At 37.0% G+C, this 576,716-nt stretch overlaps 1 protein-coding gene and 2 non-coding genes across 5 annotated transcripts; 1 reads left to right on the top strand and 2 right to left on the bottom strand.

Annotated features, from left to right (window-relative positions):
* Positions 1-103,200: 103,200 nt before the first annotated feature.
* On the top strand, positions 103,201-458,912 carry PRKD1 (protein kinase D1). Of its 3 annotated transcripts, none has more exons than XM_030931729.1 (18): positions 103,201-103,241; positions 306,978-307,116; positions 371,222-371,353; positions 373,571-373,731; positions 398,180-398,390; positions 398,518-398,595; positions 400,634-400,838; positions 402,579-402,702; positions 404,191-404,268; positions 406,136-406,415; positions 408,018-408,070; positions 410,566-410,638; positions 412,895-413,001; positions 435,690-435,851; positions 436,388-436,486; positions 437,785-438,052; positions 457,012-457,097; positions 457,927-458,912. In XM_030931729.1, exons 2-18 carry the CDS (start codon positions 307,002-307,004, stop codon positions 458,143-458,145), a joined length of 2,451 nt encoding a protein of 816 aa, XP_030787589.1. In that variant the 5' UTR covers positions 103,201-103,241; positions 306,978-307,001; the 3' UTR covers positions 458,146-458,912. The 3 variants fall into 3 exon arrangements, with proteins under 3 accessions (XP_030787589.1, XP_030787587.1, XP_030787588.1); XM_030931727.1 differs by lacking the exon at positions 103,201-103,241 and adding an exon at positions 103,696-104,315; XM_030931728.1 differs by lacking the exon at positions 103,201-103,241 and adding an exon at positions 103,902-104,315 and having other exon boundaries at positions 398,183-398,390.
* LOC115897828 lies at positions 219,460-219,562 on the bottom strand. The gene has a single exon (XR_004057612.1). It is a non-coding gene; the product is annotated as a U6 spliceosomal RNA (small nuclear RNA).
* A 98,107-nt stretch (positions 458,913-557,019) lies between the features above and the next one.
* On the bottom strand, positions 557,020-557,153 carry LOC115898020. Its single transcript, XR_004057783.1, has one exon. It is a non-coding gene; the product is annotated as a U11 spliceosomal RNA (small nuclear RNA).
* Between the last annotated feature and the right edge of the window lie 19,563 nt (positions 557,154-576,716).

The following is a 576,716-nucleotide window of genomic DNA, read 5'->3' on the forward strand; positions in this document are numbered from 1 at the left end:
TACGCTGAAAGGAAATGACAACAAACAGTAGAATCTGCAGGAAAAAATAAAGAACACTGGAAATGGTGGTAAATATAAAAGGCTATATAAATATTTTCCTTTTTTCTTCTCTTATTTTCTTTTCAAGATATAAGATTGCACATAAAGCAAAAACAAATGATGTCAAACACACTCAGGTTCAAAGAGCGCAATAGAGCCCTCCTTGACAAAAAGCAGTAGTAGAAGCCTAGTGTACTATGTGCCTATTGCCTGAAAGCTTACATAACAACTTACCTTAATAGATCTGATGAACTAAGAGAAAACAATACTGAGAAAATCAGAAAACTTATATATTACCAATGTTCTATCATTGTTTTTATGTCTACTACATTTTGCTACTGATGCCGCTTTTCACACCTTTGGGATCTGAAACAATGTAATGGGTACATGGCTGATCCAGTTTGAGGCAGTCTCCTAGTATTCAAGGTGAATGTCTTTTGTTTTTCTGTGAGTTTTTTTTTTTTTGTTTTTTGTTTTTGTTTTTTTGCCATAATCATCTATGTTAGTTTTTACTTTAAAAATGAATACCTATTTCAACATCTTGCAGCCCATTCTTACACCAGGATTCAGCAACACTTGTTCATCAGTTCTTTCCCAGTTCAAATGCCTTGAATGGCCTCTCCCTGACAATTTTTAGTCTATCAGTCATAATCTTTATGATCTGAATTAAACTATATTTTCACTCTTCCAAAATACTTACAAAGTAGTCTGTTTACAGTGGAGTGCAGTAATCAAGAAAACTATAGTTAAATATAGCGATGAAAAAAAGCAGACAGGAAAGGCAAGAAAAGACAAGAACAAAAGGAAAGTTGAAACAGGCAAAAATAAACAACAGCGGGGAAAACTGGCTAGCCATATGCAGAAAATTAAAACTGGACCCCTTCCTTATACCTTATACAAAAACTAACTCAAAATGGATTAAAGACTTAAATGTAAAACCCAAAACTATAAAAACTTAGAAGAAAATCTAGGCAATACCATTCAGGATGTAGGCATGGGCAAAGATTTCATGATGAAAATGACAAAAGCAATTGCAACAAAAGCAAAAATTGCAAATGTGATCTAAGTAAACCAAATATCTCCTGCACAGCAAAAGAAGCTATCATCAGAGTGAACACACGACCTACAGAATGGGAGACAATTTTTGCAATCTATCCATCTGACAAAGGTCTAATATTTAGAGTCTACAAGGAACTTAAACAAATTTACAAAAAAAGAAAACACAACCCCATTAAAAAGTGGGCAAAGGATATGAACAGACACTTCTCAAAAGAAAACATTCAGGCAGCCAACAAGCATATGAAAAAAGCTCAACATCACTGATCATTAGAGAAATGCAAATCAAAACCACAATGAGGGCTGGGCGCAGTGGCTCATGCCTGCAATACCAACATTTTGGGATGCCAAGGTGGGCGAATCACTTGAGGTCAAGAGTTTGATCAACCTGGTGAACATGGCAAAACTCCCTCTCTACTAAAAACACAAAAATTAGCTAGGCATGGTGGTGGGCACCTGTAATCCTAGTTACTCGGGAGGCTGAGGCTGGAGAATCACTTGAACACAGAAGGTGGAGGCTGCAGTGAGCTGAGATCATGCCACTGCACTCCAGTGTGAATAACAGCAATCTTTTGCTGATACCTTCTAAAGTGATTTAATCTTTAGCCGGATTAAGATACATTTCTTTAGTTTTGTTTTGTTTTGTTTTTCCTTCAACTTTTCTTTTAAGTTTCAGGGTACATGTGCAGCATGTGCAGGTTTGTTTCATAGGTAAACGTGTGCCATGGTGGTTTGCTGCATAGCTCAAGCCTCACCTAGGTATTAAGCCCAGCATCCATTAGCTATTCTTCCTGATGCTCTCCCTCCCCCAACCCTACCCCCTGGCCAGGCCCCAGTGTGTGTTGTTCCCCACCACGTGCCCATGTGTTCTCATCGTTCAGCTCCCATTTATAAGTAAGAATATGTGGTGTTTGGTTTTCTCTTCCTGTGTTCATTTGCTGAGGATAAAGGCTTCCAACTCCATCCATGTCTCTGCAAAGGACATGATCTTGTGAGATCTTTTGAGATGGACTGGAACTCCATCTCAAGAAAAACAACAACAACAACAACAAAAAAAACACAAAACCACAATGAGATACCGTCTCACACCAGTCAGAATGGTGATTATTAAAACACTGAGAAACACCAGATGCTGGTGAGGTTGCAGATAAAAAAGCAACATTTTTACACTGTTGGTGGGAATGTAAATTAGTTCAACCATTGTGGAAAACAGTATGGAGACTCCTCAAAGATCTAGAGGCAGAGATACCATTTGACCTAGCAATCCCATTACTGGGTATATACCTAAAGGAATATAAATCATTCTATTATAAAGATACATGCATGCATATGTTCACTGCAGCACTATTCACAATAAGCAAAGACATGGAATCAACCCAAATGCCCATCAATGATAAACTGGATAAAGGAAATGTGGTACATATATACCATGGAATACTATACAGCCATAAAAAGGAACAACATCAGATCCTTTGCAGAGACATGGATGGAGTTGGAAGCCTTTATCCTCAGCAAATGAACACAGGAAGAGAAAACCAAACACCACATATTCTTACTTATAAGTGGGAGCTGAATGATGAGAACACATGGGCACATGGTGGGGAACAACACACACTGGGGCCTGGCCGGGGGTAGGGTGGGGGGAGGGAGAGCATCAGGAAGAATAGCTAATGGATGCTGGGCTTAATACCTAGGTGAGGCTTGATCTATGCAGCAAACCACCATGGCACACGTTTACCTATGAAACAAACCTGCACATGCTGCACATGTACCCTGGAACTTAAAATAAAAGTTGAAGGGAAAAAAAAACCAAAAGAAATGTATCTTAATCCAGCTAAAGATTAAATCACTTTAGAAGGTATCAGCAAAAGATTGGTGTTTAAATATTGTATTAGGCCATTCTTGCATTCTTATGAAGAAATACCTGAGATGGGGTAATTGATAAACAATATAGGCTTAATTGGCTCACGGTTCTGCAGGCTCTACAGGAAGCATGGTACCAACATCTGCTAAGCTTCTGGGGAGGCCTCAGGAAACTAAGAATCATAGCAGGAGCTAGGAGGGGAAGCAGGTGCATCATATGGCAAAAGCAGGAGCAAGACAGAGGAATTATAAAGAATTCATTGGAGAAGAGGTGCTATCCTTTTAATTAGAACCCTTAAGAGGAAGCCTTCTTTCTGGATTATTCTCACTTTTTTGGCTTTATTTATTTATTTATTTATTTATTTATTTATTTATTTATTTAGAGAAAGGGTCTCACTCTGTTGTCCAAGCTGGAGTGCAGTGGCACAATCATGGCTCACTGCAGCCTCCACCCTCCAGACTCAAGCGATCCTCCCACCTCAGCCTCCTGAGTAGCTGGGTCTGGAGGTGCATGGCACAATGCCCAGCTAATTTTTGTGTTTGTTGTTGTTCAGACGGGGTTTTGCCATGTTGCTAGGCTGGTCTCAAACTCCTGGGCTCAAGTGATCCACATGCCTCGGCCTTCCAAAGTGCTGATATTATAGGTGTGAGCCACCACGCCTGGCCCCTTTTGCCTTTAAACAGTTATTTGCTGCTTAAATCTGTAGGACCAGTTTTTCATTGTGGAATCACCTCATCTCAAATTCCTGGATGGGCCTTGCTTTCTTTTCACTCTCTAAAACTGACAATTAATTCAGTCCCACTCCTAGGAGATAACTGGATAACAGTAGCACTTGCTGCTTATTATCTTTTAAACCTGACTTTATTTTAGGGGTACTTCTACTAAAAATTCTGGGTCTATATTCCTAGTTCTCAGTCTGAAAGCACAGAGAAAACATTTGATTTGCTTTTATAAAAATAACCTGCCAACCCATCTTGAGGAATGGGCTTGTCTGATCTATTGGTCTGACTGATTGATCACCAGCCATTTTCACACAGTAGGGGTTTGAAGGGATGGGAAATCAAAGGGGAAAATGTTGATGGGAGAAAGAAAGTGGAAAAAATTGGGAACACGAGTTACTGCCAAAGCCCTCAAAATCTTATGTATGGTGAAAAAGGCATTGAAGATGATGGTGATGGTAGTAGTAGCTAGGGTGCAGCAGGATGCAATAAGGTGGGGGCTGTAAAAGTCTTCTGAAAGAAGGATAAGCTAAAGAAACGCTCCTCATATTTTATAGTTTTCCCATGGGATGGCCTTATCAATAAAGTTTGATGATAATAATGGTGGTAGGCAGGAGAGTAAACAGTAATTGTAAGCTCAGGTGGGAGTTACGACACCTTTTGCCCCTCATGAAAAGGTTCTTGTGCTTTTTTCCCTCTGTGAAGTCAGTAAAATTGACCTATTCAGGGCTTTTCTAACTTTAACAAGTGTGATTTAGTCACACTGTTCTGAATTCTTATTCCTTTCCATGCATCAGACACCTCGTTGGGGAGAAGAAAAGAATGGAACAGTTAAATGGGAAAGGGTTTATCCTTAACTACTTCTTCTATTCTTCTCTCATCACCAAAAAACTGCCTATTCCCCTGCCAAACACCAGGAACAAAATGAAGCAGATATATGCCTCTGGGCCTTTCTGGATACTAAGGGATGGATTGAACAAAGATGATTTTGTGTCTGTTATTTGCCTTTGTTTCTGGGTTTGTATGTTTGTTTATATGAACATTTTGTTTTTCTCTCTGCAGTGAAAGTATCCTAAAAGCAGATGTTAGACGTATCTACATGCTAAGCAAATACATTACTAATAGATGATTAATAGGTATTTTTGTCATTGAAAATATGTCCTTTCCTGTGTATCACACTTTACTTTCCTATCCCCAAGGATCTGCAGTGACCCATCGAAGGGGAGGGAGGTGGGAGAGGACTCGGGAAACGCCCTGATGAGGAGCAATGCTATATCATCAACATAATTTAGAATTGCATGGTGATAAGAAAAAGAAAGTTGACTTCTGGACTTTATTATTACTTTTAAATTCTCCATAACAGTGAGCCTCTTTGCAACTTATACCTGGAGCAGATCACACTCCTGTACCACTCTCATCTTGGTATTTTACTTGCATTTAGGAGGATAGACAAGACATGCATATTGAACTCCAAAAAAATAGATACTTGGTATGTACCTTTATACAAATAAAGACACATGCAAATATAAAACGTAGGTATAATAGTATAGAATCTAGAGCTATATATCTATAAATTAATTTTTATTGTAAATTTCTAGTCCTGGTTGTGAGAAAATATATATGGATGGACAAAAATAAGAATTGTTAACTGTGGACTAAACCACGAATGTACATAGCATTACAAACATAAGGCATATCTATATATGAAGGAGAAAGATAAGTAGAAAAATATCAGTCAGATAAACAAGTCCCAGTTCATCATACATAAGCAGTATGAATTTAACCTCTGTGTTTTATTTCCCTCAGTGGTAAACAGAATAATAATAGTGCCTACTCGTAGAGTTACTGTGAGGATTCAGTGCAATGATGTACATAAAGTACTTAGTCTAACATAAGTCCATGTCCGATAATTATTATCCATTATTACTACATGAAATATCATTTTATTACATTGAATTGGTTATGTTTGTAAATGTTCCATTTACCTTTTGCCAAATTTTCTCACACTTGCATGTTCTAAGGTGGAGTGGGAAATAAAGGTATGAGTGTCCCTTAGTCCCATCAAACTTTATATATGTGCATGTCAACCCCAGGGCACACATACATTAATAGTACAGTACACCACTAAGATAAGATGACATGTTCTGTGGGCCACACACTATTCTAAGTGTTTCACAAATACCAACTATTAATAGTTCAGTCTTGCTAACGAACTTATGAGGCTGGGGAAACAGATTAGAAAACTAAGACATAGGCAGGAGCATTTGACTTAAAAGCACCAAAAAAAGTGACAGAGGCCAGAAGTTAATACAGGCAGTTTGGCCACCATACTGGAGGCTTTAACCAGCACTCTGCACTGTCTCTTACAGTCCCGCTCAGAGACACACCACACAGGGACCTGGCTGCTTGCCTGAAATGTGGATGCTTAGACCAAGATACTAGTTAGGTCAAGTTAAATCGTTTTGAAGACAAGCTGGGTTTCATAAAGTGAGCACCTCTGTTCTGCTGCCACCTGTGTTACAGGTTCTTGCTTCTAGTTGTGAGGACTGCTGAATCCTTATCTACCACTAGAAGAAAAAATATCCCAATTCACATTTCATCATTCCCAGATGTAAGAAGTACTATTTCATTTGAAATATGAGACATTATTTCATTGACTAGATTCTCCTCCTCTTTGTCTTAAAACAGCCTGTCATTTTCCTAGTCATCATCAGGCCTTTTTCTAAGCCTCCCTTTGTCAAGAATTCCTCCACATCACATCCCTCGGTTCTGCTCCCCTAGAGGGAAAAACAAAATAAGAACAAAACCCTCTTTAGTATTATAAAATAAACTTCAAAAGAAAATCCATCCCCAGGGAGTAGAGTAATACAGTAATATCTTACTTTGGGGATCTATTTTCCTTCTCTAGGATAAAGCTCTCCTATCATTTTAGTTCAGATTACATTGCTCCTCTTTATATTACCACCTGCATAGCTCTGTGCACTTTCAGTGCCAAGAAGCATGAGAAGATTTTATAACAAGAGTAATTGTAATAGGATTTAATCATGTTGTTGGCAGCAAAAGGGCCAGCAACCTTAATGATAATGTTAGAATAGAGAGCCGTGGAAATGGTATAAGTAGGTAAAATAGTGTAAATTGAAGTTGCCCTATGACTGTAATATACACTGTAATAGCCATTCAAAGCCAGGCACCATAAAAATGAGTCCAGCATCTATAAGGCATTCAACATTAAGCAAGCCTCTGAAAAATAAATCCAAAACCTCAAAGGATGCCATCATGTTAAAATCCAGTCTGTTAGCAAATTGACTTATAATGCATTAGGAACATTTCAAGAATCAACAGTGAAACAAAAGGAAGGATTACAATTTACAAATAACTAGATCTAAGTTTTGAACAAATGAAACTTCATGATATTACTTCACCTTTCTAGATGGTGTGGGTAGAATGGGACCCTGAGTTTAGATGGCAAAAGAGATAAAGATTCATAATCATTTGGTAAATGCTTTAAGCAACTAAAAGTCTGGGATGAGCCTAATATCAGGTTGGATCAGGAAGCTATCACTTGTAGATTTTCTATAGGTTCTTCAAGGGTGAACCTGTGCATTAAGTAACACTGACACTGTTTATTCCAGTCCTTTCTAAAGAATATGGCAAATGTTAATTTGTCAACTTCCACAATACCTTTTTGGGATAACATGAAAAACAGTATTAATAACAGTTTTGGCTCATAGAATTTTTTTTAATCTGAAAATCCCTAAAGACATCAGAAATATTAATAACATGAACAAAGTCTTAATAATAATACTAGCTGGATCTCAAATAGAAAAGATTACTAACATCATTTTGTAGATGCTGAGATTTAGTCACATATAGGCTAGGAAAATTGCCTCAGACTACAGAAGCAGTCACCGGCCAAGCCAGCAATAGAAATCAATGCTTTTTGATTCTCGTGTCCCCATTCCAGACACTGTACTACTTCTCATAGAAGCAAGAGGCATTACTTGGAAGAAACAAGATCTTTACTTTTGAATGTAACATTTTGCCTTCACAAACCTATTGAAAACTATCTAGAACTCCCTCCTTACCTACATCAGTTATCTTCAGCACCTTTCCACCTTAGAATCAGATCCAATACAAAAATTGCATTTCATTTCAGATTAGGGTCTTTCTACTAATCTAGACTGATAACATATATTTTCAGAAATTTCACTCCATCTAAAACAGTCATATAGATATTCCAATCTGCTTTGGAGATATCATTTTGTTCTGCTAAATGATGTATAAAATTTCATTCTGGGCTTAAGAATTAGAAATTGCTTAGAGGTTCACTTCAGATGTCTATTTTAGGTATCAATACAAATTTAATAATGGCTTTTACTGTTCCCAAAGTTAAGTGTTTACACTTTTAACTTTAATAAGATTAGGAATGGTTTGATTGCCTTTTACCACACCTAGACTTGGAGCCTTTATTGAATTTGAAACTTGCAAAAACAGTGGACAAAAAAAAAATTATAATTCATTAGATGATGTCATTAAATAAGAATTTTTTTTCCTACAAACTGTTGGTAAATATTTACCTTAGGCTTGATTTGTGTTAAATTTAACATGTACTGAGTGTCTGATCTCTTTAGAGCAAATAAAAGTCTACTCACAGTCAACTAACTAGTTTCCTCTTCAGTTATAGATCTTGACGACTCTTAGTATTTCCCCCTTAGAACTGCTTTCATGAAATGATAGGAGCTTTTTCAGCTTTACTTTTGAAGGAAGGTGATGCTTTGTTTCCCTTTCATATTTGTCTAACTGCACTTTTGCCAGCAAGTCAGCATGTGTATTATATGTGAACTTTTCTACAGAGTCTCCTAAACAAGGTGAAAAAAAAATCATTAGTAGTCCAGATTTCAATCTTCTGCACAGCTCAGGTAACAATAAATGAGTAATTTGCCACCCTTCACTTTGGCAAGCTGATGCCTAATGATTACCGAGGGACAGGATAATGGTACCATAGTGATTACACTATGTTTTTCTAACCACTTTCAAGGCCTTTGCTTTCAGACCTGCCCTAATGAAAAGAAAGCTCTGAAATTGGGCCAGGTCTTTATTAAAAATGTTCTGACAGGCTCTGCTTAGATAAAATGTATTCACTTCTCAGATTTGAATCTTCTTCAGATTTGGAAGGCATGGGCTGGAGAGTAGATCTGATTGCCTGAACACTTTCATAATGAGGAAATGAGGTCTTGGCTAATTCCACAAGCCACTGGAAAGATTTATTTAAACAAGATATGATGATAACCTATCTCTAGATAGTGAACTGGCTCAGGGAGAACTATGCAAGACAAGGAGCAGAAAATCAAAAAATCTGGTCTTTGCTGTTGTTACTGAGTTACTGTGTGATCTTATGAAAATCAATTAATATTCCTGAGTTTCTCGGTCACTGTAGGCAGAGTCAGCACAGCTGTCAGTCATTTGATAGATAGATGATGAGTGATAATGATAGATAAGAATACAAATAGAGTTACTGTGACAGAAACCACTGTGCATGCAGTGGTAGCTGTAACTATTGCCTTTTAAAATGTTATATGCAAGAAAACATGCTGGCAACATTTAACCAACTTCCAGTACATTCTGCACAGTGCTGCCAGAGCTTTCTTTCCAAAACATACTATGCAACAACACAACTATAATGCTTCCCCAATACCCAATGTTTATCTGAGGATGGTTTACTTGATAATCATATGGGCAACTTTAAAAATTCTGATTATTCTGCTTCCCTCCTAATTCAGGGTGTGTGTGTGTGTGTGTGTGTGTGTGTGTGTGTGTGTGTGTGTGTGTGTGCATGTGCATGTATATGTGTGTAGGTAGGGAAGAGTAGGAGATGGGGTACAGATAACAAATCTATATTTGTAAATAATCTTCTTTAGGTCATCTGTGTTAAATTAGGTTTGGGAACTATTGACTCTGGCATAGATCCCAAACTCTTTGGATTACTAAAGATCGTTTACTGAAGGAAGGTTTAAAAAAACTACTATAAGAGACCAGGCTGTGGTAGAAAAATGAAACGATGTAAAAATGCAGAGGACAAAGCCTGTAAGAGGAGGCCTGGAAGTTACAACCCACATAGAGGATATAAAATGAGTTATGGGCACATTTGTGAAGTAAAAAGTGCATATATGGGAAAAGTGATGAGTTTAATGTGTTCTGAGTTTGGGGTGCACGCAAAATATGAAAGTGGCAACAATTAGTAGAGAGATGGAATTAGAGATCTGGAGCTCAGGGAAAGGTTCTTGGTAAGAGACATTGTTTTGAGAGTTGGCAATAATAGGTATGGATTTTAAAAAATAATAAGGAACGTAGTTGAGGATTGAACTTTGAGGAACTCCAACATTAAGGGTGGGCAGAGCGTGAGAAATGGAGGAGGAGGTGACTGAAAATAATTGCCAGAGAATTAGAAAAGAGGTGTTATAGAAGTTGGAGGAGGGGTTGACAATGCTGCATCTTCCAGAGGCTCAAGGAGGATAAGACTGAAAAAAAAAAAAACCTCAGTAGGTTTGATAAAAGCCCATTTATTGGTGTGTGTTGGCAGGTATGTTGCTGCATCACACTGGGATGTGAATGGGGACGAAGGGTATTTACATTCTAATGTATTATCTAAAGCAACTTGGTTATGAGGGAAGAAAAGAGACATAGTGGTAGTTAAAGGAACAAAGGTAGACTTTTTAAGATAGAAGAGAGTTGTACATACTTCTTTTTTGTTTTTTGGGTTTTTTTGAGACAGGATCTTGCTCTGTCACCCAGGCTGGAGTGCAATGGCAAGCTCTCGGCTCATTATAACCTCTGCCTCCTGGGCTCCAGTGATTCTCCTGCCTCAGTCTTCTGAGTAGCTGCGCCACTGTGCCCGGCTAATTTTTGTATTTTTTTGTAGAGATGGGGTTTCCCCATGTTGTCCTGTCTGTTCTCGAATTCCTGAGCTCAGGTGATTCAGAAACTTGGGCATATTTCTATGATAAGGAAAAAGAGCAACCGAGAGGGGGAGATGAGGATAAAGAAGAGAAGAGAAAATTAATTGAATGAGGTCGTCAAGGAGATGAGATAGGAATGGATTCACAGCACAAGTGTACATTTGGTCATGGAAAGTGAGAGAGATGTCCCTTCTTCTAAGGATCAAGGTAGAATGGCAATGTAGACAAAATTCTCATTTTAGATGTTCTGGTAAGAATGGGGAAAGCTTGAGTAGGGCCTTGTGAACAGCAGTGACATGTGGAGTCGTTGCTCTGGAAATTAGAGAACTGGTTGTGAGATTCTACGTCATATTAATAATCCCCTTGCAGTTAAAGACTATACAAATAGAAGAACCCAAATATCATCGGCTGTGCAGTTTTCTCTAGCAGTTCTCAGCATGGGAATAAGTACAATAGATTCAGAGTTGGGTTTTTTCAAGGGGTAAAGGAATAAGATAAGATGAGAAAGATGGTAAGAATGAAATTGGAGATTATGATTCTGAGCATTAGACTGGAAGTGTGAGCCTTACGAAGGAAGAACAGAAGTGAAAACCCTTAAAGTTCAGGAGGTAAAGGAATTGAAGTGTGAGACAAATAGTTGGTGTGGAATGAGGCCCAAACTGAAGGTCACTATGATGTGCGACCTTGACATGGCAAAATCAGGAGGGCCTCAAATGACCTCACCACAGGTTCTCCTGCCCACTCTGCTCTCATAGAAAAGATTCCCCACCCAAAACCCCCTCCTCATGGGAAATAGGAACAGTTCTTATTTATAATTGAGTAGTGGGCTTTAGTTCCCTGCCAGTCCACAGTTATTCAAACAGCCAATCGCATCCTCCTGTGGTAACCAAAGGACACTTCATGTTCTTGATACTACAAAGTCTACCTCCTAATGCCCTCAGTGGTTCACTCTGTTGCTAAATGTAACGTCATGTGGCCTGGCAGGGTGCTGGGTGTCCTTCTCCCCTGAGCTATGAGTACGGAAACTGCTGTCCATCTCACGTTTAGTTTGAGATGTCATGTGTTTATCTAGCCTCATTTCCTAGAGTGAGAATCCTCCCCCAACCTCACCAACAAGGGGAATAGGCGATCATTAAAACAGCTGCGTATGTAGTTCACCTGGACACTTAAGTTACCATAGTATCATGACTTGGGCAAGAGGAAAATTGCAAGTCAAAGGCTAAAGTTTTAATAAACATTGAGAAGTAGTTTTGAGGCTGGTAGAGGCTTAAAGATCAGTGCAGGCAGAGGGTGAAGAGCCAGGTGACATGAGCCAGGTGACATGAGCATGTGCCTAAGGCCTAAAATTGTCAGAAACTGCTGACCTTTATGCTTTCCAAGTTGAGACATGTGGGAGAGTTGTAGGGATATAGGGAAAAAAAGACCCATGTCTTGAGTGACAAAACTCTGGCAGATGTTATAGTGGGCACTAGCCATGATAATTCATTTAAATATTCCCAAATAAAATAAGACAGGTATTATTACCTAGTTTTATCAGATGTGGGAGCCAAGGCCCAAAGAAATAAAGAAATTGAGAAAGAGGCACTAGATTAGAATCCACATCGCCTAAGTTGCAATACTTTACCACTGTGATTCCTTCAATTCTCATCATTAAATATTCTATTTTGAGATCTGTTGTGTTCAAAATTCTATTTTTGACACTGAAGTTACAGGACATCAGTGGATACAAAGATTCTTGCCCCCAAAGAGCCTACAACATAATGGGAAACATTGCCTTAGTCATGCCTCCAAAAGAAGCAATAATTTATGCCAAAAGAATTTTTTAAAAATTGGTGATGTGGGGCCTGTCTTTACTGCATACTAGCTTATAAGTTATTTTCAAACCTAGTGTAATCCTTTTGCCAAACATGAGAAGAGGGATCACTTTTACCAGTGAATATAGAAGCATCTATATTTAGTCACCCTTTTGTTTTTGGATCTTCCACCAGCCCATACAACCTAAAGCTGTGTCTTTTCTGTAATAAGCAGTCTAGCTACAGGGATTGTATGTGGTGCTTTAAGAGTCTTATGATTTTTTATTATCCCTTTGTGACAGCTTTTTCAGAGTTATGCAAATGGTATGCCAAGTGTAGTAGACTGAAATTTCTTCCATTTTATCTCTGTCCAAATAGAAGTTGCCTCATCTGCATATAACAGTTCCCTTTGCAACTCAGTTGTAGTAGAAAATTGGAAGTCATTTGTATTTGCATTTCCTGGGGATACAGACAAGAGCAGATGCCAATAATGGATGTCATAATTTGCTGCCTTCTCTTTGCTGCCTATAAATCTTTGAATATTTTTCCTACAATAGCAAGTAAAGAGATTCAGTGAGCATAATGGGGAGAGGGAGATGTAAATCTCAGCAGTGGTGGTGGATTCCAGCTATGAATATTACAGAAACAAGACACTCCCTTTAAATGAAACACTAATGCTTGTTAAGATGCTCCTAGGCCTGATGCGCTTTTGATTTCACTTAATAACCCTGACTCCTGGCTGCACAACACTAGATCCTGGTTGGTAGATTCTAAAGAAAATCTTCGCTCCTCTTGTAATTTCAAATGCTGGCCTTATTGTGGTGTCAATTCTTGATTACCTACACACTATACCAGAGATACACAGTCATTTACAATTTACAATTTAAATAATTTATATTTGGTTTTGAAATGAATTCACTGAGATACAAAAAGTCTCACCCCCCTACACACACACACGCATATAAATATGCACACTCACCCAAACTCACTCTCACATACTTAGCCTTGAGTCCTTCCTTCTCTGAACATTTTTTAGTAGGTTGTGACTCACTGAGTGATGCTGATTATCTGAATATCAATATGAAAAGAAAACATTTTTACTCAAATTATGAGTCTTCAATACAGATATATCAAAATGGAACACTATGCCATGTGTCATTTTGTATTTTTCTCATACCTTATACCCTACAAATAATAAGTTGAGTTGATCTAAAATTATCCAAATTTCTCTTTCTCTAAGTCACTTTGACACTTTTTTTTAACCTATATTATTTTAAACTTAAACCTTTACATGCCACATTCTTTCAGAAATTTGGAACCCATAGCAAAACTACCTTGCTTACACAGGCTTTTTCATTATTATTATGCTTAAAGTTCTGGGATACATGTGCAGAACATGCAGGTCTGTTACATAGGTATACACGTACCACGGTGATTTGCTGTACCCATCAACCCATTATCTACATGCTATCCCTTCCCTATCCCCCGATCCCCTGACAGGCCCCAGTGCGTGATGTTCCCCTCCCTGTGTCCATGTATTCTCACTGTTCAGCTTCCACTTATGAATGAGAATATGCTGTGTTTGGTTTTCCGTTCCTGTTAGTTTGCTGAGAATGATGGTTTCCAGCTTTATCCATGCCCTTGCAAAGGACATGAACTCATCCTTTTCTATGGCTGCATAGTATTCCATGGTGTATATGTGCCACATTTTCTTCATCCAGTCTATCATTGATGGGCATTTGGATTGGTTCCAAGTCTTTGCTAATGTGAACAGTGCTGCAATAAACATAAGTGTGCATGTGTCTTACAGTTTTTTTCATGGTTGGTTTTTAACCTGACAAAAATATAGTCTTTCTATAAGATATCTATTATTACTCCAGTGAGATATTTAAATAATTGGTATAAATGTTGTAAACTAACCCCAGTATACCTCATTAAGTAGCTGTATTCACTGATATTACTGTCAGGAGGAATTGGCAGGCTATTAACTCAAATAATCCAGAAAGAAAAACTGAAAAGAAACTAAATAAAAATTAACACCTAGTAGATGAGTATTAGATTCTGAATCCAAATCCTCTCCAGATTTGAACTCAGTGAACTTGTTGACTGACTACCTTGGCTACTGTATTCTCAGCCTAATTATTCTTTTCTCTTCCTTACAAGACAATTGTCATCTTCATGACAAACTCTTTTCTAATTCTTCAGAAAAGAGTTTCTCATTCCTCCTATAGTAGAGCTGTTGGTGCCCTGCCCAGCTCTCTTTTAGAAGTCCAGAGCATCCAGCCCTCAGTTGTTATCAGTATTGGCTGTTAACAGCTCACATACAGTTGCCCTCTTTTCCTGAGAAATGTACCTGATCAACAGGAACTCAAGAGCCCTTTCACCCAAAATGTTTGAAATGTTTTCTCTTCCGGGAGTTAGATGATCTAGAGATGCAAAACATCATCCTCTTGTCCCAAGGTGGATGACTCAGTGTGCCACACACACTGAGCTCAAAGTGGGATCAGGCTGAGGCTAGACTTCTGCTACACGTTTGCAGGAGATGCTTCATCCCCTGCCCTATTCTGCTTTCCTTACTAATGTAAGAGCTATCCTGAGACAACTTCCTCATTAAATTATTTGCACATAAATCCCTGTCTCTGACTCTGCTTTTAGGAAACCCAATCTAAGACAGTTGTTGCCAGGGATGATTCTAGAAAGTCATCTTTACAAATGGGACTCTGGAGTTAAATCATTCACTATCCAGATAGCAACAGAGACTTGATTGCTGGTGGTTAGTAGTGTATTGATCATTCCTGACGTGCTGTAGTAATACAAATGCTCAGAGTTTCATCTCTAGTGATCTTGGATGAGATACAGATGGACTTAGGTTGTGTCGTGTTCCTGTTGCTTATGAGCTTCAGGGTAAATAATAACTATATAATTTGTGGTATTTGGTAGCTGTTGTTAAGTGCTGTTAATGCCTTAAGGAGAGAAAATGACAAGCTTAGACTCAATCACCAATTTAAGGTAAATCATGCTTCTTTGGTCACATTTAAAGAGACCCACATTTCTTCTTGCCAAAATGCAGACAGAGCTGACAACCAGGTCCAGACTCATCTAGGATATGAATTCGGCCTTTGAAAAATTTCTCCCATTCTCAATTAAGTCCTGTGCCCGATTGTTTATCAAATCTGGGCTAGTCTGTGCTTTTATTCTTTTAATCTCAATTAGAAAAAACATTCCAAGACATACAACTATGTGCAATTCAATGCATGCAATTCTCAATCAAATGTAATTTCCAAGTAACATTTAGGTATTTCTCTTTTTGTTTTCAGCTCTACACCTGAAGGTGGTGAAATTCAACCAAAGAACTTGTGTTGGTCTCAGGAGCTATTGCTCACTTTGTTACTAGGGAAATATACTGTGTACTCCTCCAGCATATAGGAAACCCTCTAAAGTAGATGAATTAAGGTTTTCGTTTTGTTTAGTTTGGTTTACAATATCTTTTGATGGTTAAATCCCACTAAGCCTTTTTCCATGGAGAAATCCCATTGGATTTTCTTTTGCTTTGTTTAGGAAAAATGGCTCCTACTTCTTCCAAAATAGTTAAAGAATACATACCAAAATGAGTAAGTCCTAAACAAAGATTTGCAAATGTTCTTCATGTCTTTCTGGGAAAATCTCAGACTTTGGTTTGCCAAGTTCACAGTGGATATTTCCCATCTACTCCTTCAGATTCACTCCCCATGTTCCCTCCCTTCTCTGTGACCTAGGGCTGTGATCTGTATGGGCCACGCTCTAGCTTCTAGGTGAATTCATGCAATGGGAATGCAATCACAGGAGACTTGACAGTGGTAGTAGTGTGAGAACAGGGTATTTATTTCCCCAGCTACTTCCCTGCTGGTTTCCATTCACAGTGACTGCTCTCCGCTGCTAAAAGCTGCAGGTTCTATCAGGTGACCCTCTCCTCTAACTGTCTGGAGATTCTAGTAACTACTCTGGTCCTTTTGTCTTCAGGCTGAGGGTGGTATTGGCTCCACATTGTCCTTAGCTCTGGAAGTGTGCACCATCTTTTACTGGTTACCTAAACTCTGCTCATACACTGGTAACCAGCTTTTTTTTATTTTTAATTTTTGTGGGTACATAATAGGCATATATATTTATGGGGTAATTGAGTTATTTCTATATAAGCATGCAATGTGTTACTCACATCAGGGTAAATGGGTATCCTTCACCTCAAGCATTTATCCTTTGTGTTACAAACAATCCAATAATACTCTTTAAGATATTTTAATGTATAATTAAATTGTTATTGACTATTATCATTTTATCATGCTATCAAATATTAGTTCTTAATCATTCTATTTTTTTGTACCCATTAATCACCTTTACTTCCCCACAAACCCCTCACCACCCTTCCTAGCCTGTTAACCATTCTTAAACTCTCTATCTCAATGAGTTCAATTGTTTTAATTTTTAGCTCCCCCAGAGAAGTGAAAACATGCAAAGTTTGCCTTTCTGTGTCTGGCTTATTTCACTTAACGTAATGTCCTCTGGTTCTATCCATGTTGTTGCATATGACAGGATTTCGTTCTTTTCTATGACTGAATAGTACTCTATTATGTATATTAACCATATTTTCTTTATCCATTCATCTGTTGATGGACACTTCCAAATCTTTGCTATTTTAAATAGTGTTGCAATAAACGTGAAACTGCAGATATCTTTGATAACCAGCTTCTTTATTAAACTCACCTACAGTGTCCTTATTTGAGTGTGCCATGTCTTTCCTCTTGTGACACTGATACATGGGTTTAAGATCAAAGGGTACAATTTATTAGTAACCTCTGTCTTAAAAAAATGTACATAACTTTACATGGCAGGTGTCAGAAGTTTCAGCCCTCAAACTGGAATTTTTCTCAAAGTTACTGTCAACTTAATGAAACATTACTAATGCAGGTATCTTTTTTTATTATTAGTGATGTTAAATATTTTTTCATATATTTATTATATATATATGTATTTTTAGTAATCTGTTTATAACCTCTTTCCATAGGAATGTTTATCTTTCAGTAATAAAAGTTATTTTTTGTTTTATAAGATTATTAACCCATTGTATTATTACACATGTTACAAAATTATCCCTAGTTTTCTGTTTATCTTTCAATCTTTTCTTTTTAAACTGTATGTTATTTATATTCCTTAATGGTTTCTGTGTTTTATATCTGAGTTAAAAATGTCTTACTTATTCAAAGACCACAAAAATTCTCTTCATGTTTTATTTTCACAAATTTATGTTTTTTTTTTTTTCACATTCTGTAGTGATGCACCTGGAATTTTATTTTCTGGAAGGAGATAGGAATGGAGCTTTATTTTTCTATTTGGCTAATGTATGAACTCCTTGAAAACCTCTGGTTATGAGTTAAATGGAGAATCTTTAATAATATTTAGGCACTATGAACAGTACTTTTTGTTTTGGGTTTTGTTTTGAGAGGAAGAAGTTACTGAAAATTGCCACTAGCTTGAATACTACAAGATTAGAGGACATCAGATTTCTTTAATTGTCTATTGTACAGTAGATCATATTAGCCAATTTTCTTTTAAAAATTATTTCTTCTGATTTATTTGGAGCTATCTGGTCGCAGAGCTTCCCAGTTATTTTGTGGAGGCAGGAGGCAAGTACACTTTTAAAGTTACCCACACATTTTATTCCTGATCTAAGGATTATTTGTCAGAGTTTTCATTGAAACTAGGTAAGAAGGAAAAGAGACTAAGAAATATGCTTTTTAAATACTTTGGAAAGGCCAGCTTATCAACCATTTACTATATCATCCAGGGCTCCGGGTTTAGCTTCACATTCATGGGGAGGCAACAGCTATTCTCCACAAGTCTCACAGAGGGACTGTGAAAGTGAAGTAGAAAAAAATTGGAGATATTCTCAGAGTACCTACAAAACAGGTGTTAACAGAGAAATGACAAAAAAAAAAAGATATTTGAAACAATTAAAACAAACAAGGAATTGGTATCTTAGAAGGGTGTTTTCCAACTTCTTTCAAGTTATGGTACACTTATAAAATTATAATATCTGTATGGCACACTGGGATAAATGAACAACATTGCCCATAGATAGTTAGCCTAGGAGGCCCCTCCTGCTCCCGCTCCCCAAGGGCTGGGGGAATCAATATTTCCACACACCTGTAGAACCTACCACAGTGCCCAGTGTGCTGACACTCAGCGATTAGAAATCCCTGCTCAGTAGGATCCTTAAAAGATATATGCATTATCAAATTTATTAGATATTGCCAAATTTCTCACTAAAGGTTTTATACCTTATACTTTCATATTTATCACTCTTAGAAACAGTATATGTCAATTGCCATTGGTTCATATTCATGCCAACACTTGGCACTATCAGATTTTAACTTTTGCCATTTGGCTGAGGTAAAATATGTTATTGTGGTTTTAATTTGCATTTTCTTCTGCCAGTCTACAGTTTATCTTTTCTATTTGCATACCGTGTAGTCTTTTAATGAATACAATTTTGAACTTAATGTAGTAATATTCATCAACACTTTCCTTTTGAAATGTATTTTGTTTTGTTTAAGAACTCCTCTTCTACCTCAAGTTCAGAAAGTATTGTCCAACATTTTCTTTCTACGAGGTTAAAAGTTTTGCTTTAACATTTAGTTCTTTGATCCACAACAACTGAATTTTTGTGGGGATGTTATAGTATGAAGTAAAGGTATGCATGCTTTTCTTTTTCTTTTTCTCTTAAATTCCTACATACTGTAGAATATTAAGTTATGGTCTGGCCAGGAAAACAGAAACCATGCCAAGTATTTCACACAAAAGTCATTTACTTCAGGAAATTTAGTACAAAACTCTTGAAATAGCAGGAGGAGAAATAATGAGAGAGTTTTCTGCAGGAACAAAAATGAAGAGATGATGCAAAAAGATAAGGAAGGTGCTAATGTTTCTGGGATCAAACCCACAAATCCAAAACTGCTGTTGCACTCCTGGGCATACTATCACTGCTATAACACAAATTTAAAGTTAACACCCCCAACATTGCTCATATAAAATAATAGATAAAAGGATAAGGAATTTTTTTTATTAATACATAGAGTTTATTAAAACAAGCAAGGAGTAACATATGTTTAGATGCACAGTGCTTTTTTCTGCAATTGGCCATTAGACCATAGATGAAATTTACAACTTCCGTCTTCTACTACCAGTTCTATGTTCTCTTTGTCCTAACCTTAGTGTTTCAGTTGATTGGAGTTTTTTTTAATCTGCTTGGGTGACCCGAACTTTCATTCCTAGAAACCTGAGTTTTTAGTGGTCTGGGCACTAGTATTTCTTTCTTTCTTTTGTTCTATTCTCTACTTAACGTGTTTTTATATGGCTCATTCTCTTTTTCCTCTTCTATTCCCATTTTTATTGATTGAGGTTTTCTTATTCCCAATCCCCTCTACTTGCATGGATATTGCATATTCTTTTTCTATTCTTTAAGGAGCTATTTAAATTTTTTTAACATGCCTGCTTGACATAATAATGTCTAAATAAAATACTTTACCAGACTCTCCTCAAATAAAATGCCTTAGAACTATTAATACCAATCATTATCACTCCAATTTGCATGTTATTTTCATTGAGTATTTAAGTCTCTACATGTTTTCCCCTTCCCAAATTAATTATCATTACCATTGTTGATTCATGCAGTCAATGCTTTATCTACTATTTATCACTTTATTTGCTCACTTTTCTTTGATCTCAGTTTTTCTTTACTGAATCAATGTCCTTCTTGATGAAGAGTATTAATTAAAAATTCCTTCAGTGTGGCTCTATTGACAGTAAATGCAACTCATTTATATTTGTGAGAATGTCTTTTTAAAATTCCATTCCTAAATGATATTAAATCAGCATAAAATATTCATTTTATGAGAATTTAATCTTTTTTTTTTTTTTTTTTTTTTTTTTTTTTTTTTTTTTTTGAGACGGAGTCTCGCTCTGTCGCCTGGCCTGGAGTGCAGTGGCCTGATCTCAGCTCACTGCAAGCTCCGCCTCCCGGGTTTACGCCATTCTCCTGCCTCAGCCTCCCGAGTAGCTGGGACTATAGGCGCCAGCCACCTCGCCCGGCTAGCTTTTTGTATTTTTTAGTAGAGACGGGGTTTCACCGTGTTAGCCAGGATGGTCTCGAACTCCTGACCTCGTGATTCGCCCGTCTCGGCCTCCCAAAGTGCTGGGATTACAGGCTTGAGCCACCGCGCCCGGCCCAGGCATGTTTTTAATTGTTGATGGTAGTCTGTCTCTTGTCTTGCTTTAAAAAGTATTTATTTGACTTTGATGCTCTAGAGGCAACTTGGGAATTATGGGACTTCTTGAATCTGAGGACTGGAGTATTTTATCACTTCTGGAAAATAGTCAGCCATTTTAATAAATAGACTCTCCCTCATTCTCATTTTCCTCTGAAATTTCTTTATAATTTATGTAGGACTTTCTCATTTTACCTATGTCTCTTAATCTTTCATATTTTTTCATTTCTTGACCTCTGTATATTTCTGTGAACTTTCTTCAATTTTCAAATTTAACTTTCTGTTCACTAATCCTTTCTTCATCCATGTCATTTTTAAATTTCAGTGACCAGATTTTTTATTTCTACAAGTATGTTTTATTCCTTTTTTTTTTATTTGCCTGGTCCAACGTTTTTCACTAGCAATCATGTTTTATTATGTTCAATATAAATTAGAGGGAATAACATAGCTAATTAGGACCAGATATAAACAAAATGAACATCCTTAAAGCAAACACACAAGTGCCTTTTAAATTCTTTTAAACAACAATGGGGCCAGGCGCAGTGGCTCATGCCTGTAATCCCAGCCCTTTGGGAGGCCAACGCGAGCTGATCACTTGAGGTCAGGAGTTCAAGGCCAGCGTGGGCAACGTGGTGAAACCCCATCTCTGCTAAAAATACAACAATTAGGTTTGCACCTATAATCCCATCTACTCGGGGGGCTGAGGTGGGAGAATCGCTTGAACCCAGGGGGCAGAGGTTGCTGTGAGCCCAGATCATGCCACTGCACTCCAGCCCGGACAACAGAGCCAGACTCTGTCTCAAAAAAACAACTGCCAACAACAATGGAATTACCCTCTAGGATGCTTTTATACTTTAGCTTTTTTAAAATAGTAAATTTTGAAGATCTTTACATATCAGCATATGTAGGTCTAGTTTTTCTAAATTGCTGCAAAGTATTCTGTGTATTTTGATAGTATTAATTTCTTAGACTTTTGATTTTTTCCTCTATTTATTGTAATCAAGTTTGAACATTTTGTGGTGTGTTTTGATTTTTAGTTATCTGAAGCTCCTAGGGTCTAATTTGCTCTTTTTGTGATTGCAAAGTTTTGATGTAGCCTTTTCTTTCCTGTCTAGATCCCAGGTCAACTCAACAAGGTTCTCATTTCACTTTGCTAGTAGACAGATTTCTCCCTATCTACCCTTTCCCGTAGGGCAGAGCCCTTTATGTGTCCTGGCTTTATGAATGTGTCTGTGAAGTGAGAGTTTGCCATTCCAACTCCCCAACTCAAGCAGTTCCAAAGCCTTGTCTTTTGGGCCATCATGTTCATTCAACTCCCTTGAATAGCAAGACTGACTAATACTCCTCCCAACTCCCAACTCAAGCTGACAAAGTGTCAGCATCCATTTACTAATCTGTCTTTCCATTTTCTCCTTGCTTTTAGCCCCAGGGGATTTTACATACTTCTTTGTGAGTTTAGCTATGCATTTTAAATAATGCTCATTATATTTTTATCCCATACTTACAGGTGTTTGCAGTAGGATTTTCAGGGTCTTAGTCTGTCATGTTGCTAGACATAGACTTTCTACTGTGTCATCACTTAGCCTTAGAAATATCTGGCTGCCACTTGTCTCACTAACTTCTCTCTAATCCCAGACACCTTTGCCTTTATGTGTTCTCTCCAGTATGCTTAAGTAAAGGAAGGCCTAATTTAAGTCTGAGACTCTGACATGGAGAGTGATCTCCTTGTCTGAATTTCAAAGAATGCCAAGAACACCTCTGGCAAATGTTTTCATACTTCCTCAGCTACTTTCCCTTCTCTCACATGACAATCACTCAAGGGCATTCCTATTTTAATCTCAAGTCTGATGTATATTTTATAATTACATTCAAGAGAATCATCAGTTTACTAATCTTTCTATTTTCTACAAGGTAGTAGATATAGCAAGTGACTAGAGTAAAACAACCTGGATTATAGTTTAAGCTCTGCCACTAAATTGCATGACCTTGAGTTAAATTATTCTACCTCTTAGTGCCACTATTAATCTTTATCTATATGAAACCCTAACACTGTAAATGTGTATGATCATGTCATTCTAGAACTTACTTCTAAGAATTTATTCTAGCTACCAGAAAGTACAGGATGATTAAAAGCTAAAAGGTTTTGCACTTTGGGAGGCTGAGACGGGTGGATCACGAGGTCAGGAGATCGAGATCATCCTGGCTAACACAGTGAAACCCCGTCTCTACTAAAAAATATAAAAAACTAGCTGGGCGAGGTGGTGGGTGCCTGTAGTCCCAGCTACTCGGGAGGCTGAGGCAGGAGAATGGCGTAAACCTGGGAGGCGGAGCTTGCAGTGAGCTGAGATCCGGTCACTGCACTCCAGCCTGGGCAACAGAGCGAGACTCTGTCTCAAAAAAAAAAAAAAAAAAAAGGCTAAAAGGTTTTATGTTTTTAAGTTTATCTAATCATAATTTTTCAAGTCATTCATAAAAGTTGAATTAAATAACTCTTAGTATTTGTTTTTCTTTTTTGTTTGTTTGTTTTCCTCAACTCGGGGAAAAAAAGAGCTATTAGATAGATTTAAATTATTTAGGACAAGAAAATGTACTGACATTATTTGAATAGGAAAAGTCTAGGAAACTGGAATTGTAGGTGTCTAGATTATATGAACATCTGGAGTTGATTATTCTAACCCAGAGCATAGTTGAGGAATTAAATATAGTCACAAAGTATGTATTTCAAGAACTAACTATGGTATCTCATTCTTTGCAGTATTTCAACATTTCAGCTAGTCTCCGCTTACCCTGTCTTCTCCTACATATACACTTACCCTTATTCTCACAATCCAGATGAGCCCGGAAATATTAAACAGAAGTTACTAGAGAAGATCTCAGAAATCTGGCTGCCCTAGATGCTAAGAGCTACTTGCAATAGTTATGATTTGTGCACGTATTTTTCCAGGGTTAGAGCACTTTCTTTAGTAAGAATGCTGGGAAGGACATTTGTTAGTCTTTCTGCTCCTGGCCTTCTAGTAAAACCGTAACATTTCAAAAGTGAATCACTCTTTACATTTCGCCCATCAACATTTAAATGGGTCCATTTTGTACTTTAACCAGTGATTAATGAGATAATTTTATCTTTAATTTTCTTTAGCAGCAATAAAGGACCTCACAGCCTGTGATACAATTTCCTCAACAGCACTGATAGCATTTTCTAGACTCTGGAGGCCTTGAGTTGCTAGTAGGGAAATGTACCTCCCATAGACTTCCAGTAGATGGCAGGTACAGCACTTCAAACCTCTCATAACATGAAAATACCCAACAGCTCAACACATACAAATACTGTTCCGGTGTTTTAAATCTCAAATACAGTGAAAAAGAGTGAGTAAAACTTTTGTTTACAGATCTAGTATCATATTATCGTATAAGTATCTTCTTATTTTTGTCTTCTACTAAAAATACAAATGCAACAAATGAAAATATATCAGGGAATGCCTGCAATTCCAGATTGCAAATTAAGCATTTAAATGTTGAATAATATAATCACCATGTTATAGATGTTAATTAAAGTGCTTAGTGAACAAAGATACATTTAGCAATTTTTAAATATAAATTTTGGAAGATGAGAAGCTATTGTTTTATAGCAATTATTGTTTAATAGGCTTCCGTTTACATTTTATTTATTCTTTTTTTACAGATTCATAGACGGTGGGAGTACAAATGTAGATAGATACATACATACAAGGATAAATTCTTAATCTGTTTCTTTGTTTTCTTTGAATAATTAATCCCATAGTGTTTCCTACAATTTACTATAGAAATACATTTCTACAGTGGATTTGGAAAGAAGTGCCTCTGTGTGATCTATGGTAAGAAACAAAGAGGAATGTATAGACAGGCCTCTTATAAATAGGAAATAAGCTCTTAGACCATACATCAACTGAATAGCAAGACAGATGTTTATTCTGAGATGAATGACTGTAAAAGCTGCAAAATATTCCATTACACGTTCTTGTACATGCTTTCATTAAAAATATGTTCAAGTGAAACATATCTAAAATATCTAGAGCTTTCAGAAATATTTTATGAACTCAGTAAAATCCTTTCAAAGGATTTAAAAATAGTTTTAATTTCAACATATGTTTTGACTGTCTTGTAAATTTGTCATATCTGTGTTATGCAGAAGTTGCTCACTGTGACTGGTATGACTGAGACTCAGCCAAAGTTATATCTACGTTACTTAAGATTATCTACTTGGTTTATTGCAATACTACATATTTTAATTATTTTATTTATCCTCCCACTTAAATCAAGAGCAGAGTTTTCTTATTAAATTGTTTTATTCATTACTGAATCCACAGGGTTCACAATAATGCCTGGCACTTAGTGAGTGCTCAGGAAATAAGTGTTAAGTAAGTGAATGAATGAGTTTATTTGTAAGGTGGAGTCTCAGGAGAAAAGAAAACAACAAACAGTAGTCACTCAATAGATGTTTCCAGTTCCTTTTTTCTCTCTCTCCTGTCAACTGTATCACACTAGAAACCCTGGGGTCATCCTTGACTCTTTTATTTTCCTTCATCACACCAGATTAGATCATCATTTTCAAATCTTGGTCCCTCACAGTGTGATCCACAGACTAGCAGCATAGGTATTAGTTAGGAGATGGTTAGAAATTCAGATTTTCAGGCCTCAGTGTGGAACTACTGAATAAAAGTTTGCATTTTGAGAAGATGACTCATGCATACAGTAAATTTTGAGAAGCACTGATTCAAGTTACTATGTTTTTCCTTCCGCATGTCCTGTTTTTCACCTCACTCGAATAACTGTAAGAAATAAACTCTCTTCCAAATTAGTCCACTTGCCTCTAAACTATACAGCAAACCACAACTAGATTCAACTTTTTAAACAGAGATTTGGTCACTTTACACTACTACTCAAGTGTCTACAACTCCTCTTTTACCTGATTACAGAAAGTGCAAATAATCCCTCATTTTGGAATTCAAGCCTCTCCGTCATCTGACTCCACCCTCCCAACCCAATCTCATCTTTTATCTCAAATTTAGTGTTTAGTTATAGTCTTACAAATACTACTGTCATTCTTGGCTACTTTATCTCTTAATCTAGAACACACTTCACTTTTTTTTTAACCAAATGCTACTCATCATTCAAGGTTTAACATAAAAGATTATTCCTCCAATTTCTTCCTTCACTGCTAGAGTCCACATAGATTTTTCCATTTTCTACTGCACATAATTATGTCACAAAATACTCATTATGGAATATGCTGCATTGTTCTGCAGAGTTTTGTCATAAATATAAGCCTTTTTTTCCCAGTAAGATTTTAAGTTAATCCAAAGCAAAATTTTATCTTTTTATTTCTTCAGTATCTCTCATAAGTGATTCAGAAATTTAAGTAAATTCTTAGGTTGCATGTTAAACTAATCTCCTGTGGACTCTCTGGGTTGCTAGTAACAAAAAACAAAGCCAGCTAGCTTAAGCATAAAGCAATGTTTCAAGAAGCAAAGATCAGAAGTGCAGTAGGGCCTTGAGAGGTACAGGAACTAGAGCACGGGATGCTGTCCAGAATTATTTCGCACTCAGACCCCTTTTCTTTTCACCTGGTTTTCTATTACGTTGCTGCAAATGTAAGTGCAGTTCTTGCCCTTAAAAGTAATGCAATAACTGCACTTACATTTGCACCAACATAATAATTTCCACACATCCGCTTTACTCTCATTTCTCTCTGTGTAATAGCTGTCTCTACCTCTCTGGTCCATTTAAAGGAAGATCATGCCCACCAGAGCCTTTGAGCCTACATATTTTAAGAATAGTCGGCCAGGCATGGTGGCTCACGCCTGTAATCCCAGCACTTCGGGAGGTCGAAGTGTGGGGATCATTTGAGCCCAGGAGTTCAAGACCATCCTGGGGAACATGGTGAAACCTCATCTCTACCAAAAATGCAAAAATTAGCTGGGCATGGTGGTCCATGCCTGTGGTCCCAGCTACTCAGGAAGCGGAGGTGAGAGGACTACTTGAGCCCCATCTGTCGAGGCTGCAGTGAGCTGAGTGCACCACTGCACTCCAGCTTGGGCAACAAAGTGAGACCCTGTCTCAAAAAAAAAAAAAAAAAAAAAAAAAAAAAAAAAGAAAGAAAGAAAAAAAAATTAGTCTCTCAAAGAAATTGAGTCAGGTTCTCCTCACCCTGGTTCCAAACTCCTGATTAGACCCACCCAGTCAACCATTGACACAGAAGGAAATGATCTCTGCCACGGCTTCATTGTTTCTGTGAGAAACAGTTAATAGTGGGGAAAGGGGAGTCATATGTTAGGAAGTTATTTCCAAGTATGCACATTATAGACAGCTAAAATAGAATCTTAGCCCACGTCTATTTAGGTAAGCAGGGAAGACATCTTCCCCCATCCCACCACCGCCCCATGAGCAAGTGCAGAAAGTATAATTAATCCAACAGTTCAGCTTCCTCTTTTCTTAAGCCTTCAATTGTTGCTTTGTTTAGCTGCCTGATAAGTAAGATAGATGTTTCACTCTCTGGTTGATCATGGCCATAACAAAAGAGAGTTCTGGGAGTCATCTTGTCACTCAGCTTTCATCCAGGAAAGGCTGCATTTTTCAGAAAGCTTTCTAGGAATACAACTCTTCAGCTACAGGTAAGAATCTATCACACAATTCCAGTAACCCTGAATCATATGCTTCTGCTACTTAGAAAAACAAAGTTGGCAGAAATAGTTCTGTTGACAAATATGCTGTAGGAGGATTTTTATATTGATTAGGAGTTTGAAATAGGTGAACTCTATTCCTTCTGACTCTGTTAACATACACACTATCACACGGGGAGACTGAGATCTCAGTCTCTGAGAAACTGAAGGAAACAGTTTCCGGAAATTGAAAGAAACAAGAGGTTAACCCTAAAATGCAGAGTTCCCCATTAATCCAAAAATATAATTATTATTTGAAACTGTGGTCAAAATAATTGATAAAGTATATTTAAAACCAAATGTAAATAAATGTGAAACAACAGGTGCAATGTTGTTTGTATCAATATTTGGACACCAAACATCACTTAGGATGTGCAACTCACAATTTTGATAATATTTTGGAATTATAAGCCAAATTGTTTAGTTGGTTTTAGGTTACTGAATATTTGAATAAGGTAGATTACTAAATAAAGATCAGTGATATAGGAAAATTATAGCTGTGCCACTGTAACAGGGAGTATACATGAGGCAATTCATTTGTAGCTAATGATTGGTAGTTTTCACTAGTGATACATGAGTAAAGCTACCTATAAGGTTGAAGAGCAGTAGGCACTATTTGGATACTCAAAGAATGAATATCAGGGAACACTGAGCTACTTATAAAAATATGCTCTTGAGGAAGAATCATATGTACGGTTGTTGTATGTGTAAATTGCGTGGAATGACCAGCTACCTGGAGGTTGGTTGATTGATTATTCAATTCCTTATTTCGCTTTGCTCACACAGTCTCAACTTTGTTTCAGTAATCAGTGCTCATAGACGAAGCTAAAAAGACCTTAACATTGGCACTTGCTTAATGCTTCAGTGACGCTCTAACAAGACTGTTACACTGGGTCTTTCTCTGGATCATTAAACAAATCATACAACCTCTAATTCCACTTATCAGTGCAGGCAAATGAAAAGTCTTGCAGACAAATGTAGAAGGGGGAAAAATGTCACTCATTGTCCTGCAAAGTGCCTTTTAGGCTTCAGTATAGTTGTGCCTTGTTCTCAGGCCATGTTCTTCACCTCTGTAAACTGTTTTTACATTTTCCCATTGTCCATAGAGAAAATCATGGGTTTTGCAATTTCCTATTCCATCTAATAGCATATCCCCAAATTGTTATCCACTACTGCTTTCTCAACAGGTCCCTTAACATTTTTCTTCCTTCTTCCATCTTTCTGTGGAGCAAGCCATAATTACTGCATGCTGTATTATATTTCTTATATTCCTACTTTATCAGTGATTTCTATGGTTCATGATATCTGTCTTTATTTGTTCTTGTACTGGCCAGCCCCCTATCCCCTGTGATCAGGAAAAGATGTGATGTTTATAATCACTTATTCAAATACTTTATTTATTGAGCTCTTACTATGTGCCTACACAAGTGCTTCGGATACAAATTGCATAGTCCCTATCCTCAAGAAGTCCACAGTTTAATAGAGGAGACAGATGCAATCAGATAACTAAAATACAGTGAAATTGTGTGCTAGGCATTACAGGGCTCTCAAGGAAAGGAAATAACCCACATTATCCTAGAGTAGAGATGGAGGTGAGGGTCAGGAAAGATACACTGAGGGAACTAATGCCTGAGTTGAGTGTTTTCTCCCCAAATATTTTATTGCAAAAAATTCACACATATAGTAAAGTTGTAAAAGTTTAGCAATGTTGAATGTTCTACCATTAACATTTCACTATACTTGCTTTTTCATATCTATCCCTCCTCTATGTATATATCAAATCACGTTATTTTTCATGAGCCTCAAAGTAAATTTCATCACACTTTTCTTAAATGTTTCAGCATGCATATCATTAACCAGAGTTCAATATTTGTGTCTAACAGCTTTTTAAACATAAAATGTGTATACAATATAATACACAAACTGTAACATTTGCTGAGCCTTGACAAATATATGCACAACTGTGTAACCAAATTCCTATCAAGATACAGAAGGTTACCATCACTCTAGCAAGATCCCTCACACCACTTTCGTCAGTCCTTACCCTGAGACAGCCATTGTTTTTTCTTCACCAAATATTAGCTTTGTCCTGTTTTAGAAGTTTACACAAATAAAAATCATAGAATATGTTCTTATTTGTGAGGGATAAGTTGTGTCTTAAAAGCTGACAAAGGACAAGGGAGGGAGCCCTTTTTGTGAGGGAGAAGGAAAGTTTCATCGAATTGTACCACTCACCCACAGCCAATGTAAGGCCACCTTGGTTAATTGCACAGACTAGACTCTGCTTTTCTGTGAAATCCTGACTTTGAATTCTGACTGCCTAGATACAAAGAATTAGTAGTCAGAATCTTTTGACTTCCTGTGATTTTTTTTTTTCTTTTTCTGACCCACAGGAAACTTTTGCCTCTAGAGTCTTGGTACAACTCTTGGTGCAACAATTTGAAATCAAATTGCTTTTGTGTGGCTCTCTTTAAGTGTGAATTGATATAAGTATTGACAGTGTATCTCAGGCTTCCTTGGAGTCCCAAGCTCATCTCAGTTCAACCACCTACCAGTAACACTGTTCATGCATCACAGTCCTTCTTATGCTTTTATGCTTTTCCATACAAAAGTACAACCAAATGCTTCTTGCCCTTAAGCAGTGTATGTAACATCCCAAAAGACAGGAATGTTACCACATGAGAAAACTCCTTAATTCGCTAAAAGAACTTAGCAGTTATAGCTATCCAAAACAACCAGATATTTTATTCTTTGGGAAACCAGGTGGCAATGAGTCAAAACACTATTTCCAAGAACTGTGTAAGAATTAAAATAAATATCCCCCCAAAAGTAGAACAAATGGCTACTTTACTACAATGCAAACACATAGCAATGTTATCAGTAACAGTACAACAGATTTTAATTCAATTGCACAGATTTTAAGGTAAATTTGGAGCACAAAAATCACATAGATATAGTTGTTTAGGCATTTAAGTAATCTTTGTATTTATCCCTATTATCACTTGCAAAGGTACTACCTGTCCTAGCCCAGTCAAAATTTTACTGACCATCACAATATTCAACAGTCTTCAAAAGCATAGGCATGATATCCAGGTAATTTGGGGGGAATTCTCCTTTTCATTCAGCAAACTATTCTAGGCCTCCAACCAGGTGGCAAGATTTCCTCCACTTGCTGACTACTCACCTTTAATAGATGGCCCCCAAATTTACTCTATATTATGAAAAGGAAAAAAGCCCACATCCGCAGGAATCACTGCCAGTATGACAACCACCAAGAAATTAAGATGCATTTCTGCTGTCACAAGCTATATGACCTTAGATATTCCAATACATTTCTTTGGGCCTATGGTTGGTTTCTCACTTTGAAAATGAAGAACAAAGTGGTTCTACTATAAATAAAACTGTCAATAATAAAAAAAAAGATTATTTTCTTAAAAAGGTACATAAAAATAGAAGTTATTTTTAATGTAATTTTAACATCCTTGCTTCATATAGGCCCTCTAGACAAGAAATTCACATCATTTTGTCTTACTTGTTGTGTTTGTATATTTAATGTGTACTAACCACAAGAGCATTTTCCAGAGCCCTTGTGATTGTAAGGGTTAGAGTGTTTTTAAGTAAGTGTTTGTGTACTTATTAATTCAATTCTATGTTACTCATTTCCCTACTATGTGCTTCATATATTTTCTAGAGAATTTAGTTTTTCTATAGTAGGCAACTAGGAAATGAGAAATAAATGAGTGACTGAATAGAAAATATTCTATCTTAACTTTCAAGCAACTAGCACATAAGATGGAAGTTCTTCAGCCCCCCTCCCCATTCTCACTCCCTAACCACTGGTACCTTACAATCCTATTCTCCCTGGCCAGATGCTGCCTACCCATGCAGCACTTTTGTGGGAATTTTCTCATTTATTACAGGCCTAAGTATAAGGGGGCAGGTCATGGGGGATTGTATCCCACAGCCATCATTTAGAACTATGGCTCTAAGTAATTTGTCTTGTTTATATATCACTACATTTCTGGAAATAAAATTAAATATTGCCAATTTATTTCAGTCTCCCTAAACCATTAACAATTAATAATTTGGCAATAATAAGTTATGCAAATAGTGGAAGTCATTAACTGGGACCTGTTCAGATGACATTCATAAAGTTGCTAATAAAGATGTATTTAAATGGGTATATATTAGGTATAAATTTTCTGAAGATTGTGTATGGGCAAAGCCCCACACAATGAATTCCATACCCTCATGTACCCACATAAAGTCATTGGATAGTTCTCTCAGCAATTACGTCATATATCCACTCTAGATTCCCCTCTTTCTTTTTTTTTTCTTTTTTCTTTTTAACAACAAATTGAATTGTTACTCCTATTGGATTTTGTTACAACGAAAGGATTATTATTGTTAAATAAATATTAGTTATTGAATAAGATTACATGTGCTTCATTTCTTAGTGAAAGTGCTTGTATATTTAAACTTGGAACTCAGCAAATCTTCTGGTGGAGTAATGTTAGATAATACTAACTGTAAAATGAAGCATTATAATTATCCAGAATAAGTCATCAGGTAATTTTTTGTAATGTAAAGCTATGCCCCCCTAATAGTGAGAAAAAAGCTCCTCTTTTAGAAACACAAGTTACAATAGATCAATGAGACCTGTATTGAATTTGCAATACAGTCAAAACAGGACAATCAAAACCAACTCTATAGAAACAAGATTGTTTCATTTATTTGCTATAATAAATTCCAGAAAATTGCCATAAATATACAAATCACCCATCTCTGGATTAAACACAGTTATAGTGAAAATATGCAAGATGAAAAATGAAACAGATATGAATTAAAATCCATTAGATATGATGCTTCTGTGTAGTGTACAACCTAAACAAGCATATGCTGCAGCCCAGTCCCTGACACATGACTCTTTTGTATCTTCAGAATTTTCATATCCAATCCCCTCTAATTGAAATATCACAGCAGCTTTTATAATTCTGACCAACTTCTGTTCACTTATTTTCAGACAAGTCAAATTCAGCCTATCTAGTGGGATAGGTTTCTACTAGTGGAATAGAACTGTCTCCTCCTCCTTGATTGATACGTTCTCTGTGTTCCCACAACACTGCAAAACATTTATCAGGTTGTTTTATGATATAATCAGTAGTGTGCTAGTAAACAAGCTCCCTAGGGGGATGGGAAGCCCAGATTTGTAGCATTTGTCAATTTCCATGGTATAAACACATCCACCATAACCAATTTGAAGCTATCAATGGCTTAACAACTGGCTGGCAAAAGAAGTCCCAAATGCTTAACAGTTGGTTCTCATGAGCCTTTATGTCAGTTCCAGTACACCAATGGATATCATTTTACATATCAGTCTCCTCTACTAGACTGTTAATTTCTCAAAGGTGGGAATCCCGTATCATGTATCTCTGTATCTCTAAAAGCTAACACAGTGCTTGGTATAAGATAAGTGTTTTAGAAATATTTTGAGATATTAGCTTCTAACTGTTTTCTATCCAGAGTTCTCATTTTCTGTTCCACAGTTCAAGCAATTTACTTTGAGTTCATTGATTTAGAGAATATGTCACAGGATAAAAAGAAAGCAAACTGATTATCTGGCCTTTATAAACCAACAGCCTGAACCCCAGAGAAGGGAAAGGATTTAAGGTATAGATAGAATGCTAAGACATTATATCTGATTAAATTTTATAAGCATTTCTTGTCTTCTCCAGTTATTGAGTACAGTTATTAATTTTATTGTCCAAATATTCTGTATCCTCAACATGTTTTTCCACTTAGTCTATCTATCAATTATTGGTAGAAGTGTCTTGAAGTCTTCCTCATAAACAATGAATGCCAAGTTCTCTTGAAGGCTTTATCAATTTTAAAAAACAGCTTTTAACCATCATTCTCAGCAAACTATTGCAAGGACAAAAAATCCAAACACTGCATGTTCTCACTCATAGGTGGGAATTGAACAATGAGAACACTTGGACACAGGAAGGGGAACATCACATACCGGGGCCTGTCATGGGGTTGGGGGAGAGGGGAGGGATCGCATTAGGAGATATACCTAATGTAAATAACGAGTTAATTGGTGCAGCACACCAACATGGCACATGTATACATATGTAACAAACCTGCAGGTTGTGCATGTGTACCCTAGAACTTAAAGTATAATAATAATAAAAAAGAATATTCAGGATCAACAACAAAAAAATAAATAAAAATAAAAAACAGCTTTTCAATTATATAATGCACATACAGAAATTACACATAGTATTTACATAAAATCATAGTATTCTGTCTGATGAATTATCACAAATCAAATACAGCCAGGTTAGGAACCCCAGAGGTTCCTTTATGCTGTGACCAATCACAAACTCCTTCTTTCCCAAAGATAACCACTATGCAGATTTCTAACATCAGTTAGTTCTGCTCAACTTTAAGATTCATATAAATTGAATCACACATTATATATTATTTTACACATTTGGTTTCTTTCAATCAACATTATGTTTGTGAGATTTATTATTGCTGTTGCATTTTACTATAATGTATTCATTCTATCATTAATGAGCACTTAGATTGTTTCCAGTTTAGGGCTGTTAAGAAACATTTTGTATTTTGGAATATATTTCTAAACATTACCCTTGAATATACATATACAGAGAGACAGATAGATAGATAATTCTGCCCAACTGTAGGCTAATGTAAGTGTTTAAGCACATTTAAGGTGGACTGGGCTAAGCTCTCATGTTCACTAGGTTAGGTATATTAAATGCATTTCGAACTTACGGTATTTTCAACTTACCATAGGTTTATCAAGATGTAACCCTATCACAAGTCAAGGAGAATCTGTACCAAAGGTAATTTTCATAGTTCATACCTTTGAGAAGCTTAAAGTTTAATGGAAAAGGCAAATGCAATTAGATAACTAAAATACAATAGTCAAAATATGTGCAAGGCATTACAAGAGCTTAAGGGAGGAGAAAATAGAAAATCTTGTACTAGAGTAGAAATGGCAGTGAAGGTCAGGAAAGATACTTCAAAGGGCCTAGTGCTTGAGTTGAGTCTTTTTCATCCCAACATTTTATTATGACAAATCTTAAACATACAGTTGTGTTGAAATAATTTTAGACATCCCACCTCAAGAACCTAGAACATTATATCTATCTAACATTATATCTAGAACATTCCAATGCTTTGAAAAACAAAAGCATTGGAAAAAAGAAAAAGAAAAGCATTGGAAACCCAAAGTAATCAAAAAAGATGGCAATAACAAAGATAAGAACAGAAATAAATGAAATTTAAAGAGAAAGGTAAGTCAAACAAAGAACTGAAACAAAGAACTGATTATTTGAAAATATCAGTGAAAATTACAAACCTCTAAAAAGACTGAAGAAATAAAAAAAGATACAAATTATCAATATCAGGAATGAAACAGGGGATCTCACTACAGATCCCCCAGACACTGGGAGGATAATAAGGAATTACTGTGACCAACTCTACACACATCAATTTGACACCTTGGTGAAATGGATTACTTGTTTGAAAACCATAAACAGATTATTTGATAGATAATATGAAATCGATAATTTGCATAGCTCTATTGTTAACAGAAAAATCAAACTCTGTGTAATATTTTAAGAGGTTTATTCTGAGCCAATATGAGTAACCATGGCCTGGGAAAAACACAAACCCAAGAAGCCTTGAGTAAGTGGCCCTAAGACGGTTGGATTACATTTGGTTTTCTATATTTTAGACATGCAGGAGTTACAGACAAAGACATAGATTAGTACATGGGAAGTATACATTAGTTTGGCCCAAACAGGTGGGATATTTTGAAGCAGGGGTTTACAAATCGTAGGTGGATTCAGAGATTCTTTAATTTGCAGTTAGTTAAAGAGTAAGGCTCTGTCTGAAACTTGGAGATAGCTAAAAAGAGTATGTAAGTTAAGATGCTATGCCATCTCAGAGTCAGCCACAGTAAAATGACTTGTTTAGCAAAACTGATGGTCTGGCCTGCAGGCCTGACTTAATCCTTGCCTAACATGGCCTTAGGTCCTCTTTGTAATTTGGTATCTTATTGTCACAAATAATCTGTTTTGTTTGTCTTATGATCTCTATTTTAACATTAATTCTGCTCAGCTGTGTCTATATTCCAAAAGGGTGGGGGTAAAATGAGGCATGTCTAACCCCCCTTCCCATCATAACTGGGAACTCAGGTTTTAAGGTTTCTCTGAGGTCCCCATGGCTAAAAGGGAGTCCGTTCAGTCACTGGTGGCTTAAGATTTTATTTATAGTTTACACTATTAATGAAATGGAATTTATAATTTTGAAACTACCAAAAAAGAAATCTTCATGCCCATATGATTTCACTGGAGAATTCTGCCAAACTCTTGAATTAGAGAGGAATTAACACCAATTCCACACAAGATTCTTCCAGAAAATATGAAAAAATGGGACAATTCCATTTATTTTATGAAACTAGTTGTGATGATTGACTTTATATGTCAACTTGACTGGGTTAAGGGATGCTCAGATTGCTGGCAAAACTTTATTTCTGAGTGTGTCTGTGAGTGTAGGTACAGATTAGCATTTAAACCCATACACTAAGTAAAAAGATCTGTCCTCACCAATCCTCACCAATTTGGGTGAGTATGATACAATCCATTGAGGGCTAGAATAGAACAAAAAGTTGAAGGGAGGGCAGTTTTGTTGTTGTTTTTTTCCTATCTTTGAGCTGGGACATTCATCTCCTTCGGCTATTGGACATTGCAGCTCCTGGTTCTTGGTCTTCAGACGCCAGGACTAACACCAGCATTTCCTCCTCACATATATGGTTCTCAGTCCTTTAGCCTCAGACTGGAAGTTGCAGCATCGGCTTTCATGGTTTTCAGGCCTTTGGACTCAAACTGAATTACAGCACTGGCTTTCCTTGTTCTCCAGCTTGGAGATGGCATATTGTGGGATTTCTTGGCCTTCATAATTATGTGAGCCAATTCCCATCATAAATATCCTCATATATATTTCCAACTTATTTTATGAAACTATATGTAGGTATATGTATATATTTGTATGTACACACATATGTGTATGTGTACATTTATATATAAATTATATATAAATATATATAAATTATATATAAAAATGTACATATACGTGTGTGTATACAAATATATACATATACATACTATATATTTATATGTGTGTGTGTGTATATATATAAAAGAGAAAGAGAGACATCTCCTAAATATAAATCTCCTAAAATACATATATATAGAGAGAACCTATTGGTTGTGTTTTAAATTTTAAATTTTAATTTTGTGTGTATATGTATGGGGTACATGAGATGTTTTGATATAGGCAAGCAATATGTAGTAATCGCATCATGTAAAATGGGGTATTCATCCCTTCAAGCATTTATTCTTTGTGTTACAAGCAATCCTATTATACTCTTTTAGTTATTTTTAAATGTACAATTAAATTATTATTTACTATAGTCACCCTGTTGTGCTATCAAATACCAGATCTTAATCTTTCCATTAACTATCCCCACCTGTCACTTGACCCCCACTACCCTTACCAGCACCTACTAACAATTCCTCTACTCTCTATCTCCATGAATTCAATTGTTTTGATTTTTTTTTTTTAAAGAATGAGATACTATTGGTTCTGATTCTCTGGAGAACCCAGACTCATACACTAGTATTACCATGATGTCAAAACAAGAGAAATACAGTAGACCAAGGCCCCTCATAAATATAGCCACAAAAATTTTTACCATAATATTAGCAAATAGAATCCAGCAGTGTATAAAAAACTATGCACAATATATACATACTAGGTGGGCATAAAAGTATACATATACTAAGATTTATCTCATTGTGGTTTTAATGTGTATTTTTCTAAAGACTAAGGTTCAAGAAGACTCTCATATAGTTATGTGTCTTTTTTGTGAAATATCTGTTCAGATCTTTTCCCTTTTATTGTACTGTCACTTGCTTATTGATCAGGAGTTTCTTGTATATGCTGGACACAAATTCTTTACCACTTACAAGTGTTGCAAGTATTTCTCCCTTTGCGACCTGTCATATCCCTCTTAATTGTATCTTTTGTAGACCAGAAGTGCTTGATTTTATTGTTGTATACTTTATTCATCATTTTTTATGGTTAGTGTTTTTTGTGCTCTATTTAAGAATTGTTCCCTATTATGAAACTATGCTCCTTTAGTGTCCTCTAGAAATTTTATTACTTTACTTTTCATATTCAATTTGTAATCCCTTGATCTTTTGCAAGGTTTAAAGTAGAAATTATTTCACTATTTTTCCCAAATAAATATCTAATTGATGCGGTACAATTTATCGAATAGACCACCATATTCCTACTGCTTTGCACGGCTTTTATTTTTGTCATTATTTATGTGGCTCTGTTTCAGGATTCTCTACTCTGTTCCAGTAGTCTATTAGTCTGTCCTTAGGCTAACATCACAAAGTCCTCTGATTATTTTTTCTTTTTCTTAAAAATGGTCTTATTATCCCTATTTCTTTGCATTACCATATGAATTTTAGGATTACCTTGCCAACTTCTACAAAGAACAAAATAAGATGTCACTTGGATTGGAGTTGCATGTAATCTACAGATCAATTTTCAATACAATCAATGAACATGGTCCATCTCAATTTTTCTAACAGTACTTTACAATTTTATGGGTCTGCAAGTTTTTTATGTTATTAAGTTTATTCCTCAGTATTTGATTTTTTTATGTTGTTACAAATGCATTATTAGTCACTGAAATTTTCAGTGTCATTTTCATCATAAGTATATTTTTGGTGGATACAGCTACTTTAGATGAAGAAAATACAGCATGTGGCAGTTAATTAACTTGTACAAGATTACACTTCTAATATGGTAGACTGAGGATTTAAATCCACGCAATTTGGGGCTTACATTCTTAACCACCACTTTATAAGATCTCATCATGTATTAATGATTTCAGAAATACCAGTTGACTGTGATGAGACTGGTCATAGAGTTCTATAAAATGCCCTGTAACTCTGGACACAGAAAAGGAAGAAAGGTCAGTGTAGCCTTATCAATTTGCTGATATTACTAAATTGTTAGATTCCCAAGAAAATAAAAAGGCAAAGTTTAAAGATGATTTTTAAAGCCTTATTTTCAACGCTGAATTGAAAAAAAGAAAAAAAAAAAGAAGTATTGAGTACAAGTTGGGTGATTCCAGGGACATTGGCTCAGGCTCTTGCACTATCTTGGGCTCTCAGCACACCTGTAAGTCCTGACTGGCACTTTTCTAGCTTTGTGGGAAGCCTGATGGACCAGACTCCCAAACCTGGCCCAAGGAAAAGCAATAGTTGTGCTCCCTCAAAAGGGCAAACACTAAAGTTGCTTCCCATGTGGTGACCTGTGGGCACCAACGGAGACACTAAGACTAAGGGGAGGATTCCTCGTGAGAACTCTGCTCAGCATGACACGACGGCATCATATTTCTGAGATTTAGAAAAGTGTAATCACTCTTCTTTTTGCCCTGATTATGGAGCAGATGGACTTTTTTAAGGGTAAACATTCTCCTTTCAAAGACCGCAGGGCTAATCTTTTCATGTATGAGGATATAGTAGTCAGGGAGGTATCAGTTGCTGCAACTTTTGATCTGCTGATACAGGTGGCTGTGGGAGTCTCAAGAAATGAGACCAGGAGCAGAGAGTGGAGTCCCACTGGCCCCCAAGAGCCAGGCTCAGTCACATCTGTTTTCTGGCACCAGGTGTCTGAACTCTATGAAGAAGACAAAGTTACAAGTGGAGTCAGGTTGGATAACTGCCTATTGCTCCTCACCTCCAATTCCTTGCCTCAACTACCCACCAATTATGTGAGGCCTACTGAGGGTTTATCCCAAACAAGGAACATTCCACTTGAACCTATAGCTGAGCTTCCTATGAAGCAGGACTGTGACCCTCCTGAGGGAACACATAGTGACCCACAGACAAAGGAGGTGAAATGTCTCTCCTATAATGAGGCTCCTCTATTCCACACGTGGGGAAAGATCACCACACAGCCAGCCAGTGCTATTAGAGTAAGAGTTACAGTCCTCAAAAATCTGTTTGGGGACAGAAACATATGTCTCACACTCTTGAGATGGGGTGGAGGATAATATCTAGATGAAAAGTAAAATTTATTAGCAGAAAAAATTTTTTAAGAATGTGTCAAGATAATATTTTTTCTGCTATTATGGTATATTTCCTGTCCCAGTTTTTCCTTCTTTCCATTCCCCCTATTAAGACAAATAAAAGATAGTCTTTATAGTCTCAGAGAAGGGATGTAAGATTTAAAAAAATAAATTAAATATCTAAAACAGAAACCTGAGGGAGAAAAATGCCTGGAAACTTGACAAAGTGTCCTTGAATCAGAGGGATGGGAGGAGAAAATGGTGTTGCTTTGAATAACTTTCTGAGAATACAGCTGAAGACAAATAGGATCTTGAGCAGTGTCCCAAAGGGAATCCCAGGTTCTAAGAGTAGCAGAGAAGATGAAACGTTTGCCTAGACCTTAAAGGCCTTGCTGACTAAATCAATTAACATCCTAGCAGTATCCTATATGTCCCTCTCCCCATTACCATATCACCTTGTTGCCACAGCATCTCTCAAAGACATAACACAACCCTGGAGAGGATTAATGAGACTGATGCTAGGATTTCCAAACACAGTGTGACAGAACATGGGGAGAAAGAGAAGTTTCATTTCTTGGACTTCTTGGAAAAGAAGTTTATGGTGTGAAGTGTATAACTGGTATATTTTATTCTGTCATCCCTAATATGGCTAAATGCACTATTTCCCAAAAGGTTTTTAGGGTGAAAATGGGGATTCCTCAGTTAAACAGTTCTGTAAAATGCTGTGCAGACTGTTGAGTTATTATTTCCATTGTTCATGAAGCAAGGAGTTGTTAGCTGATCAGTGCTAGAATTAGCCTGGGGGCCACAGCAGAGAAACAAAGATACCAAAAGTCCATACTCTGACTTCAGGAAAAGCTGGTTTGGGGGGTCAACCACCATTCTGAAAGGCATCTTGAGAGGTGGCATTCAACAGAATCAGGTGAAATGGTCCAGACTTCCCCTTCTCCAAGTCACCTGTTCCCATGGAAGACTGAAACTCAAGAGTTGGCCTCAGTGGGTAGATGACATTGGGGTTTTAGCCTTGCAAGGGGCTGTGACAACATAACACAGAGAAGCATATGCTTCAGAGGAAAACAATGTGATATTGCCAGCTACCAGTCAGCAAAAACTTATACCTGAGTTTCTGATGGGCCATCAAAGCTAGGAGCTGCTGGGAGTGAATCCCTTAATAAAGCCACCACTTCTTTTACAACAAGATGATGAGAATAACCTGAACAGAAATTATAGTCACTCGCCAAGACAGTCTGTTAGACAGACATTGGTATTTTCCTTTTCTCTTCTGCCCCGTCGGCAGAGGAAAAAACATTATGATGAGGAAGAAAAGTAGAATGTACGCAAAGACAGACTATGTCTTGTTTCTCTCTGTCTCTCTTTTTATATTAATGATCAAGGACATTTTGGAGTTACCATGTTAAAGCTAAATATGTTTCATTACAGCACTGCTTCTTGGAGCATTTAAAAATACGAAATGAGAAAGAGACCGTTTTTCACAACGTATCCCAAACTCATTTAAGTCACACAGTACTTTTTTTAAAGAACATGGTATAAAGGGCTAGTGTACTGCTGAATACCTTTTGAGAAATGTTAGACTACTTGTCTATACTCAGTCAGCAACAGGGTAGGGGTTCACAGAACACAAAGGAAATATCCAAATTCATTCCAACCCAGTGGTTAAATAACATCCATATTTCTTTAAAAAAATATAATTAGGCAAGTGTTCTTCTCTTTAAAGATGAAATGGTAGTAAATATCAAAAGGTTGAAAATCCTTTCATCTATGTAGAGGCTACAAATGTTTGAGGCTTCAGCAGGTTATCAAGTGTTTAAATGACCCTGTTTTCCAGAACAAAACATTCTGGAGACATTATTTCTCTCTGAGCCTTTGGCTGCTGTGGAACAAGATAAACAAGTTTTATTGAAGGAGAAAAAAGGTAACTTGCATTTCAGGAAGTAAACATGTTATTCAAAAAAGTAAGTAAATTTATCTTCAAAAATGTCTAATTGTATTCTGAACTCCCACGTTACCAATGCATTCACATTTCTATTTGCTTCTGGTCGGCTTCTCCACCCTTTCCTTGAAACACATTCATTTTTAAAGATTAAAATTTTTGTACTTACTTATCCCCCAACACACATGCACACTACACACACCCCTGTTTATATCTTTCTCTAAAAATACAAGGTCATCTCTTACCATTAAATAGTTCTCTAATACATATCAATTGTGTTTGGTTTTGTTCTAGCTTTGGCAAACATAAAATTAAAAGTGACTATTAATGATTGAATTCCATAAAGGGGAGACCTAATCAATGTAAAGCTCTCTTTATTTTGTCTTTGTTTAACTTATATAAACCAGAGTTAAGATACTCGATGTACAACCTTGTTTGAAAAACCTAAAATCAAACTACAATAGTGAATTTGTTCTCATTTTGAATTTCGGCCATTAAATGAAAATTAAATTACATACGTAAATCACACTTTTCAATTACTTGCATTTGTTTCTTTGTCCCCACAAAATGCACACAACTCATCTCAAAAAAAAAAAAGTTATTGTTGGAAGGACAAGTACGTTGGTACCTAAAGTCAAATTAGTTTTTATCGGTGAGTGACATATAACTCTGAAAATTATCAGTATAATTTTAGTAGGTGGGATTAAGAATCTCAACAGTTGCCAAGAATAATAAATCATACCACATTTTGAATGTGTTCATGTCTCATTTTCAGCCAAAAACATTAGAGGTGAGTGAAGGTGCAATGCAATGTATGAGATAATTAAACATTATCTTGGGACAACCTTCAACTCCTCTTTCTAGAACCTCTGTCCCTCCACATAGTCTCAGCATCTAAGCCATCTTTCTAAACTGAGTGGTATTCAACACACAGGAAACGGCAATATTTCAGACATAGGGACTGCTTTCCCACTATTTCTTCATCATACCACCAATATACACAAGGCAGGATCCAGTGATGTCAATAAAGATGGAAATGTACTTCACAGCTTGTTTATCACTTGTTGTTTCTTATGCTTTTAAAAATTTGCTCCATAATTTTTATAATTTGCTATAGTAACAATTCAACTTAGTTTGATAGTCAAAAAATAAAACACCATCGGAAAGAAAAGCACTAAAAAAATTATTATCCAAACTGGCTTCTTATCCCAGCAATGATGGATTTTTATGACATTTTTAAAGTAGTAATGGAAAAAGCAAAACAGCAGGTAGCCAGCTGGCATATTGAACAAGTTCAATAATATTAGGTTGAACATATGAAATATGTTCATATGAATATGTATGAAATAACAAAGCATGTAAATCCTTTTTTTTTTGTGACGGAGTGTCACTCTGTCGCCACGTTGGAGTGCAGTGGCCATGATCTCGGCTCACTGCAACCTCCGCCTTCCGGGTTCAAGCGATTCCCCTGCCTTAGCCTCCAAAGTAGCTGGGACTACAGTTGTGCACCACCACGCCCAGCTAATTTTTGTATTTTTAGTGGAGACGGGGTTTCACCATGTTGGCCAGGATGGTCTCGATCTCTTGACCTCATGATCCGCCTGCCTTGGCCTCCCAAAGTGCTGGGATTACAGGCGTGAGCCACCGCGCCCAGCCACAAAGCACATAAATCTTATCTACACGGACTTGCTGATGCCCCTTCAGACCCCAAAGGTAAAGATGCCCGTGTAAACCGAGGAGTTCCTCTAATGGCTGCGCTATTTGATGCTGATATGGTAGCTACTACTTACAGAAGTGTCTTCTATGTACAAGGAATTTTATATTATTTATCTTATTTAATCAAAACAAATAAAATATTGGTATATCCATTTTGCAAATAAAGACATGAAAGCTCAACGAAGTTAGGTAACTTGCCAAATTCACACACTGAGGAGGTCGTAATGCTCTTCTTTGAACTTAGTTTTGTCTAACACTCAAAAGTGGGCACATGACATCCACTCCCACTTATCGTGTAAGTTAAATTTTGCTGAAAAACAGTCTGTTTTACTATGTTTTCAAGGTGTCAACTTGAAATTAAAAATAACTACTTCCTCGTTCACTGCTATTAATGTTATGAGGAAAAACAAACAGAAAAACTGCAGTTGAAATACATGAGTCCAAGATGAGACTACTAATTGCAAAACTTTGCTAACTAAAAAGTAATACAAAGTAGAGAACAGTTTAAATTTCTTCTTCACTGTCTGGTTTCTTCTAACCCTGGTTAGATTGTCACTTAAAGTTCTTCAAATGGCAGGTAATGGAAACCAGCCTAAATAACCTTCATTTTTTAAAAAGTACTTTTTGTACAGGCTCTGACAAATCTAACAGAGCTTAATGGTTTTTTAAAAATGAAAACCTTCTAGGTGTCAAGTGCAGCCTGGTGAGTGTACCTTTAAGGCTTGCCCTTTTCTTTAGATCCAGTACTTTACAAGAGCAGCCAGGAGTGCTTCTGTGCATCCTGCAGACTGGCCCAAGTGTGATTTGTCAAAGAAGGTACATATTACACTCCCTAGAAGAGTATCTAAGAAAGGAAATACGGGGAGCTTCAGTATACATTTCAGTCAAATAGGCATACACTTTATTAACTCATCAATTTACCAAAGTAATCTCACTAAAATATTACAGCACATAGTTTAAGGAAGCATATGTTCAAAATCTCCACTATCACGCAATACTTTATAATTTTCTTAGAGTTAATGTAGAACATTCATGTTTCCACTTAAATGACAATGAAATGATTTAATTTGAATCTTTGCCATCCTGGTGTTGCCTATGTTATTTAATATCATCATTCTCCATATTTTATCAATTCTACAGTGCATTTTTCCCCCCTCATTTTCACATCTCTGGAATCAGGATGTGACTTAAATTAATGACATCTTGCAATTGTTGTTGGCTTAGAACACAGTTGTAATATAGTTTTCATTGCTACTACAAGCATGAATGTCTTACTTATTCCAGTTGATACAGCTGAACAATGGTAATTCCTTGATATTTTAGTCAAGAAAAATTTTAAGAATTGCTTGAAGTCATATAAATCCTAGACATTGTCTAAAAGCTTTCTTTTGACACTTTCTTGTAAGTCAACAAAGTGCCAACATCAAAGCTTACAACTTCAAAGAAAATCTCAGAAACAATAGTGGAGAACTCTTGTTGGCACTGAGGACAATAGTATATGGAAAAATATGGATTTTGACAATTCTGTGTAAAAGATTTGTAAGAATTAGGTTCTGAATGTAAAAGTGTTTTAGAAATATTTTAACTGATTTATTTTGCTTACATTTTCGTTTCCACGAGAGTGAAATATGACTTCTAAAATCTCTGTCTAAATAAATCTAAAATAGCTCTTTCAGGTGGTTCAACATAAAAATTCTAAGCAATAAAGTATTATGTCAGAGTTTAATCTTAGTGATACGCAAAATAATGGTGCATTTTACAATCAGGGGTGTCTTCAATCAGTACTAACCTAAGCTAAAATGATCGGAGGCTTCCGCAACATCTTCACTCTCTGTGCCCAATTAAATACAGGACTCTATCGGTGTTGCTTCTGGAATACAGTTTTACTCTGACAATTCTTCTCCATTCCCACTGCTTTTCCTCTAATGATAGTCCTCATAATTTCTTCCCAGATTATTACAATAGTCTTTTGTAGATCTCTTGGCCTCTGTTCTCTTCCCAGAGCAATACATTCTTCTCAATAACTGAGTGATTTCCATGACGTGCAGTTATATTCAGGTCACTACTCCGTTGCAAACCCTCAATAGCTCACCATTTCTTAAGGCATAGCTGGTAAAGGAATTGTAAACATGTCTTCTCCCCACATGCCCATGGTTTTTTCTCCTTTCATTTATATGCTTAACGAAGGCAGGGTCTACTTTGTCATTCCAAGTCCTTTTCATAATACTGGCTCATAACATATTCTCACTAAATTTTTGATGAGTGAATAAATGAGCCCGATATGCTTCACAATCCATCTAAACACTAAACTCCAGACAGCAACTACCTGTCTACCTGTCTCTAATAGTTGTCATTCAAGGCTGACTATTCCAAACCCACAGGATGAAGTCCTAAACTCTTTAAAACAGTAATCGAGAGTATTCAGTCTTCCCTCTATGTTCTTTCATAATCTCATCTCTTGTTCCTCTCTGTCATGCATGCTTTTGCTCCAACTGCATCAGACCACTTGACATTTCCTGAATAATCCTGCCAAAAGTTATCACTTCTGTGCTCCCCTTATACTGCTAACTTAGCATTGCTACACTGAGTTAATTGTAGATGTGTCTGTTTGCCCTCTAGGAAAAGACATTATGCCATAATCATTTTTTATGTCCCAAATACATAGCATCATTTCCATCAGAAAATGTGCTGAAGTTAAATGTTTATGGATGTCTGTATCTGCTTCCCAGGGCTGCCATAACAAATTACCACAAACTTGGCAGCTTAACACTACAGAAATGTATTCTCTCACAGTTCTGGAGGCCAGAGGTCTGAAATCAAGGTGTCAGCAGGACTGCACTCCCTGTGAAAGGTTAGGAAAGAATCCCTTCTCATCTTTTCCAGCTTCTACAGGCTGCAGGTTTTTCTTGGTCTCTGTCTTCACATAGCTTTTCCTCTTCTCTGTGTGCCTCTCGTCTGTGTGTCTCTGATAAGGACACTTGCCATTGGATTTAGGGCCCATCTGGATAATCCAGGATAATCTTATTTCAAGAACCTTAGCTTAACCACATGTATAAACAGCCCTTTACCAAATAAGGTCTCGTTCACAGATCCTGGGAAGTGAACACATCTTTTTTGGGGAGCCACCAGTCAATGCACGAAATCACTTTCTAGCACACATATTTTCCTCACAAATAATTCTAAGACTGTAAAAGCAATAAAATGTAAAAGTAGATCTCAAAGGGACCACACACACACACACACACTTCACACAGTTTGAATAATGTGAATACATACTCACTGTTGCTTAAATCTCAGGCTAATGTTGCCATTTTACATTAATGCATTTTTTACTAATGTTAGAATGGCAGCCTTTCCGTGGCATGTCATTAAAATGCAAATAAGTGATTCTATTACAAAATATAAACTATGATCTCATCTCTCCACATTCAAAGTGAATAGGTATCACATTCATTCACTTTCCAAAGACAAGTCAAATATATATACATATGTATGTATATATATGCCTTAGTGAGGAAAAGGCTAGTAATATATATATTCTTCATCTTTCAGTGAAGCTTCTAGGCATCTATACAGCCTAGAGCTTGTTGTGATGCCCCTTCTAAAATAAGACACACATTGTAATGCCCACCACAAAGAAAGAGGCACAATTTTGTGGATCTCTGGATATTGGAAGTCACATATATTGAGTTTGAACATATTGCTGTAACTTATTTGTTGGTAATCCATAAGGCAGTTTTGAGTGATGTCAAGAGCATTTCCTAACAGGTGCAGCTGCAGTGTAAACTGCCTTGCCACCCAGGCATTAGGAGCCAGAAGACCCATCTGTATTCAGAGAGTCTGTGGCAGGAAGAGAGGATCTGTGGAATACCTGGCAACCCCTGATAGGAAAGCCCTTAGGGTTTTTTAGTAAGATCATATCCTCTTGGTTTAACCATTTTCCATTTGCAAATCAGCTCCTAGCTTGCTTCAGTAGAGATTTAAGACTTCACCAATGGACTTCCAGTGACTATGCAATTTGAAGCACCCACATTATGATCTACAATTATTAAATTGTATAGTACAGTGATGCTCCAATATTAAATGAAAAATGGAATGTAAGATTGAGCTTTAGCATATCTGAGGCTCTACTAAATTGAATGAATGTGTGGCTCAGTATCCCATGGATTCTGCTCCTAATGCTTTGCCCACTTTTTGCTTAACTTGCAATCAGGGCTCAGTATAGCAGGCTGACACGTTCCAGAAAGTAGATAACCAGTGATTACAGCTCTACTCAGAGGTGACCCTGAAAGACAGAATTAAGGAAAGCCCTCCAAAGGAACAGAACACCTAGTTGTCTAGTTGGTAGGGAAAGAGAGATGGCTGCAGGTACAGATGTATGTTGATTCATAAGAGCAGCCAACAGGTTATTAGTTGGTCAGGGACATGGAAAGAACAACATTGAAAAAATAATAACAAGGAGGAAATAGGGAGGGACATGTGGATGAACTTCTTGGAATAGATACATTCCATGCAATTGTCACCAGAGGGCATTCACTGTGGAGAAAGATTTTAATAAATCAATAAGTAAAAACACCTGACCCATGGATATTAGTCAATTTTTAATTCCAGCTACTCTTAATGCTTGTTGAATGGGCCTATGAACAAAGGTCCCACAGGGTGAGCACAGGGCCTTGCATGAACTCAACAATATGGATTTTCCTTCACTAAGGCTAAACACGGACTGCCCCATTCCTAGCCCCACACACAGTCTCTTAATTCACCCCTGAACTTCACATCCTCCCTGAGAGATAGGCCTACCATGGCAGATAAAAAAACTTGAAGCAACAGAAAGACTAGTGCTCAGAAGACAGCTTCTAACCACTCTACATGTGTGTGCAGCATCTTCTCCCTCTCCCCATCATTTCCTTTAAGTGATATAGTGTATAGATTATGGCTATCTGGGACTGGTTTTCTACTTGTTTCATAATTTACATAGAAGATGATAATTCATGTCTTTTTAGAAGTGAGGCATTTTAAAGGAAACTAAAAATCTCTGCTAAGCTGTCATTTTTAAAAAATTATTTGACTTGCTGCTATATATACTTGAAAAATAAAGTTGCAGAATACAAATCTCTACTGATTTGGACATTGAAGGTGCTTCAAATGACCCTCTTAGCTTTCCAAAGTCCATGCTCTGACCCTATCTTCATGAGAATTTGAATGTCTTTATCAAGCAAATTTAGAAAAGCTTAGATTTGGACACACCATCTTAGAAATAATCTAGCTGATTGGTTTTTTACAAATAGGAAATTGGTTATTTACAAATAGGAAATTTGAATCTTAATCAGATACTCTAATTGATGAAGGTCATACAGACTTCAAAATTGGGGCTGAGACCCACTCTTCTGATTCCAGACTACCCAGGATAATTTAGATGGGAATGTTTGCCTGGCATCCCTAAATCATACTCTCCTATTTTCATAAACAGACTAACCAATATAATTAGCCAATTAACCAAAAAAAAAAAAAAAAAAAAAAAAAAAAGAAAGAAAGAAAGAAAGAAAAGAAAAGGAAGTCACGTGTTTTTATTTGGAGATGAGAGCATCCAGTTTCACATCACTACTGAACACATAAGAGTATCCTTTTTCGGCCGGGCGTGGTGGCTCAAGCCTGTAATTCCACCACTTTGGGAGGCCGAGACGGGTGGATCACGAGGTCAGGAGATCGAGACCATCCTGGCTAACACGGTGAAACCCCGTCTCTACTAAAAAAAAAATACAAAAAGCTAGCCGGACGAGGTGACGGGCACCTGTAGTCCCAGCTACTCGGGAGGCTGAGGCAGGAGAATGGCGCGAACCCGGGAGGCAGAGCTTGCAGTGAGCTGAGATCCGGCCACTGCACTCCAGCCTGGGCGATAGAGCAAGACTTTGTCTCAAAAAAAAAAAAAAAAAAAAAAGTATCTTTTTTCTTTCCCTTAGTATATACTAATAGCATGTGTTCACGTGAGAGTCTGATGTGACATCTGTCAGCAGCTCTACCCCTCCAGAATTCAAGTTTTCTCAAATCAACAGAGCTATCCATGAAGTCTAGTGGTAGGTGGGTACAGTTTATACATTTCATTACCAGGAAGTTAGAATTTGACAAGAGGTAAGGGAGACATGCAGTCACTGTCATTTTTGTCTGAGTTCAAGATATATAATGATGCTAGCATTGGATGATATCTTAATCTTCCTCTTTTTTTTTTTGTAAAAATTCAGTCTTATAAACTACAAAAGAAGAAGAAAGTGTATTTATGTATATTTACTTATATAAACATATATCTGTATATATACACACATATATGTACGTATATAATATTTTTTCATCCAGCAGAAAAATCGCAGGCTAATTTCCTCTCCTTGAACCATAATTTATTGGCCCCATAACTTATTTGGTTTTAATTTCCTTATTTAGGTTTCCAAAAAGTAGTTGTCATTTAGAGGCTGAATTTTTATTTTGTAAGAAGGTCCTATGAGCTCTTTAAATTTAGGTTGCTTGAGCTGTAAAAGTGCTTATAAAAATAAACCTACTTTGTTTAATCTGCCCTAGTTGTTGAAAAACTGCATATGATTCGTGCTTTTGTTTTACATTGTCTTTGCCTTTATTTTTCTGATAAAGCCCATAAATTTTGCTAAATTTTTGTAACAAACATACTATCATTTTAACTCATTCCCATTGTAATCTGTGCCTCTCCATTTAGTTCACAAGGTATCTTTTGGGATATTTAGGGACTAAAAACTAAAGATTAAACAGGGAATATAATTTTGGTTCTTGAATTTATTGACAAAATATTATACCTATAGCAATATTATTCTTTATTTCATTGTGTCCTATCCAAATATTTTTTAAAATTTTTAAGTTGTTAATTGTATTCACTTGAACAATAAGGACTTTTGTATACTTTTAAATGAATCCCTTTATCTGCCAATTCTTGATTAAAGTATATATATTAAATCAATTAATGAAATCACATTTTGTTTCTATCTTTTTTATATTAGCATCAGCAATACAAAATAGTTTCCAGATGGACTGCCTTGGTTACTGCTTGATGCCAGCTAGCCTCTTAAATACAAATGGAAAAGCCACCTGATTTGATCAGAAAATTTACTTCTAACAACTTTATGTCCATTTAAATTGAAAACTCATTACTAGTTATGGTTTTAAAAGTAATTGAGAATGATTTCCTTTTCCTCTAAGATCATATGGCTTCAATTCCATCTTCTATTTCAAATGCACTAAACTATTAACATGTATTTAAAACAACTGTTAAAAGAGTAATTTCTTCTTTTGGCAGGGAGTGTCTAACACTTCTGCCCTTCAGGGTTGTACTGGGTGTTTATTAGTATTTGTCAGCTATGTGGCCTGATTCCTATCTGTGAAACTTACAGTCTAGTTGTAGGGATCTACCTACATGGATGAAAGCAATCATAAAATAGATAAGAGATACACAGTTATGGACAAACAAGAATATAGTCCAGTGTTAAAACATATGGTTCTGATTGTGACTTATCTTCATCTGTATCTATATTTATCTATATACATATAAATATATAAATGTATATATACACATTATTTTATTTTACTTTAAGTTCTGGGGTACATGTGCAGAATGTGCAGGTTTGTTGCATAGGTGTACATGTGCCATGGTGGATTGCTGCACCTATCAACCTGTCATCTAGGTTTTAAGCCCTGCATGCATTAGGTATTTGTCCTAATGCTCTCCCTCCACTAGCCCCCCACCCTTAGACAGGGCCCAGTGTGTAATGTTCCCCTCCCTCTGTTCATGTGTTCTCATTGTTCAACTCCCACTTATGAGTGAGGATATGCAGTGTTTGGTTTTCCATTCCTGTGTTAGTTTGCTGAGAATGATGGTTTCTAGCTTCATACATGTCCCTGCAAAGGACATAAACTCATTCTTTTTTATGGCTGCATAGTATTCCATGGTGTATATGTGCCACATTTTCTTTATACAGTCTATTGTTGACAGGCATTTGGGTTGGTTTCAAGTCTTTGCTATTGCAAATAGTGCTGCAATAAATATATGGGTGCATGTATCTTTATAACAGAATAATTTGTAATCCTTTGCGTATATACCCAGTAATGGGATTTCTGTTTCTAGATCCTTGAGGAATCGTCATGCTGTCTTCCACAATGGTTGAACTAATTTATGCTCCTATCAACAGTGTAAAAGCATTCCCTTTTCTCCAAATCCTTGCCAGCATCTGCTGTTTCCTGACTTTTTAATGATCACCATTCTAACTGGCATGAGATGGTATCTCATTGTGGTTTTGATTTGCATTTCTCTAACGATCAGTGATGATGGACTTTTTTTCATGTTTGTTGGCTGCATAAATGTAATTTTGGAAGAAGTGTCTGTTCGTATCCTTCACCCACTTTTTGATGGGGTTGTCTTTTTCTTGTAAATTTCAGTTCCTTGTAGATTCTGGATATTAGACGTTGTCAGATGGATAGACTGCAAAAATTTTCTCCCTTTCTGTAGGTTGCCTGTTTACAGTGATGATAGTTTCTTTTGCTGTGTAGAAGCTATTTTGTTTAATTAGATCACATTTGTCAATTTTGGTTTTTGTTGCAATTGCTTTTGCTATTTTAGTCATGAAGTCTTTGCCCATGCCTATATCCTGAATGGTATTGCCTAGGTTTTCTTCTAGGGTTTTTTGTTTTAGGTTTTACGTTTAAGTCTTCAATCTGTCTTGCGTTAATTTTTGTATAAGGTGTAAGGAAGGGGTCTAGTTTCTGTTTTCTCCATATAGGTAGCCAGTTTTCCCAGCACCAATTGTTAAATAGGGAATCCTTTCCCCATTGCTTGTTTTTGTCAGGTTTGTTGAAGATCATATAGTTGTAGATGTGTGGTGTTATTTCTGAGGCCTCTATTCTTTTCCATTGGTCTATATGTCTGTTTTGGTACCAGTACCATGCTGTTTGGTTACTGTAGCCTTGTAGTACAGTTTGAAGTCAGGTAGTGTAATGCCTCCAGCTTTGTTCTTTTTGCTTAGGATTGTCTTGGCTCTAGGGGCTTTTTTTGGTTCCATATGAAATCTAAGTAGTTTTTTCTAATTCTGTGAAGAAAGTCAATGGTAGCTTGATGGGAATAGCATTGAATCTATAAATTACTTTGGGCAGTATGGCCATTTTCACAATATTGATTCTACCTATCCATGAGCATGGTATGTTTTTTTATTTGTTTGTGTCCTCTCTTATTTCCTTGAGTAGTGTTTTGTAGTTCTCCTTGAAGAGGTCCTTCATGTCTCTTGTAAGTTGTATTCCTAGGTATTTTATTCTCTTTGTAGCAATTGTGAATGGGATTTCACTCATAATTTGGCTCTCTGCTTGTCTGTTATTGGTATATAGGAATGCTTCTGATTTTTTCACATTGATTTTGTATCCTGAGACTTTGCTGAAGTTGCTTATCAGCCTAAGGGGTTTGGGGGCTGAGACAATGGGGTTTTCTAAATATACAATCATGTCATCTGCAAACAGAGACAATTTGACTTCTTCTCTTCCTATTTGATATCCTATATTTCTTTCTCTTGCCTGATTCTCCGACCAGAACTTCCAATACTGTTGGGAACAAACCCCCCAAAATCTGGCCATAAACTGGCCCCAAAACTGGCCATAAACAAAATTTCTGCAGCACTGTGACATGTTCGTAATGGCCATAATGCCCATGCTGGAAGGTTGTGGGTTTACGGGAATGAGGGCAAGGGACACCTGGCCCGCCCAGGGCAAAAAACTGTTTAAAGGCATTCTTAAGTCACAAACAATAGCATGAGTGATCTGTGCCTTAAGGATATGCTCCTACTGCAGTTAACTAGCCCAACCTATTCCTTTAATTCAGCCCATCCCTTTGTTTCCCATAAGGGATACTTTTAGTTAATTTAATATCTATAGAAACAATGCTAATGACTGGCTTGCTGTTAATAAATATGTGGGTAAATCTCTGTTCAGGGCTTTCAGCTCTAAAGGCTGTGAGACCCCTGCTTTCCCACTTCACACTTCGATATTTCTGTGTGTGTGTCTTTAATTCCTCTAGCACCGCTGCGTTAGGGTCTTCCTGACTGAGCTGGTCTCGGCACAACACTATGTTGAATACAATAGGTGAAAGAGGGCATCTTTGCCTTGTGCCGGGTTTCAAAGGCAATGCTTCCAGCTTTTGCCCATTTAGTATGATATTGGCTATGGCTTTGTCATAAGTAGCTCTTATTATATTGAGATATGTTCCATCAATACCTAGTTTATTGAGAGTTTTTGGCATGAAGGGGCATTGAATTATATCAAAGGCCTTTTCTGCATCTATTGAGATAATCCTGTGGTTTTTGTCATTGATTCTGTTTATGTGATGGATTACCTTTATTGATTTGTGTATGTTGAACCAGCCTTGCATCCCAAGGATGAAGCCAAATTGATCATGGTAGATAAGCTTTTTGATGTGCTGCTGGATTCGGTTTGCCACTATGTTATTGAGGATTTTCATATCGATGTTCATCAGGAACATTAGCCTGAAATTTTCTTTTTTTGTGTATGTGTCTCTGCCAGATTTGGTATCAGGATGATGCCAATCTCATAAAATGACTTAGGGAGGAGTCCCTCTTTTTCTATTGTTTGGAATAGTTTCAGAAGAATGGTACCAGCTCCTCTTTGTACCTCTGGTAGTATTCACCTGTGAATCCGTCTGGTCCTGGACTTTTTTTGGTTGGTAGGTTATTAATTACTAACTCAATTTCAGAACTTCTTATTGGTTTATTCAGGGATTTGACTTCTTCCTGATTTACTCTTGGGAGGGTGTGTGTGTCCAGGAATTTATCCATTTCTTCTAGATTTTCCAGTTTATTTGTGTAGAGGTATTTATAGTACTCTCTGATGGTAGTTTGTATCTCTGTGATATCCCTTTTGTCATTTTTTGTGTCTATTTATTTTTTCTGTATTTTCTTCTTTATTAGCCTAGCAAGCAATCTATCTGTTTTGTTAATCTTTTCAAAAAATCAGCTCCTGGATTCATTAACTTTTTGAAGGGTTTTTCATGTCTCTCTCTCCTTCCGTTCTGCTCTTATCTTAGTTATTTCTTGCCTTCTGCTAGCTTTTGAATTTTTTTGCTCTTGCTTCTCTAGTTCTTTTCATTGTGATGTTCAGGTGTTGATTTCAGATCTTTCTAGCTTTCTGATGTGGGCATTTAGTGCTATAAATTTCCCTGTTAACATTACTTTACCTGTGTCCCAGAGATTCTGGTACGTTGTGTCTTTTTTCTCATCGGTTTCAAATAACTTCTTTATTTGTGCCTTAATTTGATTATTCACCAAGCAGTCATTCAGGCGCAGATTGTTCAATTTCCATGTAGTTGTGAACTTTTGAGTGAGTTTCTTAATCCTGAGTTCTAATTTGATTGCACTGTGGTCTGAGCTGTTTGTTATTATTTCCATTCTTTTGCATTTGCTGAGGAGTGTTTTACTTCCAATTATGTGGTTGATTTTAGAATAAATGCTATGTGGCACTGAGAAGAATGTATATTCTGTTGATTTGTGGGGGAGAGTTCTGTAGATGGCTATTAGGTCCACTTGATCCAGAGCTGAATTCAAGTCCTGAATATCCTTGTTAATTTTCTGTCTCATTGGATCTGTCTGATATTGACAGGTGGGTGTTAAAGTCTCCCACTACTATTGTGTGGGAGTTTAAGACTCTTTGTAGGTCTCTACAAACCTGCTTTATGAATCTGGGTGCTCCTGTATTGGGTGCATATATACTTAGGAGAGTTAGCTCTTCTTGTTGTATTGATCCATTTACCATTATGTAATGCCCTTCTTTGTCTGTTTTGATCTTTGTTGGTTTCAAGTCTGTTTTACCAGATACAAGGATTGCAACCCCTGCCTTTTTTTAAATTTCCATTTGCTTGGTAAATATTTCTCCATCCCTTTATTTTGAGTCTATGTGTGTCTTTGCATGTGAGATGGGTCCCCTGAATACCAATGGGTCTTGACTCTTTATCTAATTTGCCAGTCTGTGTCTTTTAATTGCGGCATTTAGGCCATTTACATTTAAGGTTAACATTGTTATATGTGAATTGGATCCTGTCATCATGATACTAGTTGGTTATTTTGCACATTATTTGAAGCAGTTTCATCATAGTGTCATTGGTCTTTATATTTTGGTGTGTTTTTGCAGTGGCCAGTACTGGTTTTTCCTTTCCATATTTAGTGCTTCCTTCAGGAGATCTTGTAAGGCAGGCCTGGTGGTGACAAAATCTCTCAGCATTTGCTTGTCTGGAAAGGATTTTATTTCTCCTTCGCTTATGAAGCTTAGTTTGGCTGGATATGAAATTCTGATTTGAAAATTCTTTAAGCATGTTGAATATTGGCCCCCACTCTCTTCCGGCTTGTAGGGTTTCTGCTGAGAGATCTGCTGTGAGTCTGATAGGCTTGCCTTTGTAGGTGACCTGACCTTTCTCTCTGGCTACCCTTAACATTGTTTTCCCATTTCAACCTTGGAGAATCTGACGATTATGTGTCTTGGGGTTGCTCTTCTTGAGGAGTATCTTAGTGGTGTTCTCTGTATTTCCTGAATTTAAATCTTGGCCTGTCTTGCTAGGTTAGGGAAGTTCTTCTGGATAATATCCTGAAGTGTATTTTCCAACTTGGTTCCATTCTCCCCATCACTTTCAGGTACACCAATCAATCACAGGTTTGATCTTTTCACATAGTCCCATATTTCTTGGAGGGACTATGTTTGTTCCTTTTCATTCTTTTTTCTCTAATCTTGTCTTCATGCCTTATTTCAATAAGTTGATCTGCCATCTCTGATATCCTTTCTTCCACTTGATTAATTTGGCTACTGATACTTGTGTGTGCTTCACAAAGTTCTTGGGCTCTGTTATTCAGCTCCACTGGGTAATTTATGTTCTCTAAACTGGTTATTCTAGTTAGCGGTTCCTGTAACATTTTATCAAGGTTCTTAGTGTCCTTGCATTGTGTTAGAACATGCTTCTTTAGCTCAAAGGAGTTTGTCATTACCCACCTTCTGAAGCCTTCTTCTGTCAACTTGTCAATCTCATTCTCCGTCCAGTTTTGTGCCTTTGCTGGTGAGGAGTTGGGATCATTTGGAGGAGAAGAGGCACTCTGTTTTTTGGAATTTTCTGCCTTTTTGCGCTGGGTTTTCCTCATCTTCGTGGATTTACCTACCTTTTGATCTTTGAGGCTGATGACCTTTCAATGCGCTTTTTGTGTAGGGGTCATTTTTGTTGATGTTGATATTGTTGCTTTCTGTTTATTAGTTTTCCTTCTAACAGTCAGGCCTCTCTTCTACAGGTTTGTTGCAGTTTACTGGAGGTCCACTCCAGACCCTGTTTGCCTGGGTATCACCAGCGGAGGCTGCAGAACAACAAAGATTGCTGCCTGCTTCCTCCTCTGGAAGCTTCATCCCAGAAGGACACCAGGCTGATGCCAGCTGGAGCTATCCTGTATGAGGTGTCTGTCGGCCCCTGCTGGGAGGTGTCTCTCAGTCAGGAGGCTTGGGGGGTCAGGGACCCACTTGAAGAGGCAGTCTGTCCTTAAGCAGAGCGTGAGCACTATGCTTGGAGAATACTCCTTGTCAGGATCAGCTGCTCTCTTCAGAGCTGGCAGGCAGGAATGTTTAAGTCTGTTGAAGCTGTCCCCACAGCCACCCCTTCCCCCAGGTGCTCTGTCCCAGGGAGATGGGAGTTTTGTCTATAAGCCCCTGACTGGAGCTGCTGCCTTTCTTTCAGAGATGCCCTGCCCAGTGAGGAGGAATCTAGACAGGCAGTCTGGCCACAGCCACTTTGCCACACTGTGTTGAGTTCTGCCCAGTCCAAACTTCCAGGCCCCCTTACCACTATCAGGGGAAAACCACCCACTCAAGCCTCAGTAATGGTGGACACCCCTCCTCCTACCAAGCTCTGTCATCCCAGGTTGACTTCAGACTGCTGTGCTGGCAGTGAGAATTTCAAGCCAGTGGTTCTTATCTTGCTGGGCACCGTGGGAGTGGGACCTGCTTGCTGAGTGAGATCACTTGGCTCCCTGGCTTCAGCCCCCTTTCCAGGCGAGTGAACAGTTCTGTCCCACTGGGGTTCCAGGAGCCACCGGGGTTAAAAAAAAACAAAAACAAAAAACAACAAAAAAAGGCAGCTCAGTGTCTGCCCAAATAGCCACCCAGTTTTGTGCTTGAAACCCAGGACCCGGGTGGTGTAGGCACACTAGGGAATCTCCTGATCTGCAAATTGCAAAAACCCTGGGAAAAGCATAGTACTCAGGCCAGATAGCACATCCCTCACAGCTTCCCTTGGCTGGAGGAGGGAGGTCCTTGGCTCCTTACACTTCCCGGTGAGGTGACACCCCACTTTGCTTCTGCTTGCCCTCGGCGGGCTGCACCCACTGCCTAACCAGTCCCATTGAGATGAACTGGGTACCTCAGATGGAAATGCAGAAATCACCTGCCTTCTGCATTTGCTGGGAGCTGCAGACTGGAGCCATTTTGCCAATCGAGTAATTTCTTTCAACTTAGTTTTCTAATCAATTGTTAAAACATGCATAATTATTTAAATATTGGCATATGTAAATTTGGAAGTACGGCAGTATGGAATAAACTATTTAAGCCAACATTTGAGGGGTAATGCACGTAAGACCAGGTGTGATTCTCATTTAATTAATATCAGGCTCATCAGTCTATGCAGTTCCATTTTCAATACTGACATGCATAAACAACAGATGCAAAGCCTATACACATTCAATAAATTTTTTATTACATTATTATCCTCATTATGGAAGAGTTGTGTCTGTCTACATAAACACATGCACATGCACAACAGTTAAGGAAAGTGATTCTAAGTCACCTAAATACCTAAAATACACAGACCAAAGATGTTTTTGTACCGAACAGGGTTTGAGATTAAATGAAAATATCGGCTGGGTGCGGTGGCTCACACCTGTCCCAGTGATACGGGACGGGGGCAGTGCTAGGTAGAGAAAGGCGGGTCCCTGGCTAGGGCTCTACTCCCACGGAGCTAGGTGAGGACAGGCACTCCTGCTTTGGTGCCCAAAATGTTGAATTTTCCAAGACCACGCTGGGCTGCCACACCCTCATCCTGGGCCTTAAAAACCAAAGACCCTAGCGGACAGACACACAAGTGGCTGGATGTGGAGAGGGGCACATTGGCGGAAGAAGACAGAAGTGGCTGGTCACAACAGTAGGCTGCAGAAGAGCATGCACCGGCAGGCCGGCAGGCCAGCAGGCCAGTGACTGGCAGAAGGACACGGAATTTGGCACCAGTGGTCTAAGATGAGTCAGGCCGCTGAGCTGCCCAACTCCAGGGGAAAACCATCGCCTTACTGGCTCCCCTATCAGGTGAGAGCTACTTCCACTCAGTAAAACTTTGCACTCATTCTCCGAGCCCACATGTGATCCAATCCTTCTAGCTCACCAAGTCAAGATCCCAGAATGCAGAAAGCCCTCTGTCCTTGCAACAAGGTAGAGGGTCTAATTGAGCTGGGTAATACAAGCCGCCTATAGACGGCAAAACTAAAAAATCACACACCCACTGGGGCTTCAGGAGCTGTAAACATTCACCCCTAGACACTGCTGTGGGTTGAAGCCCCACAGCCTGCTCGTCTGTATGGTCCCCTAGATGTCTGAGCAGCGAAGCACTGAAGAAGCGAGTCACACACCCATCGCATGCCCTGCGAGGGGGACAAGGGGGCCTTTCCCTTTTCACCAGCACTTTGGGAGGCTGAGGTGGGTGGATCACCCTGAGGTCAGGAGTTGGAGACCAGTCTGGCCAATATGGTAGAACCTTGTCTCTACTAAAAACACAAAAAAATTAGCTGGGTGTGGTGACAGGTGCCCGTAATCCCAGCTACTTGGGGCGGGTGGCGGGGCAAGGGGGTCGGTTCTGAAGCAGGAGAATGGCTTTAACCTGGGAAGCGGAGGTTGCAGTGAGCCAAGATCGTGCCACTGCACTCCAGCTTGGGCAATGGAGTGAGACCCCATCTCAAAAAAAAAAAAAAAAAAGATGATAATAATAATAATAATAATAAATATTAAAGAAAGTGTTCTACTGATTGCCTATGGCATAATTGTTCATTTGTGCTCCTTTTTTTTGTTTTGTTTTACAAAGAAACATTACAGCTATGAATTTTAAAAGCTTTTTTTAGTCTCTGTCAGTATAGTGGTAATTCTCTTTAATTATCTTTAAAATTCAGAGGCCAAACTATGTGGCATAGGACATGTCAGGATCATCCCTAGAGTCAAGACTCCGATGTTCATGGCTAAAATCAGATGTAAGACTAAAATTATCAAACTACACAACAATTAGCAGGCAAACATTAACATGGCATTATTTATTCTCATCATAATATTTTAGGCATTTTTAAAATCCCTTCAGGAAAGACTGACTAAAAAGAGTGGAACTTACTTTGAATTTAGAAATTCTGAAGGGCGGGTTTGACTATTGACCCTAGAGATTTACAAAAAGACAGACTTTTGTGGTAAATATACATCCTCAATGTCTCAAAGCATGTATTAGGTAATTGTATGCTCCCCTTGCTAACAATGAATGTTTGTTTCCCCACAAAATTCATATGTTGAAACCTTAACCCCCAAGGTGATATATTAGGAGGTGGGGCCTTTGGTTGGTGATTAGGTCTCTAGGGCAGGGTCCCTCATGAATGGGATTGGTGCCCTTATAAGAGAGACCCTGGAGAGCTTTCTCACCCCTTTCAAGAAGATGGTCATCTATGAACCAGGAAGCAGGACCCCGCCAGGCACCAAAAATGCCAGCATTGTGATCTTGAACTTCCCAGCCTCCAAATATTTCTCACAGTTTTATAGGCTGGGAATCTGTTGCAATGGACCAAACATACTAAGACAGATTCTAACCTCTTTGGTGCTCTCTGCAACACTGCCTCACACATTAGTCCCCATTCTTGGGCATTTTCAAGCTATTCTGTTCCACAAGGTTCTTTCCCACTTCCTTCAGCCACGCACACATCTTTCCCATTCAGAAAATAACTTCCCTCAACCAGTCCCCACCTCTAGTTACTACTGCTCCTCTCTCATTCCCTTTACCACCAGCTATCTGGTAGTTTATATCGTCTGAATTCATTTCCTCAAGTATTTATTGCCCACTAGTCCTTTTACAATCTGGATTCTGCTACTAGCACTTTTCTGAAAACTGCTTTCACTAAGGTCATTAGTAAGATGCTCCAGGAGATTATGATTGCTCACAGTGTCAAAGGCTGTCGGATAGGATGGCAGTTGAATCTGGACCTCCACATGTGGCACTGAGTAAAAAGACAACCTAGGCTTCCCAAAGTAGCATGTTTAGGGGTCATGAAATAGTCTGTATTACCAAAAGTAAGGAGACATTTACTAACATCCTCAGACACATAGCCTCTGATTCAACGAGAGGTTAAACATTAAGGTTTCACTTATACAGAAGAAAGAAAAAAACAACATTCAAGAATATTACCCAGTCAAATTAAGGATAAGGACATTCTGACATAATCAAGGAAACTGAAAATAGAAAAATTATATTTTTAAGGAAAAAGGATCCCAAAATAATTGAGAAATGAAGCAAAATTAATAGCTCAAGAATAGAGGGCTTGTAGGAACTTAAATAAAATGACAAATGATGAAACAAAGCAAAAATAAAGTCAGTCTAAACGATTCAAAGTTTCAATACAAAACTAACATGAAAAATGAATTGCACAAAAGGAGCTATGTCATATAAAAATCATATTTAAATAAAATTGTCTAGGTCAAAAAATAGATTATATTAACAAAGAGTAATACAGGGAGTAAAAAAAGAAGTTTGCGAAATTCAAGCTGACCAAAGATATAAGCAAATAGTTTATGACTAAAAATGTGTAAGAATTTAAATAAAAAGAAAAATTTGTATCTGGAGTTTTAAAAATTGATTGCATGCAATTATATGATCTATCCTATAACAGCCTGACATACAAAATGTACATATTTTGACCTCTGGTCTAAGATGGTTTCAAGTTATAGATATAATATATAACTCTTTTTTATTGGAACTAACATTCCAATTGTTTTTTTAAAGGCAGAAAAAAATATATCAAACAATACAAATATTTTAAAAGTAGTTTTTGTAGATTAAGCAGAATTTGAGGTAAAAAATATTAAAAAGTATACAACACAAGGAAAATAAGTTATGAATCATGAAGTACAGAAAGTATGAAAATATATAAAGCAAAATATTTCAGGAATACAAGTATTCATTGATAAAAATGCAGTAGAATAGATCAGGCCGGGCGCGGTGGCTCAAGCCTGTAATCTCAGCACTTTGGGAGGCTGAGGCGGGTGGATCACGAGGTCAGGAGATCAAGACTATCCTGGCTAACATGGTGAAACGCCGTCTCTACTAAAAATACAAAAAACTAGCCGGGCGTGGTGGCGGGCACCTGTAGTCCCAGCTGCTCGGAGGCTGAGGCGGGAGAATGGCGTAAACCCAGGAGGCGGGGCTTGCAGTGAGCCGAGATCTCGCCACTGCACTCCAGCCTGGGCGACACAGCGAGACTCCGTCTCAAAAGAAAAAAAAAAAAAAGACATCACACTATTCTATCAATCTTTGACAAATTAAGTTAAAGTATAAATAAGGGTACAGAAGATATAAATAATATGACTAGAAAGTTTGATTTCGGAAATTACAAATATATCATTTTATGCCATATAATAAAGACAATCCACTTTTTCTTGTTTTTTTCTTTTTTTGAGACAGAGTCTCGCTCTGTCCAGGCTGGAGTGCAGTGGTGCAATCTCGGCTCACTGCAACCTCCAGCCTCCAACTCCTGGGTTCAAGCGATTCTCATGACTCAACCTCCCAAGTAGCTAGGACTACAGGCGTGCACCCCAACACTCTGCTACTATTTTGTATTTTTAGTAGAGGCAGGGTTTCACCATGTTGGCCAGGCTGGTCTCGAACTCCTAACCTCAGGTGATCCACCTGCCTCAGCCTCCCAAACTGCTGAGATTACAGGTGTGAGTCTGGCCAAGATTTTTATTTGAACTGCATTTAGCATATAAATTAATTTGGAGGCAATTGATACATTCACCATATTTAGTCTCACACACACACACACACAGAGTAGGAAATATATGGCCATTCATTTAAATACTTTTCTTTTTTTTATTATTATACTTTAAGTTCTAGGGTGCATGTGCATAACGTGCAGGTTTGTTACATATGTATACTTGTGCCATGTTGGTGTGCTGCACCCATCAACTCGTCAGCACCCATCAACTCGTCATTTACATCAGGTAAAACTCCCAATGCAATCCCTCCCCCCTCCCCCCTCCCCATAATAGGCCCTGGTGTGTGATGTTCCCCTTTCCGAGACCAAGTGTTCTCATTGTTCAGTTCCCACCTATAAGTGAGAACATGTGGTGTTTGGTTTTCTGTTCTTGCGATAGTTTGCTGAGAATGATGGTTTCCAGCTGCATCCATGTCCCTACAAAGGACACAAACTCATCCTTTTTTATGGCTGCATAGTATTCCATGTTGTATATGTGCTACATTTTCTTTTTTTTTGAGACGGAGTCTCGCTCTATTGCCCAGGCTGGAGTGCAGTGGCCGGATCTCAGCTCACTGCAAGCTCCGCCTCCCGAGTTTACGCCATTCTCCTGCCTCAGCCTCCTGAGTAGCTGGGACTACAGGGGCCCGCCACCTCACCCAGCTAGTTTTTTGTATTTTTTAGTAGAGATGGGGTTTCACTGGGTTAGCCAGGATGGTCTCAATCTCCTGACCTTGTGATCTGCCCGTCTCGGCCTCCCAAAGTGCTGGGATTACAGGCTTGAGCCACCGCGCCTGGCCTATGTGCTACATTTTCTTAATCCAGTCTGTCACTGATGGACATTTGGGTTGATTCCAAGTGTATGCTATTGTGAATAGTGCTGCAATGAACATACATGTGCATGTGTCTTTATAGCAGCATGATTTATAATCCTTTGGATATATACCCAGTAATGGGATGGCTGGGTCATATGGTACTTCTAGTTCTAGATCCTTGAGGAATCGCCATACTGTTTTCCATAATGGTTGAACTAGTTTACAATCCCACCAACAGTGTAAAAGTGTTCCTGTTTCTCCACACCCTCTCCAGCACCTGTTGTTTCCTGACTTTTTAATGATTGCCATTCTAACTGGTGTGAGATGGTATCTCATTGTGGTTTTGATTTGCATTTCTCTGATGGCCAGTGATGACGAGAATTTTTTCATGTGTCTGTTGGCTGTATGCATGTCTCCTTTTGAGAAACGTCTGTTCATATCCTTTGCCCACTTTTTGATGGGGTTGTTTGTTTTTTTCTTGTAAATTTGTTTGAGTTCTTTGTAGGTTCTAGATATTAGCCCTTTGTCGGATGAGTAGATTGCAAAAATTTTCTCCCATTCTGTAGGTTGCCTGTTCACTCTGATGGTAGTTTCTTTTGCTGTGCAGAAGCTCTTTAGTTTAATTAGATCCAATTTGTCAATTTTGGCTTCTGTTGCCGTTGCTTTTGGTGTTTTAGACATGAAGTCTTTGCCCATGCCTATGTCCTGAATGGTATTATCTAGGTTTTCTTCTAGGGTTTTTATGGTATTAGGTCTAACATTTAATTTGCTTTTGTTTTCATAGAAATTCTATGCCTTTTTAATTAGTAGCTAATATTTCCTTAGGACACTGATGATAATCCTATTATAATCCAAGTATATATATTTTTCCAATATTTATACCACAGTTTCTCTTCCTCCAGCTCCTCCTCTACCCTTCTTTCTCTTCATTTTCCTTCCTTCCTTCTTGTTTTGGTTTGTTTCAAAGCATTAGTTTGAATTCCGGGAAAAATAGAGATGGTGCTGCCAGGCCACGTCATTCCTAAATTTAACTTTGATAGGGGTGCTTTATTAAATATAAAATGAGAATTTTGTTAGAAATAGAAATTCTTAATCATGTTAATTTATCTTTAAGTTTAGAAAAAAAATTTCAACCTTCTTCTGGATTGTTAAACTTTTTTGATTAATACAAAAGAAACAGATTTTCCTCTTAATTATCAACTTTCTCCTTCATTGATCATTTTGAAGTATATTTTCATTTTTTTATTGAGCATTTTACTTAGGATTTTTGAACTGATATCTATAAGTGAATTCATTACTTTTTTTGTCCTGGTTACTTTAGATGGTTGTGTTTTCTTTCTACCTTTTTAAGCATTATGTGTAGTGAATTTATTTTAATACTTTCAGCTAATAATAAAAATACCATAGAACTGCTTCAAGTTTGACTTTGTAACTGAGTTTTCATACATAGTATATTCATTTTAATTATTTTCAAAGTTAGTGTTTTCCAATATGTTAAAGCAATGTCTTTTTAACAAATATGAAAATATTATGCCTATAAATTTTAATTGAATTCCAAAATAAATTAAATATGCCCTCCCTCTTCTGTGAATTACAATTGTAGTTTGTAATTTAAATACTAAAGTATAGGCTGAGGTGGGTGAGCCACCTAAGGTTAGGAGTTTGAGACCAGCCTGCCAACATGGTGAAACCCCATCTCTACTAAAAACAATACAAAAATTAGCTGGACATGGTTGCACCTCCTAGCTACTTGGGAGACTGAGGCAGGAGAATCTCTTGAATCTGGGAGGTGGAGGGTTCAGTGAGCAGAGATTGAGCCACTGCACTCTAGCTTGGGTAACAGAGCAAGACTCTTCTCAAAAAAAAAAAAAATAAAAAAATAAATAAATAAAAACAAAACAAAACAAACCGTATATTAACAGAATTTAAAACAATTTTAAAGTATTTTTATGTTGCTTCTGTAATAACACATGAACAAATATTACAAGAAAAAATATAAATGAAAAAAGAGTAAGGAGAATGAACTTGCTTTACTGATGCTAAAGCATATTTGTAAAGTTATAATAATTAAAACATTATAGTATAAGAACAGTTAAGTCTGCTACAAAACTAAAGACCTCGCAACAGATGTTTGTATTTTTAATCACATATGATTTGTCAGAGGAGAAATTGATACTGACCATGAGGTGAAAAGTTATGCCTGAAACATTAGGAAGATTCCAAGAAGAACCTCTGAAAAAACAAACATACAAAAATTATCATGTTTGTTGGCAAGTGAAGGAATGAAAGCACTTAATGAGACAGTAGAGAGTGAATGAACTACAAGGAGAAGAATTCAAAAACTAAATACAGATGACCCTTGAACAATGCGAGGGTTACAGCACCAACCCCCAACTTCTCACGCAATTAAAAATCTGTGTATAGGCCGGGCACGGTGGCTCATGCCTGTAATCCCAGCACTTTGGCAGGCGGAGGAGGGCAGATCACGAGGTCAGGAGATTGAGGAGATTGATTCATCCTGGCTAACACGGTGAAACCTCGTCTCCAGTAAAAATACAAAAAAAATTAGCCAGGCGTGATGGCGGGTGCCTGTAGTCCCAGCTAGTTGGGAGGCTGAGGCAGGAGAATGAGTGAACCCGGGAGGCGGAGCTTGCAGTGAGCCGAGATGGGGCCACTGCACTCCAGCCTGGGCAACACTGCGAGACTCCCTCTTTAAAAAAAAAAAAAAAAAAAAAAATCTGTGTATAACTTTTGACTCTCCAAAAATGTAACTACTAATAGCTTACTCTTGACCAGCAACTATACTAATTACATTAATGGTCAACACATACTTTGCATATGTATTATATACTGTATTTCTACAATAAAGTGAGCTAAAGAAAAGAAAATGTGGCCAGGCGTGGTGGCCTTCCAGCACTTTGGGAGGCTGAGGTGGAAGAGTTGCTTGGGGCCAGGAGTTTGAGAGAAATTAAAATGTTATTAAGAAAATCATAAGGAAGAGAAAATGTATTTACTATTCAGTAAGTGGAAGAAGTGGAAGTGGACCATTATAAAGGTCTTCGTCCTCATAGTCCTTATATTGAATAGGCTGAGGAGGAGGAAGACAATGGGGTTGGTCTTGTTGTCTCAGGGGTGGCAGAGGTGGAATAAAATCCGTTTTTAAGTGTTCCCACAGAGTTCAACCTGTGTTGTTCAAGGGTCAACTGTACATAAAACAGAAGTACACAACATAATCCTATACTTTTTCTAGTAGATAATGAAAAAAGAAAATTTGCCAAATAAGAGTTACTGATAAAACATTTAGAGTGGTAAAACTTCTTTTAAATGTTTATTTTAAAAATATTTGTAGTTCAAAAGCAAGTAGAAATCATGAAAGATTATCTTTTAAATAATTTGATAATGTATTAACAATTGTATCTCCTTTTATTATTTAACTTTGTTCTAAGTAGCACACTCTAAAATAGCTGCAGGATTCTGTCTTCTCAAGAAAATTTTTATAGCCTTTGGTAAGATTTTTAAAGTAGAAACAGAGCTGACCTTGGAGTGTAGTAATTTATTACTAAGGGCTCTCTGTAAAATAAACTTTAAAAGTCACAAATGAAGACTTATCTTCCACAAGCTTGTCAGGAGATAAGATTTCTACCTAAGGACTTCATAGGAGAAGCATTGACCTTGTTCTGGTAGCTTTTATATTATGTTTCATTTATAGAAGGAATAAATGAAATATGATATTTGTCACATCAGAGTTTATTTTGCAACCACAAACACTGCAGGTGAAGCATAACTTTTTAAAGTTTTTTATAAGATTAAAAGATGATCATAAGGTTTGCACCTCTTCCCTTTCATTCCAGAGGTTATTCTGGTCTGAAAAATTATACTAATGGGAACTCTAAACCCACTGAATCCCTTGTTCTCAATGTCCTTCTTTAGACATTGACAGAGATAAGAATTCCTCCAATTAGTCCTTTGACTTATTTCCTAAGTCACCGTTCAAAGACTTCCCTGCCGCCAGGATAGAGGAGTGAACAAGGACCCAGACAGATGAGAAGGAAATTGATTTTTATAATAGTGTGTTACGTAGCTTTGTGTACAAGTTTACTTCTTTATCTGAAAGGGGAAGATGAGGTTGTCTCTGCCCAATACCCTAATAGGCTGGGTCTTGATTTTGTTCATTTAACATTTATGCACATAACACTCCTGTGATATTATCTAATTATTTCAATGTGTTAAGAAGTAGGGTCCATGACATGTATTTGCTTTGTATTTCTCACAGTTCTATCATAAGACTAAGAACTATAGTATAGTACTGTGATGGTTAATTTTATATGCCAAGTTTTGACAAGGTCACAGGATATTAATAAATCTCACATACATATATGTGAGATAATATATAAATACTATTCATTCTATTTATTTATGTATCTATTGGAGATGTGTGTGTGTGTGTGTTTGTGTGTGTGTGTGTGTGTGTGTGTGTGTGTATGCTGTTCCTCTAGAGAAAACTGACAAATATTGTACTTAATACTTTTATGGAGTATCAAATACTTTTGTGGAGTATCAAAAATTTGAAATAGAATGAGAATCATTCTACTTGCCATCTTGAAACATTTTTAAAAGTTGAAATTGGTAAGCAAATATAAGATTTATTGCTATTTTCACTTTCACATTAATAGAAGTTCATATTCTATACTGTAGCTTTCTCTCCTTTCTTTGGTTTATCTCATTTAGTCCAAAAGTATTAGAGTCCAACCTCTATTATAGTAAACTATTTGGAATGGTCTAAATTATTTTGTTGCCTCAAATTTTTTGTTGTTTTTCAGTAACACTTCAAAGTCAGTTGAAGTCTAGAAATAATTGTTACATATATGATTTTAATACTCAATAGAAATAATTTTAGATTTTGTTTCAGCATAATAATCAGTCATTAAAGTTAACATTCAGTTTATTTCCAAAATTAGGTAAATAGATTTTTTCCCAAGTGAAAGTATATTTTCTTATAGATGTTATATATCTTCAGCCACAGTCAATTTAATACAGATCAACAATCCTTTGTCCACATTTATAAGATTCAAGAAACTCTTAAAACTGAAAACTTTCATGACTCACAAAGTGCCAGCATCAAACCCAAACTGCACTCACTTGGTAGCAAAACACAACATGAACTGATGTGAAGCTATTTATATCATTATCCACTATTTTTATACATTTTGCCACAAAACAAAAAAAGGAATATGTTTCATTACAGTGTGGCCTTAAACCCAGATGAAGATTTTAAATATATAGTAAGTGTATGTTGGTTTCTAAATTTTTAAAAAAATTTAATTCTCTAACACATCTGGAATTGTTGGCCTGCATTTGTATTTTTATTCATAATGAGATGTTTTATCAGGCCAGGAAAGATCACAGTGTTTATTTATAGATTAGCCTTTCCTGGGAACTCTTCACCCATTGCTGTTTGGTTGTTGATTTTTTTTTTCTTTTTTCTTTTTTTTTGGCTTTAAGTCTCTTGATTATGAGACTCATGATTCATTCTACCATTGCCATCATCCTCTGTTCAGTGCCTATTGTGTCTTTCAGACTAAAAGTCAGTCTGTCTATGCCTCTTGACTGTCACTAGCACCCCTCTTTGCTTGACTTTCTGGGGGAAAGACTCCCTGCAAATCACTAAGTAACCCCTTGATTTGTTCCTCTCTTAACTTTCTCTTCCTTCAACTCTAAATTTCTCACCTTATTCACCTTTTTCTATTATAACTTCCAATCAGCTCCTGCGGCTTTTAAAACATTTTTTCTCCTTTGGAAATGGGAATATTAAAGAACCCAGTTTAAGAGAAACTTATTCCAATATACTTTAACCCCAGAGACTGGTATACCAAATAGTATTCGGTGTATATACATTAATGAAGAAATAAATGAAGATGGTATAGTGTTCTGGTTATCTATTGCTGCACAAGCTACTCCAAGACTTGGTGGCTAAAAACAACAACAACATTATTATTATTTTATCTCATGATGCTATGGATCACAACTTTGGACAGGCACAGGCAGGATGATGGCTTCTCTCCCCTTCACAATGTCTAGAGTCATCTTGGATGACTCTAATGGCTGAGGCTGAGGCTCAGCTAGAGACTAGCTTACAATCTCTATCTCTCCTTCTCTTCCCCTCTCTCTCAACCCATGGCTATTGTGACTATTGTGGGCTTCCTCATAGCCACAGGCAATCAGACTTCTTACAAAGTAGCTCATGGCTCCAAATGTAGGGGACTGGACATAAAGAGTTCTCTTAAAGGTGAGACTCAGATCTGGCACAGCATCACTTCCACCATAATTTACTGGTTTAAGCAATGAAACAATTATCAAAGAATCTGTGGCCACCTTTAATCTACCAGAGTGGGTCAGTCAGCTTTCTCTATTCTCTAAAGCATTTCCCTTTCCTTCTATTTTATTTATTCTATGATCTTATAACCTGAGTCTATGATCACTCTAAGTTAACTTCCAAAAGTTTTCCTAAATTGTTATTTTTAATGTGTTTGCCTTTTCTGCAATGTTTTTGCTGCTTCTATTCTTTTTACTTAATAGTACAGAGGGCTAAAGGTGGTGATGATTACCCTACTGATGCTTGCAAACTGTAGTCTATTATTTATTTAGAAATCAGCAAAGACCAAGAACGAAAGGGAGTAGTCTCATCTTATTTGTCCTCCAGAAAAGGCTACAGTAAGAAAATTGTGGACATCTCTGAAATCTCATTTTTGTTCTCTGAAATAAGATTAGCAATTAGAGAAGTTAATTTAGAGAATGCTATATAAAAGTCAAAAGAGATGTTTTAAAAGATTTATTTGCTCCAATACTACATGCTCTTGAAAACTAGCTTCAAACATATTTATTTTATAAGATATGATAAAAATTCTTAATTGCAAACAAGAGAATCCACTCTGGCTAATACACAGAAAAAGAAGTAAAGAGGGAGAAGCAAAGAAATCATATAAGATTCCAGAAACAAAGAACAGAAACACATCAGAAAATTGGCCTGATGAGAAATCTATCAGCAATGTCTCTAGAATGATAGCACTGCCTGCATTAGGATAAAAAATTACTATACGGACTGGTTCCAAAATGGCTGAATAGGAACAGCTCCAGTCTACAGCTCCCAGCATGAGCAATGCAAAAGACGCGTGATTTCTCCATTTCCAACTAAGGTACCAGGTTCATCTCACTGGGGCTTGTTGGACAGTGGGTGCAGCCCATGGAGTGTGAACCAAAGCAGGGCAGAGCATCACTTCACCTGGGAAGCAGAAGGGGTAGGGGAAGTCTCTTTCCTAGCCAAGGGAAGCTGTGACAGATGGTACCTGGAAAATCGGGACACTCCCACCCTAATACTGTGCTCTTCCAATGGTCTTAGTGAACAGCAGATCAGGAGATTATATCCCATGCCTGGCTTGGAGGGTTCCACACCCATGGAGCCTCGCTCGCTGCTAGCACAGCAGTCTGAGATCGAACTGCAAGGCGGCAGCGAGGCTGTGGGGAGAGGTGTTCACCATTGCTGAGGCTTGAGTAGGTAAACAAAGTGACTAGGAAGCTCAAACTGGGTTGAGCCCACCACAGCTCAAGGAGGCCTGCCTGCCTCTGTAGACTCCACTTTGGGGCAGGGCATAGCTGAACAAAAGGCAGCAGAAACTTCTGCAGACTTAAACATCCCTGTCTGACAACTTATGAAGAGAGTAGTGGTTCTCCCAGCATGGAGTTTGAGATCTGAGAATGGACAGACTGCCTTCTCAAGTGAGTAGCCTAACTGGGAGATACCTCCCAGTAGGGGCCGACTGACACCTCATACAGGGGAGTGCCCCTCTGAGACGAAGCTTCCAGAGGAAGGATCAGGCAGCAACATTTGCTGTTCTGCAATATTTACTATTCTGAATCCTCCACTGGTGATACCCAGGCAAACAGGTCCAGAGTGGACCTCCAGCAAACTCCAACAGACCTGCAGCTGAGGGTCCTGACTATTAGAAGGAAAACTAACAAACAGAAAAGACATCCACACCAAAATCCCATCTGTATGTCACCATCATCAAAGACCAAAGGTAGATAAAACCACAAAGATGGGGGGGAAACAGAACAGAAAAGCTGAAAATTCTAAAGATCAGAGCGCTGTTCTCCTCCAAAGAAATACAGCTCCTCACCAGCAACAGAACAAAGCTGGATGCAGAATGACTTTGACAAGTTGACAGAAGTAGGCTTTAGACGATCAGTAATAACAAACTTCTCCGAGGTAAAGGAGGAAACCTTGAAAAAAGATTAGATGAATGGCTAACTAGAATAAACAGTGTAGAGAAGACCTTAAATGACCCGATGGAGCTGAAAACTATGGCACAAGAACTATGTGATGCATGCACGAGCTTCAGGAGAGAATTTGATCAAGTGGAAGACAGTGTATCAGTGATTGAAGATCAAATTAATAAAATGAAGCAAGAAGAGAAGTTTAGAGAAAAAACAGTAAAAAGAAATGAACAAAGCCTCCAAGAAATATGGGACTATGTGAAAAGACCAAATCTACATCTGATTGGTGTACCTGAAAGTGATGGGGAGAATGGAACCAAGTTGGAAAACACTCTTCAGGATATTATCCAGGAGAACTTCCCCAACCTAGGAAGGCAGGCCAACATTCAAATTCAAGAAATACAGAGAATGCCACAAAGATACTCCTCGAGAAGAGCAACTCCAAGACACACAATCGTCAGATTCACCAAAGTTGAAATGAAGGAAAAAATGTTAAGGGCAGCCAGAGAGAAAGGTCAGGTTACCCACAAAGGGAAGCCCATCAGACTAACAGTGGCTCTCTCAGCAGAAACCCTACAAGCCAGAAGAGAGTGGGGGCCAATATTCAACATTCTTAAAGAAAAGAATTTTCAACCCAGAATTTCATATTCAGCCAAACTAAACTTTAGAAGCAAAGGAGAAATAAAATCCTTTCCAGACAAGCAAATTCTGAGAGATTTTGTCACCACCAGGCCTGCCTTACAAGAGCTCCTGAAGGAAGCACTAAACTTCGAAAGGAAGAACTGGTACCAGTCACTGCAAAATCATGCCAAATTGTAAAGACCATTGATGCTAGGAAGAAACTACATCAACTAAGGAGAAAATAACCAGCTAACATCATAATGACAGGATCAAATTTACACATAACAATATTAACCTTAAATGTAAATGGGCTAAATACCCCAATTAAAAGACAGAGTAGCAAACTGGATAAAGAGTCAAGACCCATCAGTGTGCTGTATCCAGGAGACTCATCTCATGTGCAGAGACACACATAGGCTCAAAATAAAGGGATGGAAGGATATTTACCAAGCAAATGGAAAACAAAGAAAAGCAAGGGTTGTAATCCTAGTCTCTGATAAAACACACTTGAAACCAACAAAGATCAAACGAGACAAGGCCATTACATAGTGGTAAAGGGATCAATTCTTCAGGAAGAGCTAACTATCCTAAATATATATGCACCCAATACAGGAGCATCTAGATTCATAAAACAAGTCCTTAGAGACCTACAAAGAAACTTTGACTCCCACACAGTAATAATGGGAGACTTTAACACCCCACTGGCAACATTAGACAGATAAATGAGACAGAAAGTTAACAAGGATATCCAGGACTTGAACTCAGCTCTGCACCAAGTGGACCTAATAGACATCTACAGAACTCTCCACCCCAAATCAACAGAATATACATTCTTCTCAGCACCACATCACACTTATTCCAAAATTGACCACATAGTTGGAAGTAAAGCACTCCTCAGCAAACGTAAAAGAGCACAAATTATAACAAACTGTCTCTCAGACCACAGTGCAATCAAATTAGAACTCAGGATTAAAAAACTCACTCAAAACCACTCAACTACATGGAAACTGAGCAACCTGCCCCTGAATGACTACTGGGTACATAATGAAATGAAGGCAGAAATAAAGATGTTCTCTGAAACTGATGAGAACAAAGACATAACATACCAAAATCTCTGGGACCCATTTAAAGCAGTGTGTAGAGGGAAATTTATAGCAGTAAATGCTCACAAGAGAAAGCAGGAAAGATGTATAATCGACACCCTAACATCACAATTAAAAGAACTAGGGAAGCAAGAGCAAACACATTCAAAAGCTAGCAGAAGGCAAGAAATAACTAAGATCAGAGCAGAACTGAAGGAGATAGAGACACACACACACACACAAAACCCTTCAAAAAATCAATGAATCCAGGAGCTGGTTTTTTTGAAACTATCTACAAACTTCATAGACCACTAGCAAGACTAATAAAGAGAAAAGAAAGAAGAATCAAATAGATGCAATAAAAAATGATAAAGGGGATATCACCACCAATCCCAAAGAAATACAAACTACCATCAGAGGAAACAATAAACACCTCTATGCAAATAAACTAGAAAATCTAGAAGAAATGGATACATTCCTGGACAAATAAACCCTCCCAAGACTAAATGAGGAAGAAGTTGAATCCCTGAATAGACCAATAACAGGCTCTGAAATTGAGGCAATAATTAATAGCATACCAACCATAAAAAGTCCAGGACCAGATGGATTCACCGCCGAATTCTACCAGAGGTACAAAGAGGAGCTGGTACCATTCCTTATGAAACTATTCCAATCAATAGAAAAAGGGGGACTCCTCCTTAACTCAATTTATGAGATCAGCATCATCCTGATACCAAATTGGGCAGAGACACAACAAAAAAAAGAGAATTTTAGACCAATATCCCTGATGGACATCGATGCAAAAATCCTCAATAAAATACTGACAAACCGAATCCAGTGGCACATCAAAAAGCTTATCCACCACGATCAAGTTGGCTTCATCCCTGGGATGCAAGGCTGGTTCAACATACCCAACTCAATAAACATAATCCATCATATAAAAAGAATCAAAGAAAAAAACCAGATGATTATCTCAGTAGATGCAGAAAAGGCCTTCGAATAAATTCAACAGCGCTTCATACTAAAAACTCTCAATAAACTAGGTATTGATGGGACATATCTTAAAATAATAAGAGCTATTTATGACAAACCCATAGCCAATATCATACTGAATGGGCAAAAACTGGAAGCATTCCCTTTGAAAACCGGCACAAGACAGGGATGTCCTCTCTCACCACTCCTATTCAACATAGTGTTGGAAGTTCTGTCCAGGGCAATCAGGGAGGAGAAAGAAATAAAGGGTATTCAATTAGGAAAAAAGAAAGTCAAATTGTCCCTGTTTGCAGCTGACATGATTGTGTATTTATGAAACCCCATCATCTCAACCCAAAATCTCCTTAAGCTGATAAGCAACTTCAGCAAAGTCTCAGGATACAAAATCAATGTGCAAAACTCACAAGCTTTCCTATACACCAATAACAGATAAACAGAGAGCCAAATCGTAAGTGAACTCCCATTCACAATTGCTACAAAGAGAATAAAATACCTAGGAATCCAACTTACAAGGGATGTGAAGGACCGCTTCAAGGAGAACTACAAACCACTGCTCAACAAAATAAAAGAGGACACAAACAAATGGAAGAACATTCCATGCTGATGGATAGGAAGAATCCATATCGTGAAAATGGCCATACTGCCCAAGGTAATTTATAGATTCAATGCCATCCCCATCAAGCTATCAATGACTTTCTTCACAGAATTGGAAAAACTACTTTGAAGTTTATATGGAACCAAAAAAGATCCCACATTGCCAAGACAATCCTAAGCCAAAAGAACAAAGCTGGAGGCATCATACTACATAACTTCAAACTATACTACAAGGCTACAGTGACCAAAACAGCATGGAACTGGTACCAAAACAAAGATGTAGATCAGTGGAACAGAACAGAGCCCTCAGAAATAAAACCACGTATCTACAACCATCTGATCTTTGACAAACCTGACAAAAACAAGAAATGGGGAAAGGATTTCCTATTTAGTAAATGGTGCTGGGAAAACAGGCTAGTCATATGTAGAAAGCTGAAACTGGATCCCTTCCTTACACCTTATACAAAAATTAAATCAAGATGGATTAAAGACTTAAATGTTAGACCTAAAACCATAAAAACCCTAGAAGAAAACCTAGGCAATATCATTCAGGACATAGGCATGGGCAAGGACTTCATAACTAAAACACCAAAAGCAATGACAACCAAAGCCAAAATTGACAAATGGGATCTAAGTAAATGAAAGAGCTTCTACACAGCAAAAGAAACTACCATCAGAGTGAACAGGCAACCTACAGAATGGGAGGAAATTTTTACAATCTACTCATGTGACAAAGGGCTAATATCCAGAATCTACAAAGAACTTAAACAAATTTACAAGAAAAAAACAACCCCATCAAAAAGTGGGCAAAGGATATGAACAAACACTTCTCAAAAGAAGACATTTATGCAGCCAACAGACACATGAAAAAATGCTCATCATCACTGGCTATCAGAGAAATGCAAATCAAAACCACAATGAGATACCATCTCACATAAGTTAGACTGGCGATCATTAAAAAGTCAGGAAACAACAGATGCTGGAGAGGATGTGGAGAAATAGGAACACTTTTACTCTGTTGTTGGGACTGTAAACTAGTTCAACCATTGTGGAAGACAATGTGGCAATTCCTCAAGGATCTAGAACTAGAAATACCATTTGACTTAGCCATCCCATTACTGGGTATATACCCAAAGGATTATAAATCATGCTGCTATAAAGACACATGCACACATATGTTTATTGCAGCACTATTCACAATACCGAAGACTCGGAGCCAACACATGTCCATCAAATATAGACTGGATTAAGAAAATGTGGCACATATACACCATGGAATACTATGCAGACATAAAAATGGATGAGTCCATGTCCTCTGTAAGGACATGGATGAAGCTGGAAACCATCATTCTCAGCAAACTAAAACAGGAATGGAAAAACCAAACACTGCATGTTCTCACTCATAGGTGGGAATTGAACAATGGGAACACTTAGACACAGGCTGGGGAACATCACCCACTGGGGCCTGTCATGGGCTGGGGGTAGTGGGGAGGGATAGCATTAGGAGATATACCTAATGTAAATGACGAGTTAATGGGTGCAGCACACCTACATGGCACATGTATACATATGTAACAAACCTGCACATTGTGCACATGGACCCTAGAACTTAAAGTATAATAATAAAAACATAATAAAAAAATTACTATATGGAAACTTTTTGCACATAGGTCACTTCTGAGTCATTGTCTTGCATGAATGTTTCTGATTGATGAAACCATAGCCACATTTCCACAACCTAGCTACTAGACTCTCTAGGACATATGGGAGTTTTTAAAATGAAATCAACCTTGAGTAGAATTTAGAGTGTGGTAAAATATCAAAATGCAAAGTGGCTGTTCAAAATGTATTTGGTAGGCAAACGTAAATGAGTGATGTCTCTCTCAGCCCATCTTTTAGTGGACAAAATCAATATATATTCTTCTACTATATTAAATTTACAAAAGCATAGCAACAATGCTATGTTCCAACCTTGTATTCTATAAATATCAGTTATAATTATAACACACTTACTATTTTCCAAATTCTCTTCAGTTACTTTATGAAGCTTCAAGCCTGACATCTGGGTAATGTCCATTTCTCCTCTGATTTATTCATAATTTTTTCTGGATATTTTCTAACCTATGGAAAAATATAATAATTATTAGAAAAGGTAGGGCATGGGAAATGTTAATATATAAACATTTCCATGATCACCAAGAAAGAAAATGTAGGTGTCTACAGGTGCTATGGTTGAAATGTTCCCTCAAAAACTCATGTTGAGATTTATTTGCCATTGTGATAGTATTAAGAGCTAGGACCTTTAAGAAGTACGTATGTCATAAGGGCTCTGTCTTCATCAATAAATTAATACCATTATCCCAGGAGTGGGTTGGTTATGGGTTCTTCCTCAAGAATTCCCAGCCTACTCTTCATTCAAGAAATTCTGTGTTGTGACTTGACTCGGAGTCATGGCATGGAAGCACAATCCTGGAAATCTGTTTTCTAGGCTTATTTGTTGCTGCTGTTTTTGTTTGTTTATTTCTTTTTGTGTTACTTATACAGATCAAGTGGGACCTTAATGGTTACACGTTTTCAGACCCAGGGACCCCCTAATCAATCAGCAAGGCAAAGTGTGTGTCAAAGCACTCTGATTATCACAACGTGGTTAAGTGCTGCTAATGAGGCTCATATTAATGGCAGCATCTCCCACCTTTGTTTTCATTCTGTAGGAAATAGATACTGCACACTTTTCAAAGATGCTTGTGTCTGTTTTTATGGTTTTTAGAAATCACATATTTTCCTTTTTCTGGGCCCATATTTAAAACGTTGCTTCCATATGCATTATATTTCATTTGTTCTGCTTTAGCATCTTAAAATGCTTTCTCACATATATTCCTGCAGGTATTTGCCAATATAACTTGGCAAAACACTGCTTTTCTTTTCCTTTGGTGGGTAAGCCTTTTCTTCCTGGGTTTAATTTTGCCCTAGCTTTTTGGAGCACTCTGGACTCTGACACTAGCTTTGGGTCCAAGGCATTGAAAGGTGTCAGGAATGAGTTGTGAAGAAAGTTATACCACCTCCTGAGGTAACTGCCTCAGGCAATGTGCTTACATGGTTTTCAGGAAAGCAGGAACAACCCATTAAAGACTGGAGAAAAAGCTATTTCTTCTACTAAGGGATGTTTAGTAAATTTGAGTGTTCAAAGTACTCTGAGTTTTCAGGGTTTTCCCATCTGTCTCAATTACAATTCCATGGAAGTGTCTTAACTTTCAGTAAGAGTCATGGTATCATTAGAATTCAACTGATGTAATTGAGAAACCACAGCATTAGACTGTGCATTTAATTTTCAGTTTCATCAGCCATACAGAGAGGAGAGCTAATTTTAGGGTAATCATTTTATCGCCCTGGCTTTTTTACTATGTTGAGCTGAGAATTTAAAACTTTAAGGTGTTGTTTCCTTTCTTTCAAAGCTTAAGCACATTTAGAAGTAGCCAAGTCACCCTATAGCTCTTATGTTCTTCATGCCTATTGTACGTTTCTCAGCATAAACTCTCCTACTTTCTTACCTTCTATAATAACATTATTCCAGGTAACCAAGAACACGGATGATAAATATAAGCAAGTGTTTCATTTTACTATGCCATGGGTGCCAGTGCTCTTTTCTCTAGAACTAATTGTATTCTCAGAGCTTTCAAATCCAACCTGCCAGATAATGAATCCCAGATACTTATTTCCTTGAGGGTTCCTTGCACTTTTAGTACAAATTATTATATTAAACAACCTTAGTTGCAAGGAAACACATTCATTCCACCCAGATTAAGCAGAATAGATATTTATTAAAGATACTAGGTAGCATGTATGCTCATTGATTGTGCTAGGGTAATAAACAGGCTAAGTTCACCAGAACAATACCCCTAGTCTATTGCCAATTTCTGAATTGCTTCAAAAACAGTCCCAAGGGAGAAGCTACCTATGACACTGCCAACTCCACAGCCACCAGAAAAAAAAATGTGTGCTCTGCCAGAGCTTTTCCCTACTTGATCACTTCCAAATTGAAGACATATGCAGGTGGAAATGATTATTGGAAACTGGTCCCCACCTGTAATTCTGGGCACAAGAAAAGCTGGGAAATGCAGTTTTAAAATTGTATCTTAAGAAAACAGAATTTATCTTGTGGTAAATACAAAAATGCAGGTGGGTTTTCAAAAGATGTGCAGCCAAAAATGACAAATGTATACTACATGTGGCTATTGTGTTTAAAATATTTCATAAAACTTGTGAAAATTTTTAAATAATTATACCTGCCTTTGTCTCATATATTTGTAACATAGAAATGGTTCTTAAATAAGTGGTATCATACTTTTAGCAAGGTAACCATAACTATAATTTTAGTAAGAAACATCTAGATTCAAGATGTAATATTGTAAACTACAACTACAGAGTCTGCAGACATAATTGACATTTGATTATATCACTCTTGTCTTTCAGACTTTATATTTGAAGAAAACTTCTAGGTGGCAATTGAATCAACAAATTTATCATTATTAATTTTAATCTGTATGAGTTACCAATTTAAGATATACAGTTCTTCATTAAAATATAAATAGAGGATGTATGTATTTTTTGAGCATGGTTTATTTGATCATATTTATAACGAATTCAACATGACAGGAAAATCTACACATTCCACAGAGACTATACCTGTATGTGTGTGCACACACATATGCATATATATATATATTATATATATTGTTCATAAATGGAGAAAGCTGAACATAGCAGTCCTTTTATTCATTAGAACATAATAGGGCCGGGTGCAGTGGCTCACGCCTATAATCGCAGCACTTTGGGAGGCCGAGGTGGGAGAATCACTTGAGGTCAGGAGTTCGAAACCAGCTTGGCCAATATGGCAAAACCCTGTCTCTACTAAAAATATAAAAACTAGCTGGGTGTGATGGTGCACATCTGTAATCCCAGCTACTCGGTAGGCTGAGGCAGGAAAATTGCTTGAATCTGGGAGGCAGAGGTTGCAGTGAGCCGAGATTGCACCACTGCACTCCAACTTGGGCAATAGAGTGAGACTCCATCTCAAAAAAAAAAAAAGTTTTTTGACATTATTATTGTGTCAAATAATTAATGTCAAAAAGTAATTAATGTCAAAAAAACTTTGTAAGAAACCTTAAGGGCCAGGCACAGTGGCTCATACCTGTAATCCCAGCACTTTGGGAGGCTGAGGTTGGTGGATCACTAGGTCAGGAGATCGAGACCATCCTGGCTAACACGGTGAAACCCCCGTCTCCACTAAAAATAGAAAAAATTAGCTGGACGTGGTGGCGGAAGCCTGTAGTCCCAGCTACTAGGGAAGCTGAGGCAGGAGAACGGTATGAACCCAGGAGGCAGAGCTTGCAGTGAGCCGAGATCGCGCAACTGCATTCCAGCCTGGACAATAGAGCAAGACTCTGTCTCAAAAAAATAAAAATAAATAAATAAATAAATAAACCTTGAGATTTAATTTAAAAAAGAATTTCCTTAGGGTTCAGTACTGGAAGAATACTCTTCTTTCTTCTTCAGAACTATATAGCTAATCAAATGTGTTAAAAGTGTAAATTCATCATACTCAGATTCTTATATCTCCCTGCCTACTTTGTCTTCTTGTACTTGTTAACTCAGTAAATGGTACCACTACCACTATCACTTATAAAACCAAAAACCTACTAAAGCGGATGCTGTCAGCACGCCCACTCCCTATATTCTCTTGGGTTTCACCATTTCCGTGTATACCATCTGTATTAGTCTATTTTCATACCGCTATAAAGAACTACCTGAGACTGGGTTATTTACAAAGAAAAGAAGTTTAATTGACTCACAATTCTCCATGGCTTGGAAGGTCTCAGGAAACTAACAATCATGGCAGAAGGTGAAGCGGAAGCCAAGGCACGTCTTACATGGTAGCAGGAGGGTGGCGGGAGTGGGGAGGGTACTGCCAAACACTTCTAAACCATCAGATCTTGTGAAAACTCGCTGTCAAGAGAACAGCATGGGGGAAACAGCCCTCATGAACCAATCACCTCTCACCAGGTCCCTCCCTCAACACCTGGGGATTACAATTTGAGATGAGATTTTGGTGGGGACACAGAGCCAAACAATGTCATCATCCAACTTCTACTTGTCAATATCTGCATCTCTTCCCTATGGGCTTTCTCTCAACATTAGAGGCCACTCTGCCTGAACACAAAGCATGCTGAATTTGCCTAAGTAATGCCAGAATTAACATCCATTTGGGAACAGCCTTCAATTAATGAATGATGGGAGTTAATGTAAAAACACCACAGTTCCTTCATCCCTATGGTGGAATAAATCTAGGAAGCATGTTTTTTCCAGATTAAATTCTAGTTACCCACAATGATAACTTGTTTGATAATTGTGCAAACTGCAAAATATGGTCATAGTTCTCTCCATGTTAGTATGCACGTTCCTTTGCAAGGTGAGATTGCTGTCCCTTCTGACAAAAAGTAGAGTACTCCATCTCTATTTATTTAGATTTTTTATTGTTTTGTATAATTTATTAGTTACTGCTCTAGGTAATACAATATGCATATACAAGTTATCATAATGTATTGTAATTGACATTTTACCAGTTTAAGTGATGTGTAGAAGGCTTAGTTTCATTTAGGACCTTTTACCCTCCCTCCCTGCTTTTAAAATATAGTTGCCTCAAGTATTTCCTTTATAGATATCAAGTACTACATCAGATAGTATTATGATTTTTGCCTCTACCATAAGATATGATTTAAGAAACCTACGAGAAGTAATCTAGTCTATTATATTGACCCTTATTTTTACACATTCTTTCCTTCTGGAAGTTCTTTCTTTTCTGAGGTTTTGAGTCTTCTGTTATAATTTCCTTTCTCTTTAGAGAACTCCTTTTGCCCATGCTTCAAGGGCAGATTCCTTGGAAATAAATTCTATTAGTTTTATTTTTTCTAAGAATGTCCCTATTCACTCGTCATTACTGAATAATATTTTCACCAGATAAGAATTCTCAATTGACCACTATTTTCTTTCATTATTTTAAAATGTGCTGCTTCTTTCTGGCCTCTGTGGTTTCTGATGAAAAATCTATTGTTGTTTGACTTGTTTTCCCCCTATCATTGATTCCCTCTGGTTACTTTCTTTTCCTTTACATTTCAGAAGTTTAATTATAACATACCTTGGTATGAAATTTTTGAGGTTTATTCCATTTGGGTTTCATTTCTGTGAGATAAGCTTCTTGAATCTGTAGGTTTATGTGTTTTACAAAGTTTGGGATATTTTCAGCCATTTTTTCTTTGAATACTTCTTTGGTCTCATTTTTTCTCTTCCCCTTCTGGAACTCTGGTGAAACAAACAGTAGCTCTTTATATTGTCCCATTAGCCTGAAACTTTATTCAGTTTTGAAAGTATATTTTGCTTTGTTTTTCAGATGGTATAAATTCTATTGATCTGTCTTCAATTTACTGATTCTATGTTTGGTTGTTTCCACTCTACTATTGGGGCATAAAGTTAGTTGTTTTTTTCTGTTATTTTATTTTTCAGTTCTATAATCTCCATTTGGTTGGGTTTTTTTTTAACAGAACTTTTATTTATTTTCTAATTTTCTATCTTTTCATTTATCCCAAGAAAAATTTTAATGGCTTGTTGAGACATTTTTATAATGGTTGCTTTAAAATTCTTGTCAATTCTGACGTCTGATTCTCCATTTTGGAATCCATTGGCTGTTTTTCCTCATTCATGTTGTGATTTTCCTGGCTCCTGGTATGAGAAGTGATTTTTCTATTGTTTCTTGGATATTTTGGACATTGTATTACGAGACTCTGGACCCTTTTACTATCCTTTCTTTTAGAGGGCAATTCCCTGGTGAGCTGTAGCCTGAGGGTGGTGGGTGTTTATGCTCAGCTTCTTGCTGGGTTCCACTGACACCAACCATACAGAATTGGAGCACTGACTCACACTGTCTCTCCTGTCAAGCTAGAATTCTATATCTAGTGAAAATACTCTTTGGGAATTAAGGTAAAATTAAAACAGTCTCAGGTGAAAGAAGACTAAGAGAATTCTAATGCAGCTAGCAAAACTTCTCTAGAAGAATTGCAAAAGAAAGTTCTGGTGGCACTATCAGAAATAGAAGTGAAGGACACAGCCAGTCTTACTAAGAGGTTGGTTATATTGAAAGAGTAAGTAAACTGAGCAAATAAGTAAAAATATTTACAGTGATGGGAACCAAGTTTCTCATGTTGAAAAATATATTAACAAACTCAGAAATTTGTTGCATGTATTAACAGCTTGTTGCTTTTTATTAATGAATAGTATTACATGATAACAGATTTACCAGAATTTGTTTAGCTGTCCACTTATTGAAGGAAATTTGAGCTGTTTTTAATTTGGGTCTATTACAAATAAAGTTGCTATGGACATTCATGTATGTTTTCATTTCTGGGGGATAAGTGTCCAGGCAGAAGGTTGCTGGGTTGAATTGTAAATATATGTTTAGTTTTTTAAAGATACTACCAAAATATTTTCCAGAGTGATTGTGGCATTTTACATTTCCACCAACAGCATATGAAAGATTCAATTTCTCTGCGTCCTTGCTAGCATTTAATATTGTCACTACTTTTTTGTTATAGCCATTCTGATTGTTGTGTAGTGATATCTCATTGTGTTCTTTATTTGCATGTTCTAATGGTTAGTGATGTTGAAACATCTTTCACGTGTTTCTTTGCCACCAATTTATTCTGTTTTATGAGATAGCTTTTCGTGTCTGGTTGCCTATTTCTTTATTGGACTGGTTCTTTATTATTAAAGTTAAGAGGTTTCTTTTTTTTTTTTTTTCCTGAAAGAAAATTGTGTTCTATATTTGTGTCCTTTATCAGAGATGTGGTTTGTCAATGTTTTTTCCCAGGCTGTAATTTGTCTTTCTATCCTTGTTTAACAAGGTATTTTCCTTAATAACACTTTCAATTTTGATGAGGTTGTATTTATTGTTATGAATCATGCTTTTGGTGTCATGTCTAAGAACGTTATTATAGATTTAATGTCCTTAGTAGTTACAGGGCTATTCAGTTATATAGTTTATATTGGGTAAGTTGTAGTATTCGTGCTTTTCAAAAGATTGCTCTTTTTCATCTGAGTTGTCAAATTTATATGTGTAGAGCTATTTATGGTATCCTCTTATTATCATTTTGGCATCTTCAGAGTCTGTAGTGATATTCCCTGCTTCATTCCTGATATCAAAAATTTGTGTCTTTTCTCTTTTTCTTTGTCACCCTTGCTAGAGATTTGTCAATTTTATTGAACTTTTAAAAGAGCCCATTTTTATTTCATTGATTTTCTCTACTTTTCATTTTCAACTTTACTTTCTACTGTTTATTGTTTCTTTCCTTCTGCTTGCTTTGGGTTTATTTTCTTCTTGTTTTTTGAGGTGGAATCTTAGATTATTGATTTGATATTTCTCTCTTCTCTAATATATGCCTTTAGTGCAATAAATTTCCCTCTCAGCATTCCTTTAGCTGCATCCCACAAATTTTTATATGTTGTATTTTTATTTTCATTTGGTTCAATGTATTTATTTCCCTAAGACTACCTCTTGGGCTCATTGTTTATTTAAAAGTGTGCTGTTTTAGGCCAGGCATGGTGGCTCACGCCTGTAATCCCAGCATTTTGGGAAGCTGAGGCAGTTGGATCACCTGAGGTCCGAAGTTCAAGACCAGTCTGGCCAACATGGTGAAACCCATCTCTACTAAAAACACAAAAAATTAGCTGGACGTGGGGTTGTGCACCTGTAATCCTAGCTACTTGGGAGGCTGAAGTAGGAGAATCGCTAGAACCTGGGAGGTGGAGGTTGCAGTGAGCCAAGATCGTGCCATTGCACTCCAGCCTGGACAACGAGAGCGAAACTCCGTCACAAAAAACAAAAACAACAACAACAACAAAAAAGTAGTGTATTGTTTAGCTTCCAAGTGTTTTTAGGTTGTCCTGTTACTGTTTTATAATTGACTTACAGTTTGATTTCATTGTATCAGAGAATACACTGTATGACTTTAATTCTTTTATGTTTGTTGACATTTATTCTATGGCCCAGTATATGATATATCTTGGTAAATGCTGTATGAATATTTGAAAAGAATGTTTATTCTGCTGTTGTTGGATGAAGTTTGTGTTCTATGAGTGTGAATTTGATGTTGTTGGCTGATTTTTTTAATATACTTGCTGATTTTCTGTCTATTCTACTAATTATTAAGAGAGGGATATTGATATCTACAACTGTAAGTGTGAGTTTGTCTATTTCTTCTTTCGTGTCTTTCAGGTTCTTTTTTTTCTTTTTGTTCATTTATTTTGCAGTTCTGCTGTTTGTGACATATACATTTACGATTACTATGTCTTCTTGGTGGACTGACCCTTTCATTAGTTATTTAATGTTCTCCTTTGTCCCTGATAACTTTTCTCAATCTGAAGTCGAATTCACCTAATATTAACATAAACATTCATCTTTTCTTTTCATTAATGTTTGCATGGTATCTCTTTTTCTATTGTTTTACTTTCAATTTTCCTATATGTTTATATGTGAAACGCATTTCTTAGCATTAACCTATATTAGGTAATAATTTTAATCCACTCTGATAATCTCTGTCTTTTAATTAATATAGTTAGACCATGTATATTTAATGTAATTATTAACATATTAGGGCTTATGTCTACTATTTTATATTTTATTTTCTGTTAATCCCGTTTTCCTTTTCTATATTTTTCTGCTTTCCTACGTGCTATTTGAGCATTTTAAAAAGTAATTCTAATTTACCTGTAAAATACTTTATTGTATATTTGTATAGTTATTTAATGGTTGCTTTAGATTTCATATTATACATACATAACTTATTATAGTATTCTGGTAACAAATTTTTATCCATTTGAATGAAGCGTAGAAACCCTACCTCTCCTTAAGTCCCCTTGGCTCCCCTACTGATAACAAAACTGCATATTCCGGGCGACGTGGCGGCGCCTGTAGTCCCAGCTACTCGGGAGGCTGAGACAGGAGAATGGCGTGAACCCGGGAGGCGGAGCTTGCAGTGAGCTGAGATCCGGCCACAGCACTCCAGCCTGGGTGACAGAGCGAGACTCCATCTCAAAAAAAAAAAAAAAAACTGCATAAACTATTTTCTCTACATACATTGAGAACCACATCATAACAAGAATGTTACAATTGTCTTTCAACCATCAGATATTATTTTAAAAATTCAAGAGCAGAAAGTTTATTGTATTTCCTGTGTATTTACTTTTTCTATTGTTATTTCTTCCTTATCTATGTTCCAGGTTCCCTTCTTTTATTATTTTCTTTCTGTTTTAATAATTTCCTTTAGCTCTTTTTTTAGGGTAGGTCATCTAGAGAACAAATTCTGTTTAGTTTTCTTCCAACTGAGAATGTCTTGATTTTTCCTTTATTCTTAAAGGATATTTTGACTGGATATAGAATTTTGGGTTGAGAGATTTTTTTCCTTCTACATTGAACGATATTGTGCAGCTTCTTTCTAGCCTTCATGGATTCTCATGAGAAACCCACTTTCATTGGAATTATTTTTCTTCTACAGGTGAGGTGTTATTTCTTTCTCACTCTTTTTAAGATATTTTCAGAAGTTTGATTCTGATGTAACTTATTTAGTTTTCAGAAGTTTGATTCTGATGTAACTTGGTATGGAATGCCTTTGGTTTATCCTGTTATGGTTTGTTCAACTGCTTGAATTTGTAGGTTTATGTATTTTGTCAAATTATAGAAATGTTTAGCTATTAATTATTTGAATATGCCCTCTTTCTTCTCTGTGGAACTCTAATATCATGAATGGCAAACCTTTTTATCATCTCAATGAGACCTTAAGCTCTGTCCATTTTTTTGTCTGTTTGTTTCAGTCTAGTTTTTCTCTTGCTCAGACTGGTGACTTCCATTGTTCTATTGTCAAGTCCATAGATTCTTTTGTCTTTTTTAGTCTGTTGAGTCAATTTGGTGAGATTTTTACTGGATATTCAGTTATTACTTTTTTCAGTTGTGAAATTTTCTTTTTTTTTTTTTTTTCGCTAAAATGACTTTTTTTGCTAAAGCTTTCTATTTATTTTTGAGTCTATTTTTTCATTTGTTTCAAGCATATTTCTAATTGTTTATTGAAGTCTTTTTATAATGTCCAAGTTAAAATAATTGTCAGATAATATCAACATCTTTGACATCTAGGTAGTGGTATCTGTTACCTATCTTTTGTCATCAAATTAGGATTTCCTCGTTCTTGATGTGACAGTACTTTTGACTGTGTTCTAGACATTTTTGATATTGTTTTAGGATCATTAGGGTTTATTTGCATCTTCTGTTTTAGCAAGATTCCCTTGACACTGTGCCAGAAGAGTATGGCAGGTACCATCTTATTACTGCCAGGTTGTAGGGGAAGTCCAATTCCCCACTCAGTTTCCATTGCCATTTTAATAGGGAGGTGCAATTCATTGCTGGATAGGTATGAAATTTCAGGCTCCTCACTAGGCCTCTGCTGATATCACTTCAGTAGTAGGGGATGGAATGTCTTATTATGGCTGGGATGGGTTGGAAGTCTGGGTTTACCAAGTGCTCTCTACTGATAGGAGATTGTTGATACCTGGCAGAACTCAAAGTCCAGACTGGCTAATAGTCTTTCAATGATACTGCTCCAGCGGCAGGGTGATGGGTATTGTATGTGTGTGCCTGGGGCAGGGAGGGTTTTCTCTTACTGAGGGGTGATGAGGGTTGAAGTATAGTTTTCCCTCTGGGGCTTTGGGTCAGTTTTTTCCATATTGTTATGTTGAAGTTATTCTCTCAAAGTTTTTGCCTGTTTGGCTGCCCCTTCCCATCCTAGAGAAAGCAGGATTTTCTTAGCACTCCTTTGTTTGCATCTGTTGGTGTTTTCAGGTTGCAGGGTTCTCCAGCACCCATCTAAGATATATGAGACAATAAGAAAACACAGGGAATACACTTCTATGTTATTCTATGGGTGTCAAGATCTCTAGTCAGTCTTTCTTCTTTTCTTCACTTTTCAGAGTCCCCTGTATTTCTATTATGTCCAGAGTTTGTAGCTATACTTAGCAGGAGGAATAAAGAGAAATACATCTATTCCATGTTATCCAGAATTGGATGCCCTGTAAATGCGCTTTTACATTTCAACTTTTGTATATATTTTATACCAATCATATATTAATTATGTATATATTAAGTTACAAATAAATATACAAACACATATATAGAAGGTATATGCTTAAATTTTTTTACTAATGGGGTGCAGAGATAAATGCAGAGCAGAGTTGTAAGCATTGCTGAGCCATTTCTGGGCCTAACTCTTCTACTAACTCATACAATTTGGGGCAATTCATTTCTTTCACCTCTAAAATGAAGCACTGGGTAAGATAGTCTCTAAGACCACCACTTTTTCCTCTAAAAGTCTCCAAATAATTCTCAGTAGAATGCCTTCTAAAAGATATGAAATACCACATAAAAATTTTTTCTATTTATGTTTTATTTAAAGCATCTTTAAATTCTAATGTACTAATTTCCTCAAGAGTAAAGTTCTATTCCATTTTTATTACAATCATCTAATCGAGATTGATCTCATACATGTAATTGTTAAAGAAAAACAGTAAAATTGGTTTGATTTAAAAGGGTGTATTATCCTATTTTCTGAGTTAAGTTCAGGGTTGCACTACCTTATTAATTTAGTAATTCTGGACATTTTTCAGTAATATATTCTCCTCACACACTTTTCTCATGGAACTGAAATGGTAAAAATATCTGAAAGAGGCTATTTTATCCCAGGCTTAGTGGTCCAGGATCATAGACTGGTGTGTTTTGTGCTCTGTGTGCATATATATTCCTTCTTCTCAAATACATTATATGCTACTGCCTTTGCTGGGGTTGTCTATTAGTTTGTTCTCATACTGCTGTAAAGAAATACCTGAGACCGGGTAGCTTATAAGGAAAGAGGTTTAATTGGCTCACAGTTCTTCAGGTTGTACAGGAAGCAAGGCAGCACCTGCTTGGCTCCTGCGGAGGCCTTGGGAAACTTACAGTCTAGGTGGAAGGTGAAGGGGGAGGTGGCACCTCTTATGGCCTGAGCAGGAGGGAGAGAGAGAAAGGCGGGAGGTGCCACACACTTTTAAACAAGATCTCGCAAGAATTCTATCATGAGACAGCACAAAGGGGATGGTGCTAAACCATTCATGACGGATCCAATCACCTCCCACCAGGCTTCACCTCCAACAATGGGAATGACAATAGAACATGAGATTTGGGTGGGAACACAGATTCAGACCATATCACTCCACCCCTGGCCCCTCTCAAATCTCATGTCCTTCTCACATTGAAAAATACAATATTGCCTTCCCAACAATCCCCAGATTCTTAATTCAACATTAAATCAAAAGTCCAAGGTCTCATCTGAGACAAGGCTAATCCCTTCCTCTTCTCTGAGACTGTAAAATCAAAAACAAGTCAGTTACTCCCAAGATACAATGGGAGTACAAGCATTGGGTAAATACTCCCATTCCAAAAGGGAGAAATCAGCCAAAAGAAAGGGGCTACAGGCCCCACAGAAGCCTGAAACCCATCAGAAGGTCATTAAATCTTAAAGCTCCAAAATAATCTCCTTTGACTCCATGTCTCACATCCAGAGTCCACTGGTTCAAGGAGTGGGTTCCTAAGGCCTTGGGCAGCCCTGCTCCTGTGGCTTTTCGGGGGTCAGCCCCGACAGCTGCTTTTATGGGCTGGTGTTGAGTGCTTGTGGCTTTTCCAGGGACATGGTGCAAGGTGTCAGTGGATCTACCATTCTGGGTTTTGCAGGATGGTGGGCCTCTTCTCACAGCTCCACTAGGCAGTGCCCCAGTGAGAACTCTGTGTGGGGCCCTCAACCCCACATTTCCCCTTGATACTGCCCAACTAGAAGTTCTCCATGAGGGAACCACCCATGCAGCAGGCTTCTGTCTGGACATGCATGCTTTTCCATACATCCCCTGAAATCTAGGTGAAGGCTCCCTAACCTCAACTCTTGCATTCTGCATATTTGCAGGTTAACACCACATGGAAGCCACTAGGCTTATGGCTTGTGTACCCTCTGAAGCAGTAGCCCAAGCTCTACCTGGGCTCCTTTGACCTACGGCTGGAGCTGGAGTGGCTAGGACACAGTGAGCAGTGTCCCAAGTCTGTTTAGGATGGCAGGGCCCTGGACCTGACCCACAAAACCTATTTCCCTCTTAGGTCTCTGGGCCTGTGATGGGGGGAAGGCCTTGAAGTTCTCTAAAATGCCTCAGAGGCCTTTTTTCCATTGTCTTCGTTATCAGCATTTGACTCCTTTCTACTTATGCAAATTTCCCCAGCCTGGACATCACCAGGCTGCAAATTTTCCAAGCTTTTACGTTCTGCTTCCCTTTTAAATATGTTTGAGTTTTAGGTAATTTATTTGCTTATGCATATAAGTTGTTAGAAGTAGCCAAGATACATCTTGAATGCGTTGTTGCTTAGAAATTTCTTCCACTAGATACACTAAATCATCACTCTCAAGTTCATAGTTCCACAGATCCCTGGGGCAGGGGCAGAATACAACCAAGCTCTTTGCTAAGGCCTAACAAAAGTGACCTTTACTCCAGTTCCCAATAAGTTCTTCATTTCCATCTGAGACCTCCTCAGGCTGGACTTTCCTGTCCATATCACTATCAGCATTTTGGTCAGAACAATTTAATAAGTCTCTAGAAAGTTCCAAACTTTCCCTCATTTTCTTGACTTCTTCTGAGCTCTCCTCCACACTCTTCCAATCTCTGCCCATTACCCAGTTCCAAAGCCGCTTCCACATTTTCAAGTATCTTTATAGCAATGTCCCACTCCTCAGTACCAATTTTCTGTATTAGTCCATTCACACACTGCTATAAAGAAATACCTAAGACTGCTAAGACTGGGTCATTTATAAAGAAGAGAAGTTTAATGAGCTTATGGTTCTGCGGGATGTACGGCAGGCATGATGCTGGCATCTCCTCGGGTTCTGGGGATACCTCAGGAAACAGATAATTATGGTAGAAGGCAAAGAAAAAGCCAGTACTTCCCACGGCTGGAGCAGGAGGAACAGTGGGGAGAGGTGCCCCACACTTTTAAACTATCAGATCTTTTGAGAACTCTATCACAAACAACACCAAGGGGATGGCGCTAAAGCATTCATGAAAGATCCACCTCCATGATCCAGGCACTTCCTACCAGGCCCCACCTCCAACACTGGGTACTACAATTGAACATGTGATTTGGGTGGGAACACAGATCCAAACCATATCAGGCTGGCATAACAAAATGCCAAAGACCTGTTGGCTGCTATCATTTGAATGTGTCCCCCAAATTTCATGTGTTAGAAACTTAATGCTCAAATTTATGTGTTGATTGGAGGTAGGGCCTTTGGGAGGTAATTAGGATTAGATAAGATCATCAAAGTGGGGTTCCTCATGATGGTATTGGTAGTTTTATAAAATGAGGAAGCAGGAACTGAGCTGAAACATGCTCTTGCCCTCTCTTCACATCATGCCCTCTGTGATGTTATGATGCAGCAAGGAAGCCTTTACTAGTTTCCCACACCAAAATCTTGGACTTCCTAGCCTCCAGAAGTGTAGAAAATAAGTATTTTCTTTATAAATTGTCTAGTCTCATGTATTCAGTTATAACAACAGAAAATAGACAAAAACAGTGGCTTATGCAGCAAAATTTTATTTTCTCACAATTCTGGAGGCTGGAAGTCCAAGATTAAGGTGCTGGTAGGATCGGTTTCTGTGAGTCTTTCTCTTTGAATTGCAGATGGCCATCTTCTCGTCGTCTTTGCACGTGGTCCTCCTTCTGTGCACATCTTTCTGTGTGCCCTCAATTCCTCTTATGAGGACACCAGTCAGACTGGATTAGAGCCCACACCTAATGGCTTCATTTTAACTTCATTACCCCTTCAAAGGCCCTATCTCCAAATGTAATCACATTCTGAGGTACTGGGGTTAGGGTTTCAACATATCAATTTTGGTAGGGATACAATTCAGTCCATAACATCCATATTCACAATTGTGACATTAAAAAAAAAAATTCTGTATTTTTGTTTGATTTTTGTTTTTTTTGTAGAGGCAGGGTCTCACTCTGTTGCCCATGCTGGAGAGCAGTGGCATGATCACAGCTAACTGTAATCTTGAACTTCTATGGCAGCTAAGATTATTTGAGAGTTTGAGGTGGGAGGATTACTTGAGCATACGAGTTCAAGACTACAGGTACATGCCACCACACCAATTAACTTTTTATTTTCTTGTAGAGACAGGATATTGTTGTGTTGCCCAGGTTGGTCTGGAACTCCTAGCCTCGAACAGTCTTTTCACCTTGACTTCCTAAAGTGCTGGAATTACAGGTATGAGCCACCTTGCCCAGCTGAATTCTGTATTTTTGAGACTAGGCTAAGAAGGCTATTTTATAATGCCTATAGGTTTAGTTTGACTAATACAGTACACGGGTATGAGTGTGTATGTTAGACATATTCATTCGAAAGAAGCTAGCCTTCTCTCAATTGTTTCAAAGCTGTGGGCTGCTAAAGTGTTCCACGGATATGCAATTTAACTACTTAAGTACATGGTTTGTTAGATATCAGACAGGCATCATTTGAAGATGAACCAAGCAAATGCTATAGGCCAAATAATTTTGTGTTGCTTAATTATTTTTTAAACTATGTTAATTTAGGCAACTAAATTATTTTATCAATTGTATCACTACTCAAGTCTATGACTTTGCAAGTTTAAAAAATAGATTTGATTGTTAAAATGAAAAGTTTTCATTTAACACAATTTAACTAGGCTTCACAAATCAGTTTTAAACATCCTTTTATTCCATCTGCTTTTGAATCATGTGCTGATGGTTTTTAAAGTGCTATACTTTAGCATTAAAAAGATTTGATTGGCACTTACATTTCTAGCCAATTAACAAAGGACTAGAAAAAAGTATGGTTGGGAGGACTAGAAAAAAATACGGTTGGAAGAAAAATTAAATGCAGTAAAGCTAATACCACTTTACAATTTCACTTGACAGTGATATTTCATCAAGTTAATTAATTTCTGTCATAATAAAATACAGTAAAAATATATACATACATATTCTATCACTTACTTTCTAGATATAGCATACATCACTGTTTTGATTTCTGACACCAGAACTGAACTGATATTCTCTTGGGGTGTCAAATTTGATTTGAATATTCAAAAGACATTTTTTTTTTTGATATTCATCTGCCTCTGGGGTTCAAGCAATTATTCTGTCTCAAACTCCCAAGTAATTGGGAGTACAGGAGTGCACCACCACGCCTGGCTAATTTTTGTATTTTTAGTAGAGACAGGGTTTCACCATATTGGTCAGGTGGTCTCGAACTCCTGAACTCAGGTGATCCACCCACCTTGGCCTCCCAAAGTGCTGGGATTACAGGTATGAGCCACTGAGCCCGGCGACAATATTCAATTTTTAAAAATCTACACAATGTCTTGATAATTTAAAAAATAATTTTCTAGGTTTTATGTCATCTTAATGTGTTTCATAATTATGAATTCTTTGCAATTTCTTGCATCTTTAAATGACTGTATTTTAAGTCTTGAGACATAATCCTTGTTAGCACAGCCAATCCTTTCCACAATTTATTAGTCTTAATTTATATTTTTTTCCTGCAACTGAATTTCTAAATCTTTGTTTCAGTTTACGATTATATTTTCTGACCAAGTAGCAGTGACCTTATTTGCAATTTCCAAGTATGCTAGCAAAAACCAAGAAAAAAGTAAATATTCAACCATAGGGAGTCACAGACCATATTCTAAAACACTCTGCAGCCTTCCCAAATGATGTTTTGGAAGAATATTTAATGACTTTGGAAAAATGCTTTGGTATATTAAGTTTAAAAATCAGATTACAAAACAATATTTATAATACGAGTCCACACATAACCTGTATATAGAAAAAATAAAGGAGGTTAGTATTAACACTGAATTGGGAGATTACAGATAATTTTTACTTTTTAATTTAGACTTGAGTTTTCCACATTTTCTAAATTAACATGTATTAGCTTTACAATCAGAAAGAGAACAATACATGTTATTACCCAAATAAAAACATGAGCCGAGGCGACTGATTTTTTGGAAGCTAGGCCATTAAGTAATGCTGTCCATTTTGTGGAGGCATTTTAAGTTCTGGTCATTGACTTATTGGGTAAACAATTATTCAACTATTATCAAATATGAGTACCTATTCTATGCCAGATATAATACTTTGTTCTGGGGACACTTGAAGAGGGTTATGCAGAGATAATTACAAAATGGTTCTACCAGGAATAGGATACAAGTAAAATCAATATTATAGGATAGGTGCTAGAGTAATAGCCCTAAGAAAGTCCTATACCCAGATTAGGACAGGGGAGCTAACTATTTCAAGCAAGGCATACTGAGTCACACGAATCACAAGAATGGAACCTATCTGAACCTCATTAACTTAGTCTCACAAGGATATGTCTGTCTGATTTACAGCTGATTTGTGTGACCTGAGCTTTTGTATAGGGTGGATATCAAATAAACCTTCCATCTTAAAACAAAAGTTTGCAAGTTTTGAATCTTTAAACTGTAGTTGAACAGTTTTATTTTAAAAGTACATTAACAAACATTAGCTATATTCCGGTGCTAAAGGATATAAAGGTCAGTGAAACAAGAGTCTTGTCCTTAGGAAGCCCAGAGTGTAAATCAAATGTTTGTCTATATCTTATACAGTATGAATATCTGTGATAACTGCATCTAGAATTTTTGCTAAAAATCAAACATTGATAATTAAAAACCACATTGTTTTCCTCTCTTGCTTTGGCTGCGAGGAGGCATAGAACTAAATGTTATATCAGTAATTGTGCTCATTATTACAGATATTTGTGGTAGTTGTTTTGATACAAATTTTCTGTGCATAAAAATGGCTTTCTTGTTTCTGAGAAGAACACAGATGATAAATCATAAATGAAAACCACATAAAGGCCGGGCGCGGTGGCTCAAGCCTGTAATCCCAGCACTTTGGGAGGCCGAGACGGGCGGATCACGAGGTCAGGAGATCGAGACCATCCTGGCTAACACGGTGAAACCCCGTCTCTACTAAAAAAATACAAAAAACTAGCCGGGCGTGGTGGCGGACGCCTGTAGTCCCAGCTACTAGGGAGGCTGAGGCAGGAGAATGGCGTAAACCCGGGAGGCGGAGCTTGCAGTGAGCTGAGATCCGGCCACTGCACTCCAGCCTGGGTGACAGAGTGAGACTCCGTCTCAAAAAAAAAAAAAAAAAAAAAAAAAAGAAAACCACATAAAATCTTTTGTTATTTAATTACATAGTATTTAGATTTCTATTTTAAAGCAAAGAAAATATGTTTGGTACAAGAAAAAAAGTTAAATGCATCTTCCTCACTGACAGTTTAAATTGTTTTGTTTCTTGACAGCAGGTAGAATTTACTTAAATAAGTGACTTTTATTTTTTATTTTTTAATTTTTCAGAAGGAGTTTCAGTCTTGTCGCCCAGGCTAGAGTACAGTGGTGGGATCTCAGCCCACTGCAATCTCTGCTTCCCTGGTTTAAGTGATTCTTCTGCCTCAGCCTCCCAAGTAGCTGGGATTATAGGCACTCGCTACCACGCCTGGCTAAATATTGTATTTTTAGCAGAGACAGATTTTCACCACTTTGGCCAGGCTAGTCCTGAACTGGCCTCCCAAAGTGCTGGGATTACAGGTGTGAGCCATTGTACCCGGCCAAATAAGTGATTTTTTAAAAGTCCAATTTGGAAGGTCAAATCTAGATGAACATGTATTGAAAGAAAAAATAAAGAGAGAAGACCAAGATGTTCTGAGCATTGACAGAACTGCTGTTGCACAGACAGACCAACAAGCATTCAAATCCAATTATCGACACTTGTCAACTTTGGCCTTCAATCGGAGCAGCAAAGTGCAAAGGTTAGGGACCCTAGAATGTTCTTCTTCATCTAAAAGAGTAAGAAAAGTACATAGTCCTTTTCTTGAATACACTGTGAAACAAATCTAAAATGTTATGCTTTTTTCAGTTTATGAGGACTTCAGTTTTCCTGGATACTCTAGATGACTGAATGATTAAATAAAACAAAACATATTTATAAAAATACATACTATATTAATATAGAAAGACTTTATATAGTTAAAATAGATATAAAATATTTAACTCATGAAGTAAATACTCTATTTATAGATGTATGGAGCAGAGCTTTTTAGTTCAAATACATATGAGATCAAATAAGTAAATAATTATATTTTAAAAAAGTAATGTAAGACAAAGGTCAGTGTGCTTACAACATAAATAATTTTTGGGATTGTATGTTTTAGGATAATAATTAGTAAAGAGAATGCAGATGACGATTAAATAAAATATAATTTCAATTCTATGTAAATGATCTTATTTTAATTATGTAGACTTTTATCCCAGTGGAATATGCATATTATAGTAATAAGTGAATTTTAGAAATAATGCCATTTAAAATTTTCCTAAGCCAAGAAAAGCGAATTATTTTTTCTTAAGCTATTAAAAACTATTTTTCCCTGGTTATGTCACCAAGAAATAAATCTTCCAGATTCTTTCCCTTAAAAATTTGTATTTTCCAAATCAAGCAACAGAAACCACACACAAGAAATTTCAGCTCAAAAATATTTTTTCCAGGAAGAAACCCAAAAAGCAACTTTGAATTAATTGTACCTCCTTTATTCTGTTTTATTAATTTTTCAAAATTTAGTCATTATTTTTAGTAAAACATACTGAATAAAAAATGTAAAGTCTCATAAAATGACATGTATTAAAGAGAATAAAGTAGCTTACAGAATAATATCAACAAATGGGATATACTGATATTCATACTAGAAGATATCTTGCTATGACACTCACCCAGTGAGAATGGAGGAAAGTTTGTATTTCTGGAACCAATGGGCCTTGAAAATATGATTAGAAAAACTGCATCTTTATAAAAAATAAATGTACTGCTGTTAATGGTTTCTGAATTTGAATGTTGGATTGACTTAGTAAAAGCCAATGTGCACAATTAGAGCTGGCAACTCTAAGCAATAGCCTTCTGAGTATACCGAAGTTGAAGGAAAAAGTGTTAAAGTGGTGATTTCATTCTGTTTTCTACAGGGAACCTGAGCAAATTTTATGATACCTTGGAACCAGCAGACTTTAGTTCTTATGAGAATAGCAGAGTTTTTACTGTCTAGGATGGAATGATATTTAGGAAATCAAGTCTTACCAAAAAACATAATATAACATAAAAATGCAAATGTTAGGTAGGTATTTTGGATATGCATAAAAAGCATATGGTTAAAATCATCAACGTTTTGGACAAAAGAATTTAAAGTTTACTCATGCCTTTAAAAGTTAGAGAAATATAGTTTGAAGGAACCATTAACAGCAGCACTTCTTTTTTAAATTTTTTAAGTAAAGATGTAATTCTTTCAATCCTCTTCTCAAGGCCCATTGGTTCCAGGGATACTAACTTTTCCTTCATTCTCCCTTCTTGTAAAGACTTAAACACTGGTAGCTGGATTTATTCTTTCAGCCTGTTGATGAACATAAGCAGATAAAAATGTCCTCCAATAGTGAAGACAACCAAAATAGTTCAATTTTGGTTGAAATTCAGAAAAAACAAATGTCTGTAATGTTCTCCTCCAATTGGAAGTTAGAATAGCAAGTAATATAACAACATTTATTTTAGTTAACTCATACCTGCTTTTAGGAACTACTTTTAATTCGTAATTGTTCATGAACCATTTGTTTAAATAAACTGATTTAGAATTTTGCTGATCATTGATGCTAAACTCACTGGTCTACATTTTGAAATCTTTCTGAAAATCAAGATATTTGCTTCTCTCCAAGAATACTTTAAGATATTTGCAATACACCCATCAGTACAGTCTTGTGATTATTTTAATGCTCACCTCCTATTTAGACAATGTGTGACCATCTTTTCACTTATTTTGAGCTTCAATTTCCTTTTAACCACCTTTTTACATCCTTTTATCTTGCTAGAGAAACCACGCAAAATGGAGTTAGGCTTGCTTTCTCTGTTGTTTTAACATTATAATAAGTAATGTGGTTGGCAGAAGTGATATTTGGACTAATATAGTTGATAATAGCTAGCATTTTGGGGGTGATTAATGTGTGGCAGGCACTGTGTTATATGCTTTTATATACACTAAATCATTTAATGTTCACAACTCTTGAGTAGTGTAATTTTTTACTTTACAAATGAGGTGACTGTGGCTCCAGCCACAGTTAGTGGAGATGGTTAGGTGAGAAACCAGCCATCTCTCCTCTGAGCCACAACACTAATAAGTGGCAGATTTAACATCAAAATTAGATCAGCCTTTTCCCCAGAGCTCATTCACATCCCACCACACTAAAGAATTTCAGGTTTGTTAGCAATAGGAACTTTTATTTTCAAACATTTGTGGGACCCTGGTATATTAACAAATGAAAGGAGAGCTGCTTGGTTGAAAGTGAGGCAGGATGTCTAACTGTACCCATTAGGGCCTAGAGAGAACCCTAAGTCTTAATAAGAAGCAGGTCATAAGCCCTTGTTCTATAACATAACATAAAATTTCCCAAGAGCACTGTTAATATATAACATAGACCTATTAAAGCTAATTGATTGTTTTTAGCTTATAATAATTTCTATTTACTCTTGTTCATATTCCCATCTCTATTTTTGTTCATTTTCTTGGCCTGTTTGTACTCATCCAAAACTTGAGGTGCAGTCACACTGGTTTCTGCATTTATTCCTCACCTGGATCATTTGTGATTTTATAGTTGAAAGCTTTTCTTCAAGGGCCTCCTGTCCTTTTGGGGTCTCTGACTCTAGGATCATACACAGAAATTTGGCTTCTTTCTCTTTCTTTTCTTTCTTTATCTATTTTTATTTATTTTTTGGGGGGTGGGGATGGAGTCTTGCTCTGTTACCCAGGCTGGAGTGCAGTGGCATGGTCTTGGCTCACTGCAACCTCCACCTCCCGGGTTCAAGTGATTCTCCTGCCTCAGTCTCCCAAGTAGCTGGGATTACAGGTGCCTGACACAATGCCCTGCTAATTTTTTGTATTTTTGTTAGAGTCAGGGTTTCACCATGTTGGCCAGACTGGTCTCGAACTCCTGACCTCGTGATCCATCTGCCTTGGCCTCTCAAAGTGCTAGGATTATAGGCATGAGCCACTGCGTCCGGCTGAAATTTGGTTTCTTAAAGAACGAATTAGTTTTTCTTCTTGGTGAAAAATTAAGTTAACAAGTTTACCTTCTTTCCTTTTATTGTCCATGAAACCATCAGCGAGATAAGGCAGCATTTTGTCACAAAATCAGGTTTTAGCAGAAGAGTTTTGGCAGGTGTCTGTGGTTGATGTCTCCATTTGGAGACATCTTATTTTTCTTTTGTGCCATTATCCTTATTTAACCTGGTCTGATGAACAATTATAGATGAACATTCTAAAGCGAGTAAACAACAATAAATTTTTAAATCATATAGTCATCCATCTATCCATCTTTATCTTCATGCACATAACATGCAGTGCTCATTAATATATAAAGGAAGCATATACTGGAACCATACTTTCTCCTTCAAATCTCTGATTTCCACATTGGTATATAATTTCTGTAATCCTCAATTTCTTAAGCTGGCAAATGTTTGGACTAGGGGATATGATCCTTTCAGTCACAGATTTAAACTTTTTTGTTTTTTAAACTCACTTTTCTTTCTCTGCTGTCCATTTAATTTGGACAAAGCATATAGTGAGTGAGGCTGAGTGCCACTCAAATCAGGTTATTCTCAGCCCTCTTTCTGATTATTGTGAATTATTGTATATTTCCAAAGTGACTTGAACATACAACTACCTTTTGAAGACAACCTAACAAGATCAACATTCATCTTTGAAAATTGTTGGAAGTACCTCCACATACCTCTGCATACCCTTGCAGGTCCACATCATTTTATGTGAAGTCGTCATTAAGGCGTGAAACTTTCTCCTTTTTTTCCTTTTCTTTCCTTTTTTTTTTTTTTTTTTTAATTTGAGACGGAGTCTTAACACCGTTGCCTGGGCTGGAGTGCAATGGCACGATCTCGACTCACTGCAACCTCTGCCTCCCGGGTTCAAGCGATTCTGCTGCCTCAGCCTCTCAAGTAGCTGGGATTAGAGGTGCCCGCCATCACACCCGGCTAATTTTTTGTATTTTTAGTAGAGACGGGGTTTCACTATGTTGGCTAGGCTGGTCTCGAACTCCTGACCTCATTCATGATCTGCCTGCCTCAGCCTCCCAAAGTGCTGGGATTACAGGTGTGAGCCACTGCACCCGGTCTAGGGCGTGAAACTTTCTTACCCTTGCAGGTCCGCATCACTTTTATGTGGAGTCTTGATTAGGGCGTGAAACTTTCTTTCCAAAGTTGTGCTCCCAGTCACTGCTAGTAGTCCATTATTCCTGTCTTTTTAGCCAGGATTAAAAAATGAAAGCCCATTTCATGAATATAATTCATATAAGCTACTATTCACTTTCTATATCCTCTTTTCTTTTCCAAAATTAAAACATCCAGATGAGATTAAAACCAGATTTTCCCAAATCCTTCAAGTTTTCTATGTACAATTTCAAAGTTGCCAGAGATATACACCAGGTTTGTTATAGATATTATCTGTTTATTCATTCCCTTGTCATTCAGCAAAAGTGAGTAGCAAGTGGAAAACTGTTAGATTTCAGGTGCCTACAATAGAAATTGCAATAACCAACTCCATGGGAATTTTCTGCTTGTGATGGGTAGGTCTGGTGGATATACGATTTTTTTCTTCTTGCTTTTCTTTATTCACTCTTTTGCATTCAGTAATACTTCACCTTCTTAAAGTAAAGTTAATTCTCTAGGTCATCTTTAGAATTCCTTCTTCTGTTTCCTTCTCAATTATTTCCAACACCCTACATGAATCTTTCATACTATTGATAAATCAGTCTAAAAAGGAGTTATTCATACAGTTTTTTAAAGTTCCTCTAAGTCTCATAACTGATAAGTGCTTTAAGCTCTTTCTCTCTAGAGCTCTCATCTAATCTCACATTGAAATGCCTTCTGCACACTGAGAAGATTTCTCAATGTATTTCTGGCCCTCTTCTCTTTTCTGGATGCTGGACCCATCCAGCTCTAGTTGTTATTTCTAAGTTGAATATTTAGCAGCATATCAAACTCAACATGGTCAAAGTAGAAATCTTATTTCTCCCTGAACTTGCTCACTCTCTATCTTCTGTCTCAATTATTGGCACCACCATCAGTCAAATTGCTCAGAAACTTGGGAGTCTTTTCTGGCACCCTTGTTCTCTCACTCCTTGTAAATGTCTCTGATTCATTCAGCAAGAACTTCTGCCAACATAGAGCCTGCAGTTTTCCATCCTTAGCATCTCTTCTACAACCATAGGAGTCTAACCCATGTTTCTAGACTGAAAAACAGCAAGTCTCCTACCTAGTGTCTCCACTTTTACTCTTTTCTGTTATAATCCACACAAAATCCAGACAGCAATCTTTTAAAACATACTAATTAATCTTATTATTCCCTGCTTTAAAACCTTCCAAAGGGTTGGCAGTGCACTGAGAATTAAAATAAAAACACTTTGGTTTTCAAGACTCCTGGTAACCTGGCTTCTATTAGCTCTCCCACCTCATCTCATTGCCCCTCTTTTCCTATGCCTTGAAAATGTTAAATATATTTCTGTGTTAGAGTCTTTGCACTCTGTTACCTATGCCTACAATGTTATTCCCCCAGTTCTTCTGAAGTTTACCCTTTCTATCATCCAGATTTTGGCTCAAATGTAAACTTCTCAGTGAAGTCTTCTCTCATTCCCAGTCCAAAGCAGTGCCCATTTCTTCACCCCTCCTCCCACAAATCACTGTCTTCACCATTTGGTTTAAGACATTTATTGCAATTATGAAGATTAGAAATCATATCATTTGTGGTTTTACTCCATCCCCTCTCCCATTTTCACTGTGATCTTTTTAGGGCAAGGACCACCTGTCTTCACAGCTGTACAACTGGTGCCAGTACAGTGCCTGGAACAGAGAAGTCCTTAACATGTAGCTGTGACACCTATAAAACATGAATGTCTTCAGCTCTCTAGAATCTCAAGTGAAACTAGCTTTTTGTAAGTCTCTTGTAAACTGACCAGCAAGCTTTTTTTTTTTGATAATAGAAAACTGTGGAATATTGACTTTATTCTGATTTGAAAGAAAATTAAGTATAGTTTTGGACATTTAAAAGAAAAAACCTACAGAATGCAGAAAGGCATTTCATCAAGAAAAATTCCACTGTTCTCCTAGATTAGCTGAATCTAGAACATTAGGAAAATTACCTACCTGCATCATGGATGAAGAGGACCACCTCATAAGTAACTACGCAGGGAAAATGTAAACACAGGTAGACCTTATCAAACCATCAAATTCAGAGAATAAATTCAAGTCTCTTCAATGTAGTTGTGCAGCTTTGCAGTGTTGAGGCTCCATTACTGACCCTGGGAACATGGTTCTAAAGGAAGCTACCTTGTAATATCTTAGGCCACAAGCAGAAGACAATAAATAAATACATAAATAAATATATCAGAACAAAATAAACTATACAAAATACAAAATGTTTGCTTAGGTATGTTTGTGTGTACTTAAGCAGGGGAAGGGGAAAGTCTAGGGAAGTGGAGAAGAGAGAGGCAGGGCTGACTCCATAATCTGCGTGGCCCATTGCAAAATACAAATGTAAGGCTCCTTGATTAAAAATTATGAAGAAGAACAAAACAGCAACAGCAGACTATTGTTCCAGAGCATTAAACCAAACACGGGTCTTATGAGCTGTGGCCTCTACAACTGCACAGTCGCACACCCATGAAGCCCACCCAGGTGGGAGGAGAGAATTAGAATTCATCTCCAATGAATGTAAAACAATCCCTATCCTGCCAAAACAACAAAAATAAACGATCCAAATTAGGGCAGGTTGTGCACAATCCTGATGGCTGTGCTTGTGATGATGGTGGCGGGGCTGAGGTGGACTTGGGGGCACTGCTCCTATATAACAGACTTTAGATAGAGGAGAAGGAAAACAGTTTCTGAAGCTCCAAAGGAGAAACTGCAGGCGCAAAGAATAAGGTAAAGGAAAGGAAACCGCGTCAGACCCTCCTCCTGCCCTTAGGCAGTCAATGCCTTTTCTTTCCAAAGCGACCCTCTCCTTAGATCACTGTGTATATCCGGTGCCTTAGGAGCTGGGGTGGAGTAGGTAGGGTTGGCTGTAATGGCGTGTCAGAGCGACAAAAAGGGTAGGGACAAGTTTAAATCCCTTTCTGTGGATTGGCTTCCTACCCTCTTTGGCAACAAACCCCAGGGCTCCCAGAGGGGCCTGGATGTAAGTGGGTTCCGGATGACCCATCCTCCCTTGACCCTCCGAAGGTAAGACCCAAGGGGAACCGCTGTGATCAGCATTCTTGAATTCCTCAAAAGTCACCTCACTTGTAGAAGTGCGTAGTCCTCCAGCATTTGGAAGAGGTGGCAGGGACCGTGGGGCCCGGGAAGTTCGCTACCCCAGGAAGCGGGTCTGAGGAGGTGCGCCCCATCCACTCCGTCCGCAGTCGGGGCAGCGGGACCCGCGAGGACTGGAGTCCCTGCAGGGAGGGAAGGGCCGCTCCTGCCGAGGCGGCTCCGAGCCCCGCCACTCGGTCCTATCCCGGCTCGCGGAGACTCAGGCCTCGGGAACTGCGGGCGGAGGGGGCGGCGACCGGGCACCCTGCGGCCACTGCTCCTGCGACTCCCGCGCCCGCCGGGTGGTGGCTCCGCAGTGCCCGCCCCCAGCTCCCCTTCCCCGCCCCTCACGCCCCCGCCCGGCGCTCTGGCCGCGCCGACCCGCCGCCCCGTCCTTCCGAGCGCGCCAGGCGGCAGCTTCTTGGCGGCGGCGGCGGCGCCTCCCCCGTGCCGGCGGCGCCTCCCCCGTGCCGGCGGCCCCGCGCCGGCGGCCGCGCTCCGGGCCGCAGAGTCCTCCCGCCTCGGCCATTTTCCCTCCTCCCCATCTCCTCCCCTCAGTCCCCTCCCCTCCTGATCCTCATCCCCTCGCCCTCCCCCCGCGCGGGGACTTTTCCGGAAAGTTTTTATTTTCCGTCTCGGCTCTCGGAGAAAGAAGCTCCTGGCTCAGCCGCTGCAAAACTTTTCGGCTGCCGCGCCGCCGGCCCCAGCCCTCGGCTGCCCGGCCCCGCGCCCCGCTGAGCGATGAGCGCCCCTCCGGTCCTGCGGCCGCCCAGCCCGCTGCTGCCCGTGGCGGCGGCCGCTGCGGCAGCTGCCGCCGCACTGGTCCCAGGGTCCGGGCCCGGGCCCGCGCCTTTTTTGGCTCCCGTCGCGGCCCCGGTCGGGGGCATCTCGTTCCATCTGCAGATCGGCCTGAGCCGTGAGCCGGTGCTGCTGTTGCAGGACTCGTCTGGGGACTACAGCCTGGCGCACGTCCGCGAGATGGCTTGCTCCATCGTCGACCAGAAGGTAAGTCGCCGCGCCGCTGCCAGCCCGGCGCCTCCCCGCGGCGCAGGGGGCGCTGCCCAGCTGGCCCTCTCTGCGCCAACTTTCCGGCTCCCAGGGCTCGGCCGGCAGCCAGCCTCGTCGGCGCTCTAGAAGCGACTGGCCCCTCCGCGACTGGACGCCCGCAACCCGAGGCACTGCGCTGGCTGTTGCTCATCCTCCTCTCGCCCCATCTTCCTCTATTCACCGATTTGTCTCCAGTCCGCCTACTCCTCACCCACTTCCATCCTTCTCATGACATTTCCAGGTATCTTGCCCTTTCCTCGCCGCGCCCCTCCTTGTCCTTGGGACTTCCCAGTTTTCTTCCCCTCTGTCCCCTACGGACCCTGGACCAGCGCATTCCTGGTGCCGGAATCCTACTTCCTGCACCACAGTATCCCTGGAATGACCTGGAGACAAGGAATTTCTCACCTGTCAGCTAAACTGACCAGGACTGCAGCTACCCAAGGCCCTGTCATCTTTTAGTTCCACCTCTGTGTGAACATGGAAACACATCTTCCAACGACAAAACCTGAAAGTTGCAACCTTCCTATTTTTCATTCCCGGGATGCTGATAGTAGGATGTTGAAGTGGTGGGGGTGATGTCCAGGAACATCCCAAGGCTGGCTGTGCCCTTAAGTTTGAGGCTCTGGGGCTCTGGACAGCAGCCACTCAAGGCAGGTTGGAAGAAGGGCCGTTATCCGGGGCCAGGCCACCCCCGGAGGAGACTCAGTCTAGCCACCACTGTTTACAGTTGCAATTTGGATTTTCAGGTTGCCTCTGGAGCTATCCAGAGGGATGTTGCATGGAAGGGGGTGATACAGATGTGAGGGAGAGGGGGCCATGGCGCCAGTCTTCTTAGTGTAAACAGCCAGCGTTTCAGGGGGTGGAGACAGAGGTCTCTAAAGGTGCTGAATTTTTCAGCCCTAGAGGACTGGCTAGCACTCCTTTTGCTTTCTAATTATCACTTGAATACTCATGAATTGCTTTCTTTAAACTATGTGTAACAGAGTTTGCTAAACCTTGAGGGTTTTGAGTTGCCGCACTGAGCACAGGGATGTTGAAAGCCCCAGGTGGAAAAAAATAACTGATCTAGAAAGTTGTGAAAGTTCTAGACTAAGGTAACAATGAGTGCCAGGAATTTATTTATGGAACTTTACTTTTATATTACGGGTAATGTCAACTGTTTGCAACTTCCAAGAAAATGACACATTTTGTCTAATGCTGATGCAAGTCATATCATGCTGCTTTTCCACATCAGTATTGTGGAATGTCTACTGTGGGTAAGCAGGAGCACTCTCCTAGGCACTGTGAAAGCCTTGTATACAACCCTCTCCATTTGGATGCAGACCAGTTAATTAAACAGCAGTGCTTCATAACCACATATACAATGTAAAATAAAATTTCCCAAAAAGCAAAGGTAATTCTGTACAATTTTAACTTTTCTAAATTCTAAAGCAAGTGATGTAGTGTCAGAGAATATTCAAATTGGGTCAAAGTAATATTGATAGACTTTGTTTTGACTAGCTTGAATTCTCCCTCCCCCCCACCCCCCACTTCCTCATGGAGTTCAGGATGGAGAGACTGATCCATGGCTCAAGAGGTTTGGTAATGGGATTTTAAAATGGAGGGTGAATTCCAGGTGTCTCGGAAGCTACCAAAAGGCGTGTTACATGGAGAGTGAGATGAGAGCAGAGGGAGAGGGACAGCAAGCGCTTATGGAATGCAGCAGGCCTGAAGGTGGTGGCTGGGGTATTTAAGGGAAGTACAGTTATGAAAAGGCCTTGAATTAAACTCAAATTGCTAGAAGCTTCAGTAATCTTTTCATAGTGACATCATACCAAGGACATCTGAAACATAGATTTGCTGTGTGGAGGTTTTAGAATGCCAAAAATGTTATGGCAGAAAGAGCACCGGAGTTCAGTCATGAGCTAGTTGGAACATGAGCCAAGACTCTTGGGGGAAAGACCGGGAGAAATACTGGAAAGGGAAAACCATCAGCCCTGATTGGTGACTGATTTATAAGGGGAATCCTTTCCTTTTGTATTTGTTCTGGTAGTTTCTTCTGTCTCTCAAAGAAGTTTGAAAAGTTTGACTGTTTGGGATAGTTAAGGTAAAGAGCTAACTGTGATTTTTTTTTTTTTTTTTAGGTTATAAAAAAGTTGGGGTTAGATTTATATATGTGAACTTGAGGGTTATTTATATACAGAATACTGTAAATAAATATATACTGGATAGTGTCTCTGGACAGAGGACTTTTTCAATTTCTCTATCATCTGTCATCTCTTTCAGAATATATTACTATCCCAGCAGAAACAAAATTAAGAGAGCTGAAGGTCCATCACAGGATACAGGGATCTCTGTGTGTTGTGACAGTAGGAATGGCAGAGTGTCAGTGTGGAGTTAAGGAAGTGGGAGGGAGTTCTTTTGACTTTTATTTCAGTTTTTTTTTGAAGTCCTTTATGAGGATGTCAGCTATGAGGAAGGATGACAGGAGTTTGGGGAGTGGATGTTTCAGGAGAGAGCAGAGGATTTGAAATCATTTACAATTTACTATGTGGGCTGGAGTCATATGGAACTTACAGCAGAAGGTTCTCCTGATCTTTCTGAGTCTTCCACATCTGTTGTCTTAAATGTGTTAAGAAGTTTTTCATTCACTTTGTTCAGGAGCTCCCTAAATACTAACATAGATCATATGAGCATTGGAAATACTAGCTGACAGTTTCAGTAACATCATAGGACATTTCCTTTGAGATGAGCAACTAAAGTGTACAAGGCTGCGTAAGTTTCCCTGAGAAACTCATCTCTAAATTATTATTGTTATTATTTAGAATTTAGAGTATAGTTGTTCTCTATGTAGCAGACAAAATTGTACTTGAAACATTGTGATGGCATTTCAACAAAAAATACTTACTTAAAGATAATATACCCTAAGTATATACTGACTTATATAAGTAAAGAATTATTTCTTTCATCTTCTAGTTTAGGTGAAAAATCTAGTCTTGCTTTTTGTATGTAACAATATATGGATATGTAATATGTTATTCTTTCTTTTTGGAAAGTACTGATCCAGGGTTTCATTTACATTATGTTTATTTATTTAGTTTGCAAGTGTCTGACATTGAAACCTGGTTGTATAAAAAGATATGTATTCTGTTAGTTTACATGATTATTGTTTTCAGGCGGGTAAGAAATAATAACAATAATTGACTTCACTTTGAAACACTGTTACTTTCTACTGTCAAAGAAACCTTGAATATATAGACTGAGGAGGAATTGTTTTAAAGCAAGGAAAAAAATTCCACAGGAAGAGCTAGTTTGGTTTCATAGTACATCATCTACCTACCACACACACAAACACACACACATACTTTTTTTTTTCAAATGACCAGTGTTACTTTAGGGATGCTTGATGCAATTAATATGACTGTTCATTTTGGCTGTTACCTTATTAGAAAGACTACTGATATTTTACTCTTAAATGTACTTTAATAGAGTAATAGCATTTGTAAGACTCCTGGCATATAGTTTCACTTTTCAGAATCATCTTTTGGCCAAAGAAATTTAACAGTGAGATTTTAAGTAGATAGCTCACTAAAGAAGTAAGGTTAGTGTCTTGGTTTGAAAGTAGCATTACTTTGCTTGTAATTATTTCACTTTAATTATATTATACACTGTTTTCTTAATAGTTGTGGTATTATTTTTCTCTTTATTACTAATTTTAGATACTCCACACATTCCACATAGATTGAGAAAGCCGGAAGTAATTAGGTGCTTGACCAATCCAACTTCCCTGGACCAACAAACTCCTTTTAAGCTAATGATGGTCTTTGGGGCTTAGGTGTATATATTTTTATTCTAATTGTATAATTGACTATATTATATGTCTACTGATTTCTGATTTAATGATGAACTATAGACTTTGTCATTTTACTGTGATTCTTTTGTTTTTTTTTTAAGACAGGATCTCACTCTCTTGCCCAGGCTGGAGTGCAGTAGCACAATTACAAATCAGTGCAGTCTCGCCTTCTGGGCTTAAGTGATCGTCTCACCTCAGCCCCTTGAGTAGCTGGGTCTACAGGTGTGGGTGACCACGCCTGGCTAATTTTTAAATTTTTAGTAGAAATGGTATTTTGCCATATTGCCCAGGCTGGTCTGGAACTCCTGGGCTCGAGAGGTCCTCCTACCTTGGCCTCCCAAAGTGCTGGGATTTAAGGAATCCCATTGGGTGTGAGCCACTGGGCCTGGCCTATTAAGTGATTCTTAAGTAGTATAATTATAGGACTCTAATTTTATTTTTATTATTTTATTTTTTGAGATAAGGCACAGACTACAAGTACAGTGCACAATCATAGCTCACTGCAGCCTCAAATGCCTGGCTAATGTGATCCTCCTGCCACAGCGTCTCAAGCATATGGGACTACAAGTGTGTACCACCACATCTGGCTAATCTTTAACATTTTTTTATAGAGACAATATCTCACTCTGTTGCCCAGGCTGTTCTTGATTTCCTGGCCTCAAGCGATCCTCCCACTTCAGCCTCCCAAAGTGCTGGGATTACAGGCATGAGTCTCTGTGCCCTGCCTGTATTTTTAAAATTTAAATTTCTTTTCAGGTTTAAGAATGTCACAGGATTATATTTTGGAACTGTATATTATATATGTATTTATGTATTGCAAATGTGGAATATATATGTAGTAGATTATCTATGTCTAACTATATTTTAAAGAGCTTCGTTATCCTTGTATAACCTCCAGATGCTGAAGTATCTTTTTATATTTGGTATTATAGACTGCAAAAAATGAGTCCTCAACACATATCTCACAATCCCAAATAGAAACTCTGCTTTATATTTTTCTATCAATTCACATACTTAGAAACATTTTTTAAATAGGTATATACTATTTGACAGTTTTCACAAGAATATCCTGTAAGACTGTGAAGTTAAAACCATTAAGCCTTGTAGTCGTTGGGCTGGGAAGAATTGGATGATTGGCTCATTTGATAAACGCATGAATTCATTTGGGCCTTTGGATTCAGAATTGAGATCAATCTGAAAGAGTAAAAGTACACTGTGTATGGTGGTGGTGGGGGTTACTGGAATATTATTAGTAAGGTTTAAAAACTTGCCCCACAAGACCATACTTCATGACTGTGCTGTTCATTTTGACCAGGCTCCTATCATAGCTTTTAAGGGAGATTTATAACTTTATTTTCTAATGATTATTACCTTTTTTTGTGAGATGATTGTATATAAGTTTTCACTAATTTATTTATGAATAATTGTTAATGACCTTACTAGAGAATACAGAACATTTGTAAGTCGATGAAGGTATATTTGTGACATATCTAAGATTACTTTGAGGTTTAAAGACAATATGTGTAACATATTATACATACTGCTTGGTAAATATGTACATGATAAATGCTGTTATTGACTAAAGCTTAAAGCTCTATAGACTAGCATACTGTCTTATTAACAAAAGAAATTTTTATTTATTATCTTATTCTTATCTCAATGTATAATTAAAATTATAATATTAAACAAGGAATATGGCTGTAAGGCCCAGGTGACATCTTTTTCCTGCCCTCTGTATCAGGGCAAATCTTAAGTAGTTATGTTTTGAAACAGTTTCTCAAATCTCAACCTGTCAGCATTCCTTAAGGACTAATCCAATTATTACTAAATGAAAGACACATTTGCTGATAAAAGCAAAGCATATTTTCATTGCTTTTTATTATTTTTGACAGAAAGATGATTTAGCTCCTTTTCAATTACAAGTGCAATGTCAATGGTGTTTCACTTGATTTTTAAAAAAGGAAATAAAATAGATGATGGTGCGACATTTGGGAACACAGTTCAAAATTCTGGTTCTCAAGACCAAAACTGAAAGCTTATTTGCAGATCATTGCTTAATACATGAGAAGGAAGGTGCTTGGAAATGACTTGGGGGAACTGCAATTCTGTGTCATGCTAACATCTAGAGGTTGTTTGCTAAATTGTTCCATCTGATGATAGCTAATATAACATAATTGGTTATGCATATGCAGAAATGTCATATTGAGATGAGAAGGCAAATTTACTGGGAAACAGTTGAGTTATCAGTTTGGCTAAGCCAATCACAAGTCTTTTTTAGATATTCCCGCCAACTACCACTTATCTCTCATGGAACTCCATGCCCCATTATAAAACCTTTAGAAAACCACAATCAGTAATTATTTATAAATATTTTAAAAAAGAGTGTAATGGATAATTACATGAAACTTTGTGTGTGTGTGTGTGTGTGTGTGTGTGTGTGTGTGTGTGTGTGTGTGTGTGTATTAGACTGGAATCATTGAATAAGCTCTGAAACTATGCCAAAAAACCAGTATAATGATCAAGATTGCAAGGCTGGACTCAGAGTGTTAGAAGTTGGTAGAATGCAGTCTTATAGATGTTGATGGTACCATGAAGTTTCTTTCCTTGCTTTGTTTTTATATTTGTTTGCTTTGATTTATATATCACAGTAATTAATCTTTGACCTCTGATCTTGCACTATCACCTTGTTTAATGTGAAAGATCTAAACCCAAATGTGGAAATAGAAGTAAAAATATAGGGTTTTTTTTAAATAATAAAAGATGCTACTCATCTTTTAGTTTCCCCAGGATTACTTTAGAGTGATTTTGGAAATGTGATTTCAATTTCTTAAATCTTTCCTTATTGTTGGAATATGTTGGAACAAAACAAGACAATCCCTCGCCCTCGCCCTAGCCCTCTCCATCTCCCTCCCTCCCTCCCTCCCTCCCTCCCTCCCTCCCTCCCTCCCTCCCTCCCTCCCTCCCTCCCTCCCTCCCTCCCTCCCTCCCTCCCTCCTTCCTTCCTTCCTTCCTTCCTTCCTTCCTTCCTTCCTTCCTTCCTTCCTTCCTTCCTTCCTTCCTTCCTCAGGGTCTCACTCTAGTCACTCAGGCTGGAGTGCAGTGGCACAGTCTGAGCTCACTGCAACCTCAACTTCCCAAGCTCAGGTGATTCTCCCACCTCAGCCTCCCAAGTAGCTGAGACTACAGGTATGTGCCACCACGCCTGGGTGATTTTCTATATTTTTAGTAGAGACAGAGTTTTCTCATGTTGCCAGGATGATCTTGAACTCCTGCATTCGGCCTCCCAAAGTGCTAGGATTACAGGCGTGAGTCACTGAGCCCGGCCTCATTTCCCTTTTTCTATTGATAGAGTTTAGATACAAAGAAAATGGTGATTTTGCGTACAGCTATTCAAAATTTTTTTTAATCTATAAGAATATGAGATATTTCCCACAGGAATTCTTTTAATACTGTCAACCAAATATTTTTGTACCATTAAAAACCAATTGTGATAGCACCACTTGAAGTTATTTGGCAGCAGAGAAATTCACATCGTTCTGTTTCTTACCTTTTCTGGTCTCACCTAGAAAAACAGATCATTAAATATACAGAGTCTTCAATTATATGGCCATTATGGCTGTTATGGAATATCATATAATTTGAATAGTTAAGAATTGGTATAAAAACAATGCATTTTCAGACAAATTTCGCTTGTCCAAGTCTACAGTTTTCTGTGTAGAAGTTTCTTCCAAAGTTATAAAAGGTTTTATTTGGCTGAAGTCAGACAATTGATATAGTAGCTTAGCAATGTTGGCAAACATGAAACTTAGATTTTAAAATATGCAATCACACAAGAATTTTGTTCAACTTATTTTGGTGAAAAGGAAAAAAATATACACCCTTCACTAGTTCATTGGCATCTATTCTAACTAAACCACTGATTGATGAGGAACTAGTGAATTTGTTGCTTGTTTTTAGGCACAATTTCAGGAATTTCTGAATTCTTCTCTCCTTATTTGTCAGCAGCCACGTTTCCCCACATATATTATAAAATGGTTGAAAAGTATTAATTGAGTAATGAAAATATGAATGTAAAGTATGAATGTGCATGATACCTGGTGTTGTTGACAATTAGTTTGATTTTTTTCCTACGCTCAATGTTCTTACAGTTAGGTGATTCTCTCAACCTGAGCAATTGCTCAGTATAGGGTGAAAATATTAAAGAGATTGCTTATTTGCAGTTGTGTAAATATCCACCGCAATGATGAACATTTGTATTTTTCAGTTTGTTTGATTCCATATCAATTCTGGATAGGAGTGGCATGTTATATAGCCTTTTGCGAAAGTGTTGACATTATTTCACATAATGTCTTGTACAGTCAGAGAGATTGGGGAGGAGAGGACTGAAGGGGCAGTTAAAAACTAGAAATAAAGAATCGAGTGGTAAATTGAAAAGGCCAGAAAAGTGGAACATTAGATTAAAGGGTTACCACTTGTATTATGGCAAGTATTTTAGCTACTGTGGGCAGCTGAACATTGAGATCTAATGGTTAGCACCATCTGAAAAGATATTCAGAAGCTTCCTAATCAAATTGTACGTATGGTACATATTCTTGGTGTCATTGGGATCGTAATGAGTAAGTGGTGTTTTTATACTTTTGTAAATTAGTATTTGATATTTTCATAGTTCTGACTGTCTGAATTACCTGTCTCACATTGAGTTCCCTTTTTAACACTGCAGGTGATCCTACAAGATTCTTTCTCCCTCCCCAGCATTATTAAGGTATAATTTACTAATAAAAATTATATATACTATGATATATGATGTAATGTTTTGATATATGTATGCATTGTGCAGTGATTAAATCAAGCTAATTAACATGTCCATCATCTCACAGACTTTCCTTTTCTTGTGTGTGTGGTGAGAATATTTAAAATCTACAGTCAGGCAATATATTATTTCCTGCTTTGAAAAAATCAATTTTGGGGTACTAGGCTTAGTACCTGGGTGACAAAATAATCTGTACAGCCTCCCATGACACAAGTTTACCTATATAACAAAACTGTACATGTACCCCTGAAACTAAAAGTTAAAAAAATCTATTTTTTACTAAAAAAAAAATCTACAGGTATGTAGCATTGCTATAATCATACTCTTCAGTTCATAGCACATATTTTTCATCAGTCCAAGTAAGGATCCTATTGTGTTATGTTTTATTATTTATTTTCAACCAGGCATTGGAAGAACTGTGGTATATGTAAGAAGTATTATATATTGACAGCTGAAGCTTGTTTCAGTATACAGAATTTTCACAAGATAATAGATGGTTAAGATAAAATTAAAAGAGTATTCAGCATTTTAAATAAAGAGCTGTATCTCTTTTCTTTTTCATAAACAATGAAATAAAAATAATCTGAATGTAATCAAATTCTAACTTGATATGTCACAAACAGAAACATATTTCTATGTCAAATAAAATAATTTGTTCAAATATGAAATCCATGTATCATTAAATGAGCTTGCTGTTTTTTTTTTGTAAATGGTTTAAACTGACTTTTGACTAGGAATTTTTTTGCTTGAAATTTATTCATCGACATTTTGTTGATGTTAATTTCAAATTTTCTTAAAAATAAAAGCACTTTTCATTAATTGTTAATAAAGATTAATCTGTTAGGTTAAAGTGTTAATAAAAACTTTTAAACTGTCCGTTTCGTACATATGAAAAATACAGAGCCTTTTCCTAGATTGTCTTAAGTCCATCGTATTAATGACATAATAATTATGGGATGATTATGGAACTGTTTCTTTGTTTTGGGTGAATGACTAGCTAGAGAGAGACCAGAGATTCAGTTCTAGTTGAGGTGCTAGAATTAAGTTCCAGAGACTTGATTGAATTAGATCATTTATCAATAGTCAAATGTTTATTCAAGACCCTCTTTCTTAAGCTTTTTATCAATTAAGCATGAACATTTCTCCCCTCCCTTCTAACTCCTCACATTGTTGAGAAATGGTGGTAGGCTAGTGTTCTGGTAGGGCCTCTTGGATTGGAACAGGGAGTTCTTATCATTGCAAAAAGTGGCTATGTTCTTTTCATAGTGCTAGGAGATCATGGTTAGAATTTAGGGAGGAACACACTTAAGGGAGCATTTGGCAGAGGGAGTAGGAGGAGTTTGGAGACATTTAAGTGTGACTTCTTTGCCACAGGAAAAAGAGATTATTAAGATGAGACATGAGACTATTTCTTAGCCTACCGAAAGGTGAGGTCTACTGTCCATTTTGAGACATCTGTATAGTTCTGTGGTGCAAAGCTGGTATTATCTTTGCATTTAGCATCCTTGAAAGGCTTGGTCTGTGTCTCTAATATGGAAAGCTGCAAGTAAGAACATGGGTGACCAACAAGAGTTGCAGTTATTTAGAGACTGGTTAGTGCAGTTAGACCATCAGAACAGTAACACTAGAGGTTACGCCCACTTGACCAAACAGCTGTAGCTTTTTCACCATTGTCAAAAGCAGGAGAGAGTTGGGGAATGGTGTCAGTTAATCTTTGGTAATGATTTTGAATCAGTGATGGTGAATAGATCTGGAACAGTGACAATAGGCAGTCAGTCTGTGGGCTTCTGAGATTCATGGCACCTGAGGGCAGAAAAGAACAGACAGCAAAGCTCTGACCTTCCTGTGGCTAGAGCCAGAAGAAATGGCCGCACTAAATCACTCAGCGATAACAGTGGAAAGAGATCTTTTTACAAGCGGAGTAGTCCTCTTTAGAAATGTTATGAGTGTCACATTTGGGAGCTCCAAGGGACAACTTCATGATGACCTGTCTGTAAGAATTTTGAAAAGCTTATCCCAGGAGACTTGGGTCATGGTAGACAAGGTTCCAGGGCCTCTTCTGGAAAATTCCGTGAGCAGCAAAGGACCTTGAACTGGCAGTTTCTCTCACGGTACAATGGCCAGCAGAGGGGAGCCTCCAGGAACAAAACCTTCCTGACATTTACTTTGTGTGCCAATCTGTATCTTGGCTTTTCATTTGTCATTTCTGATTTTCACAGCAGCACTTCATGGTAGTAATTTTATCTGTTTTAAGGATGAGGAAACTAAAGGTTGGAGAGATTAAATTATTTACCTCAATCACATAGCTACTATGTAAAAAGCAGATCCTCCCAATACTTTATTCAGTTGCTTGAAAGGCCATAGATTTGTACAAAGAGTTTGGAACTATCAGACAGTGGAAGAAATTTAAATCTTCTTATTATGTCGGCGGAAATTTACTTGAAAATGCTTAAACTTTGATAGTGTGGTATTACTGATTTATTGAAATTATTCCTTAGTCTAGAAGGCTTCCCTTGTCTGGAATTCATATCCCAATTAGTAGCCAGCTAGAATCCTAGTCACTTCGGAGGTCACTACTACAAGGATTCTCTTATTGGTGGCAAGATTCCCCCCACTTCCCACTCCTTCAGCATTTATAATTAATACAGCAAACATTAGAACTGGACTGTCATTGGGGAAATTAGTGAAATTTGAGAGATATTTTTATATCTCTTTTAGAGATACTAAATCTGCCTGTTTGGGAGATACTTCTCACCCTTGAGGAATCATATGATCTATAATACATCTAATTGTTAATTTTTTTTGAAATATATTTCTGTTTGTGTAGCAGAATTTGGTTTGGAATTTGCTTTTCTGGTAACAAAATTGTGGAGATAGCCAGTCCTTACACACCTGGAAATTTTCAGATGCCACTGTCTTTATCCAAAGAAGTTAATTACCTTGTGTAATTGAATTGGCCTTCTTTCCAATAAGATGTGGCCACCAAGTGTTTTGGAAGAAGATATTATGGTAAGACCATATATTGATTATTGTGGTTAAAAATTAGTAGATGTAAAGAATTTTAGCTACCAGTGTAAGTCAATGAATCATTCTTGAATAGTATACTGATTCTGAGCAGGTTCTGAGAAAACAACTAAGGGTCCTTAAGAAAAGTGCCTTTTAGGGTTTGCTTTTCATATTTATTTATTTAGAGATAGAGTCTCGCTCTGTCGCCCAGACTTAAGTAGTGCAGTGATGTGATCTCAGCTCACTGTAACCTCCACCTACCAGGTTCGAGCAATTCTCCTGCCTCAGCCTCCTGAGTAGCTGGGATTACAGGCACGTACCACCACACCTGGCTAATTTTTGTATTTTTTGTAGAGATAGGGTTTCACTATGTTGACCAGGCTGGTCTTGAACTCCTAACCTCAGGTGATCCATCCGCCTTGGCCTCCCAAAGTGCTGGGATTACAGGCGTGAGCCACCGTGCCCGACCTACTTTCCTTTTACAAGTAGTATTTGTGTTGTATATTTGCTAAGGGTCATTCTTCACAAATATGTATGTTTATTCTTTTAATAAAGTTTGTTTGCTTGCTTATTTTTTGTCAATTATGAATGAAGCCACCTGAAGGTAAACTTACTCCCACTTGTACATGATCAATCACAAGCTAAGTAGAAGTTTTCTTTCCGCTTCAGTGGTTGAATTTAATTGTGAATTGCCTTGCATCCCTTCACATTGTCTGTGTGCAGGGCTAATGCCAGCACTTACTTCCCTTGTAGACTAATTGTACCTTCCTCAGACTTTACAAAAATGTAGATACAAGTGTGTATATGTATAGAGAGAGATGACTTGACCTAAAGCACATTCATAATTCAGTTCAATTCTAAGGGTTCCTGCCCTGAATGAGTACTGAGCAGCATACAGTAGTTTTCCCTAATGGTCTAGAAAGGTGCTTTTCTTTGATGTGTTTGGAACTTTAGAACTTTAGTACAGTGGACAACTTACATAGAAGCTTTTTGCACATGACTTACTGGTAGTGTCTTGGTAATGAAAAGGCAGCAGACATCTCCAGCTGTACTAGAGGTCTGAATTTACTAGATGTCTGTTAGTCAAGTACTGTGCTTTGTAAACCTTATCTTCAGATAACTCATGTCTAACTAGTTGGACACAGGGCATCAGTTGTTGCTTGAGTGGTAAGGCCAATCACTCATGCCTAACTTTCCTTTACCAGATTATAAGTGCTCAGAAATAACTGATTAGCTTCAGAGCAGCCTTTGTGACAGATGTTAATTTCATCTACTAATGTGGAATGTCAAGTAGGATGTAGATCTTACAATATTTACATAAATCCAGTAGCTTCCATACATTTTTGAAGAATGAAAAACTACATCTTAATGATCTTTGCTTTTTTTTTTCAATTCTTTAAGAAGGATAGGGAGCAAAGGTAAACACAGAGTGAGGATGGACTAATGGAGAGGAGTCGCTCTAATACACTAAATTAAATAGGCTGATCATATGCTCTGTTGTCCAGGACAGTCCCAGTTCCATGCCTGTTGTCCTAGAATTCTTTTAAATTGTATATTCGCTCATAAAAACAAACGAGAAAGAAAGACAGAAAGAAAAACCTGACTTAGGCAGACGTTTTATTACCTTTTGGCCAAAAAACCTGTACATTTAAGGAGAAAGGTAAAATTTACATTTCATAGAAAGAGTCATCAAATCATGTATATTAACCATGTCATTTTGGGTAACTCTTCTAAATGATTCAAGCTAAAAACAAAAGCGAACACCCAACTTAGGTTATAATGTTATCCACTTTGAACAAATGTTTCTGTATAACTTAAAAATGAAAAGACAACTAACATTTAGAATTCATTTCATAAGCTAATTGCTTAGATCTCACTTTGAATGTAATATATAAAGCAGTTTCAGTGCTCTTTTTCAACCAGTCAGCAATCCAAGATATTATAATAGTACATTTATATCAAACAGCAAATAACTTTGAGTATTGTGGTAGTACATACTAAATTGATTCTGGAAGTATATACTACCTTTATTAATTCAACTAGTTAAACAGAAAAGCCTGCTTTGAAACTTTAGCGTAAAATGCTCTTGGCAGTCATGACAAAGGCAAAATACATGGACTTAGATGCAGAAGGGTGACACTGTTTATCATAGTTTCAAGTTGTACTTTATTGTGTTCTTTTCACTGGAGAAAATATGGTTGGCAAAAAAAGGAGGAACACTAAACACAGATGTCTTTGGTTATTTAGAAAATTTTTTGTTTAAAAAATAAGTAGGCAAATAAGAGAAATAGAATTTTGGAAGTTGTATTGTCCCAAAATAAGAATGTATGGATTGTAGTGCATATTTGCTTAAGATGTTCAGAGTCATGGTCTGGGTGAAGCAGATATATGAGTTATACCTATTACTCTATACTTGGTTTCTGTTGATGAATATACTGTTGAAGTAATGTTAAGAATTGTAGGTTTGGAAGTCATAATGTTGAATATTCTGTCTCTGAAAAATAATGCAAGTCAGGGGACTAAAGCCACTTGAATAGGAACTTGATTTAATCATTCCTGTTTAGAATTTTCTCCACATGGAAAATCATGACTTTTATACTTTAATTAAATAGTTGGGGTTTTTTTTTTTAATTACAAAATTATAATTTGTGGTAGGCTAAATAATGACGCTCCAAGATGTCTACATCCTAATCCCTGGAACCTTTGAATGTTACCTTATAGGTCAAATGGAACTTTGTAGATGTTGTTAAGGATTTTGAAACGGAGATTATACTGTGTTATCCAGGTGGGTCCAGTCCAGTCACATGAGACCTTAAAAGTGGACGATTTTCCTAGTTAGGTCAGACAGATGAATATGAAGAGCAGAAGTGATTCAAAGAATGAGAGAGATTCAGTACCTTTTTGCTGACTTTGCAGATGAAAGAAATGGGCCATGAGCCAGGGAATGCTGAGGTCCCTGTAAGAGGAAAGCAGGAGGAGTTAGAGTCATGTAGTAGGAGATGTGACAATAGAAACAAGATGTTGGAGTTATTTCAGGAGTAGCTCATGAGCCAAGGAATGTAGGAAAAGCTAGAAGCTGAAAAAGGCTAGAAAAGATTTCTTCCTTCCAGAAGGAACCACATTTTGACTTTTGCTTAGAAAAACTGATTTGGACTTCTGATCTCCAAAACAGTAAGATAATAAATTTTTGTTTAGTAAAGTCACCAAATTTGTGGTAATTTGTTACAGCAACAGTAAGAAACTAGTATGCCACACTCATTGCAGAAAAGGTGAGAAATTCAGATAAGCCCCAAAATGGATCAGACTACTCAGAGTTAAACATAGTTAATATTTTGGTGGATATCTTATTTTTTTTCTGTAAGCAAATATGCTCATCCAAATTCAAATATGCTTTTATTTGCTCTTTTTATTTGATACTTCTATGTCAGTTTTGATATATAAAGTGTTCAGTGCCCTTGGGGATAGTTTTGTGTGTAGAAAAGACTTCAGATATGTACATTGGTTTTAGAATTTAGTATTCAAGTTATTAAACTTGTAGGTTCAGATGTTACTTCTTAATCTTTCTAGTAGAACTTAAAAATATAAATTTTAATAAGTCTAGCAGATTTGAACAACCACACTTAAGAATCTTTGAAGAATTACGGTATCCTTTATGAACTTAATTATTAAATGCTTTCAAACATTTGAAATTGCACTTCTAAATTTAAGATATTTGATTTCCTTTAAATACTTCAATCATCTGCTTGATAAACTTTATACGTTCTTAAGTAGTCCTTACACAGCTAATAAATTAAACATAAGTATTGTAAAGTTTAAGTTTTTTAATATTCCGATACCATACACACAAGCCAAAGTTAATTACTTAATCATACGTCTATAGTATGCACAAAAGTATTAATATTATGGTTTTGATTCTCTTAAACTTCTCTGCGTTTAATTTCAAACCTTCCTGTGTTTGAAAGATATTTTTTCACCTGTGAAATAATTGTGTGATTTCACACAATTTGTGGAGTTCCCTTCTCACCTTCTCATATAATTTTGCAGTTGTCTTCTTGGCTCGATTAAAGTTGCGTAAACACTAAAGCTTTTAGCTGGGACAAAGATTGGATTTTTGTGACAAGTATAGATCAATTCCACAGAACCCTATTTCTATCAGTGATTCTATCACTGCAAGAAAGGGAGTAATCATGTATCATATATTACCTCTTTGTCCTAACAAGTCTCAGATTCCTTCTTTGATTGATCACTTGATTGGATTTTTAATTCCTTTAGCTCTTAAGATAGGCAAATCTCTTTTTTATCTACATGAAAGACTATTGAACTTGATGAAATACTGCACTTTCATAATCTTTCTTTCTCATAAGGCTACGCTAATTCTTATAGATATTAAGTGTGTGACTGAATGTTGGCAGTCTCTCAGGCTTTGTGAACCATCTAGTCACAACTCATAAGACCATTGTTCTTACTCAGTATCTTCCCCTGGAAGTAAAAGAACACTCATGGCACCACTTTCTAGTGTCTAACTAGAATTGGTATATAGATTTATCGCAGTATATTTAACTTGTACCCTACTCTTTGAAATTTAGGATTCTATTTTTTTGTTTGTTTTTCTTTAAAATGTCCTTATGCGTAAGCTGTAGCACATTTAAAAAATTTGCCTATGTAGGCCGTGTGCGGTGGCTCACACCTGTAATCCCAGCAGTTTGGGAGGCTGAGGCAGGCGAATCATGAGGTCAGAAGTTTGAGACCAGCCTGGCCAACATAGTGAAACCCCATCTCTACTAAAAATAGAAAAAATTATCCGGGCGTGGTGGTGGGTGCCTGTCATCCCAGCTACTCCGGAGGCTGAGGCAGAAGAAACTCTTGAACCTGGGAGGCGGAGGTCGCAGTGAGCCGAGATCATGCCATTGCACTCCAGGCTGGGCGACAGTATGACTCTCCGACTCAAAAAAAAAAAAAAAAAAAAAAAAAAAAAATTAGTGATGTAATATGCATATTGAACTTCTTTTGATATTATCTGTTAGTATTACTAAAATTAATTCCTGATATTAAATTGTAGCTTTTATTTCAGAATTACAATGATTCTTTGCTTTTTTCCATTTGAAAAGAGCAAGTGCATAGGTTTGTTTTTTTTTTTTTTTGCTTTGTCTTTACACAGAAAGATCAAGATCATGTAAGTACAAGAGGCAGAATAAACTGTTAGACTCAATAGCCAACACTTAAATGGATTATTGAGTAGACTACATATGAAATATATCTAACATTTTCACAGTGAACAAATAAACTTTAAAACCACAGCCTTACACTTTCAACTTTCCTGCTCTTTAATAAGAACTGGCTTGATTTTTAAAAATATGTGTATCACATTTCACTTTGATCTTTTAAAAACAGTTTGGAAAATATACATCTTTATAAATGTTTAAGAAAATTCCATAAAACAATTCCTTAAAAGTAAAAAACTCCATTTTATTCTTACACAGTTTGTTCTACTCTGCAGTATTCTTTAGAAATCTGAAGTACAAATCATATTTTTAGACACAAATATGAATGTTATCTTTGACATGTCCATGTTTCACTAAAAGTCCAGAAGAAATAGTTGTTTGCTTATTAAATATTATAGAGCTGTCTTTGGTAATCTGAAGTACGTTTTGATTGAGAAAACTTTGGTTTATACAAAAAGTTTCAGGATTATCTTTATTCAGTAAGTTTAGTAAGATTGGGTCAATCACACGAGAGTGTGAACACTACACGACCAGGGATCTTTGCCTATTTTTTTCACTGTTATATCTCAGGTATCCAGAACAGTGCTTGGCGCTGAGCGATTGAATGATTTGTCTCATTATTTTCTTGTTATGCTCTTAGAAGCAGAATTGTGTGGTCTGTGCATATAAAAATTAAGTGTTTTGTTATACCTGGGCTATTTGCTTTCTAGTAATTGCTCTTTTCTACCTTTGATCCATCATTATTATTCAAATAATTTTTAAAAGGATTTTGTGAGATAAGATGTAGCTAGGATTTTGTGATATTAGACGTTACTGGAGGAAACAAACAAAAGCCCCGGAGATTTGGGTCTCTTCTGAGGATATGATATTCCTCTCCACTAACTAGGCCAAAGATTTAAAGACAGTGAAAGCCTTCCTTTCTGAAAACATTTTATGGTAGGGCCTGAATAAATATTTGTTGAATTAAATTGAGTCCGGAACAGAAAGAGTCTTTTGTGGTTGTTAGTGGATACCTAGTTGAAATATTATGAAAAACATTTCAAGATTTTACTTGTCAAATCTCAGCCTAATTTACCTGTAGATTTTAAGAACATAATTATGCAAATAATAAAAAGCCTGACAAATAAAATATAGTGGTAAGAGAGACAGTGATGCAGAGGAAGCAATAAAGTCTTTGGAGAAAAACATCAGAAAATAACAGACTCACCCAATCACCCCATGTAAAGCTGGAAGTCTCTTTGTCATTGTTTGTTTTTTCTGCTTCCCACTCACCTGTGAAGTGAATTTGAGAAACTCGGATGGGCTGACAGGGAACATTCAGCAGAGTGGCCTCCAGCCGAGAACTTTTTAGTCACTTGTTTGGCTGTTTTGATGTGAGTCAGTAAGATTACAGTTTAAAAACATTTACCTTTTCCTTATTTCCTGTTAATTCATAACCTTAGTTACTTTAACTTTTTACATTTTGCATCTCAGTTACTCTGCTCTGAATTTCTTAAGTCAAGAGTTTAGCACCCACCCCCCCTGGTTTTTTTTTTTTAAATTCATACAAGGTCTCACTCTGTCCAGGGGGTGCAGTTGGCTCACTGCAGCCTTGACCACCTGGGCTCAAGCGATCTTCCACCTCAGCGTCCCAGTAGCTGGAACCACTGGAGCATACCACCATGCTCAGTTAATTTTTAAATTCTCTGTAGAGCTGGAGTCTCCCTGTGTTGCCCAGGCTGGTCTTGAACTTCTGGGCTCAAGTGATCCTCCTGCCTTGGCTTCCCAAAGTGCTGGGGTTGCAGGCATGGCCTACTACACCCAGCCTAGATTTCAGCTTTTTAAGTGACTTAAACTTAGGCTTATTTTAAAAAATCATTTTTATTTATACTTTCAATACTTACTACATACTAGATGGTGGGTATGAAATTACATATTTATATCCATTTCTATGTGTGTGTGTTTATTGTCTTATTTTCTGGGATTTTTAAAAGCCTTTTTCTAACTTTAAAAATTTTCTCATTGATTTTAGCTCTTTACAATCCAGATTTACACCTCATATGTTTTAAATTTTCTGCCTTGTTGTTTTTATCTTTTTTTCTTTATAATTTATTTTCTCATGCAGTGTTTCAGCCTTCTCAGATATTCTTAAATGTCTCAGGGATACTCATGAGTTGACTTTCTCCAGAGTTATAAGTCCCACTGGGTGTATATTATATTTGATTTTCTGGAACCCTGTTGCTCGTTAACATAACATTCAATTCTGGAATGATCAATCTGTGGTTTCCTAAATACATAACCACTGTATTTTAAGCAAACAGTTGCGTGCTGTAAGCCTGAAGTGAGTGTAACTTCTGCAGTTACTCTTGAGGAGGGCTTCTCCCAGCCCTCGGTGCACGTCAGTCATTTGTGGGAGTGGAACAGTAGTGATTTTCAGCCATGTTTCTAGTACTGTTTTTAAGCTGTCTTGCTTTTAAGATACTTATTACAAGGCTGGTCAGTTTCTTTTCCTGGCAAGGTTTAAGAAATGAATGGAGAAGCTGGTCAGAAGATGGTTATGCCAACTTGGATTTTCACAATCAAAAGTTTTTGTTTTTTCTGCTGGCAAATGGTTGTTTAAAGTTATCAAGTATATATTTTATCTGGGCATTTTAAGAGTAGGCCTCTTGATATACAAAAAGCATTCCTCCTATTAATTTTTGGATTATAGACCACAGGACACCCCCATTCATTGAAGTCCAGGGACATGGAAGACTAGAGTCCCTGCAGGGAAACTTGGTCAAATTTTAGGAATTGGTCCAGGTTCCAGCCCTCTTGATGATGTAGTGTGACTCCACCTTTCTCCTTCAAGAGTTTTATGTCTGACTTCTCTTTCATTTTTGGGGTGAGAGGGATGGAAACAATCCCCCCTGGTTTAGCACCAAGGCCTGGGAGAAGCCCTCTCAGGGGTGACTGTAGAAGTTACACTCATTTCAGCTTGTGGCATGCAACCGTTTGCCCAAAGTACATTGGTATGTATTTGACAGACCACAGTCCAGTAATTCCCGTTGTGCTGTACCTGAAAATCAGTTTAGGAAGTGTCATTCGTTTGGCAGATTCAGAGTACAATGTCATCCAAAAAAGTGACCATGTGTTCCTCACAAATTATTGACTTACTGGCTTTTTGTCCAAGTTGATTTCCAACTGAAAATTCAAATCTGAGTATTTTAGACTGCTGATTTTACAATAGGAGTGTTAGGATTTAGATATCATTCTTGTACTGCCTCTTTAAACAGGCAATAATATTAAGTTGCTTTCAGGTTTTATTAATCTCACCTTGGCCTTTGAATCTATGGATAAGAATTGTGAGCTAAGCTGTATGAACTCAGCATATATCCCTGATTATTTAAGCTCCATCAGAACCTGCCCACTAAGGGGGATACTGGCATAAAGATAAACAGGAATCCACTTCTCATAGGTCAGTTAAATTAATAATAACAATTGCTGCTATATGGCAGTAATAATAGCAATTATTACTAAAAGAACCCGAGAAGTAAACATCTATTACCCTTATTTTGCAGGTGAGGAAATTGGGGCACAGAAAGAATTGCCCTGGATTATGTAGGTCGTGGCAGAGCTGGGATTTTAAATTTAGGCATCGAGCTCAAAGTTTATGTGTTTAAATAACTACCAGACTATATTTATAGAACTTAAACTTTTTCAGGTGGTTTAATCAATCTGAATAAACAATGGTTCCTCTTCCTTTTTAAGTTTTTTCTTAATCATTTGACAATGCTTTTGATTGAGGTTCAATTACTGTTGTGGTGAACACAAAGACACTATTCTTTTATAGGTAGATCTGTTTTATTATTTGGAATTCCAGGGATTTCAGCCTCGAGGCTGACCCTGTTAATTATTACCATAAAAATAAGTACCTATAAACTTTTCTAAATCTAAATTTCTTATGTTGCCAAATGTTTCCAAGTTTATAGTTGGTTTAAAAGAGACAGTTATGTGTATATGTGTGTGTTAGTATATGAAAAAAATACATCCGTAAATATATGTGTATGTAAAAATACATGTAGTTATATATAAAATATATATGTATGTCATAAGTTTCTTGGTATCTTTATTTTTAAGATAAATTTAAGTTTATCTTAAAGAGCACATTAAAGCTAGACTGTACAAGATTAGGCTTTGTTTTCACTTTAAATGATGGACTTCATATACCATCTTTACTACCCAGCCTTAATAAACATCTAAATATATTCAGTCTTTTTTCATTAATAATTTTTCTGTTCCTCAGTTGTCACCCCTTTATCCCTTTCTCCTCAGATTATTTTAAAGGTAAGTGTTAAGATTTATTTTTAATCCAGGGTTTTGAGTCTTCAGAATGACTTTTGGAGAACATCAGGATGTTGGAATAATACTCTCCCTGTCAGGGGATATCATGTGTTTAGATGCTTGGTTCTGGAAGACTACCTTTTACAGTTCTCTTATATGTTATGGCATGTGGTTCTCTATTTAACTGGCCACAGAGAGAAACTATACTCCAGTCATTATACTGATGGTTGTTCCTCAGTATTAGCTGTGAGAGAGAGCCTATATGAATAAATTGGTTGAAGGACATACATTCTGTCCATTCTCCCAGATTTTTAAAAATATAGTCCTGAACCAAGTTATATTAAAGGGTTGTGGGCCCAAGGTATTGCATTAATGAAATGCAGAATGATTTGTGGTGATGCCATTAGCCCATTTCTAGGCTGGTTGGACAGTATGCTCCTGTGAAACTGAGGTCTTAGGGAAGACCCAATACAGTATTTGTTATACAGTCTTCTTTTGAGGAACCTGGGGGAAAATTCTCTGTTAAATTTTCATCCCAAGAATAGTTGTTCATCTCTTGAGCCATTCCTATGTGTTTAATCTTATTGATAGTGTGAAGTGTGTTATTAACATTTTTCCATCTTTTGTTGACTGCCCTAAAGCTGAGAGCCAAATTTGGGGCCCTAAGAGCAGGAATATAGGGCATTATAGCATGGATTTTAAATTCTGTTCCCACTTTTCATTTGTCTTCACCCTTATATTTCTTTTTTCCTTTTTAGTTAAAACAAAATATAAACAAATTCATGAAAATTCTAACAGTTGTTATATCTAGCTTGAGGTGAGATAGATGATTTTATTTTTTCCTTTTCTAAATTTCTTATGATATACATGATAATAAAAGTAATTAGGAAAACAGTAACACTTTTAAAAATTGAATGTAAGTAACAAACTACTAATATAAAATGATTGGAAAGCCAGGTTCATGCGACAATTAGAAATCTATGGATACAGATTTCGTTTTGAATTGCTTAGACTTGTTTAAAATGATTAAATGAATGTTTATTGAGCAGGGCTCCATACTGAGTGCGTTCAGAATAAACATCTCAATCTTGGAGCAGCCATGTAGGAAAGAAATGTTTATTCCCTCCTCTGTGGGCGAATAAAAAAACTGAAAAATAATGAATGATGCATGCTCAAAAATACCTTCTAAAGGAAATTATAACATCAGCTACACAATTAACAACTGTTAATTTGATGCTTTCATTTTACTATGTGGACTTCACTTTTAGAAGGCATTATATGCTTTTCATAAGTCATATTATTGATAAATATATTTTTACATATTTTTTCTAGTAATAAAAATATTGTACAGTATTTTGAATCAGAGATTTTGACCATGAAAATTGATAAATCATAATTCCTTTTTTTTTTGGAGATGGAGTTTTGCTCTTGTTGCTCAGGCTGGAGTGCAATGGCGCAATCTTAGCTCACTGCAACCTTCGCCTCTCAGGTTCAAACAGTTCTGCCTCAGCCTCCCAAATAGCTGGGATTCCAGGTGCATGTCACCATGCCTGGCTAGAAAATTAATAAATCATAATTCCTATGCATTTTGCTCGAAGACATGCATTGAGCCCTGTGAGAGTGATATGATAGTGTGGCAAGAGAATATTGGTTTACAAATAGGAGACTCAAGTTATTGTCCTATATAGATGTACATTGAGTTTGTATGTGTCAGACTCTGTTCTAAGCTTTGGAGGTATAAAGTCAAAGAGCTTTGGAATCCTTGGCAGCCTCCTAACTTCTGGATATGGAGTTTCTGCATTTTAATAATCTTGTTAAACAGGGATGGCAATATCTATTTTTCCTAACATCAGAGTTTATTGTAAGGATCAAAATAAATATGGCTTGAGTGAGTATTTTTGAAAAAGGGCCCAGCAAAGTTATAAAAAGAAGGTAATATTATTGATTAACAAAGTTTGACATTTTCTACTATTGCTGTTGCTGTTGTACTGTTGATTACTATTGATATAGATGCAAATGTAAGTTGATTAAAGTATAAATTTAGATTTGAAGACTCAAAGAATTAATGAACTATGCTGTATCTTTTTTATTTTTATTTTTTATAATTTCAGCTTTTATTGTAGATTAAAGGGTACATGTGCAGGTTTGTTAAATGGGTATATTGAGTGATGCTGAGGTTTAGGGTACGAATGATCCCATCACCCAGGTAGTAAGCATAGTACTCAGTAGGTGATTTTTCAGTCTCCTTTCCCCTCCCTTCTTCTTTGTCTGGTAGTCCCAGTGTCTGTTGTTCCCATCTTTACGTCTATGTGTATTTAATGCTTAGCTCCCATTTATAGGTGAGAACACATGGTATTTGGTTTTCTGTTCTTGCATTAATTTGCTTAGGGTAATTACCTCTAACTCCATCCACATTGCTGCAAAAGGCATGATTTCATTCTTTTTTATGGCTGCGTAGTATTCCATGGTGTAAATAGGTAGATTTCATGTCTTTGCTATTGTGACTAGCACTGCAGTGAGCATATAAGTGCATGTGTGTCTTTTTGATAGAATGAATTATTTTCTTTTGGGCATATACCCAGTAGGAGGATTGCTGGGTCAAATGGTAGTTTTTTAAGTTCTTTGAGAAATCTCCAAATTGCTTTCTGCAGTGGCTGAATTAGTTTGCGTTTTCCACCAACAGTGTATAAGCGTTCTTTTTTCTCCACAGCCTCACCAGGTTTTGTTATTTTTTGACTTTTTAAAGTTGTTATTTCCGCCAACTGACTGGTGTGAGATGGTATCTCATTGTGGTTTTGATTTGTGTTTCTCTGATGATTAGTGATGTGGAGCGTTTTTTCTTACGTTTGTTGTTGCTTGTATGTCTTGTTTAGATAATTGTCTTTCATGTTTTTTGCCCACTTTTAAATTGGATTGTTTATTTTTTCTTGTTGATTTAAGTACTTTTTCGATTCTGGATATTTGACCTTTGTCAGATGCATAGTTTGTAAATATTTTCTCCCATTCTGTAGGCTGTCTGTTTACTCTGTTGGTAATTTATTTTACTCTGCAGAAGCTTTTTAGTTTAATTAGGTTCTATTTGTCAATTTTCATTTTTGTTGCAGTTGCTTTTGGGGACTTAGTGATATGCTTTACCTTTTAAACTGCTCTGTTGTCAAGATTTTTCTTTTTTCATTATTAAAGCCAAGAGTTTTAAATGAACACTTGGTCTCACTATGGACTCTATAAGAGAATGGTTAGGAAGAGGAGCCTGGTTTGAAGTCTGATTTTGCCACTTGCTTTCTGACTAACCTTGGGTAATTTACTTCAGATCTCAGTTTCCTTTTCTGTAAAGTAAGGATAATAAACATCTGTGCAGTAGACATTTAGGATTGTTATGGGAGTCACTAACATCTATGGAACACTTACATATTAGTCCATTTTGACACTGCTATAATTTCCCAAGACTGGGTCATTTATAAAGAAAAGAGGTTTAATTGACTCACAATTTTGCATGAGTAGGGAGGCCTCAGGAAACTTACAGTTATACTGGAAGGTGAAGGAGAAGCAAGCACTTTCTTCCCAAGGTGGCAGGAGAGAGAGCTTAAACTCAGGAGAAACTGCCATTTATAAAACCATCAGATCTTGTGAGAACTCACTATCAAAAGAACGGCATGGAGGAAACCGCCCCCATGATCCAATTACCTCCCACCAGGTCCCTCTCCCAACACGTGGGGATTACAATTCGGATTACAGTTCGAGATGGGATTTGAGTGGGGACACAGCCAAACCATATCATAGTGCTTTGCATGTCCTAAGCAGTCAGTGCATGCTAGTTATGATGACACATCCATTAATAACATTGCTGAGGTTATAATTTAAAGTCTGTATGGGCAAAATCCTAAATGGCAAATTTTTACTTTAAATTTAAGTTTTTGAGACAGAATCTCGCTCTGTCACCCAGTATGGAGTACAGTGGCACAATTTCAGCTCACTGCAACCTCCTCCCCGGTTCAAGCGATTCTCATCCTTTAGCCTCGTGAGTAGCTGGGATTATAGGTGTGGGTCCCCATGCCCGGCCAATTTTTGTATTTTTAGTAGAGATAGGGTTTCACCATGTTGACCAGGCTAGTCTTGAACTCCTGGCCTTAAATGATCTGTGCACCTCGGCTTCTGAAAGTGCTGGGATGAGCCACCATGGAGCCTCTGTGCCTGGCCAAATTCTTACTTTATATGAACGACCTCCCAATGTATAAGGTGTATTGTACAAAATAGATTATGTGTTTTTTTGACAAGGTTTGAAAACCAATAAATTAATTTATAGAATGAATCATGAATGATTTCATGAAATTTCTTATGAAAAAATGGTTTAACCTTATTTCTAAATGTATCTAAATGTGATGTAATTAAAATACTATATTTATTTGATGTAAACTGTATTCTATTGATGTGTGCTTGTATTGATTCTTAGTAAATTGTGGATTGAACTCAAAATAGCAAATGCTAATCTTGATATAAATATTTTCATATTTGCATCATAAATATGAGAATTTGCATTTGGAATATTTTATAAATAATCAATTAAACTTCAGAACACTTCAGTGATCGAGATACTATAAATCAACCTTCTGGATGAGTATTAAAATTTGCCTACAGAGAAATTCTCTGCCTTCTGTATTCTAAAATAGCATCCAGATAGGAATCTTTAATATTAAATGGGTTTTTAAAGTTTCTCTCACTTTCTTTTTGCTTATAAAGAAATATTTTAAAATGTCTGTACTTAAAAATCAAAGAAAGGCTCAGGTAGTTTGTATCTGTGGACACAACTGATGTAATAATTTGTACAGGATTGAAGTCAATTTAGTCAAATTATCAACCAGCTCAATTAAAAACAACACCAACAAGAACAGCAATAACAGTGGCTTCTATTTTGGTCTGAATTATCAATCTAGTGGTGTTTGAAGACGTAATGAAAATGACCTGATGATTTGCTTTGTTTTAAGTGGAGAAGTCTAATAGCTAAGTAAAATGACACAATGTGATATGTAATATTAATGAAAAGCACAAATACTTGAATAATGTTGGAATTCGTTTATTCAGTAAACACTTTGTAATGTACCTTTATTTCCCCAAGCACTTATGGACCTGTTGATGTACACAGAGAAAAAAAATACTATGCCTTTCCCTGAAGAACTTATTTACCATTCTACTGAGACTGCTTTCTTAGACATATTGGCTAAATGTACTGAAAATTTTTAAATTATTTAAAAAAAGTAGACTGTAGACTCTCTTGCTAACTGAAGCTTAGATTCTTATTATATTTAATGACCATCAGAAACGTACATAGAATCTCTTATTTTCTTGTCTTAATGTGCAAAAATACATGCAAATGTAGAACTGCAAAATCTGGAATTGAAAAGCTGAATATACCACGGACTTCAAAAGCAAAAAGAGTATAAAAAAATCTTCTAAACTCAAAACTTATAAATTCAAACTTATAAATTCAAAAATTTCTAAATCTGTGAAATTAAATAATTTGTAGTTTTTAGGATGCGTTGTTTTTAAGTTTTAACTTATTTTAAATTTAAAGGGATAATGTATAACTTTTTTTTATATTTTAAGAAATATAGATAGCTGTATATTAGTATAACAAGGTTGTTATCAAGAAAGTACCACAATAAGTAAGAAAATGTTAACTCCTATTTCTTGGACATTAGTATTGAGTTTTATCTTGTATCAAAAACTATTGAGTACCACTGAAGAAAATAACTTTCTTTTGAAAAATTTTCAAAATACTGTGAGATTGTATGGAAGCAACCAGTTTCTGCGAAGTGAGTAAGTCAGTCTTTCATAGATGCACCTCTACATCATAGCTTTAAAAAATATCTAGGCACCTACCAAGTACCCAGCACTTTACCTGTTTTCCTTTTATCTTTACAAAAATTCTATGAGGTTGGAATTTTTCTCCTTCTACAGATTAGGAAACTATGACACAAAAAATTTTATAACAGGGCTGCATAGTTAGTAAATGATGAAGGTCTGTTTGCTCCAAAACACTTGCTTTTCCACTGGATCACGGTTCTACAAAACAGATCATTGCAGTGCAATGCCTAGGATTGTCTGTGTTTGGCATGTGTTATCATGTGTGCAGGAATATCCGATTATTTGTGCGGTAATACCCATTGTATAGTTGTTTATAAAAGGAAACAAATTGCAAACAACTCAAATATCTTACAATGAGGAAGAGGTAAATGAAATTTGTTATATCTATATAATTAAGATTGTGCAGATTAAAATGTGGATGTGAAAATATATTTTTATTTACGTGAAATAGACTTATAAAATAAGCTTATAAAATGAGCCAATTAAAAATTTGTATAGATACATAGAAATCTAGAAAGATACTCTTACTATCTAAAATTGTAAGTGGTTTTATCTGGCTAGTAGGAGCATAGATATGTTCATTTTTTATAAAATATGAAAAAGTTATAAATTTTTTATTATTAGAGAAGTATAAGAAAGAAGTTTTTTACTTTAGAAAGGAAAAATATTTAGAGAACATACACTTACATTATTGGATAATATTCTCATTGTCTCTCATGCTTTGTGCCCCATATCCCTTCTACCCACCTACCCCCTGTTCTTCTGCTAAACATTATAGTTTATTTTCTTCCAAGGCTCTGACAAGATTCGTTTGCATGTCAGTTATGGTGACAGAAGGCAAGGAGGTTCCTATTCTCTCCCTGCTTTTTTTTTTTTAACTGTTTAATTCTCATAATAAATTGTAACATCTTGAAGCGCAGCCTTTTAAAACCATTTTGTGTAAGTAGCCTGATACGTATATTTACTTGGTTGCCACATATCTTGTTTGTTTTGAATTGTGTTTGCCCAGCTTCACGATCTGAGATTTTTTTTTGCCAATGCAGGCAGAAATCAGTCCCTCTGTCTTTATTTTTCTGATGATTTACTGATTATCAGGGAGAGCAAAACCACTGAAGTCCATTTCCTCTCCTATCACCTAAGTAAATGTTACTCTTTCAAAGGAAAAATAAACCTTCATTTAAGCTAATAGTCTTGATGGGTGTGTGTGTGTCTGTGTGTGCACACACACATGCATGTAGAAACCTTAAAAACCTTATAATTGGGAAACATTAATGGAAAATAGATTTTCTGAAGTTAAGAGTAAATTTAAGCTCTGTCGTCGTATATTAATTACATAGGAAAACCACCTAAATTTTCATTAGTTCTCTTTTCTCATCTACATAATGTTGATAATTGTTTGAATATTACCTTACAGGGTTTGGGGCATGATTCACCTGGATAATACTTAGTCTTTAATTTATTTATTCACTCATTTGTTCTACAAATATAGAGCTCCTGTTGTAAAGTAGATGTTATTATAGGCACATAGGTGTATCTGTAAACAAAACAGACCAAATCCCTGTTCTCTTAAAGCTACATTCTAGTGGATAGAGATAAACAATGAAAAGTAAGTGTAGTGAGTAAGAAAGTTAAATATAATTAGTGCTGTCTATAAAAGTAAAAAATATGATTAAGGAAAACTGGGACTTCCATGCATGGGGCAGGGTAGAGTTGGGGAGCAGGTTGCAGTGTTACCTAAGGTGGTCAGGGCTGGCTTCCTTGAGAACGTGACATTTGAGTAAAGACTCAAATGAGGTGAAGGAGCAGCCATGTGGACATGTCGGTGGAGAGTGTGCCTTAGGCAGAAAGAACAGTCAGTGCAAAAGTCCTAAAGTGATTGCAGGACAGCAGCGGGGCTGCCAGGCTGATATGGAGTGAGTGGGGAGATGAGGTAAGAGAGGTGAAAGTTGGATTGCTCCCGAGGGCCTTGCGGGACACTTCAGGACTCCAGCTTTCCCTCCAAATGAGACTCCAACTGGTGTAGGATTTTGAGAGGAGTCATGTGACCTAATTCAGGTTTGTAAAGGATCGCTCTTGGCTGCTGTGTAGAAACAAGTGTGGGGGTGAGAGTGGGAACAGGGAGGGTGGTTAGGGGCTTTTTATAGGAATTTAAATGAGAGATGATGGGGCTTATACGAAAGTGAGCAGTCAAAGTGGGGAGAAAAATCCATTAAATACAGTATAAATAAAGGTTTTGTTTGTTTGTTTGTTTTGTTTGTTTTTGAGATGGAGTCTTACTCTGTCACCCAGGCTAGAGTGCAGTGGCACGATCTCGGCTTACTGCAACCTCTGCCTCCTGGGTTCAAGCAATTCTCCTGCCTCAGCCTCCTGAGTAGCTGGGATTACAGGCGCCTGCCACCAAGCCGAGATAATTTTTGATATTTTAGTAGAGATGGGGTTTCACCATGCTGGCCAGGCTGGTCTTGAACCCCTGACCTCAAGATCCGCCTGCCTCAGCCTTCCAGAGTGTTGGGATTACAGGTGTGAGCCACAGCGCCCAGCCAGTTGTTCTTACACATGGTGTTGAGCTAGAGAGTATCCAGTTCTCAAAGTTACCAGTTTTTCTTTGGGGCTTAGAATTTAAATATAGACTGTTACTTAAATGTATGTGTTTTGACATCATATGTCTAGAAATTAAATAGGACATCTTAGTTTAAACTACTTTTAGTAAAGATCTTGTGAAGAAATCAAGTTTCAAGCTCAATAAAGCTTGTTTCTGTGCTTCTTCTGATCACATAGCACACGGTTCAGGGGTGATTCAGTATTGCTCTGCCTTGTTTCAGAAACTGAGAAACCATTCTCAATACTACTCTCTCTCCAACCTCTCTCCACCATGTAATCCAAGTTTTGTCCATTGTGTTTTCAAAATATATCTAAAAATCTGTTTATTTCTCTCCATTTCCACTATTAACCCCATGGTCCTAGACGTTGTCAATTTTGCTGTACTACAAGTATCCTCATCCGTTCTTTACTTAGCAGACAGAGAGTTTTGTACAAATGTAGGTCTTATTAAATCATGCTGCAGTATAAAACATTTCAATGATATCTGCTAGAATATTCTTCATTTATATCCCCATCCATTATCTGCCTTTCTTTGCTCTGTACTCCAGGAGGATACAGAATACATCCCTGGAACTCCTTTGGCTTCTGGCTTCCCATTGAGGATGATATACTTCCCCTTGCACCTAGAACAAAGTCACAATTCAGGACATGGACAATCATTGCAAGGAAGGCTCTACATGATTTTGCTGATCTACCCATCTCACTTCTTTCGCCATTCCTGGCTTTGACAGTTACCTTTCAGTTCCTTATACTTCCTGGCCTCCTCCCATCTCCTTGGTGTATGCTCTCATTATTCCTGACTGAACCACTTTTCCTCCGCCTCCCATCCACTTCACTTGGCTCACTCTTGCTCATCTTGAATGTCTCAACTTTAACATCACTTCCTCAGAGAAACCGTCCCTAGTTATATACTCCCATTTCTCACTGAATTTTTCTTTTGTAGCAGGTGGTGTGACTATGTATAAATATTCATGCAACATATTTGCGTAGTGATTCTCTTCTCTGATAGATTCCAGGCTCTATGAGGTCAAAGATATGCAGGTTTTTCTTTTAAATCTAAGTCTCAGAAGCAGTGGTTGGTACATACAGAGCACTCACTAGCTGCCTGGCGAATGCATTTAGAAATTAAATATAGCCTCACAGAAAGTTTTCAGTAATTGCCAAGGGGATTGTAATGTGCTAGTGTAGAGTTGTATCTAGGAGCACACCTAGAACTGAAAATTAGAACGAGCCCTGGAGCCCAGGAGTCTATGTGTTCTGACCTGAAACCGAGAAACCGACATTCATAAGGCTAGCGATGTTACGGAAGATACTAAGAACTACATGCTAAAGAAAATGATGTCAACAAGGTGTTTCTCATCTTTTAATATTAAAGTTGAAAGTGTTTATTGTTACATATACTTGTTATAACTTTTGTGACTGGTATGATTTACTTATTTTTTCTGACTTTAAGAGCAAGATTCCATACATTTAACAAGTGGAAATAAAGTAGGAAGAACTTTGGCACCAAATATGTGAGTGAAGACCAAAAGAATGCCACATGCCACTAAAAAGATTTGAAAACCAAAAAAACCTCTCTCCATTATAAATAACTTTTTATTTTAGAAAAAAACTATTATAATTATTTTAGAAAGAATAACTGTGGTTATTAACATCTTTATTAAAGTATAAATTTTCCACAAGAAAATTTGGTTTTGTTGGTAATAAACTATTCTTATATATGTTAAATATTTTGAAATCTGATCTTTAAAATTTTGTTGAAATGAAATTTTGCCTTTCTACCATCTCTACTAGAAAATGAAAATATACTATTCTGTCAGAGTATTATTAATAAAATGAAAATTTATTAATCTGTCCATTTTGTCTTACTGATTCATTTAGAAAAGTTTGAATTGTATCCTGGGAAAGGTCCATTACAAGCCGTTTCAGAAGAAAGTCAATAGATATGTTATTGAAATGCATATGGTATTCTAAGGGTTTCAAATTCATAGAGCTGAATGGAATTTATTTTTAACTTTATGAAGAAATAGTCTTTGATGGATTTTTTAATGGTATTTCTATTCCAACATAAGCTTGATGGCTGTAACATTTTAGAAATAGATGTGTTTGGTGGAAATGTTGAGATTCTTATTTGTAACCAGTGAGTGAAGCCACCAAGAATTTTAGTGATCTCCCTTTTGATGAGTGACTATTCATATTTATTCTTACTCATTCTAATAATAATCAGTTTTAAAGTACCAACAGGACAGTGTATAACATCTCAGTCTGATGGGTCCACTTCTAAAGGTACTATGTCTAAAGGTACTGCATTTCGGCACACTGAAGCCAGTGGGTACCTGAAAAGATGACTCAACCTTGAGCCTCTACCTTCTCCACAAGTTAATATGTGATAGGAGGCCAGACCTTGTAGCATTATGTCATTCTTGGCACTGAAAGGAAGGTAATTTGTGTAAGACCTTTATTGTGAGATCTGTCAACATGGAAACTGCAAAATAAACTTCTGAAAGAGATGATGTGTAATACTTTTTTTTTTTTTTTTTTGTATGGGTGGCCATGAAATGATTTCACATTTAGTGGAAAAAGGCACAGAATATTGTTCTTGATACAAAGAGAAACTTCCTCAACCATTTGACTAAGATATTTGGAAAACTTGAGTTCTTTAAAGAAAAAGGAAAACCCAGTTAACAGTTACCTCATATCTACTGCATGCTTATCAAGCAAGGTGTTACACTAAGTACATTGGTGTGTTTGTAAATGAAAGAAGGAATGGTTGTATGTACATACATGGATGCTAAAATGAAGGAAATTAATATGTTGAAGAACTGTTTGTAGGAAAAACATTTGGAGAGTGTGGAATCTCAAAGAAGTATGTGATACAAAATCCTTCATATATTTGGAGGGCATAAGATTTGATGAAACTAAGTAAATCTTAATTTATGCCAAAGCGGAGTCACTACAATTAATACCAAGGCAATGAATTGTGTGACATATTCATCAGCATTAGTGGGTCTTTAAACCTTGGATGAAACTCTTTTAGAAATTTTAAGAGGTGAGCAGGGAAAATTTTTAGAAGTTTTAATAAAATATTTAGATTATATTATTTTGGTGTATTTCATATGCATATGTATTTGGAATAGTTAGCTACATGTAAATTCTATTTCTGAATTGAATTCCACGAATTTGTTTCAAGTACCTACTTTTAGAGCAGTGTATATTTTCTGAGTGATAAAAGAGGAGTAATACATGCATTGTTTAGAAATTCACCATAAATATGGCAAACAAAACAATCTAGAAAGGGATTAAAAAAACCCAAAAAACCCAAAGTTTACCATCCAGTAGTAAAGGTGGATTGTGAGAGACCCTGCCTTAGAGAGTCATAGGAGAGCATGGTCCTATTCAGTTAGAGCCATCAGGAAAGCCTTCATAGAAGACGAGGTGCTGAAATAGACTCAAAGGAAAAGGTTTATTTGTAATATGAAGATGAAGAAGGCAGAGGCGTAGAAGGTGGCCTGAATAGTGACATAGTGCATGCGTGCGTGCATGAGGCGGGAGGTGGATGGGGGGAAGGAAAACTGGTATCTAACCAAATATTTCACCTGTGTTTTTTGGTTTTTGCTGCTGAATTGGACAGAGGCTGTCACCATTCATGATGGTTCTGAAAAAAACAAAAGCCACTCCATTCCTGATTATTACTCTAACTAGACTGTTGTTGCTCTCCCTTGAGTTTTGGAGTAGTTGTACCTCTGTCACATCAGTGAAAATTATACTACTTTAAAGGAGTTTTTCTTCTCACTTGTTTTACATTTGCTGCCTATTACATAGCTGTCCTTTGTGCATCTGGCTAGCATCTGTGAGCCATGTGTGTACCCTATGATGGGAAACGTGTATTGGTACATTTCTTCCTTGATAAATCCCCAGTGTCTAGGACAGTGCCGGGTACATAGCAGGCATTTGTTAAATACATGATGAATATTTTTGTAAGGATTCTCTCTTGATTTTTATTATCAGGTATATTTTGTGTAAAATGCAAATAAAACTGATCACAAGAAACTGTGACCTTGGTGATAAATACAATTTTCAAAATCATATGGAACATTAACTTTCATTCGCTATTAACATTAACATTAACTTTCATTCAACATTAACAGCATATCAACTTACAATAAAAATTATATCTCTTTATTAAGAGTATGCAGTGTCAAAAGGCAATCAGATTTCTTAGTATAATTTGTTTCTGTGTTTGTACTTCATCCAGTCATAAACTAGGTAGGCACTTTCTTCCCTTAGAAGGGTTACTGAATTGGAAGATTATCTTTCTTTCGAATATGCTTGGAATGTATTATCTTTAATTATTTTACTGAAGAGAAAAAGAGAGAAAGACCAGAGAGCTTGTTTCAGTCCTGTGAACTTTTTAAGGTTATTGCCTAACTCACCTTCATTCTTTATATTGAGTCAGGAGTTCTGTCTATGTATCTATCTATCTACCTGTTTATCTACTTATTTGTTTTTGGATAACATTTATTTGTGTCAGGTACTGTGCCATGTTTGTTATTCCTCCCAGAGTATTTGTTTTATAGATGAAGAATAGAGGATTCCCTTGCTCAAGAATATACAATGAGTAAGTGATACGTAGGAATTGGGTCTAAAAGTTCTTTATTTGATGAGACACTCACTTTCAAAGATGCCATCCAGAGATTTATTGCTTTAATTATAACAGGTTGGGAGAATTAATAAAAGTCCTCAACAGTGAGAAAACAAATAAAATGCTTGAAATAACTGAACATGCCAGAAACTAGCAGTTCTTTGCTTTTTCTCAGGAGAACAGAATTATTCTGGAGAGAACTGCATTTGATAAAATACTGGTAAAAGTATTAAAACACTATTAAAATGTATCAATAATATAATCTAGGGATTTAAGAAATGCATATGTGTAATTAAATGACACAACTTATTTGAGAACTTCATTAGAAAATTAGACACTGTTCCTTTCTACTCACTTTTGTATCCTCAGAGCCTAAATAAGTGTCTGCCATAGAATAGGTGCTCTATAAATTCTTGTTGGATGAATGAAAGGATATTTGAGTGATTTTTTAATTATTATCATACTTTAAGTTCTAGGGTACATGTACACAACTTGCAGGTTTGTTACATAGGTATACATGTGCCATGTTGGTTTGCTGCACCCTTCAACTCATCATTTACATTAGGTATTTCTCCTAACGCTATCCCTCTCCCAGTCCCCCACCCCCCAACCCTGATGTGTGATGGTCCCCTCCCTGTGTTCATGTGTTCTCCTTGTTCAACTCCCACTTATGAGTGAGAATCTGCAGTGTCTGGTTTTCTGTCCTTGTGATATTTTGCTGAGAAAGATGGTTTCCAGCTTTGTCCATGTCCCTGCAAAGGACATTGACTCATCCTTTTTTGTGGCTGCTTAGTATTCCATGGTGTATATGTGCCACATTTTCTTCATCCAGTCTATTATTGATGGACAGTCACTCACAGCTTCCCTTGCCTAGGAAAGGGAAATCCCCCGACCCCTTGCTTTGCAGGTGAGGTGACACCCCGCCCTGCTTTGGCTTGCCCTCCATGGGCTGCACCCATTGTCCAACCAGTCCCAATGAGATGAACCAGGTACCTCAGTTGGAAATGCAGAGATCACCCGTCTTCTGTGTCAGTCTCACTGGGAGCTGTAGACTGGAGCTCTTCCTATTTGGCCATCTTCAGGTGTTGTTTTCAGTGGGCCTCTTGGAGAGGTGACAATTGAGTGGAGTCTGAATGAAGTCAAGGCTCTGTATGCTTGTGAGCTCAAATTTATGTCTTGAACTTTAGATGCTTATATCCAAATACCTATCAGATAGCTCATTTGAATGTCTCAAATAGTATTAAGGACTCAAGGACTAGAGGACTAATGCTATTAGTGTTAGTCAACTGAACAGAACCCAAACGTTAAACACAGGTTTTTGCACATATTAGGAACACCATAGTTTAGGGGATAGGAAAAATAGGTGCTTGAAAGGTTCAGGTGACTGTAACTGCTTATGCAGTAAAGAGCTAGCTTTGCCAACCCTACTCAGTATTGCTGTTATTTTCACCCTATACAAAGTCTCAGGCTTTTCTGTGATTGCTTTTTACATCAATGTAGAAATAAGGGTGAGTATATATGAATTAATGCTCAGGACTTTGAAACTAGGTCAGCTCTAAGTAACTTAGTGATGTAGTAATAATAAATTCTGCGTTACTGAGGAGCTGAATTTCTGATTTGTATGGTGTGTCTGTTTTTTGCATGACTCCTCTACTTTCTGTATTTCATCACCATGTACAGTTTTATTTCCAGTATTCTCCTATGTCAGCCCCGTTGGTCAACTTTGATGTCATAGACTTTCCTCAAATACCACTTCGGATTTGCTGTTAACATTGAATTATATCATGTAGGTCTGATTATTTTTCTTCTCTTAAACATATTTCTTTATTAAAATATAACCTGTGTTCCACGTTTCAAGCATACAGTGTTTCCCTTCATGATGCCTTTCCAGTCATTCCGTGTACAAGTTGGTATGTCTTTCTATAGGCCTTCTTGCATTTCTGTGATTTTCCACTTATATGACATTTATTTATTTATTTAGGTTTTATTTTATTTTATTTTTATTTTTATTTTTAAATAGGTTCCCGCTCTGTCACCCAGGCTGGAGTGCAGTAGCAAAATCATAGGATCACTGCTGGGCTTAAGTGATCCTCCCACCTTAGCCTTCAAGTTGCTGGGACTATAGACACATGCCAACACACCTGGCTAACTATTTTTTTAAATAGAGATGGGCTCTCCCTGTGTTTCCCAGGCTGGTCTCAAACTTTTGGACTCAAGTCATCCTCTTACCTCAGCCTCCCAAAGTGCTGGAATTAAAGTTGTGAGCCGCTGCACCCAGCCTTATATGGCATTTATACATTGCTTCAACTCTTACAGAATGAGACTTATGTCTATTATGACATATTCCTTTGTACAGTAATGTATCTCTTAACAACAGGGTTACATTCTGAGAAATGTATTGTTAGGCCATTTTTTGTTGTGTGAATATCATAGAGTGTACTTACACAAACCTAGATGGTCTAGCCAACCACATACCTAGGCTATATGGTCTAGCCTGTTGCTCCTAGGCTATATACGTGTGCAGCACATTACTGTACTGAATGCTGTAGGCAGTTGTAACACAATGGTAAATATTTGTGTATCTAAACATATAAAAAGTACAGTTAAAATAGGGTATTAAAATCTTCTAAGACCACCATTGTATATGTGGTTTGTGGTTGACACAAACATCATTATGTGGTGCATGACTATATACTCATAATTTGAAATCTTATTCTTCTTGATTTTAAATTATTTTAGGGAAGGACCTAAAGTTTATATATCATTGTATCTATCATACAGCCTAGTGCTGTTCCTTCTATAGATTAGTGCTCAGTTTTTCCATAGTATTCTTGCTTGTCACATTACAGGTAATTGTTTAATGCTTATTTGAAAGTAATATTGGTCTAATTGCATCAGTATTATGGACATATTGAATACCCACACACATCATACAGATAAACTCTTCATGCAATATAGAGGGCATGCTTTTTGTTGACTCCGTCTTGTGTACCTGTCACACCTTTAGACTTGACCATCTTTGTGCCAGAGGAAAAGAGAGCAGTAGTGGCAGGGATGTGCCATAAAGTTAATTCATTATCACCTGTAGGGCAGTCAAGGTTGCTCTCTGGGTTTCTTCCTGAAATTTGAGCTGATAGTAAACATTATAACCACCACTAGAAGATTTTATATTAACATTTGCAAGAACAAACAGTTGACATCAGGCATAAGTCTTATTTTGCATTATACTTTTGGTGCATCATTGCTGGAAAAATTATGCTAATCCACACCATCTGCAGCTACCAGATGTGCTATTGAGATGTGCACAAGTTCTTTTCCAGAAGACTACTTGATGTCAAATGTCAATAATGTGTTGAAATGACAGCACCTACTATCAAAGGATGAAGAACAATTACAATTCATGTTTTCTCTTTAGGCTTACATACCAAGCTGGATGATAATACTGTGATAAATTAAATATAAATGACAAAGTAGAATTAACAAAATAATTCTTCAGTCTACCTTTTGGTCGGTTGCAAAATAACTATAGAATCTATTGAAGACTATCTTATTGAGTATATTTTTATAATGAGTGTGGTGACATCCTGCCATCTACCTTGCATTTCTTGGCTTGTATTTTATTAAGAGAATTGGCTGAAAGGGTATCAGCTGATGGTGATAGAGTAAGTTTTTTCATTGCATGGCTGAGTACGCTTCTAGAAGCTCTCTCTCCCAAATATGATTGTTGAAAGTAAACTTGTTCATTTGAATACACTAAGTTCTTCATTCACATTATGTCATAAAAGGCATTGCCACCAATTTAGTAGAACTATAGTTTTGTTTCCTTTGGCTGGGGGAGAGAGGACGAGAGAATGAGAAGTGGCTCCTTTCATCTGAGATTTTTTCATGTTCTACCTGGATCTGGATGTATCTACATTTGGAGAGAATAGAAATCCTTTATGTTCCAGTTTCACTGCTTTCCCATTTTGGCAGCCACTGCTAAAAATTAAAAATGCCTGGGCACAGAAGCAGTTTGAGCTGTTGAACATACCACGTAAACTCTGAAATTGTGTTGGTTTCTACAGTATTAATGAGTAATAGTGTTTGACAGCAGCTAGTACTTACTGTAAGCTTTTCCTTGTGCAAGAATGTGTCTGAGTGGAGGGCAAGTCTCTTTCTCTCCTTCCCTCATTTTATTCCTCTTCTGAAGTTCCTCCTGGACACATATCACTGCTGCCTGAAGGGGCTTTGTATGGACACCAGAGAGTATTTTTTTATAGCTCAGGTATTCTGTAAACATATTGCAACCATTATTACAGAAAAAACTGTTTATTTTTTATTTTTTATTTTATTTGAGACAGAGTCTTGCTATCACCCAGACTGGAGCATGGTGGTACAATCTTAGCTCACTGCAACCTTCACCTCCCAGGTTCAAGCAATTCTCCTGCCTCAGCTTCCTGAGCAGCTGGGATTACAGGTGCATGCCACCACACCTGGTTAATTTTTTTTTTCTTTTTTTTCTTTGTTTAGGAGAGATGGGGTTTCACCATATTGGCCAGGCTGGTCTCAAACTCCTGACCTGAAGTGATCTGCCCACCTCAGCCTTCCGAAGTGCTGGGATTACAAGTGTGTGCAACCACACCCAGCTGAAAAAAGTGTATTTTGATTTAAATTCTTCTCCTTAGAGAATGAGGAATTCCCCTTAACCCTGGTAAATGCTGTTCTTATTCAGATTTTGCCAGGAGATGAAGCATTTTTTGTTTTAGTTTTTTTTTTTTTTTTTTTTTTTAAATAAACTGTCTTTGATAAATATTTAAAATTGCCATTTGGTCCTGTAAGTGGTATATGACATATACTTTTAAATACAGAGTAAATGGGAGTTTATAAAGGAACATGAATGAAGAGCCAGGTTAGTTAAAAACATAGGTTTCATCTGGATAAGCAGGACACCGTAAATGTCAAAAGAATTGCACTGCTTTGCTTTTTTGAATATCACTCCCCATTGGTAACTCATCTCATAGAAATAAATAAAGCTATACATTTTATTTTCTCAGGACCAAGGAATAGAGCTTACAAAGGATACTATTTTTAGCAATATTTGCTTGCCTCTGTACCTTTATCTAGGTAATTCCCTTTGCCTAGAGAATTATCAGTTCCCCCATGCAGTCCCTGGGCTCAACCCCTGGTGAATTTTTACTCATTCTTAAGATTTAATTTACTTCTTTCTGGGATGCCTTTCTTGACTTCTCAGGGAAGAATTTGCTGCTTGCTCCACTCTGCATCGTCAGCCTCCTCCGCCACGCTTTGTGAACTACTTATATATATAATAATGTCCTAGCATGTGTCTTTGTCACGTAATCGAAGTCCATGATATGTTGATATTGACTTTGTCATCTCCTTTCTTTTTAGATATATTTGTCTTTGGGACAAGTAGGCATCTGTTAGATGTTTGTTGAATGACTGAATAGTTTTATATCATTTTTATATGTAAAGTTCTTACACATGGAAAATCATCTTTGCTATTTTTATCTTCAGGATTCATGAGGGTATAAAATTATGGAACATGAATTGCAGAAAAGTAATTTGTGTCCCTTTTAATGTTGAGAAATGTAATAACATATTGTATTAGTGAGTGATTATTGTTATTGCCAATATTAGACATGAAATATTAATACATTAGTAATTAGTATACATTTGTATGTTTTTGTAAAGTGCAATTAACTTTCCTTTTCGTGTTTTAGCCCAGTTTTCAATTTGAGATATTATTATATATATTTTACATTAAAAATTTAACTGATTGAAAACCTTACTGGTAAAAGTTATATTACAAATTGCATTCATTAGTTTTAAAAAAATGCTTTTAACCCCAATAAGAGGAAATGATTCTCAATATTTTTGTGTGTAGCCTTGCAAACCTTTGAAAATGTATTTATGTTCAAACTTTTAAGTAAAAAGGAGATCACACTGCACATATTGTTCTTTAACTGAGCATCACTTTTGAGTTGACCAAATTACACAAAACATTTTAGGGTAGGAGTTGCCATTTGATGATCATCTCTGCAGATGATGCTCTCATTGAAATTAGAAGGTCAACCATATGGGGAGGTTAAAAATAAAATCTGCTGGCCTTCAAAATCCTCTTATCAGCCACCTAACGGGGTCAGATGCTGACAATGATGCATCTGAGAGCAGCAAGTAAAGACAGATTGCAGAAGTTTTCATAATTGTGAATTGTGTTCTTGATTTATTCATTTTTACGTGTCTTTGTTTCCATCTTGGGGATCTCTGGACTATGAATTTAGGTGGCAAATCTCAGGTGCATCTCCTAAAGACTAATGGTCATTTACACGTTCATACATGAGATAAAGTATTTGGTGATATGTCCATCAAGTATAACTCAGAATCAGTAAACAAGTCTTTTCCCAAAGTAAGTTCCTTCTAAATGTAGCTAAAAAGAGCTACTTTGTCATTAAAGTGAATGAATATTCAGTTTTAGAACAGACTTGATGTTTGAATTGTGTTAAACATATGTGTGTTAGTGAAAGTGTTAGTCACAAAGATAAAATTTCTTCTAAAAATAATATATATAGAAAAATGCAATAAATACACACGGTAAAATACTTCTCTTTTCTGTAAACTTTTAGTTCTTTATAAGGGCTGTGATATCATTTAAACATTTTCTGTTATTAAAAGAAACTGGAGACACTGTTCATCGTAGCTGATATAGTTTGGATATTTGTCCCCACCCAAACCTTATATTGAAATGTAATCCTCAGTGCAGAGATGGGGCCTGGTGGGAGGTGTTTGGGCCATGGGGTTGGAGTCTCATGGTTTGATGCTGTTCTTGCAATAGTGAATATTCATGGGATCTGTTTTTTTAAGTGTGTGGCTCCCTTCCCCACTCTCTCTTGCTCCTGCTTTCACCATGTGGCATGCCTGCTCTTGCCTCACCTTCCACCATGAGTAAAAGCTCCCTGAGGCCTCCCCAGAAGCAAGGCAGATGTCAGCACCATGTTTGTACAGCCTACAGGACTTCTTTTCTTTATAAATTACCCAACGTCAGGTATTTCTTTATATCAGTGCTAGAACAAACTAATACAGTAGCCAAAAGGTAGAAGCAACCCAAGTTCCATTGATGGATGAATGGCTAAACAAAATGTGTTATATACACGTGCACGCGCACACACAGACACACACACACAGTGAAATATTATTCAACCTTAAAAAAGAAGGAATACATATACATGATAGACTATTGATGAATCTTGAGGAAATTATGCTAAGTGTAAAGAAACCAGTCACAAAAAAACAAATACTCTCTGCTTTAACTTGTATGAGGTGTCTAGTATAGTCAAATTTAGAGAAAGAGAAAGAATGGCAGTTGGCAGGGGCTGGGGAGAGGGAAAGTGGGAAGTTGTTTAATGGATATAGAACTTCAGTTTTTCAAGATAGAAACGTTTTGCAGAGCACTGTGAATACACTTAACAGTACTGAACTATACACTTTAAAATGGTTAAGATGGTAAATTTTATGTCATATATATCTCACCACAACTAATAAAAGATAAATAAACTGGAGAAAAACACAATTTTTAGAGTAGTTTGGACTGGGGCTTATTTATTTTTAGCCATAATTGTTTCTAAAGAATAATACCTAGGACTGGTCTATGGGCCTTTAACAGAATCTCGTATAATACATGATAATGGATTAGCTGGAAATATATTAGAAAACTTTGGTTAAGTTTCAGTGCAAGTCACTATTTGTCCTATATTGCCCTATTTTATTTATTTTTGGTGGAAAACATGGACATGATAAATTATTATTTGTAGATTAATTGAAAGCTAGCTAATATACTGAAATCACTATATTCAAATATGTATTTAGCTGAGATCCTTTGCTTTTATGATTATCAATTCGTAATCAAAAAAGTTATTATTCATGTATTTATTGACTGCTTACTGTTGTGTCAGGAACTGAGCTGAGTTCTGATATGTATTGATGTACAAGTTAAATCTTGTCCTTAAGGAGTCTGAAATCAATTGCATTTGGAGATGGGAGAATAACACAGAAATAGAAAATTATGCTAAAAAACTATAAAACCGTGGAAGGGGTAAATAAAATGTGCTTCATGAGAAGAGAGAGAAAGTTTTGGGAATTCGGGATTTCTGGTATGAGGAACACTTTATGGAAGAAGTAATAACTTCTTTGGGTGGAGAGGGAAAGGTAAAGGATGATATTGTGACTTGGGTGAGTAATTGAGCAGTTCAGTGAGATAAGGACAAAAAAAGGAGAAGTTTTGGGAAACACATCCATATTAATTAAAGTTTTGGGAGAGAGGAAGAATAAGCCAAGTGAAAATTCATGGGATGGGATCAAGAGAGGTCCCCAAACTGGAACCTGATGAAAGAATTAAAGAATTACTAGTGAATGGCCCACAACCAAACTTAACCAAAACAAACCACCAACAAAACAAACCAGAAACAAAACAAAACAAAAAAGCAAAACTGAGGAGGAGTGGGTCAGAGATGGAGGAGGAAAACTGTGAGTGTCATTTCAGGAAACTAAGGAAACGTGGTGTGTTAGTCTATTTTCACGCTGCTGATAAAGACATACCCGAGACTGGGAAGAAAACGAGGTTTAATTGTATTTACAGTTCCACATGGCTGGGAGGCCTCAGAATCATGGTGGGAGGTGAAAGGCACTTCTTACATGGCGGCAGCAGGAGAATATGAGGAAGGAGCAAAAGTGGAAGCCCCTGATAAACCCATCAGATCTTGTGAGACTTATTCACTATCACAGGAATAGCATGGGAAAGACCGGCCCCCAGGATTCAATTACCTCCCCCGGGTCCCTCCCACAACATATGGGAATTTTGGGAGATACAATTCAAGTTGAGATTTTGGTGGGGAAACAGCCAAATCATATCATTCCACCCCTGGCCCCTCCAAATCTCATGTCCTCAATGTTTCAAAACCAGTTATGCCTTCACAACAGTCTCCTAAAGTCTTAACTCATTTCAGCATTAAACCAGAAGCCTACAGTCCAGAGTCTCATCTGAGACAAGGCAAGTCACTTCCAGCTATGAGCCTGTAAAATCAAAAGCAAGCTAGTTACTTCCTAGATACAATGGGAGTACAGGTATTGGGTAAATACAGTCATTCCAGATGGAGAAATTGGCCATGCAAGGGCCCATGCAAGTCCAAAATCCAGCAGGGCAGTCAAATTTTAAAACTCCAAAATGATCTCCTTTGACTCATCTCACATCCAGGTCACAATGTGGAAGAAGTGGGTTCCCATGGTCTTGTGCAGCTCTGCCCCTGTGGCTTTGCAGGGTACAGCCTCTCTCCTGGCTGCTTTCACGGGCTAACATTGAGTGTCTGAGGCTTTTCCAGGTTCATGGTGCAAGCTGTCGGTGTATCTACCATTCTGGGGTCTGGAAGACTGTGTCTCTGTTCTCACAGTTCCACTTGGTGGTGCCCCAGTAGGGACTCTGTGTGGGGTCTTCGACCCCACATTTCCCTTCTGCACTGCCCTAGCAGAGGTTCTCCATGAGGGCCCTGCCCCCGCAGCAAACTTTTGCCTGGGAATCCAGGCATTTCTCTACATCTTCTGAAATCTAGGTGGAGTTTCCCAAAGCTCAGTTCTTGACTTCGGTGCACCTGCAGGCTCAACACCATCTGGAAGCTGCCAAGGCTTGAGGTTTCCACCCTCTGAAGCCACAGCCTGAGCTTTATGTTGGCCACTTTCAGCACGGCTGGAGTGGCTGGGACACAAGGCACCAAGTCCTTAGGCTGCACTCAGCAAGGGGACCCTGGGTCTGACCTGCAAAACTACTGTTTCCTCCTGGGCCCCTGGGCCAGTGATGGGAGGGGCTGCCATGAAGGTCTCTGACATGGCCTGGAGACATTTTCCCCATGGTCTTGGGGATTAACATTAGACTCCTTGCTACTTATGCAGATTTCTGCAGCTGTCTTGAATTTCTCCTCAAAAAATGGGTTTTTCTTTTCTACCGCATCATCAGGCTGTAAATTTTCTGAACTTTTATGCTCTGTTTCTCTTTTAAAATGGAATGTGTTTAACAGCACCCAAGTCACATTTTGAATGCTTTCCTGTTTAGAAATTTCCTCTGCTAGATATCCTAAATCATCTCTCTCAAATTCGAAGTTTCACAAATCTCTAGGGCAGGGGCAAAATGCTGCCATTGTCTTTGCTTAAACATAGCAAGAGTCACCTTTGCTCCAGTTCCCAACAAGTTCCTCATCTCCATCTGAGAACACCTCAGTCTAGACCTTATTGTTTATATCACTATCAGCATTTTTGTCAAAGTCTCTAGGACGTTCCAAACTTGCCCACATTTTCCTGTCTTCTTCTGAGCCCTCCAAACTGTTCCAATCTCTGTCTCTCACCCAGTTCTAAAGTTGCATCCACATATTCAGGTATCTTTTCAGCAACGCCCCACTCCTGGTACAAATTTACTGTATTATTCTATTTTTGTGCTGCTGATAAAGACATACAGGAGACTGAGAAGAAAAAGAGGTTTAATTGGGCTTACAGTTCCACATGGCTGGGGAAGCCCCAGAATCATGGCTGGAGGCAAAATGTACTTCTTACGTAGTGGCAGCAAGGTAAAATGAGGAAGAAGCAAAAGTGGAAGCCCCTGATAAACCCACCAGATTTCATGAGACTTACTCACTATCAAGAGAATAGCGTGGGAAAGACCAGCCCCCAGGATTCAATTACCACCCCCCCAGGTCCCTCCCATAACATGTGGAAATTCTGGGAGATACAATTCAAGTTGAAATTTGGGTGGGGACACAGTCAAACTATGTCACAGGGTGTTTTAGGAATGAGGCAGAAGTCAGTGGGCATAACAAAGAAGGATTTGGCACAAGGTGCTAGGTGATGTCCTTGGTGGAGAGCAGGTGAAGAGAGCTAGGAGACCAGGCAGGCTGAAAGTGGGAACTGAGCTAGAGCAGATGTAGAGGTTGTGAGCAAAGACAACCATTTCAATAACTTTTACTATAAGAAAGAGAGAGTATAGTAGCAAGAATTATACTGTGGAGGAATCTGGGTTTAAGGAGGTTTAAAATTTTTATGTATTTTATTAAAACTTTCCATTGTAATGAGAGATACATAGTATAATTTACCATTTTAATCATTTTAAGTATATAATTTAGTAAAATTAAGTATATTCTCATCATCACAATTACCTAATTCCAGAACTTTTTCATCACCCCAATCAGAAATTCTGTACCTGTTAAGTAGTAATTCCCCATTCCTGTCCTCCCTTCAGCCCCTGGCACCTCTAATCTTCTTTCTGTCTCCATGAATCTGGCTATCTTAAATATTTCATATAAGTGGAATCATACAATGTCCGTTATTTTGTATCTCATTTATTTCACCTAGTGTAATGTTTTCAAGGCTTATCCATATTGTAGCATGTATCAGAACTTCATTCCTTTTTATGGTTGAATAATACTCCCTTCTCTGTATATACTACAGTTGGTTTATACATTCATCTATGAACATTTTGGTTGTTTCTCCCTTTTGGCTGTGGTGAATAGTGCTGCTGTGAACATTGTTGTACAAGTATTTGTTTGAATCCCTGTTTTCAGTTCTTTTCAGTATATACCTAAGAGTGGAATTGCTGGTCCATATGGTAATTCCATGTTTAGTTTTTTTTTTTTTTTTTTTTTTTTGTCATTAGAACTCCGGATTTTTAAAAAATAACTTTTACTTTAGATTCAGGGGTACATGTGCAGGTTGGTTATGCAGGCAAACTTGTGTCACAGGGGTTTGTGGTAGAGATTATTTCATCACCCAGGTACTAAGCCAAGTACTCAATAGTTATTTTTTCTGATCCTCTCCCTCTGTCCACCTTCCACCCTTAAGTAGGCTCCAATGTCTGTTGTTCCCCTGTTTGTGTCCATATGTTCTCATCATTTAGCTCCCACTTATAAGTGAGAACATGCAGTATTTGGTTTTTGTTCCTATGTTAGTTTGCCAAGGATAATGGCCTCCAGCTCCATCCATGTTCCCACAGAAGACACTATCTCGTTCTTCTTATGGCTGCAAGAATACTCTGTGGTGTATAATGTACCATGTGTTCCTCATCCAGTCAGCCATTTATGAGCATTTAGGTTGATTCCATGTCGTTGCTATTGTGTGTAGTGCTGCAGTGAACATTCACATGCATATGTCTTTTTGATAGAATGATTTAGATTCCTTTGGGAATATACCCTGTAATGAGATTGCTGGGTTGAATGGTAGTTCTGTTTTTAGCTCTTTGAGGAAGTGTCATTCAATAAATGGTTCTGGGATAACTGGTTAGCCATATGCAGAAGAGTGAAACTGGACCTCTTTCTCACACTATATACAAAAATCAACTCATGATGGATTAAAGACTTAAATGTAAAACTCAAAACTATAAAAACCCTGAAAGACAACCTAGGCAATGCCATTCTGGACATGGAAACTGGCAAAAATTTCATGACAAATATGCCAGAAGCAATCACAACAAAAGCAAAAATTGATAAATGGGATCTAATTAAACTTAAGAGCTTCTGCACAGCAAAATAAACTATTAGCAGAGTAAACAAACAACCTACAGAATGAGAAAACATTTGCGTAGTACGCATCTGACAAAGGTGTAATATCTAGCATCTGTAAGGAACTTAAGTTTACAAGAAAAACCAAGCAATCTCACTTAAAAGTGAGCAAAGGAATGTTTACCTCTTTGAGAAACTGCCAAACCTTTTCCCATAGCAGCTGCAACATTTTACATCCCTACCAACAGTGTACCAGGGTTGCAGTTACTCTACATTTTTGTCAACACTTGTTATTCTCTGTTGCAATGTACCTACTTCTGTTTTTGTTTTGTTTTGTTTTGTTTTGTTTTGTTTTTTGAGACTGTGTCTTGCTCTCTGACCCAGGCTGGAGTGCGGTGGCATGATCTTGGCTCACTGCAACCTCTGCCTCCCGGGTTCAAGTGATTCTCCTGCCTCAGTCTCCCAAGTAGCTGGGATTACAGGCATGCACCACCACACCTGTCTAATTTTTGTGTTTTTGGTAGACACGGGGTTTCACCATGTTGGCCAGGCCGGTCTTGAACTCCTGACCTCAAATGATCCTCCTGTGTCGGTCTCCCAAAGTACTGGGATTACAGACATGAGCCACCATGCCTGGCCTTCCTTGTGGTTTTAATTTCCATTTACCTGATGACTAATGACATTGGACATCTTTTCATGTGTTGTCTATTTGTGTATTTTCTATGGAGAAATATCTATTCAAGTCCTTTGCCTGGTTTTTGATTCGGTTTTTGTTTTGTTTTGTTTTTTTCTGTAGAGTTGGAGTTTTTATAAGATAGATACTAGAGCTTGACCTTATATATGAAATTGGCTTTTGTTTTTTTTTGCAAGCCCCTTTTAGATATTGTCTCACTGTCATGATAATGGCCTTTGATGAACAGAAATTTAAATTTTGATGAAGTTATGTTTGTCTATTTTTTCCTTTGGTTGTACCTGCGATTTTTAAATTAAAAGTAAATTCACAGTAAAATTTACTTTTTTTTTGGAGTGTAAAGGTATGTGTATTTTAACACTTGCACAGATTTGTGTATCTAGCACCAAAATCAGGATACACCCAAATCAGGATACAGAAAATTTTCGTCATCCTCCAGAATTCCCTTATACTGCTCCATTTGTAGGCAAGCTCTTACCCCTGGTTGGCAGTCACCTGCTCTTTATCCTCATGGTTTTGCTGTTCCGAAAATGACGTATAAATGGAACCACGTATAGTGAGATAATTCTCCATGGGTCTCGCATTGCTGCATGTTTTGCAAGCAGAGGCACTGACTGTTTTTGTTCTAGACTATCACTTTGAGAATGTTTCAATAGTGAATAGCCTTGGAAGAAATAGTATGTTTCTCCCTCTGAAGCAAACGGCAGGCATACTCACTGCCCATTATAAAAGATTTGAGTTTTCTGCGATAGGGTTCCTCTCCTGTAACAAGTCAAGGTGTGTAACTCTCGGTTCTCTTCACCTTACCCTTTTGGAATTGGGGCTCAGGGAACCAGCACTCATGTAAAAGTGCTGATAGTCTGACCAATTCTGTTGCTGCAAAAGAGAGGTAGGAGGGAATGGATTTGGTAGTTTGAGGAGCTTGGAGAAGACTTGAAATAGTTGTGGAAAATGAGAGTAAGTGTTACTGGGGAAATGTGGAATTATATATTAAGTAAAACAAGCTGATTGTAGCAATAACTAGTTAGTATTTTTACAGATAAGGAAACGAAAAAAACAGAACAAAGCAACAAGCCTTTTTAATACATCTCCTTGTGCTACCATAAACCTTATAATGTTGTTTAAATGGACATCAGCAGTGCATAAATAAAATAAACCTAAATTGTTGTTTGCCTTTTTGAATAGATAAATTGCTTATCTTTAACATGTCATTTATTGGAAATAATATTTAACACAATCATTAATTCTTACAATTCTTTTGTCAAGGCTGTCAAAATTGTCATTTAGAATGCATAGCACAAACAATATTATGTGAACAATAACAGAAATGAGAAAAGGAAAATAACTATGCATAGTTTTGCCTCTAATAAATTACCTATTTTCATGTGTTTTTATGCATTCCTAGTCTTTGTCCACATGCAAATATTATGATATTGAATCACTTGTTGGTTGCATCATAGGCACAATTTAATTTGCTTCTTTTTTATTAACATCATTTTATAAGCATTTTTTTACATATTATTCCTGGACCTTAACAGTAAGAGTTTCTATCATCTGGGCTTTTGTGTACTTCCCCCCCCACCCCCCCTTACCATTTTATCTACCTCTGAGAAAGGCATTATTATCTCCATTTTATTGATACAAAAACCAAGGCTTAGGAAAGTTAAAATATTTGCCTAAGATAGATGCGTTGCATCTCTTAGGGTAAAATCTTTACAAGTATAAAGAATTAATATATTTACCTTATTCATAATTGGTTTTCATTTGTTTTTTATTGATACATATTTTACATATTTATGGAGTAAAAGTGAATTTTTATATATGCCTATAATGTGTAATGATCACATCTTCTAGCTACTTTGAAATGTACAATATATTGTTACTAACTATGGTCACCCTGGTCTGCTATGGAACATTAGAACTTCGTCTTAATGTAAATTTGCACCCAACCACCAACCCTCTCTTTATCTCCTCATCCTGCCCTCATACCCTTCCCACATCTGATATATCTGTCGTTCTATTTTCTATCTCCCTGTGATCAATTTTTTTTTTTTAAACTCTTATGAGTGAGAACATATGAAATTTGTCCTTCTGTGCCTGGGTTATTTCACTTAACATAATGACCTCCAGTTTATGTCCATGTTGTTGCAAATGACAAGATTTCATTCTTTCTGTATGGCTGAATAGTATTCCGTTGTGTATGTGTACCACATTGTCTTTATCTTTTTGTCCGTTGATGGACACTTAGGTTGATTCTGTATCTTTGCTGTTGTGAATAGTGCTGCAATAAACTTGCAAGTGTAGGCATTTGATAGGGAAAGTTTCTTTGATATACTGATTTCTTTTGCTTTGGATAGATACCCAACAGTGGGATTGCCGGATCATATGATAGTTCTTTTAGTTTTAGGAGAAATCTCCATTCTGTTTTCTGTAGCGGTCATACTAATTGACATTCCCACCCACAGTATATAAGAGTTCCCTTTTCTTTTCATCCTCACCAGTATCTATTATTTTTATCTTTTTAGTACCCATTCTAACTGGGATAAGATGCTATCTCATTGTGGCTTTGATTTGCATTTCCCTGATACTTAGTGATATTGAACACTTTTTCATATATATGTTGACACTTCTATGCCTTCTGGCAAAGATTGTTATTTTCTCTCCCCATAAACATCAGCTAAAACTCAAAGCTGAGATTATGAAAAATTCTGATTGTTCAGGATACGTGCATCTTTTACTGTGTATATTACCAAGCAATAGAAATATATGTTAATATAGTAGCCAGTCACATTTGTGAAGAATGTTAGAACTGTAACAAATAAATCTTCATATTATGTAAAATAACAACATAGATTTGATCTGTGAATGAAGGGTTTTTCATTTTATATGGTGTTTATAGTCTTTTAAACACACACACTATTGGCATAAACAAATTTGGCCACATATTCCAGTGCAGGTGTGTGTTTGTGTGTGTATAATTATATATGTGCTACTTTATTAAAATAATTTATATATTATATACAACTATGTATTTTATAAAAATAAGATTAATATTAATATGAACATAATCTCTAATACTTTATCTATTTTTGCAGTATTTTTTCTTGCCCATTTCTGGGATGGGTGTCCCCCAACTTGTGTAAACTACTGATTAAAAAATAGCTAAAATGCATCTTATAGATTTAGGCACTTTAAATATTTGTTTAGTATATAAAAAAACTTTTCCACTGAAAACTGTTTATTGAAATGAGTTCACAAATGCACGTTGAATATCTGTTATGTACAAAGCGTTTTGTATAGATAGTGATCTTTCTTTCGCTCTATGCAAGATTTGACGGTTTTTTTTTTCTGTATCAGTAACCTCTTGTGAAATCTGATTTTGACCTAATATCTAGCTAAAGCTCCAAAAGTTTGTCCTTGAGAGAGTGCCTGAAATTGTAAAAGTAATATAGCTGGGTGCAGTGGCCCACGCCTGTAATTCTAGCACTTTGGGAGGCTGAGGCAGGCGGATCATCTGAGGTCAGGAGCTCAGGACCAGCCTGGCCAATACGGTGAAACCCCATCTCTACTAAAGATACAAAAAATTAGCCGGGTATGGTGGTGGGTGGCTGTCATCCCAGCTACTCTGGAGACTGAGGCAGGAGAATTGCTTGAACCTGGGAGACAGAGGTTGCAGTGAGCTGAGATCTTGCCATTGCACTCCAGCCTGGGTGACAGAGTGAGACTCCATCTTCAAAAATAAAAAGTAAAATAAAAAAATAAAAGTGGTATAAGCAGCATCAAAATTACTTGTAAAGCAGTGTTTGCTAAGGCTTTGTACTCCTTACCTATGCATTGTATAATATTTAATTTGCCTTTGGAAAAGTGAATATGGTGATAGTTTATCACAGAAGTTGTTTGTGCTGATGTTTTGGCATTTTCAAGAACAACACAAATATGTAAAATGTTACCAAATGCCAAAGGGAAACTGACAAATGACTCTTTGATCTCAGATAAATAACAGCTTCTAAATACACATGTATATGTCAGTAGCCTGAATTTTCTTTAGTATGTTTCTGTTTTGACTTCTTTTGTACATTGATTTGTTCCGTAGCAACTACCAGGTAGAAATATTCTATAGGGCAAGAAAGAAAAGTGATTTATTTGGTGTGGAGATTTTTTTTTTCTTTTTTTCTTTTTAGAGACAAAGTCTCACTCTGTTGTCCAGGCTGGAGTGCAGTGGTGCAATCTTGGCTCACTGCAGCCTCTGCCTCCTGGATTCAAGCACTTCTCCTGCCTCAGCCTCCCAAGTAGCTGGGACTACAGGTGCATGCCACTACGCCTGGCTAATTTTTGTATTTTTAGTAGAGATGGGGTTTCACCATGTTGGCTAGGATGGTCTTGATCTCCTGACCTTGTGATCCACCCACGTTGGTCTCCCAAAGTGCTGGGATTACAGGCGTGAGCCATCCGACCTGGTGTGGAGATTTTAAGTGACTTTTGAGTCAGAGCAGTGAGCTGTTTTCCTTTTGATTCTAGTAATTATTTAAGAATGTTTAAAATGTATTTTTGTCATTATATTTTAAGTACACTAATAATGTTTTTTCTGAATTGTATGCTTTTGTTTTTTAATTGCATGAATAACATGAATTTCCTCACCTGAAACAACCTCAAATTCAGTTTGTCAAAGTCAGAACACATAAACTTTTTCCTCAATGGGTTCTGTCAATCTAACAACTTAGCAGAGGTGATTATATAGCTCAATTCCAGAGATATAAATAGATGATGAGAATAAGATCCTGGAAACTGTTTTTCAGTGAACCCAGCTGCTGCTGTATTAGGTCTGCAATAAACTGAAAATGACAATTTTTTCCATATATGCAGGTGAATCAAGAACATAAACATTCTAAGAGTGTTTTACATCTTTCACATACCCCTTTCATCACTTTAACTGGATTGGTAGGTGGTAGCTTGGGTCAATTGTTTACCATCTCATGCAGAGCTGACTTCATTTCCAAACACGTTATTGTCTCTTTTGGCAAGTGGGTCAATACACGTGACCCAAGAGGACCCAGAGCAAGAAACAAGCACTCAATGGACAAATCATATGAAGCAGGGTAAGAGCACTTATCATCATACTCATACCATGGGCCTACAACTGCTCTTTCAAATAGATGGTGATGATAAGGCAGCTATTAGTTGAGAATTGACTTGAAGCTCCTTTGCTCAGATCTTTGCACATATTATCTCATTTAATCTCAGGATAATCCTATATTAGTTACACTTATAATCCTGTTTTTATAAATGAGCAAGCTGAAACAGAGAGAGGGCAAGTCACTTGTTCAAGGTCACATATTAAATGGCAGATTCAACATAAGAACTCAGACTTTCTGAATACAGAACTTGTGTCTACTACACTCTCCTGCCTCTCATTTTGGCAATAAATTTTTTGGCAGATGGTGATCACAGAAGTTGCTTAAAGTCACAACTTCTAAGTACTCTTTTTTCTAAAGTCAAATTGTGTAGTTCTTATCATAAAAAATTATATTATCACTTTTGTAGTTTAGAAGAGGAAGGCGTGAAAATTTGAAATGTTATCTATTCTCATTTAATTTCCTACTTTCCATGGAGAGTATTCCATACCCAGATCTAAATGTCATTTCCAATTGTTGCTCACACTTACAAAAGGGAAAGTCTATGCTCAGTTCCGAGCAGAGGCTCCCTGTGTAGGAGTATGACAGTCCTCAGTAAAGTTTTGCCACTTAAGTTTGGCAAAACATCCTGGGCAGATGAGCGATTCATGTGACAAGAGCACTGCCAATCGAAAAGGTGCTTTAGTATGAATATTCGCACCTCTAAGTGTTTGTGAAATAGCAATGGTAGGAGGACTAGAATATTGACAAAGCATTTTCAAAAGATTATACTACTTCTAATAGCTTAACATATTGATAGAAAAGTCGATTTAGTGTAAAAGTCTGTGATGGTTCAATTCCAAGTTGTATGTAATAGAGTTAAAGTCTGTAATTATATTTTAGAGGAATATTAAACAATGTAAACATGATCTGAGTCCTAAATGTCATTATTACACTGAGTTTTATATATAATTCATCTATAACCATATAATAGACACATAATGTTTCTGTGTGACAAGCAGTACTCTTAGATGTAGCAAGAAAAAATGGAAATTTCAAACATATGTGATTTCAAAATAACTCTTAACATTTCTTCAGGGGTTATTACAAAGCAAATGAAAGGAATTTTTACAAGGTGTAGTTCAGTTGCAGTTTCCCTCCTCTGTATTCACATTATTGCCACAGCTTACGAATGACAAACATTTTGTGGACTATGGCAGCAATCTGTTGGGTGTTTCAATCTATTTTGAGCTGAAATTGATTAGCACTTTATGAAAAGTGTACAGAAAATTACCATGCTTATCAAGGCAAATCAAGCCATAATTCTGCCTTTTTTTTTCTACACCTGCAGCTATGAATATTTTTTGGTGGATACATTGAGATGTGCTCAAGAATATACATATTGGACTGCATATCATGCAATTTATTCTGATCTTACTGACAGTTTGCAAACAAAAACTCAAAACAAGATGCAACTGTGTGCAGCTCCTGAACTGTAGGTTCTGATTTTGGCATCCATGAATGCATGAGGAAAGGGGGTGCAGCTGAAGAGGTGTGCTTTTGCTCATCTTGCAGTGAAATATAATCTGGGCATTTGTTTGATGGATTTCATGAAATATGGAGGAAATCTGAACCAAGGGTTTCACCTGATTGCTTTTATTTTGCCCCACCTCGGTAATAATGAGAAGTGAAAATCAGCTGGAGTTGATGATTGTAGAGCCATAAGTTAACCATATTCAAGGAGAATCATTAAGAATGAGGAAAGGAGAAAGTGGGCAATGATGGTGATCTTCATTTTTTGAGAAGAAGATGGCCCCCTATCCCCAGTCACCCCCTGCCGTGGCAATCTTTCAAAGAAAAACAAATACTGTAGGCCAGAAGAAAAAGAGGAAGAACATGGACTACATTGTGCTCCTTGTTTGAGTGGGTGTTTAATACAGAAAAATGGTGTAGAAATAGGTTAGTTTTTATGCTGTCACTCTGGGCAGACTTGAGAATAAATATAATGAGATTAGAAAAGACTGGGGGTGGTGGCTCACGCCTGTAATCCTAAGACTTTGGGAGGCCGAGGAGGATGGATCACTTGAGGTCAGGAGTTTGAAACCAGCCTGGTCAATATGGTGAAATCCCATCTCTACTAAAAATATAAAAAAATTAGCTGGGCATGGTGGCGTGCACCTGTAATTCCAGCTACTTGGGGATGTGGGGGGAGGGAGGCTGAGGCAGGAGAATCACTTGAACCTGGGAGGTGGAGGTTTCAGTGAGCAAAGATTGTGTCACTGCTCTTTAGCCTTGTCTACAGAGCAAGACTCCATCTCAATCAATCAATAACATTTAAAAAGAAAATTATTGAAAATTTACGTGTGCTTTGGAGTAAGCTATTTACCTAAAGCCCAGTTTAATTCCAGCAATTGTTGTAAGTTACTAAAACTAGCATATTATGTACAAATCTGTTACCTTATGCCTGATTCTATCTAGAAAAATATCATGAACCATCAGTTTTATATTTGCAGTGAGTCTATATTGAATAAAATTCTGTGCTTTACATGAAAACACATTTCTGATAAAAATCATCTTAAAAATACTTATGAAACTTACAAATACTTATGATACTTATGAAAAATAGAAGAAGCAAATGTAAATCACTCATTTTTCTAACACTCAGAGTTAACACTTTTTTTTTCTTATTAACATTTTGAACTACATAGCTTCAGTCTTTTTTATTATAGATTTGATATGGTAAGCTGTTTTGGGATTCTCTTTTTTTATATAATACACTATGAACCTATTTCTATGTCATTAAATATTCTCCTGTATTATTATATTTAGAGAATGTTTAGTTTTTGTGCTATGGAGTTTCCAACATTATATCCAATCTCTATGTGGTTGGAAGTTGAGCTCTTTCAGGTATTTTCCAGTTAACAATTACAGTAATAATTATCATCATCATCCAACATTACGAACATACTTTATTGAGGTGAAATTCACATAATATTCACGTTTTGAAACTGTCAACTCTCTCTAGTTCCAAGATTAATCACTCTAGAGTAAAAATGCCTACCCATTAAGGGACATGTCTCTTTCTGGCCCCAGCCTATCTCTCCATTATTATTTCTGGTCTCCTTAAAATTAAACTCTTAAGGTCTTATCAAGACCTACACTGGCCCGGCTATTCCAGCCCTATCACCATTGTCAATAGCATTCACTTCTCCATTTCTCTCCATCCATTATTCAAGCCCAAGTCAATTTCCACCTCCTTTGTTAAAACTTCTCCTACCAACTAAGCCTGAATGATCTCTCTTCTGAAAACTCTTAGCACATATGACTATGCTGTTCATTTGGCTATTTTTCATCTTATCTTGTAACGACAGTACAGTAGCATGTGTTGCTCAGAAATTATATTGCAAACAGCTTCTGTTTTTTCTTGCATGGCATCTTATCTATTTTATTTCCCCTGATAATTATCTTAGTAAATGGCATAACAGAAATGCACCATAAAATTTTTGTCAAAAACAAATTAAAATTCCATTTTTTCCCTTGTAGACCAAAGCATAGTGCTTGGCACACAGTGTAGTCCCCAACAAATATTTGCTGTTTGATTTTTAAATGTATTTGTACTTTAATTTTCTTGTGGTCTCAAATTCTTTATAACTAACAGCTTTACAAAAAGTACTATGTATTCTTTTCTGTATGACCTTATTTATGAGATTCCTGTTCATTTTTGGTTACTGAGATTTACTCAACAAGGTGATGTTCAACACAGGCAAATGTTTCTTTCGTTCTTCTTCTTTTTTTTTTTCTTTTTGAGATGGAGTTTCAGTCTTGTTGCCCAGACTGGAGTACAATGGCGCAATCTCTGGTCACTGCAACCTCCCCCTCCCAGGTTCAAGCAATTCTCCTGCCTCAGCCTCTCGAGTAGTTGGGATTACAGGCATGCGCCACCATGCCCAACTAATTTTTGTATTTTTAGTACAGATGGAATTTCACCATGTTGGCCAGGCTGGTCTCAAACTCCTAATCTCAGGTGATCCACCTGCCTCGGCCTCCCAAAGTGCTGGGATTACAGGCATGAGCCACTGCGCCCGGCCTCTCCTTCTTTTTTAAAATAAAAGACTTTGATCCAGTTTGTTTTCAACCTTCATCTTTGTATGCTTGATGTTTGTTTGCACACACCAAATTCCAAATGTAGGATTCTAGAGTTTAGGATTATGTTTTGCTTTGATTTTCATAATGGTATTAGTGGCTAATAACTTCAGAGAACATTCCTCAGTGACTTTTGAGTTCTTTTTTTGCTATTATTTCTGATAGCTCTGAGCACATTTTACTAGAGATATAAATTATATGATTTCTCCCTAAGTGTATTTGCCTTGCACTTGTGTCCATATCGATTGGCCTCAGTAAGTAGAGTGCATGTTTCCATAGGAACTAGAATAATAACTTGATATTACTGTGCTTAGAATTTCATTGTTCCATGAAAACATTTGCAAAGCAAAAGAATGTGAATTTATATGCTAAGTAATCTATCAATTTTTGCTTTTTAAAAATGTGTCTTTTTGAAAAGCTGCCCTTCTCTAAGAAAACCTATTTCTCTTCTTCATTATTTTTGAGGAAAAATTGTTAGTAGGAATTACTGGATTTTTCACCTCTCATTCCTCTATTATATAAGTTTATGAAAACTAAATGAAAAAATGCAGTGAAGGTAAGATTCAGTGCCAAATCTCTCCAAGTGTATGTACCTCCGTATATTTCATACAGACTTCTTTACAGCATAAGGCTACTATTTATTTTTATTGTTCTTGAAATCAGTGAATAGGTTGGGTTTAATTTTATTGACACTCCTTTTTAAAACAATTCAGACTGATTTCAGAAGAGACATCTTTTGCATCAGAGAGGACTAAACTATGCAAAGTGGCATCTTTTGAAGAATGCTTATTACCAGAGTGGTAGCAAGGAATTTTGCTCAAGCAGTTCCTATAGTGATTGCAAACTGGCTCACTTCCCAGCTCTTAACAATTTCAGCGTGGGTTTTTCTTGATTGACCATCAGTCATCAGCATCTCTGAACATATACATTACACACACACATACACACTCACAACATACACATAAACACACTTGGCCAGACATAAGATAAACAAACAAAAGACTGTTATTGAACTCGAGGAACAGCTTACACAGAACAATTTAATCTTTTTGCATAAATAAGATCCCTATTCCGTTATACTGTTTTGGAATATGGAAAGCCTATAAATGCTGACTTTTAATTTTCAGAAAGCAGAATCAACTGTAGAATGCTTTCTAGTGGTTCAAATATTCAGGGTCTATGACTAATCCCACCCTGTTTCCTTCATAGATTCTTTATACTTTAAACACAGTCAGATTAAGTATTCTAAAACTAATCTGTGGCTGCCTCTCCCAGGTTTCTGAGTTGTTGGCTCATTTATTCATTAACTCCATCATCCACTTTTGGGACATTTCCAATATGCCAGGCTCAGCACTAAGCAGAGTATCAGAAACCTCCCTCCAGATACCGCCTGGCTCATTCTGCCTCTGTACCACTCCTTCATGGCACAGCCATGGCCATCTTTTAGCAACAGAGATTTGATCACATGACCATCCTGCTTAGAACTTTTCAATGAAGTCCCATTACCAAAATTCAGAGTCTATCATAGCTCACAGAGTCCTGTGTGATGTGGACCTTACCACCCTCTCGAACCTTATTTCATCTTTCGCCCATTGAGTTCCAGCAACACTGGCCACCTTTCTGTGGACAGATGAGGCCAGGATCTTTCTCAGTTGAGCCTTTGCACCGTGAGCTTTTGCTGTTCTTCTTGCTAGAATGTTCTATTCCCTGTTCTTTTCAAAGTTTCTTCCCTTTCTTCCTGTCTTATCTTATTACATTTGAATGTCACTCCTTAAAGATTCTTTCCCCAACCACTATGTAAATGGGCCTTCCCTGCAAATCTCTTTTGTTACACTGATTTCCTTATAGTACATAACAGTTCTAAACATGTATTTATTTGCTTTATTATTTTCTCTCACCCCCACTACAGAATGATGTCCGGAAGGAATTTCTAGACAGTGCCAAAATTATGAGATTGAAGCTTCTATCCAATTGAGGAGCAGGTATAGTGGGAATGAGCGGTTGAGAGAGCCAGAAAGATAAAAGATTGCAGCCAGATGACATTAGAAGATTGTAAGTGTCCAGCAGTTCTGAGAACAGTTTTGGGGGTGAGACTGTGGTTATAAGAGGCCAATGTCAAGTGGAGGGTAAGTGAGGATTGTTAAATTTGAGTGTCCACCATGTGTGAGGCTTCATTAGGCACTTGGTATATAAGTCTCAATTCATGCCTTCAAGTGCTCCAGACTTGTCTATAAAACAAAATTCAGTGCTCACAACCTGCCACAATATTTTTCTCATTCTAACTTGATTCTCCAATGATGCCATTTAGTAACCTCCTACCTTTGCCACATTCTTCTATGTAAATCCTATTTAGATCTGCTCTATGCCTTTCCTTTTTCTCTGTCTAAATCCCATCTATCCTGTAAGCCTCAAATCCTGGAAGTCATTTCTAATCACCTCTTTCTGCACTGCCCCCATCCCCTGTTATGTCATCTGTCTTTCCCCTAAACATGCAGAGAGCTGTGTGTGCCTCCTTTTGTCTGTGCTTTCACTGTATTTTATTCTTTGTCTCACAGATCTTATTTTCCCAACTAGACTTAAACACCTTGAGTGCATAATAGTTTCTCATATGTCTTTGTAATATGTCTCAATAAAATACGTTAGGAAACACATGGGGAAAATATTTGATCATGGAAGATTAAGTTAGAATTTTTCTCATGTATAGCTGCTAAATAAAAACCAACCACATAGTATAAAATGGTATATGATGCTAATATGTAGCCAATTAAGAAATTAACCATTTGGGACATGCCAACGATGGCCGAATAGGAGCAGCTCCAGCCTCCAGCTCCCAGCGTGAGCGACACAGAAGACAGGTGATTTCTGCATTTTCAACTGAGGTACCGGGTTCATCTCACTGGGGCGTGTCGGACAGTTGATGCTGGTCCACGGGTGCAGCCCGACCAGCGAGAGCTGAAGCAGGGCGAGGCATTGCCTCACCTGGGAAGCGCAAGAGGGAAGGGAATTCCTTTTCCTAGCCAAAGGAAAGTGAGACACACAACACCTGGAAAACTGGGTAACTCCCACCCTAATACTGTGCTTTACCAAGGGTCTTAGCAAATGGCACACCAGGAGATTATATCTTACACCTGGCCCAGAGGGTCCCACGCCCATGGAACTTCCCTCATTGCTAGCACAGCAGTCTGAGATCTAACTGCAAGGCAGCAGCGAGGCTGGGGGAGGGGCACCTGTCATTGGTGAGGCTTAAGTATGTAAACAAAGCTGCTGGGAAGCTCGAATAGGGTGGAGCCCACCACAGCTCAAGGAGGCTGGCCTGCCTCTGTAGACTCCACCTCTGGGGACAGGGCATAGCTAAACAAAAAGCAACAGAAACCTCGGCAGAGGTAAATGTCCCTCTCTGACAGCTTTGAAGAGAACAGTGGATCTCCCAGCACGGAGGTTGAGATCTGAGAATGGACAGACTGCCTGCTCAAGTGGGTCCTTGTCCCCTGAGTAGCCTGACTGGGAGACATCCCCCACTAGGTGCAGACTGACACCTCATACCTCACACAGTGGGGTACACCTCTGAGACGAAGCTTCCAGAACAAGAATCAGACAGCAACACTCGCTGTTCAGCAATATTCTATCTTCTGCAGCCTCCGCTGCTGATACCCAGGCAAACAGGGTCTGGAGTGGACCTCAAGCAAACTCCAACAGACCTGCAACTGAGGGTCCTGACTGTTAGAAGGAAAACTAACAAACAAAAAGGACACCCACACCAAAACCCCATCAGTACGTCACCATCATCAAAGACCAAAGGCAGATAAAACCACAAAGAGAGGGAAAAAGCAGTGCAGAAAAGCTGGAAATTCAAAAAATCAGAGCGCATCTCCCCCTCCAAAAGAATGCAGCTCATCGCCAGCAACGGAACAAAGCTGAACGGAGAATGACTTTGATGAGTTGAAAGACGAAGGCTTCAGTTGATCAAACTTCTCAGAGCAAAAGGAGGAACTACGTAAGCAGCGCAAAGAAACTAAAAAACCTTGAAAAAAGATTTGACGAATGGCTACCTAGAATAACCAATGTAGCGAAGTCCTTAAAAGAACTGATAGAGATGAAAACCATAACACAAGAACTATGTGACAAATGCACAAGCTTCAGTAAGCAACTCAATCAACTGGAATAAAGAGTATCAGAGATTGAAAATCAAATGAATGAAATGAAGCGAGAAGTGTAGAGAAAAAAGAGTAAAAAGAAATGAACAAAGCCTCCAAGAAATATGGGATTATGTGAAAAGACCAAACCTACGTCTGATTGGTGTGCCTGAAAGTGACAGGGAAAATGGAATCAAGTTGGAAAACACTCTGCAGGATATCATCCATGAGAACTTCCCCTGGACCTAGTAAGGCAGGCCAACATTCAAATTCAGGAAATACAGAGAACACCACAAAGATACTCCTTGAGAAGAGCAACTCCGAGACACATAATTGTCAGATTCACCAAAGTTGAAATGAAGGAAAAAATATTAAGGGCAGCCAGAGAGAAAGGTCGGGTTACCCACAAAGGGAAGCCCATCAGACTAACAGCAGATCTCTCAGCAGAAACTCTCCAAGCCAGAAGAGAGTAGGGGTGAATATTCAACATTCTTAAAGAAAAGAATTTTCAACCCAGAATTTCATATCCAGCCAAACTAAGTTTCATAAGTGAAGGAGAAATAAAATCCTTTACAGACAAGCAAATGCTTAGAGATTTTGTCACTGGCCGGGCGCGGTGGCTGAAGCCTGTAATCCCAGCACTTTGGGAGGCCGAGACGGGCGGATCACGAGGTCAGGAGATCAAGACCATCCTGGCTAACACGGTGAAACCTCGTCTCTACTAAAAATACAAAAAAACTAGCTGGGCGAGGTGGCAGGCGCCTGTAGTCCCAGCTACTCGGGAGGCTGAGGCAGGAGAATGGCATAAATCCGGGAGGCGGAGCTTGCATTGAGCTGAGATCTGGCCACTGCACTCCAGCCCGGGCGATAGAGTGAGACTCCGCCTCAAAAAAAAAAAAAAAAAAAAAAGATTTTGTCACCACCAGGCCTGCCCTACAAGAGATCCTGAAGGAAGCACTAAACATGGAAAGGAACAACAGGTACCAGCCATTGCAAAAACATGCCAAAATGTAAAGTCCGTCGAGGCTAGGAAGAAACTGCATCAACTAGCGAGCAAAATAACCAGCTAATATCATAATGACAGGATCAAGTTCACACATAACAGTATTAACCTTAAATGTAAATGGAATAAATGGTCCAATTAAAAGACACAGACTGGCAAATTGGATAAAGAGTCAAGACCCATCAGTTTGCTGTATTCAGGAGCCTCATCTCACATGCAGAGACACACATAGGCTCAAAATAAAGGGATGGAGGAAGGTCTACCAAGCAAATGGAAAACAAAAAAAAAGCAGGGGTTGCAATCCTAGTCTCTGATAAAACAGACTTTAAGCCATCAAAGATCAAGAGACAAAGAAGGCCATTACATAATGGTAGAGGGATCAATTCTTCGGGAAGAGCTAACTATCCTAAACATATATGCACCCAATACAGGAGCACTCAGATTCATAAAACATGTCCTTAGAGACTTACAAAGAGACTTAGACTCCCATACCATAATAATGGGAGACTTTAACACCCCACTGTCAACATTAGACAGATCAACGAGACAGAAAGTTAACAAGGATATCCAGGAATTGAACTCAACTCTGCACCAGGTGGACCTAATAGACATCTACAGAACTCTCCACCCCAAAGTAACAGAATATACATTCTTCTCAGCACCACATCACACTTATTCCAAAATTGACCACATAGTTGGAAGTAAAGCACTCCTCAGCAAATATAAAAGAACAGAAATTATAACAAACTGTCTCTTAGACCACTGCAATCAAACTAGAATTCAGGACTAAGAAACTCAATCAAAACCACTCAACCACATGGAAACTGAACAACCTGCTCCTGAATGACTACTGGGTACATAACGAAATGAAGGCAGAAATAAAGATGTTCTTTGAAACCAATGAGAACCAAAGATACAATATACGAGAATCTCTGGTACACATTTAAAGCAGTGTATAGAGGGAAATTTATAGCACTAAATGCCCACAAGAGAAAGCAGGAAAGATCTAACAGCATATTTAAAAGAACTAGAGGGCCAGGCGCGGTGGCTCAAGCCTGTAATCCCAGCACTTTGGGAGGCCGAGACAGGTGGATCACGAGGTCAGGAGATCGAGACCCTCCTGGCTAACACGGTGAAACCCCGTCTCTACTAAAAAATACAAAAACTAGCCGGGCGAGGTGGCGGGCACCTGTAGTCACAGCTACTCGGGAGGCTGAGGCAGGAGAATGGCTTAAACCCGGGAGGCGGAGCTTGCAGTGAGCTGAGAACCGGCCACTGCACTCCAGCCTGGGCGACAGAGCGAGACTCCGTCTCAAAAAAAATAAAAATAAAAATAAAAAAAATAAAACAACTAGAGAAGCAAGAGCAAACACATTCAAAGGCTAGGAGAAGGCAAGAGATAACTAAGATCAGAGCAGAACTGAAGGAGATAGAGACACAAAAAACCCTCCAAAAAAATCATTGAATCCAGGAGCTGGTTTTTTGAAAAGATCAAGAAGAAAAGAGAGAAGAATCAAATACACGCAATAAAAAATGATAAAGAGGATATCACCACCGACCCCACAGAAATACAAACTACCATCAGAGAATACTATAAACACCTCTACGCAAATAAACTAGAAAACCTAGAAGAAATGAATAATTTCCTGGACACTTACACTCTCCCAAGACTAAACCAGGAAGAAGTTGAATCCCTGAATAGACCAATAGCAGGCTCTGAAATTGACGCAACAATTAATAGCCTACCAGCAAAAAAAGTCCAGTACCAGATGGATTCACAGCCGAATTCTACCAGAGGTACAAGGAGGAGTTGGTACCATTACTTCTGAAATGATTCCTATCAATAGAAAAAGAGAGAATCTTCCCTAACTCATTTTACAAGGCCAACGTCAACCTGATACCAAAGCCTGACAGAGATACAAGGAGAGAATTTTAGACCAATATCCCTGATGATCATCGATGCGAAAATCCTCAATAAAATACTGGCAAACCGAATCCAGCAGCACATCAAAAAGCTTATCCACCATGATCAAGTGGGCTTCATCCCTGTGATGCAAGGCTGGTTCAACATATGCAAATCAATAAACATGATCCAGCATATAAACAGAACCAAAGACAAAAACCACATGATTATCTCAATAGATGCAGAAAAGGCCTTTGACAAAATTCAACAGCCCTTCTTGCTAAAAACTCAATAAATTCAGTTTTGATGAAACGTATCTCAAAATAATAACAGCTATTTATGACAAACCCACAGCTAATATCATACTGAATGGGCAAAAACTGGAAGCATTCCCTTTGAAAACGGGCACAAGACAGGGATGCCCTCTCTCACCACTCCTATTCAACATAGTGTTGGAAGTTCTGGCTAGGGCAATCAGGCAAGAGAAAGAAATAAAGGGTATTCAGTTAGGAAAAGAAGAAGTCAAATTGTCCCTGTTGCAGATGACATGATTGTATATTTAGAAAACCCCATCATCTCAGCCCAAAGTCTCCTTAAGCTGATAAGCAACTTCAGCAAAGTCTCAGGATACAAAATTAATGTGCAAAAATCACAAACATTCTTATACACCAGTAACAGACAAACAGAGAGCCAAATCATGAATGAACTCTCATTCACAATAGCTTCAAAGAGAATCAAATACCTAGGAATCCAACTTACAAGGGATGTAAAGGACCTCTTCAAGGAGAACTACAAACCACTGCTCAGTGAAATAAAAGAGGACACGAACAAATGGAAGAACATACCATGCTCATGGATAGGAAGAATCAATATTTTGAAAATGGCCATACTGCCCAAGGTAATTTATAGATTCAATGCCATCCCCATCAAGCTACCAATGAGTTTCTTCACAGAATTGGAAAAAACTGCTTTAAAGTTCATATGGAACCAAAAAAGACCCTGCATTGCCAAGACAATCCTAAGCCAAAAGAACAAAGCTGGAGGCATCACACTACCTGACTTCAGACTATACTACAAGGCTACAGTAACCAAAACAGCATGGTACTGGTACCAAAACAGAGATATAGACCAAGGGAACAGAACAGAGCCCTCAGAAATAATACCACACATCTCCAGCCATCTGATCTTTGACAAACCAGACAAAAACAAGAAATGGGGAAAGGATTCCCTATTTAATAAATGGTGCTGGTAAAATTGACTAGCCATATGTAGAAAGCTGAAACTGGATCCTTTCCTTACTCCTTATACAAAAATTAATTCAAGGTGGATTAGAGATTTAAATGTTAGACCTAAAACCATAAAAATCCTAGAAGAAAACCTAGGTAATACCATTCAGGACATAGGCATGGGCAAGACTTCATGTCTAGAACACCAAAAGCAACAGCAACAAAAGTCAAAATTAACAAATGGGATCTAAGTAAACTAAAGAGCTTCTGCACAGCAAAAGAAACTACCATCAGAGTTAACAGGCAACCTAAAGAATGGGAGAAAATTTTTGCAATCTTCTCATCTGGCAAAGGGCTAATATCCAGAACCTACAAAAACTCAATCACATTTACAAGAAAAAAAAAAACAACCCCATCAAAAAGTGAGCAAAGGATATGAACAGACACTTCTCAAAAGGAGACATTCATTCAGCCAACAGAAAATGCTCATCATCACTGGCCATCAGAGAAATGCAAATCAAAACCACAATGAGATACCATCTCACACCAGTTAGAACGGCAATCATTAAAAAATCAGGAAACAACAGGTGTTGGAGAGGATGTGGAGAAATAGGAACACTTTTACACTGTTGGTGGGATTGTAACTAGTTCAACCATTATGGAAAACAGTATGGCAATTCCTCAAGGATCTAGAACTAGATGTACCATATGACCCAGCCATTCCACTACTGGGTATATACCCAAAGGATTATAAATTATTCTACTACAAAGACACATGCACACGTATGTTTATTGCGGCACTATTCACAATAGCAAAGACTTGGAATCAACCCAAATGTCCATCTGTGACAGACTGGATTAAGAAAATGTGGCACATATACACCATGGAATACTATGCAGCCATAAAAAAGGATGAGTTTGCGTCCTTTGTAGGGACATGGATGCAGCTGGAAACCATCATTCTTAGCAAACTATCACAAGAACAGAAAACCAAACACCGCATGTTCTCACTCATAGGTGGGAACTGAACAATGAGATCACTTGGACTCGGGAAGGGGAACATCACACACTGGGGCCTATTATGGGGAGGGGGGAGGGGGGAGGGATTGCATTGGGGAGTTATACATGATATAAATGATGAATTGATGGGTGCTGACGAGTTGATGGGTGCAGCACACCAACATGGCACAAGTATACATATGTAACAAACCTGCACGTTATGCACATGTTTGAACTAGAACTTGAAGTATAATAAAAATAAAAAAATAAAAAAAAATTATAAATACAATTTAAAAACACTTGAAAAGATAAGGTCGTGTTATATATGGTATAAAATCTAGTGATGGTGTGTCAGGATATAGTTTGTACAAGTCAGGGCATCTGGTATTTGAGATGACCAAGCTAAAACCATCTCAGTTTGTGGGAGGTGTCACCAATCAAACTGAAAGCCCTTTTTTCTCCTTTCCATTCTTTTTCCCTCAAAGCTATCATTTGCTAAAAGTTATACTCAGTTTAAGAGGTGCTAGTCATAGTTTGTTAGGCTAAATTTTGCCATTGGTACTTTATTCTGGCAGACAAATGAGTTTAATTTGGCTTGTTTAGTATAATTTGAAATAATTTTTAATACAAATATTAAAAAGTAAGTAATGGAAGGGGAAATCCGTTTCATCTAGGTTCGAAAATTGGACTGGTATATTCTTTTAGTAAGTGTGGAATTTTTAACCTAATTACGGAATTAACACATAATTGGGGAAGATAAAGATCTGGGAAAGTTGTTTTACTGGAAGGTCAATTGCTCCTGGAGTCAAATAGCCTAAATTTGAGTCCAACTTCTTATCCAGTGCCCTTAGGAATGTCATTTAAATTATTTAAGTATCCGTTTCCTTATCTATGAAGGGAGAGGAAGAACACATACTTAAAAGGACAGGAGGTAATATTTTAAAGGCAATTCCTAAATTGTACATGTTTAAATACACATCAGGTATGTTTATTAAGTGAAAAGGCATTTGCAATACATCCAAATCTTAAAATTATATTAGTAATTTAAATTTAATTTCTAAAGTTATAGCTGTAAAACAAGTATCTTCCTGTATCAGCTCTGGGCACCAGCTTCCCAGGTGATATTTGAGCTGAATGATCTCAAGTTTGAACTAACGTGATATCTCAATGTAGTGCTTCTTGGGTTAGTTGCAGCAAGTCTGAGTAGCTGGTTCTCAGGCAAGACCTCTTTCTTATCTTGCAGCTTTTACCGTCAGGAGATAGATCACCTATCTTGCCTTATGTTAAGAAGAGTATCTTCATGTCCCTTTCTGAGCTACACACTATGTGATTTAGTTTGGATTTCGTTCTTTCAGAAAAGTGTAGCCATTTGCTTGCTACAATAGAACTCTTCTTCCTCCACAGCCTTCACTGCAACACAATGGATCATGTCTAAAAAAACAAGGTGCTTGTTTTATAATCGTTTTGATTTTTTCAGGAATAATACAGCAGAAAGAAGTGTACTTGTTTTGCAGATTGTAAATGTGACACATTTATTCACATGTATTCTGAGTAGTAAAGTGTTAATTTTTCAAAACTACTACTTAAACCTTGCAGCCTTTTGCCCTTAAGTCTCTAGGAATGAAGAGTTAATTTGACTCGTACTGAATTATATAAGAAAGTGTTCTAAAAATGCACAAGTACCCTTTAATATATTTGATTCAATTCAAAATCTGTTTACTCATTCAGATATATGTGAATAATTTTAATTATGCATTGTTTTTAAAGAAATATCTTAGACTGAGTATGTTATAATTAATTATTTTAAAAAACTGTATTTTTCCTGTGCATTGTGTCCAACTGAAGAATTACAAGTCTTTTTGCAGGCTTTGCATGTTTGCTACCAAGCCATATAACTTTATAATAATTAGTAATTAGTTAATAAATTTCCTTTTCTGTGTTCGAATTCTTATAATGAGATTAGGGTTATAAAATGAAGTTTATTTTATTTTACTTTTTTATCTACATGAGGAAGCTTGATGACTGAATACAAGGAAATTATTACTGTCAGACCTTTAAATTGATTTACAAGCAGCTAGGCTTTGACTATTGATGGCCTAATTGATTTTGAGAATTATCAAACATTTAATGTATGAATCTTTGCAAGTGGGGAAATGCTTTATTATTTTATAACGGTTAGTATGACCTGCTTTTTGCCATTGGTTTAATAGTAAAGACCTTTTTGTAATTAAAAAGATAGTAATCAATTAGGGGGAAAAGGTATTGTGTCATTATTCAAATAGAGGAGACACTTACAAGTGCAATAGGTTATAGTGCCCCCTCCCAGCATTTTCTCTAAATAGCAGGGTTTTTTTTTTTTTTCTTATGGAAAAAGAAATGAGAATGTCTTTCAGTTCTATGTGATTTGGCTTCAAGATCTTCTCAAAGATAAAAGATAATGAGTTTAAGATACTTTAAAAAAAAAAGCAGGGAAAGCCATTTTATTTATGTGGAATTTTCTATTTTTGATGCAAGTGGAAGCTCTTCGAAGGTTTGCCATTAAGAAAAAAACAAATTCCAGGGGAAAAGTAGGGATAGTAACTAGTATCATGACAAATGATCTCTAGTGTTTCAAAGTGATCCGTGAGGCATTATTTAAAAGGAAATGATCACAAGCTCAGAACGTAGTCATGTTCTTGTGGTGTGAAACAAAAAATGGGGAGCTGGGTGAGGGAGGGAACTGCAGCATTACTCTTAAAGGCTTAGTGTTAAACCTCAAAGGTCTTATAGAGACATTTCCTGTTCAGTTCAGCTATTCACTTATTCAACAAATATTTACTGAGCATGTACAATTTGCCATGCACTACTATAGGTGAGGACAACAGTCATAGGAAAATCAGTTTGCATCCTCACAGAGTTTATGTTCTAGTAGGGAAGATGGTCGATGAATTATGAGGTCAGATGGTGATAGGTGCTTAGAAGAAAACCAAACTGAGATCAGGGGTGAGTCTTACCAGGAAGCCCTCCCCTTCCTTTAATCATTTGTTTATGTATCTGTTCATTTATTTGTTTAATGAAATAATTATTGACCTTAAACAGTTTAGTTTCTGCTTTCAGTGAGTCATGTAAGTGAGTTGTATGAACTCAGAACTAGTTTTCTCAGACAAAAAAAAGTTAAACAAAAAATTAAAGTTAAGTTTCCTAGCTGACGCACAGAATCTCCTTGAACCCATGTTAAAAATTTCACTGTGCTACTATGATAGGAGACTCCACTCTAGTTCTTAGGAGGACGGAACCAAGGAAAATGATAGAAAAGGTAGAGAGGAGTCTTTTGCTGTATAGTTGGCAGTCATCTTTTGGGGAGATTTTTAAATAAGCTAGTTTTGGTTTCACATTCTTCTATCAGATTTTCACCACCTTAGACTCCCCCATTTCCCCTCGGTGCCTTTTTCAGTCCTCCTTTCTCCTCCCCCAGCCTCCTTTACTCATAGAAAGTGTTTGTGGCATTCTAGCATTTTCTTAGAGGGGAACAGTTTGATTGAATAACTTCTTCTAAGTGTATGAATGATGCATAATATGAGCATAACCCTAACCTGAACGAAGGCATTTGCGTTTTCTGAAGAGGACACTTGAATCACTCATTGCTGGGGTTTTGAGCTGCCTGAAAAAGCTATGTGAAAATCCTCAGAGATTGTAGAGGACCTACTGTGGGCAGGAGGCCATTGGGTCTGTCAGGAAGGCCAACAAATCCTTTCAGTCTCCTGCCCAGGTAAGGTGTGCAGCCTTGCTTTTTACCTTTTTCTCTTCCTCCCATGAAAAAAAAACTGTTTTTTTTTTTTGTTTTTTTTTTGTTTTTTTTTATTGTTGTTGTTGTTTTTCTCTGATTGCTCTCATGCATTTTTTATTTTCTGCCTTTTATAAGCTGGGTGTTTGCAAATGAGGGTAGTGTGGATAGGGTTCATGCTCCTGAGGCCCATATTCTGGCCTGTCAGCATGTGGAGCCAGTAACAATGACAATAACAATGACAATATTAATTACTATGTTTTCTGACTGCCTAAATATGCTAGATATTTCACATATATTCATGACGCCATTTGGTCTTTACTACAATCCTGAAGGGTTCATAAGAAGACCATTTATAGATAAAGAAGGCAGGGGTGCTGAGAGGTTAAGATATTTGCCCCTGGTTACAGAGCTAGTAAAATGGGGTTGGGTTTGGTCACACTTGGATTTTTTTGATCCTGAAGTCTCTTTTCTTTTCCCTACTATTATCCCAGAAATAAGTGACTGGTGATTCCAGGGGAACTGTTCCCTTGTTAGGCTCGAGCTGTTTTAACTCAGGACCACCAAGTGACTCTTGATGTTCTGCATGCCAAGGCAAATGGATTAGGCTACAGAGAAGAAAGACTTGCAGCAGGAGTTCCAGTAGAGTGATTTTACTCACGTTAGGTTACCAGCCTCAGAGATGTGCTCAGGAGTCTGTTCCTACTTTAGATACCCAAACTTCAGCAGGTCTTCGGGACCCGCGGTACTTGAACTCTTTCTTGGATGTGATAGTATCTGGACTCCTTCTCTCTTATTTAAATAAACTTATGAACGGTCAGTTAGTGCATGGAGCTCACGATACATTGGTTCCTCTTGTAGTATTAACAGAGCTTATTGCTGCACATTTTACTGACAGATAAAACTGGCACAAAAATTTATCTATTTGTATTTCCTTCTCCATGGAGACACTTTCACTGATTGTTTACTTTTATCCCCTATAAAAAGACCTAGTGAGAAATCTGTGTTTTTAGTGTCTTTTTTCTTCTGCTTGGGGACCATGGCAAACCTTTGGTTTGGTTGTACAACCAGTTATTCAAGTATTTGAACAATTGGCTGCATTAGTTTTTTTTTTTTTTTTCTTTTTCAAAGGGGTTGGGGAATTGGCAGTGCTGGCCGAGTTGCTGTATTTGGAATATAGAATGATCTGCTTGTCTCAAGTGAAGAACTCCTTGTAGACTTGGAAAAAGAGTTTGCCTTTGACTGTATAGGCTGGTACCTACTTTTTGATTTTCTAGCATTTTTCCAATTGGCCCATTCAACTTCCTTTATACCCTTTGTGATGTGAGGTATCGGATGTAATATTCTTTGTATGGTGCCATCCTTCATCCAGGTGCACGTGTTCCAATGAAGCCATACTGGAGGAAGAGAATGACTCTATTATGATGGATTTGTGTGCACATATTAGTCTATTTTCATCCTGCTAATAAAGACATACCCAAGACTGGGCAATTTACAAAAGAAAGAGGTTTAATGAACTTACAGTTCCACATGGTTGTGGAGGCCTCACAATCATGGTGGAAAGCAAGAAGGAATAAGTCACATCTTACATGGATGGCAGCAGGCAAAGAGAGAGAGCTCTTGCAGGGAAACTCCCATTTTTAAAACCATCAGATCTCATGAGACCCACTCACCATCACGAGAATAGCATGGGAAAGACTCGCCCTCATGATTCAACAATCTCCCACTGGGTCCCTTCCACAATGTGTGGGAATTATGGGAGCTACAAGATGAGAGTTGGATGGGGACTCCGAGCCCTACCATATCATTCCATCCCTGGCTCCTCCCAAATCTCATGTCTTCACATTTCAAAACCAATCATGCCTTCCCAACAGTCCCCCAAAGTATTTACTCATTTTAGCATTAACTCCAAAGTTCACAGTCCAAAGTCTGATCTGAGACAAGGCAAGTTCCTTTCACCTATGATCCTGTAAAATCAAAAGCAAGTTAGTTACTTCCTAGATACAATGGGGACACAGGCATTCGGGCATTGGGTAAATACAGCTGTTGCACATGGGAGAAATTGGCCAAAACAAAGGGGCTAAAGACCCCATGCAAGTCTGAAATCCAGCTGGGCAGTCAAATCTTAAAGCTTCAGAATGATCTTCTTTGGCCCCAAGTCTCACGTCCAGGTCATGCTGATGTAAGATGTGGGTTCCCATGGTCTTGGGCAGCTCCGTCCCTGTGGCTTTGCAGGGTACAGCTTCCTTCCTGGCTGTTTTCATGGGCTGACATTGAGTGTCTGTGGTTTTTCCAGGTGCACAGTGCAAGCTGTCAGTGGATTTACCATTCTGGGATCTGGAGGATGGTGGCCTTCTTCTCACAGCTCCACTTGGTGGTGCCCCAGTAGGGACTCTGTGTGAGGGCTCCAACCCCACATTTCCATTCTACACTACCCTAGCAGAGTTTATCCATGAGGGCCCTGCCCCTGCAGCAAACTTCTGCCTGGGCATCCAGGCGTTTTTATACATCCTCTGAAATCTAGGCAGAGGTTCCCAAACCCCAATTCTTTACTTCTGCGCACTCACAGGGTCAACTTCATGTAGAAGCTGCCAAGACTTGGGGCTTCAACCCTCTGAAGCCACAGCCTGAACTCCCTGTTGGCCCCTTTCAGCCATGACTGGAGTGGCTGGGAGGCAGGGCACTAAGTCCCTACGCTGCACAAAGCATGGAGACCCTGGCTCCAGCCCAGGAAACCACTTTTTTTCTCCTAGGCCTCTGGGCCTGTAATGGGAGGGGCTGCAGTGAAGACCTCTGACATGGTCTGGAGACATTTTCCCCATTGTCTTGGGGATTAACATTCGGCTACTCATTACTTATGCAAATTTATGCAACCAGTTTGAATTTCTCCTTAGAAAATGGGACTTTGTTTCCTATTGCATTGTCAAGTGGCAAATTTTCTGAACTGTTTTGCTCTGCTTCCCTTTTAAAACTGAGTGCCTTTAACAGCACTCAGGTCTCCTCTTGAATGCTTTGCTGCTTAGAAATTTAATCTGCCAGATACACTATATCATCTCCCTCAAGTTCAAAGTTCCACAAATCTCTCGGGCAGGGGCAGAATGCCACCAGCCTCTTTACTAAAACATAACAAGAGTCACTTTTGCTCCAGTTTCTTACAAGTACCTCATCTCCATCTGAGACCACCTCAGCCTGGATTTCATTGTCCATATCAGTATCAGGCTTTTGGTCAAAGCCATTCAACAAGTCTCTAGGAAGTTCCAAACTTTCCCACATTTTCCTGTCTCTGAGCCCTCCAAACTGTTTCAAGCCCTGTCTGTTACCCAGTTCCAATGTCACTTCCACATTTTTGGGTTATCTTTTCAGCAGCACCCCACTACAATTTACTGTATTAGTCCGTTAAGCAGCACACCACTCCAATTTACTGTATTAGTACCAATTTACTGTATTACTACCAATTTACTGTGTTAATCTGTTCTCATGCTACTGATAAAAACATATCCGAAACTGGGCAATTTACAAAAGAAAGAGGTTTATTGGACTTACAGTTCTACATGGCTGGGGAGGTCTCACAATCATTGTGGAAAGCAAAGAAGAGCAAGTTACATCTTACATGGGTGGCAGCAGGCAGACAGAGAGAGCTTGTAGGGGGAAACTCCCATTTTTAAAACCATCAGATCTCGTGAGACCCATTCACCATCATGAGAACAGCAAGGGAAAGACCTGTGCCCATGATTCAGTCATCTCCCACTGGGTCCCTCCCACAACACGTGGGAATTATGGGAGTTACAAGATGAGATTTGGGTGGGGACACAGAGCCAAACTGTATCCATGCAGTTCATGATATATCCTCTATTATCAAAGATGAATCCTTCCACAAGTATAACTTTGCATCGGAAACTTCACCACTGGTAAATTACATGGAATATAGTGCAAAGAGCTTCAGTATAGGAATGCAGATGGTTCATGCATGATTTCATCTCTGCCACTGTCTAGAAGTATAAGCTTTGATAAGTTTGTTTATTTTGCAGGCCTTGGTTTCCTAGTTGAATTTTAAAGCTAAAGTAACCATCTCTGCCACTGTCTAGAAATACAAGCTTTGATAAGTTTATTTTGTGGGCTTTAGTTTCCTAGTTTACAACTAAAGGTACAATTAAGATAGCCTTTAAAGCTGTCATTACATTCTGTAATCCAAGGCTGAAATAAAATAGGGTGCACAAAAGTGCATTGTTGTAGTAAAGTAATAGGACTTTCTATATCTCCCTTTATGTTTGTCAGTTTTTGCTTCATATATTTTGATTATCTGTTGTTAGGTGTATAAACATTTATGATTGTTGTATTTTCATGCTGAATTGAACCTTTTATTAATAAATAATGTTCATTGTCTCATAATCTTTTTTGATTTAAAATCTATTTTGTCTAATATTAATATAGCTACTTCTGCTCTTTTTTGGTTACAATTTATATGAACTATCTTTTTTCATCCTTTCACATTCAATTTACTTGTGTTTTTCGATCTAAAGTGAGTCTCATGTAGACAGAATATAGTTGGATCACATGTTTTGATCCATTCTACCAATCTTGGTATTTTTGATTGGAGAGTTAGATCTACTTACATTCATAGTAATTACTGGTAAGGAGGGACTTACTTTGTCATTTTGCTGTTTGTTTTTTATATGCTTTCTAGCCTTCTCTCATTTTCTGCATTAGTCTCCCTTTGTGTTTCATTGATCCTTTTTTGAAGTGAAACATTTAAATTTCTTTTTTGTTTCTTTCATTTCATTTTCTTTACAAAATCTAATTTGATTTTATATCAGATTAACTTCAGTAACATACAAAAACTTTTTACAGCTTTGTTCCTGGTCCTTTCAGTTGTTGATGTCACACAATTACATCTTTATCAAATTTGGGAAGTTTTCATCCATTATTTCTTGAAATACTCTCTATGTCTCTCTCTCTCTCTCTCTCTCTCTCTCTCTCTCTCTCTCTCTCTCTCTGTCTCTGTTCCACAGGTCCCTTTGGCTCTGTTCACTTTTCTTCAGTCTTTTTTCTTTCCTTTCCTCGGAATAGATATTTCCAGTGTTCTGTCTTCAAGTTTGCTGATTCATCTGCCTGCTCGAGTTTACCTTCTAATTTCTCTAGTGTGTTTTATAATTTTATTTATTATACTTTTAAGCATCATAATTTCCGTTTTCTTTTAGGTTCTCTGCCTCTTTACTGATATTTGCATTTTATCCACACATTATTTTTTCAATTTTTATTTTAGATTCAAGGGGTATATATGCAAGTTTGTTACATGGGTATATTGCATGATACTGAGGTTTGGGGCATGATTTAACCTGTCACTAGGGCAGTGAACATAGTATGCACTAGGTAGTTTTTAAACCCTTGTTTCTCTCTGTCATTCCCTGCCTTGTAGTCTCCAGTGTCTGTTGTTCCTATCTTTATGTTCATGTGTACCCAGTGTTTAGCTCCCACTTGTAAGTGAGAACATGAAGTATGTGATTTTTTGTTTGTGTATTAATTTGTGAAGGATAATGGCTTCCAACTCCATCTATGTTGCTGCAAAGGACATGGTTTTATTCTTTTTTATGGCTATGTAGTATTCCATGATGTATATGTACCATATTTTCTTTATCCAGTACACTGTTGAAGGGTGCCTACATTGATTCCAAGTCTTTGCTATTAGGAATCGTGCTGTGATGAACATATGAGTGTATGTGTCTTTTTGGTAGAATGATTTATTTTGGAGGGGTGCAGATCCAGTAATGAGATTGCTCAGTTGAGTGATAGTTCTATTTTTAGTTCTTTGAGCAGTCTCTAAACTGCTTTCCACCATGGCTGAACTAGTTTGCTTTCCTACCAGCAGTGTGTAAAATTCCCTTTTCTCTGCAGACTTGTTAGCATCTGTTATTTTTGGACTTCGTAATAATAGTCATTCTGACTGGTGTGAAATTGTTGATATATCGTTGTGTCTTCTCATGAGAATTGTCTATGCCTTTTGCCCACTTTTTAATTTTTGTGTGTGTGTTTTTTGCTTGTTGATTTAAGTTTCTTACAGATTCTGGATATTAGACCTTTGTAGGATGCACAGTTTGTGAATATTTTCTCCCATTCTGTAGGTTATCTGTTTACCATGTTGATTATTTTACTGTGCAGAGGCTCTTTAATTTAACTGAGTCCCACTTCAATTTCTGTTTTCATTGCAATTGCTTTTGATGTCTTAGCCATAAATTCTTTGCCAAGCCCAATGTCAAGAAGGATATTTTCTAGGTTTTCCTATAGGGTTTTTATAGCTTGAGGTTTTATATTTAAGTGTTTAATCAATCTTTAGTTCGGGGTCCAATTTGATTCTTCTGTGTATGGTTAGCCAGTTATCCCAGTACCATTTATTGAATAGGGAGTCCTTTCCCCATTGCTTATTTTTGTTGACTTTGTCAAAGATCAGATGGTTGTGTGTGGCTTTATTTCTGGGTCCTGTATTCTGTCATATCGTTTTTTTTTTTTTTTGGTCTGTCGATGTACCAGTACCATGCTTTTTTTGGTTACTGTAGCCTTGTAGTATCATTTGGTTTGAAGTCAGGTAATGTAATACTCGTGGCTTTGTTCTTTTTGCTTAGGATTGCTTTGACTATTTGGGCTCTTTTTCAGTTCCATATACATTTTATAAGAAGTTTTTTTAATTCTGTGAAAAATGATATTGCTGTTTTGAATAGTAACAGCAATAGGAATAGTGTTGAATCTATAGATTGCTTTGGGAATTATGGCCATTTTTATGATATTGCTTCTTCCAATCCAGAGCTTGAGTGTTTTTCCATTTATTTGTGTTATCTGTGATTTCTTTCAGCAGTGTTTTGTAATTATCCTCGTAGAGATCTTTCAACTCCTTGGTTAGATGTATTCCTAGGTACCGTGTGTGTGTATGTGTGTATATGTGTGTGTGTATGTGTGTGTATGTGTGTGTGTGTGTTTGTTGTGAATGGGGTTGCTTTCTTGGTTTGGCTCTCTGCTTGAATGTTATTATTGTATAGAAATGCTACTGATTTTTGTATATTGATTTTGTATCCTGAAACTTGATTCAAGTCACTTATCAGTTCCAGGAGCCTTTTGATGGGGTCTTTAGGGTTTTCTAAGTATAGAATTGTATCATCAGCAAAGTGATAATTTGACTTATTCTTTTTCTTTGTCTATTTTGATGCCTTTTATTTCTTTCTCTTGACTTATTGGTCTGGCTAGGACTTCCAGTACTATGTTGAACCGGAGTGGTAAGAATGTGCATCTTTGTCATGTTCCAGTTCTTAACGTGAATGGTTTCAGCTTTTGTTCATTCAGTATGACATTGGCTGTGGATTCATCATCAATGTTTCTCACTATTTTGAGGTATGTTTTTAGATGCCTAATTTTTTGAGGGTTTTTATCATGAAGGGATGTTGCACTCTCTCAAAAGCTTTTTCTTAATCTGTTGAGATGATTTTATGGTTTTTATTTTTGATTCTGTTTATGTGGTGAATCACATTTATTGAATGGCATATGTTGTACCAACCTTGCATCCAAGGAATAAAGTCGACTTCATCCTGGTAAATTAAGTTTTTGATGTACTGTTGGATTTAGTTTGTTAGTGTATTGTTGAGGAGTTTTATATCTGTATTCATCAGGGATATCGAACTGTAGTTTTTTTTTTTTTTTCTCATATTATCAGAATGATGCTTGATTTATAGAATGAGTGAGAGTAGAGTTCTTTGCCTCTATTTTGGGGAATAGTTTTGGTAGGATTGGTATCAGCTCTTCTTTGTATGTCTGATAGAATTTGGCTGTTAATCCATCTGTTTAGGGCGTTTTCTGATTGGTAGGTTTTTTTTTTTTTTTTATTACTGATTCAATTTTTTAACTCATGTTCTGTTCAGGGTTTCGATTTCTTCCTGATTCAGTCTTAGGAAGTTGTCTGTTTTCAGGAATTTATCTGGATTTTCTGGTTTGTGTGCATGGAGGTGTATTAGTCCATTCTTGTACTGCTATAAAGAAATACTTTAGACTGGGTAACTTATAAAGAAAAGAGGTTTAATTGGCTCATGGTTCCACAGGCTGTACAGGGAGTAGGGCTGGGGAGGTCTCAGGAAACTTACAATTATAGTGGAAGGTGAATGAGAAGCAGGCACGCATGTCTTCACATGGCCAGAGCAGGAGGAAAAGAAAGAGAAGGGATGTGCCACACACTTTTAAACAACCAGATCTCATGAGGACTCTATCATGAGAACAGCACCAAAGGGGAAAATCTGCTGCCGTGATCCAGTCACTTCCTACCAGGCCCCACCTTCAACACTGGGAATTACAATTTGACATGAGAGAGATTTTGTTGTGGACACAAATGCAAACCGTATCAAGAGGTGTTCATAATAGTCTCAGAGGGTCTTTTGTATTTCTCTGGGATCAGTCGTAATGTTACATCTTTATCATTTCTGATTATGCTTATTTTGATCTTCTGTTGTTGTGGTTGTTGTTAATCTAGCCAGCATCCTGTTGATCTTGTTATCCTTTCAAAGAACCAACTTTTGGTTTCACTGATCCTTCACCAGGTATTATTTTATTGACTTTATCTACATCTTCCTTTAGTTCTTTGAGCATCTTTAAGACAGTCATTTTGAAGTTTTTGTCAGGTAGATCTGTCACCAGGTATTTTTTACAGTCTCTGTTAATTAATTAATTTTCGTTTGGATGGGTTGTAGTTTTCTGTTTCTTTATATGGATTGTGATTTTTTGTTGAGAACCAGACGTTTGAATCTGATAATGTGGTAGCTCTGCTCTGGAAATCAGATTCTCTCTCTTTTTCAGGGTTAGCTATTTTTTTTTTCCTTGTTCTTTTTAAAATTGTTGTAGGCTGTCTCTTTGCCAAGAATCAACCTGAGGTGTCAACTTAAGGTCTTTTCAAGTCCTTTCTGAGCATGTACCTTTCCTTGAGCATGCACAGTCACTTTCTAATTTTCCCCATATATGCAGTTACTTTTGAATGTTTTAGTCTTTAATGCCTGGCTTTCAAAAAGGACTGGGTGTGGAAAATGAGTAGTTGTTACGGTGTGAAGAGCTGACCTTGACCAAAATTAACCTCATTGACCATCCAAGCATTCTTATGGAAGTCGTAAGCCTTCAATAGACATCAGAGTTCCAAGATAATTATGTAAGACCTATTCTGCCAGCGTAATTGTTGTCTAGATGGGGAGACACATTCCTGTGCTTCTTGCCCCACCATCTTCCACCAATCTTAGAGAGAGTGAAAGGTTGGTGGGGGGAGAGAGAGAGAGAGCATGCATGCATGCGTGTGTGTGTATGCTTTACATAGAAAGTGGTGTTCAAGATCTATGGATTGGCTGCAGTATCTTAGAGATACTTCCTGCCCCTTCAAGAACATAGTATAGGAATCTGAATTTAGTGAGGCCTTTGTGAAAGGCAATGGAAGCATGAATCTTAAACTGGCTTAGCTGATATTTCAGAGGATTCTGGTTGCTTTGATACCTGTTTGAGCATAACTGAATCCTTTTGTTAGTCTGTTGCATGAAATATATGATCAGAGTCTCTACAAAAAATAGAAAGCTGTAAACAAGTTTACAGATTTGTTTTTTTAATTTTTGTTTTTGCACTTTTGTAGTTGATGATTAATACTCAGTGGATCACAGTATATTCGAAGATTTCCTTTCCTACCTGCTTTTGATGTCCAGGGAAGTAAATTTAGACTCTTCACTTACTTCTCACTATTGGAGGTTGCTACCAAAAAAGAACCTCATGTTGTGTATGGTGAAATTAGCTTAGATAAGTTTGCATAAGAGGCAGAAAATGTCACCTCTGCCACTTACCCAGCTGAGTGATGAGTTGTTTAGCATTTATGGGTCTTGTTTTTTCCATTTATACATTACCACAACTCATTGTAATTACTGCGATAATATATGCAATGTCCTTGGCACAGCTCTTGGAACAATGGTTAGAATGAAGAGGGGTGGGTTGATTATAGTTAGGATTTGCCTGGCACATTTGTGCCTGTGAAGATTCTGGAAGAAGCTCATGCATGATATTAGATACAACCCCCCTGCAGTACAGGAGTTACAGAAATTGCTGGGGCACCTGATCCAAACTGGGCCAATCAGTTTATATCTCCTAGGGCTTTGGCTATTGAACCTACAGTTGGTCTCTATTTGTAGGCCGAACTGTGTAGCATGTTTAAACTTGGGAGCTGTGGGGTTCTCCATCATGAGGTCACATTAACATAGTTGTCATGCTTGACTTCTCTCTTTCACATTTATTCCATATCCAGTTCATCAACAAGTGCTTTCAGCTCTATCTTTACAATGTATCCCAACTCTGGCTTCTTCTTTTCATTTTTATCACTTCCTTGTCCTTGCCACTATCACTCACCTGGCAGTCAACCAGCTAGCTGGTCTCTGCTTCTGTCCTTGTCTGTGTATGGTTCTTTCTTCTCAGCAATCAGAATGATCCTTTTAAAGTGTGCCCATCATGTCCCTGCTCTACTATAAACCTTCCTCACGGCTTCCATCTCATTTTCAGTAAAACTAAACACCCTTAACCTGGCCCACAAGAGCCTGCATGGCCGAGGACCTGGCTGCTTGTGTGCCATCTGTGACTTCCCTCCTTGCTCTTTCCAGTCCTGCTCCTTGCTGTTCAGGTGTGTATGGTGCAGGGCTTTTGCACTCATTCAGCTCTCTGCCTGGAGTGGCCTTCTCCTGGATATTCATAGGGTATCCCCTCTCCCTCAGTCAGAGCTACAGCTAAATGTCACCCCCTCAGAAAGACCTCCCTTGACCAAATTCAAAATACTCCCTCCTTCCCTTCATGTTTCACTTTTTCCTTACCAGTTTTTTTTTTTGGAACACTTATTACCACCTGAAATTGTATATATATTTATTTGTTAATTGTTTCCCACAGTAAAATGTAAGCTCCATAATTCAGGGATTTTTCTTGTTTGTACCTGTATCCTCAGGGCCTAGAAGAATGCCTAACATCAATAAATGTTGGTTTTAGTTTGATATTGAATGAATAAGTATGAGCAGGAACTATCACTACTTAGATGTTGAAAAATACAGTACTGGTTAGGTATAACATATTTGTATAGCGTATTTTCTTAATTTTAAGATTTTTTTGTTTTATTATTTAAAATCAAGTTGTACTTTACAATTGATGCCTATATTTAATATGGTAAGATAAACTACTGAGCTGTTATTAAATAGATTCATCAACATCCCATTGTAGATTGTAAATTTTAAACAAGATATTGGGCCTCCAGTTGACAGGGGAATCAATACATTTCTGTTCCATAACAAATATTTAATCACAATAGATGTCTAGTCTGTTGTTCAGAAGTCTTTGTTTTTCCTCAACCGGATAGAGGGTTTTGCTGATTATTCTATAGTATTCTATAAACATTAACATATTCTTAAACATTATTTCTGTTATACTGTAAACTGTGATTACACTACAAATGCTACGTGGGTAGTGATTTTTTTTCAGTTGTATTAGTTTTATCAATTTAGCAAAATATGCTAACATGTAAAATGTGAGATTTTCTAAGTCAGACTATTAAAATTATATGCCATCTTCCATTTGCTCATGTTTTTGGAATTGTACATTTATTTCTATCCTATTGTCTTATGCTTAGAGTTTATGTAAGTATTTTCCAAATGTTGAACTTCAATATAAAAAATGTAATTTTGCAACTATTTTTAGAAGTATGTTTTATAACCTAATAAGTCTATCTGTGAATAGCCACATTGGTAATGTGCTTATAGGTGGGAAATACATTCAACATGTACAGATTTTGTGTCTAAGATAGTATAGCTCCTTAATATTCATTAACAAATAGACATTTAGTTAACCTCTGAATAATTTAGTTTTTTTATTTAACTTTAAGCATTTTTTTTTACAGACCAGTTATGTTTTAGTATCACTCAACAACTTAACATACCTTAAACAAGAAAACATTTATATCTTTAGAATTGTAAATATTATCCAGCATTGTAGAAAAATCGGAGAACATAGAAAACAGTCTTGGCAGTGACTACTAGATTTAGTCTCTTTAAATTTAGTCTCTTAGACTAAATTTAGCTTTCCTAATTTAGTCTCCTTTTCTTTATTAATTAGAAAAAAAACAGCAATAATAACAGTTAGATTGGCATGCTGCACCCATGTAAAGACTATATTTCCTTGCTGTGCTACAGGAGATTATGTTGTAGCCAGAAATGTTGTGTGGTCATTATGGAAAATCATCTTAACAGCAAAGGGGTGCCTTTCTTCCTTCTCTTTTCCTCCATCTTTCTCACCAGAATGGATATCTGATGGATAAAGCTCCACAGCCATATTGGACCATGGTGGCAGAATGAGGAACTAGAGGGAGCCTGGGCCATTGACAATTTGGTATAAGCTTCTGCCAGCCTTCAGACTTCGAATTTTCAATGTGGAAGAAAAATAGCTTCCGTATTGATTAAACTACTGTTATTTGCAGGTGATCGATCATCTGTTATCCTGCTAAACAGGGATAAAAATTGCTTTCTTTCTTACCTATGTCTCTGTATGATATACATACATGTCCATACATTACTCACAAACCCACATAGAGTGAGGCTAAATAGTTTATAGTGTACTTTACTGAATTCATATATTTTTGGCTTATAGTATGTGCTCATTGTTTTCCCATATTATTAAAATTAATTTTAAAATTTTTATATCTACTTAACATGTGTATGTACCATAATTTGTTGAATTGGTTTACTATTTTTGGACAATTATTTTGTCTTACTATGTAGAAGTCTTCTTAAAATCTATCCTAGGAATATTTTTCTTCCATTTTAACTTACTGAGTATTTCTTATGCCAAAAGTTCTATTTATACACAACACATGCAACTTACTTCTCCAAGAGCTCTTCTGTCTTAGAAAGTTGTCTTAGCTTTGCTGCACCTTTAGTGTCCTGTAGTTCCTTGCATTTTGCCTCTGATGTATCACTGGCATTTCTGCTATAGTTATTTATTTTCTTCCAAGTTTCCCTCACTTGCCCTTAAAGGAAATCTGGAGCTAGGTTTGGTTACTGCCAAATACTTGTTTCACACAGTTATCCCAGGCCCTCCACACAATAGCTCTGTGGCTTTTCTAAGCTTGAGCTTCTTTATCCTAAAATAGATTTATTTTTCTCACTATTAGTATCTTGATGATAAATGAGATTATATTTGTATATTTCTTTCTACAATACTGGATCCAAGGTTGACATGCTTAATTGCCTTCAAGTCTGCTCAAATGTCATCTTTTCATTGAAGCCTGTCCTGCAGCTGTGTTTAAGTTGCAAACAACTTTTACCTATTACTCTTAATCTCCCATACTCTTTTCTCTATGAGATTTACCATTTTCTAACATACTTTATAACTCATTTGTTTACTATTAGTTCTATTCATTATCTGTTACTCCGCACCAGAGTAGAAGCTCCACTGTAGGTAGGAATGTTTGTCTGCTTTTGCTTACTGAAGTCAAGTTCATAGAATAGTACCTGGCACATAGTATAGATGCTCAATACATGTTGAATAAATGTGTTCATTTAAGATGTTTTGAATGCATAAAAATGTTTGACTAGCCATTCAGAATTTTCTCTCCATTTGTGGTTTTAGAGACTCTGTAAAAGAATCTGTAACTTTACCAGGCTGCAGAAGATGTTTTTCAGGCTCTATATCCTGTTTCTTTGTGAATATCTGCAGCATCTTGGGTCTGATACCTATAGTTTCTACCTTGCACTTATCTTCCATGTTTATTTTCTGGAGCTGTCATTAAAAAAAGTCCCACAGAGTGTGTGACTTAAACAATAGAAGTTTATTTTCTCATGCTCCTGCAGCCTAGAAGTACAAGATCAAGATGTCAGCAGGGTTCGTTTCTTCTGAGGACCTCTCTCTTTGGTTTGTGGATAGCCATCTTCTCTCTGCATCTTCACATGGTCTCTCCTTTTTGTGCTTCTGTGGCACAACCTCTTCTTATTATAAAGACACCATTCATATTGGATTAGGGCTTACCTATTTACCTTAATTGCCTCTTTAAGGGCCCTGCCTCCAAATACAGTCACATTCTGAGGTACTAGGAGTTAGGACTTCAACATACACATTTTGGGGATAAACAATTCCATGAATAATACCTTCTATTTCTCTGATTGGCTCTTTCTATAAGCTGCTTGGTTGGGATGATTTGTTTGAGTTTTTGTTTACCACTTCACTTTTGGATACTGTCTTTTTGATGACCTTTCGCTCCAAAGTTTGAGTTGCCAGCCATTCTTTCTTCCCTGCTATACCTGCTCCCCACATTTATCTCTCTGCCTGGTCCGTACTCCCAGGAGTCTTTCAGAAAAAGAGGTTCAAAGGAAAGACTATTTCCATGCTTGGTATGCTCATAATCCTATAGACATATCAGTTTGGAGGCTAACATGGGTCAACCGATGGATAATTAGCATACAGAAAAAGGATTTGTTTATTAAATGTTTAAGGAACATTTCACCAGAACAGTATGACAGTTTGGATGGTGTATATACCCAAATAACATAGCCTTTAAATATCTAAACAAAGCAAACAGACTAACAAGGAGAAACTGACAAATTCTCAGTGGGAATAGATGAGTTTTTAGCATATAGTCATGCAGTGCATAATGATGTTTCAGTCAACAATGGACTGCCTCTACGTGATGTTCCTATAAGATTATAATGGAGCTAATGAGGATAATTCCCATCATCTAATGACATCATAACTATCTTAATGATATAGCACAACACATTACTCATGTGTTTATGGTGATGTTGGTGTCAACAAACCTGCTGCATTGACTGCCAGTTGTGTAAAATATAGCACATACTATTGTTTGCAGTACATAATACTTGAAAATGATAATAAACTAGTATGTTACTGATTTATATATTTGCTATACTATTTATCATTATTTTAGAGTGTACTTCCACTGATGTAAAAACAAGTTAACTGCAAAACAACTTGTGGCAGGCCTTTTAGGAGGTATTCCAGAAGAAAGCATTGTTATCATAGAAGATGACATCTCCATGTTATTGTCCCCAAATACATTCCAGTGGGACAAGATGTGGGACTGGAAGACAGTGATATTGATGATCTTGACCCTATGTAGGCCTAGGCTAATTGTGTGTTTAGGCTAATATGTGTGTGTGTGCCTTAGTTTTTAACAAAAAAGTTTAGAAGTGAAAAAATAATTTAAAATAGAAAAAAGTTTATAGGATAAGTATATAAAGAAAGAAATTTTTTTTGTACAGCTTCACAATGTGTTTGTGTTTCAAGTAAGTGTTATTACAAGAGTCAAAAAGTTTTAAAAGTTAAAATTAAAAAATTTAAAAAGTAAAAACAGTTACAGTAAGGAAAGATTAATTTATTATTAAAGAAAGAAAACATTTAAAAGGTTAGTATAGCCTTTGTATTAGTCTCTTTTCATGCTGCTGATAAAGACATACCTGAGACTGGGAAGCAAAAGCGGTTTAATGGACTTACAGTTTCACATAACTGGGGAGTCCTCATAATCATGGTGGAAGGAAAGAAGGAGCAAGTCACATCTTACATGGATGGTAGTGGGCAAAAAGAGCGAGAACTTATCCTGGGAAACTTCCATTTTAAAAACCATTAGATCTCATGAGACTTTTTCACTATTAGGAGAACAGCATGGGAAAGACCCACCCTCATGATTCAGTTACCTCCCACTGGGTCCCTCCTACAACATGTGGGAATTGTTGGAGTTAGAACTCAAGATAAGATTTGGGTGAGGACACAGCCAAACCATATCATTCTGCCCCTGGCCCATCCAAAATCTCATGTCCTTTTTACATTTCAAAACCAATCATGCCTTCCTAACAGTCCCCCAGATTCTTATTTCAGCATTAACTCAAAAGTCCACCATCCAGAGTCTCATCTGAGACAAGCATTTTGTTGTGAGACAAGGCAAGTCTCTTCTGCCTATGAGCCTGTAAAATCAAAAGCAAGTTAGTTACTTCCTTGATACAATGTGGGTACAGGCATTGGGTAAACTCAGCCATACCAAATGAGAGAAATTGGCCAAAAGATAGGGGCCATGAGGCCCCATGCAAGTCCAAAAATCCAGTAGGGCAGTCAGATCTTAAAGCTCCAAAATGATCTCCTTTGACCCAATGTCTCACATCCAGGTCATGCTGATGTAAGAGGTGGGTTCCAGTGGTCTTGGGCAGCTCCACCCCGATGCGGTTTGGCTGTGTCCCCACCCAAATCTCATCTTGAATTCCCACGTGCTGTGGGAGGCACCTGGTGGGTGATTGAATCATGGGATCAGGTCTTTCCCATGCTATTCTCATCATAGTGAGTGAGATCAGATCTCATGAGATCTGATGGTTTTATAAAGGGGAGTTCCCTGCACAAGCTCTTTTTCTTTGCCTGCTGTCATCCATGTAAGACATGACTTGCTCTTCCTTGCCTTCTGCCATGATTGTGAGGCTTCCCCAGCCACGTGGAACTGTAAGTCCATTAAACATCTTTCTTTTGTAAATTCCTCATTCTGAGGTATGTCTTTGTCAGCAGCGTAAAAACAGACTAATACAGTAAATTGATAGCAGGAGTGGGGTGCTGATGAAAAGATACCCATAAATGTGGAAGCAACTTTTGAACTGAGTAACAGGCAGAGGTTGAAACAGTTTGGAGGGCTCAGAAGAAGACAGGCAAATGTGGGAAAGTTTGGAATTCCCTGGAGACTTGTTAAATGGCTTTGACAAAAATATTGATAATGATATGGACAATGAAATCCAGGCTGAGGTAGTCTCAGATGGAGATGGGGAAGTTGTTGGGAACTGGAGCAAAGGTGACTCTTCTTGTGTTTTAGGAAAGAGACTGATGGCATTTTGCCCTGCCCTGGAGATTTGTGGAACTTTGAACTTGAGAGAGATGATTTAAGGTGTCTGGCGGAAGAAATTTTTAAGCAGCAAAGCATTCAAGAGGTGACTTGGGTGCTGTTAAAGGCATTCAATTTTAAAAGGGAAGCAGAGTATAGAAATTTGAAAATTTGCTGCCTGACAATGTGATAGAAAAGAAAATCCCATTTTCTGAGGTGAAATTCAAGCTGGCCGCAGAAATTTACATAAGTAATGAACTTAATGTTAATCCCCAAGACAATGGGAAAATGTCTCTAGAGCAAGTCAGAGGTCTTTATGGCAGCCCGCCCATCACAGGCCTGGAGGCCCAGGAGGAAAAAATGGTTTTGTGGGCTGGGCCCAGGGACCCCATGCTGTGTGTAGCCTAGGCACTTGGTGCCCTGCATCCCAGCTGTTCCAGCTGTGTCTGAAAGTGGCCAACATAGTGCTCAGATCGTGGCTTCACAGGGTGCAAGCCTTAAGCCTTGGCAGCTTCCACGTGGTGTGGAGCCTGGGAGTGCACAGAAGTCAACAATTGGCATTTGGAAACCTCCACCTAGATTTCACAGGATGTATAGAAATGCTGGGATGTCCAGGCAGAAGTTTGCTGCAGGGGCAGGGCCCTCATGGAGAACCTCTACTAGCATAGTATGGAGGGGAAATGTGGAGTGGAGACAGAGTCCCTACTGGGGTACCGCCTGGTGGAGTTGTAAGAAGAAGGCCACCATCCTCCAGACCCCCAAATGGTAAATCCATTGACAGCTTGCACTGTGCACCTTGAGCATCCCCACAAAGTATTGCCATGACTTTTGCCTTTGGCGGATCTGCTTTTGCTTTGACAGATCCACTTCCACTTCTTGGTAGTCATTGCTTTGATTGTGCTTTGTTTTCAGGATAGTACTGGTGGAACCATGATTTATCTCCTATTACAATTCTTTGAAGAAATGCTTCATTCAGGATCATGATCACAGTTGTTTAAAATTTCCATCGAAAGCTCTCCCATTGTCTGTAGCTGATCTAGGTGCAACAGTGTTGGCATCCATCAAGTGGAAAATTTGGTTAACTTTAATTTTTCAGTAAGAATTGTGCAAGTTGAACCACCTGAAATGTCTGTGGTGTTATTTCTGCTGTTAATCATCAGTCTTCTTCAATTAGGACATAAAAAAGAGGAATTTTTTTCTTTGCTTATTGTTATGAATGGTCTGCCACTGTGGGCTTCATCTTCAACATTGTCTCATCCCTTTGAAAAGGAGTTATTCATTTGTAAACTACTGATTCCTTTGGGCATTGTTTCCCTAAGTTTTTCGTAAAGCATCAGTGATTGCATCATTCTTCCACCCAGTCTTTACCATAAGTTTGATGTTTGTTTTTGCTTCAGTTTTACAGAATTCATGTTGTTCTGATAGGGACTCTTCTCAAACTGATTACTTAGTCCTCTTAGTGCCTCAAACTAGATCCTGTTCAAACATGTTATAACAAGTTAGTATGAGTTTAGTTTGGTGCCAAACTTTTGAAATTTATGCCTAATTTCTTAATAATATACATTTTCCATGAATTATATCTTACATTTATATACATATCCTCTTATATATAGATCCCTGTATCCAATAATTAGATAATAAACCACGTTTTCAATTTTACAGTGAATATTTACAAAGTGGACTGAGTAATGTGACATAAAGACAACTCAGTAAGCACCAAGTATTGTTATCATACAGAGAACTTTTTTTTGATCACTGTGCAATTAAAAGCCAATAACCAAAAGCTAACTAAGGAAACATCTTATGTGTCTGAAAACTGTTTTTACAAAACCCTATATTTTAACCAATTTCTTGGAAGGATTATACAGGGGACCTCAATTCTATCTGTAATTTTTAGTTCCTTCATAAACAAGAGATGTGAAGCACTTACGGCATGATATTAAGAATGGACAAATTTAAGTTGGTGGTCTGTTGATGTTTGCTTGATTGTACTCTGCAGTTTTCTGTTTTGTATTTTTTTAATTAAAAAAGATAAGTGATTTCTAACCCTATGCCCATGTATTTAAACTTTAAGTAGGAGGGCAGAATTCAGGCATTTTTCCAAATTTAGGGGTCCAGAAATTTCATCCCCCCCAAAACTTATCTAAAGGTATTATAAAAATCAGGAAAACTTCAGAATCCATTTCACTTCACAAAGCATGCTGAGGTCTTCTCCTATGAAAATTAGTATGTGAATGCAAGCAGGGGGAGTTTTGTGCTGTGCAGTTTTGTGCTCTGCTGAGAAATCCAAATAGCTCCCCAAAGCCCACAGCAATGAAGGAACAGTATTTTCTAATGTAGTACCACAGTGACTAATCAAGAATGTTTACAAAATTGGTACTGATGGAGTAAATCTACCATACCCCAAATTAATTAAAAAGCTTTTTACAGCAATGCTTGAAATTCAGTCAAATCTTCCTAAAATATAGGTATACAGTATTTTATATATATGTTTGTGCATGTCACAATAAGTACAGTTAGCAAACCTTAATGTCTCTTACTGATGATTGAGGAATTGAGGATCAATGTTTTAGTTATGATTACTCACATGAATTACTATTGCTGTATATATTGCTATGATTAATGATAGTACTTTATATCTGATTTTACTTATATAAGCTTTAGGTATAAAATCGTACCTTGTATTGAATTTATACTTGACAAAGCCATAGATTATAAATACTCATTTAATATAAATCTTTTATGCTACTCTATTTCATCCTAATTTGTGTTTCTTGAAAGTAAGTTTTTAGTTACTCAAGAGTGTTTACTTTTCTTTTATAGTGTTAAATGGTAAGCTTCTTTAAATTCACATAAGAAAGCTGAATAAACAATCATAGTGCTAATGGCTAGTATTTATTAGAAAATAGTTGATTGAAAGTACAATGGTTTATGTATTATGAACCAAGTTAAATTTTTAAGGCACACTAATCATGTATGTCATGCTGTAGCAAAGCAGGAAGACCTAAAATTAGTAGAGTTTGTTGATTTTTGTTTTTCTATTAGTTTTGGAAATAGTTTGATTTTGAAATCTTTAATAAAAAAACACTTCATGAGAAAGAAGGGTACTTAGTTGCCTTTCACTTCTTTTACAGTTAGTATACTTATCAGAATTATTTATGGCATGGAGGCACATGATCCCTTTTACAGTTTTTAGGGCCATTTAAGGTCTTAATCCAGCTATGGATATAAAGATGTCTTACTGGGTAAGGAAGTATATGAAATTATTTTAACTATACTCACCAGAAACTAAGCCAGAATGTAAGGTAACCATCCTGTGACTGTGATTTTATTATGAGTTTTGTGAGTACTTCATGGAATCATGTGGCCTGCCATTTCTTTCTTTAACTTTTTTCCAGCTATACTTAATCCTAACCTTGTCTAGCTCACTCACCTGTGGCCTTCTCATTCTTAGCATTTTCATTGGCCCTAAGGCATTCAGGTTTCGTTGCTAACCCAATAGGACCTTCATGATGCTCATGTGCTCCCCTTTCCTGAAATTTGGATCTTCTCATTTGACTGGTCTTCCTCTCAGAACCCTCTCTGGGAGAGAGTGCTCTTCTCACTGCCTTTGAGCATGAGGAGCAGGCGTTGGCGAACCTTTGCTCCTGAGACTGTGGTTATGCAATTTCTCAGCAGTTGTAGTTCCCACTGCCTACTCACACTAACTACTCACTTCATTAGCGTGGTCTGGCGGGCTCTGTAAACATCGTTCTAGCACCCAAGCTTGCCAATGCCTGGCTTACAGCTCTCTTTACCTGTCACCTGCCATCATTCTTGAGGAGCACCCCACCTACAACATGACTAAATAGTTCCTGAAACTCCTCCAAACCACTGACCACTCTTTCAGCCCCTAACCTTGGAGCTTTCCAGGCTCCATCCTACTTCCAGTTATCATATTAATTTTTCTAGTTCACTGATGTATGACTTCAGACTTAATGGTTCAAAAATCTTCAATAACTCTTCACAGTTCGTCAGATAGAATCCCAGAACCTCAGTCTGACCTCAGCCCCTCAAATCAGCTCCAGCTTGCTTTCCAGGCATGTTTGTTTTGCAGTTGGCTAGCTGTATTTGATATTCCCAAGCAGACCTCTTTTTGTTTGAAATGTCTTCTCTCTAGTCTGTTTCGATTTAGTCATGCTCTCATGCCACCTCCTCTGTGATGCTTGTCTTGATTGTCTCATCTGGGGATACCTCTCTTTCTTCTGATCTCCCATGATACTTAGTTCATACCTTTTAAATAATATTTCTTATACATTTTTTACTTTTAATACATTGTATTGGGTTTTATGATGACTCGGACTATGAAAAGGGGTCCTGGACTAGAGGAAGAATATATTATTGGTTAAACCTAGATTTAAAAGTATTTTGTTCAGGCTGGGTGTGGTGGCTCATGCCTGTAATCCCAGCACTTTGGGAGGCTGAGGCGGGCAGATCATGAGGTCAGGAGTTCGAGACCAGCTTGACTAACATGGTGAAACACCGTCTCTGTAAAAAATACAAAAATTAGCCAGGCATGGTGGTGTGTGCCTGTAATCCCAGTTACTCAGGAGGCTGAGGCAGGAGAATTGCTTGAACCCAGGAGACAGAGGTTGTGGTGAGCCAAGATCACGCCACTGCACTCCAGTCTGGGAGACAGAGCAAGACTCTGTCTCAAGTAATAATAATAATAATAATAATAATAATAATAAATAAAAAGAGTAATTTGTTCAAAAGGAAAGCCCAGTGGTGACAAACTTTCAACGAGGCTGGTCAGTGGAAACTGGGGAAAGGAATCTTTCAATGAGAAGCAGCAAATTTTTAGTCATAGTTGGTTTAAAATAATAACTGATTTCTCTAGGTCTACAGTATTATGGTTGTGAAGGTAAAGTGTACTATGTATTTAGAAGTTTTTACCCCATGAGAAAGCAAAAGTTGAACCTGTCACCTGGCTTTTAATTGTTCAAGCCAATAAAAGAAGGAAAGAGATGTGAAATGCAAATTATTATTAGTGTCTATCAGCACAACCAAGATGGTAAGTAAAATCAATGAAGAGTTTTGATCTTGTTTTCTTTAACTGCCCCACTCTTTCCATAAAATGAATTTATGTTTTTGTTTTTCAGTATATGAACAGCATTCACAGTATGAGTACATGACACATTTTTAATTAAATTTACTTGTTGGTTAGGATTCCTGAATTTGTTTATATTTCTTTGTATGTTAATTTTAATTCATCAGATTGTAAACTCACAAATACAGAAGGACAAGTTCGTCCCTTAGAGAAAAAAAAAAACAGGTCTCACTCAGCACTGTGCAACTCAGGTCTCTTTAGCTGTGTAATAAGAGGTAATCATGGCCTGTAAAAACATTGACTATAGAGTTCTCTGACTAAATGAGAATATTAGCTCCACCACCTTTATCCGTGTGACTTTTGGCTAATTACTTAACACAGATGAGTTTCTTCCTTCCTAAAATGGGAATAATAGTATTTTTACTTTATGGGATGTGTAAGCACGAAATGAGATAATTGTTTTAAAATACCATAGTGCCTAACAGGTAAAAATTGCCTCATAAATGCTAGTAGTTTATTATTGTGATTGGCATTTTAGTACATCTCTTGCAAGATTAGTAACACTAATATTTAGTAAAATAGAAAAAAATTGGGAGAAAAATTAGTTATGTTCATTACAGTAAATTATCTATAAAGTATACATCCAACCATTAAATTCTTAAGAGTATGCTTTTTTAAATTCACTTTGTTTCTAAAATTTAGGTCTAGCTAAACCCAGAATTTAGTTATATGTGAGGACTTGGGTTAATGAAAAAAAATATTTGATTGAAATGTGTGGTGTTTGCACTATATAAAAGAAACTAAAGAGAATCACATTAGAGGGGAAAAGTCAGTTAAAAAATCAGGCCTCTGTTTCAAACAAATGAGAAAAAAAGTTCCACAACTGTCAAAATACAAACAAAGTAGATCAATGGTACAGCTATATTTCTGCCCAAATCACAACTTGGATGAATTCATTCTTCTGCTAAAACAATGAATGGCTAACAGCTTCTGTCTAGAGCAGAGACAGTTTGATGAAACTCAATGGTGGTTTTGCTGAGAAACCCTACTTAAAAAATTCATGTAATTTAAAACAAATTAAAGTTTTATGAACACATAGTATTTAATGTTAAAATTCATATAATTACTTTTTAAAGGAAGAATAGGTCTCTTGTAGGAAATCTGTGGAGGGGATCTCCATCAGGGGAAGATTGAGAAGGACATGCTCTTTAGGAAGTGAGCTGTCTTCCTTTTCTCTATATTTTGCCTTGAGAGGTTTGAATAGCTACTCTCTTGAGAGCTTTTCTTTTTTTCATCCTTTTTTTTTTTTTTCCAGGCTCACTGCTGAATAGTCTGTAATGGGTCTGATGGATAGAAAATAGAGGAGTAAAAGGGATTGCTTTTTCATATATTAAATTGAAATTGGTTGAATTCAACAAATAGCAATTTCAATGTATAGGAAGATAAGTCAACCAAAGTAAAGTTATTTTGAGATCACTCAGAAAATGGATATGGAGTCAATTGTAAAGTAGAACACTATATTATAAATATTCTTATACTGAAATGTTTCCTACGTGATGGGAAAGGAAAGGCTGTTCAATTCTGCCTGTTCCAGAAGAAACAATAAATATCTGTCTGACATCATTAGGATCCATTTCCTCTGAGGCCCACTGCCTTTGGTTTGTTAGTAATGGTTTTTATTTCAGCAGATATAATATATTAAAAGAGGGAAGTTGCCTATCCCATTTTGGGTGGCTGAATGTTAAAATGAAATTTTAGTTTCATAGCTGCTGTAGGTGCTCTTTTGGCTTTTAAGAATAGATTGTATGTGTGTACCTTAACAGGTTTATTATGAAAGAATAGAATTTTGACAATCATTTTGACTAATTATATTATCTTATATAAAAAGAAAATAAAATTGATTTACCTGTGGTTACACAATTAATGGTAGGTTGTTAGATGTGTAGAGCTACTTAACATACTATTTATTCATTCACATGATTTCCCAAAGAATAACCTGGGACAGGATAAACATTCTTTAGGAGCCACCTTTCAAAAGTTAGATGGTTTTTTGCCCTAACCTTTTGAGATATATTTTTAAAGAAATATTTTATAGTTAATAAATTGTAGGAAAAATCAATCCTATTCTTATAATTACTTTTCTTACATACCATTCTTCAGGTGTGTATATAGCTTGTATTTCCAACTTCGCAGGAAGCTTAAAAATAGGAAGTGTTACTATGTAAAAAAAACTGACTTGAGAGAAAGAAGGATGCATATGCAAAGTGTGATACCTAGGTACAAAAGGAATAAAATAAAATTCCACAAATGGGGCCATTAATAAAATTTATACTAGTAAGTCACTGGAAGCCTTGGTAAGATGGATAATGTTATTTTAATAAAAATTGTAAATATTTCAATATTTTTACTTTAAATAAAAGAATAGAAAATGAAAGGATAATTCTACTTAAAGCAAATGAATAATATTCAAAGATCGAAATAGTCATTCTGGAGCATTTTGCTCAATGCAAAAAAGGAACTAGTCTAATTCATGTTCTCTTCTCAGTTTTCTCTGAGGAGGTTACAAATAAGGGTGTCCATTTGTAAGCATTTTGGATGAAAAACATGTATGGTTATATAAATTTGATTTTATTGAGCTAAATAAGAAAAGATAGATAAATTTTATACCACAAGTTAAGTCTCTGTATAATAAAGGATACTATTAAAAAAGCTAAAGGCCAATTTTTGTCTGAAGGAAAACAACATATATAACAGATAAACAGAAAAGTCTTATAAATCAATAAGAGAAATGCAAACCTGCCAATGGAGAAATGCATGAATGATAAATTACTTTAAAGGAAAGAGAATCTAAACAATTAAATTAACATGCTAGTGGTACTCAGGGAAATGCATAAAATAAGGATGAGAGCAACATTTCGTATATCCACCAACAGAAATTTAAGAGTTTTGATAGTGTCATGAATTAGAGAAGTTTTGGTGGTGGTGGTGGTGGGGTGGGAAATATCTCCATATTGGGTGAAAGTGTGAGTTGGTACAATCACTTTGGAATAGTATTTGGCCACATCCAGCAAAGTTGGAAATGCACAGATACACTGAATCAGAAACTTCTGCAAATAAGCCCAAGGAGACTGTACAAATATATCCACTGTAGCATTGTTTGTTCATGAGGAAAACAAAAACAACTTAAATAAAGAATAATATGGTATGATAGTAGGATAGATATAACTAGAAATTAAAAATAATGGATGACCTGGATGTACATGCGTGTATTAACATGAACATGTCCCTCAACCATAATTTTGGACTAATAAAGCAACATACTTATGGTATATAACATGTACATAAATAAAAATAATTCTCTATATGTTGATTATGGACATCCATAAGTGATTATTAAATAATCAGTAAATGATGAAATCTTGGCCTAGAAGAATACGCAGCAAACTTAGGAAGGGATGAATGTAAACGAGGAGAACAAAAGAGAGTAAGAAGTTGAAAACCCATAAACAGAATGAGAAAAATAAAAAACATGGTGAAACCCCATCTCTACCCAAAGTACAAAAATTAGCTGGGTGTGGTGACACATGCCTGTAATCCCAGCTACTTGGGAGGCTGAGACAGGAGGATCCCTTGAACCTGGGAGATGGAGGTTACAGTGAACCGAGATCGGGCCATTGCACTCCAGCCTGGGTGACAGAGCAAGACTCTGTCTCAAAAAACAAACAAACAAGCAACAAAAAAAACCCCAAACATTCTAATGACTACTGGACTGTGAGTGAGAACTGGCTTTAGATCTCATTCAGCTACTAACTTAACTGTGACCTTAAACTGTTCAGGCTTCAGTTTTCTCATTTACAAAAGACAGTTTCATTATCTCATCTTAAATGTTTCTTCCAAACTTGAAAATTCTATAAGCTTTTGTAACTGTGTAGCTTAGGCCTATTTTGTAAATAAGCTTTGCCTCAGTTTTCTGATCTGTAAAGTGGGGACACTGGTATTACCTAACAGGGTTGTCTTGAGGCCTTTATGAAATAACCCACGTAGAGCACTTAACTCTGCACCTGGCAAGTATTATATCACTCAATAAATTTTAGCTACTGATGTGATGACTTTAAAGTATAAAGTCATGAACCAGATCAATTATGGGATACATTAATCAGAAATAGTACTTTCTTCTTTATAGACTTCTTTTAGATAACAAGTTTCTGCTGGGTGCAGTGGGTCATGCCTATAACCCCAACACTTTGGGAGGCAAAGGCAGGCAGGTCTCTCTGGCCCAGCAGTTTGAGACCAGTCTGGGCAATATGGCAAAACCCCGTTTCTACAAAAAAATTAGCTGGACGTGGTAGCACTTGCATGTAGTCCCCAGCTACTGGGGAGACTATAGTGGGAGGATCACTTGAGCCCAGGAGGTCAAGGCTGCAGGGAGCTGTGATCGTGCCACTGCACTCCAGCCTGGGCAACAGAGGAAGACCCTGTCTCAAAAACCAACAGATGAGCCAAAAAAAAAAAAAAACCAAAAAACAAAAAACAAGTTTCTATGGGATATTATGTTAAGCTTAGTATATTTATGACTCCCAGTTGTGCTAAATATGATTTTTTAATGTATTGATTAGAAAAGAGACTTTGTCTACTTGAACCATGCCCTTTCTTAAGTCTGCTGATTGTTATGGTTAAATACACACACAGAGAGAGATAAATATATGCATTTGAGGAAATACAGAGTACATCCTGGGTAGACCTGACTTAATTCTTAGATTAATTCAGTAAAATATGGATTCCTTAAATAAATGAGAAGATTTGACAATGTGCATAATTTAATTGTACAAAGACACTCCACTCTGAATGTCTTCTTGGCAAACGAAGGCCCATTAAGCCGTATTTCAATACACACTCTGGGATGGAGGGTGGGGAAGGAGGGAGGGACAATTTGTAGTACACTGTATCTACTTTATGGCTACTGATTTTAAACAAATTTCAGATTACCCTTATTGTCTAATCATATGTTTGGGAGGATGGGCTATTTATGAGATGTTAGCTTTCCAGATGCTCGAACAATGTGCTTTAAATGCTATATTCACAAATCAGCCCCCAAAATGCAGCAGATTAGCTGTTTCTAATCTTTGAATTCAGAACAAATGTTAGAAAAAGGAACACTTGCAGAGCTGTGTAGTCTCTATTACCTCATTAAAATGTATTTATAAATGAAGTAGACAGAGGAGCAAATGTCTGCACAAAACATTGCTACTTCATTAATATTTTTTTATTACAAAAGCACTTTCTATGAAATCTGTCAGCGTAGAGGAAATAAGTGAATCAGTTGGCTTTCATTTTTGTGTTTTGTTTATTTTCCCTGATATGCAAATGAAATTTTAAAAGAAATATTTTAGCAGTAAATATGAACTTAGTGAAATGAAGAAAAAGTAGGACATTGTGACTAGGGACAACATCTGGTTCAAAGTGTGTATAATGTTTGGATTTAAGTGGGGAAGTTGAACAAGATTCTGTTTTTTTCTAATGTGAGGTTTCTGTGTTAGTGGAGAAATACTATGTTATGATGGTCTTCCTGCCTAAGGGTAATTATTTAAAAGAAGGTCTCTTATTATATCAAGAGTAGCTAGAAACAAACGAACATACAAAGAAACCTTTTCTTCCCCTCTGCATTAGAAATTTCATTTAAAATACTTATGGTTTGGCCGGGCGCGGTGGCTCAAGCCTGTAATCCCAGCACTTTGGGAGGCCGAGACGGGTGGATCACGAGGTCAGGAGATCGAGACCATCCTGGCTAACACGGTGAAACCCCATCTCTACTAAAAAATACAAAAAACTAGCCGGGTGAGGTGGGGGCGCCTGTAGTTCCAGCTACCCAGGAGGCTGAGGCAGGAGAATGGCGTGAACCCGGGAGGCGGAGCTTGCAGTGAGCTGAGATCCGGCCACAGCACTCCAGCCTGGGTGACAGAGCAAGACTCTGTCTCAAAAAAAAAAAAAAAAAAAAAAACTTATGGTTTAAGAAGCACATCATCAAAAAGATTAAAAAGAGTCAAAACTAAAAGCACATTGTGACACTCTTCCCTAAATAAGAGACAGTTAATTTTATATCCTACTTGAGGAAAATCTGGTACTGAAATACCTAAAAGATCTAATAATGGATTTTATTTCTTTTAATTATGGACCTTATTCCAGTATCTATTGCTATGTAACAAATCACCCTAAAACTTAGTGACATGAAACAACTTATTTTTAAATTTTGCTTATGGATTTTTGGAGATCAGGGATTAAGACAAGCCACAGGGTGCTTTTTAATCTCGATTCCACGATGCCTGGGGTCTCAGCTAGAAAGACATGTATGGGTTGGGGCTGGAATCATCCGAAGGCTTCTTCACTCCCATGTTTGGCTGTGGCCAGGGATTATTGTAGATTTGGGTTTGCTTGGGCCATGGACTGGACTGCCTACATATGTTCATAATGTGTGGCCTGGGCTTCTCACAACATGGCATCTGGTTTCTGAGAGAGGCCCCTAAGAGAAAGCTTCCCAAGAGGGAACACTCAAACAAAAAATCCAAGAGAAAGTTCTATTGTCACTTAAGGACTAGCTAGGAAATTTTACATACCGCTATTTCTACTGCATTCTATTGGTTGAAGCAATTATAAGCCTGTCCTGATTTCAGGGAAAGTGATATAAACCTCACCTCTCCCTGAGGGAGTGTCAAACATTTGTGGCCGTTTAAAAATCTTCCACAGGTGGTTTCAAGGTGTTTATATCTAATTCGGCGTATGTTTTGTTGGTCCAATCTCTGATTATCTTTAAGATTTATATGATGAAGCTTACAAGTGCATGTGTGTATGCATTTTATTTTATTTTATTTTATTTTTGAGGCGGAGTCTCGCTCTGTCGCCCGGACTGGAGTGCAGTGGCCAGATCTCAGCTCACTGCAAGCTCCGCCTCCCAGGTTCCCGCCATTCTCCTGCCTCAGCCTCCCGAGTAGCTGGGACTACAGGCGCCCGCCACCTCGCCCGGCTAGTTTTTGTATTTTTAGTAGAGACGGGGTTTCACCGTGTTAGCCAGGATGGTCTCGATCTCCTGACGTCGTGATCCGCCCATCTCAGCCTCCCAAAGTGCTGGGATTACAGGCTTGAGCCACCGCGCCCGGCCGTGTGTATGCATTTTAAACATTTTATCCGTTGAATTTCTTTATGAATGTGTACATTCAGAGGTAGAGAATCTTTTTTTCCTCTAAAGATCCAAGGACTAACAAGGCCTTGTGTTAGTCAAGGAGAATAGAATATTGATGTGGGTTGGATGTTCTGTCCCCTCCAAGTCTCCTGTTGAAATGTGACCTCTATGTTAGAGGTGGGCCTAGTGGGTGGTGTTTGGGTCATGGTGGGGAATCCCTCATGAATTACTTGGTGCTGTCCTTACGGTAATGAGTGAGATCTCACTCTAGGAGATCTGGCTGTTTAAAAGAGCCTGGCACCTTCTCTTTCTCTCTCTTGCTCCCTCTCTCACCATGTGACATGCCTACTCCTCCTTCGCCTTCCGCCATGATTGTAAACTTCTTGAGGCCCTTACCAGAAACAGATACTGGCACCACAGTTCCTATACAGCCTACAGTACCATGAGCCAAAATTAACCTATTTTCTTTATAAATTACCCAAGCTCAGGTATTCCTTTATAGCGGTGCAAATGGACAAACACAAATATGTAAATGTGATTCACATTTATTATTAGATAAGAAAATTATAGGGATGAAATTGGGTGAGAGGAAGACATAAAGAGGAGAATAAATGGAGGAATACATGAGTGTCAAAGTAGAATGAAAACAAAAGGAGGCCAAGGAAAAGCAGGTGGAAAAAAAATGAGGGAGGGAGATACAGTGGGAGGAAGAGGAAGATCAAAATAGGAGAAGGTGTCAGAGAAAGAAGAGCTCTCTGGGTAATTAGATGAATGTCAAACAAACGATAGCACTGCCATGTGGACTGTGAAATATTTAATTCTACTCTTTTTGCCTCCAAATAATCCTGTTGCTTTACTTGTCAATATTTTAATAATTCCACTCTGGAATGAGAAACCAGAGAATTTATAATAGTGTAAACACTTTTGTTATGGTCAGGCTGTATTCTAAGGTAGTGTTTCTCAAATTTTAATGTGCAAATGAATCACCATGGAGCCTTTTTAAAATAAGAATTTTGATTCAGTAAGCCTGGGGAAGAGCCTTCGATTCTGTCTGTATAACATATTTTCCAGTCATACCACTGCTGTTATTCCTTGACTCATACTTTGAGTAGCATGGTACTCAGGGCAAGATGAACGGGAAGAGAAAGCTGACCGTAAGGAAGCATGGGCCTGTGAAAGAACACCAGTGGAGGGTCATGGTCTCTGGACTCAGAGTCCAGAGTATGCATCCAATTCTTTGTCTTTGTGCCATCTAACCATAACTCCCACATGCTGTTGCCATTGCAAAAGAGTAGATAGTAATATTTACCTCACTGAATTGTCAGGATTTCATGGGAATTCTATTTATGGGATACTGGGTCTTAAGAATATTTGATGACTGTTATGAATCCCCTGTCTTTTTTTTTAAAAAAATTATTTGCTGGATTTGGGGGGAACAGGTGATACTTGGTTACATGAGTAAGTTATTTAGTGGTGAACTGTGAGATTTTGGTGCACCGATCACCTGAGCAGTATATGCTGAACCCTATTTGTAATCTTTCATCCCTCATTCCCTTCCCACCCTTTCCCCTGAGTCCTGAAAGTCCATTGTATCATTCTTCTGCCTTTGCATCCTCATAGCTTAGCTCCCACTTATAAGTGAGAACATAACAATGTTCAGTTTTCCATTCCTGAGTTACTTCGCTTAGAATAATAGTCTCCAATCCCATCCAGTTGCTGCGAATGCCACTAATTCATTTCTTTTTATGGCTGAGTAGTATTCCATCATATATACATACATGTATGTATGTATATATGTAAGTGTATAGAGGTATATATATGTATATTCCATCATATATATGTGTATATATATACACATACACACACACACACCACAGTTTCTTTATCCACTCGTTGATTGATGGGCATTTAGGTTGGTTCCACATTTTTGCAGCTGTGAATTGTGCTGCTATAAACATGCATGTGCCAGTATCCTTTTTGTATAATGACTTCTCTTCCTCTGTGAGTCCATTGTCTCTGAAGACCTAGCATAGTGTTCTCAAGAAGCCTTGGTTTTAGAGAACAAAAGCCAAGTATAGATGTTCATTTTTGTTTTAGTGGGGAAAAATAAAACCCTCAAAACAATGGAAAGCAAGGGCTTGCCTGCCTGTGTTGTGGAGGAGGAGGAAGTGAACAATATAATTTTTTTTCTCATAGTTTAGCTTAACACAACTGGATAGGAAAAAAATATCTTTCAGACAGCACTATGTTGACAAAATATTGGCGAGCCTATTTGGAAAGTTACAGTTGATAAACAGTCCGGGTCTTAAAATTCAATTCTATATAAGAGGACTAAAATGCAGTTGGAACCATGTCACTATCCTCTTTACATTATTTATTTATTTATTTTTTATTTTTACTTTTATTATTATTATTTTTTGAGACGGAGTCTCGCTCTGTCGCCCCGGCTGGAGTGCAGTGGCCGGATCTCAGCTCACTGCAAGCTCCGCCTCCCGGGTTCACGCCATTCTCCTGCCTCAGCCTCCCGAGTAGCTGGGACTACAGGTGCCTGCCACCTCGCCCGGCTAGTTTTTTGTATTTTTTAGTAGAGACGGGGTTTCACCGTGTTAGCCAGGATGGTCTCGATCTCCTGACCTCGTGATCCACCCTTCTTGGCCTCCCAAAGTGCTGGGATTACAGGCTTGAGCCACCGCGCCCGGCCTTCTTTACATTATTTAAAATAACGATCCCTTTGTGGATTAAGTTCATACTTTGGTATAAACTTGTAAATCATCTTTGATGAACTGGCAAGTATCTACTTTACATCTTCAACCCCACTGAAATGTGTACTACTTTTACTAGAGTGAATTTCTCCGGCTTCATGGTAGTGACTTCTTCCAAACACACACACACAAATGCATACATGTACACATACACACACATTTAAATAGATGACCCTTTACCTGACCAATGACTACGTCTTATAGTCTGTCAAGTGTCAGCTCAAAATTACTTTGCAGACCTTATATCTGCCACATAATACCCCTTTCTGAGCATACCTCTATCATATTGTAAATAAACAGTCTTTTATACATGATTTTGCCCTTTTGACTGTATCAGTATTCATATTTCGTACATACCACATTTCCTGGCACATGTAACCTGGGAAAATCTGTCTTCTGAAACTCAGGAAAGACCACATATCTTTGAATTCCACATTAAGGAAAACTGGAGGTTCACTAGATTTTGAACCAAAAGCCTTAGATTTCTTTGGAAAATTTTTAGACTCAATAAAAATTTGAAGCATGGATATTCCAGTCCTTCCATGGAATACAGCATTAATCTGAAAGGATCTTCTATTGAGGTGATAATTATCTGGCTTTTCAGTCTACTGACAAGTAGATATCTATTGAGTTAGTGTCCAGTTGAGTGAAAGAATATGGTGTCACCATTACTGACAAATGCTGGAATGTCTGCAATCATAAGGCTCTCTAATTTAAAAAAATGTGTAAGCAAGACACATCCTCAAGGATATACCTACAGATTTCATATGGCCGATTTCATAACTATCTCCAAATCACTGACCTAGACTGTTAAGCAGTAAAGAATGTATTTAACAGGGTATCTGATAGAATAGTTTCATCAGTATACTGAGTGAATTTCCTGCATATGAATATATTCTGTTGATGTCAGCCAAATTGTTTGTTTTTCAAGTACCATTTTTGAAAGATCATTTGATACACAGTTTATAATTGGAGAGCCTAACATTTTTTGCCTGAATATTGGTGCTGGGCCCTGAACAGAAAATGATGTTGATTCTAAATTGACTTCCAGTTGAGAGATCTCATTTATCAGGTAAGGAAAGAGGGCACTATGCTGTTCCTGCTCCTGTGACTTAAAAAGCGGTGGTTGGGGTTTTCAAGGAGGATGGGAAAGTTAAAAGTTAAGTTTACTTTTTAAATCATGTGGTGGTTCAAAATGATAAAGTATAGTTCTTACCTCTAATTTTCATAAATGGAAAATTGTGAATACTTGTTTTAGAAACTTGGACAAGCATTATTTAGCTTAGTTGGCTACCACTAAGTTTGATCCTTGTAGACTTTGGCAGAAGGTAGCAAGTGTGACAGAGGCTGTTTCTCTGAAACGATAAAGGAACATTGGAGCATTTGGGTCCTATTATTTCCTTTTAAGAAACTTACAAATACAGAATTGCTGCACCCTCGCCATGGCTGATAACTCACTTAAAATTCACACAAACTGATTTAAAAATGCAAGGGCCTCAAGCACTGCATTCCAACTGTGCGTATTCTAATTATACTGAATGCATGCAGTCTGTGTCCGAAGAATGTGTCAGCTTATGGAGAACAGGGGGTGTTTCTAAGGCTTAGCCCCAGAGTTCTCAAATTGAACATTTGGAGAGCCAAAATACACAATGGAAAATACACACAATCTTGCTGTTTTCGATTAAGAGTGAGCTCCTATTTCTTCGACTTCAGCAGGTGGCTATTCATCATTCAAATGAAAAATGTTTAGTAATGTGAATGTGATATTTTGGAATTTTACAATTGAGAATCAAAGATCAAAAACTTTATCTTTCCTCTTCTATCAGCAGCTTATAATGGTCTCATCCTAACGTTTCTGTCCTCTGACCTGTTACTTAAGAGCTTTTCAAAAGTGGACTTGACCTTCTTCCCTTTTATGTCAGTGGTCGGTTATATAATGAGGACAGTGCTCCATTAAAGAGTGTTTTGTATTTGTATTTGTAGTACAAAAGAAGTGGTAATACAGTATTCATTCAATGATTCTATCATTTAGAGCTATCAATTCAATGGGGTCAGGACCCAGGATATTTTAAAATTATGAGTTTGTTTATATTTATTAATTAAATACATACTTTAACATCTGCATTTGAATGGGTTTTTTTTTTTGCATTATTCTCGGAACACATAAGCTCTACGAATAACGAATATTAAAAATAACAGCTTGTGAATTCACTTGTGATGGTAATTTAACATATACCAAAAGGGAATATTTTGTGATATTCTTTGTGTACAGACTGGCAAGTAATCACTGAAATATAAACCAAACCACACATTCACATAATGTGAAAATTATGGAATTCTCTAATGATTTTGTTATTTACAGTATCAAATGGGAAGCCAAGGAGAAAGTGAGTGCCTATGGGTACTCAGTGCTGGGTTTAGTTGATTCACACATAGTATATGCAATTATTTCCAGGTGGAGTCCAAGCAAAATCAAACAACTTGTCTAAGGTCACCTAGCCTGTAAATGTTGGAGTTGGGGCCTGTTTAATTCAAAATGTGACTTTTAGACCTGGCTGCATTGTTTCCAATTTTGAATCCATCTTTTGTTAATTTACTTTTGGCTTCACTTTAAAATTTCTTTGGAGAATTTTTTTTTAAAACATTTAGATTCTTCACAGAAATATCTAGCTCTTCCTTAGTTAGATGTCCCTTTAAGAATGTCGTGGGACTGAACTAGAACTGTGGGAGTATTTTCTTTGTAAAAAGGATCAGTAAAGAATGTCCCTTTTGCATCATAGCTGCTTGTGGGATATTCCCTAAACAGAATAGTTTCCAGATATGCATGAACAAAACCCAGGATTCTGTACTTAGATCTGCATTTTAAAAAATGTTGATGAAAATCTAGATACTATATACCTAAAGTAAAGGGCAGAACATTAGCTGCCTGCAAACACAGTGATTGCTTTCTTCCTTAGGAAGCTAAGGATTTCTCAGCATGAGATTTTATTTATAAACAGTACTGTCTCTCTTACAGGAGGTTCAAAATAAGGTCATCTTTTTGACTGTCCAGATTGAAGCACTAAAATAATTATTGTTCTGTTAACATGCTAGACAAACGGCAAAGCCATTTTGGATCTGAGCCTTTATTTGCCGAATTAGAAAGGCATAAAGTGAATATTGACCCAAGACAAATATTCACTAAATGAAAAAGGAAAATTGTGCAATGCCTATAAGATGAAATTCGGATCATTTCTGAAGAAACCACTTCAAGAATTCTATAGAAATCATTCTGCATCATTTGTTTTGAAGCTACTAAACTTGATCTGTGAGTGATTATTTTCTATAGCTCATGTGTAATGAATACTTGCAGTCAGATGACTGGGCATTATTTATTCAAATGATTGTACAAGAAAAACAGATTGCTTTCCATAGTGACCTGGGAGGCCAAAAACATTGAAGATCTGGGCAGTGCATTAATCATAAAATTTAAAAAGAAAAATTAAATATGAAACAAATTGGTTCATGGAGTTAGTTGTAAAACCTGGTTGCTATGCTGAGCTACTGATTACAGGTATCACGGTCTCTATGAGAGGGTAGATGATTGCACTAGACTGGTGGTCTCTGTGGGTGATAAAGGCAAAGTGTTTAAAAGGTTGCTCTGACTGTGAAGTCTGTCTGCTTGAGGAGGTTGTGTGTGTGGGTGTGTGTGCAGGCACACATGGTCTCAGCTGTGCATCTGCAGGCATTCATGTGGAGGATGCTATTGTTTAACCCAGAATTGCCTAGAATTGCCATGTTGCAATCAGAACATTTGTATTATTTTAACAATGGTTTATTATGATATTTTGCCCATCAGTAATTTTTAAAAGAGGGGTGAATGTGTTCAAGAATTAGTTTGTGAACCTTTTTTCCTTTGTGTTGCTTTATAAGCCCTGAATGTCTATAAAAGTTCCAGTGTGTCCCTGATTTTGCTTCCTTTTAAAATAAAGTCCTTTGTTTAATTTTGCAATTCAGTGTGTAAGGAGAGAGTGAATAGAATGAGAACTTAACTTGAACTCTGTCTCTATTCAAACTTAAAAGTCAGTGTGTCATTCAGATAGAACAGAAAACAGGCTAATATGATAGCAGCCAGGATCTAGCAAAGCATCCGGCACTTCACTAATAGACCTTAGTGAATTGAGTGTTAGTGGAACGGTGGTCACTGAGTACCTAACCCACATACCAAGAGCTGTGTACTCTGAGTTACCACAGAATTCTGGCTGCTGCTCATTCTCCTTCCTTCCTTTGGATTGATATCTTTCTAACAATCATAAGATGTCTATCTCAACTGTCTCCTCAATCTATGCAATCAACCTTAGAGAATACAAGAACACAGTCGTGTATTTAATCATCCTCAGTGTTACCCTAAAATCTATTTTGTACATGTAAAAATTCATTATATTTACCCTAACTTGATTCTGAAGTTCAGTGTATCTCCTGTAATTATAAAGTCTCTATTGAACATCTCTAAGCATACTACACTTGAATTTCAAACTCAACATGTTCAAAACTGACTTCATCTTTTCCCATTTCCCTCCATCACTGTTAATGACTCCCAGAGTTTAAGCTAGAAAGCTGCATCATCTTAACGCCCTTCCCCCATTACATCTCATCCTACACAATCAGTGGGTTGCTGAGCACAACCCATTCCACTTCATATGTGCCTCTTTCCTTGTTGATGTTGTCTCAATTCAAGCTCTGATCACATTCGAAGACTATGTGAACTGCTGTTCCTTTTCTCCTTCCCCTTTCTTTACCTTTTTAATGTTGAAAAATATTCTGCCATTCCCTCCACAGGATGATCTTGTGGCTCCTTAGCGTGCTATACAAGGCCATTCAGCATCTGGCCCTAATTAGTTTATCTTCCCCATTATCCATATTCCCTGGAGATGCTGTGTTCCCAGCCATACTGATCTGCTTATTATTCAATGAAAACACCTTTACTTGGTGGACTTCCTGCCATTCTCTTGTGTTATTAGTTGATTTTGCCTGGAATTCCCTTCTCACTTCTTTTCCTGTCAACTATGGGAGCACGTACTCCTCCTTAAGGTTCCTTTCTCTGACGCGGAGTAAATATTTATTGAATAACTAAAAAAGTTTGGTCTCATCTATTCACTGAAGCCTTCTCAGAACACTTGGCACACACCTTTGTTACAACGGCATTTCATAGATTCTATTTTAATTACAGAATGTATGTGCTTTTTTCTGCTTAGTCTCTGAGTTCCTTTAAAGCTAGTGCCAAAGTTTATTAATCTTTTCCTAGCACATAGCCTGGTGCCTGCACATAGTAGGCATTAAATAAATATTCACTGAGTCAGACCACTCGGGTAGTAGCCAGAAAGTATTGCCTCTATATTGGTGGTATGAATGAACCTTATTTCCAGGGGTAATGTGGGGTGTCCTTATGATTCCGTAACCATTGTGTTTAGGGTGGATATGCCTCACCTTCTCATTGTGGAGGCTGAGTTTATAGTGGATGAATCTTTCTGGAGAGACCTTCATATTAGAAATAACTGGCACTCTCTGTGGACCAACATCTTTTGCAACTTGAATGTCTGCGACCATCTACAAAGTAATATCAATACCTTGAAGGCAAACATCAGGGACTCTGCTTTTGTGTTCTTCGTGGAGTTGAATTCATACTGTTCGTTCAGGTCAATAGTGTTTCATTGTTGTTGTTTTTATTTCTAATCTGGAAATAATTTCAAATTTACAGAAAATTTGCCAACAATAAAAATAACACAAAGAACATTCCTCTAGCTTTTACCCAGATTCAGCTAAACATTTTACCCCATTTGCTTTATGTTATGTTATGTTATGTTATGTTATGTTATGTTATGTTATGTTATGTTATTTTTTGAGATGGAGTCTTGCTCTGTCACCCAGACTGGACTGCAGTGGTGCGATCTCAGCTCACTGCAAGCTCCGCCTCCTGGGTTCACACCATTCTCCTGCCTCAGCCTCCTAAGTAGCTGGGACTACAGGCGCCCGCCACCACGTCTGGCTAATTTTTTGTATTTTTAGTAGAGACGGGTTTCACCGCGTTAGTCAGGATGGTCTTGAGCTCCTGACCTCGTGATCCACCTACCTCGGCCTCCCAAAGTGCTGGGATTACAGGCGTGAGCCACCGCGCCTGGCCCCCATTTGCTTTATTATTCGTGTGCTCTCTCTCTTTCTGTCTCAGACTTTTTTTTATTCCTGAACTGTCTGAGGATATTACACACCATGGCCCTTTGTACCTATCCACGTCAATATGTGTTTCCTAAGGATCAGGTATTCTTTTATAAAACCACAGTGCAATGATCAATATCAATAAATTTGTCATTAATAAAATACTTTAACCTACCATTTATATTTCAGTTTTATCAATTGAGCCAATAACTTCTTTTAGAGTATATTTTTCCTTCCAGTACAGGATACAGCCTTGGGTCAGGCAGTGCATTTTGTTGTTGTCTCCTTACTTTACTTTAATGCAGACATTTACATAGCCTTTCTTTGTATTTTCTGACATTGACTTTTGAAGAATACAGTGTACCCCCACCCCCTTTTTAATAGGAAATTTCTTATTTTGGGATTTAATAGGTCAGTAGATTTTGCTAATTTTTCTTAAACTAACTGGTAGCTAGATTTGAAGTACTAATGGGTTATTAGTATATCTAATATGAATAAGTAGTACATTAAAGTTATTGCTTAATTTTCTTAGAGTAAATTGATACTAATTATGAAACTTCACCTAGAAATAAAACATCATTTTTTAAAAAGTTTACATCTAAGAGGAACAGATTGAATATACCAATATTTTGTAAATAACTAGGCTCTTTCTGATACTGCAAGGAGAAATAAAATAATTATTACTGAGTTTCCATTGACATTAAAACCAAACAAAATAGTTGTACTGGAGCATAGGTTAACTTTTCTTTTCTTTTTTTTTTTAATGAAATATTCTTTTCAGTTTTGAAATGTTAAATGGCAAGAAGATCAAATTCTCTTTCAGACCCTTATTTGGATCAATTAATTGATATTAAGTCTTTGAATAAAGGCTTTTGTTGTTATTTTGAGGAAAGTGCACTATTTTGACTACAGGTACTTAAAAATTAATTCCTTACAGAATGAAAACCTGAAGGTATTAAAACACAATACATGAATATTTAATAGATAGCAAATATTTAGACTGGTTAAACAAGAAAGAACATTAGCATCAAATTAAATAAACTGCTGTGGATATTTATCCCCAATATTGGAGAGAATTGTGTGGTATGGTGTTTCTGTTTGTTGTTGTTTGTCATCTGTTCTGCCATCTCAGCTAAACTCATGAATTGAGAAGCAGCCTGGGCTTATTTCCACAACATTCAGACCTTACTGTGCATTTACACTTGCTTACAATATGCTTCTCTTTTCTTTCCAAGCGTGGTCATCTTTCATTTTCACACCGTAGGGTGCTCTGTACAGCCACTGAACACAGTGCAGTCAAATTGTCATAGGCAGCAAGGTAGAAGAAATACTGTCAAATGCCATTTTTTTTACAACTTTAATTTGTTTTTCTCTCTTCATTGTTTATGATAACCTCCTAGAAACTTGAAAATAGCATTTCCTTCCCTGCTGTTTTTGTCATTTGTGTTTGGAAGACAAATCTTTTTTCAATGAAAAAATAGTTGCCTTTAACTGAGAAGAAAAAAATGGCAAAGCTATACAATTTTATTTTCCTTTGTAATCACAATGTTTTCTTTTCTTTCTTTATTGGATTTTTGGGTGGAATTTATAAGAAGAATTAGGGAAGCAGTGGCTGGCAGAGGCAGGATAAGGCACTTGTGAGCATGACTCTGGAGTCTCGCTGCTGGGGTTCAAATCCTGGCCTAGAAGTTAACAAACCCAGTGATCTCCTGTAGGTTACCTCGTCTCTCTGTCCTCTGTATTGTCATTTGTAAAATGGAGGTTACATAATGATACCTAACCATAAAGTTAGAGGTCACCATAAAGTTAGAGGTCACGAGGATTATTGAACCAATACTTACAGATACTTAAAACAGTGTCTATAATATAGCAAATGGTATGTATTTGTTAAATAAAAATAAGTCTCCTTCCTCTTAATCTTATTATATTCTTCCTTTTTCCCTTGTGGTGTGAGTTAGTGAAAGCTAATGTTCACAGCTTTTCAGAGGGTCGTCTTCAGAGCGATAGGGGACCTTTCAGTGAAGAAATCTGGATTTCTTTGAAATCTTTGCAAAAGTCAAAATGTGTCAGTTTGCCACACATCCTTGTGCTTGGCTTAGTTGGGAGAAGGCATTATTAAAAGGTTACATACGTTTATGTGCCAGTGGGCCTCTGATCACTCACAGCCTGCCCTCATTTTGATTTGGCAGAAGCCCACTGTAGTTCTTGTGAAGAACATTTATGTTCGTTCAAAATTTCATAGATACCAGGTATGTAAACTTGAAAGAAACATACTTTCAAAGATGACCCAAGGAAGCATGTCCTCAACCTTCCAAAAATGCTCAAGCCAACATAAAAAGTAAAGTATATAAATATATATTTGAAAAAATTATTTGTAATCCTTCAGGACTTAATATGTCATCTTTATCTAAATGTAATTAAAATGAATCATTTTGGGGGCCTAGTAGGTCCCCAAATACTACAAATATAGGTAGTTTACATATATTTTCTGCTGAAGGAAGCAACAGAGAAAAAATATGGTCTCTTAGAATTCCAGGAATTTGAGGGCATTTCAATATGTGGGAACCATTTTTTAGTAATCATAGGGTCACATAAAATAGATTATTTACAACATCGAGGACACAATATCCTGGATGACAGCTTTTACAATCCATTGAAACATAAAACTGTCAGTGAAGCTAAAGACACCCTAAAACCAAAGAGGTACAAAGAGTAAATGTAAACTTCTGGTGATTTGTCATGATATGGCTGAGGCTATATTTTAAGAGAAAAAAGTCACCTAGCACTTAAGGATAATAGAAAATTAAAAGAAGTTCACATGTTGGACTTCATATCATGAGAACTTAAAAAGCAAATAACTCTCCATTTTATTTAAATGTTGCATTTATGGTAACAGTTTTTCTCTTAACTATAATAACAATAGATTTAAATAACAATAAAACATTTTTAAAAACAGTGAAATCATCTCCCTGCCACCATGTGTCTGTTGTCATTCCTGAATGTGTGGCACATAGTTATTTGCTTTATTGTTCATTGTTGGTAGCTCAGGAAGCCTGGTTTTCTTTCTGGACTGATTTCCCAGAACTGCTGATAAAAACTTCTAAGAAGAGTTTTAATGAGCTATTGACATGACTAAGCTGTTATTTATTTATTTATTTATTTTTTGAGACGGAGTCTCTCTCTGTCTCGCTCTGTTGCCCAGACTGGATTGCAGTGGCGAGATCTCGGCTCACTGCAACCTCCGACTCCCTGGTTCATGTGATTCTCCTGCCTCAGCCTCCCGAGTAGCTGGGATTACAGGCACCTGCCACCATGCCCAGCTAATTTTTGAATTTTTAGCAGAGTCAGGGTTTCACCATGTTGGCCAGGATGGTCTCCATCTCCTGACTTCGTGATCCGCCCGCCTCGGTCTCCTGAAGTGTTGGGATTACAGGTGTGAGCCACCGCGCCCGGCCTGACATGACTAAGCTGTTTATCAAAATGCTCCCTTTGCTTATACCTATATTGAAGGTAGCAAGAATGTCTTAAGCTAATGAATAAATGAGTATTATTAATATTTAAAGAAGAGGTACCACATTTAAACTGATAGACATAAATGCCATTATGATTTCTGTAGTTTACTGGAAAATAAACATGGGGCTGGAATTGTGCTATTTGAGAAGCACAGCTGGAAGTGTTTCATGGACTATGCATCTACTTAGACTTTTAAAGTGTATACATTCTTAATAGTCACTTAGGAAGAACCTTGAGACAAGGAGACATGTTCCACTATCCGGAAAGGGTGGATGTTACAAGATGTGTTAAGCTGAATCCTCCGTGAATGTTCCATTGCATAGTTCTGTAACTTGTTCCAGGATCTCATAACAGTTAGACTACTATCAATAAATTTCTCCCACGTTTTGTTTTGTTTTTTCATGAGTTTGTGCCAAAGGCATGTATTTTAAACCTGGATTTTCCCTCTCACTGTCATGTTTTCCACATTGCTGTCAACAATTTCCCTCTGGGGACATTTTGATCCTCTGGAATGGAAAGGTGAGAATATGCTGGAAAGATATAAATCATGAGACTCTCTACAGGATTCATGTTAACTATGATTTACTAGAGGAATAGAAAGAAATAACGAATTATCTTATGTTTAATTTATCTTAAATAATTTAGATGTTTCTAATGGTAGTCTTGCCATAACAAGATTAATTCTTTACTGTTGTAGTGTGCAGTCAACTGTGGAATTTTTTTTTTCCTTGATGATTAAAAGGTCATTTGATGCACTTTTTAAAGAAGGCTTTTCATTGTAAAGTCAGTGAGAAACCTCTCAAATAGATCTGAATTAACCACAGTTGATTTTAATGACACAATTTAGAAAATGAGAATAAACACAAAACACTTTGGGTTTGTTCATCTATGTTAATACGTGCATTCTGTCATCTTCCTTTAGACTGGCACTTATTTAAATATTAAACCATCCTTTACACTGTTTATGTGGTGATACAGTTCAAGTTGGCTCTTTCCTATATTTTGCTTAGTCATTAAAATTTTTGCATATAGTTAATTAAATTGCATAAAATATAATTAGCTTAGCTTCGAGTGCTAAGGAATCAATGAGAGAAGAGAACAGATTCAAGGTTTTTGTAGTGAGTAGATACAAAGCTACATTTGTGTCGGTGCCAGCAATGGAGGCAGCAGGGAATCATCGAGACAGGGCAAGCAGCCAGCCTGGGATCTGAGCCTAAGTTGAGCGGAGAGGGTTTTGCATATACCTTTGAAAAAGTGCATCAAAGTCAGGTATGCAGACTGCAGTTGGAGCACATGCAGGCATAAGAGGTTAGCTATTCAGAACTTTGAGTTCCCCCGACCGCGCAGGGAAAAAGCCCAGTTCCTTAGTACACTGGTGTAGTCAGGATCCCTGCCTTGGGAGGTTCTTAAGTGCTTTTTGTTAGACTCCAGGCTGAAACTTGGAAAGAGGAAGATGCAGTAATTTGCCACACCTGGCAAACCCTGACACAGTGTTGTTGCCATACCCACATTTGACTGGGGTTGGCAATGATTAATTATGTAGTGGGACAGACAATATAGTCAAGTGAGGTCCTGAGCAAAATAACTGTTTTATTTGTGGTTCCTTCTCTACTACTTTCATATTTTAACTTTAAAATGAAGCTGCAAGGGAGTTTAGCTGATTCATTAATTCAGTCTTTCATTCAACAAATATATTTTGAATACCTTAGTATGTAATTACCCACAGTAAATGAATATTCATTCATCTTTGAAATTCAAATTCCATTTTGCTAATGAACAGCCCAGTATTTACCCAGAGGTACAGAGTTAGCCCTGGCAAAACTAACTTGATCCCTAGCTTATTTTTTGTTTATACAGTTCAGGTCTCTGCAAAGTCTTGGCTAGAACCAAAAGGTGGATTGATCTTGGCTGTGAACATCGTCTGACAGAGCAAGAAATGGTAGCTATAGTAATTGGAAGTGTAATTTACATTGAGAGTCAGTGTTCCCTTAACAGGTCAGAGTGCAAGCATGCTGACATTGTTGATATTAATTGCTAATATCTGTTGAGTGTTTTGAATGTGCTAGGCCCTGTGGTATTAAGCAAGTTTTTTCCATTACTTCATCTAACAGTTTAAGTAGAAATAGGTGCTCTTTGGATAGTGTCTGTCTTTGCAGCCCTACAGATTTGGCCTCACCCTCTCCCTAGAACTGTAATGAGAATAATCTCATTTGGTCATCTATTCACAATATACAGTCCTAAAGAGCAGCATAGAATTCTTGTCTGGCTCAGGTCCTCTGGGAAGTCAGCCTGAAGAATTCAGATTTTCCCTATTATATTTGTGATGTTTCACCATCTGATGGGCAAGATGTTTTGTCTTTTGTATATAAAATTTAAGTAACTGTAGCAGCATCAAATATGTACTTCCAGTTGAAAATGTATGTGGATCAGTTTTCTATATTCAAGAATTTAACATTTTAAAGTTGATTTTGGGCTTTTCCACATACAATTGTCTCCTCTTTTTATAAATAAAGATATGCTTTCACATAGACACTTAAGTTTCCAGAGTATTTTTGTGGTTTCTAGAATGCATATTTTCATTTTATCTTAAATAGATGAGAGAAATATTTTGTTTGTTTGTTTGAGACAGCGTTTTGCTCCTATTGCCCAGGATGGGGTGCAATGGCATGATCTCAGCTCACTGCAACCTCCCCCTCCAGGGTTCCAGCAATTCTCCTGCCTCAGCCTCCTGAGTAGCTGGGATTACAGGCATGTGGCATCATGCCTGGCTAAGTTTTTGTATTTTTAGTGGAGACTAGGATTTCACCATGTAGGACAGGCTAGTCAGGAACTCCTGACCTCAGGTGATCCACCCGCCTCAGCCTCCCAAAGTGCTAGGATTAGAGATGTGAACCACCATGCCTGGCTAGATGAGATAAGTTTTAACAAAAAATATAACTGATATGGTTTGGCTCTGTGTCCCCACCCAGATCTCATCTCGAATTGTAATTCCCATGTGTGGAGGGAGGGAAGTGATTGGATCATGGGGCCAGTTTCCCCCATGCTGTTCTCCTGATAGTGAGTGAGTTCTCACAAGATCTGATGGTTTTATACATAGAACTTTTTCCTGCACTCTCCCTTCTCCTCCTGCCTCCTTGTGAAGAAGGTGCCTGCTTCTCCTTTGCCTTCTGCTGTGATTGTAAGTTTCCTGAGGCCTCCCTAGACATGCAGAAGCTCTTTCCTTTGTAAATTACCCAAGTCTGGGTATTTCTTTATAGCAGTGTGAAAATGAACTAATACAATAACTGAACACTTTCCTTCTGACAGGAGGAATAACATGGTGAACATAGTGTTTGCAGATTTTGTATTCAAGCAAGTTATTTTAAGGATTGCCCTTTACATATGAAAGTCAAATTATATTCAATTTAGTGTTCTGGTTATATCTAGGTATAGGTAGTTTTGCTGTTGATTTCCTGTATGTTGTATGTGTCCTTTTAATAGGCCTTGGGTCTTTTTTTTTAGCAGTGATAATTATAATATGGAATTGTAAGACATAATACAAAGATATCCTTTGTAACTCTGCATGTTTTTTCTCAATGACATTTTGCAAAACTCTAGTTTAGTATCATAGCTAAGATATTGATATGGGCACACAATCCAGATTTCCCAAGTTTTATGTGTTCTTTGGGTGTGTGTGTGTGTGTGTGTGTGTATTTAGTTATATAAAATAAAAATATGAAACACATAACAAATTTGTATGCCATCCTTGTGTAGGTACGATGCTAATCTCTCTATTGTCCAATTTTAGTACATGTGCTAAAGAAGTGGGCACAGGCCTTGGGTTCTTATGCATCAGGACTGGCTTCATTACTCAGTGATGAGAACAATTGTTTGGGGTGTAATGCTCTGAATTTCCTGTCTTGAAATCCTTGATTTTATATTTGTATTTATGTTTTATAAGTGAAGTCTGGTGGAATAATGGAGCATGCCCAAGACTTGAAGCCTTAGTTCAGGTGACCATTTGTGCTGTTGTCCAGTTCTGGCTTCCCCACCACTTAGGATCACAAGCCCAATCTGGCCTCCTTCCCTGATCCTGCGCAACAACTGCTGCTGTCCTCAGCCCCTGGCAGAGAGGGTCAGGGTCTGAAGCAAGAGCCCCACAGGTCTTAGAACAGGGCATTGATGTGACCACACCTTCTAGTAGTGCCACCGTGGTGCCTCAGTGGGGCAAACCTCTCACTTCTGAACTAAATACCTAATGCATCCTCGTGTAGGGACTGTAGTGCTCCTGGGGGTCATTCTTCTGCTTGTGGGCTGGTGTAGTAGAGTTGTGTGTGGGAAGGGAGATGCCCAGCTCACCTCTCCTAGGTGGTGCACAGAGCATTGCTCTGGCAGCTGGAAGGAGAGAGAACTCAGCTGCTAGCCACTGGGCAGTTTGTGTGAGCGGTGGGTGTGCATGTGGGGTAGAACCCTGGAAGGTCTGCATTTATTGTGCAGATATCCCTGTGCCTGAAGGATGTCAACATCAAGTAGCAAATAACACCATGGCAGGTTGAGGGGAAGCTGCGGAAGAAAGGAAAACACTTGATATTTTAGTACCTTTAATGGCACTTTTCCTCTGCTTTATGAAGAAGGGGCCCTGCAAATGATGTAGCCCATTCTGATAAGCATGGTGTTATCTTCAGCAATCATTTACTATACACAGTGCCCACTTGTTTTCACTGCATCATCCTGTATTTGCTTCAAATCTCAGTGACATAATAAGAAGATATTCAGTGAGACTGTGTGGGGACTAGAGCAGCACAAAACCCATAATGATATAAATATGTGGTGGAAAATTACAATAAAACCCTTGCATCTTCCACTTTAATTTTGCCTCAAGGAAATGGCAAAATGCCCAGCTGGCAATAACCAGTTCCAAATGAGCTGCCAAAACTGCTAGGTGCTGAAATACGTAGTTTGTTGCACTTCCCCATTTTGGTGCCTGACTATAGGTTTTGAGGTTGGCATTTTAAAGCCAGAGCAGGTGCCTGCCACCTGGAAGCATTTTCTTGAGTGCCAAGTTAATGTCACCACAATAAGACCAATGAAGTGTATTTTTATATAACATTGAAACTGCTTTACATGTGTATACATATCTATTGAAATAAATCCTAAATAGGCCTAAAATGTTTTCATCTGGAATTCAAAGGGATATGATTTGTGTCTTGGAACAATGAAGGATTCTTATAAAAAGGAGCATGCTGATAGAAAACATTTAGATAAAATATTTGAAAAGTTTGTAAATGTAGATTGAACTATTAGCATAAGAAAATTAGATTGCATTACCTTAGAACCTGACATTAGAGGTGCTGAGGTGACGGCAAAGAATACATACAGGCACACATCTTTATATTGCTGTTCACTTGATTGTCCTTTGCAGATTGTGGTTTTTTTTTTTTCAATTCAGGGTTTGTGGCAACGTTGCATCAAGCAATGTCTATTGGTGCCATTTTTCCAACAGCACATGTTCACTTCAAGTCTCTGTGTCATGTTTTGGTAATTATCACAATATTTCAAATTTTATCATATTTTTACGGTGATCTGTGATGAGTGATTTTTGTAATTACTGCTGTAATTGTTTTGATATGCCAAAAATTGTGCCCATGTAAGATAGCAAACTTAAGTGTGTGTGTTCTGACTGGTTCATCCACTGGCCTTTCCCTCATCTCACTCCCTCTCTTTAGACCTCTCTATTCCCTGATAAACAACAATATTGAAATTAAGCCAATTAATAACTCTACACTGGCTTCTAAGTGTCAAGTGAAAGGAAGAATCACAGCAGCGTGTGGTGTCGCACAACTGTAATCCCAGCACTTTTGGGAGGTGGAGGCGAGTGGATCACGAGGTGAGGAGATCAAAACCATCCTATCTAACACGGTGAAACCCCGTCTCTGCTAAAAATACAAAAAATTAGCCTGACACGGTGGTGGACGCCTTATAGTCCCAGCTCCTCAGGAGGCTGAGGCAGGAGAATGGCGTGAACCCGGGAGGCAGAGCTTGCAGTGAGCCGAGATCGCACCACTGCACTTTCGGAGACTCTGTCTAAAAAAAAAAAAAAAAAAGACTGGAAGAATCACATGCCTTTCATTGTAAATCAAAAGCTATAAATGATTAAGCTTAGTAAGGTGTGGCCTCTTGTGCCAAACACTTAGCCAAACTGTGAGTGCCAAGGAAAAGTTATTGAAGGAAATTAAAAGTGCTACTCCAGTGAACACACAAATGATAAGAAAACAAAACAGCCTTATTGCTGATAGGGAGAAAGTTTTAGTGGTCTGGATAGAAGATCAAAGCAGCCCCAACATTCCCTTAAGCCAAAACCTAATCCAGAGCAAGGTCTTAATACTCTTCAATTCTGTGAATGCTGAGAGAGGTGAGGAAGCTACAGAAGAAAAGCTGAAAGCTAACAGTTTGTTTCATAAGGTTTTAAAGAAAGAAGCCATAAAAGGGCAAGTTGTAGCAGCAAGTGCTGATGTAGAAGCAGCAGCAAGTTATCCAGAAGATCTAGTTAAGATCATTGATGAAGGTGGCTTCACTAAATAACAATTTTTCAATGAAGACAAAACATCCTTCTTTTTTTTTTTTTTTTTTTTTTTTTTGAGACGGAGTCTCGCTCTGTCACCCGGGCTGGAGTGCAGTGGCCGGATCTCAGCTCACTGCAAGCTCCGCCTCCCGGGTTCACGCCATTCTCCTGCCTCAGCCTCCCGAGTAGCTGGGACTACAGGCGCCGCCACCTCGCCCGGCTAGTTTTTTTTTGTAGTTTTTAGTAGAGACGGGGTTTCACCGTGTTAGCCAGGATGGTCTCGATCTCCTGACCTCGTGATCCGCCCGCCTCGGCCTCCCAAAGTGCTGGGATTACAGGCGTGAGCCACCGCGCCCGGCCGACAAAACATCCTTCTATTGGAAGAAACATCTAGGACTTTCACAGCTAGAGAGGAGAAGTCAATGCCTGGCTTCAAAGCCTCAAAGCAGAGGCTGATTCCCTTGTTAGGGGCTAAAGCAGCTGGTGACTTTAAGTTGAGGCCAGTGCTCCTTGGTCATTCTGAAAATCCTAGGGCCTTTAAGATTTATGATAAATCTATTGTCTGTGCTCCATAAATGGAATAAAACCTGTGTAACAGCACATCTGTTTGCAGCGTGATTTCTGAATATTTTAAGCCACTGTTAAGACTTACCATTCAGAAAAAAAAGATTCCTTTCAAAATGTTGTTTTTCATTGATAATGCACCTGGTCACCCAAGAACTCTGGTGGAAATGGACCAGAGTTAAATGTTTTCATAGCTGCTAATAGAACTCCATTCTGCAGCCCATGGATCAGGGAGTAATTTCAACTTTCAAATGTTATTATTTAAGAAATATATTTCATAAGGCTACAGCTGCCATTGATATAGTGATTTCTCTGATAGATCTGGGCAAAGTAAATTGAAAACATTTTGGATAGGAATCACCATTCTAAATGCCATTAAGAATCTTCATGATTCATCAGAGGTGGTTAAAACCGTAACATTAAGAGGAGTTTGGAAGAAGTTGATTCCAACAGTTATGGATGACTTTGATGGGTTCAGGACTTCAGTAGAGGAAGTAACTGCAGATGTGGTTAAACTATCAAGAGAACTAGAATTAGAAGTAGAACCTGAAGGTGGTTCACGCCTGTAATTCCAGCACTTTGGGAGGCCAAGATGGGCAGATTGCCCGAGGTCAGGAGTTCGAGATCATCCTGGCCAACATGGTGAAACTCCATCTCTACAAAAAATACAAAAACTAGCTGAGTGTGGTGGCAGGTGCCTGTAATCCCAGCTACTTGGGAAGCTGAGGCAGGAGAATTGCTTGAACCCAGGAGGCAGAGGTGGTAGTGAGCTGAGACAACACTATTGTACTCCAGCATGGGTGACAAGAGCAAAACTCCCGTCTCAAAAAAAAAAGTAGAGCCTGAAAGTAGGACTGAATTGCTGCAATCTAATGATTAAACTTGAATGGATGACTAGCAGCTTCTTACGGATGAAAAATAGTCATTTCTTTTGATAGAGTCTACTGCTGGTGAAGATTCCGTTAACGTTATTTAAATGACAACAAAGGATTTAGGGTTTTACATAAACTTAATTAATAAAGCAGTGGCAGGATTTGAGAGGATTGACTCCAATTTTGAAAGACATTCTACAGTGGGTAAAATGCCATCAAACAGCATCACATGCTACAGAGAAATCTTTCATGAAGAGTCAGTTGATGCAGCAAACATCATTGTTGTCTTACGTTAAGAAATTGACTGGGGCCAGGCACGGTGGCTCACTTCTGTAACTCTAGCACTTTGGGAGGCCAAGGTAGGCAAATCACTTGAGGCCAGGAGTTTGAGACCAGCCTGACCAACATGGTGAAATCCCGTCTATACTAGAAGTACGAAAATTAGCTAGTCTTGGCGGCACACGCCTGTAATCCTAGCGACTTGGGAGGCTAAGGCACGAGAAGTGCTCGAACCTAGGAGGTGGAGGTTGCAGTGAGCCAAGATCATGCCTTAGCATTCCAGCCTGGGAGATAGAGCAAGATTCTGTCTCAAAAAAATAAAAATAAAAAAGAAAGAAAAGAAAAGAAATTGGCTTGGTGTGGTGGCTTATGTCTGTAATCTCAGCACTTTGGGAGGCTGAGGTGGGTGGATCACTTGAGCTCAAGAAGTGTGAGACCAGCATGGACAACATGGTGAAACCCCATCTCTACAAAAAAAATACAAAAATTAGCCAGGCATGGTGGCACCTACCAGTAGTCCCAGCTACTTGGGAGGCTGAGGTGGGAGGATCACTTGAGCCTGGGAGGCAGAGGTTGCAGTGAGCCAAGAAATTGCCACTGCACTCCAGCCTGAGCCATGGAGTGCAACCCTGTCTCAATTGAAAAAAAAAAAAGAGGAGATTGACACAACCACCTCAGCCTTCAGCAATCACCAGTATCGAGACTAGATTCTCCACTGGCAAAGAGATTAGGACTCCCTGAAGCCTTAGATCAAGAATCCCCAAACGTCAAACCATAGACACCATAGGAGTTGAGTGGTGGGCCAGTGAGCATTACCGTCTGAGCTCTGCTTTCTGGCCTTCTGTCAGATTGGTGGCATTAGATTCTCATAACAGCCTGATGATCTGAGGTGGAACAGTTTCACCCTGAAATCATCCCCTGTCAAGAGATCACTGGAGACGATTGTCACCATTTTTTAGCAATAAAGTATTTTTTTCATTAAGGCATGTGCACTTTTTTTTAGACATAATGCTATTGCAGACTTAATTGACTACAGTATAGGGTAAGCATAGCTTTTATATGCATTGGGAAACCTGAAAATTTGTGTGACTTGCCATATTGTGACAATATGGTTTTATTGTTTTTATTGGTTTTATTGTTGTGATCTGAACCGAATCTGTAACATATTCAATGTATTCCTGGCACGTTTTTGTAACATTTCAATCTTTGAGACCAAAGGACCTCTCTTGTTTCAGTTGCAAAAGTATGTCTGTTTTGGTGCCTGTAAATACATTTGCAAATCTGATGCCTTCAGGATGCTTACAGGTAGTGCTTTGTCTCCAGTTAAGCTTTTTCTTTCATAATGTTTCAGGAATCTGCATACTTCAGGAGTTTTCAAGGTTAGTTTTTTTGTTTTAATACTTGCTTGAACAGTCTGAACCATTTTCCAATGCTCATCTAACCAAACAGCTACTTTGTTTATTTATCGTTCTGCCTGACCTGTAATGTAATCTGCATAATGCACTGGATGTTTTCTGATTCAGACTACATATTTCAGATTGGATCTACTTGGTGTATTTTTTTCCTCCAGCAACCTGAATGCCAGGCAGAGAGTTCGTTGAAATCTAGGATTAATAAGATTGTATTTTAATCAGTTTCACAGCATAACCTCCTTCTCCCAAGCTTATTGCCCAATCTCAGAATGAGATCAAAATAATCTGAATTGTCCTCACTCACTTTCACAAAGTTGCTAGTTAGAAGCAAAATATCCAGTCCATCCTGTAGGAAGAAGAAAGAGACCCAGCAATGGGCCCAGATAATCTGTAAATTGCATATGTAACATAAGAATAATCATGGCTCTTGTGACTGAGAGCTTTTCAGTATATTTGGTGGAAATAAACTGTGTCCTCCAGTGGTTGATGAGATCCACGTCTTGCCTTGCTTTCCTCTCCTGGACATTTATTTGCCAAGCAGATTGATCTGTTTAGCGCATCTATGTCTGGGTGGGTGATGTCTCCGCTACTACAGTACACTCTTCTGCATTTATTATTTCACTAACAATTACTTCCACTTTCTTGTTTTTCCCTTCTCTGGCTTGTTCTCATGCTCTATCTTGCCATAACTTAAGTTTTCTTTTCACCTCCTCATTGCATATTTCCCTTCATTGGCAACTTACAAGTACTTACATCACCTTGTGGTGAATCACACTTTCTGTTAATAATGAAAAGTGCTTATGTTCTAGAGAGCAGAGCCCATGCTCTGGAGGCAGCCTGCCAAGAGTTGAATCCTGGCTCTTGGCTCTACCACCCATCAGCTCACTAGCACTGTGAACTTGGACAAGTTTTTAAACCTCTTCTTGCCTACCTTTCCACATCTGAAAAATGCAGTGCTCTAGTTCCCACCTCGTAGAGATGCTGTGAAGACTAAAGGAGTTATTCTACATTATGGATTTAGAACAATTCCTGGCACATAGTAAGTGCTCAACAACTATTAGCCATTGTTATGACTTAATTTCATTTAGCTCAGTTGTATGACCATTCATTCAGCTTTCTATTAGCATTCTATTTTTCTGGCAACACCTATTGATATCCCAGATAATTGATTTTCTTTTTTTGTAATGCATTTGGAAAATGCTGCTCTTTGAAGTAAGTTAAGTGTTGCCATTTTTCTCTGTTATTTTGCAAGGAGGACAACTTAGGTTGAAATATCTAGAAGTAAAATCTCTCTGTTATGGTCAAATCCCTCTTAGTATCCCTCAGCCAATGTGTTTGCTACTGCAGGTGTCGCCTGCTTACTATTAATAGCAGCATGGTCAATATCTAGGAGGTTGTAGAAATGCAGATCAGAGGCCACACTGCAGAACAACTGGATGATAATCTATAGTCTAACAAGATATCCATGTTATTCTTAAGCCTATTAAAATTTGAGTAGCACTATACCAACATTTCTAGGTCTAGAGCACCATAGTTCTGCTGTAGGGAAATAGGAAGAAACCAACCTGAATTCTATTTTAATAACACATAATATTGACTATTTCTACAATTTAGCACTTTAAGCCCTATGAGATTTCCTGGAAAACCTATGTTGGCATTCTCTTGGGTGTAATTGTTATTGATTAATGTCATGATTAAAAGTACAGCTTAGGTCTACTGGGAGTTTTAGCTCACTGAAAGGAAAAAAAAAACAAAAAACAAAACAAAACACCTCATTGATCTGAAGCCCTCAGTCAGTCATTCTTAGCTTTTCAGAAAATACTTCAGATAAATAGCAATAATTTTAGCACTTCTCTCAAGGGATAATCTTTTTAACAATGACTTGCATTGATTAAGTTCATTGCTTTTTAACTGTTCACTTTGTTACTGTGGTAACTCTATTTTAAACATTAGGATGCATTTTTTTTTTTTTTTTTTTTTTTTTTTGGATTGTGTATGGATAAAGTAGCACAAGCAGGCATATTTGGGCTTCTTGTACTACTGGTGAATTACTTTTTGATAGTCTAATGCTCCTGTTGTTTTCTAAATATTCCTTTGTTGAGACCAGGTTCTGGAAAGAAGAGGCATTGGACATGTTCATGGGTTAGACACCTGACATAAGAAAAGTCAGGCAACTGTTATGATTCTTGGTATCTGTGTCAGCTCTCCAGAAAGGACTAAAAGTGCTAGATTTACTAGCTGGGGAACATTGTTTTTTGAACAGTTTACTCTTGTGAATCTTGTATAGCAATGTTGTTAGATTGTTCTCTTGCCTTTTGCATACTTTTTTGTTTTTTTTTAGTTTCGCTCTTATTGCCCAGGCTGGAGTGCCATGGCATGATCTCGGCTCACTTCAACCTTCGCCTTCCAAGTTCAAGCAATTCTCCTGCCTCAGCCTTCCCCAAATTCCTTTGAGCCAGGGGAAGGAATTTCACAAGGTAATGTCATCAGTTAAGGCAGGAACAGGCCATTTTCACTTTTGTGATTCTTCAGTTGCTTCAGGCCATCTGGATGTATACCTGCAGGTCACATGGGATATGATGGCTCAGCTTGGGCTCAGAGGCCTGACATTCCTGTCTTCTTATATTAATAAGAAAAATAAAATGAAATAGTAGTAAAGTGTTGCGGCGGCAAAAATTTTGGGGGGTGGTATGGAGAGATAGTGGGCGATGTTTCTCAGGGCTACTTCAAGTGGAATTAGAGGTGGTGTGGGAGCCTACAGTGGGAGAGATTAAGCTGAAGGAAGATTTTGTGGTAAGGGGTGATATTGTGGGGTTGTTAGAAGAAACATTTGTCATATAGAAAAACTCGATACGGTTTTCTATAAATTGAAAAACTAAACAGAAAAAGAGAAGGAGAAAAACAGGTATTAAAGGACTAAGAATTGGGAGGACCCAGGGCATCCAATTAGAGAGTGCCTAAGGAGGTTCAGCATAGCCCTGCCAGCAAAGATTATTTATTTACTTTAAGAGTTAAGAGCGGCAGTTTGGGGAGAGCACCAGGAGATATCAGCTGTGATGACTTGGAAAAACAGTGTAAACCGTCAGTGTAAACAAGAGCAGGGCATTTATGAGTAGTTGAGAACGGTGAATAGGAGTATGACTAGATAGAAGATAGTAGGGATGACAAGTTTTTTGGGGTGCAGTCCAAGTTGGTCTGGTGTCTGGAATGAGACTGGGGCCTAATAAAAAGGAGCATCCATACAGGAGCTCAAATGGTGTGTACCCTGTAGCATTCTGAGGACAGGTCTGAATTCTGAGATGGCAAAGTTTTAAAAGTATTATCCAGTCCTTTTTAAGTTGGTGGCTGAGTTTGGTGAGGTGTGTTTTAAAAAGACCATTAGTTCACTGAATACCAAAAGCCTGAGAAACTGCTTGAGTGATTTGACTAATAAAGGCTGATCCGTTATCAGACTATATAGAGGTGGGAAGGCCAAACTGAGGAATTATGCTTACAAAAGGGAAGAAATGACCACCATGGCCTTTTCAGATCCTGTGGGAAAGGCCTCTTCTCACCCAGTGAAAGTGTGTACCCAGACCAAGAGGTGTTTTAGTTTCCTGACTTGAGGCCTGTGAGTAAAGTCAATTTGCCAGTCCTGGGCAGGGGCAAATCCCCAAGCTTGATGTGTAGGGAAGGGTGGGGGGCCTGAACAATCCCTGAGGAGTAGTAGAATAACAGATGGAACACTGAGAAGTGATTTCCTTAAGGATAGATTTCCACGATGGAAAGGAAATGAGAGGTTCTAAGAGGCAGGCTAGCGGTTTGTAACCTACATGGAAGAGGTTATGAAATGATGACAATAGAATGGGCCTGTGAGGCTGGAAGGAGATATTTTCCTTGGTCTAAGAACCATTTGCCTTGTGTAGGAAGAGATTGATAGGGGGAAGTTTTAGTGGGGGAGTAGGTGGGAGTGGGTAGATGAGAAGGAGAAAAACTGCCGTGAGGGATAGAAGTTGGAACACTAGCTGCTTTTTTAGCTACCTTATCAGCATAAGCATTGTCCTGAGTGGTGGGATCTGATGCCTTTTGATGGCTGCTTTTTTAACTACTTTATCAGCATAAGTGTTGTCCTGAGCAATGATATCTGATGCCTTTTGATGGCCTTTGCAGTGAATGACTCCAGCTTCCTTTGGAAGTAAAGTGGCTTTGAGAAGTGTTTTTATTAAAGAGACATTAATGATGAAGGACCCTTGCATAGTGAGGAAACCTCTTTCAGCCTATATTACAGCATGCTGGTGCAGGATATGGAAGGTGTATTTACAGTCAGTATAAATATTGATGTGTAGTCCTTTTGCAATAGTGAGGGCCCGAGTTAGGGCAATGAGTTTGGCTTGCTGAGAGGTAGTGGAGGGGGGCAGAGCAGTAGCCTCAATGATAGATGTGGAAGATACTATAGCATACCCTTCCTTTTTTGGTGAGTGGCGATTAGGCCTGGTAGAACTGCCATCAATAAACAAAGGGTATTAAGGGTGAGGAGCAGGAAAGAAGGAAATATGGGGAAATGGAGTGAATGTCAGGTGGATGACAGAGATACAGTCATGGGGGTCAGGTGTGGTATCAGGAATAATGTGGGAGGCTGGATTGAAGTCTGGGCCAGGAACAATGGTAATTGTGGGAGACTCAACAAAGAGTGAGTATAGCTGAAGGAGCCGGGGAGCAGAAAATATATGCATCAGGTGGGAGGAAGAAAATAGATTTTGGAAGTTATGAGAACTGTAGAGAGTGAGTTGAGTGTAGTTTGTGATTTTGAGGGCTTCTCAAAATATTAAGGCAACAGCAGCCACCACACGCAGACATGAGGGCTAGGCTAAAACAGTAAGGTCAAGTTGTTTGGCTAAAAAGGCTACAGGGCGCGGTCCCAGCTCTTGTGTGAGAATTCTGACTGCACTAACCATGCCTAGGAAGGAAAGGAGTTGTTGTTTTGCGGGAGGCATTGGGGTTTGGGAGATTAGTCGAATACAATCAGCAGGGACAGCTCATGTGTTTTTATGAGAATTATGCCAAGATAGGTAAACAGATGAGGAAGAAATTTGGGCTTGACTGAGGTAATGGAGGCTGTCTGTGAAGGCTTTCGGCCATACAGCCCAGGTAATTTGCTGAGCCTGATGGGTGTCAGGGTCAGTCCAAGTGAAAGCAAAGAGAGGCTGGGATGAAGGGTGCAAAAGAATAGTAAAGAAAGCATGTTTGAGATCCAGAACAGAATACTGGATTGTGGAGGGAGGTACTGAGGGTAGCAGAGTACATGGGTTTGGCACCACGGGGTGGACAGGCAAGACAATTTGGTTGATAAGGTGCAGATCCTGAACCAACTTGTAAGACTTGCCTGGTTTTTGGACAGGTAAAATGGGGGAATTGTAAGGAGAGTTTATAGGTTTAGAAGCCCATGCTGTAGCAGGCGAGTGGTAACAGTCTTTAATCCTTTTAAAGCGTGCTGTGGGATGGGATATTGGCATTGAGTGGGGTAAGGTGATTAGGTTTTAATAGGATGGTAAGGGGTGCATGATCGGTCACCAAGGAGGGAGTAGAGGTGTCCTATACTTGTGGTTTAAGGTGGGGGGGAGATACAAGAGGAGGATGTGAAGGAGGCTTTGAACTGGGGGAAAAGGTGGCAATGAGGTGTGGCTGTAGCCCAGCAATAGTCAGGGAAGCAGATAAGTTATTTAAAATGTCTTGACTTAATAAGGGAGCTGGGCAGGTGGGGATAATTAAAAAGGAGTGCATAAAAGAATGTTGTCCAAGTTGGCACCAGAGTTGGGGAGTTTTAAGAGGTTTAGAAGCCTGGTCATGAATACCCATAACAGCTATGGAGACAAGCAAAACAGGCCCTTGAAAAGAAGGTAATGTGGAGTGGGTAGCCTCTGTATTGATTAAGAAGGGGACCGACCTACCCTCCACTGTAAGAGTTACCCAAAGCGTCTGTGGTGGTCCTGTAGGCTTCTGAGGCGACTGGGCAGCGTCAGTCTTCAGCTGCTAAGCCGAGAAGATCTTATAGGATGGAAGAATCAAAAGTGCTGTTTTCTGGCTGTTTGGAACCACTGTCAAGTTTGTACTGGGGCCAAGCGGCATTGCAGAAGAAAATAAGGCATTTAGGTTTTAGGTCAGCTGTGGTTTGAAGAGGTTTTAACTTCTTGAGAACACAGGCTAAGGGAGAAGAAGGAGGAATGGAGGGTGGAAGTTTGCCCATAGTGAAGGAGGCAAGTCCAGAGAAAAGAAAGGGTAGAGACATGGAGAGAAGGGGTGGGGGGGGTGCTTGCCCCCCAGAAAAGTGGGAAAGGGGTGGGAGGTGCTTGCCCCCCAGGAAAGTGGAAAAGGGGTAGAGACATGGAGAGAAGGAGTGGGGGGTACTTGCCCCCCAGGAAAGTTGAGAAGAGATGTGAGGTGCTTGCCGCCCAGGAAAGTGGAAAAGGGGTATAGAGACATGGAGAGAAGTGGGGGGTGCTTGCTGCTAAGGGTGAAGGACCAAGGCAGGCATCCCCGCGTGGTCAGACACCTCTAAAACGTGGGTGAATAATCAAGCAGACGTCCCCGCGTGATTAAACACCAAGGGAAGACTGTCTTCCTGAGTCCGTGACCGGCGCCGGGGTTTTGGGTCCACAGATAAAACGTGTCTCCTTTGTCTCTACCAGAAAAGGAAAGGAACTGAAATTAGGAGAAGGAAGAGATTGAAAGGTGGTGCCAAGATTGAAAGGAGAAAGAGGCTTGAGGGATAGTGAGAGGTTGGAGAAGAGAGTAAAGAGAGGCCTGATTTAAAATTGGTGAGATGTTCCTTGGGCTGGTTTGTCTGAGGACCAGAGATCGTAGGTGGATCTTTCTCAAGGAGCAAAGAGCAGGAGGACAGGGGATTGATCTCCCAAGGAAGGTCCCCCGATCCAAGTCACGGCACCAAATTTCACTCATGTCTGTGTGAAGAGACCACCAAACAGGCTTTGTGTGAGCAATGAAGCTTTTTAATCACCTAGGTGCAGGCGGGCTGAGTCCGAAAAGAGAGTCAAAGAAGGGAGATAGGGGTGGGGCTGTTTTATAAGATTAGGGTGGGTAAAGGAAAATTACAGTCAAAGGGGGTTGTTCTCTGGCAGGCAGGGGTAGGGGTCACAAGGTGCTCAGTGGGGGAGCTTTTGAGCCAGGATGAGCCCGGAGAAGGAATTTCACAAGGTAATGTCATCAGTTAAGGCAGGAACAGGCCATTTTCACTTTTGTGATTCTTCAGTTGCTTCAGGCCATCTGGATGTATACCTGCAGGTCACAGGGGATATGATGGCTCAGCTTGGGCTCAGAGGCCTGACACCCAGTAGCTGGTATTACAGGTGCCAACCACCATGCCCGGCTAATTTTTGTATTTTTTTTTTTTTTTTTTTTTTTTTTTTTTAGAGACAGAGTCTCGCTCTGTCGCCCAGGCTGGAGTGCGGTGGCCGGATCTCGGCTCACTGCAAGCTCCGCCTTTCGAGTTTACGCCATTCTCCTGCCTCAGCCTCCCAAGTAGCTGGGACTACAGGCGCCTGCCACCTCGCCCGGCTAGTTTTTTTGTATTTTTTAGTAGACACGGAGTTTCACCAGTTAGTCAGGATGGTCTTGATCTCCTGACCTTGTGATCCACCCGTCTCGGCCTCCCAAAGTGCTGGGATTACAGGCTTGAGCCACCACGCCCAGCTAATTTTTGTATTTTTAGTAGAGATGGGGTTTCACCATGTTGGCCAGGCAGGTTTCAAACTCCTGACCTCAGGTGATCTGCACCCCTCAGCCTCCCAAAGTGCTGGGATTATAGGCATGAGTCACCGCGCCTGGCCACATACATTTGTTTTTATGGGTGGTTGAAACATTTGGAAAATCTTCAGCTCACTGTTTACTGTGGTTACAGGATAGCAAGAAAGATAAAGAGATTGGGTTTAGGCATTTTGAATTTGGCTTTAAGTGAACCCAGTTGCACATGTTAAATAATGATATTAAGTCAGTCTAACCATTAATGTAAAATGATGTTCAAAAGTTATAGAACAGCCTATAAATAATTGAAAAACAAAAGATCATTATTTTACTCCTAATTACTAGCCTTGGAGTACGGGTTAACCTTTCCACATCCCTCACCTTTCACATGCAATGAGATGCTCAGTAAATCCCAACAATTATCCTTTTCTTAGAGTCTCAAGTTCTTATCCTCTGTTTTTATTACAACAGCTGTGTTTCAAGCTTGGATTATTATTACCTCCTACTTGAACTGTTGCAATTCATGGGTCATTCACTCCTTCAGAGTTACCAACTATGTTTTTAACAAGTTGATTATGCTAATATAGAGTTACAGTTTTGATGTTAACTAGCTAAAAAAATTAAAACTTGGTGACTACTCATTGTCAGTAAACAAAAAAATCATTTCCCAATGTGGTCAATTAAAATCCCCCCAAATGGTCATAGTTTACCTTAAAATATTTTTGCTAGACCTTTCTAAGTATGAACCTTGTGTGCCATCAAAATGGGGCTGTTTATTCTAGTCCATATGTACATTGTATTTCACAATATTTGGACCTTAGCTATGTTTTTCCCTCCATCTGGAATGGTCTACTCATAATTTCTGCCCACTGAAATACTTCTTATCCTTCATCCTTTTCCTTAAGCCTGTGGGTCCTTTCAGCCCTCAACACTCAGGTATGACCCAAATACTACCATTTGGGAGGGGTATATAGAGGCTAGTCATGCGTGGCCTTTGACCTGGCCTGTCTCATGACTGGCTCATTGAAATGCAGTTTCTGGTTGTCAGATTTTAAGTTCTAGAAACTTCATTTTTAAAATAAAACCAGAGTGGCTATAGTTTCCAGAAGACAAATTCAGGCTCATAAGCCCCCCAAAATTATTTTTATGGACTGGAGTGCCTGTATACTAACTTAGAGTAAGTGACATGCTTTTCTTGGATATTGCCCTTCTGCAGCAAGTTGTCTGCAAAGCAGATTCAGAAACTCGAAAGTTGCTCAATTGACTCAGAATTGAAACATAAGGAATTGGTTGGTCTTGAAGGATATTCCATCCAGGTTATGGGAAAATCTTATTGAGTCACCTGATAAGATTCTTTTCCTTGGATAATTTGATGTAAACACTGGAGGATTCCTCAGGTTCCAATCTTTTATCTGTCGCTCCAACTGACTGAATTACAGTTCTCCTTTACATCTTCCATTCTGATAGTATCATTCTAAAGATGTCATTTTGTTACCTTGTTTTAAATTTAGCAACTTCCTGTCCATATCAATGAACTTGTAAAGTAATCCAGGTCTAGAAAACCACATTTAGATCTATCTAGTCCATCTACTATGGTGCCAAAATCTTTGGATGGCTGTTGTCATACATCATGTGTTTGTTTTTGAGCCTTTGTAGTCTCAGAATGTGCTTTTTATCTGAACTTACACAAGAATTATTAAATTGCCTTGTGCATTAGATGTATTCCCTTCTTCCTTTCTTAATCTATTTGTATTATGGTTATTGGCAAACTGGCCTTATTTACTAGTCAGATCTAAATTTCTTAAAAGCTGGGACTATTACTTATTCTTGTTTGGTTTTTCTGTAGTCTCAAGTAGAGTCACTTTTTTTTTCCCAGAAATGTAGCTTTATGTTCATTTCTTCATTTATTTATTCATTCTCTCCTTCCCTCTTTCCCACCCTCTCTCCCTTCCTTTCTTCCTTCCTTCACCCCTTTCTTCCTTTCACAGACATTTCTGAAACATGTACTATTTGCCAGGAATGTGTTAATGTCTGAGATTACAGGTATAAAAGACGTAGACCCTAATAGTATAGTTACTGCCACTCATTGCCTTAAGCTCTTCACGTGATTAATGTAAGACCACCAAAAGGTAAGTGTTAATACTCTCCACTTGTTTTTTGTTTTGTTTTGTTTTCTAATAAGCATACTGAGGTTCAGAGAGAAAAAATTGACTTTCTTAAAACCACAGTTAGTGAAATAGCTGGGATTTAAGATCAAGGCGGTTGCCTCAAGTGGTTCCTTTTCCCTACTGCTTATTCATGTTCATTGGAGGCAATTTTATGGTTTAAGGTACTGTGATGGCTAGCTACAAGTGTCAACTTAGCCAGGCTGTGGAGGCCAGTTGTTGATTAAACACTTATCTATGTGTTGCTGTGAAGGTTTTTTGTAGGTATGGTTAACATTCACATTCAGTAAGCTTTAAGTAGAGTCATTAGCCTTGATAATGTGGGGAGGCCTCATCAATCAGTTGAAGACCTCAAGAGCACAAACTGAAAAGAAGTTTTGCCTCAAGACTGCAGCACCAATTCCTGCCTGAGTTTCTAGCTGGCTTGCCTGCCCTTTGATTTTGGATTTTCCAGTCTCTACAATGGCATGAGACATTTACACACACACACACACACACACACACACACACACACACACACGCATACACACATGGGTCCCCTTTCTCTGGAGAACCTTGACTAATGGGCTGATACAGGTTCTGACAGTTAAATAGACAAAATATTACACTAGCGTTTTTACTGCATTACTTGACACTCTCAAATTAAAAGTGTTTTAAAGTTTAAGATGTATATGCCATATAGTAATTTTATTTTAAATAGGGAGGATTGGTGCCAGGGGTCTTATCATGAAGAGACCAAGTGTGGAGATAGAAGGAAAGGGATGAGGGACTGTTTTTCAAGGTGACTGAAAAAATAGAGGGATGTCACAGCCTAAAGGTGGTCACATTATAGCTGTCCAGGGAAAGATTTATAAAATTGTTGAAGACACTCGTTTCAAAAAATATCAAATAACAAAAAACACACATTTTTTTTCCCCTGTAATTTGACATTAGCATGTCTATGTATAGTCTGTGTTGTTCACAATTTTACTTTTAGGTTTCATAAGGTAAAGCAAGTCAAATATTTTCCTGTATGTAGAGTTGAAAAGCAAAAAGTAGTGATTTTAGGAATTTGGATTTCAGTCGAAAATTTCATTATTAGGCCCAAAGTTATTGAGGTGAATCCATAAGAGTTTTTTTGTCTGTTGCAAATCAGAGTTAACCCACCAATAAAACCCCGGGGTCTAGAACACAGGTTTTAATGAAATAGAAATGGACACATGGAGGAACAGAGTGTTAAACAAATGCAAGCATGCCTCTATGCAACCAGTAGCAGCCCTCCTTGGAATGGGATATCACAGCCAAGTTGATTGGAGACATACAGTTGATGCTTATTGTTTGTGGAAGTTCTGTTCTGTCACATCATCTTAGTTAGCAAATGCTGAACCATTTCTCCTGGGAGAAATACAGGGTAGGTTAGTTCCGGTGAGTCTCTTGTCACATTTTTCTGAACGATCTATACATAATCTCATTTATATGTGTTTCTGTTTTAGAGACACCTTATTTAATCTACTCATGGTCAATAGCGGTCAAACTCATGCCTGAACTGAGTTTATCTAACACATGTATTTTCTCTGTGAGACACATAACAGCCTTCTTGCACTTAGGAACACTAGACGGCACTTCAACACTATGCTTGGGGCTCCTTTCGAGCAGCATGATCACCAAGAAGAAGCGCAAAATGCAAACAATGTGGCATTAAATAGACCATGAAAAGAACACTGTTGAGAGCATGAGAACTGAAACAAGAAGGCAGTGTAAGCTGGGAATGCGCACATTGGGCAGCTCATTTTTTTGCCACTCTGTGCATGTCTGCAAATGACCCCGAAAGCACCGCAGTATTTATTTTGCTGTCACAAATACATTTTAGCAAGTAGGTGAATTTGCAAATAAGGAATTGGCAAATAATGAGGATCGGATCTACATAAGTAGTTTGGGTCTTCCTGGAAGATAAAACTATTTGTAGTTAAATAGCTCCCCCAAAGACACTCTGTAAGAGAGTGCAGTGCTTCCAAAGAACAGTGTTTGGCTTCTAAAGATTTTATGTTCACTTGCAAGATTATTTAATAAACATTTTTAATCGTTGCTATTGCAGCCTTTTAGAAGAAAATCTGTGCTGTAAATAACAAAACTTTAACAATGGCACTATGCTTTCCTCAGGAATCCCTGAGCAATTTCAGGTGTCTGTTTTGAACCACTGGAATGATTAATAAAATCAGCGCAAATAAACGAAAAATCAAAATTCAAGCAAAGTAATTTGTTATCTTTTCCAAAATATTAGTAGGGAAGCAATTTGTTTTCTTTCACCAAGATTTACAGAGTCAGTTCATTAAAATATCACTTGTTTAACCATGTTAAAACAATTACTTGTTTAACTGAGGTTTTCACCTTTTAATGACTTTTGTCATATTGAAATTTGCCAAGAAATTAGCAAGTCTACAACTTTGATTCTTGTATACTATTTTAGTACTTTTAGGTTGATGCCAATCCTTTAATTCTTTATTTGTCCAACACTTAGTATGTGCAAATTTCTTTGCTTAAGAATTCTGAATTAGCAAAGCAGGGATTTTCTTGACTTAAGCAGCTGCCAAATCGTGGAGGTACTCCCACCCAAGAAAGAGGAGTAAAAGTGAGATGAGCTGTTTTACGCTCCTGCAGCAAAATTAGAACTCAAGGACAGAGGGGCTACGACAGCTCAACTACTGATGAGATTATATTAAAAGAAAAGAAAAAGAATCAGTGATGTGGAAGATTATTGAATTTTTTTTGTGAATCAAGATTTCCTCCAATAGCTCATTGTACACTGAATAAAAAAGGTTGGGTTATATTTTTATTCTGAAAAGATATTGCAAGCCATTTTTCTCAGCCATTTCATAAATTAGAATGGGAAAAAAATAGATTTATATTATAGCAAGTACAATTTAGTTTAGACTAGTGATGGGGGGATACTACCAGAGGACTACAATTATGAATATTTATAACCTGAAATAGATGTAAGAAGTAAATTAGAGAAATTAACATGGGCAATAATCATATTCATACAGTGACACTGACTTGGAGAGAATTATATTAGGTAGTCAGAGGACTTTAGCCTATTGCTGCTTGAAATTATGTATACATGGATCCTTAATGTTCTGGGCTTGAATTTGAAAGGCTCACTCATCAAGATTTTTAGACACATTATATTTGCTTTTGCAAATTAGAAGTTCCAACCACAGATGCAAGTATACATTGCCATGTGTGGAATTAATGCTTCAGACAGCTTATGAATATGTATGTGTATTTTGGTGGCGCTTCTGCCACATGAGTCTGAAAAGCAGTGGGAAGTGGGTGGAACTGCGTGGAACTGCATATTGCTGTCAGAAAAGTGCAATTCTCAAAGAAAAAAATATAGGGGCAAATTTTCATTTCAGACATGTCTGCAGAAACATAAAATTTTCCCAAAGAGGAAAGCTGATATTTGTCCATTTTAATTGTTAAAATTTCTGTTGACATCTTCACAACTTGGAAATATTCTGAGGCCAATCCTTTATATTTAAATATACTTACATCTTCAAGATGGTTTCTGGAATGCCTGAAGTTTCGAGATGTAGTGAGATTTATATGGCATTGAGTTCTGTAGTTAGAGTTGCAGCTGATTGAATTCCTGGTATATATGGGTTGGGTCTAGCTTGAGTTTTAGTGGGTGGTTTTGTGTCTGTATTTCACCAGGATGTTGGTATTAACCTCTGATTACCTCAAAATCATGTTCATCTTGAAAAAGAAATACAATATAAATGGTAGTACATTTGCAATCTGTTCCACTTTATGGGCACCACTTGTAAGTCATGGTACCTGGGCGGGTTGGGGTGGAGGGATCGGAAAGCTAAGGTCAGTAGGAGCTCCTGTGGTGGTGTGTGTGTCTGCAGCAGTGCACATGCTTCCAGGTTCCCTGGGCCCGAGAGGACGAAGGGTCTGCACTAACTGATTGTGACCCCCTTGGGTAGTTTGAATTAATTACCCGTTATGATCAGCCCCCTTTTATAAAAGTTTTAGGGTGTTCCGGAAAACCTTGTCACTCAGTGATGGTTTGGTGTAAGGGTCTGGTTAGAGCAGAATCATGATATTTACATGTTTCACATGCTCTAACAGTACAATTCTGATACTTCAAACAGATGTTTAAACAATTCCTAACAGTACATTTTAGACATCAAATTTTACCAGTGACAGATAATAACATAATTCCTATTGCTCTGTTTTATTGATTTAAACTTACTGCATTTGATCAATTATTACCAAAGAGATTTTAATCCATCACTTACACACAATTTGTTTACAAGGCATACTGATGTCCTCCTAAAAGACCTTTTGATATGACTTTGCATATTCACTGTTCTTGAAGTAGTCCCTCAGGCTAGTTCCCTTTACCCAAGTTATCATTTAGAAAAGGGAAAAGAACACTTGGCTGTTGCTTTTGATATGTAGTTAGAGTGCCTGTAAATTACCTTTTATCATAGGTCTGGTCTAATGGAAGGTCCAAAGTTTCTAGGCAACAATACTTTCTTCCATTTAGCCTTAGTCATCATTTCTTAATGGCCTCCCTCATTAGAGCTCTAAATTGGATTAAGGTTTTATGTTATCTAGGAACTTTATAAAGAATTAATTGTTATAAATTTTCATTTGTCTTAAAAAACAACAACAAAAACTCTCACATCTGTTAACCTCCCTTGCCCTTCTAGCTTCTGTGCCATTCTTCATTTCCCTTTGCAGTGCAACTCAACATGTCTACACTTGTTGTCTCTAATTCTCCTTTAATTAACTCCTAAACATACTTAAATCAGACTCTTGCCCTCACCATTCCCCTAAAACTCTGGTCAGGTTAAACAGTGACCTTTAAGTTACTGTATCAGTGGGTTAGTGTTTGGCCTTCATCTTACTTGACCTATCCAGAGCATTAGAGACATGTATCTTCCTAGAGGCCTGTGACTCACTTGTTCCTCCACATTTTTCATACCTTTTAATTTTGGAATCTCTGAAAGGTGAGCACTTAGTCTGCTTATCTATTTGCAGTTATTGTTGGGGATCTCATTCAGTCTCATGACATTATATATCATTTATAGACCGATGACTACCAACTTAATGTCATTAACCCAGACATTTCTTCAAAACAATCAATTTTCCTATTTCAGGAACTGTAGGAATTTTTAGCTCTACATCAAAAATTTTAATAGACAAGTTTTAGATTTTCCACCAGAAACAAAAAGGAGTCAATAAAGTGATAATTTTAAAAATTTGATATTGTTATGATTAAACATTCATACTAATTTCCAAATTCCAGAGTTAGGGAGTTTAACCTAAGATAGACAAAATAAGATAGAGAAACTAGAATCACTCAATTTAGGAAACTGCATCATGCATATTTACATAATTTTTATGCATACTTGTTGATTGCTATTTCATATTTAAGGTTATTTACCTAACAAACTAATTCATGCCAACACAATGTATCATGTAATCCAATGGGAGATGTCATTTAGTGAGATAAATCATTTGCTTGTTTAGAAGAGTGTTACAAATATGAGTATCACTGTTATTTATATATCAATAGATGAAAGAAGAGTATAGCATTTATAACTAAAGAAGAGACACATATACTGATATGACCCGCTGATACATTTAAAGTGATCTTAGTAAATTATATTTATTTTGCTTACCTTCCTTTGTAAACTTTGTCCTTTTTGCCTATCTACCAATAGGCAGTCAACTGCAATGCTTAAACACATTGAAAGTTGATTTATAACTAAAATGCATAGTCCACGGACTATTTCTTATATTTCTGGGCGTAAAAATGTCCAAAGATTTTTAATGATGAGCATTCCAGAACATTTTGCATTCTGAGTCTTACATGATTGTTTTAATATCTGGAATTGGGGAATATTGCACATTGTTGTATTTATCATTATTCCTTAGTTGGTCAGTTTTGCTACAATTTTACGGTAGAAAAGAACTCTGATTTGAAAGCAATTTCAGACTGATTCATTTCAACCTTAGAGTCACCAAAATGTTTACTCATCCTCTAAGTTACAATAATACTACTTATGTTGAAGAAAAAACAATGTTTAATTAAAGCTTTCATAAATGTTTAGTAGTGTTTATTATGTGAAAATTAGGTGAGCATATAATGGGAACATGAATTATTTAAAACACGTTCTTGCAAAATTGAGGTAAGAATACAAAGGAAGATAAACTTTCCCTATAGCTCTTTAGATTCAATGACAGGGTGACATTTAGTATATAAAAGATACTGAATGTAATTAAATAAGTGTATATAAATAAATATATACTTCAAATATATAAAAAGAGACAAAAGCAACGGGGTTTAGGATGTGACATTTTCTGGATTTCTCTATGTTTAGAATCTTAATAAATTTAATAGTTTGATGAACTATTGATCCATTTAGTGACTAGAAAATTGATACTGATGTCATTTAGACAATTAATGAAAATGTTTAAGAGTAATATTCAAAGGACAGATATTCAGAGAATGAAAACAAATGCTGGTATAAATGAAAACACGAATAGTAAATGTGAAAGGAAAAATGTTCAACTTAGTAATATTATAGAAATGTAAATTAAAACCAGGGTGTGTACTGCTGTCCATCTACTAAATTATTAAATCACTAAAAAGCATAAATCTGATTTTTAGTGAGTCTGTAGGGATGTTTATGAACTCACACATTGTTGCTAGTATTATAAATTAGAAGAATTTATCAATATTGGGAGGGTTACAACTGTGATTAGACCTTTGATTCTATCTTTTGGCTTCTGTTTTGAGACTTCCTCAAGAAAACAACTCAAAATAAAATACAGCAGCAAAGACTTAGTCACCAGACAGACTGATACATATATATAGGGAGCGCGGGGGAGGGTTATAAGAGGGGAGGGAAGGGAAGGATAAGAAGGGGCAGAGGGGAGAGAGAGAGAATGAGCCTGTGTGTGTGAGCTCTTTGCCTTTCAAATATGTATTCTATCAAGAAGTCAGATAGAAGCTCAGTATGCTTTGTAAATTGTTTATATCCATTAGGAATGTATAGTATAGCCTGATGAAAATCTATGTTTTAAATAAATAAGTAAATCACTGTACAACATTTTATTTACACAATTATTGTAAATTTCTAAGAGTGTGTATGTAGAAGAGGAATGAAAGGAGTTGCCAACCCCCCCCCCAAAAAAAAACCCCGGATAATTTATAGATGTTATTTAGGGACAAGAGTACTTTATATTTCTATTTGTCTTTGTTTACTTCACAAATTTACATGTATATTTATAATAATTATTGCATATTTTATGCTTTAAAAAGAATATAATAATTTTATATAATAAAGTATACTCTGCTAAATAATGTGCATTATAAATCATGGCCCTTGTTTTGTATGAATAAAATAAAAACTCAAAAATAGTCTAAAATACCTTTTAAAAATTCTGAGCTTCCTTTTATAGAATCAGCATTGTAACCTAAAATTATAGGTGAGATTTGAACTTAAAATACCTAATAATACATCTGCATTCTATGGCAATGAAACAGACTTAATCACCGTACGCAGCAGAGACTTGCACACGGCTAATACGCTTGATTTAAAATGGCCACAGTAAAGATCTGCTTGTGTTAGGGGAAACATTGGATCTTAGTAAATTCAGAACACAGCTCATGAATTGCTATGTTCAGAAAAAATATTACCCTAGCTTGCCTCCATTTTCTCTCCTTAATTTTACCATTAGTGCAAAGATACACCTGTCCATGGAATAAAAATAATAGTATATGTTTAAGAAAAAAATTCTAATTAACAAATTGTATATTTCCTTTTCTGTGGGTAAACAGCAGCTGTGAAGCCTTTAAAATCCACTGTTTATTCAATAGAGTTATGTAGAAGAGTTTTGGAGACTAGCTTCATTTTATAAAATCTTTAAGAAAAAAAAACAAAAAAATTGTGTTCATCTCTTCCTATTTGGATAAGAAATACCCATTGTTCATGCACATGATTATTTTGAACATTGCTCCCATATCGATGTAAGAAACCAAATTGTGCAAGCCAAATAGTGTTTATACCTCTTCCCACAGAACACACATGGAAAACATAGCTGTGATATTCTTTACAGAATGTGAGATTTAGGGCACACAGTATCTTAGAACAAATCAATTCTTGTTAGTGGCTTTTGTTTTCTTTAAGAAGAATGTATCTCACATTTATCTGAAGGAAGAACAGGGAACAGATGAAGTGTTTCTTTGGTTATTATATTTGGATGATTTTTAAAAAATTTTCTCTTCTTATTTTTTCCTGTGGATATATTTTTTTGTCAACAGCTTAAAGATTACTACTATATATGAGGTATAGAATTGGATGTCTTTTTAAGTGCGATTTCATTCTCTATTCTGTAGAAACACCTACCATTTAAATAAAATTATAGTGCTCCTACAAGCAAAAAATAGGCTTTTGTTACCCTTGTATATTTATGCATATTTTGCTTTTATTTTAACCACAAGAACTTTCTCCAATTTTGGCAGCACTAATAATCTGCAGATTGTCATTTTTTTCATGATAGAGTGTGAAGTTTTTTCCAAAAAGAATCTGATTTGTAGCTATCTCTATTTTGCCATGACATTTCCGTGTATGCTTTTGAATGCATTTTGTGATCATATCACTTTGATCCAGCAAACATTAGGGGAATGTTTGGCTTTTTAAAGCAATGGCCTCAAATTGGCAGCACTTTAACACTGGTTATTTTACTAAAAACTTGCTAAGTCAATTTGAATTATTTTTTCTGTCTGGTTTCCATCATATTATTGCTTTCTTCACAAGTATTGCTATGTCCAGGTATTTGTGAGTTGCAAGTTTCCATATAGACAATGAACCTAGTCTTTTTGCCTGAGTTTTTCAACAATGTCATGTCTTGGCTCTTAGAAATTTTCCTGACTGCTGCTGTCACTGAGATACAAAATTATTTCCTTCCCACTTCTGTTGACTTATTTATAATGGTCACCAAATTTCACAAGCACAAATTGTGCCAAGGTTTGATCTTTGAAACTTTAAATAGTGAATACAATTATTCTCTATAAATATTTGTAACAACACTTGACACAAATTGATATGTGAAGTGTTCACAGTGTTAACTAATGTTGAATAATAACACCAAAGCAGTATCTCATCCTCCCTACATCTACAGAATTATAGTATTAAAATTTGGACCTTCTGACCTTACATAAGATATTTCATTTTAATACAATTTCATGTTCTAGTCTGTACTTGGGATTAAAATTAACTTGTGTGCTAATTTTACAGTGACATAAATCTATAGAAAGGAAGTTCAATTTTATATTAACTAACATAATAATTTTGACTTTATAAGTTTCATATTTTCATATTAGAACATGATTTTGTGTACTTTGAAGGAACTTTTAGTAATTTATTGCATTGGAGGGAAAATGTTGGCAGAGCTTCAGTTTTGTTGATCTGTAACATGGGATTATATGTCATTTTTGTAGAGTGAGAAATCAGTAAGTTCACCTTTAAAATAGCTAATATTAAAATGATTTACTGTACCCAGTGTTGGTGAGTATCTGAAGGAACTGCAAGTTTCATACACTGCTCATGAGAACATATAATACCACAGTCACTTTGGAAAACAGCTTGGCAGTTTTTTAAAAATGTTAAATACCTGTCATATATTCCAGCGATTCTAATCCTGAGTATGTCTATACCATGAATTGTATACAAATGTCTAAAATAGTTTTATTTGGAATAACCTTAAACTGAAAATAACTGACATGTCCATCAACAGATGGATGCACAAATTGTGGCATAGCCATACAATAGGATATTATTTGGCAATAACAAGGAATGAAATACTGATATGTGCTACAACCTGGGTGAATCTGAAAATAATTATGCTGAGTGAAAGACATTACACATAAAAGAGTACATATTCATTTTTAGAAAATTCTAGAAAGTACAGTTTAATCTATGGTGAGGAAAAGCAGATCAGTGGTTGTCTGGAATTGGTGGGTAGGAAGGAGCTAAGGGAAAGAGTACAGAGGAATATGAGAGGTGATGAATTTGTTTCCTTGGGATGAAGGGTATGTTCATTATCTGGTAATTTCAATGTTACATTGATATAACAAAGTTTATCAAATTGTCTACTTTAAATATGTGTACTTTATGTCAACTTTACCTTGGTTAAGTAGTTTAAATAATTAAACAAGGTAACACATATGAAAGCAACTGTCATGTTGCTTTGGAATTATAATGCACGTTATTACATGGAAATTATAAAATGATGAGGTAGAGGGAAAATCAGAGGCAGTTTCACTTTCCCTACAAGGAAAAAATGGTCAAACAATAGTTTTCTCTTTAGATGGGAAAATTGTGGTGTATACTTAAAGATTGGTTTATACACTGGTTCATATTTATTTTGTGTATGTATTCATTAAAGTTACCCCTACCCTGTTTTGGTCACCTGGTTTTCCACACATGTGAGTGAATACAATAGGAGACCATGGACTCTATAAGTGACTGGTGAGGCTAGGGCTCATTGAGGTCACCTAGACTGAAGAGGAGCTATGTCAGAGCTTCCATTTTACATGGTCTCATAACATCCTGTACACCTCTGTAACACTTATGACTATCATAATCATGTAATGAATTACATAATTAGTAGATTAAGATCTACTCTTTAAAATGCAAGACTATTTTTTTTTCTTCACAGGGCTTTGTGTATAGTTAAAACTTAATACTGTTTGTTCTGTGAGTGAATGAATAAAATATCATCATAATCTAATTATGGTATAGGCAATAAAGGCCTTGTGAAACAGTGATTCCAAGTTCTTTAGAAGGATGTATAGTTTAGAGATCATTCTAAGCTTAAAAATTGAAGAAAACTATACAGAAATATGAGCAATGAGATTAAAAACTAGCATAGACATTGGAAAATCATGATGTTGTAGATAGGGTAAGCCAAATTAAAAAATCCTCTGGGGCTGGCTAATTCCAGGGATTGTTAAACTCAATCAATTGATTAGCGCTTGTATCAATAAGAGGGATCAACTCTTTCTTTATTCAAAAAGCAAAACTAAATAAGTAGCAGTATTTATGGCACATGATCAGTATGTTGTTGAATAAATTATGAATCTTTTTTTTTTAGCTGGAATGATGAAATCTAAGTAATAATTAGACTGTAGGCTGGGCATGGTGGCTCACACCTGTAATCCGGTAAACACTCTGGGAGGCTGAGGCAGGCAGATCACAAGGTCAAGAGATCGAGACCATCCTGGCCAACATGGTGAAACCCCATCTCTACTAAAAATACAAAAATTAGCTGGGCGTGGTGGCATGTGCCTGTAGTCCAAGCTACTAAGGAGGCTGAGGCAGGAGAATCGCTTGAACCTGGGAGGCAGAGGTTGTAGTGAGCCGAGATCGTGCCATGCACTCCAGCCTGGCGACAGAGTGAGACACCGTCTCAAAAAAAAAAAAAGAAAAGAAAAAAACAAAAAAAACTTCCTTGTTAATGCTTCTACCTAGTTTGCATCTTTATTATGAAATAAACAGTGAAAATGTGTTATCCAAGGGCCTGGGGATTGATTTACCCAGCTTGCTATCACTTGTGTCTGCATACACTATCAGGGAGCCTGAAGACAGGTCCACCCCACCTGCCATGGCTGGCACTCAACGTGTCATTTGGGTGCCTGGGAATTGACACACCTTACTCACTGGCACTACTGGCTATACTTCCTGTCCAGGGGCCTGACAATATGCTCACCCTTCTTGCTGCCACCGATACATATGCATGCTGTCTAGGGCTGTAAAGATAGCCCCATGTGCACTGGTGCTCATGTGCCTCCTGGGCACCCAGAGACTGGCCTGCCCAGCCTGCCGCCATTGGCATTCACTCAAATGTACCACCTATGTGCCTGGAGACCAGCCTGCCAAGCCCACTACCAGCAAAGTCTCACGACAGCCCAAGCCACTGAGGAACTCACAGACACCACTAATGCTGATAGAGTCACAGAAATTATAAATACACTATACTAGCACAGCCACCCAGAATCAAAGCCTAAGCACTCAACCCAACCAGCACTATGGCTAGGAAAAAGTCTTTCCCCAAAAAAGCCATCCATAAAATTGGAAGGAGTGAATGTTAAACTAGATATACAGATATCAAGATAAGGGCACAGAAAAGTGAAAAAGCAAGGAAACATGACACCTCCCAAGGTTCACAATAATTCTTCCATAGCAGACACCCCAAAAAGGAAATCTATGAAATGCCTAAAAGGTAATTCCAAGTAATGATAGCAAAGAAACTCAATAAGGCTAGGCATGGTGGCTCATGTCTGTAATCTGAGCACTTTGGGAGACTGAGACAGGAGCATCACTTGAGCCCAGGAGTTAAAAACCAGCCTGGGCAACATATGAGACCCTGTCTCTACAAAAAATTTAAAAATTAGGCGTAGTAGTGCACACCTGTAGTCCCAGCTACTTGGGAGGCTGATGTGGGAGGATTGCTTGAGCCCAGGAGGTTGAGGCTTCAGTAAGCCATGATCACGCCACTGCACTCCAGCTGGGTGATAGAGTGAGATGTTGTCTCATAAATAAATAAAGAAATAAAAGAAAATAAAGAAACTCAGTGAGATATAGGAATACACTGATAAAAATACAAAGAGATCAAGGAAACAGGTCATGATCTGAATGAGAAGTTCAGCAAAGGCTAGATATCATAAGAACCAAACAGAAATCCTGGAAGTGAAGAAATCAAAGAGGAGGATAAAAAATATAGTTAAGAGCTTCAACAATAGACTAGATCAAGCAGAAAAATGAATTTCTGAATTGGAAGACAGATCTTTTGAAATAACAAAGTCAGAATTAAGAAAAGACAAAAGAAGAATAAAGAAAGCCTACATAACATATTGGGCACCATAAACCAAATACTCAAATTTTAGTTCCAGAAGGAGAAGATATGGCCAAATGCATAGAAAACCTGTTTAACAAAATAGTAGCTAAAAGTTCCCGAGTCTTACAAGAGATATAGATACTCAAATAAGGAAGGTCAAAAATCTCCAAACTGATTCAATTCAGAAAGTTCTTCTCTAAGGCACATTATAGGCAATCTGCCAAAAGTCACAAAGAGAGAATTCTAAAAACAGCAAGAGAAAAGTGTCAAGTCATCTGTAAGGGAACCCCCATCAAAGTAATAGTGGATTTCTCAGCAGAAACGTTACAAATTAAAGAGAATGAGATACTATATTCAAAGTATTGAAAGAAAAAACAATGACAGCTAAGAACATGAAACTCATGAAACCTCCCCTTCGAAAATATAGGAGAAATAAATTATTTTTCAAACAAGCAAAAACTGAGGGAATTCATCACCACTAGACCAGCTCTTCAAGAAATATTAAGGTAGTCCTTTATCTGGAAGCAATAGGATGACATGTACCACATGAAAACGTATGAAAGTATACAACTCACTAGTATTGCAGATATACAAATGAGAAAGAGAAAGGAGCCAAATGTTATCACAACAAAAAGCCCACCAGTTTGTAAAGGTAAACAATGAAAGAGGAATAAAGGAATGAAGCAAATACGAAACAATCAGAAAACAGTTAACAAAATGACAGGAGTATATATTCATCTATCAATAGCAACCTTGAAAGTAAACAGTTTAAATTCCCCAATTAAAAGATATAGACTGGGCTGATTGGATTTTAAAAAAGACCTAACTATAAGCTGCCTGCAAGAAACTTGCTTCACCTATGAGAAACTGTAGACACACATAAAATGAAAGTGAATACATGGAAAAAAATATTTCACACAAACAGAAATCAAAAGTGTGCAAGAGTAGCTATAATATTATTATACCAAATAGCCTTTAAGTTAAAAAATATATAAAAAGAGATAAAGAAGGCCATTATATAATGATAAAAGGATCAGTTCTACACGAGGGTATAACAGTTGTAAATATAAATGCACTCAGTACTGGAGTATCCAGATATATAGAGCAAATATTATTAGAGCTAAACACATAGACTCCAATATAGTACTAGCTAGGGACTTCAGCACCTCACTGTTAGCACTGGAAAGATCATCTAGAGTGAAAATCAGCAAAGTAACATTGGACTTAATCTGCACTATATGTAAACCGAATGGATCTAGCAGATATTTACATAATATTTCATCCAGTAGCTGAAGAATACACATCTTTTCATCAGCACATGGAACATTCTCTAGGAAAGACCATATATTAGGCCTCAAAAAAAAAAAAAAAAAAAAAACACTGAGCAAATTATATCAAGTACCTTCTCAGACCACAGTGGAACACAACTAGAAATCAATACCAAGAGGCACTTTGGACCTATACAAATACATGGGAATTAAATAGCATGCTCCTATATGACCATTGAGTCAATGAAGAAATTAAGAAGGAAATTTAAAAATGTCTCAGAGCGAATGAAAATTGAAGAACAACTTACCAAGCATATGGAATATAGCCAGAGCACTGCCAAGAGGGAGATTTATAGCAATAAATGCCTAAACCAAAAGAGTAGAAAGTTTCAAATAAACAATCTAGTGATGGAGCTCAAGGAACTAGATAAGCAAGAAAAAAAACAAATCCAAAATTAGTTGCAGGAAAGAAATAAATATCAGAGCAGAACTAAACAAAAAAGAAACTAAAAAAAAGAATCAACAAAAAGAAAAGTTTTTTTTTTGAAAAGATAAACAAAGAGCAATAAATCACTAGTTAGACTAACCATGAGAACAAAAGAGAAAACCCAAATAAATAAAATCAGAAACAATAAAGGAACATTACAGCTGATACCACAGAAATACAAAGGATCATTGGAGACTATTATGAACCACTACATGCTAAAAATTTGGAAAACCTGTAGGGAACAGGCAAATTCGTGGACACACACAGCCTATCAAGATTGAACCAAGAAGAAAGGAAACCTGAACAGACCATTAGCAAGAAATGAGATTGAATCAGTAACAAACAGTCTCCAGCCAAAGAAAAGCCCAATACCTGATGGCTTTACTGCTGAAGTATACCAGACTTGAAGAACTAACACCAGATCTTCTCAAACTATTCCAAAAAATTGAAGAGAAGGGAATTCTTCCTAACTCAGTCTAAAATGCCAGCATTCCCTTGACACCAAAACTAGACAAAGAAACAATAACATAAAAAGAAAATTATAAGCCATATTCCTGATGAACGTATGTGCAAAAAACCCCAACAAAATATTATCAAAATTAATCCAACAGCACATCAATAAGATAATCTTCCATGACAAAGTGGGATTTGTCCCAGGGATTCCAGGATGGTTCAACATACATAAATCAATAAATATGATACATCACATCAACAGAATGGACAAAAATTATGAATAGATCCAGAAAAAAAGCATTTGATAAAGTTTCACATCCCTTCATGATAAAAACTCTTGAACAAATTAGATATAGAAGGAACAAACCTCAATATAATAAATAAAAAATATGACAAATATATATGACTAACATGATACTAAATGGGGAAAAACTGAAAGCTTTTACTCTTAAGAACTGGAACAAGATAAGGATGCCCACTTTCACCACTCCTTTTCAAGACAGTACTGGAAGTCTTATTCGGAACAATCAGGCAAGAAAAAGAAATAAAGAGCATCCAAATTGGAAAGGAGGAAGTCAAATTGTCCATCTTTGCAGATGATGTGATCTTATATATAGACAAACCTTAGGATTCTATCAAAAACTCTTAGAACCGATAAATTCCTTAAAGTTGCAGGATACAAAATGAACATACAAAAATCAATAGCATGTTTATATACCACTAACAAAGTAGTTAAAAAAGGAAATCAGGAAAGCAAACCCATTTACAATAGTTACAAAAATAAATTTAAAAAATACCTAAATTTGACCAAAGAGGTCGTCATCCAAAAGACCACCAGAAAGGCTAAGTAGTAGAAAAGAGGTCTTTATTGGCAATATCGGTTTACAAACCTCCCTTCGAAGATGGAAAGGGCAGGTTGGGTTTTATACCTCACAGGGCCTGTATCACAAAGTAGACATATTATTCAGCAGGTTTGGAGGGACAGCTGTACATATTTGTGAGGGAAGTTGAGTGCATGTGTAATGGGTAAACATATTTAACATACATCCCTTGATCACTTTTGAGCGGGGTTATAGCAGTAAAAGGAGATGGAATTTGGCTCTTTACATGAGAAGGTGAACAATAGGACACAGAGACAGTTTGTATGCAGCCTCTATAAGCTGGTTGAAGCTGCCTTGAAGTCTACGGTTGTTTATCAGGAAAGAGTATGTGTAAAACCAGTTCTCTTTTCAATCAGTGTTATAGTGGCCTGGGTTGTAAGTCAGAGTTAGGAAGCAATCTGATAATTTGTTTGATATTGCCTATTGTTAGAGAATTTAGCAAAGATGTGTTTTTTCTTGTAGCCATAGGAATTTAGGCAGTTGCCATGCCAGCTGATCCCTGAACCCCAAACCCTGAACCCTCAGACCATAGGCAACTTTTGTGTCCTTAAGCTTAGGATTCATCTTAGTTGACAAAGGGACATCTATTTTGGTCTCTCAGATCTCAAAGTGAAAGTCCTTTACAATGAAAATTACAAAACCCTTTTGAAAGTAATTCAAAAGGACAGAAACAAATGGAAAAACATCCCATGGTCATGGATTAAAATAATTAATATTATTAAAATGACCATACTACATGAAGCAATCTACAGATTGAATGCAATCTCTATCAAAATACCAATGACATTCTTCACAGAAGTAGAAACATCAATTCTAAAATTCATATGGAACTACAAAAGACCATGAATACCTAAAGCAATACTGAGCAAAAAGAACAAAGCTGGAGGCATCACACTACCTGACTTCAAAATATAATACAAAGGTGTAGTAACCAAAACAGTATGGTATCTTGGTGACAAAAGTACCAAGTACATATACTGGGGAAAGGATGCCCTGTTCAATAAATGGTGCTTTGGAACACTGGATATTCATATGCAGAAGAATAAAACTAGACCCCTGTCTTTCACCATATAGAGAGTCAATTCAAAGTGGACTAAAGACTTAAATGTAAGACCTGAAACTATAAAACTGCTAGAAGAAAACTTAAGGAAAATGCTTCAGGACATTGGTCTAGGCAAAGATTTTATGGCTAAGATCTCAAAAGCACAGCCAACAAAAACAAAAGTAGACAAACGAAAAAGCTTAGGCACAGCAAAGGATACAGTCAACAGAATGAGTAGACGACCTATAGAATGGAAGAAAATATTCACAAACTATTCATGTAACAGGTGACTAATATCCAGAATATACAACCAACTCAACCAACAGCAAAAATACAAATAATCCCATTTCAAAGTTGGCTAAGCTTCTGAACGGACATTTCTCAACAGAAGACATACAAATGGCCAACAGACAGAAGAAAAAATGCTCAGCATCTCTCTAATCATCAAGAAAATGCAAATCAAAACCACAGTGAGATATCATCTCATCCTGATTAGAATGCCTATTATGAAAAAAAATAGCATGCTGGCAAGGAAGTAGAGGAAAGGGGACTCTTGTACACTATTGATGGGAATGTAAATTAGTATAGCTATTTTGGTAAATGTATGGAGGTGTCTCAGAAACTTAAAATGGAACCACCATATATATATAATCCAGCAATCCCACTACTGGGTATGTAGCCAATGGAAAGGAAATCAGGACATCAAAGGGATATCTGCATCCCATTTTTATCAGCACTATTCACAGTAGCTAAGATATAGAATCAACTTAGGAATTCATCAATGGATGAACAGATAAACAAAATGTGGAATGCATATACAACAGAACACTATTTAGCCATAAAAAATGAAATCTTGTCATTTGTGGCAATAGGGATGGAACTGGAGGTCATTATGTTAAGTGAACTAAGCCAGGTACAGAAAGACAAGTACTCCATGTTCTCATTCATATGTGGAAGCTAGAAAATTTGATCTAGTGGAGGTAGAGAATAGAAGGATGGTTACCAGAGTCTGGGAAGGGTGGGATTGCAAATAAAGACAGGTTAGTTATCGGGTACAAACACACAGCTAGAGAGAAAGAATACATTTTGGTGTTTGATAGCACAGTAGGATGACTATAATTAACAATGATTTATTTTATATTTCAAAATAGTTAGAAGAGAACATTTGAAATGTTCCTAACACAAAGAAATAAATGTTTGAGGTGATAGATATCCTAAATACCCTGATTTGATCAATACAGATTGCATGCTTATATCATAAATATGTACAATGTTACATATCAATTTTAAAAACTGAAAATTTCCACATCAGATATGTGCAGCAGAAAACAATATAGGCCAGGCGCGGTAGCTCATGCCTGTAATACCAGCACTTTGGGCAGCCAAGGCGGCAGATTACTTGAGCCTGGGAGTTCAAGACCAGCCTGAGCAACATGGTGAAACCCCATCTCTACCACAAAAAAACAAGAAAAAAATTAGCTGGGCATGATGGTACTGTTGGCATGTGTCTGTAGTCCTGGCAACTTGGGAGGTTGAGGTGGGAAGAACGCTTGAGCCTGGGAGGTGGAGGCTGCAGTGATCCATGACAGCACCACTGCATCTAGCCTGGACAACAGAAGGAGACCCTGTATCAAAAAAACAAAAACAAAACAAAAGCAATTGAAATATTTTTAACTATTACATTAGAATTAACATTTTAATAAAAAATGAAAAAAATTGTTCAAAGTTTAGACTTGTAGTTATAATTTATCTTATATAAAATTGTAGTCAGTAGTTTGTTTAGGACCTTTTGGTTTTTGTTGCTAGTAATGCTCAAAACTCAGGGAAAATCATCAAATTAATATAGTCTTCAAGATAAAGCAAATTGCCCTCAATGCATTTGTGAGTTAGACTGGAACTTAACTAATGCAAGTGCTTTTGAAAGCAGACCACTTGACTAAGACACAGAAAACCATTGATAATGTTAAAAAATGTTTACTAGTACATCAGAGTACCACTGATAATGTCACTTTTCCTTTATTCAGAACCTTCTCAAAACAAGTAGGATTCTAGTACTCAACCGAACTGAGCATTATGATACACTGTTTTAGGAAAACAAATGGTTTTAGGTATTCAAGGAATATTAGGGCATAAAGAATATATTGTAGACATAAATCTGTGTATACATGTAATATAGATATTCTTGACAAGATAAGAGAAAAGATCATTTAATCACAGAGGAAGAATTTAAAAACCGCTACTTTTTAGAAGTGGCAGCAGATTGAATTCTATATCTTAGTGCATTTTTTAAAGAATTCACAAATGATACAGTTGTCTCCTTTTAAATACTCTTCGGGAGAATATGTTGACTGCTCTTTTTTCTCTTGTCAAGTTACTTTAGTAAAGGCGTGTTCTACGGTATGTTATGGAAATGTTCATGTGAGGTAGAATCTCTGAGTATACAAAATGAACTTTCAAAATGTTTCTACTTTAACTTGGTGGTAGACATTTCTCATTCTTTTGGGTTCTCCTATATTTTAAAGCCTCCCTTGCCTTTTGAAGGAGAGACCTCAGCCATTATCAAAACTGAAGACGCCTTTCCAGTCTTCTTTGTACCTTGGCTCAGGCCAGATAAATTTTGATCTTGTGAATCAGGTGCCTCTCTGACTATTCTGGCATTTGGTGGCTGCAACTGTAGTAGTTTCATCCAGTTTCCAGTAAAAGCAGTGGTAGCTGAACTGATGGCATGGCCAGCCAGAGGCTTGTCTTGGAAATATTGAGAGTGTAAACTGGTGTGTCACTGGCAGTGATAGGACCTCTGTCTTATAATTTGAGACGTTGTTCATAGCTGCTGAACTTCCAAACTTGGTTTCCAGTCCTTTCAAGATTCTATAAGCTATTCACACCTCTTTCAGTATGTTCATTTTTTTTTCCCATAAATCAGACAGAATTTGTTTCTGCTGCTTCCAACTAAGAACCCTCAATGATACAAACTCTTCTATCCAAACTATTACCAAATGTTGTCATTTGATGCCTCAAAATGACCTCTGCTACACCTAATTGCTCATTTCTTTAGGCATTATAACTACAACTTCTTAGTAAATAAGTCTGGTTTTCCAACCTCTCCCCTGGTTTATCCTTCACAGACATATTCATAAAGCACCACTATTATCATGTTGCTTTCCTGTGGAAGAATCCAAATCACACTTTCTTAATATCTCCTAACCGTTTTGAAGCTTTGGAATCAGGTGAATGTGAACACTCATCCTCTTTATACTAGATTGTGTGACCATGAATAGGGTACTTCATTCCCAAAGCACAGTTTCCTCCTGTTTAAATGAAGATAATGACTTATAAAATGTATACTTGCTGTGGAAATTTAGTTGAATGATATGAGAAAATGCAGAATGATGTCAACTCTTTGTGTCTTAAATTCCAGTTCCACCACTTAATAACTCTATTCCAGCAAATTGCTTTACTATGCCTTAGTATTTCCACCCACAAAATGGTGATGATAAAACGGTACCTACCTCATGCGTATGAAATGCTTAGGAGGGTGCTGGTCATAGGAACCCTCAGGAAGTGTTATTAGTAGTAGTAGTAGTAGTAGTAGTAGTAGTAGTAGTAGTAGTAGTAGTAGTAAAATGTTCAAGTAATGGTTGCGCTGATTTCCTCCCCTTCCTTTTCCTCTTCTTTCTCCTTGTTCTGTTCTCTTCCTCTTACTTTGCTACTACTACTGCAAAGTCAACTGGTGTACATATTTTCAGGAGGTATGTTTTAATAATAAAGAAAGTAAGAAAAACATCATAAAATTATTTCTTAAATATAAACTTGTCCCATTTCACGCTTCTGTAGCACCCATCCTCCCTGGTCAAGTGCATCTCATTCTCTCCAACAGGTGCCACACTAGCTTCCTGTCTTTTGTCATTGCCCTGCACATTCATACTTTCAGTGCAGATAAAGTGTTTGTTTTCACAGTTGATTATCCAGTGAGCTTATGCACACCCCAGTATTTTCAAGTATCCATTTAGATATCGCCTTTTCTGGGATGCATTTCCCATATACTGTAGCTCAACTGATCTTTTCTGTCTTCAATCTAATGTTTATGACACATAAGACTTAACCCTGGATTGCTCTATTCCTTTTATGAATGTATATTGTTAGTTTGTATCTAACATGGAGAATGAGGTCTTGGAGGGTAGAAGTCACAGTGTCACACTCACTACTGGTCATAATAGCTTATTTTTATTAACAAATGGTACAGAAGTAGTCACTTTGGAACTATTTCCAGGTTGTCTGGGTACATTTCAGTGTCTTGTGTGCAACTTGCAGTCTCTTATGAATTTAATTCTCTCAAAATAGGAAAAATCCATTTACAAGCAATGGTCATAACTAAAGAAAATTTGGATTAAATTGCTGTGTTCCTTTCTGTAGAAATATTATATCAAATGGGATTGGATTGTATGAGATTATATATTTATATTTTCAAAAGGAATCAACAAACAGATCTGATGAGTATAGACAGCTCATCAGAAAAATAAATTTGAGGGTAATTCATGGATCATGTAGAGACATATGTATATTACCTACATAATATAATGCTTTTTGCGTTGTTTTTAACTCTTTTTTTTTTTTTTTTTCCTGAGACAGAGTCTCACTCTGTCACCCAGGCTGGAGTGCAGTGGCACAATCTCAGCTCACTGGAACCTCCCAAGTTCAAGTGATTCTCCTATCTCAGCCTCCCGAGTAGCTAGGATTACAGGCACATAGCACCATGCCTGGCTAATTTTTGTATTTTTAGTAGAGACGGGGTTTTGACATGTTGGCCAGGGTGGTCTTAAACTCCTGACCTCCAGTGATCCACTTGCCTGGGCCTCCCGAAGTGCTGGGATTACAGGCATGAGTCAACACACCCAGCCGTTTTCACTCTTTTAAAAAACTAGTTATGTATAAAAGGGTCATCTACAATGATGGTTGGAGAAGGATTTCTCAGAAACTGTCTTAGTTTGTTACTGATCCTTTAAAATATTTTCAACAGTACAAACATTTTAAGATTTTAGAGGAAAATTTAAGAACTAAGAAATCTTAAGGCACAGAGTGCCAATAAAATTAAAATTATTAAAACAAAAAATGAGCCAAAACAACTAGACACTGTAAAGTGAAGATAAAGAATGTATTCACTCAGATTTCTGTGGAATAAAATCTTATGAAGAAGAGTCTTGTTATCAGTTGTGCTTTCTAAGGAATGTGTGAGACCTGAAATTGTGAGGTTAGACATACAGGAGATAACAGAGAAATGGCATCATTTATGCAGGAAAGGTGAAAGAAGCTAAGATGCCTGAGAAATTTAAGTCTACAGTCTTTGGAGGCAGGAAAATATGATGCTTTCTATTGCTGATCTAATGTGTACAGTCATGAAACATTTTATGTTAGACAGAGCTTTGCAACCTAGAGGCAGTTGTAATATATCAGTAAAGATGTGATTGGCATTAAGTAGGTATCAGGAACATTTCAGATGATAATGGAAGAAAAATGTATACTCATACACATAAAGAAATATGAAATATAAAGTACATACGGTATTGCCTTATTCCATTTGGGTGGCTATAACCAAATACCTTCGACTGGGTGATTGATAAACAACAGAAATGTATTGCTCCCAAGTCCAAGATGAAAGCACCAGCAGATTTGGAATTGGGTGAGTGCTTGCTTTCTGGTTCATAGATGTTGTCTCCTAGCTGCATCCTCACCTGGTGGGAGGGATGACAGACCTTCTTGAGGCCTCATGTATAGGGGTATTAATCACATCTTAAAGGCCCCACTTCTTAATACTCTTGCATTGGGGACTAGGTTTCAACATAGGAATTTTAGAGGGACACAAAAATTGAGACTATAGTATGCCACCTCTCATCTCCTAAATTAATATTCTTCTCACATACTAAATATATGCATTCCATCCCAATATCCCCCAAAGGCTTATCTTGTTTAAGCATTAACTCACAAGTTAAAAGCCCAGTCTCATCCAAATATCTAAATCAGATATGGCTGAGAGTCATTGCAGGATTCACCCTGAGGCAAATTTCTCTCCAGTTGTGAGCCTGTGAAATCAAACAAGTTATGCATTTTGAAAATACAGAGGTAGATATTCCTCTTTCTTTCTTTCTTTTTTTTTTTTTTTTTTTGAGGCGGAGTCTCGCTCTGTCCTCCAGGCTGGAGTGCACTGGCCGGATCTCGACTCACTGCAAGCTCCGCTTCGCGGGTTTACGCCATTCTCCCGCCTCAGCCTCCCGAGTAGCTGGGACTACAGGCGCCCGCCACCTCGCCCGGCTAGTTTTTTGTACTTTTTAGTAGAGACGGGGTTTCACCGTGTTAGCCAGGATGGTCTCGATCTCCTGACCTCGTGATCCGCCCGTCTCGGCCTCCCAAAGTGCTGGGATTACAGGCTTGAGCCACCGCACCCGGCCGATATTCCTCTTTCAAAAGGGAGAAATGGGAAAGAAGAAAGGAGTACAAGTCGTAATAAGTCCAAAACAAAACAGGGCAAACATTAAATCTTAAGGCTTGTGAATAATCTTCTTAGATTCCGTGTCCTGCCTTTGCAACACACTGGGGTGAGGGTTAGGCACTCAAGTTTGCAGCCATTCCAGCCCCCATGACTTTGCCGAGCACAACCCTTATGGGTTGGAGTGGCATACTCATGACTCTCCCAGGCTGGAGTTGAATGCAGGTTGGATCTACAGTTCTGAGTTCTTCTGGGTGCCTGCACGCCCATGGCTCCACTGGGCATTGCCGAAGCAGGGACTCTTTACCTGGGCCTCAATGCTTTCCAAGGAAGCCTTTGAAATCTAGATGGATGTAGCCATGCCCCTGCTGCTTGTGCACTCTGTGCTTGCGTAGAGATGGCACCACACAGACACCTCCAAGGTTTAGCACCTGTGCTAACTGGAAGAGCAGCCAATGTGGAGTGGCTGAGGAGCACTGTGCCAGAATGTGGGAGGCAGAGACTTGAGGCAGTGCTAGGCGGCAACTGCCAGAGTCCCACATGTGCCCAAGAACCCTTGTTTGACATAGTTCTGTTCTCCAGGTCTTGGCACTCTGGGCCTGTGATGAGAGGGGCAGCCCAGTGATCTCCAAAATGTAGCTGGGGCCATTCTTCCATCATGTTGATGAACAGCACCTGGCTTCCACAGAACCATAACAGTCTCTTTATCAAAGGGTTGCTTAGCCACACCCTTGGTGTTCTCTCCTGAACTCGCCTTTTCATTCTTTAAAATGTGGCCAGACTGAGAATTTTCCAAATCTTTAAGTTCTGCTTCCCTTTTGATTATAAATTTTGTCTTTGAATAGTTCCTATCTTCTCACGTTACTATTTAGAGAGGAGCTGTGTTGTACCTTCAACACTTTGCTTATTCTTTTTCTTTAATTTTCTTTTCTGGTTTTTTGTTGTTGTTTTGTTTTGTTTGAGACAGTGTCTCACTCTATCAGTCAGGCTGGAGTGCAGTGGCACGATCATGGCTCCTGGGCTCAAGTAATCTTCCCACCACAGCCTCTCAAGTAGCTGCGACTACAAACACGTGCCACCACACCTGGCTAATTTTGTTGTTGTTGTTTATATTTTGTAGAAACAAGGTCTCACTGTGTTGTGCAGGGTGGTCTGAAACTCCTGAACTCAAGTGATCCTCCCACCTCGGTCTCCCAAAGTGCTGAGATTACCGGTGTGAGCCACAACGCCTGACCTCCTTGGATATTTCTTTCACCAGATAACTTGTTTCACTTCTCATAAGTTCTACTTTACACAGCAACAGCAGAACATGGACACAATTCAACCAATTTTTTTGCCTCTTTATAACTTGGATGGCTTTTGCTTCCATTTCCAATACCATGCTCCTCACTTCTGTCAGATTTCATCAGAATGGCCTTTACCGTCTGTATTTCTGCCTAGCATTTTGATCACGACCTCTTAGGTAATCTCTAAGAAGATTGGGGTTTTTCTCTGCAGCTCTCTTCTTCTGAGCCCTCACCAGAATCACTTTTTCTAGTCCTTTTATAGTAGTGTAGGCTTTTTCTAGCATTCACTTCAAGACTCTCCCAGCCTTTACTCATTACCTATTTGCAGCGCTGCTTCCATGCTTTTAGGTATTTGTGATAGCAACACCACTTCTTGGTACCAATATCTGTATTCGTCCCATCAGTTGGCTATAACAAAATACCTTCAACTGGGTAATTTATAAACAACTCAGTTCTAGAGACTGGAGAGACCAAAATCAAGGGTGTTGACAGATTCGGTGTGTGGTGAAGGCTTGCTCTCCGCTTCATAGGTAGCACCTTCTGGCCATGTCCTCACAATGGCAGAAGAGGCAAACAGGTTCCTTCAGGCTTCTTTTATAAGGGCACCAATCCCATTCATGAGGGCTGCACCTTCATGACCTAATCACCTCCTGAAGGTTCCACTTCTGAATACTATTGGAGATTGAGGATTAGGTTTCAGCATATGAATTATGGTAGTACATAGACATTTAGATCACAGCAGGTATCATGTATGTGATTTATAATACATAATTTATTGCATATTATCTTATATAATGTACATCTATAGTGTTTAATAATGTATTGTCTGAATTCTGAATGTTTATGTTCATACAAATAAATAAGTTTATAATATTCCATACCACTGTTGTACAATATATTTGTGTATATGCCTGTGTATGTGGTATATAGTTTGTTAGTTTCCTAAATATACAGTGGGTTGGGTGTCAAAGTAGTTAACTGCTGCCTTTTTCCACATGGAGAAAAATACTGACATGCATGGACTGTCTCTCCCTGTCTCTCTCTCTAATTTTTTTTTTTTTTTCGAGAGACTGTCTTGCTTTCTGCCTAGGCTGGAGTGCAGTGGTACAATCATAGCTCATGCAGCTTCAAGTTTCTGGGCTCAAGTGAGCCTCCTGCCTCAGTCTCCCTGGACTACATGTGCATGCTATCACACCTGGCTAATTTTTAAATTTTTTGTAGAGATGGGGTCTCAATATGTTGCTCAGGCTGGTCTTAAATTCCTGGCCTTGAACAATCCTCCCCCTCAGCCTCCTATAGTGCTGGAATTACAGGTGTGAGCCACTGCACCTGGCTGGCATGGATTCTTATTTAAAAGAGAGAGAGAGAGAAAAAGAGAAAAGAGTTACATGTGGAGGAGTTGCTGAGTGTGTCCCATGAAGGATAGGCCTATGGTGCTTTGGTTTTCACCTGTTGGTGATACATAAATTTCCCTTGACCTGTATGTCTGTCTTTTTCACTTTTTCCCAGGACTCTTATCTGTTGATGCTTCTGTCATTTCCTGGTGTTTGTACAAGTTACTGTAATGCTTTTAGTTTCCTCCTTATAGGCTAACATTTGGCTCTGTTTCAGAATGTGAGAGTGGTGGGAGGGTGTGCAGAAGGAAATGTAGAGTTCAGGGATTACAGGTGACTTGACTTGGGCTCCCAGATCCTGGATAATGCACATCATGCTAGTCCTGATAGCATGTAACAAGAATAGTTATACAAGAGAAGGGAAAATCTTTTAAAACTGGCTTTTGAACCCAGTTTCAGAGTAACACGGCCATGGAAAGTTAGGCTTATGTTTGAGGTCTGTTTTGTAGTGTTTGTAGATGACAAAGAGAAAGCAGAATGCTCAGTTGTTTTGCTTTGATTTTTTTTTTTTTTTTTTAATCCGGGAGTAAGAACTTCAAACTCCAGAGGTAAAACAAACCTCTGGAGCTAACGAATGTTATGTCTTAAAATATTTGGAAATAGTGAGTGAACTTGTAGGAAATGAAGTAGTTCAGTTTTGAGGCCAGATATACATGTGGGGATCGTGGAAGCATCAGTGGTCATCTTTACAGATTCAAAGAACTGAACAGGTTCTAAGAAATTAAAGATAATTTTCCAAAAGGGATAATGGAAGAATTTATAAATTACTGAATGGTAAATTTAATCTCAAACTGTAACAAAATTTCAAAACATATTATGAAACTGAATGAGCATTTACAAATGTAGCAGTGATTAATAGAGGATGAATTAGCTTCCAAAAATGCAAGAACAAATCATGCTGTATGAACTTTACATCTCTTGTTAAATAGTTAACTTGATTGGAAATGCAGGGAACTTTATGTGTTTGGTGAGTTTGGATTGGTTTTTACAAAATTTCTTATCATAGTCCTACAGAGTAGATGGGAAAATATAAGCTTGAAATGATTGGCTTAGTTCTTATAGTTGTGAAATTAACCCATTCAATGACTGTTAATGGGTCACTGTGTCTTCCTCTGGGAGGTTTCTAGTGATATGTTGCAAGCAAGGTTCCATCCTTGGGTCTTGGTCCATTCAGAAGTTTATCAATGACTTAGGTGAATACTGGAAACACTTGTCAATTCTTATCTTTAAAATGACATACTTGTTTGCTGTGTTAATAAACAGTAGATACTCAATAAATGTTAACCCATTTACCTCTTGCTTGAAACAATGAAGATAAATATTTCAAGCAATTGAAAAGCAACAATTGTTAATTGCTTGGTTTGTAAAGCCAAACAACTTTAAAAAAATCAATCATTTACAAGATATAATTGCGATTGAAATCAATCACTTAAAAGTGAAATCAGTCACTTTAAAATATAATTGTGCCTGAGAGCTTCTGAGGTGTTTGTTGATTGATTTTCAGGTAACAATGTGACATTGCTGCCAAAATCATCTTTATTCTATGCCGCATTAATAGGAACATGGTTTAAATATGGAATATCATATTCAGTTTGAACACTTTAGTTTGAAGAGAACATTGGCTAAAATGGAGTGAGGAATGAATCCAGTGATGGATCCTAAAACCGTGTTGTTTGAACAACAGTTGAAGGAATGGAATGTGTTTAACCTGAAAATAAGAAAATAGGACTCTATTCAGATACATATATATATATATATATATATATATATATATATATATGAGACCAGCATGAGATTGAGAGATTAGAGATGTTTTGCATGGCTCCAAAGGGTATAACCACAGGGCAACTGACACTATTTATAAGCATTAATATTAATATCCTTATAATTTAAGCTACACAGATTAGGGATCCTACCTCATGGGTGGCTGAAGTCATCATTGCTCAGATTTTTCAAGCTGGATACATATTTATCAGAGATAAATTAGGTGACATTACTGTGCAAGTTTTGGGAGACTCTCGGAATTGTAGTTCAATAGACAGATTAAACAAGGACTCCAGAAATTGGACAGACTGTTCAAGTGGAGCAGACAATCTGGACAGGTTTTTTGTTGTAGGAGAAGGAAAGATTCAGGAGAGTCTGGCAGCATGAAAATCAGGATTTGGAGGTTAGGGTTGGGGTCTGCAATTAGAAGTAGTAAGATTAACTGCAAGAAACTTTCAAAATTTACACATGGTAAGGAATATAAGCCATTCCTTTTTTGAGAGTGTGTCATAAGTGAAAAACAATTCAACTGAGAGAAGAAACAAATTCTTAACCGTCAGTAGAATTTGTCCCTTAAGACAGGAACTGATTAGTAAATTTCTAAATCCAGACATTTCTCAAAAGAAGACATTGAATGACACCAGAGTGCCCCAGAGAATATGCAACAATGTGAATAAATATTATAACAAAAGTTTTTGTTTTCTTCCTGTATCCCCCAAAGAGCTATAATCTTAAATTCTGAATTAATGCTCCACATTTTCAATATCTCATTTTTTGCATTCTAAAATGTTATCTCAGAATCTGAAGAACCTATGAATTGGATCATATTTGATAGCAACATTTTTCCAAATACATTTTTAAAAGATATTTCAAAATACAGGTCCATTGGAGTATACATACATAAATTACAGGTTGTGCTTCTTCTGCTGAGGTTGAGAACAGTCATGTGACCATGGCATTGATTAGCATATTATCAGCACTGTTTAGCGTTGATGAAATTAGTGGGCAATACTCATGAAAACAAAGCGACAGAAGCTCTTTAGTTGCTTCTGCACAGCAAAAGAAACTACCATCAGAGTGAACAGGCACCCTACAGAATGGGAGAAAATTTTTGCAACCTACTCATCTGACAAAGGGCTAATATCCAGAATCTACAAAGAACTCAAACAAATATACAAGAAAAAAAACAAACAACCCCATCAAAAAGTGGGGAAAGGATATGAACAGACATTTCTCAAAAGAAGACATTCATACAGCCAACAGACACATGAAAAAATGCTCATCATCACTCGCCATCAGAGAAATGCAAATCAAAACCACAATGAGATACCATCTCACACCAGTTAGAAAGGCAATCATTAAGAAGTCAGGAAACAACAGGTGTTGGAGAGGATGTGGAGAAATAGGAACACTTTTACACTGTTGGTGGGACTGTAAACTAGTTCAACCATTATGGAAAACAGTATGGCAATTCCTCAAGGATCTAGAACTAAATGTACCATATGACCCAGCCATCCCACTACTGGGTATATACCCAAAGGATTATAAATTATTCTACTACAAAGACACATGCACACGTATGTTTATTGCGGCACTATTCACAATAGCAAAGACTTGGAATCAACCCAAATGTCCATCAGTGACAGACTGGATTAAGAAAATGTGGCACATATACACCATGGAATACTATGCAGCCATAAAAAAGGATGAGTTTGCATCCTTTGTAGGGACATGGATGCAGCTGGAAACCATCATTCTTAGCAAGCTATCACAAGAACAGAAAACCAAACACCGCATGTTCTCACTCATAGGTGGGAACTGAACAATGAGATCACTTGGACTCGGGAAGGAGAACATCACACACTGGGGCCTATCATGGGGAGGGGGGAGGAGGGAGGGATTGCACTGGGGAGTTATACATGATATAAATGATGAATTGATGGGTGCTGACGAGTTGATGGGTGCAGCACACCAACATGGCATAAGTATACATATGTAACAAACCTGCACGTTATGCACATGTACCCTAGAACTTAAAGTATAATAAAATAATAAATAAATAAATAAATAAATAAATAAAAAGAAAACAAAGCGACAGTTGATGTTGTTATCATACCTGTAAGAATGCTGTCTGTAAGATTAAACAAAGCTAAGTTGCATTCAGCAAGTGTCATCCTGTGATATCATGTTTCCCTATTCCTTGAATACTCTTTCCAGCATGTATTGTGCAAGGATTTGCTGGTTGAGAAAGCTGTCAAGGAGTATCAAAAGTCAGAACAATAGCCAGATTAAGACAATGATGAACAGTGGGGCAGTGAAGATGGTTTCTTGAAAGGCATTGTATAGTAAGAACCAATATGACATTGTGTACTCAAGGGAAGAAGATAGTCTCAAGGCTCACTAGTCTCATGAAACTTTGGGTTTAACTCAGTGCAGCTCACTTACTCACCTTTCTCCTCTCCTCTTTCTCTTCCTCCTTGCTCTTCTCTTCTTCTCTCTTTCTGTTCCTCCTTTTTCTTCTTCTTCTAATGTTGTTTTCACTGTGAAATATAACATACACCAGGAAAAGTCTATAAAACTGAAAGTATGGTTTAATAAATTATTATAACACACAAACCCATGCAATCACCCTCAGGTCTAGAAAAGGAATATTGCCAGCTCTCCCGTTTCCCTTTTCAGTTATAATCTCTCCCAAGTCCTTTCCTATTTTTAAAAATGTTGCCACCTATATATACATACCTAAATAATATTCTTTGGTCTTGCTTGTTTTTGAATTTTATATAAATGGAATCATACTGTAGATGCTTTGATGACTTGCTTTTAAATTTACTATCATGATTTATTTACATTGTTGTCTGTAGTTATAGTTTGTTTATTCTCATTCCTATATGAAATTCCACCATGTGCCTATACCAAAATCTATTAGTATTTATCCATTCTGTTAGTGGACATTTGGGTGGTTTATAGTTTGAGCCAAAAACAATGCTTCTATGAGCATTGTTATGTATGTTTTTTGATGTTCCTCATGCGTGATGTTTTGTAGGGTATATGGAGGAGCAGAACTTCTATAGCATATGTGTTTCTTCACCTTTACAAGAAAAAACCAAATGTCTCTGAAATGGTTTTTACCCATTTATATTTGTACCAGAAGGGTAGGAGAGTGACTGTTTTTCAGTTCTCAACAGCATGCCTTGTTCTCAGGCTTGATACTAAGTATTCAGGTGGGTGTGTTCATTAATTGTAGTTTTATTTTGTATTTCCCTCTTTATTAATGAAGTGAAGCACCTTCTCATGTGTTTATTTGCCATTTGGATTCCCTCTTTTGTGAAGTGTTTATATAAATCCTGTATAGGATTTTGTCTTCTCGATACTAGTCCTGTGTTTTTGTCTTCTGGATACTCATTCTTTGTCTGTTATATGTGTTCAGATTTCGCTGAGTGCTAGAATGAAGGTACATTCCCACAGAGATAATCTATATTTGCTTCTACCAGGTACCTGGAGACACTGTGAGTCTAACAGCAACCAAGTTCAAGGCTTGAGTTTCTTTGGGGGTTTTAGTAAAATCTGGGCTGCCAATTCATTCTATTTCACTCGTACCTAAGTTTACGTTGGGATTCCAAAAAGAATCTATATTTTCTTCTACCAGGCTGATCTCCTATTAGATCCCCTACTCTTTGTCAGTCTGAGACTTTGATTTTGGTCCTCTTCCACTAGTAAGGCCATCCAGGTAAAAGTTCAAATCCACAGGAATTTTGAAATTTGTCAGAATTGGCAAGTGCAGTTGCTATGATTTGAATGGTTTTGTTACATCTAAAGTTCATATTGAAACTTAATCCCCAATGCAAAACTCTTAAGAGGTGTGGCCTTTAGGATGTAATTGATCATGTGAGCTCCACCCTCATAAATAGTATTATGTGCCTTTATAAATGGGCATGTCAGAGGGAGTTAGCTTGTTTTTGCCTCTTTCGTTCCTTCTGCCAATGAGGATGCAGCAAGAAGGCACTATCTTTGAAGCAGAGAGCAGCCCTTACCAGACATCAAAACTGCTACACCTCGGTCTTGGACTTCCCAGCCTCCAGAACTGTGAGAAATACATTTCTATTACTTATAAATTACCCAGTCTTAAGTATTGTATTAGAGCAACATAAATGGAATCATAGAGAGGTGTCTTCCAGGCTAGCTAACTTCTGTTGTTTCCAATATTTCCTTCAGTATTGACCTAATATTTCCCTCTTACCTTGTCAACTCTTCAATGATTTAAAGAGATTTATTTATTTTTAAACTAATGCCTTTTAGATATTTTTTTCCAGTGGAGAAAGATTGATCTGAAAATTTAATTCATCATTACTGAAAACTGGCAGTTCTTCAATGGTTCTTTACCAAGCATGTACGTTAGAACGAAAATTTGCCCCGAAGTAATACTTGGGACCCTTGCAGAGATTTTGACTGAGTATATCTCTAGGATAAGACCCGTATGCTTTTAAAATTCTCCCCAGGTGATTCTCTTCTGCAGAATGATTCAAGTATTATTGTAAAAGAAAAAAAAGCTCTATATATACACACACATATGTATGTACCTGCACAAAGAAATAACGCAGACAATTCTAATTTACAAATTTAGAGCAGATTATAATCAATAAATCAGAGAAAGGGAAGGGTAATTTAGGCTGCCAGGGTTGCTTTGGATCCAGGATGAGCCAAAATCAAACAGATAGTATGTCCTAAGTAGAGTAGGAGCTGCTGCAACTAATTCTGTACTCTGTGTAGATTCACAGACCACAGGAAAGAGGGAGGAGAGAGCAGAAAGAATTGCAGCTGCAAAAAGGGGAGTGTTCAGTGGTCAGTTCCCTGTTCAGTATCCTTTCTTGTGGCCTCTATGAGACACAGTCTAAATCCTCAGTTACTTTGAACATCTGTGGAAGACCCTGGGGCACAGCCAAAGGCTATAGGAGCATTTCCTGCCCTTGAAGCTACTTCTGCCTTTCTTTCTCTGTCCTTCACCTACCACCAGGAACATAACATTAACATCAATCACAAGGCCTCTTTTCTTTCTTACTACTAGTCTGTTTTTTTCTGTATTTACCCTTCCCTCCCATCCTCCCTCCCCTCCCGTCCCCTTCCCTCCCCTTCCCTTCCCTTCCCTTCCCTTCCCTTCCCTTCCCTTCCCTTCCCTTCCCTTCCCTCCCCTCCCCTCCCCTCTGCTCTCCTTCCCTTCTCTTCTCTTCCCTCCCCTCCCCTCCTCTCTGCTCTCCTTCCCTTCTCTTCCCTTCCCTTCCCTCCCCTCCCCTCCCCTCCCCTCCGCTCCCCTTCCCTTGCCTTCCCTTCCCTCCCCTCCCCTCCCCTCCGCTCCCCTTCCCTTGCCTTCCCTTCCCTCCCCTCCCCTCCCCTCCGCTCCCCTTCCCCTCCCCTCCTCTCTCTTTCCCTCCCCTCCCATCCCCTCCCCCCTTCCTTCCTCTCTTCCTTCCTTCCTTCCGTCCTTCCTACCTTCTGTTTTGTTTTGTTTTGTTTTGTGTTTTGAGACAGGATATTGCTCTGTCACCCAGGCTGGAGTGCAGGGACACAATCACAGCTCACTGCAGCCTCAACCTCTTGGGCTCAACTGATTCTCCCAACTCAGCCTTCCAAGTAGCAGGGACTGCAGGTGTGCCTGGATAATTTTTAACTTCTTTTTTTCTTTTGTTTTCTTTTTTTTTTTTTTAGAGACAGGGTTTTGCTATGTTGCCCAGCTCTCCAACTCCTGTGCTTCTTATTTACTTTTTAAATACCTTAGTATAGGCTGGGCACAGTGGCTCATGCCTGTTATTCTAGCCCTTTGGGAGGCCAAGATGGGTGGATTCCTTGAGGCCAGGAGTTCAAGATCAACCTGGGCAACATGGTGAAACCCCATCTCTACTAAAAATATAAAAATTATCTGGGCGTGGTGGCATGTATCTGTAATCCCAACTACTTAGGAGGCTGAGGCACTAGAGTTGCTGGACCCAGGAGGTGGAGGTTGCAGTGAGCTGAAATTGTGCTTCTGCACTCCAGCCTGGGCAACACAGAGTGAGACTCTACCTCAAAAAATAAAATAAATTATCTTAGTATAGATAGTAACATATGTGTATGTACAAGTTTATTTCCACCACAGCATGGTGAGTTATATAGGAAGGGCCTTAGTGGGAGTCTGCAATCTAGAAATGATCACTAAGACACTTCAAATATTGTCACATAAATATGACCATGAAATTCATTTATTAGTGAAATAGATGTCAGAAATAATTCTTCAATGTTGAGATGAATGTTGTCTGTTAGTAATTATACAGTGCCTTCATCCTTTACATGAGAGACATATAAGAATCTTGCAAGTAGAATAGCTAATACCTTCAGAGCAGAGCCTCTAAGTTGAGAATTCCAAGGGGTTCACTCAAAGGAGCATCCCGTCTTCTGATTTGACTAGAAGAGTAGCTGGTCATTCTAGAATGGTGACTCTTTCATGTGGAGTGGTGGCTGGAGTGCCTATGAAGACAAAGAGAGTGGAGTTCAAGAGTCTATAGTAACAAGTAATATAGTATTTATGCCTGCTTTCTAATGTATGTTTGAACTTGTTGCCAAGTTCAGTCTAGAGCTTGAGTTCATTACACACATAGTTTCCTGATTATACTATAAAACTAGTGTGTTTATCCAAAGAATTGGAGAGTTACGATTGGCCAAATTGGCTTAAATTAGTTTGTAGTACCTCTTCCTCCCCTATCTTCATTCAAGAACCCCACTGTTAAGGGCCAAGTGCAGTGGCTCACACCTATAATCCTTGTGCTTTGGGAGGCCAAGGCAGGAGGATTGTTTGAGCCCCAAAGTTCAAGACCAGCCTGGGGAACATAGTGAGACCCCCTCTCCACAAAAAATAAAAAATAGCTAGGCTTGGTGGCATAATACCAGCTACTTGGGAGCTGAGGTGGGAGGATTGCTGGAGCCCAAGAGTTTGAGGTGACAGTGAGCTAGGATTGTGCCATTGCACTCCAGCCTGAGCAACAGAGTGAGACCTTGGGTCTAAAAAAAAAAAAGAACATCACTGTTAGAGCAACGCACTTCTCCTGTTAAAGGGTAAAAAGGAAGAACTTTTTGTGCCTTACACAGGGAGGATCCTTTTCTAAAAATTGTATACTGTACTCTCTTTTTTACTTATTAGACCACTGAGTAACATAAGTGTATCAGTGATAATAATGAGCTCATAGCACAGGAAAATAGACAGTAATAATAACAGCAGGCATGAGAACTTTAAATGTGCACTGGTTTGGATCTGTCTAAAGCAGAGGTGGAAGTCTCATCTATCTCAGCAGATACTGAAAACACCTCAGCCTTCCAGGTGAATGACACACTCTTACCCTGTTTGAGTGCTGTTAGTAATCGAACAGTCTCAACAATGAAATGAGAAATGTGCTCTTATTTTCATTTTGTAGAAAGCAATCCAAGACTCAGACAGTCCCAAGTTACTTATGAATTTGAGCATTGAACTCGGGACTTTTTACCTGTTTGTTCTTACAGTGCTCTACTGTGTTGTTTCCAGTAATTGTTGATGTTTACGGTGATCAGTTCAAGCTCTAATGTTCAAAATTTAAACTGTCTTTAGCAAAATATACTTAAGGGGGCAAGGAAGCATGTTTTCTTTTTTTTTTTTTATTATACTTTAAGTTCTAGGGTACATGTGCATAACGTGCAGGTTTGTTACATATGTATACTTATGCCATGTTGGTGTGCTGCACCCATCAACTCGTCAGCACCCATCAATTCATCATTTATATCATGTATAACTCCCCAATGCAATCCCTCCCTCCTCCCCCCTCCCCCCTCCCCATCATAGGCCCCAGTGCATGATGTTCCCCTTCCCGAATCCAAGTGATCTCATTGTTCAGTTCCCACCTATGAGTGAGAACATGCGGTGTTTGGTTTTCTGTTCTTGTGATAGTTTGCTAAGAATGATGGTTTCCAGCTGCATCCATGTCCCTACAAAGGACGCAAACTCATCCTTTTTTATGGCTGCATAGTATTCCATGGTGTATATGTGCCACATTTTCTTAATCCAGTCTGTCACTGATGGACATTTGGGTTGATTCCAAGTCTTTGCTATTGTGAATAGTGCCGCAATAAACATACGTGTACATGTGTCTTTGTAGTAGAATAATTTATAATCCTTTGGGTATATACCCAGTAGTGGGATGGCTGGGTCATATGGTACATCTAGTTCTAGATCCTTGAGGAATTGCCATACTGTTTTCTATAATGGTTGAACTAGTTTACAATCCCACCAACAGTGTAAAAGTGTTCCTATTTCTCCACATCCTCTCCAACACCTGTTGTTTCCTGACTTCTTAATGATTGCCATTCTAACTGGTGTGAGATGGTATCTCATTGTGGTTTTGATTTGCATTTCTTTATTCCCTTATTTTAAGCAACCAGTATTAAAATCTTTCTAATATAGAAAACATGCTTCCTTGAAAGGACCTCTTCAAGGAAGCATGTTTTCTATATTAGAAAGATTTTAATACTGGTTGCTTAAAATAAGGGAATAAAATGGTAATTAAAAGTAAAAAATTAGCTGAGTGCAGCAGTATGCACTTGTAGCCCTAGCTATTTGGAAGGGTGAAACGGGAAGATGGCTTCAGCAGGAGTTTGAGGCTGCAGTGAACTATGATCACACCAGTGCACTGCAGCCTGGGTGACAGAGCAAGAAACTGTCTCTAAAAAAAGAAAAAAGTAAAGATTTTGGCTGACAAAGATATGTCTTGGATGAGCAATTCTATTAGGATAAACTTTTATTATATAAGTATATAAATGTAAGCTACCCAAACATAAACAAGAAGATTGTTATTATTAAGGCAAATGCTGTGTTTAAAAGGGTTTAGAAAAACTAAAGAACAAAGTGGAATGACTTGTGTTGTAAGGCCTGGTAGAATGGAGCTACTAGGTGTAGTAATCCAGAAATAATTCATCAATATGCATTTTAACTGGTATGTTTAAGAAAGTGAGAAAAGGCCGGGTGTAGTGGCTCACGCCTGTAATCCCAGCACTTTGGGAGGCTGAGGCAGGTGGATCAAGAGGTCGGGAGTTCGAGACCAACCTGGCCAACGTGGTGAAACCCCATCTCTACTAAAAATACAAAATTAGCCGGGTGTGGTGGTACAAACCTGTAGTCCCAGCTACTTGGGAGGCTGAGGCGGGAGAATCGCTTGTACCGGGGAGGCGGAGGTTGCAGTGAGCCCAAATGGTGCCACTGCACTCCAGCCTGCACTGTGGAGCAAGATTCAGTCTCAAAAAAAAAAAAAAAAGATTGAGAAAATCCCAGATAGTGAGACTTAGGTGTCATCTGAAATTGAGTTCGAAATCCAGAAGCTGTTTTAATGAACCAGTGGTACAAGCAGGATTGAAACGTGTGTGGTCTTTTTTATTGGCATAATGAAGTGACTGTGCAAATTCGAATGCAGAACAATCTCTCCAGTATGAGTAAAGAGGGAATTTAGAGTTGGCTGAATGGAATGCTATGTATTAAAGGGAAAAATAAAAGAGCTATTGAAAACTACCATCATACCAAAATAGTAAACAATGATTCTTACCCATTAACTGGACACAGTGGCCTCTTATTTAATAACTTTGGGTAGCTCTGTATTTCTAAAACCTTTGCATGTGTTTATAGTCAACGGTGTGGCTGGCCAGACTATTTTAACTTTTGACCATAAACCTCTGAATATGAAAAAGTTGACATTACTTTTATAAATAGAAAATATTTTGCCTGTGACTGATAGGCAGTCTCCCTTAGTCACAGTGAGAATATACATGCAGAATGTTCCATATGAATGCTCTCTTTGAGAGTTTTCACTTAATGAATTTTCACTTTCATCTAAGGCTTTCACTTAGATGAGCCCGATGACGTATAGCACACAATGCCAATTTCTGCCACCGTGCCGTGACTCTCAAATTTTCTATTTGCTTGGTAAGCTCTCATATTTCTTGCATCAAAGTACTATGTTACACATTTTAATAGAAGCTTTCCATTGTGCTCAGATGACACTCAAACTTAATCCAATAATCACTAAATTGCACAACTTTTAAACTACTGCTAGAATATGGAGGGATAGTGATGTAGTTATTACTCGGGCTTTGGTGGCTTCTGGAACATTTACATTTTTGTGTTAATGTTATGACAGTGTTTAAAGTTATCTGAAGTATGAAGATACTTAACACATTTATCAATATGACCACTTTAATGAGTGAGCTTACTTTCACACTGATAGAAAGATTGCTGTTTTTAAATTAATTAGGATCTATTTCATGGACGCTGTGCTTTCCACACACCAGGTGATTGACATGCTCTTTCAGGTGTGCACGTGGAATATTCCCAATTACTCTCTTTGTTCATTTTTTCTCTTCTTCTTCTTCTCTTCTTCTTCTTTTTTTTTTTTTTTTTTTTGCATCCTAATAATGTACTTCTTCTTACTAGCACTCACTGCCTATGCAACTAATCCACACTCACTGCCTATGCACCTAATCTCAATATAATGTGTTAACTGTTATTGTACAACACCACAGAACCCAGCAAAGTTGCAACAGTCTCCTTATACTGGGGAATGCTTTGATGATGGTTAAGACCAAAATGATCACATGTGAATAACAGTCACTATTTCTAAAATGTTGAGACACTACTGCTTTGGAGCACAGCTTTCTTCTTATATATGAAACATTATAAATTGGGAGTTTGTAAGTATAGAAACTCTCTAATAGAAGTGAATGTGCTTATACCAAATAAATGTATTTACAGTATGGAAAATAACTGATGTGACAAGAGAATTCTTAAAGTATGATAGACTGAGCCTCCAAAATTTCCATGTTCTCCATCTGGAGACGGGGACTTCTCTAACCCTGGCTTTACATAGAGGAAGGTGGGCTTTATGTGGCCAGATCTTGTAATTTTTGAAGAGGAATCAGCAATTATGCGAAATCTCCCAACGATATTTTAAAATACGGTTGAAAAACTATAGACTAAGTATAATATATTTGTGGAGTTTTTCTCTTCTGCTCTAGAGCTCAATTGAAGAATTGACCTTTTACAAATAAGATGTAAATACGTCCTGATATTTCAGTTAACCTTCTCTAGCTATATATTTGCCAACTGACTACATCTGTGAAAAGAGGAGTGAAATACACCCTGCTCTATCCTTTCTAACTTGGCTCAGAGGGAGACGAACAGGCCTTTACTAACAAGAGGTGCCTGAGTTCTCTGACCTCCTGCTGAACTGCCAGGCATCTCTGGAAGTTTTACTATTGGGGTTTCCTGGGTCAAAACGCTTTTGAAAACTTTCACTGTAGCCACCTCTCGGTCAAATCTGTGTAGTTGCTAAGGTTTGGCTCAGTCTTGCTGCTGCTGCTAATTATTCTCTCTCTACCTTCTGTGGTTACCACTTCCCTCTTTTTCTTCCACAATGCACAATCCACTCATTGAAGTAACATTTTTTCCTCTCTCTCTCTTCCATGCTTTAATCTCCCTCTCTTGGTAAGGAGAGATTTTTATTTACTCCGTTAGGAAACTATAATTTTGGCAGAAAATTACTGGCTTCCATGCAGTGCAATCAGAAAGAGACACACCCAGGAAACAAATTTTGCGTTCTGCATTTCATAGGTCCTTAGAACAGTTCCTCATCTTTTCCCCTATGTCTACTCTTCCTCCTGTAGTCCCAGCTTTAGAGAATGTCAACATGATTTGGTGGGTGAAAGCCCCAGATCTGAAAGCTTCATGTCCTGTCTCTGTCATTTCCTGGTACACACTACACCCTCCATATCAAATCTGCTGCCCTTCCCTCTATCCCTACTGGCTCTGACTTTGGCAGGGTCCCCAAAACTCTCTATTTGGATTGTTGCCATTGACCCCTGTCTCCATTCTCACTCCCTTTAAGCCAGTCTTTGAAAAACCTCATTTATGATCAGGCCCTGTTTTATTTTTTAAAAAATGGTTTCTAATAATTGGTTTTATTGTGGACAGAAAAATTAATTGGTTTATTTTTTTAAAAACCAATTAATTTTTCTGTCCACAATAAAACAAATTAAATTTCATGTCCACAATAAAATTCAAAGTCTTTGTTTTGGCACTCAGAACTATTCCCAGCCACCTCTCCTGCCATTTTCCTGTAATATGATTTATCCCAGGCATATTGAACCATCAGTCAGTCTTCTGGATTGCTATGTATTTGCACATGCCTCTTCTCTCTTTGCTCAGCTACACATCATGCTTCAAACCTCAGGTGAGATGATAGTTTCTCCATGTAACCTTCAGGTGAGGCTAGGTACCCTGCATCTGTACTTCCTTGGCACCTTACGTTTAGCTGCATGGTTCTGCAGCTTTTTCACTAGACTTGAAACTCCTCAAAAGCAGGAAATAACTTTCATCCCAGAATCCTTAGGGTTTAGCATGATGTTTGTCTACATGGTCAGGCACTGTGTTAGACTCTAAGATTGGTGATAATAGCTAACAGACCTCAGTTATTTTTTCCTTCAGGGTGTAGAGCTGCTCCCATTACTAGCAATATGATGTGTTAACACTGCTGATATTTATTAAGAACAGTTCACACATGGTTGATTCATTTAACCCATATTACAATTAAATGTATCATTGAAAACTTTGGGTTACAAATAAATGATAATTTACCCTTTTAATTATACCAACAAATAAATCTAAAGTTAAAAAACACAGAGTTTATCAATTACTTCAAAGACAAATAATCTGTTCTACCAGAGGATATTAGAGTAAAAGACACATAGGGATCCCAGCCACTCTGCCCTTTTCATGAAGTTGTGATCAGCTAACTCAAAGTGCACTTTCATATGAGGAGTCCTGAGCCTTTCAGATAATTTTTGAAACACTGTATCCCCCAATCTGGGGCTACCACCTTGGCTTTGCAACCATGCAGGCTCACATAGCTCTGTCTGTAGGACCTTGAACTTTCTGATTGTGTGGCAAAGTCCCTAGTCTGCTGTGGAGCACAGGTGGGACTACTGTCATTGTTCCTGAAAACATGTGAGTACCCAGTGTCCACACTGGTTCTAGTGCCGTCAAGAGGGATCAAGGACAGACACTGGGCAGTTTCTGGTGAGAGTTTTGTCTTGCTTTTTACTTTAACGTTCCAAAGAGCTAGCTGTGCTATTAGTGTTTTTTTACACATAGCATTTATTCTTAAAAGTTAAATTGTAGAGATGAACTATTAAATATGCATGCATATTTAAAAATTCTAGACACACACACATGCACACACAAAATACCTCAAATTTTTGAATACACCTTTATCACTGAGTAAATTTTGATTTAAGAACATAGGAAGTCTTTATGCATAGTACAGAGAAAGAACACTTCAAACAGACTTTGGCAGCATGTGTCATTGTTTCTAAATGTAAAGTTTTTAAACATAGCTTGGTACAACAGTTTGTTACAGTTAAAATTCAGTTTGTGTCACTTTTGGAAATCTAAACATTGTTTCTCTGTCATATGTCTTTGAAATGATATCATATGTTCTGGAAACTCAATGGGGGTATTGAGAGTGCCAGAACTTACTAGAGGAAAAATGCATATGTATAACCTTATAGATACAGATATAGATATGACTATATATAAACATGATTTTTTTTCCTATTTCTTTCTCATTAGGTTTGTGAAACAGGAGTGTCACAATTGGGGAGTAGCTATGAAAATTAAATGATGAATTTGTGTGATAATAGTAAATCTCCATGTTACCTGCAAATCAATGACTGTGTGACCTGGGCTGACTGGGCAGAGAACTAAAGAGAAAGTTGGTTGTTCACAGGTTGCAAAGAAAGTCAAGGTCTGAAAGTGAGATCAAAGCTACTGCATATAATGCCTTGTCTAAGCACATATGAGAACAAGTAGAAAATGGGTTCTCCTGATATCAAGGCAAAGGCTACAGAGTTAACAATTTCTCTCTGGTCAGAAAAAGGGCAGTCTTTTGGAGGGCAGGAGGGCAATGACCCATGAGCCAGGAAAGATCCATTATTCAGGCCACGGAGTTAGGAGCAAAGTTTTAGAAATCCTATGATTACAAGTGACAGAAACCAGTTGAAAAATGTCTCTTGAGAGACTCTCTTGGGATACAAAACCATATCAACCAGGGGTAAGTTTGTTTTTTTTCCAGCACCCTGTGTCACCAGGGTTTGTCTCTTGGCTTTGTTGACTTAGCATGTGACTCACAGGTTTGATAACTGCTAATGAAAAATGTATCTTAGGAATAAAGGAATAGAAGGCTACATCATTAATTTAGAAAATGTGAGGTACAAGAAACCTAGAGAAATACTTTTATTTTATGGAGAAATTTAGCACGTGTTTTTAAAGCTATGAAACAAGAAAAAGGTAATAGATACAGGAAAGCACTTTTAAAAAAAGAAAAACATGGAAGGGTCAGAATGGGAGAGATAAGGCTCTCATTATTTGCAGATGAAATGACCACCTGTCTTAAAAAGCAGACACAGAATTCGTAGATCAATGGTTAAAAGCTATGAAGAGTTAAGCAAGGTCTTGGATCCAAGATCAACTTTTATAAATCAATAATGTTTTTCTATACCAGGAAAAATCAACTAGAAATTTTAATGGAAAAAACACCACTACAAAATATAAAGTATCTAAGAATTAATTGAGTTTATGTAAGATGTCTGTGTGAAATACTAAAACCCTACTAAAAATATAATAGATAATGTATATAAGAAGAAACTACCCATGCTTTGGGGATGATATAAGTTAGTATCATAAAAATATCAATCTCCCTAAATTCACCTTGATCTCAATATCAGTTGGATAAAAAATACTAAACTTCAAAAATTTTATGAAAGAATTAAATTCCACAAATAGCTGAATCAACCTCAAGCAGAGAAAGGCAGAGGTATTTGGTCTTTAAGTATTAAGATGTAATACCAAGTCATAGTAAACTTTTTTTAAAAGAGTGTTTTACTTGTATAAGAACAGAGAAATGGACTGAAGAGATTGAATAAAAGACTTAGAAATAAACTGATATAAACAGGAACATTTTATGTATGATAAAGAGTTATACCGTAATCAATGGAGAACGTATAGATTGATTAATAGATGATTGGAAAAATTGGTTTACTATATGGAAAAAATAAAACTGATGCCTAGTTAATACAGTATACAAAGCTGTATTCCTAGTAGATGGAAGACTTAAATATGAAAGCTAAAATTGTAAATTGAATCAAAGACCATTTAGGAGACCACCTTGGTAATTAACTTGGAAGAAGGCCATCTTAAACAAAATTTTGTAAGCAAAATTATAAAATACATAATTGATGAATTTGATGACATCACTTATAGGATTTCTGCTCATCAAAGGACAGCATGGACAACATTAATAAACATATGATTAAATGGGTGAAGTTATTTGGAATATCTAAAAATAAGCAATGAACATGAAAAGCTAATTTATAGAGGAAGAAACTTTTAATGCCCACAATCTCAAATTATTTTGTGATTAGATAAATGCAAACTAAAGGAATTATGGCATGTCATCTCTCACCAATTAAGCTGCAAAAAGTTAGAAAAGTTGGGTAATAGCCAATGTTGGCAAAGAGTTTTGTATTTAGGAAGCCTTAGGCACTGTTGGTAAAAGTGTAAACTGTTGCCATCATCCTACAGAACAGTCTAGCACTATTTAATTAAATTAAGATAAATGAACACTGTAACTCAGCCCTTTTGCATACATATGTTCCCAAAAATTTCTCACACAGGTACAAGAGGAGGCATGCGTCAGGCTATCCATTGCAGCATTGTTTGGGCAGCAAGTTAGTAGAGATCTAGGTGTACATCATTGGAACAGTGGGTAAGTAGAATATTCTAGACATCAAGGTATATGATGCAGCAGGTAGAGACTATGAACTTACGTACCTATGGCAATATGGATACATTTCAAAAGCTAAAAAGGAACAAAGTGATACGTTGCATACTGGTATTTATGTAAATCAAAATAAATGCATACTCATACAAACAAAAGATACACGTGAAACATTATGATGGCTTGCACTGGGCTGGGGAGAAGAAAGGATATGTAGAAATAAAGGAGAAAAATAAAGGCAAGAGAGTAGGCATAGACACCATTTCCAAAAGAAAGGGAAATGAGTTCTGTCTGGCCAGAAATGACAAACATGTATTGTTTCAATTATATTCAAGAAGTCAAAAGTAGACCCAAATAGGCAGAGTATGTAAGAAAAACCAGCCTACGGTACATGATGTTGACTTCTTACCCAGAGTCACTTTCACATATAGAGCCACCCAAGGACTGGGACATCAAAAATGTGGAGAAAATGAGCAGCTACTTAAGTTTAAGGTAAGCAGTGGACACTCATTATGACATAGTAAGCCCCGGCACCGTCATCATTTTTACAAGCAGAAATTTCTTTCCAGCTCTGTTAAAATTTTGTTTCATTGTGATTGTTTCTTTCTCTTTGTCTGTTTTTAGTCTTATTTGCCCTTCTACACCATCATTCACATTTATTGGTTCTCTCAATTTTTTAAACCATATTGACTTGCTTTTTCCATTTCCATTTTCCCCCTTTCTGTCTATATTTTGAAAATTCTATTGTCTTGTTATTTCTCTTTCAATTCTTTCTACTAAGAGATTTTCTTCAGCCTGCAGAACTATCCTGCACACCTCCCACACTCTGTTCCTAATATGACTTTGGGAGGAAAGTGGTAGGAGTGCAAAAACTACTAGGTTTTTTGATCTTATTTTCATGCACATATTTCAGCAATAGAAAGTAAAGGTTATGAAAAAAACAGGAAATCAGAAAAGTTTGTTTCTAAACATATTCTTTTTACTTTTTTTAAGTACCATAGGTTGCTCTTTGATGATTTCACACAAACAGAAAAGTGAAATTAAATCACTGTGTTAATTGGCATCATTTTTTGGCCTTTGACCTTATCATATTAAGTTGGTAATGCCCTCATGGGTTCTTAAAAATGCAGCTTGCATAAGAAAGTGTTATCTGATTCCTATTTCTAATTGGTACAAACATTTCAGAAATTATATATATATGGATATACTAAAAAATACTTGTCCATTCAAAAGGAGGAATACAAATAAAAAGTGCTCATATATGGAAATACACTTACTGACTTCACCTCCAGCCATTACTTTATCTTTCCCTGCAGGTTTATAGGGAAGTTACAACCTACTTCCACTGCTATGTCCTTCTTTTCCTATAGAGTTGAGCAGCATTCTCTCAGGGAAAAATAATTTATTATCCTTTTTTTAAATGGAGGACTGGAAGAATCACTTCTCTAACTCAGCATACTGACCCTTGAGGGAATAAATGTTTAACAACTGACTCTCTGAAAAAAAATTTCTTTATAAATTTTATTGATATAAGAGGAATGTAGCATATGATTTACAAATATTAATAAAATGCAAAACACTTTTATTATAAATTCTGTATAGCTAAATATATCTCAGGGATTTTTTTTTTCTAACATCTTGTATCTGTAGGTAACCTATGATTGCAAGTATCAATGAGTGTAGTTTGGACATGACTATTGGTTGATAATTTTATTTATGTTAACAAGTAAGATGAAAAGGAAACAGCAAATATTTCTGTCAGAACCTCAAATGTTCATAAGTGACAAGTGAATTGTTTGCTCACCTAAATTACAGCTTTGAATACTGGAAGAAAATATCCCCATTTATTTGTGTGTACACATGTGTATGTGCTGTTTACATGGTGGTGTCAACTTTTAAGAGCATCAAGAGAGACAAACCCTAATCCGTGGAGCTTTTCTAACTTCTGTTTGAATATTTGCTTGTATCCCATTAGCCAAAGCAAATCACATTGCCAATCTCGAAGTCAGAGTGAGAGGGCACTTAAAATTACAGGGTGAGGGAACCAGTATGGATACAGGAAAGAAATAATTCTTGGCCATGTATATATTCAATCCATCATAGATGCCTTCAGCCATATGTCATAGAAAGCTCACATAGCAATGTTAAACTATAAAGATACCTCATGTATTTCACATGGAGTTAGTAGGTAGGAGGTTCTAGAGTGTCTTCTTCAGCTCCACAATCTTCAGTTGCAAGGTTGGTATCTCTGATTCCCTTAACTTTATCCTCTTGGTCACAAGATGGCTGCCAACATCTAGACATCATGTCCTTATAAATCTCTCAATAAAGGCAGAGGCATCTGAGGCATTAAGGCAGTGAGAGAGCTTAATGTGCATGCCTCGTCTTTTTATCAGGAAGGAAAAAGATACCCCAGAAGCCAGCTATAGACTGCCCGTTGTGTCTCATCACCCAGAACCAGATCACATGGCCTCCCCTACTTTGGGAAACAAGAATAACAGTTTTCAGGCTTTTTCAAAGAAGCAGTGGAAATACCTAATGTATATATGTCAACTAATAGTGTTTAAGAAGGACTCGAAAATACCCTAGGATTCTGTAATTGATCAAAAGTTGAGTCAGTGTCCCCTCTCATGCCTTTCTGTCAAAGATTAGAGACACAACAGAGTTTAATTTGCATAGCCTGGTTCATGTTATTACCCCTTGACCGTAGAGAACAAAGTTCCAGTTTTTTACATTCAGTGAACAACAGATGGAAGAGTAATTCTGTCCACCAAAAAGTGAAATGCCAGTCCCCAAAAGAAGAATGGATGTAAAATGGCAGCAATAAATGTCCACCGTCATGGGAAAACACATCTTTTGAATGGGAAGATACATTTTTAAAAATTACTTGCAAATATCTCCTATGCTTCATTTCCTACTCTCCTGGCCCAAAAGTACAGCGGATCCTCAAATAACATAATTTCATTCAACATTATTTCATTATATTGTTGAGGGAAAAAGGAATCAATTCCCAGCCGGGACCACTGTCTGTGTGAATTTTCTCCAGGTACTCCAGTTTCCTCCCACATCACAAAGATGTGCACATCAGGTGAACTGGCATGTCTACATGGCCCCAGTCTGAGTGTGTGTGTGTGTGTGTGTGTGTGTGTGTGTGTGTGTGTATCCTGGGATAGGATGGTGTCCTGTTCAGGGCTGGTTCCTGCCTTGTCCTTGAGTTGCTGGGATAGGCTCTGGCCATTCATGATCCTGAACTGGAAAAACTGGGTAAATACATATCTTACTTGTTTTTCTTCATCATTCTTAAATGTATGTATAGCTCACATTTAATTCCATGTTTAGTATTAGAAGTGTTTTGGTCTTTACTTAGAAGTTTGGTGATGTTTTTGTAACCAGAAATATGCTGTAGGAATAAAGTTTTGTTTATATCAACTCGCTTATGGTAAAATTGGTTTTGTTATACATTATTTTGCATAAAGTTGCAGTTCCCAAGAACCTATCAGTGACATTGAATGAGGAGTTACTGTATACAATTTGGAGTTCTGGCAGACTTAGTATTTTAAAAAAATTCTTAGTTGATTTTTTTTTAACAAATTTGCTTTACTAGAATGAATGGATCCTCTTATGAAGCGTCCTTTGTTTCACATTTCATAGAATATTGATCCTGCCTCTGAGCGAGTGAGAGTCCTCAAATCATGACCTGTGTTGCAGTGACCCTTGTTCTACTCAGAGCAAGAAGGGGGAGATAGTTCCCCTGGCCATTGATCAGATTCTGTTCTGTGAAACTTTTTTAATTATAATCTTGAACACATTTTCTAATATTTTTGCTATGTAAGTGTTCATGTTTGTATGGCATACATCCCCAACTAATTCTGCCAGCAACTTACATTTTCTCTAAAGCAACTTGCACATAGTAGGAAAATAAATACTGAATTTATGATTAAATAAGAATTTGGAGGTAGAGGGTTTTATCTGTTAGTCACTGATTTTTTTATATCATCTCCTTGTCCTATATAATAATTATGATAGCAATGGTTACTTATTAAACTTTACTGTGACCAGACCCTGTACTAACAACTTTACAGATGTAAAGCTGTACCAGCAACTTTACGTGATTTATATACACATGGATAAGGGAGGTAACACCCAGCATGGATCAGTAATGACCCATTAAGTAAATAGTTGAGTTAAATGTGCCTGACTTGCTCTGCCTCAGTCATATTCTTCCCATGATTGCATTTTGGTGCTGGTAACTGTACTGTGGGTGGAGAGAACACTCCAAAATGTTGGTAGGAAATGAGTCACTGGAAGAGTGACCCCTGTGTGCCGTCCCCAGTACAAACACACACACATACTACAGACATATCTGGCATGTATTCCAACCTGAATAGGCTGCAAAACTTCTATCCTAGAAGACGGAGCACAACCCATAGCCTGGTTCTTGCCTGTCTCTGTAACAACCTGTTTGCCACCCCTCCTTTTTTCCCTACTTCTTTCATGCTTTTTTGAAGAATGGGACTACAGGCTAGCACATAACATGGCATGAACCAGCTAGCTGAAGAGTGGGAGAAGCGATAGTGTAGCAGGTCTAAGATAACGGGAGAATGAAGTCCTTCTGTTGTGCAAAAGCTTATTCCCTCTCCTTAATTACAGAGGGGTTACATATATGTAATGGAAAGTTTGAAAAATGCAGAAAAGCATAAAAGATAATACAATCCTTATTATCCCACTCCTACATATAATCCCACTCCTATATATACTTACAGTTAGCATTTTTGATTTCAAGTCGTTTATGAGTGCATTTGTTTTATAATAAAATTTGAACTCCAAAATCTATATACTTTTATCATTTTATTTTTACTTACTGGAATCTCATGATCAAACAATATTAAGGATTTCGTTTTTCACCACTCTCTCATTTACTCATTCCTTCAGAATGTTTTAATTGAAAACTTAATGTGTGATAGGCACTGGATTTTGAAGATGGTATAGTACATTAAGATGATTCATCTTTATTTCTTTAATTTTCTATTGATGGCTATATTTATTCAATTGTCACATATTTACTGAATACCTATTATGTGCTTGGCATGTCCTAGATGCTAAGGATACAGCATTGAATGTTGTAGACAGGATCCCTGCTTCCTGGAAGCTTACATGGTGGGAAATGGTAGACAGGGGCTTCAAGTAAACATAGTTATATGCACAGAAGAGCAGTGGTGATAACGGTGTAATTTACTGTTGTTTCAGTCACGGAAATGATGAAAGGTTAATGTGTATGCTTCATCTGCCAACTTGAACCAGAAGGCTTCTTGGCTTATGTGATTTGAAAAGACTTTCACCAATCAGATAAATACATTCATATTTCTTTCTAATTTATTTATTTAGCTATTTATATTTAATTCATTTAGCATGCATTTTGGTTAGTTGTAGACATTAAATTTATTTTTCCCCAAATATTTTGAAATCCCAAACCGTAGCATATTACATACATTCAATAAATTATAGCTGTGAATCAGAATATTTTCTATTGGGAAAATATTGCAAATAATAATTATTTGGTGAGATCGTACAGTGCTCACGGACATGTTACAAAAAGTATGTCGAGTATCAAGTGCATTTGGATATTTATTTAAGAAAAACTGTAAAGTTTTTGGCCGGGCGTGGTGGCTCACGTCTGTAATCCCAGCACTTTGGGAGGTGGAGGTAGGAGGATCACTTGAGGTCAGGAGTTTGAGACCAGCCTGGCTAACCTGATGAAATCCCATCTCTACTAAAAATACAAAAATTAGCTGGGCATGGTGGTGGGCTCCTGTAATCCCCACTACTCAGGAGGTGGAGGCATGAGAATCGCTTGAGCCCAGGAGGCAGAGGTTGCAGTAAGCCAAGATTGTGCCACTGCACTCCAGCCTGGACAATGGAGCGAGACTGGACTCTCAAAATAAATAAATAAATAAAGTAAAAAATGGAAAAATTGTAAATTTTTTGACATTTCTATCTTGCTTATTTTAGTTGGCATAGTGTTTCCGCAGCTCATCCACATTGTAGTGTGTAGATCAGTACTTTATTTCTTATTATAGCTGAATAATATTACATTTTATGTATATACCATAATTTGCTTATCCATTTATTTGCTGATGGACATTTAGGCTCTTTCTACCTTTTGCCTATTGTGAATAGTGCTGCTTTTAACATGTGTTTACAAGTATTTGAGTGCCTGTTTTTAGTTCTTTTGAGTATATACCCAGGAGTGGAATTGCTGGGTCCTATGGTAATGATATGTTTAACTTTTTGAGAAACCAACAAATTGTTTTTCATAATGGTTGGAAGTAGTTTACTCTTCTATCAGCAATGTACAGGTGGTCCAGTTTCTTTACATCCTAACACTTGTTCCTTTCCCCTTTTTGTTTTTATTATTGTTAGAGCCATCGTAGCACTGTTGCTGGGTACCTCATTTTAAAAAATTTAATTTTTAATTTTATGGGTACATGGGAGGTTTATATATTTATGTGGTACATGTGATGTTTTGATACAGGCATTTAATGTGTAATTATCACATTTGGGTAACTGGGGTATACATTACCTCAAGCATAAATCATTTCTTTGGGTTAGGAACATTCAAGGATTTTTAATTTTTTGATGTAACCTTTTGAAGCTACTTACATTGAAATTACTTACAGTATATTGCCAATAGAATCTTGTAGAATAAAATTAGGAAATTATTCCAGAGAAGTAGTGAAACATAATCACAGATGCTTAAAATATGTCAATTTACAAATTAATAAGATATATTAATATTTGTTAGCTCTGAGCAATATTTGTTTGCATTCCAGTCTTATTCTCCAAATCAATAAACTGAATCATTTCATCACTGAGAAAGGAAGTTATATTCTAATGTTGGTATCAAAATAGTCTGCTTTTAGTAGGTTCTGAATTAAATGAAAATTCATTCGCTGAATAATGAACAGAATTGGGAAGGGATGATGAAAATATGCTAGCTACTTATTGAGCATTCATTTGATGACTGTTTATTGACTGCTCTGAGCCTGGGTACTAGGGATACAGTAATGAACCAAAGCACACACAGTTGCTCCCCAAATGAGCTCACATGTTGATGAGTATAAAGAGATTATATATATATATGTAAATTTTTTGACATTTCTATCTTGCTCATTTTACTTGGCATAGTGTTTCTGAAGCTCATTCACATCGTAGTGTGTAGATCAGTACTTTATTTCTTATTATAGCTGAATAATATTACATTGTATGTATATAACATAATTTGCTTATCCATTTATTTGCTAATGGACATTTAGGCTCTTTCTACCTTTTGCCTATTGTGAATAGTGCTGCTATGAACATGTGTTTACAAGTATTGTGTGTGTGTGTGTATATATATAATGAGATAAATAATAGAAGGATATTTAGACAGAAACTTGAATCAGATGACAGTGTGTACCAGTGGACTTTTATGTGGAAGAATGTTCCAAGCCAAGCTAACAGTAAGAACGGAGGCCATGAAGCCAGGTGCTTGGTGGTTGAAGGTTCTAGAGAAGAGTGACTGAGGGGATCGTGGCAGGTGATAGCAGATAAATTAGCAAGGTGAACCAAGTCAAGTTGGTGTGGTTATCTATTGATATTAGGAATAAGCACATTCAGTTTTTTCCCTGCGTAACTAAAGTTTTCTAGAGAGGTAAGATGAAGATACTCTGGTAAGGCAAAGAAGGAAATTCCCATAGTGGCACCAAAAATGAGAATTAGGCCCTTAGAGACCTGGAGGTTCCACACTGGGGAAGTGTGCTGCTTTAGTGTGAGTAGTCTCCCAAAGTCATCGTAAACATTTGAGTGCTCAAATGTGTCTGAGCTGTAACCTCTGCAGGAAAGGAAATCCTGATTTCTAAAAATAAATACTGCTTTTATTTTAAGAGTCAAAGGGGAACAGGCCGTCCCAGTAAATACAGGTCGTTGAAATGTTTTAATTGTGAAATTGGAATAGGAAGAGAGATAATCTCTTCAAACCTGTAGATAGTTAGATACCATTTTCTTAAAATGTCTCCAGATACAGGGAGCCTAAAACTTCCATTGATAAATCATGAGTCTGTTTTCAGTGTTGCTTGGGTTGGTAATGTTTTTAAAAATGGGTTGGATACAGGTGGCTCACACCTGTAATCCAAGTGCTTTGGGAGGCCAAGGCAGGAGGATCACTTGAGGCCAGGTGTTTGAGACCAGTCTGGGCAACATAGTGAGAACCCCCTGTCTCTACAAAAATAGTAATAATAATAATAATAATTGGTTGGGCGTAGCAGCATGTGCCTGCAGTCCTAGCTACTCAGGAGGCTGAGGCAGGAGGATTGCTTTAGTGCAGGAGTTCAAGGTTGCAGTGAGCTATGATTGCACCATTGCACTCCAGCCTGGGTGATGCAGCAAGATGCTGTCTCGAAAATAATAACAATAATTAACTAATTCCTTTAATGCTTTGTGAGATAAAAGAGCTCACGTTGTGACTTATTCATTCATTTATTGATTCAGCAATATATACTGAGCATGTACAGTGTACCAGACACTGTTCTAGTCTTTTGGGATACAACAGTGACTAGGATGGAAAAAGTCCCCACTCTAATGGACCCACATTCAAGTTGAGACAGAATTCTTTTTTAAAAAGTTAGATATATCATACAAGTATAGGTAGTCATGACTTATCTGATTAAAAGGAAGCAGGACAACGGAAATGAGTAAGAGGAACTGTTATTTTCCTTGTGGATGGTCAGGGAAAGCGTCTCTAAGGAGGTGACACTTGAGCAAAATGAGGAATTAGCCATGTGAATTTAGAGGAAAAGCATATTGCAATCCTGGGGTGGTGGAGGAGTCACAGGCACAAAGGCCCTGAGGTAGAATTGTTTATTTGAAAAACAGTAATAAGGCCAGAGTGGAGGAAGAGAGGTAGAAGAAGATGAGGCGGTGATATAATAGTCTGGATGAGAGCCTATGAGCTCTGGTTGACTTTGGGATGATTCTATGTGTGAAGGGAAGCCATTAGAAGGCTTTGATCTGACGCATGTTTAGATGAATGACTCCATGCTGGGCACAGTGGCTACACCTGTAATCCCAGCAGTTTGAGAGGCCAAGGCAAGTGGATCACCTGAGGCTAGGAGTTCAAGACCAGCTTGGCAACATGGTGAAAGCTCGTCTCTACTAAAAATACAAAAAAAAAAAAATCAGCTGGGTGTGGTGGCAGGCACCTGTAATCCCAACTACTCAGGAGGCTGAAGCAGGAGAATCACTTGGACCTGGGAGGTAGAGGCTACAATGAACTGAAATCACGGCATTGCACCCCAGCCTGGGCAAAAAGAGCGAAACTCTGTCTTAAAAAATAAAAAAGAATGACTCCAATTCCTCTATGTAGAGTAGATTGTTGGGGGCAAGAGAAGGGGCAGGTGGCTTGTGCAGTTAATTGGGGTTTTGGAGAGGTCATGGTTTGGACTGGGAGACAGTAGTAGAGATGGTGACAAACTTTGGATTTGGAGTATATTGTACTTTTAATGTACAGGCAATAAGATCTGGTGACAGATTAGATACGTGAGAGAGAAAAAGAAAATTCAAAGATAAATCCAGGGTTTCTAACTGAACAACTGGATGGTAGTGACATTTCTTGAGATGAGGAGCAGCAAAGAGGGCCAGTGGGGGCTGATAATTAAGAGTTCTGTTCTGAACATGTTAATATGTGATACCTTGTAGATGTATCTCAACAGAGATGGTGTATCAGTTAGGTAGATGAGTTGGTGTTTTAAGGGGAGGCTCAATGGTAGAGTTAGAAATTTGTGTCACCCGAGTATAAATGATATTTAAAGTCTGGAGACTGGATGAGATCCTCTAAGAGCGTGATGATAGAGAAAGTCAACTTTCTGAAGAGTGAGTCCTGAACACTCCAGCACCTATCTAGAAATTGGAAAGAAGAGGGTTCAGTAAAAGTGACTAAAAAGTAATGGCCAGTCAAGTGGGAGGAAAGACAAAAGAATACACTATTCTGGAATCAAGAGAAGAAAGTGTGTTGTTTGAAAGAGGGAGTGATCCACCGGGTCACATGCCGCTAAAATGTCTGTGAGGAACTGAGAGTTACCCGTAGAAGCTGGCAATGTGAAAGGCATTGATTGGCAGTTTAAAGAGAGAGATTTGAGAGTAGAGGTTGGGCAGACAGCCTGCCTGGAGTCGACTCAAGGGAACGTGCATGCAGGGAACTCAGATCCTTCTTGTAAGGAGTATTTCTATAAATGGGGTGGAATCTGAAGTGCAATATATCTTGAATGTTTTGTCTGCAATCTGAATTTTGATTGTTGTGTTTGAAGTTTTGTGAGGCAAGATGTTCTGTTTCCTAACATGTTCTTGTCTCCACTAGTGAATTTTATGTCCTATGAATTTAGAGTGAGACATTAAAAATTTTTTTGGTTCTCTTCTTGGTTGTCTGTGTTCAAACTAGCTTTCTCTCTCTCTCTCCATATATATGTATTTATATATATCCATATATATGTAACTACACATATATTTATTTATATATGTATATGTATATATATCTCCATATATACATTATATATATAAAATACCATGTTTAATTCAAATGTTTCAGCTTTAATTTTTATATATACCCTTCCAGTGAAAAGGCATGTGAATTAGTGCAGTGACTGAATCTAGATGAAGTGACACACTCATGCTGCCAGCCTCTTCTGCACTCCTGGTTTCTTCTAGAATATGATAAAGATTTTTGAGAACTTCCAGTTACCAGCCTATTCACAAGCCTAGATTTCTCAGGTATCTCGGGTGTAAACTAGATTTCTCTCAAGAAAAGTTTGTTCTGCCCTCTTTTAAAGGCAAAGAAATTTCTCTCAAAATATCTTGCTTAAAACATTTCTCACTCTGACTCCTTTATAGTTTCGTGATTATAAGCAAATTGGATTACAGAAGTATAAAGGGAGCAGGATGAAGAACGTCAAGATGTTAGCTTTTTGGGGATTGACTGTGACAATCCCATGAAACTCAAGAATTTTAGGCATATCTCAGACCTTCATGCGGGTAAGGGCTCTTTGTATTGTTTACTACTGTGTTCCCAGTTACCCAGTAAAATGAAGATACGAACTTGTACTGAGTAACTTATGTGACAAGGTGTTTATCTGGCTCTACGTAGGTAAGCTGCCATTGTTTCTCTAACAAAATTGAAGTTATTTCATATTAGTATAGATATATATTGATCAATTATATGCATGAAAAATGAAAGTAATTAACTATTTTATGCATAGTCACAGTATAACATTTTACCTTGATACTCATTTTTTACTGTATCCTAAAGCAAAGAACATGAACATCTATAGGTTTTTTTTTTCCTCAATATCTCATTTTTTATTTCAACCTTTCATGGGGTCAAGTGTAACTTGCTATTTTTCACTGTTCTTTAGATTTAGTCTTTGTAAATTATATCTGCCTTTAAGAGAGACAGTGACAGACCATTAGTCAGATTTGCTGGAAGTATGATACATTTCTCTATGACCTACTAACCTGAATCAAGATCCCAGGCATCACATATTCATAGAACCTTTGCAGATACCCTTTTAATACAAGCATAGAAAGGTCTTTGTAGGCGGGTCCAAAATCTGCTATTGGCTGTCAGTTCAGCTGAGGACATCTGGCCACTTGGGAGTGAACGGAAAGACCAAAATAATAAACGTCACTTATGTTGGGGTGGCAGGTGGTTTTATTGTCTTTGGCTCTCCCTTCCTCTCCTACATACTACGGCTTTTTTTTTCCAGAAGCCGTATAGCATTTTACAAGGGGAGAAGAAATTTTTTCCTATCTCAAGGAACATCAAAGTAAATGAGAGAAATTGTTTTCATTTTGATCCTTTAAATCAGATGCACTGCCCACTTATCAGTACAAAGAAGAAAGAAATACACCACCTCCTTGGGGATTTGGCTTTGGGAAATGAGATTTTTATCCTTGGGACCAAAGGATCATTTGTAGCACAGTCAGAACAATGGAATTCCACTGAATCAATGCCAGCATCCAAATCTATGGCCCTTGTTTGATTCTGGCACAATACATGGAATTAATGTAAAAATGTCATAATATTAATAAAATAAAGGGAGTTTTTTTAAAAAAAATCAGTTTGTCATTGAATGTAGGTTAATTTTGATGAAAAACAAGATATATAGATATAATGAATATATGTGTTAGTAAAATTAACAAAATGGAAGTTAAGAAAACCTTTGTTTTTAGCCTTTTTAGGTTTTAGGACTTAGGTAGAGCCAATTAGAAATCCTGTGGAGCTGTATTGCAGTTGTAGAAGTCAAGCAGAAATAGCAGACCACCAAGTGTGCCTGATGTACGTGGCTGTGTCGTTCCTCATCTGACGTTTTTAACTAGAACAGAGTGGCCTAGAAGAACTTCTCAAGGTCATAGCTACTTATAATAACAACAACGAACATATATAAAGCATTTACTATGAGTCTGGGCCAATAGTAATTACTTTACATATGTTTGTTCATCTAATCTCTGCAGTGGTCCTGGGAGACAGTCAATGAAGAAATAAGTATACCAACAAGTAGAAGTATATATGCAAGTATATACACATGACATATGTCATGTATATATCCATAAACGTGTAAAATATAGAAATATGATTGAGAGGCAAGTTTATAAACAGGAATTACGATAATATGCACGGTGAATGTAGTCATTTTTTAATTTTTATTTTAGGTTGCAGGGTACATGTGCAGATTTGTTACATAGGTAAACTCGTGTTGTGAAATTTTGTTGTATAGACAATTTTATCACCCAGGTACTAAGCCTAGTACCTAATCGTTATTTTTTTTCTGCTCCTCTACCTCCTCCTACCCTCCATCCTCAGGCCCCAATAATGTCTGTTGTTCCTTTCTTTGTGTCCCTAAGTTCTCATCATTTAGCTCCCACTTATAAGTGAGATGTGGTATTTGGTTTTCTGTTCCTGGTAGTTTGCTAAGGATAGTGGCCTGCAGCTCCATCCATGGTCCTGCAAAAGACATGATCTCGTTTTTTTTAATGACTGCATCATATTTTGTGGTGAATATATACCACATTTTTAAAAATCCAGTCTGTCATAGATGGTCATTTAGGTTGATTCCATGTTTTTGCTATTGTGAATAGTGCTGCAATGAACATTCATGTGCATGTGTCTTTATATGTTTGAATGTTTTGTAGTCCCCTGGGCATATACCCAGTAATGGGATTGCTGGGTCAAATAGTAGAATTGAAGATAGCCGGGAACAGCTGCTACGAAGCTCATTAAATCGTTTACTTTGGTTTTATTCAAAATCCAAAAGCCTGGGTCCAGGATTTTCTGGCAAAGAAAAGTGCTCAGGGATTTCAGTTCTGAATCACTGTTTGTTGGACATGTGGCCATTCTTTCTGTATTTCCTTTGTAAGAGAAGCAGAACTGAGAGGAAAGATCAAGGAGTAAGATTCAAGAGACTGGCTCTTAGCTGTTATTCTGGCACTACCTAGCCCTGCCACCTTGAACATATTCCTTAATATGTTCTGGACATCAACTTACTCATCTCTAAAATGAGTTTTTCTTCTCTAAAGTTAATGATTCTTAACTTTTGGTTAAACTTTTTTAGTTGCTGTCATAGCCTTCATTTTGTTCAGTACATGTGTCCATTATTTTTAATTTGTTAAAGTAATAAACATTTAGCCTTTATGAAATATAAAAAGTCTTTATTATGCTATAGTGACAGTTTTATTCAGAGTGAGACAAAGAGTGTGAAGTGTAAAGTACATTTTTTTTCATTTCCAAGCTGCACATCCACATGCCTAATTACTGTTGTGTGAATAATTTCAAAGTGTCTACTAAGACTTCTAATAGCTATCACTAACTAGTAATCTGTCAAGGTATAATGCAAGATAATATGTTTTTACACAACAATAGTGAGGCTCTCATTAATTATTACCTCCTGTAATTACTTGATATGAACATTTATTTTAAAACTTAAAAATTATATACAACAAAATAATGATTTAAACTACCGCCAGGAAGTCTATACACAGAAGTTGCTGCATTAGAGTTAATGATTTATTAAGTCATATCTTATTGCTTTTATCTTTTTAATAGATGATATGTTATTCAAATTAAAATAAAAGACGGTTTTTGCCAACTATTAAGTATCTCACTGAGTCACATCTGCTATCTGTTGCCTGAAAGAGAAACCTATAATTTATTATACTTCTTTAGCAATACTTGATACAAAACATCAATATATTTATATGCCCAAGGAAGGAGGATTTACAGTCTAGCTTTATTCCCCAAAGGTTAAAGGAGTTCAAGTTATATGTGTATTTCTATATCTTGTAGTACAACAAACTTTAGAATCTCATAGCTAAAATCTGCCATTTCATATTCAAAACTTTAGTTTCAAAAGATTCCAGGCAGACCTTTCTTTAATTAGATATATTCCTTTTTGTCTTAGATACCTTTTCCCATTTATTTTATTTTATTTTTGCTGTAATGCATATAGAGGGGGTAAAGTTAAGGTCCAAATTTAAAATTATGAAGAAAAACAGTTTTTAAACAATCATATTTTGAACTTAATAGAAAGGAGAGTGGCTTATAAAAAAGAGATCTAAGCAGAAGATTGTGTATGGGTCAGATTCTAGCTCTGCCTTTAGGAAAACAGAGTGGAGTAAATTAAAGTCTTGTCTTGAATGAGAAAAGGAAGTTATTTTGTCAATACAGTGAAGAGAGGAAGACTAACTAGAGTGATTTTTGTGTTTCTAAATTTGGACCCTAAAGATTTCTGAAGTTGATAGACACCTAGTGTTAGGCATTCCTTTTCAAAAGAAGCATTGGGGCGGCACGGTGGCTCATGCCTGTACTCCCAGCACTTTGGGAGGCCAAGACTGGCGGATCACTTGAAGCAAGGAGTTTTAAGATCAGCCTAGCCAACATGGTGAAACCCTGTCTCTACTAAAAATACAAAAATTGGCCAGACTTGGTGGCATATGCCTGTAATACCAGCTACTCCAGAGACTGAGGCAGAAGAATCACTCACTGCAACCTGGGAAGTGGAGGTTGCACTGAGCCAAGATCATGGCGCCACTGCACCTCAGCTTTGGGCAACATCAAGAAAGAAGGAAAGAGAGAAAGAGAGACAGAGAGAGAGAGAGAAAGAGAGAGAGAGAAGAGGGAGGGAGGGAGGAGGGAGGGAGGGAGGGAGGGAGGGAGGGAGGGAGGGAAGGAAGGAAGGAAGGAAGGAAGGAAGGAAGGAAGGAAGGAAGGAAGGAAGGAAGGAAGGAAGGAAGGAAGGAAAGGAAGGAAGGAAGGAAGGAAGGAAGGAGGCATTGGGTTTGTGGAGCAGTAGGTTAGGTGACTGCAGGTGCTGGTGTGAAACAACTACAGAAGGAGCATTACAAGGTGTGTGATTTTTCTCAGAGTTATCTGCATTTGAACAGCATGCCCATGGCTCAGAAAATAACAAAGTAAAATGGGTTAAAAAAATAAAAAAGGTAAAATATTTTAAATAATATTTTATATTTTATGAAAATAGGTATTACAGATTTATCTTCACAAATCAGATTTTCTGGACAGAGACCTCAGTAGTTCAACCAAGAATCTAAAGTGTAAGTTGCCACTAGGAGAGATAGCAAAGCCCTGTCTTCGATGGTGGTTTTTAATTATTGTATGATAGAACATCATTTTCTGCCTACTTTGGCAGGGAGTGGTAGTGGTGGTTGGGAATTGGCATAAGTGGAGGAGGGAGGGAAAAAGGTGGAAGAAAGAGAGGGAAAAGGAAAATCTTTTTTCTGGTTTCTGTTTGTTAAGATTACATTCAGAAACTAGACACATAGCTATGTGGTCACCATGTGGAATTCTTTTTCATTGCTCCTCCTTTTGAGGATATAAAATCACTAAATAAAAGCCTGTACCCGAACTTGAAGACATTTCAGAAATATGTCTCCAAATAATACTGGATTATTCACTTTCTCTTTACTTCCTTTCATTTATACTTTAAAACATGGCTTCTAAGTGGAACTCTAGTGTTAATGCTATTGGCGGGCTTAAACCATCCCATACATTTTTGTTGTTGCAGCTATATTGCTACATACTTGATAACCACCCAGTTTGGTAAGTATTTATTGTCTTTTCATTGATATACTTAAATCTCTATGATCTGGTGTTAGATGATTTTTTAAAAATTGTAAGGGTGATTAAAAAGGGGATGGTTTTATTTCCTGGGCAGAAGTTAATACAAGTTTATGACTGCTATCTTGGTTCTCGCAAATGATCCAGTAGACCTCAGGATCTACCTCTTTCAGAACAATTTTGAACTGTCCCTTACAGCTGAATGCTAGAACCACTCCACCAAGGGAGTTAAGAGACATTTTCACCCAATTTTTTAGGCACTCTTGTTAAAACAGTTGATCACACAATGTGTCCTTATCGTCCACCTACTCCTGGGACACAATGCTTAAGGAGTGTTTCGGCTATGTTAGAAAGTGAAAGTATCTTTTAAATTTCTTTGCTCATTAAGGGGGAGCAGTCATGTCACTAATTATTGTGGAAAGGGAGAGTTCTTGGAAAATGACTTGAGAATCATATTTAATGAGAAGGTTGCAATATTCAGCTGCCTGATGTATTCCATTATTGACCAGAATAATTTAATTTCAGGACTTTTATTGAATTCTCACCTTTTAGCAAAAGTAAACTGGTAGAGTATTTTCATTTCCTAATTGGGCCATGTCTCTCTTTCCCTTTTTTTCCACTTGACTGAGTCATGGATTAATTTGTTTCTTGTATTGCTTTCCTTTTGTGATTGGCCCAACTATGGAAAAGCACCCTTTGTGCCTTAGGTTTCCCGTTGGCCAGGTCACATTTCAGCTACTCATTAAAACATGTATTTACTCTACTCTGGAGCACATTGTCTGGCCAACCATGAATTTATAGTGAAATGTAACAGTAAATTGTGCTCTGTGGTCAAAAATGCCAAATGATACACACAGCAGCATAAAGGTTTCCAGCATAGGGTAGAATTAAAGAGCTTAGGACCAGTGCCTGGATTGTTGGCCATATTTTCACAGTGGCCAGTTTTGTTAGATTCAAACTTGGAGAGAGCTTGAAATCACTTGTCTCAGATGTTTGCACTCACAACCACAAAGCCTCTGAGAAACACAGAACTGATCTTGTAATAAGCGCCTGCTGAGTTTCCAAGCCTCTGAGCCTTTCTGAAAGCCTGTTTAGTTTAATGAGGGTTTTCAGATTTCAAAGCTCACACACCTTCACATAAAAACAGATGATTATGACCAAATTAGGGAATGTTGTTCTCTGAGTGTGTTCCCCCAATATGTTCTCTTTTCAGTTGTCAGGCATTGTTTCAGTACACTTTTCGCCTTCCAGACATCATTTTAAAGTACGATTTTGCTAAGTTTATTGTATATAGTTTCTATTTAGGCAGAATGTTATGTTCAATAAAACAGATGTTTCTCTTAACAGTTAAAGACTAATATGCGTATTTTTATCCAATAATAAAAGGAACAATCTAAAAAAATGTAAACCTTCAGCTTCTGCTACCGTGAGAACTGGCCTAAGAGGCTAGGCCTCCACGTTCACATGTGTAGCCTACTTCATAGGGCTCTACAACCTGTTTCTTTATGGCTTGAAGGGAAAGAGCCATGTCTATGAAACAGATGGATATAGGAGAGAGAATATTCATACTTCAGTCATTTTACAGGTTACCTTTATGATCACATATAACACTATCTTCACTGAAAAATATAGTGTTTAAATGATAACTTTAATATGTGTAGCATATTTTGGGTATTATTCTACCTAATTTTTTTTAATGTCTTCTCAGCCACCCTTAAAAAGAAACATAATAATAATTAGGATTTGAGGCATTCAAGCCTTACTTGAACACCAAATTATTTATTACATTGTAACCATCGTTTTACAAAGAGGCACCACACAACGTGTGAGGTTAAATGTCAGCAGTACAGAAACAGAGAGAAATGGAATATAGGGGTCCTTGAAGAAAGCAAGAGGCATGTGAATGAGAGCAGACTGCACTGGAATGGTGCTGAGCTGGTAGAACCCTTGCCTCCTAAGCCTCTTCAGTTTTCCCACCTGACTCTTGCATCACACAAGCAAATTGACAACACATGAGTTAGAAGTCTCTATAAAGAGCAGTTATTCAGTTTGCTGTTTTCATCTTTCTCTCCAGCTATTATTTTCTTACACACTCCAGCCCAAACACTAAATGCCTTGAATTTTTTCTCTACTCTTTAAATCAGAATTAGCTACGCAAGGTTTGGGAAAGGATATGGAAAGAGGATCTGTGTCTTAATTACAGTCCTGCATTTTAATAATTATTTGTTTTCTAATCAGGGACAACCTTACAACTGTTACTTAAAGTTCCACCCAGTGTAGCTCAAACTGGAGCCTGAGAGTTATGTGATAATTCATACATTTTGTATTTTTATTTCATTTTATTGCTTATCCTAAAAATGTACTCTTACCAGTTATGGAGATTACCTTTTTCTTTCACTTTTCTTGTAAAATGCAGCTTACATAGAATTAAATAGTCAAAATATTAAGTAGACAGTATTACTATTCTCTGTTTTAAAAGTGCATGAGGAGTAACTGGTTTGAGACATGCCCTCTTGCTCTAAACAAATAGGAAAACAATACAGAATTTATAAAATACTGTTTTAGACATTGGCCAACACACCGTGCAGTAATGTGATCCCTCAGAAAAGGGAAACAAACAAGTAAGTACTGCAAACACCCGAGCTTCCTGCCTAGCAGCAGGACCAGAGTGTAGCGTAGAAAGGGAGAACCCAAGCAGAGCCTAATTGTCTGGCTGCTTAAAGATGACAGAGATCATATGGTACATTTAGTTCTAGATCCTTGAGGAATTGCCACACTGTTTTCCATAATGGTTGAACTAGTTTACAATCCCACCAACAGTGTAAAAGTGTTCCTATTTCTCCACATCCTTTCCAACACCTGTTGTTTCCTGACTTCTTAATGATTGCCATTCTGACTGGTGTGAGATCGGCACTATTCACAATAGCAAAGACTTGGAATCAACCCAAATGTCCATCTGTGACAGACTGGATTAAGAAAATGTGGCACATATACACCATGGAATACTATGCAGCCATAAAAAAGGATGAGTTTGCGCCCTTTGTAGGGACATGGATGCAGCTGGAAACCATCATTCTTAGCAAACTATCACAAGAAGAGAAAACCAAACACCACATGTTCTCACTCATAGGTGGGAACTGAACAATGAGATCACTTGGACTCGGGAAGGGGAACATCACACACTGGGGCCTATCATGGGGATGGGGGAGGAGGGAGGGATTGCATTGGGGAGTTATACATGATATAAATGATGAATTGATGGGTGCTGACAAGTTGATGGGTGCAGCACACCAACATGGCATAAGTATACATATGTAACAAACCTGCACGTTATGCACATGTACCCTAGAACTTAAAGTATAAAAAAAAAAAAAAAAAAAGATGACAGAGATAAGAGCTCAGGGAGGCCAAGCCAACAAGATTTTGGGGGAATAATAATGGAAAGGTTGGACTTATACAAAGAAAGAGTTCCAGCAATCTGTGTAAGGATCTGTTTTAGTATTTGACTGTATACAAATCTGTGTATGCATAGGGTGGAACTCTAAAGCAGGAGAAAGAGCAGTTGTTGGTAACCTGTGAAATGACCTCTTCCTAGGGCTCTCATAGGGCTGAGAGGCGTTTGAGTTTCTATCAAGCAAATAGGAGAAAGTTCACTCAACACTTGGGAGAATATTTAGAGATGTTCAAAGAGTCGTTAGTACTAGGAATAAACTATCCCCACAACAAAGACTGCTATAGAGCTGTCCTAACAAAGCTTAAAAATAGGCCTTGAAAGGATAAAACTGATCTGCAATTAACTTAATGTTCTGCCAAGACAAATATCAATATCCATTAAAAGAAGACAACAAAGTCCAACTGCTCATATTAATTTATAATATCTGGCATCTAACTTGCACATACAAAAAAGCAGGATGCTGGGCACAGTGGCTCACACCTGTAATCCCAGCACTTTGGGAGGCTAAGGCGGGCGGATCACGAGGTCAGGAGTTTGAGACCAGCCTGAAGAGACCAGCCTGGCCAGTATGGTGAAACCCCTCTCTACTAAAAATACAAAAATTAGCCAGGCGTGTGGTGGGCACCTGTAATTCCAGTTATTCGGGAGGCCGAGACAGGAGAATTGCTTGAACCTGGGAGGTGGAGGTTGCAGTGAGCCAAGATCACGCCATTGCACTCCAGCCTGAGCAACAGAGCTAGACTCCGACTCAAAAAAAAAAAAAAAAAAAAAAAAAAAAAAAAGCAACAAAAACAAAACAAAACAAACAAAAAAAAAGCAGGGAAATATGACTCAAAACCAGAATGTAAACAGTTAATGGAAACAGATCAGAAACGGTAAAGGTGATAGACTTGATGGAAAAATAAATCAAGGATTTAAATGAAAACATGAACATACTAAGGAGAGAAATGGAACACATATAAAAGACTCAAACACAACTTTTAGAACTGAAAAACATAGTTATATGAGAAGTTTACTGGGTATATATGATTAGGCTCTGTGTCCCTCACCCAAGTCTCATCTTGAATTGTAATCCCCATAATCCCCACGTGTCAAAGGATTGCCGGGTGGAGGTAATTTAATCATGGGGCCAGTTTCTCCCATGCTGTTCTCATGATAGTGAGTGAGTTCTTATGAGATCTGATGATTTTATAAGGGTTCTTTCCCTTCACTCAGCGCTTCTCCTTCCTGCCGCCTTGTGAAGAAGGTGTCTTGCCTTCCCCTTCACCTTTGCCATGATTGTAAATTTCCTGAGGCCTCCCAAGCCGTGCTGAACTGAGTCAATTAAACCTCTTTTCTTTAGAAATTAACCAGCCTCAGGTATTTCTTTATAGCAGCGTGAGAACCGACTAACACATATATTTAAATGGCAGATTAGACATTATAGTAGAAAATATCAGCAAACTGGCCGGGCATGGTGGCTCACGCCTGTAGTCCCAGCACTTTGGGAGGCCAAGGTGGGCAGATCATGAGGCCAGGAGATCGAGACCATCCTGGCTAACATGGTGAAAACCGGTCTCTACTAAAAATACAAAAAATTAGCTGGGCGTGGTGGCAGGCGCCTGTAGTCCCAGCTACTTGGAAGGCTGAGGCAGCAAAATGGCATGAACCCGGGAGACGGAGCTTGCAGTGAGCCAAGATTGTGCCACTGCACTACAGCCTGGGTGACAGAGTGATACTCTGTCTCAAAAAAGAAAAGAAAAGAAAAGAAAAGAAAATATCAGTGAACGCATAGCAATAGAAATAATCCAAACTGAACCCCCCTTAAAGACAAAAACAATGGTGAAAATTTTCTAAATGTCATGAAATGTATAAATCTATAGATCAAAGCACAGTGAACCTCAACCAAGATAAAACTGGAAAAAAAAAACCTTAAAGGCACATCACTATCAAATTGTTTAAAGTCATTGATGAAGATTAAAACTGTAAAATAATTAGGGAGAAAAAAAAAACATTGCATACGGGGGAACAGATAACGCACACTTCTCATCAGAAATAATTCAAAGCAGGAGACAAGGGAATTACATTTTAAAGAGCTAAAAACATTAACATACAACTCTATATACAACAAAAATAGCTTTCCAAAAAAAGATGAGATAAAAATTTTCAGAGAGAAAGTCTGAGAAAAGTGTTTGCCATCCAGCTTATATGAAATACTAAAGAAAATTCATCAGATTGAAGAAAATGATACCATGTGAAAACCTGGATCTATACAAATCCATAAAGAGTGAGACAGAAATAGCAAAATTAGAAACTTTTTTATTTTAAAAATTATTTTAAAGATAATTAATTATTTAAAGCAAAAATACCATTCTATTTTGGTTTTTCTAACATTTGTGTATGTAAAAGACATAGAAAAATAACATAAAGGAAGGAAGAGGAGAAACGGAAATATACAGTTTTAAGGTCATTGTATTGTATGTGAAATAGGATAATTATCCAAGGAAGTACAACTGGGTAGTAAACCAGGAGAGAAGATAAAAAGAAGTAAAGTACCAACAAATAATATCAAATAATATAGAAAAGGAAAAAAAGTAACAAAAAAAACAGATGTAACAAACAAAAATTTGATAAGATAGTATCCTTAATTGCATATACATTAAAATATAAACGATAGGCCGGGCGCGGTGGCTCAAGCCTGTAATCCCAGCACTTCGGGAGGCCGAGACGGGCGGATCATGAGGTCAGGAGATCGAGACCATCCTGGCTAACACGGTGAAACCCCGTCTCTACTAAAAATACAAAAAATAAGCCAGGCGAGGTGGCGAGCGCCTGTAGTCCCAGCTACTCGGGAGGCTGAGGCAGGAGAATGCCGTGAACCCGGGAGGCGGAGCTTGCAGTGAGCTGAGATCTGGCCACTGCACTCCAGCCTGGGCAACAGAGCGAGACTCCGTCTCAAAAAAAAAAAAAAAATATAAACGATAGAAACAAGTTAAAAGGTAAAGATTGTTGGCTGGGTGCCATGGCTCATGCCTGTAATCCCAGCACTTTGGGAGGCAAAGGTGAGTGGATCACCTAAGGTCAGGAGTTCAAGAACAGCCTGGCCAACATGGTGAAACCCTATCTCTACTAAAAATACAAAAATTAGCTGGGCGTAGTGTGCATGCCTGTAATCCCAGCTGCTCAGGAGGCAGAGGCAGGAGAATCACTTGAACCCAGGAGTTGGAGGTTGCTGTGAGCCGAGATCGCACCGCTGCACTCCAGCCTGGGCAACAGAGTGAGACTTGGTCTCAAAAAAAAAAAAAAAAAAAAAAAAAAAAAGGTAGAGATTGTCAGACTGCACAAAAAGATGAGGGAGATATATATATATATATATATATGTTGTGTACAACAACTTTATAAAGACACAGGGATTAAAAGAATGATGACACAGTGCCATGGAAATATTAATTCTTAGAAGTTTAAAATGGTTATATGTTCATGAAGGACAATAAATAATGCCAGATATAAAGAGGGACACCACATATTATGAAACGGATAAATTATTCAAGAAAATGTACCAAGTTTCATGTTTATACACCTAAGAGCAGAGCTTCAGAATACTTAAAGCAAATAATAGAATTGAAAGGAAAAAAAGAAAAAAAATCCACAAGTATATGTGAAGACATCAATATTTGTCATTAACTTGTAGAACAAACAAAATTATTAAGCAAATAGAAAATCTGAAAAACTATCAATCAACTTAATCTAATTGATATTTATAGAACTTGCCACCCAACAACAACAGAATACACATTATTTTCAAATGCACATAGAATATTCACCAAGTTTGACCTCCTGGGCCATAAAACATCTTAGGAAATGTAAAAGTGTCAGATTTATGCAAAATAGAATTTGGACCTTAACAGAATTAAATGAGGAATTAAGAACATAAAGATATCTGGAAAAATCTCTTGAGTATTTGGAAATTACACAACACTCTTCTGAATAACCCATGGGTTAAAGAGAAATTTACAAGGGAATTTAGACTACATATATTTAAAATTAATTAATTGTTTTAGTTGACAAAACTTATGTATATTTACCATATGCAACATCGTGTTTTGAACTGTGTATACATTGTGGAATGGCTACATCAAGGTAGTTAACATATGCATACCTCACATACTTACTTTTTTTGTGGTAAGTACACTTACGTTTTTCTACTCTCTTAGTGACTTTTGAAAAATGCAATATAGTGTTATTATCTATAGTCACCTCATTATACAATAGATATCTTGAACTTATTCCTCCTAACTTAAATGTTATATCCTTTTACCAACATCACTGACCATTTCTCACCCACCGTTCAGCCCCGGTAACCACTATTCTACTCTCTGCTTTTATGCATTCAGGTTTTTTAGATTCCACATATGGTAGTTGTTTTTATGTGCCTGGCTTATTTCACTTAGCATATTATTCTCCAGGTTTAATCATGTCCCAAATGTTAATATTTCTTTCTGAAGTTGAGTGGTATTCCATTCTGTATCAATACACCACATTTTCTTTATATATTTATTCATTGATGGACACTAAGGTTGATTCCATATCTTGGCTATTGTGAATAATGCTGCAGTGAACAAGGGAATGCAGTTTTCTCTTTGAGATCTTCATTTCAATTCTTCCAGATATTCCTTATGGATACCCAGAAGTCAGATTGCTGGATCATATGGTAGTTATATGTTTAGTTTTTTGAAGAACCTCCATACTGTTTTTATAGTAGCTGTACCTATTTACATTCCCCAGAGTGTACAGGGTTCTCTTTTCTCCATATTTTCATCAATACTTGTTATCTGTTCATTTTGTTTTTATAGTAGCCATTTTAACAGGGTTGAGGTAATATCTCATTGTGTTTTTAATTTGCACTTCTCTGATTGTTGATGCTGAGCAATTTTTCATATACCTGTTGTCCATTTGTATATCTTCTTTTGAGAAATGTCTATTTTTTGTATACCTATTGGCCATTAGTACATCTTCTTTTGAGATATGTCTATTCAGATCCTTTGCCTATTTCTTAATTGGATTATTTGTTTTCTTGCCATTGGGTTGTTCCACAGATGATCTCTTCAATCAACTCTGTTGATTGTTTCCTTTGCTGTGCAGAGGCTGTTTAGTTTGATGTCTTAACATTTGTCTATATTTGCTTTTTTTTTGTTTGTGCTTTTGAGGTCATATAAAAAAAATCGTTGCCCATACCGATGTCATGGAGTTGTCACCACATCTTCTAGTAATTTTACAGTTTTAGGTCTTATCTTTATGTCTGTAATCTATTTTGAGTTTATTTTTATATATGATGTGATAGAAAATATTTTGAATTGAAAGAAAATAAGACACAGCTTTATCAAAATTTGTGAAATATTGCTGAAATATTTATTGCATTAAATGGTCATATTAGAACTAAGTCTCAAATGTCTCAAATCAATAATACAAGCTTCACTATAAGAATCTAGGAAGAAAAGAACAAATTAAAGTTAAGTTAAAGAATGGAAATAATAAAGATAGGAAAAGAAACCCATGAAACTAAGTATAGAAAAATAAGATAAAAATTCCATGAAACAAAAGCTGGTTCATTACAAGAAAAATTGATAAGATTGACAAATTTCTTGCCAGACCAAACAAAAAAGAAAGGATGTAAGAAATTAATGAAGAGATATCACTACAAACTAGATAGTCATTAAAAGGGTAGTAAGGGAATCACATGAATAACTTTATGCCAATAAATTTGACAACTTGGATGAAATGCATAGTTTTCTGAAAAGAAACAAATGCCAAAAGTCACTTAAGAGGAAATTGAAGTCTAAAGTGTACTACACAGATATTGAATATGAAGTTTTAAGCCCTCCAGCAAAGGAAAATCCAGGCTTACATGGCTTCAGCAGAGAATTCTACCAAATATTTATGGAAGATATAATACCAAGTCCTTATACATCTTCCAGAATATGCAAAAAAAAAAAAAAGAACCTCAATCCATATATTTTGCCCTGTTCAAAACTTACTTCGAAGTAGATCATAGACTCAAATGTAAAATTTTAAATAATGCAATTTGTAGAATAAAATATAGGAGAAAATCTGTGTTATATTTGGTTATGCAAAGATGTATTAGCAAAAGCATGGTCTATAAAGAAATACATGATAGAGTGGGCTTTTTATAAATTCACAACTTTTTGTAGAAATCAACAAAGCATTTCTAAAATGTATATGGAAATTCAGCGGTCCTATATCCAAAACAATCTTGAAAAGGAAAAAACATTGGAAGGCTTTCACTACCTGAATTGCAGGCTTAGGATAAAGCTACAATAATAAATAAAATGTGGCATTATATTTATTAAAGATAGACATGTAGTTCAAACATGAATTTATTATATGACCCAATAATGCTGCTTCTGGGTATTTACCCACAAGAAATGGAAACATGTACCCACTGAAACACTTGTACATAATATTCATTGCAGTTTTATTTGTCATAGCTGCAAATTGGAAAAAAGACTACAATGTCCTTCTGTGGGTGAACAGATAAACAATTATGCTAGATCCATTTAATGAAATACTAATACATAATAAAAGGAGAAAGAACTCAAATGTATGAATCTCAAAAACTTTATAATAAGCAAAAAAAGCCAGCCAGAAAAGAGTACATATAACATATTGTATGATTTCATTTACATGAAATTCTATGCCAGACAAGGTAAACTAGGGTGACAGAAAGTAGATCTGTGCCTGAGGTTAAGATTGTGGGTTGCATAGATTGCAATAAAACTTTTGGGGTTGATGAAAATGTCTCATGGCTTGATTGTGATTTTGGTTATATGGGTAGTTATATTTGTCAAAACTCATAGATTCATCCACTTATATCAATTTATTTCATGTAATTTATACTTCAATGAAGTTGATTTTTTAAATGGTACATGAGGTATCCATTGTTTTTTAAAGTGGAGAAAATGTTATTTTTATTTTCCCTTTGTTTCCTTGTGCTCTAATAGTATTATTGGAGATAGTTCTTAAAAAAAAAAAAGTGAACTAAGTTTTTATTCTTTTAATTAGCACACTGGAAGCAGTGACATCATTTCAGCTGTTGTGTTTTTTTTAAGTAAGTTAACTTTACTAAGTGACATGCAGAAATAGTTTTAAGCCTGGTCATCAGCACTGACTCCTAAGAGCAATAAGATGTTCTCATTATATTTATTTTTAGTTCATACAAAATGATTCATGTGAATTTAACCCCTAATTCTAAGACTAAGGAAAAGAAAGAGAGGTTTATAATGTATTGTTTTTTATCTCCAGAAGGTATTAGATTCTGGACATTTCTCCCCGACAGTAGCTTCTTAAAGTCCACCTATATTGGCATAAGTGTCAGATCTGTCATCAGTTCCAGGATGAAGAAAGATGATTTTCTTTTTCCCTGAGTTTGCATCTTTTCCCACTGCATTACAAATGTCAATTTATGGTAGCAATAGCATTCTTCAATAATTGTGTGAAAAAGTCATTACAAGAAAAGGGCCCTTTTCACATAATGAATTAGCCTAGGTTGTTTGCTTTAACAAAAACCCCCCATGCTGTGCAGATGGACCTTTTCTTACACTGCTCATGAGATTGTGGATTGACAGATTGCATGAAAACCAAATGGAATGGAATGTAGTAGGGACAGCAGAAGGGAGAGGTGGGTTGCCTCCCCTGGTCTCCTGATCAAAGGACCTAGATAATGCTACTGCTCACATACAGAATATGTTTAGATTTATTGAGTCATCTCTTATTTTTGAATATGCCAAAGCAGACAGACCCAGTTTTTTGCAAACAAATTGCCATTATTATGTGTAATAGAATTGGAATAAAGCGACTCCCATTTTTTATGTTATTGGATTGCTCTAAATCATGTGAAGGTGTACACCTCTTTCCACCTATATTTCTTAACCACTTTACTGCCAGAACTTATTTTAATCTTATCTCATATTCTCTTGTTTTCTTGCTCTCTAATTAGAAAACCACTTGACCATTACTGCCCCCATGATCTATGTGATTTCTTTCCTTCTGATTTGGAGTCTTCCCAGTATCAACTCTACCATTTATTTATTTTTTAATTAAAAAAATTTTTAATGATCTAGATACTTTGAACTTTTCTAATGAGCTTGTATTTGTGCCCTGAAATATTTAAAACAAAATATTTGAAAGGATTTTGACATTTACACTCTCATGGTATTTGTATTTGCAGTTCCCTGAATGTGGTTTCTATGGAATGTATGATAAGATCCTGCTTTTTCGTCATGACCCTACCTCTGAAAACATCCTTCAGCTGGTGAAAACGGCCAGTGATATCCAGGAAGGCGATCTTATTGAAGTGGTCTTGTCAGGTAGTATACTTTTATACTTTTTCTTTATCTGTAGATTAGAAGTTGTATTTGAAGAATTCTTGGGCATATGTTTTTAAGGAAACATAAAAAGCATATCTCAAACTCAGCTCCAAGAGGAGATGTTGGAGCTCTGTCCACATGAAAAAGGGAAACAAAAGGTTTCCCTTTAATTGGCTGTGTTCATACCAGTACTGCTCCAATCACGTCTCTTGACTTAACGTTTCCTCCCAGCCCCCTCTCAACCTCTGGCAACGTACAGATGGCGTCATTCAGCACCTTGAATCATTTGGACAGCAGCAAAAGCAAACAAGAAACTCACCAACAGTGAAGCTAAATTAGCCGTCAGGGCTGCAAATGTACAGTGTGTGTGGAAGCCAAGAAGTAACACCAGGGCTAAGAAGCCATTGACTTACTAAGGTCAAAAGTCCAGTAGCTGTGTAAGCCAAGACCAAGGAGTTAGAGCCCAGGAGTTAGAGCAGGTCAGGTCATGCCATGTGACTCTAGTTAACTCAGTCCCTGAGAAATGGCTACATTTGCCTCTGCTCACATTTGTATTTCTTGTTTAGGATTTAGCAGTTAGTAATAGGACTGTGCCTATCCAAACAGAAAAAAAAAAAGGATGTATTTAACTTTCTTAAAAAGCACCAGAGAACAACAGCTAGAGTGGAGATCCTTGCAGTGATACTCAATGCAATGATAATGTGTCCAAATTTTTATTGTTAACTTTTGTTAAAAAGATAATAATTATTGAGAAACTTGGATTGACTTGCTCTTTTCTCCTCTCCTGACTTCTTTGTTTACCATCTCTTTGAATAAAGGAAGTCCAGTAGCATTATAGAGTCTCAACTTTATTTCCTCAAGTTCCTCAGCTTGTTCAGAGCCCCGTAATTGGATGCACTGATTATAATTCAATTTATCTTTGTTTTATTCACTTTGCTTTGATTCAGTCTAGTTATCTTTTTATCTTTATTGGTTGCCTACAGTTGTGTGAGATCCTGGGATTGCCACAGTTTCATTGTGTAGATGGATCCTATAAAACAACTTTTTTGCTAGATAAAAGTAATTATTTTTCTATTGTCTATAGGGTTGCCAGTTGTTAAATAAACAAACTAAAAAAGCAAAAGCTTTGATGGCTTTTTATTAATTTTTTTTGAAGAAGTCACTTGCTTTGTCTGGGTTTTCCTTTTTCGTTCCTTTGGCTCTTTTGACATTTGCTTACTGCACCTGACCTCTCAAAACTACGGACTAGACATGTTGTTTTCTAAGTTTCCTGTTTCTGAACACTAAATTAATTATTCAGGGAAATCATGCACTGGATCAGTTCTTGCCATAATTCATATTAAACTCATAGCTCGGCTGCTTTGTAAATAATGTAATATGTTTTATGAGTCCTTTTGCCTTGTGTCAATGTCCAGAAATATATGAGGATTTTTAAAATTGCATTTCTAAATATAATGCATTGTTCTTTCCATTTTACTTTTGTTATCAAGCACTTTAGAGTAGTAGCAGACAGATTGAATGCAACCTGTGTGTGGGTGTATTTATGTAGGAGAGGACTGCTTATTTGCATATTATCCCAGCATTAATGAGCCAGACCTGCTGTTCCCTTGTGTTGACCTGATATAGCCCTCTAGAATTCCCTTGCTGCATGAGAACAGCTTTCTGCTTTTCCTCTCCCATCTTTGCAAATTGAGAACTTCATTGTGCGTATGCCCCACCTCCCCTGCCATCTACCCTTTATGTTCCATCTCTCCTGTTTTCCTGGCCACAGTTGTTGACAGGACATTTAAGAACAGCCCATTTCCTTACCTGCTTTCCCAGCACCAGACTCCAGAAGGGCTCCCTTATTCTTACCAGCTATTTTGCTGGTATTTAAAAGGAGCTATTCTGTAACAGTTTAATTCTAGTTTTGAATGACATAGTGCCATTTTCTCAATGTCATTGACCCTTTAAATTATTCAATTATGTATATCAATTGCACACACACACAATTATGTTTAGATCGCCTGCGCTTTCCCGTAACCATCGGCAGCAGTGTTCTCCCAGCTCCTCTCCCATTCTATTGCTTAACATTGTGATTTGCTCAATAAATGTTTATGTTTACAATAGTTTTTTTTTTTTTTTTTTTTTGAGACGGAGTCTTGCTCTGTCGCCCAGGCTGGAGTGCAGTGGCCGAATCTCAGCTCACTGCAAGCTCCGCCTCCCGGGTTTACGCCATTCTCCTGCCTCAGCCTCCCGAGTGGCTGGGACTACAGGCGCCTGCCACCTCGCCCGGCTAGTTTTTTGTATTTTTTTAGTAGAGACGGGGTTTCACCGTGTTAGCCAGGATGGTCTCGATCTCCTGACCTCGTGATCCACCCGTCTCGCCCTCCCAAAGTGCTGGGATTACAGGCTTGAGCCACCGCGCCCGGCCTACAATAGTTTTTTTAAACCATTCCACCACCCTGTATTACAACTCTATTTCTTACTCATATCTCATCTCTTTTCCCTTAGCCTTTTTAGGCCCTGAGTCTATTGTGATCAAATGCCTGATGTTCCTTTCTTTTTCCCAGTCTTTATGTCTTCCTTGCATCCTGACTCTCCTGAAGGTGATGTCCCATTTCCAAGAGGCTTTGCCTCTTATTTTCCTCCACTCTTAGTTGAGGAGTTGAGTGATATGGCCCTCTTCTGATTTCCCATTGCCATTTAATTATTTATGTCATCTTCTTTGCAGTGAAGTGATTTATTTTCCTTGAAGACTCATTTCCACTTAAATATGGCAATAATCGGTGTCAGATTTCTAATCTTACTTTCCATTTTAAGTACCCATTCATCCTTGGTTTTGTTAACATTCATGTTTATGATTCCTCAGATTCCTTATTGCTTATTTTTGTTATCAGTCACCCATAGTGCCATTCCTGACTTCACCAATAAGACAAGGCCCCAGCTTCAAAATCTCCACTTGGTAGCACTCCTCTTCTCCTACTCTAGCCTGTCCATCTTGTCCATCTCTACCAAGTACACATTCCTGTTCCCTGTCTTTTTCACTGTATTTTAATCATTAACTCACTACCATTTTTGACTGTATTTTTCTATTTCTTTTTTCTCACATAGCATGCGGCTTATTATATTCATGTCTTACACTACACTTGGATGAAGTTTCAATCACTTTGTATACCCGGGCAGGGCCTATAATACCTGTTAGTAATCTGAATTACTTTACCACCCATTTTTGTCATTCTTTTTCTGAGCCACCTAGGACACACAGTTCCCAGCCTACCTGAGTAAATGCAGATCCAACTTGCACCTGGCCTAACCATTGTTCAGCAATATTTTCCCCACCTCATCCTTTTGTTATCCATAGATATGCAGTTCTCAATAAATATGTATAAGTTCACATACTAACTACTGGCTATGAGAATAAAGTTACCACATATACAACATTTTATAAAAATATCAATTTGTTGTAAAATATTATTTATAGATATATCCTCAAAAATAAGCTGAACTTCAAGTCTTCTTGCTATGCATTCTTTTGGACCACATAAGAGAAATTAGGACCTATCAAGTGAGCAGCATTGTACCATGTTATAATTTGTGGCAAGGCAAGTGATAGCAGCAAGGACACTTCAGGCCATAGGTGCAGGGGAGCTTGGATTACATACTCATTCCTGACCCAGTCCCAGGAAGGGTGCTGATTGCCCTGGGATATATGCTGTTTCCTGGAGGTGTAGTTAAGCATCAGTTTCACCAAAACTGCAGTGGGTAAAGGAATAAACAAGCTGTGGGCATTTTCCTTCTGAAGCCCTGTAGTTTTACTGTTAAATTTTATTTATCCAAACTTTCTTTTCCTTATCACAAATTAAATTTTACTCTGTAGTTTAACATAAACATAACCTGGTTGTTTTTATACTTAACCCTACCAGCAGGAACATTTTCTGACATAGGACTGCAGTAAAAATGAGAGAAAAAAATGGGAAAAATTTCAAGGTTAATTTTGTTTCTTCAGACAACATCAAGATTTTTTTTTCTTTGCTTATATCATTTTCTGCTCAGACTTTTCATCATCTTTTAACTGCTTTGGGAGTGGAAACTAACCAAACTGCTTCTGGCTAATTTGCTGATTTTTTCTCCCTCCCTTTCTTTTTGAAAAACATGACTAGTGTGAGCTAGTACATTTAAACATAGTAAGCCAGGAAAAGATTGCTCATGAGTAAATGGATTGGGTTATTGAGGAAAAAAATAACAGCTGCGTGAAAGTTCCCTACCCCACCTATCCCCACTCCTGGCAAATTCTCTTTGTGTGTTAAACAAAGGACTAGCATTCTTACTATTGTTACCAAGTAGGAAAACACTGAACATGGAAATTTTTTTTTACCAAAGCCAAAGTCAAGTTCAAGTGTATGGTACTGAACTGTAAAATCAAGGTTATGTAATGTATTTGAAGCCTTCTTCTTGATGGGCCTCTATCAAATCCTGATAATTCAGCCTTAGCAAACAAATTAGTAACAGGACTACATTTACGTGACTCAAACTCTGTTTGGTTGATTTTGGCTTTATCTCTAATAATTATCAGTGTGTATATGTGTGTGTTTATGTACGTATGTGTATGGATCTTGTAGGTCATTAAATAGAGACTAGAAAAGAACTACTAGAATTCCTCAAATAAAGTCACAGTTTTAAAAGTTTGAGAGATAAATGTTGAATCTTTCCTTCTTACATTTAAGGTTAAAAAATAGATGTTTTTCTTGGGCTTCTTTCATTATAGATTTACAGTAGATTATCTTGTATTATAACTTTTACAAAAAGCTGTTTTCACATGTAGTTAGTTATTTGGTCCTCACTATCAAGAGAAGGGAGCCTCATTAGAGAGCTGGCACTGTAGTCCAGGCAGAAGAGGTGTGGGCCTATTCTCGGGCCATGACGGAAGAGCTGAAAATGAGGCAGAGAGGTCAGGAAATATTTTAGAAGTAAAATTAAACAAACATAATAACCATTTTTGATGGAGTTGATGAAGGAGGAATGAAAAAATGAATAGAACTCTCAGGAGAGCTACAGCATTGTGAGAGTGTGATGGCATTTCCTTTAGCCCACCCCAAGTCTTGCCCTCATACATTGTTCAATGTGTTTGCCAGATGGTTCAGGTACTTATCTGAGGGGCTGAAGAACTAATTTCTCAGGAAGGTAGTACCATTGATTTTCTTCATAATTTTGTACACATTGCAAAACCTTTGAGCTTCAGGATTTTTTTTTTTTTTTTTTTTTTTTTTTTTTTTTTTTTTTTTTTGAGGCAGAGTCTTGCTCTGTCACCCAGGCTGGAGTGCAGTGTCTCAATCTTGGCTCACTGCAACCTCCGCCTCCCGGGTTCAAGCAATTCTCTTGCCTCAGCCTCCAGAGTAGCTGGGATTACAGGCACACGCCACCACATCCGGCTAATTTTTGTATTTTTAGTGGAGACAGGGTTTCACCATATTGGCCAGGCTGGTCTTGAACTCCTGACCTTGTGATCCGCCCGTCTCAGCCTCCCAAAGTGCTGGGATTACAGGTGTGAGCCGCAGCACCTGGCTTGGGCTTCAGGATTTTTTTTTGTTTGTTTGTTTTTTAATCAAACAAAAAGCTTCTACTAGATGAAAGTATCATACAGTGATAATATTACATGCATTCTGTTTTTGTTTTCATTCTGGAAATAAAGCATTAGGCATGAGGATAGAGTATAATTTCCAAGGCGAGAACATCTGAGTTCATATCCTTTTTCTATTCTTCACTACTTACAGCATTGCCAAGACGTGTAATCATTCTGTGCCCAAGTTTCCTCATCTGTAAAATGGGGATAACCCTAGCACCTATATTGTAAGGTGTTTACATAAATTAAAATAAATTATTGCTTGTAAAGCACCTCAGACAGTTTCTATACACAGCAACTCCACAATAAATGCAAACTATTAAGATTGCTTCTTCACCTCACACTCTAAGCAGCCTTTAAATGTGATGTGTATGCTTATTAAACATCCCACAAAAGGGAATCCTGGTCTGTTAACTTTGGGAAATGTTGGACTAAACAACTTTAAAGGAATTATTTGCTGCAAGAATCTTCAGACCTTTGATGCATGCTAATATGAAGCATAACTCTCCAAAATCACGCCCAAGTTCACTTTCTCATGGAATACTTTTTCCCCTCTCTGAGCATCTGGTGAGTCCTGGTTCAGCAGGCCACTCTAAAGATACTCCTCTGGGTTATGACCATGGAAGAAATTGTCTGAGAGGACGATCCAGTCTCTCTATACAGAAGATTTGAGCCATAGAAAAGTAGGAGTTAGGAAGCATGAAATCTTTGCTTACATAATATCACAGGTTTTTGAAGCAGTTTATATAAGTAATTTGTTTCCTTCACAATGACGCTGGAAAGTAGAGAAGTCAGATATTTGAAGCTATAGAATATAAATTGTAACTTGCCTATGTCCTGCAGATAGTAGGAGTAACAACAGAGTCTGAATCTAAGTGTTTAGTCACTATTAATACCATTTCAATACCATTTAGCCCTTTGAATTTGAACAAGTAAGCAGAAATAGTTGAGGACTTGTTCAAAGAATTCCTACTACAGTATGAGTTTATATTTCAGGGACCATTGATGATATTTGTAACAGCAAAGGTAGCAGTGAGCTTCAGGAACCATTGAGATGATGTTTATCATAGACCATTATTATCCTCTTCCTCATAAAAATGTAAATATTTAATTCATATACTCAAACTTTAATGAGGTTAAGAAACCCTGAAGCTTCTTCTCTATAGTTATAATACAAAATATAAAGCCGTATAGCAGTGCCACTGCATCACCAGGATCCCATCATGAGTTCACAATTCTGATCAAAATGGAAATAGTGTCTTAGGGTCACTATATTTAAGAAATCCTTATAAGAGTGTTTTTCTCTTACTAAGATTCAGTGCCTAAACCAGAAACCAGAAAAAAAATATGTGGTAACAACATTTTATTAAGCTTCTTTTTTCTTTTATAGAAGGTACAAATTACTGACTTTGTATAGCATTGTACCAGTTATATTAATTTATCTTACATATAAAACATTGGTTAGCAATGCAGCAATATTTTATCTTCTCTGAAATTTAGGCAGAAGATAAAAACCCCAAGAGTGATATATTAAGTCACTGTATTATTTCGTCAAAAGTACATTACATAGATATAGTTTTTGTTTGTTTGCTTTTAAGAAAGCAGAATTAATTATAGGCAACACCTTCTCAGCCCTACTACTCCTTGGGCAATTAAAGTTTTATAAGACCTGGCCTTCAATGCTCAATTTATATTTCTTTGTGTTTGTACTAGTGTTACAGGCTGAATGGAGCCAACTCTTATCTAACTTCAGTTGCAATTATCTTTGCAGGTGGTTTTGTAACAGTGGAAACTTTAAATGTGAAAATATACATCATTTCTCTTTTCTCCCAAGTATGGCTTATGTTAAATGTGTCTTCAACATTTCCTTTTTATGACTGTTAATATTCTCTTTCCATTCTTATCTTTCAAGTAAACCTGTGTATTAGTCCATTTTCACACTGCTATAAAGACACTACATGAGACTGGGTAATTTATAAAGAAAAGATGTTTAATTGACTCACAGTTCCACATGGTTGGGGAGGGCTCAGGAAACCTGCAATCATGGCAGAAGGAGAAGGGTAAGCAAGGACCTTCTTCACATGGCAGTAGCAGACGTACCTGTGAGAGCTCAGGGAAAACTACCGTCTATAAAACCGTCAGATCTTGTGAGAATTCACTCACTATCATGAGAACAGCATGGGGAAAACCACCTGCATAATTTAACCACTTCCCTCCCTCGACACGTGGGGATTACAATTCAAGATAAGATTCGGGTGGGGACACAAAGCCTAACTCTATCAACATGGTTTTAATTTCTTTGTGCCACACTAAACCATTTTCTCAGAGAAGAGAATGCAGACAGCAAGCAGGTTGGAATGTTTCCATAGACTCCCACTTTTCCCTACTTGTGACTTCAGTAGGGATATTGCGCTTCGAGCACTTCTTCCTCACTTTGATAGTTTTCTTGGTTATTTATCTCCTTATAAAGTGGATTCTCCAGGAAGGAGATGGAACAGCAATGACACAATAGTGCTGGAAATTCAGTCCAGGTCAATTGGGGAATAAGACAAACCCCAAAGTGAAAAGTCTTTTGAAGCCTTTTATTTCATATGAAAATTTTATGCACATTTTCCATTCTGCTGCATTATATTCTTCATGCTGTATACTTTTAAATAAATAATATTTCTTGCCACATATTGTTCTTTTAGAAATAATAGTAACAATAGTGATGGTAATATAAGGACATACAGCATTTATAATATGTTGTTATGCACTGTTCCAAGGGCTTCACATATATTAACTCAGAAATATGCATCATATTTATGTTATATCTCCACATAGCTTCAATTTCATAAGTAGCTGATTTTCAGTCAATACTTTGGTTTCAGTCCCAGAGTTGTCATTTATTTCTTATATAATGTTCAGCAAGTCCACCTCATTTCCCTGAATCTTGATCCATCTGCTGTAAAATAGCATTAACAGTATCTCCAATACATGGTTGGTCTATAGAATTCATGAGAATAAATATAAAGCATTTCACAAGATGGTTGCCAAATGTAAAGTACTCAATCCTCTCACCCCACCTCCAGCCCACTATACTACACATTTCTTGAAATAGGAATGATTTGTTTTAATATTTGAATCTTTAGGATCTGGTATATCACATGCGATCGATATCTATTTATTGAGTGAAAGAAGGAATCCTTAAATCAGTGAAATGTACAAGCTAGCAAATACATGAATAATTAAATTGATGTCCTATATATGATATCCAAAAGTTAATGTTTTTGTATAGGAATTGAATTTTAGTGTCTACCATTAGTTCTTCTTGACATAATCTATTAGTAAAATTAATATTATCATCTGATTAATTCTTTTTTTTTCTGGACTCTTGTTATGACCTAAATATTGTCAAAAAATATCTTTTAGAAAATTGTTTATTTTAAAAAGTCCTGTTTTCAAACATTGCAGTTTCTTTCACAGTATTTCTCAAGCAAAATTATACTTAAATCATGGAATACCAATTGTTTTCCTAATTTCTATGACTCTTGGATTGTGTTCATCACCATGACCAAATAACCCCATTTGCTGTTGTACCAAATTCACTCTTCAGTGAATCAGTTTTTCCAGCCATTGCTCTTTTCTTCCTAAATATTCTTGCTTGCTTTCTGAGATATATTCAGTAGTTACTCCTTTTTGATGTATCCCCCAGTTCTCATCTCATTTGATTTCATCAATTTATTCATTGTCTCTTCCTTTCTGGAGCCTCTGTGTTTCATATCTTCGTTACAGCTCCTAAGAGGTGGCCCTGAAGATGGCCTTGGGCTCTGGCCTATTTCAAGAGTCTGGAAGGAAAGAGGATTGGTATCTTGAAGGCTGGCTGACCTCTCCTGCTGTTCCTTCTTCCCCTCCTCCTATCCATATTAGAGCTCTGTAGTTTTATCCATTTAGCAGAACAGCTGTTCCTACCTAAGGGTCAGCCGGCAAGACCTACAGAAAAAGTTGAGTCATGTGCTCCAGAACTGGATTCGAAATCTCCATAGATCTCTGTCAGCAGTACATGCTGTGGTTTTCATGGAAGAACATATCAAGCTCCTCTCTTCACACAGAATTAGCCTAAGGCCTAGTTCCTCAACATCTGGCAAGTGGATTTTCAGCCAGAAATTCTTGTTTCTCCTTCTCTTCTCTTTTCATCTATTACTGTGCTAATTGAAGACAATATTATAACTGTCACCCATGTAAACAGGAAAAGAACATGAGGGCAATGAAAACCACACAAAGGGGACTTTCGTCTCTATTCTCTGGTTACTGCGAGGCTAAAAATTCCTTATATTTGCTTCTTAGAATGGAAGTTTAATGGTCTGGTCTAATTTACGTAAGTGCCATGTTAGGGCCTTGATGGCACAACAGGACTTGAGATATTAAGAATCATTCTAAAAAATACATAGTAAGGCATTAGCTTGTTATTTTTGTCTTTTTATATAAATTGGCTTCTAAAACACACATGGCTTATTTACTAAATTTGATTCTGGATTATTTGGGGTTTATTTTCAAAAATATCACAATCCATGTCAAAAATGAAAGCTTGACACATAGGATATAATGAAATGTATGAGTTATAGAATCTGACAATACTATGAAAAATGTTTTAGGCAATTACAGTATCTTGCAAAGAGGGATTATTTTGGCTCACTTCAATAAAGAGGTGATAGGATTTGTTTTTAGTTAGAATGTTTGAAAAAACCTTTGGTTTTCTGCTGAGTTGGACAGCACAAATTTCTTGTGCTTGAGGCTTAAACTAGAGAATAACAATGTTTGGGTTTTTATTTTGTCTATTTGTTACAAAAGTATGAAATTCCACTGATGAGAATTGGCTGAGAGATACGCAGTGCAACCATTTATCTAGGTCTGCACTGTTCAGTGTGGTAGCTTTAAACCATATGTGACTATTTACATCTAAGTCACAATAGCCGCATTTCAAGTGTTCAATAGAGACATGTGGCTAATGGCTGCCATATTGATATAGAACATTTTCACTACCTGAAAAAAGTTCTATTGGACAGAGCAACTAGATAAATCAAATTTCACTCCAAAGAGGGTACAAAACCTGGATCACACTGTTTACACACATGCACAGCCTGCAGAAATACTTTTACTAAAATGACCTTCAATGTGACATATTGAATGAGGTTATAAATAACACACTTGTAAATTTCAGTAGCATATTTATTTATTTATTTTATTATTTATTTTTATTTTTTAAATTATACTTTAAGTTCTGGGGTACACGTGCAGAACATGCAGGTTTGTTACACAGGTATACACGTGCCATGGTGGATTGCCGCACCCATCAATCCATCATCTATGTTAGGTATTTCTCCTAATGTTGTCCCTCCCCAAGCCCCCATCCCCCAACAGGCCCCAGGGTGTGATGTTCCCCTCCCTGTGCGCGTGTGTTCTCATTGTTCAACTCCCACTTATGAGTGAGAACATGCGGTGTTTGGTTTTCTGTTCTTGTGTTAGTTTGCTGAGAGTGATGGTTTCCAGTTGCATCCATGTCCCTGCAAAGGATGTGAACTCATCCTTTTTTATGGCTGCATAGTATTCCATGGTGTATATGTGCCACATTTTCTTTATCCAATCTCTCATTGATGGGCATTTGGGTTGGTTCCAAGTCTTTGCTATTATGAACAGTGCCACAATAAACATACGTGTGCATGTGTCTTTATAGTAGAATGATTTGTAATCCTTTGGGTATATATCCAGTAAAGGGATTGCTGGGTCAAATGATATTTCTAGTTCTAGATCCTTGAGGAATCACCACACTGTCTTCCACAATCGTTGAACTAATTTACAGTCCCATCAACAGTGTGAGAGCATTCCTATTTCTCCACATCCTCTCCAGCACCTGTTGTTTCCTGACTTTTTAATGATTGCCATTCTAACCGGTGTGAGATGGTATCTCATTGTGGTTTTGATTTTCATTTCTCTAATGACCAGTGATGATGAGCATTTTTTCATGTTTGTTGGCTGCATAAATGTCTTCTTTTGAAAAGTGTCTGTTCATATCCTTCACCCATATTTATTGTGGAAGCATATTGTGGAAGTCTCGTGGAAGAAATTGTTTACTATATCACCCAGTGATTTCCTTACAGCACAAATTCCTCATACCTTAGTACCCCAAACAGCTCTATTTTATGAGAAATATTACTTTTATTACATCTAATGTTTGTTTTTGCTTTGGTTTTGGACTCTCAAATCTAATTTGTAGACTGTTTTTAATAATGGTATAAGTTAATACTGCATTTCTTTTATTGTACTAACTTGTTGTATTTGGCATAATTCCCAATTTCTCCAGGGTTTTACATTTTCTATATCTTATTTAATTCTGTGCTACATAGCATACCCTACTGATTAAAAGAACAGGTCTAGAAGTAACCTGCCTGAGTTTAATTTCAGTAGCTGCTGTGTTTACTAGCTGTGTGGCATTAGGAAAATTATTTAGTGTTTGAGTACCACAGTTTCCTGATCTGCAAACTGAGAATTGATCATGGTTATGATGTAAAGTATCGAGCACATTGCTTAGGACATAAGGATTTTGTAAAATCATCCTAGAAAGAAAGGATACAGGGAAAGTAGAAAAGAGAAAAAGAAATAGATCAGGAAGAGCAATGCAGTATTATGATAAAATATATAGCCTATTAGTACCATTTATGAATGGCTTTGTTTCCCTGTTTTATCTCATATTTTCCCAAAATGCATGGTGTAAGTTTTGGTGGCTTACAGAAACATACAAAATATAATAAAATGTCAGTAACTGACAATGGATGTTGTCTCAGTTAGAAAAGACAACATTTGGTTAAGTATATAAATACTAGAATATCCATTTAAAAAACAGTCATATAACTTTATTTTTATACTTCATAAGCTGCCTTGAATCATATAAAAACCTGCTCTTAAAGACCAGATCTTTCTTTGGTGAATTCCTCGATGTTTATTCACAAACGAATCATCTAGATTTTGGATAAATGTACCTAGTGGCATTCTGAATGCAGGTTTAAAAATGTATTAATCAGGATTGGTCAATGAAGGTCAATATCAATCAAGATTGTTTTATGGTTTTATGTGGATAGATGCTCTTTTTTACTAAGAGGTCATATTGGAATGCCTTTTGATTTCTTCCTATGCAGTGTTGAAAAATCATAACAAATACTTTATTTTCATATTCAGTTCTCTCTTTCTCTGTACACACACACACACACACACCACCGCCCCCCTCAACACACACACACATAACAAAAGATCCTGGAGGAGGAAAGGAAGGAAAGGCAGAATACTTCATACCCTCAAGATCAATGATCATTAAAAGTCATTGAAAGCTGCCTACATTAACAAAGCCAATTGGAGAATGGCTACTAAATGGCTATCTGAAGACTTCATGGACATTAATTATTTTTGTTGGAGGTAAAAGATTGGGCTTCACTTGAAAAGCTGCCAGATATTCCTTTTGTTCCATGATTGGTGGCACATAACACTTCAGTTCAATAACTCAGCCATGCCACCATCTGCCCAGCACTCTCATTCTGCTGGTTGGCATGTCATTTATTTGCTTTTAACATGCAACCCATATAAAAATCCCTCATAATCTGCCAAAATTAGAAATGCAGCTGTTTTAAGTCTTAAACAGCAATAGCACTATTCATTATGCCAGTATAGAGGAATAAAATAGAAAAATGTATTTGAAAAGAGCAATGCTACACCAGAATGTATTTGTACCTTCACTTTTTTAACATTCAAGACATCTACAGTCTGCTACCAGTGCTGACTTCAGGCTTAAAGTTGACACATAAATATACCAAATAGCTTCTTTAGTACATATATTTTAATACAAGAATTGGGATTTGAATCAGCTCTGAATTATTTTTCATGTTAAAAGCAATTTCAGCCTTTCAGTTTCTAGAAAATGAAAAATTTCTGGCTAACCCTGGGTCTCATCTTATCCTATTTTTATTTTCCTCAGAAGTTTCTTGAGGTTCTGATCATTATAACTTGTTAATCCAGGAAAAACTTATCATGTAGAGCTGTGTGGAGAATTCTCAATGAGGCAAGCAGTTAGTTAGTCCCCTATTTAGGGGAAAAAATGATGAAGAGAAAAAAAAGAATTTTCTCCCACATACTAATCTTGTGGTGCTGAAAAATGAAATCCAAAAGCTACCTTTTGTTTCACTGTGCTCTCTGCAATCATATTATTTGGGAATGATAGATGTTAGGAAACAATAAAGATCTGGTATTACTTTCCAAAGACACCTTTCTTCACAGTGAGTTATACATACTTGTTCTGGAACAAAAGTTGGATAGTTTGAAATTGCTTTACTTAATCCTTTTCAATATTCATATAAGTTTAAAGGTCTAAGTTGAATTCATTTGGCTATGTGTTAATGGTGATCCCACATGAGATCTTGCATCATGTGAATTTCACAGACTTAAAAACATAATTTATATTTGTGAGAATCGACCTGTAAAAAATTATTTTCTTTCTATGAAGTCAGGGCATGAAAAGTAATGGTTGAGCATGACACAAACTTACTAAAATAGATTTACTTGATAGGCGTTTATTTACCTTACATCTCCATCAAGATTAACAGTACTAAAGAACAAGGACTGTAAGCTGTGGTTCTTAAAAGATCCATATGACAGTTAGGTCAGTACCAGATAGCAGGTAGTCATTCTGAAAAGACTTGTTCATGATGGATATGTTTGCTTGGCAATTTAAGATTTCATAATTGGATCTCAATTTTTAAAAATTTAAATTTGGTTTTAAGCAGTTAATATATTTGGAAAATCCCAAAGTTAAAATTCTGTGGTGACTCTCGTTTCATATTGCATGTAGTGGTTTCTAACCACTAATGAAGGAAAAAAAAAAAAACCCACATTATTCCACTGTCTTATTTACTTCTGTATTTGCATTGTATATTGTGTTGGATCTAGTTTATAACTGTGTGACTGTCAATTGCTGTCTTAACTACCAAATAGTGCAGTGTAGTTTAAGTCCATGTATTCTTAGGTTTCTAAAGTTAAAATATTATTCCCTTCCTTTACACTAATTAGCATAGTCCTGGACTCTCTTACTCTTTAGAATGCACTGGACTTTCTAACATGTTATAACAATTGTTATAAAATTTTAATGAAAAATATTTAATTATATAGCCTCAATATACCACCTTTTCCACCCAGGACAAGTGTGTAATGTTTATCTATTGAGCCAAATAGATTCACCTATTTTGTCCTTCAAGGTCAACAGCAAACTTGGGCTTATCTCATGTATAAATCTCTATTCTTGTTGGTTCTTTGCTTTTAAAAACTTTTAGTGCTGAGCAGAGGTCTTGGTTTGCCATCTCTAATGACTGAAATCTATTCTTGGTCTCCTGGAGTACTTAACATGCAGAACGAGGGAGACAAGCACAAATGCATCTAGTTTTGAAATCAGATTGTCCTTCATAGATGATACAACCCCTAGCAAGGGTTTCAGTAGCCAACCTAATATATTTTATTAACAAACTTGTATTTTGGAATTATTTTAGATTTACAGAAAAGTAGCAAAATATACACAGTTTGCCTCACCCAGATTTATTTTCCCCTAATAATATCATCTTACATTATCATGGTACATTTGTCAAAACTAAGAAATCAACATTGGTATATGATTTGAACTTACCAATCTTTTTCATTAATGTCCTATTTCTGTTCAGGACTCAATCTCTAGCACATTGCATTTTGTTGTTATATATTCGCAGTCTCCTCTGGTCTGTTGGGGGTCTGATCTGTGACGGTTTCCCAGACTTTCCTCATTTTTCATGGACTTAACCATCTTGAGTAATACAGGCCAGGTATCCTGTAGAATGGTCACCAATCTGGGTTTATCTGATATCTTTCTCATAATTAAACTAGGGTTACAGATTTTGTGGAAGAATACCATAGAAGTGAAGTAGCTTTCTTATCACGTCACGTAGGGGTACATGATATCCACATGACATCACTGATAATGTTAACCTTTATCACTTGGTTAAAGTTGTGTTTGTCAGGTTTCTCCACTGTACAGTTTCTATTTTCTTCCTTTGCCCAACTCTGTCACTAAACCTGTCTCACCCTCAATGCAGGGAAGAAAAGGTCAACCTTCTGGAGAGTGGAGTGTCTGCATATATTAAATAGAATTCTTCCATCAAGAAGATTTGTCTCTTCTCCATTTATTTATTCAAAACCCAATTTTAGGTCTTTATTATTTTTTACTGCATTTGATAACATGAATTCTAGTGCTGCTTGACATAGTTCTGTTTTTTAATTCAACTTTCCTTCTTAAACATAGAATAAGCACACACACACACTGTGTAGAGAAGTAGTTGTAAACACTAGTGACTATCAGTATAACCAACTGGGACTGCTAATTTTGTGTCAACTTGACGCGGCCATGGAGTTCTCAGATGTTTGGTTAAAGGTTATTCCGGGTATGTCTGTGAGGGTGTTTCTGGATGAGATTAACATTTAAATTGGTAGACGGAATAAAGTAGATTGCCCTCCCTGATGTGTGTGGGGATCATCCAATAAATTGAAGGCCTGAATAGAATAAAAAGAATGACTAGGAGAAATGTTGCTCTCTCTGCCTGTTTCCAAGCTGTTGCATCAGCCTTCTCCTGCCTTAGAACTTAGAGTTGGACTGGAACTATACCATTGGCTCTCTTGGGTCACCAGCTTACCAACTGCAGATCTTGGGGTTTCTCAGACTCTATAATTATTTGAGCCAGTTTCTTATAATAAATCTTTTTATGTATCTGCATCTGTATCTATCTATTTCTCTTATTGGTTCTGTTTCTCTGGAGAATCCTAATACAACAACTGTCCCACTGAACAATGAGAGCAATGCTATAATCCTGAAAAACCTTTGTGTGCCCCTTCCCTGACTCTGTCCCTTCTCGCTGTCTTGAAATTTGTGTTAATAATCTCCTTGAATTTATTTTTTATATGGTAGGATTTAAAAATTTATGAAATGGAATTCTGGGATGATTAAGTAGGTATGGTTCTTAATGCGACAAAAACTGTAAAATAATTATTCTATATTTTTCTATTTTTCCCTTTTACTTAGGGAAATAAATTGTATGTCTTTTAAAATTCTTTACTAGTAACAATAATGAAACATACTCTGTTTACTGAGTAAACTAACTTTATGGGACAACTTTATTCCATAACTAATCTGCTTCTGAAACAGGTGCTAATCAATAGATATAGGAAGCTCTTCTCTTTAGATATGAATTTGCCGTCAACAAAGGGAATTTGCTTAATAACAATTTCCAAGCATGCAGTACATCTTGAAGAAACTTGGCATATTAATGCTGTAGTAAAAGTGAATAAAGTACACCAAAATATATCTTATAATAAATATTAAAAATTTTGCTATCTTGGGACTGGTTGTAGCTTTATTTTTATTTAAAGACCTAAAGTTTTGTTTGTTTGTTTGTTTGTTTGTTTTTGTGCCAGGGTCTTGCTGTGTGACCCAGGCCAGAGTGCAGTGGTATGAACATTGCTCACTGTAGCCTAGACCTCCGAGTCTCAAGTGAACCTGCCACCTCAGCACCCTCCCCACTTCCATAGCTGGTACTACTGGCATGCGAGCCACAATGCCTGGCTAATTTTTGTATGTTTTATGGAGAGGAGGTTTTACCATGTTGCCCAGACTGGTCTTGAACTCCTGAGCTAAAAGGATCCACCCACTCCCAAAGTGCTGGGATTACAGGCGTGAGCCAGTGCACCCAGCCTAAAGTTTTCTTTCTTAAACAAATATTCTAACTTGTGAGGATGCTTGATCCCTTTACCTCACTGAGACTAATTAGTAAGAACAAAATATCTAGACAAATCTTTTATTTAACATCATGGCCACCAATACAGTTTGAAATTAAGTTTTCAAAAAGTTCAAATGCTCATGCACTTAAAACAATACCTATTCAGTCACAAAAATGAAGACTCGTAGATTCAAATTCTAATAATAGTTTCAATCCTCTGTTTCATTATTGGTTCCCTCTGAAGATATATAAAATTATCCTAATGCCACTCTTTAATGTCATCCTTTAAATATTCAGTGCCCTAAAGTCTTATTATTTCTAGGTTGTGCTTTCTCAGTTCCTTCAACTCCCCGTTGCCTCATTTGGGGACTTGATTTGGTCATCTTGTTAAAGTGTCCTTCCTAATGTCATCTTATCTGCTTGATGAGGACATCATTATGTGTTAGTTAATTCCTCAGGTAGAAATGATAAACATCCTGGAATGACTAACAGCATTTATTCAGCAACATTTGTGTTTTTGATAAAAGGTGAGCCTCCAAATGTAAGGTTGACAAAATTACCTTTGATGGTCAAGGAGCTGCTGTTAGAAGAGATGGGCAGTTGGTTAATGAAGATTGATATGTCATTAGCCAGATATTTTTGAGAGGTCTTGGCAGGGTCAGTAATCTATTAGCCTGAAAGATGTATCCCAGGGGCCATCTTATGATGATGAATAAACAATGATCCAGGATGGAACATCAACATTCATAAAACCAACAGACACAATCTAGAGTCAGGAGTCAGTGAAAAGTTACTAATATCATCAAGTAATCCAGTAGTGAGTTTCATATACAAACTCAACTCTTCTAATACATTAGAAGAAATGCCTCGCCTTGCTTCCAGTTCCCTTTTACACCTGCTAGTCCTTCAACCTGTACTATTTGTATGCATTTTCATCCTCATTTGATTTGCCTGGCTAATTTCAATTCATCCTTCATGACTCAGTACATATATCCTTCCCTAAGAAACTCACCTGAAATACCACATTTGGGTGAGGCAACTTTTTCTACCAGTTGTTCCCTTCATTAACATTTATCTCACTTTGTTTATAATTACACTTTTGCTGGTTTTAAAGTAGATGATACTCTGTGAAAGAAGGGACCATGATTATCTAATTTGTAAGTGTGATAATAATATCATAGGATTTTTTGGTAAAGATTGTATGAGATACTATAAGCCACTTACATGTTTTAACATTTTTTCTTCTTCTTATCATCCTTGGTGCCTTGTGCAACATCTGGCAATAAGTGTTGCTAAATAATTATTTTTGAATATATTAAACTTTCACACTGATTGTTGTCATGGGCACTTAAGTCAGATTTGAATTTAAATTTGATATTGATGATAATCAGTTTAGAACATTATCATTATTACCTGTCACTCCAAAGACAACATTCTTTTAATGGATGTTAGCATGGGGTTTTAAAACTCATAACTTTAACAGCATCTAACAAGATTTCCTGGAAAACACTCATCAGTGACAAAGAATAATGAACACATGGATTGAATTTCCATTGAAATTCAAAGGCTTAAAAAGAACTAGGGAAACCAATTTTATAAAATGGGCAAAGAATTTGAATAGACATTTATCCAAAGAAGATACACATATGACCAATAAGCACATGGAAAGGTGCTCAGCATCATTCGTCATTAGGAAAATGCAAGTCAAAACTACAGTGAGATACTATTTCACATCCAGTAGGATGACTATAATCAAGTAGACAGACAAAACAAGTTTTGGCAAGAATGTGGAAAGATTGGAACCCTCATAAATTGCTAATGGAATGTAAAATGGTGCAGCTGCTTTGGAAAACAGTTTGGCAGTTCCTCAAGAAGTTCGCAGCAATTCTACTTCTCGATTTATACCCCAAAGAATTGAAAACATATGTTCATACAAAAGCTTGTACACAAATATTCATAGTAGCATTATTAATTATAGCCAAAAGTAGAAAAAAGTGATACCCATTAACTAAGGAGTAGTTAAAGAAAATGTGGTACACCCATTCAGTAGAATATTATCTGACTATAAAAATGAAGTACGGATACTTGTTACATCATGGATGAACCTGGAAAACATTATGACAAAATGAAGAAGCCAGTCACAGTTTACATGTTGTATGACATTTATATGAAATGTTTGGAATCAGTACAACCATAGAAACAGAAAGTAGATTAGTGGTTGCTATGGGCTGAGGGAGGGAAGAATGTGTCGTGACTATAATGGTGATGGGGTTTCATTTTGCAGTGATGAAATATTTTGGAATTAGATAGCAGCAATGGTTCAGCAACCTTATGAATATTTTTAAAACCACTGAGCTATATACTTTAAATGGGTTAATTGTATAGGATGTGAATTATATCTCAATAAAGACAAAAAAGGTAAATAGAATCTGGCTTTTCTGTTCACCAAGAGGATAAAAGTTTGATAAAGGGAGGGTTAGGTTGGTGCAAAAGTAATTGCAGTTTTTGCCATTACTTTCAATTAATCTCTGAAATGAAAGCAGTGGTGAAAACCACAATTACTTTTACAGGAACTTCCTATATTAAAATAGCATGGAGGTCATTCATAATTTTAATTGCTTAAGTTCTGTGGAATATAAGGATTAGAATGTCGAGAAGCTGAAATAAATTTATTTCTTGGGACCTACATAGGGATGGTGGTTATTCAGATCATCCTCTTTAGAGGATAACATATTGACGTGAGTGATTCAAAGGATTTGGCTACGGTACCTTGCAGTCCTGAAGTACAGTTATGCTTTGCTTCTGTGAAGCAGAGACTTTCCACTCTTGTCAGTGCAGAGCAATCTACAGTGGCATTTTATGCAGTGGTATTTTTAATGGAATAACACTACATCTTTAGCCTTGATAGGTCAAATATCACATGGACCGAATTGTGTGTGAGTCTATTTGTGTGTGTGTGTATATGTCTGTGTGTATAAAAGAGATATACCAAATCCTTCTAGATACATGTGTCTGCTCTTTCAACTTATTTAAACTTTTTAATTATGCCATCTACACACAAAAAAATGAGAAAAAATAACTCATTTAAAATACCTGAGTAAATGTGCATAAATATGAAGTCATTGTCTGGGGTCTCAAAACAAAACAAAAAACCAATTATTGTTGAGGGGATACCCAGGCTCCCACGTGAATGCTCTTGAGATTTGTATTAAAACAACATTGAAACTGGGGTGGGGGTGGGCGGAATTATTGTGCAGTGGTAAGGGCTTTGGAGTCAGATGCACTTTGGTCTGATTCTCTGACCTCTTTGAAGGCTTTTTGAAGGATTCCTTAGAGTGTAGTTCTCCAATCAGAAAGTAAATTTCTTGTCATTCAAAGTAGGATAGTAATGTATTGTAAATTAGGATTTTACTTTGGCAAGAATGATAAAGAGATTAATTGGACTAGATGCCAAATGCTGTTATCCAGATATCCAGGTATAAAGGATGAGTGACTAGTAGTACAAAGATGAGAGACCATTCCATAGGAGTTGAGTAGCCCTTATTTTATATTTTTCTGATGGTGGGTCCTTTCTATGGTTATGCCATAATTATGTATTTTATTTCTGAGTCATGGGTCTTCTTTTATAAACAGACCTTTTCTCTGGGTCTCTGTCAGATATAGTAAGGAACATGACTGCCTCTTCACTAGACACCCTCCTCAGCCTCAGCTCCTCACAGCCCAAAAACTCTTTGTCGAATGGTTTTATCCCGTATTCTATTGTTTACATTTGTTGTGGAAATATTCAGTATTACCTATCATAAGGATATTCAAATATAAGATCTGTGTTTTCCTACGTATTTTGATACTCTGAATCCAGCACCCAATGAAAGCACTAGCTTGCCCACTCTGATGTTTTTACTTTAGAATACAAACAACTCTGTATGTGTTTTGGGGTTTGGGAGAGGCTGTGTGAAAGGCCATGGCCACAAATATTCAAATCTTGGTTCACAGGAAAGAGTTTGAGAGCATCCCTTGAGCCCGGACCTTTGCTCTGAAGCATCCCTAGAGATGTTTATTCCCTCTGTCTTGTTTATGTGTGCATGACTGATTAGTTGTCACCCCAAAGATATATTCATTAACATGTATTTATTTGAGTACATAGACTCTAACATGAGGGGGGAGAAAGGTATACACATAAATCTTATCATCTTTCTTTACACCTATGTCTTCCTTTTCTACTCTCCAGTATATTCTTCTAAATTCTTATTTTTTGATAATGGGATAGTAATTACCAAAACCCTTCTAAATTTGTTATTTCTTTCCCAAAGAAGAATAACGTTATGTTCAATGTCTCATTTTCTGACATAACACATAACATCTAATACTACAATCATTTGAGTTAAGGGCAGTGGAAACCGTCCCAAAACCCAGTGGAGTATAATGATTCACAGGTAGCACCAGGCTTACACAGTCTTCCTACCAAACAGCAGCCCTCAAATTTAATTGTCATACCCTGTGCAGCGTAGGCCTTAGTAGAGTTGAAGTGGATTTCTTGAAGGCTGAAAAGGGAGAAAGTAAAAAGTAGACATTAACTTTATTCCAAAGTCTAGTAGGCATAGTTAGAGATGTTACCACCGTTTTTGCATGGAAGGTGATAGGAGATATTGGGATTTAAATAGGAAAGCTTCTTGGGTTGAGGATTGGTAAATATTGATGAGGAACTGAGAGGAAGGCATAGACAAAGAATGGTCAAAAACCTATGGGGGAAAAAATCACAGATTTGACCATGTGGCAAAGAAAATCATAATAAATTCCTCAAAGTAGAAACCTCCCAGGCTATGTGCCTCAACCTTAGTGCAGTAAAATAAAATAAAAATACAAAGAACAAATAAAATTTATTAACTTGGACATTTTAAAATATCATTCTGAAACTTCAGGTTAAAAAGAACAAACAAATCATGAAATTATAGCTAATTTGAAATGAATGGTGAGAGCACTATGCATTATGCACTTTTAGGATATTGCTAAAATGATCTTAGGAAGAAAATAGATACCCTTAAATGCATTTATTATTGTACAAAAATATTTAGAAATAATGAATGAGTCATTTCGCTAAAGAACATTTAAGAGAACAATAAAATAAGGGGATTACAAAATATTAAAGATAATACTATGCATAACTTTTTATCAATACCTTTGAAAATCTAAATGAAGTCTGTTCCAGAAGTGAAGGGTGGTACAGTTTCTATAAATGTATTATTGCAAAATTCTTACATTAATAGATTAAAAGAGAAAACGATATGATCATTTCAATAGGTACTGGAAAACTTTGCATCTATTACTGAGATAAATGTGTAGCAAGTTAGGAATAAAGATAAACTTTCTTAACCTGTATCAAGTACCTCATATAACAAGGAAGTGAGAAAGAATTATTTTCCTAAAAGTCTGAAATAAAGTAGAATGGTCTAATATCACATTACTAAATATTATACAGGAGCTATTAGCTAATGACATAAGAAAGAGAAATTGTATATACGCATTAGAAAGGAAAAAATCAATAACTATTTTTTTCTACACAATTTGATGGTTAAACCTAAGAAATTAAACTGAAAAGCTCCTACAAGCAATTAGAGGGTTTAGAATGGGGTTCATAATGAACCATAAATCATCAGAGAAATCCATAAAATACTTAGGATTAAACCTTAGAAACATCCATACTTCTAGAGGAAAACTGTGATACATTCTTGGATTACAATGAAAAAAGAGCAAAGGAGATGATTCCGTATTTCTAGATAGAGAGGTTCAATAACATAAACATTTTAGTTCTTCCCAGATTAATAATTAATTTATTGCAATCCTGATAAATATCAAAGGAATTTATTTCATTTGATAAACTGATCTGAAAGGGGAAATGTGAAAGAATATCTTCAGTATCCTAATTTTGGGCTCTTGTGATTCTGAGAAGACAGGAAGATTTAAGTGTGAGACCAGAAATATAGAATATTGGCCTCAGATCATGTTGTGCTAGGTACCAAAGAAATTATCAAAAACTGAGTCTCATTGAAAAGATACAGTTACCAACATGAAGGATCACCGACTGAGTAAATGGGGAACAATTTAAGCATCAAAAAGACTAAAAAATTCAATTGCTGGAAACATACTGAATATATAAAAATCTGTGAGTTCATAATATGTAAGAGTTAAAAAGGAAAAAAAAAAGTATTGACTACCACTAGAAATAATTAGGATACCAACTAATTATTGAAAAAGAAATAACAAGTATAAGGAATTCAGAATTTATGTAGCCTTTCATGTATGAACTGAATTGCAAATAACCAAATAGCACTAATTTATGAGGAAAAGATATTCGTTATGAAAAAAATTCAGCTAGTAATTTGGAATGAATGGGAGAAAGAGAAAGTCATGATTTTGCAGCCTTTAATAAAATCATTGATCCAGGCAGTGTTCATCAATGGATAAATCATTACGGCATTGCTTCTCAAATGTACTGTGCATCAGAATCTCCTGGAGGACTTGTGAAAACATCGATTGTTGGGCCTCACTCCTGTAGTTTCTCATTCAGTATGTTTGGGGTGTGGCCAAGAACATACATTTCTAACAAATTTCCAGGTGATGCTGATGCTGCTAGTCTGAAGATCATACTTCGAGAGCCTCAGTTTTAGATAAAATTTTGGTAAGGAAGTTCAAAATGAAAAGATCAGGTATAACCACCTGAATCTACTTTTCAGTCAGTACTAAAGTAGACATTGTGGGCCTCAAGATGTTATGCAAAATGAAGTACACAGTTCTGAACTCTATTAGGCAGGGTTCCGAGAGTTCCCACACACACAACGGGGTGTGTGTGTGTGTGTGTGTGTGTGTGCACACATACACACAAATGCCTTAGGAGGAAGGGGAAGGAGAGAGAGAGAGAGCGAGAGGAATTGGTACAGGTGACTGTGGAGGCTGACAAGTTCAAAATCTCTAAGATAGGGTAGCAGAGACCCAGGGAAGAATTGATCTTGCAGTTGGAGTCCCAAGGCAGTCTGCTGACAGAATTCCCTCTTCTTCAGGGGCAGTCAGGCTTTTCTCTGTTAATGCCTTCAACTGATTGGATGAGGTTCTCCCATACTATGGAGAGTAAACTGCTTTACTCAAAGTCTACTGTAATCTTATCAAAAAATACCTTCACAGAAATATCTAGAATAATGTTTGACCACATAAGATTAACCATCACACAGACACAAAGCATTCTTGCCCAAAAAGTTGAACCTGAATTTAATTAGTCCTCCAGAGGTAACTTTCTTTTACATGAAATACAGGAAAAATAGGAACAAGTTAAATGAAAAAACAAGGAGTAGAAGTGATTAGGCTTCTTCTATGTGTCAGCAGCATTTAAAAAATAAAGAAAAAGGAGGTGGACTGTTCTAGACCAAAAGAGATTTAACAGACATAACAACCAAATATGATGTATTGAATTTGTTCAGCTCTTATTCAAACAAATCAATTATCAAAACAAGTTTTAAAACTATTGGGGGACATTTGTTTATGGAGTAGAAATTAGGTGATATTGATAATTGAAATTGTTAGTTTCAGTTAATGTGATTATTGCATTTTTAACTATATATGCGAATGTCTGTTTTTTTAAAAGAAATGCACTCTAACATTTGTAGGGGTATAATGACAAAATATCTGGAATTTGCTTTAAAATACTTCATCAAGGGAAAAAAAAAGAAGGGATAAGCTAAGCAAATGTAGGAAAATCTTGATAATTTTTGAACCTAGTGTGAGATATGGGAGCTTACTATACTACTCTTTCTTTTGGTTTTAAAATCTTTTAAATAAAATTTTAAAATACCAAAAAGAATATGTTCCAAAAGAAGAATGATAAAGGAGCACTTACTCATCCAGATATCAAAATATGCTATACAGCTACATATTTAAAACAATGTGGTTTTGCCTTAAAGATAGATCTATAGCATCCAGAGATATATTTGTGTATAAAAATGTAGTGTCACTTTGAATCAATAAAACAAAGAATGTATTATACAATAGGTGAGGTTGGAAAAATTGGATATCCATTTAGAAAATAAATTCTCATAAAATGAGTTAGGGATGATTCCCTCTTTTTCTATTGATTGGAATAGTTTCAGAAAGAATGGTACCAGCTCCTCCTTATACCTCAGTTAGAATTCAGCTGTGAATCTGTCTAGTCCTGGACGTTTTTTGGTTGGTTAGCTATTAATTATTGCCTCAATTTCAGAGCCTGTTATTGGTCTATGCAGAGAATGAACTTCTTCCTGGTTAGTATTGGGAGGGTGTATGTGTCCATGAATTTATCCATTTCTTCTACATTTTCTAGTTTATTTGCATAGAGGTGTTTATAGTATTCTCCGATGATAGATTGTATTTCTGTGGGATCAGTGATGACATCCCCTTTATAATTTTTTATTGCGTCTATTTGATTCTTCCCTCTTTTCTTCTTTATATTAGTCTCACTAGCAGTCTATCAATTTTGTTGATCTTTTAAAAAACCAGCTCCTAGACTCACTGATTTTTTGAAGGGTTTTTTGTGTCTCTTCTCCTTCAGTTCTGTTCTGATCTTAGTTATTTCTTGCCTTCTGCTCATTTTTGAATGTGTTTGCTGTTGCTTCTCTAGTTCTTTTAATTGTGATGTTAGGGTGTCGATTATACATCTTTCCTGCTTTCTCTTATGGGCATTTAGTGCTATAAATTTCCCTCTACACACTGCTTTAAATGTGTCCCAGAGATTCTGGTATGTTGTGTCTTTGTTCTCATCGGTTTCAAAGAACGTCTTTATTTCTGCCTTCATTTCATTATGTACCCAGTAGTGATTCAGGAGCAGGTTGTTCAATTTCCATGTAGTTGAGAGGTTTTGAGTGAGTTTCTTAATTCTGAGTTCTAGTTTGATTGCACTGTCGTCTGAGAGACAGTTTGTTATAATTTCCATTCTTTTACATTTGCTGAGGAGTCCTTTACTTCCAACCATGTGGTCAGTTTTGGAATGAGTGCAATGTGGTGCTGAGAAGAATGTATATTCTGTTGATTTGGGGTGGAGAGTTCTGTAGATGTCTATTAGGTCCGCTTGGTGAAGAGCTGAATTCAATTCCTGGATATCCTTGTTAACTTTCTGTCTCATTGATCTGTCTAATATTGACAGTGGGGTATTAAAGTCTCCCATTATTATTGTGTGGGAGTCTAAGTCTCTTTGTAGGTCTCTAAGGACTTGCTTTATGAATCTGGGTGCTCCTGTATTGGGTGCATATATATTTAGGATAGTTAGCTCTTCTTGTTGAATTGATCCCTTTACCATTATGTAATGGCCATTTTTGTCTCTTTGATCTTTGTTGGTTTAAAGTCTGTTTTATCAGATACTAGGATTGCAACCGCCGCCTTTTTTAGTTTTCCATTTGATTGGTAGATCTTCCTCCATCCCTTCATTTTGAGCCTATGTGTGTCTCTGCACGTGAGATGGGTCTCCTGAATACAGCAGACGGATGGGTCTTGACTCTTTATCCAATTTGCCAGTCTGTGTCAATTGGAGCATGTAGCCCATTTACATTTAAGGTTAATATTGTTATATGTGAATTTGATCCTGTCATTATGATGTTAACTGGTTATTTTGCTCATTAGTTGATGCAGTTTATTCCTGGCATTGATGGTCTTAACAATTTGGCAGGCTAGTTTGCAGTGGCTGGTACTGGTTGTTCCTTTCCATGTTTAGTGCTTCCTTCAAGAGTTCTTGTAGGGCAGGCCTGGTGGTGGCAATATCTGCATCATCCTGATACCAAAGCCTGGCAGAGACACAACAAAAAAAGAGAATTTTAGAACAATATCCCTAATGAACATCGATGCAAAAATCCTCAATAAAATACTGGCAAACCAGATCCAGCAGCACATCAAAAAGCTTATCCACCATGATCAAGTGGGCTTCATTCCTGGGATGCAAGGCTGGTTCAACATATGCAAATCAATAAATGAAATCCAGCATATAAACAGAACCAAAGACAAAAACCACATGAGTATCTCAGTAGATGCAGAAAAGGCCTTTGACAAAATTTAATGGCCGTTCATGCTAAAAATTCTCAATAAATTATGTATTGATGGGACATATCTCAAAATAATAAGAGCTACTTATGACAGATCCACAGCCAATATCATACTGAATGGGCAAAAACTAGAAGCATTCCCTTTGAAAAGTGGCACAAGACAGGGATGCCCTCTCTCACCACACCTATTCAACATAGTGTTGGAAGTTCTGGCCAGGGCAATCAGGCAGGAGAAAGAAATAAAGGGTATTCAGTTAGGAAAAAAGGAAGTCAAATTGTCCCTATTTGCAAATGACATGATTGTGTATCTAGAAAACCCCATTGTCTCAGCCCAAAATATCCTTAAGTTGATAAGCAACTTCAGCAAAGTCTCAGGATACAAAATAAATGTGCAAAAATCGCAAGCATTTCTATACACCAATAACAGACAAACAGCGAGTCAAATCATGAGTGAACTCCCATTCACAATTGCTTCAAGGAGAATACAATACCCAGGAATCCAACTTACAAGGGATGTGAAGGACCTCTTCAAGGAGAACTACAAACCACTGCTCAATGAAATAAAAGAGGACACAAACAAATGGAAGAACTTTCCATGCTCATGGATAAGAAGAATCAATATCATGAAAACGGCCATACTGCCCAAGGTAATTCATAGATTCAATGCCATCTCCATCAAGCTATCAATGACTTTCTTCACAGAATTGAAAAAAACTACTTTAAAGTTCATATGGAACCAATAAAGAGCTTGCATTGCCAAGTCAATCCTAGGCCCAAAGAATAAAGCTGGAGGCATCATGCTACCTGACTTCAAACTATACTCCAAGGCTACAGTAACCAAAACAGCATAGTAATGGTACCAAAACAGAGATATAGACCAATGGAACAGAACAGAGCCCTCAGAAATAATACCACACATCTACAACCACCTGGTCTTTGACCAACCTGCCAAAAACAAGAAATGGGGAAAGGATTCTCTATTTAATCAATAGTGCTGGGAAAACTGGCTAGCCATATGTAGAAAGCTGAAACTGGATCCCTTCCTTACACCTTATACAAAAATTAATTCAACATGGATTAAAGACATAAATGTTAGACCTAAAACCATAAAATCCCTAGAAGAAAACCTAGGCAGTACCATTCAGGACATAGGCATGGGCAAGGACTTCATGACTAAAACACCAAAAGCAGTAGCAACAAAAGCCAAAATTGACAAATGGGATCTAATTAAACTGAAGAGCTTCTGCACAGCAAAAGAAACTATGATCAGAGTAAACAGGCAACCTACAGAATGGGAGAAAATTTTTGCAATCTACTCATCTGACAAAGGGCTCATATCCAGAATCTACAAATAACTCAAACAAATTTACAAGAAAAAACAAACAACTCCATCAAAAAGTGGGTGAAGGATATGAACAGACACTTCTCAAAAGAAGACATTTATGCAGTCAACAGACACATGAAAAAATATTCATCATCACTGGCCATCAGAGAAATGCAAATCAAAACCACGATGATATACCATCTCATGCCAGTTAGAATGGCAATCATTGAAAAGTCAGGAAACAACAGGTGCTGGAGAGGTTGTGGAGAAATAGGAACACTTTTACACTGTTGGTGGGACTGTAAACTAGTTCAACCATTGTGGAAGACAGTGTGGCGATTCCTCAAGGATCTAGAACTAGAAATACCATTTGACCCAGCCATCCCATTACTGGGTATATACCCAAAGGATTATAAATCATGCTGCTATAAAGACATATGCACACGTATGTTTATTGCGGCACTATTCACAATAGCAAAGACTTGGAACCAACCCAGATGTCCATCAGTGACAAACTGGATTAAGAAAATGTGGCACATATACACCATGGAATACTATGCAGCCATAAAAAAGGATGAGTTCATGTCCTTCGTAGGGACATGGATGAAGCTGGAAACGATTCTCAGCAAACTATCTCAAGGACAAAAAACCAAACACCACATGTTCTCACTCATAGGTGGGAATTGAACAATGAGAACACTTGGACACAGGAAGGGGAGCAGCACACACACGGGCCTGTTGTGTGGTGAGGGTAGTGGGGAGGGATAGCATTAGGAGATATACCTAATGTAAATGATAAGTTAATGGGTGCAGCACACCAACATGGCACATGTATACATATGTAAGAAACCTGCACGTTGTGCACAGGTACCCCAGAACTTAAAGTATATATATAAAAAAGAAAATAAATTCTAAGCAGTTAAGAGCTAAGAAACAAATGTCAAAACTCTAAAATATTAAGGGAAATCATTGTCCAATTCAAACCTACTAAGATATTTAAACTCCTGAACAATTAAAAATATCTTAAATATAAAGCTTTAGCATAAAAATTGGAAAAAATTTTGCTATAAAAGACAAAGGATGAACAAGATACACATGGAGCCTCATTCAGAAATAAAAACAAGTAGATAATCAAAGGAAAAATTTGCCAAGGTCTGGACAGACCGTTCACAAAAGAACTAAAAATATGTGAAGACAAATGGAAGATGAATAAGCATTTGAAAAAAAAGGTCAACCTCATCTGGAATCTACAAAATGCAAATTAATTTTCACCTAGCAGATAGTCAAAAATTAAAAGCCCAGTATTGGATATACAGTACTGATGAGGGTGCAAGGAAATATGCAGCCTCACAAACTGTTGGTTGAAAGGTAAGTTGGTAAAGATCATTTGTTAGGCAACTTGATAGGACTCTTCAAAAATTGTAAAACAAAAACTCTTTGACCAAGCAATTCATTTTTACTCTTTAGAAATACTCTCACATGTAGAGATACTTCTTATAAGGATATTAGCAACAAATTAGAAATCCACTATGATAAATGCCTATCAGTAACCAAATTTTGATATGTCATTGCCATTAAATGCTATATAATAGAAGGAAGCCTGAAGGAAATCTGTAGTGATTGACATGGCAGTATTCATGGCATTAAGTGTAAAAGAGTAAGCAGATTGTATTCTGTGGGTTGCACTTTGTCAAAGGCTGTACTTAACATCGAGAATCTATTTTTGCACTTTAGTATCTAACAGGAAAAGGCATTATTTACTTCATCCCAAACAGTTTCTTTTACTTCATAAGGTCAGTGCAGGCTGAATGTTGTGATGTATTTTTAAATAGGATCCTGGATGCTATTGATTTTGTCCTTAATTTTAGGGAAAAGAGACCATGATTAAGTCAATTGTCAAGACTCACAAATCAGCAAGCAGCTCTGTCACACATTGCATGGAGCTGTGTCTGGGAGGCGCTTACATTATCAAATGGCTTTAAATGCAAGCAGATGAAGGAGTTGGATGACATTCTTCTAAAGAGGAGGGCCAGCCCTCTACCAGTTTCGAGAGTAATAAAGAGTTTCATTATTTGAGAGCTAAAAAGGAATTGGAAAAGTTAGGGTTTTCTGTACTATTTAAACTTACATGACAACCTGGAAAGCAGAAATTAAGTTAGAAGGCCAATCTGTATCTACCATCTAGGATTTTTCCTTAAGAAGTAATTTTTAGGCCGGGCGCGGTGGCTCAAGCCTGTAATCCCAGCACTTTGGGAGGCCGAGACGGGCGGATCACGAGGTCAGGAGATCGAGACCATCCTGGCTAACACGGTGAAACCCCGTCTCTACTAAAAAATACAAAAAAAAAAACTAGCCGGGCGAGGTGGCAGGCGCCTGTAGTCCCAGCTACTCGGGAGGCTGAGGCAGGAGAATGGCGTGAACCCGGGAGGCGGAGCTTGCAGTGAGCTGAGATCCGGCCACTGCACTCCAGCCTGGGCGACAGAGCGAGACTCCGTCTCAAAAAAAAAAAAAAAAAAGAAGTAATTTTTAATACCTCTTTTCCCCCTTGTCAAGCTTGATAAAGCTTGCTTTATGAAATTTCAAAACTGTAAAAAAAAAAAAGCTTTCCTTATAAATAATACTGTTATACTTGTTACTTTTGCTCCCTTCATTAAAAAATGACATCCTGGAGAACCATCCATAGTTTGCTTAATTTTAATAATTTAAAAAGTTGTATATCATATGTGATTATCCAGATAATAGTAATTATAAACATTTGTTTATGTTTCAAATGTCATTTTTCAATTTTTCCAAAACTTAGTTTCAAATACCCAACTCTTTGAAGTGGGGAGACAATAGGTTAGTGCTGTAAATATCTGCATTGACAGATCCCATGTGAATACTGACAACAGTGTTTGGGAAAATTTGAAAGATAAGATGTAATCAGAAAAACACATTTCAAATAAAGTTTATTTGAACATCTCTTGTTTTCTTGTGAATTTTGACCTCAGGTTACTTTAGAAATGCATAGTGCATCTTCAGATATTGCTCTACAAGTTTGAATAGCATTTATTCTCAGGTGCTCTGTCTTCTCTGGCATATGAAATTACAGGGTTCTTATATAATATCAAAAAAGCAGAAAGTCGTGGGAGTTATACAATTTCATTATGTCAAACAGGAATACATTAAAGCTTACTGTTTGTTAAAGTTAAAAATATATTTGCTGAAATTGCTGGAGAAATTCAAGCACAATCATGTCAAGAAAAAAATGAAAAGGAACTAAAGTGTGATCTTCTAAAATTTTCTTAGTCCAATTCATGAAACAACATTTTGTATTACAATGTTATTGCCTTTCCCAAAAAGTGATTTTGCACATCAATTTTAATAAAATAGATGTTTGCAGTGGGTTAACACACTGCTAAGCCGTGACTGTCCTGAAACTACTTTGTGGAATTTAAAATGTTAGTAAAAGCATATCTGCATACATGATGCACACCACACTGATTTTAGAAAATGTTACTCAGATGAAATTTTAGCTTTTAATTAAATGTTTAGTCTTGTGTACATGTATTCGTTTATGCTATAGAAACGTTAGGAGTTGTGCTAATGCTGTTATTTGCTCTCTGAGTATAAGAGCTCATTTGCCTTGAAACATGGTGTAAGAAGAATCGTTTTCAAAAGATATAACTATATGTATTAGTTCATGATACCATGAATGTAACTTACATTGTCAGAGTACGAATGGATTTAAATATAGGTACATGTGTTTTTGTTGTTGGTAGTGGTGGTGTTTGGTTTTTTGTTTTTTGTTTTTTTACTATGTTTTGAAATGTGGTTACAAACTGTCAGTGCATGGGCCAGATAGGACCTGCAGATGGGATATCTTGGGCCCAAACAGCTTCTTTTTCTAGAAAATCAGGGAAGACATGAAAAAATTATAGGGATTTCACATAAAAAACTGGACTCCAGGGTTTTCTTGAAAATCCAAAGGAAAATGGCACTCAAGCACGGCATCCCATGGTTGCCACTCTGCGAAGTAGGTGGCCTCTCTTCTGATGGTTCTTGAACTCCTCTGTTCGGTACAGTCAGCTCCACTGCAGCATCTTCCTTCCATGGAAGCTGAGTATAAGTTACCACTCATTTTTGTAGTTACAAATTATCTCTCTCACAATCCAGAAATATTTAGCAGAAACTGCATGTCTAGAATATGAGAAAACAAAAAATTGAGATGACTGAATATTTCAAGCAGAATTGTTGAAGTAATAGAAAGTGATTTACTTCATTTATTTTGATTTATTTCCTGCCAAGTTTTAGAGATATTTAAAAAACATTTTATTGGGATATAATTCATATACCATAAAATTCAGTCATATAAAATTTACAAATCAGTGGTTTTGAATATATTCACAAAGTTATGCAGTCATCACTATCTAACTTTAGAAATTTCCATCATCACAAAAAGGAACCCATAACGATTAGCAGTCTTTATAGGCATTTTAAAGTATGAACCTAGTAGCAAATATGAAACATAGGAATCAGCTCTAGTCTGTAATCCAAATTTTATTTCAAATTTGGGAAACTTGATTTTCATATCTTATAAACAACTGTCCTTTTCTAGCTTTGCATATCTTTTATATTTTATACTAAATAGCATTTTATCTCTTCATCTAAGATACTGATTTGAAAAATAAAAAATAAAAACTTTGTACATATGCACATATATAGGCCAAGTTCATGACTCTATTACTAGATAATTTCACGGAGATAGACATGAATCAGTTCATCAGCAATCCATATGTGTAATGTTCAGCTCATGCTTTGTTTTGTTTTTTAACTTACTAGACTACCCCGAGTCACTCTAATATGCGATTTGCTGAAAATGCAATGTGTTATTTGCTAGTTATTGCTTTATCTTTCAGAAATCGCAAAAGAAGACCAATGTAAGACTCACTCACTCCTAAGAAAAAGTGATTTTATCTGGCTCAAACTGATCACCTAATTACTATTTTTTCCCCTAAATGCTCTCAACCTCTGATATTCCAAAAATTTCCATTTTACATTTATTGTAAAATGCTCTCAACCTCTGACATTCCAGATATTTCCATTTTACATTTATTGATCTGTCATTTTCTCTCTTTCTTTCTCCTTTTTAAAATCTGCAATAGCACTTGCCAGTTTGCATTGGCTGGCACTCTTTCTCTTTTCTGATATTTCCCTAAAGATTAACTCTAAACTCTTTCCAGTTTAAAAATGTCTCTCCTTAGCTCCAGACTCTCATACCCAGCTTCCTCTAACTCAACATCTCCGCTTGGCATGTCTAAGAAGCTTTGCAAAGGCAACATACCCAAAACCGAACTGCTCATAGTTTCCTCCAGACCTGCAGCTCTTAGGCTCTTGCCATCTCAGTAAATGGCACATTCAGGCTTTCTGTTGCTCGGTCTACAACTTTGGAGTCATCTTTGCTTTCTCTTTTTCATACTCTACCTGTGCTCTGTTATCAAATTGTATCTACTTTCCATTCAACATATCAGTTCGCGCTTCCTCTGCTGCTTTTGCTCTGGTCCAAGTCAGCATCAACTCTCACCTGCCTCTGCCCTTGCCATCAAGCACATTACTCCTGATACAACAGCTAGAAGACCAGATTAAATTCTACACTGGATCATGTCACTCTTTTGTTCAATGTCTACAGTCATTTTCCACCTCATTCATTCACAGATATACCAATTGGCAGTCATTTTTTTTTTTTTTTTTTTTTTTTTTTAGATGGAGTTTTCCTCCTGTTGCCCAGGCTGGAGTGCAGTAGCGGGATCTCAGCTCACTGCAACCTCCGCCTCCCGGGTTGAAGCGATTATCCTGCCTCAGCTTCCTGAGTAGGGGGGATTACAGGCATCCGCCACCACGCTCCGCTAATTTTTTTGTATTTTTGGTAGAGACGGGTTTTCGCCATGTTGTGCAGTCTGGTCTTAAACTCCTGTCCTCAGATGATCTGCCCGCCTGGGCCTCTCAAAGTGCTGAGATTACAGGTGCGAGCCACCGCACCTGGCCCGGCAGTCTTTTTAAGACTGTGACTTATATGGCTTTATATTCTCTCATTGGTCTCTTTGTTAATCCTTGAATACACCAAGTCTGCTCCCACTTCTGGGTCTTTGTGCATGCTGTTCCCTTTACCTGGAATTCTCTTGCCTCAAACATCTACCTGGTTCACTCTGCATTTTCTCATTCTTACTCAAATGGCACCTTCTCAGTGAGTCCTCTGGCCACCCTTTCCAACATTTTTCTGTCTAAGAATCCCTGATACTTCCCATCGCGCCGCTTCTTGCTTTATATTTTCTCCTCATACTTATCACTACCTAACATTATTAGGTATTAATCTATTTTAATTATCTGTCTCCTCCAGTGGAATGCAGTCTTCACTAGAGGAAACATCTCTATCTGTTATTTTTCACTGCCTTATCTTCAGTGCTTCACAGTTTTTGGAACATAGTAGATGATCAGTAAATATTTCTTGCTTAGAAGAATGCAACCTTTTCATCCTTTAATATCAGAACATTGAGAAACGGTCCACAAGAAATTTCACTTGTGGCATATTAAGCTGCTATTAAGCAAAGTCTGTTCTATCTCATAATTGGGCAAGTTAACTTTTTTAGCTGAAGTGTGTGACAAATAAATAGGGGGTTTAGCTGACCCATATTCTATGTGAACTAACAGTGTGATATGTCTACCTAGAAAATGAAAGTGGTTATTTGTTAGCATAGAAGAAAGGCAATAACAATTTTACTGTATTCTGCATAGTTGGAACATGTATTATTTTCAGTTCTGGACACCACATTTTTAACATTATTTCAATAAATTGTAGTATTCTACAGAGGATGCTTGCCTGGCAAAAACCTAGAAACATTAGGAAGAAGTGTTGGAGGATCTAGAGTCTCCTCCTGTCAAAGGGAGAAATTCAGATTGTAGAAGGTGGAGGGTTCCTATGAAGGCTGATGCATATTTTCAAATATTTGAAAGATTTATTAAAAAGGGTAAGGATGAGATTTAGCTTCTATAGCTACAGTAAGAACAAGTAAGGCCACTAGAAGGCGTATTTTGGCTTAGCCTGTGGAAAAGTCTTACTGAAAAGACTATCCAAAATGGAGTAAGTTGTCTTCTGAGCAAATAAATTGCCTATTGCAGGAAACCATCTGGGTAATGGTCTGTGAGTGATAATGTTGAGAGGTTGGATTGGATGACCTATAAAGTCTTATCCTCAGACAGTAATTTTTTCTTACAAGATAATATGGATTTGAAATTTACTTGTCCTTATTGTAATGATATCAGGATTTTTAGCCATGGTGTTGATTTTTTTTTTTTTTTTTTTGACTGATGTCATAAAGTGCTTACAGTCTATGGAAGACTTGAATTCCTGCTTGAAATTTGGAATTGATTGTATCAAGACTTCTTTCTTATGTGTAACAGTTTACAAAGTCATTCAAACTTTCCAACAATCTCAGTAGCAACTTACTTTTCATAGTTTACACTGCCAATGTTTTGCACTGATTTCTGGGTTCCATGGGATTGATATTTGTTATAATATGGAAATTTGCATTTTTTACATCTCTAGGGAAATAAATGGACTGATTTGACCCAAGCTCGCAGCAAATAATATGAGATTTAACAGAGTTCTCAACAATCCTTGGCCACCAAAATTGAGACCTGATAGCATTTAGAACACAAAACACTTGAAAGTTCCAAATTTCTGACTTAGAAGAGGTATTTTCTGAATATCAACATTAAACTGTGACAACATGAGTTTCAACATTTTTAGAATTTAACCAGTTAGTAAGAATACCAGAACTGCACTGTTTGTTGAGTTCAAATACTTTCTAGAAATTGTTTCTAAGTAAATAATAGATGTTTCTCATTTACATCAAAAAATGCCCAAATTATTTACCAAGTAACAGATTTTAAAATGTATCATGCATTGTATTACTGAGCAATTGTTTAGGAAATGTCAAGACCATAAGATAATTGCTTTATTGCGTATGGCCTATAGTTCACTTCTTTATATGTGGATATTTGTTGTGATTTACACTTTAGTTACGATGAAATGAATCAATATTAGCCAACACATAAAAAAGTACTGCAGTTATTTGGCCAAGTTATATCTCAAATGACTTCCAAAGTTGTAAAATTTTTGTTTATCAGGCCCCCTATAAGGACATGATGACATTTGTTTTTTGAAAGGGCAAAGGGGAAGGATGAGTGAATTAAGTGTCTGTGAAGTAGCATTCAGAGTAATCTGAATTAGTGAAGATGTGGAAGGTGATGCCATCTTTTTTTTTAAGTGGGTACATGTTTCCTGTAATACACATTTAAACTGAAGTTTAATTACAAAAGGAAAATATTCAGGTTTCTCCCTCTTACCAAACAGTTTTACATTCCTCTTTCTGGTGGCCACCAAATTTTGCAATTCTTTTCCCTCCCACCTGTAAATAAAAGCAATTCTTTCCTAAAAAGCAACTAAGGATGACCATTCTGAAAGTTTCTCCTTCATTAGAACCCAGTGCTTAAGTCATAGAGTTATCTGGTTTCAGTTCTCAATTACAATTGAGGTCAAATGCTGACAAAAACTGAAGTGCTAGAGGCATTGAAGTTTGTATTTAACTGTGTACACAGGGAGATTTAATGGCAGGAATGGAATCATCCAACAGGTGCACTTGAACTAAAGGACCTCTGCATTTTAAAAAAGGAAAAGGAAGTTTTTCTAAACTCCATTTAAAGAGATTTTTATATTTCTAAAATGATCGACTTTTATAAGGGGGGTAACTCAATAAATTAATGACTCACACATAGGAATATTTAAGTTGGACTCAAAATGTGGGTTAAGTTTCACATTTAAAATATTGAATTTATACACATCCATGAAAGCTGAATATGCTACTTGTTCTGGTGGAGCACTGACCTAAAATTGTATGTTCGCATCTTCAAAAGCCCTGGAAGAAGGCTGCCTCTTCACTAAAGTAGATGGTGGGGAGGGGAAAACCTCCTTTTTTAGCTCCCATAACTTGTGTTCCAGCTTAGACCATTCTAAATATATCTTCAAAGTTTGTGATATGGTGATGACAAATAGCAGGAATCTTTGTTTTAATTATAGAAATATCAAGTGCTGAAAAAGTGATCATCACTTTTTACACTTTGTATATACCTAATCCAACTAATTCTTCCCCTCAAAGCACCAGCCCTAGTAGGAGATGCTGTTATTGTATTAGGTTGTTGCCAAAGTAATTGTGGTTTTACTTTTGCACCAACCTAATTACTTTTGCACCAACCTAATAATTGCACCAACCTAACAATTATTACTTTGGGTGCAATTAGTTTTGCACCAACCTAATAATTGTTTTAGCCATCCTCTGCAAGGCAACATGGACTTTGAGCTGTTGAGGTCACTTTGGACCACGTACTCTCAGAAAGCCCTTAATGTCATGGGAGTATTTTAAAATTACACATTAGTGGTTTTAAACTTTGACTGCTCATTACAATCACTTGGGGAACTGTTTTAAATACCTATACTTCCCCACCGCCAGACATAATCAATTTCTATAGGTCCAGCATGGATATACTTTAAAAGTCCCTCAGGCGATTTCAATGTGCAAACACAAGTTAATCACAAGTGGGCTGTATAGAACCACTGGCCATGGGAACTGGTCTGGTGTTCCAGATAGTTTGGATGTGAGTTTTAGGGAGTCAGAAAACTAGGGACAACTAGATGTATGAAAGACTATTTTTATGTATTAAAAATGACTGGGCTTCTCACCCTGCATTTGAATTTGGAACTTAATGTAATTGAACATGCCATTTATTCATGTTACAAGTGTGTATTGACCATGTACTTGATGCCATGCCCTGTGCTAAGCATGAGGATAAAATGGTGCTCAGGACAGCCCTGCAGTTGTTCAAGTCAAAACTAAATGATTCACCAGTTATCATAGACTACCACAGTAAAGACAAGCACATGGGGGAGATATTTATCCAGAAGGAAGAGAAAAGAGAAGTTAAGAGAAGTCCAATGAAGTTTAAGCTGAAAACTGAAGGATGACTAGGATTTAGCGAGATGAGAGTGTAAGAATAGGAGTTTTCTGAGATACTGAAAGGCCAGAACCTAGAGAGTGCACATACATGTCACAAAATAGGAGAATTCAAATTGTGCTGGGGAGAGGAGTCCCAAGATTAGAAGAGTTAGATGAGTTTAAACAGATCAACAGATTGAAGGATTACATAAAGGGTCATACCATTATCCATGCAAGCATTGCTTCAAGTTTTGCTTTAGCATTGAGAACAGATTGGAAAAGCAAGAAGGGTGAAGCAGGGGAAAGAGACACTGAAGCAGAAATTTAGGTAAGAGGTGATGGTGGCTTTATTCACAGAAGAAGAATTGGAGAAAAGTAAGCCGATTTGAGAAGTAGGAGTTTTGGATACTGAGTATTTGGAGACAGAAAAGTGGAAAGAAGCAAGGATGACACCCATGTTTTGGGTGTGGGAATTTGACAAAATTAAAATAAGCATAGAAGAGAAACAGGTTTAGAGAAGTTGATGAATTTGGTGTTGAATATATTCCATTGAAGGCTCTTGTGAAATGAACAGACGAACTGTGTGGTAGATAACTGATAACATAAATCTAAAGTTTGTGGCAGATATTGGGGGTAGTGGTGGACTTGGAGGGTATAAACATTCACAAAGTAATTAAACCATGGGAGTGGATGACTTTATCTAGAAAGTGAGAAGAGAGGGAGACCTCTCTTCTTCTTTTTTTTTTTTTTTTTTTCCTTCAACTTTTAAGTTCTGGGATACATGTGCAGCATGTGCAGGTTTGTTACATAGGTAAACGCGTGCCATGGTGGTTTGCTATATAGATCATCCTGTCACCTAGGAATAAAGTCCAACATGCATTAGTTTTTCTTCCTGATACTCTCCCTCCTACAACCCGGTGATAGGCCCCAGTGTGTGTTATTCCCCCACCTGTGTCTACGTGTTCTCACTGTTTAGCTCCCACATATAAGTGAGAACATGTGGTATTTGGTTTTCTGTTCATTAATTTGCTGAGGATAGTGGCTTCCAGCTCCATCCACATCCCTGCAAAAGACATGCTCTTGTTCCTTTTTATGGCTGCATAGTATTCCATGGTATGTACATGCCACATTTTCTTTATCCAGGCTATCGTTAATGAGCATTTGTGTTGATTCCATGTCTTTGCTATTGTGAATAGTGCTGCAATGAACATACACGTCCATGCATCTTTATAGTAGAATGATTTATGTTCCCTTTGGTATGTACCCCATAATGGGATTGCTGGGTCAAATGGGTATTTCTGACTCTAGATCTTTGAGGAATCACCACATTGTCTTCCATAGTGGCTGAACTAATTTATACTTCTACTGATAGTGTAAAAGTGTTCCTTTTTCTCTGCAACCTTGTTTCTTGTTTTTTGTTGTTTCTTCACTTTTTAATAATTGCCATTCTGACTGGTATGAGAAGGCATCTCATTGAGATTTCGATTTGTATTTCTCTAATGATCAGTAGTAATGTTAGGCTTTTTAAAAAAAAAATGTTTATTGGCTGCCTGAATGTCTTCTTTTGAGAAATGTCTGTTCATGTCATTTGCCCACTTTTTAATGTTTTTTTTTCTTGTAAATTTGTTTAAGTTTCTTATAGACTCTGGATATTATACCTTTGTCAGATTGGTAGATTGCAAAAATTTTCTTCCATTTCGTAGGTTGTCTGTTCACTCTGATGATAGTTTCTTTTGTTGTGCAGAAGCTCTTTAGTTTGATTAGATCCTATTTGTCATTTTTTGGCTTTTGTTGCAATTGCTTTTGGCATTTTCATCATGAAATCTTTGCCTGTGCCTATGTCCTGAATGTTATAGCATAGATTTTCTTCTGGGGTTTGTATAGTTTCGGGTTTTACTTTTTTCTTTTTCTTTCTCTCTCTTTTTTTTTTTTTTTTTTTTTTTTTTTTTTTGAGACAGAGTCTTGCTCTGTTGCCCAGGCTGGAGTGCAGTGGCACAGTCTCCGCCTACTCCAGCCTCCGCCTCCCGGGTTCATGCAGTTCTCCTGCCTCAGCCTCTCGAGTAGCTGGGACTACAGGTGCACACCACCATGCCCGGCTAATTTTTTATGTTTTAGTAGAGACGGAGTTTCACCGTGTTGCCCAGGCTGGTCGTGAACTCCTGAGCTCAGGCAATTGGCCTGCCTTGGCTTCCCAAAGTGGTGGGATTACAGGTGTGAACTGTCATGCCTGGCCTCAGGTTTTAAATTTAAGTCTTTAATCCATCTTGACTTAATTTATGCCTCTCTTCTTAAAGTTTAAGGAATAAAAGGGATCATGGTGGGAATACTAGGTTACTACACTGGATATCACTATAACTAGTTTGTAGTACTGACTTTGCCACTGCCTATAACTATGCCATGGGTAAAGAATTTAATTGTTCTCATTTCATTTTCCTAATCCATACCAGGAGAAACTCCCGCCCCCACCTACCTTGTAAAGTTGTGCAATGGGCTGAATGGTGGTACCCCAGAGATGTCCATGTTCTATTTCCTGGAACCTGTGAAGTTGTCAGGGTATATGAAAAAAAGAGAATTAAGGTTGTATATGCAATTAAGTTGCTGTCAGCTGATGTTAAGTTAGGGAGGTTATCCTAGTGGGCCCAAAGTAATCACAAGGGTTCTTAAATGTGGAGACAGAAGGCAGAAGAGAGAGAACCAGAGAGACGATAGGGTGAAAAGGGATTGGCCTAATGTTTTCGGCTTCCAAGGATGAATGTGCCATGAGCCAAGAAATGCAAAAGCTGGTAAGGTAAGAAAACATATTATTTCTAAGAAACTCCAGAAGAAATGCAGCCTGCTGACAGTTTGATTTTAGCTCACTGAGACCCATTTTGGACTTTTGACTTCCTGGACTGTGTGATAATAAATGTGTGTTATTTTAAGCCACTAAGTTTACAGTCCTATTGCTGTAGCATCAATAGGAACCTAATATAAGTATTAGGTAGATGAAATCAGATTATGGATATGAATTGGTCTGGAAGACAGCAAATGGATAGACAAATGGACATGCTTATGAGGGCATGTTTATGTGCTCATCTACTCATTCCAGTGACAGATATTGAGCACCAGATGTGGGTAAATTGTTGTTCCAGGTGTGGTTGGTTTTAACATTAGACTCTTAAGCAGTTACTGTGTTAACAGGGAAGATGATCAGAGGACAAAGGCACATAAATACTCATTTAACAAAGAGAATGCTGGTATTTAGATATCTCTGGACTTCTAAGTGACGTGTCAGAGCAGTTGTAGTAACAAAAGACAACTTCTCCATGCCAAGGAAGGTCGACCCACATTCAGGCCCCCCTTCCAGACTGTTCAGGGGCTTAACTATCTCTGCAATGACTTGTGCTGGAGTCTTAGATGACCTTGAGCTTCAGGCTATTGACCTTGAAGAAATTAACAAAACTTTTTGAGTCTCTGGTATACCTAGCTTATAGAGCTACTGTGAAGAGATAAGTACATATTTCATTATTTTCCCCTTTTCTCTTCTCTCCACTCCTAATCTCAACCAATTTCTCTTCCCATAAAAAATCTGAAGATTACTGGTTTCAGCTGGACTTTAGTAGCACTGGTAGAATTACCACAAGCACTTTGCTTTTCCTCATACATCATCATAAGAGATTAGAGTGTGTTTTTAAATACTATGCAAGTTCTCTGTTCTGTTCTTTTTTTTTTTTTTTTTAAGTTCATGGTATTAAAAGAAATATGTTGCAGACAATACCAGACACCAGACCTTAAGAAAAACAGAGTTGGGGTTGCTGACCTGAGCATGACCTTTGCCTCAGGAGGACTTAGGCCAGCAAGCCACAGAACCTGGGAAGGATATGGAGAATGAAGTAAAACAGACTGAGCTTTAGAAGCTAGGTGGAAGAAGGCTGTGACAAAAAAATTCATGGTATGTTGTTAACAGTCAGGTAGTGGTAAGTTCTGTGCCATGATCCACACCAACCCTAACCTCAAGTAGCAAGAACAGCAATGAAAATAATGTGTTTCCTTCTAGAGTACTTAATTGTGTGCCAAGGACTATCTTAATCATGTTACAAGTAATCCTCAAAATATTTCCTTAAGTAAGTAATGTGATTATCACTCCCACTTTACAGATGGAGAAACTGAAGTATAGAGCAGCCTACTAATCATCCTATCTATACCTGGTAGGGGGCTAGTAGAGTCACGTGGCATACTGGCAAAGTCCTCAACCTGGAATCTAAGAACTTGCGTTCTTTAGAGTAGAACATCTATCAGACAATAGCAAGGGCCTGGCCCCAGTTTGGTTTCTGAGACTGAACCTCCATGAGGAAAGCTGACATCTTAGCATCAACAATGGGAAAATAATGCAGCCATCAGAAGTGGGTATCTGGAGCACCCTGAGTGTGGAAATGATGGCTAAAGAAGCACAGTTGTCAATTGCCTAACAGGGGTAGCTAGATAACATGCCAGAGTATGGAGCTTAAGGCCCCTCACTCCCAACTGACCACACTGCCTGTGGTCATTCCCCTAGACGCTTCCACCTCAGGCCCTGTTTGAGGATCCTGGCGCTCGCGAGTCCATCCAGTCAGAGTTGGGCACATCAAATGTATCACCAGCCAAATTGTGGACCACACTCTCCATTTATACAAAGAGAACCCCAAATGATTCAAATTATAAAGAGGAAGGCATAGAGAGGTTTCAAGCTATCAGTGGGACAGGGCCTCTGTATCCTATTAAAGGATTTTCACAAAACTATTAAAGAAAGTAGGAAGCCTTTTATAAGAATTGTGCAAACCAAATCCAAAACAGCATCGTGTCTTCCCCCCTTATAATACTGTTACTATGGAAAGATATTATATGTGCGTTTTTGAAGACTTTAAAATGGAAATAAACATTTTCCTCAAATCAGCTATCATCATCAAAATGAGAATCTGTCTTACTGTTAGAAATTCTGAGTTAAAAAAGTTTCTATTTCTAAAACTAAATGCTGATGAGAGCTTATACAGTCCAAAATAGAAATGTTTTTTTCCTAAGCATAAACATCTGAACTTGAGTTATAGTTAGCTGGTCCAGTATTGCATAGAAAAGACTGTTCACACATACACACAGATGAGGATAAAGATACATCTTTTGCTCATTCTTTGAGTTATAATTGCTCATCTTTCTAAAATATTAAACCAAAGATCCACAAAGAATGCTATTTGCCTCCAAAAATATATCACCTTTACTGGAAAATATGTTAGAATGTGTATCTCAATATTTGGAGGTTTAACCATCCCCATTTTTGTTCAGTTCGAAGAATCTCAAATAAGGTGAGGCCAAAATTGAATAATATGCTCCTCTTACCCTAAAAGAGTGTGGAAGATCAGCTTCCCTTGCAATGGTCTTTTTTTTTTTTTAACCAATATAAAGATTTTCAGATGTTTCAATGTGCTATTCTATCCCTTTTATCAGAATGAAGCTTCCCTGAAAATGATGAAAGAAACACCCTTTTAAATGCATTTAGTTTGGCATTCACTTTCTCAAATACATTTGGAATAACATAGTACAGTATACTTAAGCTGAAAACAAGCACTCAATGCAAGGGAAAGACATACATCCTAGCAGTCATCAAGTTAGATATTCTGTATACAAATAAGGTGCCCCTAACCCCGAGGGCAGTCAAGCTTCTACCAAGTGGACTACTCTTCTCACTTTGAATGGGAAATGGCAAGAAGCCACGTTGGCCCTGAGGCCTGAGAAATGCTGCCAAATAGATATAAGCCAGGGAATCCAAGAGATTACATTTTAGAGTTTGTCCAAACATTACACCAAAGAAGGACTCCATCCTATAAACAATAATAATAAAGCTTTGTTTGAGATATGCTTTTTGTAGAATACGCTCTATAAAGGGGGAGAAGGTTCTTTTGGAATTTAGAAATCAAAGGATGAAAGGCGAGAAAACCATCTAAACTAAGCTTAAACTGTTAGTCCACTGGAAAAATTGCATGCCTTAATTTGCTAACAATCTCAGGGGTGTGGTAACTGCAGGAGAAGCCAAGTATATTTTCAGAACTTTTAGCAAGGAGCAGCCTGCCTTAGTCCTACCCAGTGAACACTGTCTTTCCTTCCTAGTCATTGTCCATTCAGGCCTGCACATTTTAGCAGACTGAGACTATCCTTCTGTTTTCTTAGAATCATCTTGGTAAACACATATAGCTGGGGACATTTCTGCCTGATTAACCCTCAGTGCAATTTTGATTTCATTTAGAATCTGAAGACATGAGTTGATTCATAACAAATGTTTCCTCACTGGGCATGCTGTTTCACTCACTGACAACAATTTGCTACGTAGGATACAGAAGAAATATGAAAGGTGATAAAAAAATGTCTGAAGGAGATAGCTATTTAGTTCAGAAAAGAACAATAGACTTAAATTACTGGTGCAAAATATAGGATATGACATATAATTAAATGTTCATCTATGTCTCAAAGACCGAATGCTGTGAACATTCTGCCAGGCCAAAATGGTGAAACCCCTTCTCTAATTAGCCAGGTGTGGTGGCATACATCTGTAATCCCAGCTACTTGGGAAGCTGAGGCAGGAGAATCACTTGAAACCAGGAGGCAGAGGTTGCAGTGAGCCGAGATGGTACCACTTCACTCCAACCTGGGCAATAGAGTGAGACTCCATCTCAGAAAAAAGAAAAAAAATTCTAAAGAAAAAATACTGGAAGAATCTGGGGAGACTTTGTGGAAATGATGGTTCTTGAACTAGGCTCTCAGGACTGGTTTTGAGGAGTGTGAGGGACATTTTAGCTAAGGAAATCCCATGGCATTAGGACATTGGGCATAGGGGTTTGTTAATTGTAAGAAAATGGCCATTGGGTTCATTTCTGCTCTGTCCATACTTATAACATTATGTCCTAGGACAGATTCTTTAAATTGCAAAAGCCTTAGACTTCTTATTTGTTGATTGACGATGACATAAAAATCAACCTGGCTATGGTCTGGGGTCAGGATTAAATAAGATCTAACATATAAAGTGTTTAACATAGTGCCTGCATTTGCACTATGTAGCCATGCCATGCGATATGCATAATAATGTTATTTTGTATTATTTTTTAGTCCATATTTTACCCAATAGTCATCTTTTCCATATTTGATAGTGTTTTTAAACCCTTCTATTTGGATAGTGCTTCTCTTTTATCATCCCTTGAATTCTTGCCTCCTCTTTATGGCTCTTGGCTCAGAAGAACTTCACTTGGCTTCTTTCTTCTTTGTATTGGTGATTTTTTTTCACACACATGTCTTTAAGAACAATTTTACTCTTTCCCCTAACCTCTGTGCTGAATTACATTTCTAGACATCTGCTGGACTTTTCCACTTGGATATCCCACTGGCCCTCGAGCTGAACATATCTAGAGCAGAGCCCATCATTCCTTCTGCTCGACTCACATCTCCTGCTGGTGATCACTCATCATTAATGGTACCAATTGGTTCCTGGTCAGTTGTAAGAGCTCATTGTCAGTGTTGACTGCTTTTTTCAATTCTCATCGTATTAGTTGTCAAATCTATAGCTTGCATTTATTTTTCTCTTTTCTGTTTCTATTGCTACAACCCCATATGGGAACCCTATAACTCTTTCTGACGAGTGTCCTCACTCCTCTATAGTCCATCTTCTCTGCAATCCTTCCTCTCTGCAGTCCATCCTGCACATCAGTCTTCCAGTAACGTGGCCATGATCTCACACCATCTCTGCTCAGAAGCCTCCAGTGCTTTCCCGTTCACTGTCTGCTGAATAGTTTCTTTAAGCAGGCATCCAGGCCTTTCTACACAAGGCCTGGCTCCCCTTCCAGCTTTGCTCTGGCACACTTGCACACATATCCTTTGGGCATTCTGTTAACCAGCCAAACTGAATAACTGATACTCCTTCAACTGCCCTTTGCATTTTGACTCTGGGCACGTCTTTCTGTCTACAATGCCTGCCTCCTCCCAGCTTTGCATTTTAAGCATCACATTCACCCTTTAAGACTCAGCTGAGATGCCAAGTTCTGCTTGAAGTTGCCCCTTTATTCTTACAGAATTTGTCCCATTCTACCTATAATTGTGTTTATACATTTTTTTTATCTTCTATTAGGTTCTAAGTGCCATGAGCACATGAATGGTATTTTATATTTCTTGTTTCCCTGCTGCTTCCTAAAACTGTGTCTTTCATGTAACTGCTGTTCAAAAAATGTTTTCTGAATGAATAATGTAGTGGGAAACATAAAGCCATTTAATAAAGCAAGGAGGGATATTGATGAAAGTGGGATTCAGGAAAGGTTAGCCCGGTACAATTACATGAAGGATATGAGCTAATTTTTCAGAATATTTGAAAGTTACAAAAGAATAAAATTATGTTAATGATTCTCTGAACCTAAGTTATACTTTAAGTAGTAGGGAGGCTTTAAATAAAGCCTTGGAATAGAGGTTGAAGGAAATTCTTCTAATTTGTATCTTCTCTCCTACATACCCACTTTAACTGATGCTAAGTAAATAAGTGCATCATAGTCACCAAGCCACGTTGATATTCCCAGATGTGGCATTTAAATTTTTGGATGACCTAGTATAACAAAAACCGGGAGTCAAATTGCATACCTAATTCTTAATTACAAGAATACTAGCACATACAGACACACACACTTTATGATTCAGTCGATATCAAATTACGTACAATCATCCATGGCCATTTTTCTAGTTCTCACTTTCTATTTGTTCATTATCTTTAGATGCAGTGTAGATTTTTGCTAGGGAAGATGTCATTGGTAGTGTAATTGAGAATTGCCATCTATACTCAGCAATTTTGAAAGCTTAACTGTTCATTTTCTCAGCATACTGTTAGTATTATTGGCTTGTACTAATACTTTTAAAAGCATTTTTACCGTTAAGTATGTGAATTCTGGAATATAAATTGCATATTGGAATCAAAAGAACAGAATTAAAGCTATGATCCATGTGAGTGAGTTTGGTTTTTACGCAGGACAATGTAACTATGACAAAAAAGGGAGCCTTTCTCAGTGATATTATTGTTTATTATTTTATTTGAAGATATTGAAGTGTATAATTACTTAACATATCTAAGTTCCCTCCTAATAATTTCAGCATAATAAATGCCTCTGCTTGGTTCCTATTCCTCAGGATGTATTGGAGAATAATGCTGGTCATAAGGCCATTTTAAGCCAGCCCTGACTGGTACGTGAAGGAGGGAGAGTTGGTCCCACGCAGACATTCTTTATAACAGTGACACAGACAGCTTATTCATTCTTCCCTTCATCCCATGTGACAATATTATTCATCTCAGTTATGGAAACACATAAATGTAATAAAATTGTGATTACTCAGAATCAAAATAAATTTTCCAGTAATCTAACTTCTCCTATTTTTTTTTTCCTTTTGCTTCTTGAGCTTTTTACCTCACCACATATTCTCATTTTCATGAAGTGACAGAAAGAGCCAGGAAGCCCATTTAAAGACACAAGAAAACTTTGTTTTATTTGCAACAGGAAATTTGTCCCAGAATACCAATATAGAACTCGACAGAGCTATGATGAAATAAATGAAACAGTGCTTGTCTATTTTAATTTTCTTTTGCTGCTTTTACAAATGATGAGAAACTTACTGGCTTAAAACAACACAAGCTTTTCTTACAGTTTTAAATAATGGAAGAAGTCCCTAGACCATCTCTTATTCTCTCACCTTTTTCTTTCTTATTTGCAGTAGGCTAGATTCTGCTCCTTTGCTCCCTTTTACAACGAACTAACCAGATGGTAAAAAATATAGAAGTGTTTTCTTAGGCCACCCAATTCATCCTTTTCCAAAGGCTTTCCTCTTTCTTTACCTGTGACGCTGAGTACTCCTGGTTCTCCTCCTCCCCATGTTTTCACATCTTAAAATCGTTCCTCCATCTACTTCTTTCTTAGCCCTCCAACCTCAAATCTGAACTCTTTAGTTGGTTTTTTGCATCTCAAAAGACTCGTTTGTCTCATCTTCATCAACAGGCAGTTTTTAGAAATTGTTTCTTGAACCACTGGGCTTCATCTTGGCTTCATTTTAAATTTACTTCTGCTAATGGAGTTTTCACACTTAAATGTCTTATTCCCTCAACCCCTAAAACATGGGCTTTCCCTTCAAATGTTCCTCTCTTATTTCTGTTAGTAGTACCAGTATTTTGTTTCTTTCACGCAAAAATCAGCCAACCTAAAACAATCCCAACAATAAACAAAGAGGCAAGATAAACAACAAATGGAGTCATATTTGCCTTTCTGTACTTAGTAACAGTGCGTTGTAGGTTTTTTTCTTTCTTATATATTCCTCTTGTTGCTTTCTTAGTTTAAGGTAACCAGGATTCTTACTCGTCTCTAAAGTGTCTCTATTCTTTCTGCATCTCCCATTATATCCTCCTAAATAATACTCACTAAACACTGACACTTCTCTGTTTAATCTACGTAGTTGGGGAGGGGATCACAAGTCAGCTTCAAAGATAATGGTGTGTCCTTTACTTTAGTTGTATGGAGAGTACAATTGGGGTTATTATTTTTTAAATTGTACTTGTTATATGTGCTCTTTTACATGTGTGATACTTTTAACTAAAGTAAATGATAGTACATTTTTAAAGACTCCCGACTATGTTATTGCATTCTAGATCCTCAACTTGAAATGCTAAAGTTGTCCATCAGCGAATTCCAAATCACTGAACCAGTCTTTAAACACTGCTTACCTTTATTAACCTTTCTTTGCAATGATGTTGATTCCTTCAGTACCCCTCACTTCCCACATTTGTTTCTTCTTCTGCACCTTATTCCACTGTGTTTCTTCCTAAGAAATTCTATTTCTTGTTCCAGCCAAGATTTATACCTTCCATACAAAAATTAACCAGGCGTGGTGGTGCACGCCTGTATTCCCAGCTACTCGGGAGGCTGAGGCAGGAGAATTGCTGGAACCTGGGAGGCAGAGGTTGCAGTGAGCTGAGATTGCACCACTGCTCTCCAGCCTGGACAACAGAGTGAGACTCCAGATCAGAAAAAGAAAAAAAAAGATGTGTATCTTCCTTCATCTTTTACAGCTAATCTTTCTCTATACCCTCCCTTTTCTTTGCCTGCGTCTCTTCCTGATGTTGACAATCTCCAAATCCATGTTCACTTATATTATGTTATAGTTTACTTGACCTGTTTTGTTTGTTATTAGATTTATCACAGCTCTGTAGCTAGAATATATAATCCTAGAAGGTTGACTATGAATCTACTAAATAAAATATGAATTCCACTTTGTTTTAAATATGCTGGAGGATGCTGTATTTGTTTAGTTTTATCATGCTGAGTGTTGAAATAATCCAGAGACTGTCACTGTAAATGTGGAAGGAGCCAAAAAAATTGAAGGTTAGATACAATCTTTGAGTGCTGAGAACAATGGCTTTTGAAAATGACTTCAAATCTCTACTAAATGTAAAAACCCAGGCAAAATCACCTTTTGGAACATTTTTGCTCAGAATCGTTTATGCTAATGTTATGTTTACAGCACACTTTAGGAAGATGGGCTAAAGTTGCCATATGGTACATGTTTAATCTACTCTTTGCTTATTATTAAATTTTCTTCCATTTTAAATTTCCATTTTTAGGTTCATTTTTATCAGCTTTTTACAAAATAAATGCAGCACATGGTTAGTTTTCAGAGTTTTATACTTTTTTTCTTTATCACTTTTGTCTAGGACAAATACTAAAAAAGAGTCCAAGAAAGTGATTGCCCTGTGGCCTTCTGATTAACAGGCAGCTTTTAATAGTAGTTGAAACTTTTTACTTACCTAAAGCTGGAAGTTAGTATACAAATTGTCCTCTGTTTTTAATATTAATTTTAATGCTTACTTATCATTTCTAATTCATATTTCTGCTTTAAAATTAGGATTGTCATGTTAAATGTGTGCTAATTACATTGTGACGCAAATAATCAGTTTATTAATTTAGACCTGCATATATATGTTAAAATGCATTCTTTTTTATCAGAGATACAATTAAATTTAGTTAAGTATTGAAATGTATTTTATTAGAAACATACCTACTTTATGATTTAGATTGTGAGAATTCATTGGAATGTCCTCTTTACCCTAAAATGTGCACACACATACTTTTTAAAATTTGAATTGGAAACTGTTGAAACACTTTGAAATTGGAAATGTGTTTAAGATGTACCAAGTTCCCACCTGCCCCTCCCACCCAGAGAGCACTGTTTCAGGAAACCTTAGTTGAAATTTCTGTCAAACACAAGCAGAAACTGTTCCAGAATGCATACAATTTAAAAAACTTGTCTAATAAATTATTCAAACTGCAGAATTTTACTACCTAAAAGCTGAAAAAGACTGTACAAGAAAAGGAAAGAATACTATAGATCCTGTCCACTTATGGAATAGCTGATGTTTATGAGCATTTAGTATTCACTGGGCATGATAATGAGCCTTTTACCAAGATATAGAGACATCAAGGAATTTACTACTAACTCCTCAAGTTAGTAGCAAAATGGTACATAAATTCCAGGGATATCTGAATTTGGAGCCTACATGCAATTAATGATGTTTTATTTTTGTCTCCTGGATGCAAAAATTCTAAATAAAATGTTTGGAAAAAATGGAATCAATAAGCTTACAAAAGAATAATATAAAATATCCAAGTAAGTTATTATAGAAATAAGATGATTTGACATTATTAGTGAATCAATTTTTATAATCTAGCATGAATTTTATAATTATTTATAAATTCAACATCAACTTATAGTGAAAAATCATTGGTTAGAAATAAAAATGTCCCCTTTTAAAGTAATAAGGAATAACTAACTCAAATCAACAGCATCATATTTAACTAGACAATCTAAGGCACAGTCCCTTCAAGGTTAAGAAAAAAAGAACTGGGCTGGGCACGGTGGCATACGCCTGTAATCCCAGCACTTTGGGAGGCCAAGGCTGGTGGATCACCTGAGGTCAGGAGTTGGAGACCAGCCTGGCCAACATGGTGAAATCCTGTCTCTACTAAATTAGCTTGGCATGGTGCCACATGTCTGTAATCCCAGCTATTCGGGAGGCTGAGGCAGGAGAATCACTTAATCTGGGAGGCGGAGGTTGCAGTGAGCTGAGATCCCGCTGCTGCACTCCAGTCTGGGTGACAGAGGGAGATCCTGTCTCAAAACAAACAAACAACAACAAAACAGGACTGTTTGTTAAAGTTAAATACTAGTATTTAACATTCTTCAGGAAGTTCTTTGCAAATGGAGTTAACACCACAAAATGAAATGAAGTGGAAATACTGGAGAAGGACACAGTGATACTTATTTGCAGTTGATATGATTACTTAGAAAATCCATGTGTAGGCCTGGATTCTGATTGATCTAAATTATTCTCCAGAAATTCCCTATTATTAGTTTGTAGCCTAATTTATCCATACTGAAATCCTTAATTTCATCATCTATAAAAAGTGGAAAATAATAGCACTCATTTTTGGAGTTTGGGGGTTTAAATAAAATTAATAATATGTTTAACAGAATCTGACTAAAAATAAGTACTCGGTAAGTATTAGCCAATTTCAGTAAGTAAATAATAAAATTTAAGAATAAAAATTAAACTTGAGCTTATCAAATAAATGGAGAAAAATTAATATGTCGTATATACTGGCTACGTGGTCTGAAGTTTTTGTTGCTGTTGTTAAATTCTCTCTTTAGAGCAGCGGGGTCCAGTTCAACTTTCTGGAAACATGGAAATGTTCTACACTCTGCAATATAGTAACCACTAGTCACATGTAGCTATTGAGAACTTGAATGTAGCCAGTGTGACTGAGGAACTGAAGTTTTAATTGTATTAAATTTTAATTTAAATTGGAATAGCAACATGTGGCTAGTGGCTACCATATGGAAAATGAGAGCCCTAGAGGGTCTCATAAATTCACATGGCTTTATTTACTATTGTGACACTGATGACCCCCAGATTAACTCTATAGTCCATGTCCTACTCTAAATCTAAACTTCGCTGTGTACCCTATGTATTTATTTGCCTACTTTTCATCCACCCCTACCTGAATATCTCGATATTCTCAGTTGCACCTTGTACTTAACAGGTCAAAAACTGAACTTGGCCAGGCGCAGTGGCTGATGCCTGTAATCCCAGCACTTTGGCAGGCCGAGGCGGGCGGATCACGAAGTCAGGAGATCAGGACCATCCTGGCCAACATGGTGAAACCCTGTCTCTACTAAAAATACAAAAATTAACTGGGCTTGGCACATGGCTGTAATCCCAGCTATTCGGGACACTGAGGCGGGAGAATCGCTTGAACCTGGAAGGCGGAGGTTGCAGTGAGCCGAGATCGCGCCACTGCACTCCAGCCTGGCGACATAGGGAGACTCCTTTGACCTCTACCTCATTGGAGCCTACTACTCTTGACTTGATCTCCACTTTCCATAAATCCTAGCTGACCTTCTACCCTAATTCCCAGGTGAATGAGTAAACTGATGCCACTGAAAGGATTCAGCTGGTGAATGGATGAGCAGTAGGATCTTAATAAAATGAAATACAACTCAGCAAAAAAAAAATGTAATGAACTATGCATGCCTACAACGATGTGGATGACTTTCAAATGCATTAAACCGACAGAAGCTAGACTCAAAAGGTTACATGCATATGATACATTAGATAAGGGACAGAAAATAAATCAGTGATTGTCAGAAGAATGGAGATGGGGTAGCGATTGTCTACAAAGGGGCATAGAAAATTTGGGAATTGTTCTGTATCTCAATTTTGGTCCTGAGTTGTGTGTATGTATTTGTCAAGAATGTACACAAAAAGGAATAAATTTTACTTTATATAAGCTATTATCTCAACCTGATGAAAAAGCAGAAAATCAGATTTTTCATAAAGTTCTTCTTTTATTCTAATGAACCAGAGTGGACCAACTGAATCAGTCAGCTTTGTTCTTCATGAAGAATAGGGGGAGTCTCTAAGTACCAAGGTTCCCTCCTTTCAGTGCCCCTGAGCCACAGCTGGGACAATTCCTGCACACAGCAGGTGCCTTGGCCAACAGCGCTGAATTGGATTCAGCAATTGTTGAACTGTTGCTTCTTCTGGAGTGGGTATACCCTGAATATTTCACAGCTTTTAAAGGTTTTGTTGTTCATGAATCAAAAATAAGCATCTGTTTGTATGAAAAGTACAGTGAGACTTAAAGCAACTTGAAGTAAAGCACATAGAACCTCGTCCTGTGTCTCTAACTGCAAATGTATTGTATTTGACGACAGTGATGCTATTTGTCCTGAGAAGCCCTGCTGCCTATCAGAATATTTCTGAATAATACTGTACCTAGCCTTTGTCTACCAACCTTTTGTAAGAAGTTTAAAGGTAATTTGCATGCTGGTGTTCCTCATATAAATTAGGTCATTATCCTTTTAAAGGTATAAAGCCTCCTGTACACGGTGGAGCTTTCTAAGAAAAACAGATTTGACCTTTCTTTCCCTCTATTCAGGGTGCCTGCAGTGCTTGCACTCATTAGCTAGAATTTGACTCCATGACATTTTTACTTAATTTTCTTTTTCCTCTATGTTGGACACATGGGGCAACCATTTATAGTCTTTCTTGACCTGAGATGCTCTCTAATCTCTTTCCAGCTGTGGCATTTGTCATTCAGTCACATCAGGATATGGTGACCCTTCTTTCCCCACTGCAATTCCCAACTGTTAATTGATTCATATTAGAGAAGGAACTAGACACAGCCCTATGGACCCAGCTCCATTTAATTAGTGTTAACCAGGACAGTAGATAGAAAAGCAGTTTCCTCTGGAGTGGAAACATAGGCTTTATAAGGTAGTAGAAGGAACAAATAATACTAGTTTTTATAGCTCTTAGTTTTTAAGGGCTCTGAATTGGCAACAGACTTAGAAACAGCATTCCCCTCCATTAGTAATGATGGTTGTGACAATAATTATTATTAATAATAACTGGGATTCAAGCCCAGGTCTTTCTGACCACAAAGCCCATATACTTCATCCTTGTGCTAAGAACTTTTTGTGACAGCTCCCACCAGTATGCTAAGGACGATACTAATTACTTTGTATCCTCCTTATAATCCAGTGAGATTCATTACACGAAGCCTATTTTATAGAAAAGGACTCTGAGGTTCAGAGAGGTGAAGTAACTTCCCCCAGGTCATGCATTTGCTGTGACCAGGATCAGAGCCTAGGTCTTCCCTGGCACTCTGTCCATGCTTTTTATCACTACTGACACCATATTGCACTTAGAATAACAAGGTACTAGCCAAAACATCTCTGGAAAGCAATGCTAGACACTTTTTAAAATGTGATCCAAGATATTATTCTGATGGACTTTACTTTTGAACTTGAAATACTGTATTTACTGATTACTGAGACTTAAATAAAATGTAGAGCCTTAGAACTGCAGGGAAGCAACATGTTTATGAGAATTAATCACTTTTATATGTGCATGCGCAGTTAGAGAAGTTGTGGTCTTGCAATGTGTAATGTTATGTGTGAACAAATAAACAATTAAGGGGTGGCAATATTCAGTGATACATTTTATGACGGAAATGCCCAGGACGCTATGAAACAGAGAAGAGGGCAGTCTTCTGCAGGTGGGGGTAGGCATATCCCGGAATAGGTGACACTGAGCTGAAGTGTGGGTCGGGTGGAACCTGGCTACCTGAGAAGTATGTATGCAAAACAGAAGGAGAGATTGACGTGAAAGACAGTGAAGCATTCTTAGAAATGGCTGGAGAAAAAGTATGTTGAGGAGAGTATGCTTGGCCAACTCAGTATGGAGGTAGATGGCATAAAATAATCCCATTTTATAGCTCTCTCATCCTTTAGCTACATAAGGCTCCATTTTGTAAAAAGAACTTTATTTTTTATAAAGCTTTTAAAAATAAATTTATTTATTTTAATGGACAGATAATAATTGTGTATATTTTGTATCTGTTTTATTCAAGCAACATTTTCCTGGCAGGAAGCATTGCTGCTTCTTAAGCAGATGTTTTGCAGCAGCCATAGAGCTCAGTTGCCTGGAAAAGAACTAAAGGATCCTTCACGTGTTAACTGTAACAGCTCTGTGGGTTCATGAGTAGATCCTAAGCTATTTCTTGAGCAAGGCTTTAGCCCTGCCATCAAACACTCCTGCTGTTCTGGTGCATCCTTCTGGCTTTAAAAAATGAAAAAAATAATTTCTTTTTTTTTTCTGAGGAGTGAATACATGTTAACTTTCTTTATTTTCATAATAGAACATAGGCCTTGTTACCTGCTTGTCTGGAATCTAAAACTGCCTGGGGATCTCTCCTTGAATGTTAGTAATTATGTTCTATGTACCTGGAGTTATTAAGCATAATTAGATTTCTGTGACCTAGAATATATAATTATTATAAATAAATCTACTCTAACTATGCTAAATTAAAGAGACTATTATATGACTCCTTGGCAAGTCAACCGGTAGTGCCTACATGATCATGCTAATGAGTCTTTCTCATTTGATTTCTTGCATCACTGCAGATTTATGACCTCCTGTTTCTAAGTCATCTTGTCACCAGAGATTTAATAAGGATTCACTCTGTTCTCTTCTAGTTTTTCTATGATTTTATATTTTTATTTAACTTTTTGCTCAGCAGGTAATTATTTTAGTATAAGAGAGGAAATATTGTTTCAAGTAGTATTTTCCCCTATGTTGCTAATCGTTACTAATTGTTAATTTTTTTTTTTTTAATTTAATTTTATTTTTTGAGACAGAGTCTCGCTCTGTCGCCCAGGCTGGAGTGCAGTGGCACAATCTTGGCTCACTGCAAGCTCTGCCTCCTGGGTTCACGCCATTCTCCTGCCTCAGCCTCCTGAGTAGCTGGGACTACAGGCACCCGCCACGGCACCCGGCTAATTTTTTGTATTTTAGTAGAGACGGGGTTTCACCGTGTTAGCCAGGATGGTCTCAATCTCCTGACCTCATGATCCGCCTGCCTCAGCCTCAGAAAGTGCTGAGATTACAGGCATAAGCCACTGCACCTGGCCAATTTGTTAATTATTTTTAAATGATATCTCTACCTTTGACATTGATTTCTGTTAAGACTTATATTTTAAATATATACATAAGGTAGATTTCTGGGTCACTAATTCTAGCCTACTGATCTCTCTCTTTTGTCTTTCACAGCCACCCATATTTTAAAATATCAACATTTTATAGAATATTTTAATAGCAAGTAGAGCAGAATTTATTTACTTTTCTGTTACATTTTTCTATTCTTATTAGAATATGTTCTATTCTTCTTACAAAAGGGCTTTAGAATAGTTTCATTAAGCAAACATCATTCTGTTAGGATATTGAGATAGATGTTTTCTTAAATGTTGTGGGAAGTTAGGGACCCTGAACGGAGGGACCGGCTGAAGCCAGGGCAGAAGAACGTAAATTGTGAAGATTTCATGGACGTTTATTAGTTCCCCAAATTAATACTTTTATAATTTCTTACACCTGTCTTTACTGTAATCTCTGAACATAAACTATGAAGATTTCATGGTCACTTATGACTTCCCCAATCAATACCCTTGTGTTTTCCTATGCCTTTCTTTACTTTAATCTCTTAATCCCAACATTTTCTTCGTAAACTGAGGAGGGTGAATGTTGCCTCAGGACCCTGTGATTGTATCAACTGCACAAATTGTTTGTAGAGCATGTGTGTTTGAACAATATGAAATCTGGGCATCTTAAAAAAAGAACAGGATAACAGCGATGTTCAGGAAACAAGAAAGGTAACTTTGAACTGGCTGCTGGTGAGCAGGACAGAACAGAGCTATATTTCTCCTCTTTCATAAGCAAATAGGAGAAATATCACTGAATTCTTTTTCTCAGCAAGGAACATCCCTGAGAAAGAGAATGTGCACTGAAGGTAGACTTATAGACGGCCCCTTTAAGGCGTCCCATCTTTTATGATTGAAGCCGAAGGGATGAAATAAGCCCCGGTCTCCTGTAGTGCTCCCAGGCTTATTAGGTGGAGGAAAATTCCCGCCTAATAAATTGTGGTCAGACAGGTTATCTGCTCTCAAACCCTGTTTCCTGATAAGATGTTATCAATGACAATGCATGCCAAAAACTTCATTAGCAATTTTAATTTCACCTCATCCAGTGGTCCTGTGATCTCCCCTGCCTCCATTTGCTTTGTGACATTTTATTACCTTGTGAAGTATGCGATCTCTGTGACCCACACCCTATTCATGCACTCCCTCCCCTTTTGAAAATGGCTAATGAAAACTTGCTGGTTTTACGGCTCCAGGAACATCAGGGATCCTGCCGACATGTGATGTCTCCCCCGGACACCCAACTTTAAATTTCTCTCTCTTGTGCTCTTTCCCTTTATTTCTCAACCCAGCCGAGACACTTAGGAAATAGAAAAGAAGCCACATTAAACATCGGGAGCCGGTTCTCCCGATACTTAAAGTTAAAAATAAGCTTTTAAGTACTCATCTATAATTCATTTGGGCCTATTGAAAATAATTTCTTTAAAGCCCCTTTCTCATCCATCCTAGACTTTTTTTTCTTCTTGATATGTTACTTCTTATTTTTTTTCTTTTAGTTTAACGATGGTCTATTTTTCTAGAAAAGATAAAAACGAAAATATAATTGAATAGCTTTTTCTATTTTGTCTGTTTTCATTAAACTATTTATTTCTGTGTTTGAGGTCTATGTCCGCTTCATTCTTGCCACATGAAACACACAGCTGAAAGCCCTTCTGTTCTCTTTTAGCTTTTAAAAAGCTTCAGCTTTTCCTTCTTTTGGCCTTCCTAGGGTGGTTCTCTGGCTGGAGCCACTTACTTGCATTCAGTCTGACTCTGTGCTGCTCCTTCTGTTGTTGATACTTTACTTTTGTGAACCTGAGCTTATCAGACAGTTCCATGGGCAGTCACATCATTTATCTAGTTACCACTCCCTTTTCTTCCTAATTAGGGCAACTTGCTATTGTGTTCTCAGTCTGGCTTGTGAGACCTTTTTCTCTTGTAGCCATATTTTTTTTAATCTCTAACCACAAACTTAGGAAATAACTTCCCAGAAACTTCTGAGCTGCCTAGTCAACATATCTAAATACATTTTTTTTTTTTCTCTTGGCTGCTATGATCTCTGAGATGATATATTCACAGCCTCCCAAATTCCCATCATTGCACCTCACTAACAAGTTTCTGGTCAGATGTTAAGTCAAAAATGGAGATGCCCTTCATTTCATCATCCATCTGAAAGATGTTATTGCAAATCCCTCTACAGGAATTTATTGAATGTTCTTGTTGTTGGAGAGTTGTGAGGATGTTTTCAGGTATAACAAAAATGTGAAATGTGAGATTAATTTGAACAACGGTTGCATGAAGGGAGAATCTGAAATAAAACTGGCTTGGAAAGACTGGGACCAATAGAGAAGCAGGAAAAAATGACCAACCTTGGGGGTTGGGTATGTGTGTATTGTGTGGAGGGGAGGGAGTATGGACATGTGCAAGCTTAATTTTACAAGCGCTGTCACATACCTGGGCCACAATAGTGTGGAATTGATCTGTTGTCATCTCTCAGTTCCCTGCCTCATGGACAATTTGTAGTCGTTCTTGCTGATTACCCTGACAATGCACCAAAGATGATAAAGTGTCAAGAACCCACAATAACTGTAAAGAAATATACAGACAATCCTATGTTATTTATAGTTAAAATCAGACTAGATAGAAATGTTCCCTCTTTTATCCTGTTCTCTGCTTTTCAAAATACTATTCAACCTTCAGGATTCTGTACAATTTCCTCTCTTGGATGAAGCTTTCCCTGACAGACCTAGACAGACTTAGCCACCCTTTGTCTTGTGTTCCATCCCTGCATTGGGTATTACAAATATACATGGGACTGTCATCCTCATTTTGACTTTGAACTCTCAACTACAGATATCGTTCCTTAGTCCTTTTTCTATTTTCAACATATACTATATTACCTAGTAGATTCTAGATATATTAATAACACATAACATAAATAAACTATATTAGCTTGAAATTATTAGGACTGCTTTACTTACATGAGCTCACTTAAATGCATAAAAATGCCTTATTTTTAAAGGCTTGCTTTTAGCACTGTAATTAGTAAGTAAAAGTTAGAGAAGTATATTGGGGCCTCAATAAAAAGAACTTTCTAATAATTTGAGATATTCGCAAATGCAAGAAATTGACTATGAGTAGTGATCATTCCACCAGTGATGTGTGTTTATGGGTGAATGAAAGGAAGTTTAAAGAAGATATGGCCGACCCCCAAGGTTGGTCATTTTTTCCTGCTTCTCTGTTGGTCCCAGTCTCTCCAAGCTAGTTTTATATCAGAGTCTCCCTTCATGCAACCGTTGTTCAAATTAATCTCACATTTCACATACTGGTTTTTTGTTTTGTTTTGGTTTGGTTTTGGTTTTTGAGACGGAGTCTCACTCTGTTGTCCAGGCTGGAGTGCAGCGATGCGATCTCGGTTCATTGCAACCTCTGCCTCCCAGGTTCAAGTGATTCTCCTGCCTCAGCCTCCTGAGTAGCTGGGATTATAGGCATGAGCCACTATGCCCAGCTAATCTTTGTATTTTTAGTAGAGATGGGATTTTACCATGTTGGCCAGGCTGGTCTCGAACTGCTGACCTCAGATGATCTGCCTGCCTTGGCCTCCCAAAGTGTTGGGATCACAGGCGTGAGCCACTGCGCCCAGCCAATATTGTTTTGTTTTGTTTTTAATCTACAGAATACCTTAAAAATGGCAAGTATGTGGTTTTGTGTAGGAGTGGTATCCAGAAACTATTTTCAATATTCTAGACACTAAAGAAATAAAAATTGCCCACAACAAAGCTTCACAGCTTTCAGAAACTTCAAAATGTTTTGCTTTGGAACAGAACAAACTAATCAATTAAATGTGGTGACATGTTATCATGTGGACACAAAGCTCCAGTTGGCTATTAGCTCACCTATGCATCATTACCATTGACTTTTGTAAAAGTTGAAAAACCAATTACTGTTCCTCAATTTGTTTGGAAAGGAGGATTTCTAAACATGGAGCTCATGCAAAAAGCATACTAAAAGAATTTTTGATCTTGAGAACTGGATAAATTTTTTGTGTGCTTTATTTCATGGCTTCTTATTTTCCCAACATTGTTATAAGATAATAATGCATGTTACAAGGGGTTATGATTTATATATATTTAATTTCACTCTCTAAAAATACATAAAATAAAGGTACAGCTTATGATCCATAGTGTTTAAATAGTCAAAGAAATATAAGTTGAGTAATAGTGGCTGAGAGAGTTTATATGGTTCTGGTATCAGGACTGCCTGAGTTCAGATTCTGTATTACCTAGTGTAGCTCCTTAATTTCTGAGTATCAGTTTTCTCATCTGTAAAATGGGCATAGGCATAATAACTACCTTATAGATTGCTTAAGCATTTCCTCTCATTATATCAGTCCCAACTTGTCATAGCCAGAAAGAGTTTATGCTTCTCCCATTGACAAAATTACCAGTTTTAAAAAACAGTACTGAAATTCTTGGAAGATCTGACATTATTTTGTTTTACTATGCAAATAATTTTGACCTTTAGAGATTATTTTGCTTCAGAAGTCTTATTTCTTCTGTACTGCTAACCAAACAGTTTACTCCATTTGTGCAACAATTTATAATGAACCATTAAAGAACTGATTATCTTAGGGTTTTTGGCTCAATTACCTGTTTCAAATGCTCAGTGACTAAGAAAAGCATGTCATTTTCTCTTTTCTTGCACACTGGAGTATAACAATAGGCTGTGAATAGAGCAAATCAGAGAGACACAAATACCAGTATAAGGGGCCTGTTGTGTTTAGTTTGTTGCCCTGTCATATGGTTTTAATTTAGGTTGGCTGATTGATTATGACAGACTAACAGATAGCCCATTGTTCCTCTCTTAGAATCTTTAGACAGTTTAATATTCCTATTCTTATCTGTCCATTTTGATTCCTAAACCTAAATGAAATGGAATTATAGCATTCACTTTGTTTTCCTGTGCTAAGTGATTATCTCTGAAGTGCAATTTTGTGATTAGGCGAGATGGCATGCATACTCTCAACTAATGCTGATTTCCCCCAGGGTGCAGAACAGGTAAATTCATAATGAATGGATGTTGTGCTTTGATTTCAAATGGATGTAAAACCTCACCACACTGCGTAGTTTTATTTTAAAAATGTATTTAATTATTCTAAAATTAACAGGAGAATATTAAAATTGAACTTTAGAAATATGGCATTTAAACATAAGTCAAGGGTGCTAACTGCTTATGAATGTTAATCCACTTCAAAAAATAAAAAAGAAATTACCTGGCATAAATTGGGGGAGTGTCACTGAAAATCTTTAGTTTAATTATTTATATTCCTTCTCATTAATTCCAAAAATGTCTGAATCCAGCTTGGTATTTGTATTGTCAAATTCTAATGTTGCTTATTTTGAATACTACAGTAATTATTCGACTAATCATTGTAATATTATTGTCATAGTTGTTTGGTCTGGCGGGATGATTTGGGACTGAGGGGAGAAGCTAGAAGTTAAGAACTGGCATAAAGTTTCATCTTTAATTATTTTCTTTGATATTTTAAAAATAAATTTTCTACATGAGTATGAGAGACCAATTTTAAAGAGAATTTAGCATTCTCCCAATTGGACACATTTTGACCAAACCACCAAAGTAGATGATTGGTACCCAAACCACACTTTTTTTTCTGATCTACTTGGAGTAAGCATTGACAATTATATTGTGGATCTTGAAGTGGGAAATGTGATATGCAATTTCCTAAACTTATTTGAATTGAGGAGGAAAGGAAAGGAAGGCAGAAACAAGGAATATATTGAAGGCCTCAGTTTTCCCCAAAGTTATCTTAAAATAAAATCTTACAAAATTAAGTTCATATGGTTCTGTTCTTACATTAATGGAAGTTTAAATTTTAAGGGACTGGAGAAGTCATCATCAGACAGACTGTCTCTTTTTAGGTATGAGAAACTGAGGCTCGTGCTTATTGAGATGTCACTCAACTATGACAATAATATGACAATGATTAGTTGAATATTTACTGTAGTATTCAAAATAAGCAACATTAGAATTTGACAATACGAATACCAAGCTGGATTCAGACATTTTTGGAATTAATGAGAAGGAATATAAATAATTAAACTAAAGATTTTCAGTGACACTCCCCCAATTTATGCCAGGTAATTTCTTTTTTATTTTTTGAAAAGGATTAACATTCATAAGCAGTTAGTAAAAGTCAGGCTTCCCCCAGGTTTTCTAACTGCCAGGTGCTATACTGTGCAGCCTCAACCTCAGGCTTACTGCGTGCACATAGGTCTGGAAAGATCCACCACTTTCCATTAGGACATTGAGAAAAAAGCTAATCTTTCTGCTGTCTATACCTTTCTATTTCTTGCTTTGAGCAAGAACAAAAAAAGCACAAACCACTTTTATAATATAATAAAAAATATCATATGGAAAAATGTAATAAAAATGGATTTTAATATCCTGCATGAGTACCATACATAATAAGCAACAGTAAGCAACACCAAAAAGTTCCCTACAACATGAATATGGTTGATTAAGGTATATTTCTCAGAATGGACTGCAATTCACCAGCGTATGTATTAAATCCCTCTCTTTGGCATGTTGGTGAAGTGGCTGCTTGGTTGTTGCTCAGTCATGATTTAAATGCTTAGTTATTATACATTGCCCAAGAGTTCAAACAGCTCTATCCCTATATAAGGAAGCCACTCATCTTTTCTATCTGTCTTTCAGCTGGACCTTGTAATGTACTTCTTCATGGTCATACTCAAGTATACTATTTTTCAGATCTGTCTGAATTCAATTCATCAACTTTTCATTAATATTTTTGAATACCTTTCTGGTTCACTTAAGTAAGATAAAAAGTAACATTTTTTAAGTATCATCAGGTATTTGTAAATCAGGTTTACTTATACTTTCATTCATGCTTTCTGCTAGTTTTTTGGCCATTTTTAAAGTGGTCTGAAACTTGGTCAAGCAGGAAGAGGAGAAGAGAGACGGTTGCTGTGCCACCAACTGTAAAACTGTGGCTGGGAATAATGTCTAATGGCTGAAAGTGCAAGCTGTGTTGCATCTTATCTTCCCTAACTTTGGCTAGAGAGTTATATCTGTATTGGCATATTTATTATCTTGCATACTTTTGATTTACAGATCAGAGTGCCTATTCGACTTACTTTTCAACATCACTATTTTTACAGCTTCTGCCACCTTTGAAGACTTTCAGATTCGTCCCCATGCCCTCTTTGTTCATTCATACAGAGCTCCAGCTTTCTGTGATCACTGTGGAGAAATGCTGTGGGGGCTGGTGCGTCAAGGTCTTAAATGTGAAGGTAAGTTATTTTCTTCCCATGCAAGTTAAATGTGTGCTGTTCTCCTATGTTTATCGCAGCAGAATTCACAATTGCAAAGATATGTAAAAGCTAAGTGCCCATCAACCAATGAGCAGATAAAGAAAATGTGGTACATATATTCTACTCGTTGGTTGAGAAAATATGATTTTTTTATGTGTGCATACATAGATCTATCTATATATACACCTATATACATAAGTCTACGTGTATATATACACCTATATACATAAGTCTACGTGTATATATACACCTATTTACATAGATCTATGTATATATACACATATATACATACACACACATATATACAAATATGTATATACATTGGTGTGTGTGCGTGTATGCGCTCCACATTCTCTTTATCCACTCATTGGTTGATGGGCACTTAGGTTGATTCCATACCTTTGCAATTGTGAATACAGTTCACAATATGCATTATATACACACACACACACACACACACACACACACACACACCATGAAGTACTACTCAGCCATGAAAAAGAACAAAATAATGTCTTTTGCAGCAACTTGGATAGAACTGGAGGCCATTTTCTAACTGAAGTAACTCAGGAACAAAATACCAATTTCTACATGTTCTCATTTTTAAGTGGAAGCTAAGCTGTGGGTACACAGGGGCACACAGTGTGTTGCAATAGACATTGGAGAATCAGAAGCAGGAGGTTCAGAGGTGGCTGAGGGATGAAAAACTACCTATTGTGTGCAATGAACATACACTATTTGGGTGACATCTATACTAAAAGCCCAGACTTTACCACTATATAATTCATTCATGTACTGAAAACCACTTGTACACCTAAAGCTAATAAAATAGTAAAAAATAAAAAATAATGCATGCTGGAGCTATCTGCTTATGTTGTGCAGTCTACAGTAATGTAGCAGTATCTCCCTCGGAAGTATCTTCCAGGCATTTAGGGGTACATGGATTGTCTTCTGTTCATTTCTTTAAGTTTCCTGTCTTGAACAAAGTCGGTCTGACCTGGGAGCCCTTATTCTCACATCTTTTCTCCTTTATCATATGGACATGTTTCACCCCTATATGATGCTCGATATTTTATCAGCCAACTACAAATAAAATTTGCCTAGTAAGTAAGTCAGAAATTGGAATAGTAGACATTGAATACACATTTGTTGAAATGAGCAGAGATTTGGGAAATTAAACCATCTAAGTTCACTCAGCTGTTGAGTCGCGAACTAGAACATGTACCTGCATTTCTGCACCAACAACATAGTTTTATTATAATGTGGAAAGAACACTTTGAGCTGCACAATTCAAGGTGCTAGGACACCATGATATAATCTTTAAAACTTGCGCAATTGTGCTCTATTCTCTTTGGATTGGGAGGGCAAGGATAGAGCTCTTTGAACTTTGACAAATATAACTGAGCATTTATTATGCAACCTACAAATAAGCTATCTGCAATTTCTGAACTTCTCTCTGTGAGGAGGGAAGCTAGGAGACAATGATCTGAAGAAACTCTGCCTAAAATGTAGTTTTATGAAAATTTGTCTCTCCGGACTGCTGTGTTCTAAGTGATGGCCTCCAGCTGCATGGGGAATATGAATAGTAAAAATATTGAAAGGAAACTGACACTTGCCTAGGTGGGAAATCTGTTTCCAATTATCGATCACCTACCATGTGGAAACCAGCATGTGAGGTACTTTATGTATCTTCTTAGTAATTCTACAAGGTTTTAGAATTACCTCCATTTTAGAGATGAGAAAACTGAGGTGAAAACTTCGTTCAAGGCCATGCAGACAAGCAAGTTATGAGACCCAGATTCAAATTAGTGTTGTCTAAAACTTGTGATGTGCTGTGATTAATATTCCTTTATGTGTCAACTCACATTTGAACTTGTGGCAGCTGAAAGTGGCTCAGATAATCTAATTTGAGTTAATTTCTATATCCCTTAAAGCCTAACTCTGTTATATCACAGAACATTTTTTTTAAAATGATAACTAGTATAGTTCCTGAACTTGTGCAATAAGATCAGAATTCAAAACCCATTAACAAATGAGAAAAAAAATCAGAGAATATTCAATAGAAAATTTGAATTTACAAATACCCTCAAGAAAACAGAAGCTGTACTGTTTTTTAAAAATTCTACTTTACACTAATATTGAAATCACTTTTTAATTTATGGCTCAACAAAAATAATTTTTATTTTCCCTTTCCAGGATGTGGTCTGAATTACCATAAAAGATGTGCATTTAAAATACCCAACAATTGCAGTGGTGTGAGGCGGAGAAGACTCTCGAATGTTTCCCTCACTGGGCTCAGCACCATCCGCACATCATCTGCTGAACTCTCTACCAGTGCCCCTGATGAGCCCCTTCTGGTAAGGCCTCCTGTTTACTCATTTCCCCATTTACATGAGAAATCTGTGGGGTGATGTGATAGCAATATCAATCCAAGACAGGGCCCTAGGACGGAGAATGCAGCCTGGGTGTTAATGACAGTGTTTCTTCAGGGCTTGTGCTGTAGATTGGTCAGTGCCTCATCAAATATCCAACAGTTTTGAGTTTGCTTTTATCTCTGAGCTTAGGGTAATTGTAAAATATGTGAGGTTTTATCGTGGTCACAGGGCCAGAGCAGCACGAACTAATGTGTTAATGTTGCAAAACATCGCTTGTCAAAATTTGGAAACTAGAGAGATACAAAATGTTCTCTGAAGATTATTAGAGGAATCTGTGGCATGACTGAATATTTATTTTGAGAAGAAACTTGAAATTTGCTCTTGTGAAACCATGAAAGTCTTTATGTCTTTATTGCTTGGCATACTGGCATACATGCAGACTTATTGTCAAAAACTGATTGATATGTCCTGTGAGACAATTAGGACTTAACACTTTAAATATTTCCATTTGCTTTAGACTGTGTGTGTGGGGTGTATATATATACACATGCATGACGTGGGACGGATAGACTTGTGTGGCTTAAGGATTGTGTGTCTCTATTTTCTCTCTCTCTGGGAGTGTGTATTAATGGGATTGTGCATTACTAAGTTGTGCATCACTGGGCTATGCATGGCTGAGTCTGTGTCTCCCTGGGGTTGTATATATATATATACACCCCACACACACGCACACACATCTTATGGATATGGTTAATATTCTTCTTTAAGAAAGTTAAATTTGGATTTTCCAAACATTCAAAACAAAATAAAAATTGTGGTAATTATGTGAATTATTTAAAATAAAAACACATTCTGAAATAGGCTAATAGTTTGAGGATATAAATTTCCCATATTTACCCCCTCTATCTCCCAATGGATATTACAATGATGCTTTATAATCCTGTTATTGTAAAAATCAATTAGGAAAAAGTTTTGAAAATACTAAAACATTTAGGTTGAATAGATCCCTCTTGGAGTGGAGAGTGGTAATAAATTCTGAAGACATCTGTAAGAAGTATAAGAAGTTGTATAAATTACTTGTTTGGAAAAACTTTTTTGTGATCGTGATCTTTATATCACCAAAATTTTTTAAAGTGTCAGCCAGGAGTGTAAGTCAAATGAATTATATTAATAATTAGGAAAAATCCCACACTCTTTTATAGGGCTCTCTTTTAGGAGTTTTTGTGTTTTCGGTACATCCTTAAGTGAACCTAGTTGGAGAAGGCAGGTACTAAATTTCACCAATAACTAGAAGAACATATTGTAACTTCGTACCTATTCAGAATGTGTAAGCGTGATCATATATTATTCCATAAAGTTCTATTAATTGAAATTATGATAATCTTACTGAAAGGTGCTTAAGTCAAAGTCTGTGTTTTAAAATAATCCTGTGTCATCTTCTCAGCTCAGAAGTTCTTTGAGTTTGAATTTTCGTAATTAGTGATTTTACAAGTGACAGCAGTTACTCTTGCTTTTAAGTATAGCTGCTGTGAGTCATGATGTTTATAAGATAGAACTTTAAAAATAAGTTTAAGAAACAAAATTGTAAATTATGCATATATGTATATAAATGTATAGTTTCTATATAAATCTAATTTAGCTTATGTAAGTATAATTTAACACAGATTTTTGTGTTTTTAAACCAACGTATTTTATTGCTTTATGTAACCAAATTATAACTACTAAATTATCTGAATTACTTGCTACATCACATAAAATGTTGAAATTAAATGGTGAATTAAAATTCTTGTAAAATGCTTAAAATCTATTTTATAAATACATACTTTTAAAATTAGACTTTAACTGTGTCTGTCAAGAATACTTGTAAAATTATGATCAAATCACATGTTTACTAAGTGAGAAAATATTGGAGCCACAAGGCACTTTTTAAAGCTACTGGGATGGGAGTCATAAGCTTTCATAATCTTGTATAAAATGCCTTCAGGTAACCTTTAAATGAGAAATGCCTTTGGAAGTAATGTTTGTGATACTATTTGACACACTGGTTCTCAGAATCGTGTTTTAAACACAGCAAAGCCCTTTGTGTCCTTATGGGGTGCCTACTTGTCTCTGTTTTTATCCAATCCCAGAGAAAGTAGGAAACATTGGCCCACCTTGAGGAGGACACATATTTACATGTTGCCTTTTTTCCCTTTCATGTCTTCACTCCTTCATACGGGAACAAAAGCACCCTGTTCGACCAAGGCACACTGGGAGTATCATGCCTATGCCCCTTTTCAACCCAATAACACCAATAACTATAGTTTAAAAGTTATAGTGGGTGCCTAATAGGTGATATTATGGCAATAATAGTAAAACCTTTGGGTTCTATATACATTAAAGAATAATTTCCATTTCCAAAAAGAATGATGGCCTGACCCTTGTAAAGATGGCATTGCTCATTAATGCCACTAGAACATCCATTTTGCAAATCTGCCATAGTAAGTATATTTTCTCTCATATATAAGAAAGTTATATTTTCCATAAATGATCGCCTATTTTGACTATAAAATTCCTTTTTCAGATACAGATTACGACATTGGTAATTCTGTTTGTTTATCCATTTGGGCACAGAAATTCAATCTCAGATTTCTCTAATGTTAAGATAGAAAAAAATATTATAACAGTATAGATCACATGACAAACTTCAACTATCATCAACTTTGGCAGTAAACTATCCATTATGCTATCCATAAAACAGTCCATCTTTTAAAAAATCCAAAATATGGTCAATTTATAACAGTTCTGTGGGCATGGATTTCTTTTTTTTTTTTTTGTAAACTATCATCAGTATTAGAAGGAAACAAGAAACTCTCAGCGGATCCTTAAGTGGAACATATTAATACACTGTATCATTATTTATAAGTTTATTTATCAAATTATATCAATTTTATGGACTTTTGGGCAATTGTATAAGAAGTTAGTATTAGATGATTCTATTATTTCTATATGCTTTACTCATCTTTTTATTTTATTTACATGTGTTCTTGTGGTATTTGGGAAAAGTCAAAGCCAATTGAACCCACACCAGGCAAGAGTTAGTCTTAGGTAAAAAGTTATTACAATATAATAATCTGTTCTAGAACATCTATTCCTAGGTATAAAGGAAAACTTTAATCAGATAAACTGTCCCATAAGGGACAATGATAAAAGCCGAATAACATACGAAATAAAAGAACAAAACACTATTTGAAGGCGCCCAAGAGCAACCAAGGATATTGGATTTGAGTGATCAATTACAGAGAGGTCAATACACAGGGCAGCCTCCCAAAATGAAGACGTATCCAGCCCAAAATGTCAATAGTACTGAGGTTGAGCACCCCTGATGTAGAACAAACCAGAGAATTGCCAAACATATTATAGAGGTGCAGTAAAGACAAGGTAGCATTACATAAAGTTAAGTATAAAGTATTAAGGCAATGTGCTGTTACACAAAAACAGAAAAATTAACCGATGAAATAGAGTCCAGAAAGTATGTGCATACACAGACCAACTGATTTACGACAAGGGAAAAATTGCTGTGAGAAACGAATGGTCTTTTCAACAAACATTTCTGTGACCAATTGGATATCTATATGGCAAAGAAGAATCTTGACCCTATCTTATACCATACACGAAATCAATTGTAGGTAGATTGGAAGCTTCTAGGAGGTAACACAGAAAGTATATCTACAAGAACTTCGAGTAGGAAAACCTTTTTTAAACAGGATTTAAATCACTGATGACAATGGAAAAAGATTGATAAATTGGGTATCATTAAAACTAAGAAATTATTTTAATCAAAATGCCATTAAGAGAATAGAAAAGTGAGTGGGAGAAGACATTTTCAATACAATATATCATATAAAAACTCATATGCAGAGCACATAAAGAACATTTACAAAAAAGTTAGAAGACAGACAACATTATTTAAAATATAGCAGTATACTTAACCAGCACATTACAAGATAGACAATAAACAGGAAAATGTGCTTAACATCATTAGTTATCAAGGACTGTAAAGTTAAGTCTGTAATGACCTATGTCTGCATCAGAATGTCTGACATTGAAAGAACACCTGTTAATAACAAGTACTGGGGAAGATACTGAGTAACTAAACGTACATACACTACTACTGGGATTGTATATTGGCCCAAAGAACTTTGGAAAACTTGTTGGCAGTTATCTTGTAAAGCTGAACACATGCATATGGCATGACTCACCAGTTCTACTTCCAGGTATATATCCAATAGAAATATAGAGAGTCATTGACAGAAGGATATGTTATAAGATGTTTTTGACATCTTTATGCATAATAGCTAAAAATTAGAAACCAATAGTGGTGTAGTCATACAATGGATTGTATGAATGATACAGCCATGGAATTAGTGAACTATTGATTCACTCTACAACATTGTTGAATCCCACAAAATGATATTTAAAGAAAGAAGTCAGACAAAGGGTACATAGTTACGAATCCAGTATATGAAGTTCAAATCAAGCAAAACCAATTTATGGCAAGATACTTCAAAATAAAACTAAGGTGGGATGTCAACTGGGAAGGAGCAGAAGTGAGCTTTCTAGGATGCTGGCAATATTATATATCTTGATCTTGGCAGAGGTTACATGGGTTTATGCACATGCAAAACTTCATCAAGCTATACACCTAGAATGTTGTATACTTTATTCCATATGAATTGTACCTCAGTAAAAATGTTTTAAAATGATAATAACAATAGATCTCCAAATAGCAAGTTATAAAGTCATTGAGATTCTTCAACACAGGTCATGTGAGAAAAGAATGAAATTTTATATCATAATAATTAATACATTATGTTATAAGATTCCTATCAGTCAATTAAAGGAAAATGGAGCTATAAAATTTGCATTATTCAATAATTGGAAATAAATTCTTTGGGTGCTAAATTAAAAGTAATATGCCACATCATCCTGGGATACATTCTAGTATTCATTTGCATAATAAACATTGTCACCTACAGTAGTTTCATCACAGATACAAAACTGTAATTATATGACCTTCATTTAAGGGAAACACCAAACAAAAACAAAACTGTGGTATAATTTACAACTAATTAGGAATGAAACAGGTCGCTGTCTTTTCCTTGGTGATTTAGAGACATTTCTGGTGATTCTAACTTGATAACAAGATGAAAAGATAGAGCTGTCTCTGTGTTTCTCAAAGTTTTTCTTAAAAATAATGGCCCCATAAAATATTCTGAAAAAAATATTGGTCAAATAAGATTAGGAAATGCTTCTTGGTCCATCCAAATATTGGGCATCCTAGAAATTATTATGCATAATTAAGGTTCTAAGAAGTCTGACAGTGGTGAAATTACTGTTCTTAAATCCACTCCAACATGGAACCCTTTTCTCATAAAACCCATTAATATTGTGTAGGAAACGCATGCACTCTGGGAAACAATAACTTAGAGGGATGAGTACATGAATGCATGTTACATAGACCATCTTCAAATATGAGCTGAATAGCATGCTGCTGAAGCTGAATTGTGATGACAGCCCAGAAAAAAGATATTCAGGGCTGCTAACTGGGGAAAATACATACACTTTGGATATCAGATATGTAGATGGCAAGGATAATATCTTCCTTTGGAAATGAAGAAATTGATTTCCTCTCCCAAAAAGCCAACTTTGTCATTTCTGCATGTGAATGTGCCCTAAGAGTACCTGCAAACAAGGTTATAATTTTTCCCTGAAACTCATGTTTGGTTATTTTCAAATGAGTGGTTGTTGCCCTTAAGCTCTGCACATGCTTCATGTCAATCCAGAAATGTGGCAGGTATTTTTTTTTTTTTTTTTTTCGAGACGGAGTCTCGCTGTGTGACCCAGGCTGGAGTGCAGTGGCATAATCTTGGCTCACTGCAAGCTCCACCTGCTGGGTTCACACCATTCTCCTGCCTCAGCCTTCTGAGTAGCTGGGACTACAGGCGCCTGCCACCACGCTGTATTTTCTGTTTAAAAATACAGGCTAATTTTTTGTATTTTTAAATAGAAATGGGGTTTCACCATGTTAGCCAGGATGATCTCGATCTCCTGACCTCGTGGTCCCCCTGCCTCGGCCTCCCAAAGTGCTGGGATTACAGGCATGAGCCACCACACCCAGCCTGTAGCAGGTAATACCGGATAACCAATCAGTCTTGGTAGAACCTCAGTCTAAATGCTCATGACTTTCCAAAGTTTCTGACAAAATGAGTTAGCTGCAGATTTCAAATGAGGACTGAGGATTCAAAAAAAAAAAAAAAAAAAAAAAAAAAAAAAAAAAAAAAAAACAGATACTAGGATTTTTCTCAATGTGGGGTATTTTATTCAACACTGCAAAAAAATCACATTTCAAAGCTCAGTCATGCATTTTCGTTAAGAAAAAGAGTGAACTATATTGAAGTTTTGATTTGGTTTTTAGTTATCAGATAGATCTGCCCCAAAACAGCTTGAGAGAACAGAGATGAAAAACAACATACTCAATTTAAATTACCAGTTAAGTGTTATCTACTTAATTAAACTCTGTCATATTTTTCATTGACATTACCTCTTATCTTTTAAAAAATCATTCAGAGTAACCTTACTGCTTTTGAATTATATTTCAACCTTGAATGGAATCAGATAGAAAATAATTATATGCAACAAAGATTGTAAAATGAACAAAGAATACACTATAGGCGTATTTTCCTCCTTAAAACTCTAACCCGCTATTGGACTTTCTAGGTTTGGAAACCACTGACTGCTACTGATTATTCATCAGCTTATTCTTGCTTGCAAGCATCTAACAACTTTGTATCATTTGATTACTTTGATGACCTTTTTCTTTCTTTTCCCATTGAGAATATGAATTATTGTGAAGAAAATCTAATCTTTCACTTAAAGGTCAAAAATGCTTCATTTTGACTGTAATTTATTTTCAATAAGGTGAAAGAACCATCGTTCATCACTGAGACCATGACAAGTAGAGTTTTTTTTTTTTTAACATCTACCAACTCACAACTGTAAACTATTTTTGCAATTTTTACTTAGTGTCTATAGTTCCATTTAAATATTAAATGTAGTTTCCAACTCAGATTCTCTGTAGTTATAAAGACTGATTAGTATAACATTTTGCTTTTCTTTTAAAACATGCCTATATGAAACATTATTGAATAATGTGCTTTACTTTCATCCAATAACGTTGTTTTCCTGTCTTTTTCTCCTTTGATTCTGCACCTTTGCCTGCTTTTTGCTCTTACAACTTCATGTTTCAGTCTCCTGTGAGTCCTGGCTTTGAGGTAGGTACTAATGCTACCTGGCACTAGAAATTTGCTTCACTATCTTTTTCAAACCAGCATATTAGGCTGACATCAGACAATTGTCTGTATTGACTTTATGAGAATAATCAGGTCAAAGTTTAGCTCAAAATTCAACACATTGGCTCACAGAAAGCCCTCAGGTTTTCCTTGCTTTTGTCCTGTTATGTTTAACTTTTCATAGTCCCAATAAGCTGAAGGGCAATGAAGTCATTAGAGTAATAGAATTAGGTTTTTCAGGTCAAATTTTGCCCTGTGACTGCTTGATTTCGTAACATTGGTGTTTTTTTAATGAAACTGAACAGACATGTTGAGAATAAAGAAGACTACATCAGTCCTCACTTATGTGATGTTATGTTAAATGAATCTCATGCACATCGGAACTATGTCCTAATCCCAGGTACCACAGAGGCCTGCAAAGTGAGGACACCATCCCAGTATATTGCCTAAAGATGGCTGTAACTACTTGTTTACAGTTCCTGAACTTACCTTTCCAATAAAGGATCTTTCCATCCTTTTGTGTTATAACAATCTATTAATTGTTTTTTAAAAATGGTATACAAATGGAAATGTCAGTCTCTCAATCGAGACAGAAATTATATATGGAAAATACACAAATTTCCTTCAAAAAAGGTTTGTTAAGCCCCCCTCCAAAATTGGCCTTTTTTCTATCTTAAGCAATAAATGATATGAACATAGAGGAGAAGTATTTAGGTCAAGTATTAGAGCATACAACAGTGCTCTTCTTGTGATGGTTTGTTTTGGTCAGTTGACTTGTGAATGTTTAGTGTCTTTTATTTCTGTACCTTGTTCAATTGAGAGTTGACATACTGTTATTTTCCCTCGTGGGACTATAAATTTTAAATAGTATTATTAGTATCCATTCTAAGATGGATTTGTTAAGGTAACTCTAACAAAGGAAGCTAATGAAAACACAACCAGAACATGTTCTGGGTTAATTAAGATTGATGAGTCAGGATTTCTGATTCATAAGCTACAGGATGAAGACATCTGCTTCAATAATAGTAAATTCCTATTTTTGGAAAATTATTCTTATTCAAAAAGTGTCCTACTTAGAATAAGTCCAGTGTGAAAGCTAGGTGAGTGTAATTTTTATAGTCTTGTAAATTTGGTTTATAATTTAAAATGCCTTCTAGACATAATTTTAAATGTGAATTAGTATCTTTCCCTTCAAATAATCCTTTGGGCATAAAGCCAAAGAAGGACGGGAAACATTTTTCACTTCTTTCTCCCACATTGCAGTTGGGAACAGATTGCATAAAGGAGGACTGAAGAGTAGTCTGATTTTCTGTGCAAGTCGTACAAATTAAAAGCAACCAGGCCTTCACAGGCTAGCTCCTGATGGAAATAAGATGTGTTTTCAGCATGAGCTATTTTTCTTGAACTTTGTTTACGTCTAGTTTGTCAAAAAGATAACAGACTTTTCTCTTTATAAATGTCTTGGAAGAAACTGATGCATAAAATTCGACCAAAATTTCTTCAGAGAAATGTCTTAGTGACAGTTGTGCAAGTAGCAGAATGGTTAGAGAAACCTCGCCATTGCTCCACGTCCAGCATGTCCTGGTCAGTTTACGCTTTTATGTCTGTAACCCTGAGGTGCACAAGTATGCAAAAATAGATAAATTATCTGCCTTCATGGAGCTTGCATAGGTAAACCATAAACCAACAAGTAAATACAGTATATGTCTTTGTATAAGCTTCCTGGTATTATATTACAATGAAATATATTGATTTATGTAACCAATTTCTCCTCCTGTTTCCATTTTAAATATGAAAATAATGCAAAAAATAAGCATCTCTATGTATTTTTTGCATACTTGTAAAAGCATTAGTAAATTCTGAATGAATATTTATTTGGCCAAGCACAGTGGCTCACACCTGTAATCCTAGCACTTTAGGAGGCCGAGGCAGGCAGATCACTCGAGGCTAGGAGTTCGAGACCAACTTGGTCAACATGGTGAAACCCTGCCTCTACTAAAAACATACAAAAATTAGCTATGCAGGTGTCACACACCTGTAATTCCGGTACTCAGGAAGCTGAGGCATGAGAATTGCTTGAACCCGGGAGGCAGAGGTTGCGTTGAGCCAAGATCATGCCACTGCACTCCAGCCTGGGTGATAGAGTGAGACTGTCTCAAAAAAATAATAAAAATAAAAATTATTTACTGAATGAGTTAGTAGATAACATTATTATAATCCAAATAGGTTATACTGCTTTTTAAAAAAAAATGTATAGTTATTCAAAAGTGTAAAAGTGGCTGGGCGCGGTGGCTCAAGCCTGTAATCCCAGCACTTTGGGAGTCCGAGACGGGCGGATCACGAGGTCAGGAGATCGAAACCATCCTGGCTAACACGGTGAAACCCCGTCTCTACTAAAAATACAAAAACTAGCCGGGCGAGGTGGCGGGCGCCTGTAGTCCCAGCTACTCGGGAGGCTGAGGCAGAAGAATGGCGTGAACCTGGGAGGTGGAGCTTGCAGTGAGCTGAGATCTGGCCACTGCACTCCAGTCCGGGCGACAGAGCGAGACTCCGCCTCAAAAAAAAAAAAAAAAAAAAAAAAAGTGTAAAAGTTTACATTTTTAACTCTAATGAAAATGGTATATGAGAGTTTCCATTTCCTTATACTCTTCCCAACAGGTGTTGTCAATATTTTAAAAGGCTTTTCCTCACTGCTGATTTGAAATACATATAATCTGTGCCTAACTATATATTTCTTTATTGGAGAGAATAAAGGCTTTTCATATATTAATTGACCTTTAGTGTTTCAGCTGTGGTGAATTGCCTTTCCCTTTTTCCATTGAATTGCTTGTTGGTTTATAGTCTTTATGTATTGTGACTGTTATCCTCCATCAATCTATGATCTGTATGTTTTTTATGTCTTTTCCCATATTGATTTTTTAACATGAAGAAGACATATTTTCATTCATTCGCTTACCATATAGAGACTTAACCATATGGAGACATGTTGAAAATAAATCAACACGGCCAGATTAAAGATAATATTTTTGTCAAGCAATTGACGAGAGTGATCTTTTCTTGAGGTAAAAGAGCTGAAGTCAAAGTAGAAAATGAAGCAGAATTTAAGATATTGGATGACCTTTGTGACCCTAGGATATAATTGACGACACAGCATTTTTTACATGATGGATTTTTTAAAAAAATTAGATAGCTTTACTAAAGTTATCTTAAATGTTTTTCAGTGACTTTAAGGTGTTATCCACTAATTTAGCTTTGAAGTTAGGAGACTCTACAGAGAACTTCTTTTTCTTGGAATTAAATGCTTCTAGCCTAATCTTTTTGGGTATTCTTAACATTCAGGCCACCTTACAGAAATTATTAGGAAATAAATCACTCATTCTAAAAGGTTTCTCAGTGTTTGACCATTTTATATCCTTTAATTTTATGAAATTTGGACAATATTCAGTTAAAATTTTATGTGAGGTTGCATATTTTCTAAATAAAAATTTGCCGTAAACTGCTATTATTTTCATACAGGTTTACTGACTCACATGTAATTAAGACACGGATTGTACTAAAATGAGTGCTAGGCTGCATACGTTCATAGAAAATCCCCCCTCAAAAATGATTCATTTAGTTACTGTTTTCATTTATTTAAAAAATGAAAACAAGAGAATACAGCATTGCATTTTCTATCTATAATTAGATATGATCCTGATACATTTTATAATAGTCAAAGTAGTTTCTTTTCAAATATGCAAATAATGGACAAAAAGCTATTTCTTAACTATGATGATATTTACTGCCCAGGTGAACATTTTCCAGGATATTTTTCAGTGTAGCAAAGGTCTATTTAGAAGTAGAGACTTAACTCTTGTGTTCTGGAATTCCAGGAATCCTGGTGATTTCTCTGAATTAAAAAGTCATTTTTCCATTTAAATATGCGCCATGACACCCATGTAGTACATTTGCCAGATATTACAAATTTTCCTTTGATGATTGTATAAACTAGTTTTTCAAATTCACACCTGGGCAGTATGTACTTTCAGTGAGGAAAGATGTCCAAAAATGTTTTAACCAGAACTTCCCTGCTTCCTGAGACTATGAGCAGTAGTGAGTTTCTGGGGAAAGAGTCCTTTAGTAAAATGAATAAGATTGTGAGGCCTGCTTTGAGTTACTGTTACGTGATTTCATTCCACAAGCCTGGCGTATCATATATGTTCATTCTTAAGTTTGTTCATGCTCTGAACAAAACCTTGCAGATGTGTGATTGTAAATGTGAATACTACTGGAGAGTTCTTCATGAACCCTGCTGGGAGGGACTGGCATCATATACCAATTGCCCCACACTTACTAATATGTGGGTCTTAAAAGCAATCAGATTTTTAGTAACAACTCTGAAGGTCCTGTGCAACTCTCAGGCAAGGTACCATGACCTCCATATTACTCCTGACAAGACACAAAACAGAGCCTTCCACTGTTACGAAGCACAGGCATTTACTTAGTGGGCATCTGCATCCATCTAATATTCTAGGCTGGGACAGATTTAAGTCTCTTCTCCCTTAATTCCTGACTGCTCATAACTTCTGAACTGCTACCTGAGTAATACGAAAAAAAGGGCCAGGCACGGTGGTTCACGCCTGTAATCCCAACACTGTGGGAGGCCAAGGCAGGTGAATCACCTGAGGTTGGGAGTTCGAGACCAGCCTGGTCAACATGGTGAACCCCTATCTCTACTAAAAACACAAAAAGTTAGCTGGGCATGGTGGTGTATGCCTGTAATCCCAGCTACTCGGAAGAACTGAGGCAGGAGAATCACTTGAACCCGGGAGGTGGAGGTTGCAGTGAGCAGATATCACAGCTATTGCACTCTAGCCTGTACAACAAGAGCCAAACTCTGTCTCAAAAATAAATATATAATTAAATAATAAATAAAAATATGAAAAAAGGTTACTTATGTTCACTTCAAGAGTTTATATGTCCTCATAATGTGCCTACCCAGGAAAAAAAAAAGAAAGATTTGTATAGAAGAAATAATAATGAGAAGGAGAGAGGAGAGTGGAAGATTGGAATTGGTGCTATAAATTAGACTTCTAGAAACTAGGGAAAATTCAGCCTCTAAAATATTTGTGTCTTTTCACAATATTTAGATACATTATTTTACTCAACCCCTTAGATATAGTATTCTGATACTTGATTTAATCTAATCAAATGAATTCCTTCTTGCCTTCTCAAAAAGAGTGATGATGTTGCCATTTTGATAATAAATATAGTGAAATGTAAGATGAGACAATGTCTGGGAATTATGAACAAATATGCCTCTTTCTCTAAATAGCCAAGTTTTTAGTGGTATCTATTTTTGTGTAGTCATGCACTGAAAATATCACTTGAGTGATATAATTTCATTGAGTGAGTGCTTTTCTGTATTTTTAAAACCCAAAGCTCTTTTAGGGGTGTGGGATAGATAGAGGAAAAAAGTCTCTTATCTTTTGTCTCTTTCTCTTTTGTGATTAAGTTGCATTAAAATCTAGTCTTTGGTCTTACCATGTTGTTTCAGAAGCACATGAGCACGTACACACAGACACACACAGCACTACCTATTTGACATTGAGTGTTATGGGCTAGGATTCTATAATGTACTATTGAAGTAGAAAAATTAAAGAATTGATTGTCCTTGTGAAATAGAAAAAATAATAAAAAGTTTAGCTGTAATAGGCATTGGTGAACCCCTTGAAGTAAAAGTTAGAAAAGAATATTAACTGCCTTTCTGTAGAAACTGTAAGACACCTTATCTCTTTCCCACATATATTGTAAGGTCTGTAAGTTTCTCTTTTCCTTCTTGCTGTGCAGCTGCAAGGTCACAAAATAGATAAGCGTAAGTTACAAGATGTGTAAGCTGAATCTCAAGAATGTTACCTAATGATTAACTGCTTTTGTTCTTGCTTCTGTAAGCCTGATTCCTGCATCAGGTAGTTCCTGCCAAAAACTGCTTAAAAGGCAACTGCTTTCTTTGTTTAGTGCTCAGTCTCTCAGGACGCATGTCCACTAAGCCAGTATACACCTTAAATAAACTCTCCTCCACCGCTATTCAGTCTCTCTGGCCCCTTAATTCCCTGCAACATTTCTAGTGCCAAAACCCAGGACTGGAGATGGCAGATTTCCGCCTCCTTTGCCTGTGGGACTGAGGCCTGGGACAGGGGAGACCTGGGAACCTTGGCGCCAACGGGAGAGCTTCGGCTCGAAAGGGGATGGGCCCTCCCATGTCCTGGTGCTCTTCGCAACAGCGCAACGGAACCCGTAAAGGGGATTCCTGGATGGTATCAGTAGCAGCACACAGACACCTGAACCGCGGTAAGGTTTGGGTCCTGAGTCAGGACCTGTCCCTAAGGACAGAAGGGAAGCCTGATCACCTCCAGGGGAGTGACAACTAATCCGACCCAGAGGGACTGGGGACAATAAGAGTGGCTCATTGATTTGAATGAAACTCACACCCCAACAAGACAGGACACGAGAGTGGCTTGCTAAGTCAGTTAGGAAAAGAAAACTGGAGGTGGCGAGAGTGGCTCGCCACCCCAACTAGGAAACTGGAGGTGGCAAGAGTGATTCGCTACCCCAACCAGGAAAGGGAGCTGGAAACAGGAAAGTGTGTGAGTGTGTGTGATAAAGACAGTTCCAGGAGGAACCAACGTGAGGAGTGACATGTAGAGGGCTACAGGTCTCTTAGTAGAGGCTGTATGCTCTGAGCAAAGTGTAAGACCAACTGGGTCTGATTGGTCTAAAAAGAAAGGAAAAGTGACTGTGCTGTGTTGTTACTGGGAGGAAATGGGAGGAAAATCGTCAAAACCCACTTCATTGGAATGTATATTAAAAATCTTTGAAAAAGGCCGGGCGCAGTGGCTCAAGCATGTAATCCCAGCACTTTGGGAGGCCAAGACGGGCGGATCACAAGGTCAGGAGATCGAGACCATCCTGGCTAACAGAGTGAAACCCCGTCTCTACTAAAAATACAAAAAATTGGCCGGGCATGGTGGTGGGGCCTGTAATCCCAGCTACTTAGGAGGCTGAGGCAGGGGAATGGTGTGAACCGGGAGGCAGAGCTTGCAGTGAGCCAAGATTGCGCCACTGCACTCTAGCCTGGGTGACAGAGCAAGACTCTGTCTCAAACAAAAAAAAAAAGGCCCAGCCAGTTTTATAAAAGACTTTGTGAGGCCAGCACATGGTAAACACAGCGTCTATAAGGCAGGCCCAGGGAAAATGGTTAAACTTGCTCATGTCCCAGTTCAAACCTGGAAAAAATAATCCCCAGATTCACATTTTAGTGAATGGTTCTTGTCTTTCGATAATTTCAAGACTCTAATAAAAAGCTTTATAGTTATAGTTAAAAGATGTCTAGTTCTCCCTTGCCTTCTACCGCTGTTAATCAAAAGTATCCGGTCAACTGCAGAGGCAATGGTAACAAAGCATACTACTACTCAAATCATGGCCTTAACCAAGTGCCTACCGGGCCTTGCCTCAAAGAAAATATGTACCCACTCAAAAAAAGCCAAAAAATTGTGGTGCTCTTTATTAAACATCATTTACACAGAGCACCAAAGGGGGGATTGAAGCAGAAAAGTTAAAGAATTGATTGTCCTTGTGAAATAGAAAAAATAATAAAAAGTTTAGCTGTAAGGCATTGGTGAACCCCCTTGAAGTAAAAGTTAAAAAAGAATGTTAACGCCTTTCTGTAAAAACTGTAAGACATTAATTAAACTTATCTCGTTCCCACATATTTTGTAAGGTCTGTAAGTTTCTGTTTTTCTTCTTGCTTTGCAGCTGCAAGGTCAAAAAATAGGTGAGCATAAGTTATAGGACATGTTTTTCCCAAGATGGGTAAGCTGAATCTCAAGAATGTTACCTAATGATTAACTGCTTTTGTTCTCGCTTCTGTGAGCCTCATTCCTGCATCACGTCGTTCCCGCCATAAACTACTTAAAAGGACACTGCTTTCTTTGTCTGGTGCTCAGTCTTTCAGGACACATGTCCACTAAGCCAGTGTACACCTTAAATAAACTCTCCTGCACCCCTATTTGGTCTCTCTGGCCCCTTATTTCCTGCAACACTATAAAGTTATCATTATGGGCCATTTTTGAAGGGAGAAGCTGTCGCCTTTGTGGCCTACTACTGTGTTTATGGCATACTTTCCCAGCTGTTCGATGTCTCCAAGGCAGTAGTAATCAACGCCACAGTCTCTTTTCAGACTATTTCATTCAGCTTTCCAGTGAGATCATAAACCCAGGCCAAGTCCCTGTCTATTCAGGCAAGGTCAAATACTATGGGAATACTTACCTCTAACATTGCTGTCCTTGGTTTTCCCACATAATCTGTTTACCCTCCATTTCACTTTCTGACACTTAAAGCCCCAAAGTAGAAGTTGATATGCAGTTATATTCTTCCTTAGTGGAAATGTACATGTAATTTGCCACAATTTTTGAACAGTTCTGGTGCTTTCCCTGCAATGGGTAGATCACTTAAGAAAATATCAAGGTTCCTTTACCTTTCATTTTGGTTTACTTGAAAAGAGTGAGGCAATATAAAAGTTAATGTAACTTCTACGATTACTTTAGTACTCAGCAAATCTAGATCCCCTTGTATTTTAGTAAGAGATCATATATATTATTACTTTGAAAGCTTTCACAAATTGCTGCAAACGTTAAGATATGGATTCTCCACGGTATAACACAGTATGTGTCACCGCTAAGCAGTGAGCACATATTTTTTTTACTTGCCCAGTAGCCACCCTTTTACTGTTATAAAAAGGTGTTGGTTAGCTTTTATTTATGCTATATATTTAGGATATTTGACAGGTAGCTCACGGGATAGAGAATCAAAATACCACCAAAAAACCTGGAACTCACACACCCTACTCTCTACTGCCTGAATTATAGAGCCTGGAAACGTGCATTCCTACATGAACTCCATTTCTCAAGGGTTTTCATATTTTTCTGTTGTCAAAAGAACTCTGTGCCGGAAAATCCCCACTCCTGTGTGAGAGGTCATATATTCATGTAGGTGTTGTTACAGATGACTGTGTGGGTTTTTTTTTTCTGTTTTTTTGTTTGTTTGTTTTTTGCTTCAGAAAGTAGCCTCAGACTGAGTGTTCACAGCGGTGTTTTCCTGACAGCAGGTTAGCTCATCATCCCTAAGTGAGATGGACAGTTTTGAAGTATAAAAAAGAAATCTCTGGACAGTTTGCAGATTGATGGGACTGAATTGTCCTGAAAGATTCTATCTATCTATCTATCTATCTATCTATCTATCTATCTATCTATCTATCTATCTGTCTATCTATCTATCTATCTAGTTTTTGTGGGTACATAGTAGGTATATATATTTTTGGGTTATAGGAGGTATTTTCATACAGGCATGTGGTGTTTAATAATCACTTCGGGGTAATATCCATTCACTTCAACGGTTTGTCCTTTGTGTTACAGACAATCCAATTGTACTCTTCTAGTTATTTAAAAATGCACAGTTAAATTATTTTTAACTATAGTCATCTTGTTGTGATAGCAAATACTTGGTTTTAGTCACTGTGCTGTTTTTTTGCACCCATTAGCCATCCTTCCTTCCTCCCCACCCCACACGCGAACAAAATTTTAATTACTAATAATACTCAACATAGCCATGGTATGGCAAGACTCACCTTGGGATCCATGCAAATGTCTTTTCTTCAGGAAACCCCCGTTCTGAATGACCCCCTGCCTCCACCATGAATATGGTTTATCTTTCCTTCAAACTTTCATATATATATATGTGTGTGTGTGTGTGTATATATGTGTGTGTGTGTGTATATATATATATATATATATATATATATATATATATAAAAGCACTTATTCTTTGTGACACAGTATTCCAGAAATTGGTGATACAATGATGAACAAAATAATAAAGATGCTGCCCTCCTGGAACCTATATTCTGTTGAAGGGAGACAATAAAAATCCAGTAAACAAATAGGTAAATACAGTTGCATGCTGCATTAATGACTTTGGAGGAGACAGGATGATGTGAGAGAGTAATAGAGTATGGAGTGGAGGTAAGCAATAAGTTAGGTGGTGTGGAGGCCTCTCAGAGAAGGGGTCGTGGAAACTGAAATCTGAAGAATAAGGAGGAAACCATCTATGAAAAAGGGAAAGAGTAAATATAAAGGACAACAGTAATAACAGTTATGCTGTGCCTAGGACTATACTGGCTAGTAAACTAGTTGGGCACAGAGAATGTTATTTCCTCATTTTTGTATGTCCTGAAGCCTCTGAATTGAACTTTCAGGTAAAATTTTCCCCTGGAAACACTTGCTAAATGCGATAGATCCATCTCTATGGCAATAGGAGAGAACTCTCTTAAGCTGTTACTCAGCACTGTTCTTTGAGTGATAGTCCAAAATGCTAGATCTTGAAACTTCTGGAATAAAAGATTAACATTGGCTTGCGTCTATTTTTGCATAGTTATGCTAGTATCTTTTAAGCATAATAACACCTGAATAGGAAAGTAGGCAGCCAACTGAGTGATGTTTATGGAATAGCAGCCCTTTATTCCACTAGTTATTGTGTTCTGGAAAACATACGTGACTCAGGTCCTATCATCTAAGCACAGACAAGCTGGTGAGAAATCTCTTCTATAGGTCAAGGTTAAGGGGTTCATGATATTCTGCATTCCATTTTTGGCACATAAAACACACTACTATTTGATTATTCTTGTTGTCTTATTGCCTCTTTTGTCGTCCTTATTGACTAACTGAGAGGAAGAAAATACTTGCTGTTTTCTATATTAGCATAAAATCAAGGAATGTGAGAGCTGGGGAGGATCAAAGGAGAAAGGAATCATTGTTATCTGGAGCAAAACTACCTGAATTCATAGTTCTGCTACTTACAAGTTGTGTGATCTTGGGAAAATGATTTAATCTCTCAGTAATTCAGTTTCTTTAGGTGTAACATGGAGGTATACATAAATGAAATCGATGTAAAGTACTATAAAAATGGTTGTATAAAATGTATAAATAGTTGTATTTATAGTTTATTTATACATGAGGTATAAATAAATGAAATCTATGTAAAGTGCTATGAAAATAGTTGTATAAAATGTATAAATAGTTGTATTTATAGTTTATACATGAGGTATAAATGAAATCCATATAAAGTGCTATGAAAATAGTTTGGCATATATGAAGGTCTCTGGCTGAACTAGATAATGATAGAAAACACTTTTTATAACCTCAAAGATCTCCATTTGAACTAGATTTAGTCCCCAGATAAACTGACAGGCACAAAGTTTTTAAATTTCTTTTTCAGTTACTAACATCTGGATCAAGTTATTTTATAACACACCTAGATTCCCTGCTTCTTTTGAAAAACTGAAAAATCCATCAACAATGGATTTACATGTTCACAGGGCAGCTGTTAGAACTAATTGAGCTGTAGCCATCCCTTTGACAGTGACACTGTCCTCTCCAAATTACTATAGTCTCAACCATTCCCCATTGCATCCTTGATGCTGAGGGCCACCCATTAATATGAACAGCCTATTAAGTGTTTGAGTTTGGTAGCGGAAGAGTTCTGCACAGATTATCATGTTGAAGTAGAGGCGAGGAGCAGGCAGGCAAGTACAGAACATTTGTAGTGGAAAACATTCCTTAGCCAGGTGTCTCCTCTTAAAACTGAAATCCTGTAAAGCAAGTATGTCAGTGTTACAGTTTATGTAACTTTAAATTGTAAAAATCTTTTAGTACAGTCTGTATATTAAATATTTCTATTGAAATGTCTCATGAACTAATCCTGTGCATTTACTTCTTGAAAACATGTATTTATCTCAGGTGAAACTGCTTACTGTTTGTCATGGACATGGTTCTTCCATAGGAGCTTATTATCAAACGATTCAGACAAATCCATAAAGAGATATTCGCGTGTATGCTAAAGTATTCTCTTTCTATTTCTCTTTAACTTAAAGGGAGGTTGTCTCCCAAAATCCAGACACAGTGAATGGCTGTAAAATGAATTTTAGTTAACACGTAGAAATATTTTAATAATGCACACATTTTTATTTGAATCATTTTTTATTGTCAAGTGACTTTTATCTCAGAGAATTTTATGTTTGATTTTTTACACAAGTGACAATAAACAAACCACAAGTAAAAGCAACTTGTCTTCTGTGTTTTCTAGCTTAACTCATGAAGAGAGTTCATTTTGAACTGCTAAGTGGAATATACCTTGTTGGGAAATTATTTCAGTCCTGTTAAATGTTTAAAGACGTACTGGCAGTTGGAGTTTCCACAATGTAATCTAAGCAATCATTTCCTGGGAAGGTTCCAAACTTGCTGAGTCATTAATTTAGCACCCTAGGTTAAAAAACAAATTCAGTCTCTAGAAGAGCAGGATACATTGTCTCTCTGAGTAGGTGTTCAGTGCACAGAGTTCCAGCTTTGGCAGTAATTTAAAATGAAACACTTGATAAAAGAATGTTAAAGATGCTTTGTGAAACCACAAACTTGAAAAAAATTGATCTCCATAATTTTTATTTTATTTAATCTCTATTCCTGGCTTTAAAATACAACTTTCATCATTATGTTCTCATATTATTTCCCATGCATGATGTATTAACTCTTACACTTCTAACACAAAAAATACCTTTATATTTGTCATTATATATAATTTGCCAAGTCAAATCATTTATATGCATCTATCTCAATACCATATTTTACAGTCATGTCAATTCTTACAGAAGTTCCACACCTGTAAGTTGATCCAAACTCCTCCAATTCATAGAACATATGGCTAATATAAAAATATAAAATTTTTAAAAATGCATTATCTTACATGTGTTTCCCATAGTTATAGAAAACGAAATTTTAAATGTGCTCTTTAAGTTTTGAGCCATTTTTTTCCTCTGAACATATTAATGAAGCAGAATAAAACAGACGTTCCAAAGCATTTCAGCTTTCCCTCCTCCTCTCGTTAAAAAAAAAAATCATTCTGCAGATATTTCAGGTTCGCCAACTACATGGGGCCAAATTGGAATAGAAACTAAGAGTGAAAATTAATTTAAACACCATTTAGTTAACCTAATAAACCCAGCGAAACCTTCAGTAGTGTTGATGGGTAGGGAAGAATTTTCGCTTTATTGTAGTTAGCTTTAAAGAAAGGTGTTATTTAAAACTCTAAAGTACTGTACACATTGTAATTAAATATAAAAGTAAGGCAAGAAAATGTAGTAAGTTAATGAAGAATTTGAATTTTATGTATAATAAAGTTTTTATAACACATACACTTGGTACATAATGAACTCTCTTTACTTTGTATAATAATGCATTTCGTGCAAAAATTTCCAATTATTTCTGTCAGCATTATGATTCAAATTACTATCTAGTTTCCTGTTGAAATTATCTTAAAATCCAGAGATCAATGAGATTTTTTTAAAAGTATCATTTCCTTTAAAACTATTAATTTCTGAATTTTTGCCTGCTCTGTAGCTTGATATATTAAACAAAAACATACTGTAATTATGCTTTATGGTGTACATGCCTTCACATAAAACTTCACATAATAATTGGAATTTTATGTTTTTGCTCAAAATAACAACTGGTTATTAATTATTAATGACAAAATGTGTCATTGATTCTGAAAATCTTTAAGTCTTAGTTTGTGATCACATCATTAGAAATACTTTTGCCAGCTGGGCGCAGTGGCTCATGCCTGTAATCCCAGCAGTTTGGGAGGCTGAGGCAGCAGGATCACCTGAGGTCGGGAGTTGGAGACCAGCCTGACCAACATGGAGAAACCCCGTCTCTACTAAAAATACAAAATTAGCTGGGTGTGGTGACACATGCCTATAATCCCAGCTACTCGGGAGGCTGAGGCAGGAGAATCATTTGAACCTGGGAGGCGGAGGCTGCAGTGAGCCAAGATTGCCCCATTGCACTCTAGCCTGGGCAACAAGAGCGAAACTCCATCTCAAAAAAAAAAAGAAAAAAAGAAATATTTTTAAAGGGATGATGGCAGTATTACAGAAAGGGTGGTTCTTAAACATTTAGGTAAATATTGATAAATATATATTACAGGGTAATGGCCTTATTCCATAGCCAGTTGGTTTTTTTAATAATCTGTTATATATCAACAAAGTCCTTGTTTTACATTTTTGATTGAAGGAAGGATAAAAACCCTGTAAGTGCTTAGGAAATCATCAGATAATGACCCAGTTTTTCTTTTTTTGTTTTCGCACTTTAGATTTGCCTCATGTTAGGAAAAGCCTATGCAAATGTGTGTATATACACTCCCAGAAACATAGAATTGAATAATGAAAACAGAACTTCAGACAGCTTCTCCATGCTCCCTTTCCCAAGGTGTTTGTTATTTAGTAAAATTAAATGACTCAAACAGTCTCCTTCCAGCGGTAAATCAATTTCTACAAGATAAGTTACTATGCATGTCCCCTGTGTCAAGATTGTAAAGCTTTACTTTTTCATTTAGAAATGTGGATCATATTGAAAATGATTACTTATATTTGGGACTATAAGAAAAGATAATGATAAGTCTGATTGGATTGCTCTCTGATTTTGAAATTTAAAATGGCTTGAATGGTATGAGGGCACTATTTATTAATGCTATTAAAATCTTAATTTCTGACACTATAAATTACATATTCTGTGCCAAGGACACATGTGGCTGGCAGTGTAAATCTTATTATTGCCCCAATATGGGTGTAGTATAGTCTCTGGGCTACAGAGTGACAGCTAATTTCTTTTGCCTAAACTTGGAATATTTTTAAATTTCTTACATGATCTTGCCTTGAAGGTAATAAATGAAATAACCTCTCAAAAATAATTCTAGTTCTTATAGTTTATGGCAGCGTTTACGTTGGATGAAAAGAAAATACTCAGTTTACTAGATTCCCTCTTGCTTTTCTAATGAATTTGCACCATGGTATAGTAAATGTCAAACTGGCTCTGTTAGCACAGCCTTCAATTAGGTATCTGAAATTAAGGAAAGTAACTGAACAGTGATTTGTTCAGCTTTTCATAGGATTTTCCAAATCTGATAACGTGTTAAATCTGCTAAGAAAGTGTGACATCAGGTTATCTTTTATTCTGAGTGTTAAAACTTTTCAATGATGGAAAAATATCATTTTCATTTTAGTCTATGCTTAAAACTGGCCCATTGGCTACAGTTACTAGAGGACACTGGAACAGGGACGTTACCCTGTGGATTTAATTATTCTTTAATTCCATTGAAGGTATTTATTCAATGTATTCATGATTCTGGTTTGGCAAACCTTTGGCTATTTTTATAATCTCCCTAGACTTCTCTGCAAGAGTTGAACCTTTCCAGAATAATTATGCTTTACAGTTTTTCTTTATGGATTTATAATTGTGAATGTAGCTGTAGGCCTAATATTCCTGTGTAGAACTTCATTTCAAGTTTCTTTTCACTGTAGCTAGTGAATCTGAAAATAATAGTTTTCACTTTTGGTAATAGTATTTAACCTTTTGGTGCAGATAGGGATTGGAAGGGATAGAAATTTTTTGTAAATGTGGCTTATTGCTTGTCTTATCAGTAATCATTTAAAATTAGAAATTAACCGAGTGTGGTGATAAAACAAGGGCTCTGGAGGCAAACAAATGTAGGTTGACATTTTGGCTGCACTGTTTACTAGCATTTGACCCAGAAGTATCTATTTAAACTTTATGAGCTTGGATGCCTCAACTGTAGATAATAAGGCCTGTGTTTTAAGGCACCTAACACAGTTATTGCTATAGACTAGGAACTTAATAACTGAGATATGTAAATGAGATATATAATTATAACAACGGTTCAAAAGCAATTCGGTTTATCTTATTCTGATGATTCTAAAATACATTTATTCTGATGGGATATATTTATTCTCAAATATATCACAGGATATAAGAGGTACCATGAAATTATCCAAAAAATTGAAAACACAGTTAACTTTAGTTAATTTAATATTTAAAAATCTATATACTGAACTGATTAAATAATTCCAAAATGATGGACAAGAGTGCACAGAGATATAATTATATCAAAAAATCCACTTTTATATTCCTTGTATAGTATATTAGTTCTGTTTTCAGTAATATAAATCTTTTGTTGTATGGCTGAGGAAAAATTTAAAATCATGTTTATTTTTTTTCTTTAGGCAAACCAAAGGAACTGTAAGCCTACCTTCCTTCCCTCCCTCCCTCCCTCCCTCCTTACCTCCGTCCCTCCTTCCCGCCTTCCTTCCTTCCTTCCTTCCTTCCTTCCTTCCTTCCTCCCTCCCTCCCTCCCTCCCTCCCTCCCTTCCTTCCTTCCTTCCTTCCTTCCTTCCTTCCTTCCTTTCTCTCTCTCTCTCTTTCTCTCTCTTTCTTTCTTTCCTTTCTTTCGAGTTTCACTCTTGTTGCCCAGGCTGGAGTGCAGTGGCACGATCTTGGCTCACTGCAACCTCCATCTCCCAGGTTCAAACAATTCTCCTGCCTCAGCCTACTGAGTACCTGGGATTACAGGCATGCACCACCACACTCAGCTAATTTTTTTATTTTTAGTAGAGACGGGGTTTCACCATGTTAGTCAGGCAGGTCTTGAATTCCTGACCCCAAATGATCCTCCTGCCTTGGCCTCCCAAAGTGCTGGGATTACAGCATTTTTTCGATGAAGTACCGTGTAGGGCAAACAGGAGGCATTTACTTTTCATTTTCTGTCTTTCTTAAATGCTTGCATTTTCTAACCATGTGCATGTAATACTGTAGAAAATGTCAATGGTATATGTGCACTGTTTATTTGCCTCCAACTTTATATTTCTGTATTAGAACCACTTTTTTAAAGCAAAAACATATTTGAAAGACCTAGAAATCATGTTTAAATGTTCTGATCTCCAATTCTGTCTCTTTTGTTAAGATTATACAAGCAAGGTAACTCAAATAGAAATGGGGAAAGCAAGTAAATTATATTAATTAACAGAAATATAATATTATTTCTTTCATATTATTAAGCATCAAAGTACGAAATACAAGAGTAAACCGAGATCTTAAAATATATAAATATATAAATCAAATAGCCTCTTACATCTTCCTTTATTGTTTTCCAAAATGTAGCAGAAATCACCATCAGAGTCGTTTATTGGTCGAGAGAAGAGGTCAAATTCTCAATCATACATTGGACGACCAATTCAACTTGACAAGATTTTGATGTCTAAAGTTAAAGTGCCACATACATTTGTCATCCACTCCTACACCCGGCCCACGGTGTGCCAGTACTGCAAGAAGCTTCTGAAGGGGCTTTTCAGGCAGGGCTTACAGTGCAAAGGTAAGGATGATTTTGTCACCTGTCGAACTTTGATCACCCTCATTCATCTGACATAAGTATTTTCTGGCTACCACTTCTCTTTCTGACAAATTCTCATTTTGTTTTGTTTGAAAATCACTGGGATTAGATTGCAGATTCAACTGCCATAAACGTTGTGCACCAAAAGTACCGAACAACTGCCTTGGCGAAGTGACTATTAATGGAGGTACGTAAAAGATCAGCTGTCATGTCTGTGCTTCTTCCCTATTAGAGAGTGTGGTGATGATGATTTTAGTTGGGGTTTTTGGTTATGGTTTTGGTTTTGGTTCAGATATTTCAGACACAGTCCAAAAGTAAATTATGGCCAGTGCTTGTTCTACTTTACTATAGAAAAGCATCCATGGAGTTTTGATAACAGTCAAAGACCCTTTCATGATCTTTACATGGTAAGCAGCTAGTATTGAAAACTTGGGTAGCCATAATTTATTTCCCAGCTTTATTTTCTTTTACTCTTATCCTAGTTTGCCCAGAAATGTGGATGTTGTTAGTCTGCCTACAAGTTGTAGTTCTCAGTCTCTTTTCCTCTGTCCTTCTCATTTCAGTCATCTTTAATAATAAAAGGAACTTTGTCAGCCAACCAAAAAATAGATATATTTTCTATATTTGGCAATATTCCTTCAAGAAAACTCTAACTGTATAAATTAACTTTGAAGGACTGCTACGAAAAATGCCATATCTTAAGCAAAGAGCTTACATTTTCTTCCTAGGTAGCATTCTAATGGAACACTACCAAAATATTTGACTTAGAATCCCAAGTTAGCTTTTTCTGCAGATAGTGGTCTTCTTTGTACCTTTAGTCTGCTACCAGTTTTCCAATTCCTCTGGAAAGAAAAATGGCTATAAAAGACCACAGATACTTTTAGTTGAATATTTTTGTTACTAAGAAGCTGATGAATGATGAACTAAGAAGAATGAATGAATATCTTTGCTCTAGAACTTTCTTCTCTAGAAGAAATATATACTGTACCTAAAAGAAGAAGAAGGAAGAGCTCTCCAGGAAAACATTGTCACACTTGTTTCTGGCTTGGAGATTCATGAATTAGCTGCCAAAATTGAAAGCTTGGCGATCGTCCCACTTTCTGTGGCATGTGGTGTTGACTTTGTTCAGGCTCAGGCAATGTCAGTGTGTACCGGATAACTATAACTAAGGGGAAACAGAACAGTTTTTGATGTTGTTGATTACTTTAAAATGGTATTTTCTCATACATCCAGAAAAATCTGGTAAAATGTGAATTTTCCAAGCTTGGCAGGCTAGAGTCTCTCATTAATCTATGTTTTAATTTTAAAATGAGTACTTTGCATTAGTAAGTGATTATAATTTTTAACCGTTACCATCAACTGTATAATGACAGGGTTCAATATTATTTCAAATATCAAATGTCTTATTTAAAAGCTGTAGCTATGTGACCAATTTAATATATTGGAACTCGTGATTTTCAAAGTTACTCAAAGTAAGAATCAGTGGCTTGAATCTTTTTTCACGTGAGAGTTGCTGTCAACCTCTTACATACGTTTTTTCCCACCAGGGCTGTGTTTCTAAAATATGAGCAGCTTCCCAGTCACTGGGGCCTGGTATCACTTTGCCTTCTAGCATTTTACTTCTATCCCAGCCTTGGCTTCCTTCCAAGGCTTTTCATGACTTTTCATGTTTTCAGGCTTAGAAGAACGGAAAACGAGCATCTACCTATAAAATTACATATTCAACTTCTCATAAATTTAGATGCTTATAAACTGAAATAAAAAAGGAAATTGAAAATCATGGATGGATCTGAAGGCCATTATCTTTAGCAAACTAACCTAGGAACAGAAAAGCAAATACCACATGTTCTCACTTATAAGTGGGAGCTAAATAATGAGAACACATGGTCACATAGTGGGGAATAACACACACTGGGGCCCTTTGAGGTTGGAGTGTGGGAGGAGGGAAGATCAGGAAAAATAACTAATGGGTACCAGGCTTAATACCTGGGTGATGAAATAATCTGTACAACAAACCCCCATAACACAAGTTTACCTAGGTAATAAACCTGTACGTGTACCCCTAAACTTTAAATAAAAGTTAAAAAAAAAAAAAGAAAATAATCTCTTCACAGAACTGCCTTTTTGGGGCTTCCAGTTGATTTGTTTTAGGATCACCTGACTGTCTTTTAAGCCCTGGTTCCAAGATTCCAGGCTTATCTTCATGGGTCAAAATAATTTTCTAGATTTGCTTAGCCCTGGGGCAGAGTCTGATGTGGTCATGGAAGAAGGGAGTGATGACAATGATAGTGAAAGGAACAGTAGGCTCATGGATGACATGGAAGAAGCAATGGTCCAAGATGCAGAGATGGCAATGGCAGAGTGCCAGAATGACAGTGGTGAGATGCAAGATCCAGACCCAGACCACGAGGATGCCAACAGAACCATCAGGTGAGAGCAGCACTGCCAGCCTCAGCAAACAGGCAAACCCCAAGCAGTATTTTCTCTTTAAACCTCTTTGATATTTTAATAGATTATAGTAGAAATGTGAAGTACATGTTTAATTTCTTATGAATGATCTGTGTGCTGTAGATGAGAGCCTTTGAAGTTAGGAGGTCTGGGTTCCCTGGGAGAAGTGTGGTTTCCATCCTTTCCTAGCATCACCTCATTCATTGACCCATTTTCTTTTGCATGTGAGAGATGCTCACGTTTGCCATCCACAAGTTTATTACTAAGTTAATATTAATTCGAAGCTCATTGTGTAGAAACAAGAAAGATCAAGATCAAACTCAGCAGACATCATCTATTTTATTAGCTGGCCCCTGTTATAAATATCATAGTCTGTGTATACTTCACTGTTCTTGATATTATTTCAGAAGTATGTGCAATTTTATATCTGTTATCTAATTATGCTTTTGGTTACTGGATGATCCCCACTTTTTATATCAGGAGTCAGCACAATGTGGCCACCAGGACAGATTGGACTGCCCAATTTATAGTAAAGTTTTATGGGAACATAGCCATGCCCATTCATATTGTCTCTGGCTGCTTTTGCACTATATTGGTAAAGTTAGGTCTTTTGCAAAAACTAAAATATTTATTACCTAGCCCTTTACAGAAAATGTTTCCTAGTCTCTGATTTATATCATAAAGCCTATTGAAATTTTTGTGTCCATTTTACAAATGCCATGTTTACTGACAGACAGAAATTGTTCATGAGAGTAGAGCAATGAAATGATTTTTTTTTCCATTTAATGGCATAATGAACATTTTTTAAATAGTGGGAAATAATTGTCTTATGACCTGTCCTTTGAAGACATACACTTCTTTGAAAGTGTATGCCAAAGAGTTTGCATGGTGAGGGGGCAGTGGGGGGAATAACATATATATTCATATTGTGGGGATTGGGGCAAGGAGGGAGGGATGAAGAGAGGAAGAAACAGAGACTAGCAGATTTCAATTATTATGACATTATGCAGAGAAACTAAAAATTCATATTGAATAATGTAATCTCTAAATGATTGATAATGTACCTATAATAGGAAATAAATAAGCAAATAAGCTTTCATGTATGAGTCTGAATAGTGTGGCCTCAGTAGACTAAGAAGTATTCTACCTCAGGTTGACCTGAAAACTGAACACCATACAGTTCAACCCAAAAGATGAGGTGCTTATTACCCAGCCTTGGGTTTTTTTTTTTAGACGGTGTCTTGCTCTGTCGCCCAGGCTGGAGTGCAGTGGCGCAGTCTCTGCTCACTGCAACCTCCGCCTCCCAAGTTCAAGCAATTCCCTGCCTCAGCCTCTGGAGTAGCTGGGATTACAGGCGCCCGCCACCATGCCCGGCTGATGTTGTTGTACTTTTAGTAGAGACGGGGTTTCACCATCTTGGCCAGGCTGGTCTTGAACTCCTGACCTCGTGATCCACACGCCTTGGCCTCCCAAAGTGCTGGGATTACAGATGTGAGCCACTGCACCCAGCCGGGATTTTTTAAGGTATACAAATAAAGTGCCTATCACTCTACAGAGTAACCCACTTTCAGAACCATGGTGCCTGACAATACGTTTTACTAAAATTGAGATGTGAATTTTTGTAAAGTTTCACTTGGATTAGCTGACATAAGGTTTTATGCATGAAAATACATAAAATGTACCTGAAAACATTTTTATCCTACAATATTTTGACTTCTCAAGTCCATCAACAAGCAACAATATCCCACTCATGAGAGTAGTGCAGTCTGTCAAACACACGAAGAGGAAAAGCAGCACAGTCATGAAAGAAGGATGGATGGTCCACTACACCAGCAAGGACACGCTGGTAAGATCCACAGGGAACAATGTTCTCTTGCCTTGCTAGCTTTAATTAGAGGAGTTGCTAATGTCCTGTGAGGGCTGTGAGATGCCTTCATTACTCAGAGTAAACCTCAGCACAGGCATGACACAGGATTAGGTAAGGTGCATTACAGTCTCGGGGTGTCAGATGTAGTTCAGCAAGCAATGGAGTTAGGAAAAAATGTGGAAAGCAATTTCAGGCAAACAAAGTCATTGACTTTGATTACCTGAGATGTCTACCTGCCGTTTTATAGTACTTGTGGAAGCCACAGTATGTGCTTTCAGAATGCTCCACTGCAATTTAGAATTTTATAAGAAACACTGCATTCTAGGCAGAGAATAAAACAGTGATAACTATCTTATACTTCCTAAGTCCTTAACTAAGTTTTCCCTGAAGAACTGACCCACTCAGGAACATTGGAAGCCTGTATCCTGAGTGTTCATGTCTCCAGATTTTCTTAATAGTTGATGAATGAGGTTGTGTATGTACATAAGAGAGAACAACTTGATTCACGTTTCAAAGTTAAATTGACAATTGGCTGATTTCTTTTACTGTATTGCTTTTCTCATCTCTTACCTAAAGGATCACTACAGATAAGCAGACACCTATAACCTAATTGATCTATCTATAATTTCGACCATATCTGTTAGAGAGAGAAGACTTACCTGATATTATAGGGCTCAATTGAATACCGCATGGTTCTTTTTAGACATGGTGTAATATATTTAATATATTTGACTGGCCTGAAATTGGTTGTGGAGGAGAAGAGCAGAATAATAGAGCTTTGGGGTCTTTTATAAGATAAAAATACACACACACCCTAAAATCCTGAAAGATATACCTACAGTGAAGAAAGACCTGATCACCAAATCATAGTGGTTAGATTTCTAGTGAGCTGGAGAGAAGGTAGAGTTGGTTGTTTGATGCAGTCCCCTGACTTTAAGTTGATGTCATGGAGTCAAACTTACTGTCCAGCAAAATATTCTTTACTTCTACTCTAACATTCAGAATTTGCCCATTGCCAATGGAAGTGAGAATACCTGGTTCCATCAGCATGGCATTTCTTATGTCCTAAAATAATAAGCATGCATAATAAACATTGCATCTCCTAGTAAACCTTATTTTATTATAAACTATACACCTGCCTTTAGCCCTTCACGCAGTGAAATAAGCTTAAAAATGATGTTTTCTGTTTACTATGCACTTTCTAAATGCCAGGCTCTTATTGGGTGCTAATACTTCATCTTCTTTATTACTCACGACCCTGTAACATAAATCCAGATATTTATCAGACATGTGGCTAAATAGTCAGCCTCCAGAGCCTGAAATTGAGCGTGAATCTGCCTTTTCCAAAGCCCATGCACTTTCCACCCTCGAATCTTATGTCCCCATTGGGGAAATCTATTTGTTTTATCAATTGTGGATATTTTTAAAGTTTTTTAAAAAGGATCTTGGATCTAACTTCTGTTTCAGCGGAAACGGCACTATTGGAGATTGGATAGCAAATGTATTACCCTCTTTCAAAATGACACAGGAAGCAGGTACTACAAGGTAAGAGGGGGCTCTTTCTTTGTAGTTTCATGCCTCTTATTGCTTTTCCTTGGGAATGTAGAGTGTAAGAAATAGGAAATACATCCAACAAACGTGACTATTTTTGTGCTTCCTCCAGGAGCTATTTTTTTTTTCTTTTCTACAGTCTCCAAATTTCTTGGGATTCAGGTTGGGACCCCTTGATTCATCTGTGAATTTTATATTTCCCCAAGTAGTGCTTCTGGTACCATGGGAAGATGGGAGAGGGAGGGAGGCAAAGATTAATGAATATTTTAGCAAAGATGTGTGATTTAACTAGAAAATTAATGGTCACAGCAGATCAGCTCAAGGTAAACTCCTGATATCCACTGCATCTAGCACACTGCCAGGAGGGAAGAAACATTGTATGATTTCTCCATGCTTGTCAGTATTCACAAAGAGCACTTTTCTCTAGAGAAAAAAATGGCAGCAATTTTTATTCTGTCCCTCTACATTAAATGATACAGTTGTGGCATATTATATCACCCAGAAAAACACAACTCCAAAACAAAGTCTTCATAGAGAAAAGGGTAGATACGTGGTCCTTCAAAATGAACGCAGACTGTGGAATAGTTGATTTGATTCTCCATAGCCATTTTACACAGCTGTCACATAAAATGGAAACCTCACTAATTTTAAAATTAAAAGTTTGTTTTAAAAGTTATTATTTTTTAGTCCCTACATACTTCCTGGAAGACACAGTAGTGATTAATTTTTTTTAATATGAATTGCCTTAAAAATGATGACTATTGGCCAGGCGCAGTGGCTCATATCTGTAATCCCAGCACTTTGGGAGGCCAAGGCAGGTGGATCACTTGAGGTCAGGAGTTCTAGACCAACTTAGCCAACATGATGAAACCTCGTCTTTACAGAAATACACAAATTAGCCAGACGTGATGGGGTGCACCTGTAATCTCAGCTACTCAGGAGGCTGAGGCAGGAGAATCACCTGAATTCAGGAGGCAGAGTTTGCAGTGAGCCAGGATTGCACCATTGCACTCCAGCCTAAGCAACAGAATAAGACTCCATCTCAAAAATAAATATAAATGAATAAATAAATAAATAAATAAATGGCTGGGCGCAGTGGCTCACCCCTGTAATCCCAGGACTTTGGGAGGCTGAGGCGGGCAGCGTGAGGTCAGGAGTTCAAGAGTTCAAGACCAGCCTGGCCAGCATGTTGAAACCCTATCTCTACTAAAAATCTAAAAATTAGCCAGGTGTAGGGGCAGGCACCTGAAATTCCAGCTACTTGGGAGGCTGAGGCAGAAGAACTGCTTGAACTCGGGAGGTGGAGATTGCAAAGAGCCGAGATCACGCCACTGCACTCCAGCTTGGGTGACAGAGCAAGATTCTGTCTCAGAAAAGAAAAAGACCGTTTTAAAACCAGTGTCTAGTTGTCCTCACTTAAACTATTCACTTGGCTATGTTATTACATTAACATGTATTGAGTGCCTTAAAGAATAGGTTAAAATTTAAAAATAGCCATGTCTACCTAAATGCATTTCAAAAGTGTTGTGATTCTACCTCACTGTTAACAAAAATTATCATTTATTTTCTAAGTCTTAGATTGTGGTGAAGATTCAAAATCATTATTCCTAACCATGCTTACTCTTGCCACATGAACATAGCATAAAAAGTCACATTTTCTAGAAAAAGGAAATAAGGTTTCCCATAGTAAAGCTATTTTTTAAATTTCGCTTAGCAATATTCTGTGTTTTATAGTTTAAAACTATTTTATATAAATGGTGGTTATTTGTGATGTCATTTTTCACATGTTCTTGGCATCAGCTTTCTTTGAAAGTTTACATACTTTTCATAAACTACCTTTGGCACTTTTTTTCTTTCACAGGAAATTCCTTTATCTGAAATTTTATCTCTGGAACCAGCAAAAACTTCACCTTTAATTCCTAATGGGGCCAATCCTCATTGTTTTGAAATCACTACGACAAATGTAGTGTATTATGTGGGAGAAAATGTGCTCAATCCTTCCAGCCCACCACCAAATAACAGTGTCCTCACCAGTGGCGTTGGTGCAGATGTGGCCAGGATGTGGGAGATAGCCATCCAACATGCCCTCATGCCCGTCATTCCCAAGGGCTCGTCTGTGGGTACAGGAACCAACTTGCACAGTGAGTCTGCCCGTTTTCTAACCAGCCCAAAGCTCATCACGTACCTACCCATTGCTTAGTAAACATGTGCCCTGTCCTTCCTGAAAACAGAATGAAGAAAGACTCCTTGGGGATGATTTAGTTTATTGGAGAATGTACAGTCTCTAAATAAAAGCTGCTGCACATACTAAGATGTTTAGTTTGTTAAATTATCCTATTTTATCGTAGGTATTTTATATTAAAATTTAACAAATTCAGGTAAACACTATGTATTAGGCAATTACAGACCTCTAGAGCTATTGGTTGTAAAAGAAGAAGTAATCTGGCCAGGCTCAGTGGCTCACACCTCTAACCCCTGCACTTTGGGAGGCCAAGGTAGGTGGAGGACTTGAGCCCAGGAGTTCTTGTCCAGCCTGGGCAACATGAGGAAACCCTGTCTCTACAAAAAAATACAAAAATTAACCAGACATGGTGGCATGCGCCTGCGGTCCCAGCTACTCTGGAGCCTGAGGCAGGAGAACTGCTTGAGCTCAGGAAGCACAGGTTGCAGCGAGCCAAGATCAAGCCATTGCATTCCTGCCTGGGCAAAAAGGAGGAGAGGGGGGAGGGGGAGGGGGAGGAGGAGGAGAAATCTAGCCAGCTTCAGCTTGACATGGAATGTGAGAAAAGAAGAAGAAGATAGGAGAAGGAGATGGAGAGGAAGAGGAAGAAGAAGAAAAGAAGAGGAAGAGGAAGAAGAAGGAGGAGGAGGAGGAGGAGAAGAAAGAAGAGGAGGAAGAAGTGTAGTCAACTTCAGCTTGACATGGAGTGCAAGTCTTGTTATTTGCAAATCTGAATTAATAAGTTTCCCTAAAGACACTTCACCTAGTATTCTGCGCAGGATATGGTAATTTGATGTGCAGAGTACATGGTAATTGGTAATTCTTGATCATTTTATCCCAGGAAGAAGTCTCTGTTCATTAGTTGAATGAGATATGTTTGCTAAAATGCAACCTAGATCCAGTATTGTGGATAAATTTTAAAGAAGAAATATTAGAGGAATATTTGAATAAAAAAGTCATTTATTTTTAAATTTCGTAATAGTTACTCATAATGAAACCTATGAATTAACCCCTGGTTTTTTACATTATAGTGTTATCTGTTGATCTGTCATAATGTTTAGTTTATCTCTACAATCAAAATACATATTAATAGAATATATATACCTATTTTGGTGCTAAGCACTTTACATGAGATCTCTATTTTAATGCCTAATCCAATTCCAACAGGTAGACTTTAATGATTGGCCTGTTTTACAACTGAGGAAATCAGTGTCTCTCGAGTGAGATTAAGTTGTCCGAGCTTGTACCAAAGCTGTGAAGTAGCAAAGCCAGTATTTGAATCCAAGTCCTTCTGACGCCAAACCCTAAATTGACAGAATGTTATTTTTCAAAACTAAGTATGGTGAATATGTAATTTTGAAAAGAAAGAAATACTCGAATGACATTTTCTTAGAAAAAGCTAATTGCTGTGATTTCTTTAAAACCACTTTTGCAGGATGATTTGTAAGCATGCATTTACTTGTGTTGCTATCACATATCTTACTGACTTTTTGTGTGCATATTGTTTTACATGCATTTCCAGGAGATATCTCTGTGAGTATTTCAGTATCAAATTGCCAGATTCAAGAAAATGTGGTAAGTATGTACCTACTAATATAAAACTTGGTAATGTGATTACTGGAAAATAAAAGCATCATAAAATAGGTTTTAAAATTCATTTTAATTTTTTAGTAAATTTTGAAAAGCAGAATAGAATTTGGATATTTTTCTGTGATATTTTAGAAACATTAAATGATATAAATTTGTTTAGTAATTTTTCTATAATCAGTTCTGTAATATAGAGTCAAATATCTGTTTATCTCAGCTAGGCAATTATAATGTGATGCCTGATTTCTCACATATTTGCCCTTCTTGGTACTGGAATTTTAATGGCTGATATTACACAGTAAAATAAATACACCAGCAGAATAAGATAAATTTCTTGCTTTGCATGAGTAGCTTAAACATGCCATTGTTCTCATTCCTTAGTTGCTACCTAGAAGTGCTGTATTATGACAAGGAGTTGCAAATGCTCTTATAGTGATTTGTACACATCAACTTTAAGAAAGTTGCATAAATCAAATCTTATGGGTTCTCATTGTAGCACCCTAGTTACCTGTGCCACATAACTCCATCCTTGCAGCTTAGTTTTTGAAAATTGTAGGTCAGCCATATTATGAAATCTTTTACAGTCTGTCAAATGTTTGCTTTATTTGTTATATTTTATCCCTAAGGCAAGTAGCCAAAAACTAATAAGGGCTTTTCTACCTCCTCCTGTGACCCAGACCCTTTTCTCTATTTTACCTGCTGTACCTATGGCCAAAAGAATGCAGTTTACAGCTTATAGTTTATAAAAATTTGTTTAAAAAATTAACTTCATGAAACTCTATTCATCCTTACTTTATCTTTGAAACCTACATTAAAGTGGCATAAAGTAAACAGCCAAATACGAATTAGAGAGGACTAGGTAAACTTTATAGTGAAGGTTAGATAAATTCTTGTGCTGTCAATTATGAGATAGATTCCTAAAGAAATTTCTTTTCTGCAGACTCCTGTTGGCTTTGCTTAGCCAGGGACATTTTAGGAAATACAAGTTACTCTATAAGCCTCTTGGGAAATTCCTGATAGCTGTGGAGTTGTTCCACTCTCTTCAGCCACTGTTGTCTACTGAAAATTTTGGATCAGCCATTGAGTTATCAGAAAGCCTAAAGAACACTTCTCTTAACAGATGAAGTCGCTTGAAATCAGAATAATAGAATAGTATTAATATTACTTGTCTTGTCCTTAGACAGCCTTGAACTCATCCTGTGGATACTTTGAAGAATCACAGGATGGAGACAACTTGTAGTTATTTTCTAGGGGGAAGAACAAAGGAAAAAGATAAGGATTTGTAGGATATGGAGAGGGTAGGATTTGATATTAAAGGACTTCTTTTTTTATTATACTTTAACGTCTAGGGTACATGTGCAGAATGTGCAGAAGGACTTAAAAAAAAATAAAGTCAAGTATAAGGGTAGAAGATAGGTGGAAAATCCGATAGGATGTAATAGGAATATATAAAGGAAAAAAGCATTACCTTGTGATTTCGTCAGCATGAAATCACAGACAATAAAACATAGATTTAAAAGATGCTTTATTTAACAGTTATTATTTCAAAGAGAAAGCATTAGACTTTTGGAACTTGTTAGCTCCCGAAGTGATGAAATTGGACGAGTTTAGCTACTTCACAGATGAGAATTTCATATGGGTTGCCATCCTTCTGCAGCCTCTCCAGCTCACTCACAGTGATTCAGCCTCCTCTTCCGTCACTTTAGGTTCATCTGCATGTGGGTGACTAATAAGGGAGCAACCTTTTCATTCTAGTCATACAGGGAGAAGTGGTTGGAATCAGGATTCACACAGACACGTGATTGGGAACCGTGATTATTTAATGACATTTCCAAATAACCATCTCAACAGGCAAATATCTTTTTCAATACTTATAGTAAATCACATTGTATGGTTTTTCGTCATCTTTCTAATGAAACATATGTGCTAGCACATTAGAAAACCTCTGTCACTTAAGATCAGAACAGTTTTCATAACTTTATGTTATTACATTAATTAAAGAGTGTGCTTTGAGGCCGGGCATGGTGGCTCACACCTGTAATCCTAGAATTTTGGGAGGCCAAGGCAGGCAGATCACGAGGTAAGGAGCTCCAGACCAGCCTGACCAACATGGGGAAACCCTGTCTCTACTAAAAATACAAAAATTAGCTGGGCGTGGTGGTGCGTGCCTGTAATCTCAGCTACTCAGGAGGCTGAGGCAGGAGAATCTCTTGAACCCAGGAGGTGGAGGTTGCAGTGAGCTGAGATTGCGCCACTGCACTCCAGCCTGAGCAACAGAGCGAGACTCCATCTCAAAAAAAAAAAAAAAAAAAACAAAAAAGAATGTGCTTTGAATATTACAGTCATCTCAGATTTCTAGCATTTCTAATTTATTTTAAAAATACTTAATGTTTATAATATATTTAATAGAATTATATTAATTTTTAGGACTAACGTTTTGTTCTGCTTCATGTTTTTTTTTTTCATTGGACTTGTACCTCTAGGACATCAGCACAGTGTATCAGATTTTTCCTGATGAAGTACTGGGTTCTGGACAGTTTGGAATTGTTTATGGAGGTAGGTTATCTCACTGAGTATTTTTATGAACTTAAAGTTTTCGCTAGTTATATTTTTAAAAGCGTATTTCCAGGAAAAACATAAAAGGGAAGACCTATGTGTATCTTTCTGTATTCTTTCAGAAATATAGGAAGACCTATATTTCTGTGTATCTTTCTGTATTCTGTCTTTAAAAATTTTTTTTGAGATAGTTCCTACTTGGAAAATTGGTATATTTGTGTTTCGAAAGAGAAAGTTTCATACTCCCGAAAAACCTTTTTTCTTAGTATAGACAAACTCTACACACAGTACTGAAGAAGTTTGGAATATCAGACAAAATATTGAGAAAACAAGGAAGTTATGATTTGTAAACAAATTAATTCCATTTTCTTTTGGCACACTTGATGAGAAGTCCATTCATATTAGTAGACAAAACAAAATTTAACTTTCCAGTGTCGTTAACAATATATTTGTTTCCTGAAGGATTGAATTTTTTTTAATTTTTGAGGTGAAATACCAAGTCTTTACCTATTTTCTTATTGTCAAGCTCTTTGGTAGATTTATTATTCTAACTTCTGCTATTTTAGATTCCAGCCAGTTAAAGAATAGTTTTCAAGTCTTTAAAAAATATTTAATATTAATGCTTTATTTGCCCTGTAAAATGACCTCATAACTTTCAGTTCCTTAATATTATCAGTAAGAAATTATTTCTTGTGGTGAAGTTGAGTGTTCTGAAATAATCACAATGTTCCATTCAATTTTATTTATCACCATATAATATTATACTTTTTAATTTAAAAAGTAATTAAGTTCTACTCTATTTTACAATGTAATGTTAAGTCTTATAAAATGATCCAGTGGTTTCTTTGATGAGAAACCTATCATGAGCCACTAACCATTGTACCGTTTGTTAATGCATAACTGTATAATAGAGGGGACCAAATGTTCAATTATTGCTCTACAGTGTAATAGTTGCATGCAAAAAAAAAATTATGGTAGATAGATCATGGTAAATAGGCATAACTGCACATCATATAGGGGTGAGACAAGGGTGACAAATGAGAGCAGAGAGACCACCAGAGGCCAGATAATTTGGAACGTCCAACACTGAAGACCAGGAGTAGGAGGAGGCTGCCACATGGAAGACTGACACTTTAAGATTAGACACAAATGGGGTAAAGTAGATGAGAAGAGTCTCAGAAGAGAGGTCAAGTACTACAGTGATGGAGGAGTAGAGACAAAAGAAGTTATGGCCTTGAAAAAAGTACTTGCAGGAAAATGGCTGAGTTGAAATAGACTGCAGTCAATCATAGAGGAAGAAATGATGTTAAGGGAGTAGAGAACATGAACACAAGCTGATTTAATAGTGAAGAGAAACAGTCTGGAAAGAGAAGGAATAGTGAGAGTGGGATATCGGGTGAGTGAACACTAGATTTACAAGTGTTGGAAGACTGGAATTTCAAGTTCGTTTGTATGTAACCAAAAAGTTTGAGTAATTAGATCCATTTTCCATTTCTATTTTCTGATTCATTTTCATTTCTTATTTTCAGATTCAATGAACACTGCTACATTTTGTACTTACCACAATATAGTAGTGTAGAAGTTAAGAACTTGGGGGTGCCCCATAGAATTCCTGAAAAGTTTGTTGCAGTAGTTAAATGAGGTGTAATACACATAAAGGGCCTATTATGTGGTGATGATGATGATTATGATAACTAACATTTTTTGAGTGTGCATAGTTACCAGGGTATTTTGTATACTTTATATGCCTTCTTTCATCCAATCTTCTCCTCACTGTAGATGAGGAACCTAGAATTCAGAAAGAGTGAGGGATTTGCTCAAGATCACACAGCTAATAAGTGGCAGAGCCAAGACTTTAATTCTTTCCCCTATAACATACATTATCTTATCAGGACTTTAAAATTATACTTTCTAAAGGGGAGTTAATTTGCTGGTGAAACAAATATTTTCTATATTAAGTAGCTTAATATTCTGTTTCTAAAACATACATTTTTGTGAAAAAATACCAGGCTGTTGATACATATAGCTTTTAATGCCCCAATTCTTTTGCGTTCTAAATTATGGCTAATTTTAAAGCACATATTTGATTTAGAATAATGAAATCTTTATATATATGTGTAAGTCAATGCTCTTTAGAAATGTTAATTTATTCAGTGAAATATTTATCATTTCTTTAAATGTCCTTGCAAATTTTAGTGTTCTTTAAGATAGATCCTATTTAATAACATACTAATGCTTCCCTTTTTCATTTTAAAGGAAAACATCGTAAAACAGGAAGAGATGTAGCTATTAAAATCATTGACAAATTACGATTTCCAACAAAACAAGAAAGCCAGCTTCGTAACGAGGTTGCAATTCTACAGGTACTTCTTTGGTTCTCATTCAGGGGAAGGGCATAAAAATCCCTCATCTTTTACTTCTGCAAAGCAAAGAAATTTTCTCTCAAAACCTGTGGTATAAATATTTTGGAACACTTTAAAATAATTGAAATGGCAGATCAAGTATCAGAACTTGCCTCAATAGTGTCTTTCCTGAGTCTAGGCAGCAGTTGTTCTTTTTTATGTATTTAATTCTAGGTTTCAGTATATAATTAATATTCATTAAATGGGTAATGTTTCAGCATTTACTTGTAGTGGACATGCTGATACCATTTTATTTTATATTACAAATGACCTTGCTGCCATAAACACGTCTTCTTTGTGCTGTGATAATTATATGAATTGGGTGTGTAACTGTCAGCATATCAGTTACGGGAGTGAGATGTGTCTGAGAAGCAGATCATCTTGATGTTATTAATGTCCTCTTTGTCTCTCACTGTAAGCCTTTCATTTGACATCGAGCATGTCACTTAACTTCTCTCATTAATAACAGTCCCTTTTTTCAAACCAGAATTTGATAATAAAACATATCATGCGATAAAGATTTTTGTCACCATTAAAATTTTTTTGCAGACCAAAGAGAAATAGAGCAGTTGTTTGCTAAATGTAGTCATCATGGCTATCTAGGCTACTCAGTTGAGATCATTGATAAGTTCCTATTTTTATCTAACTGACATAATTTTTTACTTCTCATGCAAGCATGTCACGATTTTTAATTCCCAGTTTTAATGGACAGTTTTTTTCACAAAACAGAACGTTTCATTTCTTCATTTATAGTTTCATTTAACTGTCATTTATTGAGTTTCATATAATAAAAAGCTGAAAAAGATATGATTTCTGCCCTAAAGGAGCTCATGTACACAGAGACAGCCACAAATATTGCCTGCTATACAGAGAAAAATAACATAGACTTTTCTGGGTCTTGGAATTTGTAAGGATGATGTTTTTGTGTCTCTAGACAACTAATGTAGCACAGAGAACTCACAATGCTGTCTGCTTACATGGGGAAGAAAAGAACCATGGATGTGAACATACTAATTAATGGATTCATGGCTTAGTGTCTGTTAATCGGTTACAAGCAACTGGCAACATTGAGGTGCAGATGACATCTGAAACTCTAGTAAATGACATCTTTCCTAACCTGGCCCTTGCACTTCCAGTGTCCACCTCACTGTAGTCTCCTGAAGGAAGATACTATTGCAGGGAAGGAATCCAGAGTCAGCATGTGTACAGGAGATATTTATTCTTCATTATACAATAGGAGAAGAGAGCTTCATGGTTAACATGGTTACATCTTTCTGTATTTTACTGCAATTGCAGAAAACTGACTAGATGTTGGGGTTCTAATTTTCTGTGTCTTGGCCTTTTAATTGGCTTTCCCCAAGTCTGTCAACACAGTATCAGCAACTGACTCCAGAGATAGAAAAATAAAATATGGCCGGGCGCGGTGGCTCACACCAGTAATCCTAACGCTTTGGGAGGCCGAGGCGGGCAGATCACCGGAGGTCAGGAGTTTGAGACCAGCCTGGCCAACATGGTGAAACCCCATCTCTACTAAAAATACAAAATTAGCCGGGTGTGGTGGCAGATGCCTATAGTCCTAGCTACTTGGGAGGCTGAGGTAGGAGAGTCACTTGAACCTGGGAGGTGGAGGTTGCAGTAAGCCAAGATTGTGCCATTGCACTCCAGCCTGGGCAACAGAGCAAGACTCCTGGAAAAAAAAAAAATAGAAGGAAGGAAGGAGAAAAATACACCTGAAATATAAACTACCTCCCAATTCCTCTTCTAAAACAGAAGTCCCCAGTCCCCGGACCGTGGACCTGTAACTATAGGTGACCTGTTAGGAACTGGGCCACACAGCAGGAGGTGTGTGGTGGGCAAGAAAGCATTACCGTCTGAGTTCCGCCTCCTGTCAGATCAACAGCAGCATTAGATTGTCATAGGAGTGCAAACCCCATTGTGAACTGTGCAAGAAAGGGATCAACTGGTTGTGCACTCATTATGAGAATTAAATGCCCACCCTCCCCCACTCCTGCCACCACGCTCCCCTGGAAAAATTGTCTTCCAGTAAGCCCATCCCTGTTGCCAAAAAGGTTGGGGACCACGGCTCTAAAATATTAAATGCAGACAACTCAGATGCAATAAATATACATTTGGAAAATCTTCATCATAATAAGATTTTCTAAAGAGTTTAGTTAGGTTGAAAGTCCAGTTCTGCTCCTAGAGCACATGAAAAGGTCAAACATCTCTGATAGCCTGAAATCTCAAAAATTTCCGTTACTTATACTTAACCTCACTGCCCCTAACCATTCTTTGCCTTATTTATCAAACTAGTATTTATCGAGTACATATGACGAGCCAAGCACTGTTCTAGGTCCAGTAGATACAGCACGGACAAAGGCACACAGGTCTTTGCTGTCATGGGTCTTTAAATTGTATCACTCAGCTATGCTCAGTTATGCTGAGTTGGATATTTGCAACATATTTATGTATTGAATTTTCAATCTCATAACCTGTACAGTGGGTCAGTCTAGGCTTGGTTTAATTATATACAGATACTAGATTCAGTAGTTCATACTTTATTGTAAAACTGCCAATTATTTTAAAATATGTTCATCAAGAATAGGAAACTAATCATGTCTCCCAAATGAAAATAAACCAAGAAAGGAAAGGAAAGGAAAGGAAAGGAAAGGAAAGGAAAGGAAAGGAAAGGAAAGGAAAGGAAAGGAAAGGAAAGGAAAGGAAAGGAAAGGAAAGGAAGGGAAGGGAAGGGAGGGGAGGGGAGGGGAGGGGAGGGGAGGGGAGGGGAGGGGAGGGGAGGGGAGGGGAGGGGAGGGGAGGGGAGGGGAGGGGAGGGGAGGGGAGGGGAGGGGAGGGGAGGGGAGGGGAGGGGAGGGGAGGGGAGGAAGGAAGGGAAAGAAAGAAGAGAAAGAGAGACAGAGAGAGACAGAGAGACAGAGAGAGACAGAGAGAGAAAGAAACCCTTTTGAACTCCTTTTTACCATTGTCAGATACATTAGTCTCTCAGGAAAGATAGTAATTTAGTATCCTAAGACAATGAAGTTCAAGCTCACCTATTTTGAGTCCTTGCTCACATATCACTCTCTACAGATACATGAGCACTATTCTAACACCCTATTTAAAATTACAGTCCAAACCCCCTTCTCCATACTTCTCTTACCCTGATCTGTTTTGTTTTCTGTAGCAGTTATCACTTTCTAACCTGCTATAGAATTATATTTATTATATTTGTTGCAAGTTCCTCTCACCACTCTCAACCTTGACCCTACCACTAGAATACACACTTCAGGGGGACAATTACCATTGATTTGTTTAATAATGTATCCCCACTGCCAGAAATTGTTCCTGGCATACATTAGCTGCTAAATAAATTTTTGTTGAATTAATTAATTAAAGTTGTACAGAAACACCATCTTATCATATAAAGTGACATTCATAGTACCCAACTAGGTAGCAAAAGGCTGGTTAGTTAGTTAGAAAGGATTATGTGTGTTTCCTCTGCAGAAACCCTCACTGTGTCATTTTATATTATTATTAAAACTAGAGCTCACCATCTTGAACCTGAAGAGACAAAATATTAATGAGGATGGGAGTGGGGGTTGGCTTCCAACTCACTCTCATATGTTAAAAAAAAAAAAAAAAAAGTACCATGATTGAAGTCAATTGAATGCAGAGGAAGATTTTCTTTTACTAATCTTGAGAAATAAAATTATAATCCTCTGCATATAAATAGGTAATATCCAAAAGCATTTGGTATCTTCTACTTTGTGGTCCTCTAGCTTATGGAAGCTGGTGCCCTAGTAGGGCCTAAGAAGTTTTGCCCTCCCGCTTCCTCCTCCTCATTCTCCAGAGGCAACCATGTGGGTTGAAATGCCAGTGGGGCAAAATCCTCCTCATTCAGCTCTGCTAGGTCCTCAGATCAAATTTTGATTTGTTTCTATTCTTGTGAAAAAAGCACCTGAGCTTGTAGAAGACTTCGAAGTTGTGTAAATAGGGAATGTGAGAAAAAGTAGAGCTCTCCATTTTTTTTTCCATTTCGTTTTCTCTGTATAACTTAGATGAAGGCCTTCCAAGATCTGATTTAATCATTAGAAAACTAAACTCATTAGATATTTTTGAATCATTGAAATTAAGGCAAGTCTAAGTGTTATGGCATATCATTTATATCTCATACCATTTGGAATAGCTCTATTTTCATTATCTGTAAATACTTCGTTATTATTGTGTTTCAATGGGTATTAATTAATGGGCACCTGGCTCATGCCTGTAATCCCAGCACGCTGTGTGGCCAAGACAGCCAAATCACCTGAGGTCAGGAGTTTGAGACCAGCCTGACCAACATGGTGAAACCCCATCTCTACTAAAAATACAAAAATTGGCCGGGTGTGGTGGTGCACACCTGTAGTCCCAGCTACTCAGGAAGCTGAGATAGGAGAATAACTTGAACCCTCCAGGAGGCAGAGGTTGCAGTGAGGCGAGATTGTACCACTACACCCCAGCCTGGATGACAGAGTGAGACTCATCTCAAAACAAAAAAATTACTGTAGACATTAAGCTTATTTCATAACATTTCCATCATCCCGTGTATATTGTTTTTGAATTTTCTGTTATTCATTTCAAGATAAAAATAAAAGGATGTTTTATGATTTTTAAGGATACCACAGAAAACTGACCTTCATAAGGATATGCAAATATATCTTAGAGCACTTAAAAGCTTTTTTTGTTTTTTGGAAGGAAAGGGTCTTACTCTGTCATCTCACTGGAATGCAGTGGCATGATCACAGCTCACTACAGCCTTGACATAGTCTCAAGCAATCTTCCCACCTCGGCCTCTTGATAAACTGGAACTACAGGTGTGCCCCACTAGGCTTGGCTAATTTTTTTATTTTTGGTAGAGACGGAGCCTCACAATGTTACCCAGGCTGGCTTTGAACTCCTGAACTTAAGCCATCCTCCCACCTCAGCCTCCCCAAATGCTAGGATTACAGGCATGAGACACTGCATCAGGTCAGTTAGAAGGTTAAAATCTGAAGCAAATAACAATAGTATGATATATTTTATGTATTTTATAATTTAAATCAACAGACTTATTCAGTCAAAACTGATTTTTATTTTCTAATTTTAGAATATCACAGTGCATATGAAGGTTAAGAAAAATACATGTACATATAATTCTAATGGATTCACTAATATTTTTCTCCTTTTCTTGTATTGTAACTTTCATTTATTGATACAAGGAACAATACTAGAGCTCCTATTGATAATACATGAAAGCATTTTGGAATTTTAAAAGTACTGAATATAGAATACAGAATGTAGAAAAACTGAATTTTATGGTTCATAAATTATTCTCCTATATTTATCTCATAAAATTACCTCTGCTTTCCTGGTTTATATTCTCTTCTGATCCAAGTCTGTCTTCATTTAAAAACAGAACAGTGGCTCACACCTATAATCCCTCTCAAAGTGGGAGGATCAGTTGAGGCCAGAAGTTAGAGACCAGCCTAGAGGTAACTCACAACTCACAATAGGAAAGACACAGAATCAACCTAAATGGCAGAAAATGGTAGACTGGATAAAGAACATGTGGTACACATATACCATGGAGTACTATACAGCCATAAAAAAGGAGATCATGTCTTTGTAGCAACATGGATAGAGCTGGAGGCTATTATCCTAGGCAAACTAACACAGCAACAGAAAACAAAACACTGCATGTTCTCACTTATAAGTGGGAACTAAACACTGAGTACATGTGGACACAAAGAAGAGAACAGTAGATACTAGGTCCTACTTGAGGGAGGAGTATGGGAAGAGGGTGAGGTTTGAAAAACTACCTATTGAATACTAATGCTTATTACCTGGATAATAAAACCATCTGTATACCAAACCCCTACAACACTCAATTCACATATATAACAAACACTATGAACCTAAAATAAAATATATTTAAAAGGTGTGAAATATTCACATTAGCATTTTTAGTACTCAAATTCAAGGGAAGAAAACAGATCCCCCTCTAGAACCTCCAGAAAATAAGACAGCCCTGCCAACCCTTTGATTTTAGTCCAGTAAGACCCATGTTTGTTTTCTAACCCCCAGACTGTAAGATAATAAATCTGTATTGTTCAATAAAAAATTAAGTCAGTGTGGTAGTATGCACCTGTAGTCCTAAGTACTTGGGTGGCTGAGGCAGGAGGGTTACTTGAGCCTGGGAATTCAAGGCTACCATGAGCTATGATCACACCACCGCACTCCAGCCTGTGCAACAAAGTGAGACCTTGTCTCTTGGAAAAAAGCCATAAACGATAACAACAAAATGTGGTCTTGATTTGTCTAGGCTGCCTCTCATAGCTATGGTCAAATATCTGCCACACTTCAAATTTGTACTCTGCTCTTCTTTCATTTCTTGTTTATAAATTCCCCTCTTGTCATTGGTTTCTACACCTTTCTTAAAGAAAATACACAGCAATGCATGACTTTTTTTTTTTTTTTTTTTTTTTTTTTGGCTATACCCTTGATTTCTAAGGCTCACTCCTTCCTTTTTAAATCTCTCTTCTCACTTCATCCCTGTACTTACCAGAACCAATTTTTCCTTCCTTGCTAACTTCTCTATCTTCCTAAACTTCTCCCTACATTTATCTAAAGGATTTACGCACATTCGAAGCTCATTCCCAGAGCGAGGTCATCCATTTTGAGAGAGTCACCTGTCATCTCTTAGGCCATTCCTTAATACAGCTCTGGAGTCCAGTCTTCTACAGGCACTTCAGTCTCACTTTCCATCCTTAGGACATCTCCACTTTGCTGTGCTGCCCCCACCTGAAACCAATCAGCCTAAAGCCAAACATGTAACCCTAATGTTTTTCCCCACAAGATATTCTCTCCCTTTGTGTATTTTTCTATCATTCTTCCAATTCCTTAAGAAGGCAAGAACTCTTCCTTCAATTAATGAAAATATTAAGTCATTCGACAGTACCTGTGAAGCCTTTCATTCCTTTATACAAAGCGATTTGCTGGGCCTTCGGGCCATATAAACATTAATAAAACCCTTTAAAATGTTGATACTCTGTTTGAGCAGTCAGATACAAGTAGTTAGAAGTCAGAATCGCTGTGGAAGCACAGTGGAAGAAGTCATGGATTACCACAGGTTCAGGGAGAGCTTCGAAGAGAAGCCTGGCATTGGCAAAACCTAGAAAGATTCATACGGTTTTCATAGGCAGAGAAACAGTGGAAAGGGTCATTAGACCGAGCAACCACCTCAGCAACATAAACAGTTTTTAAAAGCTGAGCGGAAAACTTTGGATTATTTTATAAGAGTGATCTTCAAACATTTTTCTTCATGTGCTCTCGAAAAGAATTCTGAAAACTTTGTACCTCCTTGTGTATTTTTAAGTTGGTATCTAGAACTATTTTGTCAAAAATTGTTTTAATTTCCTAGTGGATGGAAAATATTGGTATTTCACAATAAAGCTGTCATGTCACTCCTTTAAATGTACCCATTATAATATAAATATTATAGACATTTGATACCCTTTATCAACTATTTTTTAAAATACGTGAATAGGCTTTTCTTTAACAACAGTACATTTTGCAACACTCCTTGTTTTCCTTGAGCCTATTCCACTTTCCCCACAGAATTATATTTCAATTTAATGAGTTTTTATACTTTAAAGTCTTTTCTTGCCCTACTTTTCATAATTCTTTGCAATAAAAATATGTGTATATCGGCTGGGTACGGTGGCTCTGGCCTGTAATCCAAGCACTTTGGGAGGCTGAGGCGGGCAGATTGCTTGAGCTCAGGAGTTCAAGACCAGCCTGGGCAACATGGCAAACCCTGTTTCTACTAAAAAGACGAGAAAAAAAAAAGTAGTTGGGCATGGTGCCACATGCCTGTAGTACCAGCTACTCAGGAGGCTGAGGCAGGAGAACCTTGGAGGCGGAGATTGCAGTGAGTCAAGATCATGCCACTGCACTCCAGCCTGGGCGACAAAGAGAGACTGTGTCTTAGAAACGAAAGTACATGTGTGTATTTTTAAATTTCATGACGGCAACATTTTAAATGTTTAAAATATTCTCCATGATTAATTTATTATCATAACTCTTGTCACTTATTACTTATATAACTATATAGATATTATTCAGCAAGATAAATATTCTGTAAATCTTTATGCTTGTATAACATAAAAATTAAAATATCACTGGAAATGCATTATTTAATGAAATTGATTTAAATTTAGTTCATAAATTGGTGAGTGAATATTACTTGTTACTCAAATGAGACAGGGTTCAGAAATAATTTTATTCCTTTTTTTAAAATATAGGAGCTGAGTTGTAAAAAAAAGAAAAACCTCAGTGATTTATATTTATCTTCAGAAGTTCATTTTAATACTCCCTCTGTTTATAAATCCATTAAATCTTTCTTTACTACTGTTGAAAGCCTGAATTAGAAACTGAGTTGCAAAAGAATTGATTTCCAATTCATTAGGGTCGTTCACTTCATACCAACACAGTATTTCAAATTTTCCCATTATTGTTCTCCCCACGAAAGAAAGTATTTTTCTCCCCATGGCAAAGCACCCTAGTAATATTTGGAATGTATGACATCCATGCCTTTCTTTTAGAAAACTGGAGAAAAATCATCATGAAAGCAAACTTGGAGATGGAAAATTTTCAAATCACAGGATATTCTTAGACAGATCTGTATTAGAAGAGTATGTGTGAACTGTTAGGATTCATTCATGCATGTGTTCATTCAAGGTATAATTATTGAATGGCCAGCGTGTTCCACATAGTAGGGATACAAATGTAAAAAAAAATAGATTTTCTTAAAACCATCTCTGTGCTCACATATCTCGTAAAAACTCCTTTTTCTCTCCAAGAGTATGCCTTCCTTAGTTTGGAGACTGCTTTAGTGGGACAAAGCCTGCAATAAGACCAGGAAATGGGCTTAGTGTGAGTTCGTGGAGAACCTTTGATATGTTACCAAGTCAGTTGGATTTTATTATGCCTGGGCAATGATGAATTATTGAAAAGTTTTCAAAAAAATTGTTATGATCAGATCAATGTTTTGGGTTTATGTATTACAGAGAAGAAAGTTTAAAGGCAAGAAAAAATTTTAAGGAAGATGGAGCTGAACATGCCTTAGCATAATGCTGGCCCCTGGTAGGCACTCGGGAAATATTTGTTGAATGAAATATGTAGCCACAACTGAGGGAACCAGGGGATACAGATTTGCAGGGCATGGCAATAAGAGAATAAAACATTTCTTACCATCATTCTTTTTTTGTCTGAAAAACATAGTAACTTGTCTTCATGGAACAAGATTAAATATATATCTTCTGGATGATCAGGAGTAAGTAGAGAGGAGATAATTATGACAGAAAACCAGAGAATAATCTTGCTAAGTCTGCACGGGAAAATGAAAATTTTTGGAAACTAGAGACTTCTTTTTAAATCTCAAAGAAATCAATTATTTCTCTAGAGGAAAATGTACAAAATGTGGGTGCTTTCTCTTTCAGTGTGTATTGAGATGTTGGTTTATATTTCTGTTGTTTCATCTAATATGTACCATATTTCTTCAAATATTTCTTTACTTGCATTTTATTACATGAAGGATTTTTATGAAACTGTTTCTATAGGCAAGACATGTTTTGGAGATCTAAGGAAATCTTACTGTCTTTTGCATGTTCCAAAAATAAAGTGTATAGGTTATATATATATATATATATGTCTAAAATAGAGAAAAACAACTATTATAAGAAAAAGAAAATTAATTTAGAAAATTTTCCAGATAGAAATTCTGTTAGAAGTTAAGTCATAGTGAAAAGTTAAGTGTCAAAAGGCTAGGTTTCAAGTAAAAATTTTCCGTTTTTTAGTAAATCTCTTTCAACCTTGGTTTCCTTAACTGTGCATTAGAAATCATGCTGACTTGGTCTATTTCCTTCATAGGAGTTTTTGGGGACTAAATTAAATCCTATATAAAACATTTTAAAAATCATTATTTCCCAGTATACTTTTCAAAGAACACTAGTCTTTTGAGCTCCTTCACAGAAGGGGTGAAAACACATTTTTTCATCAAGAAAATTTGGAAAATGTTGTGTATGTTGTGTAAGACTCGTGTCTTAGAAGTAAATATAGCCTTTTACTTATTAACAATTCTGAGAAATCCCATAATTGGAAACTTGTTTAACTTTAAGAATATGTTAGTTAAACTCATTTTGCCACAGAAGCTTATACAGTTGTAAGGTATTACCGTTTGACTTTTTGCACATACTATTCTGTCATCTAACCTTGTCCAGTAGACCCTACATGCTCACTTTAGTTACCATTATCTGGTATATAATACATCTAAAGGATTATGTGTCTGCACACATTATTTAACACATCATGGAATGTTATGCTTTTTGGTGTGCTGACATCTAAATGTAGAAGCTATACTACAGTAATAGGATTTGTCAAAAATTACACTTAAAATCTAATGCCAAGCCTAGATTGGATTTTTGTGTTACTGTTTCCAGCCAGGTAGATTAACAGGAAATAAAAAGTTTTCCATAGGTGTCTTCATTTCCAGACATTTCATGCCAAGTAGAAGAAAAATCCAAATATTTGCTCCATTTTTCAATTTTTGTAAACAATTAAACAGCTTCATGTAGATTCCAGTGGTTTTTATTTTTTGGTAATAATTCACACTTTTAATATTCTCTGTCTCCTAAACACAAACCCAATAATGGTATGAAGGGAAGGGGGTCATACTTGAAGAATGGAATGTTTATTAACACCAAATTTTTAGAAATGAATTGGTTAGTCATTAATTTTCTGTTTTTGTGGCTTTTTTTTTTTTTTTTTTTTTTTTTTTTTTTTTCTGATTTTCCAACATTACACTCTTTTGACCTTGGTTGGGAGTTAGAAGGTGGGAACTGGGATGCATGCATACAAGATCCTTGCTGTGTGAATCTTTCTTGAGTTCTCATTCCCCCTACCCCGAAAATTACAGTATCGAATTCAAGCATATACAGGCATTAATACCAATGATTCCTCAGTGTATGAGCCCAGATGACGGGCTTAGAGCATCTAGATTTCACTGGGATTTTATTGTTTCTTTTATTTAAAGAGGTATTTTTAAAAGACTTTTTTTTTAGAGAAATTTTAATGTCACAGCAAAATTAAGAGGAGGATACAGTGATTTCCCATATACACCTTGCCCCCACACATGTATACCTTCCCCCCTTCTCCTCCTATGAATCTCCCCCACCACAGTGGTACCTTTGTTACAGTGGATGAACCCACCTTAACACATCATAATTACCTCAAGTCCATAGTTTACATCATGGTTTACTCTTGATGTTGAACATTCCATGGGTTTGGACAAACGTATAATTACATATATCCATCATATAGTATCATACACAGTATTTTCCTTGCCTTAAAAATCGTCTGTGCTTCACATATTCAACCATCCTTTAGCCCAACCCCTGTCAGCCACTGATCTTTCTATTGTCAGCATAGTTTTCTCTTTTTGTCTTTCCAGAATGTCACATAGCTGGAATCACATAGTATGTGGCCTTTTCGGGTTGCTTTCTTTCACTTAGTAATATACATTTATGTTTCCCCCGTATTTTTTCATGGTTCGAGAGTTCAGTTCCTTTTAGCACTCAATAATATTCCCTGGATGTACCACAGTTTGTTCATTCACCTACTGAAAGACATCTTGGTTGCTTCCAAGTTTTGGCAATTATGAATAAAGCTGTTACAAATATCTCTGCAGGTTTCTGTGTGAACGTAAGTTTTAAACTTCTTTGGGTAAATACCCAGAAGTATGATAGTATATTAAGTATATGTTTGGTTTTGTAGGAAACTACTAAATTGTCTCCCAAAGTTGCTGTACCATTTTATATTCCCACCAGCAATGAATTAAAGTTCTTGTTACTCCACATCCTTGCCAGCATTGGGCCTTGTTGGAGTTTCAGATTTTGGCAATTCTAATAGGTGTGTAATAGTATCTTACTGGTATTTTATTTTGCATTTCCCTAATGACATCTAATATTGAGCAACTTTTCATGTACTTATTTTCCATATAGCTTCTTTGGTGAGGGGGTCTGTTAAGGTTTTTGGCCCATTTTTTAATCTGGCTGCTTGTTTTCTTGTTGTGTTTTAGTAGTTCTTTGTATATTTTAGATAATAGTTCTATATCACAAAGACATTTGTGTCTTTTTCAAATATTTGCTCCCAGTCTGTGGCTTTTTTCTCATTTTCTTGATTGGTTTTGTTTTTAAAATTTTCCATTCATCTTTTCTGAAGGATGCCTGGTGATGGGTAGAAAATGTCAAATATTTTTATACTATTTCTATGTGGAAAAGTCAAAAAAGGCTAGAAAAAATGAAAGATGATGAAAGAGTATTTATAAGTGTTGCTTTCTGCATACTCCTCTCACCCCTCTACATTTAGCTACTTCTCCTTTTATAGGGAAAAGAGAGGACTCATTATATTTATCATGTGTCTGCAGCAATCCTGGATCTAAATCTAGATTGAATCATTTCTAGAATGTATGAAATGAAGAATGACTGTGAGGTGTGTGGATAGGTTTTTGAATATACATGGATGTTGGCCGGGCATGGTGGCTTATGCCTATAATTTCAGCACTTTGGGAGGCTGAGGCAGATGGATCACTTGAAGCCAGGAGTTCGAGACCAGCCTGGGTAACATAGTGAAACCCCGTCTCTACTAAAAATACAAAAAAAAAAAAAAAAAACCTGGGTGTGGCGGTGCTCGCTTGTAGTCCCAACTACTTGGGAGGCTGAAGTGGGAGAATTCCTTGAGTCTAGGAGGCGGAGGTTGCAGTGAGTGGAGATCACAACACTAAACTCCAACCTGGCTGACAGAGCAAGACTCTGTCTCAAAAAATTTAAAAAAAAAATGTGTATATATATATATATATATATACATATATATATATATATGCACACACACACACAAATAGATTAGTCCTCAAGTGATTTATTTTGCTATGCAAACATTGAATTGGTCCTCACCTCTCCCCAGCACTTGGGGCCAATTTTACTTAATAGAATGCACAATACTACAACTAATTTAGGATGAAAACATTGTAATCATACTTTGTGCATTATAAGCTAGCCACCTCAAAGTTGACTCCCTTTCTAGATATGAGGGCACAATATATCTGTTGTCATTAACAGTTAATGGAGATGCTTCAACTTACTATATTTTTCTACAAAATTTTGAACTATATTAAACCAGGATAAATCTCTGCTAATTAGTGGCACAACAAAAGTAGAATTATACTCTAGTTCCAATGGATGGTTTGAGCAAACCGTTCTTAATAGGAATGATGTGAGAATTTCTGAATTCTCAGAGTCCAGTGAGTTAAATTTGATCATGACCTCATTGATATAACAGTCAACCAGTGACACCTGTTCACAAGAGGGTATATTGTTCTATTTGGTCTTGTTGAAGTCATGTCATGTGCATTTATTCCTCTGATAGTATGTATTAACATAATTTGTTCTAAGTTAATATCAATGTGAATTTCTAAAATACTGTAGATGAAATTTCTCAAAACATGCTACCCCCGAAAAGATGATTAATGAAGAATAATCCTGTTTTAATTGTAAACTTTTTGCCAGCCAAAGATGAAATGGGGACATGTTCATAGGCAATAACCAAATGACCTCTGTTCTCACTTTAGACCAGGAGAACTTCCATGTGATACAACACACAGCCTTTCCCTTAATTGACCTCAGAATAGAAGCACCCCTGCCATCACTGAGCTCTGAAAACACAGCAAGGTACCCCATGATGGGAAATAATTATGTTATTATAGTAAAACATCTTCATAAGTAAGTTATATAGTATCCTGAAAATACCTTAGGGTTAGCAACAAGAAAAAAGGGAGAAAAGTAACCGTCCTTGAGAAAAATGTATAATTTGGGCTTCATTTTTTTAATTATCTGAGCAAAAGCAGCCTACTTTTCCCATTCCCTTTCATTCATCTTTCCCTTACATAACTGCATAAGAATAAAATAAAAGATTTTTATGTTAGTATAAAATATTAATGAACTATAATGGTAATATGTAAGTTGGGCAAGATTTTAATACCTGAAAGTTTATTTTTCTTTCACTAAATGAGGATTAAGTATGAGTATTCTTTTTGTTTTGTTTTACTGGTATCCTTTTGTTCTTTAATTTGTATTATTTCAAATGATTACAATTTCCAATAAAATATGAAGCCTTATACGTCTTCACAAATAAAGATGTTGTCTTCCGTCTGAAGATACATCAAAAGAAAAAAAGCAAGGTGTGAAAAAGTAGATGCATCCAGATTGGCCAAATGGATGCATCCAGATTGGCAGATACATGGATGTCTTTATAGTGTTCACTTTACTTTTGAGTATATTTGAACATGTTCATCTATAAATAATACAACTAATAAATAAATCTTATTACAGTTGTTTGTGAACTCTTTCCCTCAGTTCCAAAGGACAAAGACTCCTGCCCTAGAATTGAGGAATGTGTTAGGCAGACCAAATCATGGAGACTTTGTATGGTGTGGTAGGCAGAATGCTCCCCCACCCACCCCCGCACCGCCAAAGATGTCTGCACCCGAATCTCTGGCACCAATAAATATGTTACCTTAGGTGGCAAAAGGAACTTTATAGGTATAATTAAAGTTGCAGACCTTATAATGGGAAGAGTCATTTGGATTATTCAGGTGTGATCAATCTAATCACATCAGCCCCTAAAAGCAGAGCACCTTCTCCCACTGGAGGCAGAAGAGATGTGGTAGTCACAAAGATTCAAAGTGTGTGAAGGACTCCACACACAGTAGCTGGTTAGATGTGGGGAGCAACATCATGAGGAATTCAGGCAGCTTCAAGGAGCTGAGACAGACACTTGGCTCACAGCCAGCAAGGAAACAGGGACCTCACCCCTGCAGCCCAAATAACTAGATTCTGTCAACAACCTGAGTGAGCTTGGAAGCGGTTCTCCCTCAGAGCCTCCAGATAAGAGAGCAGCTTGCCAACAACTTGATTTCTGTCTATGAAACCCAGACCAGACAAAACAGCTGAGCTCACCAGACTTCTGACCTACAGAACTGTGAGATAATAAATTTGTTGTTTAAAAAAACACACACACAGTAAGGGGAAAGACGGGGATTGACTAACTAGAAGGTGTGAGTCTGTGGCGGTTCATACTTAATCTGATACAGCCTCCGTTGGGTGAAAGGCTAGAGGAAGTTTTCTTCTCTGTGGCTTACTGTAAACTTTCAGTTATCAAACTAAAGAGGGACATTGGGCCCAAATCATTTTTAAATGCCATAATATTTACCCAGTAATAATAACTAAACCTTACTATGTGCCAGGCACAATTCCGAGTATTTTGTTACATTAACTAATAAGACCTGACTGTGTTATGAGTTGACACATTATCATCATCCTATTTTACATAAGAATTGGAAGCACCTCAGAGAGTTTAGCTAACTCACCTGAAGGCAGAAGCTGGGAAGAGGCAGAGCTGGAATTCAAACTCAGGCCATCTGTCTTCAGACAACTTGCTCCTGAAATTAAGCTCCAGGTTTCCAGGCTTTTACTTGTAGTCATACCTGTTCTGGGTTAAATAAAAAAATAAGAGGAGTTGAAAGACCTTTTCTAAGTAAGAAGTAAAAGAGGTACAGTGACCATTATCATCTGAATAGCCCATTTTCAGTTCTTTATTCTCATTCTCAGGACAATGATGGAATCATAGTAAGGTTTTCACAATGTAAAGGAGGGTTGGCATGGAGGGAAGGGAATATCCTGACTGTGCTACTACTTTGCTTATCTCTTGCTGATAACTGTTTCCTGGTGGCTTTTGAGAATGATCTGAATCTAAAGTATCTCCTTATTAAGAGCTAGATATTAAACAAATACCAGTCTCCTAGATAGTAGGAAAATCATGTTTCTTCCTATCAAAGATGTTGAAATCTTAAAAAACACTGATCAAAACTGGTAGATTTTGAGGGGGTTGTACCTAGAAAGTGAAAGAGACTGTCTTTATCATATCCTTGGTCCTAGGGAAATCGTTGCAACTCATCAGTGGTGGCATCTCTCAGAGTCACATCCATATTATTAGTATTTATCAAAAAAGTCATTACTGGCCAGGTGCAGGGTGGCTCATGGCTGTAATCCCAGCACTTTGGGAGGCCGAGGCCAGCAGATCACTTGAGGTCAGGAGTTCATGACCAGCCTAACTAACATGGTGAAACCCCATCTCCACCAAAAATACAAAAATTAACCACACATGGTGGCAGGCACCTGTAATCCCAGCTACTCAGGAGACTGAAGCAGGATAATCACTTGAACCCAGGAGGGGGAGGCTGTGGTGAAGTGAGACTGCGCCACTGCACTCCAGCCTGAGCAAGAGAGTGAGAATCTGTCTCCAAAAAAAAAGTCATTACTTATGAACATATTTATCATCAGAATCCTGAAATTTCCTACTAACAGATTTAAGAGAACTCAACTAAAAAGCCATGTACTATGTTTTTTTCTGAAGAGAGGCTGTCACCATATATCATATTTGATGCAAAATGTACTAAGTATGTCAAACATGTACTAGCATATCTAAAAGCCATGGAAATCTTAAAGAATATTATTCACTTAATGGAAAGTAAGGAGAAATAGAGACTCTTCATCTTTCAATCAAATTTAACAAACATGTGTTGAATATTTAGTATGTACCAGTCCACTAGACTTATATTGACTGGGAATACAAAATGATAAATTATAGCCCTTATGGAGCTTGTAGTCTTGTAAGTAAGACAAATAGGTCCACCAATAATCAAATATGATAGGATAAGTGTTACGAAAGGGGATTATAGCAAAGAGTGAGAGTAGAGAGTCATCCAAGACAGACTAGGAGAGTCAATGAAAGCTACCTGACAGCTGAATATTCACACCAGACAAATGTTCGTGTTCAGGCTGAAGGGTAGTATGTATGAAAACATAGAAAGGAGAGAGTGTGGCTTGGTATAAAAATGGTTTTAGGGTGGCAACAAAAAGGGTGGATATTTGGGTGAAGAAGAGAAGAAGGTGGAGAAATACTTCAGCAGAAAGAGAAAAAGGAGCTGATATTGAAGTGTTTCATATACCTCACTAAGAATAGGCACCTTATCCAGAAGTTGGTAGTGATTCACATGTGGGCTAGAAGCAAGATGGTAACATCAGAATCACCTTTGGGAAGATCACAGTGGCAGCCTTTTGAAGAATGGGTTGGAGAACAAGACCTAAGGCAAGATCAGTTGGGATGCTGTAGCGGATCCCTATAAAAGAGATGGCTCAAACCAGGCAGCAGTGGTGAGGATGAAGGTAAGGGGTCAGTGTGAGAGATGAAGGAGGTGGGTTCTATTAGTTTTAGAGAGCAGTGGGTTGTTGGAAATGAAAGAGAAGTTAGCATTTAGGATGAGCTCAAGGTTGCTGACCTAGGCGATTCACCATTCACCAAGTGAAGAAATACTAGAAGAGTAAGTTTGGGTGGAGAGACACTGATTTCATTGTTGGACCTCTTTCATTTAAATGAACATACCCAAAAGACAATTGAATATAAAACTGTGGAATTTAGGAGATCTTACTATATCAATGTGGGTATCATCTTTAACAAGTACTTTTATAATTGTCTGTTCTCTGCAAGATGACTTTTAGTCTCTATCAGGTAAGTATAGTCTGTTTCCCTTTAATAAGGTATTAAAGTATTGTGATTTCTAAGACCATGACATGAAGCATAAAATATAAGAGACTGTAATTAGAAAATGGATAAGAAGGTATGCTCTTCTCTTGACCCTGGCAAACTGGCAGGAATGAGAGTCCACAAGGCCACTGCTTCAGTACTCTTCCTCATGCCCCCACCCATTCCATTGTGTAATGGAATATTCTTCCTTCTGATTTGCATGCCATTTAGAATTTAGATCCTAGGGTCATCACTTCTTTATTTAGTTTTTCTATCTCGTTATGAACTAAGTCAGTTTGTTCTTTGACAGAAAATTAGTCAGAAGTCCCCATATTAAGACTGCACTGCTCCTAAAGACCTGTTGAAAAGATAGGTTGAATCTAATTCTCCTCTATCCTACCTCTCATATGTTTGAGTAGAATAATCCTAAAGATAGAAGGTGGAAGCTACATATATAGAATAAATTATAAACTCTAGATTTACAATAAAGCAACAATGTTAGACTTAAAAAATATTAGTACTTAGATATCAATATTAAAGAATATCCTTTAACACAAATCAAAAAATATAAATGAGAATTACATATAAACAAAAAAATTAGAATTAGTCAATTATTTATTTTCTTGAGATATGACTTTTATAAAAGTCTTTGCTTCTAGTGACTAATTTCCATTGATTATATACACATTTTCTAGGCAACTTGGGTCAGGAGAGTTTTTGTCTTTATCTACAAATGATATTTCCTCCCAGGCTTCGAAACAACTTATATTCACCCCGTGGATATGTCATCAATCTGTTATGTGTGAATGGACACTATTTTTTCCTGTACTTGGCCAAATGTTTCATTTCCTGAAAATTAAATTACTTAAATGCAACAAACAGATGGCCAGAGAGTCCTGTAGTAGCTTGCTCTGCCATGAAATTTATCTGCATTTCTGTGGAAAGCCTGAGAAGATGGGCAAAAATCTCTTTGCACACTACTCTGCCATAGTTGATGTTGCAGTCTTCTTGCCATTTTAAAATTATTAATAATTCTGTTACTTTGGACATTAGGAGGAAATGATTTAAAGGCTATTTCATATTTTATATGAAAAATTAAAACTGTTCATGAAAAGTCACAGGGACCACCTTGGTTGAACTTATCTTAAAGTTGTATGTGAGGTATTAAAAAAATAATTACACATGAAAATAAAGAAATAAAACCTAGAACTTTTTTCTTATTTCCAGTCTTCAAATGTATTCTTAGGCTAATGACATATTCTTAACAGTGCAGTATAAGAAGTTTAACTAAATAAGACATGATCTGTGTATTCTGTTTTATTTTCTTTTGTTACTATCAAATATAAAAGCAAGTTTGGTCATTTGTTTCAATGCAAGAAAAAATAGAGTTCATAAGCAAGTGTCTATGATGACCTTGTCTCAACCATATACAATAAATGTTAAAATAAACTTGTTGTATATCAACTCTTCAGATAAAGCAAAATCGCTTCGCTACTGGGAAGATTTTTCAGCTGTCATTCAATATGTACTTTGGGAAAACTGTAAAGTATAAATATGCTCATAAAAGAGCAAGGACCAAGTGAAATGAATTTAAAGTTTTCTAAGACTTCTTTTTATCAGTTGTGTATACTTGGCCTTGAGTCTGATGATTTCACTGAATATGTATTTTTAAAAATCTATATATCTAACCACATTCAAAGCCCATTATTGGGAAATAACAAAATGTTCCCTTATCCTTTACATCAAGATGCTATTAGAGAACATTTGTAGAGCCCTTCAGAGCTGACAGTGAACACAGCACAAAATAGTTGACAATGAATGAACATTGTCATTAATCTGTCCCTTACTTTTGACTTAGAACATTCTGTAAATACCCCAATTCTGGAAATAAATAGGTATTAAAGTTCTACCCTCTGTACAGGGCACCTCTGGTCATGTTGTAGAGTAGGAAAAAGGAATAAATTGAGTGAAGGACTTTAGTACCTCTAAGAACTCATGTATTGGCCAGGTGCAGTGGCTCATGCCTGTAATCCCAGCACTTTGGGAGGCCAAGGTGGGCGGATCACCTCAAGTCAGGAGTCAGACACTATCCTGACCAACATAGAGAAACCCCATCTCTACGAAAAATACAAAATTAGCCAGACGTGGTGGCGCATGCCTGTAATCCCGGCTACCCGGGAGGCTGAGGCAGGAGAGTCGCTTGAACCTGGCAGGCAGAAGTTGTGGTGAGCCAAGATTTGCCATTGCACTCCAACCTGGGCAGTAAGAGTGAAACTCCATTTAAAAAAAAGAAAAAAGAGGAATACAGGTAGAGGAACATAAGGAATCACATCATTCGGATAATTTAATTAGGAGGGCTCCCCAGTCATTACGACTCTCCCCTCTTCTCCAGCTTTCAGAACCTAAGATCAGCAAAAGCAGCAGGCTATGCAGCTCCAACACTACTCCTGTGCTCCCTGCCCTCCCTGGGCCCCCGAGGTCACTCTCCCTTAACCTTTATCTCATCTTCTTCTTACTAGTTTTTCCTCTGCCCACACACAGAGGACACCTACCCTTTCTGTCTACTTCTGTTGCTCTGCTCCTTTCCTATTCATTGCTTCTGCTTCCCACCCATATGGCAAAGCTTAGCCATTTAAGGAAGCCAGACTCCCCAGAACACCGCCTAAGTGTTTACAGTTATATCAAATAGAAAAATAAAAGAATCAATGAAGAAGATGCTCAAAGAGGAACGTGTACTTAGTACATCTCATAGTGGACTTGTCCTAGGAGAATCAGAACTCTAGCAGAACTCATGTAATCCTTAAAGCTCATGCTATGATTATTGATTAAAAGAGGACAGCTGAGACCTTTGACAATTCAGAGGCCAGTGGTCTGTGCAGTCAGTGTGGCTTCTCTAACAGGGAAAGGCATATAAAGAAAAGGAAATGAGACAGCCTGGGGCACAAGTTCAAGTATGAGCAATGTTATCACATGTTCCATAGTGCCTATCAAACAACTGTGTATGGTCCTATTAGTCTTCTCCTTAGCAACTGGCACTCCCATAATATTCAAAGCCATCTGGATATCTGCTCTTATTTGCAAGTAGTCAGGAAAAGTAAAGTAAGAGGGTTGATAATACGAGCTTTGTGAACCCCAGCTCTCTCCATGTGCTTCAGCTCTGACCAGGATAGAGCAACTCAGGAGGTGAGGTCTATCCAAAGTTGCCAGATTTGACCAGTTAATAGTGCAACGATTTGAAGAACAGTGACTCTAGCCCTTTAGAGGTTAAAGGCTATTAGGTAGATGTGTAGGCAAAGGCTCAGATCACATTCATAATACACTTGCAATTCCATGGCTCTATTATGCTGTATGATTTGACCCCAAGGCATCAGAATCAAAGAGACCCGTCAGATGCCTGAGGCAGAGATCAAAATGGGCAAAGTAGAAAAAGGACTCTCTAAGAAATGACTTACCATCATCAGATCTGCTAGCCATAGCCTGGTTCTCTATCCAGTTGATGCCAGGCTTTCCTTGCAAGTGGTAGCGAGAGGACAACTACAACAATGTAGCCTCACCCACAGCCCCTTCTGCTGCTCACCACCCAGCATCCATCTGTGAGGTCTCTCAACAGTGAGCCATTTCAGGTTTTAAATTTCATTTTACGTACAATTTTATCACTCACTGAGATTTTTTTTTTCTAAAATAAAGAAGCATTTAATTTTTTTCTCTCTTCAGCTGTTAGCACATTTAAGTTAGTTCCTGCTTTTTTTGTTTAGGTAGTTTTTGTTCATGATGATTTTTTCTTCTCTTGCTCATTGGGATAGAAGTGGAATATATAATTATTTTTGTGATGTTAGGATTTGTTGTTGTGCAGAGAAAAAAGATAAAGGTCAAATGATCAAAGGCATTTGTCGATGATCCAGAAGAGCATTCAGATTTAAGCATTATTACAAGGGATCATCTAATGCTAAGAGTAATTTTACTTGACACATGTGGCAATTAATGTGTCAAGCAAAATGCTGCTTACCATTACTAATCATTACTTTATTGTGGAAATACAGTAGTCCCTTGGTATTGGCATGGGATTGGTTCCAGAACCCCCACCCCAGATATCAAAATCCATGCATACTTACATCCCACATTTGGCTCTGCAGAACTTCCCTGGGGGAAAAGTTGGTCTTCCTTATCCGTAGGTTTTTGGATCCTGTGAACACTGTATTTTCAATCCTTACTTGGTTGTGGATGCAGAACCCACAGATACCGAGGGCCAACTGTGCTTATTGAAAAATATCCACATGTAAGTGGACCCACGCAGTTCAAATTTGTGTTTCTCAAGGATTAGCTGTATTTGTTTCGTGCTTGAAAGCCAAGCAGGTAGGATGGTATCATAGACAAAGCATAGGCTCAATTTTTTTTTTTTTTTTTGCTGTTTTTATGATCTTCACTTAGTATAAAAGCTTCTGTCAAAAACTGCAGCCTCCAGTACCAGTAGCAAAGCATTTCTAAAAGGTTTTGACTAAGGTACTTTATCAGTGCATGGCCCGATGCACTACATGTATAAATTTCATCTTTACTACATTAGATTTCTACCAGTTGTATAGAAATAGCCTAGTATGCTTAGTTAGGACAGTATGTTTAATATTGGGGATGATCTTAAGAAATTATAGATTTCTCAATATGGTATTCTAATTAAAACCTAATTAGCAATTCACTGTGTTAGAACTTGGATTTTTTCTCATAGAAGTAATTTCACTATGCATAGAAAGTAAAGATGTATTTTTTGGAGACATTAGAATTTCAAAAATATAAGGCAGCACATGTGGAATGTAGAGGTGTTAAAAATCTTAAGTGTGGGTTTCTCTATAGCTCTAAGCTTGAACAGTTTTGTATAATCAGCGAGCTTGCCAAACAGTATCAAAAAACTCATTTTCTTCAAGTGCTTTATTTATCTTTAATAGAACCTTCATCACCCTGGTGTTGTAAATTTGGAGTGTATGTTTGAGACGCCTGAAAGAGTGTTTGTTGTTATGGAAAAACTCCATGGAGACATGCTGGAAATGATCTTGTCAAGTGAAAAGGGCAGGTTGCCAGAGCACATAACGAAGTTTTTAATTACTCAGGTAAGAAATAAATTACAGACAGAAAAAATACAATATGTAATATCAAGTGTTATCACTGTTTAACCACAGCTTTCTAGCCTTTGTTGTTTAGTCCCTACTTCCAGTCTAAACTACACTAGAAAAGGTTGTAGTGGCTTTATTGTATTACGTGATTTATATCTATATTAATCAGACTCTACAGTATACCAAATTAGTAACATGTTTGCAGGTCCATGTATTCACACTTTTCGTGAAAATTTAAAATGTACATTGGTTTAGTTTTGCTTCTTTGAGAATATTTAAGAATGGATGTCCCTGTTAGATGTAGGTCTTTTATCTACATTTGTCTTGGCTGCTGTATGAATACCATCATATGATAATTTTTTCATTGAAATTTCTTTAGAAACCTATGTTAATCTAGCTCATTTCAGTGTCTTTAACATAAAGAAATTTGAATGTTCATTGTCAGTTTTTTTCTTGGACTTTTAACTGGTAGAAGACATTTTGAAATTAATAAACTGGAATGAAATTATTTTGGTGATTTTTCTTCTTTATAGATACTCGTGGCTTTGCGGCACCTTCATTTTAAAAATATCGTTCACTGTGACCTCAAACCAGAAAATGTGTTGCTAGCATCAGCTGATCCTTTTCCTCAGGCAAGTATAAAAGCCTCTCTCAGCAAAAAGCCAGTTGACAGCATCACTGGCTTCCATGTGGCATCTTGTCACCTTCCAATTTTCCCTTAAAACCTTTATTTGTTGCAAGTGTTTTCTATTCATTTTTATCCATTTGTTACCTTCTTTTACCTTTGGGACTATGGCCTTGTGGTTTTTTGGTGAAGCCAGCCTAATTATACACAGAAGTTCCTTCTCATTATGCCTTTTGGCTTTTCTAGAAGTGGCCTGAGTGACAATACTTCAAAGTCCCAGAGATGTTACTAGCTCACTAATGGGCAAGATATTAAACCTCACGGTTGTTCTCAAGGACAAGGGCAAAACTTTTTTCCTTTCCTAAACTTAGAGAGTGGGAAACCAGCTATCTCTGCAGGGAATTAGAGATCCGAAGTGACCTGACTAAGATGACTGTCCTGCCTTGCTTCCCTAACACCTTCCGGTCCTGCCTATATATGTGCCAGTGCAGAGCTAATTTTGAGGATTATTGTGGATGATATGACACATCTTTGTACTTATCCTTCATCTTCTACTCGTAATAAGCCCTTGAGTGAAGGTCATCACTTCCCTGATTTGCATAACGCTTTCATGCCTTGTATACAATATTACCCACTTCTGAGTACACTTACCTTCTTCATATTTGTCTCTTGGGTTTTGGAGAAGGAAGACTGTTTTTTTGGTTTTTTTCCATTTATTTTTATTATTTATTTATTTATTTATTTATTTTCACACAGAGCACTCTGTTGCCCCAGGCTGGAGTGCAATGGTGCAGTCTCAGCTCACGGCAACCTCTGCCTTGCAGACTCAATCAATCCTCCCACCTCAGCCTCCCGAATAGCTGGGACTATAGCCACACACCACTATGCCAGGCTAATTTTTAAATTTTTTGTAGAGATGGGGATCTCTCTATGTTGCCTAGACTGACCTTGAACTCCTGTCCTCAAGCAATCCTCCTGCCTTAGCCTCCCAAAGTGTTAGGATTACAGGCATGAGCCACTGCACCCTGCCAAGGGAGACTGTTTAGATGATATTTTTATGAATGAAAACATACTTTTGTATCACTACATAAACCACTGTCTTCAGATACCTAAAATGGAAAAATAGCTATTACTTTAAGAAATCCATATCATTTAATGTAAAGGTAAAGTATTTAAAATACTTTAAATATTTTTATATTTAAATACCAGTATATTTAAATACCAGTTGTATCTGGTGAACATGAACTAAGACACACACACACACAATTGCGAACAGAGTATTTCTGCAAATTCTTTTATCAACAGGTGAAACTTTGTGATTTTGGTTTTGCCCGGATCATTGGAGAGAAGTCTTTCCGGAGGTCAGTAGTGGGTACCCCAGCTTACCTGGCTCCTGAGGTCCTAAGGAACAAGGGCTACAATCGCTCTCTCGACATGTGGTCTGTTGGGGTCATCATCTATGTAAGCCTAAGTGGCACATTCCCATTTAATGAAGATGAAGACATACATGATCAAATTCAGAATGCAGCTTTCATGTATCCACCAAATCCCTGGAAGGAAATCTCTCATGAAGGTAATATCTTCCATTCAAAAATGGCAATGATCTAATCCTGATGTGTTTATGTTATTAAATTAATTTAATTGTAAATTATTAACTTGATAAATGCTCGTTGTAAAGTGCCCACCAGAGTGGAAACACAAAGACATGAATTAATTTGGGTGGGACACGTACAAATAACAGAAATTGGGTTATATATAATAAGAAGTAAGTGAACAACCAGAGAGAATGTATTTTGGCACATTTCATTAGAACTTATAAATATTTATACCTTAGTATAATGGTAATAATGAATCATTAGTAAAGACTTACTTATATGTGCCTAGTTCTGTGTTAAAAACTTTTCAACTATTGTCAACACAAGAATGTTATGATATTGATATTTTAATGATCATATTACATATATTAGTATACCAAGTTCTTTGTCTACTGATTTTCTCTCTGTGGCATTAAAATACGTGTAATATTTTACCTGGCCATTCCCCAGGAATTTTTAGGTTATTTCTCTATGTTTAGTATTAGAACATCCTGATGTATCATTCCTATATATATCTCTGATGATTTCTTTAGAATAGATTACCTTGGCAATGTTGCATTATTTAGAGTTATATTCTTAATAATCACTTCCTTCCTCTTAAAGGAAAAAAGATTGTTTAAAAGAAATTGCAGGGGCTGACAGGGCAGAAAAAGTGACTCATTCAATACTTCAGAAAGGAGTTCCTCCGTTAACATACATTGGAGTGTATTTAATTCTCATAAAAATTCCATAAGATAGGTGTTACTATGGTGGCTATATTTCAAGTGTGGATCATGAGGTCAGAGGTTCGAGACCAGCCTGGCCAATATGGTGAAACCCTGTCTCTACTAAAAATACAAAAATTAGCTGGTCATGGTGGCATGCACCTGTAGTCCCAGCTACTCAGGAGGCTGAGGCAGGAGAATCACTTGAACCCGGGAGGCGGAGGTTGCAATGAGCCGAGATTGCACCACTACACTCCAGCCTGGGCAACAGAGTGAGACTCTGTCTCAAAAAGAAAAAAAAAAGAGAGAGAGAGAGAAGTGACACCACTGGTCAAAATACAAAGCTAGTAAGTAGCAGGGGCACAGTTCATACCCAGGTAGTCTGAACATACTTCCTTTCACTAGTAGCCCTACTTCTTTTCTAGTTTACCGGCAATATCTCATTCTAGGTTCATTCTGTTTGTTCGGACGTTCACCATGTAAAAAGGCTAGTACATTTGTAAACATCTCTTATGTGATGTCTGTTACTGCATATGTTGGTATAGATATGAGAAAAGAATGTATAAACTGCCTAGGAGAAATTAAGTTCTTAGACTGCTATTGGTATTAAATGCCAAGAGCTATCCATTATCAGAGCTTTAAGTTACCATCAGCAACAACCTTTAACATCCTCTAATTAGTTGTAAATCATAGGTAGATGGATATATCTTAAAGGAAACTGTGGCCTACAAAAGAACTACCATGTTTGCCAAAGGAATAATTAAACATTTTTCACAATTCAACAGAGATGAAAAGTAAAGTGTAATTATGTTTCTTTCTCAGGAGACAGAATTGTCAAATAACCTTGTGACCCTTGTTAGGAAACATTACATCTAAATAGAGCTAACCATTATGCCTGATATTGCTCATTCAGAGATCCAGCAAAATAAGTTGATCCTGTTATCAGAACGCCAATCTGGAATACCACTGAAGCCAATCAGACACTTTCCTGTTCTACAGGGATTGGGCGTTGGGGAAATAACCTTCACGTTTTTAAACCCTTTTTCTTGGAGTAGTGGAACAAATGATGCCCCTCTCTCTGCTTTTGTGAAAATTTGACTTGCTATATAGCTATAGCCTATTCAGACAAAACCTATTCAGGCCAGAAATGAACAGTTACAAATTATGAACTTTTAATTATCACTAGTAATAGACACCAGAGGACTAGATATCAAAGGCCCAGGAAACACTTGCTGGGAAACCACAATACACGTACACAGTAGGTAATACAAAAGTAGAGGACAGAACATCAGATGTGCTTCACAGAACTTGAATGTTAGTTGGGGAGATGAGTTATGTGATGTTGGATAAAATGATAATTTATTTCCTTGAATTGTTACCTAGGTGGAAAATCAGGGCCTCCAAGTTCAGGGGAAGGAGAATCACTGTGGACTTTACCAGTTAGGACTCCACTTTCAGAGGAGATAGAATTTAGGCCAGTCAGTGAAGAATGGAAAGAAAGAGACATAGCATTTTAGTGAGAGGGAATTATACAGGATAATTCAAAAGGCATTTATATTTGACTAGGAAGTACACATTTTACTTGGCTATGGAAATGTCTAAGCACTAAAAATTTCCTACCACTCAGATGAAGTGATATGGAGACCAGCTCAGATGGGAGATAGAACCCTCACTTTTCCAAATGACTCAGTACCTCCTTATGGCTCACTCTTGCCTTTGAGGCACAGGCATTATACTGTTTGCGAACTAAAGCTCTGGATGGAAAAAAAGTTATCTAGCTGCTGATGTATGCATAGAACTCATGCTTGAATATAGAGAAAAGTTAGTTAAATTACATCATAATATCAGTTAAGGTGTCAACAAAAGTAGTTATTGGCCCAGGTTCTATCCCATTATCGTATTGAGAACAAATAATTCCATCATTAGAAGTTATAATGGAGTTGAGACCAAATAATTTTAATTTTAAGCTTGTAGGACCTGACAAACACACCAGCAAAACTATTAATAGTATCTGGCACAGGGTGGTCACAACTGATATTAGATTAATTTTTAGTCTCAGGATACTTTAAACCACACCAGAAACACTAAGAATCCAGATCCGGGGAAATAAAAACCCAAGCACCTCCATGATTTTGACAAAGATAAAATGTCAACAGTCAAGTAGTTTGAGATAGAGGGTCCTATCTGCCATTCTGAGTAGTCATCACTTACCTTCTTTGGGCTTCAGTTCCTCATCTGTAAAATGGGAAATGATTCCCGCCTACATAATGAGGTTTTAACAAAGACTGAATGAGATAAAGGTTATGAAAGGCATCTATAAAGGCAGGCGTGGGGTGAGCCAAGAATTTGCATCAGAAGGAAGACAGCAGAACACTAAGCACTTGCCCTGGCTGGTAACCAAAAATTGATTGTATCATTTTAGAAACGATGTGCAGGATTCCTTAGTGTTCTTTGGACATATTGCTAGTTGTAATGTATTTTTTTTTCCTGGTATGAAAAAGCAAAAGAAAATGTTGTAAGGTAAGATCTTAATAACATGCATAGATGTGTCAGAATTACAAATTTCTTTATTATGTATTTTTTCTGTTATTGTAGATGTTGACTTGATATAATATGATACCTATATATTGGGGTGCTTGAGTAGTCATTGCACTGCTTGATCCTCACAGCAATCCTCTGATAAGTGATTTGCTTTGGTATCTGCATTAGAGAGAACCCAGAGAGGTTTCATGACCTTGGAATCAAGGGCTTAGACTGGAAATCATTTATAATTTGTCTCCATTCTTTACACTGTACATTGTTGTATACCAAAAGGGTGCTTATTTCTTATGGCTTGATATTTAGGAACCTACAGAAATATTTTGCTCATTAATTATTCCTGCTAAGATGATTTAATAAGCTGAGTACTGGCATTCTGGATATATGCCTGTTAATACTTTATCAATGAATTAACAGGACTCCTGTGTTTACATAACAGAAACCTGTCTCTAACTTAGGCAAATAAGATACTTTATTGGCTCATGCAACTGGGAAGTCCAAAAGATAAACCTCTGATTCAGCTAGATCTTAAAGCTCAAGTGTAATTGTTTCACCATCTCTCACCTCTGCTTTACTTTAAGATGACTTCTTAAAGCAATGATACCCTAGCAGCTCCAAGCTTATGTGCTGCTTATTGTCCATGAATCAGAATGGAAGAGGGATCATCTCTCCATGGCTGTAGGGTCTCTGGAAGGGGCACTGATTGGCTATGGTTAACTCCCTTAATACCCAGGGAACAATCATTCAGCAGCCCCAGGAGCCTGGCTCTGATTGGCCATATGGATGATGATGACAACCTCCAGGTGGAGGAAGGAAGTTCCTGCAGGGAAAAGATGGTAGGCTAAAAACAATCACAAAAGCATTAACAGATGTCCTTTATAAAAATAGATGTTTTGGGTGCAAAATAAGGTATGACTTGAAAAATGAGAGAAAATTTGAAGAAAACTTACCAAATCGTGTTTCCAGTAAAATGGAGAGAGTGAAATTAATTAAATGATGAAAGAAAAAATATGAATAGCTCACACTTTTACAGCATTTGCCTTGTAGCCAGGCACTATTCTAAACACTACATATGTGAATTTGTTTAATCACCCCAGCCTTTGAGTATTTACTCAAAGGATTGTTTTATTATTGTTTGCATGTTGAAGATTAGGTAATGCAGGCATAGAAGGTTAAGTAGCTTGTCTGGGTTGGGCCAGGGTACAAATCCTGTCTGCTGGCCCCAATGCAGATGCTCTTATGCAGGATATTGACATCCTCTTGATTATCTTTCTAATGGATTTAGCCATGCTGTCACATTAAATTTTTAAAATGCTTTCACAGGCATAGAGCTAGAGTAGTAACACGAATTTTAATAATTTCTAAAAGTACTGGGAAATAGGATCACACTGTGATAAAGAGCTGAGTTGTGAGCTGTACCATTTAGTATCTTGGTGATCTCATCCACATTACTTGTTCTCTTAGGTCTTAGTTTTCTTTTCTGATATGATGATGCTAATTCCTACCTTACTGGGTTATTGTAAGTATTAAATGAGATTGTGCTGGAAACTGCTTAGCACAGTGATTGGCATGTCTATATTAGTTTAAATATTGATCATTTTCGATGTCCCAGTCACTTTACAATCTTTTCTTCTGTCTATCTGTATGTATGTATTTAGTTTTTTATAAATGTAAGCATTCTTATATATAAAACTACAATTGTGTATAAAGATATATAACTGAATGCATTTATGTATAACTTACTATAGTTAAGTAATATAAATTATTATAAAATAAATACATTATAAACAATATATAACAAAATACATACATACATCATATATATAGTTATGCATATATAACTATATAAAAATGCATGCATACAAATGAAACATTCCAGCATGAATTATATGTTTACAAACAGTTGCACAAAAGGAGAGTCTAGCTCATCATGGGGAAAGAGTGTGGGAACTTTTCAGTCTATCCTAAGGCAGTATTGTATGTTCTACCATATTTCATTTCATCATTATGGCCGTGTCAGTGGTCATTTGTTATCATCCAGTATATCCCTCACTACCCATCAGTAATTAGACGTGGCCTTGCCTCATCTCCAACTTTATCTCATACCGGGTTAGGCTTAGTGGTCAACACATTCATTTTGTTACCTTTCTGGGTTCCTTGAAAGAACTTGTGTACCTATTTTTAAACATTCGCTTTAAATTTACTTTATCTGTGGAAAGGGCAGCTCAGTATCACGTTAACATATTTTTAGATGACCAGGTACAACTAAGGAGAATTGCACCTTGTCGTTTATCAGCATGCCCCTCCTTTTATCATATTTTTAAAAACAAGAACAAGAAATAGATCAAGATATCCCTCATGTGTGTAGTGTCTGGCATGTCATAAGGGTAAATCCCAGACAGTGCTAAAAACCTCAGAATTGCAAGCAAGACTCAGTCTGTGACTTAAGAAGTAGGTCGCAGGGGTGTGGAGCTTAAAAATTCAAAATGGAAAAACTAGCTATTACTCAAAACAAGAATATTTGTAAGGCAGGAGATTTCTAATAATTTTGCCAAAGAGCCTCTTTGATAATTTGTTTGTTTTAAACAACCTGTCATGGCCTAGCTATAGATCTATAGCAGGCATTTTTTAACTTTAGCATGCCAGCGGTTAATTAGAGGAGCTATTTAAAAATGGAAGTTCCCAGGCTCCACCCCCTTAAACTGCTGTTCTGTACTGACAGCATAAGAAGTCCATGGTCCATGGACTACCCTTTCAAAACTGCTGCTCTGGAGCCCAGATCCCCTGAAATAACCTAGAACTCTAAAACAATTTTGAATTAAGTTTCTGATATTCAAAGTTAGATACATTATAAAATTTATAAAATCATTTATAAATTTCTGTCATTTCTAAAATATTTTTGTATCTATATCATCTTTATCAGATATACAATATCAGGACATGTAACTTGTTCAAAATGTCAAATATATTCTAGTACAGATTGCCATGAAAATAGTGAGAATACAGAAAAAAGCACAAGTATCTTTTGTCAGGAATAAAGAAGAAACAACTATAAACTCCAGGGAAGTACAAAAAGTTTTATAACAAAGTCGTGTACAATAAAGATGCAACTAATATATGTGTCATAATTTTAAGCAATTAAAGGAATGTAGGGGCTGGACATGGTAGCTCATGCCTGTAATCCCAGCACTTTGGGAGGCCAATGCGGGCAGGTCACCTGAGGACAGGAGTTCAAAACCAGCCTGGCCAACATGAAAACCCCATCTCTACTGAAAATAACAGAAATTAACCAGGCGTGGTGGCGCGCACCTGTAGTCCCAGCTACTCGATAGGCTGAGGCGGGAGAATCGCTTAAACCCAGGAGGTAGAGGGTGCAAGTGCCTCTGCACTCCAGCTTGGGCGACAGAGCCAGACTCTTATCTCAAAAAGTAAATAAATAAGTGGAATAAAGGAATGTAGGAAAAGAGAATCTCTTTAATACTTAAATTCTCCTTTAGGTATAGGTTTAAAGATTTGGGGTTACAGGCTATAGGAGGTAAGGGTTATAACATAGAATTTATCAGTTAATAATTATATATAAATTACTCCACATATTGCTTATTAATTTTGTTTTATATGACCTGTAAACCAAGCATGTCTGAGTTAACTATAATTATGCAAAAGAATATGAATAATGAAACTTCTACAACACTAGGAATAAGGAGAACGAAGAAGTGAAGAGAGCCATAAGAGCTCTCACATCCACCGAGTTCATAATGGGATTCTGCCAAAGTAAATGAGTGGTGTTATGTGTGTTTATGTGTATCATTTAACGTAAAATTTAACCATCAAAGCTTAAAGTTTTTAGTAACTATCACATAGATTATCTAATATCCTCCATACTGTGTGCCAGGCACTATTCTAAGTTACAAAGGTGGCCAGTACTATAATTTAACATATCTAAATTATTTGGGAGAAGGAGGAAAACAATAAGATAGGAAAAACTGGAATGAAATTATTCATCTGTGATGGAAAGAAATCACATTTTTTCAAAGTGGTTCTTCTCAAACTATCTGTGATAAAGACCAGTTTTATTTGAATTTCTAAACATATGGACCAGTGCTTTGTAAAATGTATTTAAAATGTGACAGCAATGTTAAATAGCTATAAAAATTTCCAAAGACTTAGTCTCACTTTATATACTTATCTCATCATTGATTGATTACAAACAATTCAGACCAGCACTGATTCCTAGATCACTTTGAGCAGCACTAGTTTAGGGTCAATGAAACAAGTATAGAAGATACTGCATTTATTATTTAGAGGTATGGAGCTAATTAGAAGAAGAGTTTTAAATATTTAAAATAGGTAGTCTCTAGAAACCAGGTCCAATAATGAGATATAAGATTTTTTTTTTTTTTTGCTTTTGTATATGTCTTACTGATTTAGATCTTTTATCAGGTGCATGCAATAACTTTCATTAAAAAACTAATAAAAGGGCATGACATGAAAGATAAATGGAGTAAATAGACTACAACCTTTTTAGAACACTAATTCTTCCATGTATGGTCTGAAAGGTGTCTAAAATTTGAAATAAATAATGTATAATATTTATATATAAATATTCACTCAGGAGCTGTAGGATTACAGTTCTTTTTCTATAATCACTGCAGTGTGACTGAGCAGTTGAAGAAAGATGCAATCTTCAGTCACTCAACTATCATGTCCACACAAAGAAGAATAGTCAAGTGTGAAGGTCAAATGAATTCTGTCTTCCTACATTCCTTTATTTGCTCAGAATTTTAACACACGTCGTAAATGATTTTTCCCTACAGCTGACTTGATTATATAGCTGTTGTTTTCCACAGAGTTTATTCTTAGAGGAAAAGAAATGACACAGATAACCAAGCGATACGAATTGTATAATTGGTGAAGTGAGATATAATTTGCTTCAGTGCAAGTCATTTCACTAGGAAAATGATGACAGACCTGTAGCGATAGATTGGAAAGCATTTGTTAGAGTAATAGTACATTTCCATTATCAAATTGAATTGATGTGTTCAATTAGAGATACACAGTAAATTTGAGGAAGATTAGTAATGGGCCATGAAGATTCCCAGAGAAGTTGCTATTTTTTTCCTTCTGAGTTTTGATATTCCTTTATATGCCATTAGAGAGGCAAGCAGGCAGTAATCAACACAGAGGCAGCCTCGGAAATTGTCTCACAAGGAGCCCCCGACCCCTGCAGACAAAAGATCATTTTCTGCGTTCTCAGGTGAAGTCTGAAGAAGCACCTATTCCCGAGTCACCTGCTGAGTTGTTTCTGCTCAGCTTCAGAGTCACATGGTTAGTCGGTATTCTCAGGAATTGAGACCAGACAGGAAGCCTTGACATTTGGTGACACACACACACACACACACACTTTAGGTTTAATGCAAAGGCATAGGAAATGCCTTTAGTGCATCATAATTGTGATGATGCAAACAGCTACGCAAGTTCCTTCCACTTGTGTGCTCTGGCAACCTCCATGGTAGTATTTATGCTTCTTTTTCCCGATAAGCACAGCTATAATTTATTCTTCCAATTGGTCTCAATCCTCAACTATAGAATATAGAATACGTGGTATCTCAAGGCATAGAATGGCTATCATAATATACCACTAAATTTATCAAGGCATCTTAATTTTATTTAAAATATTTTTGCCATTCAACTTGGTAAATTCAAATAAAATTGGTCACAAGTGTGTTTTTCTCTAGAAATTGGAGATTGAAAAATACAGCCAGTACAAACACAAAGCAAACCTAAATAAAAGCCTAGCACCATTACCACATGGTATGTTTTCAAAATCCAACAGTGTTCCAGAACGCTAAACACTTAAGTTGGAAGTAGCACTTTGCCATGAAAAGGAACCAGCTGTAGGTCCCTCTTTCACAACATATTGTTCAAAACAAAAAAATAACCCCATTGAAAATAAGGCTCGGGTAGATGAGACCCAGAAATCCAATGGTACGAGAAACAAAAGAAAGACAATTGTCATTTTAATAATTAAACTGTGTTTGTAACAGTTTATGAGCCTTGCAGATCCAGCGAGCCTGCTGAATATTTATGAATAGATTGATTTGTCAACATATTAACACACTGTCAGACATAACGGCATGGAGGAGAGGCGAGGAGACTAGCCAGTGAACTGCTTAAAAATGCTGACTGGTTGCCAGGAAATTTAATCAGAATTGATAAGATAAAGTGACTTATGGAGGTCAGAATCTCCAATGGGGTTTAACATTCTAAACAATCTCAAGATTCTGGAATTAATTATGTTTAATTTTAATAAAAGAATATTAATTTTATACAATTAGTAGGAACTTTACAATTATGAGCCAAAGGCATACAATGCTTTGAAAAATATCTACCAGTAGAGTGATTTTTTTACATATATACCTATGTATACATATTTCCAAATCCAAATAAGGTAATATCTGCAAAGCATGTCCCATTAGGAAAAGAATCATTTATTTTGATAGCAAGTAATATACAGTTAATGAGATTTTCTCTAACAAGTGATATATATAGAGAGAAACTGCTCAGAGGTTTTAGCAAGCACATTGGCATTGTAAATGCTCAAAATTGGCTGCTTATTTGCCATTCAAAATAGAAATACTTCCTGTATATTTCAGTTACAAAGTTAAAGTTTCACTTCTGAATGTACATCATAGTTTAGCTGAAATATATAACACCTGACTATGTGTGGAGATGTCTGAATAGAAGATCAACAAAGGTTAAATATTCTGTAAGTTTGCTTTCTTCCATAACAACAAAGAATAATGCTTCAAAATAAAATCTTATCTAACCCCTATATTGCTCCCAAGTGCCAACCCACTGAGTAATTATCTAGAATATTATTAAATTGTTCTAGTGATAGAAAATACACAATTTCATGAGCAGCCCAGTTTCTTTTTAATCTGACTCCAAAACAATGAACAAAATTGTTCATGTATTTATACACACTGATAGAACAAACCCAAACCCTTTCCAAACAAAGATTCATCTCAGAGGTTTGAAAGCAGTCATCATGTCTCCCCTAGCCTTCTCTTCTCCTGCACAACTCAGTTTTTTATATTCACCCTCCTGTTCACTGTGGCAGAAGCACTCTCTGCTTTATCTACGTTCTCTTATAGTCAAACCTCAGGACTGATCTGACTTGAGGGTCAGTAAGTCTTATTAAGAGTAAAGTGGGCCAGGCATGGTGGCTCACGCCTGTAATAACAACACTTTGGGAGGACGGGGTGGGCAGATAGCCTGAGGTCGGGAGTTCGAGACCAGCCTGATCAACATGGAGAAACCCCATCTCTACTAAAAATACAAAATTAGCCAGGTGTGGTGCCTGTAATCCCAGCTACTCAGGAGGCTGAGGCAGGAGAATTGCTTGAACCCTGGAGGCAGAGATTGTGGTGAGCCAAGATGCCATTGCACTCCAGCCTGGGCAACAAGAGTAAAACTCTGTCTCAAAGACAGAGAGAGTAAAGTGAAACTACTACTTCCCTCATTACAAAGTACACATTTCTGTTAGCACAACATAAAATAACATTTGATTTGGGTATAATAAATAAACTCATACTGAGTTTACTGTGGATTTAAAACCCAGAATTCATTCTTACATATATTCTTGATAAGCCAGATTTTCCAATTCTGTACTTAGTCCTTTTGAGGAGACTGAGAGAGAAGGACCTAAATAGAGGACATAGTTTCAATTGTCTCCTTTAAGTTATTTACTAGCGTGGCCCATTGCTCCAGTCTGTAGTTATTGGGATATTATTTGTGTAATCCAACTTGTTTGCTCTTCGTGTTGGCAACTTCTGAGCAGAAATTATGTTTAAACTCTTCTATCTCTTCATTCCAGATACTGAACAAGATGGAGCTGAGGACAGATACCTCTATGATTAGATAGCTTTCTGTATATTTATGTCCATCTATTCAGGGGCCCTTTGGGCAATATTAAGCCAGTTTTTAACCACTATCAATATTCTCATACCTCTAGCTCCTTGCTACTCAAAATGTGGTCTAAAGTCCAGCAATATAGGATTGTCTAGTAGCCATTAAAATACAGACTATCAGACCCCACCTCAGAACTACCAAATCAGAATCTTCAGTTTAAGATCTCTTAACTATTTTTCATATGTATGTAGAAGTCAGAGAAACACTGCTTAGCACAGTCATGCTCAACTCTAGCTGCACACACCTGAGACACTTTGCTACAAATACTGATACAAATATCAATATCCTCTCCTAAAGATTTTCACTTCACCTTTGGTTTGAGTATCAGTATTTAAAAATAAAACTTCCCAAAGGATTTTAGTGTGCAGTCCATTAAAACGAACATTGTAAAATAAACATAATCTGCATGGCAGTTACTGTCAGCGTCATTATGATTTGCTAAAAGAAGTCACTGATCTTATGATCTGTTATATTTTGTAAGGTTGTAATGCCCTACCATCCAGAAATATTTTAGCCAAATTATGCAAACCATATGCATAGTTCATTAAAATGAAACAAAGTCCAATATGAACACGATCAGCATAATATAAATATATTTTGATTTCTTCTTTAAAGTTTGAATCAATTGGGCTTCAGTTTGGAGGCTGCTGTATGGTTGTGTTTAAACAATTTATGATTTCCAAGATCATATCCCCAGTTTTCAGGAGGAAATGAAATTGGATGAAAAGCAAAGGAGTAACCATTGATAGAATAACTTTCTACAGAGGAAAGAACTGAAAAAGGAAAGATGCCGACTCGAGTCTCTAAAGGTCTTGCACTTCATTGGATTCCAGTAATTGACTCCGGAGCGAGTGAGATGATGATTTCCAGTGGCCTTGTTTGCTGCCGGCAGCCTCTGGTTTCAGTCCCTGAGAGGAGCGTCCCAGTTAGTGTTGCTGAGCAACAGCATGCTGAGTTGAGAGCTGGAATGTGAAGGGTTGCAAAACGATTTTTAAAATAAACACACAACTTCCCATCAGCATGAAGCAAGCCAAAGGGAGAGAAGTACTAAGCACTACACTGTGACAGGCAGTGAGGCAGAATTGAAAGGGAAAAAGAAAACACTTGCCTAAAGGCAAGGAGCTTGAAGGTTGATTGGCAATGGCTCTATCACCAGAATGATTGTTCTCATCTGGTTTCTATTTTGAAAAGATACCTGAATAATTTGGGGTGGAGAGAAGTCAGGGAAAAATGTACTGTGTCTTGACAAAAGAGATCAGCCTTGAGGTTTCACAGGTGATTTCCTGCCTGAAAAATACACATTGTAAAATAAACATAATCTGCATGGCAGTTCCTCTAAGCATCATTCTGATTTTCCAAAAGAAGTCACTGATCTTATGATCTGTTGTGTTTTGTAGAGTTGTGACGCCCTACCATCCAGAAATATTTTTAGCCAAAAATATACAAACCATATGCATACAATATGGGTATTGAAATTTAGAGCTAAGAAAATGGCTATTTAAATTTCTAATTAATGTATTCAGTCTACTAAATGCTACTTAGCAAGCATTTTTCTAATGCATTGTAGTTCAAATATATTTTACTTAAAATATTTATAAAACTTACGTGCAAAAAAATGAGTACCCACTCTGTGTGACCTTAAAGGAACTAAAATCTAATGATGAGAGTGTGGGGAGATAGGCATGTATTGAAATAATAAAAGAAAATAAAATGGGAAATGGAACATGATTGAAAGGTGTGACCTGGGGAACCTATTAAGAATTTAAGCATGTCCAGTTACAGTCTTTTTGTAGAGTTTTCTGCAAGCTTTGGATGCCTTTCAGTTTAGCCATAATAATGACACCTGCAAATCTACCTTCTGCATACAAAGAACCTGTTGTGTCCACACACTTGGTATTTGCATTAAAATGGAGAATGACTGCAATCTAGTTTGTGCAACTTCAAATATAATTCTGTATTTTGTTGTTATTTTTAGAAAAATATTGAATCTATATCATATTCTGATAGAATGCTCCTTTTCATCTTAAAACGTAAAGCCCTCTGCACCTGCATATGCCATTTAATTTTGTCTTTGTTCAGGTATCCTTGTGCACCTAGCAAATAGGCTACACAGACTTCAGCTATCCTAATATCTGCTGAAAGTCCCATTCTGCTAAAAGAGAATGTTTGATAAAATTTTCTCTTTGCTTTCCTGACATTTTTGTCTCTAAACTGATAGGGCAAGGAGAAAAAATGCTGTACAGGAAGTTAGAAGGAGAGTAAATGTGTTAGCCAAAAATTTATTGTAGCAAAAAAGAAACATTAGATTTCAAAAAATAGGTATCTTTTTTTTTATAATTTGTAGGGAACATTATTGTGAATCTATGGCTAGAGACATTGTATAAAGCACAAAACGCTGCTCATGAGGAGAAAATTTAAAAATGGAAATTTACACCATACAATTGTTTAAAATGTTTCCATAAGAAGAGTAAAAGAAAAAAGGACTTCCCACATGCCCGGATGTGGCTATTTAAGAAACTTTAGATAAGACAAGGTATTAAAAAGATGGAAGGAGAGGATTGAGCTTAAGCTTGAATAAAGATAATAAAATTCTCAGAATGTTGGAAAGACTCATCCCCCAGAATAAATGAGCAGTTATAATCAGAAAATAATCATACTGCTCTTCAAAAAGGTTGGTGTCATGTTTACTGCAAAAAGAATGATGAACTAGCCACTGCCTATTTTACTCCTGTGTCCTTCAGGAACAAAGTGGTGGGAGGTTGGGGGTATTCAAACTGAGAAAATAGTAGGGGAAGAAGATACAGGGAACCCAAGAGAATAAAGGATTCTCATTACCCCTACTGCTTTGGCCCTTGTTCCATCTCTGCTATTTAAACATCATCCGTTTATTGCCTAAAACCGCTGAAAGACTGCACTGTGTTGCAATACATCTTACCCCAAGAAACCTAGGTATTTGGATATAGTCCTTTTGCTGTTTTTATAGAAGGAGATACAGGGTACCAAGAATTTCTGAGGCATTCTTCCCCAAGTATCTCTTTTGCATAGGGCTCCAGATTCCTGAAGGACGCAGCTCCTTGTGGAGCTACAGGTAAACTGGAGTTTCAGCATTCCTCTACCCTTCCCCACTTGGGCACCAGCATCCTAATCTGCAGCTGTGCCAGATTATGACATTTCATTCTGCTGCACTCCTTACTTCCCTGTCTCCCGTAGCCACACCATGTTCCCTTTCTCCTTTACTTTGTTTTTGAGAGGAATTGATAGAATGGCCCAAGTTTGTATCTGTCACCCCCATTGTCCCTCTCCCCTACTCTCCTGCAGTTCCAAAGGCATGTTCTACCACATTCACTCTAGATCTAAATTCTGAATTTTGATTTTAGTTTTGGAACTAGACTCCAGACCCCAGTTGGGCTTTTTTCCCCTCATTGTTGGCTCTCTTCTGGGAGTGCTGTGATTTCTCCAGCTTTACTAGACTGACTGCTTCTTTACTACTGGCTTCCCCTTTCCCTTGTCTTAGTGTGTTTATCCTTGATAAATTACACATGACAGTCTCTGCTGGGAGCTGGCACCTATGGGAAATGAAAGTATCACAAAAGTGCACTCAGTAGCAGCTATGAGATGGGTAAACGTTCAGAGCTGGACACACTGCATATTGAAGAAACTAACAGATGTGCTCTTAGAGCCATGGTAATTTTTAATAAATCATAGACAAAATGAGAGAGGTACCAAGGTATTTAAGACAAGTAGAATTTCTAAAAGGGGGAAAGAATGGATTCTGAAATTATTCAACAAAAAGCTTAGTATTTATCCTTGACAAAATTCTAGAATGAATGAATGATTAAATAGATGATTTGCAAATATTTAGAAAACAAATCTTGGCCCTTAGAAGGAAATGACTGAAAGTCAGTATTTGTCAGTGTTAATTTACTTAAAATGTATTATTCCAGAATGACTACCCTTTTTTTTAAGTAGGATTACCAGATTGGTAGAATGAGTCTTACCAAGAACCGATGTGTCTCAATGATAAAGCATTTGGAAAAAAAAATCGCCTAAAATAGCCTTTGGAGAAGATGGTAAATATGAGCTACATAGGAATACTTCTAGGAGGAAGCATTGCCTGCTTTTAAGGCTTGCTCAAAGAATAATTAATAGGCCTGGCAGTTAGTCATGCATTTTTGTGATAGAGTCAGAAAGCCCTATGTTTAAGCCTTATCCTGAAAGAAGTTATAATAATTATATTAATGCATAGCAGATGGGCTTATTTGGTGTGGACGTGACAGAAAGCTAGGAGAATTAACGATACAAGGGTGTCATATCACATTCAGAGCTATGGTCTCAGAGATGCACATACACATACACACATATCCTTGCATTCAAGCACATAAAAGTATGGTGGAAACATAACTAAGAATGTAACTATCATGACTGTAAAAATAAACAAAAAATTAGTTAAGTTTTGAGATTATTATCCACTTATAATGATGAGTTAATGGTCTAATATGACTGCAGTCTGCCATAATGTTTAAGAGCACAGGCTTTGAAGTCCAGTCCCCCTGGGTTTCAAATTCAGCTGTATTGCCAAGGAGCTGTCTGACTTTGACCAAGTTACATAGCCTTTTGAAGCTTCAGGTTTTCCTTTTATATAAAATGGAGATTAAAATAATAACTACTTTCAGGGGGTTGTTATAAGGACTAAATAAGAATATGAATGTAATTTTTTTAAAAAAAGAATGAAAACCCCTCAATCCTAAGCTATATGAATAATATATTTGTGTATAAATCAAACTGGCCATTAAGGAGGAAAATGTTGGTCAGTGATGATTACTGAATTTCAACAGGGACATTGAGTAAAGCTAGTGAATATTAAAATCGAGGTTACAGGAGGACGAAGGAGGCTGAAAGATCTGAAGGAACTATAGAGGTGAGATTAAGGGGAATGAGTCACCGTCTCCAAAGATGTAAAGAATTGTCATATAGAATAAAGTTCTCCATTGCATCTAAAACATAAATAGGACTAATGACAGTAAGTTATAAAAAGAAAACACTTTTTTTTTTTTTTTTTTTTTTTTTTGCTTTGAGTAGGATATTAATTAAAGGTCAAAGATTCAAAATGGTGTGTTGTGTCATGATATAATCTGTGGTCTGGGGAGGGGCATGCACGTGCCTTTGTAACTAGATTGTGAGCTTTTCAGAACCAGGGCTTGATCATTAACTTTTTATTTCATAAATAATTGCCAACAAGAATTAAGGAAGATTTGGTGAATGAAGAGTTAAATGAATGATTTATACATACGTAATACATGTGAGACAATTTTATTACATGAATATTGTAGCAATGTAGACATGGCCAGTAAAGAGAATATTGGAAGGAAAAAAAACCTCTGGACTGTGTTCAAAAATGTTTAGCAAAATGCATTTTGGATGGTATAGTTAATGCTGGATTGTATACAGCTTGATTAATAAAAAGGATGTTTTAAGAGTTCCAGAAAAGTAACAAGTAGAACAGAATTCTCATCTACAAATGACAGACCTATTTTCTCACTAACACCATGGTCCCAACATTTAGCTACAGGTGCTAAAATTTAATAGTTCATTATTTCTGTTGTGTGCTTCCAAAAGCCACAAAATAATGTATACACACACACACATTTATTTGTACACACATGTATCTCCTCTAATTCTCTCCTTATATCCTTAACCATTTTCTCTTGGAGGTACTTGTCATTGCCTTGTTGTGCTTATTCAGGTCACTTGGGTTGGGTACTGTGGCGTAGTCAGACTAATGATTGTATGCTTCATTTAGCAGAACAATTTTTTCATTTTCACTTATTCCATTCCCTTCAGACACTTCTCGTTTCCCCTCTGATAGTACTTCCCTCCCCATTATGCAGTGTGGTTCACTGTTGGGGCCCGTTTGGGCACAAACCAGACCTTTTGTTGAGTTACTGTACTCCTGCCTTTCTAATTATAGAATTCAGAACAGAATGAGTGAATTAATGCCATGAATGTATTCCCTGCAGTGTCTGGGGCAGTGTAATGCTGCAGCATGCTTGCAATAGCACATAAGTTCTCCCTTCACTCCTTGGCCTCCATTTTTGCCGTGTGGTTTCACAGCAGCAAGAATGGAAGGTGCACTTTACTCACCAGTGAGTAAATCAAGTGAATGGATATTTTAAAGCACATGCCCTATACGCAGTTCACAGAGAGAACTATACTTTCAAAAGCTCTCTGAGAACACATGCTTGGAATATGAAAATGTACTAAGTACTGTATTTCCTCATGTATCCTAGGTAAGGCAAGAGTGTATAGGCATAGGCAACAGTTAAATGTGTGTTGTTGCATTTCGTTTCTCCAAATAAGTGTTTGGTATTTGACTCTACAGCCCTTCAGGGCAAGCAAATACTTGGAGTAATAGCACCATAGAGATATGATTCTCAATTACCAAAAGACTATAGAAGTCACTTTTCTTTTCCTGACACTGGGAAGGATTCTGATTGAAGGAAGCATTCTTTGTCCCTCTGGTCTCATGCGACAGTCTGTATCTTCAGGTCCATACAGGTTGATGCACACCGAAAAGTGGATTCAAAGCTGCCTATTCAAAACTTGGTGATTGGGGAAAATGAGGAGTTAATTTTCATTTTTGTTTATCAGCTGCCTGTTTGATTAAGATTTTTGGTAGGAAGAGCCATCTTTCAGACATAATGCCTAGGGTAGGTTAAGGGCGAAAATTAACTCTTTGAAATACAAATACTTCCATTAGGTTGGCAGATTTCACTAAGCTCTTTTTGGGAAGAAAATGCTAAAATTCAAAAAAAGAAACATGGAAGTTATTACAAGAATGAGAAGTGTGAAGGAATGACTTTAGTAAATAATGAACTATTAATGACATATACTGAAAATATAATGTCCAGAAAAGGAGAGTGAGAACTCCATCACATGATACTGTGGGTAACTAGGATGATTTTCAGACTAGATAATGATGAGTATTACTTTTTCTTCATAAATTACACTCACAGAAGCCCCCAATCACAAGCAGAGTACTAGGCCGGAGGGACTGTGGTTCTAACCCCTCAGATAACATTTCTTGTTAAATAGAATTCTTTCCTGTCTTCCTCTAGAAAGTCTATGAAGGCTGATATAGTTACAATACATTGGTTATTTTTGAAAGCAAAAGCAAAGTGAAAGCAATTAAAGTGTTTTCTTCTTGGGCTGTTGATTTTCAGGCTCCAAGTTTATCATGAGATATGATCTATATTACCCGTGTTATGATGTATTTTTTCCATACAAATATGATATTCAGATGTCTGTCATTAATTCAATACGGTGTGAACCACTGTGTGTATTCAAACATTCAGCATGTTTTATAACAAAATTAGTAAATGCTTTGTCTTGAATATTAGTTTTATCCTGCCCATGTTGTAAGACATATTTAAATGATGTATATATAAACAAAATTTCTGAAATAAAGTATTAAAGAGTAGACCAGTTGAAATTCATATCATACAATTCCATAATTACTTCTAACTTCTTTTTTTTTTTTTTTTGGATCCAAAATAAAATGAAGGCCAAGGTTTCAGTATTGTTAAGAGGATTATTTTTTCATTATTCTAGTGCCTTGTCACTATGCTGCATTTAACTGTGTGAAATAGCAGATGTGAAATAAACTATAAATGAATTATGCATGTGTTACAGATTTGTCATCTATTTTTACTGATAATTTTTTTCAGCCATTGATCTTATCAACAATTTGCTGCAAGTAAAAATGAGAAAGCGCTACAGTGTGGATAAGACCTTGAGCCACCCTTGGCTACAGGTAAACAACAATCATTGAGTTTTCTTAGTTGAATGAGCTTCTAAATATTTATAGAATTTTGATATTTAGAAATCTTTTGCAATAATTTTTAAAGTGTGATTATTCTAATATCAATTTATTTGCTCAAATACATGCAACTTCATAGGATGTAATAACAATTTAGTGTTTCTAAACATTTTTCTCTACCAGGATAATTTGATAGAGGAGATACATGCACACATACACACACACAGCCCAAAACCAAAAGGCAAAACCAAATATAAATAAATAAACCAAGGATCATAACAGACCTCAGACGACCAGATTTCAAAAGCATTTGTATGTGTAATCCTGATAAATGTACAAATAGATGCCCATCTGGTCATGCACTGTACTCATTTAGAAGCTATATTTTTAAATGCTAGGTTATTATGTATGGAACAAATGCATGGCAAATACGAAGTATATGCATGTGCTTCTGTTCACTTAAATATTTATTATTTTCACATTGAATTTAAAGTTTAGAAAACTAATATTCTGAAATACTGAAGGATTATTTGTAGGCATTACATTTCAAAGGAATACCGACATTCCTGGTTGCTTGACTACAAACATTAATTGCCCACTCTTTGATCCATGGTATCATATAAACAGTATGTATTTGCCAAGGTTAGGCAAATAGGATGGCTTTGCTGCCGACGCTGTCGCTTGAGGATGCATGATGAAAGATTCAGCGCTGTTACCGTGGAAGGAAAAGGGTAACTCATAGATTGCAGAAACTGACATCATATGACACAGCATGTTGAGTCATAATGATCTCTATGGTAATATTTTGGAATTTCTTCTTCAGGACTATCAGACCTGGTTAGATTTGCGAGAGCTGGAATGCAAAATCGGGGAGCGCTACATCACCCATGAAAGCGATGACCTGAGGTGGGAGCAGTACGCAGGCGAGCAGGGTCTGCAGTACCCCACACACCTGATCAATCCAAGTGCTAGCCACAGTGACAGTCCTGAGACTGAAGAAACAGAAATGAAAGCCCTCGGTGAGCGTGTCAGCATCCTCTGAGTTCCATCTTCTATAATCTGTCAAAACACTGTGGAACTAATAAATACATACGGTCAGGTTTAACATTTGCCTTGCAGAACTGCCATTATTTTCTGTCAGATGAGAACAAAGCTGTTAAACTGTTAGCACTGTTGATGTATCTGAGTTGCCAAGACAAATCAACAGAAGCATTTGTATTTTGTGTGACCAACTGTGTTGTATTAACAAAAGTTCCCTGAAACACGAAACTTGTTATTGTGAATGATTCATGTTATATTTAATGCATTAAACCTGTCTCCACTGTGCCTTTGCAAAGCAGTGTTTTTCTTACTGGAGCCTCATTTTGGTAAGAGACAGAACATATCTGTGAAGTAGTTCTGTTAGGTTTGTCCCATTGGTGTTGTCATTGTAAACAAACTCTTGAAGAGTCGATTATTTCCAGTGTTCTATGAACAACTCCAAAACTCGTGGAAAAAAAATGAATGAGGAGGGTAGGGAGTAAAATCCTAAGACACAAATGCATGAACAAGTTTTTAATGTATAGTTTCTATAGTTTCTAATTCTTTGCCTGCCTGGTGTGCCTCAGTATATTTAAACTCAAGACAATGCACCTTGGTGTGCAAGACCTAGTGCTCTTAAGCCTAAATGCCTTAGAAATGTAAACTGCCATATATAACAGATACATTTCCCTCTTTCTTATAATACTCTGTTGTACTATGGAAAATCAGCTGCTCAGCAACCTTTCACCTTTGTGTATTTTTCAATAATAAAAAATATTCTTGTCAAAATATGTGTCCTCCTGATTGAATTATTTTCATTCATAGTTCACACTAGGGTTTTCAGGCCAACTACGAGCAGAAGTATCTGCTCAAACAGCAGGAAAAAAACTCATAGTCTAGAATGTAGTTTTATGTACTCTGAAGCAGTAAAAGTATGTTTCAAAGTGGAGTGAAGCTTTCCTGTCTTGCATGTGGTTTAATTTCTAATAGAAAGGAAAGCTTTCAAAGTGAAAAGTGACCAAAGCCAAACCGAGTGCTTGGAGGCATAGGTAGGATGACTCTGAGTAGTTGGAATATTGCAAATAGCATCTTAATGTAGCTTCCTGATTTAGTCAATATAAGCTAGAGATTTATTAGAATATCAGATCTGGTTTCTTTTCATATTATCTAAAGATGGTTCTGAGGTGAACCAAAAAAGCACGTAAAGACTAGAAAGTAATCCCTAAACAGAAAGGCATCTCAAGTGAAGTTCTATAAGCCTGGAGAAAACAAATTGAACCTAACAGATTTTAGGTATATAATGTGAATAATGTGGGCTGTTTTCCTTAGTAGCAGGATGAGAATAGCATACTATGTAACAGAAAAAAAAAACTGTAATTAATGTTTGGAAGAATGTTACGAGAGTTGTGAAACACTCAAATATATTAGATAAGTATGTTAAGACTGTACTTTTTCCACTTGGAGGAATGAGGGGACAATAGATTATCTTTCCAGTGATTAGTCTCTGTTTTGTATTTTTATTGAACTTTAAGTATAAAAATTTAAAAGTTCCTTAATCTGCTTTTCTCTAGGAGTAGGGTGTGTGTGTGTGCGTGTGCTCATGCATGCACAAGTGAATTTGCATACACAAGCATACATGTATCATCAACTTGAAAGAATAGAATGTTAATCAGTAAGACAATAACTCTCTTGCTAACCTAGGAATATAACTGACACCTTTTCTATGACACCTTTTCTAAGCAATTTCAGGAAAATGGAAAAGGAGTGGAAGCATATAAATTTCTTCCCTCTTCATATGGGCATAATATAAATTAGAAGCTTATTCTTTGAATTATAATTTACATAGTTTATATGCCTATGTTTTATCAGCTGCAATATAAAATGTAATCAATAACTTTTCTTGATATGGGATTCTAAAAGGATTATAGGAAAAGAAACTATGATAATATTATCCATATAGTATAAAATATCCTAGAATCCTTGATGATTGGCAAGAGTAACAAAATATTACTGTACATTATAAAACCACACAGAAGTCAATTATCCATGCAGCGAAAAATTATTTCACATCTGTTCTACACAACTCTTTGCTAGATTCTAAGATTTTGAAATGTGAATAAGACATGGTCCCTGCACAAAATAAATTTATTAGATAGACGTGAATAAACAAATTGTTGGTGCTTTTAGAAAATGAGATGTAAAGGTATAAGGCATCATGGAGAACAGTTAATAATGGAGGAAGAAAGCAACAGAATGATGTTTGAGCAGAACTAGAAAAAATTATAGGAATACACCTGGCTGAAAGTAGGAGAAAACAGCATGAATGAAGAAATGAGGGTCCAAAGAGGACTGTTACAAAGACAAAAGCACTTCTTTATAACAGAAGAATAAAGGTAAGGAAGAACTGAAGAAGTCCATCCAGTAGAAATGGGTGATGATCTTGGTCTGGAGGCTCTTGTGTATTATTCTGGGTGTTTGGGATTTATTCTGTGTAAATCTCAGGAAACCAGCATTGTTTAAGCTGAAAGGAACTGTTAATCAGAAGAAGTTAGAGATTTAGAAGGAGTGAGTTCTCATTTTAACATTTGTATATGAAGTTCCTGTAGGACACCCAAGTTTGAAATGTTCTAAAAGTAGTTAGATATGAGTCTGGGGTTTAAGAAAGAAATCTGGAATTGAAGATACAGATTTGAAGGTCAGCAGCCCACAACATGTTAATGGGAGTGACTCATCCCTGGGGGAAAATAAATATAATGATAGGAAAGTGGTCTTAGGGCACAAACCTGAGAAGTATTGATACGGAAGGATCAGTCAGAATAAGAGGAGAATTGAAAAGGAATTTTCAGAGGTAGATACAATGGAGTAATATTACAGAAACCAAGAGAAGAAATACTTTCAAGGATTAAGTTGGTAACAGTAGAACACGTTATGGCAAGACCATGGTTTTAGCCTTTTGGGGGGCACCCTTACAAACTATTTCAGCAGTTTGTAGTGAACAGGCCTTTCCTGCTGCATTCAGAGTAGCTATGTCAAAAGAATCTCTGCGTGGCAACGATACTGACACCACCTATACTGCAGTGTCATCAAGCAAAGGAATGAGAAAAGAACTGACAATGTCAAGGGAAAAAGTGGCCACTAACAGTCATGCTACTTTCCACCACCAGCAATATTAGTGAAGTTGCAAGGACGCCAATTGTAGTAAATCAGACTCACTTTTGTACTAAATACCAGCAATAAGTTTGCCCACTTCACATCCGTGGTATGTTATAATAAATAACATGGACAGGTGAGTAGTTTATATTTAACACAAGATGCAGATTAGCATTTTTGGTTCAGAAAAGGTATCTTTTATCATTATGACAAAAGTAAAAGAAGTGACAAACTCGTTTGAGGAAAGATACACATCCTCTATTGTGGTCACAGAGGTAATATTTCCTCAAACAACAGTATTGTCAGCTCACCCAAGTTGCTATGAAAATTGCTAGCCTCTATGTATCCAGAACCATTAGAGCAAACTACCACGGTTCTTGCTTTTGGCCTGAGCAAGGGGACAGCCCTGAGAGAAATGTTTTCATCAGTGATGCTTTTTATATGTCCATTATCCCTAAGGAAGAAATAATCTTTGAGTTTAGTGAATGCCCACTCTGATGGAGACAATTTTGAGAAATATATGGTCAGCTGTTTCATTGAATGTATACAATAAGTACAGTGATTAAAATAAGAAAGCCATCTGTCTCCTGCTCTCTTCATTATTATCCAATCAATATTCAGTTTGATGACTTTTATAAAGTAATTAAATTCTGCATACCCTTTGGTTAGGCCCGTCTTAAGGAACCAAATACTAATTCATCTGAAGACACATTAAGGCCCATGGAGAAGGGTCTGCTGCCTTTAATTGCCAAAAGGTAGCACACTCTTTTTTTTTTTTTTTTTTTTTTTATTATACTTTCAGTTCTAGGGTACATGTGCATAATGTGCAGGTTTGTTACATATGTATACTTGGTAGCACACTCTTTCATCTCTGATCTTTCCACATTGCCTGAAGCATTGTTCTCTCTGCCCCCTCCCTCTACTGTGTTAATGCCTGTTAATCCTTTTGCCATTTATTTGCCTTATGTCTCCTGTCTTTTCTGTTCCCCTGCTCCTTCTTAACTGCCTCTTTTGTGCTAGATACATATTTTTAGTGTAACATTTTAATTCCTTTGTTGAATTTTTACTATTTGTTTTAGTTATTTTCTTGATGATTCCTCTAGGGATTATAATATGCATATTTACTTATCACTACTTCAAATTAATGCTAACTTAATTCCAGTGAAATACATGAACTTGCTCCGGTATAGCTCCATTCCCACCACTCTTCTTTGTGATATTATTGTCATAGATATTACAGTTGTATGTGATGAAACCACTTTGTAATATTGTTTTATGCAATTATTCTTTAAATCAGTTAAGAGAAGAAAGGAGAAAAATATTTTTTCCTTTACATTTACTTACCTCTTCCATTGTTCTTTATTTTTTCATGTAGATTAAGGGTATTATCTATTGAGCGTCATTTCTATTCTTCCTGAATATCTTTCTTTAGCGTTTTCTTGAGGCAGGTCTGCTAACAACAAATGCCCAGTCTTTGTATATCTGGCAATGTTTTTATTTCACCTCTGTTTTTAAAGTAAAATTTTGCTGGGTATAAAATTATTCATTGACAGATGTTTTTCCCCTCAGTATTTTAAATATGTCATCCTGCCACCTTTTAGCCTCTATTATCTCTCATAAAAGATCACCTTTAATCTTATTGTGGTTTCCTCATATGTGATGAATTGCTTTTCTCTCACTGCTTTCAATATTTTCTCTCTGTCTTGCAACAGTTTAACTATGATGTGTCTAGGTGTTTTGGTTTGTTTGTTTGCCTTTTTTTTTTTTTTTTTTTTTTTTTTTTGCGATTAGCCTACTTGGGTTTGTTGCAATTCTTGAATGTGTAGATAGCTTTCCATCCAATTTAAGAAAAATTAGGCCGTTATTTCTTCAAAGACTTCTCTCTCCCTTTTTATCTTCTCTGTCTGGGACTCCCATTACATATACATTGGAGTGCTTTGGTGAGTGGCAAAGGTTTCTGAGGCTCCATTCATTTCTCTTCATTCTTTTTCTTTCTGTTCTTCAGATTGGATAATCTATATTGATGTACCTTCAGCTTCATTGATTCTTCCTTCTACCAGAACAAATCTGCTGTTAAGTACCTCTGGTGACTTTTTCTTTCTTTGGTTCTATTTTATTATGAAATTCACTTATCTTTTTTAGAAATATTTTATATTGACTGAGTCACTGTTATTATACTTTCCTTTAATTCTTTAAATGTGTTCTCCCAAGTCTTTAAAGCATATTTTTAATAGCTGCTCTGAAGTCTGTCTATTAGCTCCAACATTTGGGTCTTCTCCCTCTCTTTCCACCTCATCAGAGACAATTTCCATTGAAATCCCCAAAGTGTGATGTATGCATTCACACGTTGCTGTTGCTTCTTCATATCTTGTTGAAAACTGGATATTTTACATAATGTATCATAGCAACTCTGTATTCTGATCCATACCCCCCCAAACCTCCACAGTAGCTGTTGCTGTTGCTATTTGTTTGTTTAGTAACTTTCCAAAATTAATTCTCTAGAATCTATCTTCCCTATACTCGGCAGCTGCTGATGTCTCTAGTGGGTGTTTTGTTTTTTTAATTTTTTTTGTTGTTGTTGTTTTTATTTTTAAGTCTGGCTGCCTAGGAGCCATGTCTATAACAGAATAGCTTAGTGATCAAATAATAATAATTCAGACATTGCGTTTAAGTGCATTGAACCAATAAAGTTCTGCATTTTTCTGGTGTGTCTAAGTGTGGGTTAAGTTCAAACAGTTAATAAGTTTCACCCAGCTCCTTTTACTTTCTGTGTGTGCAAGGTCTTACATTCAGCCAGGGAAGAGTAGATGCCTAAGGCTTTCTTCAGTCTCTTCTGAGTGTGTATGGAGCCTTGTAAATACGTGTAGCCTTTCAGCCATCAGGGATATGTAGAAACTTTGTCTGTATCTTCCTATTAAATTTCTGATTGTTCTACTAGTATTTGCATTGCCCCAATCAGTATTCTAAACTAAGAGAGTTGCAACACTGGCCTTCCATGAATCAGTATTCCAATTTAAAGAGAGCTGCAACATTGGCCTTCCATGATTGTTTGCAACCGACATTGCTATTGTCAGCCCCCTCCATTAGCAAGGTTCCTTGTTTTTCCCAGCCTGCCTCACCCTAGTAGAACTACCTTTTTGGAGTGCAGATAATAGAGGAGAATGAGAGCAAGCTAAAGGCCATAGATTCCCATTATTCTTACTTAGTTTTAGTAGTTTTCTTGAATAAATGCTTAGCAATTTGACATCTGCTCTTGGCCAATTTCTAAAGTCCTAAACTTGTTGTTTGAACAATTTTTCCGGTTATGTCATTGCCCTTTGGGAAAGGATTTGCTGAGGGTTTCATGTTGCTATTCTAGAAGTCCCCAGAGACTATAGTATTAAACTAATTTAAGGGTGTTCATAAGACATTAAACAAAAATTATATAATCTATTATAAATAAAAATACAAAATGAGTTAGAAATATTCAGAGAATTCCAAGTTTTCTCTTGTTTTCAGATTTCTCATGATGAGCTACTAAACTATCAGGTCATTAAATGTTAATTCTCTTGAAAGTACACCATCTAATTTAAAAACTACATTTAATCCATTTCTTCCTCTTTTGGGCTCCGAGTATCTGAACATTATGACTCCCTGTACCCGAGTGGGTAAAAGCATTCTCTATCTATGAGTGGGTGTAGATATAGCCCACATAAACCTTTAAACCCTAAGAGCTAATCTCATCTAACAGCAGCAAGCCATTCGAGGAGGACCTGCCAAATTGTTTTTCCATATACAAAAATGTAACACCAGGGATAACTATTCTACATAATTTTCTCAGCATTGTGAGCTCCTTTTTTCTTTCTTTTTTTTTTTTTTTTTTTTTTTTTGTCTTCCTGTTTTGAGTTGTTTCTATTTCAACTCACTCTAAACTTTTCTTGCACGTTCAGTGAAAAAACTTTTTGGTTTTGTTTATTTGTTTAATTTGGGTAACCCTTCTAACTGACTCTTCTCCTTATGCTTTCTTACCTCCATTGAAACAGACTCCACCACCACAGTCACCAACTGTTCTTGGTGTGTTTGGTTTCTAACAGCAGATTATTGTTTGATTTTCTGTAAGCTCAGTCAAACACACGCCCCCACACATAGACACACATGCACATATATACATATGTCAGCATGGATCTTCTTTATCCTAGCAAACATTTTCTATATTGTCTTTCTCTACCAAATTTGTCCCATTTTTTCTCTTTGTTTTCTGTGTGTATATCCTATAAAATAAAATCCTATTTTTGTTTAACTTTTACTTTAGGTTTGGGGATACATGTGATGGTTTGTTCCATAGATAAATTTGTGTCACATTCCTGTCATAAATTTGTTCTACAGACTTAAAATTCTAATTTTTGTCACCAATAATCTCTTCTCATAAGAATGATCAATGGCCTTTAACTTAATATTGATCAATTCTCTCAATATAGTGTAGAGGTTAAAAACCCAAATATGTAGACAGACAAAACTTGGCTTGAATTCTGGGTGATAATGAGAACACTGTACTTCATGTCTTGTTCAGGGTGTTTAAGAGATTAAATGGAATAATGAATCTAAAACAGTGAATATTTGTCCCATGCCATCGATAACAGCTTCAGTAAGTGATTGTTTATTATTATTTAGCCATTCAACAAATATTTTCAGCCACTTTTTATGTGCTGGCAATGTAGTAGATGAAAATACTGATGTGGTTACTTCCCGTATTCCCTATGGGCTTCCTTCTCTGATGTCCTGCCTCCATCTGTTTTGATGAGGTAATGAAAAGGGCATGAACTTTGAAGTTTGACAGGTATGGATCCAAATCCTAACTCCAAGGCTTGTGTGAACTTAGGCAAAGTACTGTGAAGTCTCTGAGCATTATTCTTCTCAGGAGTAGGACTATGATGATACATAATTTACAGTGCAGTTGGAATAGCTAAGTAGACACATATTTAAATTTCTTAGCCAAAATGCTGGCATATATTGCAGTTCAGCAAACACTAATCTACTCCTCACACCTACCTCTGTATGTGGTTCCTAATGTTTTCTTATTTTGTCTTTCAATATTTTTTCCTCTGAAATGATTTATTACCATGAACTCAGCTATTACCTTCACTCCCAAAAGTACAATCCAATTTCATCTCTATGAATTGATAGAGCATTTTTTTTATCTGAAGATCCCACCCTGATTTTAAATTCAACAGATCTGAAATCACACTTGTTTAGCCTCAAATCAGTTGTACTACAGACTTCTAAGTGTAACCTTTCAGGCTCTTCTTCCTCTAATGCACTCTACACTCCACTGCCAGATTTATTTCCTCCAAATTGCTTTCATCATTGTATTCACATATTTTGAAATTTTCAAAGACTTTGCTCACAGTTATCTACAAGATAAATGAAAATGTCTTCATGTTACAAAAACTGTGGGGTCCAAAACTTAATAAAGTACTGATATGGCTTGACTGTGACCCCACCCAAATCTCATCTTGAATTTTAGCTCCCATAATTTCCATGGGTTGTGGAAGGGACCTGGTGGGAGGTAAATTAATCATGGCAGCAGGTCTTTCCTGTACTGTTCCCTGACACTGAGTAAGTTTCACAAGACCCGATGGTTTTATAAAGGGGAGATCCCCTGCACGTGCTCTCTTGCCTGCCACCATGTAAGATGGAAATTTGCTCCTTCTTCACCTTCTGCCATAATTGTGAGGACTCCCCAGCCATATGGAACTGTGAGCCAATTAAAACTCTTTTCTTTATGAATTACCCAGCCTCAGCTATGTCTTTATTCCCCGCATGAGAACAGAGTAATACAATAAATTGGTACTTGGAGTGGGGTGCTGCTGTAAAGATGCCCAAAAATGTGGGAGCAAGTTTGGGAACTGGGCAACAGGCAGAGATTGGAACAGTTTTGAGGGCTCAGAAGACAGAAAAATGGGGAAAGGTTTGAAACTTCCTCGAGACTTGTTGAATGGCTTTGACCAAATGCTGACCATTTCCGATTGAGATGAGAAACTTGTTGGCAACTGGAATAAACATGACTCTTGCTGCATTTTAGCAAAGAGACTGGCAGCATTTTGCTCCTATCCTAAAGATCTGCAGAAATTTTAATTTCAGAATGGTGATTTAGGGTATCTGGCAGAATAAATTTCTAAGCAGCAAAGCATTCAAGAGGTGACTTGGGTGCTGTAAAAAGCATTCAGTTTTGTGTATTCACAAAGATATGGTTTGAGATTGGAACTTATGTTTAAAAGGGAAGCAGACCATAAAAGTTCAAAAAATTTGCAGCCTGACAATGTGATAGAAAAGACAAAGCTATTTTTGTGAGGAGAAATTCAAGTTGGCTGTAGAAATTTCCGTAAGTAATGAGGAGCCAAATGTTAATCACCAAGACAATGGAGAAAATGTCTCCAGGCCATGTCGGAAACCTTGTTGGCAGCCCTAGGATCACAGGCTTAGAGACCTAGAAGGAAAAAATGGTTTTGTGGGCCAGGCCCTGGGACCCCTGCTCTGTGCAGCCATGGGACTTGGTGCCCTGCATCCAAGCTGCTCCAGCTGTGGCTAAAAGGAACCAAGGTACAGTTTGAGCCATGGCTTCAGAGGGTGCAAGCCCCAAGTCCTGGCAGCATCCATGTGGTGTTGAGCCTGTGGGTGCACAGAAGTCAAGAACTAAGGTTTGGGAACCTCTGCCTAGATTTCAGAGGATGTATGGACATGCCTCTATGTCCAGGCAGAAGTTTACTACAGGGGTGGAGACTTCATGGAGAACCTCTGCTAGGGCAGTGCAGAGCACCCACACAGAGACCCCACTGGGGTACTGCCTAGTGGAGCTGTGAGAAGAGGGCCACTGTCCTCCAGACCCCATAATGGTAGATTCACTGACAGTTTGCACTGTGTCAGAAAAACTGCAGACAACAACAGCCTATGAAAGCAGCCAGGAGAGGGGAGTTAGGGAGGGGGGCGCTGTACCATGCAAAGCACAGGGCAGAGATGTCCAAGACCATGGGAACCCAGCTCTTGCATCACTGTGACCTGGACATAAGACATGGAATCAAAAGAGATCATTTTGGAGCTTTAAGATTTTGTCTGCCCCACTGAATTTTGGACTTGCATGGGTCCTATGGTCCCTTCATTTTGGCCAATTTCTCTCATTTGGAATGGGTGTATTTACCCAGTGCCTATACCCCCATTGTTTATAGGACGTAACTAACTTGCTTTTGATTTTACAGGATCATAGGTGGAAAGAACTTACCTGTTTTAGATGAGATTTCGAACTGTGGGCTTTTGAGTTACTGTTGAAATGAGTTAAGACTTTGGGAGACTGTTGGGAAGGCATGATTGGTTTTGAAATCTAAGAACATGAGATTTGGGAGGGGACGGGGTGAAATGATACGGTTTGGCTGTGTCCCCACCCAAAACTTATCTTGAATCTCCATCTGCAAGTTTTCTGAACTTTTATGCTCTGTTTTCCTTTAAAACATAAGCTGTAGTTCCTGTAATTCCCACATGTCATGGAAAGGACATGGTGGGAGGTAATCAAATTATGGGGGTGGGTCTTTCCCATGCTGTTCTCATGATAGTGAATTAGTCTCATGAGATCTAATGGTTTTATAAAGTGGAGTTCCCCTGCACATGCTTTCTTGGTTACCACCATGTAAAACATGATTTTGATCCTCCTTCACCTTCTGCCATAATTGTGAGGCCTCCCCTACCATGTAGAACTGTGAGTCAATTAAACCTCTTTACTTTATAAATTACCCAGTCTTGGGTAAGTCTTTATTAGCAGTGTGATAACAGACTAATACAGTAAATTGGTACCAGGAGTGGGGCACTGCTGTGAAGATACCTGAAAAATGTGGAACTATGTCCATAAAAACTCCAGGTATCCTATGGATTTCTGGACCATAATTATGAATGTCAGGGCTTTGATATAATTTTCACCTCATTGAGTTCATTTTTCATTTTGATATCAAGACAAGAGTCTGAACAAGAATCTTCTAACGTATGTTTTAATTCGTAGATTTTTATGAAAGCCATGGTTTAATTTGGATGGGTCCAAGTTCTAACTTCGAGACTTGTATGAAATTAGACAAACTACTTTAAACTCACTGAGCCTTATTCTACTCAGGAGTAGAACTGCAATGACAGTAACTGCAATGCAATAACAGTGTATCAATAACATATACATTTTATCAACTCTCTTTTAATATAAATTTATCTATTTTTAATTGACAATAATTATGTATATTTATGGAAAACAATGTGATGTTTTTATCTGCGTGTACATGGTAGAAAGATTGAATCAAGCTAATTAACACACTCATCAACTCACCAACTTATCTTTATGGTGGTAAGAATGTTAAAAATGTATTCTTTTAGCAATTTTGAAATATACAACAAATTATAATTAACTGTGGTCACCACGCACTGCAACAGATCACTAAAACATATTCCTCTAGTCTGATGGGAGTGCAGATATCTCTTCAACACCATGCTCAATTCCTCTGGATATATACCCAGAAGTGGGATAGCTGGGTAATATTTTCAATTTTCTTTATGTTTTCTAATCTCTAAGACAAATGCTGTTTTGAAAAAGGAAATGTCATATCCTTATGTGGACCTCTTTTGTATCATAGATTGTGTTAGCGTTTCTTTAAGTGAATATAGACTACGAGCTACTCCCTGCTGCCAAGTGTAAACATTTTTTGTAAATTTATTTCTGTACCTTAAGTGAAATAGTAAGATATTGAATTAAGATTTTTTTCTGGGAATGGAAGAATCTTCATGTCTTATGTGGTTTTAAATAATGTATTGGGTGGGGATTGTGGCTCACATCTGTAATCTCAACACTTTTAGAAGCTGAGGTAGAAGAATTACTTTGAGCCCAGGAGTTTGAGACAAGCCTGAGCAACAAAGCAAAACCCTGTCTCTACAAATAATAATAATAAAAAAATAAGAATTGCCTGGTGCAGGGGTGTGCACCTGTAGACCCCAGCCATTCAGGAATCTGAGAGGGAGGATCCCTCAATCACAGAGTTTGAGGTTGCAGTGGGCTATGATCATACCACTGAACTCCAGGCCTGTGTAACAGGGCAAGACTCTGTCCCCACACCCCCAATTTTTTTTCCTACCTCAACCCCCGAGTAGCTGAGACCACCGGTGCACACCACCTCACCTAGCTAATTTTTGTATTTTTTGTAGAGACAGGTTTTGCCGTGTTGCCCAGGCTGGTCTCAAACTCCTGAGCTCAAGCCATCCATCCACCTTGGCCTCACAAAGTGCTGGGATTGCAGGCGCGAGCCAACATGCTTGGCTTGCGTCTTTTCTTTTTGAGATACTGAGCTTATTGCTCAGAGAACTGAGGTTGAGCTTTATTTCAATTTCAAATACTGAGTGATCTCAATTATTAAGGAACTTCAAATGGATTATTTTCATTTTCTCCTCATAATTTTGTCTCCACACTTGAAGGTAGATAATATCTAGTATTAGTTGACTACTGGATTTCACTAGCTTCCCAGAGACAGGGATTGCTAGAGACAAATACCTGAGTGTGACCCATATATATAGGTCTCATATAACATCTCTAACAAACTGGATTTTTTGCAGGAGTTTTTGCTCCTCTGGATGGAGGCAAAGAAGCAGGAGCATCACTTGAACTAAAATACAGAAGGAATAATGAACTTAACATGCGTGGGGGAAAAGGTCCTAATGAAATGTTGGGTTCCTATAGAGGTAGACTCAGGAAATAACATTGTCCAGGTTAGGCAGAGATAGATATCAAATAGATAGCCTCAAATATCAGAAAGAACCATTCATACTTAGTCCAAAATAAGTACTGGAGATCTTTGACAAGAGGAATTGTGGATTTTTTAAAATTTTGTAATTAACAAAAAGGCTATACAATTTTGGTTTGGAGTCCATGAATTTAAATAATATCTTTAAGTTGTGCTTATGTTCATAAATAGATTAAATGATTTAAAAATAGTAATAGAAGTAGAGTCCAAATTAAACTGACTGCATTTTTATTACTTTATTTGAAGGCAGTGTACTCTTTTATAATCAGACTTTCATTTCTTTTTACTTGATTCCCTCATTCAGAAACCCAGATAAGCTAAGGACATCTCAGAAGAGATACCAGCTTGAAGCATGCTCTGTAGGCAAAACTGTGAAGAATAAGCCACATTTGGGCTTCAAAAAATTGTAGCTTGTGTACATAGAGAAATAATCACTAGAGCCAATTATCTTTGGACAGACTGATATTTCAAATTCTAATTACAAAGTTTTAGCCTCATTAACACATGAGTTTCATTTTATATCTTGGCTACCACATTTTATTGTTACAATTCATTAAAAATAATGTGAAAAATGAAGATGATCATAGGCTTCAGCATACAAGCAAAAGGAAAAACTAGTGCATGGGTAATGAATACAACACTTTATATTTGTATGGCAACTTCCTTTTAAGGAGCTCAAAACATTTCACGAACCTTATCTCATTAATCTTATGAATACCGCAATAAAACATAATTTCTTAGATCTCTGAACAAGAGAAATTTATATATGAAACTGCCACAGTTTGCTTTCATTGTTGAACATTAAATTATGAACATATACAATATTCATATTTATTTATCATTATTTTAAAATTTTCAGTAAAATTGACCCCTTTTGGTATACATTTCTATGAGTTTTAACACATTTAGATTAGAATAACTACGACCATATTCAGGATACAGAACAGTCCTATCACTCCAAAAATCTTTGTACTACTCCTTAATTATCAAATATATTCCCACATTTACTTCTGAAAAACACTGAACTGCCCTACCTCCCTATATGTTGTATTTTTCAGAATCCCATATAAATGGAATCACAGAGTATGTAACCTTTGGAGGTTTGCTTCTTTCTCTCAGCATAATGCCTTTCAGATCTACCTGTGTTGTTTGTGAATCAATAGTATATTTATTTTATTGCCGAGAAGTATTCCCTTGTATGGACGTATCCAGTTTGTTTATCCATTAACCTGTTCGAAGACATTTAGGTTATTTCCAGTTTGGATTGATCATTAATACAGCTGCTATATATATTTGTATACAAATTTTTGTGTGGCAATAGGTATAATTTCTCTAGGTTAAATACTCATGAGTAGGATTGCTGGGTTATATGGTAAGTGCATGTGAACTTTAAGAGAAACTAACAAGCTGTTTTTCAGAATGTCGACATCATTTGGAGTTCCCATCAGCAATTTATGAAAGTCCCAGTTTTTCTGCATTCTCACTAGCATTTGGTATTGCCACTTAAAAATTATTAACTCTTCTAATCAGTGTGTAGTGGTATGTCACAGTGACTTTCACTTGCATCTGCATGATGGCTAATAACACTCAATATCTTTCATGTGTTTATTTTTCATCAGTATACCTCATTTTGTGAGGTGCCTGTTCAACTATTTTGCACTTATAAGTTCTTGGAGCTTTGTGTATATTCCTTAGAATACACTACACAGACAGTCATGTGCATGTATAGTCGACTTTCTTTCTTTCTTTTCAATTTTATTTATTTCTTGACCAATTTCATCTAAGTTATTAAATTCACGCACACAAATTTATCTGTATTTTTTCCTTGTTATGCTTTTACTATGAGGAGGAGTCTGCAATGATTTTCTGTTTTTCACTCCTGATTTTGCCAATGTGTCTTCTCTCCGTTTTCTTTGTTAGTCTAGAGGTTTCTCAATTTCATAATTTCATTGATCTTTTCAAAGAACCAATGTTTACATTTAATTTAATTGATTTTTGCTGTTTTTTTTTTTTTTTTTTTTTTTTTTTTTGCTTTTTTATGAGATGGAGTCTCACTCTGTCACCAGTCTGGAGTGCAGTGGCCGATCTCGGCTTGCTGTAACTTCTGCCTCCAGCTTCAAGCGATATCCAGCCTACTGAATATCTGGGATTACACGTGCGCGCCACCACGCCTGGCTCATTTTTGTGTTTTTAGTAGAGACAGTGTTTCACTGTGTTAGCTAGACTGGTCTCCAACTTCTGACCTCAGGTGATCCGCACACCTCAGTTTCCCGAAGTGCTGGGATTACAGGTGTGAATCACCTTGCCCAGCTTGTTTTAAATTTTCTTGGTAAAAGCTTTATTGTTTCCTTTATTTTCCTTGTTTCAAGATAATTTGCTATTCTTTTTCTAAGTTCTTATGCCACATCTTACATTTTTGGTTTGAGACTTTTTAATATAGCATTTTAATGCTATACATTTCCCTCTAAGCACTGCTTTAGCTGTGTGTCTTAAATTTTGGTATGTTGTATTTTAATTTTTTTATGTTCAAAATATTTTCTAACTGTTCTTTAGTCTTTCTTTTTGACCCATGAATTTTTTAGAAGTGTATTCTTTACTTTCCAAGTATTTGAAGACTTTTCTGTATCTTTCTGTTATTGATTTCTATTGTAATTCCATTGCGATTAGGCAATATACTTTGTATGATTTTAATTCTCTTGAATTTGTTAGTATTTATTTATGACCAAGAATATGACTGACCTTGAGAATGTTTCATGTGTACTTGTAAAGTATATTTACTTTTGTTGGGTGGATCACTCCACAAATGTCAACTAAATCTAGTTTATTGATGTTGTTGTTCAGTTTTTCTAAATTCTTGTGGTTAGTGTTTGCATAGTATATTTTTTCCATTCTTTTATTTTAAACCCACATAAATAATTATATAAAATGAATTTCTTGTAAATAGGTAGGTCTTGCATTTTTTCTTCTATCTGCTATAAAGATATATTTTTAATTCTTATGTTCAGATTATTTAAATTTAATATAATTATTAATACTTTTAGATGTTGGTTTACCATTATGTCATTTTTAAAATTTTATTTCTCTCAGCTTTTTATTCCCTTATTTCCCTTTTCTACCTTCTATTGAATTATTAGAATATTTTTTAGTATTCCATTTTAGTTTGTCTATTGAGTATTTTACTTTTATAATTGTATTGTTTGGTTAGTGGTTGATCTAAGGATTATCAAATACATACTTAACTTTTCATGGTCCATGTAAAACTTGAATATCTCACCATTCAGGTGGAATATAGAAACTCTACTATCTATTAGTTCCCTTTACTCTTCTCTCTTTATGTGGTGGTGGTTTTAATAGGCATTATATGTACATATATTGAAAACCACATTATATTATTATAATAATTGCTTTCAATCATCATACACATTTTAAGAGTTTAAGGGAGGGATTTGTCTACTATAATTACCATGTTTCTCTGAAACATAGTCCTTCTATTATCTTTCTGGGATACTAATAACACAAACTTCAGCCTTTGCTATTGTCCCACATATTCCTCAGGCTTTGTTGTTGCTGTTGTTGTTAATCTTTTTTTTCTATTGACCTATATTCAAGTTTCCTAATTCCTCTGTCCCATTCTGTTTTTTGTTTTTTTTGTTTTGTGTGTGTGTGTGTGTGTGTGTCTGTGTGTGTGTGTGTGTGTTTGAGATGGAGTCTCACTCTGTTGCCCAGGCTGGAGTCCAATGGTGTGATTTCGGCTCACTGCAACCTCTGCCTCCCGGGTTCAAGTGATTCTCCTGCCTCAGCCTCCCCAGTAGCTAAGACTACAGGTACGTGCCACCATGCCTATCTAATTTTTATATTTTTAGTAGAGATGGGGTTTCACCATGTTGGCCGGGATGGTCTCAATCCCCTGACCTCATGATTCGCCCACCTCGGCCTCCCAAAGTGCTGGGATTATAGGTGTGAGCCATCTCACCTGGCAACCCCCATTCTGTTCTTGAATCCATCAGGTGAGTTTGTATTTATTGTCATTTTTCAGTTCTCACATTTACTTTTGATTCCATTTTTATGTTTTCTATCATTCTGCTGAAATTCTATCTTTCCATTTTGTTTCAAGAGTATTTGGCATTATCTCAGAGTGCAGTTAAAATAGTTGCTTTAAAGTCATTATCCATTAATTCCCATATCTGTGCCACTCAGGATTGACATCTGTTATTTGTCATTTTTCTTGTGTGATGTTATTATTTCCTTATTTCTCTGTATGTTGAGTAACTTTTGGATTTTTATCCTGAATATTTCAAATATTATATTTCTTGTCTTATTTAAATTTTATGGAGAATATTGATTGTTTTATTTGTTTCTTAATTTTATTGGTCTTTAATTGATCCTGTTAAATTCAGGCTGCAAATTTCTAGTTGCCTTCTGTGGGCTGTAATTCTGAAATTGGTTCAGTTTTTAAAATCTTCGCAGTGCTATTTGGATCTGTCTTTTGTGTGCACCACCCAGTGTCAGTTTAGGACCCAGGTAGTTTACTCCATAATATAGTTCTCAAAGGCTTTGATAAGCTGAATAGAGTCAGATCTAGGTATCATAACCTGAGACCGAGCCCAAAAGTTTATACACAACTTTCTGGAGTTACTTTCTCGAGCTCTCTCCTCTCTGTGATCTTCCTCACACATTCTGTTTTTCAGAAATCCCTTTTGTGATCTTCTGGCTAGAAAGCCAGAGCTTAAGGTTTTCTGCTCAGCTTCATAATTACTATGACTCTGAATTTCTCCAGGATCAACCAGCAGGATACCTAGAGAAAAAGAAAGAATGGGGCACCTTTCATACTTTTAGGACCACAGTTCTTCTGGCCAAAGAAAAGGGTTTCCTCATTCAGAGTTGTTAGTGACTGCCTGACTGTCACTGCCACTGCTGTCACAGCTGTTTCAGGATTGCCTTGGTGGCTTGGGTGAGAAACAACGGTAAAGGGGGAAAAATGACAACACGAGTTTTCCCCACTCTCTCTCACCCCAGTGGGTCTCATCTCTGCTCCTTAGTCAAGAAATAGAGTTTCTCTTAGAGGTTTTCCTGCTCACATTCAATGGGCACTCCCACATTTTAGGCTGTCTTTGAGTTCGTTTCCAGAAGATGCTAGAGAATTAGAATGGGCAATTCATTGCTGATTTGGTGATGATTCAAGTTCTGGTTTCTTTATCCATCAGGCCTGCTACCATTTAATCTTCAGTATCCTCAGATAGCTGCCCTATGCAGTATGTCGAGGGCTTTTAGTTTTTTTTTTTTTTTTTTTTTTTTTTTAATTTTGCACACAGAATTGGTAGGTTTGTTTATTTAGGTACCTCTTTTTAAAGGTGTAATAATTTTTTATTGACCTCCTGAACAAGGGAAAATAAAATGAAAATAACACACACACACACACACACGCACACACACGCGCGCACACACACAGAGTTCTGTGTTCTTTTATGTGGTCAGTCAGGTGCATGTGAAAAGGAGACATGGGAGAGGCTCAGGAAAACAAAGTTTATTGTACTCATGAGTTCTTGGAGGCACAGCCTGACGTTCAGGGCCACATGAGAAAGCCCCAGCATTGGTCCAGGAGCTAGGAGAGAGACCAGGCTGCAGCCGTTTCTGGAGTATCTGTGGGAAAGGCAAGGCAGGGCAGGTAACCAAGTTTAGGATTAGCTGGTTTGCATTTGCTGTAGGTAAATGCTACTGCTACTACTACTAAGAAGCTATAGGTGTATAATAATTTTTTTTTTATTATACTTTAAGTTCTAGGGTACATGTGCATAACGTGCAGGTTTGTTACATATGTATACTTATGCCATGTTGGTGTGCTGCACCCATCAACTCGTCAGCACCCATCAATTCATCATTTATATCATGTATAACTCCCCAATGCAATCCCTCCCGGGCTTTTAGTTGAATTTGGGGGAAGAGACAGGGTGGAATGTGTTTACCCCATTTTGATTGTAACCAGAAACCAAAGTTTAGATTTCTCGAGTCCTAGTCATCGAACCAATCTTGAAAGTATGCTTTAGTCTAGAGCCTAATATAAATGTCCAAACAATAATAATAAGTAATACTTAGGTAGCTTAGGTGCCAAAAACTCAAGCATTTCATTTAACCTTTGTCATAATTCTATGAGAGTTTGGTAGACATTCTATGTATTTCCACTTTACAGATAAGTGAATTCTGGTACAAAGATATTAAGTAAATTACCCAAGGTCACATAGCTAATTGCTAATGGGGTCAGAATTTGAACCCAGGTACTTTGCCTCCAGAGTCCAAAGCGTTAATCACTACACATGTTCTAGTTTCTCTATTTTGTTTGGTTTTGTTTCAGCATACATGATGTTGCACACTTCTGGAAACAAATTGAACCTAATTGTTACTGTTACTGGCTTAACATATATTACCCTAAGTGCAGGAAGAAATAAGGATTAGTTGACCATGAGGTGATATTACTACTTCTGAGATGGGCCAAGGAAATACTCTGGGAATCAAAACAACTAGAAAGCCCCATTGATACTTTAAAAATGTGTGTTGTATCAGCTGAATTTATTCACACAATTCTCCTCCCAACCCCCAGATTTTAAACCTCTAATATTAAATAGAGAAGGTCATAAAGAGAGGTTTCTGCAGGAATCATTCCCAGATGGGAAAAAAAAAAAAATTCTTAATTAGAACAATCAGTAGCTTTCATGTATTCATAAAATTAACTTTCAGCCGGGGACGGTGGCTCAAGCCTGTAATCCCAGCACTTTGGGAGGCCGAGACGGGTGGATCACGAGGTCAGGAGATCGAGACCATCCTGGCTAACACAGTGAAACCCCGTCTCTGCTAAAAAATACAAAAAACTAGCCGGGCGAGGTGGCGGGCACCTGTAGTCCCAGCTACTCGGGAGGCTGAGGCAGGAGAATGGCGTAAACCCGGGAGGCGGAGCTTGCAGTGAGCTGAGATCCGACCACTGCACTCCAGCCCGGGCGACAGAGTGAGACTCCGTCTCAAAAAAAAAAAAAAAAAATTAACTTTCTAATCAAGACACTAAAGTAGTGTAATACAAAGTGAAATCTATGGAGTAGGGCTGGTCGTTGGGCACTACAAAATAAGTACAAAAATTGTAAGTGAATGCTTAGGAATATTTAAAATAATTTAGTAGTTTTATGCTGTTGAGTATAATAATAAAAAATTGGAATTCTATTTTATTGTCCTTTTTATTTTATTCTTATAGCAATTCATTTTAGTATGTTTTCCACAAGTATAACTATGCAATGAACTAGAAACTTTTTTAAAAATGATTTTTCACTACAACCAATTTGACTCATGCTACACCAAAGCACAGGGCCTGCCTTCTAATTTTAAGAGATCTAATGGCAAAATTAATTAGAACACAAGATCCTTGACACGGTTTTCTTTCTTCAACTATTCTTAACATTTCTCAAAATTGTGCAGGGAATTTTAAGTAAGACTGTGTTTATTTGTAAGAGACAAAGATCTGGAGAAGGATCACAAGAGTTCATTCTGAATGTGCCTCAAAGCTGGTGTTTATACTCATCATTTCTTCTCCTTCAAATTTAGACTTGGAGAGTAAGGCCTTCTAGTTGCATGTGAAGGGCCTAACAGCTTCTGTAGCAGGTGTGAAACACTGAGGCCCAGAAAGGTCCCTGCCTGGGTGGAATATGCCACCCTAAAATATGAAGAATAGGTGAGTTGAAGACAAAAAGCAGCAGATGCAAGAAAGCTCTCTGCTCTCCTCTATTTGTCTAAAAGCATAACACACATTTACAAACACAAAAGGTATCCTGCCCCCTCTTCTCCCAGAGAGAACAAGATTAACCACTGAAGATAACTTTGGACCTTTATGGGCCTAGAGATAGCACAAGATACATCTGCATTAACAAGCTTCACTAACTTTTATCTGCCAATTACTTGCCTTCCCACAAGTCATTGCCCTGAGAAACTCAAAGTCTTTTTCCTTTGTCTTGTCATTTATCTACGAGTTTACTGTTCTTTGTTGAATTTGCTATATAAACTGGAATTCAAAGCCACCTCTTTGAAAACTACTCATTCTCTGGATGTCTCCTATGTGTATATGAGATATGCATGTTAATATACTTCTGTTTGTTTTTCTCTTATTAATCTGCCTTTTGTGACAGGAGTCCAGTCCAGCCAAGAACCGATGGGGGTTATGTTCCGCTACAGGTTTCTCAGGGGGCTGGATGTCCCTTTGGAGCACCATAGCACTGTACTCTCAAACCTTGCAAGATAAAAGGGAATGAAGACAAAGGAGAGGGAATGGACTCAGTGCAACTCAGTGTGTGTTCACCATTTCCTGCTAGCTCAGCCCGGTCACTAACACACAGGTCTCACTCCTTCAATTTAGTCTGCTCAACTAATACCCATTAATAGTTTTTTTACCCATATATTATATAAACTAATAATAAACTCAGCTAATACCTACTAATAGATTTTTTTCACCCACATATTATATAAACATTGGTGTCTGGTTAAACATGAGAATCAACTCATTTCTCTGGAGGTTCCCTGAAGTATCTAGAATTAGAGCTTAATGTAAAGTAATGTATTACTACAAATATGCGATGTGTTTTTAGAGACAAAACTCACTCTGTGGAGACTGTGTTCCTTGTAAACATTTTATTTTATTTTAATTATTTTTTAAACAGAGTCTTGCTCTGTCACCCAGACTGGAGTGCAATGGTGCAATCTCGGCTCACTGCAACCTCCACCTCCCATGTTCAAGTGATTCTCCTACCTCAGCCTCCCGAGTAGCTGGGATCACAGGTATGTGTCACCACGCCTGGCTAATTTTTGTATTTTTAGTAGAGACGGGGTCTCACCATATTGACCAAGTTGGTCTCAAACTGCTGACCTCAAATGATCCACCCACCTCGCCCTCCCAAAGTGCTGGGATTGCAGGCATGAGCCACCACACCTGGCCCCTTGTAATACAATTTTCCAACAACATTTAATTAGAAAAACCTTATCAAAATTTGTTCAAGATTTTTAAAATTCTGTTTGATTCAAATCTCTATACTGTAAAAAAAGAAAAATTATTCTCAGAATTGGGGAAAAAAATGGGATGTATAAATGTCTCAATCTGTACTGGCCAAAATACTAATAAGAGTCATAGAATACAGAAAAGAAAAATCATTCATTCATTATATATATCATATTATATGAACTAGTCCATTGATGTTGCTTCAGAGCCTTCACATTTCAGTTGCCTGAATCTATTCAAGTCTTTCAGTCTTCTCGAGCCACTCTATCCTGCAAAAATTAAGCACATACATATCCTTTTTAAGATAGGAAACACAATGTTTCATCGAGGATTTCTTGGGGATTCTTGGGGGTAGTCTGATATTTCTCCCACTGTGACATCTCTTCCTGCTTGCAAAAAAAAAAAAAAAAAAAAAAAAAAAAATTATCTCTCTTGTGTTTTCTCTAATCTATATTTACCCAAAGGGAATATATTGCCCTTCATTTCCTGACTTATCACTTCCATGAGGCATGTGCATTTTGTAAACCTTTCCTGACGGTTGGGATTCATAATAGTTCATATCCCATAGAACTGTTAAGAGGATAAAGTGAAATTATGCATACAAACTGCCTATATATCATAAACATCTAATAAGTGTTAGCTGTTATTATTTGTTCAAGGATAATGATAAGGGCCTATGTGACAGCAGACAAAATGATATGAAATATTAGACATCCTGTTTTCTTTGAAAGTCCTTTAGCTTGTTCAATTATGGGAAGTCCTCATTAGGTGAAACTTGCTTCCACAAACTTCTTATTTCTGTTTTCATCTAGCTTCCACATCTCAATTCCCATTACTTTTCTCAGACAAAGGAACTCAGCATTCCTCTCTCTCTCTCTCTCTTCCTCTCTCTCTCTCTTTCTCTCTCACTCTCTCTCTGCCTCCCTCCCTGTTTCCCTTCATCCTTCCCTTGTCTCATGGCAACCCATGTCCAATGGTACGGTAGGGAAAAAAGAGGATTGGGGTCAGAAAAGGAGCTAGTATCATCTTTCTGTGAAGGGAGAATTGTTCTACCACCCTAACAGCTAGGGTCAGCTAGGCCAATCAATGGTGAAGCTAAAGTGATGCCAAAAGTGACAACTTTGTCTCACCTAAAACTGTTTTTAGAAATGAAACATCACTGAAGAATGGAGAATTGAATAGAGCAGGGAATCACTCTAGAGAACTAGTATCAAATATTGCTACGCATTTTACCTTGTAATCAGCTATAAGCAGCAAATTTGAATATGGAATAAACATATTGAATTTACTTGTAATCAATTCAGTTAACATTTTATTGAAATCACTTTTTCGAAGGATATCTGATATTAAGACTTTTAAGTAAAAAGGCAATCTTTAAATATATAACCAAAGTAATTCTTCTATTTAATTAATTTTTAGAGATTGCTTTTGTATTAATTTCCTAGGTTGCCTTAATGAATTACCACAAACTTGGTTTAAAACAACAGAGGTGCAGGGCCGGGCGGGGTGACTCACGCCTGTAATCACAGCACTTTGGGAGGCCGAGACGGGCGAATCACCTGAGGTTAGTAGTTTGAGACCAGCCTGACCAATATGGAGAAACCCTGTCTCTACTAAAAATACAAAATTAGCCAAGTGTGGTGATGCATGCTTGTAATCCCAGCTACTCGGGAGGCTGAGGCAGGAGAATAACTTGAACCTGGAGGTGGAGGTTGCAGTGAGCTGAGATCACACCACTGCACTCCAACCTGGGCAACAAGAGTGAAACTCCATCTCAAAAAAAAAAAAAAAAAAAAAAAAAAAGGCATATTCTCTCACAGTTGCTTCAGGCCAGAAGTCCAAAATAAAAATGTGAGCAGGGCTGCGCTTTCTCTGACAGCGGCAGTCTAGAATTCTTCCTTTCTTCCTCCATCTTCCGGCGGCTCCAGGAGCTCCTTGGCTTACTGCAGAATAACTAGAATCTCTGTTTCAGTCTTTACATGACCTTCTGATCTGTCTCTGTTCTGTTTGTCTCTCATAAGGACATGTGCCATTGAAAACAGGGCCCACCCTGCCAGAATGGCCTCCTCTTGTGACCTTTAACTAAATTACTTCTGCAAAGACCATTTTGTTAAATAAGGTTACATTCACAGATTCAAGTGGTTAGCCTGTGGATACATCTTTTTCGAGAAACAAATCAAACCACGACAGCTCAGAAAATGGATAATAAACTGAGTTGGAAAGATGAAATTTTCTAGTGAAGTTTTACTAAATTGGTGGAATTAGGATAAGTAGAAAATAATTTTTAAAAACCTGGTTATATTCCAGCATATATAATAATTTTAATAAAGTTAACAATCTATTAAGTGAATTACAATAGTGAAATGAGAACGGTGCCCTATAAATTTGAAAGCAATCTCTTTTTTTCCCTTTAGGGGATTTTCTTTTTTCCTTAGGGATATTTTTTAGCAAATGTTTTTTCTTTTCATTTTCGAGACAAGATCTCACTCTGTCACTCAGGATGGATTGCAGTGGCGTGATCCTGGCTTACTGCAGCCTTGACCTCCTGGGTTTAAGTGATCCTCCTGCCTCAGTCTCCCAAGTAGCTGAAACTACAAGTTCACGCCATTACAGCCTACTAATTTTTGTATATTTTGTATAGATGGGCTTTTGCTAAGTTAGCCAGGCTGGTTTCGAACTCCTGAGCTCAGGCAATCTGCTTGCTTTGGCCTCCCAAAGTGTTATGATTACAGGTATGTATCACTGTGTCCGGTCGCAAAAACTTTCATCACAGGTAAAATCAATTAGAGTTGAAACCCTTTGAATAAAATAATCACAAATAAGTTTGGTTTTAATTATAAAATATAATGCATATATTTTAAAATTAAATGGGAAAGTCCATAGTTAAGTAATTAAAACTCACCTGAATTCGTCTGGAGAATTGCTTATTTCAACACAAATTTCTATACATTAATATTATTTCCTATACTGGAAGAAGTTCCCATTTTGATGAGATTAAGAGGGGATAAGAGAACATTAAGTTCTTAAATCTTGACTTACAACATCACAGGTATATCAGAATATCAGTAATTTCAAAGTGTTGGCTAATTAAACTAAAATTGATTACCTTTTATATCATAGCATAAGTCACAAAAACAATTTGAAGTCTTTCATGCCTACATACGTAAGTTAAGTTTTGGTCTAAAGAATTCTCAGTCACTCTCAGAATAAATCAGTAGACTATCATAATGTGCTTTTAATTATACCATTAATATTCATTTGGAAAAAGTATATCATAGTTTCTATTTCAAGAACAAAAGCTGGAACATTAAATCTTACTTTTGTCTAGAAGGTTCAGTTTAAGATTAATCTTTTCAAGACCTTTTCTCTGAGGAGATCATTGTGCTTTAATGATTCCGTTAGTGAAATGTAACAAATTTGTTCTATTGAATTATGGACCAGTTCTCTAGGGAGTGTCCTATTTAGACCAAAGGTGAGTGATTTTAACTTGGTTTAATAATTTGCCTCATCATTTTCCTGAGACTACATGAGCGTGGGGAATTAACCAAAGGATATGATTGAAACGATAACCAACATGGGGTGTCCATGGTTTAATAGCCACAGGCAAAGTCACGGGAACCCCAGTCCTGACTTCCACCCATCAATAATGTTTGCATGCTTTTATTTAACTATTCCTATGTGCCAGCCACTGTCAGCACCCTACATGCATTAAGTGTTGTAATACTCATAATAGCTCTATCATTTTTGTCTCCATTTTATAGATGGGAAAACTGGGTAGAGAGAAAAAATAACGTACAGTGAGAAAGTGACAATGAAAACGAGTTGGTTTGGCTTCAGGCTCCTTTCAAACCGTTTAAGAAATCTCAGAGGGTTTCTCACATTATCTCCTCAAAAGTCAGACTTGCTTTTTAGGAGCCTCCTGGGGTCTGTCTCTGTGGAGTCCCCCTGACGTAGACTAGGAGGCTGCATTTTGTCAGTCTTCCCAGCGTGGCGTGGGCTACTTCTCCTGTTGTCTTGAGATAGATGCAATCAAGGTGGGACTTCTGCTTTACCCCAGCGTCCTTGGCCACTAGCAGAATACCTTCTTTTCATTCCAGTTACATTCACTTACTGAGACACAGTGTATCTTGTGTCCTAGTTTCTACGCGGCTTTTGTTGTATAACGTTTTCCTTTGGCCCCACCAGTGCTCTTAGACCCATCACTCCGGGAATAAAGGACAGTCACAATGGAGATAACAAGGGGCAGTAAATAGTGCAGTGAAGTGTGGGGGACTGAGAGGAAAGGTAGGATGGTGGGGTGAGACATAGAGAAGTCAGGGTGAAAGTGGAGCAAGAGTAACGATATCATGTGCTCCTCAGTGTGCTAGCTGCTTCACACGGATAACTAATTCAACCTTAACATTCTGTGAAATAGCTATGCTACATCAGTGGGTATAAATGAAATCACCAAGGTCACCTAATAAAGCTAGAAAAAGGCATAGCAAAATTTCTGATAATTTTATGGGTCTGGCTAAATTCTATAAGTTCAGAATTTGAATATATAAAAGCAACAACATATTATTCTGATAAAGTGATTCAAAGACTATCTGTTTAGGAAGAATGGTGTGAGAAACAGATTAAATAAAAATGAAGATAATTATAATACCACGTACCAAGTGCAATTATGCTATTGGGTTAGGTCTAGGTGTGAAGGTTGACTGAGTTTTCTTTGTTAGGGGGGATAAAGCAGATCACATTTAACAGTTTTATTCTAACATTGCTTTTTACTTAATATTACATCACAAACATTTTCCATGAGATTATTTATTTGAAAATGCCATTTACATAGCTGCAAAACCTTTTTACTTTCTTTCTTTCCTTTCTTTTTTTTTTAAATTATTTTTATTTCTTTTTCTTTTTTTTTTTTTTTTTTTTTTTTGAGACGGTGTCACCTGGCTCTGTTGCTCAGGCTGGAATGCTGTGGTGGGATCTCGGCTCACTACACTCTCTGCCTCCTGGGTTCAAGTGGTTCTCCTGCCTCATCCTCCCAAGTAGCTGGGATTACAGGCATGCGCCACCACACCTGGTTAATTTTTTGTATTTTCAGTAGAGACAGGGTTTCTGTGTTGGTCAGGCTGGTCTCAAGCTCCTGATCTCAAGTGATCTGCCTGCCTCAGCCTCCCAAAGTGCTAGGATTACAGGCATGAGCCACTATGCCTGGCCACTGCAAAACATTCCTAGAGGTTTAAGTTTTCTGTTTTCTTTTCTATTATAAATAATATTTACAAAATGTTAGATCAACTTTTTCATGACTTCATTTTTAGAAATGGAGTTGACAAATACAGGAATATGAATTTTCTAAGGTATTTAATACATTATGCCAAAAGTTTCCAGAAAGCATGTCAATTTACAACCCCAGGAGTAGTAGCCAGATAACAAAAAGTAGCATGGGCCAAGCCACAGAAGGGTGGGAGAACATGGTTAAGTTTGGGGAAAGGGAATGGAGAAGTAGAGACCAAAGAAGTGAGCAGGATCCAGATGATGAAGGGTGCAGAGAAACAAAAGAATAGATACTAAGCAGTCCCAGGTTTTAGCCTTGGCTTAACAGGAGAGAAATCAGATGAAAGGAGGAGATCTTTTGGGAGAAAGACAATGAACTCAGTTTTAAATATTAATTATAAATTATGTATGGCACATCCAGATGGATATTTTAGATTTTCTTGTCTAGGACTCAGGAGGTCAGGCCTTTGGATGTAGATTATTATATACTAGATTGAAAACTGGCCAGGTATGGTGGCTCACACCTGTAATCCCAGCACTTTGGGAGGCCAAAGCGGGTGGATCATTTGAGGTCAGGAGTTCTAGACCAGCCTGACCAACATGGTGAAACCCTGTCTCTACTAAAACTACAAAAAAAAAAAAAAAAAAAAAAAAAAAAAAAAAAAAAAAAAAATGCTGGCACGGTGGCACACGCCTGTGGTCCCAGCTACTTGGGAGGCTGAGGTAGGAGAATGGCGTGAACCTGGGAGGTGGAGGTTGCAGTGAGCTGAGATCATGCCACTGCACTCCAGACTGGACGACAGAGTAAGACTCCATCTCGAAAAAATAAAAAGAAAAGAAAAAGAAAACTAATTGATCTCTCAAACTACATTATAGGGAAAATAAATCACAGAGTTTTGGAAACAACAATATTAAGAAGAAGTCTTATAATCTAGCTGCTCCAAACTAAAAATTTTTGAAATATAAATAGCTGTAATTTTATGATAACTAGCACTAATCATATAATCACATAATGGTTCTGAATTTGAGGAGCAATAACTCCCATTCTCCGATTGACTCGTGTATACATATCAAATGAATTTAAAATGCTGTGAGAGACACCCAATAATTTGGATTTTAAAATATATATTTGGGATTTAAGAAATTCAATTTTGCTCTAAAACAGAAAAATTTGTAATAAATTAGAATAGTAACATGATACATACATTCATCTCAAGAACTAGGAATTTGGGGTAATTACCAATTTTTGAGAAATTAGTATAATTTTGCTATTCTCTAGCCAGCAGACAATCATAAAAGAAGCTCTCCCCTCCCACCCCAGCCCCACCTGCTTGCTGCAAGACACTTTCTCTTCTGGAAGAGCCCATCTGAATAATGTAGATTTGTATACTTTGCCACCTGGTGGTCATTTTGGTTATTTGCATGACTCCATCTGTATTGTGGCCTGAAGATATTCCTGCTAAAATGGCTCCATGGGCCGGGCGCGGTGGCTCAAGCCTGTAATCCCAGCACTTTGGGAGGCCGAGACGGGCGGATCACGAGGTCAGGAGATCGAGACCATCCTGGCTAACACGGTGAAACCCCGTCTCTACTAAAAATACAAAAACTAGCCGGGCGAGGTGGCGGGCGCCTGTAGTCCCAGCTACTCGGGAGGCTGAGGCAGGAGAATGGCGTAAACCCGGGAGGCGGAGCTTGCAGTGAGCTGAGATCTGGCCACTGCACTCCAGTCCGGGCGACAGAGCAAGACTCCGTCTCAAAAAAAAAAAAAAAAAAAAAAAAAAATGGCTCCATGTTCTTATATACAGTATTTAATTAACAACAATACCAACAAAACCATATTAGAATAAACTTGAACAACAGTGACATAAAGTTGATGATGTGCAAGATGAATGGCTCTCTGATGGCTTTATTATGGTCTGATGTGTCTGCTTGACACCCTTTTCTGAACCTTTCTTAAATATTTTTCCCACATATTGCTGTAGTCATTATTTTGACACTGAATACATGTCAATAACAATAAGAAAAAGGCATAATCTCCTTTTGAAATTCACTAAGGTTTTTTTTTCACTACAGGTTTTAAATAGAAAACCACATGGCTTCATATATATGTAGCATGTTGTTAATAAATAAGAGAATTTTCTGCAAAACTTGAACTAAAGCATCCGTGAACGCTTAGGTTAATCTGTAGTTTCCATGTTTTCTAATTCAATCCATATGAAACAAATGTGCAGGGGAAATGAATTATTGTAATATTTCTAGTGGTACAGTGGCCACTGCCAGATAACTAATGTGGACAGATGCACTTTTAAAGATTTGGGCTACTTGCAAGATAATAATTACTGCATGTTTTATGTATTTTTGTTCCATTTTCTTATTGTTTTTCACAGGAGATTTGGTATTTTCTTTCTCTTTCTTTCCCTCCCTTCCTTCCTTCCTTCCTTCCTTCCTTCCTTCCTTCCTTCCTTCCTTCCTTCCTTCCTTCCTTCCTTCCTTCCTTCCACTTCTTTCCCTTTCTCTTTTTTTTTTTTGAGGGCTTCTCGCTCTGTCACCTAGGCTGAAGTGCAGTGGTGCCCTCATAACCTACTACAGCCTTGACCTCCTGGGCTCAACTAATCCTCCTGCATTGCCCTTCTGAGTAGTTGGGATGATAAGCATGCATCAGAATGCCTGGATATTTTATTTTATTTTTTTATGTTTTGCAGAGACTGAGGTCTTGTTTTGTTACCCAGGCTCATCTCTAACTTCTGGCTTCAAGTGATCCTCCCACCTCTGCCTCCCCAAATTGCTGGGATTGCAGGTATAAGTCATCATACTGGTCTGATGACCTGATATTTTCTATATTGAAAATCTACAAAATATTCAAGCGTTTGTCTTAAAAGCTACTCAAAGAGCATCATCTTGGTTTTATTGGTCTTTCTAAAGCATAAACAGAGAGGTTTTCACCATTTCAAGTCAATAGTTCCTTGTATCTTAAGCGAAAAAAGTGGGTTTTGAATAAGAGTTTCATAGTCAGGTCATTCTTTTATTTTTTATTTTTTGAGGCGGAGTTTTGCTCTTGTTGCCCAGGCTGGAGTGCAATAGTGCAATCTTGGCTCACTGCAACCTCTGCCTCCTGGGTTCGAGAGATTCTCCTGCCTCAGTCTCCTGAGTAGCTGAGATTACAGGCACCCACCATCACGCCTAGCTAATTTTTTGTATTTTTGGTAGAAATGGGGTTTCACTATACTGGCCAGGCTGGTCTCAAACTTCTGACCTCTGGTGATCCATCCCACAGTGCTAGGATTACAGGCATGAGCCACTGCACCCAACCAGTCAGGTCATTCTTAAGCTGAATTTTGTTTCTCACAATACAGATGATATTAAATTACTAAGATGAACTGCTGAACTTCATTTTTGTTTTTTTACTTTTTGTTCATTATAAAAACTGCATACACTTTGGACTCATTTAAGCTTTGGTAATAGGATTGAAATAAAATATATTTACTCGTGTTATTCAACTGAAAGGACTTGCCTTAAAGTTATACCAGTAGGCAGGGCACAGTGGCACACACCTGTAATCCCAGCACTTTGGGAGGCTGAAGCAGGTGGATCACTTGAGGTCAGGAGTTCGAGACCAACCTGGCCAACATGGTGAAACCCCATCTCTACTAAAAATACACAAATTAGCTGGGCGTGGTGCAGGTGCCTGTAATCCCAGCTGCTTGGGAGACTGAAGCAGGAGAATCACTTGAACCCGGGAGGCAGAGGTTGCAGTGAGCTGAGATCACACCACTGTGTTCCAGTCTGGGCAACAAAGAGTGAAACTCCATCTCAAAAACAAACAAACAAACAAAACAAACAAACAAACAAACAAACAAAAACAAAGTTACACCAGTAGTATGGAGCCATGCACAACTCTTGAAAACACACAGCCTTGCCTACAAAAGATAAATATAGGGAGAGATATTGTCATTCGCTTGCTATTACTAGAAAACCAATCCAAATTACAGGTGCTAACAATATTAGGTCCATAGCACCTATTGTAAATGATAGGCTCTCAAGAATTACTTTGGTTCATGTGTCCAGTAAAGATCGAACTCCCATCAGATTCATCGAGTAGCAAAGATATATGGGCTTTTGCCCCTTATTTGTTTCCAATTACACCCAGGCTTTAATTGGAATGGGGAGAGAGAGTTCTTCTTAGAGACAGATTGTCCTCTGCTACATATTGGAAACAAATTTTAGTATCTTGTTTAACTCTGTATTGAGGAGGAAGGACTTTTCCTTATAGAATAAGGAGGCTTTACTTATGCAGTGAGGATGGCCATAGTGGGGATACATTGAAAAACTTAAGGATAAAAAGGGACAAAAGGAATCAGTTTTATTCACATACCGGGCATATTTTATGCAAAAATAGTAGATTCATTCACACATAAGCCACATTATATATAAGAAATAGTTTTAATTCAAAAAATATCTTGGTTCAAATGACAGCTGGATTTAAATCCCATCTGGACTGCTTTCTATCCAGAAAAGTTATTAAATCTCTTCAAGTCTCAGCTTTGTCATCTGTAATATAAAAATAATAATAAATTACCTCGAGTGAACTCATAAATACACAGATGTATTAGTCAGGATAAGATAGACTGCGCCGTGGCGACAAATATAAAACCCAAAGTCTCAGTGGCTTAACACAAAAAAGCATTATCCCATTATCCTTTCAAAATTCCAAAATTTTCAGACTTCACACACACATGTTTATACAAATTTAAATGATTACACAGGTTTTCAATAAATGCTGTTTTCTTCTCCTTTGAGACTCTACTCATTTCTCTTCCACTCAAGTAAACATGCAAATTGGGAACAAGAATGACACTGTAGAAATAAACTTTTCTGTTCTAATTTCTTTAAAATGTACATCATTTACCCATGTAAGTAATCATTGGCAACAGATTACTTGTGATACAACTTTGACCTATGTCCATGAGCCAGTGTGTTTAGATTCAGAGAATGAGACCCCCTTACTCTGCAGAACTTGCCAGCAGGGTTAGGCAGTACTGGAAAAAGCCATTTAATTTGCACTATATTTCCCCAGCTAACCATGTTGCTACCTTAATGTTACATGACAAAGTGGTGTATGTGAATTTTCATTGTTTCCTAATGATATTTGTATATGCAGTAAGTCAAATTACAGCATTCAATAAATCCTACGTTCTTGTTCAAAACAAATTATAGTGCACACAAGTTTATTTTTCTTTCTCTAGTCTCACTTCAAATCAGGTAACTATTATAAATAATACAAAACAAACACTTTATTTTTGAAAATTACAGAAAATAACATCACCACTTACAATGTTATAAAAATATGTGGCTATTGAGAAACCCTAAATCACAACTCTTATGAATTAATATCCAATGGACATAGGAGAATTAAGATTGAGTTTTTATCACCTTTTCTGATTTTTAATGCTGAAGTAGATTTTTTTTTGTGTGTTAAGCATGACTGTAGACCATATATTACTGTCATTAGGACAGTGAGGGTATTGTTAAATGGTTTTAGTGGTTTATTTCTTAATAAAAAATATTAAGTACTGAATGACAGACTCAGAGCTAAGAAAACACACTGTTAGAGTCATAAATACACTCATCGGAATTTACTTAAATGTTCTTTTTTATTGAATTTAACTCCAAGTAATAATAGCAATAGATGCCATTGGTTATCTGTCTGCTGCATACCACATGGGAGCTACTCAGTGCTTTTCCTCACATATTCGCAAAAATACCTCAGCAATATAGCTGTTAGCTTCGTCTTACAAATGAAGAAACAGAAGTTCAAAGAAGTAAATATAGAATGTGATAGAACCACTCTTGAAATTCACGTCTTTTTGCTTCCAAAATTCCTCTTTTCCACATGTTTCCTCAATAAGCATTTTCAGGTCCCTATTCCAGGTGGATGGTAATTCTTGACATTTTTATGTCTATAATTTTTCCTAAAATTATCTAATAAAAGCCTCTTGCTATACAGATATGAAAACTGAAGACATATGAAGTTTCCTCAGTATGACACAGTCACATATCAGGAGAGCCATACTTAAATTCTGAAGTTACAGGTTCCCCACACAGTGCTCCTTTATGGTTATTGCAAACTATGGGCATCAAGCAACTGAAGATAAGAAACTCACGAGGTCAGGAGATTGAGACCAGCCTGGTGAACATGGTGGAATGCCGTCTCTACTAAAAATACAAAAAAAATTAGCCAGGCTTGGTGGCACGCGCCTGTAGTCCCAGCTACCCAGTAAACTGAGGCAGGAGAATCACTTGAACCTGAGAGGCAGAGGTTGCAGTGAGCAGAGGTCGGGCCAATGCACTCAAGCCTGAGTGACAGAGCAAGACTCCATCTCAAAAAAAAAAAAAAAAAAAAAGAAAGAAACTTTGTAGCTAGAATTCAGGACTAAGCCATTCATAGAGTAGACAGTGTAAAAGAGAGCCAGGTCGGGGGACTTGAGGGCGTGTAAAAATGATCAGAGAGGTGCAGAAATGGCAGATGAACTGAGAATGAGGTACAGGCACAATTTTTTCTGACTGTTGAGACTTGGACATGATACAGAAAATAGAGGAGATGCTCACGGTCTGAAAATGGGAAGACACAGACAGCGCTTACCCTTGTCAGACATGAGGGGCCATCAGAAGATTGAGACTGAGCAGATCAACCTGCTAAGCTTACCCAGAATCCCGCGGTTTCGTGGTCAGTCACCAACAGTACTAAGCACAACCTACTTCCCCCTCTTTATCTTCATCTTCTCCTTGACTCCCAGTTTCCTGGATTTGCATCTTTCTTGTCTCTCTCTGGACAGTGCTATTCAGGTCCATAGGATTCATGATCTGTATTTATGCCTAGGTACAAATTATTTCTCACATTGCTGTTGGAATGACCATGATCCAAATGAGATTGTGGAATCCCCTCAGCTTTCCCTAGGATGTCACATGGGGACATCCATGGCCTGGATTTTGCCTACTTCTCTAGGTTCCCTTGTACCGTACCTGGCTATCTTGAAGGCTTGCTGTAAATATTCTCTCTCCCTTGAAACCCATTAAAACATAAATTGCCTTCTGCCCATATGGAGATGAACATTCCTGCATTTTAGTCTTCCCTCCCGCCTGTATCTTCTACAACATTATAGAACATGATCTTCTGCATTATTGCAGAACACTGTATCTTCTGCAACATTGCAACTGTTGCTGAGTTGTCCTTGTATATCTGATAGGAATATCTCTGCTGGTCTCTAAGCTCATAGGACAGGGACATTGTCCTATTCATCCTTACACTGTCATCCCCAGTGCAATTGATGCATAGGCTCAGAGGGAAGCAGAACAGTCAGGTTAGAAAGAGAGAAAGATTCTTTGAGATGAGAGAGCCTGTGTGCATTCAAAGAGAGAGTAGCTTCAGATTGGTCTCCTTCTTCCATGAGGTTCATCTCAAACAAGATTCCTGAGAGCTCTTCTCCAATTTTATTATCTTTTCTTTATTAAGACTCTGCCATGATCACTTTTTTTGTGTGTGTGTTACCTTGATTGGTGTCTGTGTTACCTGAGATGGAAGAGCCTTGGTTAGAATTGGGACTCTCTGAGAGATGACTGAAAATATCCACAATTATTTGTCTCTGAACACTCCATGAGGCAGGACCCTTTGCTTGGGAATCTGATCAATATTTGAAAAATCCTGAAAACTGATTATATATCCATTTAAAGAAGGAGATATATTATTATTATTATTATTATTATTATTAATCTAGAATAAGTAATTTGTTATCCCACTTGCATTCTGCAATCATTAGGTGGTAGATAAGCAGAGACGAGCTGGGAGAACAGTGCCTATTTGACCTGGCATGGTTTTAATCCTTTGATAATGAAAATATTTCAATTTTAGTGGTCTAAAAAGTAGGGTAGAAGACTGAGCTTGAAGGTTACGAATTTCCAGTTCCAGATACTATGTTCTTGCTTTGGTATTATAATTTAGGAATGTATGAGATTCCTTTGTTCTATTTGTGTATATAGTATAAACCCAGAGTGGGCTGGAGTCATTACCTTTCACTATAAAGGATTGATATGAGTCAGGGTCTGGAAACAAGGCTATATTTTTTAAGTAGAAAGATGAAGGTTTCTGGGACCTGGAAAAAATATGTCCTGCTACAACAGTATTAGAATTGGGGATATACTTTAGGAGGTTTGGCATAAATCAGTGACAAAACATTTGCAAGCCTTGGGAAATGATAATATATATTCAGGAAACATAGCATTTAACTTAAGCAGTAGGTGAGTATAGAGGAAAGAGAATTATAGAGAAAGGATATAGAAAGGGAAGGAAAGAGAGTTGGAGAAAGATAAACAAATAAGAAAAGCCAAGAAAGATGGTCAAGTAGCTGCTTCAATTCATGAAGAGGTTTCTGTCCTAGTCCAGGTTGTATATGACTTAGTTGTATTCCATTTTGATGAGCTTATTATATTATTATAATAAGCATTTTTTCCTGAACTAGTTTAACTGGATTTCTCATCTTTGTAACCACACACACACACACACACACACACACACACACACACACACACACAAAGGCCTAGATACACGCATTCATTTTCTAGGTGTTTTGAGAAAACCTGTTATGTGTAATGAAGGTCATGTTACTCCCTGCAGAAGGTATGAAGATAAACAAAATAAAAGTTTGATTCTGCTTGGTATGTTTTGCTACAGCCAAGATAAGACCAAAGGGTGCGTTTGTCCTTTTCTTTTTGTTTTGCAAAAGATGAGTTTAGGACCGGGCACGTGGCTCACGCCTGTAATCCCAGCACTTTGGGAGGCCGAGGTGAGTGGATCACTTGAGGTCGGGAATTCAAGACCATCCTGGCGAATATGGTGAAACCCTGTCTCTACTAAAAAATACAAAAATTAGCCAGGCATGGTGGTGGGAACCTGTAATTCCAGCTACTTGGGAGGCTGAGGCAGGGAGAATTGCTTGAAACTGGGAGGCGGAAGTTGCAGTGAGCTGAGATCACACCATTGCACTTCAGCCTGGGTGACACAGCGAGACTCCGTCTAGGCCAAAAAAAAAAAAAAAAAAGGGAAAGATAAATGTATAGAGAGCCCCTGTTCTCTGGGGATTCTTAGAGAAGCAATAACAAGACAATTTCCAGCCTGGAGAAGTTTGAGTCCAGCAGTGGAGGTTCACAGTCTGACAAACCCTGGAAGGTTCTGTTTTGGTTTGGAAATCTCTGCCACTGGATACATTCATCAAGCTGTGGATTGCCTAGAGTTGGTAGTGTCTGCTTTTGGTGTCAATATTTCATGTGTCGGCACCCTCTCCTCCATCCTCACCCACCCCCTACCACTGTCATTATTCTTATCTGTTAATTACAGAATATTAGATTTCTTATTCATTAATTACATGTATAAAGGAATTCATTATCAACCCTGAATTCTTCATCAGGAGATTATTGTGTTTGTGAAGAGACCAAACTCTCTTGCACAGGGTCACCTTTAAAACGGTTATTTGTCAAAGATGAACAAAGTGTCTGACTCCTTGGTAAAATTTTAGCTAAAATATGAAATGCAAACCTGTTCCTTTGTGCAATTGAGATAAACATACTTGAATCCTCTTTCCAGAAATCTAATCAAATGGAGAGTTCTAACCCTGGCCAAGTTTTCTAAAACATTCAATATACTCCATTGACCTACATCTTTGTACATTGTTAGCAGTTGAAAACACAATATTGTAGTATGCTAAGGCTAGAATCACAAAGTATTTCAAAATAGTTCTGGAGACCTGGTTATCCTTAAATAGCTCTGCAAAAAAATCAGTCCTATGTGTATTTATTGACTTTCTACATGCATTTTGCTGGCACTGTGCTGGCGTTTGAAAATAGTCTATACTATGATTCTAAATGAGAAAAGACAGAAAGTTAGAGAGTGAGGATTTGGCCTTCAAGTACATTTTAATCTAAAAGCTTCAAAAAACAAAGGTACAGTAGGTCAGAACTATAAGAGATATGGCCATTCATATGAGCATTGTTTATATGCCAGATAGTGGGTGCATGCCATAGATCTTCAATGAATACATTGATTTGTTCTGGGAACTCATTTACATTCCTTGTTTTCTTATTTTTAAAAGGAGTCAGAATCTCACAACAATGAATATTGTGAGAATCTAATTTCAAAAATGAACAAGACAATTCTAAGAAAAATGTACAGTACCAAATTTATAAGATACCATGTTTGTTCTCGGTATGTTTGTATTTTAACCCCTAGAAGGAAAGACGTCATCTAAGCTGGTACCCCCACATTGTGGAACATGATTGGTGTTAAATATCAAGCTATTAGAAAAACTAACATTTAAACCAGGGACAGGGAAGTGTAAAGGTGGGGTTTCAGAAAGAAGGGACTAAATTGTTCTCAAAATAAGTTTACCTACCAGCAAGTGTATCCACCTTTATAAACGACTGAAAATAGTACTTCCTGTGAAAGCATAAATCTTATGTTATAGTAGCCTTGCCAAGCAAAATTCTAATAAGATTTTCAAGGAAAATGATACAATCGATGACAGAAAAATGAGTGGTATGATGCAGAGGTCAATGCAATGTCCTTGTTTTTTGTGCTTTTGGGTTTCAGACACACTCAGATTGAACCTCCGCCACTAAAAAGACATCTTGGTCTCTTCAAAGGTACCGGTGGGACTTCAGTAACCTTTTTCTGTTTCTATGTAACTCTCCTCTGGCCTACTCCTCAGGCCATGAGCTACAGCACAGAGCCATGACTGCATCTGCAGCAGTTCCAGGAGGGGCTCAGAAATGATGGAAATGATTGGCATCATCAATAATTCTTCCACCATCACAGAATTTCAAATTTTTTTTTCCTTTAAAAGTTCCAAAATGAGCTTCATAGACACAATCTAAAACCAATTTCTTCATTCATATTAAATTGCCTAATTCTCTCATTTGACCAAAAAAACAAAAAAGCCTTCAAATATACAGAACATTAATATTTGTTTAAAAGGCGTGGGTTTATAAAAATAAGCCCGAATTTCCCGCAGGTGCAGGACACACACACACAACGCCAATTATTTGAACAAATACTTTATTATTATTATTATTATTATTATTATTATTATTATTGAGATGGAGTCTCGCTCTGTTGCCCAGGCTGGAGTGCAGTGGCGTGATCTCGCCTCACTGTAAGCTCCACCTCCTGGGTTCACACCATTCTCCTGCCTCAGCCTCCTGGGTAGCTGGGACTACAGGTGCCCGCCACGGCACCCAGCTAATTTTTTGTATTTTAGTAGAGATGGGGTTTCACCATGTTAGCCAGGATGGTCTTGATCTCCTGACCTCGTGATCCGCCTGCCACGGCCTCCCAAAGTGCTGGGATTATAGGCGTGAGCCACCGCACCCGGCCCTACAAATACTCTTCATTTACAAAGTAATTCAGAAATTAAAAGAAAATAATTTAAGAGTTTTTATCAAGATTGTTGCTGAATATTTTCCATTTTTCCTTCCAGATTCACTCTGCTGCTCCTTACCCCTATAGTGGGCTACAGGACGCTGAGCTGTGTAGACTACTTTAGCTGGGCCTCCTGCCCTCTGGCTTCGGTTGACTTCAATCCATTAAGGAAAACAGCAGGAAAAGGAAGGAGGGAGAAGCAAGAGATGTCTGAGTTGATTTCCTTGGTGCCTGCTCTTAGACGACACTGCATGCAGACTGAATCCCCTTAATGAAGGCCAGGGCTTCCACTAAGCAGTCTTCCCCCAGACAAACACCTTGCTTCTTCTTCCCTTTAACTCTAGAGACAGGGAAAGTAACAGCTCCCCACCTTGTGAGCCCCAGGGTGTTGCACTCTCTCATGTTGGTTTTCCTTCTGTGGCCTCGAACAGAAACAGAAAAACTGAGGCAAAAACATAGAGTTAATTAAACTCAATAGAGTCAGGAATTTCTGTCTGTTTTGCTCAGGGCTTAGAAAAGTACCTAGCAGAAAGTTTGCACTCAACGCGTATTTGTTGAATCAGTTATTACGCATTTATATTTTTATTACATTATAATTGTTAAGTAGATAATGATCTAGAAGCTGGGAGTATAATGATCTATTAGCTAGACCCTACTCCTTCCAATCTAGAGTAGATGGAGTACTGAATATTACTGGAGCCCGTGAAAGGGATTATCTTATTCTTATGTTAAGACCTCCTTTTTTTTTTCCTCTGAAAAGGAGTTTTGCTCTTGTTGCCCAGGCTGGAGTACAATGGTGCAATCTTGGCTCACTGCAACCTCTGCCTCCCAGGTTCAAGGGATTCTGGTGTCTCAGCCTCCTGAGTAGCTGGGATTAAAGACTCCTGCCACCTGCAGCTACTTTTTGTAGTTTTAGTAGAGACAGGGTTTCACCACGTTGGCCAGGTTGGTCTCGAACACCTAACCTCAGGTGATCCGCCTGCTTTGGCCTCCCAGCGTGCTGCGATTACAGGCGTGAGCCACTGTGCTCGGCTGAAGACTTCTTAACATGGAAGCTAAGAGATAAGAAGGTCAGTGACAGGTGACACAGCAGCCAGGGAGAGAGGAGAGGTGTTTCAGGCAGAAGAAATAAAAGCATGCACAACGGCCTGAAGAGTGAAAGCATGATTCACTCAGGCAACTGGAAAGTTCATCATGGCTGAAACACAGTATTTGAAAAAGAGAATATTGAGAAATAAAGAACAAGAAGTAGACAGTCATATTATGGAAAGGTTTATACAAAATTTTAAGAAGTTGAGATTTCATGTCAATTAAGCACTCATAGAACGGGACAGAGGGAAGGTAAGGAAAATAATAGTGTGCTCTTCTACTGCAAAATATAAACACACACACACACACACATTCATTTTGTATTTCTCAGTTGAAAGAGGCTAAGAATCCCAAGAGTTACTGTAAAGTTATGATTCTCTCGTTGATATTCTTTGACATGCTTAAATAACAACTGTGACAAAACAGTTAACAATTATTGTGTTTTTATTATGTTATGGCACTATTCTATTCTAAAATCTTTATACCTGTGATTTCCTTTAACACTCAGAATAACTCCTTAATCCTATGGGGTGATTACTATTATTATCTGCAACTTACAGATAAGGAAAACTGAGCCACAGGGAAGTAAGTGACTTGCTCAAGGACATATAGCTATGCTTTTCCTTACTTCTTATAGAGGCAGGTTGGGAAAAGACCAGGGAACAGCATTAATATCGAACACAAATGATAAAGGCTATGCTGATAAGCTTGCTTTATTAAAAAATCAACAAATCGTACATGTACCTTATACTATGGCACAGAGACCAAGTTTAGCAAATGGATGAATAAAGCATGTTGAAACCAATGTAATCACAAACACAGCAATTAAATTGCTTATCTGTAGGGAAAATTTAACAAAAAAAATTTTTTTAAGTCAAAAGAGCCATAGAAACTAAAAAAAATAAATAAAGAAATTTGATTCCAAACAGGTCAGGAACCAGTAAGTCAAAGCAATGCCTTGTGCCTCCATTTTCCTGAATTAAGAATAAAGTTATACGTTATTTTATATTACCATATTGGAGTGTTTAAGAATTATGCATCAGACAACCATCTGGAAATAGTCTATACTATAATTCTAAAGGAGAAAGGACAAAAAGTTATTTAAGTCAAATTTCTAAGTCTAGTTTAAATAGAAAAAATAATTAATTTTTTCAGAAAAAAAAAAATGCTCTGGTTGTTTGATACCAGCAGATGGCACCCTAACAAAATAATTTGTGTGCCATATGTAAACTTCTTAACAGCCCTCTGTACCGTGAAGTACCAGTCAAGTTCACTGTGTCCAGACAGACAGGGTAGGGAAGAGAAAAACCAAAGTCAAAACTTGTTGTTTTCAAATCAAATAATTTTTATTTTGGGAAGAAAGAGTAGAAAAAGAATTTTCTGTATTAGTCTTCATTTTGTGAATACCTAGTTAGCTTGAATCACTGTTGTAAGAAACTCCCCTATAAATCTGCATAAAAATCCAACTATAAAACAACAACATGACTACATTAAAAGGAGTAAAATGGGCTGATTCACATATTTTCCAGCACCCCCCGCCCCAGTAAAAGGATGTTAGAGAAACAAATATTCTTTCTGAATGCTTCAACTGTCAGAGATGACATAATGCTGGAGATTTTTTAAAAACAGTTTGAGAAGAACTTAAACATGAAGTTTGCATTAAGACTACTGCCACAATACCCATTTCAATTTCAGGCCTATTCAATTTGAATTGTTCAAAATAGATAATGGGTGTTTGAATTTCACCTTCGTCTCTTCCCCCTCTCCCCACTATTCTTGTGACTATTGTTATTTTTATTTGTTTTTGTTTTTGTTTTTGTTTTGAGACGGAGTCTGGCTCTGTCGCCCAGGCTGGAGTGCATCTCAGCTCTCTGCAAGCTCCGCCTCCCGGGTTCACGCCATTCTCCTGCCTCAGCCTCCCGAGTAGCTGGGACTACAGGCGCCCGCCACCTCGCCCGGCTAGTTTTTGTATTTTTAGTAGAGACGGGGTTTCACCGTGTTAGCCAGGATGGTCTCAATCTCCTGAGCTCATGATCCGCCCGCCTCGGCCTCCCAAAGTGCTGGGATGCGTGAGCCACTGCGCCCGGCGACTATTGTTATTTTTAAAGCAAATATAGGATATTATAGGATATTATGTCGAGATCACGAATAAGTGGGTCTACAAGGTTTTGGAAAGAGTCAGGGTTACCACTTTTTATTTCTTCTTCTTTTTGTCTCCTCTTGCTTAATTCCTGGTACAGTTATGTGCCATCTAATTAATGACATCTTGGTCAACTACTGACCACATATACTACAATGGTTCCATAAGATTATAATATCATATTTTTACGGTACCTTTTCTATTTTTAGGTATGTTTAGATAAAAATACCATTACATTACAATTTCCTACAGTATTCGGTACAATAACATAGGCTATTTCATATAACCTAGATGTGTCTAGGCTGCACCATCTAGATTCGGGTGAGTACACACGATGATGTTCCCACAAGGATGAAATCACCCCAGTGACGCACTTCTCAGAACATCCCTGTCGTTAGGGGACACATGACTACATTTGATTTAAGAATTCAGCCAAATTTGACAGGGCGCGGTGGCTAATGCCTGTAATCCCAGCACTTTGGGAGGCCGAAGCGGGTAGAACACTTTATGTCAGGAGTTTGAGACCAGCTTGGCCAACATGGCGAAACCCCGTCTCTGCTAAAAACACAAAAATTAGCTGAGCCTGTAATCCCAGCTATTTGGGAGGCTGAGGCAGGAGAATCGCTTGAATCTGGGAGGCGGAGGTTGCAGTGAACCAAGATGGCGCCACTGCACTCCAGCCTGGGTGACAGAGTGAGACTGTTTCAGAAAGAAATGGAAATAAATAAATAAATAAAAAGAAAGAGAAAGCGAAGGAAGGAAGGAAGGAAGGAAGGAAGGAAGGAAGGAAGGAAGGAAGGAAGGAAGATCAGCCAGCCAGATTTGCAGTTTTCCTACTATTATTGTTATTTATTATTATTATTACCATTTTTGAGACTGCGTCTCGCTCTGTCGCCCAGGCTGGAGTGCAGTGACGGGCTCTCAGTTCACTACAAGCTCCACCTCCTGGGTTCACACCATTCTCCTGCCTCAGCCTCCCGAGTAGCTGGGACTACAGGCACCCACTACCATGCCAGGCTAATTTTTTGTGTGTGTGTACTTTTAGTAGAGACGGGGTTTCGCCATGTTGGCTAGGCTGGTGTAGAACTGACCTCAGGTGATCCGCCTGCCTAGGCCTCAAAGTGCTGGGGTTATGCGCGTGAGCCACTGCGCCCGGCCAGTTTTCCTATTATTTTCTTTTATCTGAGGAGTAATGACCAAAGTTATTAGCCCTTTTTAAAATTAAGCCTTCTCATCTACTTCACTCTTCTAACAAATAATTGTTACCTTCTAAAAAGATGCCAGCTATAATTAACTTTCAGGAAACTGTAAGAAATGAACTAAACTTTGGTATAAAAACTACCCAGGGTCGGCCAGGCGCAGTGACTCAAGCCTGTAATTCCAGAACTTTGGAAGGCCGAGGCGGGCAGATCACGAGGTCAGGAGATCCAGACCATCCTGGCTAACACGGTGAAACACCGTCTCTACTACAAAAAAAAAAAAAAAAGAAAGAAAGAAAAGAAAAGAAAGACAGACAGACAGACAGAAAAAGAAAGAAAGGAAGAAAGAAAGAAGAAAGGAAGAAAGAAAGAAGAAAGAAAGAAAAGAAAGAAGAAAGAAAGAAAGAAAGAAAGAAAGAAAGAAAGAAAGAAAGAAAGAAAGAAAGAAAGAAAGAAAGAAAGAAAGAAAGAAAGAGAAAAAGAAAGAGAAAGAAAGAAAATTAGCTGGGCGTGGTGGCACGCACCTGTAGCACCTGTGCTACAGTAGTAGTCCCAGTTACTCGGAGACTGAGGCAGGAGAATCGCTTGAAGCCGGGAGGTGGAGCTTGCAGTAAGCCAAGATCGCGCCATTGCATTCCAGCCCAGGCGACACTGTGAGAGCTCCGTCTCAAACAAACAAAACGAACAAAACAACAACCACGACGACGACGACCCAGGATCCAAGATGAGCCTTTGCTCTAAGATGGAAACTCCAGATATGAGGCAGCAGCAAAAGGCAACATTCAGGCGCAATCTACGAACGTGGTATACTAGCTACAGAGAAAGAAGAAAGACAAGGAGGATTGAGGACGCTGATTCCCAGCGCAGACACTAAGATGTGCCAAGTTGTGAAGATCATAAGGACGCAAAAGGAAACTGCAGCTTCCTGTTCGTTTTCTCTGCCTTCTAGGTCTGTTCTAGGATGAAGTCTTCTGATCTTACAGAAAAGGCTGAAATCAAATATATAATTTCATCTTCTTTATGATCTTGAATGAGAAAAGAGAAAGAATAAAGAGCCCAATCGGTTATTTTAGAGATAAGAGTGTGTATGGGAGAAATCAGGGTGATTTTCCTGCTGAAAAGATGGAATGGCTACTGGAGGCAAAGCCCTGTCCCAATGAAAAAAGAAGCTACTTCCCCAAAGCTTCGGGAAACAAATAAAACCAGTGCTTTGTAGATGAAATACATGATGAAGGCAATGAAGCTCAGTGCATTAACAGCGAGACTTGAGAAGACTATCAAGTTTGCAAACAATGATGGTTAACATGTATTGAGCACAACATACGACTTAAGGAGACTTCTACACTTTCTACGTTAATTAATTGTATAACAATCCTATGATCTTGTTGCTCTTGTACATACATTTTAAACCTGAGAACTCTGCAGCACAAACAAGATTTACTCCAAATCACTCGGGTGTTCTGGGCCCGCCTTCAACCACTAATCCATAGCAACTCTCTAATAATTATCTGGGAAATTTTTGTAAGCACTAAGATATTTTTTCTGGGAGAAGTTGATACCCTACTCTTATTACCACTGTCTGAACAAAGATGAAGAAAGACTGGGCTTTTATAAAGCAGAAAGAGAAGGTATTTTTCTTTCCTTAATTTTGGCACAATGGAACCTTTTGGGCTGATGACAAAGCTCAAAACTACCACAATTTTACACCGCCTGAAAATGTGAGTCAGCTGTCCTTATTTCAGAGTGCCTGGTCAGCATAACTGATAATCAGTGTCTGCAGAAAGGAGTTCCCACTCCTCACCAGAATGATGTCAAGGTTAGGAGGCACAGAGAGAAAGGTAACAGCAGGTAGAGATTGAATAAAGGACACCAGTGGTTTCAATAAATGCAGGAAGGCTGTTTTGGAAACACTGCAAAGGAGCAGTCAGCAGAGGAACACATCAGGATGGTTTCAAGCCAATGAGAGGGGCCTCAAGACTTCTCTCTCTATCCAAAGAGACCCTTTTCTGGGGATAAGAGAGAAGTTCTATCAGTTTGGAGTCTCCCACTCTCTTGATGACTAGTCTGGCATTCTAAAGTTAGAATCATGTCTGAAGACTCCTTGGTCAAATGTCAAGTTATGAGTGCCATTTGAGAGTCTGTTCTTCCTCTAGAAAGACGTAATAATGCCATGGAATACTACTCAGCCATAAAAAAGAATGAAATCATGTCTTTTGAAGCAACATGGATTAACCTGGAGGCCATTATCTTAAGTGAAAAAACCCAGAAACAGAATGTCAAATACTACATGTTCTCACTTATAAGTGGGAGTTAAATAATGCATACACATTGTCATAGTGGAATGACAGATATTGGAAACAAGAAAGAGTGACGGGGATGTGAAAGAATAATTACTTAATAGGTACAATGTGCACAATTCAGGTGATGGTTACACTAAAAGCCCCAGCCTCACCACTATGTCCCATATCCATGTAACTGCACTTGTACCCCCCAAATCTATTAAACCGTTAGAAAAAAAGACAATGATGCAGGCCCTGCCAACTCATTCCTTGATGAAGAAAGAGCAGCTCAAATCCCCTTCACCTTTCTTTCCTTCTTGGGGTACCACAATGGAGATTGTTCCCAGGTCTTCTCCTTAACTACTATCTTTTCACACTCACTTCCCATCAGCCCAATTTGTTTTTCCACTTTATACTAAATAACTCCAAAGAGAGAAGCTAACAAAACCTATTAAAGGTAAAAGTTGGGTAAGTACAGTCATTTGCTTCTCTGAAGTTATTTTCCCCCATCTGTGTATTATCACCATCAAGGCTAGGCTGATGTTTAGCAAAGAGCACCTGTCAAAACAAAAGAAGAGTTTCACACCTCACAATTTTAAGCCCCAGGTAAGAAACTCAGCCTGGTGGATCGGCAGAGAGGAAGACAAGAAACCTGAGACTCCAAGACTTGAAGTAGAGTTAAATGAGTTTCCTCTGGGTACCAACAGGCTTTTGTTTAACACGATTAAATCCTCTTTGTTTCATTACAGACATCAATGTGAAAACAAACAGTGTGATCAAGATAAAGGCCTGGAGGAGCATTCTGTTTCTCTTTTTCGCTCTTTTTCTTGGAGAACTATCACCACCTCTCAGTGGATAGGCTTAAAGGAACTTAACTGGCTCACAGAAAATTGATGAGCTGAGTAGAGCAGGTGTACAGGAAAGCTTTGAGCTGTGGGGTTAGGGAATGGAAAAAGTGTGAAGCACTATGTCCATGACCAGATCGGGTGATAAGAGGACTGGCTTCCTTTGCGATCTAATTAATTGTCTTTCTTTTCAAAACAACTCTTTGATTTCAAGAAGCACCTGCAGAAGATAAGAATGACTCCTACTGAAATGTAATAACCAAAAAGCCCATATTGGGGTTGGGGATTGAGGGTGGGAGTGTAGAGCCGGGGAACAGGAGGATAGAGATGGAGGAAGGAGAAGTTACAGCCAGGAACCAAAACAAAAAAATATCGACCAGTCAAGAGACAGCAGTCAGCTAAATGCTATCAGGGATGTGACAAAATTGAAACTAGTGTGCGTTTCCAAAGCAATTCTTTCTATATTATTAAATTACTTTTTTCATTGTTTTTAGACAACACTAACCCCTCTTCCTAAACAAAACATGGACGTTGTCAGCATAACAGCTACACTGAACTGACAGAAGCTGGGGTCATCCATATACACATTTTAATTACCTCTTTTCAGTCAGGAACATCATTAGAAGTTTATTATTACCAGCCACTATCTTGTGATCTTAATTGGCTTCCTTTACAGACGACACCCTGAAGCCAATGCAGAAGCTCTGGCAGCCTCCCAGAGATAGTGACCAGATCAGTGGCACTTTACACTGATACTGTCTTCCGCTGAATAACAACCATCGGTTTAAGTTTTAATGCTAGACATGACGTAGAAGCTTCTTTTAACACCTGTATGCAGAGATGTTCCTGATTCAGTGGTGTTGAAACACACACTGAGAGGCAGTGACTTTTCACACACCTTTGTTAGGGTTATAGAGAAACTACCAAAATGGAGGAAAGGGATATGCCAAGCAGCCAGTTATTCCCTGTGGCTCTCTCGGAGTCTGGTAAGAAGAAAAAAAAAATGCTTGCCAAATCTGGATCTGTTGATACTCAAATTAAATCTGCAGCATGGGCCATGGTTATCTGGCTGCTTGTTACTCAGAAAGTGTGGAAATACCCTTAAGTGAATAGTTTGCATTGGACCTGAATCAATAATAGTTTTCAAGTTAGTTTCCAAAGGGGTCTTGGAGATAATGGCAAAGTTTGAGGCAAGGGGAAAAAGAGAATGATTTATGAAATAAACATACTGTGACGTTTTATGGTGGAAGGGAAAAGGAAAGAACTTTCTGTGAACAGAATTAATAATTTTGTCTTTGTGAAAGGAAAATAAGTAAGTTCCAAAATTTTAAACACTGGGGTTCAACTCCTAAGAGATCAGGCTTATGATACCCCTGGGAATGTTACCTGGATACCTTTCTACACATTATCGATTCCTGGTTCTGTGTCTTCAAGTATTCACAAAAAATGAGCTAAGTCACAGATATGCTCACATTGAATAATCCTCACAATTCAGCTAAATTTTGAACTCCCTCAAAGAGAAAATAAGTTTTTAGAATGCTACATATATATATATATATTATTGGATTACTTATGCAGGATAATAATGATTAGAAAGTTTGTTTATGTTTTTATGGTTGAGTCAAACAATATTTGTATTATTGATATATTCCTGACATTCTTTTAAAAGTTCTTCTTGTCATTCATCATTATCTGCAGCTCTGAAAGATACAGCTACAAACATGTTTACAGAAAGAGCATAGTATTATAAATGACTAGACTCTTAGAAGTAAAATTTTTCATTCAGTGAATTGGACTAGTGTAGACATTAAAGTGTTTGGAAAGAACCACCAACTCACTTTGTTATCTCCTCAGGTTTTTGGCTATCAGAGGATTAATACATCTGTTTCCTTTCTGGCAATTACTATCCAATAACCCTGAAACATAGGTCAACATTTTCAGAACCTTATATTTCACTATTGTAGCACTCAATTATTTAATTATAAGTAAATGCTATAAAAATGTAAAAATATAGGGTGGGTGCGGTTGCTCACGCCTGTAATCCCAGCACTTTAGAAGGCCAGGACGGGTGGATCATGAGGTCAGGTGTTCAAGACCAGCCTGGCCAAGATGGTGAAATCCTATCTCTACTAAAAAAATACAAAAATTAGCCAAGCGTGGTGGCAAGCACCTGTAATTCCAGCTAATTGGGAGGCTGAGGCAGAGAATTGCTTGAACCCAGGAGGCGGAGGTTGCAGTGAGCCGAGATCGCGCCACTGCACTCTAGCCTGGACGACAGAGAGAGACTCCATCTCATAAAAAAAAAAAAAAAAAAAAAAATTAAAAATGTAGATGGTAAAACTACTTCAGTTTCTGAAATTCATGGAATGTGAAGTTTTGTTATCCATACGTAAGTATAATTTCTATGTCATACATATAGGTTTAACTTTTAAAATGTGTCTTTTAGGACATGATATTGATATGTTCTTTCCTCAAATACAGCTGAATTCTCAATGAGAAGGAGCTTAAAAAATAAAGAAAAAAATGGGATGATCAATTTAAATCAGGGTGATTATTATGAGATGACTAAATATGATTTAAACCACACGCGCTGAAATGGGGATTAAATACAATTCCTCTCTTCCCTTCACTACCAATCATGACCTCTTGGCGGCTCCACTTCTGCTATTGGCGTGGTCGGCCTTAGCCTTCAGAAAATAAAGGGTTTCCTTCACGTGTTCGTTTTGTGTTTACCTTATGGATTTCCTCTTTTAGGAAGATAAGAAAATTAGTTTTGTATTTCAACTGCTTCTCTGTATTGAAACAGAATGGTGAAAATACAGCTGTTTGAAACATACTGTGAGCAAAAAGGCAATGAAATATTATTTTTAAGAAGAGTTATCAAAATCAGGGTGCCAATCACTCTTAGAAGCAGGGTAAAAATTACTTGCACTTCAATATTTATATTTATATTTATTATAAGAAAAAAGTTTCTTTTTGTGGAAAGAAGGTGCAGAAAAGGGCACAGTATTAGCTAAATATTGTACCTTAGAACATCAGTCATTTCCTTCTCAATAGTACTGAAAGGGTCTAATTTATAAGTTTTTCCATCTCCCTGTTATGCTGGTTTGTAAGTTCTGACACTGCTACTGGTATGTTAATGAGAAGCTAGCGTTCCATTAAGAGAAAACCATATGCTCTGCTGCCTACTGTGAAAGAGAAAGCATGTAATGTGGCTGTTGCCTTAGTAACACATTAATTCATTTTGTCAGTGTTGGCACAGATCATTTCATTTATAAGAAAACAAGTATAATAGTTTACCACATCTATAATATTTACAGTGTTTCTGTTACAAAACAGTGACAAAATGAGTTTAAAAAATAGAGTTGGTATAATATCATTAAAATATGGAATTTGTGGTAAAAATTTCCCTGTAAAAATGAAAAAAAAAAAAAGATTGGTGTAAAATTTCTTTTCACAATCCTACTTAAAACATTTTAACACCAAACTGTTTGCTTTTTAGCATATTTGTATTATACTAATAACGTGCGTCTGCTGCAAAAAATTTAGTCCATGAAAAACACAAGTGCATTAACAGTTTTTAATGAATGCTAAACAAAATATTTCATACAACAGTTTTGTTAAATTACAACCATTATAAACCTAATCGTATGCTAGTGTGTTACTCATAACAAGGCTAAACATTTATCTAGTTTTATCTGTTCTTCCAGATGTTTATTAGTATTCTAGCACTCCTAAAATATTTAAATTAAACCACTCCATTTTCTCATGTGAATGCATTTTGGGTTTTATTCATAGAAGATCTAGTCACATGTATACCTAAATAAATATAGTACACTGTATATGCTTTATGCACAAGTGATACTTAATGTGAATTGAGATAATCCAAAAGCATGATAAGGGAGAGAAGTGATTAGAGGAAAGACAAGTTCCTGTTTATTAAAGTCTGCACCTGCAGCAGGGTATCAGTTCTACCCATCCTTAGGGTATTCCACACCTGTAAACACACATTCTTAACAACAAACATTTTGCATCTGTGATGTTCACCTACGTTTTTTTAACCAATGAAAAGCCAACTGTGTACAAGATAGCGAGCAACTATCATTTATTAGTTTATGGAGTGATTTAGGTTTTATGTCATTTCAAAGGAAGCATTTATGCATTTACATAAGTTATACAAATGGGTGCAAACCACTGTGAAGCTGGTCATCTAAGTAATGAATGGCCAATTATACTTTCAACAGTAAGAAAAACCTTCCTAAAATATCAGTGTTCAATGGGTTCATCCAAAGCCCCATGAACCAAATGTGAGTGTTTTTGTTTTTGCTCTCCTGACTATCATCACGGCAATGCTCCCACGTTTGATGGGATTCTTTCTAATTAGAACCCAAGACCAGAGAGTACTTTTAAGAGTCTCCTTTACAGACCTACAATGTGAATACTCTGGGAGACACTTAAGAAAATAAAATTTATGATTAGCTTTGATGAAAATGACTTTAGTTTTAACTTCATAATATCTCTGCTTTGATATGAGTAAAATAGTTTGAATGGCTACATCACCAGAAGAGAAAATATAACCAAACATCAATGTGATTTTATATGATGAAGAATTAAATGTCTCTGAAATGTAATCATATCACATTGACTTACCCAATAAAAGTAACTTAATGAAGTATTTTATCTAATTCATATGTTTTTGCTTATTAGTTTGTGGTGCTTGAAAAAATAAAGCTGTAAACTTTTCAAGATCCTTCTTTTAACTCATGCTATTTCTGTCAATAAAACTGGTTTGTCAGCAGTTAAATGACACCACATTTATGTTTTAAGTACACTAAATTATGGGTAGCTTTATAATGAGATTCACTGATTAGACTTACTATGAATAATATGATATATATTACTGTGATTTTGGTTCAATCAGAAATTATCTTGAGGTGTGTATCACCCCAAATTTTAAATCATTTTGATCTCAACAGTTTTATTGCTGTCCATTCCTCCCTCCAAAAGCCTTCAATGATTCCAAAGTTCTTAGAATCATGACTTTGTTTCTCTATAAAAATCAATGTAGAAAATAAGGTTATAAACTGGCAAGTATATATACACACATACATATACCTATATATGTATATATTTTTCTCCTACTTAATATGTTATCTTCTCTTGATAAATAAAACCACATATTTTATATTTAATATTGCCCTAGTGAACTATCTTATTACTTTCCCATAATGATTTCCAAAATCCACATTTAATTTTAAGAGCAAAGGAAACTATTGTTGTACCTACATGACCATGAAAAAAAAAAGAAATACAAAATCAGAGAAAAATGATTTATTATGTTTGCATATATTATACCCTACAACTAAGTTAACTAGTCTTCCTCTGCTGGTATTATCAATACAGAAGTTATGACGGCCAAGTACACTCAAGGCCAGAGTGCTCTCTTTCTCTCTCTCTCTCTATGTATATATATACACATATACACACACATATTTGAGTCTAAGGAGGTCAATTCTGGTAATATAAATTATTATGCTGCTTCATAACTATGTACCCACAATGTTATAAAGTAGATTCGGTCCTTAATACACAAATACTATTTACTATAACCACTGTTTGAAATTTAGATGTGAAATATAACCAATACATGAGATAAAAATTGTTATTTTGAACCTATGTATTTTAAAAACTATAAAGGAGCATGTAGTAAATACCGTTAAAAATCAGCATTAAAAGGTATTTTAAATGATAACATATGAAATAATACATGCTTCATAAATGCTTGTTGAATAGATAACCATTACATATATGAGTATACTTGAATTTATCCCTTCCTTCTTGTTACATAGTCACTAAATTCATGGTATACGTAGTCTTATTAATGGAGTGTTTTGAAGACAAGAGTGATGAATGTAAGCATTTAAAATTTAACAGCAGCTAATCAGGCTTAGCTTTTGGAGTTAATTGTTTATGGAGTAATGTTTCAGTTCAGTTTAATTCAATGTGAATTTGCTAAGTGGTGGGGGATAGCGGAGAGAATTAAATGACCTCCCAAATCTTTCAGAATTCTGAGATTTGGACAGTTTAAAATGCCATTATTGGGAGAAGACCTAAATAATTTTAGTTTCACCTTTATGCCTCTTGAATATTTATCTTCACTTTTAAGGACCTATAATTGAACAAAAAAGTTGGCCAATAGTTGCACGTGAATTCAAATTAACTATGTGCTGAAAACTCAGCTTCCCCAAGAGATTAACCATGTTAAGTAAATATCTGAATATTACTATTCCTGAATTTAATAGAGTGGCACGTTTATGTAATATTTTACACAAAGTATAAAAATTTTACTTATTATGTATTTTAACACTAAATTATATTAAAATAGTTGTATATTAAACATGCACATTTTCATAGATTGTATTGTTTAAATCATGTTAGTGTCCTCGAAAGATATTTTAACCTGACATATAATTTATTATTGTTGCAATTTATTTAACACAAAATGTGTAATGTGATGCAAATGATAACCTTTAAAAAGTCAAAATAAAGAACAAATGGCCTAATACATTATGGGAATAGAGTTAGAAATATGTAAGCACTAATGATAGTGATATGATTTGGGATCTGCTGTTTTCTGGGCAAAAACAGATCCCTGTCTTGTTTTTCTTACTTATTTTCCCCTCTAAAGGAATAATATTTCCTAATTAAGTGAGAAGGATATTAAATTAATATACAAGCTATAATGTTTTAGAAGATATCTGTAATATTATTAGATTTTTTCCATTAATAGATGCACAGTTACTGGTTATTACATAATTTCCTTTTTAAATTCACAAATAAAAATTATATATTTTTATTGTGTATGTTTTGAAAAGTACACATAATGAAATGGTTCAATCAAGCTAATTACCATATGTATTAACTCACTTAATTTTTGTTGTGAGAACACATCTGCATCTATCTACTGTTTTAGTAATTTTCAAGAATACACTGTATGATACATTGAAATTAACTGTAGTCACTATATTGTACTATATTGTACAGTAGAACTCTTGAACTTCTTCATTCTCTCTAACTGAAATTTTGTATCCTCTGACCAACATCTCCTTAACACCTTCCAGGACAAGTTGCTGGAGACCACCATTCTACTCTCTTGCAATGAGTTAACTTTTTTGGATTCCACATATATGTGGGATCAGGCAGTATTGGTTTTTCTGTTCCTGGCTTATTTCACTTAATGTCCTCTAGTTTCATGCATGTTGTAGCAAATAACAGGACTTCTTTTTTAGTGCTAAGTAGTACTCCATTGTGATTATATACAGCGTTTTGTTTATCCATTTATTTATTGATAGATGCTGAAGTTGATTCCATATCTTGGCTATTGTGAATAATGCTGCAATGATTTATTAACTTATTTCTAACTATTTTAGTAATTAGAGTATTTTAAAAGATCTAGTCCTGGAATATTGTTTTCTAATCTTTTTTTTTTTTTTTTTTGTATTAAAATTTTTTTTTTTTATTATACTTTAAGTTCTAGGGTACATGTGCATAACGTGCAGGTTTGTTACATATGTATACTTATGCCATGTTGGTGTGCTGCACCCATCAACTCGTCAGCACCCATCAATTCATCATTTATATCATGTATAACTCCCCAATGCAATCCCTCTAATCTTAACTCATATGATATAAAAGAACATAGTACAGCACATGAAGCACACACTTTTAAGGATACAATTAGTATATAAAATGCTTTATTTAGACATATTGAAACTATAAACAGTTATCTTAAGTAATTCTTTAGGTTGACTTAAAAAGAACTTGTTGAAGACAGAAATTTCTCCAAGTTGATGCTAAGATTGTTCAAACACACAGTATGAATATTTTGGGTCATCTCTTTTTAACTTTTGGTCAAATTAGTAAGTAGCCGCGTTTCACAGCAGTATTATGAAAGCATTAATCATATCTGCAGACTGGACTTTTTACTTATAGAATCTTATGTTTCAGCCAGTCCAACAAGAATTTTTGTTTGTTTGTTTTGTTTTTAACATATCAGTGTAAGAGAGAAGCTCTTATGCTTCAAAAACACTCTTATGGAGGGAAAAAAAGTAGTAAAGAAAAATATCGGCAGGGCGCGGTGGCTCATGCCTGTAATCCTAGCACTTTGGGAGGCCAAGACGGGTCGATCACTTGAGCTCAGGAGTTGGAGAACTGCCTGGGCAACATGGTGAAACCCCGTCTCTGCAAAAAAATACAGAAGTTAGCTGGGTGTGGTGGTGTGCACCTGTAATCCCAGCTATTGGGGAGGCTGAGGCGGGAGAACTGCTTGAACCCGGGAGGCAGAGGCTACAGTGAGCAGTGATCCCGCCACTGCACTCCAGCCTGGGAGACAGAGTGAGACCCCATTTCACAAAAGAAAAAAGGAAAAATATACAATATCAAATTTGAATAATACTATAGAAAAATAATATTTAGGCATCTAAATAAAATAGTTTTATCAAGAACTCTGTCTCTGTTGACTGCTCCCTATTTTGCAAAAATCAAATATTTTCATAAACAAAGAGTATATACTCCAAGCAAGTTATGCCAGAACTGAATTTAAGATTTTTAATTTTTTTTTTTTTTTTTTTTTTTGAGATAGTCTCACTCTGTCACCTAGTCTGGAGTGCAGTGGTGTGGTCTGGTCTCACTGCAGCCTCTGCCTCCTGGGTTCAAGCGATTCTCCTGTCTTAGCCTCCTGAGTAGATGGGATTACAGGAGCATGCCACCACGCCCGGCTAATTTTTTGTATTTTTAGTAGAGACTGGGTTTTGCCATGTTGGCCAGGCTGGTATAGAACTCCTGGCCTTTGGCCGGGCTCGGTGGCTCACGCCTGCAATACCAGCACTTTGGGAGGCCGAGGTCGGCGGATCACGAGATCAGGAGATCCAGATCATCCTGGCCAACATGGTGAAACCCTGTCTCTACTAAAAATACAAAAATTAGCCGGGCATGGCGGCGCGTGCCTGTAATCCCCCAGCTACTTGTGAGGCTGAGGCAAAGGAATCGCTTGAACCCGGGTAGCAGAGCTTGCGATGAACCGAGATCGCGCCACTGCATTCCAGCCTGGGTGACAGAGCAAGACTCCGTCTCAAAAACACCTGGCCGTAAGTGATCTGCGGGCCTCCACCTCCCCAAGTAGTGGGATTACAGGCGTGAGCTACCACACCTGACCTAAACTGGATTTGCAGAAAAATTACCGTAATAGCATTTTCTCATTTGTCAGTTAATCAAGATTAACATACATTTGCTGTAAATCCACTGTTCGAGTACCTTCAGAACTATTTTACTAGTCATATTTACAAATTGTTTATCACTCATTTAAAGTTATTTTTTGTTGCTTTTTTTTTTTTTTTTTTTTTTTTTTTTTTGAGACGGAGTCTCGCTCTGTTACCCAGGCTGGAGTGCAGTGGCACCATCTTGGCTCACTGCAAACTCCGCCTCCCGGGTTCACGCCATTCTCCTGCCTCAGCCTCTGAGTAGCTGGGACTACAGGCGTGCACCACCTCGCCCGACTAATTTTTTGTATTTTTAGTAAAGACGGGGTTTCACCGTGTTATCCAGGATGGTATCGATCTCCTGGCCTAGTGATCCGCCCGCCTCGGCCTCCCAAAGTGCTAGGATTACAGGCGTGAGCCACCGTTAAAAAATGTTTTACAGAGACAGGTTCTTACTATCTTGCCCAGGCTGGTCTTGAACTCCTGGACTGAAACGATCCTCCCACTTCAACCTTCCAAAGACCTGGGATTACAGTCATGAGCCACAGCACCCAGTCTGTTTATAACTCTAATGCTAAAACACTTTAAAAAGTGTTCTAATGATGTCACTCAAAACAATCAGTAATTATTTCAAATTTGACATATTAGGAACGGCTAGACTGATGGCCTCACAAAAGAGTTTATCATATTTTGAAAGATAGGTTCTCTTACTTCTGCAAGATTAATAGTTGTAAAAACAATTAGTGTCTTTCCTCATTTCCTGTTGGTTTGAAAATAGATGTCTAATTTTCCTGCTTGGTTTGCTCATGCTCCAGGAGAGTGGGGATTTTGTCTTCCTCATTTGTGTATTCTTCATAGTATTAAGTCATTGCTCATTAAATGTTTGACAAATTGAATTTAATTCAATGGTAGGATAGTTTTCCTTATGAAAGGTTTGCTGCATCTTGTGTTAAAATATTTACTAATTTGATAAAAATTCTTACATAATTAACTTTGTATAACACATCTAGAAAAAAATGTAATTCCGCTTCTTAGTTTTCGTGTTCTAAATGTGAAAGTAATTTTGATCGTAATTGCTTTATTGAACTGTCAGCCTATGTAAAATTTTAAATAATATCCAATTGATTATGTATTAAAGGTTTCAAGAAATACAGAACGACATAATATCTCATGCTAAAGTAGCCAAATAATCAATACTCATACAAAATAATTTTAATACAATTAATTTTGACATTTAGGAGTTATTTAATATACATTTTCTTCATTATCAAGTTTTCTCAATGAAATTGTGAAATCTCCAGATTACATAGGTAAGTTTCCACTCGAATTAGTATCTAACTTTTTGAGTCTTATATGTAATTACAGAAAGATTAGATGATTTATTCAAGATTGTAACTTAAATATGGCTCATAATTCAAAATTTTCTGTTGCTTTAGATTCTTTCTACATATAGTTAATTATTTTATTTTATAATCACAAACTTACAACATTAAGTACAGTATGATTAAGATGAGGAAGTAATAAATCTACATTGAAAATTATAAAACAAACATATTTTCTTTTTACCTTTTAAATATTCATTTTGTTTATTTTATTTTCCTGTTTTTAAACTCACAATAAATTATTTCACTTAATATGATACCATATATGTACAATGGTCAACTATTACTTAAAAACAGTGTTAATTCATTGAGATTATATGTTTGCTCAAGTTATCTGTTTAACTTTATCCCTAAAACAGATGCAGAAGACAATATTACAGTAAAATAAGAATACAAATTCCTAGAATTTTAGGTTTTACCAGGAAAGCTAATGGGACAAGTATATGCCAACTTGGTTTCGTAAGCCCAATGTCATTTAGAAAGTTCTATCTTATAGATAATTCCAAGTTAAAATTTGGAAAGCAAATTTCTGGAACTTTGGATATATTTTTTGTACAGAAATACTATAATGAAAAAGAAGAAGGAGGAGGAAAAAGCTGAGAGAGAGGAAGGGGAGGAAGGAGAAAGAGGAAAAAGAAAGGCAGTGGAGAATGTTTCCTGAATGAGTGAACAAAAGTTGAAACAGAATAACTAGGAAGTTTAGAAGGATGTGTGCGTACATCTAAGAGAGACTTAGTTACGTGTTTGACTAAATAAGGGAGAAAGGTGAGGAATGTGCACCACGGGCCTAATTCCCTACAAAGGAGATGGAGAGAAATGTTGAGGCAGAGAAGGGCCAACAGGTGGCAGCGTTGCATTAAGACAGTCTAGTTGTTTGGCAAGTGTAGCTGATTAGTTTGGAATTACGAAGAAGGGGGGAGAATAAAAATATTGTGCAGGATGTATATTTATCCTGAAGAAAGATTAAACACAGAATGATTTTTCTAGCAGAAAGAAAAAAGGAGTTAATTTATTCAATGAATAATTGTTGAGCATCAGTTATGTGTCAGGCACTGTTCTAGGACCTGGAATTATGGTGGTGAGCAAGTAGATCCAGTCTCAAGGAGCGTACACTCTAATGAGACCAACAGTAGGTACTTATCAATGGATCATCAAATAAACATTTAAGTATAAACTACTGTAAGTTGTTTGGAGGAAATGAACCGGAGTATGTTAGTTTATAGCACATGTTGTATTCTTGTTCTGAGGATAGCAGGGCTATTCTCTGGAAGTGATGTTTGAGCTGGGATCAGTTGAATAGACATTAGGCAAAAGGTGGCAGAAGAAAAATATGTGGGAAATCCCAGAAACAGAAAATAATTTAAGGTATTTGGGGGACTAGACAAAGGCCAGTGTCTGCCACAATTTGCTGGGAAGAGTAGATAGACACAGGATTGGAGAAGGAGACATGGAAGTTCAGGTAGATAATTTAGGCAGTTAGGATTAGGTGCTTTATCCTACGTGTGATGAAAAATCATTGAAGGTTCCAAAGTCGTGTTTTATTTCATTATATTTGTGTTTTCAAAATATAACCCTGACTGTAGTTTGAAGACAGAACTCAGAGTGTGTGTTTGGTGGTGGTGGTGCTGGGAGAGAAATGGTAGTAGCAGGGAACAGAGTGGATTCAGAAATACTAATTTGGAGGCTCTTTCAGTAATCCACATGGAAGGTGATGCTGTATTTAATAGGGTAGTATTGGCAAACATGGAGATAAATGGGAAGATTCAAGGTATGTTTAGGAAGTAAAATGTACAAAAAAGGTAATAAAGTAGGAAGGTGAGGGAAAGGGGGACATCAAATGCTACACTTGGGATAGGGGAACCTTTTCAAATGTCATAATTGATATTCAGTTTTTGATATCATCCTGAACTCTGGTTTGTAATTCATTTGTGATTGTGAAACTAATGTCACGATTATTTTTCAGGGCTCCTAAAAGAGAAAATCTGATTTCATTTGTAGCTCTCCAAAATATATTGTGTCCATTTCAAAAACGGTGGGAAATTCAGGTTCTGTTGCTCCCAAGATTTCCATCCTGAATGTAACAATGGCAAACATCCCTGTTTCCTGCTTTCTCCACAGTCTTTCTTTGTGTAGGATGTTTCTGAGGCTTTGTTTTTTGGTTTTTTGTTTTTTTTGGAGACGGAGTCTCACTGTGTCGCCGAGGCTGGAGTGCAATAGCGTGATCTAGGCTCACTGCAACCTCCGCCTCCTGGGTTCAAGCGATTCTTCTGCCTCAGCCTCCTGAGTAGCTGGGATTACAGGATGTCTCTGAGTTCTATCATAGATCACTGATTTGTATTCTCTACACCTCTTTCACCCTCTGTTGGTTATGGTAAGACTTTGTAACCTAAAGATTCTATCAGTCACAGGAAAAAATTATGGAACTCTGTTACTTACTGGCAGGTTTTATTATCAAGCAAATTAGGTTCAAACAAATTATTTAAGTTAACAAAATAAGTATAAATAGTATTCACATTATTGATCTTTTTTATTTTCATGTGCTCTAAACATTAAGCATGTCTATATAATTATAGTATTTGAAAATCTGAGAGACAGAAAGTGATGAAGTAATGAATACTTATTGATGTGTGGCCATCTTCGCCACAGAATGAACTTAGATTGCATTTTTTTTTTTGGAGTCCATATCACAAATTTAAACTTTTTTTTTTTTTTTTTTCAAATGGAGTCTTGCTCTATCGCCCAGGCTGGAGTGCAGTGGCGTGACCTTGGCTCACTGCAACCTCCACCTCCTGGGTTCAAGCGATTCTCCTGCCTCAGCCTCCCGAGTAGCTGGGATTACAAGTACGTGCCACCATGCCCAGCTAATTTTTTGTATTTTTAGCAGAGGGGGCAGTTTTACCACATTGGTCAGGCTGGTCTCGAACTCCTGACATCACGATTCGCCCACCTCGGTCTTTCAAAGTGCTGGGATTAGGGGCGTGAGCCATCGCGCCCGGCCATAAACTTTTTACAAATAGTAATGGCTATATAGTGTTAATCTTCTACTAAGGGCAAGGGCTATGTAAATATCATGTAGATCTCACTAAAGCCCTATAAGTAGGTTACTTTTGGTCTCATTTTTCAGAAAAAGAAATTGATGTGTGTGTGTGTGTGTGTGTGTGTGTGTGTGTGTAATTTTTAAATCTAGTAACTACTTGTCCAAATATAGGTCTGGCTATTTTCAAAGTTCTATATTACAACATCTTCTTAAGAAAAAAATTGTGATTTATTTCTTCATGGAAAGCTGTTTTAACCTAAATCTTGAAAAGAAAACAGTCTTCAACATTCTTTTTGTGTTCTAAAACCAGAGAAAGTTAGACATTCTTGGCATAAAGCAAAGGTTCAGAAATAAACTTTAAGAAATATACACCAAGTGCCCTTTGAAAAGCTTTGCTGTCATCCGCCTTCTGAATACACGTATGTTTAAAACCCATAGAAAGTCAGTGTTGGCCCATGGATCATACAGTGATGCACTCACTTTTTACTCTGGGCAAGTCAGTGAACTGCTTTAGTAATTGTTTGTTTTATTTTAAAATGTAAATAATAACATTTGCTTCCAGGAACTCCAAAGATGATTATACAATATAATTGAGATAATTTATTAAAATTATCAATAATTGTGAAAGGATGACTAGGGCTAATTCAATGTGTTTATTATATTTAACTATCTCACTGGGAAATGTTCTATAACCCTGGAAGTTTTCAAGAAAAGGTTGAAAAAGAATCTTTTCACATCTAGAAACTCCCTCACCATGTACTCCACCATGTACTTACTCCACCAAAGTGGAGACCAGTGGCAGTAGAAGGAAAGTCTTTCCTAGGCCACAAGAAATATTATTGTCACATGTTTTTCTGCCTAAATTGCAATGCACTCATAGCTTATTAAAAATACATGAATTCGTTTCATCAGATAAGATATGAAACTGATTTTTAAAATCAAAACTGTTACACTTTGGATATATGAAATTGTTTTAGAAAAAAAGGAAAAGTGTAGTAAATGAAGGAAAAGGCAGTTGCATTTTTGGAGACTGTCACAAGAGGGCATTTATGGATTAACTCTACATTTTTTCTACATCTGAAAATACCAAAAGGCATTTCCAATTCTCAGAAGCAAACTAAGAATAATTAATTAACTAAAAATGAAAAGATGAAAAAGATAGTCTCTAAAATTTTCCTTTTATATTAATTCTGCTCCAGAAAATTGGTTGTTTTTAGAAGCTTGCATCAAATGAAAATCAGTACATATTGATACATTTTAGATGTCAGGAACTCATTTCTTCAAAATATTGAGATCCTAAAAAATAATATCAGCCAAAAAAAACTACTTATATTTTGTTTCTAGCATTTGTTTGTATACCATTGAAAAACATATATGTAAAATAAATCCTATTATTTCAACTGATAGAAGGTAATTGCATTTTTAAAACATGATTTTCTCCTTTGTGCTGAAAAACAAGCTAATTAATATTCCTAAGTATTTTGAAAACAGGTGCCATTTAGAGAATACGTGCACAAATGTTTTAATAAAATAATGAAAATCTTAGTTATATTAAGAAATAGGCAAAGTAAATTACTAGAAAGAGAATGGTTTGGGGCTCAGTTAAGGGGAAATAAATAAACTGAAGCAAATGCTAAAATATTTTTACTCATGATATCTTGAGCCCTTTAAAAGCAAGGCCACTGATGTATTCATCTTTGAAACCCTAATCCTAGCGTGGTGGTGAGCATACAGTAGGTACTCAATGAATATAGTTAAATAAATAAATGAAACCACTTCTTTAACTGAGGATAAATTTAGAGGTGGCAAGGCAGAAGAATTTTCCGTGATTATTAATTAAATCAATGACTTTCTTATTGCATTAATTGATGTGAAAACTTCAAATGCAAAGGGAAAATTTCATTCAGTCACCTGGGGCTTTCAAATAACTGCCGAGTTGGTGCCATATAAACAAAACATTAGGAGAGCTAACGCGATCATATTTAATCCTCAAGAACAAAGAAGATGCAAATATGGACCAACACTGTGTTTCATGCAATTTGGGAATCCCGGAACTATAAAACTCTTCATGCTTATTCAGTTTATCCCAATAACACCCAACTTATATCTTTATGTAATTTTCACTCAGTTTATATAATAATTTATAATTTTTTCAGCAAAAACAAGTAATAGGCTATTAGAGTTTTTAATAAGCATCAGATAATCATTGTCATCATGTGATTTTATTTAATTTCAATCAAAAGTAAAGAGAGGTTGTATTTTAGATAACCTGCAGTCTTTTTACAGGAAAACATACAATTTCCTTTCGGCATTTTAACAAAATTAAAAACACATTTCAGATTTGTTTTCCTACTTATGCTAAAGCATAAGCTTTTGAAAACCATTTTCATTATATCGTACTTATGAAAGACAGTAAAACATGGAGAAACAAAGTTATTTGGGTTAAATAGCCCTGGATTCAGAGGTCAACTCCAATAATTGCTGGGAATATGGTTTTCTCTAAACCCATTTTTCATCTATGAAACTGGGAAAACACTGGCTATTTTAGTAGATCATTCTAGGTAGTAAGTTTTAACGTATGTAAATCGCCTGATAAGTAGGAGGTAGTCAGTAAATGCCAGACTTTATAACTAAAGAATCACAAATTTTACAATCCTTGTTGAGAAATTCGAGATTGTGGCAGATATAGAAATGGTCACATAATATTATACATGCACCTTTAAATTTCTCATATACCATTGCAATGAGTTGGGACCATGAGAACAGTTCTGACCAATTGACTATGGTTGGAGGGATGTATGTCATATTCTGGCCAAGGAAGTGAAAAGCTATGAGCCCCTTGATCAGTATCTTTTTTCTATCATTGTGACCCTTGAAGCATGTTACTGAGATGCTGGTATCTCAATACAACAAGGCTTTCCATATCTGGGTCACTGACTGACTAAATGTAGCAGAACATTTGCAGACCAGTATTAGACATATGCAAGATGTGAACATTTGTTGTGTTAGGATATTTAGGAGTTAGATTATCACTACAGCATACATAGCCTAACCTGACTAATAGTACGATCTAACCAAAACACTGCATTTTATTAATAAGAACACTAAAGTCCAGAGAAGTCAGTTTGCATAAAAGCCCGTGGAACTAGACCCTTATCCCTCACCATGTACAAAAATCAAATAAAAATGAATTAAAGACTTAAAGATAAGATCTAAAACTAAAAGATAAGGTTGAAACCTTAAAGATAAGATCTAAAACAACTAGAGGAAAACACTGGGGAAATATTCAAGGCATTGGTCTGGGCAAATGTTTCTAGAGTAACACCTCAAAAGCACAGGCATCCAAAGTAAGAAATGGACAAATGAGTTCACATCAAGCTAAAAGTCTTCAGTGCAGCAAAAGCAAATACACACACACACACACACACAAACTTAGAAACAATAAATGAAGCGAGGAGACAACTTGCAGAATGGGAGAAAATATTAGCAAACTATTTAACTGACAGGGGATTAATAACCAAAATATATAAGGAACTCAAACAACTCAATAGCAGGAAAACAAATATCTGATTTAAAAATGAGCAAAAGTCTTGAACAGACATTCTCAGAAGAATACATACAAATAGCCATGGCTTTTATCAAAAAAAGAAACAACAAATGCTAATGAAGATGCAGAGAAAGGGGCACCAAGGTAAACTTATGGTGGGAATATAAGTTAGTATAGCCACTATGAAAAAACGTATGAAGTTTCCCCCCCCACCAAAAAAAAAAAAAAAAAAAAACTAAAAATAGAACTATCACATGATCCAGCAGTCCTACTCTTGGGTATATATCCAAAAGAAAGAAAATCAGTATGTCAGAGAAATATGTGTACTTCCACGTTTATTGCAGCACTATTTACAACAGCCAAGACATGAAATCAACCTAAGTGTCAATCAATAAATAGGTGAATGGATAAAGGAAATGTGGCACATACACAAAACGTAATATTATTCAGCCGTAAAAATGAATTAAATCCTATCATTTGCAACAACATGAATGGAACTGGAGGACGTTATGTTAACTAAAATAAGCTAGGCAAAGAAAGGCAAATTTTGCATGTTCTCACTCCTATGTGGGAGCAAAAAGAGAAATGGTCTCATGGAGGTAGAGAATAGACTGATGGTTACCAAAGGCTGGGAAGGATAGTGGGGAGGGGTTGCATGAAGATAAGATGGTTAATGAGTACAAAAAAAAAAAAAAAAAAAAAAAAAAAAAACCAATTAGGCAGTAGGAATAAGATCTACTGTTTGGCAGCACAATAACACAACCATAAGTATCAATAATTTATTGTACATTTCAAAATAGCTACAGGAGTGGATTTGGTATATTTCCCAAATAAAGAAATGAATGATTGAGGTTATACATATCCCAATTACCCCGATTTGATCACTGTACATTGGATACTTGTATCAAAATATTACATGTACTCTATAAATTGTACAGCTATTATGTAGCCATAACAATTTTTAAAAGCCAAGACAAAGTGCAAAAATTTCATTAATGTACAGGTATTACAGACCCTTTCTCAAGTGTTATCTCTTAAAAATCACAGTACAATTTTTATAATTCTTCTGCGTATATCTAATATACATTTCTATATTCCTCCAGGGAAACTGAAATATCAAGGATTTTTTAAGTCATTTTTTCTTCCTTCTATATATATACAATACAAAGTCCTCCTCAGTTGCAATCAGGCCAGAAAATCCTCTGGGAAAATACCTTCTTGTCTATCTATTCTTGTCTTTATCCTTATCCAAATCTTTTTGCATGCATATTAGTGCATGTGTGCATGTGTGCATGAGTGTGTGTGTGTATATCAAATACTGTTAATTAAGAACATATTTAAAACCAGAATTTGTTTTCCAAAATACTTGTTTTCTGACTAACCATTGCATTATTTTTTTTTAAATATGACTTTATAGTACTTTAAGTTCTATATTGAGTTAATCAGTGATATGGTTTGGCTGCGTCCCCACCCAAATCTCATTTTGAATTGTAGCTCCCATAATTCCCACATGTTGCGGGAGGAATCCAGTGGGAGATAATTGAATCATGGGGGTGGTTCCCCCATACTGTTCTCGTGGTAGTGAATACATCTCATGAGATCTGATGGTTTTACAAGGGGTTTCCTCTTTCACTTGGCTCTCACTCTCTCTTTTATCTGCTGTCATGTAAGATGTGCTTTATCCCTTCTGCCATGATTGTGAGGCCTCCCCAGCCACATGAAACTGTGAGTCCATTAAACCTCTTTTCTTTATAAATTACCCAGTCTCATGTATGTCTTTATCAGCAGCATAAAAATGGACTAATACAATAAACTGGTACCAGTAGAGTGGTGTGGTGCTGAAAATGTGGAGGCAGCTATGGAACTGGGTAACAGGCAGAGGCTGGAACAGTTTGGAGGGCTCAGAAGAAAACAGGAAAACGTGGGAAAGTTTGGAACTTCCTAGAGACTTGTCGAATGGCTTTGGTCAAAATGTTGATAGTGATATGGACAATAAAGTCCAGGCTGACGTGGTCTCAAATGGAGATAAGGAACTTGTTGGGAACTGGAATAAAGGTGACTCTTGCTATGTTTTAGTGAAGAGACTGGTAGCATTTTTCTTCTGCTCTAGAGGTTTGTGGAACTTTAAACTTGAGGGTGATGATTTACGGTATTTGGCAAAAGAAATTTCTAGGCAGCCAAGCATTTAAGAGGTGACTTGGGTACTATTGAAAGCATTAGGTTTTAAAAGGGAAACAGAGCATAAAAGTTCATAAAATTTGCTGACTGATGATGCAATAGAAAAGAAAAACCCATTTTCGGAGAAGAAATTCAAGCAAGCTGTAGGAATTTGCATAAGTAATGGGGAGCCAAATGTTAATTGCCAAGACAATGGGGAAAATGTCTCCAGAGTGTGTCAGAGACCTTCTCAGCAGCCCGTTCCATCTCAGGCTGAGAGGCCTCGGGGGAAAAAATGGTTTCATGGGTTGGGCCCAGAGTCCCCCTGCTCCGTGTAGCCTAGGGACTTGGCGCCTTGTGTCCCAGCCGCTCTGGCCATGGCTAAAGAGGCCAAGGTAAAGCTCAGGCTGTGGTTTCAGAAGGTGCAAGCCCCAAGCCTTGGCAGCTTCCACGTGGTGTTGAGCACGTGGGTGCACAGAATTCAATAACTGAGGTTTTGGAACTTCTGCCTATATTTCAGAGGGTGTATGGAAATACCTGTGCGCCCAGACGAAGGTCTGCTGCAGGGGCAGAGCCCTCATGGAGAAGCTCTGCTAGGGCAATGTGAAAGGGAAATGTGGGATGAAGCCCCACAGAAAGTCCTCACTGGGGCACTGCCTAGTGGAGCTGTGAGAAGAGCACCACTGTCTTCTAGACCCCAGAATGGTAGATCCACTGACAGCTTTTACTGCGTGCCTGGAAAAGCCACGGACACTCAACTCCAGCCCGTGAAAGCAGCGGGAGGGACGCAGTACCCTGCAAAGACACAGCAGGGGAGCTGCTCAAGACCATGGGAACCCACCTCTTGCATCAGGGTGACCTGGACATGAGACAGAGAGTCAAAGGAGATCATTTCGGAGCTTAAGATTTGACTGCCCCACTGGATTTTGGATTTGCATGGGGCCTTTAGCCCCTTCATTTTGGCCAATTTCTCCCACATGGAATGAGTGTATTTATCCAATGCCTGCATCCCCACTGTATCTAGGAAGTAACTAATTTGCTTTTGATTTTATAAGGGCATAGGTGAAAGGGACTTGCCTTGTCTCAGATTAGACTTTGTTTTGTGGACTTTTGAGTTAATGCTGAAATGAGTTAAACCTTTGGGGGACTGTTGGGAGGGCATGATTAGTTTTGAAATGTGAGGACGTGAGATTTAGGAGGGGCCAGGGGCTGAATGATATGGTTTGGTTGTGTCCCCACCCAAAGCTTATCTTGAATTGTAGCTCCCATAATCATCAATTGTTTCGGAAAGGACCCGGGGGGAGTTGAATCATGGGGGTGGTTTCCCCCATACTGTTCTCATGGCAGTGAGTAAGTCTCATGAGATCTGATAATTTTATAAGGCATTTTCTCTTGCGCTTGGCTGTCTCTCTGTTGTCTGCCGCCATGTAAGATGTGTATTTCATCTTTCGCCATGATCGTGAGGCCTTCCCATCCAAGTGGATTTGGGAGTCCATTATGCCTCTTTTTCTTTACAAATTACCCAGCCTCAGGTATGTCTTTATCAGCAGTGTGAGAGTGGACTAATACAGTCAGGTACGACATTATGTAAAGAATCATTTTATGCCATTTGCCCTTAATGGAACTTTTCACTGTGCTAAGATAGGTGTGGACTGAAATTTCTGGTTATAATTTGAATTCATCTTCCCAATGTTTTGCTACCTTTTGAAAGGGTTGACTCATTTTTTAATCATAGTACACTAATGAGATGTTAGATTATTTAAATTCATATTTGATATACTCTTTGATTTAATCCTTGAAACTCTTAATTTATTTGTCCAATAATTTGAAAGATTAAAAGTAGTTTCCTGAATATTTTATGGCAGTGGGAATGGCTGTTAAGAATGAAAATCTAGGCTGGGCATAGTGGCTCAGTCCTGTAAACCCAGCACTTTGGGAGGCTGAGGTGGGAGGATCATGAGGTCAGGAGATCAAGACCATCCTGACTAAGATGGTGGAACCCGTCTCTACTAAAAATACAAAAAAAATTAGCCAGGTGTCAGGTGGCAGGTACCTGTAGTCCCAGCTACTCGGGAGGCTGAGGCAGGAGAATGGCATGAACCCGGGAGGCAGAGCTTGCAATGAGCCGAGATCACGCCATTGCACTCCAGCCTGGGTGACAGAGTGAGACTCTATCTCAAAAACAAAAAACAAAAAAAGAATGAAAATCTATAAAAGAAAGATAACTTTGTAGGACACATATATTTAAGGACAAGAAGATGAAGAGGAGTCAGTGGGAAAAAATTAGGAGTATTCACTTGAGTAGATGGGTAGTCAATAAAATAAGTTCTCAAGAATTGTAGAGAAGAAAGAACTTTAGGAAAGATGATAAATGTCACAGGGATCTGAGAAGTAAAAGATGGCAACTGAGGAAAAACATCTAATTTTGATGTTGAAGACATTTTTGGTGGTTTTTGAACATAGTGATTCCAAAACTCCTTTTATCTTGTAACACATGTAACTAATGTATATGTTACAAAAGAGAAGGGAGCTTTAGAAACACTGTTATGTTTAGAATCACTATGTTATATCATATGTTACAAAACAAAAGTCTCATCAGCAACAATGTATTACCACGGCAGGAAATTCATCAAAGCAGTTTCCTGTGTTAGAATCTCAAGCAGGAAATGTATAGTTTAGAAAGGTTTCAAGTTGTTCTGATCCACTGCCCTAGGGACCAAGCAACTCTTTTGTCTACCCCAATAAGAACCATTATTCTAAAGTGGTTCTCTCAAACTGCCTTCTGTGCAGTGCTTGGGTTCATAGATATAGTCTTGGGATCCATGAATTCACAATGAAGTTCATAATTCTGTGTTTTAAAATGTAAAATATATATGCATATATATTTTAGGAAATGAAGAACAGATGTCATCTTCATCAGTACATGATGTACTCTTGATAGTTTCACGGTACCTAATGGGGAGACATTAGATGGAGTTACAGTATGACCAGGCACTTTAGGGTATAGGCACCTGCACTAGAAAGAAGCAAGGCAGTAGCAGGTCATTTCATATTCACTTTGTGTGCTGCGTTGTACAGATTCTGTCTTTGTCACATCAATCATTAACAGTAATACTAAATCTAAATACCTTGTGAAGAACTTTTCTTTTTCTTCTTGTGGCACTAATTAGATCACATATGCATTTAACACAGATTTCGACAATACAGTGGAACTAAATTTATCTTTAAGCAAAGAAGACAAATTTAGAGAGTTCTCAAGGGACATTTAATTAACGTTGGCATTTTAAGATTGCTTTCTCAAAGGCTTTAGGTTAAGCACGAGGTCTGATTATCATGAACCAGAATTCGAAGAGCTGATATTATTCATATATTTTCTAAAACTGGACTTTATAGAAAGGTATAAGTGTTATTGATATCAAAATAGAGAAGCAAATTAGATACAGAAGCATGTATCATGTTATATTATTTTATTATATCTAAATATATCTGAAATATATATAGAATATTACATTTATATTATTAATTTATAATTTATTGGTTTCCCGCTTTAATTTATAATTTTATGGTTCTGTTATAATTGATAACAGTTATAAGGAATTTAAATTTAATTTGTATTTACACATGTTTAAATAACCTAACAATATAAAAAATTTAATAATGCCGATGTGTTGGAAGGGTATTCTGTTGCAAGGGGTTCATACCTTCAATATAAAAAAAAAAAAATTCACAGTTTACAGTGTAAACTAACAGGGATGAAAGCAACACTTATTTTATCTAAGGAAAATCTGTAGAGAGCAGATAGTGATTGTGATGATATAAAACATCCATTAGAGAAATGTGATGAAAAAAGGAAGAAAAAATAGGGCTATTGCTAGAGAAATCAGCTGAGTCTGGAAGGCTGGGTCATGATAGAGAAGGCCCAGCCATGAACAGAAGACAAAGTGGTTAGACAGACACGGAGACGGAGAGGCCAGAGAGAGCAGATTATAGTGCAACAAGATTCTCTCCTGACCCTTGCCATGTGGGAACAGACTGATAACACATGTTAACTTGCCACATGGCTTCAGTCCATGAAGCAGCACTATGCAAAAAACTCAGAGGCCATCCCCACTGTCCTTCACTTTCTGCCAGAAGTCTCTTGATGGTAGAGATCCCCAAACTTGCCCTTTGAGAAGAATAATTGAAGATAATTATCAAAATAAAATAAAAATTTTCCCAATCCATGCCAAATACTGAAACAAAATTTTCATAAGACTAGTCTGGGAAGCTGTTATTAATAGATTTTTATGGTGTTATGATTATCGGATACTTTCTGTGACACTGTTTAATACTTTATTTCTCGACATGTGGTCCCCAGACCAGCATTATTCGCCACAGTTACAAATGTAAATTCTCAGACTCCTCCATGGACGACTGAATCAAAAATTCTGGAGGTGGGGCCTAGACATCTACATGCTAGCAAGCTAACCAGGTGATTTTGAAGCATGCTAAAGTTTGAGAACCACTGGATTAATGTGGGAACCAATTGAAACAGGACTGTTGGACATGGGGCCCAGGTGTGGAGGTATTTTAATGGTTCCCTCAGTGGTATTAATGTGTGGCTGTGGTTGGGAAACATTGCAATACATCACAGAATAGACTGTCTCAAGAAAATTTAGTTGATAAGGGTGGAGAAATAAATCAACTTATAGCACAGAGGGAAAGCTTGAGCCTCCCTGCAAGACTCCATCCTATATATAATAGGCTAATCAAAGCACGTCTTTCTTACTCCAAGGTGCTCCCTCACATCCACCATCTCCTTACTATGATCATCTCCTTTCTATTCACCACACACACGTTCCCATCTCAATGGTTGCTTATTGATTAAATTAACCATTAAATGCATGAATTCTCAACAATATCTTTCCTATAACAGACACAAAAGGTGACGTTTACATGGATAACTCATGCTTAATTTTCTGCATGTTTTGCTCTAATTTCATCTTTCTCATTCCAGAAAAAATTTGAGATACAGATTATGAGAGTGACATTGTAGTTAGGTAACCTTGAGTCTGCTCTGATTTACTTAAAACATATTTATTTGTAAAATTTGGTAATTTATTTGTAAACATTTCTTTTTTTTCTTTCTTTTTTTGAGACACAGTTGCACTCTGTTGGCCAGGTTGGAGTACAGTGGTGCGATCTCAGCTCACAGAAACCTCCACCTCCCGTGTTCAAGTGACTGTTGTGCCTCTGCCTCCTGAGTGGCTGGGATTACAGGCGGATGCCACCACGCCCAGCTAATTTTTGTATTATCAGGAGAGATGAGGTTTCACCATGTCAGCCAGGCTGGTCTAGAACTCCTGACCTTAGGTGATCCACCTGCCTTGGCCTCCCAAAGTGCTGGGATTACAGGCATGAGCCACTGTGTCCGGCTTGCAACAAATTACTTAAGGCACACTTCATGATTAATCAAGGTGCACTGTAACATTCAGCTATTTCAAGATTGGAAACAACAAATTTACATGTATGGAAACTTGTCAGGCCTTCGATTCCTGTTTACAGCCTTTTAGCCTGAGAAACTCAAAATTATTTGGTCCAGGAAAGAGTAGGTACAGATGGGTTAGGTCTTGATCTTCCTCTGGTCCTCATTCCTTGTAGAATCACTGTAGGCCCTAAGGTAACAGACTGAAGGCTTCACTGATTACCCTCACTTCTATAATTAGTTTATTTAAAACGATACTCCTCCATTCTTGAGACTTCTTAGGAGGGTTTCAAAAAATAAGTTATGCAAGAGAAAGAACTGGCAATTTTCTGGGTATATAGCATGGAACTAGCATGAGCTGGTACAAAGTCTTTATGGGATCATGCATCAGTTGTTGTCAGGATGATATATCTGAGGTCTTTATTTTACACATGAGGAAACTGAGGCCAAGAGAGCTTGTCCCTCCCTGCCTCCCTTCTCATGCATGCCATTCTCTTCTATGTCTGAGCCAGCTCACCATAGGCGATGGTGAGCAGGCTCATTCTTCTCTTTTTAAATCATTTCCTGGGATTCTAGTTCATTATCCAGAGCCCTGGAAAGCTGAACTCTTACTTCTTTTCAGAAGGCAAGAGGAACACTTGTCACTGAGAAAAAGAAAGATCCTGAATTACAGGAAAAAAGGAAGGAAAGGACTGAGATAATGGGTAAACAGTGGGAAGGGAATAAAGACAGAGAAAGACATGAATACTTTATAAAAGGCAGCTATTTTTGTAACATATCAAGCATTACCTCCAGTTTGTGTGGAATTTTTCATTAAACAAGTTAATATCATATACTATCACAAGCTTCTTAGACTTGCAGTAGTCAGGTAGGACATGGCTCTTTCTCATTACAAATACTGAAATTGCTTCAGATATAATGCTCAATTTTTTATATAATGGTCACAATTGTATATATTTTGGTGGATGTGTTCCCTAAAGTTCAGCCTCTTGGTGTAAATTCTTTTCCCACAATCAGAAAACATTGATTGTGACCATTTTTCTTCTGTAGATCTGCCTATTCCCTGATTTTAGCTTGCTATACTGGTTCCAATCTCTTTTTTTTTTTTCATTTATTATCAAGAGTCCTTTACAATTATTTTTCTGTCATGTTATCTGTTCTTAAGCCTCATATATGATAATAATTTTACTTTCTCCCATTTTTTCCCTAAATGGCCCACCTTAAATTTGCTGAATTTTATAGCTTATTTTGGCTATAAACCAAGATATTTAACTATAAAGAATAGCACATTACTGATATGCTGTCTGACTTCTCTGTGTTACCTTTCAACTCTGTGAATATCTCTATTTTGTTTTAATTTTCTTTGTATATGTATGTCCCATTATTACAGCATGAGCTCCTTGCAGAAAGGCACTGTTTCTTCTTTTATTTCTTTTTGCACAAAATCTTGAACAAAATACATATTTAGTAAGGCTTTTTAATTAATTATCAAAGTACATTTTACCCCTTTTATTCCAATTACCTATTTAATGTGGTCTCTGGTAGCATCCAAGATCCCTGAGGGCACACAGGACTTTTGCCTGTTTTAACTGCTTGTCCCCGTGACCTAGAAAATGACAAAGCAATGTTACAATATAAAAAAATTATTTATTTTTTGACAAACTGCCTGTTATTCTTCTGTCTTTGATTAAATTATAGCATCTAGTTTACCTAAAAGTAATAATGCCACATTTAACACCAACCACAATTGGAGAGCATCCCTGAATAAAAGAGACTTCAACTGCTATGTTAGCATTGTTTGACAGATAAATAATGTTACATAATGAACTATAAGGTGCTGTGATGGTTATCAATTTTAAGCTGGAGGGCTCATAGTTGTTAAGTTTATTCATATGCACTGCATTCTGAATCAATGTAATACATTTGAGGTAATCTGATCTTTAATACTTTGGAACTAGCATCACTGTGCAAATACTTCTTAGCCTTTCTTCATTAGGCATGCCTGAAGTAATTATTGAGCAAGTATATACGGCCTGAAGACATAGAAATTATTATGATGGTTTCCCTGCCTTCAAGAGCTCTTAGTGTATTAAAAAGAGAGAAGGGCAAACAAATAATTGTAGTAAATGCTATAAAAGACATAAGTGCCACACACACAGGTAACACAGGCACAAAGGTGAGACAAGTTTGCCTTCCTTGGGAGGTGAGTGAAGGCTTCTCAGAGAAGTGTTGATGAATGAGTGTAGGAGTTGGCCAGGCTGTGGGGATAAAAGACTGAAATCAAAATCTTAATTGTACTCCCCAACACACACACACCATGCACACACACGGGGGCAGAGAGAGAAAGATAAGAGAGAAAAGAAAAAAAAGGGATTTACAATACTAGAAATGAGAAAATGATCATAATTATGATAAATATAAGTATTGAAAGAAAATATTTACAAACACGTGTCTATAAATTTGAATAGAATGATAACTGTGGGAGAAATTTAAAATATTATCAAAGATATACCACTAGAAAAGCTGGCAGACCAAAATAATTTCATATGTGGATTATATTTAATTTCCAAAGAACCAGTATGTCCTATATTATTTCAATGATTTCTGAGCATCAAAAAAGATGGAGAGATTCTGAATTCATCTTATTAGGAAGTAAGATATCATTAATGGTAGAATCTCATACATTTCATTTTCATACAAAATTCTATAGGCTAATCGCATTTATTTATACAGAACTAATAATGTAAACCATAGAATTATATTCTGTGCTGAGTTAAAAGATTAATATATAATGATAAAGCATAGTTTATCCCAGGAATCCAAACATTGCTAAACTTTAGAAATAGGTGAACATTATAGAGGTGGTATTTATGGTGGTGCTTACTGTAGGCTCTGGAACTAGGCTGCTGGCTGTGAATCCCATTAGGGCACTCAAAGCTGTGTGACCTCTGTGTGACCAGCTTCCTCATTTCAAAGTTGAAGATAATGATATGGAGTACCTCAATAAATTAATACAAATAAAATGTTTAATTAGGCCTGGCACATGGTGAAAAATATGTAAGCATTAGCTATTATCAGTAAACTGATGGCAAAAAGCACATGATTTAATAAAAATGATCCCAACACGCAGGTGGCAAAATTCAGTCATTTCTCCTAAATCAAGACAAATTTTGCCTTATGGCAATTCTGATAAAGTAATTCCAGATAAATTCTGCCTTATAGTCAAAATAGGAATAGTAAGTACACCCTAAATGTTATAAAATATTTATCAAAACATCAAATATCTGAACTCATATTAAACTTTGAAATACTACATATGTTTCTTTTAGGTTGACATTGAGACAAAATATTCACTACTATCACTATTATTTAACATCCCCAGAGGTTCCATTAATGCAATAAGATTAAGACAAAGCAAAAAGTAGAATAATTACCAGGAAATATTAAAATACACTAATTTTTCTGTTGATATGAAAGATATAAAATTTACTTAGAATATGTTATAGACTCTACAAAAGCAAGTTCTGCAAAGTTGAAGGATACAAAATAAACGTAAAATGCAATACATTTTTATTTATACTGAGTTAAATTAGCTAGAATGTCTGTGCGAGCAAAGATATAATGTCTACACATTTATTTGTATACATAATACACAACTTGTGTGTGTGTGTGTGTGTATCACCCCAAGACTTTGCAAAGGATACATTGATTGGTCTAAGTAAATAGGTAGGTAGAATTTTGAATCTGTAGAGAAAGTAAGGCTTTTTTCAATAAATTGTTTGGGAAGAATTAGCAATTGTTTGGAGAAAATGAACCCAGATCCATATTTCATTGCATATATGAATTAAAATTCTGAATGCATTAAATCTATAAATATGTTTGTGTATAGTATTTGAAATAAATGTAAGCATTTTCCTTTAAAATTACAGAGGGTTGAGAAAAGAGGCTTTAGAATGCAGATGGGTAAGGTAATACTAAATGGAGTAAATGGAGTCCGTAAGTAGACATGAGGGGAGCTGATATACCAGTTGTGAGAGTTCTTCATTTGCAGCCACAGGGTTGAGCTACTACATGTGTGGTTACGCTTTAGTCATGAAGAAAAGAAAAAATAACTTGATATATATCTTTCATATTTTTCTCTATGCAAACTAGAGATTACAGGTAAAAAATTCATGCCTGTGAGGATTTCTTCAGAAAGGCTCTTGAGAGAGTGCCCTTTATCCATAGGAATGAGAAAAGTCAGAAAAATGGGAACATCTGCGTAAGAACACCATAGTTTCAATGGTCTAAGGCTATAAGTACTGTTTTCTAGCTCTCTCTCCCACTTTCTCTCTCAATGTTTGTGTGTGTGTGTGTGTGTGTGTGTGTGTGTGTGTGTGTGTGTTTCAAGGAAGCAAATCAGTAGATAAACTAATAATGTCTTCTGCTCCTATCCATAATAACCCTTTTGAGATTTATCTGACCATTTTTTAAAACATGTTTTCATTTCCCTATTATACTTCTAGCCTATGTAGACTGAGAAAAACTTGCCAGCCAGGAGTTACTTTGAGAAGGAATGATTACTGTTCCCCCAGCATTTTTAGGATTCTCTTGTAGAGATGGGTCAAAAACTAGCACCAGTGAAATTAGAAAACATTTTTGATGAATTAACTATTAATCTGAAACTCATTTTCTATGATTGACAGCATAAATTATTTTTCTTTTTTCTTTACAAGCTGGAGAGATGGCCAGCTGACTTCTTTTGGGACAAAATAGCTGGAAGAAAAATAGGAGCTGTTAAGCTAAAATCTCCTATGCCAAGTTGTAAACTACAGCACATTTTCATGGTTGAGTGGAAAAAAATCCTGAAAGACCAGGCTTATTATAATGGAAGTGCTTATAAAACCAGCTCTAGCAGCACAAACGGCAGGACTATTACCAGGCCCTTAGGGTGGACTAGTTGATATCATTTGCACTTTAAGCAGTTTAGGTGTTAAATTGCATGCAATTGCACAGTGTGATAAAACACCCTTCAAAGATATCAAATAATCCCTCTTTTTTCTTACACTATTTTCTTACAGGAAATCTTAACTCATAAATGGTAGTATTGGGTAATTTGTTTCTAGTAAAATGCAGCATAATCCATTTAGTTACAATGCTTATCCCATTCCAGTGGCAAAATGTAACAGGTGTAGGGTGTATTCAATAGACAGTGAGCCTAATTTCACAGATCTGGGTTTAGAGTTGGATTTTCATTCTCATTATTCTTTTACTGAGTTTTAAATGGTGATTTAAAACCATTTTACCAAAAGAAAATAGGAAAGTAGCCAGAAGTGGATTTTTTTTTTAATGTGGAAAATGTAAAGTAACAACTTCTCTATTATGTCGCCTTTTCTAAGATTGAGAACACAATGAAAATAATCTGTTCAATTCTGAGATATGTAAGGTTTGCTTGCTCAATTTTGCTCACTACTGTCATTTTGGTTTAATTCAGTGAGCAACGGTTGTCATTGGATGATAAACCTGCATTTGGGATGTTGATGTATAGCTAAAGTAAAAAATATTTTAGGTTTTTGGTGAAGGCTTCTTGAGAGAGACAGGATTTTGAGGAGTATTTTCTGTATCAGTTTATGGAGACTGTCAATATTGAATTGGTCAAATAAAGACACATATGGCAAGTTTCAGCTCTTTTTTTTTTTTTTTTTTTTTTTTTTAGGGAGTGTCAAGGAGATGGGGGAGGAAACAGAAGAGGTGAAGAAGCAGAGGCAGGCTTCAGCTCTTATGTTGCTTAAAATAGTTTTTAAAAACTATATTTTAGAACATTTCTGAAATAAAATCCTAGAATTATTTGATATCTTTTGTAGGAAAAAATAGAAAGATAATCTTTTGGAGGATGTAAAAGAGAAATAGTAAGAACTGATGAAAATGGTTGACCAGAAGGAGAGAAATAGACTGTGTTTTTTCACAATTGGGGTTGCTTATTAATCACTTGGATTAATTGTTTTTTTTTTCTTGGTTGGAGAGAGTTGAAACCTATGTTTTTCCTATAACATATAAACATGGTAGTCAGGACAATACATAATGGTTAGCAAAGGCCATATCCTACACATGATAACAGTTTTTTTCCCTGAGGAAACAAAGCTGAAATTTGTAAGAAATTCATCTAATCCATCCATCCATCCATTCATCATTCCACTGGCCCGTAAAATATTTATTTTCTATCTCCCTATGCCAGATATAGGTAAGAAGATGTTAGGTACTAATGATACATTAACGAATAAAATTTGATCTCCATCCTCAAGAAATTTATAGGACAGTGAGTGAGACCATAGTTCAACAACGGTAAATACATTCATAGCAAAACCGAAAAACAAAACTTTTGAAAAGGTTATGTATTAAAAAGACTAAGTAACTGGCAACACTGTTTTTATGAATGGATTCAAAGTGAATACGACGTGATTGTTTACATGTATCACTTTCTAGGTAGCTATGTGAACTGCAGGAACTCAGAAATAACAACTCTCTCAACTCAGTGGGCTGTCTTAGGGAACCACAGGGAATCAGAACAATTGCTACTGCTGATTGAGCCACAAATACATGGACATTACAAAAATGTTGCAACAAAATTTTCAAAAACTTTAATGACACATTCATGTCTCACTGAAGGTACTATAGTGGACTTCAGCTAAGAAACATGGCTGGAAAATAGGATGATCTTTTAAAAGACGCTTTCCACTTAATTGATCTATGCAGTGAAACTGCCTCAGCCAGTTACCCTGGTTTGAATGCCGGTGCTTGCAGTTTTCACTTGCACTTTAATTATGTTGCTTGACTGCCGAGCATTGAGTGTCTATCTATTGTCCCAGATGAGGCTGAAAATATTCTTTAGCTCAATAGTTTGAGTCGCCATGAAGTTTTGACTACCTCCTTCAGGTAACCAATCTTCACTGCATGTATATGTCCTTCCAGTTCCATTCTGTTTATTTGTATGTGTTCTTGCTCATGTGCGCGTGCGTGCACATGCTCGCGCACGCGCGTGCAAACACACGCACATAGTTTTTTTTTTTTAAACATAAACAAGATCATTGTTCTGTAATTTGTTTCCAAAGGCAAACTATCAAAACAGTATGCATTTTGTGATTGTTATCAGGTTTTTATAGCTTCATACTTGTGATTAACAAGGTGAACAAGTTTTGAAACAGAAACAAATGTTCATGAGATGTGTTTAGTCATGTTTCTCCTTTCGTTTTGCCTGGTACCAAGTGGGTTCTTTCAATTTCAACAATTGGATATTCAGTTTAGAGAAATTCCATTTAAAAATTTTGATTTTTTCTTCTAATCTGTTTCGTCTTTCTAGAAAAATATATGTGCATATATATAATCTGTGTATATTATATATAATCTTCTGGCACTATCTTCTTTTATCCCCTTATTTTTATCACTTCATTCTGCTGTAAGAATATATATAGCTGATATCTGATTTTCTTTACTATCTCCACAATATTTTAAAATCAGTATATTTTTCCTTCAGTTTTAGAATTTATTTCTGAAATGAAGATAATAACATTTTCCTTGTAGCAATGTATGAATTAAATTAGAATGCAAAATTAGTGCTTAGTAAATTCTAGTTACTGAATTGCAGTAAGAGAATGTGTCTATAAATGTTCTGTCTTTTGGAAATTATTGAGGCTTATTTTATTTCTTAGTAGATGATTTTTTTTCTGAGGTTTTAGAAAAAAATGTTTTCTAATTAGGTACAAAGCTCCCTCTGTATATGTTTACTAAGTACCTTTGTCAATATATATATTTTTTTTCGGTTCTATTAGTGTCAGATTTTAAACTGTCACTCCACAAGTTTCATCACATTATTCTTATGTTGCTTATGCTTTTTGCTGTAAATACTTAATGATATATTTATTGGCACATAAAACATCCTATATATCTTTGAATTTTTTTTTTTTTTTTTTTCTTGAGACGGATCTCGCTCTGTCGCCCAGGCTGGAGTGCAGTGGCGCGATCTCGGCTCACTGCAAGCCCTGCCTCCAGGTTCACCCCATTCTCCAGCCTCAGCCTCCCGAGTAGCTGGGACTACAGGCGCCCACCACCACGCCCAGCTAATTTTTTTGTATTTTTAGTAGAGGCGGGGTTTCACCGTGTTAGCCAGGATGGTCTCTATCTCCTGACCTCATGATCTGCCCTCCTCAGCCTCCCAAAGTGCTGGGATTACAGGCGTGAGCCACCGTGCCTGGCCATCTTTGAAATTTTTAACCTTATGAGAGATCTCCCTCTGTCTTTTAAATTAACTAATTAATTAATTTGTATAAATCTAAGAGATACACATGCAGTTTTGTTTAATGGATATATTGCCTAGTGGTGGAGTTTGGGTTTTCAGTGTTACAGACATCCGAATATTGTACATTGTATCCATTCCGTAATTTCTGATCCTTCAACCCCCTACCCTCCTTCCCTTCCGAGGCTCCAGTGTCTATTATTCCCCTCTCTACGACCATGTGTACACATTATTTAGCTCCCACTTCTAAGTGAGAAGACACAGCATTTTGTTTTCTGTTTCAGAGTTATTTTACTTAAGATAATGGCTTCCAATTCTTCCATGTTTTCATTTAATGCTTTTAAATGGAATTCTCCTTTACCTTTTATTGTTATTTGTGATGAAAATCTCATGTTTTCCATCCATATCCACTCTCTGCCCTTTTCTATCCCGCTCTGCTTCTGAATGCTGGTTTGTGGAACACATCAAGAGATCCTCTTGCCCTCTGGATTCTGTTAGATTAGACTAAGGGGGATTCCTGGCAGAATATCCCAGGAAAGGGTGGAGAATGAAATTGGGTTCCTAATTTTACAGGCTTCTTCTTGTGGAGTTCCATGTAACTGTAGGTTTTGACCAAAGGTCATTGCTCTTGTCAAATGGCCCACTCCTTATAAACTTGGGGGTTTCAGTAATTTTTCCCTCCCTTTATCCACTGGGACCTAGTGGTGCTAATAATTTCCAGCTATAACTAGTGTTGGTTTTCCCACACCCTAACCATTCTTTGTAAATAGTTCTTTCTTCTTTGTTGGAGTTGGGGTTGCCTAGGCTGGAGTGCAGTGGCTATGCACAGGTTATCCACTACAGCCTCAAACTCCTGGGCTCAAGGGATCCTTCCCCCTCAGCCTTCCAAGTAGCGAGAACTACAGGCAATGCCAATGTTTGGCCAGTTCGTTTATTAAACTCTCCTCAAGTTATCTAGTTTTTATGTGCTGAATACTTTGTGCCAGGAAAGTTGTTGATATATTATTTTCAAGTTTACTTTCTCTTTATTTCTACTGGCTCAATATATTTTTAGCTTTTATTTATTTCAAACCATTCTATGTCATTTTGTGTATATTTCTGTAAAACAGCATTTATAGATTTTCCTTTTTGTTTATTCAAATTGAATGTTTGTTCTTTTAAGTATAAATGGCTCTCAGTCCATTTATATTTAATATGAGCTCTGAAACATCTTATTCTTAACATCTTATTTTTTGCCTTTTTCTTATTTCCCTTTCTTTAATGTTGACTTCTATGAAATTATCGTGGTGACATTGCTCCTTAAATTTTTTAAAGACACACCCATAAAATACATGAAGTATGATTCCATTTATATAAATTTGAGAATAGGCAAAGCTCAACTATCCTTCAGATATGCCTACTAAGGTAGTGTGACGAAGGACCATACAAACAAAGATGGTAGGCAGCAAGCTGCAAGTCAGGTCATGGGAATGGTTTTGCTGAGAACACTGGAAATTTCTAAGGGGGTGGCAATGAAGGTGGTTGCATAAATGTCCACTTTATAATCATCCATTAAACTCTATGTTTCAAAGTCTTTAGTGGTTTGGTAGTTTACGTCCCGTTTCTGTGAAATACTTGACTTTGTGTTTCATTATTAGCATGATGAATATTAATAACCTAATTCTCAAACAAGATATGACTTTAGCATACCTTTATTCATCATCCATGGCTTCCAATTACTTAAGGAATCAGCAAATTAACTTAAAAATTGTCATACAAGTTTATTTTACAGGATTTTTTCATAAGAACAATTAAATATAATGAAATAGCTTAAAGACTATGATCAGTATAGTACAATTTTATTCATTATAAAGCAATCTTAGTGGAAAATATACTTCATGCTCACATTGGACAACATGGATGCTTTGTTTTGTTTTCAAAATGGGTATTGAAAAATGCAATGAACAACAATGGCGAGAAGAATGTTCAGGATAGCTACAGTATTGGAGGTGCTGAAAAACATGGTGACTCCTCTTGATAAAAAAGCTGCATGTAGTTAATACTGGAATGATGTGGTGATGTATATTCTTGGCTTTTTTTTTTCTTGGAAAAAATGTTGTTACCAGTTTGAAATTCTGTAGCCCTAGTTCCAGCCACTTTTTTAGTAGTAGATTTGCATTATAATATAGATGATTTTTTAGAAGATTGACCTGTATTTTTAAATATTTTATTCATTAATTCAGCATATATTATTGAATGCTTACTGTATATCGTGCACAGGCATACATCACCAAACAAATGAGATATAACATTTGTCCTGGGAAGCTTATATTCAAAGAGTGGAAAACATGTAAAAATTATGTGCATAATGAATATAAATATCCTTATTTGACTTCTTCCATAATTATGCTATTTGGAACTATTTGTTTCAGGGCACAAGTGACTCTTCTTGCTTTTCTTAGACCTCATTTTATTTGGTCTCATTTGAGGTATCCAACAACGTTGACTTACCACCTTCCCTTTTTATAAATTATTATTCTAAGCTGTGCGTGGTGGCTTACGCCTGTAATCCCAGCACTTTGAGAGGCCGAGGTGGGTGGATCACTTGAGGTCAGGAGTTCCAGACCAGCCTGGCCAACAAAACAAATCCCATCTCTACTAGAAATACAAAAATTAGCTGGGTGCAGTGACATGTGTGGGTAGTCCAAGTTACTTGGGGGGTGAGACAGAAGATTCACTTGAACCCAGGAGGCATAGGTTGCAATGAGCCAAGATCATGGCACTGCACTCCAGCCTGCGTGACAGAGTAAGACTGTTTCAAAACAATAATAATAATAATTAATAAATTCTTATTCTTTTACTGTCTGAGACTATAATAGCTGGACGCTTCTATCTCTTTTTATTCTTCCTTTGTGAGTTTGTCTACCTTTGTCTATCCTTTGGCTGAAGTTATTTCAAAAGGCTAAGATCTTGACTCTTCTCTTTCTCATTTATGCTCATGCTTTAAATGATCCCTTCTATATAAAATTTTCCAGACTCATGTTGCCAAGTCTCTACTAGGTATTTCTGTCTTAGCTGATTACTCTCTCTTCAAACTTGCTGCTTTTCCCCCCATTTCGTCAAAACTATTCTTATTCTCTTCTTTAGCAAGCCTCAATATAAGAGTAATACAATGGTAACACAAATAATTGTAATAATAATACTTAACACTTTCTTTGTGACAAAGACTGTTCTAAGCACTTTACATTTAATAACTCCTCAAAAAGACCCAAAATTTCATCATTACAGACATGAAAACCGAGGTATGGAGAGGTGAAAAGTTTTCTAACTGAACTCTCAAAATCTACAGCATCTACTGTCTTTATGCAGGTCAACCACCAAAAAGTCACTAAATCAATATTTCTAAAATTTTGTTTTTATTATGTCAAGCTCTCAAACTTTTAATTGTAGACACTTTTAAATGTGTCTACATTGCACATTTACTGATATAAATATTATTATTTATCATTCATTGAGGGTTTATTATATGTGCTAACAACTGTTCTAAGAATGTAAGCCAAAACTTGAAATCTGCATATATTAGCAAGTGCTTTTTACTTTTTCTTCTTTTATTTTGTTTTAAACAAATGTTTATTCAAGAATAGTTAAAAATAGAATAGCAAATTCCCATATACTCCACACCCATTTTCCTGTATTGTTAACAACTCATATTACTGTGGTACCATTGTCACAACTAACAGATAAACTTTAGAACATTATTATTAACTAATCTTCACATATTATTATTATTGATTAAACTCCAACAGATTTCATTAATTTTCCTCTAAAGCCCCTTTTTCTGTTCTAAGTGTTTTAGGTGGAAAAAATATATAAGTAAAATCTACTTTTCTTTAATATCTCATAACCCACACTAATTTACTGTTTAATCAGGCTTTCTCCTCAAGTATTTCTGTAATCCCAAAGGACATTTACATGCCACACATTTATCTTCTGGTTCTTGTGTCTCTGCTCCCTGAGCCACGTCATTATGAATCCTTCTTCACCTGTTCCCTTGTCATCTGGTAACATGAACCAGACCTTCCACAATATCTCTTTAGGTTCTGGCTCCCATTGGGGAAGCCAATTCGTCTGCCTCTATTTGGAAGACAACCAATATTAAACCAGTTCCTTGTGAATCTCTTGTTTCTGTTGTGGCCATGAAGTATAAAAGAACCACTTTATTAATGGAATGAAGCTAAAATATTAAACAATATTCAGATCTTCAATTCACCTTCAATATCTCCCTCTTTCTATGTACCCACTTTCCAGATCACCAAATCTTGATACATCCTTTGCAAAATCTTTGGGATTATCCATCCTTTGCTTTTCATCCTGTTGTGATAATAAGCCAAAGTTTCTTTCTTTCTTTCCTTCCTTCTTTCCTTCCTCCCTCCCTCCCTTTCTCCCTTCTTCCCTTCCTCTCTTCCTCCCTTCCTTCCTTCCTTTTCTTCCTTCCTTCTCTTCCTTCCTTTTTCCTTCCTTCCTTCTCTTCCTTCCTTTCTTTTTCCTTCCTCCCTTGCTTCCTTCCTTCCTTCTCTTCCTTCCTTTTTCCTTCCTTCCTTCCTCCCTTCCTCCCTTCCTCCCTTCCTCCCTTCCTCCCTTCCTCCCTTCCTCCCTTCTTCCCTTCCTTCCTTCCTTCCTTCCTTCCTTCCTTCCTTCCTTCCTTCCTTCCTTCCTTCCTTCCTTCCTTCCTTCCTTCCTTCCTTCCTTCCTTCCTCTCTCCCTCCTTCCCTCCTCTCCTTCTTTCCTTTCATTCATTCTGTCTGTCATGGGTATATGACTCTTACTTTGTTTCCTAATCAGATACAACCTTCACCTTTAAAGACATACATATTAATATTGAGCAGTGTGGGAATCAGACATAAATTGTAAGTGGTTGACATAAATGACTGGAGTTATTATTCTCTTTTTAAAACACAGCTTCCAAGAAATAGTCCAGTGATTAACAGTGACCCTTCCCACATTTTCAAGATTTAGCAAGGTGTTTTCTTCACTTATGAAATAACTTGCACACACAAGATTTATTATTGGTGAGGTAAGCTGGTTACTGGTGAAGTGATAGAACTTCGGCTATCAGCAGGGCTGTCATTGGTTACACTCATGACCCGTTTGAAATAATTAGATGTAAAAGACTAGAACAAGTTTATGCTCACAATCCTGGAATTACAGTCATTTAGAATATGGCATGACATAAAGAAATGTGGAGTCTTTCTACTTAGTTATTATATTTCAAGGTTTGCTTCAGTGTGTAGGAAATGAGCATGAACTAAAAATTCTTTGCACATCAGAAGTGCCTTTTGTTATTTCTTTACAGTAATCTGGGTCCTGTGTAATGCTAGGTAGATACACATTCAATCAGATGTAAAAAAAAAATCCTTTGAAATATACATTTGTAGAGAATGAGCATGTAAAGTAAGAGTGTGAAGTCTTATCAATTGTCTCTTCTGCCCTTTTTGCCAAGGCAAGTTATTTCTAGTTTAACCAGAATGACAGAAGTCAGCTTTGGTGTGTTTGTGTGGCCACATCATAGACCTGTCCTACAGCACATCTGAGTGCCAGTCCTGTTTTGGAAACATCTATTGTACTTGTAGTTTTTTTCTTTTTCTTTTTCTTTTTCTTTCTTTTTTTTTTTTTTTTTAGAGGAAATTACCTGGGGCCTGGTTAGACATCTCTGGTTATTTTAAAACATGATGGATTAGCAGAGAGGAGAGAATTAAAATACTTTTTTGTTTTCTCTGACCAACGTTATGTCCATTTCTTTTAGGGAGGAAGCATTGCTACTGGTCTCTCTCAGGTTGGTAGGACTTTGACTGAAACACTTTTGTTAGTGAATGGGGCACTGAGGAATAAGAAACAGGCACCCTTCCCACCTCTTTTCTTCTCTGATCTCTTCTCTCCTCCCCTCCCTTCCTCTTCTGCTTCCCTTTTGTTTCCTTGTTTTCCTCCTCCCTCTCTCTCTCATCCACTCCTTTCTCCTCCCCCTTCCCTCTTCTCTTTTTTTCCTTTCTTTTCCCCATGTCCCACTCTCTACTCACCCCCACCTTTGTACTTTCACTAAACTGGTTTAGGGCTTTCCTTGGGGCTAGATTATTCCTTTTTCCCCTCTTTTCACGTTAGTGTACTGGTCACTGCCTTGAGTTCTTAGAACATTGGGCAGAATGGTCCTGCCAAGATTCAGGTGGGGAATAGATGAAGCTGGTTGGAAAGTAGAGAGCTTTTCTCACATATATTCCAACAGATTTTCCAGAGTTCCATACACTGGAGAATTGGGTGCTGGTTCAACTATTATAACAGTGGTCCTTTCATTCCCATTTTGAAATTGTTTCTTGCCTATAGTGCCTACACTATGAGGACAAGTAATTTGTAGTGTAAGATTCTAGCATTCCTGAACATAATCCCACAAAATTCCTGCAAAATCATACCTAATTCTCAACAGTGGGATGATTCCACTTGGTTCCAAGAATCCCAGAGGGAGAATGGGAGCGGGCAGGCTGGAGGTATTAAAATAATTTCCCTGGCCGGGCGGTTGCTCACGCCTGTAATCTCAACACTTTGGGAGGCCGAGGTGGGCGGATCACCTGAGGTCAGGAGTTCCAGACTAGCCTGGCCAACATGATGAAACCTAGTCTCTACTAAATATACAAAAATTAGCTGGACATGGTGGTGCACGCCTGTAATCCCAGCTATTCGGGAGGCGGAGGCAGGAGAATCACTTGAACTCAGGACGTGGAGGTTTCAGTGAGCCTAGAGTGTGCCACTGCACTCTGCACTCCAGCCTGGGTGACTGAGATTCCCTCTCAAGAAAAAAAAAAAAAAAAAAAAAAAAAGAATTTCCCTGTATTCTGATTCCATATTAGCCTTCAAATGTATACTTAGTGTCTCTGCCTTGTGGGGAAAGCCCAGGTGGAGACTGAGAACAGACTTGTCATGGCACCTCCCGCTCTTATTTTGTTATCTTGAGAATGCCATTCCTCCCACCAAGAAGTGTGATTACTTGCATGTGCCATCTGCTTACAAACCCCTGTGAGTTGTAATTCTCCCCCAAAAGGTTTATATAAGCCCCCTGTGAACTGAGACTACTATGTTTTGCTAAGCTCAAATAAACATCGAAAAAGTATCTAAGCATTTGAACTTATAATAACATATTTATGCCAACACATGAGGCTACTCATCATTGGTATATGTGTAATATATAATTGCAGCATGCAGAAAACAAACAGCTCTCGATCAGAGAAGTCTCTGGATCCCACGGGGCACTAATCATCTACCAAAAATAGAGATGGTTGGGGAAAATAACTTATAATTGCATTGGCAATCCACTATTAAAGTATAATTTCATGTTGTTTTCATTTCCAGCAAATAAATAATATAACAACCGACTTGAAAAAATTGCTCGTTGCACTTAGTTGCAGACTAAAACATGAAATCTAAAAATTGAGTATGTATACACATTTGACTACGTGTGCATTTTAAAATTCGAGGAAAAATATGCACATGCACAGCCATACATGTATGTATAAGAACTTATGTCCTTAATTTATAAGTAAAAATTGACTTATACTCCTTATAAAATTTAAATTATGCTTTTTAAAGTAGAAATTTATTCATTTGACTTATAAATAAAATTATGAGTATATATATAATTTTCTTTAATGGTCTAAAATATTTATATTTTAAAGATCCATTTTTGTTATGCTCAAGATGGAGGAATTACATGTCAACTGTATAGCCAGCACACTGAGCCTGAAATTACATAATACTAAGTGAACATGGAATTATTTGAACTGAATAACTTATGCTAATGAAAATTATATAGGCTTAATCAAAGAAGAATAAAAAATGATATTATAAGGCAGAGAAAATAAAAGGAGCTTAAGATAAGGGGTGACCAAATGCCCAGCTGTGAATGTTTTGTCCTTGTTTCCTCTTGTTGCTATTTCACTAAAATGTGTTTACAACATGGGTCAAGACTATACTATGATAGGGAATTGATCTCTCATCTCTAAAATATTATCCATGTAAATTTCATTTAAGGCTATCTACTTCATGGCTAGTTGTAAAGACGAACAAAATATATGAAGTAAGGCTTTGTTTTATAACCACAATAGAATAAAAGGCATCATGCAAAGTTAAAGTAGTAGCTATAGTAATAAATAATTAGAAATAAAATCTTATTTCCCACCTTGCTAAAAGGAGACAAGAGGGCCCTCCAATGATGTTCGTGGAATAAGACTTTGAATCTAGACATAGCCAGCAACAAATCTCCTCACTCCAATATATCACTGCAGAGGTTTATAGTGTCTTTTGGCGCCAGGACACACTGAATTAAAGGAGTCTTTACCTTTAAATATGTATAAGGCAGACTTTCTAGTTGCTGAGATGAACTAGTAAGAAAACACATTCTGCTGAAGCGTCCAGCTGCAGCAGGGTGTTAAATCCAGTTGACCCATAGGTTAAGGAAAAGATGTAACGATGACTCCAAGAGTTTTCTATCAATAAAAAAGCAACATTTTTGGGCATAAGTGGCACAGTATATTGGTTTGATACACTAGTCAAAAGAAAAATAGACTCCCTAGAGTGTTGCCTTTTGAATTTATAGTTAGCTTGTCAACTGGCAGCAGCAGTAGGTTTTATTGATGAGCTGAGCAGGACTTCCAATGGCTGCTACCTTTGGAAGGTGGGTTACTAAAATAAACATTGCTTTATGGGTGACAATAAATTAGTTAGTCTATAGTTAAATATGGAAAATATAGAGGAAACCCCACAGAAGTTCAACAGAGATAGAGAAAAATTTAAGGCAGCTCCTTGTGTGGGTTTTATATAACATGTAACCTTTTAAAATAAAGTGATCTGCATTGGCTCATGTAGACTGTGGGAAGACTTGGCGAGGAACACTTTTGGGTATATTCAAGGCTGTATAAATGACTCCCAATGTGTCATCTGAAAGCTGTTAGGATTGAAAAAGGCACTGGAACCAATTCTTTCTTTTGTCTCCAGGAGGATTCGAACAGCCCACTCTCCTGGACTCAGAGAGAAATCTTTTTCACACCTCTCCCAAAGACACTGGTGCCGGAAGCATACTCTGGGCCATATGTAAGAAGCAGCTACTGCAAAGGCAGCTTTGCCAGTGTATTCCCACTGGCCCTTAAAGGGCAGGGGAAATGTCACCCTTATACCTGCTCACACTTTGCAGATTCTCCTGCTTATCATGCCACACTTGGGTACCATATTCACAGAGGTTAAGGAAGTTTTATGAAGCAAAACCTCATTGCTACATACGGAATGCTGTCCCTGAATTTGAATTTCTAAATACAGGATCTTAAATGGGAATAAGATTACTCTAAAACTCAAATGAAATAATACAAATATTTCAAAACTTGTAAAGTGCTAAATATAAGCTATTATGTAGCTGATATAAAAACTCTGTTTTGAGAAGAAATTAAAGCCACACTGCATTGTGAAAGGAGTCCTATATCTAGCCACTAAATGTCTGCATAATCTAGCTTTATATTATCACCAGCAATTCCCATCATGTAAGAATCATCAGATTCCAAGACACTGGACTGGTTTTGTGGCCCTTCAAGGACATATAGATTTACAGAATTCTTACCTTTCTTACTTTATATGCCAGCTTGGGGGCTGTATCCCCAGACCGCCAAATTTCATGTAAACCAAAAATATCTAATACGTGAGCCACACGTAGGCAGCCAGATTTGAACTGCACTGCTCTGAGAACAGGGTTGCAAAAAAAGAGCAAGGGATTATTGGGAAAAACAGGTCCCAAGCCATTAAGTACTTTGAAGAACTATTTCAGAAAATAAAGAAAACAAGCAAATTCAACCCAGAGACTGGCACTTGGGTGTTTGTGCTCCTAGCAGCTCACCCCACTAAGAAGGTGAGCAGCTGCATTCCCACCTGCAGGAAACGCTGGGTGGTCTTGAAGCTAGCCTTGTATAGAGAGCTCCACAACAATTAGCTTGGAGGTAACAAAAGTCTGAAGAGATGGGTATTTCATCAATTTTATATGAATAGCCCCATATCAGATGTTACAGGAAATGTAGAAATGTATATATTTCTAGTTTCTTTCTTTAAATGTCAGAGTTTTGTGTTACTTTATAATTTCTTTCCCATTAAGTATACTGTAATGCAATTTAGAAAAAAAAATTAAAAACCAAAAGCAAATTCATTGTAAAGGCCTTTGATACACGTGAATTTGCTTTTCAGAGAAGTTATATTTTGACCAACTCAATTTAAGATTCATGTTTTTTCAACATTGAATATTAGACTTAAAAAGGCAAATTTAATAGGTCAAAAATGCTACCTAAATATTTGTTTGTATTTATTAGTGAATTAAATATTTTTATGTGTTTACTATTAATTCATGTTTATTTGCTTATGTATTTGAACTAATTTAAGACTTTCAGTGGAAAAAAATCTGTAATTCTCACACTCAGTGGCAAGTCGTTGTCAGTAAGCTGTTATTTAATCCAAACGATTAAAATTAAATCTCACTTATTATCAATAGTAGTGTATAGTATTTATTGAATGCTAACAATGTGGCATACTTTGGTAAGGACTTTTGTAGATCACTTTAATTCCCTCCAGTCACTGGCCTACTTCTCAGCTCCTCTCAACAGGAAAGCTTATCAGAAGTCCATATTCACTGCCTCCAGTTTGTTACTGCTGCATTTTGCCACAACCCAGTTGAATACAGATTCTGTCTGCCATTTCATTCACCTTTAAGGACATAATCTCCTGATCAGCAAATTGAAAAATCACTGTATATTTTTAATATTTCTCCACCCCTCAACAGGCATTCACAAAGTTGGACAGTTGTGAAAAAGGATTTAAAAGGATGCGCTGCTCTCTTGTCTTCTGTAACTCTGCAATTTCCTGGTTTATCTGCTCCCTTCCTTGTGGCTTTTCTACTGTATTTTCCTGAGCTGCACCTCATTCTGTCATGCAGTCAAGCTGGGAATGTCCCAGAGATCAGTCTTGGATCCTCTTCTTGCCTTCTACGTCTTCCTTCCAGGGGAATTCTCATCATAGAATGCAAGCCCTATAAGGGCAAGAATTTTTAGCTGAATTTTTTTGCAGTGTTGTATTCCTTGCACCTGGAGTAGTACCTGGTTCATATTAGGGGCTCAATAAATATTTGTTGAACAAATGAATGAGTGACTCCAGCCTCAAAGTGTATGTATCATTTATATGTTGATGGCTTTCTTTATCATTATTATTATTATTATTTGAGACGGAGTCTTGCTCTGTCACCCAGGCTGGAGTGCAGTGGTGCAATCTTGGCTCACTGCAAACTCCACCTCCAGGGTTTAAGCAATTCTTCTGCCTCAGCCTTCTGAATAGCTGGGACGACAAGTGTGCACCACCACACCCGGTTACTTTTTGTATTTTTAGTAGAGACAGAGTTTCACTATATTGGCCAGGCTGGTCTCGAACTCCTGACTTCATGATCTGCTCGCCTCGGCCTCCCAAAGTGCTGGGATTACAGGCGTGAGCCACCACACTCACCCAGTTAATGGCTTTCAAATGATAACCAGTTGCTTGACTTCTTCAGCTGTGAACTCTAGACCTGTGTTTCTGTTCACCTCTCACACCTCCACAGGATGGGTAAAAAGTGTCTCCAGCTTATCATGTCTGAAACACAACTGTTAATAACTCTTAATGTTTTGTGTTCTAGTCTTTCTCACCATATGACATAGTTACTCAAGTGAAAAACCTAGGATTCCTCCTTCATTTTCTAGCTCCCCAATTTAGTCCATTGGGCAGTCCCTTTAATACTATTCCCAACATATCTCAAATCTTTTCACATTTCACCATCTTGGCTGCTACCAACTTTGGTGAAACCACCCTCATCTCTCATCTGGACTAAAACAGAGTCCTCCCTCCCCATTCTCACACTTATCTCTTCACCTAATCCACATGGGATCCTGAAGGGGCATCATCTCAATACCCTGCTTAGTATTTTCCAATGGCTCTTTGCTCCTCTGAGAATACAATCTAAGTATCTTACCTTACCAAGACCTGTAAGATTTGAATCACCTTCAATATCAACTCAGAATGTGAACTGGATAACAGAGTATGTCAATATCTGCAAGACTGGAACTCTTTTTTTTGAGATAGAGTCTCACTCTATCGCCCAGGCTGGAGAGCAATTGTATGATCTCGGCTCACTGCAACCTCTGTCTCCCAGGTTCAAGCGATCCTCCTGTCTCAGCTTCCTGAGTAGCTAGGATTACAGGAGCTGCCACCACGCCCAGCTAACTTTTTTTAATTTTTAGTAGAGACAGGGTTCTACCATGTTGGTCAGGCTGGTCTTGAACTCCTGACCTCAAGTGATCCGCCTGCCTCAGCCTCTCAAAGTACTGGGAGGTGTCAAAGTACTGGGATTACAGGCATGAGTCACCACGTCAGGCCACATTTGCTATTTTTTAAATGAAATGAAAAATTTTTGAGATTGAGTCTCACCCTGTTGCCCAGGCTGGCGTGCAACGGCGTGATCTCGGCTCACTGCAACCTCTGCCTCCCGAGTTCAAGCGATTCTCCTGCCTCAGCCTCCCAAGTAACTGGGATTACAGATGCCCACCACCATGCCCAGCTAATTTTTGTATTTTCAGTAGAGATGAGGTTTCACCATGTTGGCCAGACTGGTCTGGAACTTCTGGGCTCAAGTGATCCGCTGGCCTCAGCCTCCCAAAGCACTTGGCATGAGCCATCATGCCTGCAGAAAGTTTGTTATATTTTCTAGTGGAAGGTGGCAATCTCTCTTCAGAATAGCCAAGGACTAACTAATTAGATTTATTAGTTCCAGATTTTATTTCCTGAAAGCTAGAGTTTTACAAAGAGAAGGATGTGGGTAGAGGGCACTATACTGCTATTAGCACAGGTACTAAGGTAATACTTATTGAAAATGAATATGTCCATACCGTAGTACTTAAAGCAAATGCTTGAAGAAAATATTGCATTTAATACTTGAATACTTAGGAAAACTGCAGCATCAGAAATGACCACAGGCTGTTGTTATTTATCCACAATTTGGGGATTAGGTAGCACTTCTAGTTATATGATAATTTCTTTAAGACTGTCATTTAATTGGTGTATATTGATTAGTTTATTACACATATTTTATGTATATAATTATGCATATTGAATGTATGCATAAACATACATTTCTCAACTTTGCCTCATTTTGTGAGTTTTTTATTTATTTATGAAAATATTGAAATCTCCTTTTTTTTTTTTTTTTTTTTTTTTTGAGACAGAGTCTTGCTCTGTTGCCCAGGCTGGAGTGCAGTCCAGTGGCGCCAACTCGGCTCACTGCAAGCTCCGCCTCCCAGGTTCACGCCATTCTCCTGCCTCAGCCTCCCGAGTAGCTGGGACTACAGGTGCCCGCCACCACGCTGGGCTAATTTTTTTTGTATTTTTGGTAGAGATGGGGTTTCATCATGTTAGCCAGGATAGTCTCGATCTCCTGACCTCGTGATCCGCCCGTCTAGGCCTCCCAAAGTGCTGGGATTACAGGCGTTTTAGATAGTCTACCCTTAGTCTCTCCTTAAGTCTTTCCTTAAAATAAGGAGATTTTAATGTGCAGGTATTCTAGAAGAAAATAGTGTAGAATACATGATTTTTACTTTTTTCATTTTTGGTACACTGTTTAAAAATATAGTTTAATATTTTCTCTTGAATATTCACAACTTGACATGTATTTTATAGATTCTTAACTCACTGAAGAAAACATAGACATATTATTTTCAAAGGTGTATGTATTCACATCTGTATGTATTCCTATAGTACATTTTTAAGGCCGCTCCAATTAGGAATTTTTAGTTCTACTTCTTACCGTTATCTACTTTGTTTTTAAATGATATACACTTATTCAGATTGAAATTGTCAATCTCTTCAAACACTTTTAGCTTATTGTCTCTGGATTTTACATTTTAATGTATTTGTAAAAAATAACTAAAGATTTAAAGAAATTAATCAATTCACTAATCAAGCCTGTCCACTTCACATTTTGTAGAGATAAATTAGCACACTGTTTCAGAACTCAGTATCATCTGTTTTTAAATCTTTAATATTAAAAATAAACTTCCTTTAGTGTTTTCCAGCTCTACGCAGATATTTAAATGGTTTTAAATAAAAACTTTCTATTTGCTGTTAATTTGGATGTCTTTTAAAATTAATTCCTTAACTTTCTCTGATGTCTGACAATCTTTTAGACTTTGGAAATCTTTGATTAGGAAGTACATGTTAAAATAGTCAGTCATTAATTCCACATCAACTTATTGGTTTGTATCTTCCACCAGCACCAAAAAAAAAAAAAAAAAAAAAAAAAAAAAAAAAAAAAAAAAAAAAAAATTGAAGGAAATTAAAACTTTATAATTTAAAAAATAGGAACATCTGCCTCCAATGTACACCTGACATTGTTTTGTTTTGTTTTTAGACAGAGTCTCACACTGCCACCAGGGCTTGAGTGCAATGGAGCAATCTCTGCTCATTGCAACCTCCGCCTCCTGGGTTCAAGCGATTCTCCTGCCTCAGCCTCCCAAATAGCTGGGATTACAGATGCCTGCCACCATGCCTGGCTAATTTTTTTTTTGTATGTGTATATATTTAGTATGTGTATATATTTTTGTATGTATATATATTTAGTAGATACTGGCTTTCGCTATTTTGGCCAGCCTGGTCTCGAACTCCTGACCTTGTGATCTGCCTGCGTTGGCCTCCCAAAGTGCTGGGATTACAGGCGTGAGCCACTGCGCCCGGCCTGTACACCCTGATTTCCAAAAGCACATTTGACTATTAGGAAGACTCAAGCTGCATATTAAATGCCATAGAATCTAACTGAGGGTTCTGTAGAGGGCTGATAGGTGGCAGGTTGTGAATGCCACAGCTTTACCGCACTGGCATGATGTAAAACATTATAACAAATCTATTATTGATATGAGTTTTAAAATTGTAATCAAGTTACCTCCCTTTCTTACCATTTTATACTTAGTTAACAAATATAAATAATATATTAAATATAATAATAGTAATAAATGCAAAAAAACCGCCATAGCCTTTAACTGGGTGTACTTTCCTGGCTTAACATTGCCTAGGAATTTTTCTTTTTTTCCTAACAAACATAGTTTTTCCAGTTTTATTGAGGCACAACTGACAAATAAAAATTATACATATTTGGCCAGGCTCGGGGGTGCACGCCTGTAATCCTAGCACTTTGGGAGGCAGAGGTGGGCAGATCACGAGGTCAGGAGTACAAGACCAGCCTGACCAACATGGTGAAACCCCGTCTTTACTAAAAGTACAAAATTTAGCCAGGCATGGTGGTGCATGCCTGTAATCCCAGCTACTCAGGAGGCTGAGGCAGGAGAATTACTGGAACCCGGGAGGCGGAGGCTGTAGTGAGCCGAGACCGCACCATTACACTCCAACCTGGGTTATAGAGAGAGACTCCTTCTCAAAAAACAAACAAACAAAACCAAATATATATATACACACACACACACGTATACGTATGTATACGTATATATATACACACACACATATAAGGTGAACATGATGTTTTGGTATATAGTATGTGTATGTTGTGAAATGATTACTATATTCAAGCTAATTAACCTATCTACCACCTTACATAGTTGCTTTTTAGTGTGATGAGGATACTTTAGAGTTACTGTTAGGAAATTTCAAGAATTTCTTTTTTTTTTTTTTTTTTTTTTTTTTTTTTTTTTTATTATACTTTAAGTTCTAGGGTACATGTGCATAACGTGCAGGTTTGTTACATATGTATACTTATGCCATGTTGGTGTGCTGCACCCATCAACTCGTCAGCACCCATCAATTCATCATTTATATCATGTATAACTCCCCAATGCAATCCCTCCCTCCTCCCCCCTCCCCCCTCCCCATGATAGACCCCAGTGTGTGATGTTCCCCTTCCCGAGTCCAAGTGATCTCATTGTTCAGTTCCCACCTATGAGTGAGAACATGCGGTGTTTGGTTTTCTCTTCTTGTGATAGTTTGCTAAGAATGATGATTTCAAGAATTTCTTAATTACTGTACTAAATTGGCTTTCCCTCAAAATTTGAAGAAAATTTTAAATTATGAATATTTTTAGCAAACACATGTGAAGTGTATTATAGAAAAATAACTTGTATTTTCACTATCAAGATTTATATTGACTTTTTAACTCATAGGATAAGTAATTATGAAAGAAGTAGATTTAAAAATTATTTTTTGACTGGGCAAGGTGGCTCATGCCTGTAATCCCAGAACTTTGGGAGGCCCAGGCGAGTGGATCACGAGGTCAAGAGATTGAGACCACCTTGGCCAACCTGGTGAAACCCAGTCTTTACTAAAAATAAAAATATTAGCTGGGTTGGTGGTATGTGCCTGTAGTCCCAGCTACTTGGGAGGCTGAGGCAGGAGAATTGCTTGAACCCGGGAGGCGGAGGTTGCAGTGAGCCAAGATCCCGTCACTGCACTCCAGCCTAGGCGATAGAGCAAGACTCCATATATATATATTTTATATATATAAAAATATATAAAATAATGAACAATTATTTTTACTTTAAAAAGGCTATATAAAAAAGTCAAAGACAGCCAGACACGGTGGCTCACATCTGTAATCCCAGCACTTTGGGAGGCCAAGGCGGCAGATCACCTGAGGTCAGGAGTTGGAGACCAGCCTGACTAACATGGAGAAACAACGTCTCTACTAAAAATACAAAATTAGCCAGACGTGGTGGTGCATGCCTGTAATCCCAGCTACTCGGGAGGCTGAGTCAGGAGAATTGCTTGAACCCAGGAGGCAGAGGTTGCGGTGAGCCAAGATCGACCATTGCACTCTAGCCTGGGTAACAAGAGCGAAACTCTGCATCAAAAAAAAAAAAAAAAAAGTCAAAGACACAAAAATTACTAATATTTGCTTATATTGAAAGGGTTGGGTGATTAATCAAGTACAGAGTTTATGAAGAAGAATGCACAATTTTGGAGAAGAAATTATGGAAATAAGTATTTGATTGCTTGTCCTTAATTTTCAAAATTTTGATTTAGGTCTATTTTAAATTAAAAAATAGAAAGATCTAAATATAGACCTGGAGACAGAGAGCTAGATGCTTGAATTTTAAGTTATGACTGATGTTGGCATAGAGTAAAATTTTATTGATTTAAATTTCTCTTTATCTTTCTCTTAAGAGGAATATTGCTCTTTCTGTGTTATCAGAACATTCTAGAGAGGTGACGGATGAGTGCTTGTTGTGTGTTAGGACTCATTATTAGCAGTATCTTTTCATAAACACGTATTTCATTTTGTTTTACCAAATCCAAATCCTTCTGTCAGTAGTACCAGCTATTGCTAAATTGAGACAAATATGTTATTCAACCCTGGACTCTGGAAGCTAAGTAACTAATTTTTAAGACGATCGATTACTATAGAATCTAAATTTTTGCCCAAATTATGTTTTTATGAAGGTTTTCTCAAATTAAATGTTCTAGGATAAACCTCAGAGGAAAGACAAAACTCATGCAAAAGTTATTTTTTCTATATTGGTTATAAAACAATAACTTTAAAATCATGTAATTTGGTAAAATAATTCTTATAACATTATTAGACAAAATATTTTCAATATTGATAACATCTCACAATAAATGTTTCTGAAAAGTTATTATATATAGAGAGGTATCACAATAACTCATTGAGCTATAAAGTACTAATACAATTTTTGATATCAAATTCTAGCTTTTAAATTACTGACTCTTTCAAAACTTTCTTGATTCCGAAGTCACATCTTCCATTTTCTGTCTATTTGCATTGCTAAAGTTTAATTTATGCCAAGTACTAAGTACTTTGCATGTATTAACTAATTTATAGTTCTGATACTCTGTAACTTATGTTCAATTACTATCCCCTTTTGCAGATGAGGATATTGAAAACAGGTGAATAATTTGCCACATTTGGGGACCCAGAAAGTTATCCCTTACAACTGCTAGCATCGTATTTTCTAGTTTAAAGACGAGGCCAGCCTCATCGCTTATATTAAGGAATAGAGAATTTTATGGCATAATCCACTCACCAAATCCTTCTGTCAGTAGTCCTAATAAGTAACAGTTACTGGTATTTACTAAAGTGCCACTGTGTATGAGTCTTAGAGCAAAGTCCTGGAAGGATGCAAAGATAGACTGTCCTTAAAGAAATCTAGACACTTAAAGAGAAGAGAGATGTGTTCACCAATAGAGATACGAGCAAAATATTGTGATAACACAGAGAAAATTAAAAAAAAAATTAATCTGAGATGGTTAAAGGGAGTGAGGAGAGAAAAAAAGCAATCAATGTTAAGAGGGTCTGGCATAAAAATTGAGATACGTGCATATTTGACATCAGTCAGAGCATTTTTTTAAAACAAGAAAAGTAGAGCAAGAATAAGAAATATAAACATTTATGTTAATTAATTTCTTATTTATCTTCCAAAGGACAAGGGTCAATGAAACTAAAGATAATTCCTTTCCCTGTCCTTGAATACATTCACATAAATACCCAAAGAGAAATAAAAATTGCCGTTACTTAAGATGAGCCAGGGCATTCATCTTTTTAGGTTAATTCACAGGACAGGGACAAGCTGCAAACCATCAGGTAGAGTGGGTGAGGCATTTTTAGTATACATACAAGACCTGTGGAGAATCTCCAGCCTGTAGGACACTCAGATGTCAAACTGAAGGGGTAGAAGTTTACTTGAAGTCCAAAGAGCAGAGTGTAACTACTTTCTGCTTTGTTAGGGTGTGGAAGGTGGTTTGCTGAAGTAATAAATCTAGAGGTCGTTAGTCCCATTCCTTCCAGTTTTGTGTATATGATGATGGTAAATTAAATTTAAAACTTATTATTACAGATCCTCTTTGAAGTAGTGTTTGTGGTTTTTTAAAATAACTTCAGCATTAGCTTCCAGAAAAATAATGTAAGTTTTTTTACCTTAACTTTGAGAAAGATGTTTTTTTAATAAAACTTAAAAAAAAATCATCTATTTACTTTCCGAATGGATTGAGGAAAACTTATTTAAAAAGATGTGTACACAAAAAGGCTTATTTATTTATTTATTATGAGTAAGGGCACCAGGACCAACAATCACCTGTGGTTTGGATCTGTGTCGCCACCCAAATTTCATGTTGAATTGTAATCCCCATTGTTGAAGGTGGGGCCTGCTGGGAGGTGATTGGGTCATGGGAGTGGATTTCCCCATTTGTGCTGTTCTCACAATAGTGAGTGAGTTCTCATGTGATCTGGTTGTTTAAAAGCATGTAGTACGTCTCCCCTCTCTTGGTCTTACTGCTGCTCCAGACATGTAAGAAGAGCCTGCTTCTCCTTTGCCTTCCGCCATGAATGTAAGGTTCCTGAAACCTTCCCAGAAGCTGAACAGAAGCTGCTATGCCTCCTGTACAGCTTGCAGAACCGTGAGCTAATTAAACCTCTTTTCTTACAAATCACCCAGTCTCAGGTATTTATAGCAGTGTGAGAATGGACTAATTAACAACCAGCTATCCACCTACCAAAAAGTTATACTTCCAAAATTCCTTGATGTCAGTTCTGCACTAAGAGCAATCAAGTTGCCCTGCATGTATCACTCACAACAGCAGCTTTTTTTTCTTCAAAAGTCTTTTAGAATACAGAAAAAAAATGTTTTTTTAAGTCGAAAATATATGATTACAGTAGCAAATATATTAACTGTGATTAAACCCACACATAGAAATTCCTGGTAGCCAGTAACAAGGTAAACAGGATGGATTTTATAACTTGTAAAAGATGTGGATTACTTTTTCAAAGGAAAAAAGTTATGTGTAAGGGACATTGAACAAAATATGTAGATGGTACCCAGTGATAGTTTTATATGGTTTGTCCTATGTAGACTCTAGATAAAAATCAAGGAAATCACATCAAAATTCTAATACTTGTAAATTATTTGCAATATTTTTACTTGTCATTTTTTTGGTAAATAATTTGTAAACCATTTCCTTAGGAAATCTATTATTGTGGGAGGCTTAGTGAATGTGGCCCAAGTTTACAGCTTTCTGGTTTAATTTGCTGTGAGGTAGTTCTTAGTCTATCAGACAAACTACTCATACACTCCTCTAAATATTGTATTTTCTACCACTTAGAGCTTTTGAAGGGAAACTAGATAGGAGAGTGTGTTTATATCACTAATAAAACACGGTTTGCATATAAGTTCTGTTAGGAATTAAAAATGTCTAGCTTGCAAAGGTTTATTGTAGCAGTATAAAGTGCAGCTGTAGAGACAAAATGCCAAGGTTCAAATGCAAGATTCGCCCTTTGCAGTATTTTAGCGCCTATGCATCCTCTTCTATAAAATGGAGGTAATATTAGAGACAACTATAAGTTCTAGGCAATGATTACATGCATCTATCACACCTAATCAGCGCCATCTAGTTGAGTGCTTTTATTGTCTCAGATGAGATAAGTTTCACATGCTGTTATGACATGAGTCAGACTGAATTCTTTTTGTAGGGAAGAGCTCCCTCCTGTACAGAGGTGAGTAAAAGCCCTCAGGGCTTATCTTTTCCTTTAAGAAGCAGCTTGTGAGCTTATCAAATTCCTGAAGATGCATTTGAATAAAAGTATAATTACACATCAAAGTATAGGACAGAAATAATTTTACACTGACACTTTCAGGGTAAGCCATCTACCTCAGCCATGAGGGAACTATAGTTTTGAAATATTTGACTTTAAATTGTATCAAAATTACCAGCTAAACTAGCAAAAGTTAGTCTTTTAATCCATTTCTAGAAACTTTAAAGAAATTGACACCAATTTTAGGTTTGGCAGAGTTGATATCAGAAATGATTGAGTTAGCTATTACAGAACCAATGACGTGTGTATATAAACACACATGCATTGTGTATATAGATACACATATGTTGGTATGTATATGTGTGTGTGTATATATGTGCCATATATATATATATATATATATATATATATATATATATATATATGTGTGTGTGTGGGTGTGCATGCATGCATGTATGTATGGAGATTTATCACATAAATTAACTCACACAGTTATGGAGACCAAGAATTATCATGATCTGCTGTCTGCAAGCTAGAAAGTTGGTGGTGTAAATCATTCTAAGTGTGAAGGCCTGAGAACTGGGGGGCTAATGGTATAAGTCCTGGCCTGAGTCCAAAAGCTCAGGAGCTTAGAACACTGATATCTGAAGGGAGGAGAAGATGGATGTCTCATCTTAAGCAGAGAGAGCAAATTCGTCCTTCCTCCACATTTTCTTCTATTTGGGACCACAGTGGACTGGATGATGCCCACCCACACTGGTGAGAAAGGATCTTTTTTACTCAGTCTGCTGATTTAAATGTTAATCTCTTCTGGAAACACCATCACAAACACATCCAGAAATAATGTTTTACCAGCTGTCTGGGCATCCCTTAGTACAGTTATGTTGATATATAAAATTAACCCTCACAGCTATAACAAGGCAAGAGCTTGTGAAATCTAAAGATTTGAAGAGCCAGGAAAAGGGTAATTAAGCCTATTTTATGACCTTTCAGTGGGGCTACTAAAAGCATTTCAGGAATATGGGAATGGGTCTCATTGTAAACATGGCTTAGGTGAGAAAAGATACAATACCACTGAACATAGAGTATCTCTGTATATTTCCTAGTAGGTCCACTGGAGAACCCAGTCACTCGGCAGATCCTTCTCTTCTTTCTTTCTGAACTGAACTGCTCACAAAACTCAGGGGCACAATCATTAATTAATAAGCACTGTCGCTGGTAGATTTTTTAATTGTCTGATATAATCTCCTTTTTGAAGTTGCCTGCTGTGACCTAATTAACAATAAGAAGAAAATCATTATATCTCTGTTTACTAAGCATGGATTTTTAATGATTGCCATGTTTTATCTGTCTTTAATTTGAGTCAACCCATTGGACCTAGAACATATTCAAAAGCTATTCTCAGGCACTAGGATCCAAAGGAATTCAGTAAATATTAACTATTATTTGAGTCTGATTGAGAGGAACTAATGAAAATTCTAATTCATCTATTGAAACATTCTTTGAATATGATAAATAATTTGATGTTTAAACAAGAAAGACTTTGGGTGGATGGCAGCAGGAAGAGTGGAGTAAGGAACTCCAAAAATTCACTCCTGCATCAAGTAATAAAAACATGGGCAAAAATGGTCTAAATATCTTTTTTAGAACTCTGGAAATTACCTAAAGACTTGCAACAATCCAAGACACATCTAGTAAAGAAAAATGGCTGAATCTGGGTAAGAACAGCAAACTTTGTGGTATTTTAATTTATCCTAATTCTACCCCTCTTTCTCCAGCTTTGCACTAGCCTTGCAAGCCAGCAGCCCCAAAATCACAATGAAAACAAGGCATTTAGCAGTCACCAGAAGGGTCACAATGGGTTGATGCCTTTTCAAAACTCCATTCTCAGAGAATTGTCATCATTTGAGTTATCTTGCTTTTCTCTGAAACTCTCCACTGTGGGAAAGGTTTGTCTATATGTGAGGCAACTCAGAAATCACTCTGAACAAAGCACTTTTTTTCCCTTGGGAGAAAACTATCAGTTGCAATTATTTGATATCACCTCTCTCTGAGGCAGCAATAATAGTTGGAGCAAACAAGAAGCTTGCCAAAGACACAGCTAGAGATGACATGTCTGTAGAGCACTTTGAAAAGCTTCTACAAATTCCTGGGAATCAAGGAGTCCACAGGGCTACGTATATGCCCAGGAAACACCTAAAAAGGCCCTAACCTCTCATCTCTGCCTGACCCTGAGGCTCTGTTAAAAGAGAAAGTGAAGGCTAAAGCAGAATTGAAAACTGACCAGCTGAACACTTAAGGGATGAACCAACATGTACACAGAGTGTCTCAGCAAAGACTGGAAGACCTATTGCTTTCAGGGATTTAAGGAAATCTCTGTCCAGTCATTAGCCAACCACTAAGCTAACAAATGACAGAAAAAACAGAATACAAATTTTAAAGTATCAGAATTAGTTCTGGAAAGTCACTGAAAAAATATATTAGAACAGCAACAGCAAGAATAATAAACCGTGGGATAGAGAATCTGATTTACAGAGTTGTCACATTATATTATTGAAGATGTCTAGGTTTCAAGAAAATAACTGTGAGGCATGTGAAGAAACAAGAGTATGATTCATGCACAAGAATAAAAGCAGTCAATAAAACCTGCCACTGAGGAAATACAGATGTTGGATTTACTATGCAAATACTTTAAATTAGCAATTTAAAAGACATTCAAAGAACAAAAGGAAAATATGCGTAAAGAACTAAAGAAAAGTATTAGAATGGCATCTTATCAAATAGATATCAATAAAAAGAAATTATAAAAAGACACAGATATTCTAGAATTAAAAATTAAAGAAATTGAAATGAGAAATTCACTAAAGGGCTTAGTAGCAGACTTGAGATGGCAAAAATAAAATTTAGTGAACTTGAAGATAGGTCAATTGAGATTATCCAAATCCAAGAACAAAAGAATGAAGAAAAATGAACAAAAATCTCAGAGACCCAATGGATAGAACCAAGCATACCAACATGATCATAATAGGAGGTACAGAAGCAGGGGAGAGACAGAAAGGAGCAAAAAGAATACTTGATAAAATAATGGCCAAAAATGTCCTAAGTCTGATGAAAAACAATAATCTGCGTAACTATGAAGCTCAATGAATTCCACTTAGGATGAACTCAAGAAGATCCACATCTAGATGCAACATAATCAACTTCAAAAGCTAAATAAAGAATATTGAAAGCAGCAAATTAAAGTGACTTTTTATGTCCACAGGATCCTCTTGTTATTACCTTTATATGCAAGTTACCTCTTGTAACAGACAATTTCTCAACAGAAATCATGTAAGTCAGAAAAGAGTGAGATGACTGACTCAAGGTGCTGAAAGAATAAGACTGTCAAATGAGAAATCTATATCCATCAAAGCTACCCTCCAAAAATGAAGGGAAAATTAACATATTCTAAGATGAACAAAAACTGAGAAAACACACTGCTAGCTGACTTGCCCTAAAATAAATAATGAAGGAAGACATTTAGGCTGAAATGAAACTAGACAGTAACTTAACTCTACAAGAATAAATAAAGGGCACTAGTAAATATAACTGCATAGCTAAATGTAAATGACAATAATAATGCAGTTTTTAAATTTGTGGCTCATTTTTAATTCTATTTAATTTACAAAGAAAACTACATGAAACAATAATTATAAATCTGTGTTGATGGGCATATAATGTTTGAAAGTTAAATTATACAACAATAGCACAAAGGAGCAGGGAGTGAATGGGACTACACAGAGCAATTTTTTATGTACTATTGAAATTAACTTGGTATCAATAAGAAGTAGATTATTATAAGTGAATATGTTAATTGTAAATTCCAGGATAGCCACTAAGAAAATAAATGTAAAAAATATAGTAAAAGAAATGACATTGGATTTAAATGGTACACTAGAAAATACCTATTGACACAAAAAATATTCTTATAATAGAGAAATAGAGTAATAGAGAAATGAAAAAAGATGTGGTATGTAGACATAAGACATAAACAAATAGTAAAATGCCATATGTAATAATAAAATATGAGTAATTACATTAAATGTAAATGAATTCAATTCTCAAATCACAAGGCAGAGATTGGAAGACTGGATTAAAAAATACAATCCAACTATATGCTGTCTATATGACACATGATGTTAAAAAGGTTGACACAAAGAGGTTAAAAGTGAAAAGAATGGGAAAAATACTGACAGAACTGAAGAGAGAAATCAACAATTCATCAATACTAGTTGGAGACTTTAATACCCCAATTAGAGTAATGTGTATAACGCAGACATAAGACCAACCAGAAAATAGAATGCTTGAACAAAACAATAAACCAAGTAGACCTAACAGGCATCTTACATAACAAAACAACATGTAACAATGGCAGAAGGCACGTTCTTTTCAAGTGTGTATAAAACCTTCTCCAGGACAGTCTATGTGTTATAAGAATTTTCAATAAATCCCCAAATACTGAAATTATACAAAGTGTTCTATGACCACAAAGGGGTGACATTTGAAATCAACAATGGATAAAAATGTGGGAAATTCACAAATATGTGGAAATTAAACAACAAAATTCTAAATAATAACTGGGTCCAAGAAGAAATCACAAGGGAGTTATAAAGTACTTTGGGATGAACGAAAATGAAAACACAATACACTGAAACTTGCGGGGTACTGTTAAGGCAGTGCTTAGTGGAAAATTCATAGCTATAAACATCTATATTAAAAGTGAACAAAGATTTAAAATCAATAACCTAATGCAGGAACAGAAAACCAAATACCACATGTTTTCACTTATAGGCGGGAGCTAAACATTGATTACACATGGACATAAAGACGGGAACAATAGACTCTGGGCACTGGTGACTTTTAGAGGTGAGAGGGCCAGAAGAGTCAAGGGTTGAAAAACTACTCATTGGGTACTATGCTCACTACCTGGGTGATGACGGGATTATTCATATACACATCACCCATGTAACGAACCTGCACAGGTACTCTTTGAACCTAAAATAGAAGTTGAGGAGAAAAATAAAATCTAAAAAAAAAAAAAAAGTAAACTAAGCCAAAAGTGAGTAGAATGAAGTAAATAATAAAGATTAGGGTGAAAATTCATGAGTTAGGGAATAAAAAAGAAATAAGAAAAATCAATGTGACTAAAAGTTGGTTCTTTGAAAATGACAAATCTGGCAAATCTTTAGATAGCCTGAAGAAGAAAATAGACACAAGACTCAAATTACCAAAATAAGGAATGAAAGAGGAGACGTTACAACTAACATTACAGAGAGAAAAAAGATCTTAAAGGAGTACTGCGAACAATTGCCTGTGGACAAATCAGATAACCTACATTAATTGAGTAAATTCTTAGGAAATCATGACCTACCAAAAACTATATAGGGAAGAAATAGAAAATCTGAGTAAATCAATAAGTAAGGATATTGAGTTATTGATTTAAAAAAAATGCCATTTAAAAAACATCCACATCCAAATGGGTTCTCTATGAATTGTACCAAACATTTAAGGAAAAATTAACACCAGTCCTTTTCAAACTCTTCCAAAAATAGTAGAGGAGGAACCACTTTCCAATTCATTGTGTGAAGCCATTATTACTCTGACACCAACACCAGAAAAGAACATCACAAGAAAAGAAAATTACTGACCAATATTCCTTATGAATATAAACACAAAAATCCTCAGCAAAACAGTAACAAACCTAATCCAGCAATATATACAAGAGATGATACACAATGACCAAGTGGAATTTATCCTAGGCATACAAGGTTTGTTTAACATTCAAAAATAAATCAATCTAATACTTCATAGTAATTGAATAAGGGACAAAACCCACATGATCCCTTCAGCAGATAATGGAAAAGCATTTGACAAAATCCAAATCCTTTTACAAGAAAACATTTCACAATCTAAGAATAAAAGGAATTTTTTTTCATCTATAAAAAGGCACTAATGGGAAAGACATCTGTAAAAAACCACAACTAACATAATACTTAATGTTGAAATAATGAATGATCCTAAGATCAGACAAAACGTTAGGATCCACTCTCATCACTGCTATTCAATTTTTCGCTTGAGGTTCTAGCCGGAGAAACTAGACAAAGACAATAAATAAAACACATGAAGATTGAAAAACATGAGGCGATCTGTATTCACAGATGACATGATCTTCTATGTAGAAAATTCTAAGGAATTCACAAACATAAAACTATTCAGTTCAGCAAGGTTTCAGGATGCAAGAATGATATACAAAAATTACTTGTATTTGGTTGGGCACGTTGGCACACACCTCTAATCCCAGCATTTTGGGAGGCCCAGGGAGGTGGATCACCTGAGGTCTGGAGTTTGATGTCAGTGTGGCCAACATGGTGAAACCCTGTCTCTACTAAAAATACAAAAATTAGCCATCTCTGGTGGCTTGTGCTTGTCATCCTATCTACTCAGGAGGCTGAGGCAGGAGAATCTCTTAAACCTAGGAGGTAGAGGATGCAGTGAGTTGAGATCATGCCACTGCACTCCAGCCTGGGCGACAGAGCCAGACTCTGTCTCAAAGAAAAAAAAAATTGTCTTTATTTACACTTGCACTTAACATTCCAAATGAAATTAAGAGAACAGGCTGGGCACGGGGGCTCACGCGGTGGCTCACACCTGTAATCCCAGCACTTTGGGAGGAGTGGCGGGTAGATCACGAGGTCAGGAGATCGAGACCATCCTGGCTAACGCGGTGAAACCCCATCTCTACTAAAAATACAAAACAAAATTAGCTGGGCGAGGTGGTGGGCGCCTGTAGTCCTAGCTACTCGGGAGGCTGAGGCAGGAGAATGTGTGAACCCGGAGGCGGAGCTTGCAGTAAGCTGAGATCTCGCCACTGCACTCTAACCTGGGCGACAGAGCCAGACTCCGTCTTCAAACAAACAAACAAACAAACAAACAAACAAACAAAATTGAATTTCTAATGGCATCAAAAGGAATGAAATGCTTACTAACAGGTTTAAGAAAAGTGCAAAACATACACTTAAAAAAATAAGAAACATTAAAAAAATTTACACCAATCTTTTATGAACTATTCCAAAAATAGAAGAAGAGGGAATATCTTCCAATTCTTCTATGTGTCCAGTATTCCTCTGACACCAAAATCAGACAGGACTACCACAAGATAAGAAAATTACAGACCAATATTGCTTATTAATATAAACACAAAAAGTCGTCAGTAAAATAGTAACAAACCTAATCCAATTGTCAATATAGAAAATTATGTTATCTATGAATACATCAAAGACCTAATAAATGTGAATAAATTAAAGACCTAAAAAATGGAAACACATTCTGTGCTAATAGATTTGAATATAATATTATTAAGATGGCAATACTCTGTAAACTATTCTACAGATTTAATGCAATCTGTATCAAAACTATCAAATGAGAGCTGATTTTTTTTTCAGGAAATTAAAATCTAAAGTTTATACAATAGAATATTATTCAGAAATGAATAATATTTGTTTAATTTGGCATTGTTAGAAAATATCCAGATCAAGGGAACGTTTCATTTGATTTACCAGCTCTAATACAAGCTACTATTCACAAAAATCAACAGAAGTGCTTACTTCATCTAGAAATGTGTTGTTGTATAGATGTATTATATTGCCGTGTGAAAAGAAATGAAGCTTTGATACATGCTACAAGACGGATGAACCTTGGCAACATTATGCCAAGTGACAGAAGTCAGACATCAAGGCCATGTGTGGTATGATTCCATTGATATGAGATATTGAAAATAGGCAAATCCTATTAGTGGTTGCCAGATATTGGGAGAATAAAGCGTGGGAAGTGACTTCTAATTGGTAAAAGGTTTATTTTTGGGTGACAAAAATGATTGGAATTAGATAGTGATTGTGATTGCACAAATTTGTACATATACTAACATCTATTAATGTGTAAAATTTTAAAGAGTAAATTTGATGGTTTATGAATTATAATTTAGATGAATGAATGAATGAGTTGAATCACTAAAAAATTTCCACCAACCTTTGACTGCCATTTCATATCTGTTTTCTGACAGCTAGTAATCAATGATAAAATATAATTATTTGAGTCACAGGTGACTACAAATGACAGTATATACTAAGTCTGCTATGTGTTAGACTAAATATTACATTTATTTTAATTGGGAATTGACATGATACAATTCTAAGAAGAATGTCTTGTGCTTAATTAGCATTTTTTTTACATCACTGAATTGTTAAAATTCTTTAAAGCTTTTATTTTTAAGTTTTGGGAAAAATTTATTTTGGTGACTATCTTTTTCGTTAGCCCAATTATTCCCAGGTAAGGGCATCTTCAGGGCTACTCTAAACCCAATAATAGAAAACAAAACAAAACAAAACAAAATTCTGTATAAAACAATACTTACCTCATTATTAAACTCTAAGCTAAATTTAAATGTAGTCATTCTGATAGATTAAGTTCATATTTTGACAGTAATGATTCATTGTCCTTTTATAGCAATTAGGGGGTAGCCATGAACTATTTCATGTCATCAGGGAACTCAATTATTGTGGCCAATTATTTGCCAAATGTTAGTGACTTTTCTGTGTGTTTGCGTAAGGAAGTATCATGTTGTGTTTAGAATTGAAATGTCTTTTCCTAATCGGATGATAGTGTTGTGCAGTAGGCATTTATGGACTTTTTGGTAGATTAATGTGGAACACGGCAATATAATACATCTATACAACAACACATTTCTAGATGAAGTAAGCACTTCTGTTGATTTTTGTGAATAGTGGCTTGTATTAGAGCTGGTAAATCAAATGAAACGTTCCCTTGATCTGGATATTTTCTAACAATGCCAAATTAAACAAATTCAAGAGAATTTTTTTATCTGTACTCCTAATCAAGGCAAAATTTTTAACTTACAAACCTGAAGGTTTTCCTCTGTGAATTCATGTTTGCCCTTGTTTACTTACAGAGTGATATGTTGGTGGATATAGTAGATATTCATAACTATAGAGACTATTAATACTAATTAATCAGAAATAGTATATTTATTATTGTCGCTGAATATATGCTTAATATAATTTAAATAGTAATAATATGTCAAACATTTGTTGAAGTCTTTTTCAAAGTGTTTTGTACATGTTGATGTCTTAAAGGTGATGTAACTAAGTTACAGAGAGGATAAGTAAGTTGCCTGATGTCAGCCAGACCATCAGCTAGTAAGCACTTGAGCTGAAGTTAAAATTTCAGTAGTTTTACTTCAGAGGCTATTCTCTTAACTACTTTGTAATACCATTTCTCAATTTTAAAAAAAGTTGGATACATTATTATGTACTACTTACTTTGGTAAAGGAATAGGGGAAATATTAGGCTGAAAGGGTTACTGAAAGATGAAAGTTCTGTGATTACTTGTGAATTTCCATAGTTATCAGCCCTTAGTGTGACAGCCATTCCCTACCTCCAGTAACAGGACTTGAACATGTAGAAGTCATATCTGGTATGTCAGGCATTTGGTCAACCACAGACTCAAATATTAGCAGACATTATCTGGTATGAGTATTAGTAAGAACAAATTTTCCTCTGCTTTACAAATTATTCCACCCAAGCACCTCAACCAAGAGAGAAGAATGAACCAGCACTTCATGACACCTAGGGAAGGGCCATGCTATTGTATTTTCAAATGGAAGCTTTTATCTTAACAAATATATGTGACTAATTCTTTTGCAAAATGGATTTAATTCCAAAAACTCTATTCTTTTAATACAAAAGTAGGTTTTACCATACTTTGCAATAATTTGACATTCTAGGAATATGAGCTATGTTGACTCTGGATATACAAATTGTAGCTTAAGAAACACAGGATTCCACTCCACACCCATTAGATTGACTAATATCAAACAAGCACACAGAACAGAACTAGTCACCAGAGTTGGTGACACTGGAGAAATTGGGACCTGTGTGCACTATTGCTGGGATACAAAATGGTGCAGCAAACTGTGGAAAACAAATGATGGTTCCTCAAAAAATTAAAAATAGAATTATTAGATAGTCCAGCAATTCTGCTTCTGAATATATACCTAAAATAATTGAAAGAAGGGGCTCAAAAAGATTATTGTACACCCATGTTCATTGCAGCATTATTTGAAATAGTCAAAGGGTGGAAGCAACCAAATAGTCCCTGATGTATTAAAGGGTAAAGTGTGGTATATACTTTATACACAATCAAATATTATAATCAAATATTATTCGGCCTTTAAAAAAAGTAAATTCTGACATACTTTACAACATGCTTGAACTTTGATGGTGCTATACTAAGTGAAATAAGCCAGTTACCAAAGGACTAATATTGTATTATTCCACTTATATGAAATACCTAGAGTAGTTAAATTCATAGAGATAGTCTTATGGTGGTTGTCAGGTACTTGAGGAAAAGGTAATGGGAAGTTATTGTTTAGTGGGGATAGAGTTTCAGTTTTTTAGGAGAAAGAGTTGAGATAGATGGTGATGATAGTTGAGTAAGAATGTGAATGCACATAATACACTAAACTGTACACTTAAAATGATTAAAATAGTAAACTTTTCATTGTATGTATTTTACCACAAGAAATAAGATGCAAGTTTAAAAAAAGGAAATTTAGGATTGTGTGATAAGTATCATCTCCTGTGCAGAATATGCTTTATTTCACTGCTACCACCATGATCCAAGCTACCTAGATCAATCTCTTACTTCATTACTGTTATTGTCTTGTACTTTAGGGTGACCATATATTTGTCATTCATACTGGGGCACTTTTGAGAGTGAAAAGGTACACTATTAATAATTATGCGAAGACAATGGCATAAACTTGGTTGCACTAATCTCAACAGAGAAGCCATAGTGGTCTTTGAAAAATATCACATTGTATTCTACTGAAAACCCCCATCACCCATCTATTTTCCCAAGTGGCTAATGACTACTATATTGGACAGTGCTGATCTAGATAATTTAGATACCTGAGCTTTCTAGTTTTTCCTCAAACATTGGGCTATTTTCCCCCTTTAGAAGGTTTAATAGCTTTCATAGTTTAGAGCTAATATGTAAGTTCTATGAGAGCAGGAAACAAACTGTTTATTCTCTGCTACATCCCAGGCACTTGGTCCAGTGACTGGGATGAGGTAAGGACTTCATATATGAAGTATTCAAGGAAACTATGATTTTTGCCTTAAACCAGAAAACTGTTTAGAAATTCAACACATAATTTGAGAAATTATATTCTGGAATGATAGTTTTTTAATTTCTAATTTATCTGATAAATATTGTGATAGGTAATGTAGAAATGTTTGAACCCAAAGATAAACAAGTAGACATTAGTGTATCAAGATTATGTCAATGTAACTGATGCATCCTGTTGGAAAAATGAACAAAATTTTTGAACTTTGTCTTTTCTTATCCACTACTGAGTTGTTAATTTTGTGCTATTTTTTTTATGAACCAGAGTCCATTATATTGGCTTTTACTTAAAAAATGTTTATCAACTGGGTCATAGTTTACCATTCACCACCCATTGTTACTTTCAATTTTGGGGAGGTAGGTGAAGTGAGAAAGGAGAATATGGATGGCGTTCAGGGCTCACAAACAGGTACAAAGAAATACTTTGTGAAATCATGCTCCTTTTCTTCATCTTTATTTAACTGGGCTCATGTGAGGAATGTTTAAAGCTGTGTGTGTGTGTGTGTGTGTGCATGTGCATGAAAGAGGGAGAGAGAGAAAAAATGCATGACAGTGCTTACCTATGAAAGTTAGAACATGAGAGTATGGTACGGAAACGTCTAGCATTCTGACTATATTATATCATAAGCAAATCAGGAGTTGTGTCTGTATTTTGTTTATTTCTGCATACTTCACAGTGCCAAGCCCTCAGTAGTCTCTCAGAAAATTTATTCTAAAAAAGAATGCATTCCCAATTAGCATTTGTTATCAACCAGCAGCAACCAAAATTACATTTTGATAACAGTATGTGGATATTGCCCAAACAAGCAGATTTATTGGATGAGTATTACTACAACCATAGAGCATTTTAATAGCTTAAGATTTTATGTATGCAATGTAAATACCTTCTTGATACATTGAATATTATGACAAAAAGTTTTATTACTTCAGAACAGATGAATAATGATGCAAGGATGAATTTTGAAGAACATTCTTGCTAGATGGATAGACAAAGTGTTCAAATGCATTTGAGAAAAGAATTTACTAAACGTTATCTGCATGTTACCTCAAGCAATTTGTGATGAAATGTGTATGTGTGCACATGTGCGTATGTGTAGGAAATAAACTCAAATGGCAAAGATATATATATACACACACACACAAATATACACACACACAAATATACACACACACAAATATACACACACACACAAATATACACACATATATATGCATATATATACATATATGTATATATATTTTTTAATTCATTGCATTAAATTCATAATTAGCTCATAGGCACACAGAACTTAGTCTCTTTCTTCTCTGCCATTGTCTTCTTTTATAATTTGTTTTACCATAAAGACATCAGAGAAGCCTGTTAAGGTGCCATGGCAGGAGAACAGGAGATCATAGAAGAAATCCAATAATTAAACCACCTTGCCTGGCAAGTAACCCGTTGGAAGGTAATGGTTCTGGAGAATAAGTTGGTAGGAGCACTTAATTATGGCAGCCTTTAATTCAATGTGAATTGCCTGAACACTAAGAGTTTGATCAGTATGTGTTAATCTAGTTAAAATAAGCACTTTTTTCCTCAAAGTAAACTGGGTACCTAAATGTATGCATCTCAAAAATCTGATTTATAGTAACTCCATATTTTAGAGATAAAGGTTTAAGTAGAGTTGCATTTAAAGCAAACCGCTTGCCATTGTCTGAAAAATGTGGTTATTCTAACTTCAGGATTTAGTCTTAGCCAAGTTTTTTCTTTTTATATACATATGTACTCACACATCTATGTAGTGAATGATGATGACCTGTAATGAAATAATACTGTATTTTCAAAGCCACTTACCTTTTAACCCACTCAAAACAGTGCCCACGCATGCTAATTATGTGGCAGTTGAGACCAGCTGCCCCATGGCTTCTTTTCTATTGAAGTTGCATTCTAGAAATGACAGAAGCCTTAACCTTTATTTAGTGGAAAAAGCCATTAATCTGTCTTCAGACTTTCCCCTACCTCCCACAGAAAAAACAATTTGCTCTTCAAAAGTTTGTTTGGAAATGAAACCAAATTCTGTGTTTCCTCTACAGATGGTTGACCTCTTTCAGTTGGTGACTGCATTACTCATTTAAACAATTATACAGGTCAGTATAGTGTAATCTAAATTATTTAGTCTCTTAGTGTTTTTCAGACACTACTGACAGTTGGAGAGGCTCCAGCTGCTTGTGGTACCTGGATTTGAACTCCACACAGTGATAACAGAATTTTAGTCTGAATTCAAGAGCCCATCCATTGATGGTGCCTACGAACTCGCTTGACAAGCTTGCACACTGGTCCCAAGGGAGTTATAACTGAAGGATCAATATGTCGACACATACAAATTTTCCGAAGAAAATTTTAAAATTTGTGTGATTTTAAAACAATCATTACTACCTGGTTGATCTTTCTTCTGAAGTCTAACCTTGAAATACCTTTTTTTTTTGTTTGTCCCCCACAGGGAGAAATTCTAATCTACCAAACAGAGTAGCAAAATATTATGATAATCTTTTCCATCTTAATTTGTACTGGAGGCCTAATGTGTCCCAGTATCAACCTTAATTACTGTATAACATTTCAGCAGTGTAGTTCATGAAAATGTCAGGGAGTTAGCTAAAGGGGACTTGGGGTCTTGGAAACATCACCGGGGAACTAGTATGAGAACGTGTGCTCCACAGGACAATGGAGATTTACAAATACAAAATTTAGGATGGAGATGGAAAAGAAACCTAGGGCTAAGGTGTTAACACCAAGCAAATCCGATAAACGTTGAGTTTCTCAAGGCAGAGAGAAGGCACAATACAATATAGTCTGGTGGTCTTTCTAATACCTTTAAATAATTTTAAAATTAGTAAAATTCAGGTTCCAGCAGTTAACACAACAGCTTGTAAAATGACTGTTTATAATGAGGGATCTAGTATGTTCAAGTTAATATATCAGTTTGAATTAATGAATTTTTAATTCAGATTCCTTTTGCAGCTTGAATTCAGACTAATTACAGGTTTTAAATTGTCACTAGTCGGAGCTCAGCCAAGGCATATTTCCCCTCTTCTTTACTTGCACCCTGAGAATTCATGAATCAATTTTTTTCTGGGTCATGACTTTGCCCCACCAGGAGCAGATAAAACCCTTTAGTGAGAAGAAAATGCAATGGCAGGGATCCCAGTCAGTCAGAATTTGTACGCAAAATGCAAGGAGGTAAAAATGACAGAGGAAATTTCCCAGCTACGAGGAAAAAAAAGCTTAAAAATCACATATATAATCGAAACAGTAATGAATTTAGTAAATACTTTTAAGCACAGCAGTATCCACTTTTATTCTTGTAATTTAGGATTATTGAATATTTTGGGAGAGGGACTGGCTTTTGCAAGCCTTATTTTTAAACAGCAGAGGTCACCTTAGTACAAACCTCTTCGGGGGGGAAATGCTTTCTGTTCAGTGGTGATAAATGAAGTACTTTTAAACGATCAGCAACCCTTCTCTTATTTCATTGAAACTCAAAAATCAAACTCACATGGTTAGTTGGGAATTTTAAAAAGTTGAGCAAAATGAAATTGTTTTAAAGTTCAATTACTTTTTGTTTATATCCATTTTAAAAATGATTCTTTTCCAAAAGGAGAATTATATGAAATAATTTAAGTAATCATAGGTTCCGTTATATTTCCAGCTTGGTTAACAATATTCCGTTTTGTGTTTACTATTAAAAATATTCAGTAAATCATTCTGGCTCAACCATTGTGGCTTATTTCTAAAGCTAATTGTGTCTATAAAATATACCTCTTAGCAAGGAATAGCTAATAAATAGCTCACTAAATTTAAAATCTTCCAAAAGGCAAAAGTAAAAAGTTATTAAATAAAACTTCATTTAATAAAACATAGATCTGTTTAGATAAATTGATAATATTCTCATGTTTTGTTTTGTGACTTTTATAGCTATAAGCTATAGTTTACCTAATAATGTGCAATAAGCTAGTTTGGGCATTTGCTTTTCAGATGTTTGAAGACCAGAAGATGTGAAGTGGAATATTTCTGTATTACAAGACTAGATGTAAAAATACTCTTTTTTTAGTAGTCATAAGTTCATTAGAATACACTTTTAATTAATAATTACGTCTGGTTACATTATATGATCTTTATTGAATTCATATTTTAAATAAATTGACCTATAAGATATAATCAATTTTTGATAAGTAGTTCCAATAATCCTTTTATTGCACATGCCAATATGTCATTTTCATGTTATAATGAACAACAATAACTATTCTGACAATAGGCATAAGATTTATTAATACTCCTTCCTTTCTCTGCCTTTTCCTTCTCTCCCACCAGATGACAAAGTTGTGTAACTTTTACATTGACTGCTAAGACAATTGCCTCTTACAGGGAATGGGAGGGAAATTCAAAGAAATAAAAATTCCCAGGAAATTCTTAAATGCTATTTTAGATTTTAATCACTTTATTAGATTTCTTGCTTGAGTGATTTGTGCAGAAAACATTTTATCTATTTTGTTTTCCTCTGATTACCGAACTGTGTTAGACACAAAAGTCTACTTGGAACTAGCTTACAGTTTAAAGACAGGTTTAATAACAGGTGAACACTGGAAAATATGCAAACAAAATGGCAGACATGAATGACTTCATTTAAAGCATAATTGCTTCTCATCAACCCAAGAAATCATGCAGAAACAGTCTCTGTTTTATCCAGCCAGGAAGAGACCAGAGAAATCACTCAGGCAGAGATACTAAAAGGAAGGTCCATTCTTGGGTCTCAGCCAGACAACCACTCTACACACAGATCCAAGCTTAAAGACAATAGTCCTTAGAATCACAGTTCATCATAACAGATAATTATACAGCAAGTAAGACAATAAGGTTTTTTGGCCTCTGACTGTATAGACTAATTGCTGGCTATGGAGCTCTGCCTGGAAGGCATACAGCACAGCCTCTGCAATGTCTTCCTAATATGTGGGGACTGGTGTAATTTGGGTGGACAAGAGGTTTACTGTTTAGTGAATTCCATATGGTGGCTCTTTCTCTTTTGCCGATTTTTTTCCCCCTGACAGACATATAAGAATTTCAAATGATTCCTGACATATCTACCTGGAGGGAGTTGAAAAGGAAATAATCCTGCCTAGTATTCCAAGGAAGTTTCCCATTGATTTTAAAAAAAATCAATAAAAAAGGATGCAAAAAAGTCTGGCCATTTAACTATAGTGTTTAACATTGCACATTTTAAAATGTTAAAAAGTTAGGATATGATATCAACTTTTACTTAAATGCATATGGATGTCAGCACTTTTGCTTGATAATATAGGCAAAACCAAGAGTTAACGAACATTGCTTTCGAATATGCACCTGGAAGGAATAAAGTCCCACTCTCGTTTGTGTTTTGTTTTGTTCTTTTTAATCTTTTTCAGAATCCATCATGATTATACTTGTTATTTATTTGTTATCAGGAAAGATGAGAGGTATCAGCTTTGAAGATATTTATTCACCAGAGAGAGTTCCTGACAAGCTTGCAAGGGGGTGCAGATACTCAAGAACAGTGATCCTGCCTCTCCCCATCAGAAACAAATATGTCTCTCTTCAATTTGTGTAGCCCCAAACACCAGCCAATTAACTTGAAGTTGAGTTTTGACTCAAACTCGTGACCCTGCAGGCCATAGAGTCCTGTTCTGCATCTGGTGTCATCGAACCAAGTTAGGATAAAAATAATCTCTGCTATTGTTTTTTGTATGTGTTGCTTTTTCTTTCCTTGCTTTTAAAAATAAATAATGCTTTTAAGACCTACCGAGGTCTTTACGATTCCTAAAGCTTTCTACATGATATTTGTATGTTTTCTCTTCTTTGGAAGGAGAAAAAAGCTGGAACACAATCATTTTTATTGAACAAAGTTTGCAGTTCATTAAAGGCTTTCTGGCTCCCATGTGCAAGTGCTGACCATTACATCACGCGCCCTGAGGGTTGTGCTAGAAAAGAGAAAAGAAGGCGAAATCAGCAAAAATAAAAGAGTCTCCCTGACTTGAATTGAAAAATGTGCTTGTTTTTTGTTAAACACCACAAATTTGCAGGAAGGCTGGCAAGTGTAGTAGCATTCTGAGCATATGCTACCTCGGAGGCACAAAGCCCTCGCTTAAAGAAATACACTCAAAACGTACACTTTGATCCCCAAGATTTGATCAAATAAAACAATAGTTTTCAAGCTGTGTCATCTATTACAAAGTTAGTTTAAAGATTCTGTTAAATAGGAATGAATATGTACCACCCAAACCATTTTCATTTCATTCACTTTTTTTTTTTGTAAAATAATTTTAAAAAATTCCAGTGGAAAGAAAAAGATGGATATCTTTCCAAATAAGGTGAACTGAGGAGCAAAACAAAAAGAGGGGGCTGAGGATAGAAAATTTACTCTTTTATTCTATTTAACTCTTGTTTTCTAAGAATTCAGCAACATTTGGTTATTGGGGATGTCTGGAACTTATGACTATGTATAAAATCTATGCCCAGACGTTATAAGTAATATCATAATAGAGGTCTGGAAGTGTAATGAGGTGGATGTGTACAAAAGGGGCTTCAAGTAGTGTCTGCAACCCAGTGGCTATTAAATTCTGATATCATTTTGACCCTAAATAGTGTCTATTTTTTTAATTGAGAATACAGTGAATTCATCATGTCTTTGTGATTTGATTTTCAGAAGAAAATAAAAGCAAAATCAAGCCCAACAAGGCCAATAACATTGCTATTGAGGCGATATTTTAATGTATTCTTTTATTGTGTGAATACTTTTTTGAAAGTACACAGATCTTAAATATCATAGCTAGAAAGTTGATATGGCTTAGATTTCAGATGATAAACACTACCACACGGTGTCATATTAAAATGTAAAAACTATGTATGCATGCCACAGCCTCTGCCTGCTATGAGTTTGGTTGTACGAATGTTTTTTTGACTTCTAAATCACACATTTGCTAAAATGAGCTCTGGTAGATATCAGTTTGCGCACAGGCACAATGTGTCTCAGTCAGATTCATAAAACAGATAGCTGAACTATACTTTGACTTTTGACATCAACAATCTGACTTCAATATTTCTCCACAAAAAGAGACTCCTGACTCTGTGCTGTTTCAATGTGATGGATAGCTTTTCAGCTGCTGACAGCACTGAACGTAATAAATGCATTCATCAGCACTGGGGGCTGCATATCCCCATGTCTGAAGTTGTATAGCTAGTGGTTTTGAAATGCCACCCAGAAACACCTGCAGCACTGCCTTGTTTCTGCAGAACTGCAAAGCCACTGTGAAAAAATATTATTATAAAGTTGTCTGTATATCAGCATTTCTGTGCTAAACAACCTTTTAATTGCC

The sequence above is a fragment of the Rhinopithecus roxellana genome, chromosome 5 (genome assembly GCF_007565055.1).
Source record: "Rhinopithecus roxellana isolate Shanxi Qingling chromosome 5, ASM756505v1, whole genome shotgun sequence".
Lineage (NCBI taxonomy): Eukaryota > Metazoa > Chordata > Mammalia > Primates > Cercopithecidae > Rhinopithecus > Rhinopithecus roxellana.

Coding starts and splice junctions, on each gene's coding strand:
- PRKD1 (XM_030931727.1), top strand. CDS start 104,052: ATGAGCGCCCCTCCGGTCCTGCGGCCGCCCAGCCCGCTGCTGCCCGTG. Junction 398,596..400,633: donor CGAAGTGACTATTAATGGAG/GTACGTAAAAGA, acceptor ATAATTTTCTAG/ATTTGCTTAGCCCTGGGGCA. Junction 408,071..410,565: donor GCCAGATTCAAGAAAATGTG/GTAAGTATGTAC, acceptor TTGTACCTCTAG/GACATCAGCACAGTGTATCA.